Source organism: Lissotriton vulgaris, chromosome 5 (assembly GCF_964263255.1).
Source record: "Lissotriton vulgaris chromosome 5, aLisVul1.2, whole genome shotgun sequence".
Taxonomy (NCBI): Eukaryota; Metazoa; Chordata; class Amphibia; order Caudata; family Salamandridae; genus Lissotriton; species Lissotriton vulgaris.
In genome coordinates this window covers 414,850,602-415,427,317 of record NC_141693.1, presented here as the reverse complement: position 1 = coordinate 415,427,317, position 576,716 = coordinate 414,850,602, and the positions used below count along the sequence as shown (strand labels likewise).

At 44.0% G+C, this 576,716-nt stretch overlaps 1 protein-coding gene across 1 annotated transcript; it reads left to right on the top strand.

Moving 5' to 3' along the window:
- Positions 1-182,375: 182,375 nt before the first annotated feature.
- ANTXRL (ANTXR like) lies at positions 182,376-469,926 on the top strand. The gene is made up of 18 exons (XM_086921783.1): positions 182,376-182,676; positions 298,588-298,659; positions 314,180-314,251; positions 335,145-335,226; positions 335,339-335,372; positions 336,123-336,202; positions 336,305-336,373; positions 342,668-342,748; positions 346,038-346,098; positions 389,809-389,907; positions 396,739-396,808; positions 398,643-398,721; positions 411,038-411,133; positions 412,121-412,159; positions 415,120-415,218; positions 417,838-418,005; positions 420,923-421,003; positions 464,978-469,926. Exons 1-18 carry the CDS (start codon positions 182,480-182,482, stop codon positions 465,206-465,208), a joined length of 1,710 nt encoding a protein of 569 aa, XP_086777909.1. The 5' UTR covers positions 182,376-182,479; the 3' UTR covers positions 465,209-469,926.
- Positions 469,927-576,716: the final 106,790 nt, after the last annotated feature.

Here is a 576,716-nt window from a genome sequence, read left to right as displayed (position 1 = left end):
AAAATTAAGAACAAGTCTTTAAAAACGAGACCTTTAAATCTGTGATGTCTTTTGGAATTGTTAGAATGCTGTTACTTCTTCCGAAGTCTGGCAGGAATTTAGGAGCTTATATTAGCCTTTTGTGACTCATTTTGAAAATAAACAGATATGTTTGAAGTGTGCTTCTTCCACCAATATCGCTCAAGGCTGATGGAATGTCTGCCTGGAATGATTTCTATAGATTCAAAGATGTCCTACTGTGCAGTTGGCGAACCTGGTAGACCACATCTTGTCCCTGTCGGTGCAAACAACGCACCATAGTTCTCCAACGATTGTTTCAACATTTTCTGAAGTTCTGAACAGTTTCTCTGAAAGGCTACACTTTCTTTGTGGTCATGTAGCGACAGGTTGGGGGCAAGCAGGCCATGGGTTTGCAAAAAGAGTGTATTGTAGTATTAGACTCCACTGGAGTCAGCAGGCTTCGACAATTATCAGGTCCGACAGACTTCTAGATACATGAGGCTTCAACTGAGGGTCCTCCGACATCCTCTGACATACCAGAAGACAGAGCACCTCACTTAGTCGTAGGATATGATGGGGAGTTGGCACCTAGAATCCTGGTAGTCAAGTCCAGTCAAATCGGGACACTCACAGTTCATTTTTGCTACATTTGGGAAACCGGAAATCCAGTTTTTGCTAAAGCATCGGTGACCTCTAGCCAGTATTGAAAGAGAAAAATGGGCAGATTTATTTGGATGTTGCCAAACTCAATGCATTGACCAAAGCTGATGTGTAACACTGTGCGATGGAGAAAAAAACTGTTCTGAGCCACATCTGCAAAGTTGTATTTACAAGTTCATCTATTCAAGTGTTCGGTCTATGGAAAAACCATTACACTAAGCAACATGGTTTGCGGCACATAGTCATCCTAATAAAAAATCATTAATACAATTTTATAACAATTGGTTCCTTTTTCACATTCATCAGACCAGAAATAACTTACTGTTAAAATTTAGAAAACCGTATCGTTAAAAACACTTTGTAATACAGTTCATTTTCTTTACAAGTTTTTGTGGTTGTATTCCAGTAATTCTAAGAATCTATTTGGGTTTCCACGAGATTTCGACCTATTTCCTTTAAATACAGATTTACAAATGTTACCTGCAAAGTTGTGATGCTGGTGCTGTCATACTCAGCGCCAGGTCTCCAGCAGGCTGCCTATTGCCATGCACACTTTGCACCGGTGCAAATGTGTGCATGTGTGTGTAATGTGTAACTTGTTTGTTACATAGAGGGTACGTTTTACACTGGAAAGTAAATAAGAAATCAACACGTTCTGCTGGTTGGTTCCACTGTTGGTGACTGCACTGGCACAAACTGTTGATAAGTCTGCCCCTAATTATATCTTTATAATGGTTCAATTCCTATTGAAAGTGCACTAACCACATTTTCCCTAAATGGATTTAAATCCGCTTGTACAATAAAATCTTATTTTCTTACAGATACTTAAAAATCTACAGGCTACTTCTTACGAATTTCATAATTGCAAAGCCCTTTGTTTGGAAGCAAGAGTTGATCTTTGCTCTCCCCTCCTACCTATCTCAGAGCAGATATCTGTGATGATGCAAAAGAGAGGGATTGGTGTGCATGGTTGATTTGGAGCCTAAGACGCTCAGCTGTGAATGCCAAGAAAGGAATACCACACTCTAGTCCTTGTATATCAAGGCATTTGCCTTTTGATAATTGCAGTCCAAAAGACCATTCTGGGAGAGCTAAGGTAAAAAATTCCATTGAGGCCTTCCCAGGAAGGTCCATTAACCTACCTACATTTAAATCAAATCCAAACATAGAAATGTCTATTAGTAGAAGCGTGGTTTATACCGTTCAATTTTAACAAAGATAGTTGCTACTGCCATAGAAATGTTAAGACCAAATAATATTAATTGACACTATTTCTTATAAACTAGATTCTCTGTGCCTTTCTGGCATCCCATGTGATGAGAAGGTCATCAGGGGCATCCATGATCCTCTGGGAAACAGTCAGATGAAGTTTGCGGGTTAGACCCGCAGGTTATGGAAGTAATTCTTTCAGGACCCAAACATTTGGCTACAGCGATACTGGCAACCCAACTTGCATCCGGGGTTTGCGCATGGCTCGATATTGGGTGCAGGCTCTTCAGGGCAGCCACTCCAAAAAAAAGTCTCACGCTCCAGCCCAATTAAGTTCACCAGTGGCCCCTTCTAGGCAGCGGTGTGAATCTGGTCCTTCCAGCACAATGCACTTCACATGGCTGGGCTCACGGTGGCCCTCGCCTGGCATACAGAGGTTGTCGGAGTGTTCCTGCACATGGGCAATGACCCGTCAGCCACTCTCCTCATACCTCGCTCAGATATTCCTCTCTAAGGGGCTCCTCACTGGACCTTTGCTGACTCCAATGCTCTATTCTTCCTCACCGGGCACACTGGTCTTGGCAAGCAGATAAGCGATGGTGTTCCAGGCTCCAAGGCAGGTGGTCTTGGTTTCCCTGGGTGATGCTCCCTCACCCATCAGGAAGACTAACAGGCTTTGGCTTTTAGTTCTGGTCACAGGCAATGGCTTGCAGAGCTTCACCTCCTCACACAGCCAGTCTGGCTGCTTGACAGATTACACATTTTTGGAACTCAACCGCCCCTTCTTATTGTCATTTTTCAGACACACAATGTAATTTACTGTCTGGGTCTTTGAAGTTTTATGTTGGGGTTTTGCTTCTTCTACAGTGGGCACGTCTCCCTTTCATCTTCCTCCATGAAAGAGGTGTGTCACAGCAGGCATGACTTCAAAGTTGATTGTCCACAGCATAATTCATGGGAGTGACTAGAGTTTACTCCACCCAGCCACAGTGATATTTACATCAAAGGGTTAATCCCAGACCCCCAGTCCCACTATTGATGAATCCTTTATCAGCTCCATGTCCTTTCCTGAGATGTCTTCAAGCCCCTTGCTTGTGATCTATCATGGAATCAAAGAGCTGTCTTTTGAGATGTAAAGGGAATCCTTTCTTTACCTGAAGTGTGCACCCATACAACTCACAGGAATGCAGCAGTACACAAATCTGTCTGGGGGGTTCCTCTTCCTCCTCATGTCTTCACAAGGAAGGCCTGTGCTTCCCAAAATGGAAAACAGGGTCCTCCATATAATACAGGCACACTCAGTGTACACTCACAGCAGACTTACTGTCCAGCAATAATATCTTTCTGTATCGTCCCCTCACATGTACACATGAATTCAGCACACACACTGAGTCTGCATGCACGGTTCAGTATCGAAGCTTTTCTACTTTTAACCAGGGTGTGCAATTTTAAAACACATGCACAGACAGCACACCCGCTAACTATGTGAGCCCTACACAACTCTTCACCCTTCATGTAGTGTACTTCACGCAAGCACAAGTACACCCAGCACATGTGGTCCCTGCACACTCTGGGCCCGATTCACAGAACTAACTTAATACAAAATCCTAAACTTACTACCATTTTCGTATTCACAGAAGGCACTTACTCATTTCGGTATTCACAGAAGGCACTTACTCATTTTGGTATTCACAGAAGTTAGGAGTCCTAACTTTAGGACTCCTAAATGCCTTCTGTGAATACCGAAAGTCTTAAAACTAGAATTTTTCTCAATTTAGTAGTAGTAAAGTTAGGACTCCTAACTTTAAGACTCCTAAACTGAGAAAAATCCTAATTTTAAGACTTTCGGTATTCACAGAAGGCATTTAGGAGTCCTAAAGTTAGGAGTCCTAAGTTTACTACTACTAAATTGAGAAAAATCCTAATTTTAAGACTTTGGGTATTCACTGAAGGCATTTAGGAGTCCTAAAGTTAGGAGTCCTAACTTTACTACTACTAAATTGAGAACAATCCTAATTTTAAGACTTTCGGTATTCACTGAAGGTATTTAGGAGTCCTAAAGTTAGGAGTCCTAACTTTACTACTACTAAATTGAGAAAAATCCTAATTTTAAGACTTTCGGTATTCAAAGAAGGCATTTAGGAGTCCTAAAGTTAGGACTCCTAACTTCTGTGAATAGCGAAATGAGTAAGTGCCTTCTGTGAATACCGAAATGAGTAAGTGACAACTGAGAATAACAAAATGGTAGTAAGTTTAGGATTTTGTCTTAAGTTAGTTCTGTGAATCGGGCCCACACTGCCTAGCACTACATATCTCATGTAATGTATTCTTCTCAGATATGCATACAACCAGCACATGTACTAACTATGCATGTAGTGTACAGTACTCCTCCATCCTTGAACTGTACACTACCCAGGTACATATGCACCTAACACAGAGTCACTACTCCTGCGCTGCGCAGCACTCCACATCTATCTGATGTAGATCATGGGTAAGTTAAGCACACAGCAGCAGAACTTTTAAAAAAGAGAGCGAGCCTGTGGGCCTCACTCCAGTGACACAGGGTAAAAAGGTTCTGTTCACTTCTACCATGGCTGGTCTTTGGATAAATCATGCCCCGGTCACCGCCACATTTGGCACCCCTTCTAATCCACCCTCCCGAAGCCCCCCACCACCACCAGTACACTTCTAGAAAGGGGCAATAATGCTTGACTTTCTCTTCCCACTTATCTTCCTTCTTGCTGCTACTGATTTTTTGTGTGGAGGGCTTTTGTGCTTACAGGTCAGGTCCTGGCTGATTACTTCAGCAGTGACTGGCCAGTGAACACAAATTACCCCCTGCCCCTTCACCTGAAGCACCTATTCATATGGCAAATTGGAAGTAAGAAAGTAAGAGGGGACGTGGATGAGAAGGAGAGGAGCGGGGGAGAGCGGGAATTCTAGTGAGACTAACGAAGATCATGGCACACACGTAAGCTCTGTGTTCACCTATAACAACAAATCAGCATTAGGGATCTAGACAACAGTGCATTTGGGCACTCAGGGCAAGGGTACGACTATTACTATGCAGAGGGCGTTTCTGTCCCAACAACTCAAATATGAGCTTTAAATATACTTTGGAAATTCAACCTATTCTTCTCTAAACCTAGGCATATGAATTCTGAAAATGCACACATTTTTATCTCGAATGCACATGTTTCAATTTTGGTACACATGTATTAATTCAACCAAGCAAAAGCTTCTAACTAATGTATTAGCCTGGGAGGCACATTGGAGAGCTACTTTCAGGGAGCCGAACATCCACCAGTAGTTCACAAACTATTATGGGAGAGCCTGTCTTGGCCACACAAGCTCTCCATGAAAAGGGATGTGAGGCCATAGATTATGCCAAGCTCGATGCAACAGGACACGTTGATGTACATGTAAATGTACAGGAATTTATATAGCACAAATCACCAACCAGTCTCTAAGCGCTTGCTTAGGGAACCAGTCCTGGTATTCCCCTGTGAGATAACCCCGGCAGGGTATCCGCAAGGTGAAAGCCAGGCATCCCACCGCGCAGGGCCGTTGTGGAGATTAAGCAAGCTATTGCTCAGAGTCGCAGAGTGTGAAACCGTGAATCAAGTAGGCACCGGAGCGAGAATTGTCGAGTCCATGGACATTTTAGGACTCAAGACCCCGCCGAGCCAGGAATTGAACCCTGGTCCCGGGCTGACCTCTGCTTCCAGGTCTGCCTCCTCTAACCAGTGAGCCACACTTCTCCACTGATGTCAATTTTAGCATTTAAGAAATTGTGAAGTTTCGAAAACTATCCCTTCCCTCAATTTGCATTTATTGGAAAAAGTGTATTTTTCGCATGGATTTGTATCCTTGCACGAGTAAATAATGAGGGTGAGAGGCATTGGGCATGGTGCTGTTCATCTATCCCTGGGAAAGGGGAGGTTTATTCTCGTTGTCAGATTCTATGCATCTTATGTGCTCGCACACTCTCATCAGTGATGGATCGGAGAGGGGCTGGATATCCTGTTGCCACAGGGAAGGAAAGGGGTGTCAGCTTTAATTACACAGCAAGCTGCGCTTTTTTTCACCCTGCCTCTTGCAAGGCACGGGATCCTCCTTCCGGTGGGAGATCGGAGTGCAGAATTGCACATTTCTCCACGGGCCCCAGCTCTGTCCCCCCGGGGGCCTGCACTCCATAGACCTAACTTCCAAAGCATTTGCTCCTGTGGCTTTTCTCCAGTTGTCGACACTACGCCACAAGGACTATGACGCAGAGACGTAACGCGAAAAACATCCTCTAGAAATCTTTGAATTTGAAAGGCGTAATTCTAAATGAACGCAGATTTTATAATACTAATCCTGCGCAGAGTGCGTCACGGGCCCTAATGTATTGAAAGAACATGGTCACTGCTTGGAATGTGAAATACTGTAATAATCAGGGTTCAGTAGGCCCTCATGCCTCTGAGTCCCGGTGCCACTGTACCTCCTGCACCAACGGAAGGTACACCCCGGACCTTATGAGTCAGTCATGGCTTCCTTTTTGGACTTCTTAAATTCAGATACCATAAATGAATCTCCACAGGATGTGGACCACCCACCTCGCCGGACACACACTCGACGCAGTCTTCTCTTCCAGCACAGACATCGACTTCAGCCACGCCACAGAGCTTCAATGGACGGACCACAGCTGCGTCCACTTCACCTTCAAGAGAACGACGACCCACCAACACCAGCAACAGGCCGCCCGCAGAAGCTGGAACAAGATCACAGCAGACCAGCTCGCCACCTCCCTGAGCCAGCACCCTCCTGCCAGCTCAGCGAACCCCAGCCAGGCCGCCGACAACCTCACGAAGTGGATCAGCAACTGCGCGGACGAACTCGCCCCACTGAGAACCCCGCCTAGCAGACCCGGCAGCAAGAAGGCCCCATGGTTCACTGACGAACTCAAGAGCTCCAAGAAGAACTGCCGAGCCCTCGAGAAAGTCTGGAGAAGGGAACCGACACCGGACAACAGGACCTCCTTCAAACTTGCCACCCGGAAACACCACCAGCTGATCCGCGCCGCCAAGAAAACAGCATTCAAGGACCGGTTGGACAACAACGCACACAACTGCAAGGAACTCTTCAACATCGTGAAAGAGCTTTCCAACCCCAGCGCAGAAAACAACGACATCACCCCATCGCAAGACCTCTGCAACTCCCTCGCTTCATACTTCCACAACAAGATCGCGGACATACACAACAGCTTCAACAACCAACCAACGCACACCATGACCGAACAACCACCGCCCACCACCACCCTCCACGCCTGGACCCCGATCAGCACCGAAGACACCATCCGCACGATGAACTCCATCCACTCCGGATCACCGACCGACCCCTGCCCTCACCACGTCTTCAACAAGGCCGACGTTGTCATCGCACCCCACCTGCGAGACATCATCAACACATCCTTCGACACCACCATCTTCCCTGAGAGCTGGAAACACGCCGAACTCAGCGCTCTACTCAAGAAACCAACAGCGGACCCCACCGACCTCAAGAATTACCGCCCCATCTCGCTCCTCCCGTTTCCAGCCAAAGTCATCGAGAAGACCGTCAACAAGCAGATGGCCGCATTCCTCGAGACGAACGGATCCCTCGACCCCTCACAGTCCGACTTCCGAGCCAATCACAGCACCGAGACCGCCCTCATCGCGCCACTGATGACATCCGAGCCCTGATGGACAATGGAGAAACAGCGGCCCTCATCCTCCTAGACCTCTCCGCGGCATTCGACACGGTCTGCCACCGCACCCTAGTACGGCGCCTCAGCAACATCGGAATCCAGGACAAGGCGCTGGAATGGATCATCTCCTTCCTCGACGGAAGAACACAGAGAGTCCGCCTACCACCGTACAAGTCAGAGGCCTCCGAAGTCATCTGCGGCGTCCCTCAAGGATCATCTCTGAGCCCCACCCTCTTCAACGTCTACATGAGCCCCCTCGCGGCCATCATACGCAAACACAACCTCAGCATAATCTCCTACGCCGACGACACCCAGCTGATCCTCTCCCTGACCAACGACCCCGCCGCCGCCAGAGCCAACCTGCACGAAGGGATGAAAGAGGTAGCCGAGTGGATGACGACCAGCCGCCTGAAACTGAACTCGGACAAGACGGAGGTCCTCATCCTGGGCTCCTCACCCTCCGCCTGGGACGACTCCTGGTGGCCTCCCGCCCTGGGCACCGCACCCAATCCGACAGACCATGCACGCAACCTGGGCTTCATCCTGGACTCCTCCCTCTCCATGACCAGGCAAGTCAACAACGTCTCCTCGGCGTGCTTCAACATCCTACGCATGCTACGGAAGATCTTCTGGTGGATCCCCACCGAGACCAGGAAGACCGTCACCCAGGCCCTCGTCACCAGCCGACTGGACTACGGCAACGCCCTCTACGCCGGTACCACCGCCAAGCTCCAAAAGAGACTCCAGCGGATCCAGAACGCCTCAGCCAGACTCATCCTCGACATCCCACGAACCAGCCACATCTCCGGACATCTGAGAGACCTTCACTGGCTCCCCGTCAACAAAAGAATCACCTTCCGCCTCCTCACCCACGCACACAAAGCCCTACACGACCAAGGCCCGAGCTACCTCAACAGCCGAGTCAACTTCTACGCTCCCAAACGCCACCTCTGATCAGCCAACCACGCCCTCGCCGCCGTCCCCCGCATCCGAAGAGCGACTACAGGAGGAAGGTCCTTCTCCTACCTGGCCGCCAAGACCTGGAACTCCCTCCCTCCCTCCCTGCGCCTGACCCAAGACCATCTCTCCTTCAGGAAGAAGCTGAAGACCTGGCTGTTTGAGCAGTAGCGCCCCCCCCCCCCCCCCCCCCAGCGCCTTGAGACCCTACGGGTATGTAGCGCGCTTTATAAGTGTCACTGATTCATTGATTGATTGACTAACCATGCCGACGCCCTTTTCCCTGGGCTACAATATACCACCTGCGGTGCGCAAGTTTTAAATGAGTTTTGGGCCGAAACAGGTTGTGAACGAAGTATGATGAAGCTAATAGGTCTGGATTTATACGTTATGTATTGAGCATGGAAAGGCTCTGAGTATATAAGGTTATAGTTGTGTGAGGCAGGTGTTTGCAAAGAAATGCGACGTAGTTAGTCTGTGCAACACTTTGCTCTGTACTATGGTCACAGCATTAGGGCACTGGGATAAAGAGAGAGCTGGGGACTGAATACCTCATTCAAAGTCCTCATTCAACCCTCTCAGGTTAAATATGTTACTATATGGAATATGGTTGGATTGTAAGCAGTAGCGTAGCAAGGATGCCCTGGGTCCTGTCGCGTTCGTGGCCTAGCGAACACATGGGGAGACCCAGTATGATGCCCTGCAATACATTGCAGTAATCACACACACACATTTGCTGATAACTGGGCAGTGGCCACGAGTGACCATCCTGCCATTGATTTATACCCTTGGCCCAGCCCGGCGCTTGTGGTACATCTGGATACTCTGTATTGTAGGGACCGGCTGGCATCCCATCTGACATTTACTGGGCTGTACCCACTTTCCGGACAGTTCTAGTGGGCAAACATAGTCGCTCAGCTTCTGGTTAGGTGCAGAGGTGATATGAAGGTAATACCTTTCACTCCATACCTCTTCGTCACTCCCTCTAGTCAGAATGGGAATGTCTGTGTTCGCACCAGTCTGGGTGTTTGCGTGCCAGCTGGTTGCTGCAGGTGCCGGTCCAAGACCGGAAGAACGGGCGGTAGCGTGCTCAGGCCGTACTGAAATGTCCTGCCTCGAGGAGCTTGGTGCTGGTGGTCCCTCCCAGCTTACATCACATTCTTCCCGGGGATCACTGTCTTGTTCCCCAGTGGGTGCGACCATCCGCTTGAACCAGGACATATTCTTGGTGGCGGTGTTTTAGTCACCCTCGACAGTGACCATTATCCCACTGATCTTTAACCCTTTCGCTGCGGCGGCGGCTATTCCGCCACAGAGCTAAGGGGCGGGCGCGCGGCGCTCCGACGCTGGTGACTGAACCGCTCCGTCACGCCCCTCGGGTGAGCTGTGCTTGTGACGGAACGGTTCCATCATGGCCCCGCCCGCTTAATAGAACGCGTTGCGCATGCGTGAAATCAGCGCCGCGCAGACGCGGCGAGCAGGCCGTGACGGAGCCGTTCCGTCACCAGCACAGCCCACCCGAGGGGCGTGACGGAGCGGTTCCGTCACCAGCGTGGGAGGGTTAAGATTTGCCAAGTACCTTTCTCAAAGGGGGTGTGGAGCATCCAGCCAAGGTTGTAGTCCTGCAATGGTGCCGTGATCCCCCACCTTAAACTGCGCCAACACCGTCCCTCTGTCCAGACTTGCGCGATTGTTGGTTGCTCTACTCTTGTCTTGCATGGCCAGGATGTCCAGAGTGGCAGGCTGCCAGCCCGGACCCATCAGGATGCTGTCCTACCTAGATTTTTCAAACAGAAGGTCCACTAGAGCACAGTTGGTGGTGCTGTGCGGTGTTTCCAGTATGTCCCCAGGAACCTGTGAAGGCAGCACTCAGCTTCCTCACCTTGTTTCACCCCTATCAGGAGGATTCGAATTAATGTCTTCATGAAAGTTTCTACTTCTCCATTAGCTTGAGGCTATTGTGGTGTTGCCTTCCTGTGTTGGATGGTAAGGGAGGCAAGATACCCTTAGAACTCGTGGCCCTGTAAAGGCAGGCCATTGCCTGCATTTTTCTCGTCGGGCAGGCCAACCTGGGCAAATTTGTTCTCCAAAAGCGGTTTCACCCTCAAGAATAGTCAACTGCATGAGTTCAACCATCAGGAACTTGGTGTGGAGTCAATCAGTACTGCAGTGAGGCAGCTGTCTGGGAAGCTCACAAAGTCCATACTAACATCCGGCCACAGCTTCGGGATGAGTTCCTCCATGAATACTGGTGCTTGCAGTGGTTCCCCACTCTTAATGGTTCAAGAATGACAACAGTGCACTTTCTCATCTACCTGGATATCCAACCCAGGGAATCACGCCTTGTCCCTTAGCCTTGCCTTTGGCTTGACCACACTTTGATGGCCTTTATAGACCAGATCATTCATCCTTGTTCACAGACTCTGTAGCACCACGACCTGAGCAGCAGACCTTCTTCACTGATGCTCAGCTAATTTCTCACTCTCGAGAGTTGGCTCCTTGTTATCTGCTCAAGGTGAGTTAGTCACTTGGAGCCATTGAGGAAATTCCTCCAATGTCTCTTGGAAAGCGCCTCCTTTGTCTTTGACAGGCTTTTGTCCAACACCATAGCTTTTCTGATTTCCTGAATTGACAGTCCCTTCAGGCGGGCTACGTGCACGCCCACCTGCACAGTCCTCGACTCCTTTGTCCTTTTCAGGTTTTTCTCATCCCTCGGAGACTGGTGGATGCCTGGACAGGGAGTCCTCCGTGTTGTTTGTCCTGGGGCAGTAAATCACATCAAAGGAGTATGTCTACTGATGCACTGTCCACCTCTTGATCCGTGGGGATGCCAGTCGGGCAGTGCCTTCGAGCAGTGAGACCAATGGCTTGTAGTCCATGAGCACTCAGAAATGCTGCCCACATAAGTACAGGTGGAAATGGTGGCATGCCTACCGAATGGCCAGGGCTTCCAGATTGATTTGGGCATATCTGGTCTCTGTTTCACAGAACACTCTGCTCACATAGGTGATGGGGATAAATAACCCTTCTTTTCTTTCCTGCAGGACCACTGCTGGTAACCCTATGGGGCTTGCATCAACCACAAGCACAGTTCTTCTTTGAAGGTTGAAGCACGCCATGGTGGCATCGTCGGGGAGGTCTTCTTTCACATGCCTGAAAGCTATTTCCATATTTGAGCCCCACTTCCATGGGAAATATGCTCTGGTCAAGGTCCACGGTGGCTTAGGCAGGTTGGGCAGGTTTGCGATACACCAGCTGCAGTATGTTGCCGTACCTAGGAAGCTTCTCACCTCTGTTGCATTCTGAGTTACAGACGCACTTCAAATTGCATCCACCTTTTTCGGGTCGACCCATAGGACATCCTTCGAAAACACATAGCTGAAAAACTCAGTAGAGTCCTTATAAAATGAGCATTTCTGTTGGTGCAGCTTTAATCCGAACTCCGCCAGCTGTCTCAATGTGGCCCTTGGGCTTACATGGGATTCCTCAAGAGTATCCAAGAAAATCAGGGTATCGTAATTTACATTCAACACTTCTACCAGGCCAGAGAGGGTCTCCTAAATGGTGCCAAAATTAAGCCTCTGATATCTTCTGAAGCCTATTTGTGTTTAAAGGGCGCAATATAGCAGTTGGAAGGCTCTAGCTGGTGAAAGCAAGCATTTAGATCGGGCTTAGAGAACCATTGGACAACACTCAGGTCCACCACAATGTCGTCCATAGTTGGAGTAATATGTTACTACCTTTGGACTGCTTTGTTGGGGAGCCTCATGTTGACACATAACCGAATAGCCTATGGCTGCTTGGGCTTTAGCGATAGCCCCAGGGCGTAGAGCCGGTGACTTTCTCTATGACTCCTTTCTGTTCCAGGTCCCACAGTTCCTTCTTTACCAGTGGCCTCAGGTGAAAGGGGACTCTGATGACATAGAGCCATAGGTCTCACTGCCCCATGGCTGTGCAGATGGATTTGCTTGGCTTCAAGCCTCCCGGGCCTCCGAATAGCTGGGCAAAATGCTTGCATAATGGCTGTGGCATGTGATTTGTGTACTTGTATAGCAACACCAGCCCCAAGTCCTCCGCCATGTGGCAGCCCAAAAGGGTCCCTGTTTCCCCTTTAGTGATGTGGAATCTGGCTCTTGTCAATCGGCTTTCACTCACTACATTGACCTCCTGTAAGCGTGGGGTGGGAGCGGACCGGAATAACAAGCGCGGAGGCCGTATGTAGTGGGCTATCTCGTAGCCGGTGTTTATTACAGTACAGTGTTCCAAGGGTAGGGTACAAGGGAAAAAAGGGTTCTAAAGGATCACGGGTTCCGGTTCCGAGGTGGTGAGTCTTCCTGTGGTGAAAGTCCAGGGACGGATGTTGGTCTTGACTGGAGTCGTGACGGATCCGTGAGGCAGCAGTCGGTTCAGCTCCCGGACGGTGGTTCCTCGGAGGTGGGGAAAGGAGAGAGAGAACAGGGGCCGTTAGTTCTGTCGGTCAGACCCAGGGTATGAGACTGTTACCTTCACCGGAGTGTTGGGGCTAGAGCGAACGTGAGGAGAGGGAGGGGAAGGTAAGAGAGGAGAAGAGACAGTACGGACAAGGCGGAGGGTGATTCCATGCTAGGATGTGGGGGAGGGTTTATCTACACTTGTGATTGTGCCACTCTCTCACAAATATACACTCTATTCACAGTGCGCGGTGAAACGTGAGGGGGGGACTCTATTTTACAAGGGTTGTATTTACAGCCTACTATTTACACACACGCGGAACTGGTACTCACTTGGCCCGCCGCAACTCCGTCCTTGAGTTGCGGCCGCTCTCCAGCGTCCTCCTCTGGACTCCACCAGTCCTCCGTCCAGACCTCGTCTCCTGGTTCGGGTTCGTCTCTCTTCTCCGGGGGTTCTTCGCACGCCGTCTCCTGCCACGAGTCTTCCTGCTTGAACGCGGTGTTGTCGGCTCTTCCTGCTTTTCTGTGGTCCGCCTCCGGATAGGGGGAGGAACTTCCGGGGTCGCGGGGATGCACTTCCTGTGTGTCCCGCGTTGGGACTGGTTCCTGCAGGGAAAGAGAAAGGGGTGGAGTCCTGGTTGTGATGGTTGTCCGGGTAACAGGGAATGGTTGTTGGGACCGGGAGGGGCGACGTGGCATCAGCGCTGACGGCGCCGTGGTCCCATCACATCCCCTTCCCCTAGCTGTCCTTCTTGATCGGGTAAGCTGGCAAGGGTACCGAGAAAGATAGTCAGCGTTTGCTTGATCAGCGCCTTTCCTGTGGAGAGTCCTGAACCTGAAGGGCTGCAGGGAAAGGAACCAACGAAGAACTCTTTCGTTGTGTCCCTTGTTACGGGCCATCCATTCCAGCGGGGCATGGTCGGTGTACAGAATGAATTCTCGGCCTTCGAGGTAGTAGCGGAGGCTTTCCACCGCCCATTTGATGGCTAGGGCCTCCTTTTCCACCACGGCGTAGTTTCTCTCCCGGGGAAACAGTTTTCGGCTTAAGAAAAGGATGGGCCGCTCATCTCCATTGGGATCTTTCTGTGACAGGACAGCCCCTAGACCCTGTTCTGAGGCGTCAGTCTGGAGAATAAAGGGCTGTGAATAGTCTGGGCTGATGAGTACGGGACTAGACAGTAAGATGTTTTTCAAGTGGTGGAAGGCATCAAGCAAGGAGCCATGCGGTTGTCTTAGGGCCTTTTCGGTTTTTATGGACTTCTTTAACAGGTCTGTTAGGGGGGCTGCGATCTGCGAAAACCTGGGGATAAATCGTTTATAATAACCTAAAAGGCCCAAGAAGGCTCGTAGTTCTTTCTGGGTTTGGGGAAAAGGGATGGAGTGGATAGCGGTGATTTTGTTGTTTTGAGGGCGGATCAGCCCTTCCCCCAACAGATATCCCAAGTACTTCACTGTCTGAGCGGCCAAGGTGGTTTTCAAGGGGTTGATCGTGAACCCATAGGACCCCAGGGAGTGTATTACGCTTTTCAGGTGACATAAGAGTTGGTCCCAATCATCACTATAGATGATTATGTCATCCAGATAAGCCCCGGCATATAGAACATGAGGTCGTAACACCAAGTTCATAGCCCGCTGAAAGGTGGCGGGGGCCCCGTGAAACCCGAAGGGCATCACCGTGAATTGATACAGACCTTCGGGGGTGGAGAAGGCCGTCTTCTTTTTGTCTTCAGGTCGTAAGGGGATCTGCCAATAGCCTTTACAAAGGTTGAGCGTGCTGATATACTTGGCCCTACCTATGCGCTCAATCATTTCATCAACACGGGGTAAAGGGTATGTATCAAAGGAGGATATCTTATTAACCTCTCTAAAATCGATGCAAAAACGGACCGATCCGTCAGGCTTTGGCACTAACACAATCGGTGAGTTCCAATCGCTGCTGGAGGGTTCGATGATCCCCATGTGCAGAATCTGGGCTACCTCCTCCCTAATAATGGGCCTTCGGGCCTCAGGGAGTCGATAAGGCCGCTGACGTACCGTTTTCCCTGATTCTGTTATAATGGCATGCTCGATGACTGATGTGAGGCCAGGAGAGGAGGAAAATACCTGCTGCAAGGGCCGAAGGGCGGCCCGAAGTTCCTGTTTCTGTCGGTCCCTCAATTCCGAGTCCATACAGACCTCATAGGGGAGTTCCTGTTCTGGACAGCTGTTCAGGAGAACAGGACGAGGTCCCACCCACTCCTTCAGTAGATTCACATGGAATATCTGTGTGACTTGTCGGACAGGGTCAAGTTCTATTTCATAGGTCACTGGTGTGACCTGTCTCAGGACAGGAAAGGGGCCTTGCCACTGCCCCAGCAGTTTGTGATCCGAGGAGGGCATTAGGAGGAGGACCAGGTGACCAGGAAGAAAGGAACGAGGTTTTGTGCCTTTGTCATATTGTTGTTTTTGTTTAGCTTGGGCTGTTAGCAGATTCTGTCGCACAATGTCTCTTATTTGACCTAGATGGGTTCTAAGGTTCTGTACGTACTCAGGCAGGGGTCTAGTACGGTCGAGTTCCGCCTCCCAGGCCTCCTTGGCCATATCCAGCAGGGTCCGAGGTGGTCTGCCATACAGAAGCTCATATGGGGAAAAGCCGGTGCTACTCTGGACCTTGCAGCGGATGGCAAAGAGGGCTAGGGGCAGCATTTCCTCCCATCTCTTGCTTTCCAAGGCTAGGAGCTTTTTTAGGGTGGTTTTCAGAGTGGCGTTATAACGCTCCACCAGGCCGTCCGTTTGGGGGTGGTAGGCGGACGTTCTTATTTGTTTCACGCCCAATTGGGAGCATACCTGCTTCATGAGGGACGAGACAAAGGGGGTTCCCTGGTCAGTAAGTATCTCCCTGGGGAAGCACACCCGGGAAAAGATGGATATTAACGCTTTAGCAATATTCTGGCTGGTGGGCTGGCGGAGCGGTACGGCTTCCGGCAAGCGGGTGGCATAGTCCACTAGAACAAACGCGTACCGACAGCCGCTGCGGGATGGGAGCATGGGACCTATGATTTCCATCCCTACTCTGCTGAAGGGAACGTCTATCAGAGGTAGGGGCTGAAGAGGGACTCTAGGAGGTCGATACCGGCTGTTCTTCTGGCAAATGGGGCAGGCCCGACAGTACTGTTTGACTTGTTGGTGGATGCCTGGCCAATAGAACTTTTCCAGGATGGCCTGACCTGTCTTCTCATCACTGAAGTGGCCCCCAAGAAGATGGCTGTGAGCGAGAAACAACACCTTATCGCGGAAGGGTCCTGGGATTATCAACTGGGGTGGTTGTTGGGGTCCCCCTTTTCTATACAATAGACCGTTCTTTTTATAAAAGTGGGGACCTACATGCAATGGATCTTCGTGGTCCAGGGCCCTTCCCCAGGCTTCCTGCAAGACGGGGTCTTCCTGTTGGGCAGCGCGAAATTCTCGGTCGATTTCCCAGGGATGTTCCTCTACCCTCACCAGCAAGGCTGTAGTAAAGTTCCTTTTCTCCTTTTTCTTTTGTGTTTTGGTTTTGTGCACCCGGACGGGTGATGCTCCGACTGGTGTAGGGCTGCCGGAGAAAGGGGCTTCAGACCACCATTTTTCTAAGCTGGCTGTGGTGTCCTGGAGAAGGCGAGGAAGACCAGGATAATCACTGCCCAATATAACCTGTTCAGGTAGGGAAGGAACGAGTCCCACAGTTAGTGTGCTTCCAGGATCCAGGGGGTGTTGCACCTGAATATTGGCCGTCGGGTAAACCTTTGTGTCTCCATGCAAACACTGGATGGCCACTGTACCGGTCATCGGTCCCATCGGGTGGGGTAGCTCTTGGGGTCTGAGCACGCTCTGTCTGCATCCTGTGTCTGCAAGGGCCAACACCGGGTTTCCATCTATACGCACTGGGCGACGAAAAGCAGGAGGAGTGGTCCCCGAGGAGAGACATACATAGTTTCGGGCTATTCCTACCTCCATTGGCTCTTCTTTTTGTGAGCATACCCGGGCGATGTGCCCGTAACCCCCACAATTGTAGCACTGAGGACCAGGGGGTGGGGGTCTGGACATCACCGGGTAAGGGAACAGAGGGGGAGGATCGGGCTTCCTGGCCAGGAAAGGTCGTGGGCCTCGGGTGTGTCCATGTGCTTGCGGTCGGTGGCTATGCTCTTCTTTGGGTTTCTGCAAGTCCTGGGCGCGACTGTACGCGCTGGCAATTTCTATTGCGTTTTCCAGTGTCAGACGCGCATGCTGACAAACCCACTTTTGGGTGGCAGGATGGAGCGATGCCAGGAACTGCTCCAGATAAATCTTGGAGAGGATTTCTTCCTTAGTGGCGGTAGAGGACTTCAGCCAACGATCAGCCAGGTCTTTAATCCTAAAGGAGAGGGCTCTTGGTGTCTCCTGTGGTCCCTCTTTTGCTTGGCGGAGCCGTACTCTATAGGTTTCGTCATTGATGCCTAGTCTCTCAAGGATACAGGTTTTGATGTCCGCATAGGGGGTCAGTCCCTGCAGATTAGCCTGTTGGTAGGCTGCCTGTAATTCGCCAGTCAGTAAAGGACCAAGATAATGACCCCACCGGTCGGGAGGCCAGCCAGCGGCTTGGGCCAGCCGTTCAAAATTAGTAAAAAAGAAATCCGGGTCCTCTCCCGGTACATACTTTTGGAGAACCACCGAAGGAAGTGAGGTGGTGGGTCGTTGTTGGCCTAGGACATCGGTGAGTTTCCCCAAAGCCTGGTCCTGAGCAGTGCCTTGACCCTTCAGGACATCGTGCAACTGCCCTCTGTCTTCTTCGACCGTTTTCAAGAATAGCTCCATCATTTTTCCAAGCTGTTCCTGGGAGTCTGCTAACTTCTGTACCGCGGCCTCCATGCTTCCGGTTGATCCCACTTCTGACACCACCTGTAAGCGTTGGGTGGGAGCGGACCAGAATAACAAGCGCGGAGGCCGTATGTAGTGGGCTATCTCGTAGCCGGTGTTTATTACAGTACAGTGTTCCAAGGGTAGGGTACAAGGGAAAAAAGGGTTCTAAAGGATCACGGGTTCCGGTTCCGAGGTGGTGAGTCTTCCTGTGGTGAAAGTCTAGGGACGGATGTTGGTCTTGACTGGAGTCGTGACGGATCCGTGAGGCAGCAGTCGGTTCAGCTCCCGGACGGTGGTTCCTCGGAGGTGGGGAAAGGAGAGAGAGAATAGGGGCCGTTAGTTCTGTCGGTCAGACCCAGGGTATGAGACTGTTACCTTCACCGGAGTGTTGGGGCTAGAGCGAACGTGAGGAGAGGGAGGGGAAGGTAAGAGAGGAGAAGAGACAGTACGGACAAGGCGGAGGGTGATTCCGTGCTAGGATGTGGGGGAGGGTTTATCTACACTCGTGATTGTGCCACTCTCACACAAATATACACTCTATTTACAGTGCGCGGTGAAACGTGAGGGTGGGACTCTATTTTACAAGGGTTGTATTTACAGCCTACTATTTACACACACGCGGAACTGGTACTAACTTGGCCCGCCGCAACTCCGTCCTTGAGTTGCGGCCGCTCTCCAGCATCCTCCTCTGGACTCCACCAGTCCTCCGTCCAGACCTCGTCTCCTGGTTCGGGTTCGTCTCTCTTCTCCGGGGGTTCTTCGCACGCCGTCTCCTACCACGAGTCTTCCTGCTTGAACGCGGTGTTGTCGGCTCTTCCTGCTTTTCTGTGGTCCGCCTCCGGATAGGGGGAGGAACTTCCGGGGTCGCGGGGATGCACTTCCTGTGTGTCCCGCGTTGGGACTGGTTCCTGCAGGGAAAGAGAAAGGGGTGGAGTCCTGGTTGTGATGGTTGTGCGGGTAACAGGGAATGGTTGTTGGGACCGGGAGGGGCGACGTGGCATCAGCGCTGACGGCGCCGTGGTCCCATCACACCTCCATCGCCCCTTTCAATGGCAGCAGTTTGGTGCCACCATAGGTGTAGATTTGTGCCTTGGTGGCGGCTAGCCTTGGGCCTGGTGAGATTTTGTCAGACTGTACTGAGTCCATGACATTGACAGAGGCCCCCATGTCTGTCAATGCTGTGATAACTTTGCCTCCAAACTCCACAGTGTACATGGCCGTGGGGGCGTTTTTGGTTGCCCTCCTTCTGAGCAAACAAAACCACAAACACGTTGTTGTCCATGTCATCGTCCAGAAGGTGCACCCTGTGCTTTGCCCTCTCAGAAGCCTTACATATCCTTCTAAGCAAGAAAACCATTTTTACAGGGCATTGGTTATTCTGTCCAGGTACCCCGACCTGGGCCCCTGCTTATCGATTTGACACCTTGGCAAAGTGGTTAATTTGCCTGCATTTGAAGCACGCCCGCCCTCGTGTGGGGCAGACATAGGGCATCGGGTGTTCTAAGCCACAGTTGCTGCACCGGTCCCCTTACAATCTCTATGCACACGGAGGCTGGTCACCTCTGGATACCATCGATCTTTCTTCCTTCACCTTCATGACTCTCGTGGACCCTCCTTTACTCGAACCCCTCCCCAGGGCCACTTTCATGTCATCAGCCCAGCTGTTCAACAACTCATGGGAGCGGGCTAGGTATAGGATGTCATCCAGGGATGCCGGGCTGTCGGAGAATGAGAATGAGTATCACAGATCTCCTCCAGCTGATTGATGCTGATGCACATGCTTGCAGCTTCCCAAGTCATGCATACAACATGTTGACGGACTCCTCCGCCTCTCTGGCTTGATCCAGTTTGAAGCGCTCATAATCAGGATTGAGTGGTGGATCAAAGTTTTGATTCAAGGTCACCACTGCAGCATCAAAGTCAGTGTCCCCCCATGTGTTGGACAAGTTCTTGAATAGGTCATACAGTTCCATCCCACCATAGTGCATTGGAAGCAACCTCTTGACTTCTCCATCGGTTTCGCAGGTGGCGCGAAAGTGTTTTGTAAATGTCTGACTCAGGAGTGCCATCTCGGTGCGCTGTAGCCAGGTCAGCCAATTTGCTGAACTGAGGTAGTGCTGTGACTGAGGCATGACTGTAAGGAGCTGAGGGCTGTGGTGCCTGGCTCTGCTGTTGGTCCGGCATTATGATAGATGCTATTCGTTGGCTGTCCTGCCCCTTGACACCTCTCGGGCTCACAATATGTTCTCACCCATCAGGGTGAAGCCTGATGGGTGGCCTGAAGCTGGTCCTCTACTGCCCTGAACCACAGAGTATTGCAGGGCCAATGCCTAGTCCTGACCCCTCCTGTGTTCCCTGGTATCCTGGGAGTGAGAAAGGGACTCAGCAGCACGATGTGCCTGACTGGCTGCGTGGTAGCACTGTTGCTCCTTTATGTGAATCTGTTCTTTATTTTATTTACCCTAACTTATTTACTTCAATATCTGAAAACATATATTTTCCAAAGTCATTCTGCAATCTGCACAAGTCAGGCAGGAGACCAGTCGGTCTTCACTCAGTACTCTGAATTTTCCCATGGGACTGTTGCCACCTCCACCAGCAGTCGACCAAATGTCTTCACCTGAGGGAAGCCTCATGCACCCAACTTAGCTCCAGCTGGGAAGCCAACACCCTCACTCGGCGGGATGCAGGCCGGAGGCTGCAGCAGGACTCTTCAGTTGCTTGGGGGAAAGTATGACCGGTAGACCGATGCCCGGGAAACTTCTTCGCTTGGTGTGCGGCCGGTAGGCCGAGATGCGGGGCACTTACTGGTGTTGCTGTGTGGCCTTCCTCTACATGGCCATGTGCCACAGCCCCACATGGCCAGTGGGCCAGCTCAGCTAATGTGCAATGCCGCACCACATGCGGTCAACGGGAACCCAGTGGCTTCGATCGTGGTTAGGCCAGCCAATCTCTTGGTAACCTACAGTGCTTGTAAACAATGGGATTCTATCAATGTGAGTGGTGACTAATTTTATGTGATTTTGTATATTCTCTATAGGGTGGGGGGGGGGGCGTGCGGCGCTCCGACGCCGGAGGATAGTGATATGTGATAGGGAGTGTAGGGACCTATTTACGTGAATGGTAGTGTAAAATAGGGTAAAAATTCCCTGGCTAGTCGAAAAAATTAACTTTAATGGCTTCGCAAGCTGGGAACATTAAAAAGGGGGTTAGTAAGTAGAATTACAAGTGTGGTCTACTTTGTCGACATGACATGTTTCATAGGCAGACCCCTCCTGCCTACTCATCAGGACCTCTGTTGAGCCCTACAAAAAAACTCAATTCTAAACTAAATGTTAAATGCCTATGGTCCTAAAACTTAACAGCAAAAATCGGCTGCTAGGTTTTGCCTCGGGGCTTGAGTTGGCCCTTAGTGAGGCATTATCATGAAAAATGACCTAATATGGTCTATTTGAAGCGTGGTGATAGGGCCTCATGAGCCTGCGTCTTTGGGTGATTAGTTGACTGGTTAGTGACCGCATGCCTAATCTGGCTTTATTCCATACCCTTCAGCAGCTATCCTCATCACATCACATAGCCTATTGTCAAAAATATAAGTGCTCCCGCGTCACTTGTAGGTCGAAGCACGCCCTGCCCCGTAGAGGGACGGGAAGACCCCAATGATGGGAGAATGACACTATGGGATTCATAGTGTGTGAGGGGTATTTTAATAACACACAGTGCCCTCATTCTGCCACATGCAGGGAGGCCTGATTTTCAAATTGCAGTGTATCCTCGAGTTTAGAGAATATACAAAATCACATAAAATTAGTCACCACTCACATTGATAGAATCCCATTGTTTACAAGTCTAGTTCAGGAGGGTGATTTTATCATCTCCTCTACACTTCCTCAATTGATTCTTTGCACCTACAGTGCCACACAATTTATCGGAATGGATATATGCCTTCTTTCATTGGGTTTACTACCGGCTTCATCACCAATGCTTAACGAACATTTGAGGAGGCCCAGTATGCTACGCTGTGATACAATGCAGTAATCACAGACACCTGTTTGCTGATAACTTCAGAGTGGCCACAAACGACCATCCTTGCCATTTATTTATACGAGCCCGGTTGTTGGGGTGCATGTGGGTAGACTGTATTGTAGAGGCTAGGTGGCCATTTACAGGCCCTAGTGCTTTCAAGGAAAATGGCAATTTGACTGATGCTTGGGAAGTAAAATGCACCAAATTGTCATGGTTAGATGGGCTCTGGGCCCTGGTGCCACAGCATCTGCTTCCTTGATTTATGTCTGGCTCTAACTTTTCCCCAAAACAAAGGGAAATAACTTGCAGGGACGATTTTTAGGTTGCCACCCACCAGACAGTGCAGCGGTCTGGCTATGTGAAAGACATCTTGGGGACTTTCAGAAAGTTTACCTGGAAATGCATTCTGCCCTTGGCTTGCTATTGTGGTGTGTAGGGCACATTTTCTGCCTTTTAATTTACTGGCTTTATTTGTTTTAGGCTGTTCAGCTTGAGATTGTACCTCCCCATGATAAAGCTGTGTTTACAGTATTCTTCCACAAACTCGTTTTCTGTAGTAAACAGGCCTTTAAATCGTGTTCTTATCTCATTTTCTGTGTTTTAAAAGACCGGGGTCAAATGTTAAGCTGTGCTTTTGTGGGAGCCTGCTGTTTATTTTGCTTTCAGCTCACTTCAAAGTGAGAGAGTTTGTGGGAAAGGGGAATTAAGCATACTTTCTCCATACAGCCTGCTTGTACCCTTTTTAAAAATGTGTATTTTAGATATAGCTATCTCAAAAGGTATCTCGTTGTTCAGCTGCACAAAACATTTGGAAGTTTTTTACAAATGTTTTCTTCTTAGGTGAGTCCATTTATTTGTGAAACTACCTTTTTAGGAACAAAGTACAAAGCTACATTTCAGTCTCAGCGTCAGCCTTACATATGGTGATATTGGGCAATTTACATTGTTTATGGCCCATACACTGTCAAGTACAGGATACGGTCATTTCACAGGAAAGAGACAGCCACATTGTAACACAATTTAACAATGCTTGGTTTTCACTGTGATAAGTAAAGCATATGCTTTATTTATGATATCTGTGGCAACTTGTTTTGGAGAGTTTTATAAAAGATTTCGAGTTTATGTTCAGCTACACAATGATGTATTCCACCTGCAACTGTGCCTTTTTCGGAACACATATACTATTGGATATACACTATTTCCTCATTTGTCCTTACAGGCTCTTAGGTTCATGATTTCAATGGGGCAGCAGGTGCAGTGGCACAGGGTCAAAAGCTCTTGGAAACCCACTGAACACTGATTATCGCTATGTTTTACTACTAAACAGGCAGTCACAAGTGTAGTTACACACTAGGGTTATGATTTGAATGGTGCAGCAGGTGCAGTGGCACACAGTCCAAAAGCTCTAGGAAAGCCACTGAACACTGATTATTGCTATATTTTACTACTAAACAAGCAGTCACAAGTGCAATTAAGTTGCAGGCCCTAGGGTTATGATTTGGATGGTGCGCAGGTGCAGTGGCACAGCAGCCAAAACGTCTAGGAAACCCACAGAATAGCAAGAGGGCCGGACTGGCCATAGCGGGCACCAGGCTTTTCCCCGGTAGGCCGCTAGGGTGTGGGCCTGTTTGGGGCCCTGGGGACCAATTTTTGTTATCGGGGGTCGGCAATATCGCCCCCCTGTAACAAAATTGGCCGAAACGGGCCTTCACAAACTGCTCAGCTGCACTCCCCCTTACTCCGGGGGAGGACAGCTGAGCAGTTTGCCAGGGCCGGTCTCTGTTCCCTGTCCGGCCCTGAATATCAACTATTGCTATATTTTACCACTAATCAAGTAGTCAGTAAAGATTTTTTTTGGGGTTCTTCTGTAGCAATTCTGCCCACAGTAACACCAAGCCTAAAGCATCACTGTAATATAAGCTGCAACCTGTTGGACTTTTCTGTCAACCTAAAACGTATGTTATATTTAGCGCATTTGTATGGCACAAGCTTTTGTAGGGTCCTAAAATTCTTCGGAATCTGGATGCACTAACACCTTGGCAAGGGCATTCTCCATTCTATAACATTAGCACCTCAGCCATTATAAAAACGATATAAATACTTATAAGTTACCACTTGGCATTCCATACCAAGCATTAGCAAATCGAACAGGCCTCGCCTATGCAAGATCTATTGACTTTCTCAATGTCTTTTTTAGCCATATTATACAGCAGCTCTAGCTTCAGTGCAGCGTAACTGAACATTTTAAAAAAGGACTATAACGCTTTCAGTGCTGGCTGTGTCATACAGCTTTTTAGGTTGAGCCTGGCCAGCACATGCGCTGCTCTGTGAGGCATGCTGTATTCGAGTATAGACTTGAAGCCCGCCCACTTTCTGCCCATATTTGTCATTGGCGTCAGCCATTGCCCTTTGTAAATGCTGACTTCTGATTTGTTCATAGACTTGTTAGTCCCTCCTTAGTACCGCCTTGTCTTCATTTGTAACACCCCATGAGGATTGGCCCTTTTACTTCAGTTGTTACACCTTATATCTTATTTAGTCTGTAAGCACTATTTTCTTGATTAAGTTTCTCCTACTGCAGGCACAACATGCTTTCCTGCAGAATTCAAGTATGAGCTCAGGGAAGCCCTGGGCTACCAGAGGCACAACCTTAAGGGGCCATGAGGCCTCACCAAAATATTCAAACTTTAAGTTTTATTTGTTTCCAAATTCAAACCAGAGGTTTATTTCAGATTTATGTATTCATCATAACAATATCAATAATGTTGTATCTCAATGTTTATACATCTACAAGCAATCTGTATCTATACATATTTTGAAAAGTTTCAAAACTTAAATGTAAACAAAAACATGCTAGTTCCAAAATATATGTTCAAGGCACATATACTGCAGTTCAAACATCGTTTCCCAATGCATTTTGGGTTCATTCAGAACCCTTCATCAGGGAAAGTATCAAAATATACCAGAAAATAATGTGATAACAATATTTCAGAGAAACTTCTCGAGGTCACAGTGTTTTCAGGTACGGCGTAGCAGGACCTGCGAGGCAACAACAGTACACGTTGTATTAACATTTGTCATTCATATATTCTACGTGTACATGCAAGCATAAGGTAAAACGGAGCTAGGGAGTAACGCTGAACCTGTGCTCACCCAACGGAAGAAAGAAGAACATCAAAGAAATAGAAGAAAGTAAAAGAGGTGATCAGTGGCTCAGAAATAGAAGTCATCCTGTTGATGCTGGAACAAAGAAAAGGGAATAGGAATATGCCTGTGTGTTATCGGTATGTAACATGCTGTACACAAACCGCTGCCCTACTGTGAAGAATTGGTACTAAAAGTTGGTACAAAGGGTCCTGTGTTGTAGAACTATATTTAGGCTACACACTTTCTTCTATTTCTTTGATGTTCTTCTTTCTTCCGTTGGGTGAGCACAGGTTCAGCGTTACTCCCTAGCTCCGTTTTACCTTATGCTTGCATGTACACGTAGAATATATGAATGACAAATGTTAATACAATGTGTACTGTTGTTGCCTCGCAGATCCTACTACGCCGTACCTGAAAACACTGTGACCTCGAGAAGTTTCTCTGAAATATTGTTATCACATTATTTTCTGGTATATTTTGATACTTCCCCTGATGAAGGGTTCTGAATGAACCAAAATGCATTGGGAAACAATGTTTGAACTGCAGTATATGTGCCTTGAACATATATTTGGGAACTAGCATGTTTTTGTTTACATTTAAGTTTTGAAACTTTTCAAAATATGTATAGATACAGATTGCTTGTAGATGTATAAACATTGAGATACGACATTATTGATATTGTTATGATGAATACATAAATCTGAAATAAACCTCTGGTTTGAATTTGGAAACAAATAAAACTTAAAGTTTGAATATTTTGGTGAGGCCTCATGGCCCCTTAAGGTTGTGCCTCTGGTAGCCCAGGGCTTCCCTGAGCTCATACTTGGTATCTATTCAATTGGGGGGGCTGGGCACGCTCCCTCTCAACCACTGAGCACACTAAACATCATTCAGCGTGGATTAATCACACATAAGCTCACAGAAATACAGGTGTGCTATTCCACCACCCTTCTGTAAATTCCTGCAGAATTCAGCGTGCTTTCACTTTCCAAACAGCCCAGCCCAAATGAAATAAGTCACGCATTTACAAGACTTTTAGCTATTGACATGTGTTAATTATCAAAACAGATAAATAAAAGGCATTGTCATTTACAATCATAAACACTATACTACCTCGGGTCTATATATTAGGCACGTGGATCCTGTGTGGTGTAAGTAGTTATGTTCCCTCTACAAGAAAATGGGTGGATTAATCCCCCCCCATTTTAGAATAGTGTTTATGATTATAGATAGGGGAAGTTCTCCTCGAAGGTCTTTAAAAATAATTCCCTAGGACCCTACCCCACCATTTTGTTGTTACAATTGTCATTTACAATGTCAGTAGCTTAAACTCTCTCAAATGCGAGACCTATTGCATTGCAAATGTTTGTTTACATTATTTTCAGCCATTTCCAACAGGGTTTGCTAATTCTTGTTACAACTGATGTTTCTGAGCACTATTCACCTTATCTTCACAAAAGCACACGGCAAATTGCTATTTCCCTGGAAACCGTGAATTAAAATCAGGTGCAAGCCCCATTTGCTCTTGATTTTAAATTAATTGCAACAGTCAAAATGAAGGTGCGAGAAAACGTCTGGAACACTGCAGCAGTTAAGAAAATAGGCAGAACAGATTAACCTGGTGGGGCCTTTTCACCTGAAATCATCTACTCAGCCTATCATTTCATTTTTAACAACTCATTACTGCCAGACTTCTGATAAATGTGCTAGCAGCTTGTAAACAAAAGAGAGAAATCCAGTACCGCCCTGCCTCCACAGCTGCTGTGCACGCGCACCTCATTCATTATTTTCTGTTCCACGGCGTGAACGCTAAACGCCCTTATTAATGGCGGAAAGACACTCAGCGTAGAAGAGTGACACATCCGATATACAAAGAAACACAGCTGGTGTGCAGCTGGTGTGTCATGTAAGCTGCTTGTGTAACACTTTTGCGAAGTGTTGAATTAAAGAGGAGGCAAAGGGAGGGGCAGAGAGGTAATAAGGAAGCAAGAATCAGCGAATAGAGATATAGAAAGAAGGGAATAAGGGAACATCATCGAATGTCCATAGACAGCATTTAGGGGTCGCCAGATGTAATCGCGTTTACCCCTGGCGTGTCCATTCTAGCCCGAGGCACTGCACGTGTGACATCTGGCACAGCTGTATTGCTTCTTTTGCCTACGAGGCTGCTTTCAGAGCAGGATAGGTTGCCATGACTCAGCCATGCCCCATGGACCCATTATAGTGGTGGCCTCCATCAATGTGGGTCTGAGTTAAACATATTTGCCAGGGATAATTTGGGTTTCAGTCTGGTTCTGGACGCTCGTCTCAGAGCTGGAAACTCAGTCCCAAGAACAGACGGTAAACAGAGTGCTGATACATACTACTTTCTCTCTGTTGCTCCTAAAAGGACCCAGGGCCTTTCCCTTTTGCTTCCGTAAAATAAATACATTTAGCTATGCAAACAGGGCCGGACTGGGAACCAGAACCGGCCCTGGCAAAGTGCTCGGCCGGCCCCTCTCCCCCCCTCCGGGAGGAGAGGGGAGGGGGGAGAGGTGCGACCGCGCTCTGTGACAGGACCGGTTTTCGGCCGTTTTTGTTACAGGGCCGTTTTTGCAGCATAACGGCCCTGTAACAAAAACGGCCCCAGGGGCCCAAAACCGGCCCCCAACCATACGGCCCATCGGGGGATTGCCCGGTGCCCTCAACGGCCAGTCCGGGCCTGTATGCAAAGGCCGCTCTTTTGAAGAAGTAAAACATGTGGCAATAGTTCAAACTGAAAAACATATACAGATCTCTCTGATAAAGATTACACAGTGATCCAAACACAAGCCTTACATCATGAGTTTTCAAAATGTAGATAGAAAGTGAAGTCGATGTTTTGGACTCGCCCAATGACGTTTACCATGTATCATGACATATTTTCATTATCTGTCGTTCAATGCTATTTTTCTGTGAAAAAAATGACACATTTTTTAACAGCTTGTGCCCATGCTTCCCTATTGTGGGTACATGAAAATCCACATGCTTGAACAAAATGTTGACCTCTGCGCTGTGCATGAGTGATGGTGCCATACAAGTGATTAAAACTGTTAGACCTGGCATCCTTGGCGTGGTTTCTCCTGTCTTTTTGGCCTCTGCCTCCTGCATTTTTGCTGTGAGCTGAATTTCGTTTTTGCTGGTCTAGATGCTTTGGCCACTTTGCCACTGCTGATCAGTGCTAAAGTGCAAGTGCTCCCTGTATAAATTGTGTTTATGTATTAGTGTTTCCATGATTGGCTTATTTTATTTACTGCTAAGATCCTAGTGCAGTGCACTGTGTGTGCCCAGGGCCTGCAAACCAAATGCTGCTAGTGGGCCTGCAGCCCTGATTGTGCCACCACACAGGCAGGGGCATAGGAGACACTAAAATTCTGGGGGGGACAGGGATAACCTTGTGGACTTTCCAGTGACCCTATACAAATCACTGCCCGGTAAACAAATAAAATCGCATACTTTCGAAGGGAAATATTGAGAAAAGCAGGCATGTTGTCACAGTTTTCATGTATGCTTTATTGTTATTTACATTCATATAGTAATCAGACCAAATGTTAAAGAACCTTGTATATGAATCTTGCTGCACCAAGCAAACATAGGTCGCTGACTTAGGGTGGGGGCGTCGTGTTTGCAAGTGCATTATGATTTGAAAAGTACCTGCTGCTGCATTCCTGGGGCCTCATTTATGAGGCTGTGCGTCACTTTTACGCCGTCTGTGCGTCACTTTTTGTGACACACCAGTGGCGTAAAAAATGCGCCTTGTTGCGCCATATTTACAAAGTGACGCATCTAGGTAGATGCGTCACTTTGTAAACCCCTGCGCCACATTATACCTGCGCCAGGTATAATGTATGCAAGGGGGGCGTATTGACGCATGGAAGGGTCGTAGAAGTGACGCAGTGAAATCTATGAGATTTCACTGCGTCACTTTTAGGACGCTGTTGCGTCAAAATCTTGCGCCTGCCTCACAGCAGGCGTAAGACTGACGAAGGCCCTTTCACATGGAGCTTGCCCCATATGAAAGGACGCATTGCTGGAGTGTGTCACAAAAGTGACGCAACTCCAGCAATGCGTCACTTTTGCGCTTACAGATACGTCAAAAATACTGACGTATCTGTAACTCCTTGCGACATGATGCGTCATATATTAAATATGACGCATCAGGCATGTCGCAAGGAGTGCGCACTGAGAAGTGACGCATCGCTGCTTTCACGCAGCGATGCGTCATTTCTCATAAATGAGGCCCCTGGTCTCCAGCAATTTTCAGGCAACAATAAAAATGTGAAGATAACTTTGGTGATTAATGTTCTTTATTGAAAGAGATCGGAGGTTTGTCTAGTGGAAGTTTTGACTCTTGGTAAGGTAGACACAGTGGGTTAATATGCCTGCTGCAAAGAATGTGTAGCACGCAGATCACAAAATGCATATCGTGTAAATTGGTCAGTGAGTTACTGCTTTTGTCCCAGATATTATTTTGGTATTTGCAGTTTAGAAGTTAAAATCCTAACATTCAACAGTGAGCTATTAACCGTCATCAAAGAGCTGCATGAAAACTTCAAAGTCTAGATTAGAACATTATGGGCCATATGTAGGTGGCAAAATACCGGTCGGTAACGGACGATTTCGGCCGTTACCGACTGGTATTCGTAATTCCAGATGTAGGGGGCCTGAAAATTACCGATTCTGTATATTTACCGAATCGGTAATTTTACTGAATCGGTAAAGTACCGAATCGGTAAATGTACAGAATCGGAAATTTGGGATGTAGGTGGCACTGGAAACAGTGCCACAGGCCCTTAGAAATTCGTTATTTACCATGAAATACAATGGCATGGTAAATAACGAATTTCTGTGTACATGCACATCTGTGCATGTACACCTGTGCCATGTGGCACACATACATGCCCTGAGGGCATGTATGTGTGTCACATTGCACACAAACCAAAATCAGGGGTGCAACAGGGTGTCAAAGTGACACCCTGTCCCCCTTGACAAATCGGTAAAATTACCGAATCGGTATTTACCGATTCGGAAATTGCCATTGATTCCTATGGGCCTCAAGGCCCATAGGAATCAATGGCAATTACCCAATCGGTAAATACCGATTCGGTAATTACCGCATATTACCGATTCGGTAATATTTACAGAATAATTACCTACATGGCATTTACCGAATTGTAAATACCGAATCGGTAAAATTCGGTATTTACGATTCGGTAAATGCCATTTACCTACATATGGCCCTATGACTTTTCCCCAGTCTTTCCTTATCCTAAAGTTGGAAAACGGGTTCATTGGGATAGAAATCAAATCTGATTATTAAAGAGAACCCCCCAACCATGGTGTTATGTTTTAAATTCCGAGTTTGTGATTCTTCAGTGTTGCAAAGCCATCCTGTGCCCTCCCCAACGTTTTGCTGACTGGTACTGGTGGTACCTGACTCTGACTGACCCTGGCCTCTGCCTGAACAGGCACAGGGCCAGTGCTATTCTGAAAGAGACACTTAAAGATACTGTGAAACACCTACATACACTAGGGTGCACTATGGATTAGGGTACCCCTATGATTGGCATGACCTCTCCTATAAGGCCCTAGTTCATAATAGGGCAGGGAGATTAGAACTACCTTTAAGTCCCTATAATATAATAGGGCATGGCAGTTTAGAAGCCAGCAGCCTTTTCTGCGTTTGCATGTGTGCACTGCTGAAGCCTGAGGTCAGTTTAAAAGTAGCCCTGTGTTGTAGGACTGCTTTTAAAATGCAAATTATGCCCAAACTCGACATTTGGGTTTGGGGAACTTATACATTGATCAACTACAATGCTGGGGCAAAATTAAGTTAAGTGGAAAAATGATTTCAAACTAACTATGGCTGTATCATATTTGCCACATAATACATCATCTGCTGCCTAATCTAACAATTTGACCCAAAACAATTTTGTAGCTCATACGGATCAAAAATTACTAAAAGAAATGTGACTTATGTTCTGTGAAGTGCAGGGCTCTTTGCAAAGGTTGACTGGTCACCTTTCCCTCTTCTGCATTTGTATGGTACACAGGTACTAATGAGGCAAAAGCTTTGCAGAGGCTGTTAGTATGTATAAATATGATAAAATAATAAAGTATCATAAAGTGCACCGCATCACACTTCAGCCTTTTTATTGTTGCATCATTTAGTCAATACTGCAACATAATTTTGCCCTCCATTGCTGCATAACTTCAGTGGCCCGAAAGAAGGCTGCACATGTTAAAAGCGTTTGAGCATGAAGCAGAGACCATGAAGTTTGCAAACTTAGGGGCTGATTACGAAGGCAGGCGGACTTCAGTCCGTCCGCCATCGAATCGGGGAATGGGAATGCTGGCCTTCAAGGTGGCAGCCCCATGATAGGCATTACAATGCGACCGCCACAATGTCGTTCGCCGTGCCTATCTTTTACATTGCAGCAAGAGCTGCTGGCTGCATCATCTGCCGCAATGTAAAAACTGACATGTTACATATATCACTGCACTATGTGGCTGGCACAATGCGTTGCCTGCAACATAGTAGGGGGGCTTCTTAGATGCCCCCCAGGTCCCATGTATGGGGGCTTGGGGAAAGGGGCCCGCTATGGGCCTCCAATGTCCCTTTCCACCAAAATTTCATGGTGGGTGAACTACCATGGATAGGCTAGTGGGTATGGGGTATCGTAATCCTTACTGTAGTGCCTGGTAGGTACCACCAGCATTGTAGGAACCACGAGCCCCTCCGCCGCACTGGCGGGCTCAAGGAGCCATTCGGGTACGTGGCGATTGGTCTTTCCGACCATCAGGGAACCACCCGCCATTGTAATATGGTTGGCGTAGATGCAGTCACCGATGACGGTGGGACCACCACTGACGGGTGATGTGGCGGTTCCACCTCCATTATAATCAACCCCTAAGTTTGGTGTGCATGCAAATCCTACATTGCCAACCCCTGGTAAGTTGCGCCACTACTGCTGAAAGAGGCCAATGGAGGAACCAATGGATGCGGTGTACTGGCCTCAAGGATCTTGTAATCTCAGTGACAGTCACTATCAATCTAGTGTGTGCTTCTTCGTATGCCTGCTCGCAAGACTGGAGGTGAACGGCAGTATGGATTGTGGTGGACAGGCCTAAAAGGTTAACTCACACTTGACACAGTTAGGGTCCACCTGCGAGTGCTAAGGCACCAGGGCTTCTAAGGTCTATCGGTCCTTCTAAGGTGTAGCATCGGAATGAGCTCGGTCAGGAGTGCGGTCTGGTGCACGGGTCATGAAGGCTGAAAATGGTGCGCCAGTTCCAAATTCAGCAGCTCTGGCCAGAGTGCCACATCCTCTCCCACACTGAACACCATAGTGCCCCACTGAGAGAAACTTGCACTGCCTTCAGCTACAACCCAATTGTGCAACTAAATTCAAATTATGCACTAGACAACAGTAAAATGCAGCCGGAAAAAAAATGAAGAACACCCTGAAAAAAGCAAACACGCATAAGTAAAGCAAGAATAAGCAAATCATGTGAAATGTATTCAGGAACAACATGGTTACCTTAACAGTTTTAAACTCATTATTCAGAAATTTAAGTGATTTTTCCTGAAAAATTCAGGACATGGCAAAAGGACCAGGAAGGGACCCGTTCCAATGTCCATTGCTTCTATCCTTTCAAAATGTAAGCAGTTTGGTTTATCACATGCCCGAACACAGAGCCGCAGTACACATTTTATAAGCTAAAATAATCAAAACAGTTGAAAACGATTGTATCGAACATTTCCACTCCACCCATCAACCAGGTATTGCCGTCCCTTTAGGAATGGTGCACTTCCCCCTCCCTGGGAAAACAATGTTGGTCAAAGAAAGAAGAAAAAAAGAAAGTAGCGCTTTCACTGGCAAACTCTGTGGTTCTAATATGCGTGGGTGTAAATAACAATCTGGCCTGCCTCCTGACCACTCTGTATTGCTTAATTTAGGTATTTCATTTTTTTTTCTCCGTCCCGAGGTTTTTCTTTGGAATTATAAAACGGTCAGTAAATGAGGAAATATCCAGCCAAAGTGTTCACCTATTTTGGATCCATTTCCTAGAGAAACAAATAAAGAAAAGGTGATGCAAGAGTGAGTAATAAGATCTCCTGAAATCAGAACTTAAGCAGGAGCGAGACAGAGACATAAATGGGAGACAGTTTTTTTCCTTCTCTGCCCTTCCCAGAATGCCGGCGCCTTCCTGCAGCATAACAAAGGGCAGAGGGCGGGTGGCCTCTTTGACTCCAGGCAGGTCAAGTGCAGGGCCATTAGGTGGTGCTTTCACACGCTAATGGCCCTGCCACAGACAGGAGAGAGAGGGGAAATTCTTTTGTCCCCTCGTCCCCCCACCCTTGTCTCCCGTGTCCCCCCACTCCAAAATCTGGGGGGGATATATCCCCATGTCCCCCACACTTCCTACCCCCATGCACACAGGTAGCCTTTCAAAGGTGTGTCAGACCAGTAGCTGAAGTGTCTGTGCAAAGTTTTTACTGCGATGACCTGGCAGGCCCTAACCTTCCCCCCTAAGGTAGGTCCAAGGCACCCCCATGGGCAGGGTGCAGTGTATATCAAAGGTGGGACATGTATTGGTGTGTTTTACATGTCCTAATAGTGAAATACTGCCTATTTTGTTTTCACTTATGAAAGGCTATCTGTCTCATTGGAAAGCATGGGAGATTTTTCGTAAAATCTTACAAGTATAACTTCCCACGGGGACAAGAAATAAAGATGGAGTGGGGTTTGAAAATGCCACTTTTAGAAAGTATATTAGCAACAAGGGGTGCGGCCCTAGGCGGCTGGACAGGGCCGTAGTAAACTAAGAGAAATGGGGGGGGGGGGGATAGGGGAGGTTGTCCAACCATCACATTCAAATGCTGCTAAAACAATTTAACAGACTAAAGGCCATCAATTCAATTGATATGGACTACAAGCATCTATTTGCTACTTCGTTCTGTGCACTTTGCTCCACATTTAATCATTGGTCAGGTAAGTGCAGATACGTTTCAATCAAGAACAAATTTTACATGTTAAGACAACAAATAAAAACAAAAACGTACAAACTATGTGATGAAACAATATAATGTAACAAACAATACATGAAGCATGATACATTTATCTAAACATTATAACACCAGTCTTATTTCACAAACGGAGCAACCTTTAGCATCCACATTGTGTAACAAATTCAAGGAGCTGCTACCCAAAGACATCAGCTTGCAAAAACTGCACATGCGCGCACGTGTGCACAGTTTTTGCAAAATGATTGACCCAAGTAGGAGATGGCGAGCAAGAGGGGGAGAGAAGCCTGGGGACACCGGCAGTAGAGGTAAGTGTTTATTTTTGGGGGTTTTAATAAAGTATTATGAATTTTTTAATAGGCATGGTGGAGGTGGGTGTTGGAGTGGAGTTCCACGTTGTTTATTCCCTACTCTGTGGACCTCCGCGTAGCCCCGCTACGCCAGCTATGCCCGGGGTTAGTATTGACTGTCTATTTTTTGAGTGATGGGGAGCTTGGGATGTGCATTCGCTGCAGACAGCCACTGGGAGGGGGGGGGGGGTTGAGGTGCCTTTCCTGGATGACTCAGAGTCGAGCTGAACAGACCTGGGTTGCATTTAGAATAGTGGGAGGGGTTTCACTAGCACCTTAATAGTCCTGTCTCCTGTGCACAATGCTATCTCCACCTCCTGTCAAGAAACTGGACCAGAGAGGACAGAACTGGTTTGGACTGAGCTGAGAGATTTTTTGCCACAAGAGAACAAAGCAAAATGTGGTATAAATATGGGGGCCCGGACCCCGGAACTTTAGAATACTTCTGGACTCAAGAGGAACCTCTGCCAAGGAGAAGAGGTGGAGAAGCTGTAAGGAGAAATACTGCCCCATTGCTGTATGGATGCTTTGCTGGGTTGGCCTGCAGTGGCTACTTCTGCCAAGGAGAGAACAAAGACTGAACTGTGCTGTGGATCCTGCTTCAAGATCTCCAGATCTTGGAGTAGAGTTAGCCTCCTGTTCTGAAGTCTCACAGACACAAACACTTCAATTCCTCTGTCCTCCTGCACCTGAAACTTCAGTTTTAGCTGCCATAGAGGTAAAAACCAACACAGACGCTGGTTTGCCACACTGTGAACTGCAACAAAGCTGTGGGCACTGCTTGTGAAGTGTACAACACACCTCCAAGCTTCACCTCAGCACAGACGCCTGCCTACGCAGCACAGTATCGACTCTGACTTCCTCACTAAGGCCGCTCTCTGCACCTGAGCCGAGGGTACTGCTCGTGATGCTCACAACGCACTGCCCCGACTCATACCACAGTCCCGACCTCACAGATGCCGGTGCTTCATCATCACAGAGCTCATACCTGACGTTGGTGGCCTCACAAATCATTTGACCCCACACTGTTGTAAGGAACAGCCGCCTCGCCTCCATCATGATGTCCCCTCCCCCGCCAACTGTAAGGAACCGATGTATCACCTCCCTGGCAACAGTAAGGAACTGACACCTCACCTCCCCTGCATTGCAGTAAATAACCAATGCTTCATCTCCCCTGTTGTTGTAAGGAACCAATTCCTCACCTCCCCTGTGGTCGTAAGGAACTGACGCCGCCCAGTGCCATCAACACATCACCTCCCCGAACCATAACATTCAAATGCTGCTAAAACAATTTAACAGACTAAAGGCTATCAATTCAATTGATATGGACTACAAGCATTTATTTGCTACTTCGTTCTGTGCACTTTGCTCCACATTTAATCATTGGTCAGGTAAGTGCAGATACGTTTCAATCAAGAACACATTTTACATGTTAAGACAACAAATAAAAACAAAAACATACAAACTATGTGGTGAAACAATATAATGTAACAAACAATACATGAAGCATGATACATTTATGTAAACATTATAACACCAGTCTTAATTCACAAACGGAGCAACCTTTAGCATCCACATTGTGTAACAAACTCAAGGAGCTGCTACCCACAGACATCAGCTTGCAAAAACTGCACATGCGCGCAAGTGTGCACAGTTTTTGCAAAATGATAGACCCAAGTAGGAGACGGCGAGCAAGAGGGGGAGAGAAGCCTGGGGACACCGGCAGTAGAGGTAAGTGTTTATTTTTGGGAGTTTTAATAAAGTATTATGAATTTTTTAATAGGCATGGTGGAGGCGGGTGTCGGAGTGGAGTTCCACGTTGTTTATTCCCAACTCTGTGGACCTCCGCGTAGCCCCGCTACGCCAGCTATGCCCGGGGTTAGTATTGACTGTCTATTTTCTGAGTGACAGGGGGCTGGGGATGTGCATTCGCTGCAGACAGCCACTGGGGGGGGTTGAGGTGCCTCTCCTGGATGACTCAGAGTCGAGCTGAACAGACCTGGGTTGCATTTAGAATAGTGGGAGGGGTTTCCTAGCACCTTAATAGTCCTGTCTCCTGTGCACAATGCTATCTCCACCTCCTGACAAGAAACTGGACCAGAGAGGACAGAACTGGTTTGGACTGAGCTGAGAGATTTTTTGCCACAAGAGAACAAAGCAAAATGTGGTATAAATATGGGGGCCCGGACCCCAGAACTTTAGAATACTTCTGGACTCAAGAGGAACCTCTGCCAAGGAGAAGAGGTGGAGAAGCTGTAAGGAGGAATACTGCCCCATTGCTGTATGGATGCTTTGCTGGGTTGGCCTGCAGTGGCTACTTCTGCCAAGGAGAGAACAAAGACTGAACTGTGCTGTGGATCCTGCTTCAAGATCTCCAGATCTTGGAGTAGAGCTAGCCTCCTGTTCTGAAGTCTCACAGACACAAAGACTTCAATTCCTCTGTCCTCCTGCACCTGAAACTGCAGTTTCAGCTGCCATAGAGGTAAAAACCAACACAGACGCTGGTTTGCCACACTGTGCACTGCAACAAAGCAGTGGGCACTGCTTGTGAAGTGTACAACACACCCCCAACTTTCACCGCAGCACAGACGCCTGCCTACGCAGCACCGTATCGACTCTGACTTCCTCACTAAGGCCGCTGTCTGCAACTGAGCCGAGGGTACTGCTTGTGATGCTCACAACGCACTGCCCCGACTCATACCACAGCCCCGACCTCACCGATGCCGGTGCTTCATCATCACAGAGCTCATACCTGACGTTGGTGGCCTCACAAATCGATTGACCCCACTCTGTTGTAAGGAACAGCCGCCTCGCCTCCATCATGATGTCCCCTCCCCGGCAACTGTAAGGAACTGATGCATCACGTCCCTGGCAACAGTAAGGAACTGACACATCACCTCCCCTGCATTGCAGTAAATAACCCATGCTTCACCTCCCCTGTTGTTGTAAGGAACCAATGCCTCACCTCCCCTGTGGTCGTAAGGAACTGATGCCGCCAAGTGCCATCAACACATCACCTCCCCGATGCTGTGCACCTTCTTTGTTTTCCTCATTTGCCAAGGTACTTTTCTTGGGGTTCTTATGACTCTGCCCCCTAGCATGCACACGCCGCTGTACTTTGGGATTTCTATTGGTCCCAATGTCGTAATAGCCCCAGGTGGAGCTATTTGTTGCTACAAGCTTTATTTTTGTGAATAACCTATTTTTGATGATATCTTGACATATGTATGGTGGAGTTTGGTCCTTTTGGTCTTTTTTATGTTTAGATAAAGAGTACCTATTTTTCTAAACTGGTGTGTTGTCCATTTGTATTGTTTTCAATGTGTTACTGTATGTGTACACAAATGCTTTAGACACTTCCTCTGAGATTCGCCTGTCTTGTTGTGCCAAGCGACCAAGGGGGTAAAGCAGAGTTATGTAAGGGCATAACTCCCTTACCCTGACTAGAGGCAATGGTCCCTACTTGGGCAAAGGTGCCAACCATTGGCAACTAGAGACCCCCATTTCTAACATAAACCAAAACGCATTAAGAAATATAAGGAATATTATAAACTAATGACATAGCTCATATTCAGTATATTGTGGTGCATATGAGTCAGGTGAGCATTACTATTGTTTTAAATCTGCTTTTAGTGTTTCAACCTTCAAATTATCAATACATTTTCCCTTTGAGGTGCACACTAGGAGAACCATAAACTCATGACAGTTGCGGTATATATCATTTTAATTTTCAGTGTTTTAGTGGCACTATTTCATCCTCAAATAACAACAAAGCCTGTAGGTCAAGTGGTGCTGAGATATATCAATTAACACTGGTGAAATTGCACAAAAAAGTGAATTAGACAAAGACTATCAACAGTTGCTGATTAAGTCCTATCAGCCCACCTGGTGGCGGAGCCTCATCATGTAGGACTTCCGAACCTAAGTCTGTGTGCGATCGCCCAGTTGTATTTTAGCGACGCATCACAGGACTTAAGGTAAGGTCACCACAGTTGTTAGTGCATAGGGTGAGGCTGATATGTGCAGTGCAAAAATTAAAGTGAAGTGTATTAAAATGACTATCAATGCAAACAAAGACCTTTAATAGTGTTTGCCTGGACGTCAGATTAAAAAATAGTGAAGTAACAGTGTGAAAAAATCACTGTCTAACTTGCTTGGTAGAAATCCAAAGCGATCTAAAAAGGGGCCAACATGTTTCTGCCTTACTGTGAAAAGTCACTGGCATTCGTCAGGGCCAAGCTCTTAACTGCTACTGCAAGGACACTATCGTTTGTGTTAAAGTAATGAAAAATAAAGATAAGAGTGATCAATCAAGACCATCCTACCACATCTTCTTAGTATTGCTCTATTGATGCAATAGGTCTTTCCTGTAAAAGAACATGAAAAAGGAAAGAGAACATTGTAAACATTACATATGTATCATCCTCGATATTACATTTACGGTGAATACTATGTAGAAATTGCTATAATCGTGCAAAACCACTGATGATGCAAAATAACCTCAGACTGGACCATCATTGCTTTGTGATAGTCATATACACAGTGCATTGTGTCACCAAAAGATTAATTAATATATAAAAGTTTAACACTTACCCAACGATGTGTGGGAAGTGAACCTCACCTCACCCGGCAACTGCTCGGACGAATAAGGCACCGCTCTAAACATGTAAAGACAATCTCTATGAAAGATGCATGTCTTATGGATACGACGTCAGTGTACTGTTAAAAACCCACCTATTTTCTGATCTGTCCACAAACTGTCCCCCACCGGTGAATTTGATGGCTACATCAAACGACTATGGCATTTAACCCCCTTCAAAGTAGACAAGAAGGTGCTCTACAGTTGTACCACTGCACCTACTTATGCATATGAAAACAGCTGAATGATGTTGCTGTTTCCAACTAGTGGAAAAGTGTCAAGTAATGTCCCCACGAGTTCTTAACTATTTCTCAAGTGGAGGGGCCAAACTACAGCTCCTTCACCCCTTGGGTCTGCAAACCTAGTCCCGTCTTACCTGTCCGTCGGTACCTTGCGGCAGAATCACGAGCCGAAGGGGAGGCACCGACGGGCAGGTCGGGCGTCTATTTATAGCGCCGCTAAGTGCTTGATTGAGTTCAGCTGGTCCTCTCGGTGAATGCGCTGTAATTGCGCAGTGCAGAGCTACTACAACCATCGCATGCGCACACCGAGGCGGTCATCGGGCGCGCATGCGCGAGAGAGAGTACGCATGTTCGAGCGCTCTGCGCATGCCTCCTTATCCATGTGTTTGTTCTCTCATCTCGCCGAGTAGCGAGACACTACCAAACAGGCATCGCGCTTGAGCAATCGACTCGGGATTCAACACTGTTTACCGCGTTTATGCGGAAACAGTGAAAACATAATATTTTGTTGGCCCAAGAAGCCCTGTGGCGCGATTGTCTTGGAAATGGGCAAAAACCATTTTGAATAATGCCAATAAACGGCAATATAAGTTAAAGAAGAAACACTAGTTGTTTACCTTCAAAGGTGGCCTGATTGTGCGCTGTGTGGCTGAGGTCAGCAGTCACTAGGTTTAAACTAGGGAGATAGACGAAATCAAGAAATCCAGCATCCCGGGACATCTAGACGCTATCATAGAGTCTTGATTAATGGTGGGAGATTTAGATGATGATCAATGTAAAATATAGGCTCAAGGTGCCTACTGTCTAGGTAAATGAGGAGATGAGTGAAGGATGTGTAAATTTAGAACCTGAAAAGTAGTATGCACAGCGCCTAGTGTAAGCGCCGCGATATGTCAGTAAACACACCCATTTGTGATAACAAAGAGTACCCAATGGCAAATGTTACACTAGATAGATAGCCATGGAATGCTGTCGTTCATTCCATTGACATCAGATTTCAATCTGTAAATCCAACGTTGCTCCTTAACAAAAAGGAAGTGAGATACATCAGTAATATTTGACGGGATGTATGGCTTTTCCAGCACTATCCAGAACAAATCCTCAACTTTATGATTCGCTTCTAGGAAGTGATTGGCGAGACCTGTAGATTGCTTCCTACATCGGATAGTGCTTTTATGTTCGCTAATGCGAGACTTGATCATCCGCGTTGTATGACCTACATACTGCTTCTTGCAGGGGCAAGTGATCAGATATATCAGTTTTTCTGAATTGCAGTTTGTGTGTCTTGTGAGTCTCCAGGGTCTATTAGTACCGATGTCTATTGACAAGGTCTTGCGTGTCTGTGGACAGGCAGCACAATTCCCACAAGGGTGATGGCCTTGTACTGGATTGCTGTTCCAGAGAGTGTTGGTGATTTGTCTCATCTCGCTGCGCGGTCTAGTGTGCACCAGATTGTCCCGAATGGATGGTCCTCTTTTAAATGCAAACAGAGGGCGAGGTATTGTCCCTGGTGCTGTATTTAAAATTTTCCAATGCTTAAGTATGATTTTCTTCACTTGGTTGGAGGTTGTGGTGAAAGTTTGGACCATGGTCATCTGATCTCTTGTAGCCTCTGACCTCTTATGCTGCAAAAGTGCCTCCCGATTATTGTTGAAGGCTCTCTTACGCGCTCGGCGTATTAGATGGTTGGGATAGTGCCGATCTTTCAAGTTGAGTGTCAGTTCTTTGGCATGCTGTTCGTATAAGGTGTTGAACAGCATGCCAAAGAACTGACACTCAACTTGAAAGATCGGCACTATCCCAACCATCTAATACGCCGAGCGCGTAAGAGAGCCTTCAACAATAATCGGGAGGCACTTTTGCAACAATAATCGGGAGGCACTTTTGCAACATAAGAGGTCAGAGGCTACAAGAGATCAGATGACCATGGTCCAAACTTTCACCACAACCTCCAACCAAGTGAAGAAAATCATACTTAAGCATTGGAAAATTTTAAATACAGCAGCAGGGACAATACCTCGCCCTCTGTTTGCATTTAAAAGAGGACCATCCATTCGGGACAATCTGGTGCACACTAGACCGCGCAGCGAGATGAGACAAATCACCAACACTCTCTGGAACAGCAATCCAGTACAAGGCCATCACCCTTGTGGGAATTGTGCTGCCTGTCCACAGACACGCAAGACCTTGTCAATAGACATCGGTACTAATAGACCCTGGAGACTCACAAGACACACAAACTGCAATTCAGAAAAACTGATATATCTGATCACTTGCCCCTGCAAGAAGCAGTATGTAGGTCATACAACGCGGATGATCAAGTCTCGCATTAGCGAACATAAAAGCACTATCCAATGTAGGAAGCAATCTACAGGTCTCGCCAATCACTTCCTAGAAGCGAATCATAAAGTTGAGGATTTGTTCTGGATAGTGCTGGAAAAGCCATACATCCCGTCACATATTACTGATGTATCTCACTTCCTTTTTGTTAAGGAGCAACGTTGGATTTACAGATTGAAATCTGATGTCAATGGAATGAACGACAGCATTCCATGGCTATCTATCTAGTGTAACATTTGCCATTGGGTACTCTTTGTTATCACAAATGGGTGTGTTTACTGACATATCGCGGCACTTACACTAGGCGCTGTGCATACTACTTTTCAGGTTCTAAATTTACACATCCTTCACTCATCTCCTCATTTACCTAGACAGTAGGCACCTTGAGCCTATATTTTACATTGATCATCATCTAAATCTCCCACCATTAATCAAGACTCTATGATAGCGTCTAGATGTCCAGGGATGCTGGATTTCTTGACTTCGTCTATCTCCCTAGTTTAAACCTAGTGACTGCTGACCTCAGCCACACAGCGCACAATCAGGCCACCTTTGAAGGTAAACAACTAGTGTTTCTTCTTTAACTTATATTGCCGTTTATTGGCATTATTCAAAATGGTTTTTGCCCATTTCCAAGACAATCGCGCCACAGGGCTTCTTGGGCCAACAAAATATTATGTTTTCACTGTTTCCGCATAAACGCGGTAAACAGTGTTGAATCCCGAGTCGATTGCTCAAGCGCGATGCCTGTTTGGTAGTGTCTCGCTACTCGGCGAGATGAGAGAACAAACACATGGATAAGGAGGCATGCGCAGAGCGCTCGAACATGCGTACTCTCTCTCGCGCATGCGCGCCCGATGACCGCCTCGGTGTGCGCATGCGATGGTTGTAGTAGCTCTGCACTGCGCAATTACAGTGCATTCACCGAGAGGACCAGCTGAACTCAATCAGGCACTAAGCGGCGCTATAAATAGACGCCCGACCTGCCCGTCGGTGCCTCCCCTTCGGCTCGTGATTCTGCCGCAAGGTACCGACGGACAGGTAAGACGGGACTAGGTTTGCAGACCCAAGGGGTGAAGGAGCTGTGGTTTGGCCCCTCCACTTGAGAAATAGTTAAGAACTCGTGGGGACATTACTTGACACTTTTCCACTAGTTGGAAACAGCAACATCATTCAGCTGTTTTCATATGCATAAGTAGGTGCAGTGGTACAACTGTAGAGCACCTTCTTGTCTACTTTGAAGGGGGTTAAATGCCCTAGTCGTTTGATGTAGCCATCAAATTCACCGGTGGGGGACAGTTTGTGGACAGATCAGAAAATAGGTGGGTTTTTAACAGTACACTGACGTCGTATCCATAAGACATGCATCTTTCATAGAGATTGTCTTTACATGTTTAGAGCGGTGCCTTATTCGTCCGAGCAGTTGCCGGGTGAGGTGAGGTTCACTTCCCACACATCGTTGGGTAAGTGTTAAACTTTTATATATTAATTAATCTTTTGGTGTCACAATGCACTGTGTATATGACTATCACAAAGCAATGATGGTCCAGTCTGAGGTTATTTTGCATCATCACTGGTTTTGCACGATTATAGCAATTTCTACATAGTATTCACCGTAAATGTAATATCGAGGATGATACATATGTAATGTTTACAATGTTCTCTTTCCTTTTTCATGTTCTTTTACAGGAAAGACCTATTGCATCAATAGAGCAATACTAAGAAGATGTGGTAGGATGGTCTTGATTGATCACTCTTATCTTTATTTTTCATTACTTTAACACATACGATAGTGTCCTTGCAGTAGCAGTTAAGAGCTTGGCCCTGACGAATGCCAGTGACTTTTCACAGTAAGGCAGAAACATGTTGGCCCCTTTTTAGATCGCTTTGGAGTTCTACCAAGCAAGTTAGACAGTGATTTTTTCACACTGTTACTTCACTATTTTTTAATCTGACGTCCAGGCAAACACTATTAAAGGTCTTTGTTTGCCTTGATAGTCATTTTAATACACTTCACTTTAATTTTTGCATCAGCCTCACCCTATGCACTAACAACTGTGGTGACCTTACCTTAAGTCCTGTGATGCGTCGCTAAAATACAACTGGGCGATCGCACACAGACTTAGGTTCGGAAGTCCTACATGATGAGGCTCCGCCACCAGGTGGGCTGATAGGACTTAATCAGCAACTGTTGATAGTCTTTGTCTAATTCACTTTTTTGTGCAATTTCACCAGTGTTAATTGATATATCTCAGCACCACTTGACCTACAGGCTTTGTTGTTATTTGAGTAGTTACACAGGGGGTATTAGCCTGTATCGGTCGTTAAACACCTCCCTCGGACCCTCTCTTACGAGTTGTTATATTACTATTTCATCCTCTTCAAATCAAGACATATTTTTTCAACCCAATACAAGAGAAATGCGTAATGTCCTCCTGGTATATGCTGTTAGCTCCCTGCTTAACATTAACAGCATGGAAATTCATGTCATTTGCTTTCATGTAATTATGTAAAATTTCATCAAAATGACATGAAATTATGTGAGATGCAAATCCATCATTTGTAGTTGTATTTTAGCATGAAATTTGTCTTTTCATGTGTTTTTGATGCAACTATGGATTTCTCTCTAAGAAGCACCATGAACACAAGCCACTCACATATGATCACAGTGAATTTTTACAAAAAGGGGCACATTCACTTAAATGTTTTACTTTAAATGGAGCAAAATTATGGAAAGTGCTGTGGTGCTGTCATTTCTGGAATTTTAGATAACAAGTACCATATGGACCTCCGCAAATTAAGGAAATTATGTCAGAATTCTTTTAAATTTTTTTTTTGCATTTATAAAGCACACTATCATCTATCAGGCATCCTGGCACTAACATATAAGTGCACAGTGAGAGTAATGCTCCTGAGAAATGTCAGAATAACCATATTATGCACTGGGGAAGAGCCAAATTTTTAGTCTCTTCCTAAATGGGAGGAGATTCACCAGTTGTCTCAGTTCCAATGGAAGCTTATTCCATAATCGGGCAGCAGAGGTACTGAAAGCTCTACTTCCTGATTTTATTTTTTTGAATCTTGGCACCTTCACCATTCTGGCTGACGAGGAGCGAAGACTTCTCTCAGGTACATACTAAGCAAATTTCCTCTGCATAAGTTCTGGTCCAGACATGTGCAGGGCCTTAAAGACCATGCAGAGGGATTTACACTGGACTCTCTGTAGTATCGGGAGCCAATGCAGGTCCGACAAAGCCGAAGAAGTAGAGAAGCGTCTTGACTTCCCCAAGGCTAGTTTAGCTGCTATTGTTTGGATCCTCTGGAGCCTATCGATTAGATATCTCGGAGATTCTAGCAACAAAGCATTACAATAATCCAATCTACTTAAGATGGTGCTTTGAACTACCAATGCTTGAGCATGAGTTGGCAAGAGCAGGAGAATTTTTTGAAGGACTCTAATAATAGCAAAACAGCTCCCCACGGTTTTATTAACCTGAGATTTAAGCGTCAGCTTATTATTAAACATGATGCCCAGATTCCGAACCTTCCCGACAGGCATCAGTGGGCTTGCTGTGGCTAATGGCCAAAAGTTTGAGGGAAGCATAGGCGGTGCTTTCCCCGCTGGACAATAGAGAACCTCGGTTTTATCAGCATTAAATTGCAGTGAGTTCTCCCTCAACCTCTGAGCTGTGTTTAACATGCAATCATGAAACACTTCAAGATATGTAGACTGCTCTCCCTCTAAGGAGAGGATCAGTTGAGTGTCATCCGCATAATTTATGATATTAATATTATGCGCCCTTATGACAGCAATCAGAGGTCTCATGTAGATGTTAAATAAAATTGGGCTGATCGCAGAGCCCTGAGAAACGCCATGCGAGATGTTAATAAAGTCAGACTAATAGGGAGGAAGAGCTACTGCCTGTCTCCTATCCGAAAGGAAGGATTGAAACCAATTCAAGGCCATGCCTGTTATTCCCACCTTTTTAAATCTCCTCAGGAGAATGGCATGGTTGACCGTGTCAAATGCAGCAGAGAGGTCAAGCAGGATAAGTACCACCCCTTGACCTCTGTCTGCCTGCATACGAAGCTTATCCATCACAGTCACCATGGAGGTCTCTGTACCATAGGCAGGATGGAACCCAAATTGCACATCCTCTAGGATCTTATTAGTTTCCAAATATTTTGATAGTGATCTACTGACTAAGCGTTCTACAATTTTTGCTGGATAAAGCAGCAGAGAGATCAGCCTATAACTTTTAGGCCAGGTTGGATCCAGTGTCTGTTTCCAGCTGGTCGGTACCGCTCCACTAAGAAGGGATTGAATGCAAATAAGGCGGAGTATAGGGAACAATTCTGCTCCCAACTCCTTCCAAATTTTATGTGGCAAAGGGTCCAGAGGTGATCCCAAGGAAATACCTAAGGCCACATTATCGTATTCCTCCACAGTTGGTATCTCGAAATCCACTAGGGTATTCATGGTCTCTATCTCTTCTTCTCTAGCCTCCTTTTTTTATGCCAGTTGGATCTCTGCCAGTCTGACCATTAAGCTCTGGGCCTTATCCCTCCTCTTGCAAAGTATCCCCACCAAGGCCATCAATGATAGTTTTAATTTTATCATTGAAAACCATCGCAAAATTATCACAAAGGTCTTGGGTAGGAGGCGTCTCATTCTTAGGGTTCCATGATGAAATATCGATTACAAAAACACCGACCTACACAAATATCGTCGCAAAAACATCGTCTACATAAATATCGTCACCATATACTTAAACAAGGATTTACACAAATATCGATATTTTTTTATCGACTACATTAATATCGTTCACATTTATATCGAGTACATATATATCGAATACTACATTATCGACTATCCTTGAAATAACATTACCATCTACACAAATATCGATAACACAATTATCGACTAACTTACTACCTAATAAAATATACTAAAAATATCGACTTATTCTCCATAACCTTAAATGCACAATACCCTCAACAAATGTTATATATTATAATTATTAAATTAAAAATAATGCTTTTAAAACATATATCAATATACTCTATATGTAATAAATATATAAAATATTTTTAAATACTCTAATTAATATAAACTTACTTAATACTTGTAATACACTCTTTTTCGAATACTTTTATAAACACTTCACATATTTAAACATTTTTACCATTATAAACTGTTATTACGAAACACATACAAAACATATTTAAATATATACTAGAACAAAATTATGAATAAAACAGCCTCATTTTAAAATAACGGTTTTCTAATTCAAACTAAGGTTCTCATCCAATGATTTTAAAATACATTTCATTTACCCAATCAAAATGAACAATTAATTAACTCAGTACTATAAAAACAATTACATACTTAACTAAAATTACCATTTTTGGCCCAAACTTGGAGAAATACGGTTACTTTGCTGAAGAGAAGAGAATACACACCTACAACAACTACTTCAACACAGTCTACTACGACTCAAGTAAGTGAACTCCCATTTTATTTAGTATAAAAACCTCACGATAATTAGCTATACTCCCTGTACTAAATAAATTCTCTCTCTTTTTTTAAAAATAGAACTAAAACATCCTATCAACAACAGCCACAATAAATACATGTACAAAAATATGAACAGCCTTATCAATGCCTGCATAGAAAAGTTGTAAATTAATAAGAATATAGCAAACAGAAGTTAGAAATGACTTGATATGGTATGACCTATGAATATATCCTATTATAATAAATAACTAATAGTAACACTTACTTTTTCAGATTCAACAAACTTCATCTACCAATCTACATCTACACAAACAACAGCTTCTACTAAATTAAGTAAGTATACCCACTGTGTCAATTAATAATCAAAAAAGAGAAACAAAACAAGTATCAAACTATATTATTAATTACTACTGTTCTCTACCACAAATACAGGACATTCAACAGTGAAACTCTGAATATAAGAACAGAAAACATCAGAGTAGCTGAAAAACAACATTGTAAGTACATTTTTAAATTTCATTTTTTATCCTACACATTTAAATAAATGTTTAACACATTTACTAAAAACACATATATATGTCTTCACAGATCTACCTTAGAAATGGCAGAAGGAGCTACTTTTATAACATCTCAAAAGGGAAAAATAATGCTCAGCTACATGGGTTATACCTACACCAAGAAAAAGTCAGAGAATAAAACCCATTGGAAATGTAGTAAATATTATTCAACTGCATGCTGTGGTAGAGCAACTACTGTCGATAACAATGTTGTAAATGTACGTGAGCATAACCACCCACCCAATGTAACAGAAGTCGAAGTAAGAGAATCATTAGAGACACTGAGAGAATCTAGTACAGGCTCACAAGAAACAAGCACCACTATTTTGAAAAATGTTTTGACCAAAGTCCCAGAACACGTAACAGGACAGTTACCTTCAATCCCCAACTTGAAAAGATTAATAGCTAAAACTAAAAGAGCTTCTGATCCAACTCCACCATCACCTGAAACTTTTGAAGAGATTAAAATATATCCAGAATATACTATTACCCACAATGAAGATAAATTCTTAATGTATGATAACCAAAGTCATGATAAAAGAATTTTACTTTTTGCAACAAATAGCAATTTGCAAAAACTAAAATCATGTGAAACATGGATGATGGACGGAACTTTTAAAGTGTGTCCCAAATCTTTCTATCAACTTTACACCATCCACGGTGAATACCAGGAAACAAATATCCCCTAAATTTATACACTGCTGCCAAATGAAACAAATGCAACCTACATAGAAATCTTAACAGCAATCAAAGATTTTACAGATAATTACTATCCACAAAGAATCATAATAGACTTTGAAATAGCTATGATTCAAGCTATACTTAAAATATATCCACACACTGCAATACAAGGGTGTTATTATCACTACAACCAAAGTATATGGAGACACTTACAAAAATCTACTTTAAGCATTGAATATTCTACAAACAGTAACTTTGCTTACCAGATTAAAAAGTTAATTGCACTGGCATATGTGCCAACAACAGAAGTCACTAATTATTACAATTTATTACTTGACAGCCCTTTCTACCGCAGTAATGAGAAAAAATTAACTCCCTTCTTAGACTATTTTGAAGACACCTGAGTGGGAAGATTACATCGTTCTGGTCACCGCAGACAACCTAAATTCCATATTCCATGGTGGAATGTGTATGCTAGTACTGTAGCACAGAAAGACAAAACCAACAACGCGGTAGAAGGATGGCATAATACCTTCCAAGCCACAATAGGAAGAACACAACCAACACTTCATAAACTAATCCAAAGCATCAAAAAAGAGCAAAGCTACCAATAACTAAGAATCGAGCAATCTCTATCAAAAATCGGGCCAAAACTAAGTAAACAAACATTAAATATGTACGAATACCTGCAACAAAAAACAGGAATGTACCCAAGTATCCAAGGTCTAGAATACTTAGACCTAATTGCAAAATCTATCCTTTAACAAAATACAAATAAGAACGCATCAAACAATAAATAAAACAGTCATTTCTTTTTAAATTAGTTAAAATATGTCATGTAAAAATATATTTAATTTATTATTACAAGACATAATGGAACTAAATAAAAAAAACATTAACTCATTTGCATAATCCACCCCCCCCAAAAAAAATATTAATAACTTACGGTTCTGCAGCTGTAGAATGTGTTGCAAGTAGATGGTTTCAACACAAATACAACCAAAAGCAATCCACACAGTAAAAAAAATCCCCACAAAATGCAAAAAATACAACACTATAAATAAGGGTATATATAAGGGTCCAACGTAGCAATCCTCTGGATAACGGAACCATAAAAAAAAACGAAAATAAATCACGAGAAAAAACGCACCAAAATCCCGAAAAATAAGGAAATGTATTTAAACATTTCCCTGTATGTAAAAAAAAACAACAAGATGAAATCCATCTGGTCACCAAAACGAACACCTGTAAATAAAGTACAAACAAAACCCACCCGCAATAAATACGAAACCCACAAAGCCTAAAAATAACACATAAAAGACTGTAAGATACATAAAGTAATCCTTTAATACAATAGATTAACATGACATCCATATTAAATATCAAACAAAGTACGCTATCACTAACGTCCTTAAATAACACGTACTTTTCACATAAACAGTAAAATAAAACACATAGCAACACGAACACACTAAAACTAGCTCAATAATTTCTTAAATTTTACTTAAAAGTAATGAAAAATAAACTTACATTCACCAACACGAAGCAGCTCCCAACTGCGAGGTTCCGTTTTCTGAAATGACCCAAACAACGATGTAGATAGACTAAAAAGTGAAGTACACTAAACAAAATGGCAGCATAATAAAAACAAAAATAGGACTTAATCCCCATTATAATAAAGAGAAAATGTGTTATAAATTGCAAATTATTTTCCATACATTGTAATAATTTTCTAAATGTTTACAATAAACATATGAATAATGCAAAATATACAATAATAATTTTTTATATAATTATATATTAATAAATTATTGTATATTAAAAATATGTTTATTATTGTAAAATATTTTTTTAATTATAAAAAATGTGAACTGTTTTATGTATATACTTTTGAAAATGGCAATTATATGTAAATTAATTAACATATTAATTTTTAAATAAAATTTATTTTTTAAATGTAATATGCTAATTAATATAATATTACAATGTATATGTTACAAATACTGCAATGTAAAATGTGAAGATATAAACAAAATTGTGTAATAAAAATGTTTAAATATTTCCATCTACAAAAGAAAGTAATAAAAAATGATTTTTTCACAATACTATATTACTATTGTACTTAATAAATGTTTTAACTTTCGATGTAAATATTAAAAGGTTTAAAATATATATGTGTTTCTTTATAAAATTAATATAAAAAATATATATGTAATAATAATTACAAATATAAAGAATATTTTATTTTAGTTATATATTTTTTTTATTTAAAAAATTAACCATTTTTAATAATGTAACTCCAAATCCAACATAACTCATTGAAAATGTTGGACAGTAAACCATAATAATTTACTATTTTAACTCAATCCAACATAACTCAGGGAAAGTGCTGGACAGTAAACCAGAATAATTTACTATTCTAACTCCAATCCAACATAACTTAGGGAAAGTGCTGGACAGTAAACCATAATAATTTACTATTCTAACTCCAATCCAACAAAACTCAGGGAAAGTGCTGGACAGTAAACCATAATAATTTACTATTCTAACTCCAATCCAACATAAGTCAGGGAAAGTTCTGGACAGTAAACCATAATAATTTACTATTCTAACTCCAATCCAACATAACTCAGGGAAAGTGCTGGACAGTAAACCATAATAATTTACTATTCTAACTCCAATCCAACATAACTCAGGGAGAGTGCTGGACAGTAAACCATAATAATTTACTATTCTAACTCCAATCCAACGTAACTCAGGGAAAGTGCTGGACAGTAAACCATAATATTTTACTATTCTAACTCCAATCCAACATAACTCAGGGAAAGTGATGCACAGTAAACCATAATAATTTACCATTCAAACTCCAATCCAACAAAACTCAGGAAAAGTGCTGGACAGTGAACCATAATAATTTAATATTCTAACTCCAAATCCAACATACGTCAGGGAAAGTGCTGGGCAGTAAAGCATAATAATTTACTATTCAAACTCCAAATCCAACATAACTCAGGGAAATTATTGGATAGTAAACCAGAACAATTTACTATTCTAACTCCAATCCAACATAACTTAGGGAAAGTGCTGGACAGTAAACCATAATAATTTACTATTCTAACTCCAATCCAACAAAACTCAGGGAAAGTGCTGGACAGTAAACCATAATAATTTACTATTCTAACTCCAATCCAACATAAGTCAGGGAAAGTTCTGGACAGTAAACCATAATAATTTACTATTCTAACTCCAATCCAACATAACTCAGGGAAAGTGCTGGACAGTAAACCATAATAATTTACTATTCTAACTCCAATCCAACATAACTCAGGGAAAGTGCTGGACAGTAAACCATAATAATTTACTATTCTAACTCCAAATCCAACATAAGTCAGGGAAAGTGCTGGGCAGTAAAGCATAATAATTTACTATTCAAACTCCAAATCCAACATAACTCAGGGAAATTGTTGGATAGTAAACCAGAACAATTTACTATTCTAACTCCAATCCAACAAAACTCAGGAAAAGTGCTGGACAGTGAACCATAATAATTTAATATTCTAACTCCAAATCCAACATAAGTCAGGGAAAGTGCTGGGCAGTAAAGCATAATAATTTACTATTCAAACTCCAAATCCAACATAACTCAGGGAAATTGTTGGATAGTAAACCAGAACAATTTACTTTTCTAACTCCAATCCAACATAACTTAGGGAAAGTGCTGGACAGTAAACCATAATAATTTACTATTCTAACTCTAATCCAACAAAACTCAGGAAAAGTGCTGGACAGTAAACCATAATAATTTACTATTCTAAGTCCAATCCAACATAACTCAGGGAAAGTGCTGGACAGTAAACCATATTAATTTACTATTCTAACTCCAAATGTAAAATAACTCAGGGAAAGTGCTGGACAGTAAACCATAATAATTTACTATTCTAACTCCAAATCCTACATAACTCAGAGAAAGTGTTGGAGAGTAAACCATAACAATTGTTCTATTCTAACTCCAATACAACATGTCAGGGAAATTGCTGGACACTAAATCATAATAATTTTGGATTCTAACTCCAAATCCAACATAACTCAAGGAAAGTACTGGACAGTAAAGCACAATAATTTATAAATCCTACTCACCCTTCACCCTATACACTCAAGTAATAAATACTAAAACGTAATATTTAGATTGCACATTTTTTTTTAAATATTAAAAATTTGAGCTTGAAAATTTTTAATTATGAAATTTTTTCCATTATTTTTGCTCAAAAGTTGGTTATTATTACACATTAACACACATTTTTTAATATTACTACCCACTCTTATCCATCATAATGCAATTTACCCACTAATAAAAAATTCACACACTTATTTTTTCTTAAACATTTTTTTACAGATTTTATTTCAAATTTTAATTTTGCATTTACATTATTTTTTTTATTTAATAATAAATTCACCTTTTTGAAAACATTCACACACATTATTATTATTTACTACCCAACCTTAGCATCTATATAACATACAACACACTAATAAAATATTGCACACTTAACTTAATTTAAATTAAATACTAAATTTCATTTCAAATTTCAAATTTCAAATTTCAAATTTCGATTTTCAATTTTTAATTAGCGATTTATTATTTTAATAAACACTCAAAAAAAGATTAACACACTTAATTTAAATGTTAAAATATAATATATTATTTGCAATTTTTAAATTTCGATTTTCAAATTTCGATTTGTAAATTTGTTTTTAAATTTATAATAAATAAATTAACAAAATTTAAATTACTACCCACCCTTATCCGCTATATAACCAACAACCCGCTACTAATTATTTTACATACTTCATTAAAAACATTTATTTTAAATATCTAAATTATTATTTTTTTTTAATTTACAACTCTAAAAAAATATTTACCCTACTTTTTTAAATTACTACCCACCCTTATCCCCTATAAAACCAATAACCCGCTCCTAAAAAATTTACTAATATTTTATAATTTTTATTATTTTTTTTTAAATAATAATGACTATAGACATAAAATTACTAAATATTTAACATAAAAATACATTTTTCAACATTTATATAACACATCTAATTAAAATAGCGATATTTTATACAACGATATTTCTCTCAACTATATTCTATACAACGATATTTTTATTTGTCGATATTTCTGTTATTCTACTAAATCGATATTTACAACAACGATATTTTTTTTAACGATATTTTACAAACTCGATATTCTTACCTCGATATTTATGCTAGTCGATATTTTCCCGTCGATATTCCTGTTGTATACCGATTCTTAGCACAGTCAGGGCTAATCAAATTATTCAATACTTTGACAATGCTTCTGGTGTTATGGGGAGCATTCAAAATAGAACTGGAGAAGTACCCAGCTTTTGCGGTATTTCTTTCTTTTTTATAGCTAATAATTTGTGTACTTATCATAGGGTTCATCACTGCAGTCATGTCAATTATTGTGATGTATCAAGGTCAAGATCATGTGAATTCAAATCCTGGAAATAGGCATGGTGAAAGGTCATATGATACCACCTCCTGTAAAGTCCTTTATGTTAAAGGGAATGTGGTGTCCCAGGCATTTTGGTAAAATAAGTTTCATTGGCATGTCATGTACGTTGTATACCTCTCATCTTTAGGCAGTTTCAAAACATTGTAAGGACCAGGAGAAGGAAATTGTGATGGGAGTGTGGTGAAAGTTTTAGAGAAAAGGCCTTATATGTTTCTTCAACACCCATGACAAAATCTTCTTCCCGGTTTCTTGCTTCTGCCCAGAAAAAATGTTCATAGGATCTTGTGGTATCCTTCTCTGTGTATCCTTCTCTGTGTTATGCATGTGTGACTTACTGATTATAGAATGTTATTCATAGAATGTCTTGATGTAGTTATGTTATGATTCTAATTGAGGCCAGGACAGTGTCAGTTGCTGCCTGCCTGTGTCTCCTGTGGATGAGATCCTTTCTTCCTGATATAAGAATAAAGAAACCTTTTATTTATCCTACATTTGAGATGTACTTCTTCACAGATCTTTTTAAGGTTTGGCCCATTGCCACGGACAAGCTGCATTTTGATTCGTGCCTTAGTACAGATTTATTGTCTCTTGGCAAAAGTGTTAAACTTGTCATTTAAGGGTTTAGCCCCTCTAGACTTTAGTGCAGTACATTTTTCAGCTCCATAAAAGTGATCAGTAAACATGCACTTTATGAAAAGTATAACTGAAGGAGGATGACGGCACCTATAGATGACTTCAAAGTACTATGGAAGCATGAGGAGTTAAGATGAGGACAAAGGGGAAAAGCAAGTAGCAAGGAAAGAGGTTAGGAGGAGAGGGACATCTGAGACATGATGGGGCATATTTACAAGTCCCTACCGCCACCAAAATGTCACTTAACATGGATTAACGCTGCCTTTTAAATAAGGCACTCATTCACACTATACTTAGGGTGAAAGAAGTGGCAGCTCCTTCGCAATGACGGAAGAGTGTTGCCCCATTGTTTTCAAGCAGTGCGAGAAGAGAAAACATGAAATGATAATAACTTTCAGTTATTATCATTTTATGTGTTTTGTGCTGCTTTGCGGTTGGGCCAGTGGGAGGGGCTGCTCTGCTCTCGGAGCAGGACAGTGGAGGAGTGGTTTGCCCACTCCTAAGTGCACAATGACTGTTTGGTCAGCCCTCTCGGGCCACCCAAACCAGTCATGCACACTTCCCCATTCTCCATGCAGGGCTGCACTACAGTCTGCATGGAGAACATGCCCTGGTCCCCATTCCCTGGTTGAGTGCCAAACCAGGATGCTCAAAACCAATCACAATGCTACATTGCAGCGTTGTAATTGATCAGGGGAGCCTGGGTGCCTACCAATCACAATGCTGCATTGCAGCGTTGTGCTTGGTATGGGGGCTGACTGTGCTTCCTGATTCCTGAGGGGTGGGGCATATACGCGGGACTCAGCGGGAAGGTAAGTTAATTTTAGAAAAAAAAAAAATTTGTGCAACCTCGCGCAAGCCCCCTGCGTATGCCTCCAGTCCCAAGCCACAAACCGCGCCTACCACGCCCTGCCACCCGCGAGCCAAGCCAGCTGCCACTGCCTGAAAGGGGTGGGCAGTGGCTGTTCTGTTCTGATCCAAAACCCATTGATTATGATGCTGCCCCATATTTACAAGAGTGGAGTCAATATGGGGCAGCACCAACATTAAGACATGGGAAAACCTATTCTTAACAGGGTGCAACAAGGGGAAATCCTTTATCTCTCCATGTTTTTGCTGTTTGTATGTGTGCTGCATTGTGCAGCACACATAAAAACAGCAAAATGCCATGCATGATTGTTTATGTACGGGAAGGTGTCCCTTCCCACATATAAACAATCATTTTTAAAATGATGAGTTGCAACTTCTATGTGTGTTGCACAAAGCAGCACACATCGAAGTTACAAATCACCATTTAATATTGTTTATGTGCAGCAAGGGACACCTTCCTGCACATAAACAATCATTCCCCGCAACACAGGCACCCTTGCACTTTGGTGCAAGGGTGCCTGCATTGGCAGTAGGCAGCTGAAATTAGCGCCAGCGCAGGGGGAGACGCGCAGCTGCACCGTATTGTTGTGAATGCGGTTCAGCCCTGTGTTTCAGAAGTGGCGGAGCGTGGCATTAAGCTAAGAAGGCTAACGCTGCTCTCTCTTGCTTCTTTGGAAACATGCACTCATGTGTCATGCTGGTGGATTATATAGCGATAAAGCACATTTATCCTATGAGAAGCGATCTTTCTTTGCCCTACACTGAGCAATGTTGTTGTGCAAGTCACAAATTCTAAAGTCTCTTATCACTTAAATAAAACATGCTACTGTTTCCTACCTCAATACAACTCCTTTTATCAACATGGGCGAGGAAAGTCTGAGTCGGTCTTGTCCGGATTTGCATTTATGACCTCCAGGTCTCACAAACGATTTCTCTTCAGTGGGCAGCCAGACCAAGTTACAGGCTAGGTGCAGCAGCTCACCAAGGGACAGATGGAATCAGCTATCCTTCAGGGACCAACAAGACTGTCATTTCTGCCAAGTCCAAGTCTGTAGTTTAAACTTACAGCACAACCCTCATACTTTGAAAATGGATATAACCCCAATGCTGAAAGTGGGTTGTGGGAAGAGCTATACCTAATAAACACATACATACCATGCAGCTGCGGTCCATGCAGATAACAGCGGTGGGGCTCCCGGCCCGCGTGGGCGATTTCGAGGGATGATGGCAAGGGAAAATTAAATAAATATTTAATATTCCCTTGGCATCGTCCCTCGAAATCCCCCTCCACGCGGCCCCACCGCCCCACCGCTGTTACCTGCACGGTCTGCGGCTGATCCCATGCACATGATACCCCAGCCATGCTTTGTCTACTGTTGTTCTCAATCCCACATATACATATGCACAAACACAAACACAACTCTATCACATAGTCAACATATCCATACATCCCTCTCAGAAACACTTGCACCACCTTAACACATGCACACACACACCCAGGCACGTACACACGCACACACATCTACACCAGTACATATGCGCCCTTTCCCCAACAGTTAGATGGGCATATCACCCATAACCCTTTGCATTCCTCCTTTCACCTTCTCTATCGGGAACAGACGTGTTTTTTCGCAAGTTCAGTATTTTTCCAATAGTATATATATACTAACCATCTTCAACATAGCGCTCCGAAGCACTCTTCAGCCAGGCCTAAAAAAGCTCCTTTGAGCATAGATTTGATAGAAGTGGAGATTGACATCTGCTGGTAACATACAGAGTAGAAAGAGATGCATAGTCTACTAATCTAGCACAGTGGTCTTAGAAGTCAGTGGCATCTCTCTGTTGACGACATCAAAGGTCTTAATGGCCTTGTAAAGCTGTGGCAGGAAGGAGGGGTGAAACGATATCAAACATTTTATGTGTCTCTGAAAACCAGCAGCATGTTATTCTTGTTCTTGGAACAATTGATTTTGCTTTTAGAAGATACAATTGAGCATTATTTCAACATTTGAAATGTTAAATATGTTAATGAGATAAGATGCACCCACATTTATGAATAATATTCATTTTACATACTTGATTGATTTTAGGAAAAAAGCAACACAAAACATAGTATTTGATCTTTTCTTTCAAGATTTTCTTCTCTGTTGTCACTTAAAATATTATCACTTCTTTCCTTTATTGAGAAATGTCTACCTTACTTAGAGGAAATATCTAGTCCGTCAGCAGTGCTTCGGTTTGCTTCAAAGATTTAACATGTTCCTTGAAAATGGAGAGAAAATATTTTGATATCGCTTCGGAGGCCCATACTAATTCTGTTATTATTTTAAGCAAGAAGGAGCTCAGCATCAAAAGGTGTGAAGATCATTGGTAGAGGAAGTCAGAGGTGACAGAGAAAAAGAAAGACATAAATATCTTTTTAGTAGCACTCCCCATTTTCTAGACCAGCATCTCAAATCATATTTCCTCTCTCGATCCCTTCCTTCTTCAAGCCAGAACCTTCTAACCTGTCTGGATTTTCAAAGTCAGACGATGGTCGGAAGCAATTTCTCTCACTGGCCCCATACGTTGGAACACCCTGGCCCACTCCTGAGCTGATGGCCAACATAAGACATAGTGTTTGGCCCCCTTATCCAGTAAGGTGTCCTCAGTTGCAGCTTTTCTTTTGGGTCTGTTTTATCTCACCATGACACAGAAGCAGGTGTGGGAGCACCGTATAAGAACTTAACTTAACTCAGAGAATGCATTGGTGATACAGAAAACAAAGACATGAAATGAGTAGACATCTACATAAAATTGCTCGTGGTCTGCGAGCTGCAGCCTCTGATAAACGTTTAGAATCAGATAGTTCTGAAGTGAAATGGAAAGGCAGACATGTAGTCATGGTTTGTAAGCATGCTGTATCCTTATTTCAATTCTTCAATAATGCAAGGGTGGACATCTGATGTCAAATATAGCTTTTGTAGTTTAAGTGTACCCTTTACCACTTCTGCCACTTTGAGGGTATTCACTAAAGTGCAGTAAGAGAAAAAATAATTTTGTTAACTCTAAGCCTGACTCAAGGTATCGATTTTTGCCACAAAGTCCTGTCTACTTTTCTCAGCAGATTCAGATTTAGATTTCAGATTTTTTTTTTCCACGATTAATCAAAATCATCGCAAATCATCCAAAGCAAAGAAGGCAAAACAAAAACAGATAAAAAGCAAACATAATAGGAGTCTAACGCAACAAAACTGAAAAATAATTGAACAGTCCTACTAAAAAACTTAATTTAGATGTTTTAAAACACATTGAAATAAGTCACAGAATTAGTGAAACAAATATAGTTGCTGGCAAAACATCCGTGTAAAATAACCTAACATTCACAAACCATTACAAAACCAATTAAGACACAATTGAATAAAGGAAATTGCAACCACCCCAGCTAAAGAATATTAAGGTGTAACTGCTATTGCCATCATAAATTGCCTATATTGACAGCCACAGAACAAACAGAAACAAAGCGCAAATCGTAGCTGTCGAAGGATTTGCTAAAGGCCTGTAATGACTGTGGGGCATATTTATCAAGCCCTTTTCCCATTCGCAAACGGGCCGATTCTCAGAATTGGCCGGTTTGCGAACGGGAAAAGGCCTTTTGGGATGTATCTTCCCAAAAGGGCATAGCAAATTAGAGAATCGCAAAATTTGCGATTCTCTATTTTGCGATTGCATTTAAGGAATCACAAATTGCGATTCCTTAAATGCAATGTATGAAGCACTGAAAAAGTACGATTTGGCCTTAAGGAATCGCAAGTTACCACCAACTTCAAGTTGGTGGTAATTTGCGATTTCTTTGAAAAATGCACTTTTTTGTATTTTTCAAAGTGCAATGTGGAGCACATACATGCCTTTAGGTCATGTATGTGCACCACATGTGCACACATACATATTTCAGGGGTGCAACAGGGTGTCCTTTTGACACCCTGGCACCCTCGAAATTGCATTCTCAATTTGCGATTCTCTAATGGTGAATCGCAAATTGAGAATGTCTTCCCATTCATTCCTATGGGCCTCCTAGCCCATAGGAATGAATGGGAAGGTATTCCTTAATTGCGATTCACAATTTTCTAATCGAAATTAAGGAATGCTAAGGAATCGCAAAATATTTGCGAATTTTTTATTACATCCCATTTTGCGATTCTCAAATAGCGATTCTCTAAAAATCGCTATTTGAGAATCGCAGTAACAGTATTTGATACATATGCCCCTAAAAGTCTAATAAATATGCAGAGGTCATTAAAGATTATTGGAGAACAGATACTATTATCATCAAACTTTGCTATATTGGCAGCTTTGCATTAAAAACCATTGATGGTTGCATAGGAATGCCCAAGTACAATCCATGAAAACACATCCCCTTATTGCAAAGTAGCGCATTGTACTCCTTTGCTTTACAGTAGGCAACTTTCCAATGCAATTCAGAATTTGTGTTGAGAAGTAAACCCCAACACAACACTTAGCTCTGGGTTTGCCCCTCTTTTGGGAATCAAACCTATTAAAAAGTGTCAGTATATTTCCCCTCAAGGGCCTGATTACAAGTGGGTCAGTGCATTTCCGACCCCTGTTGATGCAGGGTTACAAGTTGAAAGAAATGTAATGTATCCGATAATTATGAGATGTGTTAAACATCTCAATCTTCATTTTTAATGTATATTGAATTAATAAACACCTGGGGCCTTATTTATGAGGCTGTGCGTCACTTTTACGCCGCTGGTGCGTCACTTTTTGTGACGCACCAGTGGAGTAAAAAAAGCACCTTGTTGCGCCATATTTACAAAGTGACGCATCTAGGTAGATGTGTCACTTTGTAAACCCCTGCGCCACATTATAACTGCGCCAGGTATAATGTATGCAAGGGGGGCGTATTGACGTAAGGAAGGGTCGTAGAAGTGACGCAGTGAAATCTATGAGATTTCACTGCGTCACTTTTAGGACGCCGTTGCGTCAAAATCTTGCGCCTGCCTCACAGCAGGCGTAAGACTGACGCAGGCCCTTTCACATGGGGCTTGCCCCATGTGAAAGGACTCATTGCTGGAGTTGCGTCACTTTTGTGACACACTCCAGCAATGCATCACTTTTGCGCTTACAGATACATCAGAAATAATGACGTATCTGTAACTCCTTGCGACATGATGAGTCATACATTAAATATGACGCATCAGGAATGTCGCAAGGAGTGCGCACTGAGAAGTGATGCATCGCTGCTTTCACGCAGCGATGCGTTATTTATCATAAATGAGGCCCCTGTTGTTGTGCTTATTTCTTAATTAGTCAAACACTGCCACCATGTATCAGACTGTCATAAGTACAGGAGTAACGGTGGGGCGCACTGGAACCACCGGCTCAAGTTATGCACTGCGTGATAGGTGCTAATTATCTCTCACGATGAATAACTTACCACACGGTATTGTTAGTTATCAAGTGCAATCATTAGCCCCGATACTTGTAATCAGAGGCTAAGTGTTTTTGCACCTTCTGTGGCAGTCTATCTCACTCTGTGTGTAATGCATGTTTTTAACAGCACTACAAATTCACTACGACACAATTCTTGGCCAAGTATGTAAGCTAGCATTATGTCCCATGTCTTCAAGTTCCAAGATCAGTGTCAGTTCTATTATGTTTCCTACATGCTTATGAAATGTTCTGCTCTTGGGAACACGTACAAAATACTTTTTTTAAGAAGAAGAAAAATAGACGCACAAGGTAGGCCTGGCAGCCCAGATATGCTGTTCGGTTTTAAGCCACGATACCTATGGAGCAGATAAAACTCAGGATCGCCCCGAAAGCATCCACTGGTCAAACGCTACAAATGTATGAAGCAATGGGCAAACGGCAGATGACAATTTTCTGCAACCAAGCATCAGATAAGTCTGCACGTGCTCCTGTGTTCACTGAAGGAAAACGCGCGTGTATGTGCCTGTGCGCGTGCTATGTGTCTTTCTACAGGCTAGGTTGTGTTTTGCATATCAACAGGATGTGATTTAGAGGCGGCTGGTTTTGCGAAATCTGTCTGAGGCATGCCCGCCATATTTAAATGGCAGACATCCAGCTGGCAGTAACTGTGCTGTCTCGGCACCTAAAATATGGCGGTGACGCCGCCAGGGATGGCAGCTGGTGAACGGCCTGATCCAGTGTGGCCGATCCGCCACCACGTCTGGCGCACTAACCTCTGTCTAGGAATGCCAGGAAGATGGGGCAGACTTTCATGCAATGGTAAAGGCAGGGCTTTAAGTGGGATGAAAAAACTGGGGGGGTCTCTCAAAGGGGCGTGGCCACTCATTAAGGGCGTGGCTTTTAAACACTTGCGCTAAAATTCTTTGTTTAGTATAGTGTGCCGCCCAACTTGTATTTTGCCATTTCTGTCATTGCATCAGATATGTGATACAATAAGTAACATCATACCTACAACAAGTAAGGACTATTGGCTTTGTCAATGGTTATTCGTTGCATAAGATAAATAAGCTGCAACTATATCTTGTTACATATAATATTGAAAAAGCTTCTGCTTAAAGCCCTGGTGACGCCACAATGTTGCTGCTCTTGCGTTTCAGAAAGAGAAGGGAAATCCAGAGAGAAAATGACTCTCTCTAAAGGATTTCCCTTCCCCCACAGAGCTCACCTGGCATGACGTCATGCTGTAACTTCTCCACTAGTGAGAAGTGAGCAGTGTGGGCAGTGCACATCCATGTGCTTGTCTAGAAACGGGTCTCTATCTGGCTGTTTTGTGCCCTGGCACTTTTTTCCGGACTGCAGTGACAGTAAACTGCTGTCTCTGATGTCTGGAAAAAAACGGACCGCCTGTGCCAGGGCTCAAAACAGAGCCCGATAGAGACCCGTTTCGAGGCCTCTTTTAAAAAACTCCCGGTGCTCAGACCTCTTGAGACCCGGCCCACTTAAAGCCCTGGGTAAAGGGAATGTGCCTAACATGGTATGCAACATCCTCAGCGTGTTAGGGGGCTATTCACGTAAGCCACTTTGAGGTTATATATCCACATTCCACATATGATATTCGAATGTCCACAGTGCTTAATTTCTCAAATAAACAGTGCCGGTACCCTCAGAAGTCCGTGACTGGTGCCATTGGACATCTGTGCTCCGAATACCAAGGCTGTTTGTTCTCATACCTCTTAAATCTACTATCAGACATTCCCTGTCTCCAGTGACATAGGAAAGCGTGGGGCGGTCTGCCCTGGGCGGCATGAATTTTGGGGGCAGCGGCCTCCCTCCACTCTTACCTTTGGCCATCACGGGGCGGCATACGCAGGAATAGCCCAGGGTAGCCAAAGGTCTAGTTAGGCCACTGCCTGTCTCTTTATCTCATGATTACCAAGGCACAAGTTAGGCAGCATGCGAGTGACATCAGGGCGTGAATGACATCACGATGTGTGGCACCATCAGTGCTTTAAATGGGCCGGTACTCACAGGTACTGAGTACCGGCACTTCTTCGTTTTATCTCTCTGAGTACCGGCACTTCTCTTACTGCCGAGCAGAGTACCGGTACTCATTAAACGCAGGTGCTGGCGGCCTGTCTCTGACGGCCAAGGCACTTCTGTGAACCTGAGCCGAGCCCCTGCTGGACTATTCAGCTTGGGCTCATCTTCATACCGTCGGGTGTTCACCATCATGCTGTGTTGCAAGCAAAGAAATTGAGGCAACCCGGTGACAGCGCTATTGAGAAAGCCGCGGGAGGTAACCAGGTTTAAATGGTTTTAATCACATCTCATTCTTTTGTGTAAGTGTCTGCTTATGATTGTCTGCTTGCCTGTGATTGATTTGTGTGAGATAAATACGAGAGAAAGGGGGAGAGAGTAGGGACACATCTTGGAAGGTATCTTAAAGAAAATGTGTTGAATGGTTGTGTGTGCAGGTCTGCTTTTTTCTGTGTCCCTCGAGAATATGTAGTATTGTGCCAAGCAACAGCAATTAACAATATAGATGTTGCAAATATTAAAAAACAAGGAAATGTTCAAATATCACCGCGTTTGGCTATGTTGTGTAAGGAGTAAGCAAACCTTTGTTTATTGAAAAAAGACATTTCTCGTGTTTTGGTAAGTGCTGGCAAGTAGTATAGAAGTCAAGAAGTATCGGCATGACTTTTCCTAAGCCCCGCCCCCAAGCCCCGCCCACTCGCCACATTTAAATGAGTACCTGCACTATTTTTCTTCCATTTAAAGCACTGGGCACCATGGCATGTGACATTGAACGTGGCATCACAGGAAGTGGCATTACAACCCATGACCTCCCTAGAGGTGACATCAGATCTTAAGACCTCACATATGTTTAGCAGGTCTATCATGATTACTTTTGAGCACATTACAATATTGAACAAATGAGATTTTGCATTTGGGTTGGCCAAAAATTGTACGCAACTCTGACGCAAAATCTGGGCCGCAACTTATACATGAATTTTTTTAAACACGGTCACAAAGAAATTGGCAACAAGGAGAAATGTGGCAGTAGCTCTGTGAAGCTTACATGGTTGAAAAGTATGTATTTTAAAATATCTTATAGAGTTAAGCACCTGCTGCAGAGATCTTTGTTTGCCAGCTAAATCTCAGGGAATAATAATGTTAAAATAACTCTGGAGAATAACTTATTTTCTGGAGAGATTTTGTTTTGTTTAGTAGTCCCGGTTTTGAATCAAAGTAGCATAGAGAGTTAATATGTCCCCTGCAAAGCACATTATGCAACACATAGATGACAGATTTTTATTTTAAGTAAATGGGTAAGTGGGTTACTGCTTTTAACACAGAGATCATTTGTTACTTGCAGTTCATAAACTGTAATCCTTCTATTATACCACAGTGAGTTATGAAGGACATGTGCCTCCTACACCTTGTAACCCTCACTGTCTTATGTAACACATCCTGTACATTGATTTACACACATATGATTTATTGTCAATGTATAATGTGTACGTGTGACATAAAGCGCTCTGACACCCTGCATTGGGATGAAAAGTGCCAAATCGCTATAAAAGAAATAAAACAAAACATTTAAATTGTTATTTGTGTAAATACTGGGACAAACTAACACATATGACATTTTTACAGTGCATGCATATTTCATATACACGGACAGAACAAAGGAAAAGCATGCCTCTCTTAAGTACATGTGAAGTGATTGCAAGATGTGAGCCTATGTTTTCCCTCCATTGCATCTAGGTGTGAGGCTCTCCATAGCTCCCAGGAGAACACTCCCACAAAATGAAGCCTGATGGCTCCTCAGCTTTGGTTTGTGCTATGGTCAAGCTGGAAACTGATATGCCCCTTCTCCGCCTGCACATTGCTTCTCCGAACAAAAGCAGACAACTCGCAGGCGCTGCACAAACTGTACTGGTGCCTGTAAGTTACACCTGGACAAGTTTAGCATATTTCTGTGGGGCCCAACCTCTTGACAGGGTAGGCAGCATCCTCCCTGTGTAATAACAATAGTAGGTAGAGGATGTCTACAGCGTGTACCCCCGATTTGTTTCCTGAATCTTACTGATACCTACTTTCTCTCTTTGTGACCGTTTTTCCTTCTTTCTCTTCCACCGTCTTTCTGCTGTGTGTATTTTCCCTCCATTGCTCTAGGCTAGGGAAACATTTAATGCGGGGGAAAAATAAGTGCGGTCCCCATAAATAAGTGCAGATGGCCCCCACTGGCTCAAATTAAACACTTATGTTCACTGTCAGACATAGTAGTTGGCAGATTTATTTCCAGACATTTTAGTGCCTAAGTGACTAGTTTGATGACAGACCCAGCATCTATGGCATTGAAACCTCTATTGCCTGCGCTTAATTTGAACCTGTAGTTTTAGGGTGCTCAGCACCAGCACTTGCATGTCAACACCGGCACTTATGGCAGCCTTTTTTGGTGTTGCTCATCTAAGTTAGAGATGAGCAAAACAATGGTTGTTTTTTAACCTGTTGACCGCGGCACGAATTCTGCCGCTGTTCGGGCGATTTAATCAGTGGGCGGGGTTCGGACGGCCGTCCTCCTCACACGCTCACTGTGACGTTGGACGGCCGGGGTCCGTCCGATGCATGGAATGGTTAATATAATATACATTCAAGCCTGCCTCCTCAGTCATTCCTTTAGCTTTAGGGACCTGGAATAATCTGAACTGTCACACTTGCAGGGGAAGGATGGTAAGTCGTCGTCCTGGTGCCGTCATTGGTAATGCTGACCAGGGCAATGAGTGGTGCAAGTTGCAGTGGCCTCCTGGTCAGGGCTATGGCACTTATTGTTTAACAAATTACATGGTCTGGGACTGCCAGCCACCCCCCGCCTTAACACGCAGACTACGTTACACATTTAACAAGTCAACACATAATTCTTTGGAAGGCAGGGGGTCGGAGACCCCCTGGCCGTATTTATTAAAATATGAAACAAAATAAAAACATTTAATAAAATAAACATTTACATAATTATTAAATGCAAACTTCAGAACATTAGATTTACATCCATTTTTGACATGATATGATGGGCTAACTTTAACAAGTAGCTAATACAGCGTGGTTCCTAACCGAATCTAACATCCTGAAATTACATTTGCATCTTAATAATTTTGGTCCTACGGCAAGGACGCTAACCGGTGTCAGATCCTTTTACCAGCTACGCTCTCATGTCCGAGATGCGCATGCGCAACCAGGGCCCGTTTACCCGCGTGCGCTCCCTGAACTCCATTTAACCATAACAGGAGGGTCCTTACACTCGCGCACCTTGATGACGTCATAGTGTATGTGAGGGGTGGCTACCAGCCTGAGGAAAGCGTAGACTCCCTCCCCCGCACCCTTCTAAGCGAGGGGGCATCCTAATTTACAGACCCCCTGGGTCCCTGGGCAACTTCCGCAGTAGTTTACTAGAGGGGGTTGCTCAGACCGCGATTAAACATAAAAAAGTTCTGGTATTGGGCGACTTAAACCTACACCTAGAGGATCAAGGACACAAGGAGGCAGAAGACGTGCGTCTGGTCCTACAAGAACTACAATTTAAACTTCTAAGTGTCGCAGCCACCCATCAAAAAGGGCACTGTTTGGACCCCATTTTTGCAAGCTGGGATATGATTAAAGTTCTCACTCCATGTCAGCTTCCATGGACTGATCACTTCCTGGTCCCTTTTCAATGCTTCTACCATACTACGAAGAACATTGAACATGGGAAAGGAAACACTAAGAAACGCAAATGGAGATTATACTCCAAAGAAAAATTTATAAACGTAATTCAGAAAGCACAATTCCCCCTGCCCACGGATAGTGAACAGGCGAACAAGGACTTTAATCTACTAGTTACCACCACATTAGACGAGATAGCCCCTATGTGCAAAGGTAAAACCAAGGAGGGCAGACAGCGCACTGCCCCATGGTTCACTACAGAACTACAGCAACTAAAATCGAACTGTAAAAAGCTAGAAAGGACCTGGAGAAGGAACCTAAGTGTACAAAACAAAACCAGCTATAGCTCATCCCACCGTAGCTACCAGTACGCGGTGCGCAGAGCAAAAGCTAAATACTTTCAGACACGGATCGAGGACTCTGAATGTTCCTCACGAGAACTGTTCAGGATCTACAAAGAAATCTCTATAGTTTCTAGCTCCAATACCCCTACGAATACCTCCACGGAGGGCTGCAATAAAATCGCAGACTTTTTCTCCAATAAAGTTAAAAAAATCTACACCTCCTTCTCAAAACAACCAGGAAAGGGTCTAGACTTCATAGCAGACAGTCCATCGACAGCCCCTGAGTCCACACTACGAGATTTTAACGTCCCCACAGCTGACAAACTAACAAAGATATGTCGAAGTGTGAAGTCTGGTTCCCCTAATGATCCGGCCCCGGCCTGGGTATTCTCAGAGGGCCTAACAGCCCTGGAACCTCACATTAGACACGTCCTACAAACCTCCTTCTCCACTCAACGGGTACCGATGGAGTGGAAGAAGGCCATAGTACTGCCTATTAGAAAAAAACCAACAATAAGCCTGGAGGTTCTGGAAAACCTCAGACCCATTTCCCTATTGCCATAAGTGGCCAAGGTGGCTGAGAAGGTGGTCAACGCTCAGCTCACTGAACACCTGGAAAAATGGAAAGTACTCCATCCTTCCCAATCAGGTTTCAGGGCGGGCTACTCCACGGAGACAGCCCTCCTTAGAGCTACTGAGACCTTAAGAGCAGGGGCAGACGCAGGTCACACTATGGCCTTGATTATGCTTGACCTTAGCGCAGCGTTTGACACCGTAGCACATTCCATCTTGCTACGGTGTCTACAAGAAGCCGGGGTCGTTGGTCCTGCGCTGGGCTGGCTGCAATCGTTTCTGACGGAAAGATGCTTCCAAGTACAGCAAGGGACTTGCCGATCAACGGAGGTGTCACTAGACCAGGGAGTGCCTCAGGGCTCGGCTCTAAGCCCGACTCTTTTTAACTTATATTTGGCCTCACTAGCAAAAGTGGTACAGTCCTATGGGGTGGAATTGGTGTCGTACGCTGACGACACCCAACTGCTCATCTCCCTATCACAAAACACCTCCAACACCCCCCACAATTTCAAAGCATGTATGCAGGCCCTAGCTGAATGGATGGACGCCCACTGTTTAAAACTTAATGGCTCCAAAACGGAGGTGTTGGTGGTAGGGGGAAAAAGGGAAGACTGGTCGGATGAATGGTGGCCTTCATGTCTAGGTCCTACCCCCATACCATGTCAGGAGGCAAAGAATCTAGGGATCTGGATGAACCCTGCTCTCTCTTATGAGGGCCACATTAGGCGTCTTGTAGGCAAATGTTTTGGAGTATTAAAGACTCTAAACAAAACATTAGACCTCCTCCCTCTATCGGCCAGAAGAACACTAACGCAAGCACTAGTAACCTCGCGTTTAGACTATGGCAACGTCTTGTTCCTAGGGGCCACTGAAGGCAGCATAGGTCGCCTACAAGTCATACAAAACTCCGCTGCCAGACTGGTGCTAAGAAGACCCAGGAGAGCCAACTCAAAAAAAGCACTGGATGCGCTTCATTGGCTACCTGTAAAGAAACGTGTGCGTTATAAGTGTCTTCTCTTCTGTCACCGTATTGTCTGGGACAGATCACCGACTTATTTCAGGGACTTAATCAGCAGATACGAACCTACCAGATCACTTCGATCAGAGGGCGCCGGACTGCTGATAGTGCCTAGAACTAAGAAGGCTAGAATGGGTGGACGCTCATTTGCACTCCAAGCAGCCCAACAGTGGAATAAACTCCCCTGTGCTCTGAGACTGGAGAGCAACGAAACGCGGTTTAGGGCCCTGCTCAAAACTCATCTTTACTCCTCTTAATCCGGGCTGTCTGTATGCGGTTTGTTTCTTGGACAGTGTCAGCGCGGGGACACGCCGTGATGGCGTTACTGAGCGCTCTACAAACTCGATATTATTATTATTTTTTTTATCCTGCCCCTGAAGTTCTGGGAGAGACCAGTGGCCCCTCCCCATGGGCGGCCCCTTTCGTGAATGGGACCGCCCCCCCCCCCCTAAGGACCTTAAATTGCTGCTCACCGATTATGACCTTACCGCCAGACCCACATAATAAATACGACATTACTAATCTAAGAGGGAAAAAAGGCCTAAGAAAAAGAGTTAATGCAACAGCAAAACATACCCAGAAAACATATACATATTTACATTGCCTGTAAACGGGGAAAAGAGCCTAAGGAAGGAAACATTTACTCTTATGACATTGCATAGCGTTACACAGTATACCTACCAGTGTCCTCACCAGAATTCTGCTACAAGGGGATGGAGGGTGGGTAAAATTAAAAGGCCCCACGGCGGGGCGAGGAGCGAGCCTGGGAAGCGCGAGCACAAAGAGGCCGCTTCCCGCGCTCCCCAGGCTCTTAACCCCTTCTAAGCTGCGGTCCCGCCCCCTTGACCCGGAAGCGCCAAACTGCTTTCCGGGGCAAGGGCGGGACGCACAACCAACCAGGATCGGCCAGAGAGGGGGGGCCGGGCCCAGCCATGTGTGCGTGGGGGCCGATTGGCCCCCCCTTTTCTAGCACTGTCTACTGCTGTGGCAACGAGCTACCGACCGGTCGTCGTCCTCTAAAATAGCAGGCAAAAAAACATCCATCATCACCAGTCCATATGTTACCAAAAAGAGAAAAATGCTTTCTGCTTAACAGTCAGTTTCTGTACAAATAGTGAAAAACATGGCAGCTTTCATTTTAATATGCAAGCGGGGGTTCGTGGAAGAGAAGAATAGAAGAAAGAAAGGAAGAAAACTTAGGGAAATGGCATGTTAAATCAGTTTGTGGAAAGGGTTTTCTTGTACCAGTAAGTGTTTTAATTTTTCAACAGAGCACAGGTATATATTTATGTTTCTGAAATAAGGGAGGGAAAGAGGGGCGGTACTTGAGGCTTCCTGCTTCTGAAGTACTACTCAATGACGTTTCCTGACTCCTGGGTAGAGGAACTGCCCAGATTGCCTCAAAGAGTCAGAGCAGTGACTCAGGCGGTGATGTGGACATTAAAGGCCCTTTGATGTGCCCAGTTAACCTTTTTTTTACTATCTACCTCACTTGGCCTCGTGTACAACACTGGAGTTTCAAAACCAACCGCATCCTGCGTAAGTAGCCAGCAGAGCACTTCTTGCCTCGTTTCACACGGGCTGCTTTTCTCAGCCCACCGAGCAGGCCATATGCAATAGGTAACTGGTAGAACCTGATGACACAGTAGGCCATTGGGAAGACTTTTATGGTGATGCTGTTTTCACAATAGCTGTGGTAATTGTAATTGTATTTTAATAATAATGAATAATTTGTTTACTATTGACATCTAACATATCATATTTCTGGAGGCATGGTTTCCGCTCCGGGCCTGTTTTCAGAGGGCGGCGCATCCTTTGCAGCCATGATGCGCACGGTAGCCAAGATTCTAGATCTCCAGCTGCCAGCCTTCAAGGCCAAGACGAATGTCTTGACAGAGGTCCTTCAACCTGGAGCGGGCTCACCTGAACTCATGCTTCCCTTTGATGAAGCCCTAACCGACTTGGGGGGGTCTGGGAAAAAAACCTTGCAGGTATGGTTTCCCGTCAGCACCGTCTCACTCCGGGAGACTCAGCTTTCCATTGCCAGCACCCTTTCCGTGAGAGACTGGCAGTGCAGGCATCAACAGCAAATGACCACCCAAGTACCTTCCCTACCACATACATCACCAAATAGGGAATCGAAAAGTCTGAACACTTTAGGAAGCCCTTTTTTCTTCATCCACCAGCCTTGCCCTGGGGGAACAACCTTTGCAACGCATCTTTTACACCGCACTACCATTACAACAAAACTTTTACAACGCAACATCCATTACAACGCATGCCATTACAACGCAACCATTACAACGCATGACGCTACAACGCATACCACTACAACACATGTCATTACAACGCAGTCATTACAACGCATACCATTACAACGCGGTATACACCTGTTACAACGCATTTGTTACAACGCACTACTGTTACAACGCGACTTTTACAACGCATACCATTACAACGCATTGCGCTGGGGGGCGCTCTAGGATAGGGAATAAGTATAATTTACTATCCAACACCTTCCCTAGGGTCCACGGGGACTGGAGTTAGAATAGTAAATTATACTTACCACTATCCAGCACCGCAAAGCGCTATGCGTTGTAATGGTATGCGTTGTAATGGTCGCGTTGTAACAGTAGGTAGTTGTAATAGTATGCGTTGTAACATGGTACATCCGCATACCATCACAACGCATAGTACCCTGACACTTTCCAACACTTACCCTACTGTTGCACCCTCTGGAGTTAGAATAGTAATTTTTACCCCTACACTATCCAACACTTACCCTACTGTTGCACCCCCTGGAGTTAGAATAGTAATTTTTACCCCTACACTATCCAACACTTACCCTACTGTTGCACCCCCCTGGAGTTAGAACAGTAATTTTTACCCCTACACAATCCAATACTTACCATACATGCAATGTAATGATATGTGTTGTAATGGTATGCGTTGTAAAGGTAGTATACGTTGTAATGGAATGCGTTGTAAAGGTAGTTTTTTAAAATTCGTTGTAATGGCATGCGTTGTAATGGAATGCGTTGTAATGGATGTTGCGTTGTAAAAAATGGGTTGTAAAGGTATACGTTGTAAAAGTATGTGTTGTAACGTCATACATCCTTGCCCTGCAGTAGGTGAATGCTGCGTGCTTCTTGGGCCAATAATCCCATGCTTCCCATGGATTTGTTTGCATAGCTGCTTCCCATGTTGCCCAAAGAAGGATGTGCTATCAGTGGCTGTTGGTTGTTAATCACACTGGAGGGACGAAAAAAATATACAGTTAACAAATACACATAATGCACATAACATATACACATATATACACATAACACATACACATAACAAATACACAATAATATACACATTAACATAAATATACACAAAAAATAATCACTTACCGTACACTGCTGCTCCATGTTCTAAGGCACGTCCTCGTTGTTCTGCAGCATGTCCCCAGAGTGCGAAACCCATAGCCAACTCTCTCATCCAATTAAGACACTGTTATCAAGCATCTTGATTGGCTGGAGTGGGCTGGCTCTACACCCCAAAAGGCACTGTAGGCATGTGCTTGCTCTCCAACCCCGCTGTCCAAGATGGCCGAGTTGGAGAGGTTTGAATTGCGCATGTCGGTTTGGCCACAGCAAGACAGCCGGCCAAACCAAAATGAGTAATACAAACTTAGTAGGCACTCCTCAATCATTGGCAGCAGTGACACACTATGTTTTCTGGCAGAAAGCATCATAAATAAAATATAATAAAATCTTTTTATTACCATTTAATTTTTTACACTTTATGACCAGCAGTGTGGGGGTGTGCCGCTCTGCCGCACCTACGGAGTAACCTCCACTGTGTGCCATCCTCAACAAAGCTATGGTAGACGGCAGGGATGCCTTGAAGTTTGCTGTTAAAAATGGGGTTTCTAGTTGGCAGAGGTATGCACCATGTTCAAGTAGGGACACCACTCTAGTGAAGGTAAGTCAGATGCATACACTAAATTAATCTGCGCTCACCTTCTGGTAGCTTGGCACAGTGCAGTCAGGCTTATTTATTTATTTATTTATTTATTTATTTATTTATTTATAACATTTATAAAGCGCACTGTTACCAAACGGTGTCCTGGCACTGAAGTGAGAGCTCTCCATGCCCCAGCCTGAAATGTTTATTGTGCGAAAAAGCCAGGTTTTCACGCCTTTGCGAAAGGCCATCAGGTCAGTCAGTTGTCTGAGACCCAAAGGCCCTGGCGTTCCAGGCCCTGGCTGCCTCCAGAATGAAACTCCTGCCTCCCCATCGCGCCTTCCTCGGTCGAGGGGTTACGATCAAGCCCATGTTAGATGACCTAAGCTGCCTTCCAGGCCTATACCAGTGGAAATACTTCTTTAGAAAAGACGGGGCGATTCCTTGGAGGGCTTTAAAGACTATACACAAGGCCTTAAAAGAGATTCCGTACTGGAAGCCAATGCAGTTTTACTAATTCTTCAGAGACGGAAGCGAACTTAGGTAAACCTGAGATGAGTCGAGCTGATGCATTTTGCAAAGCCTGTAATTTGTTCAGAAGCCCCTGTTGAGCATTGAGAAACAGGCTATTGCAATAGTCCAGGCGGGACAAAACCAGGGAAGTCACCACTGTCTTCTTACAGCCATCGGGTAAGAATGGAAGCATCTTCCAGATGGATTTCAAAATGAAATGGATGGATGAAATCAAAGCATTGACCTGGGGTCTGAACGTGAGCTGATCGTCGATCAGGACCCCTAGATTCTTGACCTTCGTGACTGGAGAGGGGGGTGTGCCCATCCCATCAGGCCACCAGTTCTGGCTCCAAAAGTTATCACTAGATCTGAACAGTATAACTTCGGTTTTAACCGAATTAAATTTTGGCCATCCAATTGCCAACCGCCAGCATACATTCCTGGAATTTACGGGCAACACCTTCCTCTTTGCCCGGTAGCAGTGACACCACAATCTGCGTGTCATCCGCATACGATGTCAATTCAAACCCAAATGATCGAATAATTGGAGCTAATGAGGAGACGTAAACGTTAAAAAGGGTAGGACTCAGGGAGGATCCCTGGGGACCCCACAGGGCAACACGAACGGTTTAGATTCGAACTCCCCCAGTGCCACGACCTGGACTCTGTTTGTGAGGAAAGCTTTTAAGATGTTTAGCGCTTTCCCTTGAATCCTGCAGGCCTCCAAACGGTCCACCATGGAAGGCTGCTGATAGATCCAACAAGACCAGAGCTGCTCTCCCCTCAACATCTATCATTTTCCTAATTTCCTCCGTCGCTTTAATTAAAGCGGATTCGGTGCTATGGCCTGTTCTAAAACTGTGTTGGGACGGGTCAGGGGCTCGTGTGGCTCCCAGGAATACGCTAAGCTGTCTATTCATAGCTTTTTCTATTAGTTTGGCCGGTAGTGGTAGTCTGGCAATAGGACGATAATTATTTGGATCGGTGATGTCTAGATTTGGTTTTTTTCAACAATGGAAAGATTGAGGCCCATTTCCAGCTGGACGGGAAAACCCCCGTCATAAACATGTTGTTGAACAGCGTGGCTAGAGTTGAGGCTATAGGAGCCGGGGCTAATTTGGCCACAGTGGCCAGGCATGGGTCCCGTGGGGAGCCCGAATTAGTTCCTAATAGCAAAAGCTTGATCTCCTCAGAGGTCACCGGGGAGAAGTGCAGCATCTTATCTACTATCAGATCGGCTGTTAAAGTTACAGACCTAGCCTCTGGCAGGTTTTCCCTGACATGCCCTTCAAGGGAATTAAAAATAATCTCAACCTTATTTAAGAAGAACTGCGCGAGATCCTCACAGAGCTCCATACTGGGAGGCGTAGTCACTGGCTTTCGAGATGCAAGGCTTGAAACCGTAGCAAACATTTCCTTAGGCGAGTTTCTAGCGCAATTAATGCAGTTGGTAAAGTAAGTTTGTTTTGCCTTCACAATCAAGACATGATTTGAGTCTCCTCTTGTCTGCCTCGTAGTAGTTTATCCGCCAAGCCCTTCCAGTTTCTTACAGATGAGCTTGTGCTCTCTGAGCTCTTCCGAGAACCAAGGGGCTGAGGGTCTCCCTCGTGTGGAGTGACAAATTTTGGGTGGGGCGAGAGTAATGCAGGCTTGGTCAACCCATTTAGAGTAGCTGACAGCTGCATCTTCCGCCTCTAAGGGAAGCGTAGCCATGGATGCGACCAAAAGATCCTCCAGGGAACTCCCCTCTATCTTATTCCAAGCCCGGCAGGTTCTTTCTAAATTCCTAATCTGTCTTGCCTTGTTGGATTTTGTTGCAGGAATATTAAAAAACACAGCTGCATGATCAGACCAAGTGACCGGGTAAATTTTAGTAACTTCCAGGTCAGAGTGGTTTGTTAAGATTCCATCCAAAGTATGACCCGCATTATGAGGGGGGCCTTTAACCAGTTGTTTTAATTCAACTCCTTTCATAACTTCCATTAGAACTGAGGTATCAGGGTCTTAACTATTTTCTAGATGAAAGTTAAAATTCCCTAAGAGAGTGAACGTCTTTGTGCATATGGCCTCCTCCAGAATATTTCCCGCTGAGCCTAGAAACGCTGACTTTGGGCCCTGGGGCCTGTAAAGTAAACAACCTCTAAACGACTGATGGTTGGAAAGCGCAAAATTAAAATCGAGAGCTTTGCTTGCCTCTGAGGAATGGCTTGAAAGCTACCCTTAAAGGAGCTATGGTATAGTATTGCAAGACTGCCTCCTCTTTTCTTTGGTCTATTCAGTATGAAACTGAGATAGTTTGGTGGGGTGGGGATGATTATATCTGGCTCTGAGGCGGCGTCTGTCCCAGACTCAGTGATGAAGGCAATTTTTATCTCCTGGTCCTGTATTAGCTTGGCGCAGTCCAAACTATGCTTGACCAGAGATCTTGCATTAAGCAGGAGGCACTTTACTTTATTCACTGTGACATCCACTGTCTCCCTTGATATAAGGGGGACTGCTCGGACTAGCTCCATTAGTAAAGTAGGTATTATCTGATTACAGGAACAGCATACCTCAGCCCTGACACATACCCCCCTGTCATACCCCCCTGTCAAACTCCATGGCCAAATCAACATGAGTAATACAAACTTAAGTGGGCACTCTTCAATCATTGGCAGCAGTGACACACTATGTTTTCTGGCAGAAAGCATCATAAATAAAATGATAATAAAACCTTTTTATTACCATTTCATTTTTTACACTTTCTGACCAGCAGTGTGGAGGTGTGCCGCTCCGCCGCACCTACGGAGTAACTGCCACTGTGTGCCATCCTCAACAAAGCTATGGTAGTCGGCAGGGATGCCTTGATGTTTGCTGTTAAACATTGGGTTTCTAGTTGGCAGAGGTATGCACCATGTTCAAGTAGGGACGCCACTCTAGTGAAGGTAAGTCAGATGCATACACTATATTATTCTGCGCTCACCTTCTGGTAGCTTGGCACAGTACAGTCAGGCTTAACTTAAGAGACAAAGTGTAAAGTATTTGTGCAAGACTTAAAACAGTGAAAACACCACATGAAAATATTCCACACAAGTTAGACAAATAGAGCTTAATTCAATGAACAAAACAAGACCAACAACACAAAAATCCAATAAATAGAAGTGGAGTTATGATTTTTAAAATATTGAATTGAAATAGAGTGCTGAATAGTCAATAGCGCTTAGGGGTTACTTGAGGTCAGGAAGTGAAGCGATGGAGTGTGGGTCGGTTACAGAAGCCACGCATGCCCCGCTGAAAACAGTACCTTTCCAGAGGATGTGATGACGGTGAGGAGAAAATGCGTTTGTTTTTAGTCAGGCAGTTGGGTCCCTCGTCGTCATCGAACACCTTTATGATGACGGCACTGCGTCGTCAACGAGCTTCACAGTCGGGTCCTGCATCATCGTTGAAGCCCTTACAATGAAGACTGAGTCGTCCTCGAACATTGCAGTAGGGTCCCACATTGTTGAAACCCTTAAGACACAGGTGCTGCATTGTCGTCGAGGTGCGCAGGTGATGCTGTGGAGTCGCCAAAGAAGCTCAGCGTCGGCATCAAAGGTAAATTATTGGGTTCCGACAGCGGAAAGCAGGTGATGCATAGAGTTTGGCAGCAAACAGCAGCAAAACCCCTCTTGAAGGCCCAGGACTGGATTGGCACCTCTTGGCAGGGCAGGACTCACTGTTGGATGAGTCCAGCAGCTGAAGCAGAATTGAATGAAGTCTTTGATGTCCTTCAGACTACAGAAAAGGAGGCAAAGCAGCAAGCCCCTGGAGTCACTTGGTTCTGGAGATGTGTAAAGTCAGGTCCTGTCCTGCTTACCACTAGGCAAGGGGCAACAGGCAGCAGGGCAGGCACAGCAGAGCAGGAGTCCAGCAGAGTGTCAGTCCTTTCGATAGCATACCAGTCCTTCTTCCTGGCAGAGTGTCCTCAGGTCCAGAGTGTACTGAGCTGGTGGTATCATGGGTCCAGTACTTATGCCTAGTTTTCCTTGGAAGTGGGGGAGACTTCAAAGAGGCCTTTGAAGCACACTAGGTCCCTGTACTTCCTGCCCTGGCTCCAACTCTCTACAGGGGGGAAGGGGTTAAATAGCTCTTTGTGTGAGGGCAGGCACAGCCTTATTCAGATGAATGTGTCAGCTCCTGACTCCCACCTAACCCAGGCAGACCCATACATCAGGTAATGGGTCATCGGGATGTTAATATCACACCTCACCTCATTTTGTGTGTGACTGTCTAGAGGGAATGCAAAAATCCCAACAGTCACCCACCCCAGTGGCAGAGGCACAGAATGGTTAAAGTAAGAAAATACAAACCTTCTAAAAGTGGCATTTACAGACGTACAGTTTAAAATCCAATTCACCATCATCTGTGATTTAAAATTGTGAGCCCAGGGACACCAAACTCAAAACTTCTTCTTGTACCAAGTGGAAATCACCCTAATAAGCAGGAACAAGTTAATACCAATGTTAACTTATGAGCAAGATAGGCATCGCAGCAGTGAAAAATTAATCTAAGAGTTTTTCACTACCTGGACATGTAAAACCTAAAAGTGCATGTCCAGATTTTCTAAACACTGCACACTGCTTGTGGGTCTGTTTAGGGCCTATCTTAGGGGTGACTTATATGTATTAAAAAAGAAGGGTTGGGCCTGGCAATCGGGTTACCTGCCAGGTCAACATGGCAGTTTAAAACTGCACACACAGGCTCTGCAATGACAAGCCTGGGACATGTTTAAAGGGCTACTGAAGTGGGTGGCACAATCGGTGCTGCAGGCCCACTAGTAGCATTTAATTTACAGACCATAGGCACATATAGTGCGCTTTACTAGGGACATATAAGTTAATTATATTTGTCAATTATGGATAAGCCAATGTTGCCATTTTTTAGGGACATAGCAACCTTCACTTTAGACTGATCAGCAGTGGCAAAGTGCCCAGAATCCTAAAGTCAGCATAATTCAAGTCAGCAAAAGAAATGCTTTGTGGTCTGTTCCAGGACTATGTTACTCCAGTGGAGTGGCCGTGCGCTATAGAAGTGTACAAATAACATAACATAACATAACATAACATAACACCATAAAGTCCATACTCTATAGGGAGATGAGCCACCTCAACATGTTGAGATTCTCACCCCATCTGAATTAACCTTCTGAGGGGCCTGTGGTCTGTCCGAACACAAACATGAGGGCCACACAAGTATGGCTTAGCTTCTCAGCACCCAGAACACAGCAAAGCCTCCCCTTCTATTCCTTGGGAGTAGCCTCCTACTGATGAAGGCTACCAATGGATCCAGGCCTTCTTCATTTTGCTCAGAGAGTACAGACCCTACACCATGCTCTGAGGCTTCTATCTGAACAATGAATTGTTGAGGGGAGTCAGAGGCCTTGAGCATAGGCCCCATGCACATGGCCTCCTCCTGACATCAAAGGCTTTCTGGTACACCTCTGTCTAGATCATATGATGTGGCTGCTCCCTGGAAGTCAGCTCTGTTATAGGGGCAACAATGGTGCCATACCCCTTGACAAATCTCCTGTAGTAACCTGTGAGGCCTAAAAAGGCTCTCACCCCTGTCTGGGTCTTGGGGAGCTCCCAAGCCAGAATTGTCTCAATGTTGGCCTGGATGGGCTGTACCTTGCCACCTCCCACTTGGTGACAGAAGTAGACCACAGATCCCTGCCCTATCTGGCATTTACTGGCCTTGATAGTCAGGCCTACTCTTTGCAGAGCCAACAGCACTTCCTTGAGGTGATGCAAGTGGCCCTCCCAGCTGGAGCTGAAGACCACAATGTCGTCCAAGTAGGCAGCTCTGAAGTTCTCCAACCCAGTCAGTACCTTGTTGACCAACCCCTGGAAAATGGCATGGGGATCTTCAACCCAAAGGGCATTACCCTAAACTGAAAGTGCCTTTCTGGTGTGGGGAACTCAAATCTCTCGTTTTCCACATCAGTCCAGTACCCAGACGTTAGATCAAACATGCTGAGTAATTAGGCACATGCAAGCCAATCAATGAGCTCATCAGCTCTGGGGATGGGGTGTGCGTCAATTTTAGTGACTGCAGTGAACCGGCGGTAGTCCACACATAACTGAAGTTCAGGTGTGACACCTGGAGGGCCACCCTAGGGGATCAGCACCACTGGGATGAACCAAGGGCTGTTGGAGGGCTCAATAAACCCTAGTGTCAACATTTTGGAGACCCCCTCCTTAATGTTAGCCCTCACTTTGTCAGACAATCAGGATATTTTATTTTTCACAGGTGGGATTTCCCCAGTGTAAATATCATGGGTGCACCATGTAGTCAGCCCTGAGGTAAGTGATAAGAGAGAGGCAAACTGCCCCAACAACTGGCAGCAGTCTTCCTGTTGATTTAGGATCAGTGTAGGGTGGAGGATGACACACTCCACTGACCCAATCTGCTCTTTGGAAGATAGTAGGACAGGGAGAGGTTCAATGTCCTCTTCCACAGCATTGTCAGTTACCAAGAGCAAGGTTATCTCAGAGATCTAAAAGTGGGGCTTAAGGTGGTTTACATGCAGGACCCCAAAGGGTTCAAGGAGTTTTGAGGTCCACCAGGTAGATGATATCACTCTTACACTTGTTTACCTCATAGGGCCCAGACAAGCGATCTTGCAGAGCACAGGGCTCCACAGGCTCCATTACCCACAGTTTTTGGCCAGGCTGAAACTCTGTATAATCAAAAGAGGGAGAGAGAAGCGGATATTCATTCGGCTTCTATAGGGTATGAACGTAAACATTGGAGAATTAATCATGTGTATTACTTTTCCAGGGTCTTACAATCTTTGTTTTGCAGATCCTCATTCACACTAAATGAGGGTGTGGTATATGTTGATTCTCTGCTCTGTCTGTTAGTTGAATAGCATCTACATTGGGTCTTTATCACTTGAGTTTTCAGTTCTCCAAATGATCTACGTTCCTCCACCTGGAGGGATACCATTTGGTTTCAAGACAGTTGTGATAAAAAGGTGAATAGTGTCAAAATAGGTGAGTTTAAAATGACCTCTGTTCCCTTGTTTGGTCTTTTATTTGACAGGGAAGGGGCAATGTTAAAATATTTTGAAGGGGGTGCTCGAGTGGATGTGTTAATGATCCACTGCACCTCGTGCTAGGTCGTGATAGGTCGACATGTTTCAGCCCTTGTTTGCCAAAATGGATCAGTGGGTGTAGGAAGGTAGGGTCCTTCTGCATGGTTTCCCCTAATTTTTGCCTGGTGCTAAGCTGTGTTTTGACTAGCCCGCTGGGATCCTGCTAATCAGTACCCCAGTCTATCTGCTTCCTCCCTAATTTTTTGTATTCAGTGCTTAGATACATCCCAGATTGGATACTGGGGGACCCTTGTCAATCGACTAGTATATAGTACCTATGTACCCAGGGCATAGGTACCCGAGAGGTCTCCCATGGGCTGAAGCATGTATTATGCAACCCATGAAAGACCATTCAAAATGGAACTAAAGGCCTGCCATTGCAGCCTGTGTAAGTTGGCGCTTGCACCACTTACTAAAGATAAAGGTTTAATATATCTAAGGGTCACTGCACTTAGAACCTATTAGACACCCCTATAGCAGGCCTTTGCAATCCTGAAGGCACGGTGATTGGTTCTAAGTGAGAGGGGGCCCCTGCATGAGCAGGAAAGCCCTGCAGCCTATGGAGTTCATTCTCCCGGGTTGTCAGTGAAGCAGCCATATACTATATAGAGGGTCACCACGTAATTACGTGATGACCATCTCGAAAAAGCTGCAACGAATCCTATGATGTTTGGTATCAAGCATGTTGGAATCATACCCCCACGCCGTAAAAGGTATGGGGGGTATGATTCCAAGCACTGAAAGAGCCCTCCGTTAGGCCCTCAGTGTTCCTGGTGCCAACCTTCTAGACCCGGGCAGCACAAAATGGTTGCTACTGACCAGAGACACATTTCTGCCCTCCTGCTCCTGAGCCAAGCTCGAACAGGGAAAGGCAGAACAATAGGCATTCTGTCAGAGGGAGGTGTGGCCACCTCCAGAGAAGATTTAGTGTATTAGGGCTGGAAGGCTGCACTTGCCAACGCCAGAATCTCTGCATGAGGGGCACATTTGGTGTCCCTGTGCATAGTCCAGTTCAAACCAGTCCTGTGAGCCGTTAGCTCCCACTCTGGGGCAAAAGTGAACAAAGGAAATGGGAGTAAACTCCACCTGTTCAGACCCTCCCCTGGGAGAGTCCCCGGAATCATCTCAACCCTTTCCCTATGGTACTTAAGGGCTTACCTGGGTGTAGGTCCCTAGATTCTTCTTGGGACATAATTCAATTCCAATACCACTTCAACATCGACCTTCTGGACACTCTGGACTTCGTTGGACTTTGTAAGGGCCCAACCTCGTCCTCCTGCTTGTCTGCTGTAACGTCTGTATCCATGCTTCATACAGAAACCCTCCAAGGCCTGTGGAGCATCAAAGACACGTGAAGGAATCTCCCTTGAAGTGAAGGAGTAACTTCCATGCATTTGCAGGCCTCTCAACACTGCTGACTGGTCTGCTGATCCTGAGCTGCTGTGGACTCTGAAGGGTTCAACAACACAGGTGGTGGTTTTCTACAACCCCTGATGCCTGAGCTGTCCTCTCTCCAAGTTTGAGGCCAGCATCCCTTGTGGGGGGCTGCAATTACTGAACCCCTGTGCACTGCATAATTTTCCAAGTATAAAGGCTTGTTGGAAACTTTGCGACAAGTGCATCCGGCTCCGAGTAGCTCCAACGTCTGGCAACTTCTTCTACCAAGATCTTCAGCCACATCGCACCGTGGCCTGCTGCTTTGGTAAACTGCGACTCCAGTGCCTTCGGCCTTTGTGTCTTGTGGAAGGTCATATACAATTCTTTGGGCCCTCCTGATTGCTCATAGCCTTCCATGACTCCCCTGCTCTTGGAGAGTCTCCTGGATCTTGCTGGTCCCAACTTTGTACCTTTTGACTTCCTGCATGGGTTGCATTTGCCAAGGCTTGTTCGTGCTCCCGCCGGACACCGACCCCTCAACACTTGACATCCTCAGCATCGCCTGGTCCCCACAGCTGTAGAGTCAAGATCATCAACATCATCCCTGAAGCACCCAACATCGGAGGGCACACTCCCAAGTGACATAGATTCTGTCCCCTCTGCTTTCAAGTACTCTTCTTCGAGAATCCATATCTGGATTCCCATGGACACTTTCTCCTCTTCCAGCAGCGCCACTTTCCAGAAGTCCTGACTTAGGTTCAAAGGTGGTTTCCAACAACACTTCACCCCTATGCACCCGGCTTCCCTGGAATAGGTAACATGGGCACTAGGGTATCCACGGGAGGGGTGGCTCCCCAACCTTCTGTATTCCACGGGGTTTCCTAAAAGTCTTTAAAAATCCAACTGCAACTTACATGTAGAGTTGTACGGAGCCGGCGGTCGCGTTCCCACACTGCAAACGCTGGGGTCCCTATCTACTTACCTTGGGTGTTTCCTTGGGTCACCAGAGATTCTACATCCTCTTGAAATTGTCCTATCTCGAGTCGTGTTTCTTATACCACTTTCTTAGTATATGGTTTGGTCCCCCACTGGGGCCCACTGTGTATTAGTGCTATTTACTGTGATTTCTGTGCTAAAGTATTGTGTGCTTTGTGTCTATCTCTATGTGGGAGATACTATAACATATTAGATAGTGTTATATAATAAATACATCGTTTTATAAATACCATTTAATCTATACTATAAGATTGCATTCTGGTTAAACAAGCTGCTTTACTATCCTTCAAGACAAAGCCTGAAGGCTGCTCTCGACAGCTACCACTTAGAGAGCTTTCTAAGGTTGTCTAAGACCTCTTCAATCATCATAAGGGTTGTATGGACTCGTACTAGGTGCCCACTTACATTCGTGGACATCATATACCAGGCCAGCTTCTCACAGTGGACCTTCTTCAGGACCAAAGTGAGGTTGACTGCCTTTCAAGTTGGTCTAGGTGAATAAGTGGATTCACTTACCCCTCTTCATCAGTGAGCTCAGTTGCTCAAGATCTGAAGTGTGTTATAGGTACCTGCTTTGCCTATAACTTATGAAGGAGATGTTAGTTGCTCCTTTGGGATGGGAGGGGAGGCAAAACCCTTTGTGGTGCTTCTTACTTGCTTGTCCTGCCGCTGCTCTCCATGCCCCGGAAATCAAGCTGAAACTCCACCAAGATGGCATTCTGGTCGTACCAGTGTTTCATGTGTTCCTGGTTCGTGTCCAGATCTGGTGGGTGATAAGGAGTTGTGAGCTGGTATGTCACCCCATACTCCTTCCACATGGCCTTCATGTACTAAGACATGAAGTTGGTACTTAGTCAGATACCACCTCCTTGGGAAAATACACACAGTTAAAGATCCCCATCGGTGCCCAGGCCATGACGAATGCAGTCAATGTCCTCAGGGGGATAGGTTCTGGGTACTGGGTGGTATGTCTACCAAGACCAGAATGAATCTGTTGTCCATGGCTGTCTTGGGGTCCAGGGGCCCAACAATGTCTTTACCCACCCTTCAATGGGGGGGGTGCTAACAACAGGAAAAGGTTGCAGGGAGCCTTGCACTTCCCCCATGTCGTGCCACTCGCCTGGCAGGTAGGGCAAAACCTACAGTACGACTTAAAAGCCCTGATGAAGGTGCAGCCATAAGATCAAGCCAAGCACCGAAACGCGCGTCGGCGTTGTCTTTTCGGATCCTGTTAGCTCTATCTGGCGTCTCCGGCCTTGTGCTGAGAAGACCTTTCAGGGTCCTTGAATGTATCACTCTGTGAATTATTGATGAGGATGGTGTATGAACTAGGTTTTGTGTGTCTAGCTGTTTTAACGTGTGAGGAAGTATAAGTGAAGAGAAAGGATGATGTTGGATGATTGTTGAGAGGGTGAGGTGGGGCCTGTATGGAACTTTGTTAACTGTGATATGTTACCAATTTTATTGTTATTTAACTATTGATGCACTACGGAATTATATACTAAAAAGAGAATAAAAATTTCTATTTTTCTATATGTGGTCTGATTAATCGTGTGGCCTGACCGTGTTTTGTGGTGAGCTCAATGTTGTTTATCTAAAACTTTGGACTCCTTGTGAGCCGCTAATCTGCATCATTCAGCTCTTCCTGCACCCTTTGCCCTTTCTCTTTTTGGCAGGTGCCTGTCCATTCTTCCAGGCTCCAGGTCCTCTTCACCATCCTCTGGGGCTGCTATGGACCGTGTTGCCAGGCACATCCACCCAGGCAGCCGCAACATCTCCATGGGAGAACTGAGCTCCACCTCCTTCCAGGCAGTATGTTCCAGGTGTAATGTAATGTAATGTAAATTGATACTTGTATAGCGCACTACTCACCCGCAAGGGTCTCAAGGTGCTTGTACGAATATCGCTGTGGAACCCATCAAGCTTTCCCTGTGAGGCGTCCACTCCTGGGCACCCCCAAGGTGGAGGCCAGGAATCCTTAGCGTTGTGGGGGCCTTTGTGGAGATTAAGCAAGCTATTGCCCAGAGTTGCAGAGTGGGACTCCATGATTGGAATAGGCACTGAGGCGAGAATTATCAGGCCCATGGAGTTTTTGAGCCCAAGACCCGCCGAGGCGGGGAATTGAACCCTGGTCCCGCGCAAGACCTCTGTATCAGGGTCTGCCGCTCTAACCATTGAGCCACACTTCTCCACTTCTCCATGTCATTACCCATCAGACAATCCAGAGGCAGGGATGGACTCACAGCTACCATAAGCAGACCTGAGACCCCCCTCCCATTCAAAGGGAACTAGAGCCACTGGGTAGTAGCTCTCACGGTTATCAGCTGCAACAACCAGGTGAAAAACATTAGTTCCAAGTAACCCCTGTTTAATCAGTTGTCTATGTGATTTAGATGTTCAGTGGTGGGAGAGTGCAACTGATTTCACTTTCTCTCGCTCTCCAGTAGTGATTAAACAAACATTAGGGACTACCTGCTCTGAGGACACCAGATGACACCTGACAGTGGTCATACTGGCTCCTGTGTCTCTCAGAGCCTTCACCCTCTGCTCATTGATGAAGACCCACTGACTTTACTTCCTAATAATGTCAGGCATGTGGGCTCTCTGCAACTTCTCTCTGTCACCTCTGGACAATAGAGTTACCTCTGAACTGGAAAATAGAGCTAAATTTAATGAACAAAACAAAACAGAAACAACAAAAATCCAATACGTAGAATCAGAGTTATTTATTTTTAAAGATTTCATTGAAACAAAATGCTTAACCCCTTCCATGCTGGTGACGGAACCGCTCCGTCACCAGCCTCGGTTGCGCTATGCTGGTGAAGAAGCGGTTCCGTCACGGCTCGGCGTGTTCTATTGAGCGGGCGGGGCCGTGTCGGAACCGCTCCGTCACAAGCATAGCGCGCCCGAGGCTCGTGACGGAGCGGTTCCGTCATGAGCATGGGAGCTCTGCGTGGCCCCCCCTCCCCCCTAGCGGTGTGGCGGAATTGCCGCCGCAGCAAAGAGGTTAAATTCAATAGCGCATGGGGTTACTTGAGGTTGTGCTGGATCGGATCAAATCTGAAAAGTCAAGCTGATAGAGAAGCCACTCAGGCCCCCATGAAAACAGTTCCTTTCCAGGGGATGTATCGACGTCGAGGAGCAACTGCGTCACTTCCAAATCACGCAGTAGGGTCTTGCGTCATTTCGAACCCCTTTATGATGAAGGCACTGTGTCATTAGTGAGCCTTGCAGTAGGGTCCCAAGTTGCTGCTTCACCCTTTACGATGAATAGACTGTGTCGTCCTTAAACGTTGCAGTATGGTTCCATGTTGTCATTAAACCCCTTAAAATGAAGATGCTGCATCGTCGTCGAGCGGCACTGTCAACGCTGTAGAGTCTGCAAAGAGGCACTGCATCAGCGGCGAAGTCAAATGCGTCGGTCCTGACCTGCGCAAAGGAGGTGATGAGTAGACTTTGACAGAAAACAGCTAGAGAACCCCTCTTAAAGGCCCAGGACTGGATTGGCACCTTTTGTCAGGACAGGACTAACAATTGGCAGAGTCTAGCAGCTGAGGCAGAGTTAAATGAAGTATTTGATATCCCAGAGACTTCAGAACAAGAGGCAAGGCAGCAAGTCCATGGAGTTTTCTGGTTCTGGAGATGTAGAGAGTCAGGTCCAGTCCTTCTCACCACCAGGCAAGGGAACAGCAGGGTAGGTACATCAGAGCCGAATCCCAGCAAATCCAGCAGAGTCCAGCAGAGTGTCAGTCCTTTCAAGAGCATAGCAGTCCTTCTTTCCTGACAGAGTGTGCTCAGAACCAGAGTGTTCTGAGTTGGTGGTGTTAGGGATCCAGTACCTATCCAGTTGTTCCTTTGAAGTGGGGGAGACTTCAAGGAGGCCTTTGAAGTGCACAAAGTCCCCACCCTTCCTTCCCTGGATCCAGACTCACTACAGGGGGGTATGCAGCTCTGTGTGTGAAGACAGGCACAGCTCCATTCAGGTGCAAGTGTCAACTCCTCCATCCCACCTACTCCAGAGAGACACATCAGCCTGATGATGGGCCAGTAGGATGTGAATGTCACACCTCAGCTCCCTCTGTGTGTGACTGTAAAGTAAATGTGCAAAGTTGAACTTTCACCCACCCAACGTGTATTCAGAGACTTTCTAAAAGTGGCAGTTTCAGACTTACAAGTTAAAATCCGACTTAACCATAAGTTGTGATTTTAAATTGTGAGTCCAGGGACACCAACCTCAAAATATAGATCTTGTCCTAATTAGAAATTACACTTATAAGATGTAACATGGTAGTCCCAATGTTAACCTATGGGCAAGATAGGCTTTGCAGTAGTGAAAAACAAATTTAAGAGTTTTTCACTACCTGGACATGAAAAACATAAAAGTACATGTCCGACTTTTTAAATACACTGCACCCTGCCCATGGGGTTGGCTAAGGCCTACCTTAGGGGTGACTTATATGTGTTAAAAAGGAAGGTTTGGGCCTGCAAAGTGGGTTACCTTGCCATGTCGACATGGCAGTTTTCAAACTCCACACACAGTCACTGCAATGGTAGGCCTGAGACATGTTTAAAGGGCTATTGAATTGGGTGGCACAATCAGTGCTGCAGGTCCACTGGTAGCATTTAATTAACAGTCATGGGCAAATGTAGTTCACTTACTAGGAACTTATAATCAAATTAAATATGCCATTTCTGGATAAGCCAATGTTACCATGTTGTAGGGACAGAGCACCAGCATTTTAGCACTGATCAAGTGCCCCGAATCCTAAAGCCAGCAATAATGAAGTCAGAAAAACAGGTGGTCAGAAAGCAAAAAAGTCAGAGGAAACTACATCCAGAATGTCAGGTCTAACATTTGCCATCCTGGGATCCCTCCCTCCTTCCTAAAAGCGGCTGATGGAGTACCATATTTTCTTGCTTCAGCTGGAACTGCAGGCTGTTTTGGCCAAAGGACCATCAAAAGGGTTCCCGCACCAGGGATAGAGGGTGGCTGTTATTCCAGCTACTTGTTGGTGCCAAAGAACGACAGAGGTCTCCACCTTTTACTAGAACTGTGCTCTCTCAACTGCTTCATAAAAAAGAGAAATTCAAGATTCTCATTTTGGCTCAGGTCCCATGTGCCCTGGAGGACTTGATGGTAGCACTGGACCTGCAGGATGCTTAGTTCCCCATCCCTGTCCTGCAAGCCCACAGGCATTTGCTTGTTCATGATGAGCCACAATCATTTTCCATTTGCTGTGCTTACTTTTGACCTCACCAATGCCCCTTGGTTACTTACGAAAGTGACGGCCATGGTTGCAGCCCATCTGTGGAGATTAGGGGTGCCAGTCTTCCCCTATCTCGACAACTGGTTGTTGAAGGTGGGCTTGCTGCAAGCAGCTGTCAGCCACCTCAAGACTGTGGTGGACTTTCAGCATTCACTTGTGTTCACTATCAATGTGCTGAAATCACACCTGACTCTTTCTCTGACAATCTCTTTCATGGGAGCCATCCTGAACACAGTGCAGTTCTGTGCCTATCTACAAGAGGGGTGAGCCCAGGATATTCAGGCTATGATTCTGATGTTTCAGCCTCTATCCTGGACTTGGGATACTGACCAGTCAAAGAAAGGATTCCTTTGAAAGTAGAACAGGATTTAGCTAAAACATAGCCTAAAAAATCACAAGCTTCATGTGTATAGAGAATGGAGGGCTACCTCCACATGCTCTACCTCGACCGGTTGTCACTAGTGTGAAATGGACGGGTGAGGGAAATGCACCCTTGCTACGTGGGCACATACTAAACTCTGTATACCCACAGTAAGGGATTGTGTCATAGCGGCAGTCATATTCTTGCAATACCTTGTTTGTCTCGCTGTAAGAGGGACAACTTGAACATGCACATGTTAAACTCTGGATACCACACAGTAAGGAGTTATGGCATAGCGGCAGTCGTGCTCTTGTTATGTCTAGTTTGTCACACTGTACGAGGGACAACTTAAAAGTGAATGTGTATGGTCTAATAGGTGTCAATGTTTATATATAAAATTTGTAACGATAAAACATAGGTGCCAGAATCGGGGAGCCATGAATGTACAAATTGTATTTTACAATATATTATGTTTTACAGTTTTTGTCTGTCTTCTCAATTGTGCAGGTCATAATTGATTGTGTAATTTGTTTTGATTTTTAACCATTAAACTAGGAACCAGAAAATGTTGAGTGGTGCTATTAACTGTTTTTAACCATTGATGCATAATAAATGATTTGTTCTTTATATATTTGCATTTGTAATAGAATTGATTTAATTTATTTGTGATTTTGTAGACTATGTTTTAGCTAAATCCTGTTATACTTTCAAGGGAATCCTTTCTTTGACTGGTTAGAATACCTCATTTCCCTTGTGTTCCTTAAGGGGTACCTCTCATTTACATATCCTTGGGATACTGACTCCAAGGCTGTTGGGTATAATGGCCTCCTGCATCCTGCCGGTAAATCATGCCTGTAGGCATATGTTGGCTCCGCAGTGGGACCTGAAGTCCCTGTGGGCGCAGCATCAGCGAAATCTCTCAAAACCTGGTCCAAATATCAGAGGGAAGTTCAAAGGATCTTCAGTGGTAGCTGGAAAACCATGATTAGGTCAGCGGCAGACCCCTCTCCCTTACCCACCCAGATCTCACAGTGGTGACAGATGCATCACTCCTGGGTTGGAGGTGATGATCTGGGAGTGGTGGAGATTAGAGGACTCTGGTCTCCGGTGGAGTCCAAGCTCCAACTCAATCGTCTGGAGATGAAGGTGATTCACTTGGCAATGAAAGTCTTCCTTCAATCTAGCAAAGGGCAGATGGTTAAGGTGTTCACGGAAAAAACAACCACAATGTAGTATTGCAACAAACAGGGAGGAGAGGGGTCATGGACCCTGTGTATGGAGGCTCAGTGCCTCTGTACATGGCTGGAATGTCAGGACATTTTCCTGGTCACACAAAACCTGGCAGTGTCTCTAAACTCCCTGGTGGATTAACTCAGCCGTCAATGGCTCAAGGATCACGAATGGCGCCTACGTCCGGAGGTGGTGTAAAGTCCCTTCAAGGCATGGGTAGGACTGAAGTTGGATCTATTAGCCACTGCAGAGAACATGTAATATCAGCAGTTCTGCATGCTGGGGTTTCCAAGATGGCACTCACTCAGAGACATGTTCAGTCTCAAGTGGGACTTGCAACTCCTATATGCCTTCCTGCTGACACCACTCCTGTTGTGAGTTCTCAAGAAGATCAGGACCAATCAGGCCAAAGTCATCCTAATGACTCTGGATTGGGCACGGAGAGCATGGTATCACAAAATCCTGAGCATGAGCATCTGTCCTCTGGTCAGGCTGCCCTTTTAAGAGAATCTCCTGTTGTAAAAACAGGGCAGAGTCTTGCACCCGAACCAGTACATGCTCCACCTTCATGCATGGAGATTGAGCGGTGACAGTTGAGGGTTTTCAATCTCCCTCCTGAAGTTTTTGATGCCATCTTGGCAGCAGACATCCTTCCACTAAAACTGTCCATGCCTTCCATTGGAATAAGTATGTCATTTGGTGTCCTCAACCCATGTGGACCCCCTTTCTCCACCTCTTGCTGAGGGTTTATTGCTTATTCTTTCTTTATCCCGGCAAGGGCTTGCTTTGGGCACCGTTAAAGGTTATTTGTCAGCCACCAGCTCTCCTGTGGCCGCCAGACCAACCCTTCCTGTTTAAGCCACCCGTTGTGACTCAATTTTTTAAACGTTTGTAACATTTGTTCACACGTACTCCCTTTGCTAAAGCCAAATTGATCTAAATGTTGGTCCAAACTGTCCTTATGTGTTCTTCCTTTGAGTTCCTGCATAGCTGCTCTCTATGGCTCTTGACTCTGAAGAGAGTGGTCCCGATTCACAAAACTAATCTGACACAAAATTCTAATTTTACGACTTTCGGTATTCACAGAAGGCATTTAGGAGTATTTATGTTAGGATTTTGTCTCAGTTAATCTTACATTTTGGTCTTAAGTTAAACTTAAACTTAAGACCAAAACTTAAGTTTAACTGAGACAAAATCCAAACTTTAGTACTCCTAAATGATATCTGTGATTACCGAAAGTCGTAAAGTTAGGATTTTGTCTCTGGTTACTTTTGTGAATCAGGCCCAGTGTTCCTAGTGCACATTACATTGACCAGTAGGGTCAGTGAACTTCATGCTCTGTCGGTCCAGCCTCCAACACATCAAGGGCCATATGTAGGTAAATCATGAATACCGATTCCTTAATACCGAATTTTACCGATTCGGTATTAGGGAATCGGAAAATGCGATGTAGAAAAAAAATCGTTAAATTTTACCGATTCGTTAAAAATCGGTAAAAAATACCGATTCGGAACGAATCGGTAAAAAAAATACTGAAAAACCAATACCGAATCGGAATTACCGAATTCATAACCAAATCGGTAAATACCGATTCGGTAATTAAAAAAATCGTAATTCGATGAATCAGTCAATCCTGTGTTACCCAATCACCTCCCAAACAGGAAGTGGCCACACCCAAGCAGCTGCACAGAACCTGGAGCTTACTATGAGGCAGGCAGGTGAGCAGAGGAGCCAGGAGAAACAGAGCATCACAGCTACAAACCAAAAAAAAAAAAAAACAACAACTGCTTTGAAATGGCAAGCCAGGACAGGGAGAAGGAGGGAAGTGAGAGGAAAAAAAAGCTGAAGCTCAGCGAAAAGGAGCTGGAGGTACTGATCCAGGGTGTGAGTCAGGACCATGACAGGCTTTTTGGTAAGCAGTCTCTCCATGTGCCTGAGTCTCAAAAGAGACAGATCTGGATTGGCATACAGGACAAAATAAATGCCATAGGTGTGACCCAGCGTACCATTGAGGACATCAAGAAGAGGTGGTACGTCCTCAGGAAGACTGTGAAAGCAAGGATGGCAGAGAGGCAGAGGCAGGCTGGCACAACTGGTGGAGGAAAAACAGACCACCAGCAACAACACCACTGGAACTGATGGTGGAATCCACCCTCCAGCCGGAGAGTGTGAGTGGCATGGGAGAAAAGACAACTCTGCCAGAGCAGCAAGGAAACAAGGTAAGACGCATGCCCAGCATACTGTGCTACCCCCTCCCCAACCCCAATCCCCATAGTGGCATAGGGTCTCCCACTCCACTCCATGTCTTACTTATTACCTGCTATGCATTGGGGGAGATGTAGTCAGAGGGAACTGATGTATAGGACAGTCAGGCTAGCAAACACAATAGCATTTGAAAGTAATTGGCAATTTCAGGACAATCACTGTGATCTGTAGGCATGATGTTTAATGTAATTCAAATGCAGACAGAGCAGTGAGTATATCTACATTTGTGTCATTACAGGCGAGACATCTCGCAGTGCTGCAGAGGGAAGCAGAGCAAAGACAGCCAGGCCAGAGGGGAGGCAACATGACGAAGAAAGCATGCCTGCAGGGACTACAAGCTCTGCGCAACCACCACCACCAACTCCTCCAACACAGCCAACACCACAGCACCAGGGAACGCCGCCATCCCCTCATGCCCAGTCCCCACTGCGACGATCACCAACACCCCCACCACCACTACCACCACAGTCAGGCAGGAGGCATGCCGTGGCCACCCTCCAGCAGATGGAGGAGTCGTCGGAGGAGGGCACAGGGGGCCAACAGTCTCCAGTCTATGAGGGCGCCTACAGTTCATCCAGACGCCGCAGGGCAAGGCCGGACAGTCCTGAAGCATCCTAACAGGGTGAAAGTGTGTTTGCCGGACTGGAAGGCAACATGCTGAAGGTCCAGCACCTGCAATGGAGGAAAATGAGATCACTGCACAGGGAGGTGGCACACATCAACAAACACATGCACAGGATGGAAAAGGGCATCAGTGCAATGGGAGACAACATGTGTGAGGGAATGCAGAGAGTTGCAACCTCTGTGGACAACCTCTGCAGCCAGTTGGAGCAGGATCGTCTTGGCAGGCGCAGGGAGAGGCAGAGGCTCCAGGCCTATACCAAGGCAGTGAACCGGCTGGCCACTGCAACATCACTGATGTGTCTCAGGTCCATCGCCATGCAGGAGGAGATGGTGCATTGTAGCAGGGATGTGGCCAGGGGCATGGTTACAATTACCTCTGCATTAGAGCTCCTGCAGAATGCGAAGGCGGCCACGATGGAAGGTGGGGGGGGACAGTGAGATGGCTACCAGCCGTGGTAGCATTACGCCCTCTCTCACCGAAGTCAGGAGGCGCAGCGAACGGCACGGTGCAGCGCAGGAACAGTCTGACACTACAGACAGTGTTGGCAGGGAACGTGCACATGCAGCACGTGAACGCAGAAAGTAGGAACCACTGCCAATTGCCAAACATTAGATAGGTGATGTAACCCATGTCCAAATGGACACTGCTCACAATACTGGTGGTGTGCTAATTAAACACCGTTACAAAAAACTGTTACTGGCTCTGTCTCGTCACTCACTCAAAAATAGTTTGACTTTATCTCTGCCCTTCTCTGTCTCCCATCATGTTCAACTGCAACACCAGCTGCGCAGGGCTCTGGCTGAGGGTTGTCCTCATCCTCGTCCTCAGTGTCAGTTAGTTCCACTGCTGTTCCTTTTTTTGTGGCCAGATTGTGTAGCATTGCACATGTTGCAATAATTTTGCAACATTTGATGGGTCTGTACTGACGTGCACCTCCAATTTTGTGGAGGCAACGGAATCTACTTTTAAACAGTCCAAAGGTGCACTCTACCACATTGCGTGTGCTCTTATGTGCAACATTGTATCTCCTCTCCCTTGGGGTGGTTGGGTTGAGGTATGGTGTGAGTAGGTAAGGCCGGAGGGCATACGCTGTCACCTAAATACAAAAGAAAGTACCATTAATTTGTGTGACCAATAGCTTGAGCCAAGGTGTACATCAGGGTGTGTCACATTGATTTACCTAGTAGGTATCCTTCTCCAAATTCACCAGCAGCCAGATGTGTATGGATACCACTGTTCCGGAATATGTAGGAGTCTTGGGTACTCCCTGGGAATTTGCCCACGATGTCAGTTATAATGTACTTGGCATCACATATCACCTGCACATTAATGGAGTGGGTGGATTTGCGGTTGCAGTAAATGTATTCTGTTGCTGCAGGTGGGCAGATTGGAATATGGGTCCCATCTACGCAGCCAATGACGTGTGGGAACTGCGCCAGTTGGTAGAAATCCAGCTTGGTCCTCTGCAGCTCCGCCTGTGTACTGGGGAAGGTAATGTAAAGTTCCATTCTGTCCATCATGGCATCCAGGAAGGTGTTGAAAAAACGGGATAGACAGCTCTGTGACACACCACCTACCACACCCTGGTAACTTCCTGATGCCAGGAGGTGCAGGCAACAGAGTACCTGGACATGGGTGGGTATTGCGTGCGCCCTTGGTGTCTGATGCTCAAGATAGGGTTTGAGGTCCCGTATTAGGTCAAGGATGGTGTGTGGGTTCAGCCTGTACCTTTCATGGATTTCAGGTTCAGTCAATTGAAACAATGTGATGCGCAGTCTGTACACCCGATCTTCCCGTGTCCAGATCCTCACTCCTGCTGCTCTCAAGCGTAGCCGCCTTGCTATGAGGTATAGGCCTGCCATTGTGTTCACACTGTTGCATTTTGGGGCTGTTTTTATGCACTGCACCTGATTACCACATGCTCAGGATGCGTGGTAAACACCGAATCGTTATTACCGATTTTGGTCAAATTCGGTAATACCGGTTTTTGCTACATCGCATTTTGGAGCTTTTACCGAATCGTTATTTACCAATTCGGTATTCATTGTTTCGGTGGTCTCCGATCGGTAATTATTTACCGATTCGTTATTACTGATGCCATTCGGTAATACGTACATATCACACGGCTAAATACCGGTTGGTAAAGCCGGAATTTACTGATTTTCAGCTTTACCGACCGGTATTTGGCCACCTACATATGGCCCCAACTTCTTCCCTGAGAATCTGGTTCTTCAGACGTGTGCTCATTTCTTCAGAGATGGCCACCCCTTTTCACATTGGCTAGAGCATTACTCTGCCTGCCTTCTACCCTGTGCCTCATCCGTCAAAGGAGGAGAGACTCCATTCTTTGGACCCAAAAGGGCTCTGTCATTCCATATTGATTGTACCAAAGGTCACCGGGTGGAGAGTCAGCTATTTATTGGTTTCCTTAGAGTGAAGAAGGGCAAGGCTGTGCAAAAACTAACCACCTCCAGGTGGATAGTACGCTGCATAAAAATATGCTATGTATTGGCGAAGAAGCAACTCCCAGAAGGCTTACGAGCTCACCACACAAGAGCCAAGGCCGCCACTACTGCATTAGCACATGAGATACCTGGCTTGGACATCTGACAAGCTGCCAAAGGGACCTCACTCCAGACATTCACAAACCTCTACTGTTTGGCCAGTCAGGTCCATTGTGATGGACATTTTGCCCATTCGGTCCTCCAGGACCTTTTAGTCGAAGCCAGTTTGCAGGCCCACCTCTGGGAAGGTATGGATTGGGTATCTATTCTAAGGTGAGGAATCTGTGGTTAGAATTCCCTATCAGAGCTACTTACCTTTGGTCACGCCTTTTATGGTTGAGACTCTGTCTAACAACAAATTCCACATGGACTCTCCCAACCTCCCAGTTATGCAAACCGTGTTTTTTTCCCAAAAAGATCTCATAGACATTGCACACTGGTCAAAACGGTTACATTGGTTTTTAAGTAGCTCTGCAGAATTAGTCACGAAAGAGACTGATGTCAGCCCACCGGATTGGTGCCTGTGTGGGAGCATTGACATCACTTTCAACGCAGTTGATGCGGAGCAGAACTATGCCACCAGATGGCACCCAGAGGTGCTGCTCGGGAGTTATTGAATCCGATTTGATGCCTGGAGAGGTTCTGGGATGAGGAATCTGCGGTTAGATAGAGTCTCTACTAGAAAGGGCATTATCGAAGGTAAGTAACTTGTTCATTAACCGCACTATTTTCTTTTTCATTGAAGCATGGTGTGCTTTTATAGATCCTTGTGCTAGTACATGGACCAGAAAATATTTATACAACTTTACTTGCTGTAATCAACACACCGCAGGCCAACACACCCACAAGCCAGCCTACCCAGCCTAAGCTGGGGCGAAACTATAGAAGCAGACTGTCTCAAATCCTCAACACAGGTCAACCATTCCCCATGGATGACCTCAACAATGATACTACCAAGGACAGTAACTGGATCAAGCACTGAGGAGACTCCCTTGCACCCATCAAATGCAACAAGCAAAGAAGAACCAACAAGCAAGCCAGTTGGTTAGCAGAGGACCTTTGATACACCAAATGAACTGTAAACAGCAAGAAAGCAAATAGAGATCCACCAACCAAACCACAGACAAAAACACCTAGAAAGCTGCACTCAGGCACTGACACCAGCAACCGAAAGACACCAAAAAAGAGCACCAGCTGAATGCATGAAACGGAGTGTCAAAAGATGCAAGGATATTTTCTCAATTATCAAGGACTTCACCACAGCCCAGCCTCTGTCAACAGCATCACCCCCTCTAAAGAACTCTTTGATGACCAATCAAAAAATTGCAAGCATCTATAGCAACTTCACACACCAACCAAGGACTAACGATCTCGTCACCAGCCACCCCATCATCAACCAAGACGAGCACATAACTGAATGGGAACGTGCCACCAAAGAAGACACAGCGATGATCATGGAATCCATCCATTCAGGAGCAACTAACGATCCCTGCCCCCGCCACGTCAACAACATGAGAACAGCGCCAATGAGCCCCATCCTCACACACATCATCAACACCTCCATCACATCCATCACATTTCCTGAAGATTAGCGGTCCACACCCTTCTCAAGAAGCCCTTGGCTGACCCGAACCAGTTGAGTAACATTCGTCTGATCTCCCTACTCCCCCACACAGCAAAAGTGATAGAAAAGGTCATCAACTAGCAACTCACAACCCACTTCGAACTACACCATCTACTGGCCAACACACAATCAGGTTTCAGGAAAAACTTTAACACTGAAAAAGCCCTTATTGTGGCCACAGATGACATCCAGACCATCCTGGACCGAGGAGAGACAGCAGTTCTCATTGTTCTAAACATCTCGGCGACATTCAATAGTCTCCCACAACATACTCATCAGAAGACTCCACGAGATTGACATCCAAGGACCTGCACTCCAATGGATTTTCTACTTCCTCATGGGAAGAACCCAAAGAGTCAAACTGCCACCCTTCACAACAGGGTCCACATACCTGATCTGCAGAGTCCCCAGGGATTTGACCTCAGCCCCACCCTGTTCAATGTCTACATGACAGCCCTCACCAACACCATCCAATCCAATGCCATCAACATCATCTCCTATTCCCACGACATCCAGCTCATCCCCACCCTGGCAGACAACATTACCACCACCAGAATCAACTTCACCAACTGCATGACCAGGATAGCAGAGTTGATGAAAACCAACCGCCTGAAGCTTAACTCAGGAAAGGGGGAAGTACTAGTCTTTGGAAACAAGACCTCCCTGTGGGATGCTACCTGGTGGATGACTGAGTTAGGACCAACTCCCCCAACCACTCCAGAAACCCGGGGATCAAACCGGTCAGGAAACTCAACATGACTGCGCAATCAACTCAGTGAGCACTGCCTGTTTTCACATCCTGTGCATGCTTCAAATGGCTGCCAAAGAGTAAAGTAAAAACCATCACGCAGTCACTCGTCACTAGCAGAGTCAACTATGGCAACACACTGTATACTGGAATCTCCAAGCAGCTCACACAAGGACTACAGGCCATCCAGAACTCAACTGCAAGGCTCATCCTCAACCTCCCATATCACACCCACATGTCTTCTCACCTCAGGGAGATCCATTGGCTCCCGATTCACAAACGCTGCCAATTCAAACTCCTCACACAAACATAAAAAACCTTGCACAACATGGACCAGCATACCTTAACAGCTGTACTTCCACAAACCAGCCAGACAACTGTGCTCAGCCCTTCTTACTTGTGCACTCCACCATATTCACAAAAACAAGCAGGAGGGCACTCTTTCTCCTACCTCATACCGAAATCTTGTAACAAGCTACCATAGCATACCAGAGCCTTCTCCTCACTTCTTGAGTTTGCAAGAAGCCGAAGACCTGGCTATTTGAATAACCATGCGGGACTACACACCTACTCAAGCGTCTGGAAACCCCTACACACCTACTCAAGCGTCTGGAAACCCTCATGGGCGATTACCTCACTCTGCAAATCAACATAGCATACCATAACATAACATTTAAAGTTTGAGTTTCTATGTTCAATTCTTCTGGAAGGCTTTGAGACATTTTTTACGAATTGAGAGAGGGAGAGAGAGAGAGAGAGAGAGAGATTGAGAGAGAGAGAGGGAGAGAGAGAGGGAGAGAGAGAGAGAGAGAGAGAGATAGATAGAGAGAGAGAGAGAGAGAGAGAGAGAGACTAACAACACATAGACAGGTTCTTTTTCCCAAGTGATTGCACATACTATTAGTAATGAGATTTTGCTGCTGCTGTGAAGAGCACAGTTATAAGGGAAATGACGAAAAATGTACAGGGCGTTTTTCTCCTGCATCCCAGAGGTGTCACAATTACAGCTCAGTGTACCCAGATTTTAACCTTTACCATCACCCTTTAAATCTGACTTTAATCCTCTGCTGCATTTTTGTAAGTGCCCCCGGTTACCCAGGGTGGGGGCAGCCAAATATCAAAAGCCAAGAGTCCTGCTGTTGGCAGAGAACTGTAGAAAACACTTAGCATTTACTGTAAAACGGTTATAATAGCTAAGATTGTAGCCGGATCTTCAGAAGACAGGCGATAACGAAAGGCCCTAGAGATTGAACCAGCTGCCTTCACGTTGAATTACTTGGCTGCAGAGTTATGTGTTCATCTTTAGGGCTGGGCTTAGGATAGGGCAGACGGTTGGGTTTTGGTTCTTGCTAGAGCTTGGGTCCTCTTCATGTTTGGGTTGTTTTTATGTTCAGGTTAATATACGGTCCATTTCAGGGCCAGGAATTAGGGGAGCAATTAGGGTTCGTTTTTTAATTCATCATGGGGTTGGAGTGGTCACTAAAATTGTGATTTTGATTAGGGTTAGATCTGATGTAGGTATTATATGTGATGTAAGATTATGCTTAAAGTTGGTACTGAGGTTGGTTCAATATTGGTAAAAAGTTTGTGTTTGAGGATAGGTTTAATGTAGGGTTGTGGTGGGATTAGTGGTTGATTTAAATTGAGGGATTGGCTGATGTTAAAAATATTTACAAAATTGGAATTTGTGCTAAATTCAAGTTTGGACTTTTTTCAAGTATTGGTTTTTGGGATTAAGTTTATCGTTTAAATAGGTCGATCAGGTCTGACCCGCTGATCATGTCCTAAAGACATCCATAGGTTTTTCTCAGCAGGAGAAACCTAGCTGAAAAAGGCCTGTGTTTGTTACTTTATTCCTTCCCGTGACCCGCTCTCTCTGATAACTTGCTTCACTTCCATGAGGACTAGGAATGACTTGGGCGACTGGAATTTTCTAAGGATAGGTGTGAAGTCACCAGAAATGAAGGCTGCATATATCACATCATTTTCCCTTTCACAAAACACAGGACAGTATAATGCAACACTCCTGATTACAGTTATGCAGAGAGAATGCAAGTACCAATCGCACAGTAACTAAGGGGAGTGAACACTGATATGACAGAGAACGCCCAAGTTGTGTTCTTTTTCAAAGCGCTTAACCGATGCATTTTAGAACTTTTTGAAATATCTTTTTTCAGTTTTGCAATATGCACCCACTGTACCTTAAACTCGAATAGAAATCATTGTATGAAGGGAAGTGCATGAGTAGAATTATGAAACAGCGTATGGAGATATCAATCCTGAACAGATGTTCGTTCTGTATTTGTTTAAACCAGTAAATATGTATGCAATTTTGGATTTTCCCTGAAGCCATCTGGCGTTACTTATGACCCTCCCTGTTCGTTCTTAATGAGCTGCTGTATATGTGATTTTTTGCGAATAATGTACAGATGTGCTTTTTTGTGAATGTATATAATTTTGTTTGAATGTAGTTTTTGAGTTGATATTACACATTCATAGTTCAATACTTACTTCCATGATACAAATGCGAATTGGTTAGAATGAATCCGCATGTACTTGTCCAAATGAACATTCATTAACATAAATGCTCACTGATTAAATCCAGTTCCTATTTTCCATATAGGTAATGAAATTGATGTCAAACCAATTCTCACTATGTAAACTGCATTTCATTTTGATTAATCACAGTTGTATTGATAATTACTTTGTTAATTCCTGGTTATGTCATGTTTTTTCCTACTATGACCTTTTCCTTACTGTACTCAAGGACACCATACATAAGTCCTGATTACACTAAAATGTTTTTCCTCAGAGGGTGTGGATATTTTGATTACTTTTTAAACGACAGGAGGGTTAAGTACATTAACAGATTCATTTAGAGGGTCCCCAAGTCGGAGCACTGCCATGAAGGTATATTGTTCCCACTTGCAGCGCTTGTGGTTCCCCTGTTCTGTCTACAGTCAGAAGTGATGCTGAATATACATCGGTAGAGCCTCGCTTAACTATGCAGCTATAAATCCTTGACTTAGATGTTCATCTGGAAACTCAGAATGGTCCCACGCTCCGGGGGAAAGGTCTTTGCCTGTATGGGCCATTGTGTTTTTTGTTTCCTAAAAGCAAGCTCCAACTTTGGACGATTATTTTCAGAAAATAACAAAATTGCTGACTTGGCACATGAAACAGTGCACTCATTCATCAAAGAGTCAGTGTCTTAAGAGGGACGGCAGCCGTCTCTCCACTGATGACACAGAGATCCCTCCCGCCTTCCTTGGAGGGATCCCTAAATGTGGCTGGTGGGCTTCTTCTGCAATGGCACACCGGTGGGCCACCCACCAGGCTCTAACAGAGTCTGAAAACATGCATGTAGAGTTTGATAGAAATTAATACCGTTTTCAGAAACGTTTGAGCTTAAGACGATCTTAGAAGAATCACATGTTAGAAAAGTACTCAAACCTGCCTTGGAAAATCATCTTCCTTACCGATGGTCAACAAACTCTGGGGTTTGAAGTCAACTGACACTTTTTGTAAGCTGTTCCCCATCAATGGATCATAACTTGGCAATCCTACCTTTGCGCCAGACTGAACAGACCATGGCGGAGAAGCAAAGGTACGTTACTTCTGTCACATTTCAAGTTGGCCAAAGGGCAGATATTCTGCTTCCTGACTACTCAAATGTTAGCATTTAAAATCTGCAATGTGTCATATGTTTGCAGCCATATGAGTGTACAGTGCTCAGTAAACACTCCTCATAGTACATAAAAGAAACTGAATGTTTTGTATGCTGCATACCGATATTACGAGACAACTTTCATTTGATCAAGAACCAAGTTTTGACTTATACCTGTCCTGATATAATTTAAACGAATGCTAAAAGGCTCACACACAGATAGTTTCAGCTTGCATAACTCACCAAAACTGATCCCCTGACATGTGGCCTGCAAATGGCAGAAGGATAACTGAAATAATCTTATTAACCAGCTGAACTATCTTACTTGACTTTAAAGCTATACTCACTATCTGCCACCTTGCAGGTAAAATTATCATAAAAGCTCACGATGATTAGAATTATCTGCTGCGGCATGCCATAGGCTCAAAGTATATGCACAAGCCTGTCTTGGTGGATACTGTAAAAGCCTTTCTCAAAGTTGATATATAGTTGTCTCGGCCACTCTGTGCTCTGCTCTGTGATGCTGCACAGAGTGCAAGGCTCTGATCAACACCCCCTCTGCTCTTGTGAAGGCCAGACTGTTCTTTTCTTACCTGTTTGCTCACAACCTCAAAAATGTGCTGCATAATGATTTTCCCCTGGGATTTTACAAGAGGTTGAAAAGAAGGGTGATTTCACGCCACTTGTTAGAGTTAGTAATGCTCAAATTTGGAATCTTGATAATGATCACTTGGTTCCAGTTATCTGGAACTATATTTCCCCCCCAAATCAAAGTGGTTGAAGGAACTTGGTTGATGTTTCAGGGTCTGTCTTGAAAATTTCTGCATTCAGGTTGTCTTGGTCGGTAGCTTTACTGTTGTTAACTTCGAAGTTAAGACTGATGTGAGACAGGTGTGTGTTATCAATGTTGTTCTTCAACCTAGTCTTCAACTAGGTGATAAGATACACAACAGAAGACCAAGCCAGAGCCATCAGATGGACTTTTTTCTTTATACTTGAAGATCTTGACTGTATGGGTGACACAGCCTTGCTGTCCACACACACTAGCTAGACATGTCTTGCCTAAACATCTATGCACAGCAAGTGGGCATGAAGATCAACACAAAGAAATCTAAAGTCATTACATTCAACATCCCAAACTCTTCACCAATCAAAGTGAATGGAAAGACCCTAGCCATGGCTGAAGTGTTCACCTACCTGGACAGTACTATCAGCATTTGTGCAATTCAATAATACTTCTGCCATTGTCTGCATTATTGTCAACATTACAATAGGGTCAGAGTACAGGAGTACAGAATTATGTAACTAATTTCTCGGGCATGCTATTTTCAATGTCATGATGATGATCCTACAATTATTTGAGGATCGAAATGTTGTCGATGCCTGTACTTTAACACCTGTCCTCTGGCCATATTGTAATGTTGACAATCATGCACACAAAGACAGTAGTACTATTGAATTGCGACTAAACCTATTCCGTTAATTTTGTCACATACAAATGCCTGAGTCTTTTAAGTTGGAAGTGACTGGTTTTTCCTTTGTTTTATCTCCCACCCATTTGTCTGATATTGATGCAAATAAATGATTAATAAATACCCATTTGGCAACGTATATAGGTATCATAATATCCCTTCTGTATTCTTAAGTTTTGATAAGGGACCTCTGTTCCTTTATAAACACTGCACAATCGTGGTCCCTCGACACCCATGCGGTTCCCTTGTTCTTTATAAATACAGATACATTTTCAGACATGGGCAAAGTGGGCAATTGGACAGAGCCCCCACTTTCCAAGGAGCCCCCATGAGAAAGTGAATTTTCTCTCCTTGAATTCTGTCTATTCTATTTAGCTAAACCTCTTTCCTACTCTGACTATCTCTACCTCTGCCTGGGTGTCTATACCTAGTGCCATCTGATTGATTTTAGGGCCCTGTACAAGACACATTTCAGATGTTTTTGTGTGACCTTGTGAAAGTTTAACATATAATTTAGTATTGTTTGGCATTGTGTGGTTTGAATTAGCAGGAAAAGGGCAGCGGTGCTTCCTCCATTTCAGCGGAGGAGCGCTTCGTGAAAAATAAAATGATAATAAAATGAATTTATTACCATTTTATTTTTCACAGATGCTCTCAGCCTGAGCCAAGAGTCAGGAAGGGGCTGGACCATTGCTACTGGTGTGCTGCAGGGAAGGAGTGGTGCCGACTCCCCTTTAAAGTGCGAATGTCACATTGGCCGGCAGTTTTTTCGACTGCCAGCCTGACATGCACAATTTAAACCTCTCTAACAGAGCTGTCTTAGACAATTAGGTGGAGAGAAGGCTCAAGTCCCCAATGCCTAAGGAAGCATCAAGGCAGCCTTCTCCAGCCAATCCTGGCTCTGCTCTGATGCTGCTTTAAATATAAGCAGCATGAGAGTAGCGTCTGGAGTGGTTGAGGGGAGTTGCTGAGGCTCCAAGACTCATGCTGGTACTTCCGAAGAGGAGAACACTGAGGTTGTGTGGGTAAGTAAATATTTTATTATTATTTACTTTTTTGACTCACTGATAGGTATTGTGAGAAACTTGCACTGCCCACATATATATATATATATATATATATATACATATATATATATATATATATATATATATATATATATATATATATATATATATATATATATATATATATATATATATATATATGTATATATATATATATATATATATATATAACCTACTGGCGGTCGCCAGTAGGTAGTTATAGTTAGGATTGGCTACCATAGGAAATCTGTAACATTCTATTGGGAATAACTCTGGCGCCGGTTGAGGAATTTGTGTGTAATTTTCCAAAATTTTTGCCAGCTCCGCTGCGCTCCTTCCCTGAAAGTTTCGGGTGGATTCGTGAAGTGGGGGCTGAGAAAAAAGGGGGGTCCCAAAACGTGTTTTCCCAATGTTAATTTCCATAGGACGGTCTGACAAGTCTACAGCCCGAACCGCTGAACGGAATTACGCCAAACTTGGCAAAATTGTAGGGACTGGTACGCAGATGTGCCTTTGCTATTTTGGTGAAAATTGCTCCAGTGATTTTTACGAAAATTAACTTCAAAAACACATATATATCTATAGGCGCTCTCCGAGCGTTCACAGGTGCGCGTACCGGTGAGCGCACCCGGCGCGCTACGGGAGTGCGCGAGCAGAAAGCTGATTGGCTGTCGGGTGTCTGTCAACATTCTAAACAGTCCGGAGAGTCCGCCATCTTGTGTCTCCGTAGAATCGAGACACAAGAGGTGAAAAAGAAAGGGGGAAATAATTAAAAGGGGGCAGAGTAGACACCCCCTGACCCCCTAGGTTTTCTGAGGGGGGCCTAGAAGGACCTTGAAGGGCTAAAAAACGTTTTTGTTTTGGTTTTTTTAATCGCGGGGTAAGCGCTGGCAGCGCTCCCCGGTACGCTCTCCAGTACGCGCACCCTGAGTGCACCACGGGGAAAAAAAGTGTAAAAAAGTAGAGTAAAAAAATAATGTTGAGTGTTTAGAGGAAAGTGATGCATTGCTGGAGTGTGTCACAAAAGTGACGCAACTCCAGCAATGCATCCTTTCACATGGGGCCAGTCCCATGTGAAAGGGCCTGCGTCAGTCTTACGGCTGCTGTTAAGCAGGCACAAGATTTGGACGCAACAGCGTCATAATAGTGACGCAGTGATATCTTTTAGGGGGAAACATCCTTTACCACGCAACCGTTACAACGCGGTATGTAACAACGTGGTTTTAACAACGCAAGTCATTATGTCGACTTGCACTGGAGGGCGCTCTAGACTAAGGAATAGTGTGAATTACTATTCCAACACCTTCCCTACTGTACGTAGGCTGGAGTTGGAATAGTAATTTGCACTATTCCTAAATCCAGCACCCCCCAGTGCAAGTCGACATAATGACTTGCGTTGTTAAAACCACGTTGTAACATACCGCGTTGTAACGGTATGCGTCGTATCGACATACATCCATCTTTTAGATTTCACTGCGTCACCTCTACAACCCTTTCTTGCGTCAATACACCCCTTTTGTATACATTACAGCTGACGTAGGTATAATGTGGCGCAGGGGTTTACAAAGTAACGCATTTACCTAGATGCGTCACTTTGTATATATGACTCAATAAGGTGCATTTTTTACAGCACTGGTGCGTCACAAAAAGTGACGCACCGGTGGCGTAAAAGTGACGCATGGCCTCATAAATGAGGCCTTCAGTCTTCTACTCATGTGTTATATTTAATATATGACGCATTATGTCGCAAGTACTTACAGATACGTCAGTATTTCTGACGTATTTGTAAGCGCAAAAGTGATGCTTTGCTGGAGTGTGTCACAAAAGTGACACAACTCCAGCAATGCATCCTTTCACATGGGGCAGGTCCCATGTGAAAGGGCCTGCATCAGTCTTATGCCTGCTGTGAGACAGGCGCAAGATTTTGACACAACGGCGTCCTAAAAGTGACGCAGTGAAATCTCATAGATTTCACTGCGTCACCTCTATGACCCTTTCTTGCGCCAATACACCCCTTTTGCATACATTACACCTGACGTAGGTATAATGTGGCGCAGGGGTTTACAAAGTGACGCATCTACCTAGATGCGTCACTTTGTAAATATGACTGAACAAGGTGCATTTTTTTACAGCACTGGTGCGTCACAAAAAGTGACACACCAATGGCGTAAAAGTGACGCATGGCCTCATGAATGAGGCCTTCAGTCTTCTACTCATCCGTCATATTTAATTTATGGCGCATTATGTCGCAAGTACTTACAGATACGTCAGTATTTCAGACGTATCTGTAAGCGCAAAAGTGATGCATTGCTGGAGTCTGTCACAATAGTGACAGAACTCAAGCAATGCATCCTTTCACATGGGGCCAGACCCATGTTAAAGGACCTGCGTCAGTGTTACGCCTGCTGTGAGGCAGGTGCAAAAATGAGGCCTTCAGTCTTCTACTCTTATTTTTTCTTTCACTTTCTCTGTTTCTTCACTGCCTTACTTACCTGTCTCACACTTACTTGTCTTTATCCAGTCTGTATCTCCACTCTTTCCAAAACATCACTGCTATTTTCTTACCCTTCCACACCCCCGTTCCTTTACTACATTTTCTTCGCATATCCACATTCCCCATGTTCACTTTCCTTATCCTCACTCTCCTTCCCTACACTCACCTTCTTTCAGTCCCCCTACTTCACTTCCCTTCTCCTCTCGTCCCTTTCTGTGCTTTCTTACTCATTTTCCTCTCCTTTATCAATGCACTCCACTTCACTTACTCTTTTTCATTTTTTTAAGAACACAGCTCTTTGATGAGAATTGAAGTTAGTTCTTCTTTTTTCCTTTTTTAGAACAGGAACAAAAACAGGGAATGGGAAACTGCTCAACAGGAGCAAAAACAAAAAAAACAAATTTAGGGCTGGGAACGGCAGCAATGGTTCTCCAATGCTCGAACCATGAGCAGAACACTTTGTTCCCCATAGCAAAGTAGCTGATCACAGTCTCTGCATTTAAGAACGCCTTTATTAAAAGCAGGCTAAATGTTTGGAATCAGCTCTTGCGATCGCCCCCTCACCGATGTTGTTGGTCCTTCGGTTGAAGTAGAGGCCCCATTCCCTGGGAGCCTCTCGTGCCTGAGCCCTAACACTCTCCCGGGCATAGTTCTGGGGGTGCCTCCTTTCGACGTGGCGAATCATAGTTGAACTACCAAAACTGTACTTCTTTCGGGGGTCTCCACAGGTAAGAACAGTTTGGCAGATTTTGCATTCAACTTTGGTGCATTTACTTGTTATGCCCCTCAGGTATAGAATTTTTTTTCCAGATAAAATGTTCTTTCACCTTCGGCTGAGGAGGCTCTTCATCGATGAAATCATCTAACTCCTCACTGCTGCTGGATGGTCTGGCAGCCATTCTCTCCACAAATTCTTAGCACAGAAAAAAAGAGGTCTTGCTCTCACCAAAGTGAAAGAAGAAGTGAAGGAAAAGGGTGGGGTTTTCATTAGTTGTAAAAAAAACTGTTAGCAACCAATGAAAAGAGTTATTTTAAGGTCACATGACTTGACGCGCTTACGCTGCGCGCACGAAGCGCTTCCGGGGGCGCTTACGCTGCGCGAACGTAGGCGCTTCCGGGGACGCTTACGCGGCGCGAATGTAGGCGCTTCCGGGGGCGTTTACGCGACGCGCAAGAGTGACGTTTTGATAGCTCTACGGAAATGTAAATTCATTTTCATTTCGTAAATTAAAAATATTGCTTTTATAAGTATGGTACTAAATGTCTTGCGTTATTATTTACTTTTCATACATATTTTTTTAAACGAACGCAGAAATAGCGCTGTCGGGGCACTTTCGGGGGAGCTTACCGGTGCGCGCACCCAGAGCGCACCGGGAAAAAATGTAAAAAAAATATATATACATTTAACAAATCTTTTTTTTTTAAATAGTATAATTAATTGTTGTAAAAAACAGCTAACAAAAAAAATAATCATAGGTTACAAAGTCGATATACAAATGAATAAGCTTTTAAAAAAACTATGAAATTCACTGAAAAAACTATAGGTTTCACAAACGTTATAGTTAGGAATTAGCTTTTAAAAAACCTTTGAAATTCACTAAAAAACCATAGGTTTCACAATCGTTATAGTTAGGAATTAGCTGTTAAAAAACCTTTGAAATTCACTGAACAAACCATAGGTTTCACACCAGTTATAGTTAGCTGAACAGTTTACTCATACAAAACCATTGAAATTCCCACGCTATAGTTAGTTGGACTCCCTATAACTCGCGCACCCGCAATCCACTGCTGATGATGTCACATATTACATCATTCATGACATGGTCAGTGACATCACTGATGACATCATCCAGTGAATGTGTGTTCCTGTAAAGTTAAAATGTGTCTAACATATTGAAGAATGAGTGTATGTATGAGTGTCTGGATGATGGATTTAGTAGGTGCGTGACTGACTGTATGAGTGAGTGATAAAATGTGTCTTACTGAATGCATTGGTTAGTGACTAAACTGTCTGAATGTGTGCATCAGTATGTCTGTTGTTGTGTAAGCTGCTGCATGTGTTGATCAGTAGCTATATGAGTGGCTATATGGGTTATTGATTGGTTGTCTAAGTATTTGAATGTGAGTGTGAGTATGTGTGTGGGTGGCTGTGAGGTGTGTGACTCTGTGCATAGATGTGTGACCAGTTCATTCACTAGGTATATGGGTTCAAGAGTGAATGTAGAAACAGCTGTATGGGCGGTTGACTGTGTGCATGGGTGTGTTGCTTAGTGAATGGATATATCAGTGCTACATGTCCATGTAAGTACATATATAAAACACAGTGCATGTGAGAGTTGGCATATATAAATGACTAAACATCAGAGCCTGTGATTGTGTAAGTGACTGTATGGATCAATGTGTACTTGTATTAGTGATTGTAAAAGAGAGTAAGTATGTGTTAGTATATGTTTGAATATGTAAGGTTTAGTGTGTATAAGTTTGTAGTTGATGAAATGGGAGTGTGATTGATTCTTTGCATAACTGACTAGGTGTTTGAGTAACTTTGTGGATGAGTGTCAGCATGTAAGTGTCTGTATAGGTGTATGAGTGGATATGATAGTGTTGTATTGATGAGTGTCTGTATGTATGAGTGATTGTATGGGTGAATGAGTGGATGTGTGTGTAGACCTAGGAATCAGTGAGTGCGTATGTAGTTACTGCTATTGGTGTGTCATTAATTTCAAGAATAGTAGTTTGTATTTAACATTGGGTGTATCAAAGGTTAGATTAGAGTGTGAGGAGATGCGTTGTATTATCACATGAATTATGTCATCAGTGATGTCACTGACCATGTCATGAATGATGTCATATGTGACATCATCAGCAGTGGATTGCGGGTGCGTGAGTTATAGTGAGTCCAACTAGCTAATGTGGGAATTTCAATGCTTTTGTATGAGTAAACTGTTCAGCTAACTATAACTGGTGTGAAACCTATGATTTTTTCAGTGAATATATATATATATATATATATATATATATATATATATATATATATATATATATATATATATATATATATATATATATATATATATATATATATATATATATCGTTACACGTTCCCAGAAATCGGTTCCAAGAAATAACGGCCAGCACTCCAGTGTCGTGATTTCTTAAGCTATTTTATTTCCAAACCCCCCAGCACCCCCGACAGACGCGTTTCGCACAAGGCTTCGTCAGTGTCGTCAGTGTTCAAACATTCTCGTCATTTTAAACAGTCCGCCCTTTTTGGAGTCATAGACATCAACGATGGTATCAAACACAAATTAGTGGCGGCCATCTTGTAGTGTATATATACAGAGTTACTACCATTGTTTAAATCTGGCGATAGATAAAAGTGCTTAGTGCAAAAAAATATAAAACAAAGTTTGACAATTGACAAAAATATGTTGTGAGACTGTCACATATTTACAGTAATTACAGTTTTGATACCAAGAAATGTACTTTACATATTTACAGGCGTCACAGATGTTATGAGGGGGTGTATCCCCTAATGTGTTCAGGGCGCATTATGCAGATTAGATATTTGCATTTGGTAAGTTATTCAACCCCATGCGCCTAACTCATAGACGTCTCTGCAGTTATGTAGGGGTGTATCCCCTAGTTTATACGTGGCTAGATGGTGTGCACATCATATATATATATATAAAAAGTTACTGATTGTACAACCCCGTGCCCGCTATGTACACATTTACATGATGTATTTACATATCTACGGAACCGTTTTCGGCTAGGCTGATGGGTTGATATTTAGCCCAATATGGGCTTATGATTATGCCACAATTAGCCAAACATGATTTTTTGGTATCCATGTTACACTATTCTCTCTTGTCACCATTACACGTATGAAGGGAAAATGTATTTACAAGCCAACAATCAGTTACTATTTACAAATGTACAAGGAGTGATACCATGTTCTAATCGCAGATTAATTATTTCCTTACATGTCCCAGATTTTTCTATAGGTGCACCCACATTTCAGCATCATTATTAAGACCCCATGGTGTCATTGTTTTAAGGTCTAGGATATACCGTGATTCCAATATGCGTAGGGATCTTTCTCTATCCCCCCCTCGTTCTGTCTTTGGAACTTGATCTATACAATAGTACACTAGTAAATCCCTATTGCTGTTGTGCTGTTCAGCAAAGTGACGGGCTATCGGATATGTTTTGTCCTTATTCACGATAGCCCTCATGTGTTCTAAAATCCTCATTTTTGCTGGTTTTATGGTGCTTCCTATGTAACGTTTGTTACAGGGACAGACCAAACAGTAGACTGTAAAATCTGAGTTACAATTTAGATGTTTAGTGATCTTTCTATTCGGTCTTTCTTCCCCTGTTCTGCATGGATACTCCTTGACTTTCTTACTGAATTTACAAGCCTTGCAATGTAAGCAAGGAAAAAAGCCAACTATCTTGTTTGTCATCTGATTGGCCTTAGTAGGGGAGTAATGGCTGTGAACAAGATGGTCCGAAAGAGACTGGCACCTCCTATATGTGACCATTGGTCTATCTGGTAATGTTTTCTTCAAGATGGTATCAGTTCTTAATATATGCCAGTTTCTTTTAAAAGCTTGGACCAGTTCTCCAGATTTATTGTTGAACGTCGTAATCATTCTGACCTGCCCACTCTCTTTCCTTGACTCTTTCAGTATCAGAAGATCCCTTCTGTCAACAGTGTCTGCCTTGGTGTTGGCTTGTTCTAAGATGTTTCTAGAATAGCCTCTTGCTTGGAACCTGTCACTCGCTTCTTCCTGACCTTTCTTAAAATCCTCAGTTCCAGAGCAGTTTCTTTTGAGTCTAAGGTATTCACCATAAGGTACATTCCTTATTAGACTTCTAGGATGGTGGCTGGCCGCGTGTAATACCGCATTGCCAGCCGTCGGCTTTCTATAAAGTCTAGTGTGGAGATGGTCATTATCCACAAAGACCTCTAGGTCCAGATAACAGACAGACTGATCACTTATGGTGCTGGTGAACCTGAGATTTAATTCGTTATCATTTAGAGACGAGACATACTCCTCAGCCGAGGCCCTGTCTCCCCTCCAAATGATGAACAGGTCATCAATGTACCTGGTCAACATCAATATTCGTTCGTTCCATCTTTCATTACTGCCACCCCATGCCTCGTGCTTCTCCCACCAGCCCACGAAAAGATTCGCGTAGCTGGGGGAGAAGCACGAACCCATTGAGGTCCCTCTGATCTGCTTGTAAAGTTGGCCTGCAAAAAGGAAATAATTATTAAACAGACAAAATCTCATCATGCTTAGAATCATCTCGCTGTGTGCTCGGTGTTTCGGTTGTTTTTGTTCCAAAAACCATTTCGTGGCACACAGACCCTGCTCATGATCTATGCATGTGTATAAGTTAGCGACATCCATAGTTATTAGTAGCATGTCTTTATCCGAGGAAATATTGTCCATGATGCGAAGAAAGTCCTGTGTATCCCTTACATAAGAGGGCAGGTCTTTGACGATGGGTGCTAAAAAAATGTCTATGAAGCGTGACGTATTTTCCAGGAGACTTCCGATTGCCGAGACAATCAGCCTCCCTGGTGGTCTTTTGGCATTTTTATGGATCTTGGGCAAATGATAGAAGGTGGGGAGCATAGGGGAATCACATTGTAAGAAGACAAATTCATCTTGACTGATCATGCCCTCTTCTTTCCATTGTTTCAATAGTTTCTCACATACAATGGTGCTCTTAACATACTCTTCTCTTTTCACTGTGATGTAGGAATCTTTATCACTCAACTGTCTGAGTGCCTCCTGCTCATATTGCTCCTTAGAGAAGATGACGATGTTCCCGCCCTTATCTGAGGGCTTAATCTCAATTGTCTTGTCATCTCTCAGGGATTTTATTGCAACCCATTCTTTCCTGGAGATATTCGAGGACTTCATGTCCATTTTTTTATTTGCCATTTTCTCCTAGTCTGCTGTCACTGCTTCATTAAACACGTCAATCGCGTCATGGGGTGTGTTTGGTAGTTTTCTTGATTTCAATTTTAAATTGCTCGGGTCTCTGGCTTGTTCTAGAGGAAGTTCAGTCTCTTGGCCTGAGTTTTGTAAATCTTGTGTTGGTGTAATCAAGATTTCCAAGAGATCATCTTCTACTATCGCAGTGATATTATCTAAGTTTTTTTAAGCTGCTTTTTCTGGAATCTGCATGAAGATTTTTTTGAACTTCAACTTTCTGATGTATTTGAACAAGTCGATTTTGGCATCCACTAAGTTGAATTCACTAGTCGGGCAGAAACTTAGTCCTTTTTTCAAGACATTAATCTCATCAGTGGTTAAAATCCTTTTTGAGAGATTGATAACATTTTTGTCTTCTTTGGTGGTTATTTTCTTCTGCGATTGGAGGCACTGCGTGTTACCATTGGGGTGGTGTTGTTCTGTGAACCTCCCCTTGTGCCTCTTCCCCCGCCTCATCCTCCTCTTTGATTTTGTTGAGGGGGATGATTTCTTAATTGCGGTCTCTGGCGGGTTTCCTTCATCACCTGGTACTCGTCGAAAAAAGGTTCTCCTGTTTCTTTCTCCTTTGTTCCCGGGGCTAGGTTTTGTTCACCATCTGAGTTTTCTAATTCCGACTCCTCAGTGTCCATATCTGTTGTCTGTATGGATCCCTGAGCCAATCTCTTACGTGTGGCGTCAAATTTCCGTGCGAAGGTAAGAATTCTACCAGATGAGTAGTCTTGCTCATCCCTCTGGAATTTTGTTTGTTTCCTTTTACGTATTCCCATTTCATAATCTTTGATCCTTTTAGTCATTGCATTACGGAGTTCTTCACAGGTCTTAGTGTCTTTGTCCTTGGCAATCTCAGCTTCGAGGTCAGCTATATCTTTCAGACATTTCTCCCGGTCACTCCACGCATATTTTACAAGCAACCTGACCATCCCCTTGGAGGACTCCGCTGTATATTCTGCCCAATCTTTTAGAAGGGCAGGGTCCGGGTTTTCATATGAGGGGATCGTGTAAATGCGCAGGCCTCGAGGAACTCTGTTGAACTTTAGATATTTTTCAAGGGAGGTTGCCTCCCACCATTTTCTTACTTCACGTTCCTGAAGCTGCTCTAGCTTCAGAAACAGGCTTTTAAGATTGGTGGTTTCCTCAGTCGGTGGGGCCGTGCCCTTCCCTTTTGATGGTTTGTCTTTAACCGACATAAACATAACGTTTGCAGCAGCCTCCCTCTCCCCTGTTAGATCTCCCATAGTCGCCATGGTGACAGAAATGTGCAGTCTCTTCAATTAAACAGTTCGAGGGGCGGTGGCATCCCACGCTTTCTTTCGGGGGGGTTTGGAAACACAGGGCGACACAATGCGGGACAGAGGATAGATGGTTTTAGCGTGTGCAGAGACTTTACTGAAAACCGCCGCCGTAACTTACCGCAGACCTCGGCGAACTCCGTCGCGCACCCACTGCCGCCGGTGTACTTCAGAGCTCCTCGCTTGGTCTGCTGGGAACAGAGGCTTCTCCAGTCGTCCCTTTCTTCGCTGATCGTGCAGAGGTTCTTGTTCAACACTCCGACTTCATTGCATATCTTTATCCTCGGGGCAAGCGGCCAAAATCAATTTCTTCACAGCGCCGTCACCGCCGCCGATCCACAGTGTCCCGGGTGCTTGGAACCAGTGCTGGTGAGGCGCTTATGTATCGTTACACGTTCCGAGAAATCGGTTCCAAGAAATAACGGCCAGCATTCCAGTGTCGTGATTTCTTAAGCTATTTTATTTCCAAACCCCCCAGCACCCCCGACAGACGCGTTTCGCACAAAGCTTCGTCAGTGTCGTCAGTGTTCAAACATTCTCGCCATTTTAAACAGTCCGCTCTTTTTGGAGTCATAGACATCAACGATGGTATCAAACACAAATTAGTGGCGGCCATCTTGTAGTGTATATATACAGAGTTACTGCCATTGTTTAAATCTGGCGATAGATAAAAGTGCTTAGTGCAAAAAAATATAAAACAAAGTTTGACAATTGACAAAAATATGTTGTGAGACTGTCACATATTTACAGTAATTACAGTTTTGATACCAAGAAATGTACTTTACATATTTACAGGCGTCACAGATGTTATGAGGGGGTGTATCCCCTAATGTGTTCAGGGCGCATTATGCAGATTAGATATTTGCATATGGTAAGTTATTCAACCCCATGCGCCTAACTCATAGACGTCTCTGCAAAAAAAAAAAAAAAATATATATATATATATATATATATATATATATATATATATATATATATATATATATATATATATATATATATAGTAGTGAACAAGGCGGCAACGTCGAAACGCGTCTAAGCAGACACTGATCTAAGGGTAGTGAACAAGGCGGCAACGCCGAAACGTGTCTAAGCAGACACTGATCTAAGGAATAAAGTTTGGATTCAGATTCACGGAGTCAGCGCCTTCTCTTCAATCGTATGAGCATGGTATGATGGAATATATATATATATATATATATATATATATATATATATATATATATATATATATATATATATATATATATCCATACATACGACTCAATTACACGCAGCCGTGTGCAGTCTGGACGTCAGGGGAGGATTTCATTCGCAACAGGACCGAGTCAGAGTACCGGGGATTCATGGAGCGCTGTGGGTACTGTAAAGGTGATGTGTGAGGCAATACGCCAAAGACTGGATGTGGCGAGGTCATTATTCATGGAGGCCGACGATGCAATCCAGGACAACACTGCGAGGCCAGCTAAGGGAGAAACCGAGGCAAACCTGACCTTGAAACAAGATCTATTCAGATTAGAAAAACAATGTAAAAAGGAAATAAACCGTAGCTGGGAAGTAATCGCCCTAGACAACTATATTGAGGTGGGACGTGTCCCAAGGGGGCTGAGAATGTTGGTGACCCCCCCTTCCCAAAACCCCAATCCCAAGCTACTGGAAGAATGGTCTACTCTCAGGGCTGGCACCTGCAAACAAAAGCTTGGTCTTCTTTCAAAATACACAGTGATGCCACTCCAACAAATTGGGGAGGAACTTAAGGAACTCCGCGAAGCACTAAGCAATTTACCAGACCAAGATGAAATAACAAAATTCATCAAAGAAATGGAAACAAGACTAACAAAGTATGAGGATGAGATTAAGGCGAGGAAACGCTGGAAGTTTATCAGAGACAGGAACGATTATGCTGGAAACCAGTGTTCGAGCCACAAGGTCACGTCCACATCCTGTGATTCTGGGCAAATCACTTAATCTCCCCATGCCTGAATGTGTAATGTAAATACGGTGCTATTGTAAAGCGCTCCAATACCTTCGGGTCGAGTTTGCGCTATATAAAATATGCACACAAAAAAAACAAAAAAAAGATTGAAGCACTAAGAACACAGGAATCGGAGACCTTGGGCTCGAGCTCCGCTGCACCATCTGATGACAAGGACAGACAGGGGAATCTGGCATCTAACAGGGGACCATTCACATCACTGGAAGAGTACCGTTTTATGCAACTTAGCCTCAGCCCTACCAAAAAACCAGCACACGAATAAGAGGAAAAGGAGGAGGCAAAGAACAAGGCAAAGGAGAAGCGCGAGGAGAGGAGGCGAAGGCCAGCGACAACTCAACTCCACATGGGAGAGGCATCAGGCGTTCGAAGAGGATGATGGGTGAGCAATCTAACTTTACTATCATCAACCTTCCCCTCATGTGATTACCCCTGAAGAAAGATCGGTCTTGGAATTAGGCCTTTCTTTCTGCCCTACAGCGAATTTTGACTTTGCCAAAACCCGCATAGATTTGTTTTTATTTATGCGCAAACTCAAGCTCATGAAACTACACTCCCAGACAATTTCCCTGCCCCCGCGGATGCCACTGTTTCCATTGAGGATATTGAAACCCTGGCAGCCATGTGGGAAATCCAGATAGAAACAAGGAACTTGTAGACGGAACGTGATCTCTTAATCAGTATGGATATGGAGGTCAGCAAAAGATCCAGAAATTATTTTAAAACCAGATCCAGATTCAATCCTGTAACCCCACATGATGGAATTGATACATTCCATGAAGCTGTTTCATCTGACTTATTGTCTTTATGGAAAAAAGATGAGAACACTTTGCCAGAAATCTAACTGCAGCACAGGGAATGGGCTTGCAGTCACTGAAACTAGCAACCAGCTTCGTAATCAAGCCCTCTGACAAGGGGGGCAACGTGGTCCTGTGGGATGTCAATAAATATCGAACAGAGGCCAAAAGACAACTTGAATTCTCAGGATGCTACCTGAGATCCAGCCTGGCAATGTATAACAAAAGTATCCAGGCGTACCACAAAATGTTGAATGACTAGCATGAGAACGACATGCTAAATCAGAATGAATTTTAGTTTTAATTTGCCAAAAAACCTGTGACCCCAGTATTTTATATGCTACCGAAGGTGCACAAGCACCCTTGCGTCCTAAACCTACCATCATACTGCAGGGACACCATGGATTTCCTGTCCAAGGTGCAAGAAATTCCATGGAAGGACACTTACATCCTGGTAACAATAGATGTTGTGCCCTGTATACTTGCATTGAACATGACCTAGGCCTAAAAGCATGTAAATACTATTTTAGAGACAGACCAGCCATCATGTATGACCAGACTGCACTACTGTTACGCATGCTACACTTTTGCTTACATAATAACTGCTTTCTGTTTGAAGAGGACTGGTATGAACAGTACACTGGTACTGCCATGGAAGTTACTTCGCCCCTTCGTACGTCTGATGTTCATGGAGTGGTGAGAGGCGGAGCACCTGGGGCACGATGGCAATACACAACACATGAATAGTGTTATCCTGTGGACCCGCTCCATAGACGATATTTTTCTGATATGCTTGATAATGCTCACGTGCCACCAAGTACCAGGTTACTGTCTTGCTCACTACGTGAGTCTAAGACACTATCATTACCCTCGTGGCAGCCTCCATCCTCTAACCTTATTTTCTACCCTGATAATTTATTAATTTCCCCCGGCGTCTTGCCATCCCAACCACCCCAACCATTTTTTAATTCACTGCTCTTCCACAAATCCGATGTTCATTTATTTGAATCCCAACTACTTCATGCTTCTAACAGGGCACGCATTAAATTATTACCAACCAACAAGCTATCATGATGCAGATTCTAGTGTTATTGTTTAAATAACCATTATTTTCAGTTGTCGCTACCATGACATGCTTTTTAAACTGCTCACCTGAATTATCAAGAATGTATTGATAAAGTTTTGTGAAGTCTTTTTTCCAATAGACCACATAGAACAGGTAAACAGGAAATGCATATGTTTTCTATGTCCATTGTGTATACTGGAAATGCTTTAAAAAGACATGGCCTCCTTTTGGTCTCTGTATGACTTTTTGACAAAGACCGTGCTGTCGAAACGTGTCAAGTCAATAAATACTTTCCTGCAAGAAAGAAATCCTGTTTGCGACCTTCCTTGTGCCTCAGCAGTGCGAGATATTTGCATATACATACGTATATATATATATATATATATATATATATATATATATATATATATATATATATATATATATATATATATATATATGTATGTATATATATATATATATATATATATATATATATATATATATATACATATATATAAAACATATCTACATTTTATAGAAACACATAGTCACTGGATGATGTCATAAGTGATGTCATCAATATTGTCACTGACCATGTCATGAATGATGTAATATGTGACGTCATCAGCAGTGCATTGCGGGGGCACGAGTTATAGTTAGCTCAACTAACTATAACAGGGGAATTTCAATGGTTTTGTATGAGTGAACTGTCCAACTAACTATAACGTCCCTGAAACCTATGGTTTTTTCAGTAAATTTCTAAGGTTTTTTAAATGCTAATTTTCTAACTATAACTTGCCTGAAACCTATGGTTTCTTCAGTGAATATCAAAGGTTATTTAAATGCTAATTTCTACTTATAATGTTCATTAAACCTATCTTTTTTTCTGTGTTTTTAAATTATCATCCCATTCTCAACCTGGTGAAAACTGGAAATGTCACCACTTTTTCATCGATACCTTACGCCAATAAAATCGCCACAAACGAGAGCCACAACTAACGCCAATAATATGCAAAGTAGGCGTTCCCGTGCAAAAAAAAACACCACTTCCCCATATTTTCAACGACCAGCCAAATCTGCAATGTGATCCAAAAAGCAGGCGATAAGCTGAGTTAGCAGTAACAAATTAACATCAACCTTTAACTGGTGTAAGGAGGTCGACTATCTACCCCCCTACTACCACTGAGGCAGCGCAAAACAGGACAACGGACCTTCCCAAAATGCCATGGCCTCTCAGCCGCACAATAGCTGAATGTTGCGAGATGTGGCAACCAACTATGTATGAAGGAGGCAAGTCACCGATCAATAATAATGCACACAATGCCAAGTGTAACGCTGATGTGCTGCACAGACCTCACTATGCAAAGCACAAACCTCTTCATGTGGAAATATACTATTGATACTTGTACTGTTGTGCACAGTGGACGCAACCATGTTACCTCAGGCAGAGGGGAAGATCTTGGTCATGTAGCTGTGTTGTCCCCCCCTGGAAGCGGAAGTTGAGTGGGCTGGTCCAATGTAGGACACTCCACTGTAAGAGTATGAATAAATAGGCCAGGCCCTGGGCGTGGTTCACTTGTGGGAAGACCAACAAATCTGCCAGAGCGGCAGCCCTCACCCTGGCACGTGGCTGCCGCCATGACCGCAGGCCTCCTCCACACAAGCCTGCTGCGAACCCAGCGGCACAGGACTGCAGACTTATGTTTGTACAGACTACTGCCTTCAATCTACACTGCGGACAGCAGGGCTCACAATTCAGATGCAGTGGTGATTGCAGATGACACAGTCCAGTACGCAAGACACGTTGCTCCCAGTGTGGCCCGCAGAGACCACGCATGATCGCAGGCTGCGCACACCCTGTGTGCTTCAGGTGCCACTAACTCACTGCACCATAGGTCATTGCCACGTGGCCTTATGAAGGCAGAATTCATTAGACAAAAGACATTCCTCCTAGTGCGGCCCGCTGGGACCACGTATCATTGCAGGGTGCGCACACGCTGAGTGCTCCAGGTGCCACTAACTTTGAAACTCAACTCAACGCCACGTGGCTGTGCGCCCATCCTGACAGCTGCCTCCACCCTACACTGGGGTTAGCACAGTTCATAATTGAAGATTAGTAGCGACGCAAATTGTGTAAGAGACTATAATGGATTAAGAAGACCAAATGCTCCCAATCTGTGCAGCTCAAGTCATCGTCACGTGGCTGTGGGCCTTTGCTGACCGCTGCCTCCGACCTACACTGTGGAATACCGGCGACACATGGTGCCAACTAACCCTGTACAACCCAAGCCGATCCCACATGTGTAACTGTGTCCTGCGTCCTGAATGGCAGCGACCCCAACTTCGTGGCAGCGACCACAGCACCAGACTCCCTTCAATCAGTGAGGCATATTTCCATATGGAAGGTGGGCAACACGTGCTGCCACTAACTCTGTTCAACACAAGCTGATCCCACATGTGTAATTGTGTCCTGAGTCCGGAATGGCAGTGACCCCAACTTCGTGGCAGCGACCACAGCACCAGACTCCCTTCGATCAGTGAAGCATATTTCCATATGTAACTACAAAGTCCAGTAGGCAAGTAACTCTCACAGTCCTACACCCTACATAATATCCTTTTAGAATCCTTGCTTCAAGAACTTTTTTATGTCAGTTATAGCTTTACTGCAATGACCAAATTCATCTTCAAGTGTAAACCAACACTCAATAGCAATCTACACTGCGGGCAGTACAGCTCACAATTACAATTTTAAATGCTAATTTCTAACAACAAGATTGTATTCAGAAAATACAACACTTCGTCAGTGTACTCTATACTTATTTCATCTTTTCATAATATGCCTACACTCACTGCACTCAGTAGGGTTCACAATTTAAATTATTTCTTCATTCATTAACTACAGAGTCCACTAGGCAAGTAACTATCGCAGGCCTCATATCTACATAATATCCTTTTAGTATCCTTTCTTCTAGAACATTTTTTATATCAGTTATAGCTTTAGTACAATCACCAAATTCATTTTCAAGTGCAAACAAACACTCATTAGCAGTCTACACTGCGGGCAGCAGAGCTCACAATTCGAATTTTGGACATGTGGTGCCAACTAACCCTGTCCAACTCAAGCCGGTCCCACATGTGTAACTGTGTCCTGAGTCCTGAATGGCAGTCATGCCAAGTCCGTGGCAGCAACCACAGCACCAGACTCCCTTCGATCAGTGAGGCATATTTCCATATGCAAGGCTAGCGACACGAAGTCCCACTAACCCTCTTTAACACAAGTCGATCCCACATGTGTAACTGTGTCCTGAGTCCTGAATGGCAGTGACCCGAACTTCGTGACAGCAACCACAGCACCAGACTCCCTTCGGACAGTGAGGGTTCTTTGCATATGCAAGGCTGGATACACGTAGTGCCACTGAACCTGCACTACGCAGGCCGGTGGGGCCTTCAACGTATGCACATGGCTGTTGACCCTTTCTCACCGCTACCTCTGGCCTACACTATGGTCAGCATTCCTCACAATTCAGATAAAACCCTGATTACACATGACGCAGTCCAGTAGGTAAGACACATTGCTCTCAGTGTGACCCTTCCACAGCAAGCATCATCACAGGCTCATACAGTCTCAATGCTTCTGGTGCCACTAGCCCTATTTAATACAAGCTGATCCCACATGTGTAACTGTGTCCTGCGTCTTGAATGGCAGTGAGTGACCACAACTTCGTGGCAGTGACCGCAGCACCAGACTCCATTCAGTTTTATTTGTTGCTGTTTTCTTTAAATAAAATGTTTTATATGTAAATCTAGAGATGACTAAGATTCTTCTTTGTCCAACCGTGCAGGGACGCTTCCGGGCCCAAGATGGTTGCTGGGGGTATGTTGGTAATGTGGGAAGAGGGTGCGTTACCTGCTGATGTGGGGAGAGGCAGCGTCAAAGGGGTAACTCTCACAGAAAGAACTCCGGTATGTTTTCACAAATGCCTCATACAGATGTCAGCTGACAGACTGAATCACAAAATAATTTTTCAGTACTTATGTAGGGTGAGTTATGAACAATTGGCACCCAGGCTCGTAGAGGGACAGCTGCGGCCCGTCCGCTCGACTCACAGACGCAGTACTATGAGCCGTCTGCGACATTGTGGCTATCTGTGCCCTGTTCCATCGTACCCCGCGCCACTCCTATTACGTTCCGACGGCCCCACATAGCTCCCTGTCGCAGGTGTACTCGCTGGTCAGTGGTCTAGTTCTCAACATCTTACGGCTACTCCCTGAGGGGAGGTTTGCACACACACCACACCCATCCAGCACATGCATCACAGGCCATGTGACCACGCAAATATAATGGATTGACAGCGTCACATCTTTTATTGCCAGTGCTGACTGAATGGTGGACGCTCCACGGGTCTCAATCATGAAAAGTCCATGAAAAGTTGCGCAGAAGGTTAGTGGCACCCGAGCTGTATGGCCGTCAGGGACCTACCACCACGTGGTCCGGACTTCAGATGCACAGGGTTAGTGCCACCCTAAGTTCAATGGCCATCAGTGGCCTACCACCACGTGGCGCTGACTTGCGTTACACAGGCTTAGCGGCAACAAAAGCTCATGTGGTGTCTGCCATTGATGACTCAGGACTCAGTGACATGTGTGAGATCTGCCAGGCCGCGGAGAAGCTGATGTGTTCTCCGCCATTGATGGATCAGGACTCACCGACATGAGTGAGATCTGCCGGTCTGCAGAGAAGATGATGTGGTCTCCGGCATTCACGACTCAGGACTCATCGACATCTGTGAGATCCGCGGAGAAGCTGATGTGGTCTCCGCCAATCTTGACTCAGGACTCAGCGACATCTCTGAGATCCGCAGAGTTTTGACGGGCAATTGGAATGCCCACTGCTACACACTCCGGTGGCACCAGGTAATTATTTGCTCATGGATGCGCAGGGGCGGAAGTGTCTCTCTCTCTCTCTCTTTCTCTCTCTCTCTCTCTCTCTCTCTCTCTCTCTCTCTCTCCCCTCTCTTCACTCTCTCTCTCACTCTCTTCATTCCTTTCCTTCTATCTATCTCTCCCTGCTTCCTTTCTAAACTCCCTTTCTTTCCCTCCCTCTCTTTTTCTCTCTGGCTTTTTTTTCCTTCTCTGTTTCTCTGTGTCGCACTCCTTTGCTATGAGCATTACACACGTCCTTATTTTGTGCTTTATTTTCCAGGCTCTGTCGTCGACATCCATGGTCCCCACAGGAGTGTTCCGCCTTGTTGTTTTGTATTATTTTTGGTAAATTTAGTTTATTAGTTAATCGTATATATATATATATATATGTTTATAAAAAATAAAGTTTGGAACAAAAATTAATATCGTTTTTGGTTGTTTTCTTAAGTGCTGTGTGACTCTTTCTTGTTCTTGTTACTGTTATTTGGTGGTTTCCACCATTGTGTTAAATTTTGGGGCAGTTATCGCGGGAATACTGGTGATGTCTGCAGTTTGCACCAACTTCTGAATAGTGTGTTAGATTTATCTCAACTTTAGGTGCATTGAAGTGCTGATAATGAAATGCAGAGTAGCCGTTCCCGTGCAAAAAGACACGAGGTGCACCTTTGCGATTTATTCTAAATACTAAAATCCTGTATTAAATTGCATTGTGGTAGTGGGTGCACTTACAGTGTACACACAAAATCAATGAAGAAATCTAATTGTATTTATATTGATTGGGAATAGTGGGTCAGGTGCTGGATCTTGACAGGATACACTGCCCAGTTTATTGTTCTGCGCACTAACAAAATCACATCATAACTTTCACAACAACTGCAATGCGAAACAAATTCCGCCGATAAGCCGCGTTAACACCAGGAATTTTACACCTGCTTTCCGCTGGTGTTAAGCAGAACGACTACCTGCAGCATGAAAGGGAACACAGCCAAGAGCCACACCGGAACACCCACAGGTGCCATGGAGTCAATGAGCATGATACAGGGATACCCATGAGAGTCACAAGACTCATCACAACAACCCCAGGACCGCCAATGCCCCCCAAACCCGCATCTGAGCAAGTGTGTCCCTGTGGTCATTGTGTTAGCATGATAGGCAAGGGCCCTGCAACATCACAGTGTGCTGTCTTCAGGGGACGTTACCATGTCATCTTAGTGTTGACAGTGACCCTGGACATGTAGCTACGCACGCATCCTCCTACATGCAAAAGCGACGTGTGCTGGTCCGGCAAACACAGGTCATCACAGGAGTGTGCCAATCCGGCAAGGGGAATGGGGTGTCTCGGAAATGTCTGTGTGCAGCAAGTGCGATAAGTGTGTCTCTATGTTCTGGTGTGGCCTACCACAAGGGCCGCAGCAGTCAATGCTGTAAAGTGGCATGCACCACCTCCAAACTGCACTGTCATGGTGTGGTTGGAATGCCGCAGGACATGCGCGAATAGGCATTAAAAAGGTGTGCCGTAGGAGTGCACGGGATACAACAGTGCACCGTACAAAAGTGATGGGGCTCATGGGAGGGAGGAGTAGCTGTTTGGCAATGTAACACACAGTGAACCTGCCCAAGTGCCACGTGCTGGGCATCTCATCCATAATGACCAGGGTCACAAACATCCCACAACACCCACGACCGGCCTTTGTACACATCCTGTATGAATGCAGCTGGACAAGTTACTGTAGGGATGAAAGGTTCTTTGTCTGCGCTATCTTGCGCTAGCACATCTGCTGCTCCGAGAAGGAACTTGCAAGTGGCCAGCCCCCACTGACAGATACGATAATATTTGCATCCGTCTCCCACACTATGCACTCCCTGCTTTGAGAACAACAAGAACACATCCCACACTCAAAAGTCCTTCGTCGTAGTTAGCGTGTGTGAAATGGCCTTCACACGTACTCCCACTACACCCCTGCCCTGCACTCATTGCACAAACACCCGGCTCATTGCAACAAGCTGTGCCATTTCATCCACAACACTGACAGACGGCAAGCCAGTGCAACTACAAGCAGAGCCACTGACGCAATGGCAGGGCATCCCGAACACATGGTCAACTCTATTCACGTCCACCTATACCTTGCACGTCTGCTGCATGTCCTGGGTGCACTGCCTTTGGCAGTACTGCGGATCCCTTACCGGCTGAGCTTCCGCATTGTGGACGTCACCTACAATCAAGCTGTATTGCAATGTAGCACGTACCTATCCGAGTGGTGCATGGACGTGTGCCTCTCCAACGAGTGGGTAGTTGACACGGATTACGACAGGTGTGTGCGCCCCTGTTGGCCTACGACCAGGAATGTCATGGTGATGCCTGTTTATGGCATGCATGGATGTTTGGCATGCATGTTGGGAACTGGGCCTGGGAGTTTGCGCGTGATGTAGTATGCAGTGACCAAATTGACCCACTTCCCGATTCTGCTTTGGTGCACATTGGATACAGTGTTTGGAGTCAGCACATCTGTCCCGGTCACCTGATGGATTACGTCGACGACAAGTCAAATATTGTGGCCAAACATCACTAATTAGAGATAGTGGCTTACGCAGCTGCACTCGAGTTCATAGACGAGTGACAAGGTACCTGCAACCATTTTTTTTCATTTCATCTATAAAGTTTTATATAGCGAGAACTTGATGCCGAAGGATATCAGAGCGCTTTACAATTTGAGGCAAAGGTAACAAATCAGAACATTAGTCTAACATGGGGAATCTAATGGGCATTGAGATGTTTACTGATAGACAAGATTCGATGTGCCACATTGCAAGTGTCCCGCCACATCATTGCACGTTGTACATCTGGTCACATGTCCCAAAGCAACAGTGGACATGACTGCATTGGCGTCCAATTATGTCCGAGGTGCGGACAACCAACGCTGCTTGACACTGACGTGTGTTGGTGATGGACTACCCCGAGGTGAACATGGACGTTTTCCTACGTTCCTTATTCAGGCATGCTGCTGCATTTGTCTGCATATCGTGGCACTACTCTTGGCAGTACTGACGCACACTTTTTTTATAACGTTTCCACAATTTCACTTGTCTCCAAATGTGTCGTGTCTTGATTTGTATGCCAATGTGTGTGTCACGTACTCTCTGGCTGCCTGCCATATGTGAATTGCTACCCCATCCGGACTGTGTGTTTGCACCTATGCGTTCTCATGTGCCTCTTTTGTACTGATGCATTTGGATGCTTATCCGCCACAGGCGAGTGCATTTGTGTCCTGTGTTCGATTGTGCGAAGGTTTGTGTTTGGACAACATTGTGTTGGATGTTGATGTACTCTGCTTTGTGTGTGTGTGTGCAGCATTATGTGTGAGATGTCCCTTCATGTGAGTTTTTGTTCACCCTTCTCCCTTTCAGGCAGTATGGTTTTCACTTCTATGCTCGCTCAGTGGTGTGATGTTGGCGGGTTGTGTGACTTGTGCTCCTTGTTGGTGTGTTTCATTTTGACCATGGTTTGTCTATAGTTGTGCTGTACTTAATTGTGCATGTGTGCCATTGTGCCCATCTTCCCCCATTTCCCCACTCCCTGCTCTTCCTCTTCCTGGTGGTGTTGTGTCTGTGATTTTGTTGCTCAACACATAAATACATGTAATGAACAAATTAAAATAGTTCCTTGATTCTTTTAGGTTTCAAAACTTCTCTCTATTGTTTTTTTTTATTTTTTCCATATAAACAGTTTTTTTAAATATTCAAGGACACATAGAAGTCAGAAGTGCAACGTATTCTATCAACATACTTTGTAGAATATTCTACAATACGAGCAGGTTAAAAGTTCATCCATTTTTTTTAACCTAACGATATTTGTTTACAACATTTTCTCAAAAATTTAACGGCATGTGCAGGTTAAAAGGTCACAATTGTTTTGAGTTCGAACAATGCCTTCCAAATGCTAGTAGCAGGTGTGGTTGGGTTGAGCAAATTTTATCCCATGATATGTACTCCACGTTGAAATTGCTTTTTCTTAACCAGTTACAAAGATGCTTTTCCACAAAACGAATGTGCACCCTACTTTTAAAAAACGATGCTTTTCATCTCCCAATCAGGTATCGTTTTGTATGGCTAAAAAAAGGAGTTCCCCATCTTTAAACATATCTCCTATTCTACTAACGGACTGCATGAGCTACAGACATCTATCCATTCCTCCCAGCCATACCTTAAAAATGCTAGTGTGGATCGCAGGACATAGCTATGTTTTCTGGTGCAAGAGGTATGCAGAACAGAGACGTATTGACTTAGACCTAGGTTTACAAAATGTGGACATTAAACGGTTTGGACAGAGAGGATTGAAGTGGCAGCAAATGTTGCCTTTGATTAAAACCTGTTTGCATCTCCAAATCCTGACCTCATGATTGTGCACTGTGGTGGAAACGACCTTGGCACATTGACTGGAAAGGTCTGGAAATGCTAATGAAGGACACCTTTTGACAAATGATGTTGCTTTTGCCTCAAACTGTCTTTGTATATTCCAATATATGCCAAAGACAGAAGTGGAAATGGTCAAACCAATTTTGTCCTCAGATTGAAAAATCTAGGAAGAATGTCAAAAAAGCTGTGTATGCATACCTCAGAGACCATAGAATGGGGTCGATCTACAACAACAACATACGTTTTGATATGGCTGATATCTACAGAAGTGATGGAGTACACTTCATAGATCAGGGAAATCGAGATTTTCTGAATAACCTGAAGCTGTGCATCAGCACTTATATGAAGCTCCAATTAATAAACAAAAGGGTTCTTTTTAGAGCCGCCTTATGTTCCCAATATCGGTTCGCAGAGTGACAGCTGCGATTCGGTTAGCACAGGGAGACCTGTGGCCCGTTTTGCAGGCTCGCAGAGGGATACCTGCAGCCGGTGGGCTCAGCTAGCACACGGAGAGCCAAGGGGCGTCGGCTCTCACAGTGTGAGCTACAGGCTGTCGGCTCGCAAACGCACACCAGCGTGCTGGCTCGCAGAGGGAGAGCTCAGCTCTAACTCGCAAGGGGACAGCCCCTCCTACACCATTCAACCCCAAATTTTCAATATAGGAGCTAATCAAAAAAAATAAACTCTTTGGATAATTTCATAAAGATTTGTAATACAACACCAAAGTGACAAGCACATAGAAGACTCCACGAGGGGGGCCGCGCAACCCCCCTCCCAACATAAGTGAAGCCCCGGGCTGCGCGGACCCCAGGGGAACCCCGCAACCCCTGCGAGCCCCTGCTATTATCTTTTAAGAAATGCCCCTGGAACCTAGCCCACCCAAGGGCCTCATTACAATGAAACGCTAGAACCCACGACCCCAGCGCAAATTTTTGTCGATTTCTTTTTTTTAATGATTTTTCGGGCCTTGGGGGTCTTTCTGGGACCCCTGAGCAAACCTAGGGTTCAGAGTTTTTCTACCCTACCCCCTTCTCTTGTTTATATCTTTGTTTCTCCGTTTTCGAGTGACTCACTTCTACCGAGCCACAAGATGGCTGCCAACACTTCCTGGTTTGGAGTGCTAGCAGCCAATCACAGTGAAGCTCGCGGACGCGAGTTAGGCTCTGCCCAGATATCAAAACTTTTATTTTTCTTATTTCTCAGCAACTACTGAACGGATTTACACCATTTTTGAAAAGATCGCTTTCTAACCCAAACACTACCTTTCTACCAAATGTGGAGTAATTCCGTTCAGTAGTTTTGGCTGTAGCCTTGCACAAAGTTTCCTATGGGAAAATTATTTTTTCACTCTTATTTTTATTATTTCTCAAAAACTAGTGAACGGATTTACACCATTTAAAAAGAAGGTTTCTTTCTGAACTAAGCTCTACCTTCCTGACAAATTTGGGGTCATTCCGTTCAGTAGGTCAGGCTGTAGCTCGTCGCAAAATTTCGAATGGAAATTAACATGGACAAAACGACTTGTGGGACCCCCCTTTTTTCAGGATAGTAGCTGACCTGGATAGACTTTTTCTTTGGGGAATTTCAGGAAGATTCGTCAAACGACGCAAAGTTATTAGCAGATCAAAAAATGCTTTCCCTATGGAAACTAGGTTATATATATAAAATATATATATTAAAAAAATAAAATATATATATAAAACAGTGTGGCAATTACCACTCTGTAGTTGTAGTTAGGGCTGCTAGACATAGGATTGCTTCAGATTTTTGCCCCTTAATAACTTTGCACTCATTTTACGAAACTTTCCAGAAATATTCCTTGTCGTACAGTAGCAGACGATGGAAAGTTCTGCAGCACTTGGCCTAGGTGGTGAAAAGAAAAAAGGGAAAAGGGGGTTCCCAAAACAGATCTGGCTCTGAATGCATTTTATGTAGACTTTTTGTATTGGGAATGGCGCCAAAACAGCAGCACAGATTTTAATAAAATTTCACGGGAATGTACAATATGCTGTATAGATGGTCATTTTTAAAATGGCAGTTAAGTGGTTAAGTGGTTGTTAAGTTATATAGCAAAACAACTTAAATGTTATCGGTTCTTGTGGTAGTACTGCAGTACTGAATAATTAGTAGTACAAGTGTACACTGTCACTTGACCTGGCCACACAGCATGCATGTGGCCAGGTCAAGTGACAGTATATACTTGGACTACTAACTATTCTGTTTATGAGGTAGGCATCCTCATTCCTGACCAGCAAGCTTATATATTTTTAAACACAGTCATTTCAGTAGCTCCAGTTGAACTACACATAGGGGCAGATTTACAAGCCCCTTGCGCCGCTTTTACACCACCGTTGCGTCACTTTTGTGACGCAGCGGCGGCGCAAAAGATGCACCATGGTGCAGGGTATTTACAATGTGACGCATCTTCCAGATGTGCCAAATTGTAAAGCCCTGCGCCAGAAGAGGCGTACCATCGCAGGGGGAGGCGTTCCTGCGCAGGAACGCCTCCCAAAAGTGGCTGAGTGAAATCTACAAGCTTTCACTCAGTCACATTTGGGCCCATGCTGCGTCAAAACCTTGCGCCTGCTTGAAGCATTGTACACATAGGGCCCCCCTGATCATTGCTGGAACTGCGTCGCGCTTGCGACGCAACTCCAGCAATCCGCCGCTTCAGAAAGCCCACATAAGGTAGTAGTGGTAGGGATCTGCTATTTAATATGTGCATTTTTTAAATGGAGCTTTACTGACTACCATGGTAGTACCGCTGTAGTTTCTAAGAAGTATACCAAAGAAAGCTTTCTAGGCGTCATCATCAGGTGGAGCCAACTTTAACATTATCGCCTCTAACCCTTTCGAGGCCACACTACAGGAGCCTGAATTGTTCACTTTTTTTGAAAATACCTCTAAAACATATGAGGTGACTGTTTATCATTCGCTGAACTTGAGTTGTACTCTGCTCTGCCATATTCTACACTACTATATTGCGGATGATCTTATTGGATGTTATGGACCCTTGTTCTTTACTCTGATTCTTGAGTCTTACTGTTACTGTCATATGCATATGACAAGAGGTTACATGCGCCGGGATATTCAGTTTCTATAGCCTTGAAAAAGTCTGAGTACTGATTGATAGTACTGACGAAACACGTGTCAGCTTTTTTTTATCAACTCTAAATCAACTCTAAATTTCATGGATCTTCAAATAAAGAAAATGATAATATGAACATGAACTTTATCTGCTCCTTTGTCTTGTCCTAAAATTGAAATTACAGAATATACACAGCTTAAATATTGTTGATACTATATGACCCACTAGTCTCTCATGTACATGTTTCTCAGGATTGTGCTCTCTTTAACCTTCTCTCTTTGGTATACATTTGTCAATCTCTGGATTGACATTGATCCCTCTTGGTAGTGGGGGATAGTGGTCCATGTCGCACTCCGTCTTTACGAACTAAAGATTTTTTCATTTATCCAGCATTATTGTCCATTTCATTTTTATCTGTGTATGTGCGGTTTTATCCATTTTGGATACACCACTACCGATCTCCTTATGCATAGTTTCTAAGAAGTATTGGTGCACCAGTAAAAAGAATATATATATATTTCTCAATAATAAATTATATTCTATAAATTATAGGGTGAGTCTTACAAGAGCCTTTGGTTGTTTGGAAAAGAAAATAAACTTAGATATGTTGGATAAGCCAATATTTTAGGTTTGAAAGGAAAATATGGTTTCCATAGGTGGTAAAATGAACCCCATCTATGCAACTTCACTCTATGCCATTCCATTGCAAACCACTCCAGTGAACGATATTCCACTGTATGCTACTCCACTGTACACTAATCCACTCTATGGCACTCTGCTCTATGCCACAACACGTTACCCCCACTTCACTCTATGCCACTTCAATTTACACCATTCCAGTGTACGCCATTCCACTTTATGCTTCTCCACTCTAAGCTATTGCAGTGTATACCATTCCAATCTACCCAACTCCACTGCTCAGCACTCCACTCTACTCTACTGAAAGACCCTCCACTCTACTACACTATACTCCACTCTATAGCGCTCTACTATACAACAATGTACTGCTGTCAATGCCAGTCTACATCACTCTAGATTAGTGTATGACTAACACTGTACACTGTACTCCACTGTATGGTACTCTATTCAACTCCTTCTATGCCACTTCACCCCACTTTACTGCACTCAACTCTATGGCACACTATTTCATTGTATTATGCTCTACTCCACTACTCCACTGTACACTACTCAACGCAACGCTTCTCTATGCCATTTACTCTGTGTCACTCCACTCTAACACACTGTAAACCAGTTCACTCTACTCCATGCTACTACACTCTATAACACAGTAATCCACCCTGTGGCACTCCACTGTACTCTACTCTACAACACTTTCCAAGACTGTACGGCACACCAGACCACTCTACTGTACAACACTCTACTCTATGACACTTTATTCCACTGTATACTACATTGGGCCACTCTGCTCCACTCCACGCTGCACTACTCTACAATATAATACTGCACTCTGTGACAATTAACTCCACTCTATCCTACAGAGCTCCATTCAACTCCACTTCACTCTGTTCCACTGTACGATACTTTACCCTACTCTACACCACTGTTCGACACTTCACTCTACACCGCACTCTCCTCCACTCTATGAAACTCCACTCTGCAAAACTGTACTACACTCTATGCCACTCTACGGGACTCTATTCAATACTATCCCTGTACACTGCACTGTAAAACTCTGTACGTCACTCTATCCACTATACAAGACTTTCCAACACATTATGACACAGCACTCCACTGTTCTCTCCGAGGCCCCACTCCAGCTAATTAAATTTTACTCAACTCTACACTATGCCACTCCACTGCACTTCACACTACTGTACTCTAGGAGACACCACTCCACTTTATAACACTTTAATCCACTATACACTACATCACTCAACTCTCTCTACTCCACTCTGTGACACCTAACTCTATGGCACTGTCCTCCACAGTACTGTACAACGCTTCAAATAACAGCACTCCACTCAACAACATTGTACTTTACGGTTTGAAAGAAATGTTTATTAAAAATAAACAAAACATTGAAATTCAGTAAAAAAAACAAAGTTTGAAACTTAGTTAAAGTTAGGAAAACTTTATTCATTCCAAACTCAATGTAAACTACATAAACATTCCAAATCCTAAAATTATAGTTATACCTTAAATTTATAATGTATGCACCACATTTAAATTATTATACATTTATTTTTTCTTTCTATATAAACCAACCTTTTTTTTTTGGTATGTTCTTATATAGCGCTCGAATTACCCGGAGGCATCTCGGCACTTGCATTGGGAACCCGTCCTGGCTTTTCCCTGTGAGATAGCCCCTACAGGGCATCCCCAAGGTGAAAGCCAGGCATCCCGCAGCGGGGGGCCGTTGTGGAGATTAAGCAAGCTTAATGCCCAGAGTTGCATAGTGTGATCCCATGATTAGGGCAGGCACCGAAGCAAGAATTATCAAGTCCGTGGACATTTGAGCTCAAGACCCAGCCGCATCGAGAATTGAACCCTGGTCCCAGGTCTGACCTCTGCTTCAGGGTCTGCCTGCTCTAACCAGTGAGCCACACTTCTCCACCTTAAAGTGCACACAAAAATAAATTAAGTTACAGTTATACCTTAAATTAATAATTACATTTCTGGTTAGCGAGCTGAAAAGAGTGTGTATGGAACTGTGCTACTTGTAATAATTTGAAGGTGATGGATACATTGTAAATGAAAGTTATAACTATAAATTTCAAATTTCTAAAGTTTGATTTGTATAAGGAAAACAAGTTTTCCAAACTATAACTAAGCTTTATCATTTGTTTGTTTCATTGAATTTCAATGTTTTACAAAAAAAAGAAAATTGTTTCAAATCATAGAGTCCAGTGTTATCAAGTGGAATGCTATTATGTGATGTGTCGTACAGTACAGTGGAGGAGAGTGTTGTAAAGTTTTATGTCAGATTGAAGTATTGCAGAGTGGAATAGAGTGGAGTAAAGTGGAGTAGAGTGGTGTGGTTTCGTGTGCAGTGTATTCAAGTATTGTAAAATGGAGTGGTGAGTTGTACAGTGGATGGGCATGTTTAATAGTAGAGTAGGGTGTTGTAAACTGTCATAGAGTGGAGTAGAATGTTTTATGTTTTATAGTAGAGTAGTGTGAAGTAGAGTGTTGTAAAGTGGAGTATTGTCGAGTGGAGTGTCATAGAGTACAATGGAGAAGAGTGGAGTGCTACGGCATATAGCAGAGTGGCATATCATAGAGAGGAGTGGAGTGGCATGTCATTGAGTGTCATACAGTGCAGTACAGTGGAACAGAGTGGCAAGGAAGGGAAGGGAACAGAGAGGAGTAGAGTGTTGTTGAGTGTCATAGAGTGTAGTACAGTGTTGTATAGTGGAGCGGCATACAGTGGATTAGAGTGTTGGTCAGAGGAGTGGCATAGATCGGAGTGCGATACAATGGTGTTGAGTGGGATTAAGTGTAGTAGAGGGGAGTATAGTGGGATGGAGTTCACTGGAGTGAGATAGAGTGGAATTTAAGCATCATAGAATGGAGTGGAGTGGAGTGTTGTAGACTATATTGGCATGGTGTGCAGTGTCTTAGCATGCAGTCAAGTAAAGTGTCATAAATTCGAGCACTGTGTTGTGCAGTAGAGTGTAGTGGCACATCTTACAGACAACAGTAGAGTGCTATGGAGTGTAGTAGAGTTGTTTAGAGTGGGGTGGTGACAGTACAGTAGAGTGTTGTAGAGTGTGGTAGAGCGGAATGGCAGACATGTTATAGAGGGTGAACAGTCTAAATATCGAATTTTAAATATCGAGTTGCCAAAATATCGAGTTTTAAATATAGAATTGCCAAAATATGGACTTACAAAAATATAGTGGTGCAGAATATCGAAATGGAGGTAAGAAATATTGGTTTTAATGATATCGACGTTAGTAATATCGAAAGTCATAATATAGTTGTTAAAAATATAGATTTTTGTTTGTGCTTTAAGTGTTAGTATATGTGTTGAAAGTATATATTATGCTTGTAATGTATGTTGGAATTTTTCTAAAGTAATGAATTTTATGTTAAATAATTTTTTCGTATTTTAGTTCCGTAGCGGGTTGTGGGTTTGTATACCGGAAACTATTGGTCTACCTGGGACTGGGCTGATGCCCTTGTATATTTTCGGTAAGATGTAAAAATACGGTGTTTTAGGGTCTTTAGTCACCAGGAAGTTGGCTTCCTTTTTTAGTAATCCAACCTTCTGTTTCTGCTGTAAAAGCCATTGTTGAGATCAAGGTGGAAAGACTTTTTGGTGGGTTTTCACTGATAGGAGTGTAATACCTGTTATTACTAAGTTGACTAGTACACATAATGTCATGGTCACAGGTAGACATGATGACAGTCGCACCCCTTTTGTCAGCTTGTTTGATGGTTATAGAGGGGTCATCATCCAGGGATCTTACAGCTGACCATTCTGCTTTGGAGAAGTTGTGGAAGGGGGCAATGGGTTCGATCTCCTTGAGATCCTTGAGCACAGCTTGCTCGAAGGTCAGGATTTCATTTGGCATCATGCTGCTGTTGGGTGTAAAGGTTGACGGGTTATGTAAACCTGTGTCATTGCTGTTAGGTTTGGGTCTGTCTTTGAAAAAAGCGTTTAGTCTGACTTTTCGAAAGAAACTATAGATCTCACATTGGTCTCAGTCTTGAAGGTGGGAACATAGCCTAAATCTTTACAGAGAACCTGAAGCTCGGTCTCCGTGAGGTTTCTGTGGGAGATATTGACTACTAGTTTCTCTTCCCCCTCATCATACTCCTTGTTTCCCTGGAGTTCTGGGTTTGTTCTTGCCAGTGTACTTGCTTGGCATTTCCTATTCGCTGCCCTCTTCCTCAGCCTCAACCTCTGCCTAAAAAAGGTGGGTTATTACCCTGGAAGAACAGCTGTGGTCCATGGGGGTATCCTGGAGATCCCGGTGGGAACCCTGGAAAATGCCAAATGGGTTGGGCCTTGGTAGGGTGGCATGTGGTAGTTGGGATAGGACGGACTTGCCATACGTTTGGAATTGTTACTACCCCAGCTTCCTGTGCTTGAATCACTGTTAGAGGGAGAGCCTCTCTTTGTGTCTGCTGTGCTTTCATCTGAAGAGTAGCTTCTTTTCGTTGAAGTGAAGTCAGCCTTCAAGTACGGATAGACTTTTTCCGTATTGAACCTTTGAAAGTCCTTTTGTAGTTTACTGATTTTTTGTTTCATCAGAAACTCTCTACTCTCACTGATTTCGTGGTTGATCTCCATGAGTTTACAATTAAATATCGTGGTTTGAATAGTTGTCGTCAGATTACCTTCCGCTAGTTGTATTTGTACTATGAGAGCGTCTGCTATCCTTTTAGCGGTTATCTCGTGGGTGTACAGAAGCATCAGCGCACTTGCTGTCCCTAACTCAGACTTCTAGGAGGATCATTGACCGGGGACAGAACCTCACCCAGCTCTCTCTCACTCGTATGCTGCAAATCCGTAACTACGTGGATTGCAGTGACACTCCACCGGACACGTATACAGGTCCATGAATCGCCTTGTTACTCGCCTTTTAAAAACACCAGTCCCATACAGCCGGGACGGAAGTAAAACCGGTGGAGAGATCGATCAACTTTCAGTTATCTCGCTGAATATCCCTGAAGAAGTTGTGGGTGCTCCACCCTGACGAAACAGGTATTGGCTGGGCAATCAACCTTTATTAAACACTGAAAACACGTGATACTTGGAGTGTTCGTCCTATATATTATTTGTTTGATTTTTTTTTTGTCGTGGTTTTCCCAATATCTCATAAACTCATAGACGCAGAATTTGCTCTGCATATCACTATAACATGTGCACAGGCATCATGTATAGAAATTTGTTGACCTTTTGTCTGTTGAGGGGTTCAGGGTTATCCCCCCGCCTGTAGCACCGTATTATACTAAGAGCCCCTTCACACTGACGTACACACTAGCAGGTGCCATCGCATACCGCACTGATCCAAACCCTTTCTTCGCATTTATCCTTTTAGCAGTGATGATGATCAGAATGAGTAAGTCCCTGGTGCATTTTCATGAGAGGAAGAGGCGGGAAAAGTTGTTAACAATAAGACCATTCGGGGCAATATTTGCCCGCAGGTACTCCGTCATCATTGCCCCGTGGAGTGTAGTTTTGAGCCATTCTTTTTTCAATGAAGTCAGGAATACCCAATCCTCAGATTGGCTACCCGTTGCAGAGCTGCCATCTGTACCTAGGATTGAGGGTGTCTTTAAAATCTATGCTGCCACATCTTCACCAAAACTAAGTCCCTGGGTTTCCTCCACCCTGAGTGGGTGGGGACAAAGGGAAATATATAGAGAGTAGCTATGTGGTGATTTGAAGAGTGATTGTGGGCCAGGAAACGCAAGTGTTGATCCTGGGGGGGCGTGGCTAACCACCGAAGGGAATGGCGTCTCGGTAGCCTGGCTCCGATGCGCCACTCCCGAACCATCCGGTAATCCACACCCTTCGCCGGCCCAATTCCTGCCCTAGTGCCCTCGGAGGACTGAGGAAGGGCCCAGCAACATCCGAACCGAGTTTAGGGCGAATCGCTGCTATGATCTTTGGTGAGCTCCACGGGCCAGGCTCTGGCCGGTGAGGCCGGGCGCTGAGTGTGCGGCTCCATTGCGGGCCCAATCATGCGAGGCCGTGGCTTTGGCCTACTTTGGCAGAGCTCTCCTGACACACCGCAGTTGGTTTTGGCGTCGCTGAAGTGTTGCCCGGAGCATGGGTGCGGCGACGGAGGACCCCTGGGTGGCCCTTGAGGAATGGGTGCCTGGGAATTGCGGCATAGGCCCCCCCAGAGGTGGCCTGGCAACCGTGTACGGCGGAGCTTCAGAATCTGGGCCGGAAGATCTCCTGCAGCTGGTGCGGGCCCCCGGCAGTCAGAGTCAGCTGGCCCTAATTTGTTTCAGCTGCAGTAGCCCCGCGACCCGGCGATTGAACGCCTGTGCTGCATACTGCCCCTGGAGAGGAGCTTGAGGCCTGGAGTGCGTGACATTGGACCTGAGCCCCCTGTCAATGCCTCGTGGTTTGGGGCAGGAGCACTGATTGCCATGGGGTGCTGAGTGCCGCATTAGGATAGCGTATGGATTGTGGCTGGAGGTTTTAAATGGAGGGCCACGTGTCCTTGGCATCACCTATGGGTTCCCTTGGCCGGCAACTTTCCCACGACAGACCTGGCTAATTTGCTGCGGACATATTCAAGGACCTGAGTATCCCTGGCGGGTGTATTCCACTGGGGGGTCTCTGTGGAGCCCTGGTAGTTTGGATGAACGTATTGGCAGGTGCAACACTTCGGTGCTTGAGGCCCTCACAGACAGTAGCTACATCATGTTATTGCGACCTCCCTCTCATCAAGAAAAACACTACTGATCGCAGTCTCGCTTCAGGGCCTGGGCTGGATGCATGCCTTGAAAGAGGGAGGTGTTTAATCTTGCAGAGGTGGCCTGCACCTAGGCTGGCCTTTTACCAAAGCGAGCTGGAGGCCTGAGGTCCTTATAGTCCATCAACGGAAGAGGCAAGCACTGTACTATACCCCTCAGTGTGGGGTGCTTTTCGCGAAAACCGACAGGCCGAGTGAAACTCTTCACTGCAGGCGGTGGGGAGTAGCGTTTGCGTCCTAACTTCGGGTGGAGCAGCCGTGATAAGAAGCATGGCCTCAGGACTTACTAACCGGACGGCGGCCCAGTCCAAGCTGGAGAAATTTGCCTGGCAGAAACAGCAAACTGAGGACAGGTCAGACTCGGTGACCCCGGGAAAAGTGCCAGAACCCTTGAACATGGTGCTCCTCGAGGCAATTACAGCGATATGAACCTCCCTAGAGATGAGCATTGACACAGTCGCCACGGATGTGGGCCTGATCCAGGAATATAAGAAGAAGGTGGTGGAGAGAGTGGCCACGGTCAAGAGCACTACAAAGGAATTGGTCAGTGACACTGCCCTTCTCAATACCCAGGACACCGAACTGCGGGCCTCACATGAGGCGATGGCCCCACAACTAGACGACTATGAGGGGAGAATGGGATGCAACATTATCCACATTCCGGAGAGGGCGGAGGGACAGGTGGCAGACCTTTTTTGTCGAGAAGTTGGTCCTCAAATACCTCCAGCCCAGAGGCCTTTCAAAATGCTTCACAATCGAAAGAGCTCATTGAGTTCCGGGAGGCCGTCCGAAGCCAGGTGCTCCCCCCTCCCCTCCTGGCCCGAGTGTTCAACGTTCGTGATTGCTACGTTATACTCAAAACTGCGCGTGCAGCCCCGCCACTAACTCTTGAGACTAGCAAAGTCATGTTCTTCCCGGATTTCACTCTGCGCGTGCAGAAGCAACGCCGTAGCTTCCTGGACGTGAAGCGGGCCTTACGGGACCAAGAAGTTAAATATGCTCTGATGTTTCCCGCTAAGCTGAGAGTGGAAGCCAATGGAAAAACGTGGTTCTTCAATCGTCCTGAAGACGCCTGGGACTGGCTGGAGGGTTGGCGCAAGGTTGAAAAGAAGTTGAAGAAAGGGTTCTCGGCGGCCTCCGACGAGCGGACTGGCACCAACAGAGACACTCTCCTCCACACTCTGATACGGATTCCCAGGGCCTGACAGGCGGACGCTAAGTGACAGTATGGTAAGGTTGCATAAGATGGGTCTTGGCCCCCTGGGGTTCTCTGGAGCTGTGCTGCGCATGGTTGTGTGGACTTGGCCGCCAAGGGATGGGATCGCTGAAGCGCCGCTTCAGGTGGACAATGACGGGGGAACTGTGATCCGAGAGAGATGAGGTAGATCCTGGTATGAGGAACTGCTCAGGGAAATCTAATCTATGGATCTACTAGTGACCTCCATTGCTATGTTAGCCCACTGGGTACCCGATGTTTATGAAAGGGGGCCCTTTCAAACCTTGCCTGGCGACCTGTGGACCTTTCCTGTGGATCTCCTGCTGTGACAAGTGGATAGAGACGCCTGTCCCATGCATTCTGCACGTCTTGTTGCCCTGGTGGGACTCGTGGTCCCAGGGAGCACTGTACTACCTTGCTGCCGCTCGAGTGCTAATTGAGCTCAGCTGCTGCTGCTGGGGGAGGCGCTGTCATCGCGCTTAAAGAGCCGCCTTCCACCACGCAGCGCGGGGCCCTGTCAAACCTTGCCTGGCGACCTGTGGACCTTTCCTGTGGATCTCCTGCTGTGACGAGTGAATAGAGACGCCTGTCCCACGCATTCTGTGCGTCTTGTTGCCCTGGTGGGACTCGTTGTCCCAGGGTGCACTGTACTACCTTGCTGACGCTCGAGTGTTAATTGAGCTCAGCTGCTGCTGCTGGGGGAGGTGCTGTCATCGCGCTTAAAGCGTTGCCTTCCCCCACGCAACGCGGGACGCGCGCGGGCGGCGCCGGGAGAATCCCGGGACAATGGCGGGGCCGTCTGCGGCTGGAGGAGGCTGGGCTGGGCCACCTTTCGAACGACCAAGAAACTGTAAGCAGATTTTTCATTGGGACAAAATTGCACAAAGTTGATATTTAACTATTTAACTGTTTGTGAATATAACAGCGTGAACTGGAAGAAAGAATGACAACACCTCCTGGAAAAGGGAGAAAGGCGGGGTGGGTGGGTGCGTAACAGGAACATTGGAAAACTTTATAACAAGAGCCACTAATGTCTTAGAGCATGAAATCGCCCTAACGGAGAGGCTTCTCTCACTAGAACCATTGTATCTTAGGCGATCGTCAAAGGAGGGAATAGCGACAGCAGTCACCCCAGAGCAACTAAGCAAAAACGCTGGCGATAACATCATGAGAGACTGCGATAGTTGTCAGCCATTAGAAAAGACAAACTCACCCTTGATAAATACCTGTAGTTCAGTTGAGGTGATGAATGATTCTGGTGAGCTAGGCTCTGCTAATACATCCATTGAAATTATACCACATTCCCTGACCAGATCAAAATCTAAAAGTATTTCTAATTCCCAAAACATGAATGTAAAGCCGATGCGTGCTACGGGAACAAATGTAAATAGGAAACAGGGTGGGAAATCACAGAAGGCAAAGAGCGAGAAATTGATTAATAAAAAAAATAATCAAAACTACTGCAACACAGACCTCAATTTTATTAGAATCTATACCTTCAATGACTCATAATCCTAATCCCCCATCAAAAGCTGTGTTATTGCAATCGGCAGAATCCTGTATGCCCCCTCCTTATTCTGCAGAGGATTTTATGGGCAAGATGGAGCATTTGCTTAAATCGCTAATGTTGCCCCTCTTTGAGAGGATAGAAATGATTGGCGACAGCCTATCAACACTTGAACTAGCAACTTTAGCTAATAACGAGATAGTGAGAATAGACGCTGAATCCACTACTATACTAGCTTTGAGGAATCCAACTTTGGATTCAGAAAAAACTATTGCCCCATTTCCCAATCCAACTGCGGTTAATCCATCCATGCAGCCAACAAATGGAACCAGACAGGACACTATAGAAAACAAGACATTAAGCACACAAGGAGGGGAGACGCAAGGGAATGGGAACGGGGATCGGCAAAGACATCGTGTGATATTGGGCAACCTAGAAGAGTGAAGGTGCAGTTAAGGGAATTCAAGACATAGAAAAATTCAGGAATATACTCCCACGCATTGACCTACCGCCAGAATCTTTCCCATACACTGTTGATAAGACGCGGGTCCCCGAGCTGGATAAGGGTAAATTAAAAAACTATTCTGAATTGAAGAACAAAGTAACCTTCTGGCTGAATAAGTTTAGACCCATCCCGACCTTCATGCATGGTGAAATCTTGCATGTTCGCAGAATAACTTGGGTGGGTCACAAACCGAAGGACCAACAAGCGGATTGTATCATTGTTAACTTCAGGGACAGTCAGGTGGTGGGCTACATCTGTGGATGGAGTCAGCAAACTGTAGGGAGTGGGATACAAACTGTAGATCTAAAGTACTTCTATCCTCCCTCTCCATTTGTCCCAGTAAGTTCTTACCCCCAGGGGTTGCAGGGAGGGGGTAGTAGGGAAGTACACAACAATCACTTTAATATTCCCACCTGAGTGATTAGAGGGAGTCGACTGACAGTGTCTGGGGAATTCTAGCTCGATTAATCTAGAACCTAAATTATCGAGTATGGGATCAGAGACTGACATTTGCTTAGAAATACCAGTTACCGCAAGGGCGGGGCTACCGACCCTGATAGGTTGGCCATATCAGAGGTCAGTGGTATAGTTATGAATACCCCGAGTGAAAAGCCTATTGATGTTAGTCGTAACCCGAGTAGTATTAAGCAGTTCCATAGTACCGAAAAAAATGGGAGTTGGTTAATTATGTTTTGGAATATTGCAGGTATATAATCTAAGCTGTCTAACCAAAACTGGATGAATTTAGTCAATAATTTTGATATTGTTAGCGTTCAAGAAACTTGGGCTAAAGTGGTGCACCATTTGTGTGGTTTCCAAACTTTCTTTTCCCCGGCTATAAGTTCAGCTTCTGGCAGAGCTAAAGGGGGGTTATGCACTTATGTATCGAACCTTTTTAAATGTGTTAAAATAGAGTTTTCTATCAATATTAATTATTATCATATGGTTAAGATACATATTAATAAAGTGCAGTGTCTGCTTATTGTACATTTTTATAATAATGTTGCAGTGGAGTTTTTGAATGATGTGTTAAAAGGATTATGTGCTGATTTTAAACACATGACGGAAGGGAAAATTAAGGAGGTCTACGCTGTATGGGGAGGGGATTTCAATTGCTCATTATGCAAAAGAGGGGAACAAGGGGTATGCAGTATTTTGTTGAATAGAGAGATGAGTTTATCCCATTTCGATCATTCTGTATGTGGGGATCTTTTGAATGAAATTATGTTTTCATGTGATATGGGCTTTGCAAACAAAGCTTGCCAACCCGAGGTCCCTTTTTGTCCCACATTTAATGGGAGAGGAGTATTCTCAACAATTGATTTTATTCTAACCTCTGCTAGATATAGCAACCAGGTTATGCATTTCAATGCATTAGATACCGCATTAAGCGATCCTTTCCCTCTAAGCATTGAAATCTCAAATTCCGATTATGAACATGATAAAGACAGCTTAACCAGAGAGGTTGTAGATGACATTGCGCTGAAGCGTCAAAATGGATATGCTTTGAAATGGACCAAAGTGATCCCGGAAGATTTCCTTCAGAATTTAATCAGGAATTGTGAATCCAGTTTTGAAGTATGTCTTGATGACACCGCCTCTGATTCAGCACTTATTAAACACTTTTTAAATATAACTTCTCACATCAAAACTACACTATGGGTTGTTAAGAAAAACCCGAAAGATGATATAGATAGCTGGTTCGACACGGCCTGTATCAAGGCTAATACCAACCTTAAACATGCCTTAAATGACCCAGTACGGGACCGGCATTTAGTTAAAGAATGGCGAAGGGTATACAAAAACGCGCGGAAACAGAGACAGGATACCTTGAAACGGGAGGCATGGGAATGCTTGTGTGAGGCGTCCCCGAGCAGAGGTACTACTGATTTTTGGAAAGCAGTTAACGCACCCTTTTTTGAAGATAAAGTTAAAGCCAGAATTGAGATAGCTATCACTGATACAGAATGGCTAGAGCATTAAGCAAACTTATACAGCGTGGCGACGCCCTGGGATTAGATTTTATCAGTAAATGTGGATGATGGGGCGACTCCAAATGGTAATAAAATAGATTTATGTATTACCCTGAAGGAAGTCATCTGTGGTATAAAAGCTAGATTGGAGGGAAGGCTCCTGGTCCTGACGGGGTGCCAGTTGATCTGTATAAGCATAATATGGCCTTATGGGGACCAATCCTCACAAAACTTTTTAATGCATCTTGTTCGAGAGGATTGTTACCCTCTTGGTTTGAGTCCATTATTATACCGATATTCAAAAAGGGAGATAGGGCTAGTTGTACTTGCTATCGCCCAATATCATTGTTAGACTCTACCATCAAGATTTTTGGGCGCGTAATTTTAAATAGATTATTACTTTGGGCGGAAGGACACTCAATAATAAGTGATCTTCAATACGGTTTCAGGAAACGTCTTGGCACAATTGAACAGGGTCTTAACCTGCACATTCTTTTAGAAAAATATACAACAGTAAGGAGAAATAGTATCTTTTTAACGTTTGTCGATTTAACGTCGGCTTTCGATTGTGTCACCCATAGCAAGCTATGGCTTATTTTAGAGAATTTGGGTGTGGAGAAGAATATAATTACCTTTCTTAAAGAACTATATATGGGAGCATGGGCCAAAGTTCGATTTGGTAGGAATGGTGAATGCACTACGGCTATTGACATTGCAAGAGGAGTACGACAAGGATGCGTACTCGCTCTCTTCCTGTTCACAATCTACATTAATGATTTGGAAAAAACACTACTTTGGGAGTGCAGGGACATGCCCTTGATAGCTAAAAGATCTGTCCCTGCACTATTATACACGGATGACGCAGTCCTGTTGGCCCGAACACTATTGGCAATGCAAAGGTTAATTACATCCTTTTCAAATTTCATGACCAATCTAGATTTGAAGGTTAATTGCACGAAAACGTTTTGCATGAATTGTGGTCCAGGAGCACATAATAAGAAGAAAACGATGTACATTAATTCTAAACCCCTGGAATTCACTCCAACTTTCCCCTATTTAGGTATACTGTTTTACCAAACTGGCCTATGGAACACAACAATAAAGACACCGAGATTGTTGTTCTGTAAATCCGTAATGGCCCTTACAAATTTTGGCCGAAAATGGGCAAAAAAAGATTGGAGAACTTTTAATTGTATATAGAGCAACTTGCGTTGCAATTGCAACATATGGTGCAGGAATATGGGGTTACGCGAATGTCAAATCATTACATACGGCAGAAAATTGTTTTTTGAGACATCTCTTAACAGTTCCCGATAGTGTGTCTACATGTATTTGTCACTCGGAACTGGGCCAACCTTATATAGAGGATGTTATCAAAGTCTAACCTGTATTATTGTGGCACAGGGTTTGGACTACGGAGGAGTGTGCTTTTAACCAACTAATACTGAGAGATGCGATGAATCTAGATAACGCTAGAAAAATAAGGTGGTTGGCATATGTAGAGAAGTTTCTTAATGATATAGGCCGCCGAGATTACTTTGAGGACCCACTACTTTTGTCTCATGTCTCGAGGAGAGAATTGAAAAAACTTTGTATGGAATACCTGGATGATCAAAGGTGTTGTATTGAAATGAGGAAAAGTACAGTGGTTGCGCACCAACTTATAACGATAACTAATGACATTCAGCCCTATGTAAAATTGCACATGAAATAATTTGACAAGTTTTTATTGATTCGTTTTAGATTAAACATTTTATTTAGATTTCTTAGTTTCCCTAAAATGAATGATTGGACAAAGGACCTCAGTAAATGTCCTTGTGATGAACTGTCTAATCAATCGGATATGCACATTTTGCTATTTTGTAAGTACTATGTAGTGCAGAGAAAAAGATGGATTGTGCCTTTATTGAAGACAATGGGTTTTAATCAATGTCGCCCTGCCTTTTTAGCTATTCAGAAACTAGACAACATTTTAACTATTGCTTCTGTCTCTACTTTTTTTTTAAAGATATTTAGATTACGTAAATCAATTCATGCCGCCTTGCCGTAATTATTTAATGTTTTTATCATGCACAATGGTAATGAAGTTTGTGTATATATAATTTTCTGTAGCTTTTAACACATGTACTTTTATGGTTGTTATTTTCATTCAATAACCGAATAAAGATAAATTGATTGATTGATTATGAACTGTAACTTGAACTCCGGGGCACGCTGGAATGCCGCTCCATAGCATAGGCGCTAGGAAAGACTGCTACCGGGTCGTTTTGAGCCTCAATGTCACAAAGTTTTGAGGGGGGATCGGGCAGAGGGGGAAATAGTTTTTTCCTATTTAGAGTGGAAGGATGGGGAGGGGGTAGCGCACGTTCCTTGAAGTTGTATATGGGTGGGCGACGTGTTGGGGTTGGCGGGCGGTTCTGGTCCCGCTAGGCAGGGAGGCAGAGAGGGCGGTATGTTTTCATGGTTTGTGGGGAGTTTGGGTTTTCTTTGTTGTGGGTGTTTACCCGGCAGCCTTGTTTTCTTGTTTGCGAATTTCCTGAGTGGCACAAGTAGGATGATCAGTGGTACTTTATCCCAGTTTGGCTACAGAGTTGAGGAGTGCTTTGGGCCACCCCTGGAGGAAGATGGTGGTGCTCGGGTTGAGACCTCCCGGCTTATCTGGTTAAGAGGAGGGAGTGTCTATGTCTTAATGGCTCTCAGACAGGGAGTTAGAGTGTCCACCTGGAACATGAATGGCCTGGGGGACAAAATCAAATGAGGCATAGTTCTGAAATATATTCAAATACAGGCCCTTCACATAGTATTACTGCAAGAGACCCACTTGATAGGCAATAAGTGCTTGGTGCTGCATAAGAAGGGATACCACATGTGTGTTCACTCTGGTTTCACATCGGGCTCCAGGGGAGTGGGGATACTTCTTCGTAAGGGTTGTCCACACATCTTACAATGCGCCTGGACTGATATGCAGGGTAGGTATGCAGCAGCCATAGGACTTTGGGAAGGTAGGGTAGTAAATGTTGTCTCAGCATATGCACCACCTGGTTTGCAACGCCCAACCCTGCAGGAGATTGGAAAGATGGTCTTGGAGATACCAATGGGCCCCTTGATACTGGGGGGGGACTTCAACCTGGTTATGAATGGTCTCCGTGATAGACTTCCGCCTAGACAAGATCCACCACGAGGCTCCCAGCTCCAGAGGTTCGGTGACGCTTTGGGGATAGTGGATGTGTGGAGATGGTTGAACCCCCAACACACACATTATACACTCCTGTCGGGAGTACATGGCAGTCAATCCCAGCTCGATTACTTGTTCACGCATGCAGAAGACATACATGACTTTGTGGGACCCACAACTTTGGCATGTGGTATATCCGATCACTCCCCAGTGGTGGCAGTCTTTGGTGCACGGCAGGTCGGGCACCCTGGTACCATTATAATACAGCCGTGGGCTCTGAAGGTACCCCACATTCGTGAGGGTCTTAGCCAAGACACCGACTTTTACTTTACAGAAAATGTGGGGTCAGTCGAGTCGGCGGTCACGCTTTGGGGGGCGGATGGTGCGGTAAATAAAGGAAGCGCATTGTTGCGGATGGTGGGTCATAAAAATGAACGCAACAAGAGGGTGGCTGAGTTGGAAACTGAAGAAAGAAAATGCTGCCAACGGGGGTAGCAAACACTGTGCACTGTGCACTGTGCACTGATATCCCTGGGGACTTTCAAAAATTGTAAAACAATATTCAACAGTCAATAACAGCTCATGATCAACACAATATGATTTGCAAAATGATTGTTTCATCAGTAATGCATTATATAAACCAACATGGTAATATATGATATCATTACAATAGCGTCATCTATTCAACTGATGTATTACAATGTATGATCATTACATCATGAACAATACAAATGTTACAACATTAAGGCAAGTCAATAATCCGATTCTTTCGAACAGCCTGATGTATTTTGGGATGGTGCTGTCCCTTCCTCAGAGGAAATCTGGCTGAAGAGAACTGACAGATTCTGTGGCGTACAGATGAGATGGAAGTTGTAGAGTGGATTCGTCAGCTGGAAATGTTGCAACAAAGTTAAGGGAATACTCGCATTAGAAAAGATGACCGCCGAAATATCCGTACAGCGGTAGCGCAAGAGGACCCCAGAGACGTTGTCTTGGATTAACTTTCCCGGTTTGCTGTTTGAGCGTTTAACCCGAGGGATATTTTGGCGGATGTAATGATCATACATTGTAATACATCAGTTGAATAGATGACGCTATTGTAATTATGTCATATATTACCACGTTGGTTTACATAATGCATTACTGATGAATACAATCATTTTGGAAATCATATTGTATTGATCATGAGCTGTTATTGACGGTTGAATATTGTTTTACAATTTTTGAAAGTCCCCAGGGACATCAGTGCACAGTGCACAGTGTTTGCTACCCCCGTTGGCAGCATTTTCTTTCTTCGTCTAACCTACACTTGTAAGACAGCAGGTGTTATACTGTAGCACCATTGTGTTGGATATTTCTATGGTTTTAGATTATGTGATTTTTTTGTTATTAGAGGTGTGCTCTCCCAACCCCCCTTTTTTGAGTTGGAAACTGACATATTACAATTAGAGAGGGGCCTTGCCATTGATCCGACTCCGGAGATGCAGCATAGTATTGACCTCAAGAGACACGACTACAAACAACTACTGCTAGAGGATGCTACTTTGCGATCCCTGGCCATGCGACACCGTATCTATAAGCAAGTTGAGTGAGGGCGGGATGGCATGCTTATCACAGACCCCCAGGGGATTGCGGACGTGTTTGTCGCGCATTTTCAAGATGTCTACCGGGTCCCAAAGAACTCTCAGGCTCAGTGGGCTGCAGATCTCCTAGCCACTATAAACGTGACATGCTTATCGCCTCAAGATAGCGAGTTACTCAACGCTGACCTCTCAATGACAGAAGTCCAAAAAGCAATATTGGCTGTCCGGTCAGGCAGAGCGATGGGCCCTAATGGCATACCCATCAAACTCCTCAAACCTATGGCTGTAAAGGTGGCGTCCCACTTGTTGAACCTATATAACGAATGCTAAGAGTTTGGCCATCTGCCAACTGAAATTTGTGATGCGGCGATTGTGGTGATCCATAAACCTGGCAACCGGCGGAAGACTGCAAATCGTACCCTCCCATTTTGCTGTTGTCGGTAGAAGCGAAAATCCTTGCCAAAGTGGTGGCCAATTGCTTGCTCCCCTATCTACCCGACCTGATCCATCCGGATCAGTCGGGCTTCATGCCGGGTAGGAATACCACCAGGAATCTCCAGTGTGTGAACAGGGTACTGAGAAGGGTAGATACCCTCGAAGAAGAAGCTATACTACTGTCACTTGACGCCACTATGGCATTTGATACGGTTGAGTGAGAGTATCTCTTTGCGGTGCTCGCCCGTATGGGGTTGGGACCTAAGCTGGTCGGACGGATCAGGTTATTCTACGGGCAACCTACGGCGCATGTCTCAGTTAATGGCCACCGCTCTGTTTCTTTCCCCCTCCAGCGGGGCACGAGACAAGGCTGTCCGTTGTCACCACTCCTTTTTGCCATGGTGTTTGAGCCTCTGGCAGTCTGGGTAAGGGGTGACCCCAAGATCAGAGGCATAAAATGGACCCACGAACATGAGGATTGTGTATATCGCTATAAGCGGACAATATATTATTATATCTGGCCTCACCGGCACGTTCCTTACATCGGGCTCTTCACATCTTTCACATATTAGGGGCACATTCTGGTTATCGGATCAACTGGTCCAAATCACAAATGCATGCCCTCTGGGGCGTACCCCCGCCCAGTCTAAAGGGCTATGACATCCCGGTTGGGGACTGGGGTTTTGTATACTTGGGCATATTCCTCACGCCCGATGAGACTCTTTTCTATGAACGCAACCTCAAGAAGCCCCTGGAACGTCTGAGATCGGATGTCGTGCATTGGACGCCATTGCCCCTGACGATGTTGGGACGTGCTTCCCTGTTTAAGATGCTTGCTCTCCCGCGTTTTCGGTATGCCCTGGAAAATGCTCCATACCCCATCCCTGACTCTTATTTCTCTCAAATTGATGGGGTGGTGCAGGAGTTACTCTGGGCCGGCCGGCCCCCAAGAATAGCCATAACCAAACTTACCATGGGGTGGTATGACTGGGATATAGGTTTGCAGGACTTGCGCCTTTACTACCAGGCAACATTCCGTCCATCATCTTGTGTGTTTTGCTGTTCACCCTATGTGGGAAGGGTATGCTCAGACGTGGGTCCCTTGCTCACTACACCACTAGAGTCAAGCTATCCTGGCTGAAGATGGCTGATACCCAGAAACCGGTCCTAGGATGCTTGATTCCGGTCCAGGGAAGACATGGCGTGGCAGTTAGGGCTGGACTGTTCCCATGAGGCACAGGGTCAAGACTGATTTGCATATGGCCATGTCTGAACTGGGGTGGCTTGGTGAGCAAAATAACTATGGATTAAACCCAAATCTATGACTGGGGTGAATGTTTTGCTATTGTGCAACATTCTGTCCATCATCTTGTGTGTTTTACTACCAGGCGGCGCATTTGGAACTCATGACGACCTCATATCGGAAACTGCATCTGACAGGACCACGGCCCGTACGGTTGAAGTGTGGCACAAAGTACAGCGCAAACTGGGATGGCACAACCGTCTCACAAGGGCTACTCCGCTGTGGGAGCCCGAACTCTTAGGATACCTTAGCTCGTGCCCGGGATTCAACAGGTGGGACATGATTGGAATTTTCAGGGTTGGGGTCCTTGGGTTAAGGGGAAGAAAGCCACGTTCACACCCCTGCATACAAAATACCAGCTCGCCCCCTCTGAGACTTTTAGATATCTACCTTTTAGATATCTACAAATTAGCCACACAATTGACTCAGCCCTCACCGAGATGGCTCCCTTCCGGTCTCCTCCCCCCTGGAGGATCGACTGTTATTAGACCCTATGTACCGCAAAGCAATATCCCTCACTTATAAAAATTACTTAACAACCAGATGGACCCAATGCTGAAACTAAGAGCGAGCTGGGAGCGAAACCTGGGTGAGCTGGAGGAGGAATGTTTGGAGGGAGGTGGCTATTCCACAAAGGCTATGATTGGTTCAGCTAAAGGTGCTCCACAGGGTCTACTTTGATGCCCCCTATTGTTTCGATTGGGTAGGAGGACGGACACACTCTGCTTACGACACTGCAACCAGACTGGAAAGTTCAAACACATACTCTGGGACTGCCCCCACATACAAAGCTATTGGACAAATCTCACCCGGGAAATGTCTAGTGCCTGTGGCAAATCCGTTCATCATTCCCCCAAGACTTGCCTCCTTAACATATGGGACGCAACAGACCTCACCCAGATGGAACAATCGTGGGCAACAATTGGATGGACCGTAGCTAAACGTAATATCGCCCAGAAGTGGGGTTCAGCGGTGATACCACGGGTGAGAGACTGGGCGACCAATATGTACTATGCCATGGTGGCTGAGAAGACGGTGTTCAAGGGACATGGATGCCCCAAAAAATGGAACTGTAAATGGGGGAAGTGGATTAAATATAGGGGAGACATATGCATCTCTCCCACTGTGGAATTGCGGAGGGAGAGGCGGACAATACTGGCACAGCGGAAAATCACCAGGGGGAAGCCCTTACAACTCTGCGGGGTGGAAGATACATGCTTATTCCCCGTAGTCTCCGTAGATTGTTTAGATATCCCCATGTGTCAAGATGGCTATGCACTGCACTGAACAATGTGTTAAATATCCTCTTACTCTGTATCATTGATGGACGGTTGATTCTAATGGCTTTTTGCTTTGCCACTGATGACTTCTGTAATGCCCGGTAACCTGAAGTCCCACGGTCGTGCGACAGTGCCAGTAATGCTATCAAGGAGGAGGGTCAAAAAAAGGGCTTTGGAGGTCCAACATACAGGCCCTAATCTAAATACCAAGCCAAAAGAGTATGCAGTTCCTAAGGGGATAAGAGGATGACAATTATGGGGCGAGATCCAATGGTGGCTAACGAATGGAAGGATGGGGAATCCTTCCTTTCAGAATGAGGGCCCTCGCACACCTAGCCCACTGGGTGTCATGCTTCATCATCAGGCATGCTCCTCATTGGATAGGCGCTGCAATACCCGACAGGCACCCTAGGTAGGGGCTCCTTGGCGGAGATCTTTTATTCCTTGCCGTATGGTGCAGTGTGTGTAAGGGGCCCTAATAGTGTAGAAGTGCAGAGGTGTAGGTTCTAGTAGACCATGTGGATTAAAACAGGGAAATTGGAGGATCAGGGTGACTAATTTTAATGATCCTACCTCCAACCCTGATTAAAATCAGTGTGGCGACTGTCTACAGCGATGTTGCAGACAGTTGTATTTAAATTACTTCGGTCAACATGTTTCTTGCCTATGTATTCAGATGGATCTGGCGGCAATTCTTCAGGACCTAAAGAGATTGATGAATCTACACCCAAGTCAGTGGTAATGTGGTGTATTAACCTAGTTTTACCAGTATTGTTGCATCAGAAGGGTGTGGTATCCGTAGGTGCAGTAGCCAATCTAAAACAGAAAAATGAAGACAGTCATATCGATCATGACGTTGTAAGAGGATCACGCCACCAATATTCATGTACACCACCCCTGTGCGTTTCACGTGTCAATTGTTGTATATATCACATGAGGCTAACACTGATTGTGCAGCAATAAAGTTCAGTGCGGTAGGTAAGGTGCATTAAAAATCGTTAAAAAGTACTGTGGCAGCAGCACAGTGAGAAACAGAAAATCACCTAAAATATACTCAAGACTGGCCTTGTCGAATTGCGGCATAGAATGGACATGTTAAAGTAACGATTATCCTAAAGGAAGGGGCCAAAGGTGGTAAACTGTTAGAGGTAACAAAGCAAAAATATCTGTTCTCATGGCACAGTTTGGTAGACCCAGCGTTTGATGTAGCAAGGGCAGAGTGCTACCCCCGGGTTTAGCTATTATTCAGCACTCCACCTCAAGAACTGTGTACCACAGTCTGAGTGGCGTCAAAACTACATGGAATCAAAGGCCGAACGTGTGGTGGCCCCGGGTGGTCAAGCACTCTGTCCGGACCCTCAGTTCTCATGCCGAACCGCCGTCATCACTCAGGGAGGACTCGTGGTGTACGTGCCTTGTGGTAGTATCCTGCTGATACCTGCAGGTGTTATCAGAGCCCGCTGCCTCGGGTGCTCGCCTTGTGCAAACAAAGCGTTGGCGAGATTACCTGTGTTTAAGAGAAGGCAGGGGTCCCAAGTACTCATGTTGTCTCGCGTACACTCAGCGGAGGACCTACCCTGCGGTGCCAAATCCGAGAGGTGACTGTAAACCCGGTTCTGGCTGCAGATGTACCAACGGAAATGGTGCGCATTTCGGAGCATCTACGTTGATCGCGTGACGCTAGACTGAGAACCAGCCACCGGCCTGTGGAGCATTAGCGGCGGCCATATTGGAAGTCTTGTTTAGGAATGATGGGTGCCATATTGTAAGGTGTTTCGAAAGGTATGCCGTTATAAATGCCTAAATCTGGTACTGGTACTAGTGAGTCTTGCTCAGTCTTGGTGAAGACAAAATATGGGATGTAATGGTGCCGCTTCGAAGAGGTATGGGACATAAGAAGGTACAATGTGCCCGAAGGTTGGTTTGCAAATCATGCGGTACATAGTTCAGTACATACTTCCAATGGTTGGGCACAGTGGGAAAACCAGGTATGTGTTGTACGAACTGTCACTAGGCAGGCAAGATTTCTGCGGTTGAGCATATGTGATATTGTGTTGGTGTAACCGGGACAGGTTATATGCACGTCCTACAGTTGGGATCTGTTGAGGGTGCACCAGGGAATATCTTTGTTAAGACCTAGTTGTCCGAGGCCAAACGATATACCCATCTCTGTTTGAATCTGAACAGTGCCTCTGGGGTGATGGATGTATGTGCTTCTAGAATCACCCGTCTGAGGGTGTCATAGGCATGATTACTTGTTACAAAATGTGTGTACAGTCTTATGGTGGTCTTGTGACGCCTGATATTGCTCTTGTGTTCCATAATACGTGTTTTTACTGTTCTTGTGGTCATGCCCACGTATTGGAGGTTGCAAGGGCATGAAAGTAGGTAAATGCAATTATTATTATTGCAGTTAGTGTGTTTTGTTAATTTCCAGGTGAAATTGTTAGCAAAGGTTATTTATTTGGTTGGTTTTGTTTGTGGACAGACTGCACAGGATCGGCAGGGGTAATGGCCGATGACAGGTGATAGGTCCCATAAGCGTCTCTGAGTCGGCGCTGTTTTGGGTTTGGGCCTGGTATGTATGAGTAGATTCTTCAAGTTGTTGGTGCGTTTGTATACAAATCTGGGTATTGGGAGTGTTAGCTCACCCATATTAAGGATGTCCCAGTGTTTACATATAATGTTCCTAATCCAGTTGGAGTCAGGTGTGTAGGAAGTGACGTATGTGATGGCCTCAGTTGGTTCTTTATGTTTTTTTTCCAACAGACCGTCTCTGTTGTTGTTCCTGGCTCTCTTCATTGCCAATGATACTGTCTGCTGTGGGTATTCTCGTTTTTTTAGGTCTGATGCCAGTTTGTAGCCTCTGCTTTGTAATCCTCAATTGAACTACAATTCCTCCTAATTCGGAGGAATTGGCCAAATGTTATGTTTGTTTTGAGAGCCCTAGGGTTGTGGCTACTGAGGAGCAAAAGACTATTGCAGTCAGTGGGTTTTTTGTATAGGACAGTGCTCAAAGAGCCTGTACCCAGATTGATATTAAGGTCCAGGAAAGAAACAGTGGAGTCGGAGATGGTGTGGGTGAACTTCGAATACGGATTCAAGGTGTTAATCCACAAGCAAAATTCACCACAACTTCTTCTATTTCCCTTCCAGAAGATCAAGATGTTGTCAATGTACCTCTTCCACATGATCAGGTTGGCTGAATATGGATTGGATGGATTGAAAATTGATCTTGTCTCAAAGGCTGCCACGTAAAGACAGGCCACACTGGGAGCAAACGTGCTTCCCATGGATGTTCCCTGTGTTTGGTGGAAAAAACTGACATCTTACAGCCTTTTGTTTCACAATGATTGTCAGACAGCTCACTTGACAAACACCTTTAATTGTAATAAGACAAAGAAAAGTAAACAACATTTTCAAGGATAAGATAAGCAACAATTAGTAAAAAGACAAACTGACATTGACCTCTGTCCTTGAGCAGACAGCAAACGTGTCAAGATAAAAACAAGATTTAAAGGCGTCTTTATTGCTCATTCACTTTCTGAATGAAGAGAACACCTGTTCCTTCCATCTTAAGTTCATTCCTCAGAACAGACAGTAGGAGCTAAAAATATCACTGCCTGATAAAATCTGACTCACCATAGACAGTAGGCAATTAGATTATTGGAGGCTTTCTGATGAGACGGTACTATTGTTCACTGAACAGTATATAACATGTGAGATTCCCATTGAGAGTCTTAACCAAATTCTTAGAAAGAAACTGTTGAGATTTCAGTCCTGCAGATGTGACAAGAACTGTTACGGGACATACAGAACTAAAGGTAAATACTACTCTAAGTTTGCTTATGTTTCCTGTGGCCTGTTATCTCTAAAAGAAGAGTAAACTGTTTTATGTTTGCAGTCAGACATACAGTCACTGGTAAATCTCCTTAGAAGACAAACAGCATTAAGAGAAGTGAGGCTTCGACCTCATCAATGACTACAACCATGACATTTTGTCTATGTAAATGCAAATACAGACATTACGTTTGGGGTAAACAATTCCATTGCTATTGCACGCAATGTTACCTCTTACATAACAAAGTCTGAAAAGACAAATTTGAACGAGGTGTGGGAAGAGATTTCTGCAGAAATTACTTGAACAAAGAAGTTGTATTTCTTCAGTTTAAAGATGCTTTCACGCAGAGAGGTCAGTTTTTCTGAGGCGTGTGACAGATTATGTTATTCTAATGTATACAGAAAGTCCCAATCACCTGGATTACTTTGGGCCTTGCTTCTATTTGTTATAGAGTAATTCAGTCTTTTGATGAGATTGAATACCTTGCAAACTCAGATCCTGACACTACAGAAATTGTGAAAAGAAATATACAGGACACTTAATACCCAAATCAAAGTGCTGATTAAGAAAATCTTTGTACGAAGTAGTTCAGTTCTACACATAGAGAAACAGTGTAGCAGAAAATAATGAAAATGACAAGTTTTCTGTGACTGGGTGTAATGATTGTTCAGCTAGACACAATAAAGCAAGTCTCATCAAGCCCCACAAACTCTTTTTCTAAAGTGTTGATAAGAGAGTTATTTCATTTGACCGCCTCTCCAGCTGTTCAAAACGTGGCACCACAATGAAGTACTGTTTGGAAATTATGAGTGCTATGAAGATGCTTTCAATACATCTAAATGCCCAGATTAAATATTCAGTGTGTCCTACTTATTTGTAAATGTTGGATGAGGAGATTCAAGAAGAGGAGAGTGTAGCAGCAGAGATTGCAAAGGATAGTTCACAAGGGACCCAGAGTTCAGGATTTCATGGTCAAGTTCTACTTGAGAAGCCCATTGCTGAGAATGAGACAGGCATTGGAATGAATGAGATGCAGCATGTTATGGATCAGGTCAAGCTTCAAACTATAGAGTTAGATGACTTGGTAGGTCAACTAAATGAAGACCAGTTAAATATATTCAAAGATATTAGTGTATCAGTGGATCATGGTATTCTGCACAGTAATTATGAGTGTACATGTACCACGTTCAAGCCTTCACTTATATATGTTAGTGGGCAAGTAGGAACCGGGAAAGGTTTCCTGATGTAATCAATGTCATCAATGTTACTGACCATGTCATGAGTGATGTATTATGTGAAGTCATAAGCAGTACACTGCCGGGGTGTAAGTTATAGTTAGCTAAGGTAACTATAACTGCTGAATTTCAATGGTTTGATATGAGTGAAATATGAGACTAGCTGTAACGTCCCTGTAACCTTGGTTTTTTAAAGTGAATTTATATGTTTTTTAATTCTATTTCCTAACTATAACGTCCTTGTAACCTTTGTATTTTCAGTGAATTTTGAAGTTTAAAAAAAAAATGTATTGCCTAATTGTAACCTGTAACCTTTGAGTGTTCGTGTTTGAGTGGCTGTATAGGTAGGTGAGGGTGTGTGTGAGCCTCAGAGTAGGTGAGTGAGTGTATGCTTGTGTGTCTGAGTGGGTCAGTGAGTGATTGTGTAACAAAGTGGCCTGTGAGTGGGACCGTAACTGTCTGAGTGGGTGTGGAAGTGTGTGCATGAGTCTCTGAGTAGATCAGTGAATTGGTGCATGAGTCTGAGTGGGTCGATGAATTGAAACATGAGTGTCTGAGTGGGTCTGTGATTGGGTGGATAAGTGTCTGAGTATGTCTGTGAATCTGTGTGTGAGTCTATCAGTGGGTCTTTGATTGGGTGAATGAGTGGGTGCATTAGTGTCTGTGTATGTCTGTCAGTGGATGCATGAGTGTCTGAGTTGGTCTGTGAGTGGGTGTGTGTGTGAGTGGGTCTGTGAGTGGGTGCATGAGTGTATGAGTGGGTCTGTCACTGGCTGCATAATAAAAAAGTAGGGGGCATGTGTATGTCTTTGTGCCTGCTACCCAGTGACGGTCCTCCTGTTCAGCTTGCCTGCAGCCCCTACTCTCTGCTGCCTTTGGTTTTGTGTCTCCTCTTCTCATTTTCTCCTCATTCTTTTGCCTCTTCTCTGCTCACTTCTGACCTGTATTTGGCCTCTTTCTGCTCGTTTCTGACCTTTATTCTGCTTCTTTCTACTTGTTTCTGACCTTTATTCTGCCTCCTTCTGCTTGTTTATTATCTTTATCTTGCCGCTTTCTGTTGATTGCTGACCATTATTCTGCCGCTTTCTGTTGATTGCTGACCATTATTCTGCCTCTTTCTGCTCGTTTCTTACCTTTTTTCTGCCTCTTGCTGCTCATTTCTGACTTCTTTTTTTACCTCTTTTGGCTCATTTTTTACCTTTATTGTGCCTCTTTCTGCTCGTTCCTCACCTTTATCTTGCATCTTTCTACTTGTTGCTGACCTTCATTTTTCCTCTTTCTGCTCATTGCTGGCCTTTATTCTGCCTCTTTCTGCTCATTTCTGATCTTTATTCTGCCTCTTCCTGCTCGTTTCTGACCTCTATTCTGCCTCTTTCTGCTAGTTTCTCACCTTTTTCATGCCTCTTTCTACTCATTGCTGAACTTTAGTATGCCGCTCTCTGCTCTTTTCTCACCCTTATCTTGCCTCTTTCTGATTGTTTCTGACCTTTCTGCTCCTTACTGTCCGTTCCCCCAGGACTGCGGGGTAATAATCAAGGCCCACAGTCTCATCTGGCTCCCTGCCTCCTGCAGGAGCTGGCATCACTGCTGCATGCAGGGAACTGCTGAAAATGCAGTTTCCTGCATGCAGGAGCTATACTTCCCTGCCTGCCTGTCTGTGTACTGGGAAGGAGCTGCAAATTTCACTTCCAGGGCGCTGGAGCACTTTGACAGCTCCTGCCCACTGGAACCAACATGCTTGCTTTTGTTGTTAGGAACTGTTACTCCCACCAAACAAAAGCAAACAGCTATGTTCTGGGGCGGGCACCCCGGGACATAGCAGGAGCTGTCCCTGGGGGGTGGTTTTCCCCAAGGCCATTAAAGGCTCCAAGAGTGGGGCCATGCAGCCTCTCTCCTTCTCTTTCACGGGCCAGCCCCAGGGAGGTGGTGCTCCCAGGGGCTGTATATGGCCCAGGAGGGGGCCTGCAAGGGCCGCTCCTACTTGTATTTCACTTGCTGCCCCGGAGAGGTGGCGGTCCCTGTGGTGCAGGGAGCCCATGTGGCTCCTTAATTATCATTCATATTAGTCCCCAGGGAGGTGGTGGTCCCTGGGCTCAAAAGAGCCCATGGAAGGAAGTCCCCCTCGAATATTTCAAATTATGCCCCAGGGAGGTGGTGGCCTCCAGGACGCTAGAAAGCCAATGGAGGGAGGTCTGTGTAGCACCCCTCCAATATGTAAAGAAAGCCCCAAGGGGTGGTGGTCCATCTGACTCTAAGAGCCTTAGGAGGCGGGCCCCCTGGACCCCCTCTTTTTTTAGTGAATGCCCCCGGGACCTGGCTCAAGTTTTACCATGGATTTGCAGCTCTGTTGCATTTCCTTGCCAACATTTTTTTAAAGTGATTTTTGGTCCTGTCGGGGTGACAGGGGAACCCCAGGACCTCAGTTAGGGGATCAGGGTATTTTTACTCCGCCCCTTTTCCTTTTAATTTTTTTTGTGGGACTCGGCTGCCAACACTTCCTGGTTGGAGTGTTGGCAGCCAATCAGTTTTAGATTTCTTTTAATATCTCAAAAACGGCTAAACAGATTTACACCAATTCTCCAGAATGCCGCTTTCTGAATCAATAGCTACCTTTCGGCCAAATTTATTGCAGTTCCGTTCCACAGTTTGGGCTGTAGTTGTGTTTAAAATCCCTATGGCAATTTACATTGAAAAAACAAATTTTGGGCCCCCCTTTTTCTCTGCCCCAGCTTGATGGATCACCCAGAAAGCTGATAACCAGTTCTGATCGGTCAGGACCCTACCAATACACCCTTCCTATCTCTCTATGTTTTGTGCTCGCGGGGGAGTGCCAAGCCAGTGGTGCAGCATATAACAGCTTCACCACTTTCCTTTGTACAGGATTCAGCAACTGCCCCAACATGTTCGATGTCGTTGGTTCAGTTCGGTGAGAAGACCATAACCCTTCCAATGTATGTGCCAGGGTGTTGTGCGTGAGGAAATGTCTGGACCTCAAATGAGTCATGTCCCTGATGTCCTGCCGTGCACTTAGCATGCCATGTACACCTATATATATCTCCTAGTTTTAATATCTCTGCCTCATCCCACAGTTTCTTATTATGGATAGTGCCAATTGTCCTGATCGCATGTTTCTGTAAAACAAGGAAACCCCATGTGGAATAAGGGAGTATGTATTTATAAAGGGGTCCCTTATGAAAAGACTGCAAACAATTAAATGTACATAGAAATCCTAATTTTATCATTATATTAAATATAAATATAAATAAATATGTATTTAATGAAAACTAAAAAAACAATGATGAGGGTAAGCAAACACAAGAGTCACATAAGACTTACTATCTCAGGTATAACAGTGTGTCAAAAGCAAAATCAATGGTTGTAGTCACAGTTTGTCAGAACCAATGCTCATGTGTACAGGAATGAACAATTATAAGAGTTGAGTCTAGCCAACATAGTCAACAATGTTTCGATCCTTAGTGAAATGTTAGGATCATCATCAGGGCATACAAAGTTATGCCTGAGACAGAGATAGGCTTACGGCATGTGTAACCAAGTACCAACTAAAGGGAGGGGGAAAGTGAAAAAAATGAGGGGAAGAAAAGACAATTAGTTGCCATGATATGAAGCGAAGAAGAATCAAATATACGTCCAACCAGGGAGTCAGTGCATTAAGTGTCTAGGCCCAACCATTCGTGGGACCCTGGCATCAAAAACCCATAAGACAGAAGTGATTACCTACGGGCGAGTGTGGGAATTCTAATATCCACATATGAAATTAAAAGCAGGGTCAAGAAGATGAATGCCTGGATAGAGAATATGGGAGTGTGGGAAGCTGGCTTAGCATTTGGTGCACACTTGCTTACGTGGAGCACCTTGCACTAATCCAGACATCCTTATTGTGATTTTCGTGGTCTAAGACAACCTTGGAAAGCTCTCTAAGTGGTAGCTGTGGAGAGCGGCCTTCAGGCTTAGTCCAAAAGGAGTGTGAAGCAGCGTGTTTAACTATTACAAATCCAATAGTGTAAGTTAAGTGAAAAAGTACCACACCGTGTAATTATAAAAAAATATATTTATTATAAACACTCACCAGAGATATAATCACAATGCACACTATATTTCAGTAATAGAACACGTAAGTAGCACAAATACACAGTGGTCTCCAGGAGGAGACCAAACCATATACTAATAAAGTGGAATGCGACCCATGACCAAAGTTGAGACTGGACCTAGAAGACTTAGAAGAGCTGGGGACCCAAGGAACCACCCATGGTCAGTACACAGGAACCCAAGGAGGCTGGGTGCAGAGTGGACACTCGACCGTGTGCTCAATACAAGTCAATGGGGAAGTCGCAATGCAGTTTTCAAGACTAAGGACCCTTCCCACAAGACCCTGAAGAAACCCCGTGGAAGATGAAAGGTTGGAGAGTCACCCCAATTGTGGATACCCCAAGAGCCAGGATACCTATACCAGGGAAGCCGGGTGCATAGTTGCATAGTTTGTCGTAAACCGCCGTAGACCAAAATGGAGGACTTCATTAAAGATGCCACTGGCAAATAAGGTGAAAGAGTCTGGTGGAATCCAAGGACGGATTCAGGAAGAGAGGTACCTGCAAGGAGAGGGGACAGAGTCCATGCCACTCAGGAGTGACCAGGAGGCATGGAAGAAGAATGTCCACCAATTTCGGAAGATACAGGATTGTTGGCGGTGACCTTGGTGCTGTAGCTGTGTGGACCAGGTGATGGTGTGGAAGACCAGGAGCCGTTCATGAGCTGTCCCACGTCAGTTGTCAAGAGCCAAGGGGTCGGTGTCCAGCAGGAACACCAATGAGCCTTGGCAGCGTCAACAAATGTGGCAGACAACAAAAAGGTGCATTCTCTGGACCAGCAAGGTCCAAGGCACTCACCAAGTACAGATAAATCAGAGCATGGCCCAAGCAAACAGGAAAGCTCACTGGAGCAAAAGAAGACCTTCACGAGGACCCACAGGCCGCAGGCACAGGAGTTGCAAGAGGACATCGAGCAGCTCAGCAATAATGCAGGGCCACAGTGCAGAGGATGGGGTGAGGACAAAGTTCTTGGCAGCAAGAGATGCTGGAGGCTGGAGGCTGGAGCCTCTTGGAGCCCGAAGATCTCTGGAGAAGAGATTTAACAAGCCTTGGCAAGAGTAAGTCAACACGCTGCACAGGTGTACTACTTCATCAGTTTTGATGAGAAATACTGGCTTCAAACTTGCTGTGAAGACATTGCAGGCCTTGAGGGATTTGTAGAACCACAACCTGTGCTGCTGAAGCTTTCGGAGTCTGTAGGAGCTCAGGAACAGCAGACTGGTCAGCTTTGTTGTGGTGCCTGTAGATGTAGGGGAGTGACTCCTTCACTCCAAGGGAGATTCCTTCAGGTGTCTTGGATACCCACAGGTCTGGAAAAAAACCTGTAAGGAGCACAGGCACAGACGGTGCAGAAGACTGGGAGGACGACAAGACCAGGAGCAGCAGGAGTCTTCCAGATGTAGTCTTTGTTCCTAAAGCAAAGTCCAACGAAGTCCAAAGTGCCCAGACAGTTGAAGATGAAGTGGTTTTGAATCTGAATCTTGTCACACAACGAATATGAAGAGCCACCTACAGATAAGCCCTTAAGTACCCTACGGAAAGGGCTGGGACGAATCAGGGGAGGGCTCAGAGGAGGGGCCGGACAGTGGGACGGATACTCCCATGTCATTTGTCCAGTTTTGTGCCGGAGCAGGATCCAATGGCTCTCTAAACTGGTTCCAACTGAAGTAAGCAAGGAGGGCACCAAATGTGCACTTCAAAGCCGTCTAGTGGTGCTGGCAAGCGCCGCCACCGTGGCCCAATACGATAAGTCCTGTCAGGGAGGTGGTCACACCTCCCTGTGACAGGAAACCTATTGTCCTACCTTCCCCTGCTTGAGCTTTGCTCAGCAGCAGGTGGGTAGAATCGTGTCTGTGGACAGCAGCAGCCATAGCTTGCTGTCAAGACTCTAGAAGACTGGTACCAGAAGCACAGTGGGTTTCCTGGGTGGAGCCCCACAGTGCATGGAATCATTCCTCCAACACCGTTTACAGTGTTGAAATATGATTACTACATGTTTGATCCAAAACATGCCAGGGTTTGTTACAGCCAGTTTAGAGTTAGCCATTGCATAATGACACATGGTCACTCTATGTATTGTAATGGCTGATGCACTTGCAATGCCCTGAAAATTTACTACGGGGTTTGTAGGGGTGCCCTGCTCATGCAGGGGCACCCATACACTTATAACCAAGCACCCTGCCTTCAAGATTGAAAGTCCTGCCTTAGGGGTGACTTATATTTTTTAAGTGTAGTGACCTCAGATATAAGAAAACGTATACCGGTCGTAAGTGGTGCTAGCACCAGCTTACACAGGCTACAATGGCAGGCCTGTAGTCACAAATTGAGTGACCCCATGGGTGGCATAATACATGGTTCAGCCCATGAGGGGGGGGCTGGTGTACCTATGCCCTGGGTACATTAGTATGATATACTATGGACTTATAAGGGTAAACCAGTAGCCAATCTGGGGAGTGCATAAGTACTCACCATGGTCCAATTTAGGGAGGAAGCACAGAGGCTGAATTTCTGATTAGCAGGCTCCCAGTCAGACTAGTCAGAGAAACAAAATGACACCAGCAAAAAGTGGGGGTAACCATGAAAGCAGATCCTACTTTCTTACAGGGGCAAGAAATAGAACCATTATGGCAGGGAAAAAACGCTCTTGTGAACTACGAGGACTTAATTTGGCAAGAGATGTAGCATTCAATAAAAAACTCTGTTGGTCTAGGTAGGCAGAAGGAGTGTAAACTGAAATGTAATGCAGGAGGCAAAATGAGACTGCAATCACGGTGTCTGGGACAAAAAAACCTGAAGGTAGAAAACTGACAACGTTAAGAAGGAATTGAAGTGCTGAATGGAGAGGAAGGGCGTGGTCGGGCCAAAGATGGGGCAGGATATGGCTTGCCGGTTGTGGCGTGACCAAGACTGCTGCAATTGGTTGAGTGGTCCACAAAAGCCCAGAAGGAGACCCTATTCCAAAACTGTACTGATTGCGGCACCTCCCAAAGAAGAATATCTGGGGTGTGTAGGAACGCGTACCTCCTTAGATGGAAGTAGTACTGTCAGTAATATTTAGCAATTGTCGCTAACTTTTGTCGATATTTCTGTTCCTGTCCCTCATACATTAACCAATGGAGCACCTTCATTGTCCCCAGCATCCCAAACAACAGCCCTCTTTCAGAATTCTGAGGCAGCCAGCCATTTTATCACCCAATCCAGATGGGCCGCTGAGTGAAGCACTTCGGAATTAGAGGCACCATGTTTCAGGGGATTCTATAGTGTCTGTAATGCAACTCTTTTTCTCCCTCTTCCCCATATCAGGTCTGATAGTATGCTGCTCAACAGAAAAGTCATACTTCTATGATGAAAGTAGAGGAAAGCAAAATTAAGCCCACTTGGGGATGATACATGAAGTAATAGGATGAACTATGTTTGTGTTTTGATTATTGTACCCTTTAAAGTAATATTTTATTGCACATATACATATTGTGTGTAAATATATCAGAAGTTTAAATGGATTAATCACATAGTGATATAAGTAACCTAATGCATTGTGGAAGAATTTCTCCTATTGGTTGAAATATTACAATACGTGTTGATTCTGCTCTGTTTGTTTTCTTTAAAGAAATGCATCTTCAACGCTTTCCTAAATTGGAGCTGGGAGCAGTCTTGATGCACGTGGGCATATTGTTCCACATTTGGGGCATAGAAGATCTGCTACCTTTGTTTTTCCATTCCACCCTTCTCAGCCTGAAGTCTGATGATGTCCTGGCTGTGGATGTCCTGAGAACTACCAGAGAAGCTGAGCTCATCTGTAAGATAAGCAGGGATGCTGGTCGTGGTGGCTTTTTAAAAAATACCTGTGGTTTTCAAGATGGTGTTCAATGGCAAGGGGAGAAAATTGAGTTCCATGAGAATAGGGTTGATGTGGTCTTATTTCTTCAGGCCCTAGATGAGACATTCTACTGCATATAGGATGCCATTAAGGTGTGTCAAAGTGGCATCTGGGAGACAATGGAGCAGGGTGTTACCACCATCCAGATGTGTGAATACAAGAACAGCAGTTCTGAAACGCCTTCTTTTTGTCAATGTGTGGAGAAGTGTGGCTCAATGGTTAGAGCGGCAGACCCTGATGCAGAGGTCTGACCTGGGACCAGGGTTCAATTCCTGCCTCGGCGGGTCTTGGGGCTCAATTTCCTCAGACCTGATAATTCTCGCCTCGGTGCCTATTCTAATCATGGGCCCTACTCTGCAACTCTGGGCAATAGCTTGCTTAATCTCCACAATGGACCCAACAGCGCTAGGATGCCTGGCTGCACCTTGGGGGTGCCCAGGAGTGTGCGCCTCACAGGGAAAAAGCCAGGAAGGGTTCCACAGCGGTATTCGTACAAGCGCCGGAGAGACCCCATGTGGGGTGATTCGGGCACTATACAAGTAATACCTTTACATGTACATTCAGGGTGAGGTTGGTGTCCAAGGGGAATACAAGTGACTCAGAATTAAGTGAAATGTGGAGTTCGAAGACATCATGGTTCATGTCATTGAACCTGGTTTGTATGGTTTTGTGTTTGTTGGTCTTGACAAATAACAAGAATTGTATCTTGGTGGCTTCGGGTAAAAGATGGACATCTAGGTCTAGGTGATGTGTTGGCAATGTTTCGATCATTAGATATCTGAAGCCCAGAGGACTTTCAAGTAAAGTCTGTATCAACTGCATGTTGATGCATCTTGATGCTGTTACATGTGATCAGAGCACCAAGTGGCTCAATGTAGAGGTTGAAGATGACAGGGGATATTTTGGAACTATTGGGAACTCTACAGGTGAAAGGGATTGTTTGGTATTTTGAGGTGGCGGTGTAAACAAATTGGTGTCAGTTGAAAAGGTAGGAAGACAACCAGTGAAGGATATTTCTGGTGAATTCCATTCAAGATTCCAGGGTGCATTAGAGTGGGATGGTTGACTGTGTCGTTGGCAGCTGAGAGGTCCAGCAATATCACAAGGCATTGGGTCATTTTCAACAGTGGTCAGGAGGGCATCACATGTTTTGCTTTCTTAAAAACTGCTGTAGATGAACTGCACAAAACCTTTTTAGAAACACACCCACTTTGGCTCCTCCAAAACAATATTCATGCAGTTTCACCAATGTGGGGAACAAGAAAAAAGAAGGGGTCCCAAAAGTGTCATTTCTCATTTTAATTTCCTTAAAAATGTTGGTTCCTATCATACAGTAAAAGTGGCAGAACAGAGATACCCCAAATTTGGCATGAAATTAGAACTTTACACAAGGATTGTGTTTTTTCTTTTTTGGTCTAAATCTTTTCAGCAATTTTCGAGGCATTAGCATTTAAATGTTGCTCGGATTGGGCATGAAAAAAGATAACTTTTAGTGTTATCAGCATTGGAAATGTGTGGAGTATACGCATCGGTAGGACCATGGAGCTCCATGGCTCCAAAATTGAAAAAATACTCAGATCTCCATGAGCTTTTTCTCCCATCAGTCATTTTGGTACCACAGATCGGAAAACAGATCAATTATACTAGAGGAATCTGACTGCCTGACCACAACATTGGGAGAAAGTGCAGTGGCTGCTATTAATGAGTCCCCTCATCCTAAAACTAAAAAAAGAAGGAAATATAAGGGACAGGTTGAACACACTCTGACGCCCTTGGCCCAAAGGGAGTCCCCCCACCAGTTTTTTTTTAAGGAATTTTTGCTGCTTGATTTGTAGATTATGTGGTTGGAGCCACAGAACCCAGCAAAGCCCAAATTCTGGAGACTGACTGCGAAATCAAGGCTCTAGGTCAAGCTTCACAGGCCACAGGTTTGCCTGTTGTTGGATTCACAGCTCTGGTTCAGGAAATGTAACTCCAGCACGGATCCATGAAGCTTGCCCTGGGCTCATGGAATCAGGCTGAAAACCTTATGTTTGGTCCAGTTGTGAATTTGCAGAACCATTAAATAATTTAGAAAAAATTAGAAGGGCCTGTATGCAGACTAGGCCATGAGGCAAACCACTGCAGCACACAACTGGAGGCCTAGTGTGTCAGCGGTTGACTTCTGGCCTAATTTGGGGCTCCTGTTGCCAGCCCTGGTTGTGCAGCAGATGTTGACTACCCGTGAAGGGTTCCATGCATGCCCCGGTTGAGTGGCTGAGGAGTGTTGGAGGCAGGACCTAGCTGCAGGCCAGGCCACTCAGTGCACTATGTTGCTCATGGCCAAAAGTCATGGGCCATGTGTTTGGCTGCTTACAGAGGGACCGGCCAGGGCCCGTGGCCAATTCCTGCTGTGCGCAGCCAAAAGCCTTATGCTGTCGGTGTTGGTCGTCCATGTAAGGTTGGCCATGCACTGCAGTCAGCCACCTGCAGCTAGCAGCTGAAGAGAGCTTGTCCAGAGAGGGTTAGGCGCACGGTCTGGCTGGAGACCCGGAAGACAAGGACTGCAGCCAGGCACTGCTGTGCATGCTAGAAGGCCATGCACAGAAGGGGCTAGATGCCTGGAGAGGGTTGAGAGCAAATCCTTGCAGGAGGCCAGGCCTTGTGGCCAAACCTCAGCTGTTCACAGCAGAAAGGGGTCGCCCTTGGAGCACTGGAGATGAGCCAGGCCGGACACAGAGGTTTAACCGCATCCGTGCGGGTAAGATTTACCGCCGGTGCTGAGCTCTAATGGAAACGGGCGTGGTCATGACGGAACGGTACCGATGCTCATGACGGAACCGTTCCGTCATGAGCATCGAAGGGGTTAAGAACCAGGTCTTTCTGGAAGTCTAGCCCTGTAGTCAACCCCCCTCTGCTGAAGGCCTTGTCCACAGCTGGGATTGGCCACCCACAGAGATTTGAAGCTGTGTAGAGTGGAAGGCATGCACAGAGGGTGTTGGCCATCCACAGCGGGTTGGGTGCAGGGAACTGCCCAACATGTTACATCATCGAAAATCTCCAAGATGCACTGATTCCCTGAAATCCCCAGGTCAGAGGCTATGCCCAATGGGGTAGGAAATACATTATAGAAGTGGGGTGTACTATATCATCTAAAATAAAAAATACAAAATACAAAACCCCAGTCACTGCAGCAAAACGATTATGGTTTAGACTTTGCCTGCGCACTGTTTGTCCCAAATGTCTGAATTGTGCTCACTCTTTGGGTCAACCGAAAAAAACACCGATTTAATCAATACATACAACTACACAAGTTGAGGAGCACAAAGTTTAGAAAGTCTAAAGACATTTTTTAGAACTCTGAAACTGTATATATTATTCATAACGAAACAAGCGACAACAAAACCACTACTTAAAGTGCAATACCAGATTTTTTCACAGTCAGATTGAAGACGATGGAAAACAATCTGAATGTGAAAAAATCTGGTTATTGCACTTTAAGTTGTGAGTTCGAAAAAATGTCTTTAGACTTTCTAAACTTTGTGCTCCTCAATTTGTGTAGTCCCAGTTAAATTAAAGTTAGGGTTAGCTATAGCAATATCACCTTAATATAAGTGTTTTTCAATCTCTACATTTCACTTTAAAAACGCAGTTAAAGTAAAGCTATTTGCTACAAAAGAAAAACTAAAATCCACTGAAATTTGCCAGTTATAGTTAATATCACAATCTATAACTCACTCAACAGCCATGCAGCCGACAACTTGCACGCCAAATACAAAGCGTATGACCTCACAATATTTACACCAACAAGTAACAATACCCAAAAGCATGATGTCATTAAATAATATATACACAAAACAATAACAGATATTACATTCATTGTTGTCTCATCCATATTGCTTTTGGTAATGTGATAAGTGATCTCATCTGCAATTTTATTTATAATAAATGTGATGTAAGAGTAAGACATTATTGACATTTGTGATTGCCCCTGACACATTAAGGGTGATGTCGTGAGCATGGCGTGTCAAGTGCTTGCTTGCTCTCCTGTCTGCCAATCCCTGTAGTCACTGGGCAGAGAGCTTGGTCTGTGTCAATATTATACCAACCACCCTACCATGCAGTGCCTGTGGGCGCTGGGCCAAGCGCATGATAGTCAATAGCCATGCCTTTTGCCCAGGAGATATCCGCGTCTACAACAGCACATCTCCAGAAAACATGCGGTTTGTATAGTCCGCTCCCAAGAATCTTCGAACCCCATGCCTGACTTCCTCATGGCTGCCCCAGGATGCTAGAGTGGTGTTAGAGTTTGGCAAAGGGTAGTGCTTAAATTTAACTTTAGGCTCCTGGACTGTTGAGAATGGGGTTAGGATTAGGTTAATTGTAGGGCGCGGGATGCTGAACGGATCGGACTCACCTATTGGACGGCGTCGGCTGCACCCTGCCTGCACGCGACGAGCAGGGATCTGCGGGGCCGGGGGAGACCGCCCTGGCGCCGCTGTCTGCTGCCTAAATCCCCGAGCCCTGCCTGCTCCCGTCAGCGCTTGGCAGCGCTCTTGCCTGTTCCTGGAGGTTTGGACCATACACGTGGCAGGGAAGCTCGGTCCCTCCCCGCACCGCTTACCCCTGACAGTCCGTCTAAACTTTGTTCCCGGCGATGGTTCGCCTCTGGGGGTCCGGCACCCCTCCCTAATGCACCCCGTTAACCCGCAGGGCAGTCAGAACTCCGTGGGTGTGGTACGGCGAGGAAGTACGGATGTCAAAGTGGCAGCAGCGGCGAACACGCCACCGCGAGATGAACTGTAGAGAGAGGTGTTTAAGCATCACGGAACCGCTCAAACGAGAAAACCAAGGCACAGTAAAAATGCGTAGTTCACTTTATACGCTTCTTACATACCGTCTATTTATTTATTTATTTATGCGATTTTATATAGCGCGGACCTCACCCGAAGGTGTCAGAGGGCTTCACAATAGGAACAGTAATGATACATGAGGAGAAAAATTACAAGTGAACAAATTACAAAAGCAAACGTTAAGTTACATGAATCAAAAGTGACAATAGTGAGCAACTAAAATACATGAGGTAGCAATCGGTATATTACAGGTGGAAAATTGATATGTGTGCAGGTTACAAAAGCGTACAAAGTACAAGTAGAAGTATAATACTGCAATAAATGGCAGATACTCCAGCACAAGAACAAACGTTACGTAGGCAATGGTGGCACTTGTGCAAGTATCTAAAGCAAACAAAAAGTGAGAGGGAGCATACAGTGTGTTACAAGAGAAAAGTGACGTGTGCAAGTTACAAAAGGGTACCATACACAGGTACAAGGATAATACTGCAATAAATGACACTTAAACTGCCAGAACACACTGGGAAGGCACTTCCATAGTCATGGACAACAGAATTTTCAATAATGGGATGTCTTCCTTCAGATGATAGAGAGGGCGTGAATTTGATTTGGAGGTGTCTTTGGAGGAGGAGAACTTTGAGGTCCCTTTTGAAGGCCTGGGAGGAGGACGTGGTCCGGAGCTGAGGCAGAAGTGAGTTCCGGATTCTCAATACGTTGCCTGAAAAGGGTTGGGCCATCGATCTTTCCTTCTTGAAAGTGGGGGGTTCAAGCAGTAGATTTTCCGAATTACGAGATGGTCTAGAGCCTCCAGACAGTTTCAGTTTATTAGACAGATAGAGAGGAGAGGAGGAGTGCGAAGCTTTGTGGGTGATACAGGCAGTCTTGCAGAGTAGCTCTAGCCTCGATTGGAAGCCAGCGAAGGGTGGATAACAACGGTGTGATGTGGTCGCTTCTTTTGGCCCCACAAATGAAATGGGCTGCTGAGTGGAGGACAGATTTAAGAGGGGACAGGTGGGATTTGGGGAGGGCAGTAAGAAGAGAATTGCAGTAGTCAAGTCTGGAGAGGACCAGCGATTGCACCAGTGTTTTAAGGTCTTGTTCAGGGAAAAAGCGACAAATTCCCCAAAGAAGGCACAGTTGGTATCGTGCATATTTTGCAATAGAGTTGATGTGGGGGATTAGATTGAGTTTGTTGTCGAGAATGACACCAAGGGATTTTGCACTGTCGACAATGATGGGTTTATTGTTAAGTAGATTCATCTGATCCATCCATGATTGACCCGGGGGAGGAGAAAGTGAGGAAGAGAGGAGAAGGAATTCAGTTTTGGAGGGATTCAGAATCAGTTGATGAGTTGACATCCAGTTTTGAATAGAGTCGAGAGTCGAGCTTAGGATGGCGAGATCTTGAGTGGAGGCAACCTTGAGGTAGATTTGAGTGTCATCTGCGTAGAGGTGATAGTGGATCCCGGATTTACTTAGGAGATTTCCCAGTGGTTCTAGGTAGAGATTGAACAATGTGGGTGTAAGTATAGAGCCTTGAGGAACACCTTGACCTACCGCCAAAGGAGATGAAAGACTGTTTGCTATTTTGATCATTTGGGATCTATCAGAGAGGAAGGAAGCAAACCATTTAAGCACAGTGCCCTCCATGCCCATGTTGAGGAGAGTGTCGTGATTGACAGTGTCAAAGGCTGCAGAAAGGTCGAGGAGAATTAGAAGACAGGAGCCCCCCTGAGTCGAGTATCCTCAAGACGTCATCAACCACTTGCAATAGGGCTGTTTCAGTGCTGCAGTTTTGGAGGAAGCCGGGCTGACAATTGTCAAGAAGATCATTGTCCTTGATATGACGAGAGAGTTGTTTCGCTACACATCTTTCTGTAATCTTTGCATGAAAGATTAGGTTAGTGATGGGGCGGAAGTTGTTGAGGTCATTCGCATCAGCAGTGGGTTTTTTAAGCAGAGGGGTGACCTGCCCAGTTTTGAAGGAGACAGGAACGGAGCCTTGACAGAGGGAGAGGTTGACCAGAGTGGTCCAATAGGAAAGAGAATGGGAATAGAAGTCAACGGCAATGGCACTGGGGATGGGGTCAAGAGAATGGTTGGAGGGCATTGTTTCGAGGATGCACTTGAGGAGGGCATCTTCAGAGATGGGGTCAAAGTTCTGCCAAATGGCTAAGGATTTGCGGTCCTCTGGAGGGGTAGGATGAGCGACCTGAGCCACAAGGGATTTCACTTTTTCGTCAAAGAATATACCAAAATCCTCTGCTTTCTTTGTAGAATCCTCCAGCTTGAAGGTTGGGGGAGAGCGGTTAGGAACCTTGATGAGATCGAATAGTTTTTGGGGTCTATTTTTGGCAGAGTCAAGGAGGGTTCTGAAGTGCGACGCTTTCCCAAGGAAGATGTTCTTGTGGTACTTGGATCTTCCTGAATGAAGCGTGGCCAGATTATCAGTGGAGGGCGTTTGCCTCCATTGTTTCTCCAGGAATCTTAGTTGCTTCCATTATTCATAGAGGGATTTGTTGAACCAGGGTGCTGAGGGAGTGGGCCTTATCTTTTTACTTTGGAGAGGAGCGATGTTATTGATTTCGACTGCAAGGACTGTGAGGCATTGGGAGGTGAGTTCGTCAACATCTAGGTTCAGGTCTAGCCTTGGAAGTGATAACAAAGCTGATTCACAGAAGGAAACAACATCAATATTTTTAGCATCACGGAACCAGGAGGTAGCCCTCTTAGGTTGGCCAAGAGATATAGAGTGTGATAGGTGAAGAGAGAATGGGATGAGGAGGTGGTCAGACCAGTCTAAATGAATAGGGGTAGTGATAGAAAGCATCTCTGCTTTAGAAATGACAAGGTCCAGGATTGAGCCCTTAGAGTGTGTTGACTCTGTGCTGTGTTGGATAAGATCGTTGGCAGAGAGGAAGATGGCCAGCGAGTTCGCAGAAGAGTCTTGCGGTGAGCCCCAGTGGAGATTGAAGTCACCCACAAAGGTCTGATTGTCACTTTGCGAGTATTGGTCGCTGATGAAGTCAGCGAGTTCCTCCATAAACGAAGGGCCGCTACCCGGCGGGTGGTAAATGACATGTAATCTGATGGGTGAGCGGTGGTGCAATTGTAGCTCAAGAGAAAGGTATTCAAAAGTGCGGAAGGAGCTGAAAGGAAAAGCCTTCAGTTGAAGGGAGTTCTTAAAGATGACTGCAACACCCCCCCCAACGCTGTCAGTTCTGTCATTCCTAAGTAAAGAATAGTCTGTGGGTAATAGGAGATCAAAGATAGAGTGAGAGATATTGTTGAACCAGGTCTCTGTGAGAAAGAGCATGTCTATATTGTGAAAGGTGATGGTATCGGAGATTTCAAGTTTGTGTTTTACTGCAGATCTGCAGTTGTGGAGCAGACAGCGCAGCTCTGTCAAGACTGTTTTGGTGACGGGGGCACTTGGGCTCTGAATGGTGATCGGGATATTGTGTTTATACGAGGGTGCTCGGGAGGGTTTAGGTGGATGCTTGGTTCTGACAGAGGAGATGGTCGGAATAGAGTAGATAGTAGGGTTACTGGGAGGTGCAGGTTGCAGAAGGGAGGCATTCAAAGGCTTGTGTGAGTTGACGAAGTTTGCAGACAACAGGTTCAGCTTGGCTATAGTGGGGTGAGCGGGCGAGGTGCATCTCGTGGGATGGTGAGGGTTTTCCAAAGGAGCAGAGGTGTATGGAAAGGTGGAAATCTTGGAGCGTAAAAGTGAAATGGCAGTTACAAGCTGGGAGATGGAGGTGATCAGAGAGTCTAGCTTATTTTCCAGAGAGAGTAAGGCAGAGCACGGATGGTTGGGTGGCTGGGTGGAAACAGGAGGGGGTGGAAACGGTGGTGGAAGGCAGGGAGAGGTGGGGGTACAGGAGGGGAGTTGGGGTATAGGGTTCAAAAGTGGGGAAAGATGGATGTTGAGAGCGGAAGTTGGTGAGTCAGAGGTGAAGGGAGAGTTGTCTTTGTTGGAGTTGCAAGAAGGAAAGGAATTAAGGACAAATTTAGGGGGAGATGGGTGCGGATCAGGGCAGTATGGTAGAAGGAGAGGGGAGGCCTGTGTGGAGTCATGGGAATGTAGGAGGTTGGGGAGGAAAAGAGGGGAGGTGGTTGAAGAGGTCCTATCATCAAGAAGAGGTGGCTGTGAGGGAACAGGCATCTGGCAGAGTGAGGGGGGTTGGGAGAATGGGAAGCTGAAGAAAGGAAGGAGTTCTGCTGTGCCCAAGGGAGGGAAATGGAAAGGGTTACCAAGGGGGGAAAAGGGGTAGCACAGCACAGCTGGAGGAGTGGGGGAAGAAGAGATATGCAATGGGTTTGTGGAGAAATAGGGGTGAATAATGAGGGGAGGAGGGGGTAGAGGAGGGGGGAAGGAGGAATAAGGGGAGCGTAGGGAAGGTTAACCGGGAGAGAGGGTTGGAGGAGAGGTGGACTGAAAAGGGGGGTGGCAGGTAGGAGTATGGGTGAGGTGAAGAGATTGGGGAACCGGGATGGTACAGATTGGACGAGGAGCGTATTAGTTAGAGGTAAGGCTGAAGTGATGAATGGAGAGGCAAACTGTGAGGGGGAGGCATAGGAGAGGAGGGCACAGGGGAGGGAGAGGGAAGAGGGGGTGTGAGTGATTTACCTGTGCTTCTCGAGGGTGCACCCTAATGGTATGTAGAGGGGTCAGAGGAGGAGAAAGTGAGTGGTGGGTGGAGCTAGAGAAGAGTCAGGGGATAACCCAGTTGCAGAGGAGGGGAGTAGGGAGGGGAAGAGGTGGTCAAAGAGCGAGAGACAGGTGTCTTTGCCTTGGATCATGACAGTACCATTGTTATAGAGTGAGATAGTGAGGTAGCCATTGAAAAGCGCAGAGGGGGACATTTTTGGTTGTTTGCCATGAGGGATAGAGGAGGAGGTGACGTTAAGGGAATTATATAAGCTGGTGGGCCAAGAGGGGGTGTCGTGAGTGAAGAAGATGAAACCGTTTTTGAGCCTCCCAAAATGACCATTTTAAAATTGATCAACAAAAAGGGAATCAGGGAAGCGTTTAATAGTGTTATGCTTCAATCATTTTACTGAAGCTTTCTTCTGGTTGGGAGGATACATGATTTTGTAGCAATTAATTCCAGCCTTAACTCGAGTGGTGGCCATGTTGGGAAAATGAGACGGAGGAGGGTGGGGGGGATATGACAAGGGTGTTACTAGGAAAGCGGTGTTGATGAGAAGTAAAAGGACAAGATGGGGGCACATATTCCAGATGTTGGGTGAAGAAATCAGAACTAATGTGCCGTCTGGGAAGTGGGGTGGGTATTTGATGGGCCCTTCATCTAGGTATGCATGATGTCACCTGGCACTAGATAAACAAAGGAATTGTTTACATATGATAGGACCAACTGGACCACTTTCAGAGCCATCACAAAGCAAATTTGGTCAAAGTAGAACAGATTATAAACAAACACCCAGTGACCACTGGTGATCACTGAATATAGCATCAGCCTGTGACAGAATCCCATTCGGCACCAAACATGTTGTACGCCCATAATCTCAACAGACTACTATTGGACCCTAATCTCCTGAGAATAACTAACATTAGGGGCAAAGAGCATGGAGTGGAACAAAATCTGACTAACAAGGTCTAAATATGCAAAATCTGACGAACAAGGTCTAAATATGCACGACAACCTCGTCATCATAAGACCACCCTTAGCGGAACTCAGAACAGGGTGCGTAACTCATACTACATGGAAAACATTTCCTAGTACCACATGTCCGTATAAGGGCCTGGCGCCCTACATACCTCGCAGTCTCCTCGGCCAACTGCCCATCTCAGAAGGGTGTCAGTGTGTATCCCTTCCATCACTAGCAGAAAAGTCACAGACTCAGCTGCAATCGGGTATGCATAATCATAATGCCACCGATAAGGTAAGTTGTCATCTTGCAGTTGAGGTTCTTGTCTTCAGGATGTCGATCGTCCTGCTTGGCGGTGTGAGTGATTTCATACAGATCTGCAATGGAAGTACTTTCACTTGGGAGGAGTCAGTAGACTGACATTTCACCTCACGCCCAAACTTGGCACCTGACCTCACACCTCCCGACAGCTGAGCTCAGGTTTGTTACCTCGCGTCCCTAAAGCCGACGCTGTCTCGCACCTGACTCCCTCTGGGGCATATATTCAGTCATCTCTTATCTCCTCAAACCGTCTTGGGGAGTGAGAGCCACAGACTGCGTCATGCACTGCCAGAGGAGCTACTCGGAAACTCGAAGGGATTATTCAGCCAGCTCAGCTCACCCTCGCCAAGAGGGCATTTACAGCCAACCTCTCCCTGACCTAAACTAAGGCAATAGAACGCCTCTGAGGGAGTGCTTTCAGTCCTCACCAGTGGCGTAACGCAAGCCACAACAACCTATACTGTGCAGGGGGCCCCAATCATTCAGGGGACACCCAACCCTTCAAGAGCCTTCATTTCTGGCCATACCCAATGAATATCAGTGAGATATGGAGGACTCAGATACCACTCATCACATTCTGTAAGAGGGCCCCATCAGGATTACGCAACTGGTCATCATAGCGCACACCTCTGGAGAATTGATCAGCTGCATTTTCTACGCTGCCTCAGAGGTAACGGGTCGGGGTCGCCTCTCCTAACATCCTCTGAATGGGTCCCTATCCCTAGCCATTTCTCTGCAGCCCTCTCAGGGTACGTGTTGAGCGATCTTCACTCACACACTTTCATAGGGTGTGCCGCTCTGCTAGCCTGCCACACTCAGTGAAGTAATGTGTTACAGTTTCTCTCCCGGGCTTCACTGTACCTACAGGTTCAAACGTCTCTAAGGGACTGTTCTGGGACATCTCAGTTCAAGCCTTCTGATACTTGCCATTTCCTCTTCATACACTTTTTGTTCTGAACCAAATTTAAGACTTGGTGTCTCCTTTTGATGCAGTTTCTGAACCTGGACTTGCCATATTCTCTTGAAGCATTCTGTGCTCCAGGACTCAGACCTTCTCTTGCTCACGATCCAGGGGTGAGACTTACACTTTCCTTTTCAGACACTTTCTGATCAAGGCCTGAGACTTTCCATGTCCTCTTCATACACTTAGGACTTGAGGTCTCCTCTTCTTGCACTTTCTGAACCTGCATTTAGTCATGTCATATCCTCTTCAAGCACTCTGCGATCCAGGATTGATACTCACCATCTCTTAGTCATGATCCAGGGGTGAGACTTGCAGTCTCCTCTTCAGACACTTTCTGATCCAAGGCAGAGATTACCATGCCCTCCTTATTGCACACTGTGATCCTGGACTGAGGCTTGCCGTCCACCTCACACACTTTCAAGTCCATGAAAGAGACTCACTATCTTCTCCTCGTGCACCTTGTAATCCAGGTCTAGTTCTTGCCTTTTGCTCTCCTTATACATTGTGATCATGGACTTAAACTTGCTGTCTCCTTTTCAAATTATTTTTGATCCAGGACTTCGACTTGCCATCTCCTCCTCCTGAATAGAGTTATCATGGACTGAGACTTGCGTTCGACTCCTCATGCATATAGTGACCATGGACTTAGACTTGCCATCTCCTCCTCCTGAATAGAGTTATCATGGACTGAGACTTGCATTCGACTCCTCATACATATAGTGACCATGGACTTAGACTTGCCATGTCCTCCTCTTACACAGTGCTATTATGGACTTAGACTTGCTCTTGACGCCTCATACATATTGAGACCATGGATTTAGACTTGCCATCTCCTCCTCTTGTATAGTGCTATTATTGACTTAGACTTGATTTTGACTCCTCATACATATAGTGACCATGGACTTAGACTTGCCATCTCTTCATCCTGAATAAAGTTATCATGGACTGAGACTTACGTTCGACTCCTCATACATATAGTGACCATGGACTTAGACTTGCCATCTCCTCCTCTTGTATAGTGCTATTATGGACTGTGATAGAGAGCATCCTATCACCCGATCCGCCGAGAACCTCAAGATGGTGTCCAGTGGTCCACTCCAACCAGAAGAGGTGAGCGGTCTAGACTGCGGCGCAAAGGAGGAGCAGGTGTCCGGACAGAAGCTAAAAGAGAGCCGTTGGCTCTGGTGTGGGCCGCCGGGTGATTGGAGAGCCGGAGGAGGCGAGGCTGCGACGGACGGCTGCAGGAGAGGAGGCGAGGATACACAGGACAGAGCATCGGACGACAGCAAGCGTGGACCAGGAAAGGAGAGTTCAGAGGCTGGAGACACATAGGAGGCGAAGCGGAGCGGCGGAGCTGACCTACGGGAGGTTTCCCCAACACACACCGCGCTCGCATCCGGCTGTCACTCCAAGCAACAGGACACCGCGATACCCATTGCTACGGTCACAGGGGACCGTAGCCCCAGGCAAGTAACGTGGGGAGAACGGTGGAGGAGGAGGTTGGAGGGCACAGGACTGTTGGGCTTGTGGCATAAGTAAAGTGTTGCACGCTGCATGCGAAACGCGCTTTCTTTTCCCTTCCCCATTCCTCACTACCCGACCCTTCCTCCTTAATAAAGATATCACGAGTCTCGGTGATCCCACGTTCCTGGTGACGGGTGCACGTATAGAGCTTTAAGAATATATACAGTTTGTGACGGTAGTGTTCCTCTGTTTGCCTTTTGGGAGACGTCGGTACGAGTGTTGTACGAGGAAGAGTGACCAAAGAGGGAGAGAGAGACCGAAGACTGTTCTTCCGAAACTCCAAAGACCACGCCCTGCATCCTTTGTTATCTTTTGCCAAGTATTTTTGAAACTGTTTAACCAATTGACGCATGAATAAAACGCTTATTGTACTACTGTCAATGACTGTTCTGATACTTGCGATACAGTTACTTAAGGACAAAGTGTGAAAACGCTTACAAGGACTTAGACTTGATTTTGACTCCTCATACATATAGTGACCATGGACTTAGACTTGACATCTCTTCCTCCTAAATAGAGTTATCATGGACTGAAACTTGTGTTCGACTCCTAATACATATAGTGACCATGGACTTAGACTTGCCATCTCCTCCTATTGAATAAAGTTATCATGGAATGAAGCTTGCGTTCGACTCCTAATACATATAGTGACCATGGACTTAGACTTGCCATCTCCTCCTCTTACACAGTGCTATTATGGACCTAGACTTGCTCTTGACGCCTCATACATATTGAGACCATGGATTTAGACTTGCAATCTCCTCCTCTTGTATAGTGCTATTATGGACTTAGACTGGATTTCGACTCCTCATACATATAGTGGCCATGGACTTAGACTTGCCATCTCCTCCTCTTGAATAGAGTTATCACGGATTGAGACTCGCTTTCGACTCCTCATACATATAGTAGCCATGGACTTAGAGATGCCATCTGCTCCTCTTGCATTGAGTTATGATGGACTGAGACTTTCTTTTGACTCCTCATACATATAGTGACCATAGACTTAGAGTTGCCATCACTTCCTCACACATATAGTGATCATGGACTGAAATTTGACATCTCCTCCAGGCTCCTCTTGCTGTCTTGGGTAATGGCTGAGACAGGCCATCGTCTCTAGGCTTAACAGTGTGTAAACTAGGGCTGGGACAATATACCATCATCTCACATCTCTTTAAACCCAGGACGAAGTGGGCTATATCAACTAACTCCTCTTACACTGCACAAGTGAAGATCAGCCACCGCTTGATGCCCAATGAGGAATTGATATTTGTTTCTCTATTTATTTATTGAACAATTGTAAGACAATAGAGCAGATCAGGGAGACAGATGAGGTGCAGGTGGAAGAGATGATGGGAGCATATTGGGAGGGCTGTGGCGACATTGGAGAGTCATAAAGGGGAAAAGTACTAACAACAGAGTCTCCATATTCCTGTTTAGGACCACAGCTAAGAATCTTCACCTCAAAAGCGAGGACTGAGATTTCCTCGCAACTCGTGGAAATGGAGCTGATATTTTTCTCATCATACCCTGTGGGGACAAGCATTAATATTCTGCTGATCAATTCTCTGTGATTCAGTGCTGAAATGGTGCTTTTTGCACTTTTGTGCATTTTTGATTAAATAATCTACATGACTTCAAAGGACCTTAGCTGTGATTATTTTCTTCACATGATCTAAAAAGTAAATACCCTCTTCAGACGTGCGTGCACCCTGCATATGAGTCTCATTACGAGTTGACAGAAACTTGGTCGATGGGGAAGAGGTGGGGGGCAGAATCTCAATTTCTGGCTGGTATCCCTGTTCCAAATTCCTGCCATTCTGAGTTTTCTCCCAAAAATGGGGATTAACTACAGGCCCCTAGAAATACTGAGTCCTTTCCCATGCATTTTTTCTTCATTCCAGGAAAACAAAGAGAACATTTTCCACCTCCTCTGAGGATGCAGAATTGTTAGAGGTAGAAATGTAGGGTGTTACAAGGTGGGGTGGGGGCATGGGCAGTCACGGCGAGCTTCGGTTTGACCGAGGGGAGCATTACTTGCTCTGCCAATACTGTTGGAACTGGGATCAGCTGCTGCCTCCATCCCTGCCTCTGAAGCAGCAAAGGCAGGCCCTGAATTATCGGGTCAAAAGTTTGGAGACCAAGTAGCTCCAAGCCCAAAGCTACTTTCAATTGCCAGTGGCATAATTCCTCCTGGAGTTGTTGCGTTGGGGGCAATTGCATCACTCATAATGAGGGTCTAAAATTGCGTCACTGTATCATATCCTCAGAGTTCTAATTCTGAGCCTCTCATTCCATCATCATGGGAGCAGAACTAAGGTTCTCCTCCTCATGCTCTGACGGACGAGGGAAAAGAGTCTCCTCACACCTCTTGACTGAGACATTCCTCCTCACACCCCAAGAGGATAGGGTCCAGGTGCCTCCCACCCACCGACTGGCAGTTCTCTTCCACACAACGCCCCAAGCTGTGCGAGCAACTCACAGGCACTTCCTTCTTTCCCATTAATTATGCACACCAAGACCTTTTGTGGTGTTAGAACAGCTCCAGTTTATTCACATCATAAGTTGGTACACACTTGTCATGATGGCATTGATCTTCAACATGCTAATTTCTGGCTTATCTTGGACTACAATGTAAGGCATTTTATAACAGGGTATATAATGTACATCCTATACTTTACTGCATTTTCATAACCATAACTTGCCTAATTCCTGCCATGCATCACCCATCCAGTCATGATGTCTCTTCGAGGTTGTCATAAATCAAGTTCCAACTGTCATGACAGCTCTACTTCTGTCACTTATTACAGCGGGTCGCTGCTTCGAGGCCTCAACTTGCTACTGAATGTCTGGCATTCGTGGCCCCATGGCCATGCCTGGGCTATCAAGTGCCGTGCCTGCCTCGCGCTGACCGTTTCTTACCCTTTTGTCTGCCCTCAAGTGTCCCTCCTGTAGCATCCCAAAGACCTTATTCAGGCATGACCTTTTACGTCCTTATGTGAAGATATTTCTTGTTTCTTGTTAAACCTTGTGACTCCCCACCACCATGTCACACTGCGGCTGTGACGCCTGCATTCTCTGGTGCGGGTGGGTGGGATCACTCGGTCTGTGGTGACCATGCCCCTCTTCCTTGATTGGGCCCTCCGAACACAAATTCCTTGGTCACTCACTGGCCTTTGCGCTCTGGAGCCCTGCTACTGCTGTGCCCTTTGTCTGCCGCACACAGGGGTTCAAAAGGGGGTGGTGATGGACGGAGCATCTGAATCAATCAAACACTCACACCAGTCAAAAGATCTGGGTTTAATCCATCACCGTTCTTTAGCCCACTCTGCCACCCCAGTTCAGACATGGCTATATGCAAATCAGTCTGACCCTGTGCCTCATGGGAACAGTCCAGCCCGAACTGCCAAGCCATGTCTTCCCTGGACCGGAAACAAGCATCCTGGGACCGGTTTCTGGCTAATCAGCCGTCATCAGCCAGGCTAGCTTGAATCCAGTGGCAAAGTGAGCAAGGGACTCACGTCTGAGCATACCCTGCCACACTTATGGCGGCCACACAGGGGTTAGCCACCCTCCCTCCATGGTTGCTGAGCCTCCCAGTCAGCGCTAAGTCTCGGAGGAACAGGCTTGACATGCTCAGCATCCTATCTCAAAGGATCATGGATCAGATTCTCCTCACACTTGATGTCTTTAATTTACCATGGGGCAGTGATGTCACCCCCTGACACCTCATGGGACCAGAAATGCCATTTATTTCCCTCAGAAGACTAGAGTTGAGGTTCTTCACTTTACACAACTCGTTGGCCAGTGCTGTGACGTGTATAGGGTGACCAACCGTCCGTAAATTTCACGGACCGTCCGTAAATTAGACCTCACGTCCGTTGTCCGTGAGGATCCTTTTTACGGACGCCTTTTGTCCGTAATTTGGGGTATTGCAGGAAACAGCACTGTTCCCTGCTTTAAGCCTCAGCCCACTGATGGTGCCACCTCACACTCCCCCTCGGAGCACAAGTAGCCCCCACCAGCCCTTTGTCATTCAGTCTGTGGCTGATTGCCACATACAGAATGACAAAGGGCCAGTTTGGAGTGTTACTTACTGCATGCTGTGGCCTCCTCCTGCCACGGGCTAGGGCAGATGGAAGGAATATGCAAACGCGCCAATGCTGCTACAGAATCCAGTTCATTTCATGAAAAAAGCTGGTGAAACTAGTTTAAAAGAAGGGGCCAGAGTGCTTTCAGTCGCATCATTTTAGAAAAGTGCAGTTTCAATATTATATTCAACGAAGCCACGGTTGCTGCCTTTTTATGTTATTCAACTAAGAAACATTGACAAAGCCAATAGTCCTGGCTTGGTGCAGGTGTAACGTTACTTGTGTTATATATCTGGATACAATGACAGAAGAAGCAACATTTCACTCGGGCGGTACACTATGCTACACAGAGATTTTTAGCTTAGGTGTTTTAAACCACACTTTTAATTACATCAAACACCCCCTTTCGAGAGCCCCACTTTTTTCATCTTGCTTAAAGCCATGGAAACAACACCATGTCACAGTCACCTCATGGCAAAACACTGTGCATCATGCATGACTCATGCTTTCTACTTTTTCAGATTGCCTGTGTGCAGTGGCATAGTTAACCCTCTCCCACCCCACTCCTTGCTTTATAAACTAAAGCAAGGGTGAAATTCTTGATGGGCCTCTTCTGTCTGCAACTCTGAAGCCAAAGGCTCAGCTCAGAATTAATATGAAAAGTTGGGCGAGTGAGTAAGTGAAGGGATGGGTGGATGGCTGGATGGATTCGTGAAAGGGTGAATGGATGAATGAAAGGGTGAATAGATGGATAATGAGCGAAAGGATGGATTGATGAGTGATGATCGGTGAGTGAATGTTTGGATGGATGGGTGGATGGATGAATGAAAGGGTGAATAGATGGATAATGAGCGAAAGGATGGATTGATGAGTAATGATCGGTGAGTGAATGGGTGGATGGATGGGTGGATGGATGAATGAAAGGGTGAATAGATGGATAATGAGCTAAAGGATGGATTGATGAATGAAAGGGTGGATGATCGATGAGTGAATGGGTGGATGGATGAGAGAAAAGGTAAATAGATGGATGTATGGGTGGAAGGGTAGATGGATGGGTAAAAGGGTGGATGGATGAGTGAAAGGATGGATTGATGAATAAAAAGGTGGATGATGGGCGAGTGAATGGGTGGATGGATGAGTGAAATGATGGATGAGTGATAGGGTCAATGGATGGATTCATGAGTGCATGAATAGAAGGATGGGTGGATGAATTGTAGGAAGGATGGCTAAGCGAAAGGGTCAATGGAGAGAGAAAGGGAGGATGGATGGATGACTGAAAAGGTGAATGAGTGGAAGGATGAGTGACTGGATGGATGGATGAGTAAGTGAAAGGATGGGTGGATGGGTGAAAGGGTAAATGGCTGAAAGGATGAGTGGATAAATGGCTGGGTGGATGATTGGGTGAAAGAGTGGATGGATGAGTTTAGGGATGGATAGGGTTGAAAGGGTGGATGGATGAATGAGTGAAAGTGTGGATGGAGGGATGGATGAGTGAAATGATGGATGGAAGGATACATGATGGATAGGTTTGCAAAAGGATGAATATGTTTGTATATCGATGGGATAACCTATGTGCTATTACGTGACCACCTTTGATGTGTCTGTAAAACGTACCTTTTATACCGAAGTTTTGTCCTGAATATTGACCTCCTGTCCTGAATTTTTGTCCTGAATTTTGACCCTTTGTCCTGAATTTTTAACCTCCCCGTCCTGAATTTGCACCCATGCCAGTTGGTCACCCTAGACGTGTACCTCACACCCCAAGGGAAAAGGACTGAGTTTCACCTCTTCATACCTCAGAAAGACAGCACAGGGGACCGGATGTGAGATTCTGTGTGCCATGGCCCCCAAGAAGCGTGGTCTCGATGACGCTCCTCGCAACTTCTGGCGACTAGGGCCGAGCCTCGCAACTTCCTGGCCAAGACCCTGTTGAGACACTCCCACTGTCCGTAATTAAAAAATGCAACGTGACTTGGTGACATTCCCGATTTTGGGCACACACCCTTCTCATGTTTTGCAGTGGGAATGCATAATACGGGACACAGCCCTTAAAAACTCCATCGGCAAGCAGCCGCAGATGGTCCGCGGGGTCTTGACCAATCGGCCTCTGCTTTCTAGGGAGGGAGGGCTCGACATAGGGCGAGGAGTCAGGACACCCCCAAGGGTGACATCATAGCATATGGTACCTCCCCACATCCCTCCTTTTACCGCGCACCCCCTCCTTTCTCTCCCTCCTTCCTCCCGTCTTCTACCCCCTCCCATTTTCCTCATCTCTTCCTTCCCCTCCTCCTCCTATCCCCCTCATCCCTTTCCGCTGTGCGGGATCCGGTGCTTCTGCTCCGGGTCTCACTGCCTGTCCCGGGCGGAGGATGGCGTGTCCCGGCAGGCGAAGGTTGCAGAGTCGCGGCGCCGCTGCGGTCGCCTTGTGCCTCCTGCTGCTGGTCGCATCTGTGCCCCCGAGTTGCGGGCAGAGCGCGGAGGACCCCGGGGGGAGACCCGAGGAGGAGGGCGGGGAGCCCGAGACATCATGCACGGGGGCCTTCGACCTCTACTTTGTCCTGGACAAGTGAGTCTCGCCCGGGATAGTGCGCGTGAGACTGTGTGAGGAAACGACGCCTAGGAGAAGGAGAGGGGTCAGAGGAGCAGCCGGGACTGGGATGGGAGGCGAGACAAGCGAGTTATGTACGGTAGCTGTGTCAGGGAGAGCTCAGCGAGTTAATATATCATGGGAACTCTAACCGGGCAAAACATGGTTGATCTACTAGGTGATTTGACAGCCATTGGGCAGAGCGGAGCTGCTAAGCGGGACACAGACGAGTCTAGGGAGGGGGGGCACAATTTGAAGAGTTAAGGGGCCAATGCAACAGGATGAATAAAGACTGATATATATATATATATATATATATATATAAGGGGCTTGCGTATACCGTTAGTTAAACGGGGTTGAGATAAAGAGCAGAGTATGGAAAGGGACTAAACAAGTTGAGTTGCACGGGAGAGCTCCAAAGGAACAAAGAACTGTCAGAGAATCTAGGAAGAGGTAGGGGGCTGGGGTAGGGGGCAAGGTATGAGGCAACAAAAGTGGGCTGCCATGGAGTTACTTAAAAAGGTCTGCGAGATTCACAAGCATGGAAAAGCCGTGGAGCTGAGCCACGAAGAGCCGAGTTGGCGAAACACGTGTGAAATAATTCAGTTATCACATATCTAACTTCATGTAGCTACCACACCTGCCATTGTTCTTGCATTTTGTTTGATGTTTTGAACAGCTGCTCTGTTCCGAGGGCTGCCGCTGCCTGAACAAATGCAAATGTCTAAAAGTGCGGAGAAATATAGGGGCAATGAGAGATCGGGTTAGCCAAACCACACTAAGACATAAGAGAAACGAGGAGCAGAGAACTGGGGGAGTAAGCAGACGGGGCGGTGCGAGTCTTGGGGTATTTCCGCGTTAATATGGGTTAAACTTTGTCTCACCCCTGTGGCTGATGAAGGGGGCTGCAATAGTTGCACAGACCAGAGAGAGAATTGCTAAAGTTTGCTGAGCCATCGGGGAGATCCTTCTCCTTCCTGGCTGCCAAGACCTGGAACTCACTCCCCACTCACCTCCGCCTTACTCAGAACCACATCTCCTTCAGAAAAGAACTTAAAACCTGGCTATTCGACAAATAATGAACCCCTTCCCCAAGCGCCTTGAGACCCTCTGGGTCAGTAGTGCGCTATACAAATGCCCGAACTTGAACTTGAACTGGAGCTACATAGAATTTTAAACTACATAGTTACTTACAAGTGGGCTGCATTTAGGGTTTATCCAGGGAGGTGACATGACATAGGATTACATCAAGTGAGAAAGGATACTTTTTTACCCAAAGGGTAAAAAAAGACGGGATAGATAGCCCGGCGGGTGGGATGGGGGGGGGGTGCGGGGGGGAGGCGGGTAGGGTGGTCAGGGGGTGGTATGATTTTCGCAAAGGGGGACTGGACTTAGCAAAGAAGAGGGTCTGAAGTCTAGAGTTATCCTTGTTAGAAGATATGTGACATCAGACCTGTTTGGTTGAGATGCAAAGTTTGTTGGGGTGAGCAGAGATAAAGAGTATGGCTATAACCTAGGGTCATATATGACTTTAAAATACTTGAGGTTAGATCATATAGGGGTTAAGTAAAGTATTGAAATATGGGGTTAGCCGCAAGAGAAGAGCAGTGCCTATGAAGGTTTGTGGGATGGAGTTACTACATATCAAAGGGTTTCAAAGACTGGGTTCCAATATGGAGTCATTCAATAGGAACGACTAAGATTTGAAGTTTTTGTAACCATGCTCCGATAGGAGTTTATTCCAGGGGTCTGAGTTTGGTCGTTGAAGGCGGCCTGAGAAGTGGGCTAACACATAATACTATATACGCTATTAAGTAATGTAGCTTGGAGTGTGGGGCTAGCAAACGTGGTTGGAGATTGACCTATGTCTTGGAGGATGAGAGAAGATTTAGTTAATGAGGTCCAGCAACTTGTTAGCGCTTGGACAGTCTGGATTCGGATGTTAGCTACCTGAGCTGTGATTTTGCGGGACATAGGAAAGAAGTTGAATGAGGCATTTAGTATAGGAATGATAGATGGAGTTGCTAAAGGGGGAGGATGTAAATCTAAGGGCTCAGATATGAGGTCTTACAATTGCAATAGGATATATTGATTAATTATAGGGGCTCTAGATACAGTGTGAAAGCAAGAGTGCAGAAATATTGGCAGGCTGCAGCTGAGCTTCATATATGTTTAAACAATTGTTGAGCTGAGAAAGGAAGTTAATTAAGGGAGTTAAATATGGCTTTAGCTAAGGTCGTTATTGTATGGGATTAGTTAATGCTTGTGTTACAATGAGGTTAGTTAAAAAAAGCTAATACATGGAATTATCTAGGGTATTTGAGAAGGCTGACGTATCACGCTAGTGAAAACGGCTGTATTAGAGGGTAAGCCAGAGGTTGGTTGAAAAATGGGGTTGATATACATGGTGGTATTCTGTTGACTAGAAGTGGACATGTGTGTACCTAGGGTAAAACTCCAATTGGAACTTAAGTAAGGTGGGTTGAGATAGTACACTATGAGGAGCATGTGAAGAATTGCCTTAGTTCAAGTTAAGTTAGCTACCAGGTTAATTGACAGCTAAGAAAGACTGGAACTTCTGATTAGCAAGCAAGAAACTTAAAGAATGTTAGCTGACGACAGCCAATATCTGAGTTTCTTAGAGTGGTATAGAATATGGGATTATCTAAAAGCAGGTACTGGCAACCGGGGTTAGCAAAAGGTTGCTGGTTTATAATATTAACTGAAGTTATGTTCAATCATAGTGTTAGCTACTTGTGCAGTTGGTACATCCACCTGGCTTTGTTTCCACCAAATAGAAGCAGAAGAGGCTCTATTGTAGGACACAAACAGCAGAGACAACCCCTCTAACCCTCTGACGACAGCATAGCCATAGAGTCACTCACTCACTGGGAGGGGTGCGGCAATGGGGTGAGAACTAGGTTTACCTGAGGAGATGGTATGGGGTGTTTAAGTGGCAGAGCAACTGTCAGTTATCGAGTTAGCTATGGAAATCACAAAGGAGGTAAAAACACCTAGACTGTTAAATTGGAGGCACAGCTATGATAACACCAACACTGTGAAATGGATTTAGATCATCTAGGCTTGAGATATCTATCTGTCAATCTATCTATCTATCTATTTATCTATCTATCTATCTATCGATCTATCTATCTATCTATCTATCTATCTATCTATCTATCTATCTATCTATCTATCTACAGATATAGATAGAGATCAATATATTTAAATAAATACATTTAAGGATTTAGGAAACGTGTTTAGATTATGATCTGAAATATGTGGTCAAATGAAGGGGAGTGGTGAAATGTGGGGTTACACGTAATTTTTCAGGCATGGTAGATACTAGGAGTGAGTGGAGCAAAGATTGTGTTATGAGGTCTTATAAAGTGTCTGAGATATTCATTTTAGAATGGCACGAGATATGGGTCTGGGATTATATGTGGATTTAGAAATTATGGGGAAGGCGACATGATGCCCAATTGGGGATATATGTAATGGTTAGAAGAAAAGGGTGAAAACATGGTGAAGCAGATGTTATTTAAGTAAAGCACTTATTAACAGACATGATATCAGCTATGCTTGAGGTGTGCATGAAGATGTATGCTGAAGAAATGGTGAAGACCTGCCTAGCTAAGGTATGGGCTTAACCAAGTGGAGGCTGAGCGATGGGCTAGCTGCAGCTTGTTGATAAGAAAATAATTGTTATGTGATCAGAGGTATCTGGCTATATCAGGTGGTACTAGATATAAATGAGTTAGCAAAGGGCAGGTTAGCTTAAAGGATAGGTAAAGCAATGTTCTAGAGGCAAAACCCAAGGAACATATAATAGGACATATAACAAGGTCGGGATATGGATATGCCTAATGTGGGGGGGGGGGGGTTAATTCAATTGTGTTTTATTTTAATTTTGAAGCAATGTTTGACTTTATTTCTGTGTACAATCTTGCATTTTTCCTTAATGTCAGAGATACATTTTGCCTGTGGTTTATGATTTATTTTTTTGTATATAATGCATTCCACCACACCGTTCTGTTATACACCTCAGTGTTAGGCTCACGTTTTAGGAAAGTATTAAAATATGTTTCTGAATCACAAACAAAACAATCAAGCATATCAGAGGGTAGGCAAGGTGGGATACAAGTATCATGTCTATTTCCCGGGGGCCCAAGGTGGATCCTATAATTCTTTGCTGAGTTACTCTCTGTCTGTTGCTTATTGGTCCAACTGATGTTGTGCCATGTGGAGCAGTGAACATCGAAGGCCTTCTGGGCAAGACCACTAACTCAGAGATATTGCTCTTTTGACGTCTGTCTGTGGCTGTGCTTTCCTTTTAGTGGAGTTGAGATTTGAGTACCTCAGTGTATAAAGTTAGTGTCTGTGGTGAGACCACTCTATGAAAATTGGGATATATAGAGTCTAGTTAAAAACAGACATTTTGCAATCAACTGACTAAGCCTGGTACAGGGCACAAAAGTTAAAACAGGCATACTCAATCAACTGTGTAACACTTTGGTTACAATAAGGATTAGATGGTATATTATCTGAAAGTGGCTCCGAGAAGGAATGGCAAAAGGTATAGCAGTATAGAAAATAATGTTACACATAAATGTTGTCCTGGAGTGCAGAAATAGGTAAACTTTGTGCAGGAGAATCACATAGTATAAAATCTAATCCAAATAGTTCATTTTTGATCTGGGCTTGAGGCAGGATGTCAGTATCTGCAACCAAGACAATAGGTATCACTGTCATCAAGGCAACAGATGAGATTTTATAACAAAGTCAGCAGATCTGGGATGGCTCTTTAGGTAAAAAAAAAGTCTAGCATGATAATGGTGTGCCTCATTGATAAAATCTCCGGAAATTTGGAAAACAAAATAAGAAAGGCATCCTTCAGTAACACTGTCCCAAACTTGACTGCATGTGCTTCCCCTAAAATATCTGTATCCTTTAGCGAAAGTAAGACCAGCGATAACCGAGTGCCGCCTCTGCCATTATAAGCGTGAAACATTGACTCACATCTTATTATGCTGTCCCGCCCTGCTGTCAGTCCGCAGAATCCCTCTAAGGCCTATTCATCCCCAACTGGGAACGCGGACAGCAAAGGAGGAAGTCCTTCAGCTATACTTGCGGGACACGGTGAAGCATATGGCCAACTTCGCTAAATTCATCTACTATGCCCGACAAGCCCTAACGGACAGGTCAACTATGGCACAACAAGGCATTTACCAGGAGGAAGGCCTCATGTAGTCTGGCCCCTACCAAGAGTTGCCAAAGGAACAATACTGACTGCACTTTTAAAAATGTAAAAAAAAAAACAAATGGTGATTCTAGGCTTATCTCCTATATATACATTATTTTATTCAATTTTAAATACCCTTTTTATATTGATTGCTCTCTTTTTGTATTGGATTTTATTAACCACACAAATAAAGTATTGTCATTGTCATTGTCACTGTCCCAAATGTGATGCATCAGTCCATGAGATGATATTCCCTCTGAAATGACTGATTAATTCTGTTGCAAAAAGATTTGGGGTTCACACAATATACTTTAATGTTGCACATCATGATAGCTTCTGAGGCAATTAATGTAACAAAGAGCAATCACCGGGGCACTGAGTAACACTTTATTTCTCTACTAACCCTTGTTTCTCAAAGTAAGTACAACAATTATCAATTACTTACATTCAGGTTGGGGCCTGCGAGAAATACTTAATATTTACAGCACTTAGAAATGGCAGAAAGGTGGTATGAAGTGATCTATTAACCCTTTCGATGCTGATGACGAGCTCAGCTCGTCATCACCCACGGGTGGCGTGTGCTGATGACGAGCTGAGCTCGTCATATAATGCGGAAAAATGAAAAAAGCCGCACAGCGCAAAAATGACGGCAGCAGCGATGCGGTTAAAAAACAAGTAATCTAATATAATTTTTAGCCAGTGGGTTAGGTGAAGCATTTTTTTGTCTACTTAAGTAGCAATTATAGGTGAAGCAATTTAAATTATAGATATTGGAATATTGCAAGACTCAAAACAAAATTAGGAATGTTCTTGTTATAATGAATAATCAGGGAGGGGTGTTGATTTATGCACTAAATGTACATGATCATCAACACTTCTTGAAGCGCAGTTAGAGCTTTGTTGTTGGCATTTTCCATGTAGACTTGAGTAGATTTCAAAATAATCTTAGACTAATATCTGGATAAAAACCTCTGGCACGACCATCTTTAATATATCTATAATGTTCTCTTTGATGTCTAATCTCTCGTCAGTGGATCCGTGGCTAGCAGTACATAGATAAGATTGGGAAAAATGATTGTAGGCAAATCCGCTTAAGCAGGTCTTATGTGGGGATATTAATTTAGCATTACTTAACGTGTGTCCCAGTCTTATTGTAGATGCACCCAGCATTATAGTTTAATATCCTCCCCCTACAGGTTCACTTTCAAATCCTGGCAAATCACCTCAAATTAAGAAATGGGCTTTTAAAAATGAGACAATATGGATACCTTAGAAACAAATTGTTTTGTCACTTAAATTAATGGGATGGAACTTTCCCAACATGTACCCTGGGGGGCACTTGAACAGAGTCAAGCAATTTTTTGGAAGCGGGGGAAGGGAAGATTAAATATGCATCAAAATGTTTGACTAGCACTGCATAGATATTTTGTTGTTTCTATTGAACAGTTTAAATGAGATTTTTACAGTCTTAGAAGGAGTTTGAGTTGCAGGTTTCAGGATAATTTATCGGGTATCTAAGTCACACAAATGATTGAAAATATATGTGGTCGCAGGGGCTTTATGAAACATTTACCAGCAAATTCAGGATGTTTTTAACAAATGATGTAAGGGCGCAAATCCATGCCTGCCAACTTTTGGCTGTTTAGAGAGTCTTGGCTGTTTTTACCAAAAGCAGGCCCAGACATTTATTTTAGGAACTCAAAAATAGAAGCAGTAACCATTGACGTTGTTTTTATAGAGCTTATCAGGAATGCAACACATTACTACAGCACCTAAGAATGGAATTCATTATCATAAAGATAGCCAAAATGCATGAATGCATGCAATGCTTGTAAGAATGTCTATAACATGTGTCCTTTGACTCCTTTGTTGCATTAGTTCTACATTTAACAAAAAGCATTTGCAATGCATTCGGTCTCACATTTACTTTAGTTTCAGCTATTGACATTGTAAATGACAATGCCTTTTATTTATGATTTTAAAAAAAACCAGATAAATAAAAGGCATTGTCATTTACTATGTCAATAGCTTGAACTCTCGCAAATGCGAGCCCTAGTGCATTAAAAATGCATTATGAGAGAGTGTGTCCTGCCTTTTCCTGCCAGCAAGAACAGGCAAGACAAAGATCTTTGAGAAAATTGTGCTCGGAGGCTGTAATTAAAGCCTACCGAGCAACAACACATGTAACAGGGAGTGTCCTCATGGCAGGTTACAAAATGGGAAAAGGTGGTACTAAGGAGGGACTACTAAGCTTATTTACTAATGAAAAGCCACGGTTTGCAAAGGACAGTGATACAAGCCAATGAAAAAAGTGGGCAGAGAGTAGGCGGAGCCTTATGTGCACACCTTAACACACTGTGCCTTGTAGACAGCGCATGCGCTGCCCAGGCTCGCCCTAAAAATGCTGTAGTTACACCACTACTCTTCAGCAGTAATGTATTATTACAGTGCCTGCTGATAGCAGACCAAGTGAAAAGCAGAACCTATCGGTTTCAGTAGTGTTATGACTGCCTAAGTGATCTTGAAATCTAGCAACCGAAAATATGAATACAATTATAAGTATGCATTGACAAAGACAATAAAATTGGCATTTATCTAGTGGAAAACGGGATGCCCTGGCACAATTGTTGGAACACCCGCAGCTAGGAGCCCAGCAGCACTTCTTGGTAGGCCAGGTCTTGCTGGTAGCCGCAGAAGGTCTTTAGTGACAAACAGGCCATGGATTGGCGGAGGCCGAGAGGCAAATTCTTGCTACCTGCCTATGTAGCACATGTGGAAATGAGTAGAGAGAAGGCGACGGCAGGGGTTCAGCTCACGCCTCTTCCTTCCTTTGACAAAGTGAGCAGGGAAGGCGATCATTTTCTCCATCCAATTCCCTAATGGATCAGTTGCATGGTGTGTGGGGCAGAACAGGGCACAAGCTGGAACAGGGATGAGAGCACCAGGGTCACAGACAAGGCGGAAAGGAGAGGGGACAGAGTGACAGTCAACTCTGAGCCAGATAGCTTGATACAGCCACCCACCCTGTCAAAATGCTTGGAACATCTCTCCGCCACAGTTTTGAAACAGTATAAGACCTAATTTGGGAAGAATTGCTGGATCTCTCCAAGGTGAAGCTGAGGGAGCTTCAGCAAATGCTAGGCAGCAATTTGTAGAAAGTGTATGGGCCTCATTTATGAGAACTGTCGCATCATTTTCACTGTGCCCTCCTTACGACATGATGGATGCACCGTATTTATTGTATGGCTCTCCATGCCACAAGGAGTTACAGATACGTCAGTACTACTGACATATCTGTAGGCACAAAAGTGAAGCATTGCTGGGGTGTGTCTGAAAACAGACGCAACTCTGCAATGTGTCCTTTCACACAGGGCCAGCCCCATGAGAAAGGGCCTGCGTCAGTCTTACGCATGTTGTGAGGCAGGCATAAGGTGTTGACGCAGTGGCTTCATAGAACTGGTGCAGTGAAATCTGGGAAAATAGGGCGCAACGTGGCACTTTTTTACGACGCCGGTGTGTCACAAAAAGTGAGGCAACGGCGGCGTAAAAGTGTCAAAGGCCTCATAAATAAGGTCCTAAATGTCTAGCACCCATGTTCCCTTCTGTTAAAAGAATATCATAGTCAGACTATCGTCTGACATATTGTATCCTAAATATTGTTTAGAAACATTTTGCTGCGTTTGAATTAATACTAAACGACCTACACCGAATGGGATGAGGATTTAAAACAAAATATAGGATACAATGGAAGCAAGGATGCGCAAAGCGTCCAATGTCTATTGGCAGGCACATTGGAATTATTCGGCCATGGAGGGCCAAATTATGCATTAGGGTTGACTTAATTATACGACGAGCAAAAGGAAATTATGTGGCATAATGTTGCATATTCTTTGGCAGTTTTATTCACTGTTGTGTCATTTTTGCACACATTGATACTGTCAGAGCAAACGTTTTACTTCATAAATTCTAGTTTATCACCTGAATATAGTAATCCACAACTTCATGGTGACCAGTTAATCGTCGCAAAAGGTCCGCAACTGTGAAGCGCCACGCACTGTGCTATTTGTAGCAACTTTTGCACTAAATGCATTTTTTTAATTGACGCTTGCATTTTATGCTGCATTTTGTGAACTGCGCAGCATGTTCAGTAAATCCATATTTATGTGGCAAAAGTTGCTGCTGAATCGCCTAATATTGCTTAATAAATGCCACTCAATAGAAAAGCGTCAGTACAGTCTCTATAGCGATGTAGGAGCTATGGGCCAGATGTATCAAGCCTTTTGCGACTCGCAAAGACCGAAATTCGCAGAATTTCGGCCTTTGCGAATCGCAAACAGCCTTTTTGCATGTTTTGGAATGCATGAAAAAATCGCAATTTCAGGAATCGCAAAAAAATGCGATTCCTTATTTTGAAATAGCATTTAAGGAATCGCAATTTTTGCGATTCCTTAAATGCTATGTATGTAGCAATTTAAATTTGCGAATTTTGGTTAAGAAATCGCAAATTACCAGCAACTTGTTGTTGATGGTAATTTGCGAATTCTTTAAAAAAAGCACAAATTGTCATTTGTTAAGGTGGCATGTGACGCACACACATGCCCATAGGGCATGTATGTGCGCCAAATGGACACACATGTACATTTCAGGGGTGCAGCAGGGTGTCTTTGAGACACCCCTGCACCCTTGAAATAATTCGCAAATTGCGATTAGCAAATTGCGAATTCGCAATTTTAGAATTACTTCACAATCATACCTATGGGCCTCCTGGCCCACAGGAATGCATTGGAAATTATTCCTCATTTGCGAATTCACAAATAAAGAATATTAAGGAATCGCTAAAAAATAGCGATTTTGTACATACATTCAATTTTGCGAATTCTAAATATCGATTCGCAAAAAATCGCTATTTAGAATTCGCAAATTGGATTCTTGATACATCTGCCCCTATATCACAGATGTATTTTGTTTGTGCCACATGGTGGAGAAACCCTGAACAAAATTGTGAATTTACAGTCTTATTTATAAAAAATCCATCTGTTGTTTATGTCTTATTTGGAATTCATAGTGATTTGGAACACAAATGAAAATGGTTTCTGGTTGTATCTGCACTGAAAACTGCTGGACAGTCGGAGACTCCAGATTTCCCCACTCACAAGATCTGGTACAATGAACATTTGGGCTGTTGTTTATGGATTGTCAAATTTGTTTTTACAAGAGGAAGCTATGACACATTCAGCATGCGTGGGTTCCTGTAAATGAAGTCATCTCTAATTATACTGCTTGCTCTCTGGTGCTACTTTTGCCGACTGCGTCCTGTTAGTTGGAGCCTCCTGTTTTGGCCTCCACGGTTGATCAATACTTGCTGTTCGGAGAGCTGGATAGGTTATGCGAGGCGCAAGCATGAATGTCAGTTTGTTGATGGGGTTTACTTCAGCCGGGTCCTGCCTGGTGAATGTGCTGAATCTGCAGACTTCAGAACTGCAGGGCCACATAGATATGTCCCATGTAGTGACCGGCTGTCACTGCTCTAGTGTTTCTCTGTTAATGTGATTACCAGCCACACCGCGAGGGATGGCTTATAATATCACCACACACCCATCCATCACGGGTGTCACAGCACATGTGACCCTGTCAATAAAAGGGGAGGGGCGCCTGTGCCCTGGGCCAGTTCCAGACACCATCAATCTAAGTCTGTGTCGTTACTATTACTCTATGAGGGGCTGGTGCCAGACTCTTTACATTCCTGTCGAAAACCAAAAGAGTTAGGTCTTGTTCAGAGCCCTTCTTTATGCATGGGCAGTCATTAGACACCTGATATTTTGTTTGACTTAATAAACAACCATTTACAAAACCAATAGATCTCCCTTTCAATGTCTTTGTTATACTTTTTGGCTTTGCCAATACTTTTTTCCATTGCCATACAGCATCGGTAAATAAAAACAAGCATTGGCAAAGCCAATAGCTCTTGCCTAGGCAAGACCTATTGTATTTGCCAATGCTTGTTTTTATTTGCCAATAGGTCTTGCCTATGCAGGAGCTATTGGCTTGGGCAATGCGTTTTAGACATTATGAACACCAGTGTGGCTGCTGTTCAGTATGGGTAAAAGTTAGTGGCGTCGAGTGAGGTGGGGTATATTGGAGTGGGGTAGATTGTGGTAGAGTGGAATAGGATACATCGGTGTAGAGTGGAGTGGGGTAGGTTGGAGTAGAATGGAGTGGGGGCAAAATGGATCATGGTAGATTGCAGTTGTGGCCCGTCCCCTGCCAAAGTGGCGGGGCGGGCAGGAGTAGGAAGGTGGAAAGGTGGTGGGTTAAAGGGGCATAAAATAAAAATAAAATTACTTACCTGAACACCGCTGCTGCCTGCCGCATTGCACTCTCAAATCTTCTTCTGGGCACAGGCTTCCAGACATCACTGTGGCCAATCCTGATGCTGCATGAAAGCAGCATTAGTATTGGTCTGAGCGCTATCAACTTGCGCTCCCAGGCAGACTGGGAGCCTGTGCCTGCTCTCTTCAGCCCCAGCAATGCAGCTTGGGCTGGAGAGAGGTTCAATGTGCATGATGGTTTGGCCGGCTTGAGACAGGATGCCAAACCTTCATGCTCACTGTAACAGTGCACACCACTCCCCGACCAGCAGTGTCACCCCCCTGAACCCGTCCCCAAGACTCGTCAATGTCCTGGGGGCATGTCCAGGGGATTAAAATAAAACCATAATATAAAGGGATTAAAACCCATTTTATTATTCTCTTATTTGAGGGTGGTGGCAGGGGCTCCTCTGCCCCAATGGAGGGGGGCGCCGCTGGTAGATTGGGGTAGGGTAGATTTGAGATGGGTAGATTGAAGTGGGGAGTTGGGTAGGCTAGTGTGGTAGATTGGAGTGGGGTAGACTGAATGGGGGAAGATTGGGTTGGAGTGTGGCAGATTGGGGTGGGGTGGGGTGAGGTAGATTGAGTGGAGTAGATTGGGGTAGTTTAGAGTGGTGTAGATTGGACTGCGTGCGGTAGATAGGAGTAGGGTAGATCGGGGTAGACTGTGGTTAAGTGGAGTGGGATATATTGGGGTAGATTGGTGTGGAGCTGCGTAGATTGGGAAAGAGTGTAGTGGTGTGGATTGGGGTAGATTGAAGTGGAGTGTGGTAGAATGGAGTGGAGTCAGGTAGATTAGAGTGGAGTGGGTACATTGGAGTGGGATAGATTGGGTGGATCATAGTAGGGTAGAATGGAATGGAGTGAGGGCAGTTTGGAGTAGGGTAGATTGAGGTGCATTAAGGTGGAGTGCGGTAGTTTGGAGTGGAGTAGATTAGAGTGGAGTTGGATAGAGTGGTGTGGGGTAGATAGGGATGGGGTAGGGTAGATTGGAGTGAGCTAGATTGAGTTAGGTTGGGGTAGATTGGAGTGGATTGGAGTAGATTGGAGTGGGGCAGATTGGACGGGGTAGATTGGAGTATTGTAGTTTGGGGTTGTGGGTGGAAGGGTACATTGGGGTGAGGTGGATTGGGGTGGAGTTGGTTAAATTGGACTGGAGTGGGATAGATTTGGGTGGCATGTGGTAGATTGGAGTGAAGTAGATTGGGGTAGATTGGGTAGAGCGGAATGAAGTGTGGTATATTGGGGTAGCGTGGAGTAGGGTAGATTTGGTGGGTTGGAGTGGGGTATATTGGAGTGGAGTGGGTGGAGTTGGGTAGACAGTAGTGGAGCCGAGAGTGAAGTGGAGTGAGATAGATTATGGAAGAGTGGAGTGTAGGGGCTAGAGTAGGGTGGAGTGGGGTAGATTGAATGAATTACAGTAGGGTAGATTGGAATAGAGTGTGGTAGATTGAAGAGGGATGATTGGAGTGCAGTTGTTTGGAGTGGCGTAGATTGGAGTAGATTGGATTGGAGTGGGGTAGAGTGGAGTGGGGTACATTGTAGTGGGATGGAGTGGGTGGAGTCGGTTCGACTAGAGTAGACTTGATTGGAGTGTCGTAGATTGGATTGGAGTGGGGTGGACTAGAGTGGGGTAGACTGAGGAGGGTCAATAGGAGTAGGATAGATTGGGGTGGAGTTGAGTAGATTAGAGTGCGTAGGTTGGAGTGAAGTGTAGTGGGGTAGATTTGCTGGATTGGAGTGGAGTAGGTTGTGGTAGAGTGGAGTGTGGCAGATTGTGGTGGAATGTGGTTGATTGGAGTGGACAGGAGCTGGATAGATTGCAGTGGAGTTTGAAGTTGAGTAAATTAGAATGGAGGAGTGTAACGTGGGCTGGGGTAGTTTCAGTGAAGTTTGAAGCTGAGTGGGGTAAATTAGAATGGAGTGATGTAACATGGGCTAGGGTAGATTGAAGTGGAGTGAAGTGGATAAGAGTGGAGTGGGTTAGACTGGAGTGGAATCGGGTAGATTGGAGTGAGTTGGATTGGGGTACTTTGGAGTGGGATGGTAGGGGCAGATTGGAGTGGAGTAGATTGGAGTGGAGTGGGTAGGTTGGTGCAGAGCGGGCTAGAATTGAGTGGAGTGCGGAAGATTGGGCTAGAGTGGGGTTAATTGGAGCAGGGTGGGGTTGTTCGGATTATATTGAAGTGGAGTGGGGTAGATTGGAGTGGAAAGGGGTAGATTGGGGTGGAGTGGGGCTTATTGGATCGTAGTGGAGAAAAGTAGGGTGGATTGAAGTGGGGTGGGGTAGATTGGAGTGGAGTGAGTTGGATTGGGGTACATTTGAGTGGGATGCATATGGGCAGATTGGAATGGAGTAGACTGATTTGGATTGGAGTGAAGTGAGTTAGACGGGGTAGATTAGAGCAGAGTGAGGTAGAGTTGAGCAGAGTGCGGTAGATTGGGCTGAATTGGGGTAGAGTGAGGGTTGATTGGGTTAGATTGATTAGAGTGGGGATAGATTGGAGTGGATTGGGGTATATTGGAGTGGAAAGAGGGTACATTGGAGTTAAGTGGAGCGGAGTGGGATGAATCAGTTCCTAGTGGAGTGGAGTAGATTGGGTTAGAATGGGGAAAATTGAAGTGAGGTAGACTGAAATGGGGGTAGAGTGGGATGGGGTAGATCGGGTGGGGTTGGTAAATTGGGATGGGGTAGATAGGGGTTGGTTGGAATGGAGTGGGGTTGTTTGAAATGGAGTGGGGTTGTTTGGAATGGAGTGGGGTAGATTGGAGTAAAGTAGATTGGGGTAGATTATAGCATAGGGGAGTGGGGTAGAGTAGATTGGATATATTGGAGAGGAGTGGGATAGATCGGAGTGGAGTCAGGTAAGTAGTGTGAAGTGGAAGGGCGTATTGTTGGAGTGACGTGCTGTGTCTTTGAGTGTTGTGCTATAGAATGGAGTGGCCTGGCAAATAGTGGAAGGGTATAGGGTGGAGTGGAGTGACGTGGTGAGGAGTATACATAGTGTGGTATGGCACTGCCATTACAGACAACACATTTTCAATTGAAATCAAAATTACATATGCACCGAAAAATGGTTTTACTGCACACAAACGATAATGTGTGGATGTCATCACCAAGTGTAATGATGTGTTTTGATCGTATTCAAATATTGGTTTCCATCACACTTCAGAATTACAAAAAACTGCTTAATTTGCACTAATTCTGATATATTCTGAATCATCAGCACAGTTAATAAACAAAGGCAACACCCTCGTCTTGATACTCAGCAGGATTGTCACATAAATTCTCTCACTTCGACATCAGAGAAAGAAAAGTAAACAACAAGCTCACTTGGAAGAGAGAGCTTGACATCTGACCTTTATCTTTGAATGCAGAGCAAATGTGACAAGATAAAAACAAGATTTCAAGCCATGTTCCCTGAAAGTGAGTTTGTGATGAACTCAAGCTGGACACCCTGAAGCAAATAAAGCCAGCAAATAGAAAGCCAGAAAATGTGAGTTGCAATCCACAAAGCCAATGATAAGCAACCTGTTGCTAGGCTTCCACCTAAAAATGATGGTTTGGCTTTGCTCAAAAGCATTTAAAAAACAAAAGCTATGGTGCACCATAACGATCCACACAATCATATGTATCCTTCATGATGCAATGCTCAGGGGCATAGCCACCAATTCTGCAACAGGTGCAGTGGAAATGGTGCCGAGGAGAGTTAGGGGCCCACAGAAAATCATATATTTGTGAAATTTTACCACCCAGCTAGATGATAATGGGTCCCATTTACCTTACTTACACCAGGGCCTATGGCTTCCTTGCTACGCCACTGGCAATGGTAGGGTGACTGCCCATTTAGGTTGTTTTCATGACATCCTAATGCATTCTGGATGTTGTAATCTGGTTTTGCTACCACTAAACTAATTAAGCAAACACAGATGAAAACAAAGATTTGTAGATGAAAAGTTGGGGACAGTGTCCTTAATGCTGTGGAGGGAGGTTGACCTTCTGCTCTGCATTGTATTTTTTGTTTTTAACTTTGCATATACCATTCCAAGATGGCAAATGCCAATCTAGAAGAGTAAATTAAATAAATATTGGCAAACGGGCATCACCCTCATAGAGAAAGAAGCGTCTCAGCAGCAAAAATGCACCAGGTCATCCCAAACAAAAACAAAAAACATTCTTCGTTATAGAATGTGGCAGGAAGGAGTGGGAAAAGAAATGTAGAGCAGCCAGAAAAACAATGCCACTAAGCAGCCAGAGCAATGAGGAGCAAAAAGAATCAATGCTGGAGCTGTGGTGGGACGGTAAAAAAACATGTAAATTATGTTTAATTTAATTTTAAAAAGCAAAACAATAATCAAACCGAATGATTAGGGGTCGGGGACGTTACGCTCCCATATGCACTTCCATAGAGAGCTGAAAGAAAAAGAAAGTTATTATTCCCTCGATATAACCTGTAGAAGGAGGCAAGTATTGCAAATAAAAGAATTATAAAGAAGCCATGCTTATGGGTAGAGACAAACAGAAGAAGGGGAAAGAAAGCAAATAAGATGCAAGCACATGAGAATGCTAAGAAAACTAATAATTAGGAAGTAAGGGACTGCCCCGAACCCCCCTTTAAGTGGTATAGCCAATATTAGGTCTTTGTCAATATCGAGCTACAAGCTATCTGTTTTTAGGAACAACAGACAAAATCGTAGTCCGTAGGAGCCATTTCTTTTGTTTCCCTGCAGTACTGTGAATGCAACTGGAAAAAATTATTTTACCCGTCAGCTGCTCGGGGTCCTACTGTCCTACTGTCTCCCTGTCTGGGTAAGAATTGCAGGCGTTTCCTTATTCGTCAGTAACAATGGAGAGAGGTCCAAGGACTCAAACTGAGTTAGAAGTCCTCAATTGCCCTCAGCATGTCGTGCACACAGATTCTTCATACTCCCCCTTCAATCGTACACCCAAACGCCCTGGCGCCAGCCCAGGTCCCCAAGGACAGGAATGACCCATGTTCTGGTGGTCAAAGATGAGGGTCACCTGGCGACCATGACTGTGCACCAATCATGGTCACCAGGAGACTGTGTATTCTGCTAGAACATTGTATATCAAATACCGTGCAAAAATATTGTAGAGATAATATCATTTCCTCAATATCTTGAAGATAAGGATATTTAGGTAAGACTAGATTTCTATTCCAAAATTCATGTCTCAGTTTGTAGATGTGGATCTGAGAATAGTAAATCCATGCCATCCTATAAGTATACTGGTACGGTTAACGCAACCATTCGCAATTCCGCATATATCTACTTTGACAACATCAATATCTTCAAGGTATGCAGATATGGACTTGGCTTCACAATGTTGTTGTGTTGGATATTCGATGTATGATGTGTTTGCAACATGATGTATTTGCACATGATAATCTAACATACACCTCATGCTGGATGTTAGTGCAGCAGGGTGTGACAGTGCACTCAAATGAGATGCACTTCAACACTCTAGTAACTTCTTCAAGTGGGAAAAGTGTGTGCAGCACTTCTACTTTCATCCAGAAAGCTCAATGACATAGTTACCTAGAAATAAACTCCACAAATACACTCACCAACTATGTACCCTTTCATCCACCATTGAACCCACTCTCCATCCATTCATTAATCTACCTGCCGGAAATCCAGCAATTCAAACACCCTTTGCATCCATGCAGCCACCCAGTTAATATGTTAAAGGCATATCCAACCATCCACCCTTCCCAGGCAGGTCTGAAGGTTCTTCGAAATTTATTTTTTGCCGTCCTTCATCAGGTCTTTTCCCTTGGCTATTCCTTCACCCCTGCCTTTCCATTTCCTTCTCTTCTTCACTCTTCTCTTCCTTTTTTCTTCATTCTTCTATCTAACATGCCCTTCCTTTATCTCCCCCTCCTTTCATACCTTCAGTTGTTTCTCCAATCCTCCCTTGTCTTTGCACTTTCTCCAGTGCCCACTGGGATGACAGATGTGCTCATAACGCCAGCTTCTCTGGAAATCAGAGTGAACCACGTTTATTTTATTTATTTATTATTGCTATTTATTAAGCGCGAACAAATACCCATAGGCGTCTCGGCGCTAGACCGGAAAAGTCACACAAAGTGTATGGGCTCAACACAGACTAGAGAGATACATTTTTCAAAAGACTTTTACAGAGAAAAACAATTAACTCATCACCCAAACCTCATCAGATCGGTACTATATTCCTCATCATATTCCTCTTCTAACATATCTACTACCCCCACTCTCTGACTGATCCCAAACCTCTTTTACTACTAGGAACTCCAAAATAGTCCTTTCCAAACCTTTCCCTCCACTATCCATCCTCCATCCTATTTGTCCAACTAACAGACTCAAATGGCTACCACTCCCACCACTGCCAGTAACAATTTGTATTGCCCCCTGCTAATCCACCACTAATCCACGTTTGGGTTCCAGAGTATTGCGTTACTCATCGAAAAGTGCCTCAACACCTTGTCAGGGGTAGTAAGCGATATATAAATACAATTACAATTGCAATTCCGCCCCACACCCAGAACCGAGAGTGCAATATGGAGTCACTTCACAGCGTGCTTGTCACCGCTTCATTTATAGCCTGGTTTTGAATTTCACACTCCATTTACAGCAAGCGCAGTGCAGCGCGGTAGGGAACCAGCGGTTCGTGGCTATTGTCAATTTGCCCAGTTTGACCCACTACAGACTAGAGCAGGGCAGGCTAGTATTTATATTTCCTGTCAGTGAACGCAATTTGTAGGTCTTTTGCTATGCTAAGAGAGCCACCCAAGTGTTGGATTTGTCTTGTGATTGCGGCTTTATCTTTATGCGTTGTAAGCATGTTTGGGAGATTACTCACCATTCGCTGACTATCGGATGCCAGTCATTCGCTATCACTTGCCCCATTTGCATTATTCCAGAGGACACTTCATTTTTTTTAATAAGTATCTTCCAAGCAGTTGAGTTCGCAGGTTATGCCGATTAAACCACACACTTATGCTTAGTCATATTTCAGGTACACTTCACCTTTTCTCCAAAAGTCTCAACATTTGTGTTGGTCAGCAAACACAGACATGTAGCCTAGTGCTTAATATATGCAGGTGTTTGCCAAGGTTCAGCACCTGCACTTCTTTCAAAACACCGGCACATCTTTATATTCTACCACATGATGGTGCTGTCTGTCCATAGCCCTGCCCACCTGCCCAACCTCAAACAAACCCTTCTGCTTTCTTGCAGTGCGAGAAAGGTGTGTTCAGATATTGGTAATCTAAAGTGGGAGCTGAGCTACTGAAGCTGCTTGTGGGAGGTGAGAAATAAGTGCACTGAGGATGGATGCTAAGCTATAGCGGGTCAATGTGTATCGGCTGAGATATAGGTGAGCCCCTATAGGGCTGACATTTCAGTGGCATTGGGGCCTTCAATATGTGAGCTAGTATGGGCAGAGCTTTAGGTGAGGTGAGAGGTGTGCATTTAGGCCCTCATTAAAATTCCCTCCAAGTTTACGATTCAACCACTAAATTCTAGTACCTGCGATTTGGGACTTCTTAGGAATATAGAAATTTTACATGCGGTGGAATATTTCCAGGAGCAAATTTGGTAGGGCAATCCTGAAGAATTTGCTCATGTAAGATATGTGGGAAAGCAGTATAGGAAGATGTACTTGCAGTGTTATTATACATTTAGTAGGGGACTACTTGCCGTGTTCAGATAATTCTGGGAATTACCATTCCAATGGGTATCAATAATTCTTGTTGTGAAATTACTTTGTTGCAAGTAATGATATGCTTATAATGGGGACCTTGGTGTGTTGGCATAAGACCTTGGTGAGGTATGGGGGGAGGTAGGCTGGGAGAAAGGAATGGAGACAGGAAGAGAGAGTGAGAAAAAGGCTGTGGCAGAGACTGTGGAGGAGGTGAATTTGCCATCGAATTACTGGATGATATAGTCTTGATAAGGTTAAAGAGATAGTTCTACTATACTGAAAGTTCAAACAGAGGGGCACATACACAGCAGAATGGCGGTGTGTGGTGTTACACCACAATTGGTATCGCCGCGAGCGGGCCTCCTGAAAACGCAGGTATGCGCTGTATTTACAATAATACTGAACACCCCAGCGTTTCCCCTAGCCTTGTGCCAACTCAGGTACCCTTGCACCACAGTGTAAGGCTGCCTGCATTGCAGGTAATGATTGCTTATGTGCAGGTAGTGACACCTTCCTGCACATGAACAATCACTAGTGGTGATTTGTAACTTATATGTGTGCTGCAGAATGCAGCACATATAGAAGTTGAAACTCGTCATTAGCTAATGACTGTTTATGTGCAGGTGTGCAGGAAGGAACACCTTCCTGCACATGAACAATCACTAGTGGTGATTTGCTCCTTCTATGTGTGCCGCAGAATGCAGCACACATAGGACCTGCAAAAATGAGGAGAAATGAATAATTTCTCCTTCTTGCGCCAGTTTAAGACCAGGTTTTCCCTGGTCTTATTTTTGATGCTGCCCCATATTTGCTCCAGCCTTGTAAATAGGGGACAGCATCAGAAAGTAATGGGTGTTGCAGTGGAATGTCCAATGTCCACTGCAACACCCATTGCCCGCCCCTTTCACGCTAAGTGCTGCATGAATAGGGCCATTATTTACAAGGCGGCGTTAAGCCACGCTAAGTGGCTTAACGCCACCTTGTGAATAAGGGAAGGGGTTTATCGCCACCAGAACTTCACAAAAAGCCCCTTATAAACATGCACCTGAGTTTCAGCCTGGGAAGTCTATGATTCGCATCATTATATTGGCTCATTCCTCTATTCATGGGGCCGGTGGGCCTCTCCTTTGTACTATCCTTCTACATGTTATTCCATGTTTTGGTCAGAGGAAGAAGCTGGAAACAATCATTGGCTGGGATGCTCCTTCTTGACTGGTTAATATAATTGTTCGGGGATACCTGGGCTATATGAAAGAAGACAAAAAATGTAGTTGAGCATCACAACTCTATAAAAAGTTGCAAAGGCATTAGGCCAGCTCTGTGCTATCCCGCTGAAGTTTAATCTAGAGATCAGGGATCTAGGTAAAAAGGAGACAAAAGTAATATCAAATGTAAAATGGTCCCAACTCTGCTGCATTTGAGCATGCTGATGGCCTGTTCTATGCCGAAATTCCAGTCCTGCACAGGACACAATTGGACCTGCAAAGGGAGGGTTGATCATTCTAATCAGGTACTCCAAGAAGGAGAACCTGAAAATAAATATGGAAAAAATACAAAGGTCGCTTGGTTTGGGCCAAGAATTAAGAGCAGGTGCTGACATTTAGGGCACAGCTACTGGTGTTTGCAGTTCTACTCAGATTTATTCTTGAGGAAACTGTGCTATTGCAAGAAGTGCTCTCACAGCACCTTGTGATCAGCCAGATTCAACCATGAGGCTCAAGATTGACATATGTGGCCTGGGCACTTCAAAGAACTGGTTTCGTGGATGTAAGATTGGCCCAGGCAATGCTGCTGGTGCTGATCTGGATGAGATTTGGGCTGCGTGAACCTAATGCCTTCGATGCAATTTTATATAGCAGCGCTTCTCAAGGTTGTGCGCTGTGGATTTAATCAAGCAGTACAACATTTCTTGGTGGACCCTAGTTTTTCAGAATTGTATTAAGATCGAACAGCCTCAAGGGCGCTCCGGTTATGATAAGAAAAAATGGATGATGTTTGGCACACAGCTCAATCTGGCACAGAGCGAGGAGTTTGCAGAGGAAACACAAAAAGCACAATCTATGGCAGCATTGGTGCTTGTGGAGGAATTCTCATGCATGCTGACCTTACTTGTTGGCAAAGTAGGAAAACCCACCTATGTTTATTCATATAATTTCATAGCTAGGAGAGGTCAGCCCTACCTTGCCATGATAAGCAACAAAGCGATAGACACAAGTGATGGCCAACCAAGACATTCTAACTTTTCTGGAGGTTATGGCAACTTGGTAAGGGCTATCTATTTTCCAATTTAATGGAGCTCACCCAGTCACCGGGCGCTTGCTGGCTGCCATGCTAGTGGATACCTGGCGGAATGATTAATTCACATCGCTAGTGAAAGAAGTTTAGAAATCGGGGTACCAGCACGTAAAGTACCTTCATGAGCAGTGCTTCCCACGAGGCGTAATAGACTTGCTGGAGTCATTTACATATGGCAGCCTGGTGCGAGGTCGGGCATCCAGATTCGTGTGGCTTAAGTCCTTGATTCACCCTGTCCTGAAGAGGCCAAGATTGGTCGGAAGGCCGAAACGCGACCGCGTCGACACACTATATAAAGAGGAGTCTGATGATACTATTGGTATTAATTTGGAAAATGTATTTGCTGACACAATCTTTAATTTAGGTTCAAGATTCAATAGACCCGATTGTGCTTGACTATCTCAAAGTGTACTTCCTGTAACAATTAGGAGGGCCCTTCATTTTGCTTTAACTTTTTGGGTGAAAAGGAATTTCAGATAAAGCATTACTTGTATGAATTTTGTTTACTATGTTTTTCTCTTTGTTGTATATATTTGTTATATATATGTGTGTGTGTATAAATATATGTGTATATTGTAAATTTGATATTTATGTGAAGTTATAGGATGAAAAATTCCCCTTGATTACTATAATTAGAATATGTAATCACGTCTTCAATGGTATGTGATTGTTGTCTGTCATTATATAATATTGAATTATTGGACATTGTCCCTTGCATAGGAGAATTGACAGCCCCCTATTAGAAAAGATTACAGATATCTATTCCTCCTTTTCCACTCTTGTTCTTTCCTGGTAAGGCATAAGGAGCAAACTTACAGACTATGCCTATGTGGTAGCACTAGTAAGTGGTCCAACACATATTCAGGTCATGCAGCACATTTAAAATACCCAGCTGATTGTATCTCTCCTGTACTGGATCACCATGCATCTCTAATGGATTCTTGCAGCACTACTCATGAAACACAAACTAATGTGGAGGACAGAGTGGATCACATTAAAGTGATTTAGCCCCTCACTAATGCCTTATATGTCTAAAAAAAGCTGGACTCCAGTGATACATTAGGCATCCCTGCGAGACATAAATATTTGGTAATGCTGCGGAAAATGAATTGCATTGGTTGAGTGTATTTTACAAGTGATTAGTCGCTCTTTGCAGTGGATTATGTAAAGAGCCTAAGTGAGTTTTTAACTTTAATCTGGTTGTATATTGCATCTTTTAATTGCTGATTTTAATGTACATTGGTGGAATGTAGATTGCTTGTCTTTTTTTCCTTAGAGGTTTACGTTGAAGCTGCATTGACCACACTCATTAAGGCTGTATGGAAGGGTAAAATACATTCTCATTGTTTGAACCCATTAAGGGGGTATGGAGGTATTAAATGTTTAAATCCAATCAGAGAAACCTTACCAGTATTAAACACTCTGAATCGAGCTCAAGGTCTCGAAATGTAAATGTAAATTGATACTTGTATAGCGCACTACTCACCCGCAAGGGTCTCAAGGCGCTTGTACGAATACCGCTGTGGAACCCATCCTGGCTTTCCATGTGAGGCGTCCACTCCTGGGCACCCCCAAGGTGGGGGCCAGGCATCCTTAGCGCTGTGGGGGCCGTTGTGGAGATTAAGCAAGCTATTGCCCAGAGTTGCAGAGTGGGACTCCATGATTGGAATAGGCACGAGGCGAGAATTATCAGGTCCGTGGAATTTTGAGCCCAAGACCCGCCGAGGCGGGAATTGAACCCTGGTCCCGGGCCAGACCTCTGCATCAGGGTCTACCGCTCCAATCATTGAGCCACACTTCTCCACAAAAAGATTTGGAAACAAGGGTAAGGGGCAGCTGGGCAGAGACAGGGAAAATGGACCAAACACTACAAAACATTGTCACGCAGTGCCAGTGGAAATACGAGGAAACCAGTGACCCCAACAACAAAACTGCCTGCAAAAAAGCAAGCACCCAGACCGGCCGCGGTGTCACATTACTAAAATGGTGACACAGCATACAAATGCCCGATTAAATATCTTTCCCCCAGCCCAAAAAAATGACCAACAAGCCCAATTGTGCTCTGGGCCGCACCACCGGCCCAAAAACCCGAAGGGGTGCTACCTCCTCAAAGCCCCAATTGAAGATCCCGCAGAGGTTTCGATTTCACAGCGCAGTCAACACAGACAGAAATGGTCATTACAACACCTTACACATTTTTATTTTACTTGAAAAGTTTTTTATAGCACTGGCTAGACCCGGAGGTATCAGAGCGCTTTACATGAGGAAAAGCATTGTTTCAGAGCATAATTACAAGTTACATACTTACAAGTTACACAGTTTCAGAGCATAGTTACAAGTTGCTGGAGTGTAGTTACATGCATTAAAAACATATACGTAAGGGAAAAAGCAGGTAAGGGGAGAGATTCAGGGGAGAGAGGATAGAAGCAGGGGAGGTAGACAAAGAATGAAAGAGGGAAAGAGGTGGGGGATGGTGAAAGAAACACAACTGGGAGTCGAGGTAAAACAGTGTCCAACACATGTAGTTCCAATGGCCTTAACAAGAATACCAGGACTCTATATACCCACTTTGGTTAATAACAACAAGACTATCCTACTTCTTCAAGAAAATAGCACCATGCGAAGCAAGAAAACTCTTACAAAGTTAACAGGGGTAACGTATATAACGGTTGTGGCCACTCCCTGAGAATAAAGTTAAAACACACAAATGCAGTTGGAGTTGGAAGACTATGAAACTCCTCAAACTGAGGCCTTCTGTAGGGCAACCTATTTAGCAGGACCTCTCTGGTACCGAAGGGCACAAGCCAGAACTCTATACTGTACCAATATTATGTACTATAACATATCTAAGGGAGAAATCCAATGTATTACTCTGCCTGGCGTTAGTACTAAACTATAGGCGAATTAAGGTTTTTGACTGAAGTGCAGGTAGGTGAAAAGTGTGGACTGAATTACAAATGAGCAAAGGTAGATCGGACATTATATACAGTTGATCTAAAATATGGTCTGAGAACTCCGCTAAGATTTTGAGGATCTATGTGAGCACCATAAAAAAATAGTACTGTCTTGTCAAGCATACTAAGCGTGTAAAAGTTACAGTTGACAAAAAGGGTGTCACAGCAAAGCTTGTGCTGCTGGGTTTGTCCACAGCCATTCTTTGCTGGAGTCTAAACTCCTCAATGCAGGGAGGAAGAATTTAGCAGGTGTATACGTCACGTTTTGAAATGGCTGCAGTTGCATCATTTTTTTGGGAACGATCACACCGTTGTTAGAATACTAGAATTCAGACCGCTCCAATGAAGACAGCAGAGCGGTATAGGGCGTATATTATCTTATATAGACGTACAGATCCAACTTTCCAAACCTATTCATTCTGTTGCTCCATGTTTGATTTAGAACACTCTACCCCCAGTGGGTCGAATTTTCTCATAGCCTTATCACCCCTTCTGCCTTTGGCTATGCCAATTGTTAAAGGCCCTTTCCTATAGGCCAATCTCAGTAGCTCAGTCCGATAACTCTGGCATTTAAAGACCAGAATAGCCCTCAGCAGCAGGATTTGGTTCTATATTAAATTCGGGTGATAGTGTCTAGTAATGTGGAGGTCCAGCAAGATCTGACCCTTTTCCTGCTTGTTAAATTCTGTTATCTGGCCTCTTCACTGCTTGTTGAAAGAACAAGATACACCCAAAGATATTTACTTAAATCAAACTGGAATTAGTAGGAGACTGTTAGTTATTCCAAATTGCTCATATGAATTACAGCTAAAATGTAATATTATCAGAATACCTGGCCTTAAAATGATTTCTCAAAAAAAGGAAATTGAGTGTTTATTTGATTCCCCCTTGAATATACAGGCTGAGAACAGTCACACAATTCTGCACAGTTGATTAGTTAGATCTGATCATCTGAGAGGAACAGCCTGGTACTGTATCACATCCAACTATTGGGAAACCCCTTATCGCCATGATGTTGACAAATGTTGGCGCAAAGTTCAAGCACCAGCACTGTTCCAACAGAAAAGATAGAGGCCATGGAAAGCATCCTGAAACAACCATTGAGGTGTGATATTTAAAACCACAAAATAAGTCATGCATCATTATGTCTCCGGAAGATGTATTGGCTGCCATCTTGTGCTACCAAAGTTTCGTAGCCAATGGTAGTTATGTGTTAATTCACTTATTGAAAAGCTTCCGGCTATTTACACATTTTAATTGTATTGAACATATATACTCCTCAATATTTAATGAGATCTGCTGGTACATTTTTAAAAATTGCTTTGCCCTCGTCTGGTCACGTACATTTTATATGCAAGGGAAGCCCTGGTAGAACTTTTTCAAGGCATGACATCAGAAAGGGAGCTTCGAGAGAGCATTGTCTGTGTTCAGGGATTACAGATTTTTAAAGTGTTTTTGTTTGCATATGTAGCTGCTCTGTTTTATATGTTGCTGAATGTGGTGATAGGCCTTACGAATTGAATTTTTAGGTCCTGGTCCACCAGTCATCGGTCTTCTCTGTTGGCTAAATTTAAGTAGAGACATTCCTTTAATCTCTGTCCTTCTGAATTTCAGAACAATGTTAAAGAGCTAGCTGTTCCAATAAGTTGATGCATTTTTTCCATGTAGCTGACAAACTCTGTAATGCAATGTGATCAGAGACACAATTAGCTATAGAGTGTGTGATTTGCAAAGTTCAGCGATACATTCACATGCAAATAAACAGACTTCCAGATGTTTAGAGGTTTCGACATCTGTGCAAAAGGAATCTGTACAATGTTGTGCACATGATAAAATGCAGGAAATGAAAAGAAAATCAATTTACATTGTTGTGACATTGATGGTTAGTCCAGTAATGTTGTGACAAACTGTTCAACAGATAGTTTTTCATGAATGATCCCTGATTCGTCTGACCAACGTGTTGCAAATTTAGAACCTAGCATTTGTGAGGGTATACCTATCCGTACATATCTAAGGTGCATTGTGTAGGAGGCAATGGCACTCACACCATATCACAAGCAGGCTGCATAGAAGATCACCTGTTGAAACCGATGGAATAATAAATGTTAGGTCCCAATAACATATTCTAAGATGGATTGGGCTTGGCACACAAGTGTAATTTGTACTTGAATGAACGAATCAACAGCTAACTCTATATCATAAGTAAGTATAGAAACTATTGATATGCTTACATATCTTCCTTGATACAGCTGTTTATGAATTCTGAAGAGATTAGGACATCAGGGTTGCCGTTGGTGGGCGTGGTACTATATTGACTTGAATGGTTATCATTACAGCAGGATGCACTTGTCTTCTTATGTGGTGTTATGAAGTCACTTGTGCTATTTTGGGAGATTCTTTCCATCCCCTCTGCTCTCACTGTGTCTTCCATTTTTGTTTGTTTTTAACATGTTCTCATTAGTGCCCTATGTGAGGTAATGTGGATCAATTCACAGTTTGTTTTCTTTGGTGGAGATCTTTGTACATTGGCGTTGAGAACATTTTGTGAATGGCCTTTTGAGTCTTAACCATTACAACATGCAATTGTAAGATTGTCTCTTGGATTTCCAAGTACTGAATACCCAAGTGAGCAAAGTCAAAACTAACACAAATGCATAGTGGAAAAGCTGACATTGTTTCCCTTAAAACAGGCATGTCATGCAGAAAGCCTTGCCCATGTTATTTAAGAGTCAATTTCCAAGAGAAATTTCATGCACTATTTGGATCAAAATCTAGAGGGATTACTCGTAATATTTTTTATTGAATCATTTTAAAGTTTGTATGAATGAGGAAGGTGGCCACTGTTGTATGATAGATAGTGGATTTAAATTGACTGTTCCTTAACATATACACCCCTAACAATTGCCATGTAGTATTCTATGGATAGATGTAGACTCTAATGGCTAGTTTTCACTTTAATAATATGATTAGGCCAAGAGATTTTAAATTTATTTTAGTCTGTTCTATAGATCCCTCTGAGGATTTTTATTGTCAGTATATTAGAAATAGCAAAAAGTGTTAAAATCAATGCTTAATTTAGGAAGTCCTTGGTGGATTAAAAGACCAGAGGGAGATACTATCTCTTTTTCTGACATGTTCACAATAGCCATTCATACATTGATCGTTTTCTTGTTTCAAATTCTATTGTTATTGCTGTACAGGCCGTTTCTCTTGCCACATTTATATTTCTGATGCCCCAATTTATTCGGTTAGATGTGTGCTTACATAATGGAGGGCTGGGCTGTCTGGAACTATAAATTGGAGGCTTAATACTTCTCATCTGGAGAACAATGGGCTTTTGAGTTCCTGGCAATGACCTTGTTGAATTTTGGAATATTAATCATAATGTTCTATATAATTTTTCTGTGTTATAAAAATTGTAATTAGTTTTGCTTCAGCGAAAAAGAAAGGGATGTTTTAAACTTAGATTTGTGAAGAATCTTTACTAGCGTTGTTTAAATAGTAAGCTTGCTTTTTCAGCTGAACTTGCTTCAGCTCACAGGGGTATGCTTTGGGTTGAACTCATTGACCAATATGTCAGCAGAATGAGCAATACGCTGTGAAAAAGAGCTTTACTGTGAAGGTGTGTGGAGGCTGTTTGGTTTATACTCTTAGATTGAACAAGATGGATGAATCATAACTGACTACCTCTTTAAATAAAAGCTAGGGTCAAGTTGTGATGCAAAATCAAGACATTAATAGAAACTTTGCTGTTTATTTTGACTCACTTTATAGATAGTAAGACCTGTGCATCACTCCTTACAAAGGGCTTGTTTTCCCACTGTGAGCCAGGTAGACCATAATGCATTTTGGCACCATAAATGAGTAAACAGTACCTCAGAATATAGGATTTTCTGAAAGGAAGAAATACACTCTAGATGGAGAGACTTGCAGTTGTATTTTGCTCCATTTCTCCACCATATTCAGTGTGAAGGAACTGCAATACTTTGCATGTCTACCATGCACAAAACCAAGGAGATTGGGCATAATCCACAGTTACCTATATGTAGCGCTTTCCTGATATTTTGACTACTAAATTCTACCATATGCGATGGCACACTTCCAAGGCTTTAAACATAGCCATTATAAAATGAGCAGGATGATACATTCCAATAGGAGGAGACTAATCTGGAAAAAGACTCCCCAAAACAAGGGTCTAGGCCTGATACCAACTACATAGTCTTGCAGCAAATGCGACCATAATATACATCTTAATAGATTGAAGCACTTAGTCCCCCTTTTTAGAGGTAAATGGAGATATCGCACATTCCTCAGTGTTTACTGTATTGCTAAATACATTGTTGCTACATTGTTACAGTCCTTTTAAAATATTCCATAGAAAGAATGAGCGGTATGGCATGAAACATATATAAAAAGCGAGGAAATGTAACAATTGTTATTAAGCAACCAGTCTACAACAACCAATCATTCTCAGAAGGAGTCTGTCCAACGTTTTAGGAATATCACGAGTTTAATTTATGACTGTGTCATAATTGTATTTAATATTTCTGACATTTGGGTTGAAATACATCCCTCCCTCCCAAGTAGGTGGAAGATGTTACTATTCTTTGATCCCTTTTTTCAGAGCTGACAGCTCTCAGAATTTGAGTTTTGTAGGTGTTCAATTTGTATCCAAAAAGTAATCTATGCTGCTCTGCCAATGGCATTAAAGGAGCCCAGCATCAAAATTGTGATATCATCTGCACATGCCCACAGCTTGGTATTTAATTTATGAATTTTAAGAGGTATAATAAATTAAGAGACTTTAAGTGCTTGTACAAAAAGCTCGAGATACAAAGCAAATAACAATGGAGAAATGGGGCATCCCTGTCTTGTCTTCTACGTCATTTGAAATGTCTCCGAACGATTCCCCATTAAGACGTCCGCGTGGTCAAGTCTTGATATATGGTTTGCACTCTATGAAGAACGCAATTTCCGAAACACATTCAAATTAGGTACAAAGCAATGTCTTAGCTGAATGGTGACCTCAAGATATTGATGACTAAGTTCATCCATTATTCCCAAGTGAGATTCATCAAAGGCCGTTTTGGGTGCACAAATGTTTGTGTGTTGTTCCAATGGCACCTTGTCAGTTTGAGTGCAGAGAGGCCATTTCATGGAGAGAGTGTGAGTTTACTAATTGAACACTAGTAGAAAACTGCAGTACTTTAGTTTTCTGACTACTTTTTTCATGTTTACATCTTTCTTATATGCGACAGTCAGTATAGGGAGTTTAACAAATAGCCTACTTTTGGTTCGTTTCTCACTAGGGGAGCACACCAGGCCAGTCCTTTATCCCCATTCTCAATGATCTGGCTCTCAAGCGTTTGTTTAATCTCACATGGAAAGATGCAAGTGTTGAGGAGCATAATAGGAAGTAAGGAGCATATGTTAAGTTTTGACATATGCTGATAAAGCCTTGTTGTTTCCCACATAACCAGATTGTTATTTTTCACATGAATTGATAGATTGACCTCTACAGTCAAGTCTTAGATAATGAATTGAAGTTAAGTAAGACAAGGTCTGAGTCATTTTATAAGTCTTGTTATAAAGGTCACATGCAATCATTTCGGGTCAATTGTCCTTATAGAGGAATTAAGAGCCAAATGTAGTAACATTTGAAATAGTGATTCTATTTATGTGATTAAATCAGAATCTCTAGTAGGAAATCGCTATTCCTAACATATGAAACTTTTTATTTTAAAATAGCTATTCCTAGTGGGTCTTAAATCAACCTACCTCATTAGTATTAATGAGGTTGGTTGCATTTTGCTACCCAGTATGACATGCCGCCAACACAGGAATGGTGGCTCTATTCATCTCTACTCTACAACATTTGACAGTACTCTGCTCTACGCCACTCCAAGTCACTCTACACCAATTTACTCTATTCTATGCCACTTCACTCTACTCTTTGCAAGTGCACTTTAATCTTTGCTGCTCTACTCTACACCACTCAATTCTACTCTACAGCACTCCATGCCACTCTACTCTACTCCACTCCTCTATTCTACTTCACTGTACTTAACTTTACTTCACTCTACTCTACGCCACTCTATGCCATCCCACATCACTCCACACATCTCTATGCCACTCTACACAACTCTACACTGTGCCACTCTATGCTACTTTATGCCTTTCCACTCTATGCCACTTCCCTCTATACCACGCCACTCTAACCCTCTCTATGCCTCTCCACCCCTCCCTATGCCACTCTTCTCTACACCTCACCACTCACTCTGTCACTTCACTCTATGCCACTCAACTCTACGCCATGCCACACCACAGACACCGCTCTACTCTACACTGCTCTACTTTACACCGCTCCATTATAATCTATGTCACTCTACTCTACATCAGTTTATGCCACCCCACTCTACGCCACTCTATGCCACTCCATTCTGCACATTCTACTCTACATCACAATACTCTACGGCGCGGATTCTATGTTTCCATTAGGTGTTTATTGTACCTTACTTCATTCATTTTTTAGAAAAATCTGAAGCCTACAAAATGAGCTTAAAGCAGTCAGTTTTTTCCCCTGTCACACATCCGCACTTCTTGACCACTTGCTGCTTTTCCATTCCCATGAAGGTTGACTGGTAGTAGTTCAAAGGATGTGTGTTTATATTGGTAAAAGTTTCACTAATACAAGGAGTGAAGGGATTGCACACAATAGTAGTATGTGGCTGTCAAGTATGTCTACATTGCTCATGGTATAGTTGTTGGTGAAAGGTTTTTCCATTTCTTCTGCATTTCCTTGGTTTTATCGGTGTTGGTTTTTCTCGTGGTGGTGGAATTCACCCTTTTGGTGTAGAAGCATGCGGGAAGAGGGAAGGCCCTTATTTAAGAATCGATTTGAATAGAAAGCATACATGCATGTCTTTAATGTACAGATAAGTAGGATTTCTTTTTTCTGCTTGCAGGTCTGTATAAGCAGATTGGGGTCTTGATAATGATGATGTTTTCCTGAAGAAGGCGGTTAACTCCGAAACGCGAGTTGAAGAGATTTAGTTCAAGCCACTGCAATTGTAAAAATTGAAACATTTTAATTACCTGTCTAAAGAGTTATCCAAATTGAAATTATGTTTACCTTTTAAGACTGGATAAATATGAAATAAATCATGGAATGAGATTAATTCACAAGGCCAAGTTGAAGATTGACATTGTTATACAAAAATTGGTTTATTATCTGCATGAATGTGTGGAAGGGAGATGAATGAAAGTGACATTGGGTTTTTCAGCATATGTGAATGAGGTTTCAGTTTGTTTTTGATGACCTGTAATGTTGATGCTCAGGACATATTGCCTTTTTGAATAAAAGGAATAATATTATGTTGGAAATTAATTTGACACTTTGATTTATAATTTAAAAAAAATATATGCAAAAAATGTTTTGAGCTGTCTGGGCCATACTTTGATATTTAGGGCCCGATTCACAGAACTAACTTAAGACAAAATCCTAAACTTACTACCATTTTCGTATTCACAGAAGGCAATTACTCAATTTGGTATTCACCGAAGACACTTACTCATTTTGGTATTCACAGAAGTTATGACTTCTAACTTTAGGACTCCTAAATGCCTTCTGTGAATACCGAAAGTCTTAAAATTAGGATTTTTCTCAATTTAGTAGTGGTAACGTTTGGACTCCTAACTTTAGGACTCCTAAATGCCTTCTGGGAATACCGAAAGTATTTACACCATTTAACAAAAAGCGTAATCGGCGAACCAAACTCTACCTTTTTGCCAAATTTGGTATAATTCCGTTCAGCAGAGTGGGCTGTAGCCTCACTTAAAGGACCCTAAGGAAAATTGCATGGGGAAAACATGTTTTGGGACCCCCATTTTTTCTCAGCCCGCGCTTATCGAATCACCCCGAAACTTTCAGGGAAGAAGTGGAGTGGAGCGCCCCATCCTTTTTGAGAATTTCGTGAAGAATCGTCAATCGGCGCCAAAGTTATTCCAAATAGAATGTTGCGGATTTCCTATGGAAACTAGAGCCTAACTATAACTACCTTACTGGCGACCGCCAGTAGGTAATATATAAGAATATATATATGTATGTGTGTGTATGTATGTATATATATATATATATATATATATATATATATATATTAGAGCACAAGAAGGGCGGCACAACCGGATACTTTTTAAGAAGCTTTTATTCGCACTTTACAAACACCCCACCGACGCGTTTCAGCCTCACGGCTTTTCTCACGGTCAGCAAGTCCTTTTTTACTTTTCATTTATATACTGCCCCATATTGGCCTTAAGGTGGCATTATGGGATACGTAGTTTCATGCTTAAAAAGAGGATACTGGAACACATCCGTGCTGTAAAAAACTCCAACATGTTGTACGCCACAGCTAAACATTTGAGTACTTGTCAAAATGGGGATTGGCGAGCCATGAGCTTTTATGGATTGAAAATGCTCACCAAATTGGAAAGAGGAAGGGACACTGTCCGTCTTCTTCGACAAATGGAATCACGTTTCATTGTTCGGTTCCGAACAAAGCATCCTAGAGGCATGAACTTTGGAGAGGACCTCCACATACATCTGGAGTAAATATGAACTCAACCGGCTAATAAACAATGGGAAAAGGGTACTATACCCAAAACAGTGAAAAACTCACATGTATAAAGGAAAATGAAACGATTTATGCCCTAAGTGAGAATAACTTTGGACGTAATGTACTATACATGAACGAAAAGAACACACCAGTCCTTTGTCTGTTATAATTGTTTTTATAAAATTGTTTCATAAACTACGTATCCCATAATGCCACCTTAAGGCCTTTTTTGGGGCAGTATATAAATGAAAAGTAAAAAAGGACTTGCTGACCGTGAGAAAAGCCGTGAGGCTGAAACACGTCGGTGGGGTGTTTGTAAAGTGCGAATAAAAGCTTCTTAAAAAGTATCCGGTTGTGCCGCCCTTCTTGTGCTCTAATTGAATTTCGGGCTTTGATCCAGCCCTTGGGCCGAGCACACACTGCGGAGCGCTCTCATTGCATGAAAGGATCGTTTTGTGGAAATATATATATATATATATATATATATATATATATATATATATATATATATATATATATATATATATATATATATATAATGATTCACTGAAATATGAGGTGATCCGTTGGATTAAACAAACAAAAGGTGATGGGAGGAATGACTGCAATTTGCCTAACCACTGATAGTTGCTTGGGGTAGCATTCTAACCCATTGTTCTTTTCTTCACCATGCCTCCTCTGTTTCGACCCAGCCACACACAAATCAGTCTTGACCATACTCCAAAAGGAACAGCCCACCTCAAACTGCCTGACTAGTCCCTCCCCGATTGGTGCTTGTTAGTCAGGTGTACTATTACTAAAGGACAAGGGAACCCTCTAGGTAAGCAAGGACCTGGGGTATCAATTAAGCAAAAAGACAATGGTCCTTGACAAAGAGAAATAACAACTTCAATAATTATAGGCCACAATATGCACTATAATGAACAAGCAGTCCAGCCGGACTTTAGAATTTATTCGATTTTTAAATATGTTAGATCAAAAAGAACAACAATAGAACAGTGGGACACAGTCCTGTATCCACAGTGCTACACATACAGTAGACAGTACACTTAACTAGGGTATTTCAGGCATATAAAGGAACAGGAGCAAAAAGGTGATTTTACAGTATATTTGCTTCACATGTGTGGGAAACACATGATTTTTTGGCACATAATAGTGAACTAGTGTTTAGACCACATATTATGTCGACGGCGTTTCGATCCAGTTAAAAATAATGGATCATCATCAGGACATTCATTGCTTGCCTGAATTTAAAAGCCTGTATTGACAGGAAGGAAAGGGAACATATAACAAATCATTAATCAACTGTGTAACTCATAGAACAGTTCCAATGCAAACTCCTACCATGCTTGGGGTGCTATTGGTCATCCATGTGAAAAAGTGTCAGGCAACCTGTGCCAACCATCCACGGCGCATTAGTGATCAAACCATGCCACGATAGGATTTTGTGTCGTGACCAACAGTATTTTCAACAAGTCAAAGGTACTTCCATGGGGGCTATTTTTGCCCCCAATCTGGCAATATTATTCATGGATCAAATAGAGACTCATTCTATCCTAACACCTTCCAATCCATTCTCTTCAGGTATCAGCACTTGGAAGCGTTATATCGATGATATTTTTTTAATTTGGAATAGTGATGAAGAGAATTTGAATCTGTTTATCCATTGGCTGAACAACAATTGTTGTGGGCTCACGTTTACTAGTTCCATTGACACAGAGGTGTCAGTTCCATTTTTGGACCTAAACACCTAGACCATTGTCTTTTTGTTAGTCAGGTGTAGCTTGGTTTCAGTGAAACAGTGAGTACAGAACCCACATCTGGGCATACCCTTGCCACTTAGGGTGATATATCAAACACACATAGGTGATAGGAGAAATTCTTGCAATTTGTGTAACCACTAGCAATTACTTGGGGTAGCATTCCAACCTATTATTCCTATTGAAGCAGGGCCAAGACTGATCTGCATATGGCTGAATACAAACTGAGGTGACATGGTGGGCAAAATAATGATGGGTTAGAATGCTACCATGAGCGATTGCCAGTGGTTAGACAAATTACATGCATTTCCTCCACATGCCCGATGTAACGCCTTAAATTGCCATGGGTATGCTCAATTGTGTGTCCCTTGCTCACTGTGACACTGGAACCAAGCTGCACTCAACTGAGGGACCCCAATCAATGCAAAAACCGGTATTGGGTTGTTTGTGTTCAGGTTTAAGGAGGACCTGGCCTAGCACTTCGGGCTTGACTTTTTCTATTGGAGCAGGGTCTAGAACTAGTTTCATATGACGGTGTCTAAACTGAGGTGGTATGGTGGGCAAAATAATTATGGGTTGGAATGCTACCTCAAGCAATTGCCAGTGGTTAGACTTATTTTAAGCATTCCTCCTATCACACCATGTGTGTTTGGTATACTTCCCTAAGGGTCATGGGTATGCCAAGACATGGGTCCTATGCTCACTGCACCACTGAAACCAAGCTACACCCAACTGACAAGCCCTAAGCAGGGCAAAACCAGTATTTGGTTGCTTTTGTTCTGGTTCAAGAAGGACGTGCATGCTTGTGATCGAGGAATGTTTGCAATTTGTCTAACTGCAAGCAATTGCTTGGGGTAGCATTCCAACCCTTGTTCCTCTAGGAGCAGGGTCTAGACCAATTTGCATATTGCTGAGTCTAAGCTGAGGTGGCATGGTGGGCAAATGAATGATGGGTTGGAATACTTCCCGAGCAATTGCCAGTGTTTAGACTTATTGTAAACATTTCTCCCATCAGTTTTTGTGTGTTTAATCCATTGGATTAAGCACACTCGACGCTGCAACTCAATGATATGCACTGAATTAATTATAGTTCAGTGCTGCCCATTGCTTTAAGAGCATTAATACTTTTTTCATGATGATTGTTTAAAAATAGAAATTTTGTAGTGATCTTTGTAGCATTAGAACTCTTGTCTACTCTGAGAAATGGCTCTGAGATGCAATTTAAACATAATCCACCATATTTGTTGCCTCATACAATGACGATGACCAATTGAACCAATTTAGTAGTAGAATGATAAGGGATCAATATATTTCCAACCATGATTCTGACATATTAGATAGCGTGTCTTGATATTAGGCCATCACCATCAGGGGGCCAGGATGTTCAAATGACTCCCAAAGTAGTTATTAATGTTGATAATAATCATGGGGCATCTGGTGATACTGAGCGGGGAGGGTCTTTAACCTTTATTGATGAACATAGGGAGTATTAGTATTGTTATTAGAATGGGTAATCAAATAAATATTAATAATGTGACGAGTTTCAAGTTTTATTCTGAATTAGGCGGGGCCAAAAGCAAAGTTTAAATACCCTAAATGGGGGACTTTATAGATGGGTTCCATGTATATGTTCAAGGAAACCTGGGTTACAGATCAGATATTTAGATCAGGGTACTCCAGTTATAGTGTGGACACTACTACTTCAACATTGGTTGACCTTCTTGTGGCCATGCATGGATGAAGACTTCACTCGGTTGTACCATTAAGAATGGACATCAGCTCACCTGATATATTTGGAATATTCATAAACTCTTATAATGTCTTTTAAAATAAGTAAATTAATGTTTATAATCACAGCATCTTGAAGAATAAAGAATTACGCTCTTTACATCTCCACGAGGGTTTTATAAAACAACATGTGCATAACTGTTCCCTTTTGGTAGCGCACTTTAATGTGCCATTGAGCCATTCGACATTGTGAGCACCCCTTCAGAGCAAAAGAATAAGGAGTGACACACTGCCCTAGACACACCTCCGAAAAATAATTGTCATCTGATGCAATTTAATTAGCGGATTTGTCCTTATCCAAGGTACTTCGAGTCTGTAATATTTGAACTGTTTTAGACAAGAAGGGGGCGTATACATTCAGAAGGGGAAACAGTGGTAATGAAATATTTGTATTATGTTAGATCTGCACCTCTGGTCTGCTTTACAGGATATTGAAATAATATAAAGTTCAATAACAATCATAATGCTTTCTTTCTGACCATGAATGGGATTCTGGTGAATATCCATGTTGCTCATAAAAGTAAAGCTGATCCATGTGCCCATAATTTCTAATAACCAAAGGTGTGTTAAGTGACCCACTATTCTAGCAAGCCCTAAGACCTTATCCAGTATATATGGCACCATTCTTGCTGCCGTTGAAACATTTGAAGATTCACCAAGGTATGACATGCCTATCTGTGCGATATACAGGGAATCTATAGCAATGTCTATGCTAAATATCATTATATAACAAAGATTGTAGATGGGCTAAATCTAATTTAATAGCAGCAGTAAAACGTTGTAATAGGGAGGCTCATGCAAAAGCTAGAACGGAGTATAAAATGATGCAGTCTCAAATGAGAGGAAATTAGATTAATCAAATTGGCGGAACCTTGCTAGAAGCTCGGAAGAGAAATGACAATAGGTAGTTCTGGCATATTGTCACATACAGTAGTTCTTTATTCAACCACCAGTTATGTACAGGCATTTCATTGACTTTTATTCTTATCCCTGCTTATCTAGATTGCCTTTGCTGGCCCCTGACATCAACTAAACTAACTTGATCAAATTCTCATTCCAGGATACATACAAAAATATCATGAGTTTAAAAACAGGAAAAACTCCTGACCCCAATAAGATCCCAGGGGATCTCTTTTGATGGGAGCCTAGGATATGGGCCCCTATTGTTAATGTACTTACAAATAATATTTTGGCAGCCCCAATAGAACAGAGACTAGAGGGACTAGAGGGGGAGCATAACTTGTCCCTAGTTACTAAAAGAATAGTAAGGTGCCTTCAAAAAGTCTTCAGTAGACAAGTTTTAGATAAACTAAAGGATTTGATGCTGAAGTATCAAGCTTAAACAGACTTGTAATCAGAGCTCTGACTTAAGGTCAGCATCATTGGATATATATTTTCATTACTCTATTGGAAGTTTGTGACCATTAAACATGAACGTTTGTATGTGGCCTTTATAGATCTATGGGCTGCTTTCGACTTGATCTCTAGAACTATCATGTGTGAGGCGCTAACACACATGGGCATTCCTGCAATATGCTGACTGTAATATTATGCTTATACAGTGATAATCGGGCCTTTGTGAGATCGCTAGAGAAGGGGAAACTTTGAACTGTAGCCATATTCAAAGAAGTGACAGTCAGGGCTGTGCACTCTCGCCTACTTTGTTCTATCTTTATGTTAATCATTTAATTGAATTCCTCTCTGACTGTGATACTGATTACTCAAGATTGGCTGGTCATAAAATCCCACCGTTGATGTAATCTTATGGCCAGCCAGATAATACTCTCTTAATTTCTAGAACAGTGATGGGATTTCAATCCTTGCTAAAGAAGTTTATAACATTCTGCAATCAATGAGGCTTAGGAATATATCCATCTAACACAAAATATTTGATCATTAAAGTACACAAATCATTTAAGGGTGGGATAAAGATTGGCTGCACTGTACACAAAAGTGTTAAGAACTTTGACTATCTGGGTGTGACGCTGGCAGATTTACTTTCCTGGGCTCCACAAGTCAATTTGTACTGTAGGACAGAGTGGTCACACTTCTAAAAATGTTTAAATCTATCTTATTGATGTCTGTGTCCCTTGAATTACAAGTCTATAGAGCAAAGGGCATGGGGCAGCATTTTATAGTAAAGAGATCTGGGATTATAGCAATATTTTTGATTCATTCAGACCATAGGATACAGTCGGAAGATATTTAGTTAATTCTTTCCAAAATCAATCGTGAAGGCTGTGAAGCTTATTCAGAAAAGGGGTCCCCGTGGATGACTCCAACTGTTACAGATGTATGTGGATAAGTTTAAAACACCAAACCCTCACCCTCCCCCCGTAGTGCTCCATCTCCCACAGAATATGGGGGCATATTATCAACAACTAGCGATATTTATCGCGAAAGAAGCTTAGCGCCATTTTTTTTATCGCCAAGCATCGCCGGATTTTATTGCAGGGATAACGTGCTATTAGCAACGTTTATCTCAAATGCGATAAAATATCCGGCGATGGCGGCGAAATGCGTGAATATCGCTGGAAAACTTGCAATATTCAGACATTAACACCAATAGGGTCTTAACCTGAATATCCAACTCCCATTGAATATACAGGTTAAGAACTGGTCTGAGCAGGCGTTAGTTTTCCGCGATATTCGCGCTTAGCGTGAATTTTTTTATCGCTACGCCTGCCTTGCTAATAGGCGATAGCTACGTTAGCGACTGCTTTCAGTCGCTAACTGATTGGGTACACCTACTTTGCCTGTCATTAGCGATAAATATCGCTGACATACAAAGCGGGCCCCAAACCGCTCGCTATCACCTAAAAGCTGTCGCTAACTGATGTTAGCAACAGCTTGCTAATAGGGTGATAAAATTATTGCTGCTTTGTGACCAGAAGCGGCCGCAAAAGCGGCGATAATTTGATTTTTCCTGCCTTGATAATATGCCCCATGGTTATTTATGTGGGGAACAGGAAACCCCTTTTCTGAATTAACATTACAGCCTTCAGGATTTTTTCCGGAAATAATTTAAGCACCTAAGGTACTTGGGATACATTATTGGCTAAAGATATATAAATTCATACCTACCCTTCATTGACGCTATGTTGTTCCAGACCCAGTCCTCATGAAGACCCTAGTAGATGCAAATAACGCACACGATTTATAAAAGGATAGAAACGTCTCTGATTCTCTATTCTGCCTGCACCTTAACTTCGCATTTCTTGGGCACCTAAGGAAATGACAATAAGCCAATGTATAAGAGACTATTGAATGGACATCTTTGGCTGGCTAATTAAAGACTCTAAATGGTTTTATGTTCCCTATGGATATGTACTGTAGTTCTCCCTTATTTCATGATGCACTGCATGGTCACCTTATCATCTTTATGGGGCACCTTATTGCTCGAATATCTGTTTTACCTGAATCCCATCACTATAAAATATATGTCATTTACTCAAATTACTGTGTTTTTTAGGCCTGCATGTTATTTTGAAATACATTTACTATATAAGCATGTGTTCAACTGTTGATTCTGAAAGTTGACAATGATTAAATCCGATAGAACCACTTCTTGTTTATGTACTGTTGGAAGCCCAGCTTCTGTGGAATACAGGATTAGCCCACTGATGATCATTGTCCACTTATGTTAGTCATTTCTATAGGAAGCCGCTCTATATCCTGAGGGCTTTAGTCTAATTTCAGCTTTTTTTTAAAGAGGTCTTAGATTTATTTGACCTTATAACCTTTCTCCTTTGTCAGCAGTGGACATCACTATTAAATGGCCTTTAATTACTGCCCTTAAGGCATCCTAAAACCAATGGTGCTGGAACAATTTTCAGATCGAGGGTGCTGCTAACAATGTTATGTCATAGAGATCATAGAGATTGTGAAAAACCCACGTGTTCCACAAAGAATACTTGTTGTAAATGAGCCACACTTATCCAGCAGGAAAGTGGTAATAGAGAAGTATGTCGACAGGGCTGCATTTTGGAGTGAAGTAGTATGTCTCCTCCGGTGCATTTTGCAACACATCGTTCCAAAAATATGAATAAATCATTGTGTGGCATGGTATTGACATTTAAAAGGTCCCCATTTTTCATTGAAATGGACAGTACACTTCATAGACATGCAGTTTTACTACTAAACTTGTATGGCACGAAAATTATAATATGTGAAAACTGGGTTTCAATTTATATTTGTTATTTCCACATCACATAAATAAAGTGTTTTGCTTTGTTTTGATCCTTTAAAAAAAAAAATTCAAGCACCTTTTATAATTACAAAAATTGCCTCATTTTTTCTTCCGTTTTTAAAATATAAATATAATATAAATATACACCCTACTAATTCAGACGCCATGTATCCAAACAAGATTATCATTTGTTTTACTTTACAAAATTCCTTCATATTACAGTCAGAGTAAGAAAATGTGAACACTGCCCTCCATGTCAAAAGAATAAGTAGCAATTGTCAGAAGCCTGACCTTTGTTCTGTGTCTTTGACCACAATGCAATTGCAACAAGATAAAAACGTAAAAGCTTCTCTATTGCTCATTGTCCTTCTGAACAGATTTCAAGTTTATTTTGGGGGTGCTGCAGCACCTCCAGCACCCCTGCTTCTAGCATCACGCCTCAAAAACACACCAAAGGTTCGGTTAAGACCAGAGTAGTAATCTGGATACTATTAAATAAATTAGCTCTATCGTACTATATTTGCCTAACTCCAACCTGTTTCGTTTCTGGGGGAGGTTACCCAGAATTCTTGACCCACACTGCGACGCATTGGAGTGATGGGCTAATATGAAATAGTAAACCTAGCAATCATGGTTTCTATATTTCACTGAAGTGCATGTCTAAGGAGAAATATCTAAATTCTAGGTCATAAACGGTGGGCAACTTAATAACAGGAAAAATCTCTTTTTATCTAATCCTGTGCCCTCCAAATGTCTACCAAGCCTAGGTCGTTCAATAATTATTTTGTGTCTCTCACAAAAGCACCCTTTACATTTCACACCCCAGCAGTCTTATATACAGATCCATTACCAAGGTGAATTTACCTGCTACTGTTATTGCGTCTTCAACAAATCCAAATAATTTTCAGATGTTCTTGTCCTGAAAGCAGTTTTGATCTTGGTTAGGGACCTAGAGTGCCGCAATGGTCACCATATCTTCCTCTAATTTCCCCTTTAATAAAACATACATCCCAGATCCTCCAAAGATTTTGCCAAGGATTGTAAAGTTAAGGGATTTCAAGATCAAAATGGTGACCACTATAGTTTGGATGGTGCTATTGTATGGATTTGCATGCTGCATAGTTTGACCTTAAATGTCCCTGAGTCCATGCATTTCAGGTGAGTTTATTCTGTTATCCAAAATTCTGTGGATATATTTGTGACTCCATATTTGTTTGGAAGGAGAGTTAATCCCCTTTTCATTACGATATACAACACGGATCATCCATATTCTTTACAGTAGATGTTACGATTATGGGCAGTTATGTAGAAAAATCATTAACCATTTTATGCCAATGCCTAAGGCTGTCTCCACCACTACCACTGGTATGCAACAACACAATCCCAGACTTCACATCCCCAATCATTAAAAGAGTAGATGAGAAGCTAAGAAATATTAATCACAAAGAAATGAAAGCTACCACATAATCGACAGTTGGCATTTCTGTTATGGTCTGTTTACCTTCTCCAAGCCAAATCTCAGGTCGCCAAAACGAGATCTCCCCTCCCGAGGCCATCTTTGGTGATCATATGCAGCATTCACTCTCTTGAATAGGATTCGTGGTTCCATTATTTCATGTCTCTTATTCTTTGGAGCGGCTTTTCCTCACTGATCTGTGTCTTTGTCTCTGCTCTTTGAGCGGGTGCCACCCCACTAATCACTGGTTCCTAAAAGTTGTGTTTCACAACTCTCTTACCTCCTTAGTGACACACCAAGCATCAAAAATCCCTCTTGAATTAACTGTAGAAAATGAGACTTCTCTCTCATTTGGACACTAATTACTCATGGAAAGTGCCATCTAAACTGCATTCTGTTTTTGTTCAGCTCTTCCATGATGGGTCTTAGACCACTGTGCTTCACCTACCTCAATTGGACCAGATCCGCAGACAGAATAAGGTTGTTTTTGTTATAGAGAAGTGGGTAAAGCTGCCTTGAATAAGCAGAACTTCTTCTTTTCCAAAAATATTGTGGTCGCCATTGCCTCTTTTTTTGGGCTCAATCGTTGAGCCTGGTGAACCCCAACTGATTCTCCTTCAATACATTTTAGGACATGTTAAATTAGAGATTGCACATATGTATGGATATCAGAGCCCTACGCTCCCTCCACAGCTTTCCGAATTTTGATGTTATCTGGGCATGCTCTGTTTTCTAAATCTTTACAGGTATTACAGTCAGTCTTAAACAATTTATTTTTCGCAAAATATTTGTGCCAGATATTCATCACCTATGTTTTTTTTATTGTGGGAAAATGTAAATGTTTCTAAAAAGGAACATATTTCCCTAACAATTGTATCTGTTTAATTGCAAAATACATTATATCAGACAAAATTCCTTCACTTTATTCATAAAGCTTATGGATACTTTTTGTGAGCTCCTCCTAAAAGTTATTAAATAGCAACGTAAATGTGAGCCGGGATTGTAAGATTTCTTGCAGTATCAAAGGCTGTTATATTGCAACAGTAATCTGAATGGCCCTTGGGAGAGGAGCACATTGCTTTTGGATGGATATTGAATGTGATTTACTCAAACCTTTCATTATGCTCTCCTTCATGACGTCTGGTAGAAAGATGAATGGTTCTGGCTTCACAATTGCAATCGCAGGTCATGGGTTTGGAAAGAGTTCCTGACTCAGTTGGGCCAAGGAAAATCTTTTCATATGTCACCTACACTATGGAATTATTTGATTTTTAAATAGGGGCCCTGTAAACTGTCAAACACAAGTTGGATTTTTGCAAGCATTTTGTTTCTAAATCTGATCTGGACGGATGCATGCATTTTATGGTATGAATTTAATTAGTACCAATACGGGCTCAAGGACTGTGAAAGGCAATGACACTGGGTTTCACGCAATGTGTTGTCTGGTCTGTCTATGTTGATTGCTGAGAAGAAAATCCTAAAGTCTGCATTGTTTCAAATTTCGGAAAAAGATTACATGTCTGCTTCCTTGGGGTATTAGTCAGTCAAATTGTTTCCAATAGTAACCTCTTTCCACATCCTTAAATGAATCACAGCTTTAGGCCAGATGTATTGCGAATGAGCATTAAACGAGCATTGAGCGCATGCATTATTGACCAAGGATTGTTTTTTATGCAACAAGAACTGTTACTTGGAATATATTGGACTCTCATTCAGTTATATAAACTCGTCCACAAACGTTATGAGTTTTGTTGGGCCTGAGGTTCACCCAAAACTGCCCTGACTCACCTCATATACGATTTCAGAGATGGGAACGTCTTTCAAGGGAGGTCAGGGTCGTATTACATTCGTCCTTGGGAGATGGTAAGATGTTAAAAAACATTATTCAGATTCAAAATGTCCTCATCATAACTGAGTCTCAAGTGGCAAAACGTCAAACTTTACAAGTCTTGGTCTCAGTTAAGTTTAAGACCAAAACTTTTGTGAATACCAAAAGTCGTAAAGTTAGACTTTCGTTTCAGTTTACGTTTGTGAATCGGGCCCCATGAATATGGAGCACTGGATTCGTGGGCAGAGCTACATAGATGCTTTAGCGAAAAATCTGTATAAAATAGGTGTTCCTGAAAATGCTGAACGTTTCTGGTTACCATTCATTGAGATGTACTCTCACAAAACTGTCCTGATGCTGTCTACATGCTAATTCCCTAGGGGACCCCTCAGTCTAAGGGTTTCTCTATATGAATTTCCATGTTTATTTTACCTGCCAAATAACATCTTTCCTTTTTTCTTTCTTTTCTTTCTCTCTGATTAGTTGACTTCTATCCTTGCATTGTTTACTTTTAGGGAACTACTTTTTTTTCTTGTAGCTTAAGCACTCCATCAGACTGCATATGTTTTCGAGCTCATTCTCATGTGTGCTTCGCTCCCTCATGTTGTACGTTCTCTTTTGTGTGTTTCTCCCCATGCCGAACGCCCTGTCTCTCCCAAACTCCATGTTGCTTTCGCTCCCGTGTGCTTCTCCCCCACTCCATGTTGCTCTCCCTTTGTGTGCTGCTTTTCCCCTTCACTGCCTAGTCCATGTTGCTTTCCCATTAACTCGGCTGTTGGGCCCCCCATATTGGCTTTTGGGAGTGAATTTTGGGTGGAATCCAAGATTGTGGGACAGATGCATTCGGGGATAGAGTGCCTTGGGGGTAGTGTGTGTGATAGAAAATGAGAATAGAAAGCTTATATCAATACAAGGTGATATTTCTGAGAAGAAACAGTTGACCAGTGTGTACCTAAAGGACCGTTGTGTTAATATGCATGCTTTTTAGATAAATGTACATATCGGCAGTGGTGGCTCGGTGAAAGAGTGATGCAGGCTGTGGGGTGGGATGGGGGAGGGGCAGGGTAGGGGGTAGTAAACTCCGGAATTGGGCCGAACCGAGTTGACTAAATAAATAAATAAATAAATAAAAGTAATTACATTGCGCACTGCATCGCTGATATGGCGTTGCAGCGCTCGTAATGTAATCCTTTTGGTTTATTTATTTCTTTACTCAACTCCGTTCGGCCCAATCTGGAGTATACTACCCCCCTCCCCACCCTGCCTCGCTCCCGCCCCACCCCACCGCAGCACTTACTCTAGGACCCACCACTGCATATCGGTTGCCTGTTTGCAAATTATAATCAATGGATTTATAAAAAAAATGACAAGAGGCTAGAGAAATGATTATAGGGTGCTACAGATTCAGAGTGGGCAAGTGTGAAGTCCGGAATCTAGGAGACAGAAATTCTAAGATGTGTTAGAGGCTGGTGGGGGAGCCTTTAGGTTTTGATAATGGCTACCCGCAAAATTTGCCAGACGATGTCAACAGGCAGTAAAGAGAGCAATATGAATTTTGCTGAATATGAGGGAATGTAGAAGCAGCAGAAAGTGGTGGATTTATTATAGTTGCAGAAATTAATTGGTCACTATAGCAACTGCCTTATGGCACAACCACAAGACATCACATTGCAGCACATTATCTAAAAAAATTGATGTTGCTAAGAGGACAGTCCACTGAAATTCCTTGATCTGAACCAATATCAAGTATTCATCCCATTTCTGTTTGTGTCATTAAGGATAGACCCACCCTAGACTCTAGAGCAAGAGAATCCGATCCGAAAGAGCTGGATCCATCCAAGATTTTCAGCATGTCCACATAAGATACAATTAAACCCTGTAAAGAAATTAGATAGTGAGTGGTTATCCTGAAAACCAGGCATGGATCTACATGAATCAGTCCCTCCTGGACGAACTTTGCTCACCCATGGTCTATAGACAGTGGAGAGGCGGGCTAGCGAATTAAACATCGCCCTATCATCAAGCACACACTAACACGTGTTTCCATGTGACAGTTGCCATTTTGAATTCCCATTGCATCTCTAATGAGATGCAAGGTAGGCGTTCCTCAACTAAATAATGTGAATACCTCTCATAATCAGCTTCTCCATATTTACAAGGAAGCCACAGACCCGCATTGCGATAATGGGAAGCGTGTAAACTCCCATTATCGCCTAATCTAACGTCTGCTTAAATCCGTACTTAGCAGTATTCCCTATGAGAGGTGGATTGTATGTTTACATCCACACTCCCATATCAGCGAGCTGAACAGTTAACGCTGCTCGCTTATCTCCGTTTATGTGGCGATAAGGGGCTTTTCAGCCGCTATCGCTGGATTAAATATCCCCCTTGAGTTATGCATTGAGGATAACGCGCTAACTTGGCGATTTAATTCAGCGATAGCCGGCGTTAAGGAAATCAGTGCTTGGAGCGCTGGGCGATACTTATCGCCACTCGTTGTTGATATGCCCCCAAGTGCTATAAGACGTGGACCAAACATGTAGCATAGCATATATACAGTGCTTAATTACTAAACATGTAGCATAGCATATATACAGTGCTTAATTTGAGCCTGTGGTTTCCTGTGCTCGGCACCAGCACTTAATTGTCAACACCGGTGACTATGAATCTCTGCCATAAAGTGGCTTTTTTAGCGATGACCACAACAACAGCTAATTATTAATTCAATATACATTAAAATGACTTTTACCTGCCGCCCAAGCCATTCTTATAGCTTTGGGGGGCTGGAATAGTCTGAATTGTCACACTTTGTAGATGTGTGATGGTTAGTAGCTGTGTTGTGACTATCACTGGCAGCATGGCAAGGGCAATGTGTGGTGCAAGCTGCAGTGACCCCTGATAAGAGCTCTGGCAAATATTTATTTTTTTCAAATTAAGCACTGCATATATACGATTAAGAGCCGTAAAGCATATCACGCATTAGATTTATTTTCGGGGCATTTCTAAAATGCAGTCACATGCAGCGGCCGAGTACTGGAGAACTTTACGACATTTGAAATAATACAGTAAAAAAACGATTAGTTGTTAATAGCTGTAGGGCTGGTTCTTAGCGTTTTTCATTCACCGGATCAGTTCGCATTACGTGCCGCAATATCCAGTGTGATAGTGGGCACAAAGGGTGGAGGGGAGAGAGAGAGAGAGGCTATTTCACAATACCATTACTCTTCCAATCAGAATAAAAGGTGCCAGAAGGCAGCCTCTTCGTTGCCATGGAGACCACTCTAACATAATCCTCTCTCATAGATATGTCAAATAATGCTGGTAATCCTAAAACCCTCTGAGTGATTCCTTGCCAAGAAATATGAGCAAAATGAAAATATAAGCATAGTGGCTAGTAATTGCAGACATCCTCATACGACCCAGTGGCCAGTTTCCGTCCAAAATAAAATGCAAACTCTAGTCTGTTATTAGACTCGATATGGGGATCTGGTCACCCACGGCTGACCGGAAATACCTATACCAAGAAAGCATATATTGCCGGGACGTCAATGCCCCAAGAGCGAAAACTAATGACAGAGGCAGGCTCAAAAACACTTATGTATTAATGATGCAAAGTTAATGCACTGTCGCTGTGCAATCTGCCACACCACACCCTCTGTCCCACGCGCTTTCACAGATATGCAAATTCATATTGCAGTTTTTTATGGTATTTTAGCGCCACAAGAGGTATAATGGGGGTCAGATAGGAAAGACGTCTGATTGTAATTATTTTTCATTGTTGTTTGGCTAGGAAGGTTAAAGTCAAGAAACACCTCATGTCGATTTTGCACCATTACCTAAAAGACTATTGTATTCGTGCTTCCTAGCAGACAAGTATAGAAACCCTTTTCAGGTTCAATGCACATCGAAGGGAAATATGATTCTTATTATATAAACACAGCAATGCCCATGCGCTATACAAGTGTATGAAACAATAGTACAAGTTACATATGTAGTAAAAGAACTCCTGTTAGTAAATAACCACACTTTGGGACTTCTTTTCGAGAATCAGTTATTTCAGGTTCAGGTACAAGAGTTTCACAAAAAGAGAAAGACTGTGTCCTTGATGTTAAGTCATTGGTTTATTGTTCCTTTGTTAATGCCAACACGTGTTTCATCGCAGGGAACATACTGCGAATCTTCAGGGCTGGACGAAAAACACAAAGAGGTGCATTTGCAATGGATTCTTAGTACATCAAGTCGAAAGTTGGTGACAGGCCAAAGTGGAAAGGTGAACATGCTGGTAGTGACTTAGTGTTATAGTGGCATATTCCTTGTCGGTGTGACTTTGTGAATAATAAAGTGTACGTGTAATTAAGTGGAAAATATAGTGACATGTCTTAATATCTTTTAATGTCTTTTGGTGCCATTGTGTGCCTGAACACTGGATAGTGGACACTGAATAGTAGGTCTTAAACATTTACCGCAGAAAGTGTGTGGTGGAATAGTGAAAAAGTGTGACTGTGGTGGAGAGGACGGAATTCCCATGTGACATCCGTATTAAAATGCATACAATTTAGCTTTAAACTGTTATAATGCATGTATCATTCTATGCGAAGATTATTTCAGGCGTCTATTTACATAGCTTCTTTACTCTGTGGAAACTGTATAGTTGCTATACTATGTGTGAATTGTATGGTTTATTTGTAGAAATGTTTTTATTTGTGTGTCCGAGGGCCCTTGTGGCTATATTTGGTATTCTTGATAGCTATGTGGAGTTATATGTAAAAGACCTACATGTCTGTTAGGCGGGGGCATAAGTGAAATGCCATTATTGAAAAGACTAGATCGACGGGTTATGAGAGGCAGGAAGGCGATGGAAGAACTAATGTTTGATGGCAATTAGCCACTTTAGACTTTTTAACAGGCTCCAAGATGTAGCCTTGTAGGGAGCACTATGCACGAACTGTCACGCTTACCTTTAGTGAGGAAAGTGTGGTAACAGATTATAAACTCAAGTCCATGTCAGGACCGTAGTTCTGTGAGTGGGTTTACGGAAAATGTAGCACGCTGCCTGCGTGATTCGGGGATCTGGGTGGGAACAAGCTGAAATTACTAACTGATTCATGCCCATAAAGCGCAAAATACATGTGTAGACATCAAAACTACTGTTTCCTCACGCACAATTGTACCTTATTTTCTTAGGTATGGATCAGAAACCGGGAGGAGTAACTCCTATTCCGCGAGGTGTCTCGGTGTGAGAACTGCAATGCTAAGACAGGCGGGTACACCTGAAAGAAGAAGGGGGAATGGGTGAGGGCGGGAGCCGTATGGAAACCCTCCAGTGCTCAGTTTAGAACCCGCTGGGGTAAAGAATCCTATTGGGGAGAGCTAGCTTACCTTGTCAATGTTAAACTCCCTCTTACGATTCCCGGTGCCGTTCTACGAATGACGGTCACGTGGTGGGAAATGCTACCGGTTATGAACCGGAAGTCCCTCGTCTATTGGCTGAAAAATAAAATAAACTAGAACGTGTGTGTTTTCTCTAAAGAAGGGCAGTAATCGTCTCAAAAAAGAAGAGTTACTGCCGGTTTTTTCACAAAGCGTGTGTGCCTATGAAAAATTCTTAAAAATTACTACAGGCAGCGTGGATACTGTGAAAAGCTCTGTGTATGGTACTTCGTTTGTAGTTAGTTATTGGCAGTAGTATCGATTTGGTGTGATCACTCTATACTTCTCTTTTTTTGGGAAATTGTTGTTTACTATTTTTGGTGTCTGAACCTTGACGTCAGAGTGTCAGGGTTACGAGCCAGGCTTGAGTTTCTGGCATGTTAGAACCAAATATTGTTTTATGTAGTTGATGTATAAAAAATGCACATTTTACAGTGGGGCAAAATGTGCAAGGTGTAGTGCTCCAGGTTATTCCATCCTGGCGGATTTTGCTGAAAAGCAAGAAACATTAAAATAGGGAGAACTATTGATCGTAAATTACTGGATTGTTAGAAGTTGAAGGGGTTCACTATTTATCTCCATTGACGTAGGGAGCGAAACCATTGACCATTTCTAGCCCAGAAAGTATTGTAGCTCGGGATCATAGTTAAGCCCGAATTCAATGCTCCGGAGACGCATGATCCAGGTTGCTTCTTTCTGTCTTAGGGTTAGTTCTCGGTTGCCCCCTCTGATATGTACGGGCACTGATTCAATTCCGTAGAAGGACACGCAGAAGTCTTCTGTGTCAGTTTGGCATTTGGCTACATGAAGGGCTACAGGATATCTCGGATCTTGTTTCTGAATGGCTCTCATGTGTTCAGACATTCTCTCTTTCAGCATCCTGATGGTACTCCCTACGTATTTCTTACCACAACGACATTCAATTATGTAGATGACATACTTCGTGGTACAGTTGATGTTAACTCTGATGTCATAATTTTCTTGTTTGGGTCCTTGGAAATGTCTAGTTTTGTGTTTGGCCCATTTGCACATTGTGCAAAAGCCACATTTGAAAAACCCATTACTGTGTTGGGTGAGCCAGTTGGGGGCCATGTCCGCTTGAGGGACAGTTGGGCTGAGTCTGTTTCTCAAAGTTCTCCCTTTGCGAAATGTGATTTGTGGAGTGACTGGGATCAGTTCTCTCAGTACCTCGTCATCTTTTAGCAGACCCCAATGTTTGTTAATGCTTCTTCTGACTAAATTGTGTAGTCCATTGTACTCAGTGATCATTCTAACAGTGGTGTCTTTAGTCTGTTTTGGGTTTGTAGTTTTGAGAATGTCTGGTCTCTTAATTTTTGAGAGTCTCTTTTTTGCTGACGATAATGTGGTCTTTTGATAACCACGTTTAACAAATCTGGACTCCATGTCATTGACCGTTGACTCGAGATCTACGTCGTCACTGCAGTTGCGTCTTGCACGCAGAAATTCTCCGAAAGGTATAGCCTTGATCTGATGGGGAGGATGGAAACTATCTGCACGGAGTATTGCGTTGCAAGAGGTTGATTTTCTATAGAGTTTACTTTCCAGTTTGTTGTTCTTTACGTAGAGTTCCAGATCTAGGAATTCTATGTTTGTTTTGCTAGATTTCATGGTAAACTTGAGCTCCCAATTATTTTGATTGAGGTGATTGGCAAATTGTTGTAGTAGGTCGTCTGTCCCCGTCCACAACAAAATGCAATCGTCTATATAACGACCCCAAAACAGAATCGAATCTGTATACATACTTCCATGAGTGCCCCAGATATGATCAGCTTCGAATGCGCCCATGAAGAGGTTGGCGAAAGAGGGAGAGAATTTTGAACCCATGGCTACACCACGTTTCTGTTGAAACCATTGTTTGTGAAAAATAAAGTAATTATTATCTAGGATCAATGTCATCATGGAGATCAGCATTTGAGTGTGCGCCCATAAGGATGCCGGTCTGTTCGATAGCACACGGGTAATTTCTTTAAGCCCTAAAGTTGGGTTAATACTGGTGTAGAGCGCTACAACATCCATGGTCACTAGAGTAGTGTTGGGTTGCCATTCCAGGTCACTCAAAAGGCTCAAAATGTGTTTTGAGTCTTGAATATAGGAGGGAAGGTTTCTAACTAGTGGACCTAGAAACACGTCCACATATTCCGCTAGTCTTTCAGTAGGCCCCCCTATTCCAGAGACAATGGGTCTGCCTGGAGGGAATGGGAGATCTTTGTGGATTTTGGGGAGAGTATATAGCCAAGGGTACGTGGGTTTGTTGACTTTAAGGTAGAGAAATTCATCATCATTTAGTAAACCCTCCTCTTTCCATTTGTGTAAATGGTCGTTGATGGTCATAGTTAGTGGGCCCATAGGGTTATATGTGAGTGGTTCATAGCAAGTGGGATCTGCTAGTTGGCTTAATATTTCATTAGTGTAGTCTTCAGTGTTCATGACTACGATATTTCCTCCTTTGTCTGCCTCACGAATAACAATGGTGGGAGTTTGTGTAAGTGTCTTGAGAGCATAACGTTCTCCTTTGGTTAAGTTATCTTTGAATGTAAATGTCTCGTTTAGTTTGCTGGTGTTAATTTTGTTAAGGTCTTCCAGAACCCGTTTGTGGAAATTGTCAATGTTGTTCCCACCAGGTAGGGTTGGTGTCCAGGTGGATTTGTTTTTGAGACCACTGACAGTTCCAAGTTCTGTTTCTATGTTAAGATCTTGCAGAAGTTGCTCCATTTCTAAGGGGCTGTCCTCTCGTTCAGTGATAGACAATAAGAGATGAGTGGCTTGTACATCCTTTATTGTAAGCTCATCATGCAATACATCATCAGGAATATTCAAAACATTTTTGTTACTACAAGTTTTACCGGCAAAATGTTTCTTTATTTTTAGATTGCGGACAAATTTGAAGAGATCAATTTTAGTTTGACAAATGTCTCCTGTAGAGTAAGGATTGAAATTGAGACCTCTAGAAAGAAGTTTATTCATGTCAGGGGATAAAGAAAAAGTAGACAGGTTTATTACTTGTACATCGTTGTTTACGCTAGCTATTTCCTCATCGTCCCTGATCTTAGTTTTCTGCGGTAATCTTCGTTTACCTCCTCTACTACCTCTGTGGGTTTTTGATTTTGTATACCCCTTTGTGGCTGTGTCCTGCTCCCTTTGCGGATCCGTTTTACTTCCACTAAAAAAGGGAGACTAGTGGCATCTAGAAGGCTATTTAGTTCTTGATCTGGTGCATTCGTGCCTGCACTGTTCAAAGACGTGTTACTGGAAGACACAGAGCTAGGGGCAGATGTGTTATCTCCGGATTTTTTGGAGTTATCAGGCTGGATCATCGCATCGTATTTGCGGTCATAGGTAAAGATTCTACCGTTGCGGTAGTCTGAGTCGTCTCTCTTAATTTGTCTCGCTTTTCTAGTTTTGATATCTTCTTGGTGTTTAAGTAGGACATCATCTAGAATGGTATAGTTCTTGCATGTGGGTTCTGGTAGGTTGAGATCCTTGATCTCTTGTTCTAGTGTGGCAATCTCTCCTAGTAGTTGGTTAGATTTGCGGTCTGCGCTTTCTATAAGGATATCCATTAGGCAAAACGAGTTGTTGGTTACAGAATCTTCCCATTTCTTGAGGAGGTCTATGTCAAGATCATCATATGTGGGGAAGATGTTGGAGCGCAAGCCTCTAGGTATCTGCTTGACACGCATATATTGTTTTAAGGTTCTTGCATCCCACCATCGGGAGTTTTCTTGTTTTTTTAGCTTTTCTAGTCTTTTGAATTTGTCTTTAAGGCCCTCTGTTCTAGGGGGACCAGAGTTGGCTGCGGCCGTGTGAGTAGGTACGCCTTTAGCAAGATTCTCAAACAGGTCCGTTGCTATCTTATCTCTATCCATGTTTGTGGTAGAGAAAGTGTGGATGTAAAGAAACGGTGGTTGCTCAGAGAGTTGTTATTGCGAAGAAAAGAAGGGAAGTTTTAAGTTTGCGGGGGGCAGCCTGTCCTGGAGAGCAGTATATGAAAACAACAAGGAGATATTTTGATTCAACCAGGGAAATTAGGCGCACACCTGTGTGTCCGCACGGTAGAGAGCACCGTAGAGTAGTGGGTACAGGCAAAGGGGCGGGCGGTAATCTCGCAGAACCGCTCAACTTGGATCTAGAGGATCCACACAATTACATAAACACAGCAATGCCCATGCGCTATACAAGTGTATGAAACAATAGTACAAGTTACATATGTAGTAAAAGAACTCCTGTTAGTAAATAACCACACTTTGGGACTTCTTTTCGAGAATCAGTTATTTCAGGTTCAGGTACAAGAGTTTCACAAAAAGAGAAAGACTGTGTCCTTGATGTTAAGTCATTGGTTTATTGTTCCTTTGTTAATGCCAACACGTGTTTCATCGCAGGGAACATACTGCGAATCTTCAGGGCTGGACGAAAAACACAAAGAGGTGCATTTGCAATGGATTCTTAGTACATCAAGTCGAAGGTTGGTGACAGGCCAAAGTGGAAAGGTGAACATGCTGGTAGTGACTTAGTGTTATAGTGGCATATTCCTTGTCGGTGTGACTTTGTGAATAATAAAGTGTACGTGTAATTAAGTGGAAAATATAGTGACATGTCTTAATATCTTTTAATGTCTTTTGGTGCCATTGTGTGCCTGAACACTGGATAGTGGACACTGAATAGTAGGTCTTAAACATTTACCGCAGAAAGTGTGTGGTGGAATAGTGAAAAAGTGTGACTGTGGTGGAGAGGACGGAATTCCCATGTGACATCCGTATTAAAATGCATACAATTTAGCTTTAAACTGTTATAATGCATGTATCATTCTATGCGAAGATTATTTCAGGCGTCTATTTACATAGCTTCTTTACTCTGTGGAAACTGTATAGTTGCTATACTATGTGTGAATTGTATGGTTTATTTGTAGAAATGTTTTTATTTGTGTGTCCGAGGGCCCTTGTGGCTATATTTGGTATTCTTGATAGCTATGTGGAGTTATATGTAAAAGACCTACATGTCTGTTAGGCGGGGGCATAAGTGAAATGCCATTATTGAAAAGACTAGATCGACGGGTTATGAGAGGCAGGAAGGCGATGGAAGAACTAATGTTTGATGGCAATTAGCCACTTTAGACTTTTTAACAGGCTCCAAGATGTAGCCTTGTAGGGAGCACTATGCACCGTTTCTTTACATCCACACTTTCTCTACCACAAACATGGATAGAGATAAGATAGCAACGGACCTGTTTGAGAATCTTGCTAAAGGCGTACCTACTCACACGGCCGCAGCCAACTCTGGTCCCCCTAGAACAGAGGGCCTTAAAGACAAATTCAAAAGACTAGAAAAGCTAAAAAAACAAGAAAACTCCCGATGGTGGGATGCAAGAACCTTAAAACAATATATGCGTGTCAAGCAGATACCTAGAGGCTTGCGCTCCAACATCTTCCCCACATATGATGATCTTGACATAGACCTCCTCAAGAAATGGGAAGATTCTGTATCCAACAACTCGTTTTGCCTAATGGATATCCTTATAGAAAGCGCAGACCGCAAATCTAACCAACTACTAGGAGAGATTGCCACACTAGAACAAGAGATCAAGGATCTCAACCTACCAGAACCCACATGCAAGAACTATACCATTCTAGATGATGTCCTACTTAAACACCAAGAAGATATCAAAACTAGAAAAGCGAGACAAATTAAGAGAGACGACTCAGACTACCGCAACGGTAGAATCTTTACCTATGACCGCAAATACGATGCGATGATCCAGCCTGATAACTCCAAAAAATCCGGAGATAACACATCTGCCCCTAGCTCTGTGTCTTCCAGTAACACGTCTTTGAACAGTGCAGGCACGAATGCACCAGATCAAGAACTAAATAGCCTTCTAGATGCCACTAGTCTCCCTTTTTTAGTGGAAGTAAAACGGATCCGCAAAGGGAGCAGGACACAGCCACAAAGGGGTATACAAAATCAAAAACCCACAGAGGTAGTAGAGGAGGTAAACGAAGATTACCGCAGAAAACTAAGATCAGGGACGATGAGGAAATAGCTAGCGTAAACAACGATGTACAAGTAATAAACCTGTCTACTTTTTCTTTATCCCCTGACATGAATAAACTTCTTTCTAGAGGTCTCAATTTCAATCCTTACTCTACAGGAGACATTTGTCAAACTAAAATTGATCTCTTCAAATTTGTCCGCAATCTAAAAATAAAGAAACATTTTGCCGGTAAAACTTGTAGTAACAAAAATGTTTTGAATATTCCTGATGATGTATTGCATGATGAGCTTACAATAAAGGATGTACAAGCCACTCATCTCTTATTGTCTATCACTGAACGAGAGGACAGCCCCTTAGAAATGGAGCAACTTCTGCAAGATCTTAACATAGAAACAGAACTTGGAACTGTCAGTGGTCTCAAAAACAAATCCACCTGGACACCAACCCTACCTGGTGGGAACAACATTGACAATTTCCACAAACGGGTTCTGGAAGACCTTAACAAAATTAACACCAGCAAACTAAACGAGACATTTACATTCAAAGATAACTTAACCAAAGGAGAACGTTATGCTCTCAAGACACTTACACAAACTCCCACCATTGTTATTCGTGAGGCAGACAAAGGAGGAAATATCGTAGTCATGAACACTGAAGACTACACTAATGAAATATTAAGCCAACTAGCAGATCCCACTTGCTATGAACCACTCACATATAACCCTATGGGCCCACTAACTATGACCATCAACGACCATTTACACAAATGGAAAGAGGAGGGTTTACTAAATGATGATGAATTTCTCTACCTTAAAGTCAACAAACCCACGTACCCTTGGCTATATACTCTCCCCAAAATCCACAAAGATCTCCCATTCCCTCCAGGCAGACCCATTGTCTCTGGAATAGGGGGGCCTACTGAAAGACTAGCGGAATATGTGGACGTGTTTCTAGGTCCACTAGTTAGAAACCTTCCCTCCTATATTCAAGACTCAAAACACATTTTGAGCCTTTTGAGTGACCTGGAATGGCAACCCAACACTACTCTAGTGACCATGGATGTTGTAGCGCTCTACACCAGTATTAACCCAACTTTAGGGCTTAAAGAAATTACCCGTGTGCTATCGAACAGACCGGCATCCTTATGGGCGCACACTCAAATGCTGATCTCCATGATGACATTGATCCTAGATAATAATTACTTTATTTTTCACAAACAATGGTTTCAACAGAAACGTGGTGTAGCCATGGGTTCAAAATTCTCTCCCTCTTTCGCCAACCTCTTCATGGGCGCATTCGAAGCTGATCATATCTGGGGCACTCATGGAAGTATGTATACAGATTCGATTCTGTTTTGGGGTCGTTATATAGACGATTGCATTTTGTTGTGGACGGGGACAGACGACCTACTACAACAATTTGCCAATCACCTCAATCAAAATAATTGGGAGCTCAAGTTTACCATGAAATCTAGCAAAACAAACATAGAATTCCTAGATCTGGAACTCTACGTAAAGAACAACAAACTGGAAAGTAAACTCTATAGAAAATCAACCTCTTGCAACGCAATACTCCGTGCAGATAGTTTCCATCCTCCCCATCAGATCAAGGCTATACCTTTCGGAGAATTTCTGCGTGCAAGACGCAACTGCAGTGACGACGTAGATCTCGAGTCAACGGTCAATGACATGGAGTCCAGATTTGTTAAACGTGGTTATCAAAAGACCACATTATCGTCAGCAAAAAAGAGACTCTCAAAAATTAAGAGACCAGACATTCTCAAAACTACTAACCCAAAACAGACTAAAGACACCACTGTTAGAATGATCACTGAGTACAATGGACTACACAATTTAGTCAGAAGAAGCATTAACAAACATTGGGGTCTGCTAAAAGATGACGAGGTACTGAGAGAACTGATCCCAGTCACTCCACAAATCACATTTCGCAAAGGGAGAACTTTGAGAAACAGACTCAGCCCAACTGTCCCTCAAGCGGACATGGCCCCCAACTGGCTCACCCAACACAGTAATGGGTTTTTCAAATGTGGCTTTTGCACAATGTGCAAATGGGCCAAACACAAAACTAGACATTTCCAAGGACCCAAACAAGAAAATTATGACATCAGAGTTAACATCAACTGTACCACGAAGTATGTCATCTACATAATTGAATGTCGTTGTGGTAAGAAATACGTAGGGAGTACCATCAGGATGCTGAAAGAGAGAATGTCTGAACACATGAGAGCCATTCAGAAACAAGATCCGAGATATCCTGTAGCCCTTCATGTAGCCAAATGCCAAACTGACACAGAAGACTTCTGCGTGTCCTTCTACGGAATTGAATCAGTGCCCGTACATATCAGAGGGGGCAACCGAGAACTAACCCTAAGACAGAAAGAAGCAACCTGGATCATGCGTCTCCGGAGCATTGAATTCGGGCTTAACTATGATCCCGAGCTACAATACTTTCTGGGCTAGAAATGGTCAATGGTTTCGCTCCCTACGTCAATGGAGATAAATAGTGAACCCCTTCAACTTCTAACAATCCAGTAATTTACGATCAATAGTTCTCCCTATTTTAATGTTTCTTGCTTTTCAGCAAAATCCGCCAGGATGGAATAACCTGGAGCACTACACCTTGCACATTTTGCCCCACTGTAAAATGTGCATTTTTTATACATCAACTACATAAAACAATATTTGGTTCTAACATGCCAGAAACTCAAGCCTGGCTCGTAACCCTGACACTCTGACGTCAAGGTTCAGACACCAAAAATAGTAAACAACAATTTCCCAAAAAAAGAGAAGTATAGAGTGATCACACCAAATCGATACTACTGCCAATAACTAACTACAAACGAAGTACCATACACAGAGCTTTTCACAGTATCCACGCTGCCTGTAGTAATTTTTAAGAATTTTTCATAGGCACACACGCTTTGTGAAAAAACCGGCAGTAACTCTTCTTTTTTGAGACGATTACTGCCCTTCTTTAGAGAAAACACACACGTTCTAGTTTATTTTATTTTTCAGCCAATAGACGAGGGACTTCCGGTTCATAACCGGTAGCATTTCCCACCACGTGACCGTCATTCGTAGAACGGCACCGGGAATCGTAAGAGGGAGTTTAACATTGACAAGGTAAGCTAGCTCTCCCCAATAGGATTCTTTACCCCAGCGGGTTCTAAACTGAGCACTGGAGGGTTTCCATACGGCTCCCGCCCTCACCCATTCCCCCTTCTTCTTTCAGGTGTACCCGCCTGTCTTAGCATTGCAGTTCTCACACCGAGACACCTCGCGGAATAGGAGTTACTCCTCCCGGTTTCTGATCCATACCTAAGAAAATAAGGTACAATTGTGCGTGAGGAAACAGTAGTTTTGATGTCTACACATGTATTTTGCGCTTTATGGGCATGAATCAGTTAGTAATTTCAGCTTGTTCCCACCCAGATCCCCGAATCACGCAGGCAGCGTGCTACATTTTCCGTAAACCCACTCACAGAACTACGGTCCTGACATGGACTTGAGTTTATAATCTGTTACCACACTTTCCTCACTAAAGGTAAGCGTGACAGTTCGTGCATAGTGCTCCCTACAAGGCTACATCTTGGAGCCTGTTAAAAAGTCTAAAGTGGCTAATTGCCATCAAACATTAGTTCTTCCATCGCCTTCCTGCCTCTCATAACCCGTCGATCTAGTCTTTTCAATAATGGCATTTCACTTATGCCCCCGCCTAACAGACATGTAGGTCTTTTACATATAACTCCACATAGCTATCAAGAATACCAAATATAGCCACAAGGGCCCTCGGACACACAAATAAAAACATTTCTACAAATAAACCATACAATTCACACATAGTATAGCAACTATACAGTTTCCACAGAGTAAAGAAGCTATGTAAATAGACGCCTGAAATAATCTTCGCATAGAATGATACATGCATTATAACAGTTTAAAGCTAAATTGTATGCATTTTAATACGGATGTCACATGGGAATTCCGTCCTCTCCACCACAGTCACACTTTTTCACTATTCCACCACACACTTTCTGCGGTAAATGTTTAAGACCTACTATTCAGTGTCCACTATCCAGGGTTCAGGCACACAATGGCACCAAAAGACATTAAAAGATATTAAGACATGTCACTATATTTTCCACTTAATTACACGTACACTTTATTATTCACAAAGTCACACCGACAAGGAATATGCCACTATAACACTAAGTCACTACCAGCATGTTCACCTTTCCACTTTGGCCTGTCACCAACTTTCGACTTGATGTACTAAGAATCCATTGCAAATGCACCTCTTTGTGTTTTTCGTCCAGCCCTGAAGATTCGCAGTATGTTCCCTGCGATGAAACACGTGTTGGCATTAACAAAGGAACAATAAACCAATGACTTAACATCAAGGACACAGTCTTTCTCTTTTTGTGAAACTCTTGTACCTGAACCTGAAATAACTGATTCTCGAAAAGAAGTCCCAAAGTGTGGTTATTTACTAACAGGAGTTCTTTTACTACATATGTAACTTGTACTATTGTTTCATACACTTGTATAGCGCATGGGCATTGCTGTGTTTATGTAATTGTGTGGATCCTCTAGATCCAAGTTGAGCGGTTCTGCGAGATTACCGCCCGCCCCTTTGCCTGTACCCACTACTCTACGGTGCTCTCTACCGTGCGGACACACAGGTGTGCGCCTAATTTCCCTGGTTGAATCAAAATATCTCCTTGTTGTTTTCACATGATTCTTATTATATGCTAACAAAAGGTCCTATTGGCTTTGACTTACCGCAACATGGAGATATTATTTAAACATACTTGATGACTAAAAAAAATATAAAAAAGGATAAAGATTGCAAAGTAAAACGCGTTGACAAAATAAAGGAGAAGGCCATTCCTCGACACTGAAATGTACTTCAACGAAACTTTCAAAATCAGTGCTCTTTTTTTGCAAAGTTTGGATTTATTATTCACATATTAGAAAGAGAAGCCCTAGGGGATCGGGTCTCTAGGGCCTGAGATGGATTGGGGAAGATGGCTGCACAACCTCTCTCTCCTTTGGAAATGAATACGTCCCTGAGGGATGGGGTTCCCAGGGCCTAATGATGCTCGCCAGGGAGGCTGCGTGGCCACCTCCACTTTTCTATATTTGGCCCCAGAGATGGGTTCCCAGGGGCCTAATAAGGCCTGGAGAGGGTTTTCTATGTGGCTCCCTTCCCCCTCTTTTATTGTATTTGACTCCGGGGGATGGGGTCCCCAGGGCCTATTAAGGCTTGGGGAGGGAGGCTACACCCCCATCTCCTTAGATTTTGGCCCAGGGGGATGTGGCCCCCGGGTATATCAAGTCTCAGGGAGATAGGCTACATGAACAACTCCCCCTAGATTTCGGCCCTGGGGTCCACAGGCCCTTACAAGGTTGGGGAGGGAGGCCTCACTCTTTTTTTTGTTGAAATATTTTTATCAACATTTCTGTAATAGAAACTCAATGTATTACATGGCATGTGAAATTGGCTTCATTTCATGTGATAAACGACATTGGGTATTTCAATCTTGTTAGGGAGGCCTCACTCTTTATATTAGAATTGGCCCTGGGGTCCCTTGGGCCAATTGAGGCTCAGGGAGAGGGGTAGCATGCCCCTCCACTTAATATATAAGTTTTGTTCCCTGGGCAATGAGTCCCTGGGGCCCGAAGACCAACACTATGCCGCACATGCCAAAGGCTGTGTGTGGCGTGGTGTTGGCAGTCTGCCGGGTATTTAGCCACAGCACCTGGTGGCTGGCCAAGCCCTGTGGCAAAACGCCCGCTGCACATGGCTAATGGCAGTGTGCACCATGGGGTTGTCTGCCTGCAGGGCGTGGTTGGCCAACCATGCCCTGTTGCCAACCTCTTGCTGTGCACTGCCAAAGGCTGACTCCGGGTAGGTTGGCCAGGCCCTCTGGCCAGTTCCCAGCTGCGCACGTGCGCAGCGCAGAGTTGTCTGCCTGCGGCCAACCCCCCACAATGCACAATTGAATGCCATGTGCGGCAAGGGGTTGGCTTTACTTAAATCTAGAAATTTACTGAAAGAACCAAAGGTTAAAGTAACGTTGTAGTTAGGTGAAATGTTTAGCAACAACGTAACGTTTTAGACTAAAGAAACACAGAAATTCACCAGTTATAGCTATCTCAAGTAGTTATAGCTCATGCCCTAAGGTAACTATAACACACTCCCTTGCTATACACTGGTATTTACCCCCTATAATAAATCACCCATGACATCTTCTATAATATTGATAATATCACTGCAACATTTGAAATGAAATTATTGATGAGAAAACTGTGCATGGCAGGAGCACGAGTTATAGTTACCTTAGGGCACGAGTTATAGTTACTTCAGATAACTATAACCAGTGACGGCTGATTAGGACATCTTAAAGGGGAGCGTGGGGCTCACACACACACACACACACACGCACACACGCACACACACACACACATGCACACAATCTTACACCCATGCTTTCACATGTAGACACGCGCACACACACTCATTCACAACACTCACTCACAAATATACGTACATACACCAAACAGTCAATGAATATACACTTATCTGCTGCAGCTCTCGTGGAGGGAAGACTCAGAGGTGCCTGGAGGGTTAGGACTGCTGCCTCCCCAGTCAGCCAATAAGGGGAGGCAGCCGTCCCTACCATTCGCAGAGTAGGATGGGGTGAGGGAGACTGTTGAACCTACCCTCACTCTGAAACAAGGTGTCAGAGACAGACACTTGGGCCTGGGCATTTCAGGGCTTAAAACTGAACTATGTGCCTACATTTTAACTGTGTTTTTATAGTGCTTAGCGTCTATGCGCAATAAGACTGTTTGGGGATCAGAACCCTGGCACAGAGAGTTATAGAGACATTTGTTTTTCACTGTTTATCCTAGTTTCTGGCCAGAACCTGCGTCCCCCATGGGATCACTTGAGAACCCCCTAGGGGCGCCCAACCCCGTTTGAAGACCTCTAATATATAGGGACGCGGATCCTCCAAGTCCACATGCTCAAATGTGATCGGCTTCCAACACTTCAACCTGGAAGTGTCGGCAGCCATCTTGGGACACTGATTCAGCCGAATCTCACAAAAAAAATGTTTTAAAAAAATGTGGGCAAGGTAAGAATACGCTGACCCTTTAGCTCTGGTTATGATGTCCCAGAGGGATCCTGCCAGTGCAAAAACATATTTGTTTTAAAATTTTGTTTTAAAGTTTTTGCTGCAAAGACGCAATGGAGCCCCCTATCTGCAGCAAAAATGAATAAAACAACAAGCATGGGCACCCAACTTGTTTTGAATAGAACCCCCGGGTGGGCCAGGTCACAAGGGCATATTTTTAAAAAGGAGGGTGGCCTACGGGACCCCCCTCCTACGGCTTTTAGAGGCCCGGTGACCACCACCTCCCGGGGCATTATTTTCTTAATGGGGGGGGGGGAGGTGCGCAGACCCCCTCCTCGGCTTGCATGAAGACCCGGGGACCACCACCTCTCGGGGCAATGATATCAGACAATTGTGAGTGGATGTTTTAGAGGTTTTCACCAGATCTTCTCTAATATTCTCCCATACTGATAAAGTTTGGAAATTTACTTCTGAAAAGGGCAGAAGTAAAACTTCTTCCAGGGATCAAGAAAAAAAGGGTTGGAGGAAAAGTAAATGTGTAAATACTCAGCAGACTTTCACATGAGAAAATCTACACATGCATATTTGCTCATGCTAAAATGCTGTTCACAAATATTCTGTAGCGGTACCACTTCCTAACATACTTCTGTAAATTTGAATAAATGTGTGCAAGCAGTAAATCTGCATTACTGCTAGGACATTTACCATTGGGTGCACTTTTGTGATTATCTTTAAGAATTGGGCCAGTAATTAGGTCTGGCGTTAACCAAGACCTTTTATTTTTCCTAACATTCTCTCTATCTATCGGCGGACTTCACTGTGAGTGACAGCAGTCTGCTCTTTCACAAGGAGCATATTGGCACACAAAAAAGTTTTGTTCAGTGCATGGAACTACTGTGGCAATATGTGCTTTTTGAGACAAAAAATATTTTTGCCAATGTTTGTTATAATGGTGAGGGTCCAGCTGCTCCCAAAACAATAAAGTTCTACAAAAACCATCCTAAAACAAGAAACACGCTGACAAACCCAAATCGATGACCAACAATATCAAAACTATTGGTTTTGACAGTGCTTGTTTAATGTCATGTTCTCGATCATCTTGTTGAAACTGGTTGCACTGATGTTCCATTATGAATATTTTTGGAAATACTAACATGCATCAACATATTTTACTAAATGATGCTTCAAAGAAATGATAACTAAAATGTCATAGTAATTTAATGAAACGTTTTTATTTCCTAGTAGCATTTTTCTGTGAACATGTTATTTTGATAGCAAAGCATCATCAAGCTTGCTTTCAAGATTCTGCAAATATTTGCAGCTAATCAGAGAGCATTCGGGGAGCATAATACATAGCCTCATATTGTTGTAATTTGTAAGCATTTGTGCACATTTTTATACTTTGACCACTGTCAGTAGTGCAGTCCGAGCTTGCAACACTTCTTTAGAGCGCTCACCCTAATAATAAAGGCTTTGCATTAATGGACCATAAATACAAGTTCAAACAGCATTGACATAAGGGCACAAATATTACCTTACCTGCCGACAATGCCTTTCCCAGTACCATAATGTGGTACTGTGAACGGGCAGCTAAAGTGTTTGCGTTGCCATGGAAAAAATGAAAACTTGATGTCCTTGACCTCAAACTATATGTCCTGGGTGACAGGCTATAGGAATTCCACACCCCTGCACAGGGCAGAAAAGACAAAGCAGAGAGCATAAATACAGCAAACAGGAAAGGCAAAGCAGAGGAGGGCAAAACAGAAAGCACTCACAGACCCAATGAGACACTTGTTCACAAACCGACTCATAAGACACTCATGCACCCACACTCAAACCCAGATACCCACTGATAGACCTGCTCAGAGACTCATGCACTGAATCACAAACCCAATAAGAAACTCAGACACTTACGCACCAACTCGGACAGTCACTCAGGGACTCACACACCCATTTTAAAAAAAACGTAGCCATTCACTGAAAAAAACAAAGGACGTTAGACTCACATTTCACTTGTACAAAACCATTGAAATTCAGCAGTTACAGTTACCTGAGCTAACTAGAACTTATGTTCCTGCAATGCACTGCTTATGACCTCACATATTACATTGTATTGTATTGTATTGTAATTGCATTTATATAGCGCTTACTACCCCTTAGAAGGCGTCAAAGTGCTTTTTTGGCGAGTAGCACACTACTCCGGAACCCATAGAGGATTAGCGTTGAATTAGTATAGTGAAATATGAAAGTAATTTGAGTGGTGGATAGGTTAGTCAGTTATTTGGATTCAGAAAGATAGCGGAAGAATAGAAGACGGAAAAAAGGTTTGCACTTATAAGCGCTTGTTACCCCTGATGTGATGTTGAAGCCCTTTTTGGGTATGTAGCACACTACTCTGTTAACCCATAAAGGATTAGTGGTGAATTTGTATAGTGAAATATGAAAGAAATTTGAGAGGTGGATATTAGTCAGCTATTTGGAGTGAGACGGACAGCGGAGGGATAGAAGAGGGAAAAAGGTTTGCATTTAGATAGCGCTTGTAACCCCTGATGTGGTGGTGAAGTGCTTTCTTGATGAGTTGCACGCTACTCCGGAACCCATAAAAGATTAGTGTTGAAAATTAGTATAGTGAAATATGAAAGTAATTGGAGTGGTGAATGTGCTATTCAGTTATTTGGATAGAGAAGAGTAGTGGCGGGATAGAAGAGGGAAAGAGGTTTGCATACATATAGCACTCCCCTCATGGGGTGTTGAAGCTCTTTTTTTGGCGAGTAACATGCTACTCTGGAACCCATAAGGATTAGTGTTGAATTAGTATTGTGAAATATGAAAGTAATTTGAGTGGTGGGTATGTTTGTGAGTTATTTGGATTGAGAACGTTTGAGGAGGGATAGAATATGGAAAACGTTTTGCATTTATATAGCACTTGGTACCCCTGATGAGGTGCTGAAGTGCTTTTTTGGCGAGCACCACAATACTCTGGAACCCATAAAGGATTAGTATTGAAAATTAGTATAGTGAAATATGAAAGTAATTTGAGTGGTGGATATGTTATTCAGTTATAGGGATAGAGAAGGGTAGCGGAGGAATAGAAGGGGGAAAAAGGTTTGCATTTATATAGTGCTTGCTACCTCTGATGAGGTGTTGAAGCCCTTTTTTGGTCGGTACCACGCTACTCTTGAACCCATAAAGGATTAGTGAGGAATTAGTATAGTGAAATATGAAATTTGAGAAGTGGACATGTTAGTCTGTTATTTTGATTGAAAGGGATAGTGGAGGGATAGAAGAGTGAATGGTTTAGACTTTTTTGTTTTTAGTTTTGGAGATCGTAGCAGTAGAAGGAGGCTTGGGGTGAATAAAAAGGGATGTGGAAGGTAAGAGTCAGAGGGAGGAGTTTAGAAAGGCTTGTTTTGGGGGATCGGTATAGTAAAAGAGGTGCTAGATGATGCAAGGAGGGATAGAGTAAGGGAGAGTCTAGACATTGTTATTTGGGGATCATTGTAGTGGTATGGGGTTTGGGATAATGAGAGGGTGGATGTAGAGGATATATTGATAGAGGTGTAGGGTGAGAAATATGGTAGTGCATTGGAAAGAGTAGTAGAAAGAAGTTTGAGATGAGTCAGAAAGTTGGGGTAGAAGATATATTGAGAGAGGTATAGGGTGAGAAATAGGGTAGTGCATTGGATATGCTGATTCAGAAGAAAGTGATAAATATATAGATCCATACGTACATGGAAAGTATATAGATGTATAACGGAGGTAGGTATATGTTTATTAAAGATATTGATAGAGGTATTGGATGAGACATTGTGTAGTGGATTGAATATGTTTTTTTAGGAGAAAAGTAATACATATATAGGAGAAAATTAAGAAATATATAGATCCAACATGGAAGGTATATAGATGCATAAAGGAAGTAAGTATATGTAGATAGAAGATTCATTAGATAAACTTTGGTTTTCAAGTGTTATTGTACTTAAAAATTAATTGTATTTATTTTTTAACAACATAATTATTCTACATGTTTATACAAAGCAATACACAAAGATAGGTACATATCTATAGTACAAATACATGCTTATATACAGAGGGATATGCTGTAAAGTTCTGTTTGTGTATGGTGCTTATGTGGGGAAGAGCCAATTCTTGAATCTTGAGTAGTTTTCTGAAGATAAGGTGGTTGTCTGTGGATCTTATGTTGGGGTAAACCGTTCTATACCATAATTTGGCAGCTTGAACAGAGAAGGATGTGCCACCCATGTTTTTTTCTTGTCTCTTGGGATTTTGAGGCGAGGTGCCACTCTAGAGCGGAGGTTCCTTTGTTGAATGATAATTCTTTGGTGATTTTATTCCTGATGAAGAGTGGTCCCATTCCTTGTATCGCTTTGTGGGTGATACAAAGCAGCTTGAATGTGGATCTTCTGACAACAGGTAACCAATGCAGGGCTTCCAAGGCAGGTGAGATGTGGTTTTGCGGTTTGATATGCAAGAGTAGTCTGGCAGCGAAGTTCTGTATCCATTGTAGTCTTTTCATGGTCGTTAAAGGTGATCCGTGGTAGAGGCTATTGGTGTAATCGAGTTTGGACATAACAAGGGAGATGGTAGCTTGGACCTTGTGTGGAAATCCCAAATGGGGGAAGATTTATCACACTGTTTTTATAGAGACAAAGCTTGATCTTGCTAGTTTGTCCACTTGTGGGTTCATTGATAGCTTTGAGTCCATGGTCACACTGAGGTCTCTTACCTCCTCCGATACTGTAGGTGGTGATCCCCGTTTATCAGGCTAGGCGGCAAGTGGGTCATAATGTTTCCAATTGCCACACATGAGTATTTTCGTTTTGAAGCGTTAAATTTAAGAATGGTTCTAAGTCATCCACTGATCCACAGCTCTGAGACAACTGAAACTTGGAGAATTTCCCATGACTTTAGGGTATTCCTGCTGAAGCAGTACTTGTGTGTCATGACTCATCTGCATAGTTATAGCACGTTAGGTGAAATTGATTGATCAGTACCGGTAATGACTTCATGTAGATATTGAAAAGCATGGGCAAGATGATAGCGCCTTGAGGGACCCCTGCTTTTGTGGAGCATGGTTTGGATGAAAAAGGTGGGGTATGGATTACATTAGTTCTGTTTTGAATGTAGCACGCAATCCAGTCTAGAGAAGTCCCCTCTATGCTGGCTTCGTAGAGTCTTTGTTTCAGAGTGTCATGGTCAACCTTGTTAAAGGCAGCAGAGAGATCCAAGATGAGTAGCGCAGCAACCCCATTGTGGTCAACTGTGCTCTTCAGGCCCTCCCAGATGGCAAGGTGGGTAGATTCTGTGCCTCTTTCCAATCGGAATCCTGTTTGGAAGTCACTATTGACATAGTCAGTGATATCGCTGATGACATCTCAAATGACATCACTGATTACACCATTCATAGAACCATTCACACACCCACTCACACTGCCATGGAACCTCACATACACCCACTCAGACAACTCCTTACATACCCATTTACAGACCCATACCAGTACTCACACAACCATTCACTCAGCTATAGAGCCACTCACATAACCACTCACACATACAGCCACTAACACCCCCAATAATGCACCCATTCAGCCAATAATGCTCCACCTCACTCACCAATATGGCCTGTCACACATACAGTCATACAAACACTTACACACCCACTCATAGACCCATACAGCCACTCACACACCCATACAGAAATTCACAAATCTACCCATACAGCCACTCACTGACACTGCCACTCACTCATCAATTCAGTGACTCACACACCTGCTCACTTACCCATACAGCCACTGACACAGCCACTCACTCACTCATCCCTACAACCACTCACACACCCACTCACCCTTACAGCCACTAGAATAGACATTCACTCCCTAATATAGCTACTCACACCCACTCACTTACCTATGAACACACTCAAACAGCTACTTACTTACCCATGCAGGAATTCTCACAGCCACTCAGACACCCCTACAGCTACTCTTATACCCACTCACACACCTATGCACCACTCACGCAGCCACTGACTCACCCAGAGAGCCACACACACACCCAACCACTCTCCAAAACAGCATCCACTCACTCAGCCATACAGCTACTTACATAATCACTCACACTTCCATACAGACACTCCCACACCCATACAGGCACTCACACACCCACTCACACACTGATATATACAGTCACACATCATTAGGATGAGATATGTTAGAAATAGTATGGCTCACTACAAATACAGAAAGAATAGTAATTTAACTTATGCTGTGGCTTAGTATATATCTTTAAGTCTCAGAAACGTTTACAAAACACACTCAAAGGATGATGTCATCAGTGATGTCACTGACCTTATCATGAGTGATGTAATATGTGAGGTCATAAACAGTACATTGCAGGGCGTAAGTTATAGTTAGCTCAGAGAAATATAACTGCTGAATTTCTACGATTTATGAGTGAAATCTGAGCCTAACTATAATGTCCTTGTAACCTTTGTGCTTTTCAGTGAAAATACAAACATTCTTAGTTCACTTCTGGTCTTTACCTACACACTTTTAATAATGGGGTGCCATTCGTTATTGAACAAGTCTTGACACTTTGGCTCATTCGTTTCGTGATTCTGAAGATTCAATATGAAGATTTTATTTTGGAATGATGACTATACCCCCGTTAAGCCATCTGTAACCCACTCTGATTGATCTGGTTGTCCTTACTCGCTTGGGGACTTTGGGTTGAATTTGAAGCTGAATGTCCTTACCTATATACAGAACACTTGAGTCACCTTGTAACCCTATTCTGCATGCAGTGGGAGAAAGTTAGCAGTGCTGAATTATTATTTTCTATAATTTCTGTTCAGTACAGTTTGAGATGCTCCAGTCCTAAATCTCTTCTCAGGTTGGGAGTGGAATATCCCAAGCCACTGAACCTCCTCCTATTAATGTGTAGTGCATTCTCTTTGAGCTGTAATTGCAGACAGCAACTTAGTTTTCTTGTACTTTGCTGTCTTCCCCATGACTACACTCTACTCCTCCTGTGCACTAAGATCTTAGATGGAGTTACTTAAAAGTAGCCAAATGGCTGAAAGGAGCTCTGACATAGCTTTTAGGTTCAAATGAGATCCTATGTGTCCTAGGTGAGCCCATAATGTGAATTGAAGTCTTCTTACTGGCTTGTCCTGCCTTACCCTAACTTGTTGGTATGTTTTGGTTCCTTCGGAGCATGCCATTGACCTTAACCTATTACTATCTGTTTAGAATCCCTTTCCTACTCTCCTCCACAATCTTTATATCCTACATACACTAATCTTGGTTTGAAGCAAATATGTTTTATAAACGCTCAGCTGACAACCTCTCCTATATTGTTTGACCCTCTGCATGGCCTATATTAAAAGCTTGGGTGATTTGGTTTTAAAGCTCAAGGGTTTGTCTTTTCCAGAGCAATGGGTTTCACTTTATCTAGTTTTGGTATTATTTACTGCATTTGATCGAGTTATGCATGTTATTGCAATTTTCATCTGAGTGAGCTTCACCCTACAGCATTTACCTGGCCCCTTTCTGAAATGGCATAACTTGTTGCCACTATGTACAGTAAAAGCAGCTGGCTAAAGGCTTGACCCTATAGGTCTGCCACATAATATACTTATTAAAGTCCTATCAGTCATGGGTGGTTCATTCAGCATTATGACTTAAGCAGTAGTGCCTAAGAGATAGAGCTAACAGACCTGTCAAGGTCAGAGAAGGGATTTCACTTATGTGGCATTTGGTATGGGTACTAAGATATATAATGCTAATATTTGCCATAAGGTGGGAGTGTTAAGGATAGCCAGATGAGATAAGTAGCTGGGTATGTGATGTGAGTGGCTAACATTTGGTGGTAGTGACTAAGCCTTTATTATGCTCATACCTGAGCACCTACCTGAGCATATGATGCCAATTTTGGCATATGGTGAAACATGTATATGTACCATGGTAATACCAACCATATAAAGCAACAATCTGGCTAAATGCTTACCCTACCTAACCTTTTCAGGAGTACCTCGCTATAGGATGGAATGCTTGCTTATTGACGTATTTTCTTGGCAGTCAGTTTACTTGCTTTTTATTTGTACCTATTTGCTTGGGTGTGTAGTGTTTTTACATGCATTCCAAGAGGTGTGATGTTTGTGCATGCATGGGTGACTGGATTTTTGTGTGTGCATTGATAGTGTTAGAGCTGGGAACTTTTGGGGTGGTTTCCCCAGTCTTTTTGCTTCTGATCTCCTGTTTTATGATGTGTGTTTAACTTAGTTTTTGCTGGTTTTAGGACTCAGGGAACTTTACCATTGCGGGCAAGTGCCAATATGCAAGTTCTCTAAGTCTACATTCAGATAGTATTTGATTTCTCTATGATTGGCATGTTTGATTTACTCGTAATTCCCTAGAATAGTGCACCGTGTGTGCCCAAGGCTTGTAATTCAAATGCTGCTAGTGGGCCTGCAGCACTGATTGTGCCACCCACATGAGTAGCCCCACAAACATGTCTCAGTCTGCCATTGCAGAGCCTGTGTAGACAGTTTTAAACTGCTATGTCGACCTGGCAAGTGCACTCACTCACCAGGTCCAAACCTTCTCTTTTATTACATGTAAGGCAACCCTAAGGTAGGCCAGAGGCAGCCCCAAGGACAGGGTGCAGTGTATCGAAAAGATAGGACATGTATGTTGGTGTTTCACATGTCCTGGTAGTGAAAGACTGCTAAATTCTTTTTTCATTACAGCAAGGCATATCTCTTCCAGAGGGTAGCATTGGAGCTGCCTTGTAACATTTTACAAGTGTATCTTCCAATTGGACGCGGATAGAAGATTGGAGTTTGGTGTCTCTGGACTCACAATTTAAAAACATATTGTTTAGTGAAGTTGGTTTTTAAAGTGCAGGTCTGAAAATGCCACTTTTAGAAAGTTAAAATGTTCTTGCTTCACCATTGTGCGCCTCTGCCTGTCCCTAGAATATATGTCTGGGTTCGATGACATTTGGTCTTTTCAAATTCACTCTAGACAGTCACACACAAAGGGATCTGAGGTGTGCCCTGCATATCCTGATGGCTTCTTCACCAGTTTGATGAGTCTACCTGAGCTAGAAGGGTGGGAGGAGTTGGCACTGACACCTGAATAGGGCTGTGCCTGTCCTCACACAGAGCAGTTTCCACACCCCTGTAGTGTGTCTGGAGTCAGGAAGGACAGGGTTTTGGCACCACAAAGACATTTCTTTGAAGTTTGCCAACTTCAAAGGCCAAATTGGGTATAAGTACTGAACCTGTGACACCATAAACTAAGAACACTTCTGGATTAAGGACATTCTGCCAGGAAGAAGAGCTGTGTTGCTGTCAGGAGGGACTGCAACTTTGCTGTTCGCCTTGCTGTGCTTTCCTGCTGCTTGCTGCTTCTGTCCTGGGAGTGAAAGGACTGGACTTAGCTTTCTACATCTTGCTTTCAAAGTTTTTACAAGGGCTTGAGTTGAGCCTGCTTCCTGTTGGAGGTCTCAGGGCCATCAAAGACTTCATCTGCCAGCGCCAGGGCTCCTATGCTGAGAGCTCTGCTCTGCCAAGTGGTTCCAATTCCAGTTCGAGGCCCTTGGTGGTGAGTTTGGTGCTAAAAGAAGAAAGCCACGCATCAACTCCAAGTGTCACTTCGGAATCGGCGCACCCCTGCAAGAATCACTGCTTCGTCGCTGCCTTCACCGAGCCGTGGCTCCACTCACTGAGTGTGCGATGCACCGTCTACTGTTTAGAACGCACGGTCCGACTTTGCCGCAGGGCCCTGAAGAATCGTCGCTGCGTGAGTCTCGAACACTGCCTCACTGATGTCCATGATGCACCGCTCTGACTCCAACGCCGCACCAGTGGCTTGACATTCATACCATGGAATTGATACATCGTGCTGTGACATCGTTGCATCATCGACACCACATGGCCTTCCTGAATCGAGGCATCACACTCGCAGTCGAAGCATCACCTCCCATGTGCCTCGGATTGTCCCTGGGAGGTAGCAGCTCAACGACCCTCCACCACCTCCAGGAACCGACACATCACTTACTACAAGCAACGCATCACATCCTTTGTGCAATGTACCGTCACCGAGCGTTAGTGTGCCAACAACCTGCATAGCAATAAGGAACTGACGCATCACCTGCTTTACCAACACCTCTCCTCCCCAGCACCACGTATCGACTTTGAGTTTTGACGCATCAAAGGTACTTTGTCTTGGTCAAGTGCAACCTTTGATTTCTAAGAGCAATAACTTTATTTCATCTTGAAATTTTATATCTTGACCTGTGTATGTTGGATTTTTGTCATTTTTACCTTGTTTAAATCAGATAAATATTGGCAACATTTCTAAACTGGTGTGTAGTTCTTTTGTGGTGTTTTCACTGTATTAATATATGCCTATACAAATACTTTATATATTTCATTTGAGGATAAGCCTGACTGCTCTTGCCAAGCTACCAAGGGGGTGAACGCGAGTTATTCTGAGGGTGTAACATGCTTCCCCTGACTACAGTGAGGGTCCCTACTTGGATAGGGTGCAAACAACTGCTAACAAGAGACCCCATTTCTAACAGATACAGAAACATGATATCAGCTGCAAGTCTGCGGATGCCAGACTTTACCTATCTCTCTCTTACCTCACTCTTTATTATGCTATCATACCACCACACTGCACTTAACTCCTGTCATCATCACATCACCACACTCCGCAAAAGCATGTTCTCTCAGCCTCCTGAAAACTATAATGCGTGACATATAACTGTTTCTCAGTATAAAAGCTCAATTTATTGGTGAAGTAAATACATATATACAGAATGGCCCTATATATGTTTTGTTCAAATAATTGCCCCATGTGGTTAAAAGGGTGTACTCCTTTACTCAAACAAAATGAGTATGGTTGCTGGCGAAAAGAGACTCCGAAGGAGCTGTAGGAGCAGAGGTCTTCAGCAGATTTCATCTATAAGATGTTTTGCAACCCCTGCCCCCGCCCATGGAACGTAAAATCTGCCTCAAATATGGAATTCTGTGGGACTTAGTTGGCGAGAAGTTGAATGGGCTGTAAGAGACTTCTGCCGCAGTCTGCAACCTAAAATTCTCCTTTGCAGTGAGCACATAAAAATCATCTGCTCTGCTGCCGACATGTCAGCGGTTCCCTCAACGAGTGTTAAGCGCAATTGATTCACTGCTGAGTTGTAGACAGGCCCTAGACCACCAAAACCGAGCTCTAAAACATGAGGAAGGAAGGCTGAGCAGCTGTGATCCTGTCTCAGACACCGCTGATACCCGTAGCCATGGTATGCTATTCCTCGCAGTGCATACCAATGAAAAACTAGGTGCACCGGCCATGAATGCACAAGAGAGGGAACTGGATGCATAAAAGATGTGAAGAAGTTTAAAATAATATTCAAAGCTTGCCTATTAATAAGATACTTCTCTGCTCTAGATCCTACGCCTCCTAGGAACTGAGCATTGTAGGGAAATATGTCTATGATTGTCTATTTCTGCCTCCAGGTGGCAGTGATGCAGGCAAGTGATAAGGGAAGAGCGAAATATGACTCCTTTGGGGTAATGAGGGTCATGATATAAGAAACTGAATTTGAGGATCCCATTAGTACGTCAAATGAAGCACCTTCTCCACACCTTCTGTCAGGGTGTGTAGCGAAGCTTCAATATTACCCTCTGGGAAGCACTGAGAAAAATGTAATGAGTATCGAAACCCAAAACCAATTAGTGGTTTCTCCATAAAAGTGATCCTCCCAGCTTGTGATGGAGAAGCATATCATGGAAGACAGCAACAAACATCCCCTAAAAACAAAAAGCTTTTATTTCTAGGAAGGTTTGACACTGAGGGGTGTGTTAAAAAGTGTACTATTGCCTGAGGATCCGCTATTGATTCAAATTAGATCACTGGCCAAGGGTAACATTGAATTTGTGGCTAAACCAATGAGGCAAATCTCTGAAGCATTCTCCAAGGCAGATGGTAAAATGTCCATTCCTGTTACTGAGCAAACCTCATTTGTGAATCGTCTTGTTAGCAAGAGGTGATGTACTCGATTTACCAGTCTGGTGGAGGACCTCTATAGAGAGGTGTGATGCGTGCTCACCAGGATCTTGACTGGGAGGGATAAAAGTGTTGATAGATCTCCAGGGGAAAGTTGGGTAGTGATGTGATGTTGTTTTTTCCACCTCAGCTACCCTGGAAGCTGTGCATCTTATTCTATCATCTGTAATAAGTCTCTGAGAAGCAGACGATAGGCACATGGTTGAGAAACACTCTGTAATATTACTCCTGAAAATTTACACTGTTGGTGGATTCTCTTGGCCTTGAAATAAAGAGATTTTTCTACCAGGAAACATACAAGCAAAATAGTGAAAATATATGATGTTACAGCGCAAACAATTACACGCTTTTTACATTGCAATACCATTACATCACATGATTATAAAAAGCATGCCATTACAATTCATTTTAAAAACTGCCATTACAACGCATTCCATTACAACACATACCATTACAACGCATACATTACTCCGCATAATACTTTTAGGGCAACAATAGGTAAGTGTTGGATAGTGTAGGGGTAAAAATGACTCTTCCCACCCCGGAGAATGCAACAGTAGGGAAAGTGTTGGATAGTGTAGGGGTAAAAATGACTATTCCATTGTACCCCAAAACCCATACCCCCACTAAAACAAAAAAGTCTCCATTACTTACCTTATTATGCTTTGTAATGGCATGCATTGTAATGGTATGAGTTGTAATGGCATGCGTTGCAGTGACATGCATTGTAATGGCATGCATTGTTATGGCATGTAATGTAAAGGCACTTGTGTTGTAACAGTAGCGATGTAAAAGCAGTGCGATGTAATGACTGCGTTGTAATGGATGTTTCCCAAAATAGTGGCTTGTAAATCAATAAAGCACAGCGTGGAAATAATTGGGTGTTGGGAAGGCAATAAACTGTTAGTGGGATAAAGACAGGACCCCTTGCAGGTTTAATGAAGTGCAAGTACATGGAAAAAATGAGAGTAAAGAACTTCTGGATTCATCTTGTGACAGGTGTAAAAAGCAAAGTCTAAGCGCCCTCTGAAGCAGCGTTTGAAGAGACTGTTGGATTTTGACACGAAAGGTGGCCAACACAGGATGATAATGGAACAGAGGGTGACAGCCTTTTCTCAGGTAATGACCCAAGACTGTCCGCTGTGGAAACGCGTTACAATATTAAATAAAACTAGCACTGCATCGTGACCCTCCCTCCTCAGTGTGCGCTTTTTTGGATCTTTTGAAGTATCAATTGACCGGCAGGGTCCGCCGGTGCATCCCACCACCTTTGAACAGGCCCCCGGTCTCGGAAGGGGCCAACTCATGTTTATATATGTATATATATATATACACACACATACATATACACATATATATATATGTAATATACCTACATATATATATATGTATATATTATATATATACACATATATGTGTGTGTGTGTATATATATATATATATATATATATATATCTGTATGTGTATATATATATATATATATATATATATATATATATATATATATATATATATATATATATATATGTCAAAATAAAATGATGAGAGCGAAACACATGTCATGGGTTGCTTTTATTCATGTAATGTTGGCTTAGATGGTATTTTACCAATCCAAAGCTGTAATACTGTGCCTGGATTGGTAAAAGGCTTTGGCCATGGCCATGGGCATGGATAACCCTGTGCTAATCCTATGCTTAAAGGCTTTGCTGTAGAAATGGCAAAGACTTTGTCCCTTTCTATCTCGTCATGGATGGCACTGGGCTAATCCTACGCTTAAAGACTTTGATAGAAATGCAGAGATTTGAGGTGACCAAATTTATGTCGCTGGTGTTGAGAGTGCTCTATACTGGAGCTGCTTTCCACCAAAACTTGAGAACTACTCAGAGTTCTCTGCTTTTTCTTTTTGCATATATATATCTGAGAGTGGGAGCCAGAAGCCGTATGCATTAACAGCTCCTCTTTTTCTTTTAAGGGATACAAAATCTTTAGTACACAAAGGTTCCTTTTTGGCTGAACTAGCACCCAAAGTAATGGCAACAAGCACTTGAAATTCCAATAGGTCTATCTTTAAAAGAATGTTGTATGGTAATGTGAAGTATTGCACGTAAATTGCGTCGGAATGGATATGTATGTGTGTTGAGGCAATGAACGTTAGAATAATATTGGTGTATGTTAAAAGGTCAGGTGACAGTGCACTGTCAAGCCAGACCTAAAAATCCATACAGGTTAATCACTACCTTCCTCCCGTTTGTGTTTCTGCCAGAGAAAAACACCATAAATCATTTAGTTGTCTCAGACAGTTTAATAGTATGTGTGTGGCCTTGAAAGTTCAGCATTAGGCAGCTGAATAAATATACAAAATAATCTCAGCTGTGTGGACAGCAAGCACTTTTTTGTGGAAGCACACAAATTCTGCCCAATCAAAACAAGTACTCCTGCCTCCCAATATCTGGGTGGGGCAAAAGCCCCTCTCCTGGTGTTCCCACATAATTGTCTGGCAACAGCTGTGCTGTCAAGCAAAACCAAACTATTAAAGACAGAATATTTAGCATAAACGTCATGAAAAAAATTAGAACTTTCAATGGTGTTTGCACAGCAATAATTTAAGAAAAAACATCAAGGTTGAAAATCTTTGTCAGGGTTTTCCTGATCTTACAACACAAGGGCTGCAATAGAGAAAAATAAACTTAGCTCAGAACGTTAAACTCAAAAGAACATACACATCTTTCACTTATTTGTGCCAGGAATGCCAACTCAAAGAGGTACTACTGCAGATTGTTGAGATTTATGACGTTTTTTTGCTGCAATATCTTCAGAGATAATTCAAATTCAAATTCAAAGGATCTTTATTCGGATATAAAACCATCCATAAAAGTACAGATACATCACAACAATTCATCCAAGTAAAACGATAAAAAGAATCATTTTAAAAACTAGTAAAAAGTGGCACAGTTACATTACATAGAGTAAGTTCAAGTAACAATATTTTAAAGTGCAAGTAACAATATTTTAAAGTGCAACATATAATATAATTTGAGTTGCCACATATGCACTATAAATAAAAATACAAAGGCAATACATGGGATAAATAACCACAGTATGTGCAAAAATACAATCATTAGTGCAATTATACAAAAAGTGCAAACTATGCAGATATAGTGCAAGTTTTTTCAGACCGTATTCATTGTTGCTCGAGAACGAACAGCCGATTGAAAAAAGCGGCTAACTCTAAAAATTACAACAGCAGTGCCTAACATTAATAAATCTGTAAAGGCTAGATTAAAGTCTCTCAATGCATTCTCCCTAAAATATGGAATTAAATAGTGTTTGGTGTACTTTACATAAAAGCCACAGAAGAACATAAAATGTAAAAGGCTTTGTTTGCCACCTAAATTACAGGGACAGCTTAGGTTTTCTAGGTTTTTATTGAAGCCTAATGGGAAGCAAAGTAGATTTTTAATGCTCCCATCTCTAAAACGAAACAACAGGCTCCTGTTCCATCTGCCCATTTTTTTCAACAGGTAGCCCTGTGGCATATTATTAGACCTGTCAGGTGTTCCAAGAAGTGGGGTATACTTTATAATGGTAGGCTTTACATGCTCAGACCTTTCCCTCTCCTTTGTATACAGGTCGTACAAAGCCCTTTTACTAGGTTCTTATGGGTACAATCAATAGTTACGGGTGATGAAAAAAAATGCCCCATTCCCACACTTAATAAACTTTTCTCTAATGCTCTTATCCAGGGTATATAATTACCCCGCTCGCATTTTAAACAATCTGTTATGATTTCGCCGGTTAAAGAAGCAGCAGGATTCCGCCATATTTTCAACCAAAACAAGGTGTGCCTTGATCTTATGAAATCCTCCACATATAGGAGATTCAATTCCCTATGGCTGATAAAAGTTGGAGCGGAAATCACCCCCCCAGAACCTTCCTACAAAATCTATTCTCCTTGGTCTGTATGTTGGTGCAGTTTCAATAGCCCCACACCTCTGCACCATAGGTTCCTATTGGTAAGCATTGGGTTTTATAAATTTGTAACAGTGGTGCTATGACCTCGGCATATTTAGGTTGCCGGAGGCTCATAATGGAGTTAATAGCTTTACCCATTTTATTCCTCTCACTGGCAACGTGCGGCTGCCAGGAGCCAGAGTCTGAGAACAATATACCTAAATAAGGAAAAGTGCTTGTGCTTTTTAAAACATTATTCCCTGAGATAATTTGAGAGATTTTATGCTTTTTTGGCCCGCAAGACATTATAAAAGATTTACTAAAATTGGTGCAAAGACCAAGGTCGGCCATATATAAAACAAAACCTGTTATTAAAGTGCGTAAAGCATTACTGTGTGCGGCCCATAAGGACCGCATCGTCCGCGTAAAGAAGTACGGGGAGTGGTTTATTATTAATATTCGGGACATCATTAGTCAATTTACATAAGGAGTTGCTCAACTAATTTATGTACAAAATAAAAAGCAGGGGAACCAGAACACAACCTTGTCTGACCCCCCTGCCAATTAAGATGTCCCCTGAAACGTCACCGTCACTATTAATTCGGACGCGTGCTTTCAAGTCACTATGTAAGTGGGCTAAAAAATAAACAAGTGACTCGTCTAACCCATAATTTAGCAAAACGGACCAAAGGCGGGAACGATTAACAAAATCAAAAGCTGAACTTAAATCCATAAACCCCAAATATAAAGGGGATTTTTTGGCAATGGTGTATTTAGCCAGCAATAAATTTAGATTTAAGCATTGCTCCACAGTCCCTACATTGCTTCTGAAGCCTAACTGACATGGGTGTAAAATCATGTTTTCCTCTGCCCAGGTCCGAATCTTGTTAAAAATTACCCTTCCTAAAATCTTCAAGGTGTTATCTATTAAGGATATGGGACGATAACAACCAGGATCTAATCTATCTTCAGAGATAAAAAACAGAGTTGTGCGTGCACTGATTGATAAATCTAACTGTATGATTCGGCTACTGCTTTTCACCACATGGCCTTCCTTATGGTTGAACTCTAAAAAGGCATAGATTTGAGTGGTGCTCATCTAAGGGTACACACTAATTATCATCACATCTATTTGGCCTCCATTTTCTGTAGGAGGGATTAGGAATTTACCTAACTTCCTTTCATCTGTCCTAAAGACAAGAGGAAAAAAAGATTCTACTTGTTCAGACAATGTGTGTTTTGTGTGCACCAGTCAACTAATGTTAAATATTTAATTTGCCGATTAGTCATTAAAGATCATAAGAATCATGACAAACCTTTAAGATTTGAGTTGCACATGATAATAGAATTCCTGTTTTGGGTGACTGGCATTCTTCCAGCACCTCTGAAGTTGTCTCACATGCAAATGAAGCACATAAAAAGGAGAAGCGTCATATTATTTGCAGACAAGTGATTTCCCTCAAAGTTTCAGCAAAATTGGTGCTGCTTCTATCGGCCTCCATCAGGGCATCTTACAAAATTGCCTATGTAACAGTTCTGTCCAGGGAATGTAGTGATAGACATTCTAGTGCATTGTAATGTGGTTGCTAGAAGCCGGCGTTCCAGCGCGCACCGTTGTTCTCAAGTGCGTGACCCAGACCTCCCCGCTCCCACGTTTGGCCAAGAAAGGACACCGTCCGAGACAACCCTGCTCACCCCCTTAGTAGCTTGACATGAGCAGCCAGGCTTATCTCCAAGGCACAAGTGTTCAGTATGTGAACCACACCAACAGCAATCTCAATGATGTCACCTCAAATGGACTCCAAACGAGTTTGTATAAAACGAGTATACTTTATATAAAAAGATATACGAAATGACCACACAATACAACTCCCACATATATACACTGGGTAATATTGTGTCCGGTGAGTTGGGCGGTTCTAATACCCAACCACCACTTCTAACCAACAGTTACGCTGACTTTTAACCGTTCTCAACAGGTTAGGTAAGTTGTATCACTAGATTCATACATGTTGCAAAATACAAGGAATACTGCACTACTTAACAATGGGTTCCTGTACAGTGCCACAGTGAAACAATGCAATGCATAGCGTCAAGATCATGTACTGAGTCAAAACAAAATAATGCAACTCAGTTCACTACCAGCATGCCCTGTGCAAGGAAAGAATACAGCAATGCGTCAGGCTGCAATTACGTACAGTGTGATAGGAAAACAATGCAATGCGTATCACCACCAGCATGCCCTGTGCAAAGAAGGAATAAGGTAATGCATCACAATGCAATTCAGTACAGTGCAGTAAACCACTAATGCAGTGCGCTACGCTATGATCCTGTATCCTGCAAGAGAAACGTAACGTAATGCATAGCACACTAACCCCTGAGTTCGTTAAGCACCTCTGGTGTCAGTCGTTGTTCAATAGTTCGATAGTTCCTTAGCAGCAAATATGCAAAGTGTTATACGACTGTTTCTAGAAAGTTGTACGACCGGTTGCCCCCAACACGGATCAATGATGATACCCAAGTTCCACTCCGGGCCCTGGCCCCTGTACTGCCCCGTTCGGATCTGGGCCAGAGCAACAGGTGCACACAGCTGCCAGCAGCGAGAGGCCGAGAGAGTGTCCCTCCGGGCCCGCACCCCGCCCCAGGCAATGATCCACTTTACCTCTCCTCTCCTGCTGCTGCGGCTTGGCCTCACTCCCGAACCTTGTCACCATGGGCAAGGCGCGCTTGGGCCGGTAGTTCCGCTGATGTGGGGCTGCCGGTCCGGGTTCAGCACAAACTCCTTCCACGAAGCCTTCCACACGACGCTGGTGCTACCTCACGTTGCCTTCGAGGGCCCGATCACTTGGCCCTATCCATATTTCTGTGTGTAGATGGTGGAAATCCGGACACTGAGGTGAGGCAGATGGAGTCTATGCTCCCTTTGGAAATTCAACTAAGGTTTTGTTAGCAAGGGTCTGCCGATCAAAGACTTTTGAAGCACTACCCTATGATATATGGCAGGGGTGAGATTTGGGACTATAGAATCTGTTATGCAAGGAGAAATTTACCTTTTTGGAGAATATATTTTCTGCCTTTTCGACCATGTTCTCAGTTCGGTTGATGACAGCCTGGTGCAAAATCCTCACATCTCATTGTGCCCCTGTTGTGGGCACTTCAGGCCGGAGACTACCCTGAGGTTAGGGCATCACTCCATACAAAGGCTGTGTCTATAAAGCAGCCTGGAAAGCACACCTCTCAAACGAGTTCTGCAGTATGAGACTATGAAGGCACTTGCAACATGAATCAAATTAAAATTCTGTAGAAACAAAGCCATAAAAATAGCACTGGCGTGTAAAAAAACACACGAGTCACATGGGCTAGATAAACTGAACTATAATGTGACCCCTTCATGAAAAAATAAACAGCATGTTCTGCAGAGACAAAAGCAAAATAAATGTACATCTACATAAACATCACTCTCAGAATCTGCGTACAGTTCTTTGAAAATAATCATTCGTTTTAGCATCATGCGTGTAAGGTCAAAATGAAGCTGCCTGCTCTATCTTGAAAGGAAACCAAAAGCTTTAAAAAGCTTAAAAAATAATTTGTTTAGCCACAATTTGAATAATCATGTTATTCTCTGGTCACTGATAAAACAAACGGACACTGAGCAAAGAGCAATTCCTGAGCCTCAGCCTTCGAAGTTAATACTGTCTTGTGATCCAGTCCAAGTCTTAAGAATTTGGTACAGAAGTGTTTTCCTGATAAGGATATATATCTACTCTGCATTTCTTAAAGCCACTGAAAGAAGTATTTGCTACTAATTACATGACCTACCTATTTCGGTTTCAACTTTTTGGATTCTAAAGGGGTCAGACGTGTTTCCGGAATAAGTGTGATATGTGCTCCTTTGGTGATTGGTAATGGTGTAGAAAAGTGATGTTCCATAGTCATGTACATTGTTAACATAGTGTGTCCGGGTATAGCAGCTATAGTCTGGGGTTGTGGATGACTGTTTGGGATGGCAGGCAAGATGGAGAGGATATTGGAGTCACCTAACTATAGCGAGAAGGCCAAGGGGTGGTTTCAAATACAGGAGTAACAATACCATTTGAACAACTCTAGAGGGAGGAGATCTCAGTTGCATGGAGTACAGTGAGAGGGCTAGAGGTGAGTGAGACAGGTCTAGCAGAGAGCATAAATTTAGGGTAGATTGCAGTGCAGGAGCCTGAAATGAAACTCTGGGCTAAATGATATCCTCTCCACCGCCAGCCTAGAGCCATCATCGAGCATGAGTGATCGAATGGCGATGGATCAATGCTCACAGCAGTGGTATTGTTCCATTAGAGGGGTTTGACCGGTGGCATCTCACCAACTTTAAAGCACTTTCTGCTGACCTTGTAAGAAATCAAGAAGGTTTAGGTATGGACTCCAAATCTGATTACTTCATAATTTTCCTCATATGTAGGCCTAACAACAGAGATGAGATAACAGACTGAAAGGCAGATCTGTTGTTATCAATTCAACATGCTATGAAGCTCTCAGTGAGAAGAAAGAGCACTATTTCAGTAGCCAGTGAAAGAAAGTGAGTGTACTTTCTTACAGTGGATTTATGTAGCAGGAAGCCGCAATAAAGTGCTGTAAAAACATCATATGGTTATGGGGGTAGTGCTAGAAGTAGTAGAGGCAGCAACCTGCTGTGAAGATGGCAATGAGGGACGGTTATCCTTCAAATGGCGAACAGGACTTATCAGTGTCCCTCAGTGCTTCAGCCATCTGGTGGAGGCCTTTCTTGTCAGGTCGACCTGGAGGCCCTCTCTTTACAAAAGATCATTACCACCATGTGCCAGGGAATGGGTAAGCTGGTGATTGAAATACAAAGAGCTATGGGATAATGTTCATCCTTCTAAACATCCCCTGAGGTGTTCTTGAGTCAGATACTTTCTCCACAGCGCCAAGATTCAGTCAAATTAAGCACATGCTGGATAGGAAGGCAGGAGGGATGCCTGCCTAATATTAATTGTCTAGACTATCTCACAAAATCATTTGCTCTGAAACCACTGGTACCAAAGACGTTACCTATATTTATGTGCATGTACATAAATCCATAGAGGTTATATCTGATGAAAGTTTTCCTGCAATAATCTCAATAAATTAATATCGTTATGAAGGGAAAACATGCTCCATGTCTTTTTAAACCTTTATTTAATTGGAACCCTCATTGCTTCTCAGAGACAACTACAAGTTGGCTTCCCATAAAAAAGAGGATTCTTTTTAAGGCCATGGTTTTAATGCATAAGGCCTTGCACGACGTGGGTGCAGTATACCTCAGAGAGGTAACGAGTACATTGTAGCGAGTACCCTGTGTTCCTCTGCCGCTAGCCTGGCAAGTTAGCCCCGGATGAACTGACTTTGAGTAGGTGGGGGATCTTTCTTTTACCTAGGGTCGCTCACCTGGAACAAACTCCCGAAAGACCTCCGCATGGTCAGCAATCTGGCTGCATTCAAGAGGAAACTGAAGACATGTACCCTGGTCTGTTGCCCTTCGCCTGAGCACCGGGACACTCTGCTGAGTAGCTGTGCGCTTTAGAAATTGTGTTAACATAACATAACATTCGGGGTTAAACAGTTTTTGACACTATTCTAGAAGGAATTGGTGTAGTGAAGGCAATTAAAAAGAATAACTTGTTTTTTAATTTGTGGTTTCTTCTGGAATTGTATTGTTTTATACACCTATAAATAACAGGTGTTGCTAATTCTCATTTGAATTGTGCTTTTCAACCTTGGAAGGATGAACGTCTGAGACCATCCTGGTGGTTCATGACAAAAATGATCCTGTGGAGATATAAAAGACTCAAACTAAAGATGAATTAATGTGAATTGATATCTGTCTAAGGTGGACTGCTTCATCATAGGACTCCTACTAATTTCAAGGCTGTGGGATACAACGCTGCTGATGCAGTGGTGCCATTAGAATGCTATGCGAGAGGGTATTAAGGAATGAGGGTTGTATGTGTGTAGTCTAGCTGTAATGGAAGGGGTAACCTAATATCTAATAAATGGGTACAGAGGTAGGTAGTGCTGTTAAAAATAACTCATAGGTGAACTGATACACGTTATTGTTGTCCATTAACAGGATTGTTCACCCTTTATGGTCAACATGTTCCAGCCCTGAATTGCCTTTCAGGGGTTGTAAGAGTGCTTTATTCAAGACCTAAATGGCAGATTGAACTCTCTACCAATTTTAACCTTCTAGGTAAAAAATAAAAATAGGTAAAAAGTTACTTGACCAACTTTGATCAAATGCTGATGCTTACGTCGTTCAGACCTGCACTCACTCTGTGTGAGAATCCCTGAATTTATTCTGCATATAATCTCGCCTTTAGAATAGAACTGAAAAGGGCATGCATTATTATCATGTCCCTTCCTTCTGCCTCACCGGTCCTGGCATGAGCATCGGCGGGGTTGTAGTTCAAGCCCATTGGGCATGTGGAGGAGCCCTGTGTCATGTGTCTACTTTATGAAAGAATCCCAGTGATTTGCCTCTTTCCCTCATTTTGGTTGACCATACTGATAGTAGGATAACCTATGCTGATCATATTATACAGTGATTCCTTTCAGTTGCTTTGCTGTGACAAGTGGCTGCAGATCATAAAACAATTGATGAAGCTTCTGCCGGTAGCTATTTATTGGTTTACAGGAGGAAACCATACTAACAGACAGCCGATCGAGGGAAGGAATGTGGTAGTTTCTTCATATTTCATTTTTAGGAAGTGTGGGATTTAAACGTGCTTGGAGAATTGGCAGAGTTTAAAGTAGGCTGAAAATTTATGATGTATTTTAGTCCTGTGGAGCGCCTGGAATTAGATGTCAAAGTCTGAAAGAAAGTGTAGATTCTTTTTAAACTGATACTGAGGCCCTTAAGTTTGTGTTATTTATATGCCATTTTTGTAGTTTCCTTGAGAAAGCGACTCTCGAGTCAGTAACGAGTGAAATAGATTAAATGGGCTTAGCAGTTCAGCAGGAAGATTTGCTAAATTCAGTAAATTCTCTCAGACAAGTAATACCCAAGTTTTAGATCACAGGCGCTGAAAGAAGACTTATGACATTAGCACGTATAAAATGTAGTTATTCTTAAGAGCACTAGTAGTAATAATAATCGCAGAAATAATAACAATGGCTACATTCACGCATACACAGAGGCACAGTTATCTTTTCTGCAATAATAACACATTTGTTGATTGTAGAATCTGGAGTCGAATAATACAAAATGGCACAAACAATGAGCAGTCTCAAGGGTGGGCGCAGATCCCCCAAAAATCAGGTGCTGAGTATGTGCAATGGGATGTCTGGAGAGTTCCTGAGTCACCCACCCACCCCATGATAAGCCCTGACTGTGTCTCACTTCATGAGTGCACCTCCAATAGTCTGCTTACACCTGCAAAAACTCCCCATGCACAAGAACGAATGCCCCATTGCATTGCTCAAAATGTTTGTTGCATGAATTATTGGGATTGCACAAGTGTTCGTTGCCCTTTCTGTAATACCAAAGTGAACTGAGGTGCAAAAAAGGGTCTCAAGTGCTCGTTGTGCCCCATTGTGCACTCAATATTATGGCCCTGCTGTCACTGATCTGAATTTAGAAGACATACACATTTGCTTATATAGTTAGATTTACAAAAGCAACCATTTTAAGAAAACTATTCAAAAGGCTAGGATGAAAGTTTTGTTTGCTACTTTAAAACATGCAACATGATCAGGATTTACTTCTAGTTATGAAACAAAATGTTATTTTTTCGATTCGAAAAATCTTTATTTCGATCCCATGATCATAAAAGATATACATGACATCACATTATAATTTTTTTTTAAAAACGCATTAAACAACATTAGTGATCAAGGTTCTTTTTTTTTTTTTAAAAAGGTGTGCCAATAATTCAAATCTGATTCAGAAAAGGGGGTGGTGATGAACAGAGTGTCTGAATTAAGCAGACCACTCTTACCCAGTCCAAAGATCAGGGCTTGATCCATCACCGTTGTTTAGCTCACTGCACCATCCCAGCTCAGAACCTGGCTACATGCAAATTAGTCTGTTCCTGTCCCAACGCATTAAACAACATTAGTGATCAAGGTTCTTTTTTTTTTTAAAAAAAGGTGTGCCAATAATTCAAATCTGTCCTGAGTCTTCAAGTCTCTTTAAACAACGAATTCGGACGTACCACATCGAAGTTAAAAATTTGGATAGTGCAAAGACTGTAGTAGGAGCTAGATCTGTCTTTAAGACTCTATAGGCGGGTAAAAAAGTTCTGAACCCCAAGTTTCTAAGAAGGGGGACTAGCCAATATTTCCTGCTCCTCTCATAGGCCCGGCAAAAGAAGACTACATGGACATCGTTCTGCTTTGAGTGGGCACATGCCGGGCAGGTTTCTGTGGAGGAGCGACAAGACCATGATTCTGTGAATGATGCCAGAGGAAGAGTTCCATATCTCCATTGGAGGAATAGTTTCCTGGTTAGTGCCGGAGTCATGGCATCTAGGACACTTTCCAGTTGGTAAGAGTCTTTAATTTTTATGAACTGGTTGGATAATGATCCATCGCGAGTGCCTTCTGCAGCTCTGGAGAGCATGCGATCGTAATAGGCTCTCGAGAGCACCTTTTTAGGGATCTTAGTACTAGTATTTACTGGGTCCAACCATAGTTCAGGGAGTCCAATTGCCTCAAAAGTTCTCTTGATGTAATTCAGCCAAGGTGTTCTTGTGGCGTTGGGCAACTGTAAAAATTCCTGCAACTCAGCTCTGTAAGTTGAGAGGTCTGCACTGCTCCATAGACGCCGCCAGAATGCTAGAGGTTTGAGCCCCAGCTCCTCCGTTATCGGTCGAAGGCCCATATCCAGCCTAAGAGGGAGTAATGGAGTACTCTGAGGAAGAGCAACAATCTGTCTCAGGAATTTATTCTCAATAGTTAATAATTTTGATGATGAAATATGGCCCCACAGCTCGCCCCCGTTTGTGACACCCCCCCGGGCCTGTGCTTTGTAAATGTGAATAATAGGGGTAAGTGGCCGGTAGGGTGATTTGTTCACTAGTCTCATGGTGCCACCCACCAACTGTGCCAGTTTGATGTTTACTTTTGACTGGTGGGCCGACCACGTTAAGTTTTCATTGAGGGTGATCCCCAGATATTCGATTGTGTGCACCCGTTCCAGTTGAACTGTTCCCAGCTTGGGCGGTGGGCGGTTACGGGGCTTGGGGTTGAGAATCATGTATTTAGTTTTCTGTGGGTTAATTTCGAGTCCCCGCTCTGAGCAGAACTCCATAAACCCGTCCAAGACACGTTGTATGCCCATTGGAGATTTGGACAGCAGCAGGGTGTCGTCGGCAAACATAATTGCAGGCACCCTGCTGCCAGTCAGTTTTGGGGCGTCAGTGTTGGGAATCCTGGTCAGGTGGGCAATTACCCCGTTCATGAAGAGGCAAAACAGGGTCGGTGCGAGCACACAGCCCTGTCTTACCCCTCTGCGAACTGGGAACCTTTCGGTTAAATTGCCACCTCTGCCACACCTAACGCGGGCATAGTTGTTGTGATGTAACCTCATCAGGATTGCCAAGATGTCTCCCGGGACATTCATCTCCTCCATGACTTTCCACAGTTTTATTCTGGGGACCAAATCGAAGGCGGCGCGCAGGTCCACAAAAACAGTGTACAAGGTGCCGCCCTCGATTGATGCTGTCCTCCAGTATAAAAGGTTCAGCCTAAACATTTGGTCTATTGTAGAGACCCCTTGTCTAAATCCCGCCTGATAGGGAGTCAGGATATCCGTCTCCTTCATCCAGTTCTGTAGCCGGTCCAAGATCAGTCTTCCGAAAAGCTTTTGTGATATATCAATAAGACTGATCGGACGATAGTTGGCTGGGAGCAGAGGGGAACCCTTTTTGAAAATTGGAACCACCTCTGCTCCCAGCCAAGTATCCGGCACCTCCACCCCCCCCCCCCCCAGGACAGCGTTAAATATCAACGTGAGGTATGGGGCCCATATCCCTGGTTCCTGCTTAAATAGGTCGCCGGGTACCCCATCGAGACCAGGGGCTTTCCCCATGGACAACCCAGCTATAGCCACCCTCACCTCTTTTTCAGTGAAAGGGTCTCCTATTGGACCAGGCGCTGTCATATTGTTTGGTGAATTCAGAGCCCCTTCCTCCATTGAATACAATGACTGAAAATGACTCTGCCATAAACTAGGAGCTATATTGGGCTCTATTGCTGAGGATAGGTCCTCTGTTCCATTGGACACTATTCGCCAGAATTTGCTCGAGTCTTTAATGGCAAGTGATCTTGAGAGGTTCTCCCAGTATTGTTGATCCCACTCAGCCCTGGCATTCGCCAAGAGCTTCCTGTAGGACCTTCTCCTGGTTTGGATTTCTTCCCTGCCTTTGCGCCCCTTAATTGCAAGTAGCAATTTGGTTTTTGAGTCCCTGCATGTGGCATTATACCACGTCCTCTTAGTTGTGAGTCCTTTTTTTGCCCCTCCTTTTGAAAATAGGTCCAGATCCTGGGTGCTGATTAGTTCTGCATGGAACTGGCCCAACTTTCCTCTATTCCCCCCTTCTCCAATGTTCGTCCCTATCAGGAAAGCCCTCTCTAAAAGCGGGGTAATTCTAGCATATAATTTTGGTAACTTGTCACCGCTAGTAGCCAGTTTCTCCCACCTGACTTTTCTCCGGTTGTTTTCTAGGAGAAGGCCTGACTTGTCTTTGTTCGGTCCAAGCGATATATCTTCGTTGCCTGGTAGGGCATAATAGAGTTCCAGGGTGTTGTGGTCACTATCCCTTCTCTCAATAACTTTAAAGTCAACTATTTGTGACCACATTGATAGTTTGACGAGGATATAATCAAGTCTCGATTCACTGCCAGATTTGTTATAGGTGCAGATACTTGGCGTGTCTGATTTACAACGCCCATTACAGGCCCTTAAACCTTGGTTTAAAGTAAGGGCAGTTATCTGCAGGGCAAGGGGAGACCAAGCTCTGGGCCAACATGAATCTTCCTCGATGGAGGGACCATCACGTAGCCCTGGTAGTGGTTCATACTGGGAGTTTAAATCACCTCCCACCAGGCAGTGGAGTTCCCATGGGATGCCATCAAGGAACGCAGAGAGTTCCTCTATAGTGTTGGATTCTCTTGACATGGGTACCGGTCTTGAATATACATTTACTATGGCCAGTTTCGTTGAATTTGGCCACTCTAATAGGACGGCTAGAATATCGTCGGAATCTGTCTTAAGGCAGCTAGCCTGGCAGCCTAGGTCTGAAGCTACCCAGGTTGCCAATCCTCCAGATGGCCTGCCCCGTCCCCCCCACTTAGCGGGTTTGGAGAAAACTGCGTATCCCTGAAATGGGAGTTCTTCTCGGGCCCATGTCTCCTGGAAGAGTAATATACTTTTTGAGTTGATAAAAGAAACCCACTCCGGACAGTCAATTTTGCTGGACAATCCAGCGACATTCCATGAAATCAGAGTCATGGGATGTGATTTGGTAGTAGATGGCCCTATGACGATGGCATTAGCACCATTAGTCTCCTGGGTGGCCATCTGGGGAGGAGGCGAGTGCCCCCGGGCCAATCTTATATTGGTGTCAGTCTCAGGTATGTCCACTAGAGTAGGCTCCAGGACTTGGTTCAATGTTAATTCATTCTGTGCCCTTGTGTGTAGTATTTGTTCCAGGGGTATGCTATTCCCTGTCCAATGGGGTGCAGAATGTTCCCTCCCCTGAATCTCAGGACGTCAATCTACCATTTCGAGACTGCTATATCTATTGTGGGTGGGAAAGTGGGCTGGGTAGTGCATTCTGTGGGGCCCCGGAATTCCTCTCATGGTTCCCCCCCTCCGCCCCTCCTCCTGGTATAGGTCTCCCAACCTGACTCCTCCCCATATGGTAAGAAGTGGTCAAAGGATCTTCCCCTATGATGGAATGGAGCACTTCTCTCCCTGCAGCAGCTCTCCCAGTCATCCAGCAACTCTTGGTGTTGCCCCCATCTCTGATCCTCCAAATTGTATAAACTTGAGGGATAAAAGAATGAGAGGGGGAGGGCTTGAATGTTACTGCCTTGGTCATCAGAAGCCTAAGCGCAAATGTAAGCAGCTGTGCCCGGCTCTCTGAAAGTGACCAAAACACAGTCTCCTCTAATTGATTTTCTGGAATATCCCACCCAGGGAACCCGCCTAACCATGGTGATGTCACTGGATGTACCTCGCGGGAGTGGTCTGTATATGGATAACCAGCTAATAACTTTATTCCTAAGGGAAGAAGTTGATTCAGTTACCATAGATTTTAATTCAGGGACCCCTGCCAGGATCATGGTGTAGGGGGACGCCTCTGGAGGGAGAATGACAGGTTTAGGTTTTCGGATAGGATTATGTTTTTCCCCCAGAAGTGTTGATTCACTCTTTGTGTCTGTCGGGATAATAGCAGAATCTTTAGATGCGGGAATGATAGTTGGAGCTGGAATCGATGTCTGCTGGGTTTTTGGAGGGGCGATGTTTGTGTTGGGGTTATTCGGGGATTGTGGTGTCTTGTTTTGATTGGGTTGTGGATTTTGAGAGACAGTAACTAATGCCTTTTTCTTTAGAGTTGAAGTAGGTTCACTTCCCTTTTTGGACTTTGGGTCCGGGCCCCCTTTGGCTCCTTTAGCTCCTTTAAGTTCGAGTTTCATCGAATCAGCTAGTTGTACTGTGGATTTTTCAATGTTGACCAACCTAGCTTCGATCTTAATCAGGCGAGGGGGCTCAGTAAGGACCTAAAAAGTGTGCCAATATCCGCCAGTGTGATGTCATCACTGGAGTTGTCCACTAAGGTGGTGTTTGTAGTGGCTGGTAAGGCCGTGTGACTGTGAACTAAGGGTGAGATTGTTATACCGGGCTTATCTGAATTGATATCTGTGATGCCTCCTTTCGAACCATTTCCCCTCGATTGTTTGGATTTTGGTGTTTTTATCCTATTGCATTCTTTGTTTTGTCCCCCCTTCTTCTTTTTTTGGATTGCACCTTCCCTGACCCCCCTGGCTCTATCGGAGCTAGTCTCTTTGTCGTTAGCTGACACTGTGTTAGATTCGGGTATCGGAGGCAGGATTCCTGGTGAAATTTGAGGTGTTTGGGTATTAGGGAGGGCCATTAAGCTCAGATCCTCGAGGTCACCTGGGGCCTCGATTGTAAAGTCTGGGTCAGTTATTAGGACACTGGGTGGCTGGATTTCTCCCGAATCCCTCGATGCACTGTTTGTAGGTTCTAACCTCTCCTCCGGGGTTCTGGCTTGAGCCATTGGCCCCATTGAAGATCTCCTAACCCAGTCTATTTCCTGGGAAATTCGCCTCTCCAAACCTTCTATTTCCTTGATCAAAAGTGATCCGGCTTTGACAAAGTAATTGTCGATGGTGCCTTTAGCGGCTCCAGCCGCAGCCAGGGATGATTTACTCCTGGTTTCTCTTGTACACATTGCTCCGTTATTTGAGAGAAAGAATGACAAAGGGGGAGGGCCCGGCCCGGTCTCTAACGTACTCGAACGGCCTCAAACGGCCCGCTCTTTGCCCGGTCTTCGCCCCGGGCTCCGTCCCGCGCGCGTCCCGCATGCGCGTTGGTAGTTGGGATTAAGTAGATAGGAGGAGAGTGGGCGGGAAGAGTCACAGGTGCGCTGATATCCGAAGCGCTACTCCTCCTGGGACTCGCAGTCCCGCCCTCACAACCGGACAGACTTTGGTCTCTCCCCGACAATCCAGGCAATCGAGCAGGAAAAGCCAAAGTTCAATTTCCCCGGTGGTTAGCAGGGACAACAGTCAGGGTATGATGTGCAGGAACAGGCTGCGAGCGGCTCCCGCGAAGCGGGGGCCGCAAGCCGTTTTGAGGCAGCTGGGGGAGGAGAGAGGGCGGGAAGAGTCACAGGTGCGCTGGTATCCGAAGCGCTACTCCTCCTGGGACTCGCAGTCCCGCCCTAACAACCGGACAGACTTCGGTCTCTCCCCGACAATCCAGGCAATCGAGCAGGAAACGCCAAAGTTCAATTTCCCAGGTGGTTAGCAGGGACAACAGTCAGGGTATGATGTGCAGGAAGAGGTTAGTTAAGTAATAAGCCTTAGTTTTGAATAGATTGAAGTTATGGTGATGTAAATCTTTTATTCGTTTTATCCTCATTTATCTACTTTCCATTTGCTTTTTCATTTATACATTACGTTTCATATTTCACATATTTTAGAATTTGAGTTTTATATTTTTATCTCCAAATTGCCAGACAACTAACTAAATATAGTGTGTGACTGAGGTAGCTGAAGGTCTTCAACATTAGCTTCCAGTGTGGAATTATAATGGCATAACAGATTAATAAGCACACGTTTAATTATGAACTACTAAGAAAGTTGAAGAGGTGTTGATGATGGCACCCTCCATAAATGAAGATAGAAAATAGCAAAAGAAGCCTTAGCCATACCTCATTGTCTCGAAGGGACGGAACACTTTTGCTCTATCCATGAAGAACGCCATATGATTATTTAAATGTGTCTAGCTACCAAATTGTGGTACTCAATAGGGATGTACGTTGTTACGACGCCTGGTATTACCACGCGTGCCGTTACAACGCGTATTTTACAACGCAAGTCGTTACCACGACTTGCGCTGTAGGGGTGCGGATTTAGGAATAGTTTAATTTACTATTCCAACACCAGCCTACGTACAGTAGGGAAGGTGTTGGAATAGTAAATCTACTATTCCTTGTCCTGTAGCGCCCTCCAGCGCAAGTCGTGGTTACGACTTGTGTTCTAAAATCCGCGTTGTAACGGTACTGCGGGGTAACATCCGCGTCGTAAAGGATGTTCCCCACTCAATAGCCCTAATAGGATTCTTCCGCTAGTGTGAAAGAGCCATGTAGCTATACTGGAAAAGTGAACAGAACATGTATGGATTCTTGTAAGATCTTAAGATCAAATGAATTGACCTAATGAATTACCAGTTACACAGACGTTAACTGAATAGACAGAGTCATCTTCAGTATTACAACATTTAAAAAAAAGGCATGTTCTTCCTGTGACTTAAACAAGGTTATTTAATGGTAGGAATATATGACTCGAGGCCTTTGAAGGCTCAAAACACTGTCCTCGCCTGCAAACTGAAATAGTGATAGCTTGAGAACTGAAAATATTTGTGTTAACTGAGGGTAGTGGTTTCACCTTTCCCGCTAGCATTCCTTTGTGGTTTGTTGGTCAAGACTGAAAACATTTTATTTCAGACCGATTGGACATGCTTCTCTGGCAGCTGTTGACATGCCTCAAAGAAGATAATGTGTATCCTGGTGTCTTGCCATAAAATCTAAATCTCAAAGCCAGCTGTATCAAGTTTTTCAAAATGTTTCCAAGGATGCAAAGGTGTAGTATTTAGTGGCCTTACTTGCCTTGCATTTATTGATCTCTGTTTTTGCCATTTTAGTTTTAGGAGAGACATTGTGCTGCTGATTTGCTAAAGGAAATGTGTGCATAGGTAAATCGCAACATGCAATTTACACATATGATTCTGAGTGAGTGGACTTTTTAACCTGCTTTCTGAAATGTCCTCTTGAACATCAGTGTTCAGGTACAACTAACGCACTGTGAAAAACACAACCAAATGTATATCGTGTACACGAGGAAAGTTGACCCGCGCCTGTTTCTATAATCCTGTTTCCCACCCGTTTCTGTAAAACCTATTGCTGTTAACTCGTGCTGAAGCTGGGCTATGTGTGGTTAATATGATGCTCTGTATAAGTTACAACTAAACTGAAGTAATCCCCTACCAGGCCGTAATTTTGCATTGTGTAATTGACACAAGTGGAGGGCTAAGGTCTTGTGTTCTTCTACCAAAACACTCTACTTATACTTCCCCTTCCTGAACTCATTGTAGGATTGCTGAATTTATTTGTAGTTTTTACTCAGTTATTCACTCAACTAATGCCTGGTCAATGCAAGTATACATTTGGTGTTCCCAGAACTGTAGTAAGTGCATATTCACTTTTTTTTGTGAATGCTGTTTAAGTCTAATACAATGCAAGGGTTTTCAACATATGCATTGTACCCTTGGCCTTCAGTCCTCATTTGCAACCCCTCCTTTTCATGGTTAATCCCCTTGGCTCTCAATGTCCCTCTATTTAGGCACACATTCTGCGCATATGTTTTAGAGAGTACCAATGCAATGTAGACATACATAATGGGGACCATTTCTTTTTATTTCACACTTAAGGAACAATTACGATGTCGGGCAGAATTGCTTCCGCCCGACAACGTATCTTAAACAGGAATGACCGACCTCCGGTCTGCAGCCCTGACCGCCTGATTTGTATGGGACCGAATACTGTTAGGTCACATTCCAACATTTCCCTATGGGAGCATGTGTTACAGCTGTAAACCGGCCGTAGGACATGCTCCCGTAGGGAAATGGAAGGTGGTGTTAATCTCTTCACCTCGTGGGAGGCACCTCAAGGAGCCAGCCATGGGGTGCAGGGATTAACAGGGGGGCACCATAGGTGCCGCCTTGCACCACAACCGGAGGCCACGCACACAAGGCGCTTTCCAACATGGTTTCCATGTTGGACAGGCCGGCATGGCAACCCTGCCAGAAACCGTGCATCGCGATCCCAAGGGTCGCAAGACCGCCCTCTTGGATTACAGGCCAGCCTCATACTGGCCACCGGGCTCTTTGAGCCCGTTGTAAGCCAGCCAGAATGACCACCAATTTCAATTCCGACCGGCTGGTTTATAGTCAGCTGGTTGGAATTGAAACCGACAATGGCAGTCGGAAAACCATCGTAGTACGCCCAATTGTGTTGCTTGTTTTAACAACCTAGTCTGTTACCCATGTGTGTATTGTAAGGTTTTCCAAGCTGTGTTCAGACTTACATCTTCAGAAAACTTGGTGGGTCTGTCCTTGGATATTTATTTAAAGGGGTGTGGCCTCCTGGATGGTAGATAACTACCTTCAACTCAATGGTGACAAAACAGAAGCCTTGATTTTTGGTAGTCAACAATCTATATGATCCCACTCTTGGTCACCTGAAATGCTTGGCTCATGCCCCTGTCCGGCTCCAACAGCAAAGAATCTTGGTGTCATAGTTGACAGCTCTTTTTCTTTTGAGCCCCAGATCAACATAACGGCCTCCACTTGTTTTGGCATCATCTGAGTCTTGAGTAAGATCTTTCCATGTCTTTCCTTTTCCTCTCGAAAGCAGGCAGTTGTCTCTCTGGTCCTTTCCAGATTGGACTATTGTAATGCTCTTTATCTGGACATCCATAAGTGATCCATTCATAAACTGTAGCTTGTACCGAATGTTTATGTTTAGGGATTTGTAAAGCGCATGGCTGCCCGAAGGTTTCCCAGTGCTCAGGAGAAAATACAGTCAGGGTGCTTAAGTTAACATGGAAAGAGACAGGTTTTGAGTTTTTTCCTAAATGCCAGTCCCTCTGTAAGCAGTCGCATTTCTTTAGGTTGAGCGTTCCAAAGACTAGGAGCCAGATGTGAGAAGGATCTACCTCCCACCTGGATCACTTTATTCTTGTACTTTTCATGAGCTGATCTGCTGAGGATCTTAGAGATATGCCCAGAACATAAGGGGCAAGAACCTTTTTTATTAAGGACAGGCCTTTGTCATTCATGGCTCTATGGCAATACAGAGTAGGGGTGGGCGAAGTTGGCAGAGTACCACTATGCAGAATTCTGCGGAGTTAAACAAAAACTCAGTGAACTCTCTCCATAACTCCGTTCTTTCTCATCCCAATTAATAAAACAGAAACCTCACAAACCTTTGGTAAAACAACAAGTAACTTTATCTTTACATGCGAAAATGCATATAGTCATTTCAAAAAAGTAAAAATGAAAATTGCTCTCATGTATTTTGTTTACTCACAACTATCACTTTTACCTTATGTAAGTTAGCGTCTGCTTTTGTAATATGTTCACGTGTTATGTTCTCCTCATGTATCAGTTCTGTTCCTAGTGTGAAGCGCTCTGATGCCTCGGGGTAAAGTCCGTAGTACATAAAAAATGCATAAAGAAATAAATAAAGTAATTGATAAACATGCGCATTCTCCCAGCTTGTATCTCACTCCTACCATTGTACTTCTCTGTATCGATAAAGACACACGCATGCGCGCTACAGCAAGGCGTGTCATTTCTGTTACTGTTCCTTAAAGCACACCGTTCAACAACATTTTTTTTTTAAAAAGCCCGTAATTTCGAAACACACGCGTGTGCTACAGCAAGGCGTGTCATTGCTCTCATGTATTTTGTTTACTCACATCTATCACTTTTACCTTATGTAAGTTAACATCTGCTTTTGTAATATGTTCACGTGTTATGTTCTCCTCATGTATCAGTTCTGTTCCTAGTGTGAAGCGCTCTGACGCCTCGGTAAAGTCCGTAGTACATAAAAATGCATAAATAAATAAATAAAGTAATTGGTAAACATGCGCATTCTCCCAGCTTGTATCTCACGCCTACCATTGTACTTCTCTGTATCGATAAAGACACACACGTGCGTGCTACAGTAAGGCGTGTCATTTCGAAGCCCGTAATTGCTAAACACACGCATGCGCGCTACAGCAAGGCGTGTCATTTCTCTTACCATGCCCGTAGCTCTGTTGCTCCTCCTACGGCCTTTTGGTGTCGGTTACGAGCTTCATGCGCCTAATAGACACCAGTAGGCCATGGGAGGAGCAATGCTCGCGGAAAAAGCCAATAGATTTAAGTCTTTTATTATGGAAACAACGCCAATGCCAATGAAGTAACAGTAAACAAAAAAGGACACGCACAAGCATTTTACTGTGAAAAGTGGCTCTGAAAACCCCTTTTTTTGTTTACAAAATGCCTCGCGCTGCGCGAAGCACTGCTACGCAGTGCAACGCTAGGCGCAACACCTAAAAATAGTATAACAAGAACGTCAATAATAAAAATATTTGGAAGCTCTGTGTATGTGGGAAAAGATAGGTTTACTGCACTCACCTCTATGTATGGGTACCTTGACCAGGTATCTATCTTCAACGGAGCTAGAGGTGGAGTTAAGTTAATAATCGTATGCTTCTCTATATATGCTTAATGCCAATATATTTTTGTTGTTGATATTCTCTTTGTGATATTTTGTAGCACAACATTTTAGTGGTTGATATTCTGACATACAACCATTTATCTGTCAGTTAGTTCCCTGTGACAGAGTTATGTAGTTTGGTTAAGAAATTAATTGCCATGCTTACTGAAAACGAGAATGGACGAACAATACCTTGGGGTTTGCTTTGTCACATATCACTTTTGACGATGTTATAGAATACGGATGACAGCTTTTGCTAAGTATTGATCATGTGACAATCAAAAAATTTTTGTTTTACTAGGTTAAAAACAAGAATAAGCAAAATCACAAGAATATTAGAAGACTATTTATATTTATCTCTTGTGAGTATTCATCTCTTGTAAGTTGACGGAACACTGAAAATATGGTAGTCCTCCTCTGTGGGAACAACACTTCACCATGGAATGCCACAGTGTGGCCTGTGGAGCTCCGGACCCTCCCACCACCGACCTAACAGACCACGCCTGCATCCTAGGCATCATCCTGGATAGCAGGCTATCCATGAAGAAACATTTCAACGCAGTCTCATCGGCCTGCTTTCACACCCTTTGCATGCTCCCCAAGATCCTCATGTGACTCCCAGTAAACTCCAGAAGGATCATCACGCAGGCTCTGATAACCATCAGACTGGGCTACAGAAACACGCTCTATGTAGGAATCACTGCACGCCTGCTGAAGAGACTCCAGACAATACAGAACTCAGCTGCAAGACTCACACTCGACCTTCCCAGAAGGACACACATCACACCCCAACTCAAGAAACTACACTGGCTCCCAATCAAAAGAGATAGTTCAAGATGCTGACCTACGCCTACAAGGCCCTGTACAACGAAGGACCAGCATACATCAATAAATGCCTAAACAAGTGGAGAAGTGTGGCTCAATGATTAGAGCGGCAGACCCTGATGCAGAGGTCTAGCCCGGCACCAGGGTTCAATTCCCCGCCTTGGCGGGTCTTGGGCTCAAAAATTCCACGGACCTGATAATTCTAGTCTCTGTGCCTATTCCAATCATGGAGTCCCACTCTGCAACTCTGGGCAATAGCTTGCTTAATCTCCACAACGGCCCCCACAACGCTGAGGCTGCCTGGCCTCCACCTTGGGGGTGCCCAGGAGTGGACGCCTCACAGGGAAAGCCAGGATGGGTTCCACAGTGGTATTCGTACAAGCGCCTTGAGACCCTTGCGGGTGAGTAGTGCGCTGTACAAGTATCAATTTACAATTTTTTTTTTACAATTTTCAGCAGCTGACCAGACACCTCCAATCAAATTCCGTCTCCCTCACAGACACCCCACGGATCCGTCGAACCAACAGCGGAGGAAGCTCCTTCTCGCACCTGGCAGCCAAGGCTTGGAACAACCTGCCCCTGCACCTCAGAACCGAACCGTCGTTCCAACAATTCAGAAGAGAACTAAAGACCTGCATGTTTGAATGATCAAACCTCCACGTGGTTGCAAACAGCTCAAGCGCCACGAGACCCTCACGGGTGATTTGCCGAGCTGTATAAATGTTTGATTGATTAACAGAATGATCAAATAGCAAGTGTGATAAATATAATTCTTTAACAACTCCATAAAGTCACTAAAAACCGACATTGGAAGAGGGCACTGACTAAGTCATTCAGAGCCTAACAAGGCAGGATAGTCACTTTAAATAGGCAATTCTCCTGGCCTGCCAAGCTTAGCTTGTGGTTCCCCCTGCTTCATTTAGAAGGAGGGAAACTGCTGATTTAAAGGCCAGTGTAAATTTCATCAGCTTCACAAGGTCAATCAAAGGTAACAACCTGTCTACAAAAGGGACATTGCCTTTCATGCATCAGAGGACCATTCTATTTGGGGTTTTCCTTTCAATTCATATTTTTAATTGCAACAGGCCAACCAGATGAGGCATGGTGGTCCCTGAAGAGTTAAGTGCCCACCACAGTCAGGGAGATAACTCCTTGCATGTCAGCGCCATTGTTTAGTTTTTCGCAATCTCTCACTTTGAGGTTGTTCTCTGAAAGGTACAGCTAACAATGGGGACTGAAGAGAGTTAGGATATTTGATTGTTATCAAACGAATGTTGGTTAGCAATTGAGAATATTTAACGATTAATTGGGTTGTAGCTGTCATTATGATATTATTCTGCAATTCCATAGGTCCTCGTGAAACATGGGTATTTATACCACTACATTGTGTCTAACAAAAGTATTCAACCTTTTAATATATATTTATATATTATGGATGTATTTAGTATTGCAAACCAATAAGTGTCTCAGCATCAGAAGGGCTATGCAAGTTTAAGTTAAATTTCTGTACTATTTTTCTGTTAAATGAAGTAGAATGTTGTACACCCAAACTTCTCGTCATGATCTGTATGTTCATTCCTGTATGAACTATCAAGGGTGTTATCAAAAGGGTATTCGATGTATCCACCCATTCACTTTAATATTCAACAGAGTCGGACTAGAGGCACTTTATGTGAAAATATAGTTATATTCAGTGCTTTAAATGGGCCAGTACTGTCCGGTATGGAGTATCTGGACTTTTTATTATTTTGAGAGGGAGAGTACCAGCACTTCTCAAGAGTGACGTAATACTTTTAATGAGAGAGTACCAGCACTTCTCAGAAACAAGCAGGTAATCTGTTACAGAGTACCTGCACTTCTATTTCTCCATTTCAAGCACTGGTTATATTTGCTGTATCTTGTCCCAAGATAATGACTTAGTGTGGTTGTAGTGACAAAGATGAACAAAAGTTTAAGTAGCCTTGACTGTACCAAGAGTGTGGAACCTCTTGTCCCAGGAAGTTTAGTGCAGTGCCAATTACGCTCTTTTGTGAGAGACAAAGGTAAAAGGTTGCCATTGTGAAAGTAATTCAAGGCACGAGGACCAGTGTTAGACAAGTCTATGACCATCTCCAACCATCCAGCCAGCCTTTCTAGAACTAAGGAAGAATACTTGATCTCATGTTCCCTGTCTCTAAGCTCATCAAATGCTCCATGCTTATTACCATTGACTGACCACACCACTTTTCTGTTACCTTCCAAGCACTATCACCTTAACGTTGCCATCCATCCATTACCCTAAGACAGAAAATGGACGTGTCTTCCTCAAAACCTCTCCCTTACCGTTAATTCTACATGACCTTTTTATTCCTACATTAAAGCAACTCAACCTTGAGGTTGGCTCAGTACTTATTTTGACTGCGGTAAACAATATAACATAAGTAATGAATCGGAAAATAACAAGCCAACTGAGGTTCTCTGAAACAATCTTTCAATTAAGATTGCTTAGAAAAGTTGAAAGTGCACAAAACTAAATGGTACAAAATGTACTCTAATCTAAATAGCATAAGAAATTAAAACAAAAACACCACATTTTATTCCCCAAAACCACCTTTATCCAAGAATAAAACAACACTTCCCTTAAACCAGCTTGCAGATTTCTTCGGCATATCAAAGCAAACACTACACTCCAAGCAGGTTCCATTATATTTTCCATTAACCAAATGTGTCAGATTCCTCCAATATGTCACAAAGGTCCAGCTCTATTAGAATCCAAATTAATTATTTCTCAATATAGTGGGATGTTCTGCTAATAAATTAGCAAACAAATACGGATGAATTGGGTTTACAATAATATTACCACATTAAAGTTAATAGAAAATCCACATAGATCTGCAACTACCATCTCAAGGACAACTTTTCCATCTGTGAAGACAATTGGTACAGCCTGATCAATGCTTACCTCTTGCAAGAAACTTTCCCATACTCGCTCAGGAATGACCAAGTCCCCCACACACTCAAAAAACACAACCTTCAGTCCAAACCAGGTCTCTAAATTCTATTTGACCTTCCATGGCTCAGGAGTCTGGAAACATTCATCATCAACTAACAGAATGCTATATTGCTAAGGAACACCTGCTGATGGACTGTCACATTCAGTATCAAAAAAGGTGACCTGCAGACGCTGGAAGATACTCCTTCTTGAACAAAGTGGGTGCTTGTTTACTTACATATTAGACTTATCAGTGGCCTTCAACGCAGGGGCGGCTCTATGCTCATGGTGGCCCTGGGCAGGGAGCCTAGGTAGGGGGCCCGTGGAAGAGGGGGTCCGGGTGGGGCGGAGCGCGGAGGCCAGTGAAGAGGGGGGGGGTCAGGGTGTTTGGAAGGGGAACAGAGCCGGAGGCCGCCAAATCCCTGCCAGGGGCCACCACGCAAAGATGCATCCATCCTCAGAGGATTATTATATTAAGGATATATCTTGGCGTGGTGGCCTCTGGGGTTTGTGGCCCTGTGCAGGTGCACAGCTTGCACATGCCTAAGGTCGCCCCTGTAAATCAACGCAGTTGATCATGTCCTGTTAATCCGACCATTGGAACATTGCATGGGCTTTTTAGACCAGTTTTTATTCTTCACCTACAGTTACCGAGTGGTGAAGATTGGGAACTGCATGCAATACCTTAAAGGGGTCACAGAGGCTCTGGTTTTGGCTCCTGCCTCTCTCTACATATGGGGCTCATGAATCTGTTCTTCAATGAAAGTAATGTTTTTGTATTCTCATATGCCAGTGGCACTCAATTATACACAAAAACATTCACAGAGGAAATGTTCATCTTGCGCCTCACCCCGGGGAGGGTTCAGGCATGGATGTTGGAATACATCCCCAAATTATACCGCAGAAAAATGAATTCATTCTTTCCACGTTCTTACACAGGAGCATATTTGACTCCTCTCTCAGGGACATTTTAAAACGTGCAGGCTAATATTTTTTCTTTCATCCTCAGTAAAATCTCTTGATTTCACTTTAGATAACTCTCTCACTTCTATCCCTCATGGTAACAAGGTCACAAAAATGGCTAATTTCTACCCGCACGCCCTCAAACAAATTAGACGGCAAAACCCCAGACCAGCTGAAAAGAGCGGTACCCGCCTTTGTAGCCTCCAGACTGGATTTGGGGAATACAGTCTTACAGGGGCCTCTAAATCTTCTATTGCACAGCTCAAAGTGGTGCTCTATTGATCAACCAGACTGGTGACCACCTCATGCAAACTTCACGACCTCACTACAACGCAACATGATCTCCCCAAGGACCATAGTCAGACTCTGCTGCTGTCATCCACCAAAACAATCCTCCTTATCTGGCTAAAAGCATCCCTTCATTGAATCCTCACCAGTCAACATCAGTGAGAAGCACACTCAGGGGCAGATTTACAAGCCCTGTGCAACACTTTTGCACTGCTGTTGCCTCACTTTTGTGACGCAGCCGCGGCATAAACAATGCAGCCAATTTACGATGTGATACATCTAGGGAGATGTGTCACGTTGCAAAACCCTGTGTCACATTATACCTGTATTAGGTATAATGTATGCAAGGTGGGCATTCCCACGCAGGAAAGCCTCGTAGAAGTGACGCTGAGAAATCTACAAGATTTCACTGCGCCACTTCCAGGATGCCACTGCGTCTAAAGCTTACGCCTGCTTCAAGAAGGCGTAAAGAGTGACACAGTGTATTAAGTATAGGCCTCACCCAAGCATTGCTGGAGCTGCGCTGTGCTTGTGACACAACTCCAGCAATGCTTAACTTTTGGGCCAACAGATGCGTCAGAATGTCTGACGCATCTATCAATCCTTGCGCCATGGTGTGCCGTATTGTAATTATGGTGCAAGGGTATAGCAAACTGGCGCAGGGACACTGACGTATCTCTACAGATGCGTCAGTTTCTTTAAAATCTGACCCTCATTGTCTACAGAAAAAACCTAAACACCAATATCTTCCATTGTTTTCTAAACTAGGTTTACAAAACTTGTATTGTATATAATTAAACTTCTGTGATTGGGTAATGCAATGCCTTCATTCTTTATCTTATTAAATTATCTTCTGAACAGTGCTTTTTTTAAATTCAGCATAATATAATGGGAGGTTCCTTTATATGTAAAGTGCATGTATAACTTGCGCTCCAGGGACACTATATGCAAGAGTGTAAATAATAAGTAAATATACAATGTGCAGATGGGGCACTTGCAGTGGGTTATTCTTTCTCTGAGATCTCCCTTTACTGGTAACATTGCCAAAGGCACCCCTTGATACGCTAATCGTAGAACCATCAGCAGTGCTGAAAAGACAGGATAATAAGTGTTCAGATCTTTCAAACTGTTTTGCATTCCTCCAAGGAGGCAAATATATGAATCTGTCCCAGTTCTTAGCCTCCGTGGAGTTCCTGTCTGTGCATCCGCCATCTTCCGCGCTTGATCAGAGTTCATAGTCACTGCACCTTCAACAATTAAAACATGTCCTTCCTCTGGGCCTGTCATTATTTTAATTAGTTTAAAAAATCATTCCACTCTGGACTACTGAGGTCCCCAAACCCCCTCCCCCTATCCCCCCATCCCCCATTGAATAATATAAAATAATAATTTGCGTTCGATTCAGTTCTGCCCCAGGTTTGTGAACTAAGCTTAAGTACAAAGTAAAGTGACTACTGATAAGGGATCTTATTAACCTCCTTTCAGCTTTAAATCCGTTCACTTGGACTAAAGATAAGTGCAACCCGAGGCCACAGTAAGGTGAACAATTTACTAAGGGAAATGTGTGCCTTACGATTGACTTACATTTGTTTGCGTAAGTTACAAGTTCTTTGCGAGGAGAGGTGTGGCGCAGCGGCCAGGGCGACTGACGCTGGAATCTGGGGATCACGGTTCGACGCCACGGCCAGGGCGACTGCCGCTGGAATCTGGGTATCACGGTTCGATGCGTGGTGGCAAATTAGCCGAGCACCATGTGACTCTGGGCAATAGCTTGCTTAATCTTCACGACGGCCCCCAGCGCCTGGAGACCCTAACGGGTAATTGGTCGCGCTTTACAAACGTGGATTATTATTATTACAAATGTGGATTATTATTTGCAAAAATTCAGAAACTAACTATAACATAGGGCCAGATGTATGAAGCTGAAATGGGTTCACAAACGCCGAAATTCGCATTTGCAAACTCATTTGAGCAAAATGGTATGTATGTAGCAAATTTCAGTGCAAAATAAGGAATTGCAAATTTACGATTCCTTATTTTGCGATTGCATTTAAGGAATCTCAAAATTTGCAATTCCTTAAAGGCAATGTATGAAGCAAAAAAAAATTGCTAATTGTCCTTAAGGAATCGCAAATTACCACCAACTTCAAGTTGGTTGTAATTTGCGAATTTCTTGAACAATGCCCATTTTTGCATTTTTCAAAGTGCCATGTGATGCACATACATGCCCTTTGGGCATATATGTGCACCACTTGTGCACCCATGCTTATTTCAGGGGTGCAACAGGGTGTCCTTTGCACACCCCTGCACCCTTGAAATTTTTCTCAATTTGCGATTAGCAAATTGCGAATCGCAAATTGAGAATAATTTCACATTCATTCCTATGGGTCTCCTGGCCCATAGAAAGGAATGGGAAATTATTCCTTAATTGTGTTTAGCAATTTGCTAATCGCAATTAAGGAATTTTAAGAAATAGCTAAAGAATAGCGAATTTCTACACACATACCATTTTGCAATTCTCAAATAGCGATTCCTTAAAAATCGCTATTTGAGAATCGAAAAAGTGTATCTTGATACATCTGGCCCTAAGTAACTTAAGCATGTGCAATTTAGGTGCATGTTAATAAGTTACAAACTCTTATGCTTTTTCTTAAGTGTCCTTTGTGGGCGTCCACGCGGTTTTGTCAAAGGAGGGCAAAGGAAAATTCCTTGCAGATATGCATATGCACTCAGGTGTAACATTTCGTTATTTAACTACATCTATAAGAGCATTACCCATGCTTATAGGCACACATACGTTACAACTGTAAGGTGCAGACATAACTGTGGAAGTATAGGAAGGAGAACCCTTCATCCCAATTATTTACGGTGTGGTGGAGATAAAAAGGACATGTCAGAGAAAATTCTTTAAAGGAGAGAAGGGAGGATTACCAAAGTTTCATCTAAAAATGAAACCCTTAAACTAAACCTATATATTTTACAAAAAACAAAAATACACAAAATAAGTACAGTGAAGACAATAATTTGTGAATTTTTAGGGATTCCAATACACTTAAGACTTTTTCTTCCAACTGTTGTAATTTACACTTGTTTGCGAAGCAAAGGATTGTGACTACCTCCTATAGGTGTGAGTTAAGAAGAGATGTTGGGAAAACTTTCAAATTATGTTTATGCTTAATTATAAGTAGTAAATCTGGCCCTTTGTATAGTTGTGTTTTCAAAGTATTTCTAGTCTAATGTTCTTCACTTTATTAGCTGTATTTTTCTAACTTCATCATGGTCTGTTACTCCATCCTTCCTTTATTACATAACCATATTCTCACTTATCACATAAAGTTGTGCACTAGTGCAATGAAATGGAGCACACCAGTGTTGCTAATTTTTTTCTTTTTGTGCAACAAGGAATTGAATACATTGATTTTGCTGCGTTTCTCAAATAAGAATGTTGATCAAAATCATTTTACTTGAGCACCTCATATTGATTTAGGTGGCCAGACAGTAATTTGTGCCTTATATTCCACCTCGAAGTAGAGAACTGGAAGGTGCCCAAAGGGCTTCAAAAGATCCACCCGACGGTGGAATTTCGCTGTGGAAAAAGGAAGGGATCATCCCAATATTTTGATAGGGGTGTACTGAAATAGGTTTTCCCCTGAGGGAAAATTATTTTCTGTGTGGAAAGAGAAAAAGTATAACAGACCAATGTACTTTTACCCTTGATTTTCTCATGGAGCTTTACCGTTCAGTGGGAAATCCATAGATTCTTTTTGGAAGCAGCAGTACATCTGACAATCAGAGATTAGTGTAGGTTTCCAGGACTACTTCCGGAATACTACTTGATTCCCCAAACAATTGTCAATCTAATCCATAGGGAGAGGAATTGTACAGTGGTATATTGAGCTTTCCCATTGGGAACTGAATCCCGAATAAGCAGAAGAAATATCAGAAAACAAATTTGCTTTATTTTGAATGATCATACAATCTTTATGTAGTATGACTAGTTCCAAGAGTATTTTTGCACCATCCTTTAACAGCAAACATGGTGCACAGTGGTCTGCTCCATTTCTAGACTAGTGCAAAATGTACCACATTTTGGGCCACAAGTAATGCATATTCAGAAGATGGAGCAGGCTGGTGAACAGGAGTGCAACTAGACCCGAACTTTAGGGGGGCGGGCTAACACTCCCAGCCAGGGATGGCCGTAGCACTGGTCGCACACGATGCAACAGTATTTTTTGGCGCCCCTACCCCATTTCCTTCTTCTCCATGAATTCCCTCACTACCACTCACCAACAATGCACCTCATTTTTCTGTAGCATTTTTCTGGCAAACATTTCATTTTTTTATAGTGCTACTTATAGTTTACTCACACTTTTGTGATCTGCATGGTACACGTTCTTTGTAGCAGGCACGTTAACCCTCTGCACTGTGTGAGTGGCAGGAGGGCCCATGTTAGTGCACGGTGAGCGATGCAACAGTGTGAGAGTAGGGTAAGAGGAGTGACTGCAGGGTGAGTGAGGTGACCATATTAATTTGGGTGCAGATGTAAGTGCCGAGTGGAGCGAATTAGTGCATGGTTAGTGATAGGCTTGTTTGAGTGAGATTGCAGATTGAGCAGTGTGGGGAACAGGTGAGTGAAGTGTCACATGAGTGCATGGTGAGTAGTGTGCTCATGTGACTGCAGGGTAAGGAATCGGGTGAACAGCGCAAATGCATTGTGAGTGCAGAGTGATCACTGTGAGTGCAGGGTGAGCGGGTGAATGGTGTTAGTGCATGGTGATCAGTATGAGTGCAGTGTGATCACTGTGAGTGTAGGGGAAACCTGAAAATGAAGGGCGAGAATCAGGAGTGAGTTGTCTGAATATAGGGTGCATTCCCAGACACTTGAAGTAACTCAGCATGTTATTGACGGCAGCATATTGTTTCAGATATAAGTTAAACTATTGCTCTTATGCAGGGCTTTAAGTGGGATAGAAAATCTGGTGGGGGGTCACTCAAAGTTGCGTGGCGATATAATTAAGGGCATGGCTTAAACCATTTATGCTTAAAATCTGTGCTCATCATAATGTGCCACTTGACTGGTATTTTGCTGCTTCTGTTATTGTTTCCACATAAGTAACTGTACACCTACAACAAGCCAGGACTATTGGCTTTGTCAAAGGTTGTTAGTTGCATACGATAAATATACTAAATGCATACATACAACTATGGCTTTCGATGCATGTAATATTGAAAATGCTTTAGTTCTTGTGAAAGAGGTTGTGGCATAATGGCTAGAGCTGCCAAATTTGGATCTGAGGAAGCAGGTTTGAGTCTCAGCGTCAGTTCAATATCCTCTGTTTCTGGGCAAATCACTTAATTGTCCGTGCCTACCAAAAAATAAATGAAGATGTCCTTGTTGGTGCTCATGTAAAGCACTTCGAGTTTAGCAATACAGAACTGCAAAAAAATAAAAGTTACATCAAAACAGTGAACTGCTGCAGAGTTAAGATTTTTTTTTCCATTCCAAGTGTGAGGATGAAAACCTAGGTCCCGTCTCGGCATCTGCTTTTAAAAACTGGCTGTGCTGAGCATCGGCAGGAACCGGCCCATTTAAAGCCCTGCTATTATGGCATTAATCAGGGATCGAGGGTGGAGGAAATTAATAATGTGCTGATCCTGCAACAAACTTTTATGGTTAGGTTTAGCAGCTCATTATTTTGATGGCCCAGGCGGTACAAAAATAAGCCGTCACATAAAGCCATATTTTCAGCACTTATCTGTGCATACTTCGAACAGTAAATATAAATAGAAAGCATTTTAATTGTGTTCCAGAGCTGCCTGAATATTCCAGCACTGATAATTAAAGGGAACAAAGACAGAGAAGTCACATTACAAATGAATGCATATTTTTTTATTTATATCCCTATTTAGTGTCAAGACGAGGTCTTTGCAGGCTCTTTAAACAACACATGGCTGGCATTTTTATTTTGGCAACCCTACTTTATATTCCTTTTTATGAAACGCCTTCTCACACTACAGCAATAAATGTAAAATACAGATGTAAGGAATAGGTAGAGTGGGGGCCCAGTTTGTACTGGAACTAGAAAAAAAAAACTAAGCCTCCTAACCAGTTCACAAAGATATGTAAATGGTCTTTAAAGACCTGTGAAGAACTCAGGCGTGCCGGGGATAAGACTCCAGACAGTAGACAACTAAGAAGAGGGTTTTAGTGTATAGGAAGACTAGGCGCTCAGCAAATTTGTGTTCCGTGCCTCAGGGTGAACTAGTGGCTATGGTGCTGACCAGAAAGGGGAGACCCTTATAACCCCTGAATGTGTGTAGGGAAGACCCTACAGCAAGACAGTCTAGCTAAATCCTGTGCACACATACATGGTAAAACAAGTAAATACAATTGTTGACGTAAGCAATATGTACAGAGTTATTGAGTGTAGCTGAAAGTTCTTTATTGTGGTGAAAAGCACATCCAGCCGACACGTATTTCGTCAAGGAAAAGTAGTCCCTCGACTCTTCGGGCCCGATTCACAGAACTAACTTAAGGCAAAATCCTAAACTTACTACTTTTGGTATTCACAGAAGTTAGGATTTTGTCTTAAGACAGACTTAAGTTTGGATTCTGTCTTAAGTCTGTCTTAAGACAAACTTAAGACAAACTTAAGACAAAATCCTAACTTCTGTGAATACCAAAAGTAGTAAGTTTAGGATTTTGTCTTAAGTTAGTTCTGTGAATCAGGCCCTATATGGCTGTGGAAAGTTGCTTGAACTCGGTAACTTTACCGAGTTCATGCAACTTTCCACTGCCCTGAAGAGTCGAGGGACTACTTTTCCCTGACGAAACACGTGTCGACTGTTTGCGCTTTTCACCACAATGAAGAACTTTCAGCTGCACTCAAGAACTCTGTACATATTGCTTACGTCAACAATTGTATTTACTTGTTATACCATGTACGCGTGCAAAGGATTTAGCTAAAGTCTCCAGACACTGCCCAGCCGAGCCCATAGCAGCTCAAGCTGCAGCAGCCTGGGCTGACACACACGAGGGAGGTGGGGGGCTGAAGCCCTTTTAGCCCTATGGGCGTTGCTCGCCTAACGGTGACTAACCCACATTTTGTGCTGAGGTGGGAATTAACAGCATTAATAACTGTGTAGGTTAAGAGCTGTACAGCTCACCAAGTCAGAGTAATCTTAGACATCTATTTGGCCAAGAGTGCATATCTGTCAGTAATGGCGGACACACCTGCCATAAACCGATGTCTGGAACCCTGACAGTATCTTCTAAATTATACACGCCCTAGGCCTGACCCAGCCGAACTGCTGATGTGAAGAAATGTCTTCCTCTCTTATTCGAGCTTTGTTCTGCCGAAATATATGTAACTTAAGGTGACAAGCATATTTTTGTAGGGAAGATAAGACCTGGGGTCTGTTGACAAAATGGCTCCAAACCATAAGCCACAGTTGGAGGAAGTTGCCCAAAAGTGATTTATTTTCAGAGAAACAGGATCTGTCACAATTTTAGTGATTCGCTGAAAAGGCATCGTCTGAAAAAAAAAACAGAATGTATTTTTCCTCGGCAGAAACGTTGAACAGTGAATGTTTGTGAATACATTTCTCCTACAAATATAATCGCGCGCGCTTCCTCAGCTTTGGGCTGTTAAAGTGTAATGAATGCCCCCAGTGTGTGCGCTGCAAGGGTGCGGTGGCTCGCCGCAGTCTTGCAACAATAATCGTTTGATTCCAAAGCAGCGCGCCTGTAAACTTCTGTATGTAGCCTCCTAGTATTTTGGTATCATGCCTCGCGCTCTCACGCACCCAAACCCCGCTTTAGCTATACTTTAATAATGATCTAATTTATGGATTTCTTATAGCTGCACTGAAGTTGTTTTCCATCAGTATTTTTGCACCATGCCATCATACAGCCGCCTGTATCCTTATTTCCAGAGTTGTAATGGAGTAGATTGCAAATGAGGGAGCGGGGGAGATAGTTGCTGGCAGATGGGGATGCACTTTCACAAGATATCAGTCACTCAGGGCAGACTACTGGCACTAAAACAGGCAGAGGGAAATAGGGAATGTTGGGCCTTGGAGTCAATAGGCTACATTAGAACGATAGAATGTTGGAGGCCCAACATTCTATCGTTCTAATGTAGCCTATTGACTCCAAAGCCTTTCAGTAACATTAGAAAGTATTTCTTATGTTAATTATGGACATGGGCAACAAGTCAGGGCATATATATATACATTTCTTTTGTCAGAGTTTTAGATAGCTCGAACTTGACCCAAAGGTATCAGAGCACTTTACATGAGCACCAGTTGCATTTACATAAAGACACATACATTTTTTTTTAGACACTGGGAGAGAATTTGTAATTTGCCCAGAATTAAAGGATGTTGAGCATTGTTGCTGAGTTTCGAACCTGGTTGCCCATATTTGAGGTCGACCGCCCTAGCCGTTAGGTCACATCCTCTCATATGTGGTGAGTAGTGGACAGTATCATGCATTATTGATCATCTCTTTATAGGTCGAAGTGTACCAGACAGCGCAGTTGTCTGGTTTGCTAAAGACATCTTGGGGGCATTCAGAAAGTTGACCTAGGAATGCATTCCACCCGTTGCTTACCATTAGCATTGCAGTTTGTAACTCACAGTTTCTGGCTTTCTATTATTTGCTGACTTTAATTGCTGACTTTATTTGCTCAAGCTGTTCGACTCTAGTTCGTCCTTCCCATTGCCCAAACCTTGTTTTCTGTATTCTTCCACAAACTTACTTTCTGTAAACAGTCCTTTAAATCTTGTTCTTATCTTGTAAGATTTGCTGTGCATTTAATGACAGAGGTCAAATGTCAGGCTGTGTCTTTCAGGGAGCTTGGTGTTTATTTTTCTTTCTTTCACTTCAAAGTGAGAGGATTCATGTGACAATCTTTCGGGCTATGAGGGGTCTGCTTGACAAAGTCTGTACAATGCTATTTTTTTTCTAGCACACAACATCTATCTATCTATCTATCTATCTATCTATCTATCTATCTATCTATCTATCTATCTGTCTGTCTGTCTGTCTCTGTCTGTCTGTCTGTCTGTCTGTCTGTCTGTCTATCTATCTATCTATCTATCTATCTATCTATCTATCTATCTATCTATCGCCCTTATCTATCGCCCTCACTCTATCTATCTATCGCCCTCACTCTATCTATCGCCCTCACTCTATCTATCTATCTATCTATCTATCTATCTATCTATCTATCTATCTATCTATCTATCTATCTATCTATCTATCTGTCTGTCTGTCTGTCTGTCTGTCTGTCTGTCTGTCTGTCTGTCTGTCTATCTATCGCCCTCACTCTATCTATCGCCCTCACTCTATCTATCGCCCTCACTCTATCTATCTATCGCCCTCACTCTATCTATCTATCTATCGCCCTCACTCTATCTATCTGTCTATCACCCTCACTCTATCTATCTGTCTATCACCCTCACTCTATCTATCTGTCTATCACCCTCACTCTATCTATGCATTTTTAATACAACAACCATTCCAATTTTGAGAGGAGTAAACATCTCAATACCCATTAGATTTCCCATGTTAGACTAATGTACTGATTTGTTACCTTTGCCTCAAATTGTAAAGCGCTCTGATATCCTTCGGGATCAAGTTTGCGCTATATAAAACTTTATAAATCAAATAAAAAATAAAATAAACATAATTGAAATCTATTGGGTGATCATATTTCCACACATTATCATTTGTGCACTGTATACTTTTAGCAGTTAACTGTACGTGAATGCAAATGTAATGGTCATTTCAATTGAAGATGTGTTGTCTGTAATGGCAGTACACTACCATACCATGCATACTCTACGTTTACACCATTCCACTCTACTCTACACCATTCCATGCCACTGCTCTCTACTCTGCACCCACACTACACAATTTCACTACACTGTATCACTGTATCACTGCACTCTTCTTATCTCCACTCCACTCTACTCTATGCCAATGCATTCTACCCACACTACTCTACTATGCACCATTGCACTCTTCGCCACTGCACTCTACACCACTCTGCACCACTCCACTCTATTCCACCCTACTCTGCAAAACTGCACTCTATGCCAATGCACTCTACTCTGTTCCACGCCAATGTATGCCAGTGCGCTCTATGGCAATCCCACTTAAGTTAATCTAATCTACTCTGCACCACTGCACTCCACTCTGCAACAGTCTACTGTACGTCACTGCACTCTGTGCCACTGCACTCAGCACCACACTACTCTACTCTGCACCACTCTACGCCACTGCACTCTATGCCAATGCATTCTTCACCACTTGACTCAAAACCAATGCACTCTTGGCCACTTTTCTCAAAACCAATACACTGTACATCGATCTACTCTTCGCCACTTCACTCTACGCCATTTTGCTCTGTTACTGCACTGTATGCAACTCTAATCTACTCTGGATCACTGCACTCTATGCCACTCTACGTTGCACTACTGCACTCTTTACCACTCCACTCTGTGCCACTGCACTCTGTGAAACTGCACTCCTCAAAATTACACTCTGCGCTATTCCACTCCACTGTACTATACACCACTGCACTCTATGACAGTATACTCTGCAACTCTGCACTCTCTGCCTCTCTACTTTATGCCTTTTTATGCCACTGAACTGTGCATCGCGCAGTTCTACGCCGCTGCACTATACGCCAATCCATGCTAAGCCACTCTGCACCACTTAACTCTATGACACTCTCTTATATACAACTGCACTCTGCGACACTCTTCTCTATACCACTGCATTCTATGCCACATCACTGTACTCTGAAACTATCTACTGTGCTTCACTTCACACTACTCTGAAACAATCTATTCTGCACCACTTCACTTTTCTCTGAAACAATCTACTCTATGCCACTTCACTCTACAACACTCTATTCCACTCTACACCACTGCAGTCTATGCCATTGCACTCTACACCTCTGCACTCTACTCTATGCCACTTTACTCTATTCTGCCCCATTGCACTGCACAGTACTATACTTTACTCTGTACCACTGTACTGTATTCCACTCCACCCTGTGCCACTCTACCCTGCTATTTACTATGCACCACTGCACTCTTGACACTGCACTGTATGCCACTTCACTCTTTGCCTCTCTACTCTACTCTGCACCACACTATTCTATGCCAGTGCACTCTACCAGGCACCACTGCACTTTTTGCCACTTCACTATGCACCACTACACTCTATACCATTCCACTCAGGAGCACTCCACTCTATGCCACTCCTCTATACCACTCCACTCTACCCTGCACCACTCCACTCTATGCAATTGCAATTTACACCACTCTACTCCACTCTGCACCACTCCACTCTATGCCATTGCAATCAATTCTGCTCGACTCTACTCTAAGCCACTATACTGTACTCAACTGTGCTCTATGCCACTACTGCACTTTTAATTTGCACCACTATACTCTACCCTCCACCACTCCATGCCACTCTGAAACAATCTACGCCACTGCACTCTATGCCACTGCATTCTATGTCACTCTATTCCACTCTGCATCACTGCACTCTGCACTGTATGAAGTGCCACTGTATGCTACTGCACTCCATGCTATGTCACTCTAATCCAAATCACTGCACTCTACACCACTTTTGTCAAAACCAATGCACACTTCTCCACTGTACCTACTCAAACTACTTTGAACCACTGCACTTTACGCCACTATATTATACAATATTCTACTTTATTTCCACCGCACTCTTCTCCATGGTACACTGTCACTCTACACCATCGCTCTCCACATCACTGCACTCTATGCCTCTCTATTCTACTCTGCAACCCTGCTCTCTCCGCCACTGAACTCTGGACCACTCTACTCTAAATCGCTTCACTCTATGCCACTGTACTCTATGCCAATCCACTCTAAACCACTCTAATCTACTGTGCACCACTTCACTCTACTACACTCTACTCTATAGCACTGCACTCTATGCCACTTCACTCTACTCTGAAACCATCTACTCTATGCCACTCTAGTCTATGACACTCTGTACAATTCCACTCTGTGCCACTTCACACTACCCCACTCTATTCTGCACTCTATGCCACTGCACTTTACACCAATGCACTCTACTCAAAACCAATGCACTCTACGCAACTGCACTCTATGACAATTTACTCTGCAACACTGTACTATATGCCACTATACTCTACGCCACTGCACCCTGCACCACCCAACTTCAATCTTTCTCACTCCGTTCTGCAACACTGCACTCTACACCAATGCAATCTATGCCACAACTCAATGCTACTCCACTCTACCCTGCACCATTCCACTCTTCCCTGCACCACTCCACTCTACACCACTTCCGTCTACTCTGAAGCAATCTACTCTATGCCACTGCGCTATACCCTGCACCCCTATAATCTACCCTGCACTATTCCACTCTACTCTGAAACAATTTATCAGTAGCGTCCCGTGGTGGGAGTGCTGCCGGGCGCTGATGTGGGGCGGGGGGTAGTAAACTACAGATTACGACCGATTAGATGTAAGTAAACATATAAATAAATACAATGAATTTCGTTGAGCGCGCTGCATTGCCAAATGCGATTGATGGTTGCTTGATGGTTTTACATTTCAGAATTGATTTCTTAATAGGCAGCCATGATCCTACATGACTTTGTTTTGATGTCTGTCCATCAATTGTTCTTTTTGCATTTTTTTTAATGTCAGACTTTAAAGTTGTACCTCAGTTTTAAATGATGGGCACACATTTAAATTACATTGATGTGCTGTTGTCCAGACCCACAAACACAACTTTCCCATGGTGGACTTACATCTAAACATTAATGATGCTATTTGGGCTAGGTCTGCCAGATGTTTAACTTGATACAGTTTCTTTACATTGCTTTTCTGAACTCTCTTTCAGGTCTGGAAGTGTCAGAGATCAATGGACTGAAATATTCTCCTTCGTTGAAAGTCTTGCTGAAAAGTTTATAAGGTATTGTTCCAGAGTTTCTTTATCGCCTCATTTATTGTTGAGTCGGTTGTTCCCACACTTAATTTTAGAAACAGTGCCTCTGGGCATGTGGGAAATGCATGTGGGAAGGACAGTGTTTGAGCACTTGGTGAATTTTGGCACATTGTATCGTTCAGGCTAAACAGCTGTTGGACATGAATTTTGCAAATTTGGCTATTAAGCATATTGATTATTCCCTACTGAATGACAATTTGTATTTATGTATGGCATGAGCAGTATAGCATGCACACCAGAAACATAATAATCAGAATGCGAGCAGGGATGGAGAATAGATAAAGAATAAAGATCCCCATTATTAAATATAATCTTAGAAGAACGGTGTGCTAGGTCAACAGCAATAAGTGTGAGTTAGTGTCTTACTTAAGCCCTGTGGAGCAAAGGTCTCGAGAAAATGCCAGAAACGTATTTTCCAGAATTTGGGGCCCTGCAATTAGTGGGGTTTCTCCATTTGAGATGTGTTTGATGGGAAAAAGGGGCTAGGTGCAGTTGGTTACCCAGTGACCAAATTGAGCACTTGAAGAGAAATAGTAATAGTTTCCCATTCGGACATGAATAAAATGATTAATGCTTAATTCGGAGCACTTAAAAAAGTTTATGTTGTTCGCCTTCTGAATGCCTTAAAATTCTCACAAATCAACCTGCTCTATTGTTATTACAAAAATATGTTATTATTAACGTTGCATGATTTTTAAAAGCTAATATGAGATTGAGACATTTACAGATAAATTGTTCTGTGTTTTAATTGTACTTTATGGATCTTGGATTATTGGATTCTATGCTATGCTTTTATTGTTTTAAATACAGGTGAATAAAGCTTAGTTTGACTAATTGATTGATTAATGCTTAATTATATCAACTGATGTGTGGACCTTTTTTTAAACATCAGACTGTATTTAACCAATGCTTTTAACACTTTTTGGACAATATTTTCCAAATACACCCAATAGGCATCAGGGATTAATTTTTGGGTGTAGGGGCCTCACTGAGCATGGACTAGTGCTCCTAAGTAGGGGTGGGTAGTGAACTCCGCTCCACCAGTGGAGTTTGCAGAGTTTTGAACACTCTGCGCTCCGCTTGGGGTGCGGAGTTAGGCAAAGCTCCGCCCACCACCTCATAGAGGAGTTACAGATGCCCAGCCCCACATAATTGAAACTGATTCCAAATTGGGTGTGAGCGGCCACAGCCAACAGGACACTGTCCTTCAGACTGGAAGGAAGAGAGAAAAAGTTGGGTTCATGTGGGTCTGAAAGTAGGCAATTGTGCACTTTCCCTTCCTCAAGGTTGTGAATGATATTGCATGGATCAAAGACAATCTAGGTGTATTGCACTTACTGTACCCAATGCTTCCCTGCTGTTCCTGGACCTTTGGTTACACAAACATTTTCTGGGTCATTTATGGCCAGCCGGACTGCAGTGTACTTGTGGATCCTGATTAACATATATGGGAACTACAATTCTGTTCATGTAATCACTGTACCATCCATAAAACACCATTCATTCTGTAAGTCACATCCCAGATACACCGCACAGATGTAATACCCCACTCGCAGAGCACACCACCTACCATGCAGGGGAGAGGGTACAAGTGCATCCCTAAGCCCTGTAAAACTCAGCCATGGCTGCAGCCCCTGGTAGCTTGGAAGTGAAAGGGAGTTGCAAAGACCTGCCTCCCTGTCCTCTATCCTCCGGATATTTACCAGTGCTTCCTAAGGGGCAGGATTATCCAACGCTGATGACAAGCATAAACGAAATCCTTCCACACTCCACGATCGACCGCCATAGCCTCATTAGCTGCTAGCATCACTAACTTCACATTGAGAGGTTAGGCACCATCTCACATCAGCACAGCTGTACTGAGGTGTGCTCTGTCCTCCATGTCAGCCATGGAGCCTTGCACCATTGTGCTACTGCTCTGCAGGGCCGGACTGACTACCGGGCGTGTTGGAATGCTGCTGAGCTGGAGGCTGATTTTACTGCGGTGGGGGCTGATTTTGTTGATGGAGACCTGTGTGTGCTTTCAAATAAACAAAGCAAAACGAATTTAGTTCAGCAAATGCAGATCCCCATCAATGAAAGCAGCTCAGCAGCATTCATTCTAAAACGCCCGGTAGCCAGTCCGGCGCTGTTCTCTGCCTGCTCACCCCCGCCCAGTCGCTCAGCCTGGACCGGAGCTGCTCGATCCCCTGCTAGTGGGGGTGGAAATGGGGCACTGCACATGGTGAACTGTTGTTCATCCTCGTACTGTGCCCACTACCCCACAACCTGAGTGTTATCACTACTCACCAGCTACCTGTAAGTGTGCATGCATGCCCTCATGTTTATTAACCTTTATGACTGTCCTCGCAGCATGCGCATCCCTTACACCTCTCCCCACCTCTGGGGCACGGGAGCACATTGGCACAGAGGAGAGGGTGTAAGGTATTTTACAGGGTAATGCTGTGGGCTCATGGGAACAACCAGAGGCTAGGAGTGTTAAACCTCTGTGGTACGTGAGGCGAAACTCCCTGGAACTCGTCGAAGTTTTTCAGCCACTCCCTGGAATTCCTCTAAGTGACACTCCGCGAACTCTGCCCAGACCAAATCCTAAGGAGAAAAATTCTTTATTTCTGCCCTTCCCAGAGAGGGAGGATAATTTTGTGTAGTAGACAAGAGGGGAGTTACATTTTAAAACATGAAGTAGGACAGACTGTTCTGTCATTGAGCCATAGCCCCAATCCTCAATGGGCACATTGTCTTTAGATTGGGTGTGTTTTCCCCTCAGTCTGCACCCAGGCAGAAAGTTTATAAGACACCATGAAAAATATAAAAAAATGAAGGGTGGGAGTGGCCCTCCCAAACACAGAGCTTCATCCCAGCAGCTAAATAAAACAAGCAATGGCATGGCCAATAAGTCTCGCATTTGGGACCTTATAAGTGTTTAGCCATGCAACAGTTGGTGTTGTTGCACCAAGAATATTCTGCTGCATAACTAAATACTTATACGGTCCAAAAAGCGAGAACTATTCGCTATGCCAATGCTTGTTTGTTTTCTGTTGCTGGTTTGTTTAAGTTGCCAGATCTACAATAGCTGGACATAGTTTTTGTTAACAGTTCTTTGCATCAAATGAACTTGTTTTCATAGATCATTCACGGTGGTGTGGGGGCCGCATAGCTGTGCGCATGCGCCAAAATTTTCAAATGAGAAAATCCCTGGTGCAGGCGCAATTTGCAAGTGTGAAGTGAGTGAGCCCCAGGCAGCGTGACTCACTCACACAGGAGTTCATGCACTGCAACTGCATACTCAGCATGGTTTAAGGAAACTCGACCCATCCCTCCCTGGCATCGAACACATATTTACCAAGAAACTCTGAGAAGAGCCTGCCTACTGCACTGACGACTGGTGGTGTGTGTGCCTGGTGAAAGCGTGCACTGACGGCTGGTGGTGAGTGTGCCTGCTGAAAGCGTGCACTGACGGCTAGGGAAGTGTGTGCCCGGTGAAAGCGTGCACTGGCGGCTGGTGATGTGTGTGCCTCTTGGAAGCGTGCACTGATGGCTGGTGGTGTGTGTGCCTGTAAAAGCATGCACTGATGGCTGGTGGTGTGTGTGCCTGGTGAAAGCGTGCACTGGCACTGGTGGTGTGTGTGCCTGGTGAAAGCGTGCACTGACAGCTGGTGGTGTGTATGCCTGGTGGAAGCGTGCACTGACGGCTGGTGGTGTGTATGTCTTGTGGAAGCGTGCACTGACGGCTGGTGGTGTGTATGCCTGGTGGAAGTGTGCATTGACGGCTGGTGGTGTGTGTGCCTGGTGGAAGCGTGCACTGATGGCTGGTGGTGTGTGTGCCTGGTGGAAGTGTGCACTGAAGGCTGGTGGTGTGTGTGCCTGGTGGAATCGTGCAGTGATGACTGGTTGCGTGAATGCTTTGTGGAAGCGTGTACTGACAGCTGGTGGTGTGAGTTCCTGGTGGAATTGTGGTCTGATGGCTGGTGGTGGGTGTGCCTGGTGGAAGCGTGCACTGACGGCTGGTTGTGTGTATGCCTGGTGGAAGTGTGCACTGACGGCTGGTGGTGTGTGCCTGGTGGAAGCGTGCACTGACAACTTGTGGTGTGTGTGCCTGGTGGAAGCTTGCACTGACCGCTGGTGGTGTGTGTGCCTGGTGGAAGCGTGCACTGACGGCTGGTGGTGTGTGTGCCTGGTGGAAGTGTGCACTGATGGCTAGTGGTGTGTATGCCTGGTGGAAGTGTGCTCTTACGGCTGGTGGTGTGTATGCTTGGCGGCTGGTGGTGTGTGTGCCTGGTGGAAGCGTGCACTGATGGCTGCTGATGTTTATGCCTGGTGGAAGTGTGCTCTGACGGCTGGTGGTGTGTATGCCTGGCGGAAGCGTGCACTGGCAGCTGGTGGTGTGTGTGCCCGGTGGAAGCGTGCACTGACGGTTGGTGGTGTGTATGCCTGGTGGAAGTGTGCTCTGACGGCTGGTGGTGTGTATGCCTGGCGGAAGCGTGCACTGGCGGCTGGTGATGTGTGTGCCTGGTGGAAGAGTGCACTGATGGCTGGTGATGTTTATGCCTGGTGGAAGCGTGAACTGATGGCTGGTGGTGTGTATGTCTGCTGGAAGCGTGCACTGACGGCTGGTGGTGTGTGTGCCTGGTGGAAACGAGCACTGACGGCTGGTGGTGTGTATGCCTGGTGGAAGTGTGTACTCTTGGCTGGTGGTGTGTATGCCTGGTGGAAGCGTGCACTGACAGCTGGTGGTGTGTGTGCCTTGTGGAAGCGTTGACTGATGGCTGGTGGTGTTAATGCCTGGTAGAAGTGTGAACTGTTGGCTGGTGATGTGTGTGCCTGGTGGAAGCGCGTACTGACGGCTGGTGGTGTGTATGCCTGGTGGAAGTGTGTACTCACGGCTGGTGGTGTGTATGCCTGGTGGAAGCGCGCACTGACAGCTGGTGGTGTGCGTGCCTTGTGGAAGCGTTGACTGATGGCTGGTGCTGTTAATGCCTGGTGGAAGCATGAACTGACGGCTGGTGGTGTGCATGCCTAGTGGAACGGCTGTGGTGTGTGTGCCTGTGGAAGTGTGCACTGACGGCTTGTGGTGTGTGTGCCTGGTGGAAGCGGGCACTGACAGCTGGGGGTGTGTGTGCCTGGTGGAATCGTGCACTGACGTCTGGTGGTGTGTGTGCATGGTGGATTCGTGCACTGATGGCTGGTGCTGTGTATGCCTGGTAGAAGCGGGCACTGACAGCTGGTGGTGTGTGTGCCTGGTGGAATGGTGCACTGACGGCTGGTGGTGTGTTTGCCTGGTGGAAGCGTGCACTGACGGCTGGTGGTGTGTATGCCTGGTGGAAGTGTGCACTGACGGCTGGTGGTGTGTGTGCCTGGTGAAAGCGTGCACTGACGGCTGGTGGTGTGTGCCTGGGGGAAGCGTGCACTGATGGCTGGTGGTGTGTGTACCTGGTGGAATCGTGCACTGATGGCTGGTGGTGTGTATGCCTGATGGAGGCGTGCATTGACGGCTGGTGGTGTGTGTGCATGGTGGAATTGTGCACTGACGGCTGGTGGTGTGTGTGCCTGGTGGAATCTTGCACTGACGGCTGGTGGTGTGTATGCCTGGTGGAAGTGTGTACTGACGGCTGGTGGTGTGTGTGCCTTGTGGAAGCGTTGACTGATGGCTGGTGGTTTTAATGCCTGGTGGAAGCGTGAACTGACGGCTGGTGGTGTGTGTGCCTGGTGGACGCGTGCGCTGATGGCTAGTGGTGTGTGTGTGCCTGGTAGAAGCATGCACTGATGGCTGGTGGTGTGCATGCCTGGTGGAACGGCTGTGGTGTGTGTGCCTGAGGAAGTGTGCACTGACGGCTTGTGGTGTGTGTGACTGATGGAAGCGTGCACTGACGGCTGGTGGTGTGTGTACGTAGTGGAATCGGGCACTGATGGCTGGTGGTGTGTATGCCTGGTGGAAGTGTGCACTGACGGCTGGTGATGTGTGTGCCTGGTGAAAGCGCGCACTGACGGCTTGTGGTGTGTATGTCTGCTGGAAGCGTGCACTGATGACTGGTGGTGTGTATGCCTGGTGGAAACGTGCACTGATGGCTGGTGGTTTGTTTGCCTGGTGGTAGCGTGCACTGCCGACTGGTGGTGTGTGCCTTATGAAAGCATGCACTGACGACTGGTGGTGTGTTTACCTGGTGGAATCATGCACTGATGGCTGGTGGTGTGTATGCCTGGTGGAAGTGTGCACTGACGGCTGGTGATGTGTGTGCCTGTTGGAATTGTGCACTGACAACTGATAGTGTGTGTGCCTGGTGGAATCGTGCACTGACGGCTGGTGGTGTGTATGCCTGGTGGAAGCGTGCACTGACGGCTGGTGGTGTTAATGCCTGGTGGAAGCGTGCACTGACGGCTGGTGGTGTGTGTGCCTGATGAAAGCGTGCACTGACGGCTGGTGTTGTGTATGCCTGGTGGAAGTGTGCACTGACGGCTGGTGGTGTGTATGCCTGGTGGAAGCGTTCACTGATGGCTGGTGGGTTTAATGCCTGGTGGAAGAGTGAACTGACGGCTGGTGGTGTGTGTGCCTGGTGGAAGCGTGAACTGACGCCTTGTGGTGTGTGTGCCTGGTGGAACCGTGCACTGACGGCTGGTGGTGTGTATGCCTGATGGAACGGGTGGTGGTATGTGTGCCTGGTGGAAGCGTGCACTGACGGCTTGCGGGGTGTGTGCCTGATGAAAGCATGCACTGACGGCTGGTGGTGTGTATGCCTGGTGGAAGCGGGCACTGACGGCTGGTGGTGTGTATGCCTGGTGGAAGCGTACACTGACGGCTGGTGGTGTGTGTGCCTGGTGAAAGGGCGCACTGACAGCTGGTGGTGTGTATGTCTTGTGGAAGCGTGCACTGACGGCTGGTGGTGTGTATGCCTGGTGGATGCGTGCACTGACGACTGGTGGTGTGTGTGCCTGGTGGAAGCGTGCACTGAGGTCTGGTGGTGTGTGTGCCTGGAGAAAGCGTGCCTTGACGTCTGGTGGTGTGTGTGCCAGGTGGGAGCATGCACTGATGGCTGGGTGTGTGTGTGCCTGGTGGAAGTGGGCACTGACAGCTGGTGGTGTGTGTGCCTGGTGGAAGCCTGCACTGACGGCTGGTGGTACTACAGGGTTGGCCTTTCTTCTCCAGACAGGCAGTGACGAAAATATCACATTATTTCCACGGGAGATTAATTCATTGAGCCCCCGTAAAGACAGGTTCAGCAGCAGTTTCAAGTGTCCTTGCCACCTAGCCACTATTGTCCATGCACTACCAATATTTCTATTTCAATGCAAGTACACGGGAAATCGCTAAGTCCAATATTTTACTTGTTTAAATTAAAAAGTCAACACTGGGATACAAACCAAAAGCTCTACAAACGTGGTTTGGAACTGAATACTCTATGCTCAAATCATTACTGTTGAAGGCAATAGAGACTTGTGCTGAAAAATGAATACTTGAGTTTTTCCTCAAATTATTACTGAGGTGACAGCTCCTAGTCCTTTAATAATCCGACAAGCACAAAAACTCACTATTTGTCTCTGAGTTAAGTGGCTCCAACCCTGCTATGGATGAAAGCAGTGGGATAAAAGGCTTCAAATAACCTCGGCCACAATCAGGTCGTTTATATTTTTACCCCATCCTGCCATGCCACCTAAACAGCTAAACAATGCAGTTATGAGATGCAGTTTCCGCCTGTACATTGTATCTTTTCTCCGTTTTGTAGTCTTTCTTCTATTGCAATGGCACTGACTGTACTGACTGACATGCCATAATCTACAGCTGGGCTATGAGTGGACTAATGACATAATTGCTAAGTGATAGATGTTGCGATTATTTCTCTCATTCCAAGTACAGATAAAGAACTCCGAACAGACGGAGCAGACTTTATCCAGAGGGTACACTTCGCATTTTGGTGCATTGTGGGTTACGTAGATGTTCCTGTATTAGTACACTAACGTATTACGGAAATTAGGTAGACGGACCAATGAATGATGCAAGCCAGGAATGGGGTGTGTTGTGAGAGCTGGGTTGACTGTCTCAGAAGTGAGATGCTGAAAGAAGCCTTCTGTTGCAGGTCAGAGTAGGTGTGCGTGATGGGAGTCTTGTGCATATCTCAGTATTAGAAAATCGCTGCATGGAGCGGGCCAGAATAGAGGTACTTTGAATGAGCTCCCCCTCGTGACTCAGGAGTGAGAGAAGCAGCGTTGGTTTGGGTTTGGCAACTTACTTGAAGGCCTATTAGGATGGCGGACGGACCTGCGTCCGTCCGCCACCCCGATGTGGAGGGACCGTCGGCAGGGGCAGCGGTGGTCCCTCCGTTGCAATTAGGATGTGACTGCCACCCTGACGGTCACATCCCGTATCTTTAACCTTGCAGCGGGTGCTGCTTGAAGCATTTGGATTTTTCCATGTGTGCTGGCGTGTGCAGCACCCATGGAAAAAACAAAAAGCCTTTTATTGTTAATGTACAGGAAAGTCCCCGTTCCTGCACACAATCTGTAAAAAAATAAAGACATTTTTGGACTGCCATGTGTGCTGCATTAAGCAGCACACGTAGAAGTGACACAATGGCATTTCAAGATTGTTTATGTACAGGAAGGGGGACCTTCCTGTACATAAACAATCTTTCCCCTGCACGCAGACACCCTTGCACTATGGTGCAAGGGTGCCTGCGTTGGTGCTACCCTGCTATGTGTAGCGCCAGCAGGGGGGAAATGCAAGGCTGCACCATATCGTTGTAAATATGGTGCAGCCCTACGTTTCTGAAGTGGTGAAGAGAGGCGTTAAGCGCCTCACTCCGCCACTTTAGTTGTACATATCCCCCTTAGTTTTACTACAATTGATTTTTGCTTTGGGAGTTCTTTGTCACAAGAACAAAAAAACATGCCGAGCGGAGCCAAGAATACATGGCGCCTACTTTTCATTCTGCTTTGCCCTTTGATTATCTATGGCAAAGGGAAATGCACAGAAGGTAGTGAGATCCCGAGATTCCTATGTGAGTAGATGACTTGACCTCAGCTATCCTGATTGGCCACCCACCAATGTTTAAACGATCCCTTATTGATTTTAAGTAAGGAAGGCGTACACTTCTGATTCACGTCCTAATTTGAAACGTTTTACAGAGAACATTTATTCTATCAGTACTGCTAGATGGTCATAAATAGAAAACCTTGCACAAAAGCAGTTACATTCAGGCAGTGATATCAAACACACTACAAAACCCTGCCTTTTGGTATTCTAATATAATTGCAGGCCTCTTTCCCCTTTATAGTGTACCTTTTCCGTCTATACATGTGTGAGTTTGCACTATTACAATGTGAGAGAAGCCTGCATCAATTCTTTTGTACCTATTACTGAGATTGAGAAATCGTATTCACTGCACAAGGGCAAAACAAGTGGCTTTGTCAATGTTTGTTACTGTGGGAACTACATTTAGTCAGTGTCCTATGATTTATGATGATAGATGCTTTCTAATAAGTTCTCTGTAGCTCATGTCATGTACACTGGTAATATGTTTTAAGCCCTGTGTTTTATTTGTGTCAAGAAGATGGGTTGAGTGTTTTTGTAATTGCAATTGGGTGGGAAGTATGAAAGTGGAAGGTAATAGGAGAATGGTCTGACCATGTTCAACGCTTCAGTCTTATGTATGAAACTTACAAAGAGGGTATGCCAAAAACATATGCTTAGATACCGCTTGCAAGCCCCACCACAAATTAAGCACTTACGAGAATTTTTTTCAGGGACATTGTCTAGAGGCGCAGTGTCTGCAGAGAATCTCCTGCAGATAGGATTTATTATTTGGAGTAATGCATTCGATGGTTCAACTAACAAAGTTATATGCATTTAATGGATTTATGGATATGCATTTGAGGCATTTGTATGTTGTTAATCATATTGTGTTCCTGCAAGTCAACTCATCTTAAGATACTATCACCACTCCTTCTCCCTGTTCCTGTTTTCAGACCAGGCTTGATAGCTCAAAAGTCACCCGACCTTATGGGATCAAAAGAAAAAGAGCTTCAAGAATCACTACTGAGAGAGGACTGTGGCTCTGCCAACTTGTTTATCTTCCTCTGTACTGTATTTCATTGGGTACAAGTTGTGTATTTCCCCAGAAAAATAGTACTTGTATTGCACATAAAAGGGGCCTAAGCTGGTTACGGTGACAAGCCAATGATCACGGCTGTAGGCCTGATTCTTTGGGGAAAAGTATGTCCGAGGCATAGATCTGTTCTGTTTATTGTGAAAAGGTATGGCAAAGGTAGTTTGCCTTAATTATTTATTGTGAATAATGTATGTTAAAGCAAAAAGGCCTACATGCATGAATTGTTACATTGCGTTAAAGCCTGTAGATAAGTATTTTCTAAAATGGAGTCCCACAGATAATCTCAGCCGGCAAGGAATTTGGTTACCTCTTCTGATAATCCTGTTGGTTTTTAGGCCTGGCTTGACAGGGCTAATTTCAAGGAGGTATATATGATCAGCCGAAAAAGAGCTGTAAGAAATAGTATTAAGAGGGGGTCTGTAGCATGCTCAAACGTTGATCTTCTTCTACAAGCAGTTGATTGCAAATGAGTTGTGTTTGTCTGCCTAAGTCGTTCAATTGCTCAGAACGGATAGGGACATTGCTAACGCAGACCCAATGCAATACAAGACAGATCAAATGCAACAAAATAGGAAGATGTTTCTCTCTGTGAAATCTATCAAAAGACGAGACTTTACATTTTGAATTATTTGACAAATACAAAAGAATGGATTGTGCATTGGCCACTCCCTAACAACTGCAGTAAGGAGATATTTAGTACATGTATCCCTTTGTTGGTCCATCGACTGTAAACGCCTGGCATTTCCAGGAGAAGAATTAATGTTCATCTCAATGTATATTTTGGGTGTTGCCAAATTATTTGATGGGTCTCACTAGTCATACTACTTACATGGTTACCCCATAGCCCTATCTATCTCCAGACCAAGATTAGTTTTGAAAAACTCTGTATGAGGAATCCTTATTTATTTTAAGACCCAAACCCTATTAGTGGCATGCCTCATCTTCGGGTCTCATCCTGATTCCTATAAAACAGGATGGGCTCAACCATATTCCAGGGAGCACTTAAAGATATTTCAGAATGAGGTTTAAGTACATACAAATACCTTAGTAACACCCTCTCCTTTAATATTGGTGTCCGAGGTATGGTTAAAAAAAGTTATTCTTACTTGCATGCTGTAGGGTACTTAGTCTTCCCTACTCTGTTTTGTCTATTTGTTTCAGCCCTAATGTAAACTGTCTCTCAGGATCCTGGGCCTTCATCAGGAGAAATCGTACCACTTCTGGAGTTAGTTATAAGTCACTAAATGTGCTCTACATGTCAAGAGTACCATGTTGGTAATTCACTTACTTATTTACTCTGCTGAGATCCTGGCCGCACCATCACAGCACGGTAAAGAAATAGGTGAATTACCGGCATGGTATCCTTGTCGCAAGTGAGACTACAGGGACGTGCCTCCTACCTTTCCAATGGAGCAGCATCCTTAACATATCAGGGCACTAATACATGTTTCCTACATTGTAGCGATTAGGCCTGCGAGGTTTGTGTGTTGTGTTTGTCCATTTACAATGTGGCTGACTAACATGTATTGTACAGTCACTACTGACTGCCCTGTGACACACTGAATAAGATTTCTCTAGGGATTTTGCCTTGTTAACACCTTGCCAAATACCAAAGAAAGGAGTTTTATTTTGTGAACCTTCTGGCAAATGCAATAGGAGTGGGTTTTATATTGCAAACTCCCTGACAAATGCATTAAGAAGGGAAGTGTCAAGTGTGGCAAATACAATATTAAAAGTTTTCACAATGTGAACTCTTTAACAACTTCAGCTGTAAGGGGTTTTACTTTGTGATCTCTCTGACAACTACAGCAGGAATTACTTTGACATTGTAAACTCTAGTGCAAACAACATATAAAGGGGATTTATAGTTTAAACTATTTGACAAATACAACAGGAAGGGAATTTACATTGTAAAATCTTTGACAACTGCAATAAAATATGTTTAATATTCATGCTCCTTTTGTTGGTCTGGCACTGGAAAATGTTTAGTATCTTTAGAGGGAGATTTTATGTGCATCTCAACATATACTAAAATGTTTGATGGTTCTCTCTAGACGCTATGTTTATTTATTTTCATGTTAAAGTCAATATGTGCTTTAATGACTATTAAATGTTGTGACAAAAACAATAGCCCTCTCTCTTTGCACTGTGAATGACTTGGCAAAACCTGTGGTCTTAACTTTTTTGATGCTGAAAAGTCTTATATTCTCCAGATGAACTAAAAGCATGATGGTTATCAAATGGCCATACAATATCTCACAGCTAATAGTAGCAGATTACATTTACAGGTTTAGTTGCCCCTTGCAATATTTCTTTAGGGTATGTGATTTGCTTTTTTATGAATCCTCACGGCCCTAAAAGGAGGGGTTCTAATTTTTAATCCATTTTATGTTCAGTGGCGCATGGCTTACTCCCAATCTCTACCGCTGTGCCCAAAAATGTTGGTGCTACTATGCGGGGGTCATCCTACCTTATGCTCACATATCTACAAGATTGCTGTTACATTTTGCTCTCTATTATAGAGTGTAAAGAAAATTCTTTCTTACTTCTGAGTTGAAGGGAAACAGTTGGTGAGCAAATGCCTGTCTCAGCATATTTGGATCATAGGCATGCAGTTGGTTTGACTTACCTAATTTTCTGCTGAATTAGTTGTTAAAACTGCAGCTGCAAGGTCAGTCACTTGATTAATTTTGTAATTCTTCTATTAAATCCTAGTTGGCCTCCATCCACAGGTTAGCAGTGAATGGGTGGATCTAGTTTAAGACACTTTGCATGGTGCACAAGGCACTTACTGGCACTTATGCTGAGTGCTCCGACTGCACTGGCGTAGCTAGGCCTTAGACGGCCCTGCTTTTGCCGCCCATGGCAGTGTGATGGAAGAACCTGGGGTGCGGTTGGGTGGGTGCTGGCTATTTATGCGACCGCAACGGCTGCAATTAAGACCGGCGGGGGGGGCTGTGTGGCATCGACAGCCGCAGGTGAGAGCGGGGGAAAGGAGGGCCAGCCGCCACCCCCAAAAGTCATACCGCCTGGGGCGGTCCGCCCTCACCGCCCCCCCTGTAGCTACGCCACTGACTGTCGGTTTCAGCCCTATGTGCTCTCTTGTATGCTCTGATCCTCTTCTAATACATTTTTGTTGTGCCTATGTTCCATTGCACCAGAAGGGGTAGCCAGACTTTCTTTTTTCCTGCTCCTTTTCCAAGTACAACAGAGGTAAAATACTCTTGTGCGTGGAGGGTTAGCTGCATGAGTGTGACAATACAGTGTACAGCACATTAAAGCAAGAATTGTTATTTATGTCAATGCTTGTTCTGTACAATTTTAAAATGAGTTGGGGACCATTTCTTGTTTCTGAACCAGGTTTCTGTAAGTCCTACAGTATAGCATTAATTTTACTGATAAAATCGTTAATACAAGTGAGTGTCCCTGTGCAGTGGGTTTCAATCACCTGAGTTTAAAAGAGTGGACTATTTTCCACACTTGGCATTGGGCTGGGCATAAGGCTTGTGTGACTTGCGTCTAGTTCCCTCTCTAGTCCACACGATCTGTCGGATGTGAGACGTCCTCTGCAACCGTTTATATAGGAAGATAGATCTGTGTATGTTCCCAATTGATATATCAATTCATAGGTTTAAAGTATTGATCATATGACCTGTCACTCCCTGGGTTGATCTCAGTGGCCGGTTCTCCGCTAAGGTGGTGGAGCTTCACCCCACTGACATAAAGCAGCAAAAGAAAGGAAAAAAGGAAAATAATAATAATGTTATGGTATTATCATTTTATTATGTGCTCATGCAGCGGCAGTTTGCTTGAGGGGCAGGGCTGAACAGCAGGGGAGGAGGGTACAACCGTCCTCTCGGGCCACCCAAACCAGTCATGCGCACTTTCTCCCTTCTCCATATAGGCTACATTACAGCCTGCATGGAGAACATGGCCATCCCCACATCCCCTGGCTGAGCCCCGTATCACATCGCTCAGACTGATCACAATGCTGCATTTCAGCGTTGTGATTGGCTGCAGGGAGCGTGGGAGCCCTAGTGCTTCCTGCTTCCTGTTTTTCACTAAAAGCCAGGAAGAGGACACAAGAGAGGCAGCGGAGGTAGGTAAGTGTTTTTTTTTAAACCTAACCCCCCCTCCCTCTGACCCTCCTTCCCCCCTCTCACCCTCCCCACCCCACTGATGGTTTCAGACAGCAGCCGCAACTGGTTGATCTATTAGAATGCCAGTCAGAGGGATAAGTGCTGTTGAAATGGGGTGGTGCTTGAAAGCCTTGTGGCCTCAGTGTATCTTGTCAGGGGCCTTGATGATCCTCCAAGCCCTCAATCAATCAATCTTTGTCTTGTTGTGGGCAGCTGAATGGTAACCACTGCCTTAATGCCCGGAACCCTTACTCATAAGCAAGAGAATGTATTTTGTTTTCTACCTATGCTAACAAATTATGCAAAAGTTACATCTTTAGAAATAAGTATTTATTAATGGAGAAGTATTACATAACTAGTATGCCAAGACACACATCAAACAACATTAGAGAGGGAATATTGAGAAGGGCCTCAATAGGTTTTAAAGGGTGTCTAACTAAAAGTAAAGAATCAAGGCACAAACTTGTTCATCAATGACCCAGTGAATCAACTGGAAACTCAATCTTGTCAGGGCCCTCCCTGGAGATTACTCCAGGGGCAGAGGGAGCAACGTTATGGGGCTATTGTGAGTGTATCCCTGATGGTCTGCCTTAGAAATTAGTAAATACTATGGAATCAATTAATCTTGCATCAATTCCCCTACTTACTTCCCATTTCGCACCCAGCTTTTAGCAGAAGGCAAAATGGGCAACTATGCGGAGTTGCACAGATGTGTAACTCCAGTGGTTTGATAACTCCTGTTACCAGCCTCATCTGTATTAAAAGGCACACACAATGGAGACAACAGTGTATCATAATTTTAAGAATCACTTTACGTAATTAGATTTTTATAGTATTCTAAGAGGCTGTTTTCTTGATGCGGTGATATCACAGTGTTAAGTGCATGCTCAGAATGTTACTGTTCAAAGGTTGGAATTGTAACTGCAACTTGTATCTGATTTGAAGTACCTGGCAAGTGATGACCTGCAGCTGTGTAGTTCCTGACAATAAATCTCTCGTCCATCTTCACCGTGCTGAAGTGAATTACCACAATTTTCTGTTGTTATTTTGTTGACAGGGGATTAGTTAAACTATTGGATTTTGATTAGGAGGGAATCTTGTCAATTAGGAAAAAGATTGGTTATTAACTTCTGTGGTTTTGTATCTAAACCACCAATAATGATCTTTAACTTTGTGTTCATTTTTGGATTGTTGTTTTTACTTAGTTCTGCCATGTGTGATTGTGTAACCTTTTTTCTTCTTTTCTAGTCCAATGCTACGAATGTCCTTTATAGTCTTCTCCTCGCGAGCCAACACCATTCTCAAGCTGACCGAGGACAGGTGAGACTCGAATGCTTTGCTTTTCTCATGTGGCTCCACTGCAAAATGTTTAAATTTCTTATACCACTTATACATTTACTACATATCTTATATACCATTTTATAGAGTCCAAAAAAATGTTGTTGGGTCACTCAAGCAAATACACAGTAATTACATTCAGTTGTGCATCTCTAGTTTAAGTATTGTGCACCTTACAGTTAAGGTTTGCAGTTCATCTGCTACATCACAATAGCATCCAATCTTAGTTTGATAAGCCAAATTCCCAGGTTTCAATGTATTATGGTTTTGTAGTTATTAATGCGGTGAACAGTATTCAAAATGTAGCAGGGACTCCTTGAAAACTGACCTGGCTCTACAGGAAGCCGAGGGGTCACTATCTGCCCTCGACAATTGTGCTCCCTTGGATGACACGGGAAGTCCGGCCCTGAACACTACTAAGGTAAAACATGTTACTCTAGAGTAGCCCCTCCATTGCTACAACTTTGTAGAATATTCAGGAAACTAATAAAATGTGGATCTATACTGAACAATAACAATATGTGACCAGAAAACAATTATTACTCAAAGATATATTATTTTATTAATTTTTGATGTAAAAAGTTTTGATATATAATTTTATAAAATTTTTACTAATAAATAAGAAAGTAATAAAAAATTGGTGGAATATAGCACGCCATCATTAACAAAATACATTCAAAATGCAATATACAAACTTACATTTTTTTGTACAAACGAGATAAATTGATACAGAATTTATAACAGACTTCCAAGCAAAATAATTATGACTAACATAATTGAAATCAAATAAGATAGGTCAATACAAAATTCATGACAGATTTCCAAACAAAATAATTATGGCTATCCTAATTAGAATCAACGTGCGTTTCGGCGGGACGCCTTAATCAGGTAGCCAGATGAGTCTAAAAAGAAAAAATACAAATTGAAGAAAACATGTATATCTAGAAATCTGAACACACATTAAATATCCTACTAAGGGGTCTATTAGGATGGCGGGAGGATGGCCGCCGCTGGTTCGTTGGTGGCAACCGCTGGACCGGCGGCAGCCATCCGCCCGCGACCGAAACCCGTAAAATCACCGGTCCGATTAGCACAGCGGTCATTACAGCTGCAGTGTGATTTTCCGCCCGCCACTTTTCCACCAGTTGTAGTCCGCCCGCTTGCCTGGCGGGCAGAGCTGGACCGCTGCAAATGTGGCGGATCAGGGCCAAGCACCGCCAGCACAATTATGATGCCGGTGGTAGCCAGCCTTTCTGCTGCAGAGGAACTGCCATGGAATGGCATGAGGAGAATGTCTCCGGGGACCCATTGTGGGCCCCCATTCTGTTGGGAGGCTGTGTGGGTGCCCTGGGCGGGTACCCATGGTACCCCCGTACATATCCCTGTACCAGGTGCAGGCACTGTGCAGTGTCTGTGACGCAGTGCAGGGAGATGTAGGTCATGCTCCTCTTAACATCGCTGTGGTGCTGCTGACAGCAGCGACCGCCGCAATGTTAATCGCCAGAACCCGACCGCCGCGTTCGGATTTTGTCTGCTGAGCATCCTAATTTTGACGGTCGGTTAAGCTGCGGTCCTTGCGGGCAGACTTTTCCCGCTACCATGGTGGTCGGAGAAGTTTTCCGACCGCCTTCCTAATAGACCCCTAAGTCTTTCTGTCCAGTGCTAGATCAGATATGCTAAAAGAATTATATTTGTTTAAAAACATGTCACAGTAAGAGATTGTAAATTAAAGAATGTCTCCTTATCAGAGTGGGACTATTAGTTACTAAAGGAAGAACAGAAATTGATTTAAAGTGAAAAAGAAGAAGAATAGATCCGATAACCAATGGGAAAAATCACTAAATATGAAAGAATGAGGTTCAGAGAATTCTATCATATATTAAAGAGCCAATGAATGTGATGAAACCTTACACTTATAAGAGGGTAATATTTTCTGTCCCAAGTAAACCGTGTAGAGTGGATTACTTTAATGAAATTACATTACTCCATATAATATGTAAAAGCAACGAAAAAGAAAGGGGAGCTTCTTATCATGGAAGCTTGGAGTATCAGTCGATGGTGCTTGTAGGTATATCTAGGACTTCTAGAAGTAAAGATGAGATCATCATCAATATCATTTTTGCCACGGTCTCAAATTAATCCAACGAGTAGAGAGGTGGATATTAGGGAACAATTAAACATCTCTGCTGGAGGGATACTTATCATTAATATGAATTTCTTGATTAGTTCGTTAATTTTAGAATACTGACAATGCCATACATGTAACGCATGTGGTCTAAGTATACTTAGACCACATGCGTTACAATGATAAAATGATATTTATGATGCTCTCATCTTTATTTCTAGAAGTCCTAGATATATATTATATGAGGTAATGTAATTTCATTAAAGTAATCCGCTCTACACGCGTATTAGGGCCTCATTGAAAAGCGGCCCAGTGAATTGCGATATGTGTAGTGACTTTTGCCACCGCACATGTCAGGATTTTCTGTCATGAGGGAAAACTGAATGAGGCAATTACCTTCACAATTTTTTTCACAGGTCACTTTCAGCAGGTGAAACCTGACAACATTTACTGGTGAAATAAATGCATGGTAATTACTGAGACGTGTGGATTTTCTAGTAGCAAACACCAAGACCCATGTTAGTCCCTGTTATTGGGATCAAATAGGCGCTATTTACCACACCTGAAAATACTGACCCACAGACTATCGTTACATTATAAATTAAGACATTGGGAACAGTGACAGTTTTTTTTTTTGGTTTAGTTAAGATGAGGAGCAGTGCATCCAGTGCTTAATTTGTAAAGCAGAAAGTGCCAGGGCAACTTAGCTTGCACCACTCATTGCCCATGTCAGTGCTGCCAATGACACTACAAACACAACTATTACACTCCATCAAGTGTGACAATTCAAACTATTCCAGGCCCCCAAAGCTATTAGATTGGTTTGTACGGTGGGTATTAGCCATTTTTAAGGTATATTGGATTTATAAACTGTTGTTTTTCTCATTTCTAAATAAAAAATAGAGCGCCACTGTCATAGGTGCCGTCATAGGTGCCGGTGTCATAGGTGCTGGTGTTGACAATTAAATGCTGGTGCCCAGCACCGGAAACCACTGGCTCAAATTAAGCACTGTAAGCTTCATACTCAAAAGTATACATTGCCTCTGCTAAGCAAATATTTAGGCATAGCAGCAGATGCAGAAGTGTTTTATTAAGGCTGATATTAAGGCCTTGCTTATTTCTGCAAGGTCATGCCATTGTTTAGGCAGGCAGTTAAATGGGGCGTTCATTGAATGATGTCACAATATATATTAAAACCTAACAGCCTTTAGAATGTTTATTGCTGGTTACTGTTAGAGATAAAAGATTGGTTAAAGAGAACTACAACTGCTTGTTTCTCTATACCTGGTGGCCCCTTATATGTTTTGTGGATTAGGAGGATAGGATGACCTTCGAGTATTTACTCAGACACGTGAGCATTTAATTGGTAGGGTTCACTAAGAAGCGGTGGACATGAGAAGTGATAGAAAGTCATATGTTTTTGTTTATTATGACCGAAAATATGAGTATTAACTGTGATATCAGTTATTTTTTGTAATACTAGTACAGAAGTAAGAATATTTGTATATTAGGCCCTTTGTAAGAGCATTCATGTATTTGTATATTAGGAATGATGGATAACCGTGGGTATTGCGGCTGGTGGTTGTGTTTGTATTTTGAGGATGATGAAAGATCATTTTGACATGGGACTGAAATACACATGCTTGCTTACCATGTACAGACAATAGAAGATTATAGCCTCTAGCATCCTGCAAGTACTATACCGGATGTTAAAGACTATGGCAACGTTGGCCTATAACGAAGGTGAGGACCTTTAACAACAGGTATAGCCCGAGGCAGAAGGGATATAAAACTATTGGAATCTTCCACCCACTGAGGGTAGAATGTGCTAATTAAAAAAAGCAGAAACAGAAAGACAAACGTTGGAATGTTGGAGCAGAAGGCTTATGCCAGCCATTATAACTAAGTTCCGAGCCCCTCCATTGTCTTCAATTGAGCTCTCAACAATCCAATAATCTAATATTTGTTGCTTATGGTGATCTAATACCATGTATTTAAAGGAACTAATCAAAGTTGATTTGTGTATTCAGGCAGATATTGGAAGAGCGTTTGGGTCTTGAGGCTGCTGGAAGAGTGTTGGTGTTTTCAAAACGTTTTTGCTGTTTGTAGCAGATGGACGATGTATAGGGATTGACAGATTTGTAATTGAGTTTTAGGCTGATGGAAGAGTGTTTAAGCTGTATTTATTTTTTGACATGTCAACAGTCTTTCCATGATACACATATGTTTTATGCTAAATGCTTAAGTGAGAACTCTTATAATACAGGTTTCCGTAGAGGATACACAGTTTCTAACTTAGTTCACAATTTCTGTGATTTATTTGGACTATGGCGCCAGACACCTCCAAACATGGTGATTTTTTCATGCTGTGCTGTGGGTGAATACAATATTTTCAAACTCGATTTTCAGCCCGTTTCTACTGTAGCCATGTTTAACAAGCATTGGCAAAGCCAATAGGTCTCGCCTATGATGAGATATATTGGCTTTGTCAGCGTCTTTTAGCCATGTTGTACAGCAGAATGACTGCTATGATGCATGGCTGGAAGTTAGAAACAAGCATTGGAAATGCAACAGGTCGTAGATTTATTTGAGTTAGAGCTAATGGCATTGTGAATGGCAATGTCTTTTAGCCATGTGTTATGGAGTGTATGCATGTGGTGTGTAGTGGAATTATGTGGGTTGGATTGGAATTGTAGCAATGGTGGCATGCTGCGCTTTAGATGAATATGTTTAAAAGTAAAGTGCACCATACTGCGATTGCTACAATAGATAATTGTGGATGCGTTAACAATTGATGTGTGCACTGATGGCTTGTGGTGTGTGTGCCTGTACAAATTGTGCACTGATGGCTGGTGTTGTGTGTGCCTGGTGGAAGCGAGCACTGCCGGCTGGAGGTGTGTGTGCCTGTTGGAAGCGTGCACTGACGGCTGGTGGTGTGTGTGCCTGGTGAAAGCATGCACTGACGGCTGGTGTTGTGTGTGGCTGGTGAAAGTGTGCACTGATGGCTGATAGTGTGTGTGTTTGGTGAAAGTGTGCACTGGCATCTGGGGGTGAGTGCCTGGTGGAAGCCTGCACTGACGGCTGGTGGTGTTTGTGCCTGGTAAAGCGTGCACTGATGGCTGGTGGTGTTTGTGCCCTTTGAAAGTGTGCACTGACGGTGTGGTTGTATGTGTGTGGTTGTGTGTGTGGTTGCGTGTGTGGTGGTGAGTGTGTGGTGGTGAGTGTGTGGTAGTGAATGTGTGGTGTTGTGTGTGTGGTGTTGTGTGTGTGGTGTTGTGTGTGTGTGTGGTGGTGTGCGTGTGTGTATGGTGGTGTGTGTGGTGGTGTGTGTGTGGTGTTGTGTGTGTGGTGTGTGTGTGATATTATGTGTGTGGTGTTATGTGTGTGTGTGTGTGTGTGTGTGTGTGTGGTGGGCTTAGTTCTAGTTTTCGTACCCTGCAAACTCACACACTGCCCTTACACACTCACACACTGCTCACCCTACACACTCACACAATGTTCACCCTGCACACTCACACACTGCTCACCCTGCACACTCACACACTGCTCACCCTACACACTCACACACTGTTCACCCTGCACACTCACACAATGTTCACCCTGCACACTCACACACTGCTCACCCTACACACACACACTGCTCACCCTACACACTCTCACACTGCTCACCCTGCACACTCACACACTGCTCACCCTACACACTCACACAATGTTCACCCTGCACACTCACACACTGCTCACCCTGCACACTCACACACTGCTCACCCTACACACTCACACAATCTTCACCCTGCACGCTCACACAGTTAACCCTGCATACTCACACACTGCTCAACCTGCCTGCTCACACACTGCTCACCCTGCACGCTCACACACTGCTCACCCTGCACACTCACACACTGCTCACCCTACACACTCACACACTGCTCACCCTACGTAAAGCGAAAAGACCTAGCTCTGCTCTTTGGCCTGTGTTTTAATCGTACAGTAGGTTGTGAGTAGTTGTGCTTGATTGGTTGGGGCGTCCCCTCCTTGCTGCTCCCCTCACAGAGGGCCGGGTGGCTCCATGAAGCTCCCAAGACACGTGTTCAGCTGTTCTTTGTTTTAGCTCCTGTGTGTCAGTGCACCGTGTAAGCGCACAAGCATACCCTGCTCTCTCTGGAACACTCACATTGCTGAGTCCCTCTCACTCTGCTGTCACTCTCCCTCTGCTGTCACTCTCATTCTGCTGTCACTTTCACTCTGCTGTCACTCTCACTCTGCTGTCACTCTCACTCTGCTGTCACTCTTACTCTGCTGTCTCTCACTCTGCTGTCTCTCACTCTGCTGTCTCTCACTCTGCTGTCACTCTCACTCTGCTGTCTCTCACTCTGCTGTCACACTCACTCTGCTGTCACACTCACTCTGCTGTCACTCTCACTCTGCTGTCACTCACTCTGCTGCCACTCTTACTTTGCTGTCACTCACTCTGCTGTCACTCTCACTCTGCTGTCACTCTCACTCTGCTGTCACTCACTCTGCTGTCTCTCACTCTGCTGTCTCTCACTCTGCTGTCACTCTCACTCTGCTGTCTCTCACCCTGCTGTCACTCTCACTCTACTGTCTCTCATGCTGTCACTCTCACTCTGCTGTCACTCTCACTCTGCTTTCACGCTCACTCTGCTGTCACTCTCTCTGCTGTCACTCTCACTCTGCTGTCACTCACTCTGCTGTCACTCACTCTGCTGCCACTCTCACTCTGCTGTCACTCTCACTCTGCTGTCACTCTCACTCTGCTGTCACTCCCACTCTGCTGTCTCTCACTCTGCTGTCTCTCACTCTGCTGCCACTCTCACTCTGATGAAGGTCAGTGGTAGCTGAACCTTGTACAGGAGGTGGAAGGGAAAGGGGGGTCATCTGAGTTTCATCACTGGGGTTCGGCACCATCAATGGGAACTGAAGGTCAATGAAGGATAAGCATACCATTATTAATATGAATTGAGCATACATAAGACTGGTGGCATAATCAATAGGTGCTGAGCTTAATAAAGGTGAACTTCACACATAGGTCTGGATAAATGCAGGAGACAGCAACCCGGGGTGACGTGCTTTAGGGGTTGACAGAGAGGGATTCCCCTAAGGGAAGCGCCTTCTGTAAGGTGGGGGAGGGTAAATTAAATTTGTGATATATTTTATAGGTGTATACATTAACTCTAGCACCAACCGTTCTAAAACTATCTTTGCCTTAGTGAAGGACCTGACCAAGGTTCTGGAGGGAACAGGCAACTTGATAGTATCGGACGCACAGTGCGAAGAGCTATCATGTTTCTTCCTGGATAAAGTAAAAGGGATCTATAACTCCATAAAGCCGGACGGACACACTATGCCCTCTAGCTCTACCATAGGTCCAGCTGCCCTCCCATGTTTACATCAAGTCCTGCCACCGATTGAGTTGTCGGTGATGGAATCTTTGGCCTTAAAGGTAAAGTCTGGCTCCCCGGAAGACCCCGTAAAACCTGATTTGTTTAGAACCTTCCAGGATTCCATCTTGCGGGAGGGGCTGACGCTGATCAACAACTCTCTTCAGTCAGCAACCATCCCTAAATCCTGGAAGCATGCTAAGGTAGTCCCTCTCTTAAAAAAACCAACGCTGGACCCCGCCAGGCCTTATAGCTTCAGACCTATCTCCCTACTACCTTACCTTGCTAAGGTAGCGGAAGCCCATGTGAATTCCATTTTGACCACCTACTTGGAATCTAACGGAATTTTGGACGAGTCCCAAAATGGTTTCCGGGCCAAACACAGCACTGAATCTGCCTTATTGCCTGTTACTGAACATCTAAGGGAGGTGCAGGACCAGGGCGAGACCTCACTTTTGATTCTGCGGCCTTTGACACGGTCTCCCACAGGATCTTGCTTGAGCGACTGTGGGAGATCGGAGTCGGAGGAAGTGCCTTGGACTGTAAATTGTAAATTGATACTTGTATAGCGCACTACTCACCCGCAAGGGTCTCAAGGCGCTTGCACGAATACCGCTGTGGAACCCATCCTGGCTTTTGTGTAAATATTTTGGTCGGAAGAAACATGGATTAAAATAGATCAATATTGGAGTGCGGACCACCACCAATGTTTAGCTCTAATCATTGAGCCACACTTCTCCAGTCTTTTTTATCTGACTGTTCCTTCCAGGTGCATGCTCCACCGTACTTGTCCAGCAGGCACTCTCTGGAGTGTGGGGTCCCGCAGGGCTCTGCGCTTAGCCCCACATTGTTCAATGTGTATGTCCGCCCCCTGGCTGTGCTGGCTCGAGATCGCAAGATAAGGCTAATATCGTACGCAGAAGATACACAGCTTATTTTCACCTTCTCCAAAAACACCGAGTTGGACCAAACCAAATTCCAAGAAGATATTCTGGCCATATCAAATTGGCTGTCCCAGAACTGTCTTCAGCTAAATTCCTCTAAAACGGAGGTACTTGTAATAGGTAATGAAATTCAGAGATGGGACAGTCATTGGTGGCCTTCCTTATTAGGACCTCCACCCATTTCCAAGTAGGTAGTTAAAAACCTAGGGGTGATGTTGGACAACTCACTCTCTCTGGAGGCACATGCTAAAAATGTGGCAGGCACCTGTTATGGTCGCCTAGGCTCCCTTAAACCCATTCTGGGCTTCTTCGAGCCTCTCACTCTTCAGGTTATAGTCCAGGCTTTAGTCTTATCCCATCTAGACTATTGTAATGCTCTTATGCTTGGCTCTAACCTGACAGTGATGAATAGGCTACAAAGAGCTCAGAATGCTGCCGCCCGTATTCTGTTTGCACTGCCAAAAACTTGCCATACCTCGCCGATTCTTAGACGCCTGCACTGTCTGCCAATTAAACAGCGCATCCAATTCAAATTTCTGTGCATAACACATAGAATTTTGTATGGCTCCGGTCCACAAATTCTGCAGGGACTGTGTGCTCTCTATGCCCCCATGCGCGCCCTCTGCTCGGCAGATCTATCCCTCGCCAGTACAATTAAGATCCGGAGAAGCAGAGCTGGTGGTTGCTCCTTCAGGTACCTGGCCCCGAAGCTATGGAATTCGATCCCCCTAAAGGCTCGGGCCACCACTAATCACATGCTTTTCCGGAAACAGATCAAAACCTGGTTGTTCTCTTCCATCTAAGTCACCCCCACCTGCCTCACAGTTACATCCTCTGACATGTCCACAAGCGCTGGGACGCCCCGTTGCTGGGGTAGCCATGCGCTATACAAATCAAATTAACATAACATTAGTGTGCACGTGGGCGTGCTCGTCTTCAACAATAAGAATCTCGAGGACACGTAAAGGAAGAACCCCCCCCTAAACAGATCCAAGGGGGTCTCCCTCACCCAGGTCGAAGGCACAGAGCCTTGGTACCGGCAACCAGAGGGCTCTGCCAAGCAGACTGGGAAATTGCGAGTGATACTTGTTTTTAAAAATAAGGCCACCCCCACCCCCGAAAACATAAAGAGAGCAAGTTGTCTTGTGGAGGTGTGGAGGGGGAAGGGGGTGGCACCGAGGGAGGGGGCCTCTGCTAACTTGTGAGGCAGATTAGAACATAGTGTGGATTCTCAGAGCAGATGGCGCTTTAAAGAGACAGGGAGGGGGAGGGGGAGCGAGCAGGAGACTGTCAGCATCTGACTGGGGGCAGAGGGGAAGCAGGGGAGAGGGGCAGACGAGAGGAGACGGAGGGAGGGAGGAGGCAGAAACAATGGAGGGGAGGGGAGACGAAGAACCCCCCCCCAAAAAAGCGTCACACTGGCTGAGGAAGCAGCCTCGCAGCTCCGAAGGATGCGCACGACCCCCCGGGCTCTTATGGCCTCCAGTGACCGCAGCGGGGGCTGGGGTCCTGCAAAAACCGAGCTGCGGGAGGCCGGGGGAGCGGACTGTCCCTGACAGCACTGCTAGAGCGCAGCTCTATGGGGTGAGGAGAGACAGCATCCCCGCTCGGAAAGGCAGGACCTGAGTGCCCCACAGCAGCAGAGACCAGGGGCATCTCTACAGGAGGAACCGAGGGGGCTCCCTGGCCTCCTAGCCTAGGGGAGGAAGGCACTGGTCGCAGGCAGCGGAGCTCGGAGGGAACGGGGCACGGGGCTTCACGGCATCGGAGCCTGGAAGGGAAGCCGGGGTCCCATAGTATCAGATCTCCGAAGGACGGGCAGACAGAGCGCCACAGCATCCGAGCACGGCGCAGAAACCACAGCCCTAAAGCCACAGAGACTGTTGGGACAGAAGCACAGAGGTCCCCAGAGCCTGGGGCAGAAAGTCTGAGCTCGTCAGCACCGGAGTTTACAGAGGCAGCAAGAGAGCATCAGAGTCTGGAGAGACAGAAGGACATAGCGCCTAAGTGTCAGAGCCTGGAGAGGCAGAAATACTACGCTCAAAACGTCAGAGCGCAGAGAGGCAAAAATACTGCTCTCCAGACTTCAGAGCCCAGAGAGGCAGAAAGACAGAGCTTGTAAGCATCAGAGCCTGGAGAGGCAGAAAGCCTTGGTACCGGCAAACAGAGGGCTCTGCCAAGCAGACCGGGAAATTGCGCGTGATACTTCTTTTTAAAAATAATCCCACCTCCGAAAACGTAAAGAGAACGAGTTGTCTTATGGAAGTGTGGGGGGCCAGGGGGTGGCACGAGGGAGGGGGCCTCAGCTAACTCACCTCACCGCGAACTACAAAAAAAAAAACCCCGCGAGTGGTGCGTGCATGCGCGCCACTGCAAGCATATGTTTTGAATTATCGCGGCTGTCAAGACGTGATAATTCAAAACATATGGCCTCTGGTGCGCGTAACAGACACCAATAGGCCATAGGCGGAGCTACGCGACCGCCTATGGCCTATTGCGTGTTCTGTTAAAAAACAGCATGCGCGCAAAGGCCAATGAAAATGGACCTTGGAAATCCACACGCACAAGCTATGTGGAATTTCAAGGTCCATTTTCAAAACGCCGGGAATAGGACTGTCGCTGCGCGACACTGCATGCGCAGTGTACGCAGAGCCCGAGCCCTAAAAAAGTGCTACGGTGCTGCCAGTGCTGGTTGAGTCTGTGATTTTTTTTCGGCCAGGAATGGTGAGATAAGAACCACAAAGCAGGAGTGGGACTGAGCAAGTAAAACACAAAAACTAGTACATCAGCTCAGTAAATCCTTTTCTCTTGGAAGCAACATACATTGCTCTGGACACCTCCCCTAAACGGCCCTGAAATGGAGGTCATGGACAACACTACAGCTCTGAATCCTAAAACAGGGTTTAAACAGTCTGGGTGATTCTAAAGAGCTTTTATAAACAGCCTACCTGTGACCCTTACTGCAACAATTCCATCTCATGGCTCTAAGAGCATTCTATTTAGTAGATCATTTGAGTGGATAAAGTTTGTAGGACTAAGAAGTCCGTTTAATACAGGTGTTCTTGTGAAACACCATCCTTTCTTTGCTTGTTATTCACACACACTTACAAACCAAAAAAAATCCTTGTGAAACCAAGTATCATGTGAAGGCGCCAGGCAGTGGACAGCCATCTATGCCTCCCATTTGTTAAATGATGAACAACGCACCACAAAGAGCACTGATAGAATAAATGGCTTGCGCAGAGATTCAACCAAGAGCTACAAAAAGCAGTGACAGAGTAACATGCTTGTTCAAAAAAATGATCCATGCGGCACAAGGAGCACTGAAGAATGAGCTTAGCTCTACATAGAACACCGAAAGAATAACCCCCTTGTGCAAACAATGAGTCAAGCACTACAAAGAGCAGTGACAAAAAAAACACTTGCTCAAAGAAAACAAGCATTTGCAATGCAATAGGTCTAGCATTCATACGAGTTTAAGCTATTGGCATTGTAAATGGCAATGCCTGTATTTATGTTTTAAAAACAAAAACAAACAAAAGGCATTGTCGTTTACAATGCCAATAGCTCAAACTTGCGTAAAGCGAGTCCTATTGCATTGCAAATGCTTGTTTTTTATGTCAACAAAGATTGTATATGGGCAGTGTCTGCGTTGTCAATGGCCAGCGTCAGCGGCGTCATCCGTGCCGTGCACGCAGTTACACCCGCATACAGTTTGAAGTGTGTAGTGTTTGCAGTGTCACTCGTGTAACGCCTGTAGTACGCAAGCAGTGCCTGCATTGTCACTGGACAGCTTCGTCAGTGCCGTCCGTAGAGTCTCTACAGTGCCACACTTGCGGTTCCTGTAGTGTCACCTGAACGGTCTCTGCAGTGTCATCAGACAGCGTCTAGACTACAGGTACTCTTGCGGTTCCTGCAGTGTCACCAGGCTGCATCTATACGTACCCTTGCGGTACCTGCAGTGTCACTGGACAGCGTCTGCAGTGCAACTATAGATAGCCGTGCGATGCCTGCAGTGACAGTGTTTTCTGTGCCTGCAGAGTCACTGGACAGCCTCTGCAGTGTCACTCTAGGTACCCGTGCTGCAGTGTCATCGTTGCAGTGCATCCGGCTCGGTGTCAGCATCAGGGAGGGGTGCCTCACCAGGCCCCACTTCATGGAAACATTAATCCTTCAGACAACGCGCTTGAAAAATCTGTAGTGTAGTGCCGTCAGAAAAGTGATTGCGTGCCTTAATAAACATGCAGTTTTGTGGCCACACTTCGGGTGAAGAGGGCCACTCAGATGCGAGGTCGCCGGTGCCACTGCACGCGTTGCACTACTGATAGCTACACCGCTGCAACGATGTGTGGTCTGTGGAGGAAAACTCAAAATGAGCGGATTGCCTGCATTAATTGGAGCCACTGGCGGTCACTTTGGCCCGCAATCCACCATTGTTTCTCACCCATTTTCGTAAGGCGCCGCGTTCTGCAAAGCTTCCTCTATAACATGGGTACTCACAAACTTTCTCTCGGGGGCCAAATTTACAGTGTGGTTTGTGTCCCAGGGCCGCACCGGTGGGGGTGGGGTCAGTGGAGGAGGGGGCGGGGTTAGAGTAACAAAAAAGACTGTGACCATGAGGTTGAACAGAGGTCCCTGCAGCAGACGCCTTCGTCCACTGAGCCACCAGACCCCGCATACAAACATCTCTCTTTCTCTCTCTGTCACCCTTCCTCCATCCCTCTCTTTCTCTCTCTCTCTCTCTCTGTCTCCCTCCCTCTCTCTCCCTCCATCCCTTTCTCTCCCTCCCTCTATCTATCTCTCCCACTGTCTCCCTCCATCCCTCTCTCTCCCTCTCTCCCTCTCTCTCTCTGTCTCACTCACTCTGCCTCACTCCCTCTCACTCTCCCTCACTCTGACTCTCTCACTCCCTCTCTCTCCTTCCCTCTCCTTCCGTCCCTCTCCCTCTCCTTCCCCCCTCTCCCTCTCCTTCCCTCCCCCTCCCTCTCCTTCTCTCTCCTTCCCTCCCTCTCCTTCTCTCCCCTTCCCTCTCCCTCACTCCCCTTCCCTCCTTTCCTCCCTCTCCCTCACACGCCTTCCATCTCCCTCACTCCCCTTCCCTCACCCTCATTCCCCTTCCCTCACCCTCCCTCCCCTTCCCTCACCCTCTCTTACCCTCACTCCCCTTCCCTCACCCTCACTTCCCTTCCCTCACTCCCCTTCCCTCACCCTCACTTTCCTTCCCTCACTCCCCTTCCCTCACTCCATCACTGTCTTTCCCTCACTCCCCTTCCCTCACCCCCTTCCCTCACCCTCACCCTCACTCCCCTTCCCTCACCCTCACTCCCCTTCCCTTCCCTCACTCCCCTTCCCTTCCCTCACTCCCCTTCCCTCAGTCCCTCACTCCCCTCAGTCCCTCACTCCCCTTCCCTCACTCACTCCCTCGCCCCCCTTCCCTCACTCCCTCCCTCGCTCCCATTCCCTCACTCCCCTTCCCTCAGTCCCTCACTCCCCTTCCCTCAGTCCCTCAGTCCCCTTCCCTCACTCCCTCCCTTGCTCCCCTTCCCTCGCTCCCCTTCCCTCACTCACCTTCCCTCACTCCCTCCCTCCCCTTCCCTCACTCACCTTCCTTCACTCACCTTCCTTCACTCACCTTCCTTCACTCCCCTTCCCTCACTCCCTCCCTCACTCCTTCCCTCCCCTTCCCTCACTCCCCTTCCCTCAGTCCCTCACTCCCCTTCCCTCACTCCCTCCCTCGCTCCCCTTCCCTCACTCCCTACCTCGCTCCCATTCCCTCACTCCCCTTCCCTCACTCCCTCACTTCCCTTCCCCCACTCCCTCACTCCCCTTCCCTCTCCCTCACTCCCCTTCCCTCATTCTGCAGAATGAGGGAACACATTGTTGCATCTGCAAAATGAACGAGACGCCCCTTTCACTCGTTGTTTTATGTTTTTGTTTGATATCATATGTGGTATAGTAAACCGTTATCAGATCTGTCCAACAGCTCGTGACGGATTTCTTGTCAAACTGTAATGTGGCAACTGCTGTAAGCGACATTTAAGGGAGGGGGGCACCGGGAATATAGGGTAGGCGCTGAGGCTCGCGGTCTCCACTGCTGACTTCCGTGTGAATCACTCTTTCTTCTTATGGGCAGGGGGAAGCTGCGGCCAAGAAACGGCATGTATGGATGTGAACAGAGAATTTATTGCAGGAGTGGATGCTTAGCAAACGATTTGTTGAGAGGCAGAGGTGATGATCACCCATGCTATGCAGACAGGACCTACACATTAGGTAGTGTGTTACAGGTCACACAGGCGTTTTTTGGCAGGGTGACTCAGGTATTCAGCCTTCCCAGGCTGAGAAATTGAGTACAGTTACATTGGGTGACATGGTGACCTGATAGCAAACACTACATAAAAACAAGTACTTGTTCCCAAAAATGAGTGCAGCTGGCCCCCACCGGCTCAAATTAAGTACTGCCAATTGCTGTGTCCCCCAGGCTTTCATGCTGTGTTCTCTCATAAACAACCTACCTCCATCCTCTGCCCTAACACGAACCTACAAAACGGCACCGCACAAACTACCTCATCCACCTCTCGCTTCCACCACATGCATCACACACCCACTCACCAATTTATGTGTGCTCAACCCTGACACTCAAGCCCCACCTCGTCCCTCAAGCTCACCCTTCCTCTCTCCTTCAGCCAGTTTCACATCCATTCCCCTTTCATTTTCACCACATACACACCCTCGCCCACAACCACCAATCTACATGTGCCACACCCTCCCGCACATCATACATCCCCACCTGCTCTCCCCATATCCCTCAAGCTTGCCCTCACTCTTTCACTCTCCAAACCTCACACCCGCCGCTCACTTCCACCACATAGACACCCTCGCACTCTCTCAAGCATCCCTACGCATGTTCCACCCTCACACCCGCTGGAAAATGGGTGTGGTTCATATGTATCACACGAGGCAGGCGAGCCGCAGCTCACATCAGAAACCCTGCTGGGCTCCTCCCCATCTCAACAGAGATTAAAAAAAGTTTGAAGTTAGAAAATAATGAGCTAATAAAACTGGCTGTTGTATGACAAAGAAAGGAGAACAGAATGAAAATGAGGAGACTGATTGATTTGCCACTGAAAATGCCCCTGTGCAGCCACCAATGGCAGGGATAATACTGTTCAATTGTACTGAAATCACTTCCTCACGTAGTTTGCAACACTGAAGTTAAAAGTGGTTTTAAAAGATGTGCTCAATTGCCTTTCTGAGCTGCTATCCAAGGCATGTAAGGGCTGCTGTCTAACAAAACCATATGCGCTTCTTCTCAGTGCATGGCGCCAAGGAATGTTAAAGAAACAAGAAAAATATCTGTCATAAGCATCTTACATGATGCGCTTTTTAGGTCTCACCTGAGCCAGCGCATGCGCTGTTCTGGCGAGACATTTAGTAACTGGGTTTTAAAAGTGCTACCCAGCTGCTTTTTCCGGCCACCAGCCTGCTGTTACGCGCACACGCGTGCGTGACGTGCACAGCTACCATCTCACTTTCTGTAATGGCTCATTAACCCTTACAGCGCACGTGTGAATCCCCTCCCCCTCCCTCCCTCCTCGTCAGCTTCATTGCTTTCACTTTCGCGCGTGAATCGGCTCCCCTTCTCCCACTCCCTCCTCGTCAGCTTCATTGCTTTCACTTTCGCGCCACGTGGCCGTGTCACTTTCACGGCCACGCGGCCATTGCTTGTTACACATACAACTGTGTTTTTAGTGGCTTCGTATACAGCTGTGTTTTCAGTGGCTTCATGCGTTCTTCTGTTTTCAGTGTCATGGCTCATTAATTCCCTCATATCCACACGTATGTGTTATGCAAATAAGGCCTTTCCTCCATAACATGTTATGCGCATACTAAGCTTGAAGAGCACAGAGTTTGAATCGCTAACTCAAACTATCTAAGGGAATCACGCACTCTGGGTCTTCTCTTCTTACCGCTAAAGACTGATCGTTTCTCGTTGTACCCCTGCAGTTCTCAGGTTCACACAGCAAGACGCAGGAGACCAAACTACCACGCGGCGCTCCAAAGAACTCTTTGCGCATGCGTCAAACTCCATCACATCAAAAAACGATAGAGCGCCTATAGTGGGAATTTATGATGACGCGCAAGTAGTGCCAATTTGTTATCATTAGTGAATTTGTGAAGTTCCTGAAAAAATTCGAAAGACTCAAAAACAACCCCTTTAACTTTTAGAACTAATTTATGCTATGTAGCCTTCACATTCAGATGTTATATTTCTTTGTTTGACGGTAACGCTGAGAACAACAATTCATACGCCACTCCAAAGCTTTGTTGAGGCTAGAGAACACACACTGGGGCTGTTGGTATGTTCTCTGTTGGGCTGCGCAGAGACTCCTGACATATGTTGGAATTTAACAACTTCAGGCCTTCTGTGTTCATGGTTTCTCAGAACGAGGCTAGGAACACACAGAATTGTGTTCTGCCCCCAGGCGTCATATATTGCCTGGAAACCAGACTGTGCCAACATCAACTGGAAGGTGAGTATTGAACTGGGTGCACAGCACTTTGTTCGATGGGGTCCGCATGTGACACCGTGTTCTTTTCACACACTGCGAATTATTATGAGTTGAGATTAGTTAAGTGCACCCACAACTGAAATCTCTCTTGTAAAGCAAACTGTACATCGAATGACGAGTAACAGTGTTCCCCATCACACAGCGTTTAAAGTTGATGGGGAGGGGGCGTTGATGTGTGACGTCAGGGAGCAGGGGCGTAGCTTGAGTGGGGGGGTTGTTACACCCCATAATACATGCATTACTTACCTCCCATAGCTTTATTTTCTGGTTCATGCTTGTGGTAGGGTTTGTTTTCCTTCATGTGCCATGTGTACGCTGTTTTTTCCTTGCATGGTCCTACACCAGTCCAGTTTGGTAGACCAAATGAGATGCAGTTGTCTATATTGGCCATGCAGCGCAGGGCAGCACGATAGAAAACCAATTTGGACCAGCGCCTAGCATGCAGCAAATAAGATTAATGTCAGCAGTGTTTCAGTAGTTTCTCTTGGATAACGAATTGCACTCCTTAGTAGTTCGTTCCTGGTAAAGTGCTTCGGTGAGATGATGTGGGATAGCAAAAGTCAGATTCTTTTACAGTGAATAAAACAAAATGACTGAGCTTTTGACTCATAACTGGCCTATTTTGTTGCTTGATAAGCTTCAACTTGAAAATTCTGCAAGCTTCAAACAAATGCTGCTCATTCCTCGCTTAGTTTGATACCAGTTTAATGGGCTACAGTGATTGATAATCGTGAATAATAATCAACGATCAAAAAGCATGGCTCTTTTGTCAGCAGTTTGGTTTGCAGGTATGCAGTGAAACAAAGTAAAGTGCTCCTCAGGTGTTATTTATTAACAACTGACCAGCAATTAATACAGGCGTTGAATGGGTTTTACTTTGGGAAAAGTGAGGAACCTACATAAGAGAACTCGTTTTACTCCTCCGAAAATGTAAACATTTGGCAAGCTGGATAATGAGCACAGGGGATAGAAAAGTAAGCATACGGTATTATGACACAAAACAGGATTGAATATCTTTTTATTCATTTCACGCATGGCTTTCACATGCTTAATTTCGATTGAGCTTCGGACAAATTAGGCACACGCTTTCCTATTTGTGTTTCTATGCAATACTTGCATGGTGGTGTAGCATGCTTTACTCTAGATGCTACACGTTTAGGGATCATTCTCCCTAATTGCATTTCATTATTGTAAGGGTAATGAGACCACACTCTCACATTCTTTCAACAGAATTTGTCACATTATACTATCAGGCCAATTATTCTTCTTTGTTCCACTTCATTATTCAGAGGACTACGAGTACACACTATCCCAATCTTTAAACAGGACTTGAGACTGTTTTACATTTTCCTTTACACTGGAATTACTCAAGATGTTTACAGACTTTTTTAGGGTCAAGATACCTATGGACTTAAGTGGAGGATCGACAATTGACCAGCAACCCATTACAAGGTGGGCTGTACTTTGTAAAACTGTTATCTATTACCCTATGAGTCAAACACTACAAACAACCCCCATGGTTCCATTACCCTTCAAAACATTTGCCTGGAATCTATTGTGCAGATCACTTCTCAACCTCTGGAAAAGCCATATGCTTGGTAAATTAATGCTCAGAAGAACGCAGGGAGGAGAGACTTAAAGCAAGCATTGACATTGAGAAATGTGTGTTTGGCAGAATGAAGAAAACTACCATACTGGTTTTTTTTTGGGGTGGGGGGGGGGGGGCATGATGAAAATCTGAAAAACAGATATCATTCGTAGTGTTGTCATGGCCCGCCTACCCTGGCAAGAGCAGTTAGGCACCCAGCAACAGTATCCTTATGCATTGGCATAGCCAATAGGTCTCGCTTTTGTGACTTTATAAGTATTTAGTTATGCAGCACAATATTCTTGGTGCAACAACATCAACCGGTGCCTGGCTAAACACTTATAAGGTCCGAAAAGCGAGACCTATTGGCTATGCCAATGCTTGTTAAGGGTTTTGTTACAGCCTCATAAATGGAGCGATGAGAGGCAGGAGCGGGCTCCTCGGGGAGAGTAATCTGCAGCCCTCTTTCCTATAAAGGCTTTTACTTTGAAGTAAGCCTAAAGCAAGGTAAATACCATGCTCCCTTGAAAAACACAGCTTGACATTTGACCTCTGTCTTTGAATGGACAGCACATGTTTCAAGATAAGAACAAGAATTAAAGACCTCTTTGCAGAAAGCGAGTTTGTAGGAGAATACAGTAAACACGGTTTAGGCAACTAAAGGGACGACCTAAACCTGGAGAGCCTAAAGCAAATCAAGCCAGCAAATAGAAAACCAGAAAGTGGGAGTTACAAAGCCAATAGTAAGCAACAGTTGGAGAGCATTCCTAGGTCAACGTTCTGAAAGTCCCAAGATGTCTGTCTATTAGGCTGTGACCCAAAAGTGCGCTCTTGTACACAGTCCAAAAATATACTTGTTATTGAAGAAAGACTTTAACACAGACAAAAAGGTAAACTCAATTATCTAAGAAAACAATTAATCCAAAATGCAAAACACACCATAAACAAGCTTAAATTTGCATTTCTTCTCAAATGTACTGATGACTTTATGTGTAATCAGGTCTTTATTCACCATGAAGCGAAATCTTCTTTTTATGTGTGCAAAAATCTACAGCGTGACGGTGCTTTGCTTTCATTCAACACATTGCTCATTGTTCAGTGCAAGCTGTACACAAAACCTTTGCCATGCATTAAAACGCATTCTTTGCTTGTTGTAATTGCAAATTGTATGTATATACCGCTTACTATCCCTGGTAAGGCGTTGAAGAGCTTTGCCACGAGAAGCACACTACTTGAAAGCAAGTAGTGCTACCAAGATTAGAAGTTAATAGTAGATTAATATTTTTGGTGCATCCGTTGTGGTAGGTTTGTGCGCTTAATTTTGTGTGTGTTTAGTAGTTTAGAGTAGGGATTTAATGATGTGAGTGGTTTTGACAGGGGAAGTAGCAAGTTGTTTTGTAAGTAGAAGCTGTGTGTGGCTATTAATTGACATGGGTAGAAAAGGGAGAGGAACGTTTGAGAAGGATGTGTGGGGGTTTATTGTAGCCAGGAAGGTTTGGGATGAGTCAGAGGGAGGAGGTGATGGGGCAAAGGTTGACAGGAGGTTTTTTTAAATCAAATATTGTTTATTATTATTATTATTTATTTATGCGTTTTTATATAGCGCAGACTTTACCCGAAGGTGTCAGAGCGCTTCACAAAAGGAACAGAACTGATACAAGAGAACATTACAAGTGAACAAATTACAAAAGCAAAAGTTACATTACATGAGGCAAAAGTGACAATCGTGAGTGAACAAAATACAAGAGGTAGCAAACGGTGCATTACAGGAGGAAAAAGTGACATGTGTGCCGGTTACAAAAGCGTACAAAGTACACATAGAGGTATAATACTGCAATAAATGGAGGACACTCAAACACAAGAACAAACGTTACGTAGGCAATGGTGGCACTTGTGCAAGTTTTGAAAGCAAACAAAAAGTAAGAGGTAGCAAACAGTGTGTTACAAGAGAAAAGTGACGTGTGCATGTTACAAAAGAGTACCAAACACAGGTAAAAGGGTAGTACTGCAATAAATGGCAGTCTCTCAAACCACAAGAACACACTGGAACGGCACTTCCATAGTCATGGAGAATAGAAATTTTCTATACTAAAAGGTCTTCCTTCAGATAATAGAGGGCATGAATTAACTTTGGAAGTGTCTTTGAAGGAGGAGAACTTTGAGGTCAGTTTTGAAGGCCTGGGAGGAGGTGGTGGTGTCGATTTTTGGAGCATTTACACCATTCAAAAGACTTTCTTCTCTCAACGTAGGGATGCCATTAAACGAGGTCTTGAGCGTCTGAGGGAGGAAGTACCCGGTGGAGACACATTCATGCATGAAGGCTTCAAAATGGTAAAGAACTAATCCCCTGTCTATCTACCGCGTCACTCATGTTTTCACTTTCCATAATCCCACTCATTGACCGGTTTTCTACTACAATAACTATTTCAAATATGTATTACAGGCAAATGAGCAAATTTATCACGAAAATTATGAAGGTAAATATACTTTTGAATTTTCTCACCGATTTCGCTCCTTTCGTTTAACATATATGTTGAGAAATTCTTTTAACAAATCTATCTGTGGGTTTTAAGCATATTTTAAAAATAGATTTGTTTTAGTTGACTACAGTGAAAGCATGTTCTTTTGCATAAAATAGATTAGAAATCAAATCACCGTCCCTACACGATGCCGTGACATTTGATATATCTATGAATTAATATTGCTGATAGAGAGAGTGGGGTTCTGCCAAAGTGGGTGTGCAGAATTAGCGTGGGTGGTGTGAATATTATTGTTAGTGGGTGCATGACGTTGTGGGGAGCTGGGAGAAGCTTTATTGCGAGTGGGTGCATGATACTGCCACATGTGGCTTTAGGGGGATACGTAACAATGGCATGGATGTACGTGGGGTTTGTCTTTTTACTGTGGGTGATCCATGCTATTGGTATGGGTTCATGTAGAGTTTGTTTTATGCAGGTGGGTACCTGACTGCCACGCGTGGGTGTGAGATAGTGCAGTTTATATGTTGGAATAATATTTTGGGCTTGCGCCTCACATTTCTGAGTTGGTTTACATGAGGTTGGTAACTGACATTGCCATGGATGTGTGTCATATATTTCTGTGCGTGTTATGGGATCCTGTTGCGCCTGAGTGTAGGTTTTCGTCGCAGGGGGTGCAGGCTTGCCTCGCGGGAAGGTGTTAGACATTGCACGTCAGCACGTCACGTGCATGTAATTGTCATCACACAGGATTCCGGACGGCCAGCGTGATCATAGCTTTGACTGACGGAGAACTGCAGGACGGCCCGTTCTACTATGCGGAGCAGGAAGTAAGAATCTATCGCGCCTCTGTCACACAGACTCAAACAATATTTCATCACCTCGGGAAGTCTTTTTTTTAAAAAATATATATTTTGCCGCTTTTCTCTTAGGCTGACAGAGCGAGAAGTTTTGGAGCCATAGTGTACTGTGTTGGTGTGAAAGATTTTAATGAAACTCAGGTAATTTACGTGTTCTCTCTTTCCCCCCCAGTCACCTGGGTATTCCACCGTGCTCTAATTTGCATTTGCGTGTATTTCAACAGAATGATGTTTAATGGCAGCGATGGCTTGCTCTCTTGCCGGGCTTTAAATAGCTTGCTGCGTGCAATGGGGGTCTCCACATCAAAAGGAATCGAGCTCAAAAACTGAGCAATCCTCCGCTCTGCGAGCTGTCAGGACGTTTTATGCCGTGCTCAGCTGGACCGTCAGCTCTCATCACTTGGGCGACAATGAAGGTTGTTATTTCAATACCCAGCCAATCATCACTGGCTTCAAATAATCGCGAGGAAAGGGCCAGCGTTTATTGGTGACAGGTTAACCGCAGAGACCATCAATCACATCGCAGGGGCAGAATCGGAGGTCACTGCTTGTTCCTCGGTTGCATTCTGTCTCCAGCAGCCTCTGTCCATCTACCTTGCCATCTCTGCTCGCTTCTCCACCAGCCTCGTACCAGTCTCTCTTCCAGACCCCGCTTATTTCTCATGCAACCTTTGCCTAGCTTCATGGCAGTCCCTGACCATCTACACATACAACCCCTCCCCAGCAGCAGACCCTACCCACCCTTTCACCAGTAGAGGTTGACCTCTCTTTTTGCCATGTCCTCGTTTTATGCAAGTCCTTCCACCAGCGGTGGCCGCTGCAGGTCAGAGCGGTGGGGCGTTGGGGCCAGCTGGGGGAGATTTCGAGAGACGACCACAAAGGAAAATTAAATAAATAATTAATTTTCCGTTGTGGTCATCTCTCAAAATCCCCCCACCCTCTCCGAGCCGACCCCACCGCCCTCACCTGCAGCGGTCGCGGCTGCCTTACACTTTCCTTGTCTACTGGTGCCTTGCTCATATCTCCTGCTTACACTGTCCATGCTTACAGACACCACTGTCCACCTCTCGACTCCATTGCTTCCACCCCTACGGCCTCATCCACCTCCCCTGCTGGCTGGAACCTTCTTTTCAACTACATCTGCCCACTTCTTCCCTGCAGGCACTGCCTGGTAAATGACTGCCCTCTGCATCTTTCATTTCGACGCTGGCCACCACTCCTACTGGCCCCGTGAGTCTCGTCTTGTGTGCTTACCTCTTTCCTGCGGCTTCTCTTGGCACTGAGAATACCTTGCCCAGCCCACATCTTTTGCTCATCTACTGACAAAATACTTTGTGTTTTGCTTCCACTTTCCTCCCCTCTTGCCACAATTCACCTGTTCTGCTTGCCTTTAGGTTCCTCTTCTGCCATGTCCCCTCTCGACTGCCACTATATATCTCGCACACAACTCATGCGTCTCCTCTCACTGCAACGCCCACCTGTTGTTCTACTTCTGCCCAGCTGTCCTGCTAATGTAACCGCCTCCCAGTCTTTGCCCTAAATAGTGAGGGTTTGTGCTTATCTGCTTGAGTTAGAGGGAACTGCTGCTACATTGAGACCTCTTTTATGTGTGATCCTGATCATAGTACTATCTAGGGAATGGCTAATAATAACCCTGCCTTCTGCCTTTTCTACTTTTCTTGGTGTCTTGTCCACCACTCCTACTGCTCCACTCATCTACTGTAAACTCCAACCAGGGCCAACCTGGCCGTAGCAGGCATTGGGCTTTTACCCAGGAGACTGGGTGAGTGGGGGTATTTGCAGCTGTGGGCTGTTTGTGTTACTGGGGGCAGGTTTTGCAGTGGTGCTGCTATATCGGCCCCAGTAACAAAAGCAGCAGGGGGCTGGTCCGTCAATATTGCCTAGGCTGCTTTGGGTTCCCAGTCTGGCCCTGACTCCAACCCACCTCTTTAGTTGCCCTGGGAATATGTTATGCTGCCTTTTTCCACCTCATGTTCTTCCACCAATCTCTCATATACTGCCCTCATAATGTGTGCAGGGTCTATCCAACTCCCGGTTGATGTCTTCACCCACATTTCATGGGGCTCCTCCTCCTGCCCTTGGCCTTTCTTATCTGGTTTTGTCTTGTCTCGTCTCGTTCTCATGCACCCTCACTCGTGACTTTTCTTCAGATCCAGACCAAGGCCCAGATTTACTAATGACTTGCTTTGGCTTTGCATCATGCAAGTCAACGCAAGTCCTTTAGTGATAATTACTAAGTCACACAATGGGCGATTAGAGCCACAGTGAGTGACTTTATTTCCGTATATCCACCCATGGAATTTGACGCAATCCATAATTTACTAAAATCAGTACATCTGAGATTACACCAAAATGGTGTGGCTTGTGACGATGGCGTACTGAGGAGAAATATTTGTATTTCTCTTTACTTCATGTTGTTCTGAATTTCACATTACACGTAGACAGAGGAAATTGCCTCTTAGAGTTGTTTTTGTCTGGCCAGGTATCCTTTCCTGCACAAAAATAATCCTGCCTGTAGCACAGGTACCCTTTCACCATGGTGCAAGGGTACCTGCATTGGGGCTAGGCAGCCCACAAATCGCAAACACAAGGAGAGAACAGATTTGGTGAATCTTTGCTTTCTCTGCTTCATGCAATGCAGCACAGCAAGTTCCCTTGCTGCATTGCGTTTTGTGAAACTTTAGTAAATCTGGTCCTATCTCTCTTTGATGGCCATGCCTCATTTCTTCTATTTCTCCTTCCTACCTCTCTGTTGCTGTCCCTTTTACACGCAGATGTTCCCTCGTCCACTTTTAACTGTTTCATCTGCTCTCCTAGTTCCTCTTTCTCTGCCCCCCTTCTCATGCTGTCCCTGCCATTCCACTCTCTGTCACATTCTCCCCTCTTCTTCTGTCACTGTCTAATTTTCTCCTTTTAGTCTCAACTTATCTCTCCTTCTTCTCCTACTTACTTTGGACCCCTCCCGTCATCGGTGGCAGAGAGGTTCTACTAATGGTCCATTTAGCCTGTATCTTGCACGGCTATTGAAATGTTATTCTTTGCATTGCTACACATCTATTCAGACATACTTGCTGGTGTGGGAAGTGGTAGTCTTTCTTGCACATGAATGGTGTGGGAACCATTTACTGACTCCCAGTATTTGATTTGTAAACTAATAAGTGACAGGACCCTGACCAGGCGGCCACTGCAGCTTGCACCACCCATTGTCCCATCATCGCTGCCAATGAAGGTACTAAAACAACTACTAACCATCTCCCTTGCCCTCAAGTGCAACATATCAGACTATTCTAGGTCCCCAAAGCCAAAGAAATGGCTGGGGCAGCAGGTATTAGTATTTTTAATGTATATTGTATTCCAAAACAACCGTTCTTCTGTTTGTCTTTAAATTAGATCTTCAGTGGCAGAGTGTCATAAGTTTGGTGATGACAATTAAGCGCCAGTGTCGAGCACTGGAAACCAACTAAGTGCTGGTGCGAGCATCGGAAGCCACTGGCTCAAATTAAGCACGGCTGGCTCCCCTGTTTCCTCTGTCGTGTCTCCTCCCCTCCTGCCCGGAATGGCATGGGGAACCATTTACAGATTCCCCATTTCCTGTCATCTGCCTTCTCCACCAGCGCCTCCAACCCCGAACGATGTGAAGAACAAGTTAATTGACTCCCCATTTCCTCATCCTTCTTTCTTTTCTAATGCACCCTCCCCCACCAAACGTAATGGTTGGCAGCATAATTGTGCATAGAGAGACGCTGCAGTCCTTCGACATTCCAAACATAAGTTGGGATCACAGGTCAAGGCGGCAGGCAGTCTCTGGGTTTCTTAGTTGGCCAGGTCCTCTCATTGGTCTACAAGTCAATTCTCTACTGAGGAACTGGTTTTCCTAACTGAAGGAAAGTTTTTTTTTTTCCATCAAATGATTATTGAATACAGTGCGTTGTTATTCTGACCCGATAATTGTGGCACATTTCTTGGCTTTCTTCTCTTGCATCAGTTTATGGATGCTGCATTCCATCTTATGTCTGAAATTCCCGGCCTCATCTGGTCTGCTTGTCATTTAAGGTTCTACGCTCACTGGCAGACAAGTCGGAAATTGTGCTCAACACTCTCTCCCCTAGCCACAGTGCGGTGTATGCGCTTGGTTGTAATTATGCTGCTATACTTTGCTATACCAATTCTTCTTCTTCTTTTGGGGCCCTCTGAAAAAGTTCATGAACAGACTTTTTGATAAATTGAGAACACCTCTATCTTTAATTCTCAATAGTTTTTAATTCAACAAATTGGAAATTACTACTGTTTCAGAATAACACAAAAACTTGACTCATTAACTAATGACGCAGTACTATGGTTAACTCTGAAGCACTTCTATTCTCTTGATATGTTTGATCTTTAGATCTCATGTAAAAATAGCTTAAAATAAAAATACAAGAATCACCACTGATCAGCTCTCGCACAAACCATTTATCAGCCATTACCACTAACTAGACTGTGTATTATTCTTTTATGATCCAATCAACCAATTTATAGCCTCTTGCTAAAGGACGTATTCTCACTAGCCAGGCTGTGGATTCCCACTAAAATCGCACAATCGCTTCAGATAATCCTAATATGTGCTAAGGAATCAGCCCATTATTTGCCTCAAATATGTCCTTTCTTTGCTTTCCGCTAAACTACCACTTGTCACATCAAGCGAGAAGGCTAAAGGTTCAGTCCTTGCCCAGGGGTTTCACCGCTTTTTATAATGTGTAACACAATAATTCAAAAATAACAATGTTAAAGACGAAGAACTAGACATAGTAAATCCCAAATACATATTTTATCATGAAGATAATATGTTTTAAAACTTCAGTATTATATATGTCTTTCAAAACAACGAATCATTGCACTACTGATTTTTTTGTTTGTTTTAATGGGGGACATTTCCTAACAGTTCTTATTTATTTTAATAATCTCGAGCGAAGTCTCATATCCTGGATAGTTATCTCACTTCTTCAATATGGCTACCATGTTTGACATCATCTCATCTTGGTGCCGCATAGGCAACGCTTACTTTCCCTGCTTCTCTTATAAGTGGCTTCTTACCCTCCCAGATCAAATTACTGCCCTTCCCCTCCAATTTCTTCCCCATAGGCTCATGCCCCAAGAGCCAGTTAGCATCTGATAGCATATACTGTCTTCTGCGTGTCCATCTCAGCATCCTCCTCCCTTAACAGATGAATCTTTGGAACTGTTGCACATAGTGACACCATACCCTTCCAGCTACTCGTATCAGATTCGCACACTAGGGGGAAATTCTGAGAATGTTTTCACTTATTTATTATTTTGTAAATTGCACCATACTTTGTTTCTGTATTCCATTTTATTTTTTAATTATCATTTGTAGTAGTTCTCTTTTATAAACTTATATTTTTACTATAACATATTTACGGGATAAATGCATGCCCTTTTGACCCTCTCTTTTAGTAAATATGCCCCACTTAAATAGTTGGGTCTATATATATTCTGATGATGGTCTCACACCTCAGTGTCTCATCGTGTAAGAGTGATTTTGGATTTCATGTCAGAATCCCCCAGTACTAAGAATACACAAATTAAATCAAGTCTAATAGCTTTGATCATTTATTGATGATATAGCCAATCAATCTTTCTTCATAGCAGAATAGTCCATCAAATGTTTTGGGCCTTCTTTAGGCTCTGGAGCGATCTCAAGGCTACCGAGTAGTATTGTGCGTACAAAGTATAGTAGTAACTTGGGAGCTGTCCTTGTGATGAGGCAGGCGTTGGGATATGTAAGTTAATCCATACAAGTATTCCGATCTTACACGTCCTATCTGGGTTTAGATTAGAACGGTTGTCTATGACCGACAGAGACTGTGTCGCTAAGTAGACCTGGGCTATATTTATATCCTAAAACAAATTATAAATTCCATAGTTTAGATAAAGTAATGCTGGCCAAGGGAGCTCTCCTGGCCTATGATAGGATCAGAGAGATGGTAATTAATTGTTGGAAATGAGAAGCAACAGGGTCTCCACTCCTACCATCATAATAGTTTACGCGGCTGAGTGTGTGCACTGAGATCCTTGTAGACTTTGAATGTTATTTGGCATAATCATTCTGAAGTTTGAAACCTTCAGCACTGCTCATGTGCATGTCTGCTTTTATTCTCGACTTTGCTTTGAAGCTAAAATGGATGCCTTGTAAGGAAACAACCCCCTGTCCCCCTTGCTTCCCTTTGTTCTATTCACAGAATGCATAGGAAATCCTGTGCTGCTGTCCACCGTTGCATGCAGTTGCTTCCTCTTATCTCCAATGTCCAGTAGTATCCGTATTGTGGTGCGGCGTCTGTCAAATAACCTAACTTGCAGTGGTTTATATGTGTTGGTTTGATATCTACTGAATCTATGCTGCCTCATTTTTTTCAGCTTTCAACCATTGCCGACAGCCTTGAACATGTTTTTCCTGTGACCGGTGGATTTCACGCATTGAGGGGTGTCATTGATTCGGTAGGTTATTTTGGAAGCAGTGATTGGAGAGGCCTCCCTGGCAAGATGTTGTGACGATTTGAGTCTTGATTGGAAGATGTGAATTGAGTATGTGAGATGGAAAGAATTACTGACTCATGGAAAATTTAAGAGCTACTGGATAGTGAGTACAAGAAAAGATGGTGGTGTGGGCACGAAAAGAGAAGGGTGTGAATAGAGGAAAATATGAGGAGTGTGGGCAAATGAAGAGAAGAGTTGTGGAAAGGGTAAGATAAAGTGTGTAGACAGAGGAGGAGATAAGGAATATTGACAAAGAATAAGCTAAGAATAACAAGAATAGATAAGTTGTGGGCAGACAAAGAGTTAAGTACTACAAGGAAAATAAAAGATTAGGAATCTAGAGGAAGAATTGAGATGGTATCACAAAAGTACATGAGAGTTGTGGGAGTGTGAAGCCCTTGTAAGACAAGGTATAAGGGCAGAGTAAAAATCAGCCCTTTAATCAAGGGAAGCAATAAACTGTGCATCCAGAAGAAGCAATGTGCTCTTTTAGTAAGGGAGAGACAAAGGAAAAAAAGAGCTGAAGGTGTAAGGATGAGAAAAAATGGGTGTGGGCAGTGGAGTAGTTAAGTGATATGGGGAGAAGTAAAGAATGGTATTTTGTTGAAAGTGAAATGGCAGATGTTGACTAAGGAAGACATAAGAGGTATTGGCAAAAGAAAATATGAGGGCACTAGCAGCAACAAAGACAAACATGTACAAAATTAGAGACAAAGATTGTTAGCAGAGAAAGAGATACACGTTGTTGATAAAGTAAAGGATAAAGTGTGTGGATAGGGAAAGTGATCTAAGGTGTTGGTAGAGGGCAAGAAAAAAAGACTTTGCATGGGCAGAGGAAAAGATGGAATGATGTGACCATGGAAATAGATAAGGGGGTGTGGACATAGGACTGGGCAAGGTGGTGAGAGAGGGAAAGATAATAAGAATTAGCAGAAGAACTGTTAGCAGGAGATCAAAGTCATGTGGGCACAGTGAAAGAAGGTGGTACCGTAAGAGAATAGAGGATTGCGCTGCACCAATATGATCGGTGTGGGAGGAGGACGAGATGGCTGGCGTGGGCAGAGGCATAGCATAGAGGGTGGGAATAGCAAAAGATGTGGCCTGGGCCGTCGGAACAGGAAGGGAATTTGGTGTTTGCATAAAAGACATGCATTGTGTACAAAGTGAGATGTGAAAGATGTGGGTAGATTGAAAAAAGATGGCTGCCCACAGCGAAGGGAAATAGCCATTGGCACACAAATAGATGCATTTGCAGGGCAGTGCTAGTTAATGTGTTGTTGCACTAGGATGAGATGAAGGCAGTGGGAGAAACGTGAGACATGGGCATAAGAAAATGGGTTGTGGGAAAGGCAGAGGAAGGGAATTGGGGTTTGGACAAAGGAATAGATGAGGGTGGTGGGCAGAGTAAAGCTATGAGGCAGTATCCTTCTTACACATACACCTCTATCTATCTTTCGCAAGATAAGTGACCAGTAGCCGAGGGGATAGGGCTGTTGACTTTGAAACATGAGGACTTGGGTTAAAATCCTGGCTTTGGCTCAGCATCTTGAGATTCTGGGCACATCATTTAATCCTCCCGTGCCTAAAAACTGTGAACTGCTTTTGTTTGAAAACGCTCTAATGCCCCGGACTGGCTATATGCAATAAAGAATGTGATCCTCGCAGAAATAAATATACAATGCAACTCTATACATCTCTTATGCTCACTGTGCCTGATAAAACGGTCCTAAGGGTTTTCATGCATAACGTAAGCGCATCTGTTTCCGGGCTTGTGATTTGTGGCGTTTTGGGTCGAGAATCAGTTTTTGTATGCTTCCTTCGAAGAAGCTTTGTTAAAAACACAATATTTATTTTCGGCCATTCTTTGAAGGATGCACCAGGATAATGAGTAGATTCTGACAACTGGAAGAAATGTAATCTCGATGAGGCCTATTTATTCAGTGAAATACACTGATTTAATTTCGAAGCGGTACACCATGTATAGAAAAAAAAATTGTTTTAGGTATTTTACAAATTGAGCATTCACACATTTTATGAACCATTTACCGTGTTGTATGGCCGTAGGCGGAAGAGCACTACACTCACAATACTGCAGAAAGAGAGTCTCAAACCGCTCGTATTTCCCTTTGTGTGTTGTCTTTGGTTGTAGTTCGTTCTCCCAAAGGCAGGCCTGCATGTTTAGAGAAAGATGGGACCCACCTGTTAGCCTGCGCTGCGCATGCACATTCACAAGGAACGCTGCAGGTGGGAGGCTGGAGCCAGGAAGGGATAGAAGACCCTGGGGCTTATTTACAAAGTCCCTAGTGTCACCCGTACTTCACTTTTCTCATGTTAAAAATGACGCAAAAGTGGTGCAAGGGGCTTGTAAATAAGCAGCCTATACGCTACATCAGTATGAAGTGCTGTGAGAAGAAACAAGGGAACTCTTGAAGGAACTTACGAGTTATGAACATCATTGCCTGCGTGAAAAAAGGGTTGTGATAAAATATAAAGAAACACTGGAATCAAAACTCAAAAACGTGACCAATAATATGCGGTACTTTTTAAAAACGCAAAACGCACACCGTTCAGCAGAAACAATACAATACTGTTGCATGAGAGGGGGAGTTGAGGAGGAGATGTTGTTAAAATCACACCCCAAAAAACTCAAGGAGAGAAAAAGAATGTTTTTAGGAAGCTGCTAGGCCCTTGTCGTTATAAAGAAAAGTGAAAACCTTTGCTAAAAGCAAAAATAAATGTGTCATCAATAAAAGCTAAGAGAGCAATGGCTGATTTGGGCTGTCCCACTGCCCCGTGCAGGATGCCATGGTGGGAGGAAGAAAAATGCAAATGACAACTGAACAGACCAATGGATGAAGAGTTCTGCCGAAAAGCCTATTGATGTATATCAAATTGTATGTATTTTTTTAAAGATTTTTTTGAAAATCTTAAGATTGGCGAGACTAAACAGAATATTAGGAAGAGTACCCGATTTCTCTGATGGTCTGGGGGTATGGTGAGTTACACAACCCAGCAAAATCCATCAGGAGGAAAAAACAGGGATCCCCCAACCTTGCACACAAAAATACCAACTCTTGTAAAAAAAATTAATAGATCAGAAAATATTTTTCCTTTTCATTTTTGTCATGGCAACGTAGATCCCTATGGGGAAAAAACCTATTTATTTTAAGAGCAGTATATCACATTTTAAGCAGTGTATGCACATGTTGAATAAATACTGAGTAGATTGTCAAATGTTCTCCTGTTTCAGATTCTAAAGAAATCCTGCATAGAAATCTTGGCAGTTGAACCTTCCAGTGTGTGCGCGGGAGGTGAGTATGTTTGCTTTGATTTCAAATTTAGAAATGTTGTTCAAAAAACAGCCAAGGCTATCTCATTCCTCTACAGTTGTAAAGACTCCTGCAGCAGAGGAAAGATGCAGCTAAATTAAAGTTGAACATTTGCTGCAGGAAGATGATAAAAATGTCACTCAGTAGAATACTGTAGATTGGATACTTGCCAAGGCCGGCTGCATCCTGCCTAGGCGACAACAGGGAGCCATTATGGCACTGCATTTTTACGAGTTTTCTTCTTGTAGAGTTCAGCATTGCCAGATGTTTTGATCTTTAAGAAGATTATTCCTAGAAAACATTTTTTGGATAGAGAAATAGAACAGTCCCGAAGTTGGCTTGGGCGCCCAACAGCTCCATTGGGCCTTTGTTAAGTTGAACCTGTATTCAATTAATAGAGTTGTGTTTGTTATAAATTTTTGATGCCTGTATGTTGCACACAGATTGCTTCAGAACGCCTCGATGCAATAGAAATTAAATATCCGAGCAGCACGTGGCTTTGTGGTGACCTTTATTAAGAGGTTATGCAACCTAATCAAGGTTATTATTGTTTTTGCATTGTTTCTTGGAAGGGATTCCTTAGATAATTCTATATACCGAGGTATCAACATAAGAATTTGTTTCTTTACCAAAGTACACTGCAACAGCTTTGCCGTAACACTAAATTTGATTCAAATTGTAGAGACAGTCAATTTCTAGTCCTAAAATGTTAAGAAAATTCAACAGCTTCAGACAGTTTTCTATTGAATGTAAGTCGTGAGAAGGAGGTTCTGTTCTTGAATATTTGTAAAAACCTAATAATTTCGCATATTTTAGATGACGGATGTTTCATTATTTGTAATGTGGTAATTGCAAGAAATCCCCTGATAATGAGGTAACCTTCATGCTTAATACACATGATCCATCAATCAATCAGGGGCTTTAAAGCGCACTACTCACCCGCGAGAGTCTCAAGGCACTGAGGAGGAGGAGGGGGGTGCAAGCAGCTTGGTTGGTCATTCAAAGAGCCAGGTCTTAAGGTCCTTTCGGAACTGATGCAGTGTCGAGCTTCGTCGGATGCGGTCATGCTTGTGGTAATATCAGCGGCGGCCCGTGAAGGTAAGAGCAGTGGGGAGGTGACGCCGGGTGGGGTGGGATTTTGACAGAAGATAACGAGGGTAAATTAAAATATTGAATTTTCCCTCATTATCGTCCGTCGAAATCCCCCCTCCCGGCCCAAATTCCCCACTGCTCTTACATGCACGGTCCTTGGCTGGGTGATATGCTTGGTATTCTCCTTAGCAAGTATGGTGCTGCCGATGCGTATGGTTGTCTTGGAGAGAGAGTGTGTTTTGAAACACTAACACCTAAGCAGACACCATCATGTGCTCCAACCATCAACATATCTTTATTCATACAACTGCTGAAAAAATTAATTTCATCCAATAGCACGTAATTCAGGGGGAATGTTCATGCAAAATTCCTTATTTTATAAATACTGTTCATAGTTATCATCACAATACAGCAAAACTGACATGGAAAACAGGGTTTACTGCCTCACAGATGGCAAGTTACACTCAATTTACATAGAGGAACAGCCCTCCTAGGGCCCGATGTAGGTAATTCCTATTTACCTACTCTTAAATACCGAATCATACCGATTCGGTATTTAAGAGTAGGTAAATAGGAAGGGGGCAGATGTAGGTAATTCTTATTTTAGAATTACCAAATCTGTAAGATTCGGTATTTACCGATTTGGTAAATACCGAATCGGTATTTCCTATTGATTCCTATGGGCCTTGAAGCCCATAGGAATCAATGGGAAATACCGATTCGGTATTTACCGAATCGGTAAATACCGAATCCTGCAAGGGTGAACGGGGTGTCACTTTGACAACCTGTAGCACCCCAATTCTAGGCTTGTGTGCCATGTGGCACACAGACATGCCCTAAGGGCATGTCTGTGTGTCACATGGCACAGGTGTACATGCACAGATGTGCATGTACACCTGAATTCGGTATTTTACCACCCAATTGTATTGGGTGATAAAATACCGAATTCTGAAGGCCTGTAGCACTGTAAACAGTGCTACCTACATCTGGAATTTACCGAATCAGTAAAATTACCGATTCGGTATTTTACAGAATCGGTAAATTTACTGATTCAGTAAATTTACCGATTCTGTAAAATATTCGCCCCTACATCTCAATCACCAAATACCGGTCGGTAACGGCCGAATTCGGCCGTTACCGACCAGTATTTGGTAACCTACATCGGGCCCCTAGTATTCAAGAGTCCTCTCAGCTACGAAGTTACCTAAATGCACCAAAAAGCTTGCATCATGGTTCTGTAAAAATATATATTCTTCTAAACATATTGCAAGGAATACATCACTTACAGAGAGCCACAAATATTATGATGATAGAGTGGAGAAAGTTTGCCTCTCTTGAGACATGCTCCTGGCCGACATTCAACATTGTGAATAAATAAACATTTTCTGTGTTCACCCTGGAGATGCGGCTTTGTAACGGCCTCCTTCAGCTTTTCTCCTCATTTACAAATAACTCGAGGCTTATTCTAAATGTGGGAATCCATGCGAAAATAGGCACACAAATATTGCGAGCATGGATTACTACATGTTTTTTGTTCGCTGAGATTCAAGGCATAATCAAAGAAAAATATTGCATGTTTCAGTTTCCCTTAAATCTACACATCTAGGCTGCAAAAATTACACATGATTTACAAGTTTAGGACTAGTTGAAAAGTCCATTTGCTAAGTTGTTTTCTAATTTTTTTTCGCCCTACGGCAATAACATTTCTCTATGTAAAGAAATCTCTTTATCAACACTCACTGAAAAGTCAGGTATTCAGTACAGTTCCCCACACAAGTTCCACAACCTCAAGTAATTTGGTAAAGTTCTGGAGAACAATGAATCTAGTAATAGGTGTTGCCTATGCTTGTGAACGCGTCCAAATGACAAATTTATGGATATTGATTACACTGATTATAACGGGTCCCGAGACACTCCCACAGGACCACAGATTTCTCCCCTGCCCTGCAGCAGTTATGAGTACCGAAAATCCTGACAACTTTTAGTTTTTTTTTTTCTAGAACTGAGTGCAATTTGTGACCTGGGAAAACACAACTCCTGATTCTGTGGCTGCTGTGCTACCAAACCTCTCTTGATCAAACTAGGCGAGAGGTGGCAGTAAACCAAAACATCCTAAATTCCGCACAGTTCAGTGTCAACAAAGGATATTGAAAGACCCCATGTTGCATCTTACTTTAGATTATATAATGATTACTTTCTCTCAGTTGCGGTCGGTGCAGGTAAGAGCAGTGGGGCGGGATGGGGCGGGTGAAGTAGACAGACGACGAAGAGAAATAAAAAAGAAAAACACTTACCTTGCGCTTGTCGCATTCGGAGAGTTGGCGATGCTGCGAGCACAAGGTAAGTGTTTTTATTTTTTTTATTTTATTATCCCTTGTTGTTGTCTGTTGACTTTACTCCCCCATCCCCTGCCTCCCCCCTGCCCAGTCACCCCACTGCTCTTACCTGCACTGGCCACAACTGCTTTCTCTGAAGAGTCATTGAAACCCTTTAGAGATGGGTAGCATTCTACTCCGCAGAGCCCAGATTTACTCTGCACTGTCAGTTATAAGTGTTGCTTGTATATTATTAAAATATATTAAAGTTAGTATATCAATTAGTTGCATGCAATTGCTAGTCTAGAAGAAAGTTCGTTTTTAATTGTTACGGATACAAATGCTTTAGATAAATATCAATTTGCATTCCTAATTGTGTCCCTGTGATTAAAGGACATGTAGGAACATTTAAATGATTTAATTGTCCTAGTACACTGTGTTATTGGATGACAGTAGTGTTGTTGGAGAATGTTTTTTATGTATTTTGGGTCTTGCTCACCCTGGATCAGTGAGTTCTGTTAGTAGAGTTCAATAGGATTTAGTTTGGAGGAGTGCAGAACAGGGGGTGACATGGATTTAGTTAGCAAGGGTATCAAATAAGCCTGTTATGCATGTAATGCAAATTTAGGTGATGCTTCACATGCTTATGCCAAGGAGTACAAGGATATGTTTTCATTCGGTTTTTTTATTTGTAATTACGGAATTATACGGTTCTGTACCGAGTAAGTACTCAAAGTTGCCAGAATTGTATTGCTTCTGTTCAGGTCTCTGTGGATGTGTGTTAAAGAAGCAGGAATCAATTCCTTGTCCATAGATGTAATCTGGTATTCCATCTGTGTGGATGATGTATTAGATGTGGCGTTCTGGGGCACTGTCATTTTCTAGTCTTTGTCAGAAGTATGCGATCCTTCTAGTTTTTTGGTGGGTCTTACAATAAGTGCCCACTTCCTGTTGACAGTGAGAGCTTTACTGTACTTTTTGAACTCTGAAGTTCAAGAAAGCAATAGCCACATTTTCAGCATCTTTCTAAACTCCAGGGTATTTACAGAAGGCCTTATCTTAGCTGGAAAAGAATTCCGTAATTATGCAGTTTGAAAGGGCATGGATGTATCATTGAGAGTTTTCTCCTTATAGGCAGAACAATTATCTGTGGGCCAGTCTGGAGTGTAGCATCCTTTTTTGGGAGTATTGCCCCTTCACCATTTATTGCCCCATGCATTGTGCACTGTAATTTGTCGGTAGATATTTAATCTACTACATGCTGGCATTTCCCACTATTCTACACCTTGGTGAGGGCTGCTGAGATACTATCTCTCAAAAACTCTGTACTCGCTCCACTCTTTTATAATAAAAAAAGTATTAAACATGTGGAAGGTTTTAATATTACTATTTTGTATCAATTTGTTTAGTAAAGCTGTATTGGTTATACAAATATTAATGTTCCCTCCATTCTATCTCACAAAAGTCAAATGGCCTGATTATCATTAAGACAAATATCATTCAATTGAATCTAATTTTCTATTATTAAAAGTGGGGTGCTATTTTTTTTTTACTATTTAGGGCACAATATTTTATGTCTGACAATATTTAGGCGTTCATATTCTGGTACCATACAAATCATACATCAAAAACAAATAGGGTAGTCAAAAAGAAGAAATAGTGCGAGCTATGGAAATTCTTTAAATTTAAGGTACCCTTTAAAGCCTATAAGGAAGCTGAACAAGAAGTTGCCAAGGGCCAAATCACAACTGGTAGCTAACATACATACGTTTATTAAACAGCCACTCTGCCTAAATCCACCAACAAATGCAGCAAACAATAATATTAATTATCTTTCATTTCGTATTTGTTAGCACAGATTTGCTGTTTTGCAGTCTTAGAAGTAGTAGGCTTTGTTATTACGTTATATCAATGTTACTCAGTGCACAGGCCTTAGAAGAATGAAGTGCAGAATGAGTTCTGCTGACAAATGACCAAAGATCTGACTTGTGGACAGCTTTCCATCTTGAGCAATTAACTAAATGAACAATCAAGCAGGTTTGCAATCTTCTCTCATCCCTTGATTCTCGGCTGAACATCCTCTTCTGTTATGCATCTTGCCCCTCCTTGCTCACAGAAGCAAACATTGAATTCAGACAGTTTTAAGTACATACTCTAAAAAGAAAACAAATTAATATCCACAAATTTAAGAGTGATCAGCAAAATTTAACGCAGGATGTCCCAAGACATGATTTGCTGGCAAAGAAATGCTGAGCTCCTTCGAATTCCGAATGCTTGCTCTGCTTACACAAACACAAATTAACCAGAACACAGTTTAAACAAAACCTCAAACTGTTTGTCCTTCAACATGACCTGGGACTTTTATTTCGTTCCCCACGATGTGGTTTGCGATGTCTCAGTGCTCTGCGGTAGGGAAAGGCAGCGCATTTCAGGATTAGCGTGGAAATTGCTGCCACAGTGTTTAGTTGCCTAGCATCTGGTGTAGCAGGCTTTGTGCCCTGTTGTTTGATGTCGCAAGAGATGTGCACAGCTGTGTCTGGCTTCTGTAGCCCATTATTCCTGTTTGGAATTTGCCAGGTTCACAAATTAACCGTATTTCTGCGGATGAAGAATATGTGGCAACTGAGTTTCCTGATCACACTTGACAGTGCCTGGAATCTGCTTAAATCAAGCAACAACTGACAGTGAAAACATTTCTCAAGACAATTGGAAACATCTTTTCATACCGAAGAATGAAGGCGACAATTCAAAATACCATTGGTCACACACAACAAACAACATGGCTGCCAGGCGTAGTTGTGGGGCGGCAAGTCTTGGTACATCTTTTCATACCGAAGAATGAAGGCGTCTGTGGCAGAGCCACAAGGCTGACTGCAGAATCTTAACTCTGACCATTATATATGACATTGTCAGCTACCTTAAAGAGACATTGAGAGACTTTTTTGTGAATCTAGGATGCATACTTTTAGAATTTTTGTAATTGTTTTGAACACATTTTTCCAGCTTTGCGTTTAGGTGTCACATTTTGTCACATTTAAAGGCTGTGCACAATGCGCTGCAGAATATTTATCCATGCCCAGATAGCATGGCATGCCCCTGTCTATCAAAAATGTTTACCACTTAATGTTCTTCACTGTTCCTTTCCAGCACCTGCGGGTATGGGTAGGTTCCAAAACTAAATTCCAAAGGGTTGCGGCAGAGCAAGCAATCAGGGAACTTGGCTCCAGGGACGTCTGCCTACAACACGTCGAGATCTCTCAACTCCATGGACATCAGTTAGTGGTAACCAGGGACAGCAGCTGCAGTCACTAGCTGGCCTGTGTGCTTCCTCTGCCACTCCCCTTGACACCTCTCATCTCAAAAAGTTGGGAAAAAGTCATTGAAAGGTCTTGAAAAGCTGTGATTATATTCCATAGTGCCCAGTGCCCTTCCTATGGTGTACCATCACCAAAAAGGAGGCTGTTGAGGGAGTATGGGTAGGTCAAGGTGTAAAGACGGTGTTGTCATTAGGATGTTAAATGGTGAGTGATGTCACTCACTCTCTCACTGGCATTTTGGTTGGCATTCATGAAGCAATTTTATTGTTTCTATGTGGGATAAATAACAGATGTTATTACTATTTCATGATATTCAATTTAGCAACTTTAGAAGAATGAAAGGATGAATAGGCCATGCCAAGATCTGAATTGCGACCTACTGGTTGCAACAAAATCCAGCAGCAAATGCTTCATTTTCATGGCTGTGTAACTTTTTAAGTAGGATCTGTGGGCATTGTTCATTTTTGTTAAAAGATTATGCTGATCCACATTCATATCCATGTACACACGTAATAACACACTGGAAGTGTCTAGTTAACCTGAGCGGGATTTTGATCCACCATTACATGTCGGTGCCCACCTGGTGTATTGATAATGTTGCAACAGATGCAGTTTAACAATATTGTTACACCTGGCATCTTTGGTTGTGGTTTCCCTGTCTTTTTGCCTCAGACCTCCTGTTTTCATTGTGTGCAGCATTTCGTTTTTGTTGGTTTTAGGACTCGGGGCACTTTATCACTGCTGACCAGTGCTAAAGTGCAGGTGCTCCCTGTTTAAAATGTAATGGTATTTGGGTTCTCCATAAGTGGCCTGTTTGATCTACTAATAAGCCCCTAATTCAATGCACCAGGTGTGCCCATGGCCTGTAAACCAAATGCTACTTGTGGGCCTGCAGCACTAATTGTGCCACCTACATGAGTAGCCCTGCAGCCATGTCTCAGACCTGCCACTGCAGTGTCTGTGTATGCAATTTTAAACTGCCTTGTTGACCTGGCAAGTGTACCTACTTGCCAGGCCCAAAATTTCCCTTGTATTACATGCAAGGCAACCCCGGGCAGGGTGCAGTGTATTTAAAATATAGGACATGTACTGTTGTGTTTTACGTCCTGGTAGTGAAATTCTGCCAAGTTCATTTGTTACTACAGAAAAGCCTATCTCTCCCATAAGTTTGTATAGGAGCTGCCTTGTAACCTCTTACACGTGTATCTGCCAGTTAGGAGCTGATAGAAAACTGGAGTTTGATGTCTCTGGACTCACAAATAAAAAATATATATTTTAGTGATGTTGGTTTTAAAATTGCAGGTCTGAACATGCCACTTTTAGAAAGATGGCATTTTCTTGCTTAACCATTCTGTGTCTCTGGCTGTCCCTAGAATACACTTCTTGGTTTGATGACAGTTGGACTGTGTGATTTCACTCTAGACAGTCACACACACCAGAAGCTGAGGTGTGCCCTGCATATGCTGATTGCCCATCACCAGGCTGGTGGATCTTCCTGGGCTAGAGTGGTGGGAGGAGTTGGCACTTGCACCTGAGTAGGGCTGTAACTTTCCCCTAAAAAAGTTGTCTCAAGTCACCTGTGGTGTGTCTGGAGCCATGCACAGGAAGGTTCATTGTCTTGTGCACTACAAAGATTTCCCTTTGAAGTGTGCCTACTTCAAAGGCTGAATTGGGTATAAGTAATGGACCTCTGACTCCATATATCCAGAACACTACTGGACTGAGGGCATTCTGCCAAGAAGTTGTCAAGAGAGATTGCCACTTTGCTGCTTACTTTGCTGGGCTGGCCTGCTGCTTGCGGATTCTGTCCTGGAAGAGAAAGAACTCAACTTTACTTTCTACATCCTGCTTTTCAAATTTCCTCCAAAGGCTTTAGTTGAGCTCGCCTCCTGTTAGAAGTCTCAGGGCCATCAAAGACTTCACCCACAACACATGGGGTCTTCTTGCTGGGAGCCCTTATCTGCCAAGTGGTGCCAATTCTAGTTCCTGGGGCCTTGGAAGTGAGTTTGCTGTGTTTACCAAGAAGAAACAAATTCATCGCTTTGAATGTGACTTCGGAGCTGGCACTGCTCCTCGACACCATGCTGCTGCCTGCACCAGAGCCATGGTCCCTGCTGAACTCAATGACCGTGACTTACAACGGAGACCTGACCCAGTTGCAGCACCTCTGAAGAACCACCACAGCATGAGTCCTGAGTGCCAAGTCTCTGACACCCGATTCCGCTGCAGCACATGTGGTCCCGGGGTGTGACCTCAACACGGTGAAGTCGACGATATGTGGCCTGACTCATCTCTTCGTCTACCCTGCATATCATTGAAAGGACCCGGCACATTGCTGTCACTTCCCCTATGCTTTGAAACGTCCTAAACGTCACCGGCTCACCAACTGCACCGCCTCCTGGAACCAACACCTCACTGTTCCAGTGATGCCTCACCTCCGTGGGATAACGCACAATCCCGAGCCCCGATGCGCCACCGACTTGCACCAACAGTAAATTATGGACACTGCATGGGCTTCAGAGATACTCACCTCCCAGCGAATCGCAACGTCTCTGTTTGTCATCGTTTCCAAAGGTACTGTACTTGGGATCGGCACAACTCCACCACCAGCCCACGCTCCGTCTTGTTCTACCCTGAACTTTTGGATTCAACTTCGTCAAGCATGTCTTGATAGTTCCAGCCGGAGATAGTGTGCTTCTAAACGATATACTTGCATTTAACCTCTTAAAATTCATACGTCAACTTGTGTATGTTGGATTTTTGTTGTTTTGGTCTTGTTTTATTCAGATAAATATTGGCTATTTTTCAAAATTGGTGTGGGGTACTTTTGTGGTGTTCTCACTCTGTGTGTATGTGTGTGTGTGTGTGTGTGTGTGTGTGTGTACATGTACACAAATACTTTACGCATTACCTCTGGGATAAACCTGACTGCTCTGTGACAAGTTACCATGTCCCTACTTGGATAGGTGCAAACCACTGCTAACTAGAGAGTCCATTACTAACAAATATGTATTCTGGAGGAGTAGTGTAAGGAGGCATGGCCCCCAAAGCCAATTAAGCGAGATGTTTTGTTCTTAACATCCGTTGACTTCTGACCCTAGGAGGACTCCCATTTGACAGCACCCTTTCATGCAATTCTCTGAAATAGACACTTCATAAATATGCATAAAACATGTGTGCCCAACGTTAAATGCATTCATTGTGGGATTGGCTGCCCTCAGGGCCGGACTGGGAACTGAAAGCAGCACTGGCACTATTGACAGACCAGCCGCCCTGCTGCTGGTGGTTACCGGGGGCTGATATAGCACCACCGCTGCAAAACCAGCCCCCAGTAACAAAAACAGCCCCACTGCTGCAAAATCGGGCCCCACTCTTCCAGCCTCCCGGGGAAACGCCCAATGGCCGCTACGGCCCTGGCTGCCCTTGTGCACTCATAAATGCTGCCAGCGAGTGTCTGGCCACAAAATGAGAAAGGCCTTTCAAATATTGTATTGCATTAATAGTGATGCATCTCGCCAAGGAGGGGCGTGGGCCTCACTTAAAAGGGGAGGTTGGATCCAGATTAAAAAGTGCAGTCCATTAGTCCCTAAGAGTGCATTTTATACACGAAAAGTGGACTCTGACTAAATCCTATAGATGAATATAAATACTTGTAATCCATTGGCTTTTATTGCAAGTTTTATTTAATACCTTTCCATCAATCACTAAGCCCGCTACTGAAAAGCTTTTATTTCCTTAGGCACGCATATCACAATGGAACAATCGCGTTACCTGAACTAAAAGGTTGGACAGGGGTTGGGATTATATGTGGCACATTTGTAGCAGATGGGTTGAAAAGGCTGACGTTTTCTAGGCAGATAATGCTTTGTGACCCCGCAGTTTATACCCCCTGATCCGAAGAATCACTCTCCAGTCTCTATGAGCCGCCTGATTTGATGTGACCGAGACATGGAGGTTGCGCAAAAACCTCCCGCCTGGAATTAGGCCGCGGAGCTCTTTGCATTCACCCTCTTTCCGGCATCATTGCTTCGATTATGCTCACGTGCAAATGAAAGGTTTTTCTGGAAGTGGCATCCTACCGGCCACGTCAATCCCAGGTGTGGATGAAAAGAGTCAGCTCCTCACTAGAGCCACGGAAACCGGGCCGACAGCACAGCCCCGGCACACCAGCACCCGCGCGCCGGTTCGCTGTCAGCGCTGCCCCCAATATATCCCTGCGCTGACCTTTCCCCCTTCGCTGTCTTGTCAAAATCGACATTGTTTATTCTGACAGTAACTGAAATCGAAAGGAAGTGGCTGAGACAGGGCTCGAAATTAAACGAGGTTGGCCATTGGAGGCTGCGGGCAGACACGTAGTTGCGTGATGACGCGGAAGGTTCGCAGCAGAACTGCTTACTATTCAGTTCAGGGCTATCATTAGTCGCAGGTGAGGCTTCTATGCTGATAACAGGTTATTATCGTCTGATAACAGCCTGCCCTGGGTTTACTTGCACGAACTGCTGTGAGAGGCAGCTAGCAGCAGAAGGGCCACCATGTGATGATAATAACACAAAGGATTAACCTCCAGACAGTGAGGTATTTCTGGAAGGGTTGTCGTGAAGTAATCCTCGTGCACTCAGAGTGTCTTTAACTTCAGTCAGATGGAGGACACTTCCACACAGGGAATATACATGCTCGATCTCTTTTGTTTTTTGCCTATTATGACAAATATGTACTGCCTGCGTACAACCTGCACATCACAACACCCTTGAAAATGAAAACTTGGGCAAATCTGTCATTTATGGTTATGTTTTTAGGTGAACTGTTTTATAATGTGATAAAATTGGTTACTGGATCTCTTCCTACCGGCGTCAGATGGTCTTTGTAAATCCAGGACCACCAGTTTGATGCCTAGCAAGTTCGCTCATAAGTGAAAATAGGAAGAAGAAATCCCACCGGTTCTCTTGGTTTATAGTGCTGTAACTGAGTTTTTAGAAAGCGCTGCAAGGAGTGCAACTTTTGCAATGCATTTGTTCCTATTTATCAATGTGGGGTTTAGATGTATTAAGCGCGAACAAAAAAATGCACATTTTGCTTTCAAATCTATTTTTTTTCCATGTTTGACTTTCTTGAACACTAACATGCTTTTGGATTTCTAAAGATTTCTCTTTTGGGCACTTGGGATTTCACCCACGTAATTGGGACATTCCAGAATTTCTTGTAATACAAGATTTATGACATTTGTCGAAATTTGCATTCCTAGTTTTATGTAATTTTCGCTCACAAGTGTCTGTTAATGAAAAAAATGCTGAGAGACAGTTTCTCTTTGAGCCAGACCCCTAAAAGTATATCGCATGGCATTTTTCAAGCTAAATATGTCATTGCTTGAAAAACTGTCGCACAAGAGACCCACCAACAACATTTCACACTCAAAGCATAATGTTGTGACATTTTCATTAACTTTTATGAAAGTTCAAAAAAAGTGTGCAGTTTTACACACCTGAAGTTGGTTTGCAAAATACAACAAAGACTGTTGTTTGTGTCAATGTATTATAAGCAGCAATTTAATTAGAAATGGGGCCAATTTCTTCCAAATCTGTAAAAACCTTTCCATATATAGTGTAATGAGCTCAAATGTCCTTTACTCCCTTGCACCCCATGCAGTGTTTGAGCTCGTTAGTTTAATGTGCATATTTAAAATAAGATGCTGCCCATTCCCTTTCATTCTTTGATGCCCTATGCTTACAATGTGCTACGCTATTGCATGATGGCATGTGTCTACAGTGGGCAAATTCGTTGTAGGATGCTGTGTTTAGTGACACACCTCAGAATATGATGGCCAATATTTACAGTTTATAATCCTTCTCTTCGTTTACAGTGTCCACTGTTAAAGCATAGTGGCTTCTCTTTACGTCTTGCCTGGGATAGTGCATGCTCTGTTGCTTGCTCAACATTTTGTTTGCTTAGTTGGTGCTTTCCATCACAGTACACGTGTTTGCAGGCCATCTTCCCCTATCCTGCTTACCCTGTCGTTCCTTGCCCCATCCATCCCACTCCCCTACATCGTTTTTGCTTTGCCTGTTGTTGCTTTGCTTCACCCCCCCTCCCGCATTGTTGGTTTGCCTCATTCCTCCCTTGCGCCACCCGTGTTGTGGCTTTGTCCGGTCTACCCACCCCCTCCCTCGTTGTTCCTTTACTCCATCCCCCACACCTCCCACGTTGCTTTACCCCATCACCCTGCTCCTGCATTGTTGCTTTACCCCATCCCATTCCTGCATTGTTTCTTTTCCCCATCCCCCACAAGAAAAAAAGTTCTATGATGCAGTGAATTCTGGATGTGTCATGGTACATTTTATTTCTAAATTTTAGTCTTGCTGCACACCAACTGCGCAGCTGTACAACATTGCTAAAACATTGATTAAGTCAATAGCTCATGTGTAAGGAAGGTCTGTGGGTTTGACAGTGCTTGTTTGTTTGTTTTTATGTATTTTTTATATATCGCATGGTTGCAATTTATCTGGTCTCTTAGTACTTTGGTGCAGGATTTGTCCACAAAGGTGGCCTTGCCAATATGATATGGGGCATTGTAAGGAAGATGACCATGAACATGCCATGGCATGATGGGTAAGCATGGCATGCAATGAGTGTATGGTTTTCCCTGAAGATGTGCCCCTAGTGGGAGTTGGATGAGTATTTCAGCTTGTCATCTAAAATCATGTTAAACTGATATGCGCTTGGGTTGTCTCTGCTGAATGTATCGTAAGTGAGGGTCAAGACTTCTAGCCGTACATCAAACCCAAGTCAGCAGTGGACGTGTATTTCGTGGCTTTGGTCTCGTTGGACACTGTGGTGGATGGTCTAGTTATTGTCTTTCATAGGTCTTAGTGGGGGATTTTGCTGGTTATTTAGGGGTGTTGCAAGATGCTACTAGCCTTTGTATAGTTGTTCTTCAGCTGGGTCTATCACTGGTATATTAGGCAAGGGTCTTTCTTAACGGCTCACCCCTATGCTGGCCCCAAATTCATAGATATCAACTAAATTTACATATTCACGTTCAACTACCTAAAGCACTGTGTTGAATTAACTATTAGGCCCTCTATATACCATAACTTTCTCCCTTCCAATATACTGTCCTGGCATTCATTTATGGAAATCACTGAACACTTTCTCACCAAAAATCTCTATTCCCTCAAACAGCAGTAACATACACTCCTCAGCCAATAAATCCCTCGCCAAAGAACCTCTCTCCCCCTACTCTCAGCAGTCAGCATTTCTCTCTCTTTAGGAGCTTGCCAAACTTTCATGAATGCAAACACAATTCTCCTACTGCTAAAAGAAACCACAGCTTGGAAGAATCTTAAAAAAACATTTGAATCTATGCTGTCCCACACTGAATGCAACAAACTCTTAAACTCATGCCATTGACCTTTCTGATTACAGGTAGTGACAGTCTAATCGTGCTTCCATACCTTTCAGGATCTTTCAACACTGTAAACAAACAGGCACTCTTAGCTATTGTAGTCACTTGCGTGGGCGTCAGTTAGAATGCTATCATCTTTCCTCTCCAGCAGCTCATCCAACTGGAGATATCCAGATTTAATTTCCTTTCAGTCACCTGGCCGGTACCACATGTGCTATCCTGGGTCCCATTGCATTCACTCTGGACATTGGACTTCTGAAGCACTCCCGTATACTAAGGAAATCATGGCCCGCCAATATACCACTGCATTTGAGCTCTACACTTGGGTGTAGTCAACTTTTGATATTCTATGTTACATTTCCTGTCTGAGCATCCCCTTACACTTTATCGAACTATTTTGACAAAGCAGTTTTTTCCTCCCCTGCTGGAAGACACAATAAACCCAAAGCGAACCTGGTCTTTATAACGTCTACCCTCAATTATTCGCTGCTTCTCACACAATGTTTACACTTAAAGTCTGCAGCTTATACATTGACTCTGGCCTCTCATTCAGTGGCCATTGTACAAAGAAGATACAAACAGCTAGGAATCAATTAAACACCTCCAAAATACAGGCTCTTTCTCCCACCCACCAAATGGGGTTCTAATATTCAAGATTTCGTGCAGTCTTCCACAGATACTTTAACACAGAAATTAAAGGGATCTTTCCTGCATCTGGATTGATGAATTATGGCGAATAACAATTTACAGTCTCAGGAGCGGTCTGTGCAGGTAAGAGCTGGGGTGCGGGGGGGACTCGAGAGAAGACAACAAGGGAAAATTATTTATTTAATTTTCCTTTATCGTCATCTGTCGAACTCCCGCCCCACCCCACCCCACCGCTCTTACCTGCATAGGCCACTCATGGACAGTCTGCTTGCATCAGTCCCACAGACCAGAATACTGGGTCTCCTGCCTGAGTGTGATTTATCTTTGACAGCTTAAATTAATCATACGACATGTATTCCTTTTCTCTGTTCTTTAAAACCTTTGGAAGAGCCTCTCACTTCCACTTGAGCATCGGACAATGGTGGTACAGGTGGCTGTTACCTTTGTGGTTTGACTGTGGCCATATCAGGTTCCTTATCCTGGCCACATATTTTTTAAGACTTCAGCTTATTCAGAACTTAGCAGTATGCCTGATTTGGGTCTTTTGAGGTTTTCTTCATTTGAGGAAAACTTTATAGAACTGTATTGGCTCGCCATGGAGAAGAAGGCAACAGTTGTCCCTGTACCCTGTAGTAGGTGTTAAAGAATGGGATATCATCTGAACTTGAATGCGGTTGAATTGTAAAGCACTTTGACACACAAAATTTTGGGTAATGTTTGCGCTATAGAAAACACTGATTAAATAAAATAAAATAAAATAAATAAGTTGTCCATTCTTTTTGACACGTGCTCTCCCGCTACCACGGTTCCAGTGTTGTATGATTTGCATATAGTGCCCAAAAGCTGATTATGTTTTTTTACTTATTCACGCACGTGCAGGGTGGTGCCCACCAGAACTTAGAATTCCCAAATTCTTTATTTGCCGATAGATGATTCCTTAGGTTTCCTTTTTAAAAAACAGCAAAAGGCCGGACTCTTGTTCAATCAGTCTCGTTTCCGTTTTCTCTGATAATCTTCTCTCTCAGACCCTGCACACCCTTTGGGGGGTATAAGTACACTTTTACAATGTAAATAAAATTAAATCAAAAGCCAGTTGAAGGACTTGTAACCTTTAGGCATGTCTTCCCGGGAACATTGTTCTTAACATTACTGCTATGCGTAATCAGAGGGCAAAGAAAATCTGAGCGCATGAGCCTCATTTTCTTGCCAAGTAGCCAAACTCTGACCTGACCCTCCTGTACATTCAGGATTGTCTCAGTCTGACCCAGTTTGAGAAAAGCTGCAGGGACACCCCTATTGCAGTAATACCTATTTTGTCCCACCTCCTGACAGTGGTGTACAGAACCCTGCCAGCTAACCACCCCCTCATTGCCTTCACAACCACTGAACATTGAACTCGTGACTGGTTAACCCTGTTACCACAGGATGTACCGTGCTATTGTTGTGGCATGTATCCTATAATAAAGAGACATTTTTGTAAACTGTGTTCCTGGTCGTTTCCCGACCCTTATCCATCTATCCCTTTTGCTATCTGCACCCACATTCCCACCTGGGTCCAGGCCAAGTTCAAGTAATACCCTATGTAAAGTGAATAGACAACCATAGAACTTTAGTTATTTATTATAAACACGTGTAACACAGTGATGGAAATTAATGACTAAATCACACCTTGGTTTGGAGTAAACTAAACTTAGTCACAGGCAAAAGTTTGTGAATAAGTCCTTGTGCGATTTCTGGCATTCCTCTAAACCGCATTATTCAGTGGAAAGCCCTTTAATGTGGTTTCATTTTTTTTTAATTGCCCCTCCCCCCCTTCAGAAAACACGACCGTATTGGATTTAGTCCTGCACCAATGCTTCACACGGCAGACAGAGGCAGATCTACAAGAAAGTGCCGCAGCGCGGCACCGCAAGCCCTTTGGCTGCGCCATGCTGCAACACTTTCAGAGCACAGGAACGCGACACATCTACAATGATATGTCGCATTCCTGTGCTCTCCCCAGTGCTGGCACAGAAAGAGCTGCCATGCGCCGACGCAGGCACCCTTGCACCATGGTGCAAGGATACCTGCGCCATGGGGAGATTGCTTTTGTGAAGGAAGGTACGCCTTCCTGCACAAAAGCAATCGCTGCAGGCATTTTCCTCTTTCAATGCATGCTGTAGAATGCAGCACGCATTGAAAGAGGAAAAAACGAGGAGAAATGAAAACATTTCTCCTCGCTACGCCACCCCTATGGTTGCGCAGCAAACTGACACATTTCCAGGTTTACGATTTCTCGTAAATCTGGAAATGCATCAGTGGACATGGGTGTTGCGTGGGAACACCCACAGCAACACCCATGTCCCGCCCCTAACACGCAAAGTGCTGCGTGAACAGGGGCAATATATACACGCACAGGTTAAGTCATGCAGGGGTACTTAACCTGTGCTTGTAAATATCCCCTTAGCAGGCTGCGCCACCCGTGCGTCACGCAAAGTGATACACCGGCGGCGCAAGGGCCTTGTAAATCTGCCCCTTATTTTGTAAATGTAAATCTCGCGCGTTTATTTAGCCCTCAACAAACAGTCTTCTTCCCGGAGGGGTAGCCGCCATCGGTACTGCAGTTGCCGTGACAGTTAGGTCCAAAGGTGTGAGGGGTCACTACTACAGTACACCCCAGCTTTGGCACTCTTAATGACCAGGCAGGCAGCCCCACTTTCCTTGCTTGCATGATGGGAGGAGCTTCTCACTTGGGCTGTTCATGACCTAGTATCACCTCACCATCACCTCCTTCAGCAGACAGCCCCCTCCCCCCCCACACCCACGATGGCTTTGTAGTCTCCCACCCGCACATTACCTCTCAGCTGTGACTGTTCAATTCCCACAAGCGCCGGTCAGCTTTCTTCAGTGGGTGCCTCTCTCAAATGGGATTCATTCCTGAACTCGAATCCCCTTCCGCCCAATTCACCTTGGCAGACAGCCCTCTATTTATTAATGCGCCAACTTTTCGCCCACTTCTTCCCCCTATATATTCTATTTCGGGAAGCATTTCCTCCTCAGACCATTGAGGTCTTCATTGCGGTCCTGACCTTTTTCACCTCTGAGGTGTACAAGGCATTTCCAGGGAGGGGCAGTGCTCCCTGGGCAAGGACACGTCATTTCCTCGCTGCCGCTGACGGGGCTGTATTTTCACCAGGTCAGCCAGTTCCTCGGATCCTGCAGCAGCAGTTGTGGTGAGATTTGGGGTGGCAGCATCCTGTGTAAATAAAACACGATCGGTCACGTGATCGTGGTCTCATAATGCAAAGCAGGAATGGTCTCTGAGCAGCTGCTTCTTCCTAGGAAGAAACCGTTTCCTGTTTTAGTTATGTATACATATCCCTTTGGACTGTTGTACAACACATGTTTATGGCCTAAACTGCCTTTCTTCTGCAAATGGGATTTATTGAGTCGAAATGCTGTAAGATTTATTAAATACAGACAATAAAACGAAACAAGGAGCTGAATCGATATATACATATATAGATATATATATATAGGATTTTTAACAGTGGAAATATTTCACCCTCCTTGTTTTGTTTGAATAGATATATACATATATAGATATATATAGGATTTTTAACAGTGGAAATATTTCACCCTCCTTGTTTTGTTTTTTTGTCTGTATTTAGTAAATCTTAAAACATTTTGACTCAATAAATATATATATATATATATATATGTGTGTGTGTGTGTGTGTGTGTGTGTACACACATCTGCTGTACATTTTAGTAGGCTTTTCAAAATGGATGACTAAACTAGGGGATACTATCAAGGCCAGTTTGGGAACTATATTCCTGACAAAAATGTTCAGAAGAACATGTTGCTTTTCTGTGTCTTTTGTTCCTGTCTTTTCCGTTCTGTCGCCCTCTTTCTCTCTCTCTCACACTGTTTTGCCTGCTATGCCTGCTGCCATAAACCCAGATGAGCTGGATACAGGCAGCAGCCATTGACCTTCAATGGCTCCAGCTTCCAGTGAAATGACCAATAGGATAATTGGCCAGTCCTGCCCTTGGTAATTTGTCTATGCCATGTAGCACAGCTAGTAGAACATTAATTGTAATTTCTACATCTATATATCTGTGGTTAGATGAGTTTCTTCTTAAACTTCAAAGGGGTTTGAAAGTCCTAAAAGCCCCTAGTGAAGAGTCCATGTGACCACCTGCTCTTTACTTTATCTTTCTGACAGCCCAGGTATGTTTTCAGGGGCGGTAGATCTATGTTACAAGCTTACTGACCTCTGCTCTTTTTGATTATGATGACTTCCTCACCAGTTGCTTGGCTGTGTTGGGGTCTACCCAAAGTGTTATACCACTTTTCATCTAGGTCAGTGATTGTTAACTATTTGACCAGCAGCGGCCTGTCTGTATTGGCTGAGGCACCACACTCTCCACCCTTTTCCCAGCAAGAAAAATGTCTGTTAGATTGAGCAAAGGTCAGTCTGACAGGCACTCTTCTTGTTCACATGAGGCAGCAAGGAGCTAGACTCCTGGCTGGTTGAGCTGAACTTTGCCAGGCTGATGATTTCACAGCTCTCGGGGCGTGACCTCCTCAGCCTGGCAAAAGTGCATCGTGGCCCTCCCCCTCATGACAAGCGGGAGAGTTACTGATTGCCTCGGACCCGGGTGCTTCAGTTTTAAGCCCTGAAGTGCCCAGGGCCGAGTTTCAATCAGTGACAGCTCATCACAGAAGGGGTTTGGGTCAGCAGGCTCACTGACCCCAAACCTCCTCTGTGACGAGTGAGGGACTTCTGCCTTCCCTCTTTAGCTGACCTTAGGTCAGCCAATGAGGGAAGGCAGCAGTCCAAACCCTCCTGGGACTTCCGGAACTACCCTCTCTACTGTGAAGGTACGTTTTATGGCTTTTTTGTATGTCTGGTGAAGGTAAGTTTTATGGCTTTTTTGTATGTCTGGTGCATGCGTGTTTGTATAAAAGTATGTGCATTTTTTAGTGAGTGTTGGGAATGGGTGTATGTGTGTGGGTGTATGAATGCATGATCGGTAGGTAATGTGTATGTTGGTGGGTGGTCGCCGCTTCCCTCCCTGGTTAAATTTACCAGCCACCATTGCATTTGACTTTTGTGGACCCCAATTTAATAATTACTGGAACCCGCGGACCCCCAATGAATCAGATTTAGAATCCGGGAACCGCCACTGAGATAATACTGAAAGCCAGGGAACGTGGCCTTACCATTTTTGATGAATTGAAAAGCAAAACAATACACAAACAATACAGAAAAATGTATTTATAAAAAAAAACACACATGATTAAATATTTTATTTAATTTACAGGCAAATATAAAACATAATCAACATTTTAATTTTAATGGGAAAGTTGGAGCTTTTCTAAATCCAATTGAGGCCACTCATCGCCCGTACTATATTCTTTTTTACGCACTTACACTGCTCCCACAAATCAATCCGAGGATACTAACTTAATTTTTAGGCTCCAATTTCAGATTCTTTCACATTGACAGAGCATTGTAAAATTTTCAATTTCCATTTTACTTCTTTATTTATATACAATTTATTAATCTGTTATTATTATTTAATATTCTAAACTGTCGCAGAGCTCTCCTGCTTAGGCTTTTACAGACCTCCATAACATAGGTTAAGAACTACTTACCTAGGTGATTACTTTCCATATGACCATACCATAGCACTGTAATGGTTGGTGGTAGCTGATTTAATTAGTAGGGTTCAGGTCTTTTTTCCACAACCCTAGTGGGAGTTGCCTAATGGCTATCTCTACTAAATGTGTGTAGTATGCTAGAACATTGTCCACTAACTTCCACTACTGTTTGTGGAATGTGTTTGTGTGTGCTGGTATTGTTTGAGAGATAAGTTACCCATGTTAGAGTCCCTCTATATATTGGTGGCTCATAAAGTGGTATGGTGCTCCATAGTGGTAGTTTTAGCTGGAGATTTCTGTCTTCATTCTCCTTGGACGTCTGTATATACTGCTCCTTACATTCACTCCACCCTCTGAAATTTGTTGATAAAGTCTGACTTGAATCATCATCCAGAGGAAGGATTATTTGTTGACGTGGACTGAACCTGAACTAGTTCCAGAAGTGTAAAATCTGTCCTCAAATAAGAACAACCATTTGACAATGACTGCACCAGAATAACTGGCACATACGAGATCCCACATTATTGTTTACATTCACATAAGCAATAACTCTTGTCCAGACTTTCATGCCAGCTCAAAAAACGATTTTCAAAAATACACTGTAACCTTAGCTCAGAGTACCTTAAGGCCGATTGGAGCAGACAGCCTGCACCCATACAAAATACAACAATAATTATAAACTCTCTTGCGGCACACTCCCAATTTTACTTCTGTCTTTTCTAAAAAAAGATCAAAGCCAATTGGCCTTTCTAAGATGTGCCTCTTTTTCGTCCTGTTACCTCACCTTCTAGAGACACTGAATGGTTTGTGACCTGATAACACCCATCTCAAAAATTAGCAAGAGTGTTACAGGCCTACAATACCCATGAATCATTCAGCCCACAATGTGAGGCAGATGTATAGACACACCACCCCGACGCCGGCTCACTCGCACATCAGACCTTGAATCAGCCTGACTATAAGACGTTGACTCAGCTCAACTTACCCAAAGTAAAGACAAAGAACCTTAGAAAAGTTGGCTGTCACCTCCATTTTCCTCCTGCCCATGTCATATATCATTTTTTGTTTACAATGCCACAATTCTTGCCTATTATCATCTGTAATCCAACATTTAAAAGCCATGTTGTCCACACAAAGCGAGATCACATGCACACAGCCACTCAACAACTGTTGCCATTACTGAATTTACCATTGTTCACCATATACACGGGTCCTTTAAGGAGAAGGGTGAGCATTCATGCAAATAACTACCACTGGGGAGATTTGTTGAACTTAAGGTAAACTGCCCTACTCTAGCACATCTGCCTCCCTTATCCCCTTTTCCTCCCTTCGCTCTACATCATCAGTAATAGTACTTTCATATTTGTTTAGATAAATATTAACAGTTCTTTATCCTAAGGTCACCCCAAAACAATTTAGGGTTAATAACGTATTGATAGCTTCCAACAAGGGGGGAAAAGGCCCAGCAAGAACCGATAGACAACATTGGAAAGTGTCCCTCATTTTCAGAATTTCAAAGAGGCATCACATAAATTCAACCTTGGTCCTCACTCTTGGATAATATACTGAAAATGGGATAGACCAAGCAGCAACCAAAAGAGATTTGATCCTGCCTATTCCCCACATGCTCAAAAAATCTTTGGTGTGCTGGCAGCACCAATGCATTTTTGTGGAACATACATTTGATAATTGATTGTCACTACACCCTTTTTAAAAAAAAGAAAGAAATTACATTCTCTTGAGCAAAGTTTTAGCTCTGCTGAAGGGTGTTTGCTTATTGTTCACGTCCAACCTGATTATTGTTTTTTATTTATGTTGCTGAATTCGTTGAATTGCAATCCACTTAACAAAACTGCATTGTTATTCAAGTGATTTACTGTGCTTCTGCAAACACTATGCTAGAAGATGTGTGCATAGATTACAAATGCAAAGTTAATTGTCTTGCCACAACTTGATTCAGTCTGTTTGTTGCCTAAGAACAATGAGGTGGAGGAGGTGCTTTTGTGTTACATACAATTGATTTGGTTTCAAGCTCACCTCTGTTCATATAGGCTAACCTCTATTCAATTAACCAATGCTTGTTTGTATGCATTGTTTTGAAAAAAGTAAAACAATAATAAAAGACAGTACTAGAGAATATTATGCACATATCTTTTTTTTCACAATTCTTTTTATTGAAACAAAGCATCAGTGAAAGACACAGTTACAGAAGAATGTTGTCATAGCCAATATAACACCTACTGGGGGTACAGGGAACAAGAACAAACACATTTCAGAAACCTTACGGGGATGGGGGTACATCAAAAACAACATCCCTGGGTGGCACACAAATCTCTCCTCTATATTTATTCCAAGGTCCCCATATTGAAGCCCACTTTCGGGCTAGATGTAGCTGAATATCCTGACAAATAACCTCGCGATTTCTGAAGACTATATATAGGAGCAGCACCTAATTTGACAGGACACCGTGACCGTCTTGCAACTATCCTAGACCTGCAGCGTTCGGAATTAAGATTGCAACCTTTCTATACAGATTCCAATTGGCATCAGTCCTGAAGATGGTTTCTGCAATTATTTTTTAGGAAACCGAAACGTCGACCTTTCATCTTATCCCTGTCTTGTTTTATTCAGTTTGATTGGGATAGGTGTTCTTAGGTTCTGTTGAGCCACTTATTAATTTATTTGTGTGTGTACCCACAGGCCTAAGTATTTTTGCATTTTCACTCATCTGTATATGAAACGACTTATTCAAACGACTCTTTGATAAAACTATATTTTTCTAATACACCTTTGTGTCTGTTGTCCATATGTTGTCTATATGTTTTGACCTAATAGAGGCTGTATATCCAACCAAAATATCACTTTGCTCAATTGATTGCTGATAAGGAATATTGACTTATCCTTTTAAATCACCTTGAATTATCAAATATTTTCAAAATAAATTCCCTTGAAGGCATCTTTACCTTTCCACTTTGGGAGAGGACACAGCAGATTGCCAGTCCTCATCATCCAGTTTTATTCTGTCTCGCACCCACTTATCCCTCAATTCCATAAGGAGATCCGCCCTGTGATTAATTAGCTTCTTATAAATCAGGGAGATCGTTTTCTCGGGGAGGTGACCATCCAAAATTCTATCCTCAAGTGGTAAGGCCTCCGGAAGTTCTGCATCTAACGGCAGAGCCGCCTGTAGTGAATGTCGAATTTGTGCATAGCAGAAATATTCAAATCTCGACAGCTCAAATTCAGCCTGCAGTTCCCCAAATGACTTAATCCTCCCCTTGCCCCAGATGTCTTTAATGGTGGAGATCCCTATCCTATCCCACTGATCAAATCCTTTCGTCTTCCAGAACTTACCCAGCCGCACCGAATCAAAGAGTGGGGTAGCTAGCGTCAATTTGTCCCTCCATCCCAAAGTGCTCGTGGCATCATGCCAGATCCGGACAGCATGCTTAGTCGGCCCTGTCCAGTCCAACTTCGCTGTCTTTGAGTACAGTGCTCTGTTATAACTGCCTCTGGGAAGAAGCCATTTATCCATGGCATATCCAGGATCGACAATGGTGCCATACATTCCATGATTAATCGCAGCTAGCTGGGAGGCCCAATAGTACTGTTTAATATCTGAGAGGGCAATGCCTCCATCATACCAGGGGAGCGTCAATTTAGCTAAAGTGATACGGGGTCTACCCTCCCATAGAAGACTACGCTGCAACCCTCCCACCTCACGGAAATAGCTGCCCTCCACTACATCTAGGGTATTCTGAAGAGCATAGAGGAAACAAGGCAGTGCCATCATTTTAAAAAGGACCACTTGCCCCAACAAGGAGAGTGGAAGTTTTCTCCAGCTGACGATGTCACTTCTAAGCCTCTGCAAGGGGAAAAGGAGATTTTGAGCATACCGACCTGCAGGGTCAAGAGAGATGAAAATCCCCAAATACTTGAACCCATCCGTATTGATTTGAATGGGACAGTTCCGCGGAGGGACCGGGGGTTCCTCCCTAAGGACAAACAACAGTTAAGCACATATCTTAAGGTTCCTCAAAGCTCAATCTTTAAAAATGAAATGGTTTATTTTCAAAATAATTACCTCCTAGATAACTGAGACCAGACTTAAAAAAATAAGGAGGTTTAGAATTTAAAGTAAAATGCTTTGAATGCCTAATTTACTCTCCAAAGGACCTCGTATTGACACAAACGCAATAGCCATTTGGTTCTCTGCGGTAGACCATGGAGCTGATTTATGCGTCTCCAGAATAAAAGACATCTGATTCACAGTAATGCAAAATATGCCTTCTGCCTTAAGCTCCATCTGAGTAAGTACAGCAGGCAGCTCCTATACCAGTGCCATAAAACCTTTGTGTGCCAAGGACTGTGCCCTCAAGCGGCATGTGACACGCAGGAAATATAACAAAAACTACCCTTAAAGTCTGCTATTTAGTTATACACTGACAACAAAAATAGACCTTTTGCTGTGCTTTTACAGAGAAGCTTTTAGTTGTGGGAAGCAACACTTTAGAGGGCAGATGGTAAATGATTGGGATGAAACAGCACATAAGAAGAGTGCCAGAAAACGCACACATTCTGATAGAGTGCTGAAGGAAAACAAATAGGGAAATATGTAAAAAAAAATAGAATTTATGATTTTAAAATTGTGTTTCTTACCAAATTGCAATTAAGAAATTGCAATTCGTAATGTAAGAGAACATAGTACTTTTAATTAGTGATTCAGAGGGACCCCTGCTTGGAGGGGGATGTCTCGAGTGGGGGGGTGGATGCCACTCAGAGGCCTCAGAAGTGGGATCACTTGAGGCAATCTACCCGAGCATAATGATACACCGCAAAGAAACACGGACAGAATGCTGAAGAACTCAGTTTGCCTGCCGCAAACTGCAAGATGCCATTTGTCGGGTCTCTAAGAACTGGTTTGAATTTTCTGAAAGGGTGGGGAAAGCCAAGAACAGGATGTTGACAATAGAAAATGAGTCAGTGAAGCAAAAGAAAGCAGCAGGAACTCTGGAGGTGAAAATGGTGGATACCCAGTGGAAACTTGAAGCTTTTGAGAACAGACTCTGACAAAACAACCTTAGAGTTCTGGGTATCCTTGAAGGACTGGAGGAAGAAGATGTCCATAAATACATTAGGGGGTATTTAGGGGAGCCGTCCCAGAACTCTCGGACTAGAATTGTGAAGGGTAGGGTAGTAGGAAGAGAGGGAGAGAGAAGGGAGCTGAGGGAGTGGGTTTCGAGGGGGCATGGATGGTAAAAAAGCAGGAATATCATGATTAGGTTTCAAAGAAGGCAGGACTGACTAAAAAGCAAGTCTCTGGGCAGCAATGGTGAAGAAAATGTTCTATCAGGGTAGCAACAACAGCACAAAGCAGGTGTATTGGCATTTCCCCTCATTTTTTTCCCCTCTGGTATCCCACCCCGTGGACCCTTCATATGGTTTTAGTGAAATTGACGGTGGCCTGTTAGTTTGTGAGAGAAAAAGATGACTGTTGTATTAGTCTGAATGACTGGTTATACGTTGCAGATATGTAATATTAACATCTGTGGCCTTAACAGTAGGGCCAAGATTTCTTTGAGTTATACAGTTATGAAGCCCGATTTGGTGTATATGTAGGAGACCTGCATCTCATGGGATAAATGGGAGTGTTTGAAGGATCTAGGTCTATCACTTTTTGCATGTATACGACAAGGGCTAACATCCAGCAGGTTGTCAGTTCTAGCACATAAGTCTATCTATACCAGTAATCATGTAGAGGTGGATAAATTAGGTCACTGGGCAATTGCTGAGTGTGGGGTTGGTAACGGCCGATTTACGGTGTGCTCAGTATATGGTTCTAATATTGATGAGGCTGCTAGGTTTGATTTTTTTGAATGTACAACTGGCTTTGTGGCCACTCCCCTTTGTTCTCTGTGAACATTTAAACATTAATGTAGATGTGCATGATCAATCAATCAATCAATCAGTGACACTTATAAAGCGCGCTACATACCCGTAGGGTCTCAAGGCGCTGGGGGGGGGAGGGGGGGGTGCCGCTACTGCTCGAACAGCCAGGTCTTCAGCTACTTCCTGAAGGAGAGGTGGTCTTGGGTCAGGCGCAGGTCGGTCGGGAGGGAGTTCCAGGTCTTGGCGGCCAGGTAGGAGAAGGACCTTCCTCCTGTAGTCGCTCTTCGGATGCGGGGGACGGCGGCGAGGGCGTGGTTGGCTGATCGGAGGTGGCGTTTGGGAGCGTAGAAGTTGACTCGGCTGTTGAGGTAGCTCGGGCCTTGGTCGTGTAGGGCTTTGTGTGCGTGGGTGAGGAGGCAGAAGGTGATTCTTTTGTTGACGGGGAGCCAGTGAAGGTCTCTCAGATGTCCGGAGATGTGGCTGGTTCGTGGGATGTCGAGGATGAGTCTGGCTGAGGCGTTCTGGATCCGCTGGAGTCTCTTCTGGAGCTTGGCGGTGGTACCGGCGTAGAGGGCGTTGCCGTAGTCCAGTCGGCTGGTGACGAGGGCCTGGGTGACGGTCTTCCTGGTCTCGGTGGGGATCCACCAGAAGATCTTCCGTAGCATGCGTAGGATGTTGAAGCACGCCGAGGAGACGTTGTTGACTTGCCTGGTCATGGAGAGGGAGGGGTCCAGGATGAAGCCCAGGTTGCGTGCATGGTCTGTCGGTTTGGGTGCGGTCCTCCTGTAGTCGCTCTTCGGATGCGGGGGACGGCGGCGAGGGCGTGGTTGGCTGATCGGAGGTGGCGTTTGGGAGCGTAGAAGTTGACTCGGCTGTTGAGGTAGCTCGGGCCTTGGTCGTGTAGGGCTTTGTGTGCGTGGGTGAGGAGGCAGAAGGTGATTCTTTTGTTGACGGGGAGCCAGTGAAGGTCTCTCAGATGTCCGGAGATGTGGCTGGTTCGTGGGATGTCGAGGATGAGTCTGGCTGAGGCGTTCTGGATCCGCTGGAGTCTCTTCTGGAGCTTGGCGGTGGTACCGGCGTAGAGGGCGTTGCCGTAGTCCAGTCGGCTGGTGACGAGGGCCTGGGTGACGGTCTTCCTGGTCTCGGTGGGGATCCACCAGAAGATCTTCCGTAGCATGCGTAGGATGTTGAAGCACGCCGAGGAGACGTTGTTGACTTGCCTGGTCATGGAGAGGGAGGGGTCCAGGATGAAGCCCAGGTTGCGTGCATGGTCTGTCGGTTTGGGTGCGGTGCCCAGGGCGGGAGGCCACCAGGAGTCGTCCCAGGCGGAGGGAGAGGAGCCCAGGATGAGGACCTCCGTCTTGTCCGAGTTCAGTTTCAGGCGGCTGGTCGTCATCCACTCGGCTACCTCTTTCATCCCTTCATGCAGGTTGGCTCTGGCGGCGGCGGGGTCGTTGGTCAGGGAGAGGATCAGCTGGGTGTCGTCGGCGTAGGAGATTATGCTGAGGTTGTGTTTGCGTACGATGGCCGCGAGGGGGCTCATGTAGACGTTGAAGAGGGTGGGGCTCAGTGATGATCCTTGGGGGACGCCGCAGATGACTTCGGAGGCCTCTGACTTGTACGGAGGTAGGCGGACTCTCTGTGTTCTTCCGTCGAGGAAGGAGATGATCCATTCCAGCGCCTTGTCCTGGATTCCGATGTTGCTGAGGCGCTGTACTAGGGTGCGGTGGCAGACCGTGTCGAATGCCGCGGAGAGGTCTAGGAGGATGAGGGCCGCTGTTTCTCCATTGTCCATCAGGGCTCGGATGTCATCGGTGGCGGCGATGAGGGCGGTCTCGGTGCTGTGGTTGGCTCGGAAGCCGGACTGTGAGGGGTCGAGGGATCCGTTCGTCTCGAGGAAAGCGGCCATCTGCTTGTTGACGGTCTTCTCGATGACTTTGGCTGGAAACGGGAGGAGCGAGATGGGGCGGTAATTCTTGAGGTCGGTGGGGTCCGCTGTTGGTTTCTTGAGTAGAGCGCTGAGTTCGGCGTGTTTCCAGCTCTCAGGGAAGATGGTGGTGTCGAAGGATGTGTTGATGATGTCTCGCAGGTGGGGTGCGATGACAGCGTCGGCCTTGTTGAAGACGTGGTGAGGGCAGGGGTCGGTCGGTGATCCGGAGTGGATGGAGTTCATCGTGCGGATGGTGTCTTCGGTGCTGATCGGGGTCCAGGCGTGGAGGGTGGTGGTGGGAGGTGGTTGCTCGGTCATGGTGTGCGTTGGTTGGTTGTTGAAGCTGTTGTGTATGTCCGCGATCTTGTTGTGGAAGTATGCAGCGAGGGAGTTGCAGAGGTCTTGCGATGGGGTGATGTCGTTGTTTCCTGCGCTGGGGTTGGAAAGCTCTTTCACGATGTTGAAGAGTTCCTTGCAGTTGTGTGCGTTGTTGTCCAACCGGTCCTTGAATGCTGTTTTCTTGGCGGCGCGGATCAGCTGGTGGTGTTTCCGGGTGGCAAGTTTGAAGGAGGTCCTGTTGTCCGGTGTCGGTTCCCTTCTCCAGACTTTCTCGAGGGCTCGGCAGTTCTTCTTGGAGCTCTTGAGTTCGTCGGTGAACCATGGGGCTTTCTTGCTGCCGGGTCTGCTAGGCGGGGTCCTCAGTGGGGCGAGTTCGTCCGCGCAGTTGCTGATCCACTTCGTGAGGTTGTCGGCGGCCTGGCTGGGGTTCGCTGAGCTGGCAGGAGGGTGCTGGTTTAGGGAGGTGGCGAGCTGGTCTGCTGTGATCTTGTTCCAGCTTCTGCGGGCGGCCTGTTGCTGGTGTTGGTGGGTCGTCGTTCTCTTGAAGCTGAAGTGGACGCAGCTGTGGTCCGTCCATTGAAGCTCTGTGGCGTGGCTGAAGTCGATGTCTGTGCTGGAAGAGAAGACTGCGTCGAGTGTGTGTCCGGCGAGGTGGGTGGGGGTGGACACCAGTTGCTTGAGTCCCAGGTTGGCGAGGTTGTCGAGCAGGGTGCTGGTGTTGCGGTCGTTGTTGTTCTCCAGATGGAAGTTGAGGTCTCCCAGGAGGATGTAGTCAGCGGAGGGGAGGGCATGCGGGCTGACGAAGTCGGCGATGTCTTCGCTGAATTGCGTGCGTGGTCCAGGGGGTCGGTAGATCAGGGTGCCTCTGAGGGTGGTGTTCGGGTTGGTGTGGATCTGGAAATGCAGGTGTTCGGCACTGGTCAGGGTGTTGTCGGTGCTGGTCGTGAGACGGATGGTGTTCCTGTGGATGATGGCGATGCCTCCTCCCATCTGGTTGGCGTTGCGGTCCCTCCGGACGATCTTGTAGCCCTCTGGGATGGCGATGGCGATGTCGGGAGCTGAAGAGGCGTTCATCCAGGTCTCCGCGAGGAAGGCAACGTCAGGGGCTGTGGCGTCTAGGAGGTTCCAGAGTTCGATGGCGTGTCTGTGAACGGAGCGGGTGTTGAGCAGGATGCACTTGAGGTGGGTGCTGCTGGTGTTCGGCTTGGTGGGTGCTGATGATTTAAGTGTGACCCAGCCCTATGTAGGAAGGAAACCTGGGGTGTACAGGGCTGTGCAGTGGTTGCTCAAGGATCATGGCCTTACATGGGTTAAGTGTAAGAGGAATGAGATCAGGGTCACTAAATGTGAAGTCATATTAAAAGGAACAAGCTGCCACCTGCACTGCTAGCTTCTTACCTGTGGTATGAGTATGCACCACTGAGAAATAACTAGGAACCGGGCGAAGACAAGCTGGAAAGAAAATCCACAAATACGTCCAGTCATTAAACCTATAATGCCTCGAGACTATTCACAATGTAACTACCAGGTAACGATTTAAAGCACTGGAATGCACTTACATGGTGTCTTTCGGTGTGGTATTCACTTTGTCTGAAAGAGGAGAGGGAGAGGAACGGGTCAGTTTTCAGAAGTTAAAATGAGGGTGGAAAGGGCGGGCGGGTGAGTCTTGGCTTACTTGAATGCTTGATTAATTGCAAGGCGGAGGCGAAGCTGAAAGTCAACACGGACTGAATCCAGGACCTGTAGGAATAGGGAGCGTGCATCAGCGTGTGTGTTTACAGAAGGTTTCTGACAAAGCTGCTGGTTTAGGCTTCGTTCAGGCTTACCTTACGCACGAAAGCGTCTTGCCGCAATTGGAGTCTGTTCGGTCTCTGCAACTGCATGAATGTCGAGCCGGCGTTCCAGGGACGGCTTAAAGCGCGGCCATGCTTCCGATGGTGAGGTGCTTCTGGGAACTGTAGTCCGAAGTTCGATGTTGTGTTGATACTCTATGTGCAACGGAGCATGCCCAGTACCCCTAATCCATAATAACAGATCTTCGTATAAAGACTTAATTCAGTCGATATAATTCCGACATTTCGTTGAGGCCTTCAACAACCGTGTTGAATTTTAGAATGAGCATGGCTTCTCGCTGAAGCAATTTTGTGTCCAGATCGCCACCTCTTTGGTCTCTATCGACCTTCAGTATCACTGTCCATTTTAGTTCTGATTCCTTGTGGTTCATGGTTTGCCAGTGATTTACTAATGGCGCTGTAAGGACCTTCATCCTTATCCGTGACTTGTGCTGAGTTATACGTGTTCTCACTTCCTGATTGGTTTTTCCTATGTATATTAGATCACATGGGCACTTGATCCCATAAATCCCATAAGTCACTATTTGAAAGGTTCAATGTGTTGAAAATGACCATCTTGCCAAAGGTGCTACATATCTGTAGATCTATACCAATGGAAATCAGTAAATTTTGGCTATCCAACCTGCAAAGTGCTTGTTTTAGCTTTCTGTGGGGATATCGGGGACCAAGGAGGGCAACTAAATATATGATTCTGCCAAGGCAGTGCAGTGGATGGTCGGTCCCCAATTTTAGATTTTACTACTGGTGCTGCATGTTGCACCACATGAAGATATTAATCTCAGGTGGCTCTGGTGTGCTCAACATGGCAGACACTCCAACAATATATGAGCTGATTTTGGGGAGTGAAGCTAAAGGATGCCTCGTTAAAAAAGTGGACCGAGCTACTACACAAAAACTAGGTTCAAGATTTTAAATTCAGCATATAAGGTCTGGGTTCAGGTCAAGTGATCTGTTGTTATGTGGATTACCAGATGATATAGAGCTGCAAACTTTGAAATGGCTGGCTAGGTTTGGTGTGGAAGGGCTTTATATCCAGGAATTTTTGGATCTAGGCCGTAGGGTGCTTCTGATGGCTAGTTTTAAGACAATCTTTAATTCATATCACCTACTGCCGAAGGTAGCAAAGCGGGGTGGTAGGTTTTGAGGCAATTGCAATAGGTATGGTTCTGAACAAGTTGGAATCAATCATGTTTTTCTATACCCAAAACTAGATGTATTTTTGCAGGAGGTTGGAAGTTGTTTGAGGATAATTGTAGGTGGATAGATGCGAATTACCCCAGCGCTGATGATTGTAGGTGTGCTCGACAACACAGAGGACAATGATGTACTAAGGCGAGAAGCATTTTTTTATTATTTGTTACTATGGCGGTTGCTCGCCAATGCATCGCAGCAGAATGGCTAAGTCCAGACCCCCAAACATTTTTTATGTGAAGGTCACGATTGTTAACAATCTATCATATGGAAATCTCCCTGTATAAATGCAAAGGGCGTAAGCCGTAAGAAACAGTGATGGGGGGCCCGAATATGGGCCCCGGCTACTACTTGAATGAAGAGGTCAGCAGGGTAGCAGTGAAGGGGAGAGGAAGGCAACAAAGGTGGTTACATATGTGCTGCCCCTGACCCTTATCTGCCCTTTTATAATTGCCCCAGCTTGTTTAGTTTCTCCCATCGCTCGTGATTTCTGGCTCCTGATACTGTCTTCTGCTTTGTTTTTCTAATTTCACTACGCAATTGTACTTTATAAATCAATTGACAGTAAGGGGTTGATGGGGCTTTTATGCAGAGATACCTGTGCTGCTATGATTCTGCACTTTATGCTTTACAATAAGTACATGTATTTTAGATCTTGATTGGGAACCTGCTTTTTTAGAATTTTTGATTAGAACAACAGGTTTGGCCCACAGGCGACTATGTAGTGCCTTACAACCTTTGTGAACAATAAAGAACCTAGCCGTCGCTTCAAATGTTGATTTTTACTTAAACAGACCACAGTCCCTTGTGGTCAGGAGCTCTCTATACAAAAAATGATTAACTGAAAAATGAACTAACATAACAGCTGCTGTTGAGTTTTGAATATTGACTGGCTTCATCATGACTGTAATCCACTTCACATTGTGCATTGTATGTATAGTATTGTGAGTTTTATGTTTTCCTTAAAAGTTTTATTTACAGGTATGTTTATTAATAGAAGTAGAGGTCTGTCTTTCAGAATGACATGTTTGACGGATTTTATGAACATTTAAAAGATTCAATGAGAAGTAAATAAATGCTTCAGACCATTTAAATCATAGAATGGCCTGAGTCTGTTTAAGTAAAAAACAGCATTCGAAGCAACGGCTAGGTTCTTTATTGTTTAAAAAGTTTTTAGCATATGTGGCACGATGGTTATTAATCTAAACTCTTCGATTTATTGTTGCCACTGCTTAGGAATTATATGCTGGTAGTATGGACTGGTATTTTATATAGTTTTTTTCTGACTGCGGCTATTACTATGACGGCCGGATCATGTACCTGGATGGTATACCCTTATTGGTATTGATGGTTTGGTCGATTTACTTATAGGAACATCGAGATCCCTGGGTATTATAGGTCCTAGGGCCTCCGGATCACGGAATTTCTTTGGTTTTAGAATAAGCGCCTGCCCTGTAGACTTAGAACTGTGAATTAACGTTGTGCACAGGGTGCAGTATGTTTTTCTAATTATACATTTTATGTCTTAACAGGATTGAGGTGGCAAGGTTAGAAATATATTTAGTTTTTGATAAAATGTGGTTGATTATTTTGTAATATGTATTGAATTGTTTGCTGTGCTTAATAAGGAACTGCTGGGTAAATTCCATAAAAATATTTGAAAAAAATAGTTTGTCGGCATAAACCCATGGGGGCAGATTTACAAGAACGGACGCATCTCTGCATATCAGCAGAAATGCACCAGTTAATTTGAGTCATGCAAAAAAAAACCTTGCACCACCATGGATGAGTCACATTTACAATGCGGCGCACCGTGGCAAAGGATTGATAGATGCGTGACGCATCTATTGGTGTAAAGGCAACGCATTGCAGGCGTCGTGTCGCAAGCACGACGCAACTCCAGCAATGCTTTGGAAGGCCTATTTCTATTATGCTGCGTCACTCCTTACGCCTGCTTCAAGCAGGCGTAAGGTTTTGACGCAGTGGCATCGTAAAAGTGACTCAGTGAAATCTTGTAGATTTCACTGCGTCACTTTTATGAGGCTTTCTAGCGTCAGAACGCCCACCCTGCATACATTATACCGGACGCAGGTATAATGTAGTACAGGGCTTTACACCGTGACATATCTCCCCAGATGCCTCACGTTGTAAATGTGTTATTACGTGGCCCATTGCTTACGATGACGTTGTGTCACAAAAGTGACGCAACAGCGGCATAAAAGTGTTGCAAGGGGCTTGAAACTCTGACCCATGATGTGGAAAATTTGCTTTGGGTTTTTATCCTGAATAAGATTCAAACGCAATGTTGCCTTCCATTCAGTATTCGTGCACACATCTCAATCAGGGCCCCAGTGCTTTAGAAGGCCATTTCTTTGCTTTAATCATTTAAAGCCCCTGGCCGAACTCTCTTGGTGTCATAGATGTGAGTGACATATTAACTGACAGGATGATGTCAGATCGCTGAGAGTTTTCGACTTAATTTATTATTTTGGTTTGTATATTGAAATTGCTATTGGAGGTTTTCCGTTTTCTAGAACTTTGATTTATTAGCCACATAAAAATCGTGAGATTGATGATACCCAGAATTTCATTTTCCTTTTTAGTAGCAAACTCCGGCAGTGCATGCAAGCGTGAGATTCTGCAAGCACTGTAAAAACACGCAGAACTGACTGCATTTGCAATTCATGAGTGCAGCATAGTACTTACTGTCCCTCCAGGACACAATATATGTCAGCACTGTGACAGATAGTACTGTAAAGAGGCATTCTATCCTGAAATGAACAGAACGTGATAATTCATGGGAGATGCCGGATTGACTCCATGGAACTGTGTCTGAACATCTCCAACTGCTTAAGGGTTATCCGACAAGACCTGCTGAAAAAAATATTGCTTTTGCCCACGTGACTGAATGGAGTGCTAGTCAGAGTTCACAGTGCCTGTGTTACATGTAAGCAGACAGTGCTTAATTTGTAAAAAATAAATTAAAAAAAATGCCTCGTCAGGGGTAGTTATTGCTATTTAAATATAAATGTAAGTACATGCAGAGCCACTGTACAACTGCATTTTAGGTATGCTGCCCCTGGTAATGCAGAGCCAAGCACTGTGCCTGATTATTAAAAGCATCAAACCCTTCATATGGGCTAGCAGAAAGCCAAGACACAAGTCCTCAGAATTACGTGAGTCAACGAAACCCGGGGGCATATGACTACCTGACATGCTTTTTTATTGTTTGACTCCTCGCTATCACAGCTGGCGTAACATGATACTGTTCAACTCCTTGATGTAGACTACCATTGAACAATCACATCTGTTCTGCGACACACCATCCCACTGAAAGCAGTGGATGGCCAGTGTTACCCACAACGATGTTTTGTATTCTTCTGCTCTTACGTACATTGATAGTTGCCACATTAACTGAGTTGCTGACGGAACTTCTCAGACTTGCAGCACATGAACTTATTATGCATGGTTTATTGGAATAATCTGCACTATCTAAACATGTAATGGCCCCTTATTGCAATGTTGTGGGCCACTCACTCCTCCATAACCAATTCCAGACATGCGTCATTGATACAGGCATCCACAGGGCACCTCTGCCAGAAAATAACCAAAAAAGTAGTTAACTTTTTTTGTAGTGAAACTATCTTGTGCCAAAAATGTTGTCAAGTCAAAAAATATTGTGTCATCGAATATGGAAGGTATGAATATCGTTTTTTTAAGCATATAGTAGTTTTACATCGATGTATATAGTGTTTACTTTAATACAGTTGTATTAAATATAGTTTTTAATTTATTCAGTATATAATATTTTATTATTTTTAGAGATTAGTATTATGATAATTGTTTAATTTGTAGTATAGTTGGTAAATTTTAATGTGTAATAACATTATTTTACATTTAATTTGTAATTTCAATTATCTAAAATGTAGTTACTAGTTTTTTATTTAATAGTAGGTTGCTGGGTCAGTAAGAAATTGGGAACTTATTGTAAATAGTAATTATTGTTTATTTGTAATGTGTTTTTAAGGTTAATTAAAAATACTTGATGATCATGAAAACTTAATTTATTATTTTATATCAACTAATTGTTTTATTTTAATTGTTATTTTTAATAACACTTTATCAAAATTAACTTTATATATATATATATTTAGTTTTGTTTGTTTTTTTCTCATTACTATTTTAATATTATTAATGTTTTCTGTATAATTTATGTAAACCTTTTTGTTGGTGGTTGTTTTGGGTAGTAGGGAGGGAAGTGTATTTATTTTAATTATTCTTGTTTCACGTTTTATTTTTTATTGTTAATTTTCTATTACTTTGAATTTTATTTCTCTATAATGCATATATATTTTTTTTAATCCTTTACTGATTTTATAGTGTTAGGTATTTAAATGTTTTTTTTAAATAATTAGGAATTTGAATGGTGTATCTAACTACTCCAAAGTCACTCCATATTCCTTGCTTTTGTTTACATTGGAGTAGGAATAGTAAATGTATCTCCACCAAAGTCAAACACTTTCCCTGAATTTAGTTATGCTGGAGTGAGAATAGTAAGTCTATCCCCACCAAAGTCCAACACTTTCTTTACTTCTTCTTATATTTGAGTGGTAATAGTACACCTAGCCCCTCCAAAGTCCAACAGGCTCCCTGATTTTGCTTACATTGGATTGGAAATAGTACATCTAATCTATTCATAGTCTATCACTTTCCCGGCATTTGTTTACGTTGGAGTGGAAATAGTACATCTAACTTCCCCCACTTCCCCAAACTCAAATACTCTCCCTGCTTTTCCTGACATTGAAGTGGAATTATTAAATCCTCTAAAATTCAACACTTTCCCTACTTTTGCTGTAAGGGGATCTGGAAGAGTAAATTTGACTCCTTTAAAGTCCAATACTTCTGACAGTGTTGATTTTGGATTATTATTTGTTTTCTATAATGTTTATATTATATATGAAAAAAGTCAATTTTTCTTTAAAATTAGTTTTTTCAATATTAATTGTGTTTTTAATTAAGTGTGCTATGTTTTTGTTAATATTTGTTTGTTAACTTTAGTTTTAAAGTTATTAATATTTTAAATATGATTTGTATTACAATTGTTTAAATATTGTTTTTTTTTTTATATTTTAGGATATATATGTATTTTGGTTTGAGGTGCGGCAAGGGGAGAGAGGAGGCGATAACGATCGCCTGATCAAGAGGTTTGGCAAGAGGCTTTGTTTTACCCTGCTGGGCACCTGAGCTGGAGTGTGGCCCTTAACCAGACATTTGGGACATCACTTGATGTGAGTAGTGTTGCTGTCACTGTACAGGCACGCTTAAGGACTACACCTACCAGCATGCATCTGCTCGACAGGAAGAGTGTAAGGGTCGAGTACATCCTACATTGGAGGAGGAGCTCGATGACGCCATCATGGGAGCGGTCTATCTACCACCTGTAAGTCATCTGACCCCCAGAGCGAGCGTGGAGTTCGTGGAACCGGCACTGATGAGAGCCATTGGAGGCTTGAAACGCGTATGCCTGAGTGTTTCAGGAACTACTTAGCACCACGCGCAAAACAAAATCAATAAAGCCACTTGCCTTTATCCTCGGAGTTGTGTCGCGCTTTTTCCTTTTCTGGGAGCAGGCTTTGGACGCATATTATGTCAGCAAGCAGGTCGCTGACATTGCGGCACACCCTCTCGGTCAGGTGCACCGTGTTGTGATCAGCACCTTGTGGAACGTTGTAGCAAAACTGCAAAACACGGTGCCCCCCCAGCTGTTTGATTTCCATTACGGTTTGAGGTGCGGCAAGGGGTGAGAGGAGGCGATAACGATCGCCTGATCAAGAGGTTTGGCAAGAGGCTTTGTTTTACCCTGCTGGGCACCTGAGCTGGAGTGTGGCCCTTAACCAGACATTTGGGACATCACTTGATGTGAGTAGTGTTGCTGTCACTGTACAGGCACGCTTAAGGACTACGCCTACCAGCATGCATCTGCTAGACAGGAAGAGTGTGAGGGGCGAGTACATCCTACATTGGAGGAGGAGCTCGATGACGCCATCATGGGAGCGGTCTATCTACCACCTGTAAGTCATCTGACCCCCAGAGCGAGCGTGGAGTTCGTGGAACCGGCACTGATGAGAGCCATTGGAGGCTTGAAACGCGTATGCCTGAGCGTTTCAGGAACTACTTAGCACCACGCGCAAAACAAAATCAATAAAGCCACTTGCCTTTATCCTCGGAGTTGTGTCGCACTTTTTCCTTTTCTGGGAGCAGGCTTTGCACGTATATATATATATATATATATATATATATATATATATATATATATATATATATATATATATATATATATATATATATATATATATATATATATATATATATATATATATATATATATATGTATATATATATATATATATATATATATATATATATATATATATATATATATATATATATATATATATGTATATGTATATGTTTATATTATGTATACATTATTTCTATTTGTATTTCACATACATAATTACAATTAGTTTCTTAGTAATTAAGTTTCACTTGTTTTTCGTATTTATATACGTGTGTGTGTATTTGTTAATGTAAACTTTTAACTCATTGTTAATATTTATAATGAAAGGTTTGTTTAATTAGTGTTCTTATATTTCTTAATCTTAAAGTGTGTGTGTATACACACATACAACGGTTAAGATTAGTTATAGTAAGAAATTGTAATTATATCTTAATTTACATTAAAAAAAACCTTATACATTCATTGAAAAAAAACAAATGTTAAAGTGAAAGTTAGCTGTGATAATAATAGGATATGATTTTCTGTTTAAAGAGACTCTGTTTATACTGGGACACTGCTTGCAGTATGGATCTTCTCCGGGGTACCGGAATTTACAGAGTCCACCACGCAGCAAAGCAAGAAGTAAGACGTGAGGATGTCTTTGTGCACCACGTCGGGCCGGTTGAATTTTCGACTTGCCCCCGTCAGAAAGGATTCCTGAGCTGTAGCGATTGAAGCGGTATGGGGACTGCAGGAAGCGCAGCTGCACATTTGTGCTTTTGAACAATTGAACATTGCAACAGACTTTGAAGTACATCTTTCCTTCCCTCTTCACATATGCGATACCTACCAGTCGACTGCTGTTGCATGCTGGACCTTGTAGGCGCTGACCATCAGGCGAACCACAGGAGGTGTATGCAATGAGATGTTAACGAAGGGGGAGGAGCCATAGTCTGTTTGGGAAAAGGCAGGGATTTGTACCTTACTCACGCCCGTTCACTCAAGCACAGACACTTGGCGCTGAAGAGGCAGAGAACGCCGAAATGCATCCGCCATAAGAAGAAAGAACACGTTTCTTTGTTGTGCAGCTCAAAAAAGCGCTTCCAAAGTGTTCCCCAGCTGTGGCCTTACTCTTTTTCGAATGGAAGGAGCGGAGTATGATGATATATATATATATATGTATATGTATATGTTTATATTATGTATACATTATTTCTATTTGTATTTCACATACATAATTACAATTAGTTTCTTAGTAATTAAGTTTCACTTGTTTTTCGTATTTATATACGTGTGTGTGTATTTGTTAATGTAAACTTTTAACTCATTGTTAATATTTATAATGAAAGGTTTGTTTAATTAGTGTTCTTATATTTCTTAATCTTAAAGTGTGTGTGTATACACACATACAACGGTTAAGATTAGTTATAGTAAGAAATTGTAATTATATCTTAATTTACAATAAAAAAAACCTTATACATTCACTGAAAAAAAACAAATGTTAAAGTGAAAGTTAGCCGTGATAATAATAGGATATGATTTTCTGTTTAAAAACAACTTAGACATTTGCTGAATAAAACAAAGTTAAAGTGACTATATAGCTAAAAAAACACATAAATTCACCAGTAATTGTTAGCAGAGCTAATACCTGTTTCCGGTGTTAGAGGTAGGATCCCATGTATTGGAGGGCCCCTTATGGGAGCCCCCAGTGCTCCCTGTTACAGCCTTTCAGTGTCTGTCAACAAACAAGTGCTGCTGAAAACCGTGGGCACTGTCCTGCCCTGCTGCTGCTGAGCTGAGCTCAAGCAGGGTAAGGTAGAACAATAGGTTTCCTGTCACAGGGAGATGTGACCACCTCCCAGACAGGACTTTAGTGTATTGGGCTGGAGGCACTTTCCAGAGCCACCAGACTGCATTGAATGGCATATTTGGTGCCGTCCTTGCATACACCTGTTTGAGCCAGTTCAGGAACCCTTGGTTCCTGCTTTGGCATGAAACTGGACAAAGGACAGGGGAGTATCCTCCCCTCTGTCCAACCCCTCCTCTGGGAGGGATCACTGAGTCGCTCCAAACGTTTCTTTGGGTGATTAAGAGCTCCCGTGGGTGGGTCCTCAGATTCATCATAGAACAAGATTCACCTCTGAAACCAAGACATCGACCATCTGGACACTTGAACTCCGTTGGACTTCACCTGGAACCAAAGATGTATCAAGGAAGACTCCTGCTATTCCTGGTCTCATTGTTCTGCCTCGTTTGTGTCTGTGCTTCACTCAGGTTCTCCAGAAGACCTGTGGGCATCAAGGACATCTGAATATATCTCCCTTGGATTGGAAGAGTCACTGCCCTGCATCTTCAGGCACCACAGCAAAGCTGACCGGTCTGCTGCTTCTGTCATCCTATGGACTTCCCGAGGTTCACCCACACAGGTGGTGGTTCTGTGGCTCTCCAGATGCCTGACCTGTCTTCCCTGCTATCTGAAGGACATTTTCCCTTGTCAGAGACGCTGATACCAAACCCTTGTGCACCAAGATGACTTGCCATTGCCAAGGTTTGTTGCCTCTGCACTCCAGGAGATCTTCGGGCTGCAGGAAGCGCCAGCCTCCAGCACCTCATCCCTCGAAGAGCAGCATTTTCACTGCATCCCTTGCACAGTGGGCCTCAATCTTTGGTGAGCTGCCTGAGGTCCTCTTGAGACTCCTATGACTTTGGCTTGGGGGTCCTCTTGAGGGTCTCCTCCTGTTTTGGTGGGCTTTCCTGCTTGCTCCGGACCTGCTCTGACTCTCCTCCACTTGGTTAGACCCTTGGACATTGCTGGTCCCAACAATTGCATCTTGTTGACTTCTGTTCAGTTGTGGCTGCAAAGACTTGTTGGTGCTCTCGCCGGACACCGCACACCTATACATCAACATCCGCCGTGAGTCATCTCGTGTATGGCTCCTCATCATTGCCTGGTATCCACAGCTACAGCAACAAAGTCCTTGTCAACTCTCCTGAGCTCCCTGCCAAGGGTGGACATAGTGCTTCCATTTCCCCTGGTCACCTCCGAGTGGCATAGGCTCTGTCCCTTCTGCTTGCATGTTCGCCTCTTCAAGAATCCACATGTGGATTCCATCGGACATCTTCAGAGACTTATCCAGAGGCTTTTCTTCCCAAGTCTTCCATTGTCATCTGCAGGAGGTTCTGACGTCTGACTGTGTTGGAGAGAGGGGTGAAAGAGGTGACACATGTCATGACCTCATCCTTGGTGCGTGTTTTGTCTTCCAGAAGTGCCTCCCTTTTGTTGTTGCGTGCCCTCTCTTCTGCCTGTCTCACTACTTTCGGAGGGTATTTTCTTTCAAGGATGTTACTGCTGAGTTCCTTTGCTTGGGTGCGGTAGCTGGTCAGATTGCTGCAGTTGCCTCGAAGGCGGAGGAAGTGTCTGTAAGAGAGATTTTCCAAGAGGGCCTTAGGATGATGACTTTCAAAGGAGAGGAGGCTATTGCGGTTGGTTCTTTTCTTGTATGTCTTGGTTTCAAGCTGGCCTTGTCTCAGGCAGATCAGTAAGTTGAGAAAAGGAAATCTCAGAATTAGAAATGGAGCTTGTAAACTTAAGATAGGGGTTCAAGGTGTCGATCCAATCAGTAAAGGATTCACAACTGTTCCTTTCACCTTTCCAGAACACTAGAATGTCATCTAAGTACCTCTTCCACAGACGGATGTTGGTCATGAATGGGTTGGTGGCACAGAGGATGTTTTTCGATTCAAGGTCAGCCACATACAGGCAGACCCGGCCAAGCATATTACACGTTTTTTCTATGGCATGGTTTTCATGTCGGTTCCTCCTCCATGATAACCGTGGCAGTACCTGCCAGCCTTTCCTCTCGTATTCAACGACTATAAGTACAAAGTGTGTGTTTACTCACCGCTTGCAGGTCTTCAAAACACATAAATAAAATGGCATTGTCATTTACAATACTAATAGCTCAAACTCCTGCAAATGCGAGACGTATTGCATTGCAAATGCTTGTTATTTTTTTCTCTGGTTCAAAGTCCAATGGTGAAAAATATGTACTGGTCCCTAAAAATGAGTGCTGTTGTCCACCATCAGCAGCCATCATCAGACATTATGCACTATGCAGAAGGCATTGCTCATCACAACCTGGTGGCTTGTTGGCCTGTATAATGGCAGAGCTGATGCTGATATCACTGCAAAGGTAACTACTTCCTAGGCAGAATGAAAACTACCACGATGATTATGATTTGCTGAGCATTTTATTGACATGTTAGGATTTTCATTAATATGTCAGATGTGTAAAGTGTCAGTGAACAGAGGGTTTAGAAGTATCCACAGTTGGTGCTTTGCAGATCTTTGTGGATGGTGTAGATTGATGTTGCAATTTTTTCCAAACTTTGAGTAAGTCAGCTTCACATTCTTTGTTAGTTGGTGTGGAGCCAGTTGAAGGCGCATAGCAGTGATGTAAAGTTATAATAATCCCTATCTGTAAAGCGCAAATATATCACCTCCTTAAGGGTTTCAAGGCGCTGAGGACTGTTGGGGAGATTAAGTGAGCTATTGCCCAGGGTCACATGCTGCTGAGCTGCTGCTGGGGATCAAACCGTGAGCCCCGTGCTCCAGAGTCAGCCGCTCTGGCCACTGCGCCACACCTCTCCCGGAAAGTTGTGGGCCAAAACAAGGCTCTGCCACCCAGAATATCAGACGAGGAAGGACATGGGTGTATATCATGAATTATTTGTCAGTGGGTGATTGATTTTATGTTTTAGGTACATTTGTGTCTCTCCTGGAATGTCCTGAGTCTGTCTATATGCCTACTGGTGGAGTTTACGAAAGGCTATTGGGCGAGCGTGCAAGTAACAAAATAGCATAGAGAATCAAAGGGATGCTTTTATTGTGATACTGGGTATGGTGAGACGTGAAACCGTAGAAGTGCACACTTCTCCCACTGGACTGTTTGGCTATTAGCTATAACTGCATCATTTACAGATCAGACGCATGGTCCTGGTCTTCACTGGTGCACATTCTCATTGGGTGTGCCAGGGGTAGACAAAATGTATTGTCTTCAACACTCGGCGTTTGAGTCTGCACTGTAGAGTGTGCTGCAGTGAAACACCGACTGTCAGTTCTTGAACTGCCATTCCCTGTTTCACAGCAGGCAGACCCAGCATGCCTATTGGCAGAGGTCAGGGGTTGAGGTGGCTTCTCCAAGCGTTTATAGAGGTTCACTGGGACTCTCTCTTTGATCTTTCCCATATGGAAAATTCTGGTGGAGGGCTAATAATTAACAAGAGTTTTTAGAAGGTGTAAAGTTTGAGAATTCCCCCTTCCCCAACACCCTCGTTTGTTTTGCCCCTTCAGAAAAAGGTAGAGGAACTAGGACCATGCCCCATGCAATTGAGGGAACAGCCCCATGACGTGTGATGGAAAAAGTGCACCTATGCCATTGATATTACAGAAGAGACTTTGAAAATGGTTGCAGTCACTTTGGTAATCGAGAAACATACGGAAAACCAGACACATGCTCCCTCTGCACCCCTTAGTCACTTATATAAACCAGCCACAGATTGGCAAAATGGGCTTTCTCTCGGTTCTTACATAACTGCATGTGGAGCAAAACACAAGTAAAATGTGCCACATAATGCAAATTTCACTTGAGATTCTGGCTGCTCATTATATATGGCACCTCCTTCTCTTAACCATCCGAGAAAAACAACACTGGCTGTAAACACAAAACATCATTCACTTTGTAATATTGCTGCTTTAATACTCACTGATTCCTTATTCTCTCTGCACAGAATCCTTCCAGGTGGTTGTGAAAGGCAATGGATTCTATCATGCAAGAAATATCGACCAGGTCCTTTGCAGCTTCAAGATCAATGACTCCATAACAATCAGTGAGTATTCTTTGGAGTCCTGCATTGTCACTGCACTGACTGTATCTGTTGAACACTACTTATCCATAACATTCCGCCAGGATTCAGTGGAATACTGCATTGTCACTGCACTAGCTGATTCTAGTGAACGCTGCTGATCATAACAGTCTGCAGTGTTCATAGGAATCCTGCAATGTTACTGCACTGGCTGTATCTGTTGAACGCTACTGATCCATAACAGTCCTTCAGTAGTCATTGGAATCCTGCATTGTCACTGCACCGACTGTATCTGTTGAACATTACTGAACCATAACATTCTGCCAGTGTTCAGTGGAATACTGCATTGTCACTGCACTGTCTGATTCTATTGAGCGCTACTGATCACAACAGTCTGCCAGTGGTCAGTGTAGTCTTGCATTGGCACTGCACCAACTGTATCTATTGAACACTACTGATCCGTAACAGCTTGCCAGTATTGATTGGAATCCTGTATTGTCACGGTACTGTCTGATTCTGTTGAACACTACTGATCCATTAGAGTCCTCTAGTATTCATTAGAATCCTGCAATGTCACTGCACTGACTGTATCTGTTGAATGCTACTGATCCATAACAGTCCGCCAGCATTCATTGGAATCATTCATTGTCACTGCACTGTCTGATTCTGCTGAATGCTACTTACCATAACAGTCCACCCATCTTCATTGGAATCCTGCATTGTCACTGCACTGACTGTGTCTTTTGAACGCAACTGATCTATAACAGTCAACCAGTATTAATTAGAATCATGCATTGTCACTGCACTGGCTGTATCTGTTGAACACTACTGATCCATAACAGTCCTCCAGTATTCATCGGAATCCTGCATTGTCACTGCACATTCTGATTCTGTTAAACGCTACTGATCCAGAACAGTCCTCCAGTATTAATTGGAATCATGCATCTTCCCTGCACTGACTGTATCTGTTGAACGCTACTGATCCATAACTGTCCTCCAGTATTCATTGGAATCCTGCATTGTCACTGCACTGACTGTATTTGTTGAACGCTGCTGATCCATAACAGTCCTCCAGTATTCATTGAAATCCTGCATTGTCACTGCACTGACTGTATTTGTTGAACTCTACTGATCCAGAACAGTCCACCCATATTCATGGGACTCCTGCATTGTCACTGCACTGACTGTATCTGTTGAACGCTACTGATCCATAACAGTCCTCCAGTATTCATTGGAATCATGCATTGTCACTGCACTTTAAGATTCTGTTAAACGCTACTGATCCAGAACAGTCCACCCATATTCATAGGACTCCTGCATTGTCACTGCACTGACTGTATTTGTTGAACGCTGCTGATCCATAACAGTCCTCCAGTATTCATTGGAATCCTGCATTCTCACTGCACTGACTGTATTTGATGAACGCTACTGATCCATAACAGTCCTCCAGTATTCATTGGAATCATGCATTGTCACTGCACTTTAAGATTCTGTTAAACGCTACTGATCCAGAACAGTCCACCCATATTCATAGGACTCTTGCATTGTCACTGCACTGACTGTATTTGTTGAACGCTGCTGATCCTTAACAGTCCTCCAGTATTCATTCGAATCCTGCATTGTCACTGCACTGACTGTATTTGTTGAACGCTACTGATCCTTAACAGTCCTCCAGTATTCATTGGAATCATGCATTGTCACTGCACTGACTGTATCTGTTGAACGCTACTGATCCATAACAGTCCTCCAGTATTCATTGGAATCATGCATTGTCACTGCACTTTAAGATTCTGTTAAACGCTACTGATCCAGAACAGTCCACCCATATTCATAGGACTCCTGCATTGTCACTGCACTGACTGTATTTGTTGAACGCTGCTGATCCATAACAGTCCTCCAGTATTCATTGGAATCCTGCATTGTCACTGCACTGACTGTATCTGTTGAACGCTACTGATCCATAACAGTCCTCCAGTATTCATTGGAATCCTGCATTGTCACTGCACTGACTGTATCTGTTGAACGCTGCTGATCCATAACTGTCCTCCAGTATTCATTGGAATCCTGCATTGTCACTGCACTGACTGTATTTGTTGAACGCTGCTGATCCATAACAGTCCTCCAGTATTCATTGAAATCCTGCATTGTCACTGCACTGACTGTATTTGTTGAACTCTACTGATCCAGAACAGTCCACCCATATTCATGGGACTCCTGCATTGTCACTGTACTGACTGTATCTGTTGAATGCTACTGATCCATAACAGTCCTCCAGTATTCATAGGACTCCTGCATTGTCACTGCACTGACTGTATTTGTTGAACGCTGCTGATCCATAACAGTCCTCCAGTATTCATTGGAATCCTGCATTGTCACTGCACTGACTGTATTTGTTGAACGCTACTGATCCATAACAGTCCTCCAGTATTCATTGGAATCATGCATTGTCACTGCACTGACTGTATCTGTTGAACGCTACTGATCCATAACAGTCCTCCAGTATTCATTGGAATCATGCATTGTCACTGCACTTTAAGATTCTGTTAAACGCTACTGATCCAGAACAGTCCACCCATATTCATAGGACTCCTGCATTGTCACTGCACTGACTGTATTTGTTGAACGCTGCTGATCCATAACAGTCCTCCAGTATTCATTGGAATCCTGCATTGTCACTGCACTGACTGTATTTGTTGAACGCTACTGATCCATATCAGTCCTCCAGTATTCATTGGAATCATGCATTGTCACTGCACTGACTGTATCTGTTGAATGCTACTGATCCATAACAGTCCTCCAGTATTCATTGGAATCATGCATTGTCACTGCACTGACTGTATCTGTTGAATGCTACTGATCCATAACAGTCCTCCAGTATTCATTGGAATCCTGCATTGTCACTGCACTGACTGTATTTGTTGAACGCTACTGATCCATAACAGTCCTCCAGTATTCATAGGACTCCTGCATTGTCACTGCACTGACTGTATCTGTTGAACGCTGCTGATCCATAACAGTCCTCCAGTATTCATTGGAATCATGCATCTGATTCTGTTGAACACTGCTAATCAATAACAGTTTGCCAGTATTATTTGGAATCCTGCATTGTCACTGCACTGACAGCATCCTTTAAACGCTACTGATTCATAACAGTCTGCCAGTATTCATCAGAACACTGCATTGTCACTGCACTGTCTGTTTCTGTTGAACGCTACTGATCATGCTAGTCCACCAGTATTCATGGGAATCGTTCATTGTCACTGCACTGACTGTATCTGTTGAACGCTACTGATCCATAACAGTCCACCAGTATTCATTGGAATACTGCATTGTCACTGTACTGACTGTATCTGTTGAACGCTACTGATCCATAACAGTCCACCAGTATTCATTGGAATCCGGCAGTGTGATTACACTGACTGATTCTGTTGAACGCTACTGATCCAGACCAGTCCTTCAGTATTCGTTGGAATCCTGCATTGTCACTGCACTTTCTGATTCTGTTGAATGCTACTGATCCGTAGCAGTTTGCCAGTATTCATTGGAATCCTGCATTGTCACTGCACTGACTGTATCTGTTGAACGCTACTGATCCATAACAGTCCGCCAGTATTCATTGGAATCCTGCATTGTCACTGCACTGACTGTATCTGTTGAACACTACTGATCCATAACTATCCACCAGTATTCATTGGAATCCGGCAGTGTGAATACACTGACTGATTCTGTTGAACGCTACTGATCCAGAACAGTCCTTCAGTATTCGTTGGAATCCTGCATTGTCACTGCACTTTCTGATTCTGTTGAATGCTACTGATCCGTTGCAGTCTGCCAGTATTCATTGGAATCCTGCATTGTCACTGCACTGACTGTATCTGTTGTCACTGCACTGTTTGATTATGTTAAATGCTACTGATCTGTAACATTCTGCCAGTTTTCAATGGAATCCTGTATTGTCACTGCACTGACTGAGTCTGTTGAACGCTACTGAGCCGTAACAGTCTGCCAGTATTCATTGGAGTCCGGCATTGTCAGTGCACTGACTGTATCTGTTGAACACCACTGATCCATAACAGTCCTCCAGTATACATTGGAATCTAGCATTGTCACTGCACTGCCTGTATTTGCTGGCCTCTAAGGATTAATTTCTTCAGCAGACTTCAAATCCACACTTGTGCAGTTTATGCTAAGTTGTATGTTATGTTGGATATATTTTTTTATAGTGAAGTGTTCATTTACACGGCCTCATGGTGGTATGCAGATTATTGACTGCTTGTTGTGCCTTATCCTAATTGAGGGGACTCTCGAGCAGGCATTTGGCGTCCTGCGACATTCAACCAAATGCAAGAGCGCTATTAGTAGCTCTTGAGTATGTGTTAGTGATGCATGTCTCATTTTAGGAGGCATGCATCTTTTAAACTTTCGGGTCAGTGGACGATCTTTCATGTAACCTTTAACCCGGATCTGGCAGCAGCTGCATTCAGACTGAAAATCTAAAATGAATGCAGATTTTATAATTTCCTGCAAGGAAATGTGTTTAGTGCATTAAGGATCAGTGATGTACATTCCAGAGCCACTGGCTCATGCCTGGTGCTCTTCCAGCCTTCTTAACTAATCTTGATTTGATAAACCCTGGACGGGCCCAGCGGGAATACTACAAAAACAGCAAAATCCTTAACAGCGGTTATCTTTCAATGATGTAGACTCAGTGCTCTTTGCCAAAGATTCCTAGAATGTGAAATCAGAAAATGACCTATGGGCCAGACAGATCTGGCCTCAAAGTCTGTGTTTAATAAATTTTCTTAACACTTTAACACCACCACACACAGTAATAATAACAGGATGCCATCACACCATAACTGAGATTGGCACAGTGACAGCACAATATATCAGACAAATGTTATAAACAAAAGCACAGGTGCACCACTTATTAATATTCAACAAGAACAAATATAAAGTCTTTCTTCAACAATTGTGTTTTTCCCAAAAAGTTTTTTCTTTTATTCCAATATCAAAAGATTCTGTCATAAAAACAAGGTCATGAGCATCACAGCCGACGCGTTTCGTCCTTGGAGCGGACTTCTTCAGAGCTGTAGATGCAAAACACATAAATATACATACAAATACACATAACTGACAAATATAAATCACATAGATATAACTTTATACAAAAACATAAACTGATTATTAAAAACTGGTTGTTAAAGATACAACAAAAGGTTATTTCTTGTAGCCATAAACAGACATCATGAACACATCTATATTTGCACAAGACAACAATTACTATTGACAGACTACTGACAGTTTAATCTAATACAAATTCAATTTTCCAAACTTATGAGCAATGTATTTGATGGAAACATGTCCAAATACCTTCTGTATGAACTCAAGGGTCAAAGAGACCTCATGAGCCACACCAATCAAAAAAGTATGAGAAGGCATGTAAAAAAGTAGGAGTTGAGAGGAAAAAGGACAGGAGAGAAAGCAAAAAGTATTCATATTGCATTCTGGTCCAAGAATTAATTCCAAAAGCTTTGTCGCCAAATGGTGAGTCCAAGGCCTATTAACAAATGATTATCACAATGCCAGGTCTTATGCCAAAAACCAATCTCTCAATATCAGACAATCACGCTATGCCAATTGAGGGCCAACTATAATTCAGGGAGTATATTCACAATGACAAGAGAAATGTCGAATCTTACATAGCCAGACGGTCGTTTACAAAGAAGACAGCGGAAACAAAAAAGTTGCTCAAAGGACAGCAAGGTCCAAGGAGTTCCCCAGTCCACTTACCATTAGTTATTCCCCATTCCGTGTAGGAGTAAGACCTGGCATTTTGATGATCATTTGGTAATAGATGAGGTAAGAATAACAAAGGGATAGCAACTCAGGTGTTGTCGTTCAGAGGGTTCCACTGTCAAGTGCATTATCTTTATACGATCTTTATACGATATCAGACAAATGATACAACGAAAACACGAACCTGTCGGTGAACCATAACTCAAATATTACCCAAACAGTGCAATTGCACTAGCACATCATACCAGGATGATAACACAAGGTTAATACTGGGTTTAATATAAGAGAAACCACTACAAACTATGATAGGAAACTCACTATACCACTCATCGTTAGTGCAATAAAACATCACCTGTAGCACACGTACAACTAATGTGCAACTACCTATCAATTGTTACAACACAAACGTTCAGCCTGTAACACGCAATGTATCTCCCTTAAATACACAGCCACTACTTTACACTTCATATCGTAAATACCTGAAAAGATACAACACTCTCAAGGTGTGATAAAAATCCTTTCTGTGTTACATGCACGATAATTCCACTGTATGACCCTCACCACTGCAATGAGGGATGCTTTACGAAGATATAAAAAGCACACACTATATTGTAGTACCCTTTTTGGGAATGTAGATTTGCATATTTGCAAAGGACAATATTGAATGCATTCCTTACAATTACATTATCTCTACTGGCTTTGCAATGGCTGAGCTATGTCCCAGGAGTGATTGAATGATTCAGGTGTGGATAAGTGGTGCTGAAACTAATCAACCCTATCATGTCAAATAAAACGCTTAGCTACTAAGAGTGATGGTAGGTGATCTGGCGACATTGTGATTCAGTCCTACAGATTCATTTAAAATAAAATTAACTTTTGTTACTTGAATTTGCCTTCACAGAACATTCATATTAAGTATGTCCTTACTGCATCTACTACCAGGTGCTGAATCCTAGCTCTGGAGTTTTCTATCGTCCCCAGTGGTGTAACTTTAATTTAATTGAAGTATGCGCATTTTGAAGCCAGTGTTAATTGCCTCTGCCATATTCTTTTTAGATGAAAAACCATCAGTTGTGCAAGACACTTATATGCTTTGTCCTGCTCCTGTCCTGGAGGAGGTTGACCAGTAAGTAATTTTCCTGACTAATGAAGTCTCGCATGTTCTTCCACTGGCCTCCATTTTCTATGCATGACTCAGTCTTCCTGCCTTCTCTCGTCCCAAGGTCTCTGTGTATGTTTCATGCTCCTCAGCATTTGACTTTTAGTTTGATCCTGTCTCATCCACCTCTCATACTTTCTGTCTTACTAGCTTCTCTCTTTCTGCAGGGCTACTGAACTGTTCACATCTCTCTCTCTCTTTCTCTCTCTCTCTGCCAATACCTAGATATGCAGTTTTGTTTCACACACATCTCACTCTCAGGAAATAAAGTGTTGTGGCACTCCTTTTATACTGTGCAGACATTAGTTTTGTCTTAAACAACTCACAATCTCAAGACATAATGCTCTGCCTCACTCTTTAAACATATAGCTCTACACCACGTAAGGTTCTCTCAACCACACGTTTAATTGCCTGGACACGATTCGCTGTTTTCATTTTGTAGTTATTGTAAATTCTGGTGGGGTTCAGTGTTTCCTTTGTTTACTCTTTTATGCTCTGTAATAAATGAAGGAGATTGCGTTTTTATGGTGCTTTTTGTTGCTCTTCCAAGAAACATTTCCTTTATTCCCTTAACTCCCTGTCTGTCTCATTTCCATGCACTCAAACTCCTCATTTCGAGCAGCCCAGTCCCACCCAATGTCCAGAATGCTCATGGAGGGGGATATGTTTGCACCTCATTAAGATTTAATTACAGTAGATAAATAGTTAATGGTAGTAATTAGCACACCTTCCTGCTTCATATTCTTCAGACAAATGAAAAAGATCAACTGTCCCTTATCAGCACTTACGCCTCTATTTCACACATATATAACGCTCAAGACATAAGACTGTGTCAGGCAATTCTCATTCACTGGGCATAGTGCTGTTACCTCACTCTCTTTGCATACAGATTTGCTTTGCACACATCTCCCTCTCTGGGTATAAGACTGTGCCTCAACCATATATCAAAAGCCATAACAAAAGGCTCCGACACTCAATTTCATATCTCTAAACAAACCCCTCTCACAGGTCTGTTACTCTGCACATAAACTTTTCACTTTCATATGTGAAACTCAATACATATCGAGTTCTGCCTCAAATCTCTCTCTCTCTTTCTCTTTCTCTCTCTTTCTCTCTCTCTCTTTCTCTCTCTCATCCCTCCCCCTCTCTCTCTCTCTCCCTCTTCCTCTCTCTGTCTTTTCCTCTCTGTTACTTTCTCTCTATCAAAGGCTCTGCATTACAGTTTTCCATCTCTGGGCCTAAGGCTTTCCCTCCTGTGTCACACTCTGAACGTAAGACTGCCTCAGATACCTTTCCCACATGTGGCACAGGATAGTAGCACATAGATATGTAACCCTCTGGGCCTAAAGCTCAGCCTCATCTATCTTCTGTGGACAAACGGCTGCACCAAACTCCCACCTAGCACAAATTTGCGCACTACACATATGACCGTCTTCTTCTTTGGGCAGAAGTTTATCATTTACACTGTACAAAAGGGTATACTTCAAACATGCCTTTCTCACTGAATGACCTCACACACATCTCCCTCGCTGGATTTAGGATTCTCCCTCACATGTTTAACTACCTGGTCCTAAGGGCCATCCTCACACATACACATTTCTTTCTCAAGACACCTCACACTTGTATCACTGTCTTTCTTCCCTTCTTTTTTTTTAATTCCTTGAAATTGTATGTTTTTACCCATTATCCTCCACTAACTATATGGCTGTGTCTGAATGCACGTTATTGCGTATATTTACCCCAATGCTAGTCACTTATTTTAAGGGGTCCAAACGTAAACTCTTATTACTTTGTATTTTAGGGTGGTGTTCTTACAAGTCAGCATGAACCAAGGACTCACCTTTATCTCCAGCTCCGTCAGTATTACAAGCACGCACTGTGTGAGTATGTTGCAGAGTATGATGTTCACTAAATGGTTCTCACTTCATTGCTAACGTCACATGCACATTGCCAGTTCAGTTTGTTCTTTACAGGCACCTCATTTCATAGAGACAAACTTGGCCTTTACCCCTCAACACTCTACACGTGCTGGAAATTGCCATTAACACCACACAACAAATTAGGCATGGTGAGTTTACACTCTTAGTGTAGGATGAGTAGTTGAGGACACACTAGTGTCCTGTGTTAGAGAAAACTCAGGCTTTCTCTTCTTGCTTTTTCAGAGTATATCATCAATGGTTTCGTAAGTTCTTAGCAGCGTGTTGTGTATATTGGGTGCATAGACTCTTCTAGGTTGGGAAGTCCAAATATTGATGTTTTGATAACAACTGGTAACAGTATCGGCTCCAAAATATTAACTTTCACTATACTGTCAAGGTAAGTAGATGTGAAGTTAGCTTAGTTTACTTCTCAATATATGCTTACTTTGACAATATAGTGGTAGTCGATATTGTGGAATAGATATTTGTGTGGGTCAATAATTTTGTAGTCAGGATTGGGACACACAACCCACTTTTAGTTAGGCATATCAGGTGACCATAGTGTAGGATTTTATGGTGACGCAGAGCAGCTTGAAGGTAAATTTTGTGCTACAGAAAGCTAATGGAGCTCTCTACATCTCAGATAGAAGCACTGGCTTGGACAAGAAAAGCAAGTGCACAATCACGTGATAACAAGAGGCATGCATTTTTAGATCTTGTGAAGAATAAAAGGTTGACAGTTTGTAGCTTGCTCAGGATGTACTATCCATCTTTTTCAGAGGATTTCCTCACTAATGAATATTAATCAGTGCTTTTTAGGAACAGGAAGGAAGACCGTATAAGTTGTATGTCGTGTAGAATTCCTGCAAAGGATGAGAATGGACGAGACTTATTTGGCTAGTTCATTGAGACAGATAAATAGTGCCTAGAAGTTTAAAAGTGGACCCACATGTATTTTTAAATTTAAGCCTGGTAATAATAGTCGGTTTTAATTAAACTAGATTGAAATGTGTTCAATCAATAACCAGTTTCATGTATTGACACAGACAGAAAACTTAATTGACAAGTCTACACAAAATTTCTTATAAGTGGAAATAGTTACTTACCTATACAATCACATCAGAATACGAAAGTATTCCATAGCTATGTATTGCTGTTCTTTCCCTCTTGTGCATCAGCAGTTTTCTAATGGAACATTCCATTCATACAGCTCGGTCTACTACTGCCAGAGTGAAGGTGGGTGGCCACTGACGCAGTGTTGTACGCTGATCATTCTGGCAAAACTTAGATATTTGAGAATAAAAAGACTCTTGGGTGTCTTGCTATATCAAAGCCAAACAGTTTGTATGGTCAGATTCACTTACCCACCAATAAGCGAGACCAGTTTCATTTGTAAACGTCCCCAGTAGACCTCATCCCCAGGGTGGGCATGTTCATATGTAGTTACACTGCTTTGAAATGTCTGAACCTTGAACATTTTCCTTTCACTGGTAGAACATGGAGCAGTCCATGAAGTAGAAGAATATTTATTCAAAAAGAGCTTTATAATGTAGAAGTTGATATTACACATGTAGTAAACTTAGATGTTGATGTTGAGTTACATCATTGAATATGATAGTGTTGCTCAGCAAAAGAGAGACCAGTGCCTGAAGGTAATTGATTAGACTGCCAAATTCTGTGATACATTTAAGAAATGTGTAGTATTTTGTCTCCTATTAATACGTAAGCATAAAAGGTGAGCAAGGGCCTCAGAATGGGGGTGTTGTGTGAGTTAATCAGTTATTTAGAGGTGTTTAAATAAGCCTGACTTAGAGTCCCTTAATGTGTTTGTAATTACACCAAGGCTGTCCTCTTGAAATAGTTGTGGACATTATAGCAAGCACTACCCTTACAATGGCCCAAGACATTTCCTCCAGAATATCCGGAATCCACCGACTCATCATACAGACTTGGCAATCCAAGAGTCACAGGGTACCTGTGCATACCCTGATACCATTTTTCATTCATCTTGTTTAAAGTACCTCAGATGAATCTGAATTTAAAGAGAACATGTTCAAAGAAGATGTTGAAAATATTTTGTCCTAGTGTTTGCATCTGACGTTGGGTTTACATGGCATCCCAAGAATAGAAATAGAACTCAGTAAATGGTCTACCACCAGCAAGAATGGTGGACTACAAGAAGCAATTCGATATCCTAGGTTTCCTTCGGCCCAAAAATAAAGAAAGAAATCACAGAGTTAACGTTCTAAATGTTTTCATTTCAGTCATTTTGACAACATTGCCCTTCCTTATCACTGATAGGGTGAAATGCTGTCACTTCATACGTCCAGTACAGTGGAAAATATTATTTCAGAATAAACGGCAAATATTTGTTAGAGATATACAGGGGTGCTAAGTCCTCTAAGTTTTTGGTAGAGGTTAATAGCCCATCATCGTCAAATTATAAGGTCCGGATAACGATACCTGAATTATCCAGGGTATATTTCGTCATCTCCCTACATGTCACATTACAAGGCAATAGTCTCAGTGCTCGCAAATACTTTAACAAGGTCAAAGCTGAATGTAGAGACATTGTGGGTGCTTGTAGTAATGTTAATATCAAGATCCAATGCACTAACAGGATTTTTTTTTATGATTCTCAGAAGAGGTTTCATGTACAAAGTGTAGAGAGAAAGGGAGAGAGTGGGTAACTTGCCTGGTTTCTAACATGTTACACATGTTTGTAACTGATAAATTGTTCAGGTAGTAATTGCTTTTGTTTGTGTTTTGGCTAATGGGAATAATGTAGGAGACGCATTGACTGTGTGGATTAACTTACAGTAATCATCAAACATTATCTGTTAAACTGAGCTCGTATGCTTTAAACATGTTTTTAACTGTTCTTGGCACAAAGAAAAATGAGTGTTTCAGGACTAGTTGCCCTTTCCACATTGGCTCTGATGAGCTGTGGTTGTTTACAACAGACGTTGTCCATCAACGAACAATAAGCACAACAGTGGTTTTCGTTTCTCGAAGCCTTTGATTTGCATGTTTGTGGATTGATTGCATATTGGTAGTCAGATGCAAAGGGATAGTTTAAAGGGTGGCTCTCATCACATTATAGAAAGGGTTTGCACAAAACAAATTCCAAGAAAGCTCTTTAGCAAATTCAGAATGGTTTAAACATATGCTTGTTAGAGAGAGTTGTCTGCCCACCATCTCTGTGCATTTTGGTGCTTAGATTGTGTGGCTCTTCATTAGGTATGTGTGTGTCTGGCATCATGACATGCAATTCCTGACATGTATATCTCACTTTTATTCAAGCTATGCCTAGGAATAGCATTGTTAAAATTCATTCAGTTTATTTGGGACGTTCTAGCCGTGCCTAAGAAAGGGTGCACCTCCTCAAGCCCATCGAATGTGGTTAAGAAGAGTATTCTCACTTACTATAATGCTTACTTTGTGCCAGTGGTTGCCGGTGGCGGACACTGGCACTCATTTTTGGGGAATTGATTTCTTTTTCAACATCTGACTTTGACCCAGGACAAGAGATGCTAAAAAGGGAGAAAGGAGGAAAACATTTCGGAAAACAGTGACAAAGGAAGGGATGAAAAAGAACCAGCAAGAACGATAGAAGCATACAGGACGTGTAGGGTAGTGTAAGAAAGTCAATGTCAGTTGTTTGGGTCCAGTCACACCTCCTTTTTTAAAAGCATATGGCTAATGTTCCTATTCTTCTTTCATTCTCACCTTTCCATATTTACTGGCAATGTTTAGTTTTCGTATCTCTTACCTGGCTCCACACCTTTCCCAGAAAGGGTGTCTTAGCATTGCTTCTAGTCACTTTAAAGCTAAGAACACATGCTAATATAGCTCAGTTTCTTGTATTTGCAGGGTGGTGATTTTCTTGTGACCAGGAGACATCCTTTAAAACACCTCTACAAAAATACAGATATTGGTTCTCAACAAAGTCTGGAATGCGTTTTTTACTTACACTTAAATTGTTGTAACTAAAATAAAACTATCACTAGTTGTGCATTGACAGTTTCTGGTTTTCAGAGGTCGGCCTTGAGGTGTATAATATTGTTGTTTTTAAAGAAAAAAATCAATTTCCTGGACGGTGATTGAACTGCAAGTTATACAAAGAGGTGTACGTTACAAGCTATTTTTCTTGAATTTAAAGTACTGTTAATGGAAACTGTCAACTGCCATTGAAGAAATCTACTCTCTGGAGATTGTAAAAGTGGAAGAGATTGATTGGCTGTTGTGCAAAGGCATTTCCTGCTTTAAACTGTTTCTTTATCATTTTACAGACTTCCTCTGTCTCCTTTCTCTACACTTCCTTTTCTTTCTGAGAATCTGCCTTCTACTTGGCTTTCGCTCTCAGTAAGTTTACTTTTCCCTTTTCAACTTTGCAGTGTGGCCATGCAGGGCCACATCTGCGAACCACCTCTTTATGTTCTATAAAAACCTACTTTGTTTTAGTGTCTTAATGTTTCATAAGTCTTGTACATTCTCAAATTAGAGGATATTGAGAAATTGTTTGTTCGGGAAGGTATGTTAAATGCTATCGGATGTGCTGTCAGGAGAAATGACACATACAGAGACGGACGCCATCAACATAAACTCACCCTGTGTAGCATCACATCAATCTAGTTCATCAAGAAAGTGACCCTTGAAAGAGAAATGGATAGGACAAAATGTACTTTTTTTTTACAGCAAGGCTCAGAATGGGCCTCTTTAGAAACGTACTCTTTTTGAAAGACAGGACATTAGAAAGAGATCCCAAAGAAAAACTATCTTAAGGTATAGCATTGCACTGGACTGCTGCTGGCCCTTCAAATGGACAGTCTTTGAAATTGGCTATAATTAGGACGATATATTGTGCAATAGCGCTGATGTTCAAAAGACTTTCCTTCTTTGGAAATGTGACGTCCTGCACAAATCTGCATTGTGGGTGCAGTACAAACATTGCAAACAACTGCAAATGTCGGGGTGATGAAGTGGTAAAAGAGGCATTCTTTCTCCATTGCAACTCACAATGTTATGTAGTACCAATGCATGAAATGTTTACTGGCTGCAGATGTACTAACCACTCAAAACCTGTACGCTGTCAGTTCTTTTCAGTTTACACGGTTCCAGTGCAGAATGGAGACATCAGAAGAAGAGGACAGTGGCCCTGTGGACCACTTCATGCACTCCCCATTGATAAATTCAGTGTGGCATTAGGACTAAGGGTCAGGATGTGAATAACAGGGCCATTGCAAAAAGCAAATGGTGTGCCGAAAGACTGCTATACCTTGTAGACTCCATAATAGCACATATTTGCAATGAGGTACATGCCGATTTCCAACCCATTATTATTAATGAGGCAGGTATATTGCATATTTTTGTAAGCAGTCGCTTTAAGCTTCAAGCGACTGTAGAATCCCTTGTACACCAAGGAGGAGGCCCAGGTAGAAAGGCAATATTAGCAAAATGCAATTCATTGCGCTGTCACCACCCTCTTGAGACATCAGGCTCAGAAGGTGTCATATGCTTTTGTGTTCACAAAGTCTGCGTAATGCGAATTGGCAGGTTTTGAGTGGACTCAAGAAACAGTTTGAGTCACAAATAGCTTTGCAACATATGACTGTATGGGCCAAAAGATGCAGCACAGACCACATACTCGCTTCTTGTGTGAAAAAAGCCGCTTTATTAAAAGCAGTTTCCAAAAAGCAACAGCAATAGTGTTTTGTGGATGGCACAGATCGGCTATCCTAATCTTTTAGTTAATGTATGCCAACTCCTGGAGTTTTGACTGCCCACAAAACTCAATCCTTAGTGAAATATTGTCTCATTCAAAGTAGGGCAACTCAAATTAATTGCATCAGTAATCGCTCTCCTTTTTTCAATTAATTTCCACGTCACATTTTCAATTAATTCCCAAACATTAGTGTCTTTTTCATATAAAGTTCTTTTTATTCAGTATCCAATTCATAATACCACCTTATTTGAAACAGGCGCACATCACATCCAATAACCCTAGGCCCTAGCCTAAAAAAACTAGACCTCACTATACAGTACTTCACCTAATTACCTTTGTCCGCAACCCTTACATTTCCTGACCCCTTAACATCCTTATCTTGCAACTGTAACTCCTTCCCTAGCATTGGACTTTCAACCTTTACATCAAGAAACACTTTAACCTACATCTATTAGCATCTAGCTATCTAAGTATCCTAGCTCCTAGCTCTTAACACTTCCTTTGCTTCTTCCAAGTTTAACTTTAGTACCAACACCCACCCTCCCCCCGCCCCCCATGTTCTGCTACTTCTATGTTCAGGACCATCATCTTAATGTATAACTATGCAAACTGAAACTGCCCACCGCCACTTACAAAAGGCTTACCCCCCTCTTTACTGGAACCCTCTTAGGAGCTTCCTCCCCCACTGTTCTTCTTCAAAACCCTATGTATTGCTTCCTTTATCTGCATCAAATACAGCTCTGTCCCGTACTTTAACAAATGTGCCCCATCCCTCCTGAAAAACTCTGGTGCATAGAACCTCAGCTCTGGGTGTTCTACTCGTCCAAACCTTTCCTTCCTACAAACACCCTCATATACCTATTGATCTTTCACCTGGCCATATCAATGGCGGCTGGCTTGGCCACCCCACTCCAGTGTTGCTGTGGAATAATTCTGTCCAGATGACAAATGTTCACTACACCTCCAGGAAGGAGAAAGGGTCCAAGAGAAAGTTTAACAACCAAACTACAGATGTAATTCCAATACAGTTAATAACAACTACAAAATAATCTGGTGGTCTCAGAAAAGTGAGCGAAAACCAACTTATCACAACAGCCAACATTACAAACACCCAGCACGTATCCGAAGTGTAATGAACAAAGATAAGTATATAAGGAAAAACGACCTTCGCAGGATGATAGGATATCCATCAACTACCAAGAGAGGTCACTTGGATATCCTTCCTTGCTACCACAACTCCTCCAGATCACAGAGGGGAGTTATGTGGATCGGATTGCAACCAGGCCACACGGATAACAACAGAAGGAGGTGCAAGCAAAAGAAAAGATAGACCACTTTGGTCATTTACTTACATATTTCAAAAATGGATATCAATGGCTTGGGTGATGGAGTTGTCAGTGCAGTGCATGTGAGTGAGATTAAAAGGGATTTAGGAGAGAAAAATTACTTTAATACAGATATCTCTGCCAATCCTATTAAAATAGTGCAAAAGCAGCTTTCAATAAATAGGCCGCTTTACAGTATGGTCAACTAGTTTCAGCCTTAAGGGCCCTTTGCCCAGGCTTCCTTCAGGACCTAAACAAAAGATTGCTACTGCATTCTTTGAAAAGTGAAATGTGCTGAAAGTTATCATCAAAATACAACCTTTTGTATGACAATACCTCAATACAAGCGGAGTGATCTTCACAACTGTAATAGATAAGCACATACATCCTTGTTGTTAAATGATAAAATAATTATAGACGCTCACCACAAATTATGTATCATAACTAGATACCATTGAATAGCTATATATATCCCAACTGATTTCATTTTTTGCACCGCCGTTTCAATTCTTAAGCCGGTGCACTCACCTGTCTTGTATGAGATATAAACCTCACCTCACCCGGTAACAGCTCAGGTATGGGAGACCACGCCCTGTAAGGAAAATAAAATACCTATTGAGGGGAGCAGAAGACAAACTTCTATTCAATGACTCAGCCCCTTCATGAATGTTTCAGGTGTTATGATGCTATATTCAATAGTGGACAACTTTTTTACAAAAGGAAGACAATTGAAAACCCACTTCAAAAGACTGGGTTGTCAAAATGGCAGTTCATTTCTTATACTCGCTTTTGTATAAATGCAGGCTATCCAGCCTGAGATCCATAATCAAGGAATATAACCATTCCTTTGGTCCTGTGTGTGTAAAGACTCAAAATGACATCACTGTATTGTTCCCAATTACCTTTTGCTGTCATGTACCATACATTTAGACCTGTATTTGGTGTACAATGGAGCACTAACTCTTTAGTCTATAAGAGCCTACTCCTCAACTGTATTTAAGTGTACTACAGGTGTGGGGTGAGCCCAAACCAATTTAAGAAGCACCCTGTTTATAGAGTGTTTTTCCACCTATGTTGTGTGAATATATGCGCATAGGCGCTGGGGCTAGTTCATAAAGCTACAACAAAGTTGCTCTTCATTTATTAACAAGGTCCAGCAGTTTCAGAAGGTATGTGTCTGCAAATTAAAATGCTTACAGGTCTCTAGAGCCGCGGTAATTGGCTCATTGTATATTGATAAAAAAAGCCAGTCGTTTGAAGCGCGTCAATGGTATACACAAGATAAGAATCCCCTACTCGTAACGAGGTACGGGAAGCATAAACAAAGTGTAAAACAGGGGTGCAGAAGCAGTTACGGGTCTCTAGAGTAGTGTTAGTTGGCTCATTGTATGTTGATAAAAAGCCAGTCATTTGAAGCGTGTGAGTTGCATACACAAGATAAGAAGCCCTTGCTTGTAGCGAGGTTCGGGAGCATAAACATAGTGTAAAACAAGGGAACAGAAGCGGTTCACAGGCAGCCAAACCACTCACCTCTCCGTCGGTGCCTCGGACTCTCCTGAGTAAGTGGGAGGTACTGAGGCACTTCACTAGCCTGTTTTTAAATCACTCGCGACCTTTTGGCGCTTCATGTTGTCATCATCAGAAACTACAAAATGATGTAATACAGCCAGGAAGCTGTAGTTCGAAATATCAAGTCGCACAGTATTTTGCCAGGACCGCAAAATTGCATCACTCTACACAGAAGGGGTAGTTTCTTGAGGGTATTTTTCACAGATAATTTCCAAGATCTTATTAGAAAAACTTGTGTCATTAGTTACACATGCCCTAAACCTTTGAAAGCCGTTTAGTGCCAGGAAACTTTACAAGCCTCTAAATCGTTTTCACCTAGGTGCAGCACAATCATATCAGGACATCTGTGCCTCCTCAGTAGCTTATTCAACTATTGTAAAAGTTCTTGTCATCTCATACCACCTTTCCCATGTCAATTCACTGCAAAAAGCTGCTTATCCAGCTCGAGGTTACCGCCTTGCCCCTTCTGTAGTCTTTGCCTTTCTACCCACTTAATAAATAAATGTCCTATAATCGATCTCAACAATTCTATTGCTTGTGGCCCAGCACCACACCTGCAAATAACCAAATTGTTGCTGTTCATAAGCCCCACCTATTTCCATGCACACATATCGCCAGAAGCACTCTGACGACTAACGCCTAAATCTATAATACTATCCTTGCCCCAGCCCCAGCACCTCTGAGCTGCCACTGTGGCCACACCAATTCTAAAAGAATGATTTCCAAAATCCCCTGGGGGTTCACCAATACACTCCAATGCATTTTGCATTACCCAAAGCAGCTGATGAGAAGTCATTCGAGCTCTGTCCTTGTGATGAAAAAACCTCCCCACTTGATGGTCCGCTAACCGCCTATCACTTCGCTCACTACTGCACCAGATACACGTCCTTATCTGGTTAAACTTAAATCTGCACTCTCTTGCCCAGTGCCCTCTGCTCTGTTTTAGGTTGCCCAATGCACAATTCAGTCTTACCTTTCTCACCTTCCTCTAACATGCTCTATCCTAGCTCCCTGGTCGAAGGCGTGTAGCCTCATAAAGCATGCCCATGAAGGCAATTCCAGCCAGCTTTTCGGCTGTCGTAACCCTCGACAACCCTTTACCAATCAGTGTCAGGATGTACTGTTCTACTTCTTCCTCCCTACTCTACTGCCCAACCTCCACCTTGCCCCCCCCCCCACTCTAAACTGCTTCCAGGCCAGTGCATACGATTGTCTGGTAGATACAGCCAATGAGCATACCTCCAACTGAAGCATCCTCTCTCTTCTGTGCTCCACATGCTCGAAGGCACCGGCGTCCTGTCCCTGTCTGCCTCCTTGGCCAGTTCATGGAACCTCTCCCACTGTAAATGAGACAGAGTCCCCAATGTCATTGTCCACCCCTGGCACATGCTTTCCCCTGAAGACAACATCATGCTTCAAACTGACACTGATGGTCACTGTATCACCTACGAAAATGGTGACTGGCCATATAAAATGTCTCTGTCTCTGTCTCTCTCTCTCTCTCTCTATATATATATATATATATATATATATATATATATATATATATATAGCATAAAGCCAAACATAGCCTAGCCCATCTTTAGCCCAAAGAAGTCCCAATGTAACCTGGGCTGCACCGTTGTCACAAACTCCCCGGGGGGCACACATACCTACGGTCGGCTGCCCCCACAGCCCATTCTGAATCTCTAAGAACAGACAGCGTCATTGATTTGCCAGTGTTTCTGCAATTGTAAACAATTACTGAAATACCAACTCCTGAAATGGGGTATTATTCATTCATAAAATGGAAGCTTTCTTTGAGGGACATCTTTCAACATGTGAAGGACAGATGTGAGCACTGTGAGGAGGAGACTCGTGCATGGGTCTACTGCATGATTCCCCAATGTCCCTTTGCATCAAGCACCTTTTGTTTTTCCGATTTGTAGCCGCTGTCTCTTTTAGTAGCAGGGCTGTGTAGTAATGAAAGATACACCGGTGATTTCTTGAAGTTAGGTTCTTTAAGCCCCAATGTTTGACAAAGTTTCGTTTTAAATATTCTTTTGAAGGTTGTGCTGAGGGCTCTTGGTCCTCGTCGCCAAATCGGTGTAGTAATGAAAGATACACCGGTGATTTCTTGAAGTTAGGTTCTTTATTTAAGCCCCCAGCACTGTAGGAATGAATGTACAGCTAGCAGGTAACAGAGCTTCTTTCATAACAGCTCATTAGAGAATGTTCCCCAATACACACATAAACAATTCTAGATCTACTAAAGATTCTACACAATACATCACTCTTAAAGTGATATACTACAGGCTGCTATGATTAACTGCACATGCAGGGGTGGAGGTCTGCCATCCAAGTATTCACAACCATTCACAAGGATTTGCAGGGTAACTGCTTTCTGACCTGGTCCTTGGTACACCTCACCCATAACTGAAAACTGTTCCTGTAAAGTGGCATCAGTTTGGTACCCATAGAATTGGCAGACCAAGCATCTGCTTAGGATGCAGTATATATGGACTGATCCTGTGGGGCACTTGTCAAAAGGGGAAATACTTAGCAAAAGACAAGTCCATGCACGGTCTCTGTAGAAGAGAGAGCAACAGACTGGGACCTAAAGAAATCAGTTCCTCCTTAAAGGCATGAATTTAAATTGTGACGCTGAAGACATCAACCTTTCTTTCAGGACATGGCATGAGATTAAGGCTTCATAATATTTCCCATAAAGCGAATGCCTAGACTTGTGACTTTCCTTTTGATCACAACCCGTCACATTGTTAGGGGCTGTCTGATAAGAAAATGTCTCAGACGAGGACTCTTCAACGACTGACTTTTTCATTAGAACAAGCCTTCTTAAAGGGCTTTAATATAAGTGTTGTATTCAAATCAATCATGCTGAGTTCTAAGCAGTACACAACACTATATTTTTTGATAATGGAGTTCATTTACTTCTAACTTTAACACAGTGTTTGTTTGTCTGAGCTTGCTGGCTTGGTCTCTGTTATCAGCATTTTGCATCAAAGTGCTCATTCATGTTGCAGGTCTACTGAAAACTATTTGGTACTTATTTTTAGAAGAGTGGAATATTTAGAGGTCCAATGAAGACAAAAAAGTGGCAAAGGGCAGTAGATTCTTTGAAGACCATCTACAGCAGCATTGCAAAGTTTGTCTTTCTGTTACTTCTTGTTTAATGTAGAACATTCCACCTCAGGTAGGTAGAATGTTCTATTAACATAACATAACATGTACATTTGTAAAGCTCACGTATCACCTGAAGGTCTCAAGGTGCTGAATAACAGATGTATATTGTTACCCAACTCAATGGTACTCATTTTATCGACCTCAGATGGATGAAAGGCTGAGTGGGCCCGCCGGGATCAGAACCTGTGACCATGAGGTCGAACACAGGCCCCTACAGTGGATGCATGTGTCCACTACGCCACCAGACCCGACAATCTATTAGCCATATGGCTCTTCTGTCTCTGGTATTAGCCATATGGCTCTTCTGTCTCTGGTTTTACGAGTCATTAAAGGCCTTTCCCTCATTTTAGATACTCGCCTGTAGCTTGAGCCACCAACTCAAGTAGAGGCCCTCAGCAGCAGGTTTAAATGCTTGGATAATTGCTAGGTTCTAATGCACTGTAATAACTATTCTGTATTTTTCTTTCTCCGACAGAACACTGGGATTATCCTGTTCATTGTGCTCCTCATTCTTTTTCTCCTGCTGGCCTTGGCACTCCTCTGGTGGTTCTGGCCACTCTGTTGCACTGTGGTGAGTTCTGTCCTCATTTCTAATGCACTTAAAAGTAATGAGCCCATATTCAGCGGTTCACTTTAGACCTGTGCTGTTGGTGCTCTGCTTGAGCGTGAATTGAATTTCAATGAATGACCATGAAAATGAGAGCCTCTTCAATTGAAGCATGTACCTCGCATCTCAGAATACCACTTACCTTTGGAAGAAACTTAGCCAACAGATTGTATGACGATATAACCATGTAATGTCAGTCTCAGAAATGTAGTCTGCCACAAAAACAACTGTGGGGAAGTTGAAAACAGGGAAACATTTATATTAACTGTGATCTGTTGATTAAAATCAAAATTGTGCTACGGGTTATTTTCACCTTCTTCCTTATCTGCACTTTCTCAGTCTGCCTAAGGACACTGCTCTGAAGCTTGCCACTGTGGCATGTGCAAATCTCAGTGCTGCCCACATTCTTATCCTAATTTGATCTGCTATTGTCATACATGTCTAAGAATGGCATAATACTCTTTATTTTCTCGAATTACCCCGCTCTTCTTTCTTTTCACCAGTAATGACAGTATTAAATAATTAAACTGTGAACGTGTTCCTGATCTATGAATTTACATATATTTAATCCATAAAATCTAATACAATGTGATCATTTATTACTTTTTAAAGCAGGCCTTTGCCACCTTACCCTTTAAAAGACATTTAAACCGGCACTAAAAGAGAGGGCTGATTTTTGTCTTATATTTAATCCATTTTTACTGCTGCTGCTGCTGCTGGTTACCCCTGTAGAAATTGAGTATTTTACATATAGCAGATGTGGAAGGTGCATCCAGCCTCCAGATTGCCAATTGTCATCAGTATCTATAGGGCGTTTTAATCAGAGGAAGAAATGGAAACTGCCTTTCACTTACAATGTGATACCAACTGGAGGAAAGCACAAGGGTTTAACCTTTCCCATTATGCATTACAAAGGTATTTATTGGTTAATTGTTGTCCTTCACTTTTCAGGTCATCAAGGAGCCTCCACCACCTCCTCCCCCAGAGCCAGTAAGTATTTGCTTTATTATTTCCTACTCTTGAAAAGAATGTAAGTAAGACATATCGCAGGCATTCTAGAAGTAGTGGGAGAGATCTTTCACTCTTACCACCTTGTGCTGTAAAAAGTGAGCCTCAATCAGTGGCTACTCTCGCCTGCATCTTATCAGTGATACAGCAGAGGAGTGGCTTTGAATTGGGGGCTACAGATGGCTGATGGATGAAGGAGGGATGGTTATTTCAAGATTAATGTCAAACACATACAAATTTGAAGGGGCAACTGAAGGGCAAAGATGATGTGCATGTCAGACAGATGAGAGAGGGTTGGATGGCAGGTGGTATGGAGAGCACATGAGTAAAGCAGGGATAAATGGCAGATTACTGATGGATGTATATATGGCAGGTAGGTAAAGGAGTCAGAAGTGGCATACATGTAAATTGGATTGATTCCAGAAAAGTGAAATAGGGAAGAATTGTAGACAGATGAAGGAGCAAATGGCACCTTGGAGTGTATGAGATGATTATCTGGGCAAATTGTTTTTGAGGGGGCAATGGGACAGGGTTTTTTAGGAGTCAATTGCAGTCTTGTAGATTAATTCAAGAGACATTTAGAAGAATTGGTGGTAAGAAGGGATCTAACTGGGCTGGTACTGCTAAGATGTGGCTATGTAGTAGGTGAGGTTGAATAGGATGTACTTGGCAAAGTTGGCGAACTTGTTTATGGACTGTAAGGAATTGAGGGGTTGGGTGGAAATCAACAAAAGGGGCTGTCATAGTAGTCCAGTTTCCTGAGCATTAGGCAATTGATACGAGTTTGGTTTAAAAGAAGGTAAAGTGGGAATGGGTTGTTTGGCTCTTCACTGGATAGTAGAAGGCTGAGCTGAAAATTACGTCATCATAGGCATGCAAGACCACTGGGCTTTCAGGAAACTGATCAAGACATGGCTCTTTTCCAATCTCTAGCCTACTACCTCTCTGACCGCCTCGACTCTGGCTTAGCGCTGGGATGCCCCGTTGCTGGGATAGCCATGCGCTTTATAAATGCTGATAACATAACATAACATAACATAGACATACATTTAATATTGACTTCTGAAGAGAATCTGAGATTGCGGGCATGTGGGATGAATTGACAGAAATAGGAGTGTAAGAGGTCAATTTGGCAGCACTCGATTTAGGTAGAAGATCTCTGCCTTTGGCGGGTTCGGCAAGAAACAGAGTGGTCATGCAGAAATACACAAAGGATGCAAGAGTAAAAGCTACAAGTTTGAGGGGGATGAAGAGAGAGCTGAAGGTGATGACCTTTGGATGATTTTGGCAGACCACTGATACCCAAACTAAAGTAAAAATAATCTTCCATGAAAGGAGGACAGGAGAAAAGACTTTGGGGAACCCCCCTCCCTCCCCAAGCAGGGGAAGGAATGGAGGGAACTGAATGATCACAGCGAGAAGCTGTAGGGTTTATTGTGGGAGTATGCAGAGAGCAAGGAAAGAACAATCTCTCAGATTACAGGGAAAGGAGTAATACATGGTTGAGGAGGGAAGATGGGATATGCAAAAAACAAGTGAAGTACGGATTGACAGCAAAAGAGGGATGGATAAACTGCATAGGTTTGTAGAGGAGATGGGTAAGTATGGGGTGAGCCAGAAATGTGTGGCACCCTAGTGCTGAAGAATTGGGTGGTACACAAATTAAAGCGGGGTAGAGATCTTAGAGTAGGACAGGATTCCGCGAGGGCTTATGGATTCAGATGATAACATAACATAATATAGATATCCCAGACATTTTAATCCGATTGGAGTGACTTTAATCTCTGTACGTGATGGCAACAGCAAACTATCATAAATTATACTCTGAAGCAAACAATGTCAAGTTTTTCATGCATCTGCTACTTGCTCTTCGAGCAGAAGAACTACCTACTGCCTCTCTTTTTTGTATTTTACATTTCAAATACTGTGTTCACGAATCTTGCCTCATTGAGTATATTCAAAGAGCTGAGGACAAGGCAAAGGCAGGTAAGATGCAGGTGGTACTGGGAAGGCATTTAATTCACGTGTTGTGGTACACAATACTATGGTCAGTTAACTAGCTAGACGCAAGAGCGACCAGAAGGGAGCCAGGCAGGTTGAAGGTAAAATCAAGGATATAGGAGAATCTAAAATTGCATGTCAGATCTTGCAATGTCGCAGTATTTCTTTCTTTCTTGACGTTGATCTACTTTGAGCGGTGGCTGCCAGCACGCAGCGGACCAACCCGTGTGACCGGCGGGAGGAAGCCGTCTTCAGAACTGGAGGAGGCATTCTTGGCAGGAAGCAGAAGGCATGGCCTCCCCACCTGGAGGGCAGAAAGTGTCCATAGTCACTTCCATCACTCTTTAAGAGGGCTTTGTGGAGTTATGCATTGCTAGACAGAATGCAGGCTAAATTTAATGATACCTGTACTCTTCTTTTGATATTTTAAGGTGCCCATCTCTAGCATGGTATTTCAAATATAATCTACCTATGGAGAACTAAATACTGGTGCTGTGATTCAACCTGATGTCATCAAAGGGGATGACCTTTTTTAAATTTTAGGAGAGAAAAGACAAGCCCTGCCTCATTTATTGTCTTCATTTCATGCAGACAACTTGGAAACTATTTTCCATCGATCACTTTAATTAACTTCAAGCCACTCCATAGCCTTTCCATGACACACTTGTCCTCTGTTCTCTGGGCAGCCTCTGGTGGCGAGGGCTCGTGCCCTCCCGGCTTGGACTGAAGAAGTCTATGATGGAAGATGGCTTCTGTGGAGCCATGACTGGTTACCATTTTAAAGTCACAGCTGTGAGCACAAGAGCCTTTTTCATTCCTCTCATCAGCATCCGAGCAATCTGCAGGACACGTGTCTCAGAAAGTTCACCCTCACAGACAGCTATTGTTCTTGACATGTCACAATAATCGCGAGGGTATAGACTTTGTTTCCTTTTTTCCAGGAATCCGATGACGAGGATGGATTTCCCAAGAAAAAGTGGCCCACGGTGGACGCGTCCTACTACGGCGGAAGAGGGGTCGGTGGTATTAAGAGGATGGAGGTAGATACATTACCGTATTCATACTAATTGGAAGAACTAAAATACATGTACAGAAGACTCGCGACGTTCTGCTACTCACTGTATTAAAAGTGCAGACACAAGGCTCTTGCCCAAGCTTAGCAAGCATCAGCTTTCCCTTCCCTGCGGGATAATGAGGGAGCGTGTCCTGCTGTATCACAGAGGGCGCACTGGGCATCAATCATGCAATGCTTTAAAGGGGACACTGCAGATAAGGATACTGAAGGACTCTCCATGGAAAGGGCTCAGTGGAGGTGCTGGTTTTTAGGTCTGGCCTAGAATCAGCTTTAGCAATGTACCTTCCTTTTTTGTAATGAAGAATATAATAAATAAACGGCATAGGCACATGTATCCACATTTATCCCTCTTTATTCACTAGTCAGTTCAGATGTCATTCAGCATAAACTTGGGGCATTGGGTCATCCCACATCAGCTATGGGGTATTGGGGTGCCGTGCACTGTGAGTGCTGGCATTTTTCGTGATCACATGTGCATATCTGGTAAAATGAAGGTCTTTTGTGGCTGGTCTGGTGTGGCCACTCCTTTACTTGGCTGATGTTTCTTCCTTTTCATCCTGTGCCCTTTCTTATTCATTTTGTAGCTATCTTTGCCTGTTTAAACTGTGTTTTCAGTTGTAAAAAAAAGTCACAGGTAACAGTACCTTTTCACATCAATAAGAATCAGATTTTCCTGTTTAGTGCATTAAAACTAAATACGCATTCTATACCTGTTCTAAGTACACCTGCCGTTGGGATGCACCAGTACTTTTGTATTAAGATTATATGCATTTTTTTTTATTCGACTATTTTATACCAATGATATGGATGCCTTTTTTGATTTTAGCATATATACTTGTTTTCTCTAACATATTTATGGCATATTCTTGCGTTGAAAAATAAGAAAGTTATTCATAGCACCATCTTATCATTGCATGACCTATTAGCTTAGCCTGAGCTTGTTTACAGCAGTACCTAGGCTGTCCCATCAAATGAAGCAGTGATAGAACATAAGCCGGGCCCTGCAAAGATTCACTTTGTGGGGAATGTGGTCACAAAAGCTCCCTCTGTCAGGTTTAGAGCAGACACATTGTAAGAAATCAATTATTTGTAGTGTTTGTTTGCCCCCTAAACAGTAAACAGTCCTGAACTGGATAATCGTCCACATTATTGATTTAGTCATGGGGTGGCAGTGGCTACTGCCCCTACATGAGATACTCACCATATACTCTAATGTCGGAATATTTTGCTGACACTGGGCCTCTCCTTTTTAGGTCGAGCCTGGGCAGCTCATGCGCTTCTCTGTGAGGCATGCTGTATTCAAGTATGGCCTTGAAGCCCCACCCACTTTCCCCCCATATTTGTCATTGCCTTGTGTCATTGTCCTTCGTAAATGCTGGCTTCTGATTCGTTAATAGGCTTGTTAGTCCCTTCTTAGTACAGCCTTATCTTCCTTTGTTACCTCCCATGAGGATTGGCCCTTTTACTTCGGTTATTACACGGTACGTCTTATTTAGTCTGTAAGCACTCTTTTCTTTAATAAGTTTCTCCTACTGCAGGCACTGCATGCTTTCCTGTTGTATTCAGCGCATCATGCACGCATTCACTTTCCAAGCAGCCTGGGACAATGGCGGCAGCTTCTTTGAAGAGTTTGAGCTAATGGAATTGTAAATGACAATTCCATTTATTCATGTGATAATTATCCAAACAGATAAATAAAAGGCATTTTCATTTACAATGCCAATAGCTTAAACTCGAGACCTGTTGCTTTGCAAATGCTTGTTTTTAAACAGATGAACCAGAACATGTTCTAAAATCGGAGTAAATCGGCAGAGCCTTTGACCCACTAGAAATATTGGAAGTTGATCAGTTGTCAGGTAGTGGTGGTGACATTGAGTTTGTGTTCAGGAAGAGCTGATGTCGCTGAAGCTTTCTGTAGTTAAATGAAATAGCACCGGTCTTCTTTCCTTAGGTAATAAAGGTGAGCAGGACCTCAGGTGGAGTTTATGTGGTGAGCTGTCCCTAGGCATGTAGAAGGGCACTGACTCTGTCTTTAGGTGAGAAGATGGCACTAACTTGTCCTCTCTTAGATGTTACAGCACTCACCTTTCCCACAGGGTAGGTGATTGCTTTAAACTGACCTCAACTTTAATTAATAGTATTAACCCTATCCTCGGATGGAGCTCATGGTGCTACGTCTACTCTGAGCTAGAGCTAATGGTGTTGGCCAGTTGGTGACAGCACTGACAACCTTGGCTGGAGTTGATGGTGATGGTGCTGATCTTGAGCTTAGGGCAAGCCAGTAGCGCGGATCTACTTCACTGTATTGCTATTCAAGGCCTTACATGCCATTACTGCCCTAAATTAGTTAAAGCCTTGCATGCCTGGCCTGAAAGTGTTGGGAAGTCAGGAACTTAAGAAACATAGAAAGGGGTGCAGAATGCATGAAAGGCTTATATTTGAACATTTATTTGCTAGGTAATTTAAGCAGCATGCATGTCATAGTAATAGCTGGATATAATTCAACGTTTCACAATTACTATCAAAATATACTCCAACCAGTTTTCAGAAACAGGGATTTATCTTTAATATTTTCAACCACCAGGTGAGATGGGGCGATAAAGGTTCGACTGAAGAAGGTGCAAAGTTAGAAAAGCCAAAGAATGCTGTGATCAAGTTACCTGAACAAGAATATGAGCCGTGGGAGCCAAAACCAAAGAAACACCCCAGAAATAACAGACCCACGGAAAGGAAGTGGTACAGTCCAATCAAGGTATGTTCTTTCTACATGGTATTTGATCACCTAACCAGTATGCCTGTTACAGTCTAATATAAGGAAGTCCTACATATTAAGATTTGAGACCCTTAAAAATAACAGGTGGGACTGTCCAATCAACTTGAAACACGTGTTTCTTACTGATTCGCCTACAAGCAACACATGGTGTAGTGTAATTAAAATAGATGATTTCTAAGAGCCAGTATTATTAGTATGATGTTTTTGTGGTGCAGTCCTAAAATCTAAGTGAAATGTATTATCGTGTGTTTCCCATGTGAGCTGTACGAAGAAAAATAAAATAAATGTAAACAATATCTATCCTGTAAATAAAGGGTTCCAAAAAATTCTACAACTAGTAGGGTTTAACAACTGAGATACCTATTAGGTGCTGGAATTCCAAAAAATGACCAGTAGTAAGGCCTGTTATAAGTAAGCAATTTTTATTAGACATGAATTTCCAAACATTTGTCCCACAGGTGTCTATTACAACTTGAGATAATATATATGAGCGAGGCAGCATCATCCGTAAAAAGTTTAAGATATATGTTTCCCAGTATATCCTTCCGTTAGACTAAGAAAGGTAGTTTAATAGCTTAATTGTCCCTACCCGTTTTATGCCATGGCATAATAAGGGCATTGGATATAGATTTAACATTTTTGTTATAGGAAGACTTTGATTCCTGTTTTAACAGAATCACCAGCCAGTGCTCTGAGGCCACTGCATGGAAGAGGAGGGTTGAGTTTGAATATATTTCATAGTCGTTTGTCTTCTGAGAGGACTATAAATTGCTTGATGTTTAACTGAGTCACATAATTATTTTGATGCCTGCTAATCTTAGGCATGAAAGCAAAGTAAAAAGGAACTCACGGAGTTCCAGACTTTGTGAGCCCTAAAAGGGTTGCAGACCAATAAAAAAAGATTTAACAATGAAAGGTTCTCCCCTTGACTTTGCCCCCGCTCACATCTTAAGAGATATCTTCCTAAACTGCCCTACTCCCTCCCTCACACTCTTGAACGACTCGCTCAGTAATGGAGCGGTCCCTGCTGCTCACAAATTTGCGGCTATCATTCCCATTCTCAAAAAACCCGGTGCTGATCCTTCCTCCCCTTCCAATTACCGTCCCATCTCCCTCCTGCCTTACCTGGGCAAGGTTCTAGAAACCCACGTGACCAGTACCTTGAGCACCTATGTGGAGACCAACCACTGCCTCTCTTCCAGGCAGGCCGGCTTCCGCCCTCTCCACTCCACCGAGAGGGTGGTGTCCTCAGTGATGGACAGCCTACGCGAGGGCATTGACACTAATTGTCCACAGGCCCTCATTCTTTTAGATCTGTCCGCCGCCTTTGACACGGTGGACCATTCCATCCTTCTTACCCGTGTCAGGGCGGCGGGCATCGAGGGCCTGGCCCTCGCCTGGCTTGAGTCCTTTCTGAGCGACAGGGCTCAGGCGGTTCATCTAGCTGGCTTCACCGCTGCCCCTCGTAAGGTCGTATGCGGAGTCCCCCAAGGTTCCTCACTTTCCCCTCTTCTTTTTAATTTATACATCTACCCTCTCATTTTTATGTTACAGCAGCTCGAGGTCACGGTGTTCAATTACGCCGATGACCTCCAGCTAATTTTCAACCTTTCTCATTCTTCTTCCTCCTCCCAGAACGTCCAGTCCGTCATGTTGTTCATCCAGGACTGGATGAACTGCAACCACCTCAAACTCAATCCAGACAAGACTGAGTTAGTCTTGACTGGAGGTGGTTGCAGCCCCTGGTCCCCCTCCCATTGGCCCTCCTCACTCGGTGCCCCCCCGCTCCCAGTTCCCAAGGTCAAAACCCTTGGTATTCTTCTCCATTCCTCACTCTCTGTTCATTCACAGATCTCCTCGGTTGTTTCGTCCTGTTTCTTTTCCCTGAGAACCATTAGGAAGATTTCTCGTTTCTTCTCCCTGCCTGCATTAAAAATTATAGTGATGGCCATGGTGCTCTCGCGCCTTGACTACGGCAACATCATTTACAATGGCGCTCCAGCCTACGCTATTCACCGTTTGCAGCTAGTGCAGAATCAGGCAGCCCGCCTGATCCACGGTCTGCCCAAATTCCATCGGGTTACCCCCTTAATGCAGGCATTGCACTGGCTGCCGGTAAAAGAGCGAGCCTTGTTTAAACTTGGCTGTACCACCTTCCAGGCCAAAATGGGCACCGCCCCGGAGTTTATTTGCTCCGCCATCAAACCTTATATACCTGGCAGAGAGCTTCGATCTACCAACTTGGCCCTGCTAACTACCCCCCGTTTCCGAAAGAAAAAGGCCGGAGGAACTAAATTTGCAGTTCTTGCTCCTGCTTTCTGGAACTCCCTCCCGACGGAACTCTGGATGACATCCTCCTACACTGAGTTCCGGAAGGGCCTCAAAACTCTGCTCTTTTCCCAAGCTTACAAGGTCTGATCCTCCCTGCTCCTGTCACTCCTTGCAGTCCAAAAGCGCCAAGAAACCGCTTGGTAGTAGAGCGCTATATAAACATTTTTAAATTCAAATTAAATTCAAATCCAGGACATTGCCAGACCAGGTCATGAAATATGCTCTAAAAACTTTCCATTTGCAGAAAGTATCACGGTTCATACGTAAAGCGCATTTGAAACTGCATGAAGTCCAAAATAGTTGAATAAAAATATATAGATAGAAAAAGAATGAGGAATCTCTGAGAAAATTGCATCAATTCTTTAAAAGAACACGTATTTATATATAAATATTTGTAAAGCTAACGACTGGAGGCTGAGAACATATGTTGCTTACATTTCACATACAAATCCATTCTTTCTATCCTGGACAGATCAATATTCCTCCATACATTTTTTAGCAGCAGTCCTCTTTCTGTGTTGTACCATGTAATTGAATATCTGTATTTATTTGTATTATATTTCAGGGCAAACTCGATGCTTTATGGGCTCTTGTTCGGCGAGGGTATGACCAAGTATCCCTTATGAGACCAAGACAAGGAGATCAGGTAAGATGTGAGAAACTCACATTACGTGTTCTTCCGCATTATGACTTTACTGTTATGCTGCAGAATTCAGTGTCACATGAGAATTCAGAACCGCAACCCACAGGTGAAATAGGGAGATGCCAAGATCTTTTGTTGTTCACTTTGTAATATTTGATTTAATGTAAAGATGTGGTATTAAAAGTTTACAGTTATTGCATTTGTTTTCAATGCTCTTTATTGTATGCTTCGGTCAAATGACCTCTCAAATGACATCTACAGTTCACACTATACACTTACAGAAGGAAAACTAAGGTTTGCATCTATTAGCTGAGAACTATATATCATCCCTAAACCCAGGTAGGGCTGTGTTATGATCCAGGTTTAATTTTGAAGGATCCATGGCTACTTCCAATTCCAGCCACAGTACAATGGGACAGTATCCCTAAACAGAATCCTTGCTTACAAAAGATGGTCACAAGTAGGGCAATACTTGGTAGCTGCAATACAGCAAGGAAGTTTGCAAGGGTTCCTACAGCCACACCATGATCCCATTATGTCCCTTTGCAAAGGTGCAGAAGGGATAATGCACCTGCTTTCTTTCAACTTGTGTTTTTTTAGGATGCATACGCCGACTCGGTAACTGCATAAGTTAGAGCTTCAAAACATGGAGAATGGATTCTGATTTTGTGAGTTTCAACTGCTCTGTCTGCAGCGCATGAAATAATTCATAAAGTTAGTGCAACCTCAGACTGTGCAAAACTGGACTTTTTAGCCTCGGTGGTGCAGAGAGAGGGGGGGGATAGACATTTTGGGGCTGGTGGGTACAACCTCACTTCCAGAAACTGAGAGATTACAGGGGTTCCACCAGGCCAGTGTCTCCCACATTTTCTGCCACCATATTTTTAAGGGGTGACAGCGACATTGGCAGGTTAAAGAAGCAGTCATCTACCACCAACGCAATTGTTAAGGCCCATGCAAGAACTGGGCAAAGAGAAGAATCAGAAACACTGGTCAAAAAGAAGAAGCAGTATCCGATTCCATCCTTTTTAGGTCTCACTTAGGCAGTGCATGCGCTGTCTCTGCGAGACATACTGTAACTGGTACATGGGCTGAAAGAACCTCCCATGTTTTCAATTGGCTAGTGTTAATGCACTTTGTAAATGGCTGCTTTGCATTGATGAATGCGGTTAATTTGTCCCGCCTCTTGCTGAGATGGAACCTCCCAGTAGACTGCCCCTCTTACATGCATACTTCCTTGTTTTTTCTCATGTTTGTTTGTGGCACTTTTGTCTTTTTGATCAACAGGGCCCCCTCCGCCTTTCATCTGCTATCATGGCGGCTGCAATCTCCACGGCTCCTGCCAGCACAGGAGAGGTTTTCTGTTCTCCACCCTCCTAGCTGCATCTCTCCCTCACCCCCACCCCCCCAGATCCCATCTGCCTTTTGCCACACCGCAGCTCCCCTGCCCATTTGTATTTTTTACGTTTCTTACTGTTTCTACTATCCAGCCTGTGATGCGCACATTTTTAGGTCGAGCGACCTATCTCAATGCGCATGCGCATTGAGCGGGAGCTCGATATAAAGGGGCTTAAACAGAAGTTTAACTAGCTGGCGATTTGGTGCTGTGCCCTTGAAATGCTCGTGCACAGCATCAAATCGCCAGCCATCTGTTCCCCAGCAGCTCCGCCCCACAAGCTTCCCCCAGCGTGCGCTCTGGCTCAGCCGAGCCACTCTCCCCCCACACCTCTCACACAAAAGTGAAGCTTCACTTCAAAGCATGCCGTTATCACTCTTACACACAAGTGAAGCTTCACTTCAAAGCATGCCACTCATTTTTACTTCCTCACATATTGACACGCTGAGGCGCAGGCACTTAGCACAGCACGAGAGCAACTCTTCTCACGGAGCATTGAGCAATGTACTGAAACACACTCCCCATGGTATTTCCTATCAAACAACGCAATTCCACAAAGTGACATGCAACAGGTCGCTTTGGCGCCTTTTCTGGGTATAAAGCACTATATGAATGTAAACCCATAACAATACCCGAGATGGTTGCCATTAAGGGTCAATGAACATTGAATTAAAAGATATCAGAGTTTGCACGTGTGGGAGGGTAGCATGTTACTGTGTAGCACAATGCATTCTTTTTTTCTCTATAAATCACAACACAGCACAATTAGCTGTGTGGCGAGCTGTAATTGGATATTTCATTACATTTGCAAAATACTTCTGTATTTTTGGGCCTATACGATGCGATACTTCGCTTCATAACGAATATGCATCACACAGGATGCATTGGAACACCGGAAGCTAATACCGCCTGGAGACCTCCGGTAGCCCTGCTGTGTGGTATTACCTCCTTTACGATCTCCGTGGGTCAGAATCGGAATAACTTGGTAATTGCTCATGTTCAACCCAGTATCACTCTGCAAAACGTAGAATACGGTGTGTTTTTCCCTTACATTTTAAATCTGGAAAAACTGTGGTAAATGTGTGTGGAGAAAAACAAGGCTATTTTATGTGGTTGGGTAAGCTACCAGCCAGCCAACTGAAAGCTTCATGGCACCTTCTTCCAAACAAGCATTGAAAATGCAATAGGTCTCGCCTTTGATTAAGTTACAGCCATTTTCTTTGCTAATGGTATTGTATAGCAAAGTAATTGGCTTTAACTTAACCCCTTCCATGCTGATGACGGCCCCCATCCGTCATGCATTACGGTGCTCGTGTGCTCATGACGGCTGGGGGCCGTCATAAACCCATTGACTCTTTAAAAGTCCAGCACAGCAGCAGAATCGGCCCAGCATGGAAGGGGTTAATCAAAGGCGAGACCTATCGCATCCACCACCGCATCCACCACCACATCCACCACACCCACCACCATCACTTCCACCACCACATCCACCACCACTTTCACCACATCCATTGAGCAATGTACTGAAACACACTCCCCATGGTATTTCCTATCAAACAACGCAATTCCACAAAGTGACATGCAACAGGTCGCTTTGGCGCCTTTTCTGGGTATAAAGCACTATATGAATGTAAACCCATAACAATACCCGAGATGGTTGCCATTAAGGGTCAATGAACATTGAATTAAAAGATATCAGAGTTTGCACGTGTGGGAGGGTAGCATGTTACTGTGTAGCACAATGCATTCTTTTTTTCTCTATAAATCACAACACAGCACAATTAGCTGTGTGGCGAGCTGTAATTGGATATTTCATTACATTTGCAAAATACTTCTGTATTTTTGGGCCTATACGATGCGATACTTCGCTTCATAACGAATATGCATCACACAGGATGCATTGGAACACCGGAAGCTAATACCGCCTGGAGACCTCCGGTAGCCCTGCTGTGTGGTATTACCTCCTTTACGATCTCCGTGGGTCAGAATAGGAATAACTTGGTAATTGCTCATGTTCAACCCAGTATCACTCTGCAAAACGTAGAATACGGTGTGTTTTTCCCTTACATTTTAAATCTGGAAAAACTGTGGTAAATGTGTGTGGAGAAAAACAAGGCTATTTTATGTGGTTGGGTAAGCTACCAGCCAGCCAACTGAAAGCTTCATGGCACCTTCTTCCAAACAAGTATTGAAAATGCAATAGGTCTCGCCTTTGATTAAGTTACAGCCATTTTCTTTGCTAATGGTATTGTATAGCAAAGTAATTGGCTTTAACTTAATCAAAGGCGAGACCTATCTCATCCACCACCGCATCCACCACCACATCCACCACACCCACCACCATCACTTCCACCACCACATCCACCACCACTTTCACCACATCCACAACCACCACATCCACCACCACCACATCCACCACATCACCACCACATCCACCACCACATCCACCACCACCACCACATCCACCACCACATCCACCCCCTCATCCACCACCATCACCACCACATCCACCATCAACACCACTACCACATCCACCACCGCCATATCCCCCAGATCCACCACTACCACATCTATATGTGTGTGTGGCTCTGTGTGTGTGTAGGTGCACCCACCACCACCACATCCACCACCACTACATCCACCACCACAACCACCACCCCAACCACCACCACCACCGCATCCACCACCACCACCGCATCCACCATCACCACATCCACCATCACATACACCACCACCACATCCACCATCACATCCACCATCACCTCCACATCCACCACCACATCCACCATCACCTCCACATCCACCACCACATCCACCACCACCGCATCCACCACCACCGCATCCACCACCACCACACCCACCACCACCACATCCACCACAACCACCACCCCATCCACCACCACCACCGCATCCACCGCCACCACCGCCTCCACCACCACCGCATCCAGCACCACATCCACCACCCCATCCACCATCACCACCACATCCACCACCACCACCACATCCACCATCACCTCCACATGCACCATGACATCCACCGCCACATCCACCACCACATCCACCACCACCACATCCACCACATCCACCACCGCATCCACCACCACCGCATCCACCACCACCGCATCCACCACCACCACCGCATCCACCACCACCACCACCACCACCACACCCATCACCACTACATCCACCACCACATCCACTACAACCACCACTACCACCACCACCGCATCCACCACCACCACCGCATCCACCATCACCACATCCACCATCACCACATCCACCATCACCACATCCACCGCCACCACATCCACCGCACCCACCACCACAACCACCACTGCATCCACCACCACCACATCCACTGCCACCGCATCCACCACCACATCCACCATCACCACCACAGCCACCATGACATCCACCACCACATCCACCACCACATCCACCACACCCACCACCATCACTTCCACCACAACATCCACCACCACTTTCACCACATCCACAACCACCACATCCACCACCACCACATCCACCACCACCATATCCACCACATCACCACCACATCCACCACCTCCACATCCACCACCACATCCACCACCACCACCACATCCACCCCCTCATCCACCACCATCACCACCACATCCACCATCAACACCACTACCACATCCATCACCACATCCACCACCACCATATCCCCCAGATCCACCACTACCACATCTATATGTGTGTGTGGCTCTGTGTGTGTGTAGGTGCACCCACCACCACCACATCCACCACACCCACCACCACCCCATCCACCACCACCACCCCATCCACCACCACCACCGCATCCACCACCACAACCGCATCCACCATCACCACATCCACCATCACCACCACATCCACCATCACATCCATCACCACCACATCCACCATCACATCCACCATCACCTCCACATCCACCACCACCGCATCCACCACCACCACACTCACCACCACCACATCCACCACCACAACCACCACCCCATCCACCACCACCACCCCATCCACCACCACCACCGCATCCACCGCCACCACCGCATCCACCACCACCGCATCCAGCACCACATCCACCACCACATCCACCATCACCACCACATCCACCACCACCACCACATTCACCATCACCTCCACATCCACCATCACCTCCACATCCACCATGACATCCACCGCCACATCCACCACCACATCCACCACCACCACATCCACCACATCCACCACCACCGCATCCACCACCACCGCATCCAACACCACCACCGCATCCACCACCACCACACCCACCACCAATACATCCACCACCACATCCACCACTACCACCACCACTGCATCCACCACCACCACCGCATCCACCATCACCACATCCACCATCACCACATCCACCGCATCCACCAGCACCACATCCACTGCATCCGCCACCACCACATCCACCGCATCCGCCACCACAACCACCACTGCATCCACCACCACCACATCCACCGCATCCACCACCACCGCATCCACCGCATCCACCACCACATCCATCACCACCACAGCCACCATCACATCCACCACCACATCCACCATGACATCCACTGCCACATCCACCACTACATCCACCACCACATCCACCACCACCACATCCACCACCACCACCACATCCACCACCGCATCCACCACCACCACATCCACCACCACATCCACCACACCCACCACCATCACTTCCACCACCACATCCACCACCACTTTCACCACATCCACAACCACCACATCCACCACATCACCACCACATCCACCACCTCCACCACCACCACCACATCCACCACCACATCCACCCTCTCTTCCACCACCATCACCACCACATCCACCATCACCACCACCACCACACCCACCACCACCATATCCCCCAGATCCACCACTACCACATCTATATGTGTGTGTGTGTGTGGCTCTGTGTGTGTGTAGGTGCAAATGCAATGTTCTTGGATTTTCGTCACAATAAAATACACTGAACATAATCTTCACAAAAGTTATTTACAAACGTTTAAGCTATTGCCATTATAAATTACAATAACTTTTATTTAAGTATTAATTATTTACAAAATTAAAAGCCATTGTTATTTGTAATATCAAGATATCTAAGTCACGTAAATACAACACACATTGCATTACAAATGCTATAGGTGTCACATTTGCAAAAGTTAACACTATTGACATTGTAACTGACAAAGCTATTAATTTTGCTACTTTCAAAACCAACACATAAATAAAAAAAGTGTCATTTACAATACCAATAGCTCAAACTTTCCTAATGCGAGACCTATTGCATTTCCAATGCTTGTTTAGAAGAGCTGCCTTTTAGGTATATGTGAATAAATACCTCCCACAATAGTAGAAGAACAAGGACTCTGGTAGCTGCTTTCTCATCTTGGAGGTGCATTTTACATATTTTAGACCTTTCATACCACAGAGCACAAACTCTTACACATCTTAGACCTGAGGAAGAGATTTGCAGCGAGTGTGGATTTACAGCCCAGCCCCCCCCCCCCACCCACTCCCCTGCCAAAGAGATCCATTCAACAAAAAAAACAGGCCTTTGACAGTTTCTTCTTTATACTGAAATGCCATGAGGACTGAGTCATTTTCAGTTTAGCCATATTCAACTCTGAATGCATTGGCTAAACAAGAACAGGACTCTCTCAAATAATCACTTCTTCCCATTCCTTACACCAACCTTGTTCCTGCTTTCCCTCTTCCACTAACAAAGCCAAGCTGCTACAGTAGCAAATGGGCGTGTGTTTCCAGTGCCAGAGAGATCTGTAACTCGATCTCCAGGAGAACACATATAATCTTTTCAAATAGCAGGAGTCTATGTGGCTCAGATTTTAGGTTCTGAATTCATCCCCTCCACACTATTACTTATAAAGACAACAAGTATTCAACTACACATAATTAAACACAAAGCCACACAATTAAATATCACCCAATTCCACAAAACACAAATGCACACCACATAATTTCACTACACAAACTATTTCAAAATCTTATAACTCTGCACCACACAATTTAACACTACATCATTCCACTACAAGCCACATAATGACAATTCAACTCCACAAGTTTTCACTCTGCTGCATGCCACACAATTCCACTTTACATTCTACCACTCATTGCTACATAATTCCATTACACTTCACACCACATATTTACACTCCATATATATCCACTCAGCTCCAAAACTGTTATTTACAGTCAACAGAATTCAACTCTGCAACATGACCCATATTTACACTCCACATAATTTCACACCATGCAACACAATTCCACACAATGCCACACTACACAATTCATCACCACACATTTCCATACTACACAACATAATTAGACTCCACTCCATACCACATAATTACACTCCACATAAATCTACTCCGTGCCATATAACACTCCTCATAAATACACTCCACACCATGGCACACAATTCCACTCTCCATATTTTCACTCCATGCCACACAATTCTACACAACACAATTCAAATTCAGACAATTCCATTCCAATGCAAAAAATTCCACTCCACAACCCATAATTCCACCACACACCACATACATCCAATCCACTCTACGCCATATAATTCTACTACAAAATTTCATTACACTCCACGCAACACAATTCAACTTCAAGTAAATTTACTACACATATTTATACTCCAAACTACATAATTACACGTCACGCCACATATGTACACTCCAGATATATCCACTCAGCTCCAAAACACATATTTACACTCAACAAAATTTAACTCCACAACGGGACCCAGAATTACACTCCTCATAATTTCACACCATGCAACACGATTCCACACAATGCCACAACATGCAATTCAACACCACACATTTCCATACCACACAACATAATTACACTCCACTCCATACCACATAATTACACTCAACATAAATCTACTCCATGCCACATAACACTCCACATAAATACACTCCACACCATGGCCCTTAATTCCACTTTACATATTTTCACTCAGTGCCACACATTTCCATATACCACAATTCAGCTGTACACAATTCCATTCAACCCTGGAAATTCCACTCCACAACCAACAAATAATTCCACTGCACACCACATGCATCCAATCCACACCACACAGTTCCACATCATGCCACATAATTCAGCACCACACTATATAATTCATCACAATACACACCACTCCTCAACAGACCATACCACTACACATAAATTCAGTACACTTAATACCACTTAATTACTATCTATATAATTCCATTGCACAAGCAGACACCCATCCAGCATTTCTTATATTGGTTAACTTCAGGTCTTTCCACTACACAAACCATTTCAACATCTCATAATACTGCACCACACAGTTGAACTCAACATATTTCCACTACATGCCGCATAATGACAATCCATCATTTTAATCTCCACAAATTTCCACTCTACTCCATGCCACATAATTCCACTTTACATAATTGCACTCCATGCAACATAATTTGATTACACTCCATGCAACACAGTTCAACTCCAGATAATTGCACTACACATATTTACAATCCAAACTACATAAATACACTTCACACTACATAATTACATTTCACACCCCATATTTACACTCCACATATATGTACTCAGCTCCAAAACGCATATTTACACTCAACAACGTTCAATTCTGCCACATGCCCCATAGTTACACTCCACATAATTTCACACCATGCAACACAATTCCACACACTGCCACAACACGCAATTCAACGCCACACAACATAATTACACTCCACTCCATACCACATAATTACACTCAACATAAATCTACTCCATGCCATATAACACACCACATAAATACACTCCGCACCATGGCCCATAATTCCAGTCAACATATTTTCACATAATACAGCAACAGACCACATAATTCAGCACAATACAAACCATTTCAACATCTCATAATTCTGCACCACACAGTTGAACTTAACATCATTCCACTACATGCTTCATAATGACAATCCATCATTTAAATCTCCACAAATGTCCACTCTGCTCCATGCCACATAATCCACTTTACATAATTGCACTCCATGCAACATAATTTGATAACACTCCACGCAACACAGTTCAACTCCAAATAATTGTACTGCACATATTTCCAACCCAAACTACATAATTACACTTCACGCTACATAATTACACTTCACGCCACATATTTACACTCCACATATATCTACTCAGCTCCAAAACTCATATTTACACTCAAAAAAATTCAATTCTGCAACATGCCCCATATTTACAGTCCACATATTTTCACACCATGCAACACAATGCTGCACAATGCCACACCACACAATTCAATAGCACACAATTCCATACCACGCAAAATAAATACACTCCACTCCCTACCACATAATTACAATCCACATAAATCTATTGCATGCCACGTACCACACCACATAAATACACTGTACACCATGGCACATAATTCCACTCTACATATTTTCACTCAGTGTCACACAATTTAACACAACACCATTCATCTTCACACAATTCCATTCCACTGCAGAAAATTCCACTCCACCACACAATTCCACTACACACCACATTCACTCATTACCCATCACACAATTCCACATCATCCCACATAATTCAGCACCACAACTCATAATTCCACACAATACTTGGCGCTCTACAACACACAATACCACTACACATAAATCCACTACACTTACTACCACATAATTACTATCAACATAATTCCATTGCACACACTCATCCAGCATTTCTTACAGTGGTTCACTTCGGGTCTTTCAGCACAGTTTCTTTACCATAACTTTTCAAAAAATCAAAACCGCAAACACACGCTTTCCTCCTCTCCTTTCAGTGTCTTTTACGTACACAAGTGCAATCTCTTTATGCACCTATATCCTTCTCTCTCCTTCATTCTCTCTTTCTCACACACTCTTTCTTCTACTCCATCTAGAGTTCATTCAGCACTTCTTATACAAACTACCTATCCCTCTCAATCTTACTTTCTATGTATTTTATACAGCTCTCACACCTATCTATTCACTGTGCCACATATTTCCAATACACAAATACCCTACACACCACATAATTCCACCCCACACAATTCCCAACTAACAATTCCAATACAACCCACATAATTCCACTACAAACAAAATGCATCCACTCCATTACAAACAAAAGACATAAGTAAAAAGCAATATAATTTTCAACGTAAATCGATCTAACTTTCACATGCGAGACCAATCGCATTGCAAATGCTTGTTACAACTCTCTCTTATTTTCTCTCTTATTCTCTCTATCTTATTCTCTCTCTCTTATTCTCTCACGTATTCTCTCTCAATCTTATTCTCTCTCATTTTCTTTCTCTCTTATGGTCTCTCTCTCTCTTATTGTCTCTCTCTCTTCTCTCTCTTATTGTCTTTGTAAATGTAAATGTAAATGTATAGGCATTTATATAGCGCACTACTTACCCGTAGGGTCCCAAGGCGCTTCGACCGCTGCGAAACCCTTCCTGGCTTCCCTGAGAGATGGTCCCTTAATGGGTATCTCCAGGGTGAGACCAGGCATCCCCGGCGGTCTGGTGGGGCCGTTAGTGAAGATGAGGCAAGCTAATGCCCAGAGTTGCCGAGTGTGATCGCTGATCAGAGTGGGCACCGAGGCGAGAGAATTATCGAGTCCGCTGACCCTGGTCCAGAAACCTGCCGCGCCGGGAATCGAACCCTGGTCCCGGGCCGTCCTCTGCTCTCGGGTCTGCCGCCTCTAACCAGTGAGCCACACTACTTCACTACTTGTCTTTGTCTCTCTCTCTCTCTCTCTCTCTCTCTCTTTTATTGTGTCACCCGCTCATTCTCATATTCTCTCTCTCACTCTCTCGCTCATCTTTGGCCAGTTCAGGGCTGATATCAGAGTGGAGCTTACACAAAACCCACAAGAGTGGAATCAATATTTGTTCCAACCTCTACTGTGGAATACTTTAAATAACTAGTCCTCCTGGCACCTTGTACACCCGGTCGATAATGGTCTGCAGAAGAATTTGGTTAATGTCAGGCTTTGCATCTCAAAAGCATGTTCTGATTCAATCCTGGATCAGCTCCCCTCTAGAAAACATGGACGAGTATTCATAAAAGGACAAATAGATGTGAGGTATTTAGTTAAAAAACGTGTTAAAAATTCAAATGTAAGCTGAGTAAACACTGATTGAACTGTAGAAGAAATCAGAACTCTACTTCACAGTCTCGATTTGCTTCTTTACCCAGTAAATATAGCATATTTATGATATGTATGGGTTTTGTGACATGCGCTAATAGTGCCTTAGTTCTTCTGGATTCCCCAGTCCTGACAAAATGCTTAATCCTGATGCTCCCACAACAAGAAACACAAATAATGTTTGCAGCTTTCCATGGTTTCGGCAACCATGAAAAATTTGCACCAATTCAAGAGGAAGTTCCGCAAAGCACACCTTTTTAGGTTTTGCCTGGCGAGCTGCGCACTGCGCAGCTGCAGGGAAAACCTTATGAGAAGAGTAGAGTGCTTTGGTCCCCGCCTCTGTTTCCATTGGCTAGCTCCATAAATGGAGGCTAGCCATTGGAACAGAGATCTGTCCGTCATGGCCGGACCAGATTCGTGGGCGTTCCCGCAATTTCTACCCTCTCCGATCGTCATCACAGCCGTGGGCGGGGTTTATTTTTTTTTTGTAGTCTGTTTATTTTCTTCCCATTCTGCGGCCGATCGCTGCCGGAAGAAGTCCAGGTGAGTGCTTTTTTTGGTGCCGTTTGCCGTCCCCCCCCTCCCGCTGTCCGTGTGCCCGTTCCTGCCCCCCCTCCCGCTGTTCGTGTTCCCGCCCCCCTCCCGCTGTCCGTTCCGCTCCCCCTCCCGCTGTCCGTGTGCCCGTAGGTTTAAATATTGCTTTCCGTCATTGCTGCTCGTTTAAATGTTGCTTTCCCAGCATGTTTTGCTTTCCCCTTCTGCTTCCTCGTGACCCCCCATCCTCTGAGCACAAACGCAGCGTTTTCCTACATCAGAAGGCTCGTCAGTTGGGCTCAGCACACCATGGATAAGGTGCTTCCTCGCAAAGATTATGGCCGCCCGCATATATAAATGAGGTGCCTCCCCTGCAACATTTAGACACGCCCGCATACTCCCCCCCTCACGGACACAGAAGGCCATCACAGCTTGGGCATCTCACATCCGCTACTCGCCAACCCCCCTTCAGCACTCCCCCCTTCGCACACAGCCACCATAGATAAGGTGCCACTCCTACAAAGATGAGGGTTGTCTGCATATCCCAACCTGAAGGGAACGGAGGCCCTAAGTGCGGCTGCAGGCGTGTCTGGCCCAAATTCACCATTGGACCATGGACACCTCTTCATAGAGGCCCCCTTCCTTTGGCCATTGCAGCTGGGGACATCTTACGGCCTTATCTCGCATACCTCCTTCAGCGCAACCCCGGATGCCGCATCTCGAGTCTCAAACCCCCCTTCAGCGCGGCACCCCACTTCGCTCACGGGACTGTGCCGTGTTTGAAGTCATGTAACTTCAAAACCTCAAACCAAGTAGCCTCCGTGCAACGCCGCGGCTAACCTCATTTGAGGGTCGTACAAAACAGAAGCGGTCCTGATGAGCGCACACCATTTGCTACAGCTAGAAGGGATACAATCAAGTGTTTGTCAATGTTTGTACCATTAATATTAGTCTGGGTCAAATAGTGAGATCTGACTGGTGCAGGATGCCATGACTTTACAATACAGCACACATGTTTGACCTAATCGGGATTACTTTTGTACTCTGCCATAATTTAACAATCAGGCAAGTATAGTAATAGAAATAAATACGTCTTCCCTGACCTTAAGAAGACCGCTTCACAGGACCCAATTCTCATGACCTACATTAATTGTAAATGTGTACAGGTGTAGTTGTAAGCTTGTTTTTTGTTATATGTGATGTAGAAATGTGATCAAGGGTTCCTGTCTTGTGTGTGAGCCTCTTTTAGCACGTTCGTGTGATTGCTACTGTTACATTTTCTGCTAAATAGTGACCGTTACAATAAGAATGGTCACAAAACAGGACTGAGATACAACTTAAAGTTGGCATTGTGGCTTGAATTGCGCTGCATTGTGTTTACCGTTGCCGTGCTGTATTGTTGGTTTGAGTAGAGTAGGTGCTCGGGGAGGGCACACAGACACAAACCTTCATTTCTCTTCTGATAGGCAGATTTTTCGATATCCGTAAAAGTAAAATTCAGGCAGTACTTTAAACAACTCGGCTCCAGGGTCTGCTTGTCTTTTTTTTTTTTATCGGCCACCCACCGTTTCAAAAGATCTGAAATTACCCAAACTGTCGCTCTGTCTGGAGTTAGAGATTTGACAAATTTTCCACCACGCAAGCATAGCCACTGTGGGGAGAAGTAAAATGCAGCGTTAGCTTTCAGCAACTTGGGTCCACATGTACTAACATTAGGAATACTGATTTCCTAATTGCGATCAACTCCAAATTGCAATTAGGAAATCAGTATTTCTAATGTGTGAAATTGTTTTGCGTTTCATTGAAACGTACTGGGTCGCAAATAGATTTATCTCCTGCATATTAATGAGGTATGTGGCAATTTGTGACCTATTGGGAATCGCAGCCATCACAAGAATGGTGGCCTGCTTGGGTCAGCAGACCACCATGCCTGGGAGGGCTTTTGAATTAAGCAATAAATATCTATATATCTATCCCCCTTTCCTTAAAGGAAACCAATTTTAAAGAGAAAGAAATTAAACGTTTAAGTTTCATTTTTTATAAGAGCAGACAGTGGTCGGACAACTGCCTGCTCTTATCAAAAATATTTTTTTCAACATTCTCAACTGTGAAGTGATCCATTTGGACCTCTTCCCATTTTGTGAATAGGTTACCACCATTAAAATGATCATAAAGTATTATAGTTTGGGACTGGAAGTTGGTTACAAAATAGTAATACATACAGAACTGAGTCAGTATTTGGAAGAGGCGACCCAAACACACCCCTTCCAAATACAGAATCACTGCTAGCAGGCCTTTCTATAGACCTTGTTAACCTTAAACATGCATCGAAAGTAATTTGCGCAAACAGGATTGTATAAAATATATATCTAATATTAATTGTGGCTGAGTGAAGGCAAGCGCGATAATGGTTTTCTCTCCCTCTCCCTGCACTGTTTACCTATTTTTCATGACGTATTTTTTTTAATCTGTTTTGCTTCCTTACCTCTTGTGTGTATGTAAAGCGCTCTGATACCCACGGGGCAAGCTAGCGCTATATTAAACTTTAAAAAGAAAAAAGGGCACCTTTTGAAGAGCGATTTAACGCTGCCAGTGCATGGCTGCATGTTTCCATGCTTCCGCAAGATATGCTGGTGGCAAAACAAAGGCCCGGGGGGGTCCCTGCATGGATGCATGTGCAGACGGGTGTTACTTGCTGTGTTCTCGCTCTGCTGGGGTCTATCGCTGTCACATGCTTGGCTTAAGGTATTTCAAGGTGTTTTGCATTTTTGTTGATTTGATACCATTCTATAGGCACCCGCCATCTTAATTTGAATACTGTATTTATTGGTATTGCTCTGACGCATTCTCATCTGCGCCCTTTTTATTTTTTGAGCGAATGAGTGACTTGGCATGTTTATGACAGTACTACAAGGTGGTGCAAGCACTGCTGCTAAAGGCATTACATGTTCAGTATTATCAATGGAGACTCGGCAAGAGATTTTTCTGGCAAAAGGTTTTAATTTGTGGTTGCGGGTGATGGGCACCAGCGTTTTTGAGCACCAAGAATATATAATTTTTATAATCAATCTATGACCTTCAACAGGTGCTTTACTTCAGGTATTGCAATGAGTTTTTCCCCCTTATGTGGATTTGTGTGACGACTAGGTGGTATTTGGTGAAGTGCTATTGTAAAGGTATCGCTTGCACTTTTTCATGTTTTGTGCCGTTCTGCCCTCTGTTACAATCATCCCCCCCTCGTTTTTGTGTCCTTCTGCCCTCTGTCTGCCTCGTGACTTGTGCCGTTCTGCCCTCCGTTAGAATCATCCCCCCCCCCCCCCCCCTCGTTTTTGTGTCCTTCTTCCCTCTGTCTGCCTGGTGTTTTGTGCCAATCTGCCCTCCGTTATAATTGTTTCCCCTCGTTTTTGTGTCCTTCCCTCTGTCTGCCTAGTTTTTTTGTGCCAATCTGCCCTCAGTTATAATTGTTTCCCCTCGTTTTTGTGTCCTTCTGCCCTCTGTCTGCCTGGTGTTTTGTGCCGTTCCTCCACCTGAACTGAGCCCTTTAAAATAAGGCCATGCTCCAAAAAGTACCGCAGCCCCCTGCCCTGAACCATAAAAAACTGCCCCCTACCTCCGTGAAGTACTCTGACTCTGCTCCCTACCCTCCCTTGGCGCCTAAAACTGTCCCCTGCCATGCACCCTACAAAGCCTCGACTTAGTAAACTGTCCCTTCTCTGTGTGCTTCGAGGCCTTAAAATGTAAGCCTAGGCACAAATGTAAGCCTAGGCACAAATGGATGGTTGGATTTGTGGGGTAAAGTTTTCTTTAACCCCTTCAGTGCTGATGACAAAGCCAGCTCGTCATGGGCTTTACCTGCCCTGTGCTTATGACGAGCTGGCTTTGTCACAAACAATGGGATCCTGGAGGATCCAGCACCCAGCGGGAAAACCCCTAGCAGCCAAGGTGTTAATGTGATTTTATGTAGCGCGAACTTTACCCGAAGGTGTCAGAGCGCTTTACATAAGAACCAGTTGCCAAACCTAAGGACTTTGATTTACATGTGTTAAGTAAAAGATACAAACAGGAAAACAATTGAAATGTACTAGATGTAGTCACACAAAGAAGAGACTGTTGATTCTCGTTATATTTCTATATACATATGGAAGGGATATGAATAGATGTACTGCAAGAGTCACATAGGAATGTTAGAGTAGAAAGGTCTACTGCATATACTAGTGAATACAGTCATCTCTATATACAGAAAAAATGAGTTATATTTAGAGGGGTCGGAGTGGGACGCAGTGGGTGGATGGATGCATGATGGATGGATGTATGCATGATGCATGGATGTATGGGTGGATGCATGGATGGGTTGTTGGTTGGATGGGTTGGTGGATTGCATAAATTGTTGAGGGATTGGCTGTATATATGCATCTATCCATCCACCCATCCATGCATCTATCCATACACCCATCCATGCATGCACCCATCCATGCAATCACCAACTCATCCATGCAAGCATTACAACAACAGCCCGCAGCTCTCCTTCGTCTCTCCTCGCCCCCCCTTCCCTGAGCCCGCAGCTCTCCTTCGTCCCTCCTCGCCCCCCCTTCCCTGAGCCCGCAGCTCTCCTTAGTCTCTCCTCGCCCCCCCTTCCCTGTGCCCTGCTATTGTAAATGACAATGCCATTTATTTATGTTAAAAAAAAACAAATAAAAATAATGTCAAGAGCAATGCCAATAGCTCTAACTTTAACAAAGGCAAAACCATTGCATTGTAAATGCTTGTTATAATGTTGATGGTGCCAGATAGTGTTGTGCTGGCTACCAGCATGAAAGGTCAACCATCACACTTTTCCACCTATTTGATCACGTCTGCATTGGCGTTTGATGGAGTACAGTATTATTATTATTTTCTAATTGTTCTGCGGGGTATGCGAAACGAACATTATTCTCTATTTACCTGTCATTAGAACATCCAAGGCCAAAAGAGATACAGTCATTGCACTGAGGTCTCCTGAGGAATACTCCACAGACCAGTTATGGTGGCCCCATTATGTAGCATGTCTTCACACTCAGTATATTTAATCTCATCCATTGAAAAGGTCTGCATCAGTCAAAGGGGGTTCAGAGAACACAAGCTGTCTATTCTACAACACTTCCAGCACCTCGTCATAGGTATATAAATCCAATTACAATACAGTGGAATTGGATCGATGCACTATTCTCAGTTCTTTTCCACTGATCTCTCGTACCCATGTCCACCTTATTTGATGACTGATGGCAGCTAGATAGTTTAAGGTTTCAGTGACCACTGCCAGTGGGTGACTTGTGCTCTAGAATGTAGAGGTGTACCATGGGTGCCAGAGGCTCTAATCTAAATCTGAGAAATAACCGTCTGCTCTATCATTGAATAATAAAAGTCTTGTATAGTTAGGGGCATGTTTAAAAGTGACGTTGTGGTGGGGATAGGGGTTTTGCCCTATTTACAAGGCAGCATTAAGCCACTTAAAGGGGCTTAACGCTGCCTTGAAAATAAGGCATTGTTTCACGCTATACTTAGTGTGAAAGGGGAGGGCAATGGGTGTTGCGGTGGGCGTTCCACCGCAACACCCGTTGATTTTGACCCTGCCCCCTATCAAGGATGATTCAGAAAAGGGGGTGGTGATGAACAGAGTGTCTGAATTAAGCAGACCACTCTTACCCAGTCCAAAGATCAGGGCTTGATCCATCACCGTTATTTAGCTCACTGCACCATCCCAGCTCAGAACCTGGCTATATGCAAATTAGTCTGTCCCTGGCCCAGTGCATCATGGGAACAGGGCAGACCAAACTACCAAGCCAATTCTTCACCAGAAAGGAGACAAGCTTCCGGGGACCGGTTTCTGGCATTTCAGCCGTCGTCGGCCCGGCTTGCTTGAATCCTGATGGTGCAGTGAGCAAGGGACTCATGTCTGAGTATACCCTGCCACACCTATAGTGGCCAAAAACGATTCAGAAAAGGGGGTGGTGATGAACAGAGTGTCTGAATTAAGCAGACCACTCTTACCCAGTCCAAAGATCAGGGCTTGATCCATCACCGTTATTTAGCTCACTGCACCATCCCAGCTCAGAACCTGGCTATATGCAAATTAGTCTGTCCCTGGCCCAGTGCATCATGGGAACAGGGCAGACCAAACTACCAAGCCAATTCTTCACCAGAAAGGAGACAAGCTTCCGGGGACCGGTTTCTGGCATTTCAGCCGTCGTCGGCCCGGCTAGCTTGAATCCTGATGGTGCAGTGAGCAAGGGACTCATGTCTGAGTATACCCTGCCACACCTATAGTGGCCAAAACCGATTCAGAAAAGGGGGTGGTGATGAACAGAGTGTCTGAATTAAGCAGGCCACTCTTACCCAGTCCAAAGATCAGGGCTTGATCCATCACCGTTATTTAGCTCACTGCACCATCCCAGCTCAGAACCTGGCTATATGCAAATTAGTCTGTCCCTGGCCCAGTGCATCATGGGAACAGGGCAGACCAAACTACCAAGCCAATTCTTCACCAGAAAGGAGACAAGCTTCCGGGACCGGTTTCTGGCATTTCAGCCGTCGTCGGCCCGGCTTGCTTGAATCCTGATGGTGCAGTGAGCAAGGGACTCATGTCTGAGTATACCCTGCCACACCTATAGTGGCCAAACACGATTCAGAAAAGGGGGTGGTGATGAACAGAGTGTCTGAATTAAGCAGACCACTCTTACCCAGTCCAAAGATCATTAAATATTTTGTCCACCCTAAGCGTGGATCAAGCCCTGATCTGTTGACTGGGTATGAGTGTTCTGTTTAATTCAGATACTCTGTCCATCACCACCCCCTTTTCTGAATCAATTTGTCCACCATAAGCGTGGAAGGGTATACTCAGATGTGAGTCCCTTGCTCATTGCACCATCAGGATTCAAGCAAGCCGGGCCGAAGACGGCTGAAATGCCAGAAACCGGTCCCCGGAAGCTTGTTTCCTTCCCAGTATAAGAATTGGCTTGGTAGTTTGGTCTGCCTTGTTCCCATGAACCTTGTTTCCTTCCCAGTATAAGAATTGGCTTGGTAGTTTGGTCTGCCCTGTTCCCATGATGCACTGGGCCAGGGACAGACTAATTTGCATGTAGCCAGGTTCTGAGCTGGGATGGTGCAGTGAGCTAAAAAACGGTGATGGATCAAGCCCTGATCTGTTGACTGGGTATGAGTGTTCTGTTTAATTCAGATACTCTGTCCATCACCACCCCCTTTTCTGAATCAATTTGTCCACCATAAGCGTGGAAGGGTATACTCAGATGTGAGTCCCTTGCTCATTGCACCATCAGGATTCAAGCAAGCCGGGCCGAAGACGGCTTAAATGCCAGAAACCGGTCCCCGGAATCTTGTTTCCTTCCCAGTATAAGAATTGGCTTGGTAGTTTGGTCTGCCCTGTTCCCATGATGCACTGGGCCAGGGACAGACTAATTTGCATGTAGCCAGGTTCTGAGCTGGGATGGTGCAGTGAGCTAAAAAACGGTGATGGATCAAGCCCTGATCTGTTGACTGGGTATGAGTGTTCTGTTTAATTCAGATACTCTGTCCATCACCACCTACTTCCCTATCAAGGATGGCATAAATAGGAGGCAGCGTCAAAATTAAGAACAGGCAAAACTAGGAGAAATGCTTTATTTTTCTATGTTTGTGCTCTTTACATGTATGCTGCATTGTGTAGCACACTTAGAAACACCAACTTGCCATTGATTGTTTATGTACAGAAAGGTGGCCCTTCCTGCTCATTAACAATCAAAAAAAACAAATGACATTTTGCAACTTCTATGTGTGCTGCATTAAGCAGCACACTTAAAAGTTACAAAACTTCATTTTAAGATTATTTATGTGCAGGAAGGTCTACTGTCCTGCACATAATCAATCTTCCACTCAACACAGACACCCTTGCACTATGGTGCAAGGGTGCCTGCGTTGGTGCTAGGCTGCTAAATTTAGCGCCAGCGCAGGGGGAAATGCACGCCGCACTCTGTCATTTCATTGTAAATATGCCCCTTAGTTTGTAGTGGGCCACTTACAACCCGTAGCTCTGATGTCAATACATCTGCTGTGCTTATAATAGTTTTACCCCTGGCTCCCCTCTTTGTTACTTTACCACTTTTGTGTTCACCTCACATAGACCTACAAGTTGCTGCCTTTATTTGCTACATCTTCATAGAAAACCTACTTTTAATTCCTTTCTTTCAAATTGTGGTTAATTTCCAGATGTCATGACAGGAAGGGAAGAAAAGTATAGAGTTCCATCCTCGAATGCGCAACAGACCAAGAACTAGGAGCATGCGCAGGGCATACTTTGTACCTCCAATGCTCATCATAGAAACAATTCACATATTGTACCCATTTAGTCCTAGTCCTGGGAACTGCAACAAAAAATTGTATTAGGCTAAAGTATGTGGATTTGTTCAATTTTGTGGTCAGGCATTATCGGCTCATGTGGAATTGGTAAAATCTTATAACTGGAAAATTGTATTGTACTGCAGCATTTATATAATGCTACTAGCTCTCTGTGGGACACTGAAGTGCTTGCCTAAATAGGCAGCAAGCTATGCCATGTAAGGTTTGTTGTTGGAAGTTTGTTATCTTTGTTTTGTGATTGTATGTGGGACGTGTTTCCATGTTGTCCTTGATGACTATCGTGGCAATGTGGTGTACGATAAGGTGTGAGAAAAAGTCATGCAGTTTTTGGTTTCTGTAGGAAGATGTCTATGTATATACTATACTAAAGTAAGGTATAATGTGCACAGAGTCCAGTAGAACCCTAAGGTAGGCAGAGGTAAAAATAGATAATACCTTACTCTCTAGTTGTGGTAGCGTGGGCGAGCAGTAAGGCTTTATCAGAGGGTACTGTCAACCATTTATTGTACACATTCAGGAAAGAAATTATATCACACTCTCAAAGACTGAACTCAGACTAATTTGTTGTATAAAAATATTATTTAGTTTGTATTTTATTTTATAGAACCAAGCCAGGCCTGGTACAGGTAAGTATAATAACACACAGGAATAATACAGTTAAATACAGTTTGAATGTAGTTCAATGCAGTTGGAGTTTTGTTTACAGGTAAGTAATTTGGTTGTAAATCATTTTAATTACTTTTCAGTTACTTTGCAGATTACTTTTTATATTACTTTTTTCTACTTGGTGTGATATGCCTAGATATCACACTGGACATTTCCTAGAGAAAAGGTAAGTAAGTCAGTTTTTGTATATTTGCAGTTTCATACAAACCAGCTCCACACGTCACAGGAAAGCAGTTCAATGGAGCTCTATGGGAGAAAACAATGTTATCAACTTAATGGTATGTACTTAGGATTAGGAGTTGGCTTTCTGGGGTTAGAACCAGGGTTTCCCCAGGGTCAAGGATTCAATCTCAAAGCACCCTCAGCGGCATTAGGACAGCTGGGTGCAGAGTGCTGAGGCCCAATGTTATCCAATGGGGGATAGAGGGCCTCCGGTTGGTGGCTGCTCACGAGCAGGCCACACGGTTGTGGGAGCAAACCTCCTACGACTTAGGTTCAAGGCACAGGGGGATTCAGTTAGCACACAGAGTGCACCCACAGCAGCACAGGGGAGGCCGGGTGCAGGGTGCTGTTTTGGCATTGGGTGTCCTGTTGTTTTCAATGGGAGTTTCCGGTTTTGGATTTTGGCTGCAGGGGCAGTCCAGGAAGTCTTCCGGGAGGAACCAACAGCTGGGAAGGTAAGTTGGAGGACTGAGGGATTTAAGTGCACCTTAGGTCCTCTTCTCCAGAGCGCAGGGCGACTGGATGCAGGGGTGTCTTTTGAGCTTGGATTTCACCTTACCAGGTTGGTTCGGGGGATCTCCATGCAGAGGCTGCAGGTAACGTCAGGGAGTTCTGAAGGCGTTAATCCATGGCAGACTCGTACTTTGGAGCGCTGGGGCACCTCGCTGGGACTGGTTGGCCACTCGGATTCTGTCCGTAGGCGTCAGGTGCAGTGGTGGTTCCAGGTGTCGGGTTTCTTTGTCCACCGGAGGCCCATTGTCTTTATTTGGTGTTTCTTTTGAACAGACCTGCTGTTCACAGGAGATCCGAACTTTGTTGAAGGCAGTCAGTCCCCCCAGGGGTTCTGGAGGTCACTGGCTGCAGGCACAGGATCTCTGGAAACTGCAAACGGGCTGGTAGGGCTGGGGCCAAGTCAGTTCTCCTCTGCAGTCTCCTCTGCTGGACGTCTTTTTTCGTCCTTGTTCTTTGTAGGTTGCGGGAATCAGTCTTCTTGTTTTCGGGGCTGCCCCCTAAATACTGTATTGAGGGGGCATTTTAGGGGTCTCTAGGTCAGTCGCCAATGTACTATTGACCTTAGGGTGACTACACCCTTGGTGTGCTCACCCCACGTGGGGGGGTGGGCACAATCCCTAATCCTGATTGGTGAGTGCCTGCCATCTGCAAGATGGGGGCACTAAAGAGTGGGCTTCATCTCGCCTCCCCCACATGAGGGGTGGGGTTAGCAGAGGTGGGCACACCCTCTGAGCTGTTTTAATTTTCCCTGCCTGTCTCCCCGCTGAAAAGGAGGAAAGACCGGAAGGGCCTGCTCCTGATAGCAGGAGAGGGTGGGGGTCACATTACAAGGGCGGAAAGGCCTTTGAAGCTCCCCTGCCACAGATGTCTCTTCCTGGCCTGGGGAAGCATGACCACCTCCGCCCAGGAAAGGCTTTGTTTCTGACCTCAGGGAGCGAAGGCTCCCACTCCAAGGGTCCAGAACCATGTCTTGTGGTGGAAGCCTGGTGTTTATCAGCCAGGGAATCCACCAAAGGCAGGTCATTTTTCAGGGGGTATCTCTAAGACGCCCTCTGAATGCATTCTATAATAAACCCCACACTGGCATCAGGGTGGGTTTATCATGCTAAGAAGTTTGATACCAAGCGTCCCAGAATTCAGTAAACCATTATGGTGCTGTGGAGTTTATAATGATAAATTCTCAGACCATGTACTCTTTATGGCTTTACTACACTTACATTGTCTACAAATGGACTTAGACACTGTAGGGGTACAGGGCTCTTGCCCCTGTACCCTCACCAGTGGCATAGTGCACTCAGCTAGAGGGGTAGCTTACGTGTGCCATAGACAGTGGGTTGTAGGCATCGCACACAGGGATGTGTGCCATGTCAACTCTTCACTTGTCGCTGCACCAAAACATGCAGCTTTTAATGGCAGTGTGTATGTGTTGTGGTACAGGCCCTCTAAGGGTGGCACATTATGTGCTGCAGCCCTTAGAGGCCTTCCCTGGCCACAGTGCCCTTGGTACCCATGGTACCTTTTACAAGGGACTTACATGTGGCCAGAGAGGTGCCAATTGAGGGTACAAAGGTATAGCTTTGGGAAAGAACACATGCCCTGGAAACCTGTTTGGTAAGGACCTAGGACACATCAAGTCAAAGTGCATCAGAAATCTGCCAAAAAGTGCTGGGTTACTGCAACAGAAACCCAGCTTCCTGCAGTTTCCATTAGGCTTGCAGCTTTGAGCAGCTCTGCATGTCCATTTATGGTATTTCGTATCTACTTAGATGATTACTGCACTGCATTGTCTAACCTGAAATATTGTATGTAGTTTTGGTTCTGACCTGGCATGTCTGGAGAGAGAGAAAATAGTGGAGAGATTTCCTGGGATGGATTGTGTTACTATCATCCAATATCTGAGGATCATTGCGAGATGTAAATTATCGGCCATAATGTGTAGTTATTTGGGATTTGCAGTGGGGGACTAGACTAGATTAAAGTCCTCTAAACTGACCAGCAGTATGTGATGGGTCTCTTCAGTTATTCCATGTCTGTTCATTTGGTAATGGGTGGTTTATTGGCTGGTATAGTACTGGTGATAGACAAAGCATATGGCAGGTATGATTTATGTGAGCGTAAGAGTGGTAAGTTACAGGTGGCTGATGACCGCTGAGTGAGGTATTAAGATTTGTGTGTGTCAGTAATGTTTTATATGAATTTACATAACTATATAATACCCAGTTGGACCATAGGTCAGACTTTTATAGTTTACCTACATATAGCAAGTAGTGTACTGGTTGGGTTGGTTGTTCCTTATCTTTGCGTTGCAAGCCCAAGATTGAACTTGAAGGTGCGATTGTCTTCTACATGCTGTCCATCAGATCATATCATTATCTTGGGAACATCCACGTTTTTAACTCTCTTCTTAAGTATATATGCTCCTGTGAGCTTCAAATGGTTGCTGGTAGTAAGTTCCAGAGCTTGGCGGCTTGTATTGAGAAGTGGATTTCTATGGATTTCTTATGGTAGGTGGGACGATGATTTGTGGTGCAAGCTTGGAGCACAGTCTCCTGTTTTGTTTGTATTGCTTGAATTTAACTTCTAGGTATAGTGGTTATTTTCACTGGGAGGCTCTGTGGATAATGCAGAGTGCCTTGAACATTGCCATTCTAGCTGTAAGTCAGGAATCTCCAACTTTTCCTTCATTAAGAGCTACTTATAATCAATGTAAATCACACCGAGTTACCGGTAATATTAGGGTTGTAGTTCTTTAAATTCTTTATTCGGTTAAAATAGAGTCATTAAGTTTTGAACTGTAGAGGTCTTACGGGCCTTCCAATTTTAGAATGCTGTGGTTGTCACCTGCATAGCTGTAATAGGTGAGGTTGAATGATTTAATCAGGTTTAGTAAGACGATTAGGTAGATGTTAAAGAATAGAGGTGATATGATGGATAATGTGAGTTAAACCCTCACTATGGAAGCCAAACTTTTAACAAGGGTGTGTTTCCTTTGCAAGGCTCCTTTGATACATCAGGCACCTAATAACTCCTAAAACTTGTATGTCCTCTTCTTATTCTCTTCACATTTTGACTTCCAATCCCCCTTTCCAATCCATCTCTTTTGAATCTCAAAATGCTCTGAAGTGTCCAGAGACAACCAAACTGTTGCAACGGCAAATAGCTTTATTTCCTATTACATTTTTCTGGGTTGTGGGGAAATGATGCATTCTTAAATGCATCTCTGATTGCTCTGTGGCTGTACATTGAATGTCAAACTAAGTTAACTTTGCTTAGTCAAGTAAAAATGTACTATTCATAATAATAAGGCATAGAATGGACAGCACAGAATACGTTTACCATGCATATATTTACATAATTGGCTTTTTGGGAGGCTAAAATTCTCTTCGGCCAATTTATGCCTAGATAGATTGTACTCAAAGAGCAGTAAAAATAGAAAATCTTTCTGGATCTTTGCATAGTACATTTGCAAGAATTCATCTTATTACTATAATGAGAAGCATCCAACAGATTAGAAAAGTCTCTACTGCTAACTTTGTTGTTACTCATGTTGTTATGCTCGCATAATATTCACTTTATGCCTGTGGCGACAGGGGCCATGTTATACATAGGACACATTCTTCCTGTTTGTGCTGTGGTGCTCCTTTAAGTAGGTGCACAAAATGAAAGAGAGGCAGTGCTCACTATAACAATAATTTATGGTATTCGGGCAGTGGCGTACTGGCGCCTGCCCTATGGGCAGCACAATAGTGAAAGGCAGGCTGGTTTTTTGAAGTTGGTGGTCTACGTTTCACAGTTCAGGCTGCATCTGACCTGCTTTTGAAAGGGGAAAAGAGACTCCCACGCAGGTGTGTGCAGTGAGTGACTGCACCTGTCTGACAGGGATGCCTTGGGGCTGCATTAAACCCTCTTATTCCTTATTAGTTGTCGCCCCGGGAAACTAACCATGTGCCAGAGCTGTGGGCAGCAAAAATGGTTACCACTCAGCTGTAGTCTACCTTCCATTGCAGTTTACATCAACTAAACCCTGCTTCTTCTGAGAAAATCCATGAATGGGAACTGGATCAGGTCATAGATAATTTCTATAAAAGGAGAAACATCTTATGGTGGCAAAACAGAATCATCACTGTTAGTATTTCATATCCAGACCAACACTAATGGGAAGTGCACTTTGATATTATGATACATTACATTTGCTTCAAGTTTGCTACTGTTGCAACTGATTCCATTCTTACCCCACAATGTATTAGTAAGTTCAAGAACTTGCCCCATATAATTAAGATTTCGATCAGATTTTACACCCACACATCTCTTGATGCTTGATTAAGGCTAGAGAACAACACGGAGGATAGCAAAAAGACAAGATTGAGAGAATTTTTTGAGGCAAATCTTGTATCTGCTAGGGACTATTAGTTGTAGATTCCTTACCTTAGAATTTCCCCCAGGTGTCAGTTTGGATCCAGAGATTTTTCAACAGCAGTACCCCTGCACGTTGGTATGTAGCGTCGGATGGCTCTGCATCCATCGTCGTGAGCGCCGGGATGATGTCACGGGACCTATATCGTCACCGCCTAAGCATACTGACGTCAGTTCTTTCTTTTTCCGCACCAGCCTAAGCACAGTTCTGGAGCGAGATACCCCTTAGCCATTTTTGGCTAGCTTTTTACAACTTTTGTCAACTTCTTTTTCAAGTCTTGGACTCCTGGTGCGTCAAGAATGTCCCATCGTAGGTCCGGCTTCAAACCCTCTGGCTCCTGTCATTGAACGATGTCTGTCAAGGATCCATACATCGTATACCTCTGGTACCTGGAGCACGACCACGACCCGAAGCCATGCTCCGAGTGCAGCGCTATAAATCCGAAGGCTTTGCGGGAGCGGGAGTGGTCCCGAAAGCTGTTGGAGTCCCGGCGCTCGGCTCCAAGTTGCTGCCATTTGAGAGGAAGGTCCGGAGAACAGTCGCACAGCCTGCACTCCTCATTGCATTCCAAGTCATCGGGGAGGTTAGGTATGCACAAGGAGTCAAAGAAGCATAGGCGTTCTTCAACTTCACCCTGTCCATTGGCTAACGCAATGTGGGACTCTGAGCATCATCGAACGAAAGCTCCGTCCCTGGAGCCTCCTTCTGAGACGACTCTGTGCCTCCCTGCTTTTCCAGGAGCCAGAGTTTCTCCTGCCCAAATCGAAAAATTCTAAGAGGCCCTGGACCCCGTTTTTGGGAAGCCAGGCTCGCTGGTGCGCCTTCGGGCCCCGCGGAGTCAGTTGAGGGCCCTTGGCCGGGTCTGGGCTCAGTGAACTAATGTGTCCACTTCGGGGGCCTGTGTTTGACCTCATGGTCACAGGTTCAAATCCTGGTAGGTCCACTCAGCCTTTCATCCATCTGGGGTCAATAAAATGAGTACCATTGAGTTGGGGAACAATAAACATCTGTTTTTTAGCTCCAAGATGCCTCCGGGTGAACATGCACTTTACAAATACACATGTTATGTTATGTTAGGCCTTCCATACCAGCGGCTTCAACCCGGCTCTCATGGGCCTCTTGGATCTGTTAATGGATCTGGTCTGATGCCGGTCGATCTTACTCCACCTTCCTCAACTTCAGTCACGGCGACAATGCTCCCTACCTTGACTCTGCCCCTGGTTGGTGTCAACACATACTCGTCTGCAAAGTAGATTCGGAGCCGGAATGACCTTGGTTTCGACACTGGAATTGACTTTTGCCCCTGTATTCATCCCTGGTGCTGATTTTATGCCAGGAGGTGCTGATGAGTAATGAAAGGGGCAGCTGGACCCTTTAACTGACCAGCTTGAAGACCCATCGACTGGCGAATGGACCTGGGTGAGGCCAGTGATCTGGACACTTCCCCTGACACTGGTTTGCTTTCCCCCTCTAACCTGGCTACAGAGGAGGCCTCGAGCTCCCTTCGGTGGCAATCAGGACTAACCTCCTGGCAGAGGTGCTTCAACCTGCGGCTTAAACTTCAGAACACATTTTAGCCTTCAGTGAAACCCTCACAGATGTCCTTCTGGGCACTTGCTGAAAGGCCAGCACAGGGGCTCCTGTGGACAGGACATTCACCTGCCGCCACTGCCCCTTTCAGGCAGCCCAGCCTACCTGGTGCAATATCCCTCCCTGAGGGCTTAGTTGTCCAAGCTTTATCTTCAGAGGGTGCATTCCCTTCTGCAACCCAGATAGGAAATCCAAGAAGCTGGACCACCTTGGAAGAGGATGTTTTCATCCTCCAGCTTGGCATTGCAGTTGGTGAATACCACATGCCTCTTGGGCTGAAACTCCCATACCATCTGGGATAGGCTGCCTCAGTAACCTGAGGAGGCCCGAGCCCTTCTCTCCCAGGCAGTTACAGATGGGAGAGACCAGGCCAAATTCACCATATGTTGTGGTTTGGACACCACTGACTCACTGGGCAGAACGGTTGCCTCATCTGTAGCACTCAGACGATACGCCTGGCTGAGGTCTTCTAGCTTTTCGGGGGATGTCCACTCTTCTTTGATGGACATGCCCTTCGATGGCACTCACCTTTTTGGCGACAAGGCAGACTCAGCAATTTAATGCTTCAAGGAATCTCGTGCTATGACCAGATCCTTGGGCCTCACGGCTACCTTCTGCCCACCCCAGTCTGCCTTTCGTCCCTTTCGTGGCTGCAGAAGGGGCACCCAGCGACGTCTTGTCCAGCCCATCCACCGAGTCATGCAAGCTGTCCAGCTCTTTGTGGCCACGGTTGAAGGACCCAGCATTCTCGTGGATCAGGGAGCCAGTGTGCAGGCCAGTCCACCCTTCCCCCAACTGCCACTCCCTCCAAATCTTCCTTGTCTGGCATTTCAGGTCCATCTTCAGCCCGCTGGAGGCAGAATTTGCCGTCATCTCCTCCGCTGGCAGTCCATCACGTCGTACAGGTGGGTTCTGCAGCTAGTCCAAAGGGGCTACTCCCTCCCCTTTGAGTCTACCCTTCCCTCTATGCCAGCTTCTTACCACTGTATGTCGGAGGATCATTTGGCACTGCTACGCAAGGAAGGAGGCCATATAGAGTGTCCCTATACCAGAAGTAGGAAGTGGTTGTTATTCCTGCTACTTTCTGGTGCCCAAGAAGTACAAAGGCCAGTGTCTTATCCTATGCCTCCGGACCCTCAACTTCTTTCTCCGGAAAGAGAAGTTCAAAATGCTCTCTTTGCCCCAGGTCCTATCTGCTCTCGACCCAGGATACTGAAAGGTAGCGTTGAACTTGCAGGGCACTTATTTCCATATCCCCGTCCTGCCTACCCACAGGCGTTACTTACGGTTCACAGTGGGCCATGAGCACTTTCCATTTACCGTGCTCCCCTTTGGCCTATTCAGCCTGGGTGGAGAACAAGCCCCAGGCTCCAAAGCTTGGTCTGAGCTGAACTACGGCGCTCAGACCAATCACTATGCTGTATTGCAGTGCTGTCTTTGGTCCGGGGAGCTTGAGAGCACGGGTGCTTCCTGCTGCCAGACTCCAGATAGGAAGAAGACAAGAAGATGAAGATGAAGAAGATCAGAGGATCAGAGGAGAGTGGGTGGCAACACCGGCTGTAGGCAGGTAAGTGTTTTTTTTTATTTTATCTTTTTCATTTCCCCCCACCAAACCCCCCCCTCCCCCCGCCTCTCCGCCACACCACCCGAGTCCGGTAGCAGCTGCTGCTGCCCTTGTCTGCATTTGTAACCTCCCATGAGGACTGAACTTTTTACTTGTGATGTTACACAGTATGTTTATTTACTCTATGATCAATATTTTGTCCTACTGCAGACACGACATTCATTCGTGTAACGTTTTTATTTATTTAACCCACACGGCACATACCGAGTGGCACAGAATGCTTTTCTCTTGCCTGCTGTTGCTACTTGCCTATTTATTCGCCTTGCCAATGATTGATTTGTTACTATCAAGGATGACAAGTTGACTTCCGCAGATAACTTTTTTATGTGCTCTCCTTGCTCCATCTCTTCCCTTCCAAGAAGCGAAAGTTTCAAACTGTGAGTGAGACTTTGCTCCAAGTAGTACGACTCACAACCGTTGAAACTTTTCTTTAAAGCCCAAGTAGTGGGGCTGTACGTGTTCCCTTCTGGCATCTCTTTGTCCATCATGGGCTGTTTCTGTTTTATGAAATATGTATCTATCTCTATGCATATTGGAACTTCAGTTCAGCTGTGTGTGCTTCTGCCCTTCTTATGATGCAAGTAGCACTGCTAGACGTCTTCTTCCAGAGGAAAGATTACCATAATAGGACCCTCTTACACAGGACGATAAATGTAAGCCACAATTCAATATGTTCACATCTCCTATGTCTATTTGATAGATGTACACATTTTTTTTCAAAACATAACACTTAGACCACCTTCCATGGAAAATTAGACTCTCGGTGGCCAAATCAAAATTTAGAAGTAGCTCACGCTTTTTGCCTTTCACGCAACAATCGAAGGCTTGTCTTCAGTTATCACTAATGCTTGCTTTTACAATGAGTAACATATGTTTTAGACCTTAGGTGATGTATTTCTTTAAAAGCCACGAGTTCATCTAAAACCAATTCTGTATGTTTTGTCATCAATTTGTGTACATGACATTGTCACAGTCATCAGCATTTATTCAATGGTATGGCCTCAGTAAACAACGTTCTGGTTAATAATTTGCCCTAAACTCAGTCGCTTCTTCAGTTTAGTGGTAACTGCTAGGAGTTAACTAAACATTTTCTCTGCATTTCTGTATATTTTTACGCCTAGTGGTTCTTTTATGATCCAAGGCTGACTGAGCTGCTATTTCTGCGCCTACAATAGTGATGCTCATTGTTCCCTGTTCAGTCACAAAACCGTACCCTGTACATGAAACAATCAATCTTTTTAAATACTTGTCTCGCCCCAGTATCCGTAAAATAGGCCCCTCAGCAACAAGGTGACAGCGTCCCAATGAAGACTGTCTAAAGGGCATATTTAACTCAGAATTTCTCCAGGCCTCTGAACGAGCTGAAGGAGAGCGAGTTAACCATGCTATTGCCTAAAAAACAGGTGCTGAGCCTGTCACTGAGCTAGTGCACATGCTCATGATATAACCCTTGCAGGGGGCTTAATACTGTATGAAGGAAAGGAATTTATTTCTACATGGAACCAGAACATGAGTGTTTCGGATAGACTAAGAGCCTGATTTAGATCTTGACGGACTTCTTACTTCTTCACAACAGTGACAGATATCCCTTCCGTCAAAATAAAAATCCAATGGGATTTATATTTCGGCGGACTGGATATCAGTCACTGTTGTGACGGATTAACCCATCCACCAGGATCTAAATCAGACCCTAAAATTCTAACCTTCTTGTAGCCATGAATTTTGGTGAACCCTAGTATGAAAGAAAAAATATATGCATAGTCCATAACCATACCAGATCTCTTCATCATCTCCCAAGAACGTCAGGAACACATTTCCCATGAAAGGTTCATCCAGAACAAGGGAGTGTTTAACAAACTTATTTTTCATTAGAAATAACTGTTAAACAAAGAGAAACAATTTGCTTTATGGGCAATGCCTTTTGGGAATGGGTACAAGGTGCTTGAGGAAACCATACATCCTTGCGAAAAACCTCAGTTTGTGTCAGGCAATGGCAGTCCAACAGACAGATTCCAAAGGGAGTAATGACTGAAGCAGATCACTGCTGTCGAAAATATGAAAACTACCTGATCAGATAAGTCTTTGGCATATAGTTACAGAACAGTCAAACATCCTTCTAAAAATATTGGCACACCTGATGTTTGAAACACTTTTAAGGTTCCTTGAAGATTACACAGTATGTTGCACTGTACATATAGTAAGAATACTTAAAAATAATCCCCCTCGTATCATCTCGCAACATGCTCTGAGACTTAGGTGATATGTGTTACCCTACAAATTGCCAGTATGAAAAAAAGTTGCCTTTGTTCTGCTCTGATCTGTAGCTCCTTGTTATTGTATTGTGGTTATAGACCTGCAGGTCCGCAATCTCATGTAACGCAGACAGTGCTATAAAAATTGACACGAGTCAACGTTTAGAATAATGGGCATTGTCGATAAATGAAATGTATGATCTGCTTCTCAACACGGAGGATTGGAGAAGCCAGTTTCTTGACTTATGTCCAACCTGACATATGGACCTGAAACTACATTGAAAGGTGTCCTAGTAGCACAAATTGCTTCTGAAAGCCTGTGCCTGAGGAGAGGTAAAAGTCCGGAAAAGAGAAGGAGCGTCTGGCCTTAGATTAACTATAAAATGAACCTTGAGTTTGTAAAAAACAGTCCTGATGAACTGTTTTGTGCCACAACTGTCTTTTCCCATTGAATCAGTAGACCTGCTGACAAAGGATGATTAACATCACTCCTGTCACATCTGCAGTATGCTGAGCTCTACGGAGGCTTCACTGGCTGGTCGGATCTTCCTACAGCCTCCCTAATGGCTACCTGATAATTCTGAGCTGGGTGTTTTCTGATTTGACCTCAATTAATGGGCAACACGTTATCGTTCAGTTCATGAACCATCTGCTCCATTGACACATTCCTGTGAGAAGCCTTGAAGGCCAGATAATAGCTGTCTTCAAGGCAAAGTAGTCGGCAGAGTGAAACTTTGCATTTGACAAGTACTTTTTCCTGCCTGGATCTCTTGCATGCCTGATTCGGCCTGCTTGAGACCTCGATCCAGGTACATCTGGATTTGACGTGGGACTGAACTGCCTGATGTCCAGGCATAACCCACTGAAAATGGGTTAAATCATTGTCTTCAAACTCAGAAGATGAAATCCACCACCAACCTTACCTCTACATCCAAGCCAACTGCAGGCCCCTAGGAGTTAGCCAATTAAGAGTCCCTATCCCAGAATGCCACAAAAGGAATTTGCTATTTCGGTTGGCTTTGTAACTTCAATTTTGTTTAACAAATGACTCTTTTCACCCCGTGGCTTCCTATTGAAATTGTTATTATTTACCTCATGATATTATAATACTCTGTCCATATTTCGCTGATGTTTTACACTTTATATTGTTTTATTTTTTTATGTAACTTGATATGAACCTCAAAATGATGTTTTATTTAATTGTAATGTTGTCTAGTTGGGGTTTCACATGTACTCTCACGCTTTCTTTGAGGAATAACTTGTGGTTCAGGAATGGCTATAAAAGACGATCAAACTGCATCCTTCAAATTTCACAATTTTTTTCTCTCTGAGTTCGCATATTTGGAAAGGCTAGAAGTTCATTAACAGCTCACATGAAGACTGTGGGTTTCCCCTTTTCTCCACTCCAGCCTGTAGAAAAGACTTTATGGGAGCATTATTTACACTAAGGTGAAAAATACATTTCTACCTGTGGTCTTTTCCCTCCTTCCCACTAGTATATTGCAGCTCACAACTGGAAAGTGCTACTCATTGATGCCCCCTGCTGGTGGTGCCAGGAAGCAGCAGCCTTACCTCACATTAAGCTCTCTCATGCCATGCCCTACTCATTGTACTGTTGTAACTGTGAAAAAATGACTCTTGTTTGCACACTTTAGACAATACTTCTGCACTATGAAGATTGCGGGGAGCAGTGATGTTTTAAGATGTGAGTTCCTCTATGAAGACACAACTTGAGAATTTGGTCTAGTACTCTCCCTATGAATTCAGAAATATTTACCCTTTTAACCCAAACTTGGAAAGCCATTTACTGCAGCTCCTTCTTGGCATTAAACTTATTTTGGACTACTCTAGAAGTGTGTGCTGTGTCTCAAGAGCTCACGAGTTGTTTGTAGTGCAGCATCTTGTTGTCTAACCAATTGAATAAAATATAAGCACAAACCTTAACGTGTCAAACTGTACCAATAGCAACTGACAAGCTGTTTGATTAAACCCGCCCTTCTAAACTCCATCTTTGCACATCGGGTGACAGATCTAGAGTTTAGACAACTTCCATAACCATCAAAAAGAGGTTTACGTTTTTCTCCCCTTTGCTTACTAGTATTTATAGGAGGAGCATAATAGGACTTCTTTGGAAGGGCTCACTGCTACCGTCCAGGACATGCTACTGCTCTACTGGAGAAGTTCTATATCCCAAAACCTTACACAAAATCTCAAAAGAGACATTCAATTAAACCAATATCTACAATATAGCGCACATCTCTGTAACACTGCTGTGTTTAGTCGGAAAAGGGTTTTTCCATCTGTCTTCTTTTAGGAAGTATCAGCCTTCAAGAAATTGCTGAGAACAAGCAGTTTCTGTGTACTATGTTAATGTGTTCTTATTTTAGCTTAAGAAAATTGGCACTCGTACCAGCGTTTAGCAGTGTAGACCCTAAATATGAATGTTGATTTGCTGTGAAGTTGTGCGAAAAATTAAAGTAACACGCCATAGATGTCCATACTTAAGATAAGCACTGGATGTCTTTTCCAACGTGTACCAGTTGGTGTAGCTTGGTGGGAAATAAAAATGTAGTGCATCTTGATGTCCATACTTAAGATAAGAACTGGATGTCTTTTTCAACATGTACCCGAAGGTGTAGCTTGGTGTAGACTTCTACAGGCTATTGTAATTGAAATAGGTCAAAATTAATTTTGCAGTTTTATTTAAATCTCCCGACATCTGCCAACTTCTGCAATTCTGCATTTCAACATACACTAGTATCATGCACAGCTATAGAAGCCCCTACCAGTAGAAACAGAGTTTTCCAGACAGAATAGTGCCAAAAAGGACTGATGGAGCTGGGGCAGTCAGTGATGTGTAGGCTGACTGACTCTGCTCCAGACCTTCCAGACTTTATTGGTGGCATACCATTTTGAAATATCCGAATTTCCCGGTTAGGCTAGCTCACCTCTGCTCATGGTCAACCCCTCATCAGCTGCGCAGGAAGGGGTTATGGGGACTTGTGTAACCTTTGTAACGATGTAACCTGTAACTATGATCTGTTGCTCATGTAAAGCGCTCTGATACCTCCGGGTCTAGCCAGCGCTATATAAAACCTTTAAAAATAAAGAAAATAAATAAGGAAGGTGTGCCCATTAGGTCTTCTTTTGGGAGTAAGGGAAAGTCATATTTTGGAGAATAGCGGCACCCTCGCAAAGCTTGTATCCGGTGGGGCTGAACCTGCCCCGTTATTGATACCTACGGCCTTTCACTCCTCGAAGTTAATCTGACAATCTCTCCGTCACTCAAGGACCAGCGAGCGCGGGAACTACCACGTCTCCCACGTTAATACGCTGCAATGCCTGCAAAAAATAAAAGGTAGCGCGACGCCCAAAGGAATATCAGGCCCGCTCCTTTAATCCGGACTATTAGACCAGCCAAATGCAGACATCCTTTGTTTAAACATCAGGGTGAAAACTAATGGTGACAAATAGCTTGCGCGCCCCACTAAGCCCCTCTCAGCGCTGCGGGGTAATCAGCGCGATTCCCGGGCGCGCGGTGACAGCTTTTAATGGGCCCTGACAGGCTGAGCAGCCAGCCGAGCGGGGCCGCCACGCGCCCGGCGCAGGGCGAGTTATAGACTCCCCATCCCCGGAACAAGAAGCGTCATCTCTGGAAATTACTAACTACTGAGCACACGAGCAACCCCTCTGCCGGAAAGAATTCTGTATGAAGCATTTTTTTTTTGGGCGAATTATACAATTTTTAAGATGCATTAAAATAGATTGCAGTGCTTTCTATGGGCACATATCGCCACCGTTTTCTAGGTCAGCGACCTTCAGCACGCGCTGAGGTTGTTCATCTGTGCTATACAAGGGATGCATATTTTGCAAATCTCGAAATAATGGGTAAACGCTGTAATGATAACAGGATTATAAATGCCGCGTGCCAATGGTACAGTGCGTGGCGGTTGGGAAGGCGGGGTAATGTGGCCGATTTCTGCCTCTGGTTACCGTTTCCGCTTGCACCCCGAAGAGCCTTTTCAAATTCTATTGCAGTGTCTCGTGCTCTTGTATTAATTCGCTTGACGTTGTACCGAGAAGCGTAATAATATCTAAGATTGCGAATGAAGAAAGCCGCCTGAAGTGCAAAGAGCCAGAGAAATCCGAAGACAGGGCCAAAGGAAATAGTGTTTATGCATGTCATGAGCCATGGGGGGGGGGGGGGGGGGGGGGCTAAATCACAGATACTTCATGGACCTCGTGACCAAGGCAGCAGAGAATTGAACTCTGTTGTCACAACATAGAGTTGCCCCCACGAGCTTAGAATTCAAATGATTCATCTGGAGTAAAGAGTAAGGGTATACCCCGAGTGCTGATGCATCTAGAAACCAATGTGTCAAACCCACCCTGTAGATACCATGAGAAGTGGCACATTGACAGGGCAGTCGGTTTAAAAATTGCGTCAGAATGACAGAAAAAGTGCGGTAATTCTGCACTATTCCCTTAGTTATTCCTCATTCCTCCCTGGTATTTCAACGAGGGATTTCTGCCAAAATCTCAAGGTGAAATGCAACATATCTGCAGAGTTATTTCAGGTTTTGTAAGTCCAATGGGGCAGAAGCTCCATTAGTGGTCCAATTAGAATGACAAGAAACCCAGAAGCATCTCTTACAGACAGTTAAAAGTGCACTTCTACATCACCTGCATCTGTTGATATGTGGAGGTGAGTGCTATTAAATCCAAAAATGAGCAGTTAGTACTTTTTTTTGATATAGCTTGCTTGACATCATAAAGCTATTTTAACTTTCTTTCTGGTACGTAATATAGTCCAAGAAAGAACATAGACCCTTTATTGCTGCTACAGTACAACACACACATTTATTTATGTGATTCTTTGTTTGTGTAATCTGAATGACTGTAGCATTTCAAGAACTCTTCTTCTTAGTTACAGAAACATGGTACCATCATTTGGGGTCATAACGAAAAGAAGATGGTGGAATTCATAAAAGCAAAGTGATTGATGGAAAATACTATCATAGAAAAAAATCATTTGGCATGTGTGCATATTTATAACATGGGTGACAAGCATGAAGAGGGGCCCGGGGACAAGGAAGGGGTGAGAGTCAGGATAAAAAATGAGTTATCACCACTCACTAATTCAGGGAGAGCAGTGCTTAATTTGTGCCACTGTTTTCAGCAAGTGGCCACTGTTCCTCGTTTTGAGGACTTGGACTTATTTTTCATCATTAGGTTTTGACCTGGAGCAAGAGAGATTATCTGAAAGTAGTCTGTCATATTATGCAAGTGTACGCTGTCAATCTGATTGGCTGCATAAGCCAGAACATCAGCTCCATTGTTCCCACTACTGAAAAAGTTGAGGCTTACCCTGAGAATCCTATTCAATTTTAGGCCTATTTCCTTACTATATCTTGCAATGAAAATAACAGAACTTGTGGCTAACCGGCTACTGTCCCAATATTTGGAAGTGCATCATGCACTACACCCTTTTTCAATCTGGTTTATGACAAAACATCAGCATTGAAAGGGTCATGGTGTAGGCTACTAACAGGGCCGGACTGGGAGCTCAAAGCAGCCCTGGCTAGTTTGTTAGATCAGCCCAGGGGGAAGGGGTGGGGGCGCAAGTTTGAAGCACTGCTGCTTTTGTTCCTGGGTGCCAATATTGCAGCACTGCTGCAAAACCGGCCCCTAGTAACAACAAGCATCTGCAATGCAATAGGTCTCGCATTTACTCGAGTTTGAGCTATTGGCATTGTAAATCACAATGCGTTTTATTCATGTTTTAGTTTCAAACCTGGTTCCCGAGTTCCATCGTCATCAACGGTGACGGTAACACCACATCATGAATAGAGGGAGAGGGGAAGGGAGGCAGAATGTCCATGAAAGTTCGGCTAGTGACAGACTCCACGTTCCAACAGGACTTCGAGCTGAGCCAGTCGCAGGCTTCAGGCTCGGGCCCGGCTCGAGCTTTCAATGGCTCGCCCACCTCTAATTTCTACACTATCTTGAACTCCGCACAGTTTGAATAGGAGCCAACTAGTAAAGTCTCATGATATTCGCTGCAGAATACCAATAAAACATTAATTGTACATTATGGCAGAGAACAACATCTCCATTTAGTAACTTGTGTTTTCATGTAGTGCTGACTATCAGAGTTCCTTTAACTCTCAATGCTGTAGGTCGAAGGTGATACTGGCGCCTACTGAATTCCATCGCAAGAGGAGGGCAGCCCGGATTTAAAAATCTGTGCGCTTTAAAGGGCCCCATAGTCCTGCTTCAAAATTACTTTATATAATAAATAATTAAAATGCATGATGAGACTGCAAACGTGGTCTCGCCGCCAGATGGCAACAAATACTGTCTTTCATCTTTACTTGAAACTATTGTCTTCTGTTTATGTTGAGAAAACCAGTGTGGGTCTCTGCATAAATGTCTTGACCCGAGCTCTACAAAAGCTACTGAGAGCCCTGAACCATACCTCACTTCTGATATTATTTCCAAAGGATGAAACGTTGATTTGTCTCAGTTGGAATTTGACTTTCTCGCCCAGGCTCAGCTTTCTGAGCAACAGCTCCAGCTATCTGACCTTCACAGGGTGTCTTAATCCAGAGGATTAAAGTATAGCTTTCTAAAAACACACATCAGCAAAACAGTTAGCCAAAAATTGAAATCCTCTCCTTTTCTCATCCCCCCCTTCCACACACACATACAGCGTGGGGGAAAGTGATGCGTTCCAGTCATGGCAGACAGCACAGATTGATCTGGGAAAGGAGGTAGGCACCCTCGTTTACTTGGGTGCAGGTAAAATAACAGCCAATAATCTGAAAGTGCACAATCAGCTGCCATCAGCCATTGGTCTGTCATGGCCGGGCATGGGGACGGTAGTCGCCCACGACGAAAGAAGTCAGGTACTCAGCTGCTGTGCAACCAAAATCATGTAAACTTCCGCCACTTTACCGAGTACCTCTGAAAATAGCGCCCACTTGGTCTAAACGCTCTGTTCAATTTGAAGAAATTAGGAATATTGAAAGACTTCAGTGTTGCAGTTTAAAGTAGTTGAGGGTGTTGTACATCATTCCAGTGTGTTCTTAAATCACAGCTGAATGTTATGATGCTTTGACTTATGTTTGTAGGGAAGGCTCAGAAGCCGTTTAATAAAATAGAAAATATGATATAGTGAAGCAAGACTTTTATCGTCAAATGAGTCATCTTCATTTGAGACTGGTTTGGGAAGCATGTAAATGTTCTGTGATGCTGCCCTCAAAAATCATTTAGCTAAAATTAAATAGAAATAAAATCGCCTGTCTGAAGTAGTAAACCTAAGAGGCGACGAGTGGCGGTGATCAGAGTGAAGCCTGTCTGGAGATTTTAAGGTCTGAATATTGGAGTAAATCAAACCCTTCCCATCGATTAGAAGCCTGTCCTTTGAGCCTAGGCGCTTGGTGACAGCTGCGGGCTATTTTCTCTGTTAAGGTATATTATTGCTGGTCCTAGGTACCCTTTAAGTGGAGTTATTAAATGTTATTTCACTGGCCATTTGATCGCACATTCTTGTTCTCGGAAGCTCCTAGATTATTATAGAGCTTGCTGAACCATTTCACGAGCTGCTCACCTCCGTAAATGTCTCTGTCAGACACGACGGAGCAGCGCGCGCTGCACGTGACGTGGGCACTGATTGCTCGTTGCACGCGCCATCGGCCTGACAGCTCGGAGTGAGGCGGGAAGTGGCCCGGAATACAGCAGTCAACGAGGTAATAATGTCACCTGACTCCCGGGAGCGCGTGGAAATATTTCAAGCGCCACAGTTATTGCCTGCGATGGATTTGGCGAAGGGCAGGGATAATGGGCCAAGGGCGGTAGTCACAAAGCGTTTCGAAAATATAAAATCTCAATTGTGATTCATGCAATCAAGAATGTATTCTTTTCCATTTGAAAAGGTCCCTGAAAATACTGATGTTAATGTGGAATTTGCAGGTTCACAGGTTTGGCATCAGGGGCAGGATTGTGGTGATTTTTATGTGGAGTGTCCTGTAAAAAGTAGGCGAACACTAACATACTCCCAGGTGTACCATAGATTTACCTCCTGATTGTCCTTTATCACTCTTCACGGGCATGGAAATTTGATTCTTTCAAAATGCAGAAGTAAATTAATTTCGAGAACTTGGACTGTGAAAAAGTACCCCCTACTCCATTGGAGAAGTAAATAACTGTCAAGGACTTGCACTTTGAAAAAGTACTCCCTCTTAACATGGATTTACCTCCTGATTTTCCTTACTCACTCTTCACGGGCATGCAAATTTGATTCTTTCAAAACACAGAAGTAAATAAATGTCAAGAACTTGGACTATGAAAAAGTAACCCCTGCTCCATTGGATCCTAGAGGAAGGGCTTGATCTACAAGCATAAGTAAAATATGTTCCCTAAAAGACAAATTCAATTTACATCTGCAATAAGCACCTGCCCGTCAAATGTATAAAGGGACAGAATTTTGCATAAATACATTTTACACATTGGACTACTTCATAAAACATATGGTTGACATATATTTCGTGTAAACCTCCCGTTTTTTTGAATTCCTTAAAAATGAATAAATCTGCTCCAAGTGTAGGAGTATTCCTACATTAGACGATTTCCCAAAGCTGTCTTTTTTGTGTGCAGAATATTGATTAACTCCATTAGGTGTGGTCTCGCTTTTTGATATGATGTAACCCACGAATTCCAACAACTTACATTGTGGTTTAAAAATCTGAGTTCATGAAGAGTTTATGTAAGAAGCTGATTGCAATCAGCATTATTTCACTTAGCTATACATTCATCTGTAGGAAGAAACTGGTCTGGAGACTCTCCTTTGTCTTGGTTTTGATGATGTAAAGGTGTCTGGCTACATTTCATAATTACTTGGCCCAACATCAGCTGAAATTGGCCTGCATTTCATTTTAGAAATAAGGAGAACAGATGTCCCCAGGGGCTTCTGAAGCTGCTCTCTACATCATTGTGATGCTCAAAGTGACAGGGGCTGTGCTTCACTAGAATGAGTTTTAAAAATGCTCCATCTTCTTGGGCTCTAGCAATGTTGGAGAGTGCGTACGCATGTAGGTGTGTGATAATTTGCGTTTTGTGAAGCACCCCCAGAAAATCATTTGTGTCTTTGCAGTAACCGGTTGTCTCCCGCCAAACTATGGATTTCAGTCATCAGACTCGCACAATTTTTTCTGTAGTGTACAGAATGGTGACTTTCGTTTCAGACTGTTGAGCAAGGTCATAGTTACTCAGCATCATTATTCATTTCTTGCCTCTAGTGAACTTTATTCATTTGTTCACTTCAACTAGTGAACGTTATTTATTTATTTATGTGTTTTGTGAAGTGCTGCAGACCATCAAAGTAGGATCGGAGTATTTATTTATGGTTACTTGCATTAAGGTAATGTACATTTCTGTGCCTATTAATATTTAATGTTCCTATTCTAAAAGGCGCCCAGTCGCACTGAACCAATTACCTGAACACGTTATCAGTAAAATCCTTGGTCTAGGCACAGAATCTATAAACATCTTACCTTTTGACATGCATACTCCGAAGCCAGCAGATATTCCATCCGCTGAAAATCCAGCACTTTGCTTTCCTTTCCCCTTTTTCACCACCTGGAAAATATTTTTCTAGGTAGAGAACCTCATTTTCCTAACTCCCTTTTTACCTTTCTGGATTTTTTTTTATTAGCAGATTTACGTGTGTTTCGAACTTTGGAAAAGCTGTGCAAAATAGTTTTTGAATATTCACAAACATCGTATTTTGAGGATGTTTCCAGACTTTTGAAAGGACATTCTCCTATTACTTTTCTAATTGCTCAGATTCCAGGTCCTACCCGTAAATAGCAGAAAGGGGAAAGGTGCTGTACTTGTGGAGTTTCTCCAGGTGGATTTGAAAGATGAGGTGGAAAATATAAACTTTTTAAACACTTTGAGGCTGATTCTGATGCGGGTTGGAAAGCCTCCGGACCGAATCGGCTTGGAAATGGTTTCCGACCCAATAGGATCGGGATAGTCCGACCGACGGAGTACGATGCATCTGGATGCTTTCCGATACAATTTGGTTGCACTCCCATTGACTTCAATGGGCGTGTATGTTCCTAACCGCATCATAATTGGGCCCTCGGTCGGTAAGACATGTTCCCGATCCAATTTGGAAGGAGCAAATGCTGTTAGGAGGCCTTCCTAACCGCATCAGAATAAGGCCCTAGGTGGGAATGCTTTCCTAACCGCATCAGAATCAGGTACTTTATTGTGCGAGTGTTTTTTATATTGGATTCTGTATGGTTGTGAAAATTACCAATACTGTGTTTCAGAACCCCTAGGGATATCCATGTTCTGAAGAAAATGCTAGGTAATTTGGAAGACAGCAACATTCAATTTTACAGACAAGCCAGAAGCGACATATGCTTTTGTTGGTTGCACCATTTGTCCTGTAAATGATTAATTTCACTGTGCACATTATCCTGGCCTAATGATAATGGTGTATTAAGTGCTTTTCGTGAAATGACAAAGTGACAGACATGAACATCCATCACTAGTGTCCTACTAGAATATAAAGGCTTTTCAGGCTTTTTGTTGACTACTCAGCAAGATGAACATACACACTAAGGACACACAGGACACAAATGCCTCTCACTAAGAGATTCACAAAATCCAGTGAATCCCTCTAGGAGGACCTTGTATTTCTTCCCAGTAACATTTGCAACAGATGGCTGCAATTCAGAGTAAACCCGGGCAGGTGTATGCGACAATATTGACCACTGAAATATCCACCTACAGCTATACCCGGATCATAACATGGACTACAGAAATATAATGGGAGGAAGTGTAGATTTTCTATTAATAACTTTCACTATCCCAAAATGTAGGCAGTCAATATTATGGTCATGATATATATCTGTAGGTCGATATTCCAACCAGGATATTGTAATACAAGACTAAACCTACCTCTGTTGTCATCTTACGTAGGCAGAAGAATGAGCTGAGAAAGATTCAGTTTTACTAAGTTCTCCCTCACTGTTTCCTTGACTTTCTGTGAGCACAGACTGAATGTTCAGCCTACATGCCCTGTTCCCCACAAGTGCATTGTTTTTAAAAACATTCAAGGAACTTGGTTTGATTCGGAGAGAATGTAAATCCGAGTCAATTCAGAAGGGGTAAAGAGGAGTTCCATTTACTGGCCCTTTTAGGGACTGTATGTATCCTGACTCATATTTAGTCTTACCCTCTGATCGCATCTCCTCTCTTTCTTTCTTTCTTTCTTGCTTGCTTGCTTTCTTTCTTTCTTTCTTTCTTTCTTTCTTTCTTTCTTTCTTTCTTTCTTTCTTTCTTTCTTTCGCTTTTTCTTTCGCTTTTTCTTTCTTTCTTTCTTTCTTTCTTTCTTTCTTTCTTTCTTTCTTTCTTTCTTTCTTTCTTTCTTTCTTTCTTTCTTTCTTTCTTTCTCTATTTCTCTCTTTCTCTCTTTCTCTCTTTCTTTCTTTCTTTCTTTCTTTCTTTCTTTCTTTCTCTTTTTCTTTCGCTTTTTCTTTCGCTTTTTCTTTCTTTCTTTCTTTCTTTCTTTCTTTCTTTCTTTCTTTCTTTCTTTCTTTCTCTATTTCTCTCTTTCTCTCTTTCTTTCTTTCTTTCTTTCTTTCTTTCTTTCTTTCTTTCTTTCTTTCTTTCTTTCTCTCTTTCTCTCTTTCTCTCTTTCCCTCTTTCTCTCTTTCTCTCTTTCTTTCTTCCTTTCCTTCTCTGCCACATCTCTAAAATACTTTACATGGTTTTCTGTCTTCTCGTTCATGTCCTTTTTTTCCTTATCCTCCTTTCCTACCTCCTTATGTCTTGTCCTTACAGTCTCCTGGTCGACTTCCAAATAATTATTCTTCTACAGCATTCGGGTCAATGGTGATCTTTGGGTTGCTTGTCTTTCATTAAAAAATCCGATTCTGCTGCCACATAAATACTTTTAGGAAACAGTTTGCATTCAAGAAAACCAATGATTTATACAACTGTCATTTACTAACATTCTTCTTTCATCCTTTGTTTCTTGGCTCATAAATTCAGCCTTGGTGAACCGACGCACAATTCCCATTCAACCAAAGCCGTCTTTTTATGTCCATATTGTTTGTTTTTATCGCAGGGGCGATGCATGAACTTCACTAGGGTGAAAGCAGACGGGACGTCAACCTCACTCATCACTCCTCCAAGAAAACCAAACACGGACAGCATCCCTCTCAACACTGCAGCCAGACCACAGCCCCCACAACCGTCAACGCTGCCTCCTGGAAGACAGCCCCCTCCAGGACCCCCTCCTGCGAGAATGCCTCCTGGGCCGCCTCCCTCTCGCCCACCACCACAACCCATAAATTAACTCTTGCAGTGCCAAGGTCTACTAAAAGATTTGTTCTGCTGAAGGTGGCATATTTATTGATTCTTGGCCTTATCCTTTCTGCTTACAGTTGAGATTTGTTGCTGGTCAGCAAAACACTGTCACATTTATTGACGCCATCAGTTCATCTCTGAAGGACGCGCAGGTGCCTTTTGTAGTCCACATGGTCATTTTTCAATGTGTCCCAGAGCTGTTTCCATTATATTGGCCATGTTTCACTGAAAAGAGAGCTGTGGCGTCATTGCTTGGCCCACCGAGCTGTCTTGTTGTCGCATGTCATCTTTTAATGCGTGGCATAGCTGTACCAGTGTAGCAAGCCATGCATCTCTGCTTCGAAAGCCATGATTGTCCTCATCTCTGGAGGGCATGTCAAGTGACAGGACATCTCTTTGGGACACATCATAGTTCATTTCACCTCTGTTGGACCGGTCATATTTTACTGCTTCTCTGTAGGGAAAGTCATCTTTCACTGCATCTCTGTGTAAGGCATCTCTATCGGACATATATTTCACTGCATTTGTGTAGGGCATGTCATGTTTTGCTGGCTCTATGTAGGGGGAAGTCAGGTTTCAATGAAACTCCATGGGGCATGTTATGGTTTCCGCATCTCGGTAGAGTGTGTCATGTTTCTGTGCATGTCTATAGAGAAAGTCATGTTTCATTCCATCTCCAAGGGACGTGTCCTGTTTCACTGTATCTTGGTAGGGCATGCCATGTTTCACGGAATTTGTTTAGGGCACGCCATCTTTTTACTACAACTCTTAGTGGTACATCCCGTTTCTCTGTGTTATGGAGCTGTTTTCATTCTGCATATTTTCTGTGCCACTGTTATCACCATGTACTTTTCCAAATTACACCTGGTCAGAGGCATGTGCAGTCAAGGAGCTGTCTCTAGCGACATGTGGGATTTATGCATGATTTTTTGCCACCCTAAGAAAAGTGTCACTTTGCCACTCTCCAATTTGATGGAACCACAGTTGATGTTCTCAGTGGCAATTTATGGAAAACAAAAAGTGATGAGTGGAATGCTTGAATTAATCTCATAAACAACAGTTAATGGACAGAATGCAGAACAATGTCATACATTCACACCAGTACAGAGATCTGGGCCTAAATCAATCGTTTTTTTGCTCACCATGCCAATCCAGTTTGAACCCAGCCACATTCTATTCAGTCTTGACCCTGTGCCCCATGGGAACAGTCCAGCCCGAACTACAAAGCCAGGTTCTCCCTGGACTGGAAACAAGCATCCTAGGACCAGTTTCGGGCTTTCAGCCCTCATCAGCCAGGATAGCTTGATACCAGTGGCATGGATAGCACGGGACTCTGGTATCACTTTGTTCGCCCTAAGTTGGCCGGGTATGCCCAGACGTGGGTCCCTTGCTCTTTCTGCCACTGGATTCAAGATAGCCAGGCTGATGAGGGATATGAACCCGAAACCGGTCCCAGGATTCTTGTTTCCGGTCCAGTGAAGACATGGCTTGGCAGTTCGTACAGGTCTGTTCCCATGAGGCCCAGGGTCAGACTGATTTGCATATGGCCATGTCTGAACTGGGGTGGTTGAGTGAGCTAAAGAATGATGATGGATTAAACCCAAATCAGTTGACGGGGGTGAGTGTTTGATTTGCTCAAGCGCTCCGTCCATCATCCCCTTTGGTATCGCTGAATTAATCTCATGCACTGGTAATTACTCAGACAGCAATAAAGTCCATTGCGTTTTGCCTACTATGCCTCATCAGAGAGAAACCAGCCGTATGAAAATCAGCCTTGATCTGTTCTAGTAGAAAGTCCAGTCTGAACTGCCAGTCAAGGCCACCTCTGATTTGGAAAACAAGCAACCACGTACCAGTTTGAGCCTATTTGAGGCTTTTCAATAAAGTGAAGTTTGGTTCCAGCAGGGCTGTAAGCATGGGTTCCACATCTTGGTATACCCTTCACACTTATGGCGATGCGCTTAAGAAAACAAAAAAGTGATGTGTGGAAGGCTTGAATTAATCTCAGCCACTGCTGCTTTCCCGGGCCCACATTCCAGTCAGTTGTTTTTATACCCACCATGCCTCCTCAGACAGAAACCATCATAAGCAAATCATCCTAGATCCTGCTCCAACAAAAACAGCCCAATCCACACTGCAAGGCTGGGCCCCTCTAACTTGAACACAAGAAACACTGGACTAGATTTGGCTTACTCAGTCCTCATCAGTAAGGTGTGACTTGCATCCAGTAGCACATTGCCCACAGGACCCACATCTGGGCCTACCAGTTGCACTTATGGCATCACACTGAGGTAAACAAATTTGTCACACCAGGTGCCCACCTAAAGTTACCTTTATGATGAGCCTGTTTTGTTTCCCTGTATCATAGTTGCTTCTATGGCAGAATATCACGTTTCAAAGTGTCAAAGTCATATCTGCCTGGGTACGTCATATTACACTACCTGCTTGAGCTACCTCTATATAGTACATGTAATATTCAATGGTGTGAAAGGTACCTCCATGGAACATGGTGATCTTTTTATATATTTGACATGTTTAAGAGTGTGTTTCAGCCAGGACATTACAAAAACTGCACGTCTTAAAGCAATTTGCATATAGTTTTCCATAAAAAGAACACATGTTTACATTTGAGCAGCTAAATTCCTTGCATGGTACCTCTGGCTGTGTGCATAGTAAACTATTTTTAAACAGTCATTTCTACTTTTCTATGCAGGGCTTAGCCAATGCTGTACACTGTTGATTAACTCTTACAACAGACTCCTCCTGGACCTCAACCCTATGTGCTGACACACCCTTTGTGCCTCTGGTTCCCACACCTTTTACTGCTTTCAACATTGTTGGGCCCAATCAGATGCCAAAGAGGACCGATTTCCTTTGATTTACCTCAATTACCTTTAGACACAACTGTGTGTGTGGCATTAATTTGTAATCACATGATGCCCATTCAGCCTTTGTGTACTCTGTTTCATGTTCTGCTATTGTTAAATGCATATCATGTGTTTTTAGTTTTTTTTGTTATTCAAGTGCTATCTCGCAAACAAAAGACAACCAAACTACCTAACTGCCTTTAAATGTACAGCACAATATTTTAATTCTCAATGAGGAAAACAGTGAGTACTTAAAGTCCACTATTGTTTCTTAATAGCCTGGGGTGTCCTGGGAGCATACAGCCCCTTGACTGAACTTGTTTGCATTTGCCTGCTTTTCTTTACTGTTATTTAACCCCTTCTTGCAGACCCTTGGTGACGATGCAACACAAAACTTTTAAATGTGGTCCACCTCCAAGGTTTTACCAGATGTGATTTTCCCTCAGTGTGCATCATAATTTGCCAGTCACCCCTATACACTGACACTTCCTAAGTATGACCCCCATCCACCGGTGCAGTAGCGACATTTCTGAGGCAGCCTCCCAGTGGCATAAGCAACCTATAGATCGCCAATGATGCACAAGAAAATGGATACACTTAAGAAAGCACTCTGCATACATAGACTACCAACTCCACCCCATATTAAAACAAGGAGAAGTCACCTTTTACATTCTGACACTCCTTATCAAAAAGAGCATTCTCTTAGCTAGATGTGACTTGTGCATTGTGCATAATCTGCTGCAGGCATCCATGATTTTATGTGAGAACCAGCAGCCACTTAATTAACAATAAAATCACTGGGACTGGAAGAAACCTGTATTAGCATGATGTACGGTGTACCTAGGTGTCAATGGGATAATAACAGTGACCCACATGCTAGTCCCTCTATGATTCCCAAATGCTTATTTTATATTGCCATCAACTCGTAAATTCCTACTTCATGTCCCATTTGATGCAATCTCTGTGTAGCATTGCCTTTCCAGAGCACCAGTGAATAAATAAAAATAAATTAAAATGTCACCTTCCTGCAGAGCCATTTCACTGCAAATGAATCTTCAGCGGAATACTAAAAGCTCCTAAGCCTATTTCTTTGCAGTTCGTGTAGATTGAACGTTTACATTAATAGAATCATTGCAATTTTAATATCTTCCAAAGGCAGCAGACTCTTGGCCGTGAATTATTGCAGTGTTCAATATCCCAAAGATAATGCATAGCTGCGTGTGCAAATATTATGATGCATGCCTTCGTATCCCTGTTCCTTGCCCTGTTGTGACCCTATTGTTTTGTTTTAGTTTTTGGCCAGGAGTCCTCCCCCATGGTGTGTGGGCTCGCAGGACCAGGCTCACACACCAACCGCTCTCACTTCCTAAGGTATTGTCTGTACAAGTAATGTGTAATCGTGTTTTTGAATAGTATCCTTCTTTTCAAACTAACAATATCTTCAATGCAGAGATAGAGAGAATTATTTCTTACTTAGACAAGGTGCTAAAAGACTTAACTAATACTTTTTGTGGGAGGGAGGGAGGGAAACAAGTGCTGGGGTGTATCATAAGAGGCGATTGCTTTTTGTGTTGGACATTTTATTTCTGATATTTAGAAGCTGGGGATTTGTATTTTTTTAAAGGTACTGTCATATCCTATATACTGTGCAGCTGTTTATCCTTCTGTTGACTTCACTGCTTTTTTGATGCAATTGTATAACCCAGACGCTGCCCCTTTTTCTGACACTTTTACAAAAACGTGTGAAAATGAATGTGGAACATGTATGCAAGCCTTCTTTATCAAACATTAATGTAATCTTATCTCTGTTACCCAAAAACAATAAACTGTTCTGGCCAAACATTGTTGTTTTAATGAAGCCGAAACGTATGAATGGTAGTCACTGATTGGATTTTAGCTAACGGTTTTCTTTGCTGTACCATTTGCCTGCACCATATAACCCTCATCAGATTTTTTATGCAGATCCTTGGCTATTTTTATCCTCATTCTCTGATATTTAATCAGAATTACTTAGTAAACCCTGCAAAGTTGTGAAAGCCATTGCCAAAATATCACAGTACAATGTGTAAGTCAAATGGTTATGAACAAAATCAACTGTAAATGTGTTTGTATTTATATAGCGCCTTCTACCCAGAGGTCTCGTAGCGCTGTATTTATACCGCTGTGGAACCCTTCCTGGCTTTCCTGTGAGATGTCCACTCCTGGGCACCCCCAAGGTGAAGCCAGGCATCCAAGCGCTGCTGGTGCTGTTGTGGAGATTAAGCAAGCTATTTTGCCCAGAGTCACAGAGTGGGACCCATGATTAGATTAGGCACCGAGGCAAGAATTATCAGGTCCAGGGAGATTGAGTCCTAGAACCGCCGAGGCTGGTATTGAACCCAGGTCCCGGGGTAGACCTCTGCATCAGGGTCTGCCACTCTAACCATTGAGCCACGCTTCTGAATGTTTACATGTTGCACATATTCCATTGATATGCCTTTAATTAAGGGGTTTTTACAAATGGCTATAGAGGAAGGGCCTTAATCCTAGATCAAGAGAAGTGACTAAGGCCCACTCTCTTGGTCACTCATTTTGTTTGTCGCTTTTTTTAAGTGGAATATGTGTGATTTGGATCCTATTTCACTTTAAAGGTGAACAATTTTAATAGTTTAACATATCTAGGAAAAGTGTAAGCATATAAAAGTAATAAAAAATCTTTTGAGGACAAGTAATCAATCTGCAAAACAAATACAGAGAGAACAACACATCCTGTGAAACAGTCAATGCACAAACAAAATACAAAAAAAAATCTTTTGAGAATTTGCAAACAACCCATCTTTTGGGATATCAATTCAAGTTTTTAAAGAATAATAATCATTCCCAAAATTCAGTTTCCTACATTTTATTATTTTCATTTCTGGCAAATGTACCAGGCTGCTTAACAACCGAGACTATCAGTGGCGACTGGTAATTTTACCAAGGAAGGGCATACATACACACTCACACCCATGCATTCGCACACATACGCACATACACACACATTCACAATACTCACTCCCAAATGCCAGCCACGCCCGGTGCAGGTAAGAGCGGTGGGGCAGTTTGGGGGGAGAGTAGACAGACGACGACAAGGGAAAATAAAATTAGATAAAAAGGAAATCACTTACCTTGTGCTCGCCGCATTGCTTTTGCGGTGCAGCGAGCGCAAGCTAAGCCGTTTTCTTTTTTTTAAAGTTTATTTTCCCTCGTCTGTCGACTTCCTCCCTTCTTGTCCCTCGCTCGTACCTGCACCAGCCACGGCTGCTAAATACCCATACATTCACGCACACACACCCCAAACATTAAAAACACATAAAACTTACCTTCACAGTAGAGGGGGAAGCCATGGAGGGCTGAAGAGGGTTTGAACAGCTACCTTTCCTCACACGTAGCAGAGAGGGATGGAGTGAGTGAGGCTGCTGACCCCACAGCCCTTTGTGACGAGGTGTCACTGATTGACATTCGGCCCTGGGCATTCCAGGGCTTAAAACTGAAGTGCCCCGGTCAGAGACAATCATTGACGCTCTACCTCGTGTGACGGGGCCTCAAAGCACTTTTGCCAGGCTGAGGAGGTCATGCCCACAGGGTTTTGAAATCCTCAGCCTGGCAAAGTTCAGCTCAAGCAGCCAGAAACGTGCTCATTTAACACATGTCTGACTCCTAACTGCCTGACCTGAACAAGACGAGTGTCTGTCAGGCTGATCTTTGTTCAGCCTGACAGACACTCTTCTTGTCGGGAAAAAGATTGAGGGGCGTGGCCCGTCTGCCCATATGAATGGAGCACGGCTGGAGACTATGCATGAATGTTTATGGGGAAATGCTAGGATTTATTTACATTTTCAAAGTCAATGAACTGTAATGAAATAAACCTAGCTAATTATTATCATATGTTGAAATACATATGAGCGCAGAACAGATTATATGAATTAGAAGAATTTACATTTATATATATTGCATTATGGTATAACTAACTCTATTCCATAGGTATTTATAATAATCATTGTGATCAGGGTTCCAGCGTTTTTTGTTCCATGTGAATTTTTTCCTAATACAGCGTCATGTAGGAACTCCACTTGGAAATGAAAACTGATTTGGTGCATTAATTAATAATCTCAGTCAAGTGAATACACATAGTGCCAAACAGTACTTACGTAACAAGTGATGATGTCAAACACTATCATATTTTTATTGAAGACAAGGGTGTTCAACTCATCGGCAGACGTATTTCAGTCTTTCTTCAATGGACAAAGGTAGAGCCAAAGCGGCCCACAACGTTGTGACTCCAGAAAGCGAAACAATCACTGTGGGCCCTCATACAAGTGTACAACCACTTCATCGTGCATTTGAAATGTGTTGTGAAAAAACCCCACAAACACTGCAATAAACATAAAACACTCAGTTGAGCATGTAAACTAACGTTTAGAGACTCATTTTCAGTAACAAATGACGATTTCAGCTCTAAAAGAAAACAAATTTGGCAAACAGATTCACAAACAATGTTTGTTCCGTGGGCGGTGCAGCAAAACAAAGTGAAATAGGGACAGGAACTCTACTACTTGAGAGTAGAGCAGTCGGTAAAGCAGATAGCATTACACATTTATTTATTTATTTTATTTGCGGGTTTGTATCGCGCTTGAATCAACTCCCGGAGGATTATCTCTGCTCCCTAGGAAACACAGCAAAGCACAGTCATAGGGAAAACCAGACGAAAGGTTAGCTTTGAAACAGAAAGGTTTTGAGTTGCTTTCTGAACTGCAGATGTTCTGAGCACTGTCTGAGAGCTAGAGGGAGCTTGTTCCATAGTGAAGGACCAACCACAGAAAGAGCTCTACCTCCGTGCCTGGCCTTCTTTGCGCGGGGCACACATAAGAGGAATTGATTGCTTGACCTAAGGGAACGTGCAGGGGTGTAGGCTATAAATTTATTTTTCAGGTATGCAGGACCTAGTCCGTTTAAGCTTTTATGGATTAGACAACATGTCTTAAACTTCGTCCTCTGTCGGACTGATAGCCAGTGTAGTTTGTCCAAAAGAGGTTTGGACGCAGTTCGGGGAGGGGGGCGTTTAAGACCAGGCGGGCCGCAGTGTTCTGGATCACTCGGAGTTTGGCTAATACTCCCTCAGTTACAGATAGTACCAAGACATTACAATAATCAATACGGCTAAGGGCCAGGGCCTGTACCGATGTTTTCCTGATGGAGTCTGGGAGTATAGGGAAGATTTTGCGTAACAGGCTAATTACGTGGAAGCACGAGCCCACAATATAATTGCTATGTTGTTTCAGTGAAAGCTCCTGATCTAGGCGGACTCCTAAGTTCTTAACGATCTGTTTGGGTTCGGGGACTGGTCCCAGATCATGTGGCCACCAATCTGGGGTCCAGAGGATCTTTGCCTCCCCGAACAACATAACTTCGGTCTTGTTTACATTGCTCTGCGGACAGTTTGATGACATCCATTAAGCCACAGCTCTCATGCCCTGAGAGAAGGAGTTCTTAACCTCGGTGATGAGAGATTTAAAGGGAAAAAGGAGCTGTGTGTCATCCGCGTAAGACACAGGGATGAAACCATATGCTCGCATAATTCCAGCCAGGTGTGCCACAAAGATGTTAAAGAGGGTTGGGCTCAGACAAGAGCCCTGTGGCACCCCTTTAGAAATCCCTACCTCCACCGAGCGATAGGAACCCATGGTGACGCATTGGGTGCGGTTGGGTAGGAAGCTCCTTAGCCAGGTCAGAGCCTTGTTCTCTAGACCAATGTTTTCCAGTCGACTTGTCAAGATGTTGTGTGACACTGTGTCGAACGCCGCCAACAAGTCTAGTAGTACCAGGATGACAGAGTAGCCCCTATCCTGATACATATGTAGGTCGTCTGTGACTGACATCAGGGTTGACTCTGTGCTATGTTTAGGCCTAAAGCCGGATTGTGAGTAATCCAGACCTCCTGCCTGTTCAATAAACATGGATAGATGGCGGTTCACATGTTTTTCCATGAGTTTTCCTAGGAATGGTAGCAGGGATATTGGTGTAAGATTGAACAGATCTGTCCATGGAATTGAGGAGTTTTTTCTAATAGGTCTGACCAGAGCCTTTTTCCACCCTCTGAGGACCTCGCCTGTGCTCAGGGAAAGATTTACCAACCTCTGAACCCCAGGACCTGTCAAGGTTACAAGTACCCTTACCTGTAGGCCACTTGTAAAGGGATTCCGCAGAGACGTTATGGACCAACTTCCCCAAATTCTAGGTAATTCCTAGTGATTTTGTAGTTTACACTGAGGTATCATATAGAAATCAGGGAGGTAGGCCGGATCGTGGACGCTACCTGCTTCCTTATTGTCGACCTGCGAGGCAATAAAAGAAAGCTATTTGTAATCACTATTCTCTAATCTTCTGCTCTATTGTTAGCTTCCCAATAGATTCTCTTTATAAATCAGGTGCAAGCCTACCTGCGACTGTTAAGGCCTAGGCGTCACGTCCGTGTTGTCGTTGTGAAGGGTGAAGTAGAGCTGGGCAGGGTTGAAACGGATGAGTTGCCAGAGAATTCTGATTGCCACTGGAAAGGAAACAATTTAGATAAGTTACTTCCTTTCTTATATTGTTTATTCCTTCCTTTTCACTATCCCTTACTAGTATACACCACTTACTCTCTCTGTATTGGGTTGTGTCTTCCTTCACCTTTTCTTCCTAGACAAAACTTATAAACAAGATACAAAGTGCACACAAAACATTCTATGAGAATTATTGTCCCAAAAGTTAGCTTTGATACTTCTCAAAGCCTTAAAGATCAAGAAATGTCTAATTCAGGAAGTCTCTGTTCAAGTTCCTTAATGCTTCTTCAAAACATTCTCCAGGTAAATTGTTCGAGTTTGAACCTGTGTCGCTTGCTTGCGTTGGGCGCCTGTTGATTTAAACAATAAAAGAAAGATTTCACTTAGCTTTCTTTGTTGTCCGTGTTCTTTCTCTTTTGCTGCGCGATGCCGAGATGAAGACGTCGAGATGCAGACCTTCGAAATTGCAAGGGCGTTGGCTGGTGTCTGCAGGCTCCGTGAGTTCCCCAAGACGATCCTGTGCTGGGCGACGGTGGAAGGCAAAGCGTGGATCTGCGTTGGGTGTGGCCTTTTATAGTTGTGCCACACCCAGGACTCCTTGACGTTACGCGCACATTTTCCTGCGTGCGCTTTTCTAAGCGTGCGCTTTTCTATGCGTGCGCTAGCACCGTTCTTCTGCGTGCGCTTCCTCTGCATGCGCCAGCGTCCCTCACACACTCTGACAAATGACTAAAAAACATTACTAGCAATTGTGCAAACAGAAGTTAAATTACATCCTCATCTTCAATCTCCTCATCATCAGAATTAACAGCGTTTGACCCAAAAAGGATATCATGAAACCATACAGTTTTAACAGAAATGAATAAATATACACTTGAAAGTGAAAACACGGTTTACAATCTGACACATAACATTTCTGGAGTGCTGGCTGCACGGGACAGGGGCGGGTTTTCTGAGTGGGCAAAACTACCCTCGTGGGAGCCGGATGTGTGTACCTTTAGTGGTGGTGGTGGTTCATGACAGTACTCCCCTCTCAAGAGCCCTCCCAAGATGTGTGGAACAGGTTTTGGTTTGTTTGGGTTATGAAGATGAAAACTTCTAAGTAATCGAGGAGAATTCTGTAAATTGGAAAGAGGTTCCCAGGTTCGCTCCTCAGGACCATAACCCTTCCAATGTACCAAATAAAACAGTTTTCCTCGACTTCTTTTTGAATCTAAGATCTTTTGGACTTCAAACTCAGGGACTCCATCGATGTGAAGGGGTACTGGATTCTTTTTAAATCTAGTCTTAGGGTCACAAGGTTTAATCAATGACACATGGAATACTGAATGAAATTTATACTTGGAGGGTAACTTTAGTTTAACACTGACTGGATTGATTATTTTCTCTACATCAAATGGTCCTATGAATTTTGGACGAAGCTTTGTACAAATATTTATTTTTAAGTTCTTTGTGGATGACCACACTTTATCTCCGATAGAATATTTAGGTGGCGGTTTTCTGTGTAAATCCGAAGATTCTTTTTGACTTTCTTTTGCTTGTGCTAAATGATACTGAGCCAGATTTTGTACATGAATTAATTTCGTAATGTGGTCTTCCAAAGATGGAATAGCCGAAGGAATCAGTATAGTTTCTGGGATATTTTTAGGGTGAAACCCATAGGTGCAGAAGAAGGGTGAAAGAGTGGTGGAGGAATTATCCATGTTATTGAATGCAAATTCTAAAACCCATAAAATATCTGACCATTCCTTCTCTTCTTCTACCAAGGCGCATCTTACAAACTGCTCTATGGTTTGATTGGTCCTTTCTGTTAAACCATCAGTTTGGGGATGATACCCAGAAGACGTGCGAATATCCATATCTAAAGTTTCACCTAATTGTTGCCAAAAATGCGAAACGAATTGTGGACCCCTATCAGAAATTATTACCGAAGGAATACCATGTAGTCGAATTATTTCTTTGGAAAAGATATGTGTTAACTCTTTTGCAGAAGGAATTTTCTTTAATGGGATGAAATGTGCCATACGAGAGAAATGATCGACTACTGTCAGAATTGTGTTAAAACCTCCTTGGTTTTCGGAAGCTCCACAACAAAATCTAGAGATATCGTGTGCCAAGGTTGAGGGGAAATCGGGAGAGGAAGCAGCTGACCACTAGGTGCTTGATGTTGTGTTTTATTCTGTGCACAAATCACACAAGTCTCAATATAAGATCTAACATCATTTATCAAGGAAGACCACCAGAATTTTCTTTTAATCAATTGACTGGTCTTAATGATTCCGGGGTGCGCAGACATAAGTGTGTCATGATGTAACTGTATTATTTTTTTCTGTAATTCTGGTGTGGGTACAAAAATTTGTTCATTCATATACAAAAATCCTTCTCTTAACTGTAACAGAGGATACAAATCATACCAATCTTGTGATGTTTTTTCCTGAACCTTTTTTTTAATGTCTTCCATTACATCGGAAACAATCACTCCAACCTTAAAACAATGGTCTGGTAAAACAGCTTGAGTTTTTTCAGAGGAATCTTCTTTTTCTTCTAACATTCCCAAACGTGACAAAGCATCTGCTTTTAGGTTCTCTTTTCCTGGTCGGTAAGTTATCACAAAGTTGTAATCATTAAAGAATAATGTCCAACGTAATTGCCTAGCAGTGAGTGCCTTAACAGAGCGCAGAAATTGTAGATTTCTGTGATCAGTATAGATCGTTACAGGATGTCTTGCCCCTAACAAGTAATGACGCCATTCTTCGAAGACTGCTTTGATGGCTAACAACTCCTTGTCAGCGATTGCGTAGTTTTGTTCTGTAGGGGTTAGTTTCCGTGAATAATATGCAATTGGATGCATTTGACCTGTTTCTTTGTGTCTTTGAGATAAAATCCCTCCGATGGAAAACTGTGAAGCATCTGCTTCCACTATAAAGGGATTAGAGGGATCCGGGTGCATTAATACAGGAGCTGTGGTAAACTGTCCTTTGAGATTCTGAAAAGCTTCCCCTGCATCGTTATTCCAATCAAATTTTACACCTTTCTTCAGAAGCCTAGTAATTGGGGTTATCAAATGAGAAAAGTTACAGATAAATCGCCTATAAAAATTTGCGAACCCCAAAAAACTCTGTACTTGCTTCACTGAAGAAGGACTGCTCCAATCTAGAACTGCTTGGATTTTCTTAGGATCCATTTCTATACCTTCTGGACTTAAAACATACCCCAGGAATTCGACTCTAGTAGTATGGAATGTGCTTTTCTCAAGTTTTACATACAAGGAGTTGTCAAGAAGTTTTCGAAGAATCGCTCTTACTTGTTGTACATGTTCTGTGGTGTTTTTAGAATAAATGAGAATATCATCTATGTACACAATACAACAGATATCTAAAAATTCCCTAAGAACCTCATTTATAAAAAATTGGAACGCTGCGGGAGCGTTGCAGAGTCCGAATGGCATAACCTGATACTCGTACAGACCGAATTTGGTACGAAATGCTGTTTTCCATTCGTCGCCACTTCGAACTCTAACCAAATGGTAAGCTCCTCGCAAATCCAATTTAGTATAAATGACGGCATCTTTTAGTTGGTCTAAGAGAGTTGGAATTAACGGAAGTGGATATCTGTTCTTAATGGTTACATTGTTAAGAGCTCTATAGTCGATGCAAGTTCTCAACTCGCCTCCCTTTTTTGGAATAAAAAAGAGAGGAGAGGATACAGGAGATTTCGAATGTCTAATAAATCCATTTGCCAAGTATTCGTCTAAATAGTCCCTTAAATGGTCGTTTTCTCTTTCGGTGAGTGCGTAAATTCGACTACACGGTAGGGTAGCCCCAGGCACTAGATCTATTCGACAATCGAAATCCCGATGTGGTGGTAAGGTATTGGCCTTTGATTTGTCAAACACATCATGAAGGTCAGAATACTCCTCAGGAATTCCTTCCAAAAGTAACACACTTTTTGAGTTCAGGGGGAAATTACTACCTTGAATCAGTACTTTGGAATCTTGTGACAACAAACAGGTTGATGTACAGTAAATCGAATCTAACAACACTGTCCTCTCTACCCAATCGATTTTGGGATTGTGCTTAGTGAGCCAAGGTATACCTAGAATCAAGCGAAATTGAGGTGCGTCAATGATGTCAAAGGTTATGTTTTCTTTATGGACATTCAAACAAGTCATGGCAAGTGTTTCGGTGTGAAATTGAATTAAACCTGATGATAACTCTTTACCATCAACAGCTCTGACCACTTCCGGATGTTCCTTGGATTTGGTTTTAAAATCTAATTCTTTTAAAAACATTGTGTCTATAAAATTGCCTGTAGCCCCTGAGTCGATTAAAGCGTCAACCGTCCATTTTTTCCCTGATTCTGTAAGAGATTGCAAAGTGACCTTTATACTAAGATGTTGGGAAGTTATTTCAGGAGTTATGGAGGCCAAACTAGAAATCTTACTCGACAATCTGACCTCTCGATTTGTCGAGCTAGTTAGACTTCCGACTGTTGTACCACAGCTACCTCAGGATTCTTCCCCTTGGGTTTGTTTGGGCGCACCGGGCATTCCTTAACAAAGTGGCCTGACTTGCCACAATACAAACATTGGTTTAATTTTCTTCTTTTGTCCTTTTCTTCTTTACTTAGAGGACCTTTGATAGTACCTATCTGCATGGGTTCTCCTAAATCAATCTTGGGTGTGCTTTCTGTTCTCATACTACTATTTCTCTCTTTAAAAGAAAAGACTTTAACCTCAGTCTTTCCTTTTTCGCCTCTTCGTTCTGACAATCGATGATTCAGTTTTACCACTAAGTCAATGAAATCTTCTATAGTATCTGGAGGATCTAAAATCTGTGTGACCATGTCCTTTAATTCGTCTTTGAGTCCCTTGTAAAAAAGGGAAACCCTTTTTTCCTCTGGCCAGTGAGCTTCAATTACTAGTCTATTAAATTGAGATATATAATGCAGCAAATCCGACGAACCCTGTTTTAAATGTAATAACTCATGGTCTGCTGATTGGACAAAGACATGTTTTGCGAACAGTTTTTTCATGGTATTTTTAAAAGTTCGAAGATTATAGAGAATTGGGTCATCACGATCGACTATTGGCACTGACCATAAAGCTGCATCACCTCCTAAATACGAGAGAATAAAGGCTATTTTAGAGGAGTCATCGGGAAAGGCTGCTGGTTTTGCTATAAAATGTAAATGACATTGATTAAAAAATATAGAAAATTTATTACTGTCTCCATAAAACCTTTCAGGAGGTGCTAAGGGGACAGGTACTGGAGTTACAACTTGAATCTGAGTTGACGTTGAAGATGAACTAGAATCAGGATGCAGGGTTTGAAACCCAGGCTGAAAAGTCGCTGGTTTCAACACAGACTTCTGAGTAGGGGAGAAATTCCAAGTACTAGGACCGGATGGAACAGATTGCATATTACTTCGAATGTCAGCAACCTCTCTACGAAGGGCTGCGTTATCAGCTTGAATTGCAGTTAACAGATTTGCCATGTCTTGCAAAGAATTTGCAATGGAAGGATCCATAACGTCTGGGCGGAATAATTGTCGTGGGCTTTGCCTTCTGTCAAGGTTACAAGTACCCTTACCTGTAGGCCACTTGTAAAGGGATTCCGCAGAGACGTTATGGACCAACTTCCCCAAATTCTAGGTAATTCCTAGTGCTTTTGTAGTTTACACTGAGGTATCATATAGAAATCAGGGAGGTAGGCCGGATCGTGGACGCTACCTGCTTCCTTATTGTCGACCTGCGAGGCAATAAAAGAAAGCTATTTGTAATCACTATTCTCTAATCTTCTGCTCTATTGTTAGCTTCCCAATAGATTCTCTTTATAAATCAGGTGCAAGCCTACCTGCAACTGTTAAGGCCTAGGCGTCACGTCCGTGTTGTCGTTGTGAAGGGTGAAGTAGAGCTGGGCAGGGTTGAAACGGATGAGTTGCCAGAGAATTCTGATTGCCACTGGAAAGGAAACAATTTAGATAAGTTACTTCCTTTCTTATATTGTTTATTCCTTCCTTTTCACTATCCCTTACTAGTATACACCACTTACTCTCTCTGTATTGGGTTGTGTCTTCCTTCACCTTTTCTTCCTAGACAAAACTTATAAACAAGATACAAAGTGCACACAAAACATTCTATGAGAATTATTGTCCCAAAAGTTAGCTTTGATACTTCTCAAAGCCTTAAAGATCAAGAAATGTCTAATTCAGGAAGTCTCTGTTCAAGTTCCTTAATGCTTCTTCAAAACATTCTCCAGGTAAATTGTTCGAGTTTGAACCTGTGTCGCTTGCTTGCGTTGGGCGCCTGTTGATTTAAACAATAAAAGAAAGATTTCACTTAGCTTTCTTTGTTGTCCGTGTTCTTTCTCTTTTGCTGCGCGATGCCGAGATGAAGACGTCGAGATGCAGACCTTCGAAATTGCAAGGGCGTTGGCTGGTGTCTGCAGGCTCCGTGAGTTCCCCAAGACGATCCTGTGCTGGGCGACGGTGGAAGGCAAAGCGTGGATCTGCGTTGGGTGTGGCCTTTTATAGTTGTGCCACACCCAGGACTCCTTGACGTTACGCGCACATTTTCCTGCGTGCGCTTTTCTAAGCGTGCGCTTTTCTATGCGTGCGCTAGCACCGTTCTTCTGCGTGCGCTTCCTCTGCATGCGCCAGCGTCCCTCACACACTCTGACAAATGACTAAAAAACATTACTAGCAATTGTGCAAACAGAAGTTAAATTACATCCTCATCTTCAATCTCCTCATCAGAATTAACAGCGTTTGACCCAAAAAGGATATCATGAAACCATACAGTTTTAACAGAAATGAATAAATATACACTTGAAAGTGAAAACACGGTTTACAATCTGACACATAACATTTCTGGAGTGCTGGCTGCACGGGACAGGGGCGGGTTTTCTGAGTGGGCAAAACTACCCTCGTGGGAGCCGGATGTGTGTACCTTTAGTGGTGGTGGTGGTTCATGACAGGACCTAGTTCTGTACCAAGCATAGGCATAATTCTTGCTGGAATAGTGTCATCTGGACACCCGCTCTTGATTTGCGAGGTTAAAGATACAACCTCCTCTAATGAGATAGGGGGAAATATGCCTAGGGTGTGCGTGGTAGACTTAGGGTCTTCCTTGACTTGTGGTTGAGAATTCTCTCAACAAAAGGACAGGTTGGAGCTAATGATTTTCTCATAGATCTTATCTATTTTTTTAGTGAAAAACAGTGAGATATCATCACACAGTTGCTGAGATGCAAACTCTGAGCTCTCGCAGGCCACTGGTTTAACTAAAGACTGCAGTATTTGGTATAATACCCTAGGAGAGTTTCCAGCAGCTTCGAGTTGGGACGCAATGTGGTTTTTGCGCGCCATACGAATAGCTTTATGGTATGTGGAGAGGGATTCCCAGTAGCGGTTCTTGTCATCAGCCAAATGGAACGATCTCCATTTCTTTTCAAGTTTTCTGGCAGTTTTTTTAAGGGACCTTAAATGCTCAGAGAACCAGACTTCTTGTTTATGTGCCGGGCGTGGTTTAAACAGTTTCAGGGGGGCAATATCATTCACTGCTGTCACCAGCGCTCCTTCAAATTTAGTCAGGGCCCTCTCGATGTCTTCAGTGAGCACAAGGGAAGGTTCTACAAACCTCTCTTTAAAGGAATTTTGGGTTATTTTGTGCCATTGCCTACGTTTACTCGGCAAGGCTATTGGGCCTGAGGGAGGAGTGCTAATGCGGGGGGTGTAAAATTCTATGACAAAATGATCGGTTCATTTTACTTGTGTAGGAGGTAGGCATTTGATTGATGGGGAGTTGGACAGGATTAAATCCAGAGTGTGTCCTGCCTGGTGTGTGGAGCCGCTATTAGCTTGTTTTAGGCCTAGTAAGGACAAATCCGTCAGAAGGGATTGTGCCTCAGTGCACTCTTTTAATTCGCTATGAACGTTGAAGTCTCCCACAAGTAAGAAATCGCTGTCTTTGCTTATATGGGGGGCCCAATGCTTCCACTAGTGTGATAGAGAAGTTGGCACAAGGCCCAGTAGGACGATAAACCAGAGCCCCTTTTTGGCTACCTTTGGGTGCAGCATTAATTTTAAAAATCAACAGTTCAAGTTCTGGGGTGCATAGTTCGTCCAGGATAGACATGTTTATTTCTTGTTTATGGACTATTGCAATCCCTCCCCCTGTCTTAGTAGGGCGGTCTAGTCTGACAATTTAATACCAATTTAATTCCTAGGGTTATGGCCGGAACCGAATGTGGTTTCAGTCAGCCATGTTTCTGTCAGAAAACATAGGTCGGGCTCTTCAGATGAGATTAGTTCCCATACTTCAGTTGCATGTTTCGATAGTGATCGGATGTTGCATAAAAGGTTCTTACTCCCAAGTAATACATTAGTACCCACCCTTTTAGTCGGAGTGAGGTGGCAATCAGCAAGATTACTACCTTGGTATTGATATATAGCGGGTCACCCGCAGGGTCTGTGTCCTCTTTGTCCTCTGATAGAATTTGGAACTGGGTCTTGCAATGACGGCAAGAGAAGGGGACCTCCAAGCTGGTATTTGCCCCTTTTAAGCATTCCCATAGAGGTTTGTTGCGTAGGCCCAGAAGAACCTGAGGGGTATAGATAGCACGAGTAATGGACCATACCTCTGAGTTATCAGATCTAGGTGCCATTGCCCCTGGCCCCGTCCGGTCGCGGACGGGTGCAGACAGGCTGGTCTTTGGCTCGTCTTAGGCGCGTCCTTGGGCGCTCCGCTGCGCGCAACCGCTGCGCGCTTGACCCGACGAAGGGGTTAAATAGCCCTGTGATCAGAAGATCTAGAGCGCTAACCGCTCGACTTGCTGGGAGTGTCTGGCTCTTCCTGTCCCGCCCTCTGCTCTACGGTATTGGCTACCGAGTCGGACTGGGGCAGGCAGGCCGGAATACCGAGCACAGACTACTGGAATACAATTGAGCCCCTAGCAGCACCGGGAATAAGCGTGGGTACACAGAGTAAGTGGAGTTTAAATTCGTATTCAATTTTAACTTTTCGCAAATAACATAAAGTACGTGATTTTAAAATTCGTAATCAATTTTAAAAATGTGACATAGGAAATGAGTTACAAGTAAAACAATTTTCGTGCAGAGCTTCCGCTCTGAGGGTGCTTACTGGCGCCAAGCGGGGTCAGGAGACACTGCCACCGTCGTCGTCCACATGTTGAATGAATTAAAATCTGTTATACTTACCAGAGCAGCAGGCTCACACGAAAGAAACTATAAGAAAGCTCAGTGAGACAATGCCAGAATTCACCCAGCCTTTGACTTAGCTACTGCTAAAAACTACACAGGAGTGATCAGAGCTGCATTATGCTTCTCTATTTACTCAAAGGGGCAAATTTACTTAGAAGTCACGCAACGCAGTGAAGCAACTAAAGCTGCAGGGCTGCGTTGCATGAAAGGGAGAGAGCAGAACAGTGTCATTGTGTTGTTCTGTCGCCCGCCGCTCAATCAAGAATGTGTAGAGCGCACTACTTACCCGTGAGGGTCTCAAGGCGCTGGGGGAAAAGGGAGGGGTGCTACTGGTCGAACAGCCAGGTCTTGAGTAGCCTTCTGAAAGTCAGCAGGTCTTGGGTCTGTCGTAGGCTCAGTGGGAGGGTGTTCCAGGTCTTGGCGGCGAGGTGGGAGAAGGATCTGCCGCCGGTGGTTGTTCTTCGGATGCGAGAGACAGTGGCTAGGGCGAGGTTGGCAGAACGGATGAAGGACTGGGTTTTTCTAAGACCCAGCGGTGCCAGGGGACAACACCTGAAACCTTCGTGGGTAACCTGTTCCGGCGTACAAATGACAGAGACACGGGACACTTCCTTCGGCGTCAAAGATTCGAGGTTTATTACTGCAGGGAACACAGAAGTCACGAGAAGTACATCACATGTAGGTTCACGGAGCCTGATTCGAATTGCTACTGTGGGTCGCTCCTTTGATACACATTTCTCTCATAGGTTAACATGATACACAAAGGTTTACAACTTGGTTCCCATCATAAACACCAGAAGAGGTTGCTTTCATGTATTCAGGGCCCGGAACATAAGTACGGAAACATTTGGTGGTTCCCAACTGTAAAAACCCATCTTCCCACCATTAGTACATTCCAATCAGCAGTAAACTAATCGAAGGAGGAACAGAAACAGGTGCAGAGGAAGGCAGAAACAGTGGGGAGATCGGAAAGGGTGTAAAGGGGGTGGTATCGGGAAACACGAGCTGCAGGCATCAAAGGGACGCGCCTAATGAGATGCACGGCTAAGACAATAGACCGGCACGGCAAGATGAGCCTCGAGCGAGGCCATCTGCCTTACAGTATCATCCCCCTCATCATAAAGACACTTTCAAAGGAAACGTGTCTTCCGCAAGAGTCTTGGGAATCCCAGGGTCGCGAAGCGGACAGCGTCCGTTCGCTGGCTACTTGAGGGCAAGAGACAAAATGGATGCCGCATCTAAGATGGAACCCGTGGGCTCGGATGTAGAAACCCACGAAACAAACGAACAGTTTAGGTTAGCACAACGAAAACTGCGTACACCCACTAAACTCGTCATTTGCGGTTCATAGATACCAGGCTCGACCATATTCGTGCGAGTCGAAAACACCACTTACGATCGTCACGGAACCTCAGACGCTCCTTTTGCCCTCATGTAGGCAAGCACTAGTCAGAATCATATTCGATATTCATCAGACCATCTAGATGTTGCTGCAACATAATTCTATCCATCTGAGCTCCTTTGGTAACAGGCGGCTGTCTTATACACGTCGTAGCACAGAGGCCACATAAGGCAGGACCACACTGCACACAAAGGCAACACGTGAACAGAAATGCTACAACGACTCCGATGATCATCAGAATCTTCCAACCCCAAGTCGACATTAGGCCCCAAAACCACCCAAGTAGCGTCCAATCCCCTACGTCCACGTGTATGGACTCAGAGATCTTGTGCAACTTTGAGATGGCTTGATAGACAGTCGGAGCGTTATCTGGAATGAAAATACAGCAGCTCGAATGGATCACCTTAGATACTCCACCTCGATCTGCTAAAACAACGTCTAAAACCATACGGTTTTCTAACGTCATGAGCCTATCCGCCTGGAGTTCTGCGGTGATATTACCAAGGGCACTGGCAGTGATATTAGCTGTCGATTCCACTACTCGGGTCAACTGTCTCAGGTTCCTACTATTGACCATAGGCCCCCAAAACGGAAAGAAACCCTTGAAAAAGTCTCCTGCCTCTTGACCGGCAGTGTCCTCTTCGCTAATCACGCCCCTCACAACTCTAGTCTTGTGGTAATCTGCATCTACGGTGAACGTCGGAGGCAACAAATTTGCAATATAACATGTGCCCGCAAAGTCGGAGGGCAACCACGTATACGCACGATCATGGCACTACGTACCCTTGGCAGTTAGAAACACAGGGGACGAGAGCATCGGCAAGACATACGTCTCGGAGCAAGCACTCTCTCCAAGATGAGCTCTCGGTCTTCGGTCACGACCTTTTAGACAGAAATTACCAAGGTGGGGTACGATCCATATCGGAGACGAGCTTCTAAGCTGTCTTTCACCCACGAGCGCACTATACTCAGTCTCACTCAGGTCCCTATAGGCTCGCACCTCTTCCTCTGGGATGAGCGACGGCTCATAGATATCCCTATCTAAATCAGCGATCGCTATAGCCAAAGGCTTGTGATACGGACCAGGACCAAAATGGGAAGGACGTGGCTCTCGATTGGGGTAGGAATCTAGTGCACTTCGAAACATTGTTTGAAATGCTCGAGCGGAACCCTGGGAACTATAAGGAAGGACCAAGTATGGAATTCCCTTATCCGTGGTATGCGGCATTAACCCACACACCCAACAATTAGTAGTATTAACCACTAACTGATGCTGATGAAGGAGCTGAATGAAGGAATTATTTCTGAATTCCGCACGTCTGGCCTGCTCGTGTTGGGGTAGAATATGGAAGGAATGAGAGGACACAGTGGTGGTAGATTTAGGTTCAGAAGTAGGAGTAGGTATGGCAGAAGGTAGGAAGTACTGTATCATATAATACACCCCACCCGCCAACAATGAGGAAACAGTTAGAAACAGAAGGAACACCTGAAACATAAAGCATTTCGTACAAGTAATTTGTTGGAGTTTGAATCTTTGCGCCTGAGCTTTTTCCAAATCCACAAGCTTTGAAAACGCCATCCTCTAAAACCGTCCGCATCGTTTCTTGACGCACTTCGTTCTGTGTAGCAGTAGTCAATCCCTAGGAGTTCCCAGGAACCGACGGTCTTCGACCTAGTGTCAAGACCTACTAACCAGAAGGAAGTACACGCGCGGCCCTACGGTACACCTGGATGCAAGGTATCTTAATTCACAAATATGTACAAAGTCTCTCAGCTGTGGAAGCAAAAACACAGATGTGGAAAAAAAAAACTCAATATTTACAAAATCACAGTTGTACGAGTGTTTAGACTGATCGTGGCAATGGGGTAACGTAAATGTCGAGGGACAAAAGCAAATTTTATTTGTCCTTGGTATTAGATCGCAAAAAGTATCGGCTCTTTCCAGGACGTGTCTGTTCGTCAAACAATGGATCTGATGAGGGAACAGAGTTCTGTTGATCAGTCAATTTTTCAGATCTTGAGCTTTGTGGTGACAAATGTTCAACAATGTTGTTCTGCTGCACTGAGGATTCTCCGACAGGTTGGGCGTCGCTAAAAGGTACGAAGGTCTGCAATCTTTCAGTTTTAGACGAAGCAATGCCTTTTCTCACCCACGAGTCCGCTGCTAAAGGTATAGGTACCTTTTTGGTGTGGGTGGCATGCACCCAGTTCTTCCGGCCTTCCAGATGGACAGCAGTTCTCGTGGCAAGGAGGACTTGGTAGGGTCCAGTAAAGCGAGGTTCGAGGTTGCGTTTTCTTCCAAAGTTCCTCGTCACCACCCAGTCTCCGGGCTGGAGCTGGTGGCCTGGACCCTCCGTCTGCGTCGGCAGTGCTTCAAAGCACTGTTGGTGAATTAACCTCAGTTTAGCAGTCAGATCATGAAGATAATCGATCAACATTGGGTACTCAAGATCAGAAAACACACTCGGTCTAGGGACCCCCCAAACATTCGCAGGACGGCCGAACACTATTTCATAGGGACTGAGCCCTACTCGGGAGTGTACAGTCACCCTTGTTGACAACAAAGCTAAAGGCAAAGCGTCAGGCCACGAAAGACCAGTCGTAGCCTGAATCTTCGCTAGTTTGAGTTTAAGGGTGCCATTATACCCTTCAACCAAACCTGCTGACTGGGGATGGTTGGCGCTGTGGAATTTCTAAGTAATTCCAAGGCCCTTACACACACTCTTCATCACACTCCCCACAAACTCACTTCCGTTATCAGACCATACAATCCGTGGTATTCCATACCGAGGAAAGTATTCCTTCAGTAGGATTTTCGCAGTGGACAGAGCCGTATTGTCTTTGAGAGGGTAGGCTTCAATCCATCGGGAGAATGCGCAAACCACCACTAAAACGTATTTCAGGTTATTGCATCGCTCCATATGGATGAAGTCTTGTTGAATTACCTCAAAGGGACATGAAGGGGGAGCAAAATGGCCAGGAGGTGTAGGGGTTCCCTTACCAGGATTGTACATCATACATATCATGCAACTCTTCACCAATCTCTCAGCACACTTCGTGATACCATCATTCTTCCACACAGGAGACAACAACTTGCAGATACCTTTCGCACTAATATGTGCTAACCCGTGTGCCATCGTCACAACAGCCAGCACATACGCATCTGGCAACATCCATCTCTTATGCTCCGACAAATCAATCCAACAACCATTCACATCCAACTTTCCCGTACTCTCTTTCCACTTGGTCTTTTCAGTCTCGGTGGCCTCATTCTGTATCCTTTTCACACTCTCGATGGTATCCTCACACATACTAGTCTCTGTAGGCCACCTAACCGAACTCGTCACATACATTCTAGTGCTAAGGTTCCGGGCAGTCTACTTAGCAGTCTCATCCGCAAACGCATTACCACGACCAACATCATCCGTTACCTTACGATGCGCACTACATTTAACAATCGCCACCTGCTTAGGTAACGTAAGTGCATCCAAAAGATCGTTCACAAGCTGTCCATGCTGAATCTTCGTGCCATGTGATGTCATAAAACCTCTCTCTCTCCACAATCGTCCAAAACTATGGGCGACGCCAAAAGCATATTGGCTGTCGGTAAAAACATTCACCCGTTTCCCTTTCGACAACACACACGCTCTAGTCAAAGCGATCAGTTCTGCAGCTTGGGCAGAGTTCTGATTCAATCTCGCAGTTTCCACAACAGTATTCAAAGTTACCACAGCATACGCAGTCGTCACATCACCATTCGGCAATTTAAAACATGAACCATCCACATACAAGGTCCCATCGGGATCTTCCAAAGGGGTGTTTTTAAGGTCCACGCGACCTTTTGTTTCCTCCTCAGTCCGTAAGTAACAGTCGTGAGGTGTTACTTCATCTGACTCCATGCTAATGGGCAACAAAGTCGCCGGGTTCAGGACATTACTACGTTTTATCTGAATGTGACTTGCCAAAAGCGTCAACTCGTACCCAGACAACCTTGCACTCGTCAAGTGCTGAGTTTTTGTACGATTCAACAGAGTATCAACTGCGTGCGGAACCATCACCGTAAGCATATTATCCATGACCAATCCTGCAGATTGTCGGATAGACACTGCAGCTGCCGCTGTTGCTCTCAAACAACTCGGCAATGCTCTAGCTACCACGTCCAAGGTCGAGGAAAAATATGCACATGGACGCTGCTTATCACCAAAAGGTTGCGTCAAAACACTCAATGCACAGCCTTCCCTCTCGTGAACGTATAATGTAAACGGCTTGCTGTAGTCAGGGGTACCTAACACAGGAGCCGAACACAACGCGTCACGTAGTTCAGAAAAACTTTTCTGACATTCTTCCGTCCATGGTAAAGGAGTTGGAACGTCCTTGCACGTAAGAGCCACCAATGGTTTCGCTAGCAATGAAAAATTTGGAATCCATTGCCTGCAGTATGACGTGATACCTAAAAAGGCACGCACATCTCTCTGAGTTGTTGGCACAGTCATTCGGGCAATCGCTGCAATTCTCTCTGGGGTCAACCTTCTTCCCTCCTTTGACAATAAGTGACCTAGATAGGTTACTTCTTGACAACAATATTGAAGTTTAGAAGGAGACACCTTGTGATGTAAGTCACAGAGATGCTGCAACAACGATACCGTAGCAATTTTGCAAATGTCCTGAGTATCTGCAGCCACCAATAAGTCGTCAACATATTGGATCAAGGCTGCACCAGCCGGCAACACAAACGCATCTAGTTGGCCCTTCAAGGCTTGACTGTATATCGATGGACTCTCACAGTAGCCCTGAGGAGCACGTTTAAATCTAAAGCTGCGGCCACCAAGAGAGAAACCGAAAAGGTCTCTACTCTCTTCAGCAATCGGAATGCTGAAGAACGCATTCTTTAGATCGATCACTGAAAACCAAGATGCAGAGGCTGGAATCAGAGTCAGTAGCGCCGTGATGTCAGGCACAACAGGGAACTGAGGAATCACAATTTTATTTACCTCCCGTAAATCGATAACAAAACGATAGACAGGTGGTTTCGAAGGGTCAGTTCATTTCAGAATGGGCAGTACAGGGCTGTTGCACACGTTTCCCCGAGTCTCCTCAATAACATCTTTCTCGATTAGGTCATAGATGATCGCTAACAATGCTCGTTCACCATCAAGGGAGATACGATACTGGGGAATACGTGGCAATCGCACATTAGATTTCAAGTGAACAACATAAGGGGAGATGTCAAGCAGGCCCACGTCATTGGGACCTGTTGCCCACAAAGATGCAGGAAGAGAACTCAATTCCGGTGGAAGCTTATCGAGAGACAAGTACATTGGCGAGATCACTCTCTCACCCAAAGTAAGCTTTACTCCCGCAGGAGAACAATACAAAGTCGCATATAGACGTTTTAGCAAATCCAGACCCAAGAGATTTTCACCACAACCAGTGGTCAAAATCAAAGGAGCTTTCAGCTCACGAGGCCCAATTGTAAGTGGCAAAGGGCACGAAACCGGATTGCTAACAGGGGCGCCAGAGAATCCAACGGAAACATTTGTTAAGCCAGACAAAGGTGCGCCAGGGAGTTTCGAATGCATTATGGAACTTTTCGCTGCACCAGTGTCCAACAGAAAAGGCTCAACGACGCCCGAGGTGGCAACTGCGACGTAAGGCCCTCTCTGATCAACCGGAACTGATACTACTCCCTCTCCTTGTCTATGGCTGTCCTAGTAATTACCGTCGTCAGCATCCTGATCGACGTAATAATCGTCTACATTATACTGAGCAGATCGCCCTTGCGACGATCCACGCTGATCAAAACAATTATTGGAGTCAGAAGTGTTAGTGGAACGATCGTTTTGAGCACCGCGACCTCTACCACGTGATGTCTGTTGAGAACCACCACGACCTCCTATAGACGAATTACCACTATTACGCTCATTCAGAACTGGGCAATCGAATTTTAAATGTCTCTCGTTCCTACAATAGGCACACTGATTTTACCCTAACGAAGATCTCTGCGAAGAGGAATCATTTCGTGACTGCGACCTATTTGACTGAGACTGCGATCGATTACGCTGTTGCGAGTCATTCTGATTCGAACGCGGAGGATACGCCTGTTGCAACAACACTTTAGTTTTGAGTTCTTTCGTTTTCTTGTCAGCACGATCGTTCTCCTCTTTCTCCCTATTCTCATAATATTGGGCCGTAGCCAATATTTGAGCAGAAGTAGAAACAGCCCACGCACTTTCTGAATTACGCAATTTGTTGCTTAAGTCAGGCAGTAAATTGGAAACAAACTTATCCACAAACAATCGCTGACCTCCTTCAGTACCCATGTCTTGACCACTATGGTCAATGAAAGCCTCCTCAAATCTCGTAAAGAAATCAGAGACGCTCTCATCCTTCTTTTGTTTGCAAGCGGACAACTTGTCCCAATTTACCTTCATAGCTGGCATAGGCGTTTTCATCAGGGTAATTATTCTCTGAGGGAGATCGGCAATTAACTGTTCAGGTTTAGCCCCACCGACTTGCAAGGCGTCTGCCGCTACAAGAGCAGCCCAATCACCACCTAATTCTACCGCATGGTTTTCTTGCCGGATCTTTCCCCAAACCGGTTGCGGAACTACGTTACCGAACAACATATCGATGTCGGCAAGATTCATTATCGTAGCATCCACTAACTGAGATAATTCTTTATAATACCCTGCAGGATTCTTGCGAGGGTCAGGCATAGATTGCTTCACTTGCAGAACTTCCGATCGTTTCCACGGGAGATGAATCCACACCCTCCGAAAGTGCGGCAAGACTGCAGGATTTTGAGTAGCATCACCTGGCATCCACACCGGTGGAACTTCACGCATGGGATACTGACCAGGCGCTGCAAGCGGTCCTTCAATGTCCTCCACAAACAATGCTCGAGGCATCGTAGAAGGACGAAAAGACAATAATTGCTCAACAGCGCGTCGAACATTAGAGTCTACTATCATTCCGCTCGAAAACTGGAGCTGCAGATTAGTCAAAGCAGTCAATACATCGGCCGATATTTGATCACGTAAAACCTTACACATTTCCTCGAAAACATATCTTTGTGTCGGTATATTGAATTGACAAAACGTATCAAGCACCGCACGTGGAGGATTTCTAAGGGGGTATTTCATCCAAGTCATCGCCATATTATACAGTGCAGCACGTTCCCGATTACCGGGAAGCTGACTACGTCTTTGAGGACCGTCCGAACCAGCGGACTCAAGAATAGGTCCAAGAGAATTAAAGAAGTTAGCAGCTACAGAGGGGGTACGACGTCGAACAGACGGAGACAAAGAGTAACCCAACGGGGTAACAAGAGAAGTACCAAAAGCAGAAGAGACAGGAGAAGTAACCAGAACAGCAGGAGCAGCGGGAACAGCGGGAGCGGGAGTATGGGGAAGTACAAGTGGAGGAGCAGTAGGAACTGAAGTAGGCAAGGGAGCAGGAACAGTCGGAAAAACGGGTACAGGTTGGAGACCAGGTTGGGGAACAGGTACGGGAGCAGGTACAGGGGGGACCACAGGAACTGCGGTACCCTGTGCGTACGGAGGTGGCGATTTCAAAAGATAGGACAGTACTGGGTCCTCAACTAATTCCTCTTTCTTATCCGCCTCCGTTGGCAAAGCGGGGTAACATTTATCTATAGACATACGCTGAAGCCTATCGAAAACTTCCTTTTCCTTTTCCTCCTTATCTCGCTGAAACTGTTCTGCTTTCTTCACTATGGCAGCAACTCCATCTCTCTGATTGCGTTTTGTCTGTCTGATTTCTTTCTGTTTGGCTTCTTTGCGCCATAACCGAAAGGCATCAAACATGGCCGGCCTTGATTTTTTCTTAAACAATTTAGCCTCGAGGTTATCTAAAATCGGGGTCTCGAAACTACCATGAGGTGGCCAACTAAGGACACCGTCCTTTCTAGTATAGCGAATCCAATATTCATTAAAGGTAATCGGACCTAACCCATGCTTGCTATATAATTCATAAGTTGGAGTTCCAACCGGAGGTATCGGACACGAGTCCTCCAGTCGGGAATCCGCACCACAACGACTAAAACAACTGAACAAAGTACTACGGCCAGGCATCTTGCACACTAGCCGAGTTTCACAAACTTCAAGGGTTATAGGATTAACAATGTCCCTGCAAAGAGCAAAAACCTTCGGTTTTTGGCGACTGCAGACGTCAAATATTACAACTAAGAACCAAGTACTAAGAACCACAAATGCAATGGAACCATGCAACAACTAAGCACCCACAACTAAGGACTCTGGGAGCGACCCACAAATACTTAACTCAAAGATCGATGGCGTCACCAGGAAGGCCCGTCAATCGTCTCGCTGTACCAAGGTCTACGCCAGGCGCCAAAACAGGTCTACAGTCAGGGCAGCAGTCCGTCGCAGCCGTCAGGAGGCGGGGATCTTCGCGGGAAAAGTCGTCGGGCCACTTGTTTCGACAACAGGATCGATGAAGCGGGGTGCACCTTCCCTCGGAGATTTCACACGAAGTTCCTCACGATCGTCGGGCTTGGACCAGTACCACTGATGCAGCCCAACGTTGGGCGCCAACTGAAGGACTGGGTTTTTCTAAGACCCAGCGGTGCCAGGGGACAACACCTGAAACCTTCGTGGGTAACCTATTCCGGCGTACAAATGACAGAGACACGGGACACTTCCTTTGGCGTCAAAGATTCGAGGTTTATTACTGCAGGGAACACAGAAGTCAAGAGAAGTACATCACATGTAGGTTCACGGAGCCTGATTCGAATTGCTACTGTGGGTCGCTCCTTTGATACACATTTCTCTCATAGGTTAACATGATACACAAAGGTTTACAACTTGGTTCCCATCATAAACACCAGAAGAGGTTGCTTTCATGTATTCAGGGCCCGGAACATAAGTACGGAAACATTTGGTGGTTCCCAACTGTAAAAACCCATCTTCCCACCATTAGTACATTCCAATCAGCAGTAAACTAATCGAAGGAGGAACAGAAACAGGTGCAGAGGAAGGCAGAAACAGTGGGGAGATCGGAAAGGGTGTAAAGGGGGTGGTATCGGGAAACACGAGCTGCAGGCATCAAAGGGACGCGCCTAATGAGATGCACGGCTAAGACAATAGACCGGCACGGCAAGATGAGCCTCGAGCGAGGCCATCTGCCTTACAGTATCATCCCCCTCATCATAAAGACACTTTCAAAGGAAACGTGTCTTCCGCAAGAGTCTTGGGAATCCCAGGGTCGCAAAGCGGACAGCGTCCGTTCGCTGGCTACTTGAGGGCAAGAGACAAAATGGATGCTGCATCTAAGATGGAACCCGTGGGCTCGGATGTAGAAACCCACGAAACAAACGAACGGTTTAGGTTAGCACAACGAAAACTGTGTACACCCACTAAACTCGTCATTTGCGGTTCATAGATACCAGGCTCGACCATATTCGTGCGAGTCGAAAACACCACTTACGATCGTCACGGAACCTCACGGAGATGGCGGTTGGGGATGTAGAAGAAGAGTCGTCTGTTGAGGTAGGCTGGGCCGGTATTGTGGAGTGCCTTGTGTGTGTGGATGAGGAGCTTGAAGGAAATCCTCTTGTTGACGGGGAGCCAGTGCAGGTTTCTCAGGTGGGGGGTGATGTGACTGTGGCGTGGTACGTTGAGGATCAGGTGTGCAGAGGCGTTTTGAATCCGTTGCAGTCGTTTGATGAGCTTGACCGGGGCACCCGCGTACAGGGCGTTTCCATAGTCGAGTCTGCTACTGACGAGGGCCTGGGTGACTGATCTTCTTGTATCTGTCTGGATCCACCTGTAGATCTTGCGGAGCATGCAGAGGGTGTTAAAGCAGGAGGAGGAGGCTGCGTTGACTTGTTTGGCCTTGGAGAGTGTTGAGACGAGGATGACTCCCAGGTTGCGTGCATGGTCAGTGGGTGTCTGGGATGCTCCCAGTGCCGAAGGCCACCAGGAGTCATCCCAGGCTGAAGGGTTGGAGCCGAGGATGAGGACCTCCGTCTTGTCCGTGTTCAGCTTCAGTTGGCTGATCTTCATCCAGTCGGCGACGGCCTTCATTCCTTCGTGGAGGTTGGATTTGGCGGTGAGGGTGTCCTTAGTGAGGGAGAGGATCAGTTGAGTGTCGTCAGCGTAGGAGATTATGTTGAGGTCGTGCTGTCGGGCGACTTGTGCAAGCAGGGCCATGTAGATGTTGAACAGTGTCGGGCTGAGGGGTGATCCCTGGGGTACGCCGCAGATGATCTTGGAGGCTTCGGATAGTAATGGGGGAGGCGAACGCTCTGGGTTCTGCCAGGAAGGAAGGAGGTGGTCCATTCCAGAGCCTTGTCTCAGATCCCTGCGTCGTGGAGGCGTGTGCGTAGTGTGCGGTGGCAGACGGTGTCGAAGGCGGCGGAGAAGTCCAGGAGGAGGAGGGCTGCGGTCTCACCGTTGTCCAGCAGGGTCCTGATGTCGTCAGTGGCGGCGATGAGGGCAGTCTCAGTGCTGTGGTTGCTGCGGAACCCTGACTGGGATGGGTCAAGGATACTGTTTTCTTCTAAGGTATTGGGTTAGCTGTCTGTTGACAATCTTCTCGATGACCTTGGCTGGGAATGGAACCAGGGAGTTGGGCTGGAAGTTCTTGAAGTCTCTCGGGTCCGCCTTGGGATTTTTGAGTAAGGCGTTGATCTCAGCGTGTTTCCAGTTCTCTGGGAAGATCGCGGTCTCGAAGGAGAGATTGATGACGTTGCGCAGGTGAGGTGCGATGGAGCTGCTGGCTTTGTTGAAGATGTGGTGCTGAGTGGGTCTGACAGGGAGCCGGAGTGGATTGTGCTCATGGTCTTGATGGTGTCATTTATGTTCACATTGGCCCAGGCTGGCAGGTGGTCGTGGTTGATGGTGTACGGGGTGTCTGGAGTGTCGATGTCTGTTGGGGCTGTCTGGGCATCGAAGCTGTCGTGGATCCAATTTAGGCTGCTGGTCCAATTTAGGCTGCCTTGCACCACACACTCCCTTGCACTAAAGTTTAAGGGTGTCTGCATGATGTCTAGATTTTGTGCTGGAAGAATACCCTTCCAGAACAATAAAACTATGCATAGACATAGTTTAAAAAATGTCCAACTTTATGTGTGTGCTGCATGGTGCATCACACATGCAAAGTTTGAAAAGTTTGAAGAAAATAAATGTCTCCAACTTTACACCTGCCTCATGGAGGTATATAGTTTTGGGGTAAAGTCCAGTCTACTAATGTTGGTATATAGGGATTTGCAAATAGTTAATCAACTGGTAGGGAGGAGGAATATGATTGTGTCCAATTTATTTCCCCATGATAAATGTCAAATTAATCAAAAGAAAAAAGGACACTTGTAACAGATCTAAACCAGTGGTTAGAAATTCAAACGTCCTCAAAAACTCAATGTTTAATCAGAAACAGCGGTATATATGTTTCATCCGCCCCACATTGATGTTGTGGCAGTTATCATTGGGCGTTCCAATATGTGCTTGGTGCCAGCCTCATCCAGAGGCCCTCTGGTATAGAGTGCAGTGTCCAGAGATATATGGGTTACCCACACCAAATAATGAAAAAACGTTTCAAGAGTTCATGAAAAAATATTTAAAAAAGAGAAGGTCACCCTTGTGTTTTATTGTGAGGTGAGATTCAATTGGCTTAAAATAAATTGATACTATAACAAGATCGAGTTACTGGATCTTTCTAGTATTTCAATGGATTTGTCGACATGTTTCAGCTCCTTTTGGCCCCACAGGGTCTATAGAGCTTTCGTCAGGACTTACATACATATAGGTATTTCACTTACACAATTCGTGCAGTCAACTTTGAGTGTACCTTTTCTGGTCCTCAGTAATGGAAACTCACTCTCCACAATCTGTAATATAATTGAGAGAGGCACACAACAGTACAGAGATTTATTCAGCTGATATAATATTTCTGGTGGGGGATATCGTCAAGGAGGAAGAGTAACCTCGTTTCACAACTCCAGCTACTTATTAGTGCTGGTATATTAAATTTGAAAGGCAAAGGAAAAGGTTTAGGAATGAGATAAATTTGTGGGTTAAGTCTGTGTAAGTAATATCTTCTAATGGGAGTTCATTAAGGCTGTGTAAATAGTTGGCCCTCTGTTTGTGACAGCATATCTCCGATTCTTATGTTACCACATTGAATGTCGTTCAGATTGTGCTCTACCATTATCAATAGCTGTGACTATGTTTGTTGAATATATGGTACTAGCCTTCTTTTTTCAGCCTCGTGTTTATCAATTTTGTTTCAGTTCACATCAGGCCATAACAAACTAGGAGAACAAGATCGTATCTACAACAGCGTGGCAAACAATCGTTTACAATTTTTATCGTTGTATTTATGTTCTCATTCCACCTAACACTCTAAGGCTTTCTATCAGGAAAATTGGGCGGAGGGGTGTCTACCAGAAAGCTGCCTCATAGTCGATTGTTTACAATGGAGGTTGGTGCTGCTAAGAGTGCATGTAAAAAGGTAACAAATCTTACCTGTATAGTAGGAGTGCCAGTCTTCCGCGGGGGATATCGCTTCTTAGAGCTCAGAGCTGGAGACAAGGGGTGGGTCATTAGAAATATAGCTATCACCTCTTACCGATACGGAGAGAAGAGGTGGAACCCGCCATTACCCGCGTGGTGCGTCCTTCTCCGACTTGTGCTGACTCTGCCCCCGGAAGTGGAAGCTTACGTATTGAGCTTCTATTTAAAGGGGCTGTAACGTTATAGGTGCGTTTCTCTGTGTCGTTATTTCAGCTTGTGTGAACAGTAGACTTATGTGATGTTTTGAAACTTCAACATTATTAATCCGTAATTAACATAAAATTATCGGATTTCTATAGAAAGAAGATTTGAGGAACACAGTTTGTTCGAACTTGCTCATTGTGTCAAGGAATCAGTAATGGGTGACAAAAAGTCTAATAAGAAGTAAGAGATTGTTTCTTTTTTAATCAATGTTGGCATGAGGTTGTGGATCGTAAACAGTTCCAATATCGGGTGGAATAGATGTTGTCCTTTTTCTGTGACTGCTTATACAATTGAAACTGTTTAGATCATTATTGGTAGGGTAGTTATTTGGCAAATTGATGCCAAGGGACATTATCATGGAGAACATGTTGGTAAGTTTTGAGTCGATTCACCCACTTCTGTTCCTTCTCATAGAGTATTTTCTCAGGGTTCTGTGATTTATCAGTTAACATTTCTATCACAGTCCAGTGTAGATCGTCACAGGAGTGGTTCCTTTCAATGAAGTGAGCACATAGTTTTGTGGTGTTCTTCTGTAATCTTATGTTGCTTCTGTGTTCCCCAATTCTTGTTTTAACTTTTCGGCAGGTCATCCCTATATATTTCTTCATACACGGACAGCTTACCATGTAAATAACATGGGTTGAATTACAATTGGTGTGCTGTCTTTGTGTCCATAATAGGGTTTCTGATAGTTGTAATGTTTTAGAAGCTCTCGTTGTTTTACATGCTACACAATTTCCACAAGGGTAATGCCCTGTTATGGGTGTCATCGATACATCTCTTTTTTCTGCTGATGGTTTCTTTTTTCTAGGCCGTGTCTGTACCAACACAACTTTTAGATTTTTTGTTCTCCTATTGGCAAACCTTGGTTTTGGTCAGTCAAATCTCCCAGTATTGAGTATATGCCAATTTTTATTTACCAGTTTTTGTACTTCATAGATCGAAGGGCAAAATGTGGTCACACAGGTGGTTAAGTTTGGTATTTGTTCTTTTGGGTGGATCTGTAGTAAGCAGTCTCTAGGTTGGTTGCTTGCTCTTTTTTTGCATTTAGAGATGGTTTTCTGAGTGTAATCTCTGTTTCTCAGTTTCTCACTTAGTTCCTGGGCCTGTATTTTATAATCCTCATTCTTACTGCAGTTTCTTTTCAACAGTAAAAATTGGCTGTATGGGAGGTTGTCTCTTAATGGTTTAGGGTGGTAACTTTTGTAAGATAGCAAGCTATTTTTAGCAGTAGGCTTGGTGTAAGTTTTGGTTTGCAAGATATTGTTTTCCGAGAAGATTGTGAGATCCAGAAAATCCAGTTGTGTGTTGTTGGCAGTGTAGGTGAATTTTAGCCAAGGATTGAGTCTATTCAGCCAGTCCATAAAGAGTGTAAGGTCTTGTTCTGTACTCCAAATTAAAAGGATATCGTCAATGTATCTCTTCCAGTATGAAAAACTGGAAGAGAAGGGATTTATATTGTTCAGGACGTGCTGACTTTCAAAATGACTTACATATAAACCTGCTACCGACGGTGCGAATGCACTCCCTATGGACGTTCCATGGATTTGGAGGTACAGCTCTCCATTGTATTAAAAAAAAATTCTTTGAGTGCTAATTTACAGCATTCAGGGATGAAATGTCTAGGGGTATTGTGTTGCCAGTCCACCATGTATAGAAAGTCTTCAAGCATCTGAATGGTTTCGTCTTGAGGTAGGCTGGTATACAGCGATTCTACGTCTAAGCCGACAAGGAGCATAGTGGTAGGGTCAAAATTTTTGTTTGAGATCTGTATCAATAGATCACGTGTATCTTTGAGATACGTTGGTGTCTTTTGTACCAGAGGTTTAAGGTACTCGTCTGAAAACTTAGACAGGGGTTCTAAAATCGACCCGATGCCTGAAACTATTGGTCGTCCAGGCGGGGGAGACCTGTTTTTGTGGGTTTTCGGAAGTGAGTAAAAATATGGGATCTTTGGTTCTTTTGCTTGTAAAAAATCTGCTTCTTTTTTTGAAATCCACATATTTGTTTATGCTTCTTAAACCATTATAGCTATGGTGTTTAGAAGTCTCTCTGTGGGATCTGTCGTGAACTTCTCATAACATTTTGTATCTGACAAAAGGGTGAGACATTGTTGATAGTAACCTTCCTTGCTTAGAATTACAATACCTCCCCCCTTGTCCGCTGGTTTGATTATTATTTTGTCATTTGATTGTAGGTCCTCTAATGCCAAGCGTTCTTTTTTGCTTAAGTTTTGAAAGGTTTTCTTCTCATTGGTTTCCATGGTATCTAGTCCTTTTAAGAGTGCTTGCTCAAAAGTTTGTAGTTCTGGAGGACACTGCCTGTTGGAGGGATGAACGTCGACTTTCTTCTGCAAGAAGTATCACCTTCTTGTGGTGAAGTCGTGGTATTCGCGAAGAAGGCCTTTATTTTATACTCTGCAGAATTCAACTAATTCACACTTGAGTTTAAATGTGTCAAGTGGTGGGGTTGGTACATATCCTAAATCTCCGTTAAGGACCTTAATTTGATCTTCAGAGAGTTCAGTATCTGACAGGTTAATTATCAACGATTGTTCTTGCTGGTTGAGGGTTGTGCTGCTGACATGCTCCTTGTCAGTATATTCCTCTGTTGATCTTGCCAGGTCAGGGACTTTTTTCTGCCGCGAGGTTGGTTTTGGCCTCTGGATAAAAAAGGCTGTTCCTGTTGTTGGCAGTTTTGTTGACCTGTCATTTGTTGATTCACTATCTGTGGCATTTGTTGCATTCCTTGACTAAATGGATCCATCCATCCTCCATATGGTGGGATGAACGGTTGGTAAAATGGTCCATTAAAGGTAGGATAATACGGTCGTTGCCATCTGTTACCTCTCCTAGGGCGTTGATATCGGTAGTTGTTCCGGCCTCGTCTTGGGGTGTAATCTTCTGAGCTGCTGATGGAGTTGTTAGAGGAATTGTTCCCAGTTGACTCATTATCCGAACTTGCATCTGGGAAGGTATAGTCTTCCTTTGTGTACGGATGCATCCGTTCTTGGCTGAACTTCTTTAAGTCTTTTGCCAATTTTTGTAATTTGCTTTGCATCAAAAATTCTTGAGTCTCTTCCATCTCTTTTGTTATTTCTTCTAGTTTCTTTTTATAAACTAGTGGGTTAATGCCTTTCTTGAGTTCATTCTCACAGTTTTGAATCTCAACTAGAAGGGCTTCCGAGAGTCTCTTAGCTGTCTTGATGATAAGTACAAGATAGTCTAGCGTACACTTCCAGGAGATGGAAGACCAATCTTTGCGGAACACAAGGTCATGTAGGAAGATTCTGGGGGCATTATTTACCCATAGGCCTCTTGGTGCTATTTTTGATTTCAAATATTCCGTCATGATGATGCCGTGAATAGCGGTTCTTATTTGATCTCTTTTTTTCTCAGTTAAAGTATCCCAACCATCTGTCTGGGCTAGGGCCTCTGTCAAATCTGTGTTCTGTAGAAGAGGCTGAGCTGCCAATATTTCGTCAATGTCACTGGCATCAAAACTTAATCCCACATTGCCTTCCATACTCCCTGCTTTCAAAAATGAAAAGAAAAAATAATTGTGGAGACAGATTGTCTCTCTAGAAAGTTCCCACAGCTGCACGCTGCTTAGATAATAGTTAATCAACTGGTAGGGAGGAGGAAAATTATTGTGTCCAATTTATTTCCCCATGATAAATGTCAAATTAATCAAAAGAAAAAAGGACACTTGTAACAGATCTAATCCAGTGGTTAGAAATTGAAACGTCCTCAAAAACTCAATGTTTAATCGGAAACAGCGGTATATATGTTTCATCCGCCCCACATTGATGTTGTGGCAGTTATCATTGGGCGTTCCAATATTTGCTTGGTGCCAGCCTCATCCAGAGGCCCTCTGGTATAGAGTGCAGTGTCCAGAGATATATGGGTTACCCACACCAAATAATGAAAAAACGTTTCAAGAGTTCATGAAAAAATATTTAAAAAAGAGAAGGTCACCCTTGTGTTTTATTGTGAGGTTAGATTCAATTGGCTTAAAATAAATTGATACTATAACAAGATCGAGTTACTGGATCTTTCTAGTATTTCAATGGATTTCTCGACATGTTTCAGCTCCTTTTGGCCCCACAGGGTCTATAGAGCTTTCGTCAGGACTTACATACATATAGGTATTTCACTTACATAATTTGTGCAGTCAACTTTAAGTGTACCTTTTCTGATCCTCAGTAAACAATATGGAGGATGGATGGATCCATTTAGTCAAGGAATGCAACAAATGCCACAGATAGTGAATCAACAAATGACAGGTCAACAAAACTGCCAACAACAGGAACAGCTTTTTTTATCGAGAGGCCAAAACCAACCTCGCGGCAGAAAAAAGTCCCTGACCTGGCAAGATCAACAGAGGAATATACTGACAAGGAGCATGTCTGCAGAACAACCCTCAACCAGCAAGAACAATCATTGATAATTAACCTGTCAGATACTGAACTCTCTGAAGATCAAATTAAGGTCCTTAACAGAGGTTTTGTATATGTACCAACCCCACCACTTGACACATTTAAACTCAAGTGTGAATTAGCTGAATTCTGCAGAGTACTAAAACTAAAGGCCTTCTTCGCGAATACCACGACTTCACCACAAGGTGATACTTCTTGCAGAAGAAAGTCGACGTTCAACCCTCCAACAGGCAGTGTCCCTCCAAAACTACAAACTTTTGAGCAAGCACTCTTAAAAGGAGTAGATACCATGGAAACCAATGAGAAGAAAACCTTTCAAAACTTAAGCAAAAAAGAACGCTTGGCATTAGAGGACCTACAATCAAATGACAAAATAATGATCAAACCAGCGGACAAGGGGGAGGGATTGTAATTCTAAGCAAGGAAGGTTACAATCAACAATGTCTCGCCCTTTTGTCAGATACAAAATATTATGAGAAGATCACGACAGATCCCAGAGAGAGACTTCTAAATACCATAGCTATAATGGTTTATGAAGCGGAAACAGATATGTGGATTTCAAAAAAAGAAGCAGATTTTTTACAAGCAAAAGAACCAAAGATGCCATATTTTTACCCACTTCCGAAAACCCACAAAAACAGGTCCCCCCCCGCCTGGACGACCAATAGTTTCAGGCATCGGGTCGATTTTAGAACCCCTGTCTAAGTTTTCAGACGAGTACCTTAAACCTCTGGTACAAAAGACACCAACGTATCTCAAAGATACACGTGATCTATTGATACAGATCTCAAACAAAAATTTTGACCCTACCTCTATGCTCCTTGTCGGCTTAGACGTAGAATCGCTGTATACCAGCCTACCCCAAGACGAAACCATTCAGATGCTTGAAGACGTTCTATACATGGAGGACTGGCAACACAATACCCCTAGACATTTCATCCTTGAATGCTGTAAATTAGCACTCAAAGAATTTTTTTTTTTAATACAATGGAGACCTGTACCTCCAAATCCATGGAACTTCCATGGGGAGTGCATTTGCACCGTCAGTAGCAGGTTTATATGTAAGTCATTTTGAAAGTTAGCACGTCCTGAACGATACAAATCCCTTCTCTTCCAGTATTCTATACTGGAAGAGATACATTGACGATATCCTTTTAATTTGGAGTACAGAACAAGACCGTACACTCTTTATGGACTGGCTGAATAGACTCAATCCTTGGCTTAAATTCACCTACACTGCCAACAACACACAACTGGATTTTCTGGATCTCACAATCTTCTCAGAAAACAATATCTTGCAAACCAAAACTTACACCAAGCCTACTGCTAAAAATAGCTTGTTATCTTACAAAAGTTACCACCCTAAACCATTAAGAGACAACCTCCGATACAGCCAATTTTTACGGTTGAAAAGAAACTGCAGTAAGAATGAGGATTATAAAATACAGGCCCAGGAACTAAGTGAGAAACTGAGAAACAGAGATTACACTCAGAAAACCATCTCTAAATGCAAAAAAGAGCAAGCAACCAACCTAGAGACTGCTTACTACAGATCCACCCAAAAGAACAAATACCAAACTTAACCACCTGTGTGACCACATTTTGCCCTTCGATCTATGAAGTACAAAAACTGGTAAATAAAAATTGGCATATACTCAATACTGGGAGATTTGACTGGCCAAAACCAAGGTTTGCCAATAGGAGAACAAAAATCTAAAAGATGTGTTGGTACATACACGGCCTAGAAAAAAGAAACCATCAGCAGAAACAAGAGATGTATCGATGACACCAATAACAGGGCATTACCCTTGTGGAAATTGTGTAGCATGTAAAACAACGAGACCTTCTAAAACATTACAACTATCAGAAACCCTATTATGGACTTAAAGACAGCACACCAATTGTAATTCAACCCAGGTTATTTACATGGTAAGCTGTCCGTGTATGAAGAAATATATAGGGATGACCTGCCAAAAAGTTAAAACAAGAATTGGGGAACACAGAAGCAACATAAGATTACAGAAGAACACCACAAAACTATGTGCTCACTTCATTGAAAGGAACCACTCCTGTGATGATCTACACTGGACAGTGATAGAAATGTTAACTGATAAATCACAGAACCCTGAGAAAATACTCTATGAGAAGGAACAGAGGTGGGTGAATCGACTCAAAACTTACCAACATGGTCTCAATGATAATGTCCCTTGGCATCAATTTGCTAAATAGCTACCCTACCAATAATGATCTAAACAGTTTCAATTGTATAAACAGTCACAGAAAAAGGACACCATCTATTCCACCCGATATTGGAACTGTTTACGATCTACAACCTCATGCCAACATTGATTAAAAAAGAAACAATCACTTACTTCTTAGACTTTTTGTCACCCATTACTGATTCCTTGACACAATGAGCAAGTTTGAACAAACTGTGTTCCTCAAATCTTCTTTCAATAGAAATCCGATAATTTTATGTCAATTACAGATTAATAATGTTGAAGTTTCAAAACATCACATAAGTCTACTGTTCACACAAGCTGAAATAACGACACGTAGAAACGCACCTATAACGTTACAGCCCCTTTAAATAGAAGCTCAATACGTAAGCTTCCACTTCCGGGGGCAGAGTCAGCACAAGTCGGAGAAGGATGCACCACGCGGGTAATGGCGGGTTCCACCTCTTCTCTCCATATCGGTAAGAGGCGATAGCTATATTTCTAATGACCCACCCCTTGTCTTCAGCTCTGCGCTCTAAGAAGCGATATCCCCCGCTGAAGACTGGCACTCCTACTGTACAGGTAGGATTTGTTACCTTATTACATGCATTCTTAGCAGCCCCAACCTCCATTGTAAACAATCGACTATGAGGCAGCTTTCTGGTAGACCCCCCTCCGCCCACTTTTCCTGATAGAAAAGCTTAGAGTTTTAGGTGGAATGAGAACATAAATACAACAATAAAAATTGTAAACGATTGTTTGCCACGCTGTTGTAGATACGATCTCGTTCTCCTAGTTTGTTATGACCTGATGTGTCAAAAACGTGACAGACAGGCGTGCAACGCCCATTGGACTCAAAGGGCTTCAGCCCACCCCCGTCGTGTGTGGCAGCCCGGGATGAGACAGCTTCCCGGGCATACACACAGCTGCACCGAGTACTTCACAGGTGTTTTAAGGACCTTTTGCTTGTTAACAAGGCTTCAATGGTTGTCACCCCTTCTTAGGGCCCCTGCAGCTCCACTCTGCCTTTTGCTTGAAGAATCAGCCCACCCCCAAAAAATGTCTTAGCCCTCCAGAAATTTGACTATAGGTGCGCCTCTGGTGACAGATATCCCTCAAAGTGTCCCAGAGTGATTAAAGGGAAGAATAGGAGAAATAAGTTGCTCCAGGGCATCAAAATCAGGCGCCTGTTTACTATTGCCTAGTGAAAGTTAAGAAATGGAATGAAATCAAGTAGCAAATTGTAGTAAAAAATGAGTATGTCATAGGTAATTTATGGTGGGTAAGTATCTTCATTGATACATGGTTTGAACCCCACTAAAGTGCATCATTTGTCTGTGCTATGAAGTATTCTCTCAGACCTGTTTGCTCCCTGGGTAACAGGGTTCTAAGAAATGAAATCAAAAGGGCAAGAGTTTGGTCCTGGTTGCAATAATAGTATGGGTTGAGCTCTCCCAATGAATCATATCATTGCACTTTTCTAAAAGGAAAGCCAAGTCAAGAAACCAGGTGAAGGCTTTCTCGAGTTTAAGACGAGGAAATAAGCCCGGCAACACTACATGGGGGAAATTGTAAGCACGTGGCGTGATAGACAGCAGCTCAAGAACTCCCCCTCAGTATGAGAGGAGCCAAGAACAGGACCAGACAATATGGAGCAGGTCAGCATTTAAGAGAGTGCAGCGAGGGCACGTAGCATCAGCTTCGGGTATATTTATTCATCCAGGTGGGTGTAAGGCAGGCCTGGTTCCATTTATTAAATTAAATATGTTTAAAAAGAACGCCACACAAAATTTTGTGGGGATATTCCAATATCCTAACCCAGTCAGTATCTTGCAATGGCATAGCCTGGTCTGTTTCCCAAGCTGCCCAGAGAGAAGTCCTGGATTGGTCCTCCTGCTGCAGAAAGATTTTTAAGATCTATTTAATCAGTTTTCCGCCAGACCCTGTTGTATAAAGCATCTGGTACACCTCATGTGGGTTGATGCAAGGTGGTGGATTCGAAAAAAATGTTTAGTGATTATCTAATATACTCACGGGTAAAAAACTGGCTCGGTGGAAGGCCTTCATCAGCCATAAGCATCTGGAAGTCCAACAGCTCACCCTTAACAAACAGTTCCCCCATTATTAATAGATCCTCAGTTTTCTAACAGCGAAGTTGGCATAAACATAATAGTTTTTATTCGAGTGGAAAGGCCCAACGGAGGAATGGCAGGGGCGTATGGTGCTGCCGCTTTGGTAAGCACATTGGTTCTTGTGAGACATGACAAGGCTGTGCAAAACAGCCCGGGGAGACTCAGATTAGTGGGGGTAGTCAAGGATCATCCTGTCAGCCAGTGATCCACCCATTGGAGCTGCAACGCCAAATAGTAGCGCTCAAAATTTGGGATTGCCAAGCCAATCACTGTTATTGGCAGTTTCAAAGTGGACAGAGCTACCCAGAATCTCCCCACCGCCAAATCAATTCAGTAAGAGATGTGTCAAGGGTTCTAAAGAAGGGATGAGCAGTGGGAGATTTGTGAACTGGTACAGTAAACAAGACAGAACCACCCTCTTTATCAGTGGCACCCAACCCATCAAATACAGCGGAAGGCAGAACCAAAACATAAATTGGCAATGGATTGCCCGAACCATTCTCCCCAAGTTTCAATTCTGCAAGTCTGCGGGTAAGTGGTAGATATTAATCCCTAATTATCTAAACATGCCCAATTCACAATGCAATCTAGGGTATAAACGTATATGAAGGGGAAAATCACAACACGCGCATTGGGGAAAAATGCAGGATTCAGCCCAGTTCACTTTTAGGCCTGAAATTGGTGCAAAATCATCTAGGGAATGAGCAATGGAGGATAGATCTAGGCCAGGCTCTCTTATTTACAACAGAATGTCATCAGCATTAAGAGAGTAGTGGATGTATAGGGGAAAGGGGAACATCCTTTACAACGCAACTTTTACCACGCAGTGCCTTTACGATGCAACTTTTACAACGCAAACCATTACAACGCATTGCTCTGGGGGACGCTCTAGGATACGGAATAAGTTTAATTTACTATCCAACACCTTCCCTAGTGTCCACGGGGACTGGAGTTGGAATAGTAAATTAAACTTTTCACTATCCAGCACCCCAAAGCGCTATGCGTTGTAAAGGTTTTCGTTGTAAAAACCGCGTTGTAAAGGCATGCGTGGTAAAAGCATGCATTGTAACGTCATACATCCTAGGGGAAATAGTCTTTAGCACGACGGCCGAACCACGTGCTGCAGTTTCAGTGCAGCCGTTACAACAAATACGTTTTTACTACACATTCCTTTACCAAGCATGTCATTACAACGACATGCTTAAGGAAAGCGGCATTGGATTTTAAAGTCCAGTGCTTTCCCTAGTGTTGCACAGACTGAAGTTGGAATAATAAATTATACTGCTCCAAATTCCAGCGCTTTCCGTAAGGCATGTCGTTGTGATAGAGCGCGCAGGTCGCCCGACTCTTAGTTTTACCAGATTTCACGCACTTGGGCCCATGACGTGATTATGACAGTATTTTTGTGAATCGGGCGAGTTTACACACAACCATCAGTAATTCTATGTGTTTTCTTTAACACTATTACCAAAGTACCTGACTTACCACAGGCACATATTCTCCTGATGAATCAGGAGCTAGCAGTGGACAAGAGACAAGATAATCCTAAATACTTTATTCATCCAATAACACTTTTATGATTCTTTAATGACCACAGACACCTGGAGGGTTTTAAAGGTTTTATATAGTAAGTGAAAATTCTGAATGACAAGAGTATAAGACTTATGCAGATCAAAATATCAATAATCAGGATTATAACTATGATGTAGCTATGAATGAGGGCAAGCACCATTGAATGCAAGTAGAAAATACTACTGGGTAAGGGTAACAGGGAACATGCTATTCAGTTTTCAGGCTTATACTAAGGTAAGTAAGGGTAAAACACATTATTCAGTGAATTGCTAAAGTCCTACAAGTGATTCAAAACCCCTAATCTTAGCCTATCTACTAAACTAAGCTTAGATCCTAGACATCAGTAAACTTAGATCACACTAGTTAAGTAAAACAGTTTCAATATTCCCTACTAGAAGGGGGAAAAATGGAACACAACTAATAAACAGTTTGCATATACGACATTGGAGATGACAGAGAGAATATCATGGGCATAGAGGCTTTATTAAAAGAGTAGGAGGAAGGAGAATAGATAGACGAACACCCACAATATATTTACCTAAGACAGGAATGAGGACTAACCCTGGCCACGGGTCAGCTTTGGGAAAGGCGAGGACAAGGACCCTCAGAGACTTAGGATGCCAGTAGGTGAGCAGGTACAGCTCACGGACAATCAGGACAGGATACCCCTCAGGATTTGGGTCAGGACTGGGCTCACCAAAGGGCACGACCAACACCTGCAGCTTCGGATGCAACACCTGCGCTACTCCCTCTCTGCAAGGAATCCGCCAGTAACCCCGATTGGGTTCTCGAATCTCCCAGTAAAGTGCTTCGCCAGCACTTAGGACTATTTCCACCCCTTGGAGTTTGTGGAAATTTCGGACAGAGTGCTCCGCATCCCTCTGTATCAATCACCTATAGAGTAAGCATGGGCGAATTTTGCGAATCTCGCGTTCGCAAATTTTGCGGATTTGCGAACTCGCAATCCGCAAAATCCGCGAATTCTCGCGAATTTGCGGATTTTTTTTTTTGTGTTTGCGCGGGTTTCTGCCAGTTCGCGAGGGTTTTGTACAATGTCGCAAATTGCGAACTTACCTGTCGGGTCGCAAGTTTCGCGAACTTGTTGTTTCTACGTGTCCAGCCTGTTTGGGACACTCTTCTTCATCACTGCCACTCTCTGTCACCACTGCCACTCTCTGACTACTCATGCCACCCTCTGGCCCACCCATGCCACCCTCTGTTTCATCACAGCACCCTCTGGTTGTCCAGTCAGTGTACATTATTGTGGCAACGCAAGCACACCTTCCCTGCCTCAAGTGACCTGAATTAATTTGGGGCTGATTAATGTGTCACAGAATATTTTTTTAGCTGGCACCTGCTTCCTTAGTGCTTCCTGATTAGTGATCTTTTGCACTTGCTAAGTGCTTTCATTGTTGCAAAATTAGTTACAACACCTGCCCTGCCCCAACTGACAATAATGAATTAGGGGCTGATTAATGGATTTGAACTGCCAGCCTGGCTCCTGCTTGTCTCCCTTAGCTGTAATTCAGGACCTTTGTGGCATATGTGTAACTAATCTGAGGTTCAGAGCAGGGTCACATAATAGTTGCAACTGGCAACTGAACTCTGGAGGGGCCCCTCAGCAAGTACTACAGGAAATGGCTACTAATGATGAGCCTGAACTTTTGAACCTGGTAAGTAGTTTCAGTTTTGCTAAGATCGTATTTCTGCAATTTTGCACTTATTCGCGGGGCGCGAAGTTGTACTGGGAAGACGCGAACTCACGCGAACAGTGCGAGCAGTGCGAGCAAAATCCGCTGCTCGCGGATTTGCGGATTTTGCGGGAGATTCGCGAATCTCGCGGATTGCGAATTTACCGAAAATCCGCAAAATCCGCGAGCGAAACGGATTTTCCGCCCATGCTTACTATAGAGTTCGTAGGGTCGGTGACAGGTCAGCTACTCGGACAAGTCGGACGATTTTCTAGCTAAAACTAGGCTAGTTATACCCTTTACGGGTCCCTAGACCACCCACAAATGTTGCAAGTGACAGGGTCCCCAACTTATGATTGGTCAGGAGAGGTGGTTAGGTCATTGTCACCACCTAAAATTCTGGGTTCTCATAATTAATATTTATATTTCAGTACCCACCCCTTACATTCCTGTTCCCATGGCATAGACAGCAAGGAATACAATAGGACACACAGTAAAGTATCAATTTGTTTCAAGTTCAGGTGCAGCTCGGCTCCTCTCTCTGGGTCATATTTCAGCTTCTCATGAGCATCCCAGCTTCGGCAGCCAACTGGCGAGGGTTTGCTTCTGCGCGGTTTGAATTGTCCCTCATCACATGATGGGGTTGCAAGGGGTTTCAAAGATGGAGCGACTCCCCACTCCCAGGCCCACAGATATGCGGTACATGAAAAGTAAGCAAAAACAAATTAGAAACACAGGAAAAATGAATACACTGTACACCATGATAAGCTACACTGCACCCCTTACTTTATAATATCTATAGCATTAGAGGTTACGCAGAAATAGATAGATGTGCAAAAGCAGCATTTGCAAGCGGAGAGCATGTTAAAGACAAAGCGGCCATATTAGCAATAATGTGCATGAGCGAAAACATCCCTCCAAAACTGCGAGTGCGTCACATCACATGGGTATGACCGACGCATGCGCAGACTGGATTTCTGCGAAGCAGCGATTCTGTAGTATGCAAGCCTCATTATGATTAATAGACACATAGGCAAGCATCTCTGGGACACCCGCGTGTACTGAAAAAGTGCGATATTAATGACAAACGGGATTGGTTAATACTATTACAGGTTAACGAGTTTCTTGAATGTGAGCAAGTCGCCTTTCGTGCGAATCCTTGCTCCATCAATCCCCTCTTTGATGATATTTACTATCATCACTATTAATGGAAACAGATGCCAACTTTCGTTCTCACATTTTACTCATTTCGATCTCGACAAATTTGTTGTTGAGCCTCTTCTCAGCATCCTTATTAGGATGGAAACTCTTAGCCCTTTTGTATATTTGGTTTCTTAATTCCTCTAATTCCAGCTCATCAACATTCCGTTTCACTCCCCTCCTATTTACAGTGTACTTCTTTCTGCATTTTTGGCATTTACAGCAAATTATTATAATAAACACAATCAAACTTATTTCAGCTCTTGGCATCAGTATTTTCCCAACGAGACTTCGACCTATGTTAGAAAACCAACTACCTACAGAAGAGAGACCATCAGTTAGTCTCTTCCAGGCACTATCAACCTCCAGTGGTTTGAGTTCTTTTTCCAAATTAGTTATGTTTCGCACATATTTCTTTATTTCTACGCTTTTATCAGGAATGTAAGTGCAACAATGTTGCGCCTTCAGCATCCTACAGACTCCGCCCTCTTTTGCCAATAAGGTATCAAGAGCAAGTCTATTCTGTAAAACCATTGATCTGATCGCAACCATTTCAGTATTGACCAGCAGGAATCCAGCAGCAGTGTCAGTAGATAACCGATCCACTACTGTAGATAATTTGCAAATACGGTGAGTATTCAGAACCACTCCCACTCCAGGTATCAGTGTACTAAATATATCACCTATAATTTCTCCTACACTTTCACGTCTACTACGTACTAGACCATTAGTATTTTCATTGCTTCCAGCGGCGTTGTTCACATGGTATATTTTCGGGAAGACAATGCCAAAGTAGCAGCTTCCATGCCAGTGATCCGGTAATTTGAAATAAGCCTTGTTTCCACATATATAATAAATTCCTGGAAACACAGGTTCTGACCCATTTTTGAAACCCCAACCTCCAATTACCTTGTAATTATGTTCGCATTCACTGGAACCGATGAATACATTGTTATAATAACTAGTCTTTTCTCTATGAAGACAGAGTTTCCCTTTTCGTTCAAAGTCCAGCAACAGTGCAGGATTAGCTTCGCCATTTGAGGTGCTTTCCATGTTTTCAGACCATTTAGGAGTTTTCTGTCTCTTATCATTTGCCTTCCTCTGGAAACTCTCCCTTCTCTTTTCTGCCATTTTCAAGAACATTTTCTCTTGCTCATGTAATGAACAAGTCAAATTATCTCTGCGTGCTTCATTTAAATCTATGTCACCTATAGTCAGAAAGTATTCTCCCATGTACCGAGTCACTTCGCTTCTAACATGTACAATGTTCAGGTTTCCCCGAATAGGAAGTTCAGAAAAGATTACGTCAGTGTTTGAATAGTAGTACTGTAAAGTGCTTCTATAAAATAAGCTTGCTAGTATAGTACAGGAAATTCCATAGGTCAGGGGTAGATGTTGATAGGTCACACCTTCAGCTGCAGAGGTAGGTAGCTTCATGCAGACATAGCAGTCTTCCATTTCCATAGCTTCTACCTAGTACACTAAAAGATTTGCAAAGACATTCAAATGTGTTCTGTTTCTGATTCTGTGAAAACGTAGTCCTTCCTCATCTGGTGCTTCGAAGTCAGGTCGGGTTTGTTTCAGGCTAACTGAATTCTCACGTCTTTCTACACTTCGTGGTGTTTCTTCAGTGTGTACAACTTCTGCGTCTGGCGTCATTGATTTAGTAGGGTATAAGTTAGTATCTTTACTTATCATAAAAGGTATAAAGACTGTTAATCCTATCCATACTACTATTACTATCGCTACACTACATAAGCATATTCTACAGCAAGTTTTACAACAATTACAACAATTCCCTCTAGGTCTTCCATTCACATTTGAATCAGACATTTTAGCTCACAGGTGGCTTTCCAACCCCTCTTTTGTTTCTCAACACAAGAGGCTTACGCAGTTTCACTTTCAGGTTGGATCTTCTTCTTCAGGACTCAGATCAGCAATCGAATCTTGGTCGCTTTTATCGCTTATTTCAGGATCATCAATTTCTTCCAACACCAAGTAGGTCCATTCAGGACTTCGGTAGTTTTTGTTTTGTCTTTTTATTCTGGTACTGCGTCTGTTTTGCTGAGTTCCTGCTCTCTGTCTTTCACTAGCAGCTCTTCTGCAGTCTTCTATCTTTTCTTCCACTGTTTTTAATCTTAGTTTCAGTCTTTTTATGTATCTGGGTTCACTTTTCTTCTTGAGCCTTTTAGCTGACACTGTAGTTTGGCCCTCTTCTCGAACCCTTTTATTTTCGTTCTGTTGTGGCACTGTTACTTCGACAGTATCTTTTTCCCTTCCTGTCTGACTAGTCTCAGGTCTTTCTTTAGTTTCTTCTGCCTGGTTTCTAAGCTGGCCTTGTACTTTGGATTTGTCTTTGATTTTCAACTGTTTCTGGCTCTGCTTCCTGAACACGTTCGTCTATTTCTATCTGTTCCTGTTCATGCACTTCGTGCCCTTGATTTTCTTCCGCATGAACTTCAGCCCTAATTACTATCTGTCCCTTTTCAGTTTCTGGAGTCTTTGAAGGTGTGTCGATGACTTGGCCTGTCCCTGTTTCACTTATTTCCTGATCAGGTCTGATGTGATTCTCGACAACCTGATCTTCTCCTTCTATTCCTGTCTCGTCCTCACTATCCCACTCTCTATCTAGGTAGGAATTATACCATGGGCGAATTTTGCGAATCTCGCGTTCGTGAATTTTGCGGATTTGCGAACTCGCAATCCGCAAAATCCGCGAATTCTCGCGAATTTGCGGATTTTTTTTTTGCGTTTGCGCGGGTTTCTGCCAGTTCGCGAGGGTTTTGTACAATTTCGCAAATTGCGAACTTACCTGTCGGGTCGCAAGTTTCGCGAACTTGTTGTTTCTACGTGTCCAGCCTGTTTGGGACACTCTTCTTCATCACTGCCACTCTCTGTCACCACTGCCACTCTCTGACTGCTCATGCCACCCTTTGGCCCACCCATGCCACCCTCTGTTTCATCACAGCACCCTCTGGTTGTCCAGTCAGTGTACATTATTGTGGCAACGCAAGCACACCTTCCCTGCCTCAAGTGACCTGAATTAATTTGGGGCTGATTAATGTGTCACAGAATATTTTTTTAGCTGGCACCTGCTTCCTTAGTGCTTCCTGATTAGTGATCTTTTGCACTTGCTAAGTGCTTTCATTGTTGCAAAATTAGTTACAACACCTGCCCTGCCCCAACTGACAATAATGAATTAGGGGCTGAATAATGGATTTGAACTTCCAGCCTGGCTCCTGCTTGTCTCCCTTAGCTGTAATTCAGGACCTTTGTGGCATATGTGTAACTATTCTGAGGTTCAGAGCAGGGTCACATAATAGTTGCAACTGGCAACTGAACTCTGGAGGGGCCCCTCAGGAAGCACTACAGGAAATGGCTACTAATGATGAGCCTGAACTTTTGAACCTGGTAAGTAGTTTCAGTTTTGCTAAGATCGTAGTTCTGCAATTTTGCACTTATTCGCGGGGCGCGAAGTTGTACTGGGAAGCCGCGAACTCACGCGAACAGTGCGAGCAGTGCGAGCAAAATCCGCTGCTCGCGGATTTGCGGATTTTGCGGGAGATTCGCGAATCTCGTGGATTGCGAATTTACCGAAAATCCGCAAAATCCGCGAGCGAAACGGATTTTCCGCCCATGCTTAGTAGGAATACTTTCTCGTTCTTATTGGATCAAGAATCAGATCGTCTGCTGGGAACTATTCGTCTTGACTGGTGCTTGGTAGTATGACATCAGCTAGATCCGGACCCTCGTCTGGAGTCTCCTCAGCTGCACCACCTTCAGCTTCAGTCGCTTCTTCTCCGGTTACCCTCTTGGTATGGCTGGCATGGATCCACTTTGGCACGCCTGCGCACTTCACGGCAGTTGTAGTCACAAGGATCACTTGCCTCGGTTTTCCCCACTTTGGTCCAAGGCAACTCTTCCGGGTGTGTTTCTTTAACACAACCCAATCCCCAGGTTTCAATTTATGGGCTGGAGTTGTAGGCCAGGCGACGGCGTCCTTCCCAATCTGGTGAGAGATAGAACGCACTTGGTCACCCAGCTGCCTGCAGTATTCTAGTACCAAATCATCAGAAATACTTAGCAGTGTGTGTCCTGGTACCCATGCCTGTCGCATCACTCTTCCCATTAGTATCTCATGGGGGCTCAGGCCTGTCTTTCGGTTTGGAATGCTTCTTAATCCCATCAAGACAAGAGGTAATGCTTCTATCCAGTTCAATTTCGTAGAATTACACATTTTTGCCAATCTTGATTTTATAGTGCCATTCACCTGTTCAACTATTCCAGAAGCCTCTGGATGATATGCACAGTGTAGTTTTGGCTCAATCTTGAATGCTTTATAGAGCTCTGCTAGGATTTCGTTGGCAAAATGCCCACCTCTGTCTGTTTCAATTGTCTCTGGAAATCCATACCTAGGTATTAGCTCCCTAAGTAATATTTTCTCTACAGTAATAGCATCATTTTTCTTTGCTGGGTAGGTTTCCACCCACCTTGAGAATAGGCAGACTATGACTAGGACATACCTATATCCTTTGCACATGGGTAACTGAATAAAGTCTGCTTGTAGTCTGACAAAGGGACCTTCTGCCTTTCCAATCGTACTTTGGTCTACTACGGTTCTTTTCCCTGGGTTAAATTGCTGACAAACCAAACACCTCTGGCAAAGCATCTCCGCAATGTTTCTGAACTTTGAGTTGTAAAATACTTCATGGAACATACGGCACATCGCATCCCTCCCTATATGTGTGTCTCCATGGATCATTCTGGCCATTGGGGCAACCATGCTGTCTGGTAATACAGGCACACCCGTTTTATCAACCATAACACCATCCCTGTCCCTGATCTGACATCCATCTGTCTCCCTTCTTTGCTTTTCCTCCTCCTCTGCTGCTTGCTGCAACTCTTTCAGTTCCCTCCAAGTAGATACATTCTCAAACACCATAAGTTGCCAGCTGTTTCCGACTCCCCACAACTTAATTTTTAGGGACATTTTGTATCGGGCACAGTATTGGGCAATTTGGTCAGCATATCGATTTCCGGCTGTCACATCGTCATGGCCAGATTTGTGAGCAGCACACTTGACCACCACCAATTCTTTGGGCAACTGGATTGCTTCCAGTAGGGTTTGTACCAATTTTCCATTTCTTATAGGGGCACCTGAGGAAGTCATGAATTCTCTCTAACCATAGCTTGCCAAAGTCATGAACGACCCCGTAACCATATTGACTGTCAGTGTATATAGTTTCTCTCTAATTTTTCCCTTGCTTGCCAGTCCTTGCCAATGCAATTAATTTGGCTACTTGGGCAGATTTTATTTCACTTAAATAGGATGCTTCTAGGATCTTTTCCAGTGTGACTACAGCATATTATTATTATTATTAAATGGGATTTATAAAGCGCACTGACACCATGGGTTTCCTGGCATAGGCAGCACTCAACCCTCCATCCTCATGTCTTAAGCAGGAGCCATCCACAAACATCACAAGGTCCTCTACAGGTAGGGCCGTTTCTTTTATATCAGGTCGTGGTTTGGTGCTAAACTCAGTTAAGTCAATGCAGTTATGTTCAATTTCACCCTCCACTTCTGCACTTTGGGTGATGGGTAACAAGGTTGCAGGGTTCAGAATATTACATCGGGAAATTATCACATTCTCTGCACCAATAAGAATTCTCTCATACTTAGTCAGCCGACTAGGTGTGAGATACTGGGTCTTTGTTCGGGTCAACAGAATCACAACAGAATGTGGAACATATACTGTTACAGGATGTCCCATGACGATGTTTTCACTTTGTTCTAGACTAGTGCAAGTGGCAGCTACTGCTTTCAGACACCCAGGCAATCCAGCAGCCACTGGATCTAGAGTAGCCGAAAAGTAAGCCACTGGACGTCTGGTCAGACCATGTTCTTGTGTTAAGACTGAGAGTGCACAATTGTCTCGTGTATCACAGAACAATTCAAAGTTCTTGGAATAATCTGGCATTCCCAATGCAGGAGCTGAGCACAGACAGTTTCGTAATTTTATCCAAGCTGTCATACTTTCGTCATCCCAACTAACTGGATCATCTACTCCTTTCTTGGTCATTTTTATCAATGGTTTTGCTAAAACAGCAAATCCCACAATCCACTGTCTGCAGTATCCTACCACTCCTAGGAACATTCTGACTTCCTTCTGGGTTCTAGGTAACTCCATATCACAAATTATTCTGATTCTCTCTGAAGTGACCCTTCGGATACCTTTTTCTATCTGGTGCCCCAGATATTTCACTGAGTTTTTACAGAACTGCAATTTGTCAGGTGATACTTTATGTCCTCCCTTGCCTAGATGATTCAATAAGGCAATGGTATCAGTGACACAGTCGTTTCGACTTTTAGACGCCACCAGAAGGTTGTCTATGTACTGGACCAAAACAGACTCTTTTGGCAGGACCAGGGATTCAAGGCATCTTTTTAAAATCTGATTGAAAATCGAAGGACTTTCTGTGTACCCCTGGGGGACACGATTCCCACGCGGTCACTGATATTGACGAGCGACTCCTGAGGCGGAAGCCGGGAGCGCAAAAGCTTTTTAAAATTTGTTGTGATACTCTGTTTTTAAAACTTACCAAGCTTCTTGCACTTCCTTCGCACTTTGTAAACAGCGGTCCGACGCTGCAACGATTCCCTACTTCCTGGTCGCCATTCTCGAGGGCGAGGTGCGCCACGAGACACGCCCACCTCGGTTGGCCACACCCCCTCCAACGCCCCCTCCCCCCATTATAAAGCATGTGCCTTGGCAGGAAGCGCAGCGGACGAGCGCAGCGGGCGCGACGATTGCGCGCCGAAGGCGCGCTTAAGGCAAGCTCGTCTGCGCTCGTCCGCGACCGGCCGGGGCAAGGGGCATGCCACTCTGCCCGCCTTACCAGCTATTCCTCTCCCCAACTCCGTTGCCTCCAGGGCCCTTGGCCACTACCTGCCTCAACTCATTTTCGCATTTTGTCTCTTGGCCTATCCCCTTCTGCCTCTTCGATTATCCCTTTCCCCCAACCTACCCCTTCTCCTCCTTCTGGAGGTAGCATCACTCCTGTTGCCCCCAGAACCCTTACGGCTATCTATTTAAATACTAGGTCTGCAGTAGCTCATGCCCATGAGCTCTCTGTTCTACTGGATCTTCAGGCCCCCGACTTGCTATTCCTAACGGAAACATGGTTCTGCGATGACTCCCTCCCTGTCCTCTTGGCTACACTTCCAACGCCATATTACGCGATCCGCGCTGATCGCTTAAATGGCAGAGCCGGGGGCGGGGTGGCGGTCATTGCTCGAACCGACCTCCCATTCCAAACCTTATCCCTACCAGATATTGCTACTACGGAGTATCTAGCCATCCGTACCACTTCCATCTCACCCCCACTTACCTGCATACTCATCTATCGTCCCCCTCAATGCCCGCTATCATTTCTCACAGACTTTCTAGAAGTCTTAGCTACAGCTACAGTTAACAATTCTGCCATTTTGCTCTTGGGTGATTTTAATTTTTGGCCCTCTGACCCAGCGGAATGTTCATCTTCCAAAGAATTTTCAGAAACTCTTCACTCTCTTAATTTCATTTCTCATATTCACTCTCCAACCCACATCAAGGGTCATACACTTGACCAGATTTGGTCTCTTAATTGCCCAGTAGAGTCCCCTTCTGTCTTGCCCTGCACTTGGTCTGACCATCATTTGATTTCTTTCTCTCTCCCCATCCACCCCCAGGTCAAACCCTCACTCCCAAAAAACATCTGGGTGCGAGCATGGGGTCGAGTGGACCCGGATAGTCTAGTTTCCTCACTTGCCACTTCCCTTCCCTCTCTGGAAAACCTGCCTACTCACTCCCAGATCACAGCCATCGGTCAATGGCTCTCTACAGGTAGCGACTCTGTTGCCCCTCTGAAGCGGGTCTCTACCAAACGAGAGAAGGATGCCAATAAGTGGTTCAACCAAGATCTTAAAACCACTAAACTTGCGGTCCGCCGCGCGGAGCGAGCCTGGAGGAAAAATTATTGCCCACTTTTGCGACTAGAGTTCATCAACATCTTGGCTCTCTACAAAAAAAACATCTTGGAGGCGAAAACCATCTACTTTTCCTCCAAAATACTCGCAGCTGAAAACAAATCGAAGGAAATCTTTTCGATTATTCATAACTTGGCATTCTCGGACAGAACCTCCCTCAAACCTACCCCTTCACTGGATCTCTGTCACTCCCTCAATCACTTCTTTATCCAAAAAATTGCTATTATCAAAGCCAATATCCCTGCTCCTTCCCCTTCCTTTGTGGACCCACAGTGCCCTCCCCCCAAGGCACATCTCACTGCCTTTCCACCTCTTACTCAAGAATCTCTGACTGCCATAATCCCACTTGTCAAATCTGGTTCCCCTCTGGATCCCTGCCCGGCCCATATTCTTCGTCACATCTTCCTTAGCTGTCCTGACCCCCCTCTCCACGCTCTTAATAGTTCTCTCTCTCAGGGCGTGGTACCTGAATCACTTAAATCTGCCGTCATCGTCCCCATATTGAAAAAACCGGGCGCTGATCCCTCAGTTCCAGCCAATTTCCGTCCCATCTCTCTCCTGCCGTTTCTGGCGAAAGTTCTCGAGCGCCATGTTACTTCTGCCTTGAGCTCTTTCGTGGAGAAGAACGGGGTCCTTGCCCCCCGCCAGGCTGGGTTTCGCCCCGCACACTCTACGGAGTCCGTAGTACTTTCGGTCCTTGACAACCTCAGGGAGGGTATGGACACCAATCAACCTCAGGCCTTAGTCCTCCTCGATCTCTCAGCCGCTTTTGACACGGTGGATCATTCCATCCTGCTCTCCCGTGTCAGGGCGGCGGGGATCGGGGGTACGGCTCTGGTCTGGTTGTCCTCCTTCCTGAGGGACCGCACCCAGGCTGTCCGCCTGGGTGACTTCACTGCGGACTTCCGTAATGTTCAGTGCGGGGTTCCCCAAGGCTCCTCCCTTTCCCCCCTCCTATTCAACCTTTACATTTCCCCTCTTATTTTTTCACTGCAACAAATGGAGGTCGCCGTATTTAATTATGCGGACGACCTCCAGCTTGTCTTTAACCTCTCTTCTTCCCCTGACTCTGCTCTCAACTTTCAAACCATCATGATCCACATCCGGGACTGGATGAACCACAATCATCTCAAACTCAACCCAGACAAAACAGAGCTGGTGTTGACGGGTGGTTCATCCAGCCCCTGGTCCCCCTTCTTTTGGCCCCCTTCCCTTGGTCCCCCGCCTGTCCCCTCGACCTCAGTAAAAACTCTTGGCATCAAGCTTAACTCCCAACTCACCCTTCACTCCCAGGTCAGCTCTGTGGTTTCCTCTTCCTTTCTGGCACTGCGTACCATACGCAAGGTGTCCCGTTTTTTCTCATTTGATGCACTTAAACTGGTTACCCTTGCCATGGTCGTGTCCCGCCTGGATTAAGGCAACGCCCTATATGCAGGTATTCCTGCATATAGTCTTCGGCGGTTGCAGCAGATCCAAAACCAGGCGGCGCGCCTGGTGTTTAAACTCCCTAAGTCCCATCATGTCACTCCCCTTCTGAAATCCCTACACTGGCTCCCGGTCTGTGCCCGTGTCCAGTTCAAGCTTGCCTCTATCACTTTTCAGGCTCGACTGGGCACGGCCCCGGCTTTCATTTCATCTGAAATTATTCCCTATGTTCCCACTAGGGAACTGCGGTCCTCTACCCTATCACTTCTCACGGTCCCACGGTTCCGGAGAAGAAATGGGGAGGCTCTAAGTTCGCGACCCTCGCCCCGATCTTCTGGAACTCACTGCCTTTGGAGCTCAGAGCCTCTACCTCGTACCTACTGTTCCGGAAACAGCTCAAGGCACATCTCTTTGCAAAATTTCTTAACTAACTCCCCCAGCTTCTCCCCCCATGTTTAGCTCTCTGTCAGTCTAGCGCCATGAAACCGCTGGTGTACGTGCGCTGTATAAATATTTTTAAATAGAAATAGAAATAGAAATAGAAATAGATTCCAGACGTAGACATGACTTTCGAACTCAAAAGAGAAAAGAAATTTGCTGTCTGGATGCAATGGGATGGAAAAGAATGCGTGACATAAGTCAATGACAGTAAACCATTCCGCATTCCATAGAATCTGGTACAAGATCACTGCAGGGTTTGGCACAATGGGACAGCAAGGTACAACAATCTGGTTTACCTTTCGCAGGTCCTGCACTACCCTGTACTTTCCGCTAGGCTTTTTAAATCCAATTATGGGAGAATTACAAGGACTGCTCATTACTTCCTCTATTATGTTTGCCTCTAGCAACCTGTTTACTTCAATTGCAACTCCAGCTTTCACTTCTGCACTCATTTTATATTGTCTGGTTTTCGGGTAGATAGCATTGGTCTTAATGGCTATTTTAACTGGGTCCACATTTGCCATTAATCCTACATCTCTCCCGGTGAAATCCCACACCTCTGGTATCACTTTTTGTTGAAGCTCTTCCGGTAAGTCCTGAATTGTCAGAGTCTTGATGGCTGTATCGGGCCTTAGCAACATTAGTTTGTACAGGCCATCTTCATCTGGGGTCTGAATTTCGACGCCTTTTGGTGTGCAAAAGATGGTACAGTTCATTTTACACAACAAATCACGTCCCAGTAGATTCACTGGGCTGGAATCACAGACAACAAATCTGTGCATTTCTTTGAAGTTCCCTATAGAAATCTCCATTGGTTCAGTTACTGGAGTGCTAATTATCTGATTTGATACGCCCACTACTTGGATAGCTTCTCCCGAGAGGGGTAGGCTTGGAACGTCCACTGTTCTCACAGTAGAACGGGTAGCACCAGTGTCCAACAGAAAGGTGACGTTATTTCCTTCAACCTTTCCTTCAATGTATGGCCCTGTCTGGTCTACCGGTAAGGAGGCGCCAAGCACACACTCCTCGTCCTCCCCCCTCAGGCCCCGTCAGTATTGTTCATCACAGAGGAATGTATAATTTAACAGGAATTGTGAAGTTGCTGCATTTCTCTCATCCCCTCCTTCCCATACCTCGACCCCCTCATTCTGCTGAACCTGATTCTTGTAACTAGGTCTAGGAGCTCGAGGCAATGGATGCTGGTTTACCTGTTGCTGATTCTTTCGTGGCCCCTCTTTCTGCACCTGTGGATTTAAACCATTTATGGGGGCATTACCAGCCTGCAAATGTGGACACTCGTCTCTCCAGTGCCCTATCTGACCGCACCCGTGACAGGGGAACTTTTTCTTAGCCTCTTCTTTACTCATCTTTACTCGGGGCTTCCCTCCTCCCCCAGAGTTAGTGTTTTGAGTATTATTATTCATTTTACTTAACTGTTTCTCTTGTTGCTCAGCCAATTTTACTTGTGCCCACATAACTTTCTCTTTCAGGGCTTTCTTCTTGTTCTCCATCTCATCCTCACAGTACTTGGCGTACTTAAGGACCTCATCTATGGGTTTGCCCTGCCAACAGATTTTATTATCTCTAATCCACTGGGATATTTCAGGTCTCAACCCCAACACGAATCGATAAATGAAATGGGTCATATCCTTCATTTCAATATTATCGATTCCACTGTAAGTTTTGAATACCTGTAGTAATCTTTCATAATAGGAGTGCACGGTTTCATTACGATCTTGAGTAGTTCTATCTATTCGGGTCCAATCAGTTTCCTTTGCTGGCACTTTTCCTTTTAGGTATTGTATGACTTGATCATACTTCCTCATTACGTCTGGAGAGGGAGCTCCGGTTCGGGAGTCTCTCTCATATTCTTCATTGGGCCAATCAATTGCAATTTTGCATTCAGTCTATAAATCTACAGGAACTACAATGTCAAAGAACCCATCCAGGTCCTTCAGGAGACATTTCTGAACCTTCACAAATCGCTCAACCTGCCTATAGCACTCAACTGGTTTCTCTCTTAATTTTGGGAAGTCATTTGTAAAAGACACAATATCTTGTCTGGACCAGGGGACATGTACATATTTCCCACCTGGTACTTCTCTCATGGGATACAGTTTTTCTGCTTGGCCTACTTCTTTTAGTACATATTCTGAAGCTTTTGGTTTGGCCTTACTATCTTCCTTTTTCTTTGCCCACATGGCTTTCCATTTATCTAGATCTCCCCATTTCTGCAGTATGTTCAGCAATTCTTTTATCTGTATCTTCTTCCCTGACACATTCATGTTCTCCAAATCCTTGTCGGAGAATTCGGCTCTATAGGGTTTCTGTAAGACTTTGGATCGACTAACATCAATTCCCATATCAGTGGCTGTGTCCATTAATTTTTCGTGGAGCACTCTGGTGTTCCGGATAAGACTTTTGCTGATAAACAGCAACTCCTCCTCACTAAGAGTATTCAATCTATCTAATCCCACATTTCCGGCCATCAGTTCCTCCATTTCTATCCTTAGTCTGTAGATATCTAAAGGTTTGGGCTGGGGAGTTTCTTTTTCTATTTCTCTGGTCCATCTATCCAGTTCCTCTGGGGTCACTACTGTGGCACTCCTGATCCCTGAAGTTGTTTCAATTAGGACTTCCTTTGTCTTAGCCTGATTTCCTGCCTGTGGTACACTGGTTCCGGGTTCCCTTATGGGCAGATCCATTAAGGACATCACAGACTCACATTCACTTGCCTGATCATCAACTATGAGCGGCTCTTTTCTTGGGGGTGCTGCAATTGGAATAATAACTGGAGTTTTTGGACTAGCCTGTCTATCCCCATAAAGAGGTATAGCAGGACCAATAGTTACTGGGATTGTCAGGGCGTCAGGACTGGGATTTATCTGAGCTATGGTCTGGATTAGTTCATTTCGCTGTTTTATCAGTGCTTCTCTTCCTCGTTCATGCAAAACCCTTTCCGTAGAGTTGTCATGCATTACTTGGGGTACCAAAGGAGGGTATATACGCGGGGCAGTAGGGAGTGCTAAACTTGGTCGGTCCGCACCAAAAGGTCGGTAATTTGGGACCGCTGTACCAGGTCTGCAAAACTCGTCACTACTACTGGGTTTGCTACCAGCACCAGTTACATCAGTCTCACTGGCCCTTCTACCTCTAGGATGTCGAAAAATTTGATTTTTCGAGCTTAGGGGCCCAGATTCTTCAGCATAAGGAGGTGGATTTTTCATTAACAAATCCTCCAGGTATTCATCCTCCGAATCCCCCATAGCCATTAGGTGTCGAGTTTTCTCTGCCTTTTTTCCTCCCCCTTGTTCAGTTACCCCAAACATCGGAAATAGTCCCTCAACCATCATATTCTGTCTCCACTGCTTCATCTTTTGCTCTTTTGTTTCCTGCTGCAATTTTGGATACCATTTGCTCACTCCCTTATCCATTCGGGGTCTGTCTCACTCTAGAGCCTCAATTTCCCATTCCTCTAAAGCTTCATATTGCGTTAATCTGGGTCGGGGTGTAATTCATTCATTCGGGTCCTCAAGTTAAACAGGATTCTACCATTAAAGGTACCATCGAGGGGAAATGCTAGGACTCCGTCATCTTCAGTGTACTTTACCCAATTTTCCAACCACACACAGGTATGATACCCTTTTTCAAACATCATAAAGGATGCGGGAGTATTAGGTGGGGGAATAATCACACCCTCCCTAGTCCTAATGAGCTTGTCCATTTTGAAATAATACTTAATCTTTTCGGCAAGGGTCAATTTTCTTTTTCCTCCGTACATATTTTAAGGTCTACCTCTTAGCATCTGCTCCTTATAAAAACCTAGGTTTTGCGGATTAGGTAAAAATTCAGGATACCGCATACACCTCTCCAAACTATCTTCAAGCTCGGATTGATTAATTTTGTCTACTTATGTGCTTCCAATGCTAGCGCGTCTTTCAATTCACAGCAACCAATCAACACCAAGGTTGCAAAAAGCTCTTGACCAATGGGTGCGCGGCCCCTTCGTGAGACGCGGTCTCACTCCTCGGCGCTCACCCCTCCCTTACAATTCTGGCTTCGCTACACACCCGCAGGCTCAACCAATACCAGCGCGGCACGGAGTGACGTCAGTGCAGCCTTGCGACCGACTCCCTCCTTCACAAGGTAACGGAAACTTTGAATTTTTCTTAAAGTGCAAGTACTTAGTTTAGTTAACAACGTATAACATTCGCCGCAGTGCTTGAGGGTTTTAAAAAGAAAAAGGGTTTTTCTTTTACTGCAAGTAAACCACTTCCGTCTACTTTTCATTCACTACAGATAGATCTCTTCTGCCTATCCTCTCTTACAAGCATTAGAGAACCTGCTATTCCTTTGACTCATTCACTTCTTTACGGGATATATACTAAGTCAAACTTTCACCAGCGAACTCCTTTGCTGTCACTCAAGCTCCGAAAAACCTATTACTCCTGCCGCACCTGATCCTTACTAGGTGATATCACAACGGGAGTTTCATCAGGGTACTCGTAGCTAACATTTACACATTAATTAATTCGTGAAAATCCTAATTAGCGCTTCCAGTTCTGCCTAACCATGCACTAATCTCCCTCCTAGCCAGTGACCTCACAGTCAAGTGAATTCTACTCACCACTTGCTATTTTATTTCCCCGGGGATTCCAACAACATAAAACAATCACGGACAATTGTGTTAATTACATGCAATAATATAGCAGCAATTCATAGAATCTTATTTCCAAAACCTTTATAACATTTAAATGCAATAAAACTTATTTTAGCAGCAATACAAATTTTAACAGCACATTTTTTTTTCACAGTTCATCAGAAACTATCTTATCTACCTATCTTAACTAGTCCTAACCATCTATCTGCTACCAGAAAATTACTGATAGAGCGCGCAGGTCGCCCGACTCTTAGTTTTACCAGATTTCATGCACTTGGGCCCATGACGTGATTATGACAGTATTTTTGTGAATCGGGCGAGTTTACACACAACCATCAGTAATTCTATGTGTTTTCTTTAACACTATTACCAAAGTACCTGACTTACCACAGGCACATATTCTCCTGATGAATCAGGAGCTAGCAGTGGACAAGAGATAAGATAATCCTAAATACTTTATTCATCCAATAACACTTTTATGATTCTTTAATGACCACAGACACCTGGAGGGTTTTAAAGGTTTTATATAGTAAGTGAAAATTCAGAATGACAAGAGTATAAGACTTATGCAGATCAAAATATCAATAATCAGGATTATAACTATGATGTAGCTATGAATGAGGGCAAGCACCATTGAATGCAAGTAGAAAATACTACTGGGTAAGGGTAACAGGGAACATGCTATTCCGTTTTCAGGCTTATACTAAGGTAAGTAAGTGTAAAACACATTAGTCAGTGAATTGCTAAAGTCCTACAAGTGATTCAAAACCCCTAATCTTAGCCTATCTACTAAACTAAGCTTAGATCCTAGACATCAGTAAACTTAGATCTCACTAGTTAAGTAAAACAGTTTCAATATACCCTACTAGAAGGGGGAAAAATGGAACACAACTAATAAACAGTTTGCATATACGACATTGGAGATGACAGAGAGAATATCATGGGCATAGAGGCTTTATTAAAAGAGTAGGAGGAAGGAGAATAGATAGACGAACACCCACAATATATTTACCTAAGACAGGAATGAGGACTAACCCTGGCCACGGGTCAGCTTTGGGAAAGGCGAGGACAAGGACCCTCAGAGACTTAGGATGCCAGTAGGTGAGCAGGTACAGCTCACGGACAATCAGGACAGGATACCCCTCAGGATTTGGGTCAGGACTGGGCTCACCAAAGGGCACGACCAACACCTGCAGCTTTGGATGCAACGCCTGCGCTACTCCCTCTCTGCAAGGAATCCGCCAGTAACCCTGATTGGGTTCTCGAATCTCCCAGTAAAGTGCTTCACCAGCACTTAGGAATATTTCCACCCCTTGGAGTTTGTGGAAATTTCGGACAGAGTGCTCCGCAGCCCTCTGTATCAATCACCTATAGAGTTCGTAGGGTCGGTGAAAGGTCAGCTACTCGGACAAGTCGGACGATTTCTCTAGCTAAAACTAGGCTAGTTATACCCTTTACGGGTCCCTAGACCACCCATACATTTTGCAAGTGACAGGGTCCCCAACTTATGATTGGTCAGGAGAGGTGGTTAGGTCATTGTCACCACCTAAAATTCTGGGTTCTCATAATTAATATTTATATTTCAGTACCCACCCCTTCCATTCCTGTTCCCATGGCATAGACAGCAAGGAATACAATAGGACACACAGTAAAGTATCAATTTGTTTCAAGTTCAGGTGCAGCTCGGCTCCTCTCGCTGGGTCATAGTTCAGCTTCTCATGAGCATCCCAGCTTCGGCAGCCAACTGGCGAGGGTTTGCTTCTGCGCAGTTTGAATTGTCCCTCATCACATGACGGGGTTGCAAAGGGTTTCAAAGATGGAGCGACTCCCCACTCCCAAGCCCACAGATACGCAGTACATGAAAAGTAAGCAAAAACAAATTAGAAACACAGGAAAAATGAATACACTGTACACCATGATAAGCTACACTGCACCCCTTACTTTATAATATCTATAGCATTAGAGGTTACGCAGAAATAGATAGATGTGCAAAAGCAGCATTTGCAAGCAGAGAGCATGTTAAAGACAAAGTGGCCATATTAGCAATAATGCGCATGAGCGAAAACATCCCTCCAAAACTGCGAGTGCATCACATCACATGGGTATGACCGACGCATGCGCAGACTGGATTTCTGCGAAGCAGCGATTCTGTAGTATGCAAGCCTCATTATGATTAATAGACACATAGGCAAGCATCTCTGGGACACCCGCGTGTACTGAAAAAGTGCGATATTAATGACAAACGGGATTGGTTAATACTATTACAGGTTAACGAGGTTCTTGAATGTGAGCAAGTCGCCTTTCTTACGAATCCTTGCTCCATCAGTTGCAACAGTATGCTTGGTAAAGGAATGCATGGTAAAGGCAAATTCATTGCAAAGACTGCGGCATAATGGCATGCGTGGTAAAGGCATACATTGTTTTGACAAACAACCCCTTTATAGTGCAGTGAAGCGGTATAGCTCATTGTGATCTGAGAAGACGCAAGTGAGCTGGCGGAGTTTCTAAAGACATAGAAAATAATAATGGGGGGAGCGGCCCGTTTGCCAGGTATGGAGGGATACAAGTGTGGCTTAGCCTTTCTGAGGTTAGGATTCATAATCATCAGATCGCAGCATATTTTAAAGATAAGCATTCATAACATTTTGACATCGCTTCTAGATTCACATGTTGCACATTATTCCACCATCGAGTGGTAGGGTCCACCCTTTTTCATATTTTTTCTTCTGGGGAATTAACAAGATTGCATCACTACCAAAGTCTATCAAAGCCTTCTCAAGAGTCACATTGCAGAATACGGTTGAAAGGCAGAGTCCATCAAAATAGAAACCATTATAACAAGCACTGGCAAAGCAAATTGGTCTGGCATTGGCTGCCAGCATCTTGACTTTGTTAATGCTTGATTTTTCATTTTCATCGCTTATGTGAAAAAAACTATTGTTGAAAGGGCTGCCAGGCCCTTGCCAATATATATCTAATTTAATTTGGCTAAAAAGAAAATACTTTTTGGTTTTGAAAAGAACACATTGCCCTAGAAACACTTGGCACTCTAAGGAACTGTTTTGTGTGTGGGTGTGTTCCTTGTCAAAGGGCAGAATTCCATCACTCTCAGTGAAATTATCTGATGGCTAAAGCGGAATAACCCATTTCTATTACCAATAACTGCATACCATTGCTGTATGCAGTAGTGGGCAGAAGAAAAATGTGGATGACAAAACAACAGATAAATGAATGAAAAGGGTTGGCTGTTAATTATGGAAGTCATTTTAGTAAAATCAACAGGTCTTGGCTAACGGTAATCCTAAAAATGGGGAAATACGATTCTTTGAACAGACAAAAGCATAAAATAGCATTCCAAAATCCACCTTTGTTAATATTTCCAAATCAGGGCTGTCTTGATTTTAAAAAAATAACTCTAATTTGGAAATCTGTAAAAATGAAATGATTGAGCTTCTTCATGGCCAATCTCAAAAAATAACGACCAGTTCACTATGTAATCCTAACCCTTTGTATCAGAGATTCTAATTCACACTGAATTTGGCCATTCATGCGTTTAACATTTTCAAACCATATTTTTGCTTTATTGTACACCATTAAGGGCCTGAATATGCGTGGGGCAGTTAATTCTGGTGCATGCAGAAACATTTACGCATGGGTCTGAAGTACGTATTTGAAGTTATTTAACACATGTAGTAACTATTGGGAGCGTTAAATAACTCAACCTTCATTAAATTTGCAGTACTATGCAGATTTTAGTGCATTTTACACCAAAATCTGCATGTTATTCCCCACAAACACACAATAGGTGTTATTTATTGAACCTGATAAACAACGTACTATGTGGTATCTTTATTTAACAGATGTGTTAAATAACTCCTAAACATGTAATCAGGCCCTTAGACTATTTCACTGGAAGTGGCATCCTGACTCTTGGTGCAATTGCTGCAGAAAAGAGGACGCAGACTTGGGGGCAGATCTACAAGAAAGTACCGCAGTGCGGCACCAAAAGCCCTTTGGCTGCCCCACGTGGCGGCACTTTCAGAGCACAGGAAGGTGACATATCTACAATGATATGTTGCATTCCTGTGCTCTCCCCTGGCGCAGAAACAGCTGCCGTGCCCCAGCGCAGGCACCCTTGCACCATGGTGCAAGGATGCCTTCGCCATGGGGAGATTGCTTTTGGGAAGGAAGGGGTCCCTTTCTGCATAATAGCAACCCCTGCAGGCATTTTCCTCTTTCAAAGTGTGCTGTAAAATGCAGAACGCATTGAAAGAGGAAAAAAGCGAGGAGAAATGAAAACATTTCTCCTTGTTTCGCTTGGCTACACACCCCTATGGTGGCGCAGCAAACTGACGCATTTCCAGGTTCAATCAATCAATCAATCAATCAATCAATCAGTCAGTGACACTTATAAAGCGCGCTACATACCCGTAGGGTCTCAAGGCGCTGGGGGGGGGGGGGGGGGAGGGGGCGCTACTGCTCGAACAGCCAGGTCTTCAGCTTCTTCCTGAAGGAGAGGTGGTCTTGGGTCAGGCGCAGGTCGGTCGGGAGGGAGTTCCAGGTCTTGGCGGCCAGGTAGGAGAAGGACCTTCCTCCTGTAGTCGCTCTTCGGATGCGGGGGACGGCGGCGAGGGCGTGGTTGGCTGATCGGAGGTGGCGTTTGGGAGCGTAGAAGTTGACTCGGCTGTTGAGGTAGCTCGGGCCTTGGTCGTGTAGGGCTTTGTGTGCGTGGGTGAGGAGGCGGAAGGTGATTCTTTTGTTGACGGGGAGCCAGTGAAGGTCTCTCAGATGTCCGGAGATGTGGCTGGTTCGTGGGATGTCGAGGATGAGTCTGGCTGAGGCGTTCTGGATCCGCTCGAGTCTCTTCTGGAGCTTGGCGGTGGTACCGGCGTAGAGGGCGTTGCCGTAGTCCAGTCGGCTGGTGACGAGGGCCTGGGTGACGGTCTTCCTGGTCTCAGTGGGGATCCACCAGAAGATCTTCCGTAGCATGCGTAGGATGTTGAAGCACGCCGAGGAGACGTTGTTGACTTGCCTGGTCATGGAGAGGGAGGAGTCCAGGATGAAGCCCAGGTTGCGTGCGTGGTCTGTCGGTTTGGGTGCGGTGCCCAGGGCGGGAGGCCACCAGGAGTCGTCCCAGGCGGAGGGCGAGGAGCCCAGGATGAGGACCTCCGTCTTGTCCGAGTTCAGTTTCAGGCGGCTGGTCGTCATCCACTCGGCCACCTCTTTCATCCCTTCGTGCAGGTTGGCTCTGGCGGCGGCGGGGTCGTTGATCAGGGAGAGGATCAGCTGGGTGTCGTCGGCGTAGGAGATTATGCTGAGGTTGTGTTGCATACGATGGCCGCGAGGGGGCTCATGTAGACGTTGAAGAGGGTGGGGCTCAGAGATGGTCCTTGAGGGACGCCGCAGATGACTTCGGAGGCCTCTGACTTGTATGGTGGTAGGCGGACTCTGTGTTCTTCCGTCGAGGAAGGAGATGATCCATTCCAGCGCCTTGTCCTGGATTCCGATGTTGCTGAGGCGCCGTACTAGGGTGCGGTGGCAGACCGTGTCGAATGCCGCGGAGAGGTCTAGGAGGATGAGGGCCGCTGTTTCTCCATTGTCCATCAGGGCTCGGATGTCATCGGTGGCGGCGATGAGGGCGATCTCGGTGCTGTGATTGGCTCGGAAGCCGGACTGTGAGGGGTCGAGGGATCCGTTCGTCTCGAGGAAGGCGGCCATCTGCTTGTTGACGGTCTTCTCAATGACTTTGGCTGGAAACGGGAGGAGCGAGATGGGGCGGTAGTTCTTGAGGTCGGTGGGGTCCGCTGTTGGTTTCTTGAGTAGAGCGCTGAGTTCGGCGTGTTTCCAGATGGTGGTGTCGAAGGATGTGTTGATGATGTCTCGCAAGTGGGGTGCGATGACAGCGTCGGCCTTGTTGAAGACGTGGTGAGGGCAGGGGTCGGTCGGTGATCCGGAGTGGATGGAGTTCATCGTGCGGATGGTGTCTTCGGTGCTGATCGGGGTCCAGGCGTGGAGGGTGGTGGTGGGGGGTGGTTGTTCGGTCATGGTGTACGTTGGTTGGTTGTTGAAGCTGTTGTGTATGTCCGCGATCTTGTTGTGGAAGTATGAGGCGAGGGAGTTGCAGAGGTCTTCCGATGGGGTGATGTCATTGTTTCCTGCGCTGGGGTTGGAAAGCTCTTTCACGATGTTGAAGAGTTCCTTGCAGTTGTGTGCGTTGTTGTCCAACCGGTCCTTGAATGCTGTTTTCTTGGCGGCGCGGATCAGCTGGTGGTGTTTCCGGGTGGCAAGTTTGAAAGAGGTCCTGTTGTCCGGTGTCGGTTCCCTTCTCCAGACTTTCTCGAGGGCTCGGCAGTTCTTCTTGGAGCTCTTGAGTTCGTCGGTGAACCATGGGGCCTTCTTGCTGCCGGGTCTGCTAGGCGGGGTCTTCAGTGGGGCGAGTTCGTCCGCGCAGTTGCTGATCCACTTCGTGAGGTTGTCGGCGGCCTGGCTGGGGTTCGCTGAGCTGGCAGGAGGGTGCTGGCTCAGGGAGGTGGCGAGCTGGTCTGCTGTGATCTTGTTCCAGCTTCTGCGGGCGGCCTGTTGCTGGTGTTAGTGGGTCGTCGTTCTCTTGAAGGTGAAGTGGACGCAGCTGTGGTCCGTCCATTGAAGCTCTGTGGCGTGGCTGAAGTCGATGTCTGTGCTGGAAGAGAAGACTGCGTCGAGTGTGTGTCCGGCGAGGTGGGTGGGGGTGGACACCAGTTGCTTGAGTCCAAGGTTGGCGAGGTTGTCGAGCAGGGTGCTGGTGTTGCGGTCGTTGTTGTTCTCCAGATGGAAGTTGAGGTCTCCCAGGAGGATGTAGTCAGCGGAGGGGAGGGCATGCGGGCTGACGAAGTCGGCGATGTCCTCGCTGAATTGTGTGCGTGGTCCAGGGGGTCGGTAGATCAGGGTGCCTCTGAGGGTGGTGTTCGGGTTGGTGTGGATCTGGAAATGCAGGTGTTCGGCGCTGGTCAGGGTGTTGTCGGTGCTGGTCGTGAGACGGATGGTGTTCCTGTGGATGATGGCGATGCCTCCTCCCATCTGGTTGGCGTTTCGGTCCCTCCGGACGATCTTGTAGCCCTCTGGGATAGCAATGGCGATGTCGGGAGCTGAAGAGGCGTTCATCCAGGTCTCCGTGAGGAAGGCAACGTCAGGGGCTGTGGCGTCTAGAAGGTTCCAGAGTTCGATGGCGTGTCTGTGGACGGAGCGGGTGTTGAGCAGGATGCACTTGAGGTGGGTGCTGCTGGTGTTCGACTTGGCGGGTGCTGGTGCGAGGCTTGTCTGGATGCAGGAGAACTTGCAGGCGTGGCAGCTGAAAGGTCCGTGGGTCCGTCGTGGAGTGGCTTGATGGCATACTGGGAGTCGGCCGGTGTTGAGTGCGGTGAGGGAGGCGGCAGAGTACGTCAGGCGGGTCGGTCGGGGTCTTCGTGGGCCAGGGGTCCTGGCGCTGGTCGCGATCCGGTCGCGGACGGGCGCAGACGGGCTTACCTTCGGCGCACAATCGGCGCGCCCGCTGCGCGTGACCGCTGTGCGTTCGCACGGTCGCCATTTAAGGCGAAGTGCGCGGGTGGGCGGAGCAGCTGGGAGGCGGGAGCGGGGAGGGAACAGAAGAGAAAAGGGGCGGGGCTAATGGCGGTGGCGGGAAGCGGGAGCGGGGAGGGAGAGCGGAGGGCGGCGAGGTAGGCGGGCAAACAGGAAGGAGACAAGCACAAATGCACAAATGGAGGGCAAAACACGAAGCAAAACGGCACAAAAAATACAGGCACCAATGCAGGTCAAAACGGAGGAAAAACAGTTAAACAAACGATCATACGGCACACAAAGAAAACAAGCACAAATTTAGGTCAAAAACCGGCGAAGACCAAAGGGGAGCGCTCAAGGCGGCAGCGAGGCCGGCGCTGAGGCAGAAGGCAGGCACTGGGGCACACGCAGCAGCTGGTGGCCGTGCGGCGCGGGGGTGTCCCACAATTTCTCGTAAATCTGGAAATGTATCAGTGGACATGAACCGGTGAACACAGAGGCATTTATTCTGCGTACTCAGGAGGGACACATGTAGACGGGCGGCCACAGGTATCCAGGTGACGTGGGGTTATATATGACCCCTTCCTGATTTTTCCCTGAGTCGTATGACTGCCTTTATGAACTTTACCTTTTCTTCACTTTAAACGGTTAGTTATTTAAGGCCTTGGGCACGTTGCATTTTGGAAAGTACAGATTTTTTATTATTTCTTATTGTTGAAACCGACTCTGAGTGTGGGGATATCTGATTGTCCTACATGCTGCTGCCTGTTCTCTTCTACTACATATGACCAAAGAACGTGCTCCTGACATAAAGTGGATACTCTCCACATCGGTTATCCGACTGCCGTACGAGTTTGATAAAGAAATTCCTAAGCCCTGACGAAGTTCCGACAGGAACGAAACACGTTGGCTGAGGCCTTTTCAAAGCTTGAATTAATAAAGGATTAATTTTCTACAATTTCAAGACGCTTTGGACTCTTTATCTTTGATGCACCATCCTTGTTTTCATAAGTTGAGATCTGTCTCTACAGTGGAGCGTTTGTGTGGCAAGCTTTGGATGTGTTGTGCACAAAACCAACACCTGTAAATGTATTTTGAAATCGATGTGCTTAACCTTTGTCTGCCACACTATCCTTTCTTTTTACAAATGCATCAGTGGACATGGGTTTTGCGTGGGTACACCCACAGCAACACCCATGTCCCACCCCTAACACGCAAAGTGTTGCGTGAACAGGGGCGATATTTACAAGCACAGGTTAAGTCACCAAGGGTGACTTTACCTGTGCTTGTAAATATCCTTTAGCAGGCTGCGCCACTGGTGCGTCATGCAATGTGATGCACCGGCTGCGCATGAGGCTTGTAAATCCGCCCCTAAGTTCACCTGTTTGTAACTGCCTCATACTGGCACATTATGGGCTAAAAAGCTATGGCAGAATCCACTTCATCACTGTTTCAGACGCTAAATTCTCACCTCAGGTAATTCTTTTTAATATGGTCATCACCAGACTGAATCGCCAAAAGTAAGAATCAGCACATATGCTGAACAGCTGTGGCCAAACCACGTAATTAAAAATGCCCACCTTGACTGCAGACACTTTTCCTTCAAATAGTGGCGGAGGAACGTCGCCCCATTGCCTGGCGAAGAGCCAACAAATGTAAATTAAAACAATGTTCTTGCATCGTTTTAATTTACATTTGCCGGCTCTTAGCCAGCGCTGTTGGGAGGGGTGGGCCGAGGTATGAGAGGGGGAGGAGGAGGAGGAGTGCTAGTGCACTCCATTCCCTAAGTCCCTAAAGGACTGAGGGGCATATTACCAACAACTAGCGATAATTTTTGTCTCTAACTTGTTTAGAGACAAAAATTATCGCCGCACATCGGCGATTTTTATCGCAGATAAACCTTGCTATTAGCAAGGTTTATCGCAAATGCGATAAAAAACGGCCGAAATGCATGAATATCGCTGAAAAGTCAGCGATATTCATGCATTATCGAGCAAATGCTCTTAGCCATGTTATCCACCTCCCATTGGATAACATGGCTAAGAACTGCTCAGGGCAGGTGTTAGCTTTTGGAGATATTCCCGCTTAGCGCGAATATCTCCAAAAGTTGGTAATAGGAGATAGCGATGTTAGCGACTGTTTTCAGTCTCTAACATCTTGGCACGCCCACTTTGCATCTCATTAGTGATAAATATCACTGACATGCAAAGTGGGGCCCAAGATGGTCGCTATCTCCTACTAGCTGTCGCTAACTGGTGTTAGCAGCAGCTAGGTAATAGGGAGATAATTTTATCTCCGCTTTCTTGGCTTTTAAAGCCAAAAAAGCAGAGATAAACCCCCTTGATAATATGCCCCTGAGTGTTTTGGGCTCAAGCCGACCAAACCACACATTCGCACTTAGGTTTTCTCCAGTGCAGATGCATTTAGCAGCCAGGCTGGCGAAACCCCACTGACTCCCTGGTCGGAGCAGGGGTCTTTTTTGCCTGCTCAGACCAATCCCTGTGCTGCTGCAGCGCGGGGAGTGGACAGGGAGTCTGTCCCAGGGGCTGCTGGGACCAGCAGGCAGTAAGAGGAGAGGCAGCGCGACGAGACGCAATGCCGGAGCGGCTGGTGGCAAAAGCGAAGCTTTATTTATTTTTCATACTCAATTCCCCCCACTCGATGCCTCCCACGCAGTACCACCCGCCCTACCACTCTTCGTTTATGGTGGCCGCCACTGGTGGTAAAAAAAATGCAATAATTGTAGGTCTGCAAATCCAGATAGATACGGTGAGCATGCCAGGTAGAAACAGCGAGCTTGCCATTACTTATATTATTCCTGAAGCCCCACCACCACAAGGGTTGCCATCTTTGGAAATACGCTAAATAATGGTCAATCCGCTGGGAGTTTTTTCCAAGCACGTAGGGATCACCGGATGTTTACATGGCAGTCCCAGACAAAACGGACTCGAAAGTGTGTCAAAGAGACCACCCTAAATTGGGGGGGGGGCTTCCAATCCCATTTACACCAGTATAGGCTCCACTGAAAGGGTGTTTCTGTTGGTGGACTCGGTCACTGCGCCACCTCTGACATATCTTATGTGCACGCCTTTTGTTCTATACTTTGCAGAAACTTTCAATAAAGAATTTAAAATTGAGAAAAAAGTCACATTCCCGCAAACTATGAATGAAAGTAGGGCGGATGGACATCTTCCATTTTTTGCAGATGTCTCATAACACCCTCTTTTCAATTAGGCCCTAAATCTGTCAAAGGGCTTTAATCCACCTTGTGTTTCTTTGAGGCCCTACTGTATCTTTGTCCAGGAAAAAAGTCTTGTTCAGCCTTAATAACAATCGGATACTGCACAGTGCAATGGCTTGGCATACTCAGATACAGGATTGCATAGCGCATGTGGGACTGCTAATTTAGCCAAAGGCATTTTATGCTGGCAGAGATTGGCCATCTCTCAGCAAGCCGACAGAGTTTAAGGTCCATTGTTTGCACACAGTAAGAGATCACTGACCACAAAATAAGCCATCTCGCTTCCTGCCTGTGGGCGGCTCTTTTGCTACCGAGGTCTACAGATGTCAAAATGGAGTCATTGTGACGCCTTCAATCGTTTCTGGCAGCAGGGAGCACGCTTGATTTGATTCTGCGTTTTCTTCCGGGTTAATGAGGCCTCTGCCCTTTTAATTGCAGGGTATTTGCACACGGTATTGGTTCAGGCATATTATGGATGAATCCAGCACGAGACTCAAAAGCGAAACATCCGATTATCACCTGACCTTTGTGGGAGAGATTAGGTTTTGCATTAGAATTGGGCTGCCATTTCTTTTTTAAGTTCAAAATGATTTTATTGAAGTATTTTGTAGACAAAAGAAATAGACAAGTACAATACAAAAAGAATAAATCTTACATGCGTAAATGATTAAATGATGAGCATGAAATGCAGTAAGCCAAAAATGAAGAGGAAGGGAAAAGGGAGAAAAAAGGGGGGGTGGGGCGAATTGTGATTGGTGAGTGAAGGGTTGGTGCTGCTAAAATGTTGCAGTTGAAACGTCGCCATTTGAGATGGGTATTTGGGTGGCGGCTGCAGATCCGGGATCAGAGGATGACACACCGGGTGATGTACAGCGAAATACTGATAATAATCTTAATTTATTAGCACTAGGGCTATGTTTTTATAGGATTTTTTTGCCATTTCCGTCAGTATTTATCAATAGAAATATTTTGATTGTTCATTAGATATTTTCATCTGTTGGTCGCTGAAAAAAAATGTGTAACTAGAATATCTCGGCATTTATTTAAATGATAAACGTACACTCAATTAAAGCCTGCAGGGTTTAATACGCAATGTAGTAACATAAAATAAAACGCAATACTAACCTGAAAGCAACAGCCTTGTAGTAAATGTACATTTGCAGTTTACTAAGAAAAACACTAAAAAGATCAACTTTCAAAATGTTTCTGTTATTAAACTAAATACAGACAGGGAAGCAAATTGTTTTCTGTGTTTGTGAGTAGACATCATCAAAACCTGAAAACGAGGAGGCTGATGGGACTATTCACAAAGATACCTTAGACTTGTGAGTAATTTACACATTTAATTTGCTTTTACACTTTTGAATAACTTTACTACTTTTGGCTGTTCACAAAATCAGAGTGTTAAGTTGCCCAAAGTTATACACACACCTCTCCACGCCCTGAAAAAGGAGGTAGAGCCAAATTTAAGACTGTAAGGAGCATATGTACAAGCCCCTATCCCCACGGGAACATTACTTTTCGTGATGTTCCCGTGGCGATAGGGGCCTTGCCTTATGTACAAGGCAACTTTAAGCCACTTAACATGGCTTAATGCTGCCTTGTACATAAGGCACCCTTTCACACTATGTTTACCATGAATGGGGCGTGCAGTGGGGATGTATGACGTTACAACGCATACTTTTACCACGCATACCTTTACAAAGCGGTTTTTACCACGCATACCTTTACAACGCATAGCACTTTGGGGTGCTGGATAGTGAATAGTTTAATTTACTATTCCAACTCCAGTCCCCGTGGACACTAGGGAAGGTGTTGGATAGTAAATTAAATGTATTCCCTATCCTAGAGCGCCCCCCAGCGCAATGCGTTGTAATGACCGCGGTGTAATGGTAGTGCATGGTAAAAGATTCGTTGTAAAGGTTGTATACCGTGCAGTGGGTGTTGTGGTGGGTGTTCCACCGCAACACCCATTGTATTTGACGCTGCCCCCTATGTACAAGGGTGGCGTACCTAGGAGGCAGGGCCAAAATTAAGACCAGGAAAATCCTGGTCTTAAGTTGGCAAAACGAGGAGAAATGCATTATTTCTCCTCGTTTTTGCCTTTTCCATGTGTGCTGCCTTGTGCAGCACACATGGAAAAAGCTAAATGCCATGGTTTGTTTATGTACAGGAAGGGTCTCCTTCCTGTACATAAACAAACCTTTTAAAAAAATGCAATTTTTTAACTTTCATGTGTGCTGCACAATCAGCACACATGAAAGTTACAAAATGGCATTTTAGGAATGTTTATGTGCAGGAAGGGACACCTTCCTACACATAACCAATCCTCCCCTTCACATAGACACCCTTGCACCATGGTGCAAGGGTGCCTGCGTTGGCTCTAAGTTGTTAAACGTAGCACCATCACAGGGAGAAACGCAAGGGTGCTCCACATTATTGTAAATATGGTGCAGCCTTGCATTTCAGAAGTGTTGGAGCATGTTGTTAAGCCAAAGAGGTTAACAACACGCTCTGCAACTACATTGTACATATCTCCCTAAGTTCCTTCTGAGACTGCAACACTCTCCCACAGAAAATAGTGAAGTCGGGAGCTCCAAATAAAATCCCATCAGAAATGATTTTACATTAAATGTGATTATTTATAATAGTTAAGGATATAATCAAGGTTAGCATGTATATATAAACAACACATGTATTATTTAGTTGGATTTATTTTCATTAATTTCATGTGTCACTTTGATTAATTATGCATGCACTATGGAAAAATATAATTTGGTTACTTGAGGTAGGAATTCATGTTTTTATTTACACTTCAAATACATTTGTTATTTAATTTAATGTATTTAAATTAATTAAATATTTAATTCACAATTAAGTAAATAATGCTGTAGCATTTCTTTTCTTTTCTTCTACAACCACCCGCAGCACAAGCTCCCATAGAGAAATGGGGGTTTATATAAAGCCCTGCACCGTGTGGCAGGCAGGCACGGCCCATGATGTGCGTGCCACCGGGTGGAGATGTGGGGCGGGGGAAGGGCAGGGTGGGGGGTTGTAAAATGCGGGAAACTGAGGATTTCAGGTAAGTACTGAAGGAAAAAAAAATGAATTTTGTTGCGCGCGCTGCATCACATTTGACGATGCAGCGCGCGCAACAAAATATTTTTTTGTTTTTTTTGGTACTTACCTGAAATCATCCGTTCCCGCATTTTACACCCCCCCCCCACCCTGCCCCTCCCCTGCCCCACATCACCGCCCAGTGGCACGCCAGTCATGGGCCGTGCCTGGTGGCAGGCACCATTAGGTGCCTGCCACACGGTTGCGGGATTTACAGGAGGGGACAGCCCCCAACCGGAGGTCGCAGAGAGAATGGGGCCCTGCTAGGGGCCCCCAAAGTTTCTTTCTGACAGGCTTTCCATTTCGGAAAGCCTGACATGGAAATCCTGTCAGAAACCCTCATCATAATCCAGACGGCAGAAACGCTATCCTCACGTGATTATGGTGGGTTTCTGACTGGCCGACAGGCTCCACAAGCCCGTCAGAAGCCAGCAATATTGACCGACTGGTTTGAATTCCGACCCTCATAATCCTAATACGGCGGTCGGAATTCAAACCAAGGATGTTGGTCAGAAAGCCTACGACCTGCAGTTGGAGGCTTACCAACCAACATCCTAATGAGAGCCTATACAGTAAACTTACATGTGTGAGGATCTCCTCATAGAAAAGATAGGAGAGGTGGAGTTGGAGAATAACATTTGTAGGTTTTTGAATAGCACTACTTTAGTACAATTAAACGTACTACAAAATGAAGCTTGTGAATAGACCCCTTAGTAACCATTAAATATAGATGCTCTGCAAACTGCTGCCTAAATATTCATAAATAATTGTGAGGTGCAAGAAATATTTTACCAGGCTTAATTTTGCACTACTAAGCATAGTCATAATGACGTCACTAGAATAATTTTCAAGTTGTATACATTTGTTTATCTTAAGGCAAAGTCATAGTTTAAAATTAAAATGGTCAGCATAATGTGCTGCAAAGATTTCTGTGCAATGGAAAGGCGGGTGCTGTAGAGGAAAAAACTTGGTTTTGGGTGCTGGAAAGTTTAAGTCAGATATTACTGCACTCATTAGTATATGTTTATGTCTTTTACAAAGAAAACTGTAAAACAAACTCACATATTTAAATGTGTTTTCTTTCACAATGTACAGTCCTCTAAACACTGCACTTCATAAAATGCCTACCACCAATGTACTGACAACTTGAACCCCCTAACAATACTAACATCAGCGTTCAGGAACTTTAAATCCCTCAACAGAGATTATTGAAAAATCATCTTCAGACAGTATCCCTCCTCAGTCTCTGTTTTTCATGTTGTACTTTGCTCTTCTAGTACCAGCCCTCTGCATTCACCTGATGTATCATATACATGTGTATTTTCCAAGGTAAACTATTTATTAGAGAGTGGAGGTTCTTGGCCATCACACCTGTTTACCGGTCTACACTTCTGCATACTTGCCTCAACATGTGCCTTCTGCACAGTATTTACTCTATGCTCCTAATGGTAATTCAAGGTTGTAGTCTACACTTCTTTCCAAAAACAAAACAGTGGGTAGATGCACATTAGAGTGATTGGCAAACATGACCTGTCTGCTTCATGTATGTATGAATGTATGTATATATGTATGTATGTTTGTATATGGTATTCCTATAGCGCAGTCCTAGCCAAAATGTACCTGAGTGCTGTAGAGGGTCAAAGCCACGCTTAAAGTCAATGAGTGATAGGAGAGCTAGTTGGTTATGGACGGTTAATGCAGTGTGATGTATTGTTTTTTAAATAGCTGAGATTTCAACTGTTTTCTAAACTGGAGCAGCATTGGGGCATTCCTGGTGGATACTGGGATATTGTTCCAGATCCTAGGTGCATAGATGGAAGAGGCCTGCTGCCTTACTTTTCCCTTTTCCACTTCTCAGTGGGCAGTCTGATGGTGTCATGTGCTGACAATAACCAAAGGGGATGAGTTTGTCTGTAACTGATACAGCTCATATTGAAGATCATTCGGACCGATAAGGGGAGCCAAAGGAGTTCCACCAGGATGGGATTGATGTGATCATCTTTCTTCAGGCTCTGGATGAGATGCTGTGGCAGGCAGAATGTACTTCAAGGGTGCCAAAGTAGACTCTGAGAGGCCCTGGAGTAGGGTGTTACCACCATCCAGATGCAAAAGTATGAGGACTGGAACAGAGGTTTTGAAGCTCTGAAAGAAATGGTTTAATTTCTTTGGTCCTTTCTGTTGCCATTGCCCCTGTGTTGCCACTGCCCTCCTACACCCTTCCCCACTGCTCCCCATTCTCAGTGTGCATGCCCCTTTCCTCTGTACCTCTAAGGTGTGTTGTGCAGCCACTGCCCTCCCTCTTGCCCTCTATTGCTGCTCCTGTGTGGCTTGGTATATCTTCTCTTGAAAGGATTTGCTGTATTGTTACTACTGCTGGTACCACAAGGGGCCGCACTCAGTACCAGCTGTTTTGACTACAGTACCCACCACCTTAAATATATAATTTTATATTTGAGATGTAACAGGGGGTTTTCCCCACGTGACCCTGGGGGTCAGGGTGCTCTCACTCTGCCCCTTATAGTCATTAAAACAAAATTATTGAGGTATCAGAGGCCCGAGGCCCCAAGAATTTTAATGACAGCTGTAGCATGTTGTTTGTAGCTGTGGCCAGTCAATCAAATACCTATGTTGCACAGGACCAGTTGTGTTCCTGTAGTACCGAAAAGGCCCAAGAGAGAAACAGTGGGCCAATGAGAAGGTCTCATCTTTTAAAATGACAGTACAGCGGGATCCCACTGGGCCATCGTGCAGATATAACTAACTTTTTAACCAATCATGACCACCCCTTTCAATGTGAATTTCTTGAAAATGCTTGCACGTATATACATGAAATAATGAAAAGCACACAGTCTGAGTAAAGTTCTAACTTTCCAACAAATTTGGTGTGATTCTGTTAAGCTGTTTTTTTTCTGTATCTCCAAATAAAATGTCCAATGGGAATTTAACATTGGAAATCAAAGTTTTGGGACCCCGCTTTGTTCTGGGATACCACTTGACGGATTTTACGCAACATATTCCAGGAAGGAGCTGAGGTAGATACACTTTTATTGGAAAGTTTCGTGAAGATTTGTCAAACGGCACCAAAGGCATTAACGAAACACAAAACGCCTTTCCTCTGTAAACTCTGTCCAAAATATAATAACTACACAGTGCCGGTCGCTACTATGCTCATGAATTAAATAGATATTTTTCTAAATAAAATATATTATTAATAATTTGAAGCTTTAAAACATGTAAAAAAATGAATTCTGAACATGATCCCCACCTATGTTTATTAATAAACCATTAAAAATAGATTTTAAAATATGTTTCTAAAACTATTGTAAGTTAAATTGTTAAAACACATGAAAATATATTGTAAAAAAGCAAAACACAATTTAAAAAATAATAGAAATATATTCAAATTTAAAAGAAATACATGTTAATTGAATTCGGTGAAAACATTCCAAACAATATTGAAACAAATAAAAAATAGTAACCTAACGCCTATCCAAAAATATAAACAAATTAGAAACTATCCAAATACAAAATATATCATTCTTACACCAGTCGAACACTCAAGAAAGTGCATACTCTGGGAGATGGGGCGTTGATTTACTATTCTAACTTCAATCTAACAAACATTTGAGAAAATTATCATTTGAGGGGTGCATTTACTATTCTATTGCTAGTCTAACCAACATTGCAGAAAGCACATATATTGGGGACGAAGAGGGTCAGATTTATTGTTCTAAACATTGGGTAAAGTCCATAAAATGGAGGTGGTCATGTTTGCTATTATAACTCCAATGCAACAAATATTAGGGAAAAAACAAATATGGTGCAGGGGGGGGGTCACATCTACCACTCCCAAACATTACAATGAAGGCTCCCTTTGTTCTATATTTACTGATAAATACAGACAGAACCCTTTTATTTTTCTTTCTGTGTTGATTTTTAAATGTGGATAAAGGGGGAATTGGGTTGTTTTTGGAGTGATTCTAAATGCTGTCAGTCATGACTGCCAAGTGAATAGCTACACAAATTGACAGGCAAGGGGATTAAAAAAATGAAAGGAATTTTAGTAAAGAGGTTTAAACAGCAGTAGATATGCTCAAGGTTGATACTAAATTGTATGTTGTCAAATCAAATCAGATCAAAGCGATCTTTATTCTGCAATAAAAGAAAAGGCAAGGCAGTATAAAAACATACACGTTAATCAAATAGATATTAAAAATCATACAGGGACCATAAAGTGCATTTGCAATGAAGGCGGTATTACATGTAGTAATGGCTCAAAAAGCACGCAGCCCTTGGGCCTTGCGTCAACAACAATGTTTAAGCATGAAACGTTAAATCATAAAATATGCACAATAAGGATAAGAAAAAAGTAAAATTAATTTAATAGAAGCGATTAGTAAAACAGAGGTGTTTATAAAGTTGCAAACACATAGAAGGGCCACTAACAAATGCTGCTATTGGTGATGGGTTTACGATGTAAGATATAGGCAAAAATAAGCCGCCCCAATAGGATACCCATCAATTGATTTTCTGGCTCTTACTGCGGCTTTAAGAAAAAACTGACCCTTAAACATATTTCGGGAGAGTTCAACGATTGCAAATTGAACAAAGCTTCTCTACATTTGCGTTGCCCGAAGTTAATTAATAGGGGCTTCAGAAAGTGTCTATTCAAAAAGGCTGAAAATATTTACAAAAATAAAATAAAATGCAGCAGCGATTGCTCTGCTGTGCCACCACAGGGGCAAAGGCAGTGCTGGACCCCACAGAGGGATGGAATCTCTTCCTAAGCATAGGAAATGCCAGACCATCTGTGCTCTGAATCAGAAGAGGAGAGACCTCTACCAATTCGTGAGATCTAGGGATAAATAGAAGGCTGGTTAAACGGAAGCAAAGAACCTATAATTGGTCAGCATTGATGGTTTCAGAAATTCAGTTTTTAGCCTTTTTTCCTAGCAATAAAAAAAAAATGATGCTTAACCCTTAATTTATCTTTTTTTATTAATGCTCTGAGGGGTCGTAAATACAAAAGACAGTCCCAGTGCATAGAAGGTTTTCAAAATAGAAGGGGGCGCTAGGTGGCGTGTGACCAAGATGGGCGCACACCAGTAAGGCTCCTGCCTGACTGGGTGGAAAAATTCATCCTAAATCTGTACCGAACACAAAGGCCTGCATGTATTTCAACTTAGAGCGGTACAACAGCTGATCACCGTGGTGTAACCTACATGTCGCGGGGCTACACCGTTCCAGAGTTAGGGGCCGGTAAACTCTTGAGCGGGGAGCAGCGGTGGTGGCCGGGAGCACCCAGGCGGCTGCACACATCAGAAAAGCCCGGGCTGACTGGGCCCGCTAGACGAGGGTGAAGTGGAGGACTCCTGCCTTGAGCAGCTGCAGACGCAACACTATGTTCCTCTGCGGTGAACATTGAAAGGACGGCAGCGATTGGGAACCAGCATGGCACAGCAGCGAAAATAATTCCTGGTAAGACGTGACTAGAGCCCGGAGTGCACCGACCAGGGACTATACATGCCCGTGCTGTGAGCCTTTGCAGGAAGGGTCGCACCGACGTGGGGTTATTCTGAAGCTAGGAAAATAACAAAAAGACATGCATTGCTTACCCCACTTGAGGAGTTAAGGAGCTCGTAGATATCTGCACGAGGGTATTGCCGTGTGATTCATTGCCAACATCGCGGCAGAGAAGGGCAGCTGCCATTTTGACTACCGGACAAGACTGCGGAGGAGGGTGAGAATGCTGCCGGAACGGGCCTCTGCATGTGCGCACCCCCCAATCTCTGCGCCTATGCACAGGTGAAGCTGCATGAACTTATTACCCCGATGGGATTTGATGCATGAGCGATCAGTTGGCAGCGATTTGTAGCCTGCGTGACCTGTGCAGGTGGCCATTTCGGGAGAGTGCAGCTCCTCTGGACTGGCCGAGTTGGGCGGACACCAAGGGCGGCCCTACTATTCATCCCGATTATCATAAGTAACCGACTCATATGCTGTGACTACAAATATAGACCCCCACGTACAAATAGGATCCTGCTACTACGCATTAGGAGCCCCACCTCGAAGGTAAACAAACGCATCCTGCTGCAGCTGGCCGACATTATCGCACCCAACTAAGTTTGCGGACATAGGGAAGCCAAGCCCTGACATTGCCTGCGACTTCAAGGCTAACAACCATCGACCCATTCTGCATGACTCCAGGGGTTGGGTGCAGAATATTCCAACTATACACCCCGTCAGGTCCTCTCATTAAACTTGATGACCCCACACACCAGGTATCAGAGGTGACAGGCCCGGGATACTTTTAAGGAAACGGTCAGAGACGGTGGCGGCCTGTCTTTTGTTCCGGATCAGCAGCAGACAGCCAGCATGTAGCGTACCGACACCAAACAAGCCAAAATATCATTTGAATCGCGCAAGACACAAAGATCCAATTCAATGGAACAAACAGACTCTGATACTGCGGACAACCAGGAAGAGGACTGGAAAGCTCTGCTACTTGGCATGAAACAGAGCCTATCATCTATTGACGCCAAAATGGACAAAATGAATGCTAGGATGGATTCAGTAGTGAACCAACTCAACCAGCATGACCAGCGGATCAAAGAGGCCGAAACCAGAGTGTCGGAGGTGGAAGATGGAGCAGTAGAAAATAGAGAACGGGTTCTCCAAATGGACAAACTGTTTAAAATACTTGCGGACAAGAACGAGGATTTGGAGGCCCGTTCCAGAAAGAATAATGTCCTCGTTTTGGGCCTAGCTGAATCGACCAACACGGGCCGTATGGAAGATTTCATGGAAAACCTAGTCATCGATTTGTTTGGGAGAGACTCCTTTTTGGCACACATGACTATAGAAGGGGCCCACAGATCACTAGCGGCGCACCCGCCTCCAGGAACACCACCACGTCCTGTAATAGTGCACTTCCTGAACTACTGTGACAGAGACACGGTCTTGCATCTAGCCCGAGAAAAGAAACAGATTCACTACGAAAATACCACATTGGTGTTTTTTCCTGATTTCACGCAGGCGGTGCAGGAAGCTCGGCGCAAATTCGGAGCAGTAAAGAAAAAACTGCAATTACAGGAGATCCCATATGCCATGATGTACCCCGCGAAACTGAAGATAACTCATCGCGAGAAGCTTCACTTCTTTAGAAACCCCCAACAGGCAGAGGACTATCTCAAGCAGAATCGACGGGCAGCATCCATGGAGGCGGAAACACGTAGACGCTCCAGATCCCAATCACCAATGTCGCAACCGGGATGAAATGAACGGCTCCCGCCAACATGCTTATGACTGCTAAGGCCGCTTGCTCCTTGTGAACTGCTCTGAGTTGATGATGTATTGAATTTGATAATGTTTTGTAACTAGTTCCGCCCGGATACTCTTCTCCATCAAACTGAAGCTGCCTGCATATTAAGTGGCGTAGCGGGTGGGTGAAATAGAGGAGGAGAGTGGACAAGTCGTGGGCCCCTAGTGACTCCCACACGAGGGCGAACCCCAATTTTCCTCTACTAAGGTTTAATAACTGACTGACTTACTTTCTTTTTTGGCAGGGAGGGTGTATATACCCAGCATGTTGGGGAAGCCGCAGTGGGTGGGGGTGAGGGCCCTTATTTGGAAACAAAGTTCATAACACAGTTTGTTAATGGCAACAACATGTATGTATTCCTGACATTTATGATATGAGGGAATGGCAGACGACACAAATGACATTCATAAACTTAATATAATATCATGGAACATACGGGGTCTGAATAATCCACGTAAAAAAGACAGATCATTGGGTATTTAGCTAGCCACCACAACAAAGTTGCCCTACTGCAAGAAACGCACTTGAATCCGGCGGCTACACTCCTGTTCGCAGCGAAATGGGCATCTCACAGCTGTTTCGCATCGTACTCCGGGTACTCTAGAGGCGTGGTCATTCTCATCAAACGAGGGGTATAGTTTGCGATGGGAGGGTCGTACACCGATGCCAATGGGAGGTTTTGTCTGATCTGGGGACGGTTGAATTCACATGATGTAACTTTTGCCAATTACTATGGACCTAAAAATGACTACCCATAACACCCTGATTTTGCTATGAAGCAAAATCCAAACGATAGGTACCACTTATATTATTTGGGGTGGAGATTTCAATACGGTTGTGAATCCACAGATGGATAGATCTCGGGCCTCCCCTACGCACTATACTAATATGCAACATACGCTGAAAGACACTATAGATTCTAACTACTTACTTGATGCATGGACATATAAACATCGGCAGGAGGGCACACACCACTTAGCAGTGCACTCAACATGGGCTAGGATAGATTACCTGATTGTATCAGTAGGAATGGCACATTGGCTGGATAAAGGGACTCACCTCGCTCGTAAGTTCTCTGATCATTCTCCCGTTGTAGCTGTCCTACAGGCCCCTGTTAACCAGACCCCCTACATCAACTGGTGGCTTAATCCCTGGCACCTCCAAGACCCTGTCTTCAGAGCAGAAATAGAGCAGGAAATTCAGGATTTCTTAGTACGTAACGTCGTTATCGAGCCTCACAACCGTTTGGAAAGCATTTAAAGTCACAGTGAGGGGATGGTGCATCTCGAAAGGTGGGGGCATCCTTAAAGACCTACGCAGAGACTTGTACAAACATGAAGGTGAGATAAAAGCCCTTGAGAGAGATCTCACTTCTAGCACTGATGACAATGCTACTAGAGCCAAACTGCGAGACAAAATCACAGAATATGAGGACACTGCCGACAGGGAATGCAAATTCTGAGGGAAACCCCATATGGCAAGGGTCCACGGTGAGGGAGATCACCCAGGGAAGGCCCTGGTGCATGCAATACGACCTCCTAACTTCGCTAACTATATTGCAGAAATACAGGACGTGCAGGGCACGGAACCTGAGCACGTTTGTAGACTACTACAGTACACTCTACACCTCCCAAAGGGGTCCCCCGCTAGATTTACCCCAATACTTTGAGGACACAGCCCTGGCTTGGCTGGGAGATACTCAGCAAAAATTCTTAAATCTGGACTTGGAGGTGGACGAGATTACGGATGCAATAATGCACATGAAATCAGGACGTTCACCGGGAACCGATGGGCTACCGATAGAATTTTACAAAACATATGCGCCAATATGAGCCCCAATTCGAAAAGAAGTTTTTTATGTGGCAATGGAGGAGGGATGCCTGCCAAAAACAATGCGAGAAACCCAGATTGCTTCCTTACTAAAACCTGGAAAATCCCCGCTCCACTGTGAATCATATTGTCCCCTTTCACTGGTGAACTGTAACACTAAAATCCTGATGGAGCGCTGGTGTTACCAGATCAGGCGGGGTTCATCCCGAACTGAGCCATGTCCCACAACCTCAGAACTCTCCTTGCCGTCATGCAAGATATCGACCCCAATAGTCTTTCTAGAAGCCACTAAGGCATTCGATTCAGAGGAGTGGGATTACCTGATCGGAACATTGGGATACATGGGGATGCCACTAACCTTTCTTAAACTGGGTGCAATTGCTATATAGACAACCAGTGGCCACTGTGTTACTAAATGGTACCAGATCTGCTAAAGTTACCATCTCTAGGGGCATAAGGCAAGGCTGCCCATTGTCCCCACTTTTATTTGCCCTGGCAATAGAACCCTTAGCAGCAAAACTGAGGCAACACCAGAACGAGAGGGCTCTGATTTGCCCGGCTAGGCAACTACTTATCTCCCTATAATATCTTTTAAAATAAAACATATTTTACAATAATATACATGTATATATTAAAATAAAAACATAAAAATCCTCAATATATCACCATAGTAAAAAAAACATTAAAATAAAAAAGTATTCTAAACTTTGACACAATATTATAACAATTAAAAAAGGCTATGCTTACCTCCGACATTTTTGCCGACCATATTTTGTAGTCCCAATATTTGGACCACTATATATGGTCCCTCGATATTTGATTGGAACAGCCATTTAGAAGCATAGCGACAACAATCGTTCAGTGATGTCACACTTGTACTCTTTTTTTCCAACCATGCTATCCCCTTGTGATATTCCGGATGTGTGGGAGCCCCAAAGGAACAGGGCGAGGGGCACTAAAGATTGTGGGGTGCCTAGTGACAACCCATAGTTGAGAAAACAAACCCTGCCCCCCATTAATGTATTCAGTAATTCATTGCGCTAGGACATTAAAACTGCTTATCTTTTCTTAAAGACAAGCAGTGGTTTATTAGTATCTGTTGGTTGGTTGTTGACTTCTGAGTCTCCCCCGCCACACAGTACATCCCTGAGAAGGCTTAGACTACTCACCATCTCTACCTTGAAAGTCAAGTGAGGAAAGGGTGTACTTAACTTGACTCATTCATTTTACACAGCCATACTGGGACGGTCCAAAAGACACAGGGAGACACCGGAAGAAGAAACCCCAACCTCAGGGTAATGGCACACTAGTCCTTTGTCGATTCAGTTGCTCCGCTGAACAAGCTATGATAGTTTGCCTCACTTCACAGCCACATTAGCTTGCTCCAGTGGTATTAACTGAGGGTAATGGGCATCAAAAGGCAACTGGCACTGTCCATTTCATAATAGGCACAATACATCCTCATGTCCTTAGCTGATGGTGTGCTGTGCAATGATAGTCCATTTTCAGCACCCCCGCGAGTCACAGGAACTAATGTTCAAGTCTGCAGTGATCATGAAATAGATTTCAAAGGAAAAAGCTTTGTATGTAGAGATCTTCCAACAAACCTCATGGGTTTTGGGATCTGGTTGCTGTCTGAGTTGAACAATACTGAGGTGACCAGGGTTGAAAGCTTACAGTACTTTCTAAATCATTAAGATGATTTCAAACCATGTCCCTTCAAAGTAACAGTGATGTCACATTTTGTATGAAAGACCATAAGGGCATCTTGTTTCAGGCCTATTCCATGTTTACAAATGATTTGGCAAGCAGGCCTACTCCGATGGCAACACCGGACATTACTTCTGCAATGACCAGAGCGGACCATTGCTGTATGGCATGTAAAAAGAAAACCAATTATAGAAGCCTTAAGTGCTGGATGACAGCGATTTTATGGTTACATGTCATGTGAGGGGGAAATAGGATCTGCGGTTGGACACCTTCATGCCATGGTGGGCAGTAGGAGCTGTCCAATTGGACTGAGTCCAATTGGGGCAGAGTGAGGGCTGCCTGAGTAAAAACATGGGGGCATATTATCAAGGGGGTTTATCTCCACTTTTTTGGCTTTAAAAGCCAAGAAAGCGGAGATAAAATTATCTCCCTATTACCTAGCTGTCGCTAACACCAGTTAGAGACAGCTAGTAGGAGATAGCGACCATCTTGGGCCCCACTTTGCATGTCAGAGAAATGTATCACTAATGACATGCAAAGTGGGCGTGCCAAGATGTTAGCGACTGGAAATAGTTGCTAACATCGCTATCTCCTATTACCAACTTTTGGAGATATTCGCGCTAAGCGCGAATATCTCCAAAAGCTAACACCTGCCCTGAGCAGTTCTTAGTCATGTTATCCAATGGGAGGTGGATAACATGGCTAAGAGCATTAGCTCGGTAATGCCTGAATATCGCTGACTTTTGAGATAAACCTTGGTAATACCAAGGTTTATCTGCGATAAAAATCGCCGCAGGTCGGCGATACTTTTTTGTCTCTAACCAAGCAATAGCGATAATTATCGCTATTGCTTGGTAATATGCCCCCTGGATATTAATATTAAACATGTTGAGGCACTCCTGATGAATCTTTTCCTGGTTCTGTGGATTGCAATCTGTGACATACTGACATCCCTCTTCTGATGCTCAGTCACCGACGCTTTAGCAATAGAGCAGATTTTGGATGCACAAATAAGTCTGTCCTGCTCTTCAATGAGCCATATCAAATTAAACTCCTGAACTAGGGTGCTCATTGCTTTCCAGCTACAGATGGAATAGATAGGCCTGAAAATGTCCTAGTCCTGCCATTTGACTAGTGCTGCCCTAGGTGACCAAGTGTAGTACTTGCTCTGGCCTGGGTTACTGCAGGAGATCTTGCCAGAGAAGTGCCCGCGCTCCAGCACACTGAAAGAAACATACGTCTGGATCAGCAAATCAATAAAGGAAGTACTTTTTTAAGAGAATTCCAAGAGCGGTCTTGTGTTAGTTTGTAGACCAACGTCATTAGCCACCTTTAAGGAAGCCATCTTGGAAGCAGGCATGGTGGTACGGTCTGGGTATATTCTATTTTGTATACAGGCCAGACTGTTAACTCTTATCCACCACAAGACATATTTCAAATATAAACTGAATATTTTACGTGCTATTTGATTTCTTTTTTATATGTACTCAATGTACTTTTCAAGTCTTACCTTTGTGAGCATGTGCACTAAACCGCCTTTTGATTTAAAAATAACACAATACTTGTCACTATTTGACGATTACGGAATTAAATCTGCCAAGTAACAGAGGAAAGACACAAATACCGATTCTTGTGTTAAGAGCAGATTTTCTGGGTTGTCAGATCATGAGCTGGTAAAGTGCTGCCGTACTTCTGCAAAAGAGTCAATGAAAGATGCCTTTTCCAAGATGGCTGATCAAGATCTCAATCTATAGCTACTAAAGGTTTTTTCGCTTTTTCAGTTGAAGCTTTATATGGAATAATAAAGCTATTATTGCCCTCTTCTCGAAGGATATATTTTATATAACACACACATTTTCGAACACATTTTACAAGATACTTTGCGAGAGGTAAATGGATGTTGACAACTTTTATAGTAAGTGTGCTCTCAACCCAAATGTTCGACTCCTTCCCAAGGGAAGTGTTTTACTTTAATTAATGTCTTTTTATGTAATCAACAGTGGCAGGTCTTGTCTACTTGATTAATGGCTCCTCTTTGGCTCAATATTGAAAATTAATTACCTTGGAGAAATAAGTAGGTGATTTTTATGACAGGAACTCTAAGAGTAAGCAGTGCTAATTTGGCATCATGCCAGTGATTGAGAAATGATGCATTATTTGGGTGCCAAAATTAATTGTAAAGGAACTGAAGTGTGTCCCAAGAAAAGTGGTTCAGTACTCTGAAGCAGTAACACTTTTATGGAGAAGTCTTTCTTGTTACGAACAATCCTTGCTTAAGGTTGTTCAACGTGCCTTGTTTTATCAGCATTTCCCCTACTTTGTGCAACTTTAAAGGGGCAACAAACAAATTAGGAAAATGTATGTAACAGCTTTGAAACAGTCAATTGACTTGTTTGTTATTGTGAAACACGTCTGCATGCGTAGTATGATGAAGTGTTAAGTAACCATCGTTTTAATAAATTAAGCATCTTAAGAGGGTATTGCCATTTTTTGGTAGTTTATTTATAAAGTACATGGATTAAAAGGCCAATAACTATTGGCCAGTATTATCAATATTCGGAATACTGATTTCCTAATTGCGATTCTCTCCAAATCGCAATTAGGAAATCGGTATTCCTTATGTATGAAACTCTTTTCATGTTCATTAGCGATTCCTGTAATGTATGCACATTTCCCACACGATGCTCTGACACTGGTAGTGGGTGAACAGGTCCACGTTTATTTAGTTATAACATCAAGGTACAAGCTAAGGGCGCCGAGCGTCTAACATCCGACTGCTCCGGTCGCCAGCTCCCGTTTTCTTCGCTTCGCGCCGTTTCTTTCTCTTTCCTGCGCATGCGCGCCAATGACGCTCTAGCCTACGGCGCACGCGTCATCCCGTATGCGCCGATAGGCTAGAGCGCACACCACATATCTCCCCCCTTTACACAATACTAAACATAACTTTTCCTCCCCAGGGTGAATGTCCTCCAACAGTGTCCATTGTCTATGTGGGGCACCCGGGGGGCTGGCACCAATCTAGTGTCCATTCATCACAAAGTCATTATAACGGGAGGGCACTACAACTGCCCTTCCGCTGCGGGTGTGTCTTACCGGCATGTTCTCTCTCACCGCTGTCTCTCCTTGGAACACCTCAGTTTCTCTCCCGCCTGTTCTCGGCTCCGCACTCACTTGTCTTGCTTCTCCGTCATTAGGCCTGGCTCTCAATACTGCTTCTTCATGGTCCTCCCTTACGTCTTCCTCTCTGTCGTCTGCGCCGCACTCCGGGAGCGGGAAAGCCTCCTGGTGATCCAAGCTTCTCTCGATTTCCTCAGTCTTGGGCCAGACTAGGATTTTGTTGACCCTGGCCATTCGATCCTGCGACCAGACTCTGCCATCACTGAGGAGGGCCGCCCTGCCCCGCACCTCCTTGACTTGTAGCGGCGGGCTGAATTTGCTTTCGCCCTTCCTCTGTAAAGTAGGGAGTTTGATCCTCACCCACTCCCCTTCTTCTAGCTCTGTGTCCTTAGTGCCACGACGTTTGTTATAGTGTGCTGCATAGATCTTCTGGGCCTTTTCCAGATTGTGTTGCACCACGGCCGGGGACCACTTGCTGGTGATGGTCTTCTCCCTCCATGCCACGTTGTCCCGTGTGAAGGGATGCCGTCCTCTTAACACTTGGAACGGACTGTACCCCACTACTGAGGGCGTTATCCTGTAGGCCCATATCATGTTCATCATTTCTACTTCCCAGTCCTTTCCTTGCGATATAGCTGCCTGAATGGAGCCCATGAGCACTCTATTGAACCTTTCGACCTGGCCATTGCACGCTGGATGGTATACGGCCGTGTGTCTCACTTCGATTCCGTTCCTCTTCATGTATTTCTCCCACTTATCTGACACGAATTGCGGTCCGTTGTCACTGAGGATGGTTTTGGGTATTCCTTCCCTGAGGAAGAGCCCTGTCAGAAACTTCAAGATCGTGTCTGTGTCCATCGACTCTTGTATGTCAGCTTCTGGCCACTTGGAATACTTGTCTATTACCACACATATGTACTTATTGACGCCTCTGTTGTCCAGGATGGGCCCAAGGATATCTATGGCCACTTCTTCCCATGGGCCATGTGGGGTGTCGAATTTCCCTAATGCAGGTCGGAGTGGGCGTAGCACTTTGTCCGCACCTTGGCATTGTTCACATTCCCGCACCTGTCTCTCGATGTGGGCATCCATTCCTGGCCACCAATACATTTGCTTGACCAAAGCCTTAGTTTTCACAATGCCCAGATGCCCCTCGTGAAGCACCTTCAGGAGTCGGGGTATCAGCGTCACTGGGGGCACAACTCTCTCTCCTCTGTACAAGAAGATTCCCGAGTCACTCAGGGACAACTCTTCTCTCATCTCGTAGAAGCGGCGGACCCCCTCTGTTAGCTTCTTCTTATCCGGCCACCCCGACGTGAGATGTTTCTTAATCTCCATCTTCTCCTCGTCGAGTTCATATGCTGCTTGCCATTCCTGCGCACTGATGGACGACTCATGATCCTCCATGCTGGCGACCATCTCCTCTGTGTCCAAAGACTCTCCCGGTGCTTCCTCCATGGCCGCTGCCCGGCTGAGGTAATCAGCCACCCTGTTCTGCGTACCTGGGAGATATTCCACATCGTATGTGAAATCCAGCAATTTCAGGGTCATTTTTGCTATTCTCGGAGTGGCTGTGTCATGACCTGATGACGTCAATACTTTGATGAGTGGCTTGTGGTCCGTCTGGAGCCTGAATCTCGTGCCCCATATGAACTGGCGAAATTTGCTCAACGCCCACGTGACCGCCAGCATCTCCTTTTCGATCACGCTGTACCTCTGCTCCGTCGGGGACAGCGCCCGGGATGCAAAACTGATGGTTTCTCTTGTTCCGTCTTCCCTCTCCTGCGCCAAGACAGCCCCCAAGCCCTTGTCACTGGCGTCCGTTGTAACTATGGACTTTTCTGTGGGGGCGAATCCCTGCAGGGGAATGGCATGGCTGATACAGTCTTTAATGGCTTCGAATTCGGCCTGGGCTTCCTTATCCCATTCGAATTTTGTATTGTGCCTGGTCAGTTGCCTCATCCTGTGTGTTCTTGTGGCAAAATGTCTAACAAACCTGCTGTAATACTCGGCCATTCCTAGGAATGACCGCACTTCCTCTTTGGTGGATGGGGCCTTGGCATCCTTTATCGCCTTCACGTTCTGCTCCTTCGGCGAGATTCCTCGTGTTCCTATCTCGTGCCCTAGGTAGGTCACCGTGCGTGATCCGATTCTGCACTTGCTCCACTCCGCCGTCATTCCTTTGCCTTGCAGCACCTTCAGAACTTTATGTAGTTTCTCGTCGTGGTCACTTTTGTCGGAGCCCATCACTAAGATGTCATCTTGGAAGTATTGCACCCCCGCGATGTCCTTAAACAACCTGTGCATCAACTTCTGGAAAACGGCCGCAGCGGATGCCAGGCCGAAGGGCATTCTTTTGAATTGGTAGCATCCAAAGGGCGTTATGAACGCTGTGTACTTCCTGCTCGACGGGTGGAGTTCTATCTGGTAGTATGCAGACGTGAGGTCTATGATGGAAAAGTGAGTAATGCCTTTTGTCCTGGCTAGCATCTCTTCAATTCTGGGGAGCGGGAACCTCTCCACTATGAGGTTTTTGTTGAGCTCCCTCAGGTCCACACAGAGCCGGACCTTCCCATTAGGCTTTTTAACTACCACCAAGGGCGATAGCCATTCTGCACTGTCGACTGGCTCGATGATCTCCAGCTCTTCTAGCTTCTGTAGTTCCTGGCGCACTGCCTCACTTGTGGAGATCGGTATGTTCCGTACTTTGTGTACTACCGGAACTGCTCCCTCCTTCAGGATCATCTTATGCACGAATTTATCCAGTTTTCCAACCGTACCCTCAAATACCTTAGGGTATGCTGCTTTCCAATCCTCCTCCCTCGAGAGGGGCCATTCGTCTGTCAGCAGGATCTGTTCTTTCCCTCCGGGGTTGAGAACGATGCCTAGGGCACCTGCGTCTCTCCATCCTAGCACGGATGGGCCCTTTTCCGCTACGTACAGGGTGCATGTGGCTGACCGTCCTCTAAATTCAAACACCAAGTCCTTGCATCCTACCAATGGAATGGAATTTTCCGTGTACGAGATGGGTCTGATGTCCGGCGGCTCCAGGTCGGGACCTAGCACTGGCGCGAAGTCCTCTTCCCATATCGATCTTTGTATTATGGTCCATGGGGATCCCGAATCTACAGCCACATATACCTTGATGCCTCCTATGTGCATGTGGGTGCGGGGTTTGTCCCTGCGCTTCCCGGATACGTCCAGCACTTGATCCTCAATGCATAACACTAGGTCATCCTCTTCCTGCTCCTCCTCTTCACTGACGTTGGCCGTGGCCGAGTCGATGCACTTGACCGTGGATTTCGATCCTTTCTTTCGACAGACCTTCTCAAAGTGCCCAGTCAACCCGCAGAATGAGCACCTGGCGCGAAACGCAGGGCAGCGCCTATCCTGGGCAGCGTGCGCTGCACTGCCGCATCTGTAGCACGCAAATTTCGCTCCCGGGCTGGGGCGAGGCATCTGCTTCACCTGTCCTCTTGTGTCCTTCTTCGAATCTCCGTGCGTGCTTTTGGGTTTACTGGATTGCGGCGCTTCATCTATCTTGTTGATCATCTGTCTGGGCCCGCTTTCTCTTTTCGCCGCGTCCGCGCCTCTCTTCGACATTTCCGCCTTTTTGACCATCGCCACTACTTCTTTCAATGTGGTTTCATTCATTGCCCATAGTTTGTCTTGGACTGCTCTGCTGGTGGTGTGCATCACTATTTGGTCTTTTATGTATTCATCCTGTAGATTTCCATATCTACACGTGATGGCCAACCTGCGGAGGGCTGCTACATAGTCGTCGATGGATTCTCCCGCCTCTTGTTTCCTCTGTTGGAAGTTATAGCGGTCTATTGAGACGCAGACTGCTGGGCGGTAATGGCTGTCCAGGTCGTCCAATGCGTTCACAAAGACGTCCGTCTCCTCCGCGCCCCTCTCTTTGGGCACTAGGTTCTTGAACACTCTGACCCCCTCTGGGCCTAAGTTGTGGAGCAGAAGCCTCTTCTTCCTTTCCGGCTTGTATTCCCCTTCACTCTCGTCTTCTAGGGCTTCGATGTAATTTAGGAAATATTCCTTCCAGTCTTCCCATTTTAGTTGGGGTTCCCCTGGCCTGGTTAGGAATGGGACTGGTGCCATTAGGGCCGATGCCTGATTTGCCATTCTGGCTACACCTTCTTCCTGGGTCCTATTGGTGGGTACCCCGGGCACTCCTGCGCTGCCTGCCGTGTCTCCTTGGCCCCTTGGGCTACCTGGGGTATTGTCCCTCGAAGAGTGCGCTGCCTGCGCAGTCCTCCCCCCTTCCTCTGGCTCGGGGGTATCTCCCTTGGTTGCCAGGTTGCTGCCTGGGGGCTTTTGGAGTCTTGGGCCACACTGACCTGTTTTTTTTTTTTTTTGTTGTTGGCTTGACTCTGGTCGTGCTGTTGCGCTGCTGCCACGCCCTTGCTCTCCTTGTCGTTCCTGTGCCTTTACTGGCTCGTGGGTGTGGGGGTTAATTCCCTTGCTGTCGTCTTGTGCCCGATGGAGTCCGGGTCCCAGCCTCGTCGCCACTGTAATGTATGCACATTTCCCACACGATGCTCTGACACTGGTAGTGGGTGAACAGGTCCACGTTTATTTAGTTATAACATCAAGGTACAAGCTAAGGGCGCCGAGCGTCTAACATCCGACTGCTCCGGTCGCCAGCTCCCGTTTTCTTCGCTTCGCGCCGTTTCTTTCTCTTTCCTGCGCATGCACGCCAATGACGCTCTAGCCTACGGCGCACGCGTCATCCCGTATGCGCCGATAGGCTAGAGCGCACACCACAATTCCTAGTAGGTCGCAAATATACCTACCTCATGCACATTAATGAGGCTAGGTCTTAATTTGAGACCCAATAGAAATCGCAGCTATCACAGGGCTGGTGGCCTGCTGAGGTCAGCAGACCACCATGTCTTTGATGACTTTTTAATAAACAATCTATTTTTTCCTTAATGCTGCTCAGTTTCCTGAAAGAGAAACGGGATGCGTTTAAAAAGAAAAAATGAAACTTTGCAGTATTTGTTTTCCACTCGCAAAGGGGAAGGGGTGTTCTGGGCACCACCACGTCCCTTTTGCGAAAGGGTTACCAACTCCTTCAAGGAGTCTGTAAAAACTGAATGTTTTGCGACCATAATTCAGTCACAAAACATTCATAAAGTGCATTAGGATTCGGTATTAAAAAGGGACGCCCCAAACACGCCCGTTCCAAATACCGAATTACAAACACAAATTGCGATTTGTGTTTTGTAAATATGCAAAAGCATTACAACTGCTAAAATGCTTTGTACATGTGGGCCTCTATCCTGATGAAGGTTTTATTGCGGAGCAGTGTGAGTCCACCGGTGTTCATAAATGTGTGTGTGTGGGTGTGTGTGTGTGTGGCGTGGGTGTGTGTGTGGCGTGTGTGTGTGTGTGTGTGTGTGTGTTCATTGTGTCTGTGTGCTTTCTTGAAAGAGAACGCTTCACCATGTCCAGAGATCACTTCTCCATAGCCTGCACCCACTATAAATATGCCCAGGCTGAAATAATATTAACAGTCCAAGCACCCTACAACCATTGAATATGTGCCTCTCACCTATGCTTAAATGAAGTGGCAACCTGTACCACATCAGCCTCACCAATTGAGGTTTAGTGTGCTGAAAGGAAGTTGGGCAGTGATAAGCTGAGCTCATACACTGGTAACTGAGAACAGGACTGGCGAAGGTGTGACATAAGAAGACCATCGGGCTATGTGCCTGAAGACGACTGCAGATGGAACTGACTTCTAAGAGTTTCTCAGTGTCTTGGCATCTTATCCCCACCTTCCTTAACCACAGCTATTCTTTGTTAACACCTCTAAAAGTGAAAATTGTAAACGAAGACAGTCATCCCTTAAATGTTTACTGTGAACATTAAACTTGCATTCTTGGGAAACTAGTTTAAATTTTCAATTTGGAAAGGAAATCAGTGGGGGACACATTTTGTTACTATTCTTGATTGATGCTTTGTTCTTGATCCTAATCATAATCCTCTACAATGGGAAAATGATGCTTCAAGCAAACTAGATCAACCTCGTGGCTTGGATCTATACCATCCATTCACTTAAGAGGAACCACCACTCTTCTGCTTAACAAAAGATTATTTCCCACGCTATTGTATGCCCAGATAATTGTGTTAGGTATATTTCTCGATCAGGCAGGAGCAATGCACAGACCTTCAATGGGATGAGGAGAGCAGGTGAGCCTATTACATTTATAGGGACATTAATATTTACATAACTCTTCACTTTCAGCGCTCCCTTATCTACTGGATCGCATAGGCAACATTCTTTACAAAACCAGAAATCTGCAAAAGCCTAACTCCACCCACTGCCAACGCTGAGCCTGAACGTTCATCCTCATCTACTTTTTTATTAACCAAACTTTGTTGGAAGATTCTGTCAGGGGAGGAACCAAAGATCACATTTTTTCAACCATCGTACAAATCATGTGTTCGGAACAATGAACAAGGCAACGCTTAGTACCTGCTTAGTCCCAGTGCCCCTGAGGTGCACTCCATTGCCCTTTAAATTCTCTCCACCTTACCAACCTGAATTCTCCCTCTGAACTTTGTGCAGACTCTCATGGGTTTGTCAGTCAGTGTTTTAGGATGCCCTTCTCTATGGAGAGTCCACTTCTACTCAGCCCATCAACATAATTGCCTTCATAATTGATAACTTTCAGAATTTTCTAGCATTTACCAAAACCTAATCCACTGACATGCATCAGTGTACCCTCCCCAAACTAGTACCAACCAGCCAACCATATCATCCTTCTCTGTACTGGGAAAAAGGCAGAGGTGGTTACTCACTTATTACAATTCTTGGACTATTGTGCACAAAAATGTGTCGAAAGAAAAGGTTTGAATATATAATGGACCACTTGGCCAACATTCTCATCTGCATGTGTTGTGGTAGTCTACTCTTTGCAATGTGTGCCCTGTGCATCATTGATCTCCTCAATCAGGCCAAACACTTTTGCACCATCTCAAAGTTTTACTTTTGGACTCTTGACTATCTAGGTTCAAGACCTGCTCAAATTCCCCTGTTCAAAGATTGGGTGAAAATAAAGATAACTTTGCCTTCTTTCAGCTGGTTGTGAAGTCCTTCCAAATCAAGGAACACAACGCGCCACCATAGTGTAACTTCAAAAGTGCACACAATCCAGTGACTCACTTCTAGCTTCTTTCATTTTGGTAATTTAGACATGCTATTTATTTCATTGTTATAACCAACTTTGTATTCATACGCATTTCTTGTTAGATCAAACAGTGAAGAAGAAAGCGCAACACAATTTGAGAAATGTCTGGTCCATTCCTCAAGATTAAATTTGTGACCTTTAATTAAACTAATATATACCTTTATTTTCCTAAACCAATTCAAAGATTGGGAGTAAAATGAACATCTGATGCTGACAGTTTTTCTTTAAAACCATGTGTTAATAAGCAGCCGCGGTCCGTGTTGGGTAACTGTGGTGGGGCAGTTGGGGAGGGGGGATTTTGAGGGACGATGCAGAGGGAAAATTAATTATTTATTTTCCATCTACATCGTCCCTCGAAATCCCCCCACTGGGCGCCACCGATGTTACCTGCACGGACCGTGGCTGTTAATAAATGAATATCACAAGACTGAAAAGAAATGAGGTAAAAAGGCCAATCAAAATGGAAAAGAAGGTGAACACATGATCACTAAATATGGTGTAGCTAGCGTAATAGGAAGTCACAGGGACTGCCAAAAATATGTGATGTTTTGATTGGCTCGCCAAAAGAGGTCATATTTTTCTACACTATGATGCTTATTGAACTTGCAGTAATGTCCACTATGTTTGTATTGATGTTGGAGGAAAATATATCTGTCTGAACATTTGCTGTCTTTTTGTCCGAAATTGTGTGTATCCATTTATGGAAACAGTAAGCCCATTGGTTAAAATTATCATTAACATCCATATGCATTTATGCTAAATACTCTGTGGTGTAGACAGCAGAATATGTAGGATGGTTAGCGTGCTGTTGGTGTTCCTTTTAGTTGCAGGTGTAACAATTTCTATTTTGTCTGGGTTCATCAATTTTATGAAAATGGTCTGTCTTATTGTGGAGTAATTTTTTTTTGATGTAGTTTAGTGGTGAATCCTTGCACTTTCCAGTCAGGAGTGTAACTCAAAGATGGTGGTCAACTCTTTCATGCTACTGTATGGGTGCTCGGGTTCTAGGCTCCCTCAACCTTATGAAGCACCATTGGCTTAGATATTTCCTTTCAGGTAAAAAATTTAAGAGATGGATGGTCTCTAACAAATTACTTTATATCAGTCATACCTTGGAACCCCCAAATAAGGCTATTAAATGCTCTTTGAGCAGATGTATCCATATAATTCTCAAGTAAAGCAGATTGGTTTAGGATGGATGAACCCTTTATCTTCCACTTGGTGAGTGGTTAGGAGATGAACCCTCCTCAATACTGCTTTAAACTGAAGGTTGTGTTGTATATTCTCATGCTGTGAAGCCCATATAACCTTTGCTTAAACGTATACGGGTATATGATTCTCATTTTGTTGGTTGCTATAGACTACTGATGCCTCTCTGAATTCTACTTTTGTCTTCTCTCCTCTCTCCAAAGAGAGTGGAAGTATAAGAAGTGTTGCGAGTGTTGGTGCAGCCCAGCAGTTTGTCAGTTTCTACAGCCAAAATACATTGCAATAATCAGTTAAAAGACAACAACTTGTTTTGGTACACACAAAGGTGTACTGAACAAGGAACATGGCGGCCGGCGGTTGAGCGGGTCGGGAGCTCACTTACCTCTCTGGTAGAATACCGTTGGTGTGCTGCGGTGTGCAGTGCAGTGAGGGGGTCCCTTTAGTTGAAGGAAACATCAAGGGAGTGCAAGTCTCTGGAGGTTTGGTTGAGGCTTCTGTCCGACACCGCAAGAGGAAGTCTGGGTGGCTGCAGGCATTCAGCTCCGACCCGGAGCCGGAGTGTGTGTGGAGGCAGCAGCAGGGCTATCCTGCGATCAGCGAGCCTCGACTAGAATTTGGTTCTGGGGAATTCCTGGCAGTGTCATTCAACCAGGGAACTTCTCGAAAGGCGGACGGGAGACACAGTCAGACAAAACAACACTGGACGTGCAAAAGAAAAGTCAGGATGATTTACAGGAAGATAAGGACACATATGACTCCTATAAGAAGAAAAGCGGGAGGAGACCTGCAGGAGTTGCAACTAGGTCCCCGGTATCTGGGGAAAGAATAGGCAAGCCAGTAGTAAATATATCTAACACAGAGGTAAGGAGATTGAGGGAGCTAAATGGGGGCAGGTAAACAGATATGTCTTAAGGAATAAGCACATTCTAGAGATTCATGTTACTCCAGATCAAACTACAAAAGCACTTTTACAACAAGACAACCCTTTTTTACTCCCCCCAACAATTAAACTGGATAACCTACTAGAAAATCAGAGAACAGTGAAAGAGGGTAGGCAGAAAGGACCAAAAACAGTAGAACAGGTTACAAGCACTCCTTCGCTGTGGTTTTACTTTAAAGTACAATCTCTTGGAGTGGTTCAGCCTAATTTACTACCATCATCTACCATACAGGTACATAAAAGTAAAGACCTAGATTGGATAGGCATGGCAGACATAACGGGGAGTGAGTCACTCTTACTCACAATGGGAAACCTGGGAAATCTGGAGACCTCAAATAGATTTGAGGTGTTGGCAAACAAAGAGTTAGAGGAACATCCACCACAAGACAAGGGTTCAATGATGCACCTCCAACCTCCTCAGCAAGCAGAAAAGGCCACACATTTGGAATTAAAAACAATGATAACCTCCTTGTTAAGTGAAATAGAAGAAAGGTTTAATTTTTCGTAAAAGAATCAGGAGAAAATTCATGATGTGTGCGAGAGCTTGGAGATCAAAATAAACTCCTTAGTGGAGAGATTGGAAATAATTGAAGCCTCTGTGGAGAAGCTGAATAGGGAAGTGGAATCAAAAATACATTTTCTCCCTTAGATCGGGTGAAAAGGACTTACGAGAAAAGATTGAGATCCTTGAGAATAATGCAAGAAGAAACACATAAGGGTTTTAAATGTCCCAGAAGGCTTTGAAGGGGATTACATTAAGTGATGTATGAACGGACTATTAAAATGATTTATCCAAAATCCTGAAGCTAGTACGCTTGAGGAAGACAACCAACGCATTCATCGAGACCCCTTTCATAAATCCCCAGCTAAGAAGACACCCAGGAAAATCTTAATACATTTTAAAACATATGCTCTTAAAGAAAGAATACTAACTGAAGTCATCAAAGTGGACACTCAGACAAAGGGAGAATGGTCCTTCAAAATCAGATCAGAGATATCCAGAGCTACTCAAGATAGGCAATAGGAGCTGGTAAATCTATTCATAAATTAAGAGCACTAGGAGCCACAGCCCAGATTTGTTTCCCCACCACATTGAGGATAATGTAGAACAATAAAATGCATAATATTAAGGACCCAAAAGAAATAGAAACCTTGATTGAAAACATCAAAGCACACCAAAAAAACTTAGCTTAAGAAATACCAGAGCGATAGGAGGCTCGAAAGGGTTGATTGATATGAAGCATTTTCCAAGTTTATTTCTTACGGAAGAAGAACCCAACCAATCCACAGCCAGGCCAGGTAACTGCCCAGCATAAACTGAATACAAACATTCCTGAACCTTCACAACAGAGGTGGACAGAACCATGAGTGATGTCATGTGTTGCTAAAATACCCTGGCATCTGAAACAGGACATGCCACGGATGCCACACACCTTCCCCCCTTAAACAACATGACATTTTGAGATACATAGTACTCCAAACAATATTGTAAAACATTTTTAAGAAACGTAGTCTTTCAAATAGTCAGGTTTCTTAACAACCCTGGAAGAGATACGTTGAGAAGACGCAGAACTTGAACCAACATTATCTCCAGAAAGAGACTCACAACGAGAGGAAGGACCTGAATACATAGAAATTCTATTCAGATTCCACAACCTATGGTCGTGAGTTTTGACAGCATTTTAAAATATTTTAATCACACGCATTGGTTTTGAGAACTGAACCTTTGAACCGGGAAGTCTGACAACAACAAGATCCCCAATCTTAACCCTTGTAACTTTAGTAGATTTCTTAGAGTCAAAAAGCAATTTCCTAGCTAAACATTTTTCTTCTTCTCTTTTACGCCAATCTAATGTGTTGTCAGAAGAAGAAGAAACATAAACAGTTTCTTTAAGAAGTCTAACCCAAGCAGGCTCAACCAGAGTGCAAAGAGCTCTCCCTTTGAAGAGAAAGAAAGGAGACTTACCAGTGGAACTGTTAGGAGTCAACCTATAATTTTCCACTTTTTTGAGAACCGGCTCCTTCCTATTGAGCCCAGAACTTTTGGCCCAAGAAATGGTCTCCTTTAATACTCTATTAAACATTTCAACCAATCAGTTGGGCTCTGGGTGGTACAGAGAAAACGTCTTGTGTCTGATCCCTCGCTCCTTTAGAAACCCTTCCATTTCTCTTGAGACCAGCTGTAACCCATTGTCTGTAAGGATGGATTCTGGATATCCTTCTCTGGCCATGAGGGTCTCACGAAACTTGATAACTTGAATAGTCTCCACACTATTGGTAAAATGTATTTCAGGCCACCTGGAAAATAAGTCAATAAGCACTAAAATAAAGACTTGATGACCATCAGAGTGAATAGGACCCACTATGTAAGAGCCACTTCCTTCCAAGGTCCAAGGGGATGCTCTCTGATAACCATGGGTTGAATTCTCACCACTTTCGATTTCCCACTCATAGCACACATCATACAGTCTCTAATAACTCTTTCCACCTGCCGATCCATTCCAGGCCACCAGTAAGAGCCCCGGAGTCTCTCCTTCGTTTTGGACATACCAGAATGAGATTCCTGAGCTAAATCAATGAGCATCTTACTAAGATAAGAAGGAGGTACAAGCCTAGTTCCACGTAAAAGTAAATTGTCACACACTGCCAATTCGTCTTTAACACCCCAAAATTTGGAAGCTTCTTCAGATCCTTGTTTCCGTGTGCCAGCCTTTATGTATAAGAGAAACTACCTCAGATAGCACTGAATCTGACGATAACTTGATGCGCCACTGAATTTCGTTAATGGTTTCATCACCGATCATGCACACATGAACATTATTATCATCAAAATCCTCCTCACTAAGTTCATCAGGGAAATCAACAACTAACCTCGGAAGAGTATCAGCAACACAATTCTCCACCCCTGGAATGTACCTTATTTCAAAATCGTATTCTTGGCGAGCAATAACCCATTTGGTTATTTTGCTGGAAATCAGATCAATTCTTTCTTGGAGAATGTCTCACAAAGCGGTTTATGATCTGTTCTAACCACAAATTTAGTACCCCACAGAAACTTTTTCAACTGCCCAAAATACAGCAAGTGCCTCACGTTTAATCACAGAGTACCGAGATGCAGGATCCTTTAAACCACGTGAAAGCAAACATAATGGTCTCCATGCCATTATCACCTTCTTGTTGGAGAACAGCTCCCAACCCTTTGAGACTGGCATCAGTGGTGATTATAGAGGTTTTTAAGGGGTCAAAACTCTTAAGCTTGGGTGCATTGCTGAGTTTCATTTTAGGAGATATAAACTCTTTGTCACATTCTTCACTCCACTTAAACTCACAACCCTTTTTTAGAAGCCCTCTCAAGTGAGTGCAACATTCTGAAAAACCTTCAATAAATTTGTTATAGTACTCTATCATTCCAAAGAACTTCATGAGCTCCTCTCTTGAGGTAGGAGGCGGCATGTGTGAAATGGTGGATCTATGACAGAATTTCGACAGACAGAATTTCGACCTACACAAATATCGGCGTAATTATATCAATAGCAAAAATATCGACGCCCTATGTACAACATGGTAAGTACCAAAATATCGAAAAAATAATATCGATGTTAAAAATATCGTTGTCAAATATATCGATTTTTTTTGGAATTAAAATAACATAAAAAATACTGTAAATAATACTTATTAATTACTTAAACATATTTAAATATATGTAATAATGGTAAAAAAATAATAATACATATTTAATTAAAAAAATAATATTTAAAAATAATATATAATATATACTTACTTAACAATAATTACTATTCCCACTCCAGTGGGTGCAACAGTAGGGAAAACTGACCCTGAATCCTAAAAATACCCCTTTACCCAAAAACCTAAAACTGACCCTGAACCCTAAAAATCCCCCTTTACCCAAAAACTGAAAACTGACCCTGAACCCAAAAAATACCCCTTTACCCAAAACTGAAAACTGACCCTGAACCCCAAAAATACCCCTTTACCCAAAAACTGAAAACTGACCCTGAACCCTAAAAATACCCCTTTACCCAAAAACTGAAAACTGACCCTGAACCCTAAAAATACCCCTTTACCCAAAACTGAAAACTGACCCTGAACCCTAAAAATACCCCTTTACCCAAAAACTAAAAACTGACCCTGAACCCTAAAAATACCCCTTTACCCAAAAACTGAAAACTGACCCTGAACCCTAAAAATACCCCTTTACCCAAAAACTGAAAACTGACCCTGAACCCAAAAAATACCCCTTTACCCAAGAACTGAAAACTGACCCTGGACCCTAAAAATACTCCTTTACCCAAAATTAATTAATATTACAAATAAATTACTTCCCACCCTATTCCCCTATAAACCCACAACCCGCTCCAGTAGTAAAACATATAATTTACTTAAAAATATACATAAATTATCAATTAATTAATCAATTAATTAAAATAATTCATTGCCAATTAATATTTAATTGCAAAATAAATTAATCATTAAAAAATAATTATTTAATTACAAATAAATTACTTCCCACCCTATTCCCCTAAAAACCCACAACCCGCTCCAGTAGTAAAACATATAATTTACTTAAAAACATATTATTTACATTTATATATTTTTTATTTATAAAAACATATTAAACACATATTATAACAATTAATTTAAATACTTAACTAAAATTTCTAACACATATTAGTAAATCGAAATTACTTACATCGATATATATGCTATCGATATAAGTAATTTCGATATTACTTACCTTAGGGTCGATATTCTGGCCATCGATATTCTGGACATCGATATTCTGTCCCATCGATATTAGCAACTCGATATAAGTGTAAGTCGAAATTAAAAATTCAATATTTTGACTGTTTACCGTGAAATGGTATCTACAAGATTGGACTTAGGAGAAATGCCATCACCTGAGATTGTATGACCTAAATAGTTGATTGAGGAAACCCCAAATTGACATTTTTCCAATTTTATGGTGAGATTGGCTTCTTCAAGTTTGCTCAAAACCACATTCAGACGATCCTCATGTTCAAACTTCAATATGATATTTGGCAAACACTAGTATGTCGTCTTGATAGACACAAACACCTTTACAGTTCTTGAGTACTTTTTCCATCACACGCTGGAAGACCGAAGCCGCAGATACCAGACCAAACGGCATTCAAACAAACTTGTATGTCCCAAAAATAGTTATGAATGAGGTATAGTCTCTAGATGTTTCAGCTATTTCGATCTGATGGTAGGCGGAGGCCAAATCAATGGTGCTAAAGATCTTGGCACCTCCCAACAAAGTCAAAAGCTCAGAAATCTTGGGTAAGGGGTAGCGGTCAACTACTACACACTTATTAAGTTGCCTCAAATCCACACATAATCTGAGGGATCCTTTGGCCTTCCAGACAGCAGCACCGGAGCAAGCCAATCGTTACAAGTAACATCTTCAATTATCCCTCCCTGTTTAAGTTTGACCAATTCCTTCTCCATCTCATCCCTGACCGCTAAAGGTACACTCCTAACTTTACAGCTGTGTGGTTGCGAATCAGGACGTATGGGAATATCTAATTTAAAATCTCTAAGACACCCAAGTTCATTTCTGAATACCTTAGGAAATTTGCTTTTGATGCCTGTTACAATTTCTCCATCTGAGTGTACTTGCACTGCCTCAACTATATCTTTAAGCATGATAGGAGTAGAGGAACTGGCATCTAACATGACACCCAAATCACCTTGGTGAAACCAGCTGATTATGCTGTCACCTTTTTTTGAGACATAAACCTTTCCTGAGACATAACGTCCTTTGTACTAAATGAGGCCTATAAAATATCCAAACAAAGGGATAGGCTCACCGCCATATGCCAAAGGACGTATGTCTGGCTTAAAAAGAGAAGTTTTGTGAGAAAGTTTGCTTTGAAAAAAACTTTTAGATATTATAGTGATTTTAGCCCCCGAGTCAAATAAGATCTTTGTAGACTCCCCTTCTACTTGAATGTTTCAATTGGGCTAGATTTGCGTTCAACTGTCAAATCCACTTGAACTACAATTTGTCCACAGACAAAATCTTCCACAAGAATATCTGTTTCTACATTTTTTACATTGGAAGAAGGTACTTTGGTCTTGCAAACAGAAGAAAGATGACCATTCTTCTTGCATTTAGAGCAGATAACGTTGCAAGCTGGACATTTTTTGTCATTAGCAAAGTGCCCAATCTTATCACACCTAAAGCACTTAGAAACAGGTGATTTCGTTTTAAGTTTACTTGAGTCATTAGCCTTGGGCAAACTTACAGTTTCTTTCTTAACCACCTGAACAGAGACTTATTTGTCTATCTTTAACGTGTCCACACATTTCAAAGAATGTTCTACTCTTTTAGCAACTTGGATAACCTCATCTAATACTGGTTCATCCCTCAACCAAAGTTCCTCCCGAACCTTTTCTATGTTGCAGCCTACCATAAATTGGTCCTTTATCCTCTCATCCAACGAATTACCACATTTGCACGTGGAGGCTAGTTTCCTAAGTTGCGTTATGTAGCCCTCATGAATTCCTTGTTATTCTTTTTAGGTGCAGAGGTTGGGAAAAGACAGTGAGCCTGTATGCAGATGTTTAATGATCTATACCAGTGAAATGGAAAAAACTCTCCCAGAGATTTTGAAAACCCTAGAGTAATTTGGAAAAGTATCATGGTATTTAGTTATCCAACTAAAGACTGAAATTATGGAGTGGAATAAGCACTGCTTTAGCCTACTGGTGAAACAAGAGATCAGATATTTAGGGATTAAGGTGGTGCAAGATCTCGACAATCTGGCTCAGAGCAATTTTACTAGGGTAAAAGCCGAAACTAAAAGATTATTGAAGACCCGAAGTAGTCTCCTCTTTCTTTTCTAGGAAGATCAAATCTACTTAAGATGTTCATATTACCAAAGTTTACCTTTATCTTTGACACAATCCCCCTAGTTTCAACTTGGATGCTTTTAAACAATTACAAGGTGAATTGAGTAGTTTTATTTGGTCTGCTAAAGGAGTAGGAATTGCCTGAAAGAAGTTGCGTCAGAGGTAGATATATGGGGTCATTGCTAGTCCTGTTTTTCCTATATACTGTTGGGCCTTCAGTTCAAGACTTTTAGATCTCTTCGTTTGGAAAATGAGTTTTATACCAGACTTTTTAAGGCCTTAACAAGGGATCATACAGAGATGGCAGATGTTTTTCTGTATAAATTGGTCACCCTAAATATTTTAAAAAGGTCAGGCTAAGATGCTGAAGGCCGCATGTAAGACATGGTATCAGTTAGGACAGTCCCTTGCAATACCATATTACTATACCTCAGCCCCAACTTGGAACCCCCCGGGTATTCCTATATGTCTTTTAGATAAGCTGGCAGTTCAGCTGACTGAAGCAGGAATAATCAATTGGGATCACAATCTACAGAAAACACCTTAGGTTCCTGGGAAACTTCAGAGAAATCAATGGTAATACGCGTTTCTAAGTTCAAGTTCTACCAACTACTAAGTTGGGCAAGGGAACTCGGTTAAGTAAGGCAAAGAAGGAAGGATTATGAGGGTGAACACCAATTATGACCCATCAAAGTGAAAGAAGTTGCAAAATGGTATTGGGTGCTAATAGAGGCAGGGAAGAACCCTATTCTAAGCTGGGAGAGATCAGAAAGAGGGACCTGATGAGCCTACAGATTGAAGACTTATGGCAAGTATCGATGACTACCTTTAACCATAAAGTCTGCACCCCTCAGAAAAAAACATCTCTTCACAGTACACAGGGCCTACCGGACACCGAAGAAGCTGTCCACGTTGGGGATACAGGAGGTGAGAAAATGCCCCAAATGCCGAGAAGAGAAGGCAGACGATATCCATATGTTTTGGCGGTGGCCTTTGATAGTGACCTTCTGGCAAGATGTGGGTACGATGATCAATGAGATTATAGATAAAGACATTAAGGTACGCCTAGCAATGGTAATATTTGGGCTTTTAGAGGGAAGTCATAAATCTGTGAAGTTAGCCAAGAAACACAATTGTTTACTGTTTTTGCCAATATTATTGGCAAGAATGGAGATGTGTATACAATGGGTATTGCCTCCTTCCCCAACAAAAATGGAATGGATATTATCTATCCAGAGGATAAACTCTCTAGAGCGCAAGAATTCATTGGATAAAAGAGTAAACTTTTGGGGGATATGGGATATCTGGGAAATGAAAACTTAAGAACATGGAGGGTGGAGATAGTGGGACAAGGTAGAAACTGCTCCTATGATTAAGATATTAATAGCTAAATTTCTGGGACGACAATACTCACCCTGGACAGGCTGCTAAAAGTGGCTGTGGAGCTGGTTTAGAGTGTAACACGGACGATAATCTTGTCCCTGGGTTTTTTTTCCTATGGAGAAGAAATCGAAGTTGCCATCTTGATCTGACTAATTGAGCCCCTATACGCCTATTGATGTTAAATGAAATGAAAAAGTATACTGTCACTCCCTTCATCAAGTGAGCTGAGTTAGCAATGGAACTCGGCTCAGGGGGAAAGTCCAAGAATGGACAAGTTGTTGCAGTTACTTGATAGAAAAAAGATGCTGCTTTGCTTGCTTTACTAAAAACATGTTATAAAAATAGGCTTAAAAAATAGAATATAAATTTAAAACCAAATGTATAATAATGTGTTTCATTATCAATCAATCAATCTATCAGGATTTATATAAAGTGCAGCTTATCACCCGATAGTTATCCAGTCGTGTGCAGGTCCCAGAGGCTAATTCAAACAGCCACGTCTTGAGGGCCATTTGGAATTCCAGAAGTGAGGTGATGGTACTGAGGTGCATGGGGAGACTGTTCAAGGTCTTTGCTGCAATGTGGGAAAAGGAGCGTCCTCCACTTCTACTTTGGTATAAGCGGGGAGTATGGGCAACTGAGAAGAAGGTGGATAGTACTCATCTTAACGGTTGGTGTCAGTTCAGGCGGTGATTAATGTAGGTGAGTCCTTGCTTGTGTAGAGCATTGTGTGTAAAGGTCAGAAGTGGAAATGGTATCTCTTCTATATGGGGAGCCAGTGAGGTTGCCTGAGGTGGGGTGTGATGTTGGTTGATCAGAAAAGGCTGAGGATGAGCCTGGCTGCAGCATCCTATATGATCTGAAGTCTTTGTATGAGATGTGCGGCAAGTCTTATGTAGAGGGCGTTGTCGTAGTCTATTTGGCTAGTAATGAGGGCTTGTCACATTCGTCTTGTGTGTAAGGGTAGCCACTTAAAAATCTTACATAGCATGCGCAGAGTGAGGAAGCAGGCAGAGGAGATGGCGTTGGTCTGTGATTTCATGGCCTGAACTTCCGTCTTGTCTGTGTTCAGCTGCAAGCAGTTGTTCTTAATCCAGTTGACGACGTTTGTCATGCATCTGTGGAAGTTTTATCTAGTGGTGTTGGAGTTGTCGATGAGTGAGAAGATGAGTTGGGTGTCATCTGCGTGGGAAATTATGTTGAGACCGTAGGATCTGATGATGTTGGCCAGTGGGGTCATAAAGAGCGCAGGGCTCTTCTATGTTTTATTCTGATGTAACTAGACAAAGTCTGGTACTAATGGCTGAGTTTTTCTAACTTTAGAATGTCCTTGATACCTGTCACACCTGCTCTGTTTGCCCAGAGCACACGGCCAATAATCCGGTTTAGAGCAATTAATCTAACGCTCTGGTGTCTTTTAAGCTTCAATGCACATTCTCAATGCTTGATACCGTAAATGCTGAGTATTTATGAAGTATGCCATGTTAGATGTTTGTCATGCTAACCTATACATTTCAAATGGCTGATCAAAAGCATAGTACATTTTTCCATAGGTTGCCCTATTGAAATGGAGCCTTCTCATAAATTGTCATGTCACTGAACACAGGAGAGTAAAAATACAAAAGCCAGAGCCTTCAACCGAGATAGAAAATTAGGGGCACCGTCAAGCAAAGAAAATGTTGGTGCTAGACAATCCGAGGCAGATGGATTTCCTATATGAACAAAAGTGCCTAGGGAGCCTGCAGAGGACTATAACAAACTAATGACATCCTTAGCAATTGCTCGCTTTGTATTCAAAGTGGAAGTGGTCTCGTCCAAAAACAACTGCCTTGCAGTGCAAGGAGGTTCTTAGTTTAGGACAATAGGCCCAATTGTATCAACATTACCTTTTGCGATTTCTTAATAGCGATTTTTAAGGAATTGCTATTAAGAAATCGCAAAATGTGATGTATGTAGGAAATCGCTATTTTTTAGCAATTTCTTATTATTCCTTAATCGCAATTTGCGAATTCAGAAATAAGGAATAATTTCCCATTCATTCCTATGGGCCAGGAGGCCCATAGGAATGATTGCGAAATAATTCTCAAATTGCGATTCGCAATTTGCTAATCGCAATTTGAGAATTATTTCAAGGGTGCAGGGGTGTCTCCAGTACACCCTGCTGCACCCCTGAAACTTGCATGAGTGTGCATATGGCGCACATACATGCCCTATGGGCATGTATGTGCGTCACATGCCACCTTCAAAAATGCCAAATTGGTGTTAATTTGCAATTTCTTAACCAGAATTCGCAATTTTAAAAAGCTTCAAACATGGCATTTAAGGAATCGCAAAATTGCGATTCCTTAAATGCTTATGCAAAACAAGGAATCGCAATTTTTTGCGATTCCTTATTTTGCGATTTTGTCATACATGTCAAAACATGCAAAACGGCAAATTTCGGCCTTAACGAATAGCAAAAGGCTTGATACATCTCGGCCGTCTCTGTCTTAACTGCCAATTAAGGACTCGCAATTGCTCAAATGGGCCTTCCAGCCCACAAAGGTGTTGGGACTGCACTGAGGGAGGAAATATATTCATGAATTTTGATCATGCTAATGCTACTCTATCATTCACAGGGCAGGAGTAGCATCTGTTTTGCTCATTGGCGCTGGCACCAGAGCATGCAGAGCAAACACAAGTGTGACTGTCCTCGCCATCCAGTGGAGCAGTGATGGGATGTAAATGGCTTTCTGGAATTTAAATGAGTAAGTGAATGAGCCTCTACAAATTGTGGAGGGTGCGGTGGAGGAGCAATTTTCACCACAAGACTCAAGTTTTGGAAAAAGGGATATAAGGTGCACTTTTTATCACAATTATATCATAAAGGGGCATATTTACAAAGAGTTAACAACACCAGAATATCACTTTTTGCGATGTTCTGGTGGCGGTAAGCCCTTTACCTTATTTACAAGGCGGCGTTAAGCCACTTAACGTGTATTAACGCTGTCTTGTAAATAATGCCTCTATTTAGGCAGCACTTAGCGTGAAAGGTGAGGGAAATGGGTGTTGCAGTGGGCGTTCTGCCGCAAAACACTCATTGCTTTTTGAAACTGCCCCATATTTACAAGCGCCCAAAATATGACCAGAAAATACCTGGTCTTAAACAGGTGATACGAGGAGAAATGTTTTATTTCTCCTCATATATCTGCCATAGACATAGATCGCGCAAATTGCCTGTTGTGATTGTTTATGAGCAGGAAAGTGTCCCTTCCTCCACATAAGCAATCCCCCCTGCAGCGCAGGCACCCTAGCAAAATGGCGGTAGGGTGCCTGGGCTTGTGCTAGGCAGTTTCTTTAGCGCCAGCGCTACAGGAAACGCAGTGGTGCACTGTATTTTTGTAAATGCGGTGCATCTCTGCATTCTGAAGCTGGCGGAGCATGGCGTTATCAATTTTGACATAACACCATGTTCCGACAGTTTCTTGTACATATGCCCATGGGTGGCTAAAAATCTGATTATGCAAAGTTTTTTTTCACTATATATATATATCGCCATCCAGCTCCTTCCAAATAGTTACTGAATCATATCCAATGACTGAGACTTAACATAGAGACCAGTGTGAACAGATAGAAATGTATCTAAACTTCATGATCATATGCTGCAGACAGGAGAGCTAGACACATTTAACTGCCTCATGGAGCAATGGTACAGCAAACAGGTTACACCAGTCTTACATGCTCAGGGCCTCATGTGATGTCACACCTTCCTTTGTCATTTGTCTGTGCCTGTGTGAGAATTTTTGATGCATGCAGAATATATGGGGCCCTACTGGCATTATTGCGCTACCGGAACCTCGCTTTTTTAACGTTCTGGTGGCGCAATGTGCCACTGGCATGTTTATAAGGCCACGTAAAGCTATGGTACGTGACATTTCATGCCCTTATAAATATGTGCCCCTTTCATGCAGAAAACGGCATAAAAGGAGCATTCCATGGGTGTAGCTGGGGGTGTTCACAGCAACATCCATGGCTTTTTGACACTGCCCCAGATTTACAACAAATCATAAGTCTGAGGCAGCGCCAAAAACATCTGCCTCCCCTGTTGAGGCGTAAGGGAGGCACAACGAGGAGAAATATCTTTATTTCTCCTAGATTTACCTTTTCTATGACATAGAAAGAGGAAAAGCCTCTTGTGATTGTTTTTGTGCATGAAGGTTTCCCTGCCTGCACAAAAATAGCCATCCCCGCAACGCAGGCATCCTCGCACCATGATGCAAAGGTGCCTTCGTTGGCACACAGCAACCAATTGTGCACCGGCACAGGGGAAGAAGACAGGAAAGGGCTGTATCTAATTGATACAGCACATTCTGCCATTTTCTTTTACCTTAGGGCAGCCAGGGCCGGACTGGCTATAGCGGGCACTGGGCAATCCCCGGTGCCCCGCACGGGTGGGGGACGGTTTTGGGCCCCTGGGGGCCGATTGTGTTATAGGGCGCTTTTGCAGCATAGCTGCAAAATCGGCCCTGTACCAAAATCGGCCGAAAATCGGCCCCGGCAAAGAGCTCGGCGGCACCTCCAACCCCACCCGAGTGGGGAAGGGGGTGCTGGCAGAGCACTTTGCCAGGGCCGGTTGTGGTTCCCAGTCCGGCCCTGAGGGCAGCGCAGCGCTGGCTGCACTGCCCTACGGCAAAAAACCCATAAATGAGGCCCTCAGTGTGTGCTCCATATTGGTCAGTTGGTGAAGATCGCACCAGGGTGGGCAGCGAAAGAGTCAACATGGATTGTAATCTTGACTTACCAGTGACCTGAACTTCACATGGAACTGATGTTAATAAACGTATGTGTGGGCTACTACAGTGTGGCTCATCTCATCTTAATATAGGCGAGGCGCGCTGGGAAAGGTCGAAAAATAGCTCACAGAGAAAAAGTGCTGAATGAGTTTTATTGTCCAGAAGGGATGTTTTATCCATTTCTCAGCCTCGGGGATGAGCATTCCAGAGATGTTGGGGAGCTGAGCTTTGCTTTGTCATTTTTTCGCACGCCATTCATTCATTCATGCTGAGAGAAGAGCTTCCGGAGCACTCTTCACTGGGCAGAATATATGACTTTACCACGAATACAAATACTCCGCATGGCATTACCACGCGAATTTTACTTCGCAAGTGGCTTTACCACGCAGCTTTTTAGAATGCAAGTTCTAAAATCGCATTTAAAAAGCATTACGTTCAGCAGCTCTTACTTCCATCCACCACGGAAATATGCGTCAAAACACGTCTACCAAAGCTAAAAAAGGACTACAATTATGACGTACACTCCACGTCTTCGGTGCAGCTCTTTTCTTTTACTTTTAAATGACACTGTAGTGCGTTTTTTTAATGTATGTAGCC

Excerpts from the sequence above, each read along its gene's own strand:
- ANTXRL (XM_086921783.1), top strand. The coding sequence starts at position 182,480 with ATGGCGTGTCCCGGCAGGCGAAGGTTGCAGAGTCGCGGCGCCGCTGCG. Across the intron at positions 336,374-342,667 it reads AAGATTTTAATGAAACTCAG|CTTTCAACCATTGCCGACAG; the intron begins GTAATTTACGTG and ends CATTTTTTTCAG. Across the intron at positions 418,006-420,922 it reads AGTGGTACAGTCCAATCAAG|GGCAAACTCGATGCTTTATG; the intron begins GTATGTTCTTTC and ends ATTATATTTCAG.